Raw genomic sequence first — 576,716 nt, 5'->3', positions numbered from 1 at the left:
AAGTAACAAGTTGTCAAAATTGGCAAGTAGGTTAGTATTTGAAAACTCTGGTACATGTACTTAAATACTGTTCTTAAGTAACTTTTAAGGTATTTACTCTACTTACACGTTTAGTTTAATTTTAGTTTAACTTGTGCAAAGGATCTCTCCCCGCTGCATATTTTTAACTCCCCTCACAGCTTCAGAGGCTCTTGACTCTCTGGGAGCAGAGGAGCAGGTTCAGATGTGGGTGTAGAAAATTCCTGCCTTATTTATGTAACCTTTGGTGCACGGCGGTCAGGGGCTTTGGAGCAGGCTGTGTGGGGAAGCCTTCAGTTTCCTCTGATCCAGTGATAACTGACACTATTTAAACTATAGAGCTGATACAGTTTTTGACAGACATTACTATTTTAGGCTGTTGTGTTCTTATATTTAGTAGCCCAAATTATTAACCCACTAATCGAAGATCATGTTGCAGCTCTAGTTTGAACTAAATCCACTGGGCAAGAGCTCATTTTTAGAGTAAATAAATACAGCGTTCAGAGGAATCATCTTGTACACCCTGTATTTGGGCTATGGCATTTCATTACAGTTAACTCCAGAGCATCATCCAAAAACTGTCAAAACATGCTGGTATAAATTAATAAAAAAGATGAAAAAGCATAAAAATATCTGATATCGTGAGGACAAATAGGCTATGACATCCTACTGAGACCATGTGACAACTCATACGGCTGCATTGCTCATCATCATGCCTACTGTAAGACACGAGTGTCTGCAGGCTGTGATAAACTCTCACAAATCTGACTGCATTCAAATGCAACGTGACTCATTGAGTCCCAAAATGCAACATCACAGAGAAGACACATGGAGAAACCGCACATGCATTCAATGTCTGGGAGAGATAATGTGATTTAACCCCTCAAATAGCAGAAATCGTGCAGTCTTGTGTGAAAATGTGGCGTTCAACAGTTCAACGAGCCTCTCAGAGTTTCGTGTTCTTACCTAAAGCGGGGCGAATCTTTAATACATTCTTCAAAATCCACCGTCATCTTGGGCTGGAGTTAAGTTGTCAACGCGTTTAAAATACGGATTTCATGTCCCGGGTAGAGTTAAAGCAGAGATGTTACGTTAAGTATCCGATACAGCGTTTGCTCCCGGCGTCTCCTGCTCCTGTAGCGGCTCACTCACTCTCTCAATCCCGCTCTGAGGATCCGGAGCTGCCTCACTCAGTACTGGACCCTGTGCTGCATTCAGGTCCTCGTCCTCAGCTCGGAGAGTTCAGTTGCCACATCCTAAGTACGACTTGTAGCTTGTAATGTGTCATAATTAACTTTTAAGTAGGACCATGTAAAGTAGTAATAATAATCTCAAGTACTGTACTTTGGTACACTTTTGAGGTACTTTATATACTTTTCAATATCTTAAAAATATCCTAATTTTGCTACTTAAAACCACTGCATTTAATAGGGAAATATTGTAGCAGACTTTTGACTCCAATACATCTAGTTACTTTGAGGTTAAATTTTAGGCAGCACCTCATCGGTGTAGTTAAAAATAAGCCGGCAGGCTAGCACGGGCACATTTATATAAATTGATTGATGGGTGTTGACTTTTTATATAAATAAATTATAATTGACTAGTTATAACTGACTAATTATAACTCAGTAGAAGCATATACTGTTGCACTGTTCTGACCGGATCTGTTTATATTTTGCTGTGTGTTGTATTCAGTATTTTATGCCTGTCATAATGCTCTGTTTTTAACTGTGTAAAGCACTTTGAATTGTTCTATGTATGAATGGTGCTTTATAAATAAACGTTACTTGCCTTGCCGAAATGAAATAAAGGGAATAAAATCAAGATTTTTTAATTCAGTTACATATTATAATATGTATAGAATGTTTTTGAGGTTCAAACTATCCAAAAGTCTAAAGCTTGTAAGTTACAAAATGCTGTGAATAAATTGCAATAAATCTAAAAAAAAAACAATAAAAACAATAATAACTCTAAAAATAAAAAACATACCATTCTGGACAATTGGATTCAATTTTTTACATTAATCTGCCCACATCACTTTAATGTTGCAGATGGAAAAGGTACACACTCGAAATAGGTCTGACAATTCCGATAGCACGTGAACGCAACACACGCTCATCCCTCTGCATGAAAATGAGTCGAACGGTGACGTCACATTCCAGCTAGTTTGAATGAATACAACTTGATTCGCCTCAATAATCTCTGATACCGCGAGAAGCCTACAATGAAACGTTTTTAATCGTTTAAATAACAAAAGAAAAGAACTCCAAGGCCTACGTTAGTTTGGTGTGCACATTCTCACAATCACACTCATATTATTCTTTACCTTTTTAACAACTAAAGAGACAAAATAATGCAGATACATTCAGTTTGAAATGATTCAAAGAAGTATTTTTATTCTCTCTGGCGTTAACTCAAGCACTGAATAAGCAAACACCCACGATGGCTTCTGTTACTTCCCTTGGTTCACAGATGCTCCCTACAGTCAGATTCCCACATCTCATCTTTTCACACCTCTGATACAGTGTGAAATGTTGTCCTTGTCAGATCAGCATGTTTTACCACTGTGAAAGCTGTGCAATCTATTTAATATGAAAACATGACTCAGTGGAACTAATTGCTTAATTCCTAAACACTTTAAAGAAACCTTGATGCGTTTAACACATCACAGGGTTGCTATTTCGATCTACTTTCCCGAGCAGCTGTTAAATGAAGTGCATCCGTTTCCCCAGCTAGGCTATTATTAATTCACAGGAAATAGGAAAGCTTGGAGAAAGAGCGCCTGCTTGGGATTTCAGCGGCAGGTTTTCATAGAGCGCCATTGTTCCTTCGAATCCCGGCTTTCAAAAGGCTGCAGCTCAGGCCATGAATGGAGATGATCTCATCCACTCTCAGAGGAGGTGTCTCGACTAAATATCACCATCAGTCACTGACATAACTAAGTCTCAGAGGAACCATAGAGAGTTTATCAGCTGTTGCAACAGTTGAATGTGTAAAAATGTTTGCTAACGTGAAGACAAGGAACGTTGATTATTCCTAAATGATGACAGTGATTAGAATTCCCCTTATTTTCCTTCTGGCACCATCATGAGTTTGACATTTCTGAGGCGTAACTGTTTGATAGATTGCCATGACATTTGGTAGAGACATTTATAATCCCCACAGGGTGTGTCTTTGATCCCCCAACTTTTCATCTATAGTTATCTTCAGGTCAGAATTTTATTTTGTCCAACAGTTTGAATCATGACCTGCAAAACTGATGACACTTGCATTAGCTTAAGCTGTACTCTGTGTTAAGTGCTAACTAGCAAATGTTAGCATGCTAACTTGCTAAACTGACATGGGAAAAGTTGTAAACATATCATTTTTAGTGATTTTTAAATTGTCATAGTAAACATCAGCATCATTATTGAAAGTATTGAATGAATGATTGAGACCTGCATACAGTGATGCTGCTCAGCATTGCTTCAAATTCTGCCCAGTGGCCACTCGTGGTATTGCAGCTAAAAGTTCTGCTGTAACCAAACAAGCATGTTTCTTTAAAGACAGCAATTATTTAAAATAAATAAATAAATAAATAACAGTCTGTAAAACTGTTGATGACATCTGGAAATTTAGATCCAGGGAGATTTCATATTTGTAAAACTTCCCTCAAGCGGTGAAAACATTACGTTAGCATTTAGTTGAGCTCTGTGCTAGTGTTAGCTCTGTTGCAAGACTAATAAATTCAACCTTGTAAATCATAAAACCAGAGGTAAAAGCAGGTGCTCCACCAATACAGTAGCTCCATCACAGCTATTTTTCAGCCTTTGACTCCCCTCGGCATCCCTCCTCTCCCTCCTAACCTCATCCCCAGTTCTTTTACTAATCTGAGATCAAAGCACCTTCTGCTTCTCTCTGAGGCTGTTGAGTCAGCATTTGGCTGATCTGGAAGTGCTCACTGCTGGAGAAACTTCAGAGCAAACTTGGTAGCATGCATATAATCTATGCTGTTCTGAATTTTAGAACAGCAGCAGCACATGGTCATAGGTACAGACATTTATGTTCCCCTTTAGCATGAATTGTAATAACTTGGTGATCCCTTTAAAGCTTGCGTCGGCAACTTTGGAGAAACCAGCAGAGTAAGCTGGATTTTTAAAGTATCCAACTGAAAAAAATCCAAGTCCTTCCCTCCAGGCATATCTCCAAAGATACTCCCCAAATTACATGAATGTGTATTCCCTTTGTACTGCTGGGGGACGAGTCCAAGAGAGAGTGTTGGGGAGACGAGTGCAGAGCATCGTTTTCAGCACTTACAATATCCAACAGCCGTTCTTGGCCATTCTTGTGCGACTAGCTTGCTAGATTTAGCTTTGTCTTCTCAGGCTCCCATTATGGCCAATGCATGCACAGGTAAGCACGCAGGTAGACAGGCAGGTATGCTACAGGCATGCAACTACCACAGATTTACTGGAATTTTATAAACTTCATCGGTGTCAGGTCAAAATTTGTACATAAAATTCAAATTCAGTACAATACTTGCTAAACCAAAGACATTTCCAATATCCTAAGCTGTACTTTGTGCTACTTAGCTAATGTTAGTATGCTAACATGCTAAAATAAGACATAGGTAAACATTATACCTGCTAAACATGTGCCTGTTAGCAACACCATTTCGAGCAAGTTAGCATGTCGATATTAGCATGTGGCCGCAAACGTGTGTTTAGACAGTTAAAGATACTTTCTGTCAAAGCCAGGCAAAAGGTTTTCCATTTCAAGTCTTTATGCTAAGCTTAGCTAGCCTGCTGCCATATGTTGCTTCAAGTATATATAAGTGGTAACACTCTACTTGACATGTATTTCCCAAAATATGAAATTTGCCCTTTTTTAAAGATTCTGGAGGCTGGGGCGCCGGTTTAGCTAAGCGGTTAAATTGCACGTCCCATGAACAGAGGCCCAGTCGTCCCCAGTTCGACTCCCACCCTCAGCCCTTTGCTGCATTTCATCCCCACTCTCTCTCGCTTTATCTCCGACTCTATCCACTGTCAGTCAGTTCAGCCAAAAGCCAGAAGCATATTTAGAGTCATATACAAATGGAATTCGGGGCTTGAAGATGATTTACAAAGCAGACTCTGGCTTTCTTATCTGTAATGGACTGTCCATGAGCATTGTCCTGCTGCTTTTGTTTCCTGTGTGGCATCTTGCAAGAGCACAGATGAATCTTTTCTGCCTTTGTTCAGAAAAAATGAGCGGAAGGGGGCTGTCGACTCCCATTTTTTGCTGCCATCAGAGGCCCTCCTCATGGCAGACACGAGCGCTGCTGCAGTGTGGATTCACTGGGAGAGATGTGTGGGTCTCTGGGAGGGTGACCTACTTTTGCTCCCCCCCTTTGGTCTGCTAAAGAGAGCTGCGAGTTGCGCTGCTGAGCACACAGCTTGTAATGTTATCCCTTCTGACTGCAGGTGCAAGGCTTTACAAGACACTACCAACGAGGCATGTACAGATGCTGCAAGGAACGTTCTGTATTATGCATGCATATGTCCTCTCAGAGCTCACTTACTCCAAAATCTATTCCCCAAGTCCATCGTAAATTAATTTTAATCTTACCACAGGACTGCGAGCTCACACTAGTGGTGATGGGTGAGTGTATTTAGAAGGTGGATGGAAGCATAGCGACACATGCCCAGAGTATTGCAGTAGGAGTAGTAGCAGTAGTATTGTGATGTGTTTTTAGCCTTCTTGCTCTTACCAAAAGCTGTTTGCAGTCATGCTAACATCAGTGCTGACTTATTTAGCAGACCCGGCATGGCACATTAGCTTGTGTAGCTACTGTGTGAGCCAAAGTGCTTCTCTGCTTCTGCAGCTCCGAGCATCGCTCCTGGGGTAGGTTTACCTTTAAGCATCAGCTCCTCTTCATCTGCTACTGAAGATAAAAAAAACTTTAAATACATGTAAAGTTACTACAACATGCGTGAAAAAAGATATACTTCTTCTTCAGGGATATGGGGAAATACTCTTCTTTCAGAGCGATGAGAAGAGTGACAACTCCCTATACTCTCAATATTAGCTAGAGACGGTTAGCTTGGCGTCAGGGGGAGTCAGCTAGCCTGTCAGGCTACAGCTAGGCTAGTAGCTCTGTTATGCTGTGAAGCTAGAAGAAGAAGAAAACAGTTAAATAGATTAATGAAAGAATTTGAAAGCTTGAAAGGTTTTTTTTTTTACCTTGGGACTGAGCCCGGCTGAGTTCCCCCTGCTTCCAGCTCCAAAGCTAATTGCATCCTGGCTCTTTTTCATATTTTGTGTATACATAAAATGGTATTCTAACTCTTGGCAAGAAAGCAACAATAACCATATTTCCCAAAAGTCATCGCTTTTCTCTTGGGTTTAGAAAACTAATTTCATTTCCTTACGTGTAGAGGTTTAAGTGCACTACCAATTCTGTATTTCTGAATGGATCGTGCACCTTATCATCCCTTAGCATGGCAATCTTTAAGAACATAGAACAACGTAAACAGATCCTCCCTGGAGCAGCGAGTGATTTTTAGTGCTGTCCTTGGTTCCATTGTGTGTTAATCGTGTAAGCGTTAACCTAATTGCTTAAGGAGTCAAACGCCTTACAGCCCAAAGCCCCTCAGTGCTGGCCCAGCTCCTTATCCACTGCAGCGTGTTGTTCCTGTCAGTAACTCCTGTGAGAGAGACAGGGACAGGATCCCATGAAGAGGGTGAGTACTGGGTCAAAGCTGGAACAGAAACAAAGGAAAGTACTTCTCAGGAAGCCTGTTCCACTGTGTCAGCTTGACTAGCATCAAATATTTAGATTGCCCAAAAGCAATCCTTTCCACCAGGTGTTAGGATGTTAGAGTTCAGTGGATGGTGAAACAAAGGGTCATGTACGGTCACGGTGTTGACTGCTGAAAGAGAAATGGAGACTTCATTCCAGTAGCAGAGAAGCCAAACTCTTCAGTCAGCATGATTCATTTCGCTGAAGTTGTATAAACAAAAGAACAATGTCTGTTGGATCAGATCTAGCCTTTGGAGAATTTCACTTTAGTAACTTGAGTAAGACAAGAAGTTCAATGTGTGTTCTTTCATCATGAAGCTACAGCCAGAGACATTTAGCTAGGTCTTTTTGGGTTGTTTAGTACCAGGCCGCGAAAACCCAGTAGGTGCCTGTGACATATTCCAAACATACATGGAGTACACGGGAGAGAGCGGATGCCCACACCTGATGGCTGTCATATGGGAGCACCTGTGTGCACTGTGGGCGGAGTTTGAGAGATATTTCCGCTCTGGAAAGGACCCAAGGATCGGGAATGAGTAGATACACGATCCTTTTATTGCCGAACCATCATCTCTCACACCAGTAGGACCAAGAGGACAAAATACTGGAGTTAAAAACCAATGAGGACTAAAGACTTTATTCACACATCCCCCCACCCCACCACCCTACAGGTCCGTCAGAAATATTATAGCTACTATCTGGTACGTGTAGTGTAAAAATGTGTAAAAATCTGTTTAGGCATATAGAGGGAGAAAAAAGAGAGGCCCGAGAATAGAACCCTGAGGGACCCCACAAGCTACGGGACCTGAGGAACTATTGTGAATTTTAAAAGCAAAAGTCAGAACATAACCAGCTACTAGGATTTATTCTCAGGGGACTGTTAATTTGACAGTTAATGTAACATTTTGTCCATCCATAGTTAGTGATGATTGTTGTTGAGATATTGACTATGTGGAGGACACAGCGAACTGCCAACTCTAGACTTGCTGGCATTGTTCGAACAAGACTCGGTCAAAAGCTATGTGGCTGACTGCATCAGCTCAATGTGCGCTTTTGTGGGCAATGTGCTACAAGGACTGTCCTTATGAGGCCGATGACAACGTGTTTGAAAGCAGGTGCGCACAGCTGACAAGCAGTGGAGGAGTAGCCCCGCCTACTCCCCGAACAAGGTATCCAGAGCCGTATAGACAGAGAGTCGCGTCAGTGGCGGTCCAATATGCTGCATGATGATTTTTGTCATACAATCATTAAAACTAATTACCACTGCCGAAAACGGAGATAGACAGACAATTACCAAGAAGTTCTATTTACTTCAATACATAAAATTGCCTTTAAAAACAGAGGGCTGCAAACAAAGAAGAAAAGGTGTAGACAGTAGAGAATATTAACAATGCAAGTGACTCCTCTCCAGTGATCCTGAGATAATTGCCTGAGTAAGGGTAAAAAAACAAACAAGGAACTCTGAGTGCTTTCCTGTGTACACTTGTTTTAACACACAATACAGCGTCTCTGCTTGGACATTTTGTTCATCTCAACAGCTCTGCTCAGCAAACATGTCTGGCCAATGAAGGTGAACATTTGTTTTTCTGAGCACGTTGTTTTTGGGGGAAAGTAGGGCAAGATGAGCTGCAGGCTTGGTAAGATCCCGCCCACTGAATCACAATACATACACACTCTCAGAAAGACAATGGCTATAATATGAGCTATAATAATATATCTGCATTGTCAGGGATCAAAGGAGAGTGTTGATGGTAAAGTAATGAACAATTTCTACATCTCACATTCGCCTCTTTTATTGCATCTCTCACAAACTCGTCCTGATTTTAAGGTGTCTGCTCCAACATTTATGATTCTTTTTGGACATCAAAGGATGCATTTAATATCAGAGGAGCAGAAACAACAGATCTGAGCGTGTCTGAATGAGGCAGCATCCTCTCGGGTACGGCTGGACGAGATCCTAAGAAATGAATGAGGCTGGTGTTGCTATGCGATGCGGCTCAGCGCTGCTTAAAGAGGCGGGACGAAGAAAATCCTTCAGACGAGCTGAATCTCGATTGAAGTCTGAGCCTTTGATGCTCAGACACCCCAGTTGACTCACATACTTCTTTTGGCCACAGTCCACTCGCCTCCTATGTCTACCCACACGATGCCGGCACCAAACTGTGAACACTGATCTTACAAGGTGCTTAAGTTTAAAACAATACATACATAATCTAATTCAAATTCAAATAAGCTTTATTGGCATGACTGATCAGAAACCAAACTATATAAGCACCGACAGATGATTAGCAGTAATTATGCAATTATAAAAATGCCACCCTCTGTTAACATGAAATATTGAAATATCTGAACATCAGATCATTTGAGGTGTTTGCACAGACATTCCCCAGAGGACAAATCCAAATGACTGAGGTGAACTTCTGAACTTTCTTTTTTTAAAGATTTTCTTTGGCATTTTTATGCCTTTATTTATAGAGAGGATAGGGGATAGTGTTGGCAACAGGGGAAGAGAGAAAGGGGGATGACACGTGGCAAAGGGCTGAGGGTGGGAGTCGAATCCGGGGGTTTGTAGCTTCTGGGCCGCCGAATGAAAACGTGAGCTAGACGTGTTTGTGGGCAATATATTTCGACTACTGTTTTGAGGTTTATTCATGAGAGCTGGTACTGGCATTCAAGGTCCCAAGAGGTTTCAACCTACTTACCACAGTTAACGTTTCCTTCAGCACCACCATGAGGTTGTGTTTTTGAGCGATGTAACTCGACGACCGTGGGATGGATGAAATTTGGTACAGATATGCGTGGTCCCCAGAAGATTCATCCAACTGACTTTGGCGATTCTCTGAAATGAATTTCCGAAACACCTGCAGGTCAAAGTTTTCTGAATTCTGTGAAACAGCTCCACATCCACTAAATGCACTGCGGCACGTGCACTGTAGTTAAGTTGTGGAATATCCAACATAAACCATACACTCAAACGCTCATCTTCACAATGTTAATTAATCCAAAACTGAAAAATAACGCCAAATAAATGCAATTGTCAGAGCCATAATGTGCTTTATTCCTATGTTGATTATTGTTTTGTTGCACTCCTTTTATGGTTTAATTTCATCTGGTGATTGGTACCTGGGTGTGGTGTCACCTTCATTATCTGTTGAGTTGGGTGGCGGGAGTTCAGACAAAGAGGGTAAGTTAGGCATTTTCTGTTGACCATCGCACCATGAATGAATTATAAATCAGCTGTCCGTTTAGGTTAATAAACAGTTAAAAGCATCTGGACTTTGTATTGCAATTTTTGTGGACAGACGTGTGAGCACACTTACGCTCTCAGCAGCACTTTACCATCATAGTCGCTACAGCATTGTTTACTCTTATTATAGTCATGCTAACTAGAAAAAAAGGTGCAAAGCTGTTCACATTTGAGACCTGATCTTCAGAGGGTACCGATGAGGCTGAAGGTTATCATAAAGACAGACTGGGGAAGTCGTGCAGTATTAACAGGTAGGCTCATACACATTCTTGGTTGAAGTCTTTTCATGGGATTTATTGACTATAAATAAAGGAAAGAAGAATGACAACAGGCACCAAACAAAACACCAGACATTAATAAGAAAGCATCAGCAGACTGGTTCCACTGAATTCCTTCCCATGTTTATGGCTGGAACACCAAACTGCTAACACATTGCTGCCACCATGTGGTCACTTCTGAGAGGTGCACTGCATATACAAGGCAGAGACTCTACAAACCATCCCGATGTCCTCTCTTCTTGGTGTGAGCAGCTCAAGCTGCACGCTTCCTTCTTTTTCGTGTCTTTAATTCTGTGGAAAACACAAAAGAAGACAACGTTAAATATCAAAGAATGTACAGACTCTTGAAGTTATGGGGAAATTAACAAACTTACTGACTGAAGCATCGCTGGCATCACTGTGAGGAAGTGAAGCCTCTTCGTCTGTTGGGACTGCAGGCTTGGATGCCCGCAACAAGTACTTAGGGACATGCTGAGAAACCAAAACAAAAATGTACAAGAGACAACATCTGTGTTATGAAAGGATGTTGTTACAGATTATGAGCAATGCAAACAAAGCAACACCCAATAATGCAGCATGTAGGTTAATGATAAAAAGGATCTGAAATTAATTAATTAATATCTGGCTGACGCAGAATCCACTTGCTTAGTAACATAGGAGCGTGATTCAAGAGTTTGTTAAAGAGGAGATGAGATGAACACACTGGCTACACATGAATGTCCTTTAGAGTGAAAAGAAAGCGCTGTCCTCGCTTGCATTTACCGATGCCTACTCCGGTTAAGAGAATTATTCCCTATGAGCCACATGGAGCAGGTACTGTACCTGCTTAAAAAGAACTTGGGAGACGATGATACGAGCCTCTCAAAGGCAATGAAAACAGGAAACCAAGGCTAACTGACTTTAAGACCAGCAGGTACATCAGGGAGACACAATAAACCAATGTTTACACAAGCAGCAGCAGCAGCAGCAGTAACCCACACTGATGGGGCCAAAGACACTGGTTTCAGACAGTAACCACTAACACCAGCAACTGCCCCAGAATTTGTGCATCACTGCTATGCAGATTAAGTAAAGCAGGAAGTGTGGTAAAATGCCACAGCAATGCTTGCACAGTGATAGGTTTGTTTGACACACAAATTCTAAACTTGAATGAACCACAGCATCAAATAACTGCTCGAAGAATCCTTTTTTGACCTACTTAACTGAACAAGCCACTGACTAAATGACTAAGGTGCATGGGGGAAGACAGTGAGATAAATCAAATGTCTACGCTTCTCTCTTTGTCGTGTTAAACTGACCCAGCAGGTTTGGGGTCCAGGCTGATCATCGCTGGATCTGCTCTGGATCCTCTGGCTGCGTCGTCGTTCAGTCGAGCTGCCGGGACGATTTAAAGTGGAGGGCCGAAGGCGACTGCTTGTGGAGGCAGCTCCTTCTGCTTCAGCGAGAAGGTCTGTTAGTTCTCCATCACTGATCTCCTCCTCCAGCATGGAGCCGTCTGTTCAGGGACAGATTCACAGTACGAATACTTGTCAAATAAACTACACCACTGCCACTTTACCTCATAACTTTATCTTTAATGGCTCTTGATACCTCCCATTTTACTTCTTTTTTTTATTCTCTATTTAGATTTCGCCTTTTTCTCGACTTATTCCTGTCTTAGTACTGCTGCAACAATTGTATTTCCTCTCCGTGGATCAATTTAGATTTATCTTAATAATGACACAAGTAACAAAAAAAAAAACAGGATAACTAACACAGCTTTACCTCCCTGTTGAGGACAGACCGCACAGTCAGGACAAATCCATTCATCTTCGGGGCTCCGGGTTAATGATGGTGTCAGGCAGTCCATGTGATACCTGAGCAATAAGCACAACCACAGTTCTGCATTTAAGTAAACCAGCATTTCCAGCTGCTTCATCAAGAGTTTGTAGGTGTTTCAGTTGTATAACACATCATGGAAACAATGATGACACAATGGTGCCACAACTTACCATTGTTATATAATGCCACTGCTAAGACTAAATTAAACATTGATATACTGCATAATGAAATCAAAAGTAAGAGTACCTGTGCTGAGACAATACCACTGTGCTATAGTACTTTAACATACCCTGAATCACACTGTGTGCACACTATCAGCTGGTGCCTGCGGTCGCTGCGTCCACATCTCTCGCAGATGACAGCATTGCTCCCCTCCTCTTCTTCTTCATCATCATTTTTCTGCGTCCTCACTTTGATCTGCAGCAGCACAAACAGTTCAGATTGTCTACACATATTCCAAACACATGCAGAGAGTATTTCTTCAGTTCATTCCAAAATAACATCACCTTCTTTTGAATGTCCCCTCCAGGACACCGTCTCTGGCTGATGCACACAAAACTGATTCGATCCACTGGGCAAGTGTTGGCTGTCTTAATATTCAAGACAAAAGGCAACAAATATTGTAAAATAATGATATTTTCTTGATCAATGCATTGATCTTTGAGCATCTTTTGCTTGACAGGTGATTTATGTGATAACAGATGAAACACCTGCTAATAAAAGATCTAATCTCAAATGCAGTTTAAAAGATATCAAGTGATATCCATACTACATCTACTTTCACCCTTTTTTTAAATTTAGCGAGCCATTAAGGTTGGATAAATACACTTGTTTCAAAACAGAAATCAACTAATTTCAAGACTTACAGGTATAGCTTGCAAATATCTGAAAATGCCGAAGTGGGATTGTTACACCTTATTGCAAAGTAGTTAAGACTGTGACCAGGTGAAGTGTTTATTTACCTTGGACCATTGGAGAATACATTCAAGGCAAAATACGTGCTGGCAGCTTTCCAGAGATCCTACTGCCTGCTTCTCAAAGGGACTCAGGCAGATATAACACCTATCTGAATCTGATGTTAAATCTGCATCCTCCCCACCTCCTGTGTTCATCACTGTGGACTTATGCATTATTTAATGCTGGACAAGAAACGCTTTTTTTGTTACACTCTAAACTAACAATAACAACCAACAAAACTCCACATAAAACCACCTGTTCTCAGGCTACGACACAGGTTTAAAGTAAATCTAACACAACCTGACCTCGAATAGCTTTGTCGGAGTTTCTGTCAGCTGTAACGTTTAATGCCGTTGTTGACATTAACAGCTAGTTAGCTAAGAAGCTAACACTACCATGAAGCCTTTTCTGGGCACGTCCTTTGATTAAGTCATTATAGTCATACCGGAGTACCACTCCGAGCTCTCCACTAGCTAATGTAACGATAATATAATACATAAAGGTGTTTAATATTTAAACAAAGCAAGCTAACGGTAGCCGCTGGTTTTAAGTTCCGCGCTGTGCAAAACAACTTCCGACTTTCTTTCAGAATAAGAGCGTCACAAAAAAGTTAACTCAATATGCAGCGATGTCATGATTTGATAATAAAATGTTTAAATAGGCTGAACTTGTGAGAGGAGTATTTAAACGTAAACAGAAATTTGCAAAACTGGATTAAGAACGATGTAACACGTTTAGCTAGGTGGTAACTGGTATGTGTCAATATTATAAATGGTTATTTAATGTGGGAATATGCATGACTAAAGCACAAATCAACATGTTGTGACAATGTCTGGCTTTATTATGCAAGATTGAGGCACTGACTCAAGGAGGGTGGGTGTATCAAAATCTTGTTATATTACCTTCATAATTTTACCTGTCTCTGCACATACATTTTAAGATATTTTGGGGGCCGTTTAAGAATCTGAAATACTTTATTTATCCCCGGGGGTAAATTCGGGCATTACAGTTGTTCTGACAAAGAGAAATATATGGCATAAAATAGAAGTAAGAAAAAGGTAAAACATGGGCAGTATATATACAATAAATAAGAAATAAAGATTAAATGCTGAGAAGTGGATTTATGGCGCTTTAAATATGAATGCCAGAATTAAATATAATTGCCATAATAAAGTCAAATGCAAAATAAAAGTTACGATGCAAAAAAAGTTATATACATGAGAGTTTTAATAATGTACAGAATGCAAACCGAAAGAAGAGACCGAGGAGTTAAAAGCAGCCCAGCTGCTGATTTCTGCTCTCAAAGCCCTCAAGTAGGTTTTTGTGGCCATGCAAACTACACAATCACAAGATAAAGATTCTGTGCAAAAGATAAGGATCATTTGCATTCACGATCGATCTAAAATCCTTAGCATATAAAACATAACTTGCCTTAATTCATCAATAACTGCATTAACAAGCCAGCAAACGGTGAAACGGTGTGGTGTCATTCTAAATTGAGCTCTGCATGCCCATGACTCCACATCTGAGTAATTGTGCAGAGAAAACCTTAGTCACGTATCTCGTATTAAAAAGAGAAGTAGCATGTTTGATCTCTATTTGAGTTTATTGTTGGTTTAATAGCAGTGATGTGTTTCAAAATAAATATTGAAGTTACAAAAATAGTCATACACAGCTATACGTCTTATGATAGTGCAGTGGGTGGGTGTTAAAATTAGACGTGCATTAGGTGGAGTCATGCTATGGCTTCCTGGCCAACACGCTACACCTACAGAACAGGAAATTAAGACGCCTGAGCAAAGAGCAGCATGGTATTTACTCACTGTATTGTGAGAGGAGCTGCGCAGAGACACATTATCTCAGGAGCTCTCAACATGCAGCGTAGCTTTCTGCATTTGGAGATCAGACAAAGAAGCCTCTAAGAAACTTGGTGAGTGAACGTTGCCTAAATACAGTTTTTTAATTATTTATAAGTTACTATGTTTAGTTTGTGTTAAGATTTAACCATATGGAATCTCAGTAAATGTGTAACTCAGTATTCATCTTTGTTTAACATAAGCAGAGGGACAAAAAACAAGTGTAAAGTTTAATTCTTTCGGATCAAGTGTCATTTTCTTTAGATGTTGTATCAAGTGTAAATCTGCCCACTTTGCTTTTACAAACCTGAATAAGAAAAATGTACTTCTGGAATAAAACAAATGTGTTAAAAGCAGAATAAAAACATGATTAAAAATATCTTCAATCAAGTAATACATGTGTTTTCGGCATAATGTGAAAGTAAAAGTGGAAAAACTCTGAGTGGAAACTTGTCTGTGTTGCTACAGATTCAGAAAGCAACCTCCAATGCAGCAGCGTTCAACCTACGCTGTCTCACTTTGATTCAACTTCATTGATAAAGAATTCAAATCTGCAAAGATGAACGTGACAGACGGCTGCAGCAGCCCTCCAGAAGAGTACCAGTACTACTTTTTCCCAGTGGTCTACATCCTGGCTTTAGTCGTCGGTCTACCAGGAAACCTGTCTGCCTTCTTTGTCTTCGCCTTCAGGACGACTCCCCGCACAGCATTCAGCATCTTCATCAGTAATCTCGCTCTGGCCGACATCGTCATCCTCTGCACTCTGCCCTTCAAGATCCACTACCACCTCCACGAGAACAACTGGGTGTTTGGGGACATCGTCTGCCGTGTCACTGGGATCCTGTTCTTCGCCAACATCTACCTGAGCATCTGTTTCATGACGTGTATCTGCGTGGATCGCTACATGGCCACCGTGCATCCGCACACCTACCTGCGAGTACGGAGCCCCTGTTGCTCTCTGGTTGTGAGTGTGGCGCTGTGGTGTGTAGTTGGCGTGGCTATGCTGGTCTTCGTTCTAATGGGACCTCTGGAAACGAATCAAGATGTTCCAGGAAGCCACAAGTGCTTTGAGAATTTCGCCAAGCACGAGTGGAATACGCGTTTGGCAGCGTTCAGCCTGCTGGGCCTCATCTTTGGCTCCCTGCTGCCCTCCCTGATCATCCTGGTGTGTTACCCGCTGGCTGCCAGACGCATCTCTATGATAAAGACCAAATCTGCCCAAAAAGCAGTGAGGGTCATTTACACCATCCTGGCTATAACGCTGCTCTGCTTCCTGCCCAACCATGTGGTTTATCTGCTTCATCTCCTTCGTCGCATGAACATCATCCAGAGCTGCTCGGTCGCCAACGCCATCTACGACGCCAGGCGGGTGACCATGGCGCTCGTAATCCTCAACACATGCCTGGACCCGGTGCTTTACTACGTCACCACCAGCCACTGCAAGTGGAAGCACTTTAAGATGACATGGCCGTGGGGAAGATTCAGGAGGCGCCGGGGGATTTATACTATTGCAGTGAACTGAGGGGTGACAGCACATGTCAAACTTTAGTATGGACAAAAAAAAGACTTTTCTATAAAGGTGTTTATTGAAATTGGCTTTACACATCAAAATGAAGGGACTAACAAGAGTTTGAGCATCTTCCTTTTCTGTATGTTGTTGAATTCAGTCTATAATGAGTTAATAAAAGAGTCTACAATGTCTCTAATCTGCCAATCTGTGCTGCATTTAGGAAAATGGGTTCATTTTAAGTCCACTATCCCAACGGTAAAATGCAGCCTTACTGCTGTCGAAGTTTTCAGCCTCCACAGATCCATTAATTCTGCTTTAATTCTTTTAGTGGGAATTTGTCCTTCAAATGTTCACAGTTTGGGGATATAAATCAGCACAGTCCAGATGGAAGCCCTTTCTTCAGCAGAGTTGAAAGGAAGCTCCCCAGGTCCTCGTCCTGGAAAAGACAGAACATAAAGTCAAAAATTAAAAAGCACCAGAATTTTACTTTATTACCCGTTAAAAATAAATACAGTGAAATAAAGCTGTGACCCCTCATTTTTGTGTATGGTCAAACTATGTAAAATCCCACCGGGACACAGTGATCGCTTGTTAAGTTTGACCAACACTCCAAAGATGCCAAAGATTTTAAGTTTGCAACGACAGAAAAGAAGAAAATTATTACACATTTCACATGTTTTGTTTTCATGTATTTAAGTGTAGGGATCATGTACGATTGCACCAATTCAACCAACTATTTGAGATGTGTTTCGATAGACGGACGGACGGACGGACGATAACATGAAACATGATAATGAGATCAAGAGAAAAACAGGGACATAAAAACAAACCTAAAACAAGAGCAGCAGGATGCAGACGGAGTCTCGAGGTGAAGCGGTACAATGATGAGGAAATGTTATAAAACTGTATGAGTATTTTTGCTGATGGCACTGGTTCAATATTTGGTTGTACCGTTTCTTCACATGTAATATTTACTTTGTGTTGCTGGTGACAATTTGTTTTGAGTTTGTTGTACAGGCATTTTTTTTATGTATTAACATGTTCCAAATAAAATGATCAAAAATTGAAAACCAGTCAATGTTGACATTTTTGCAACAAAAGTGACTTAAAACAATTATTTTACATGTGTAACATATGTAGTTCTTTACATACATTTGTTATTTTTGTGTCGTATTTTTACTCCTTTTTCTTACTTTATTCTATTCTGCATTGTATTACACTACTAATCGTTGAATTAATTACTTCAGCCCTACGGTGAAAAGTGTACGCAATTTCATGATCTTGTAGTTTTAAATGACTTCATACCAGTAATAAAATCTTTGAGTTAATAACATTGTTTTTTAAAGCTCTTAGATAATAATAATAATTATACATTTTATTTATATAGCGCTTTAAAAAAGGTACTCAAAGGCAAAGAAACAACAATAACAAAGACACTAAGAGCATATGCAGTGAAAAAGATGACGGCAGGAGAGAGGGCAGGGATGACGCACAGCAAAGGGCCGAGGGTGGGGATCGAGCCCAGGCCGCCACATAGAGGACCGTAGCCTCTTTACAGCACATGCGATTTAAGCTAAATAAAAATCTTTTAAGCTTAATTATATGAGATTAACCAAAATCACACAAACACAGCAATGTAAAATGTTTTTAGAAATCTTCCTATTAAAAGCTTCAGTATATGTTGAGTTTAAGTTTAGCAACAGTTCTGACACATTTTAATTTAGAGAAGACGCATCAAAGAGGCAGAAACACAAACGTTTGACTTGTTTTTTTGCACTTTGTGCTCTGCATGGAACACATGAAGCCACAGACCCCTCTCTCCTTCCACTGTTCCACTGGCAGGCAGGCAGGTTTCCCCTCACTCTACTTTCACCGTCTACTGTCAGTCACACTGTCCGCCCACACAACCTGGTTTCACTTCTCAATCCTCCTCAGGCTAAACATTGTTTATATCCCCCTAGCGGTGCAGTGCGGTTGAATTTCACCAAGTACTCGCGTGCTGTGGTGAAAAGAATTAGAATCAGGAAACAGCATCAGCAGGGTTTAGGTGTTTTATGCATTAATTTGATGGTAATAAGGGGGAGAGGGACAGAAAACTTTGTGCAGCATGCAGAGGATGACACGATGTCTCTGCAGAAACAAGGTTCTTGCAACTTTATGCGTTTTTGTAACAGGAAAAAGTCTTTGATCCCATTCACAGAGCTTCTCGTGTTTGAATTGTTGTGATTTACTTCCTAAGACAGAGTGATAATACTAACATACATTTTGCCTCCTCCCCTGTAAAGGGGCATGAAGTGGAAGATTGTAAGCACTTCCTGTTGGTGCAACCACAACCCACAGAAGGTTTTCAACATCATAACAGTATGTGCGATACTGCATAATACATGCAGGATGTTTTTCTGCCTTTTAAAATGTAACTGTATCTTTGCGAAGCCAGGTATTACTTTGGTGTCATATGTATGCGTTTATAATCTGGTAACTTATTACCATTTTTTATTGCCTACACAAGTAGATGAGTCTGTAGTCAGTGATCTTGTACATCTGTGTGATGATCAGACTAGACGACTGTTTAAGTGCAGGAAGTGGAAACTGTGGAGCGCTAGTAGTACCTTAGTGCTTGTGATCAACTTTACATTTAAAACTTTATATCAGACCTCACACCACAGTACAAAACGGGTGGCATTCTTGTGCTGCATTCAGAGTCTGACAGAGTGCTTCATTGGTATAAGTCAGCCGCATGATAGAAGTTTCTATAGGACAGCTTGTTTCCAAAACAGTCATCGTATGTTATCATACGGAGTTCCACAGGGAACAATTTAAGGTCCCCTTTTGTTTAACCTTTATATGCTACCATAATTAAACACAAGAGTATTACAGAGATGATACTTCAGGCTCAGCTGCCTCTTTACCACGACGGTCTGGTACAGCACCTGCATTAGGGCCCGATCAGACAGAGCGCGTTTTAGCAGCTGGCTTTTTCATAGTTGTTTTCAATGAGAGGCCTTTTGCGTGGCGCTCTCGCGTTGCTGAGCACCTCGTGTTTTCCCTCTCCGTGCGCCTCAGGTTTTTGAGGAAATGCTCTGACCACCTTGAGTTGAAAAAACTCAACAAAAACAAAACAAAATGAAAAAGCAGAAATCGCCTGACATCATTGGCTTTTTTTTCTCATTGTTCAATCAGATGAAAGGAGAGGCGGGCCTTCTGTCAGTTTACAATATAACGGTTAGGTTAATGACAGCTAATGATTCAGTGGTTGCCTTAACAACAGTTAAAAAAAACAAGGCGCAGCGAGGTGCTCTTTTTTTTTAACCATAGGCTTCAACAAAAACACGCTCTGTCTGATCAGGGCCTTACTGCTGAAGCTGCACCAACATGTCTGTCTATCTCACGATCCATTTGATCCTCACTCGTGGAAACAGAAACTTGAACACCTAATTTGACTTTTCTCTTCTTTTTTGTAGTCGTGGCCTTCTCTCTGCCTTGTTCATTCAGCTTTTTATTGTGTTTATGTGTGATACTAACTTTCTGCCAAAAGAGCTTTCCCCTTGTGGGACAATAAAGATCTCAAATGAACTCAAAACAAGTGTTATGATCAAGGCATTTAAAAGACCATTAAAAAAACATTGTATAATTAAATCAGTGAAGTGTAGACAATGTTTGTGTTTTACCTGATAACTCCAGGAGAGCAGTAGGACCTTGGTGTTGGTGTCTTCAGCGGAGGAGGAGACTTTGATGACGATAGATTCCACCATGACTGTGCCATCAGGGAGGTGTTGGATGGTGTAACCTTTTAAGATGCTAAAGCATAGAAACACCAAAGCAAAGATGTTATCGCACTACCAAAATGACTAAACAAATATGACTTGTAAGTTACATAATTTCCGACATCAACATCATCGGTATAAATAAATAAATAAATAAAGATAGACAAAAGGAAGCAACAGACATCATATACATGTAAGTGCATCACAATTATACTAGACAAAAAAGGTGGTAAGTGACAAGATCCTTGAAGAAAATCCCTTTTATAGTAATAGTGAAAAAGAAGGCATGAAAACTGTGACATGGTTTACAGGAGGGAGGCAGAAAAAGTAGCTTGAGGAGGTGAATTGTAAATTAATGCACATTACTAAGTAGATGCAGGAGGTTCTCTTCCTGCAGTGCTCCTCTCACCTCTTGAGGTGTGTGTAGACTCTGTTAAGTGTGTCTGTGTCGCTGTGCGGGTCCTGGAGCTGCACGCGGCAGGTGAAGCGTAACTGATGTTCATTGAGGCCGAGCTCCTTCAGGGCCTGCTCTGAAGACACCAGCTTCAGACTCTGTCAAGTAAATCATCAGCATCTATCAATCCCAGTAGAGTGCAGCTCATTCATGTAAGAGTCACAAAAGTTTATGTAAAATTAAAGTTTGCAGACTTACTGAACTGACATCTTATGATATTGAAACTTACGTTTTCTTTCATGATCAGGGTTCCATGCATGGTACGAGGTTTTTTGGGATCAGGGAGTGGCCCTTTAACACAAGAAAGGTTAAGAAAATTAATAGATAACAAATTAAAAAACTACATGTTGTAACATGTTTTTTTACAGATCTTAAGCGTCTCCACTGCAACTAATTGAGGTAACACATTAGCTGTTCTACAATCTCGGATCCCATCGGCTGAAGTCTGACGAGCATCTGGGGACAACGGTTAACATGCTGGGCGTGTAGCTAGCGGTTAGCAATATACGGCTTCCAGTTAACACTTGCTTTTCTGCGTGTTGCGTTGCTTACAGGAAAATAAACCGTTTTTCTTGTGATTTACTGTGATTTAATTAACGGGTCTTACCGTTGCCGAAATTTCAACATCACAGAAAACAACTTTTAAAATGCTCTTTTGTTGAACGGAGGTCGGATCGAACATTTCTGATGCATTCGAGGAAGTCGGGAAATCTAAACGCTGAACGGATTTCGCGACACAGCGTCAAATTAACTTATCTCAAGTTGAATTTTAGATCTAGAACAGTTTGTTAGCTGAACTTGCTGCAGGTGTCTGTTTATAGGGATTAATAAGAAGGTAAATCGTTGTCAGATGACGGGATGTCATTACAGCACGATCCGCCTGTTTTTGCTCTCCAGGCGGACTATTTTTCCTGCACTCGCCGCAGCCTGCTGTTACGTGATTGGTCAATATTACTCGGACTACAAGCGTAGTACAAACGGAAACCAGAACACCAACCAAGTTCCTGCCTACAGATTATACACTTATATGTAGAAATAGAGATTAGCTGTCTATTCTATAATTTCTATAACAGCTTCTATAATCAGTCCATTTTACACAATCCACACCACTTCATTTTTATGGCTTGTGTTTGCAGTAGTCATAATATTATGGACATTATATCCAGAGTAAGTTAGCCAGAGCTTGTCCAATTGAAACATTTTGAAATGGATTAAGTATTCATGTTATAAAAGCTGTAACTTAAGCTTATCAATTACTTGTCAACTTTTTAATTAATGGCCAAATATTGTGAAAATCTCAGTCCAGAGTAAAAATAGAAAACCATTGTTGGACAGTGCTGATAGACAAGACTCCCGTCATCTCACATACACCTCACATTGTCATTATGACTAATATGGGTCATGACATTTAGGTGGCATGAGGTGGTGGCGAGTAAACAAGCCGTGTAAAGTACACTGAAATGTCAGGCTCTGACGCTGAAACTGTGTAGGCATCCTGTACCAAAACCATCGCTACCCTCAAACACCTTTTTACGCATTCGGGTGTGAAGTAAACAAATAAATTCCTACGTTTTCTTGAAGGTCATAAAAATCCTACCTCCGAGGGCCATCTCCCTCTTGAGCAGGTTAAGTGAGATGTCGACCGGCACGCTAGGGTTTGTAGTCACCGTCACTGTCTCTCCGTTGGCCGGCATGTAACAGTCTATACCTGCCAAGAAATATGAACAACATCAATAACGCCTTCTCCTCCACCTGTGCATTCATACATTTACCATTTTCCTTTTGATGAGCCTAAAAACATATCAATGTGAGGTACACAGGTCTGTCTAAATCTGTGGATGGAGACGCACTTACTGAACTCCTGCTCTATCTTGCCCTTGAGGAACTCCATCTTCACTGCCTCCCCGTGCACCAGCAGCATGTTTCGAGGCTCGGCCATACGGATGAGCTGCATGATGCCCTTAGCGTCTGCGTGGGCACTGAAGGACATGTACTCCACCTGTAGCTTCACATCCAACTGTAAGAATCAAAGAAAAGAAAAGCCAATCACTCCGTCAGTTTACGTCCCCTTTTTTTTGTTATTATTGTAGGAATAGTTTGATATTTTTTGAAATACTATAAGCTTCTTTTAGAGAGTGAAATAAGAGGATCAATACAGGCGATGGGGGAGGTATGGAGCTGGGCATGCCTGGGAAACGTTTGAGTTACATTCATATATATTGTAGGTAGCTTGCTGTTGACGTGCTGGGTATTTGTGGCCGCTAATGTCAGAGTTATACTTTGCTATCTTATTCTTGGTGTGTATATTACTTATTGTGTGCTGGTTGTCCCCGTTTATGGTTGTTTGGTTGTTTGGTTGTTATTTGTGTGTGTGTGTGTGTTTGGTTACTTAGGGTTTTATAAACACACTGGTACAGTCTCATAGATGGAAGTGTTGAGTGGATGAGGGTAGAGATGAAGAGGCATGACAAGACATGACGGCTCCCTAAAAGTGACGCCAACACCTCTAGTGCCCCCTGCTGACTGGCTGCAGTATAGCTCATAAAGCCCACCTCCTCCATGTTAACAGATGGGACATGAGTCAAACTATAAAATCAAAATACAAGGCGAATACATTTTTCTCAAACATGGTTTCTGTCATTATAGTTAGTTCTTATCTGCTGATTTATGTCCAAGTGTTCATTTTTCTGAAAAGTTTACTTTTAATTAGTTATTTGATGCTATAAAAAGGGGGTGTGACATCATGAGTGACACCTCTGTTGACAAATACGGCTCCTGCAGCGTTCTGTTCCCGAGTAGCAGAGTAGAGGAGGAACGGTAAGAGGAGGCGTAACTAACACTAACACTAGTTATTGAAGTTCCAATATCTGTGAACGTCTGCTTCAGCCCGACACAAAGAAGCTGTTCTGCTGTTAAATACGCAGACGTTCGGGATCCTTGCTGTTTGTTTTGGTATTTTAAGTGTGTGTTTTTGTTAGCGGAAGTGGCTAAGGCGGCTCCACCTGCTGATCTCTACTCCGCAGCTCTGGCTCCAAATGGCGTGACCATTGCAAGATGGCAGCGCCCATCACAGGGGCTATTTTGGCTTCAATTTCGTACAATGAGAGCAGATGGAGACGTGTGGTCCATCTTTATATACAGTCATTGGTTTGAATACGGATGTGAATAAACGCAGAGGTGAATATGGCATGCCATGTTGTTTAAGGTGACAGGTGACAAAAAGAGGCTCAATACCACTGTAACTTCTTTTTAAATAAATACGAAGCCACGAAACAAATAAGCATGTTTCCTAAATCTGTAGAATATAATGTGTTAGCCTGGCATCTCTGCAGCACGACAAAATTAAATTTAAAATAGTACTTTGCACCCCCTGAAAATTGCAGTAGGTCACACAAATATTTCTATAAAATTCTGACTATTTTTCAGCCCAACTTCCAGCCATGAACAGCAGTAAAGTACTGAAAGTAACACAGAGGAGCAGGGGATTAAAAGTCTTACTGTTGATCTCCCTTCCATCTCCAGCTTCCTCTGCCCGTTCAGGATCTTGTGACCGATTGTTCCTTGCACACAATATCCAGGCATGATTACCTTAAAAGAAAAAGCTTAATTAGTTGATAATCAAGTCATTTTAAAAACATCTTCCATTTCCTTTTAAGACTCACCATGTTCTTCTCATTGCCGGCCCATTTCTTAAAGATCTGCAAAGACTGACCCGCATGCAGCATACCTGGAGTGGCAAACACCACCTGAAAGCGCACATAATGTTTCAGTTCACAGCTAACTGAATCTAAAACTTCTTGGAGGAAGAGCAACACTCACCATGGGTCCAGGATTATCAGCGTAGGAGCGATCGAAGGCCTTAATGTGCTTAAATTCAAACATGTTTCTCTGTACGAAGGTTTTGCGAATCTTCTGGTTGGTCCACGTTATGAAGAGCTTGTAGTAATGATTTGCCTTCTCCGTCAGCCCGGTGGAGAAGTAGATCGGGGCCTTTAGGTTCATTCTCTCCCTGGTGGGGGATTAAAGGTAATTAGAGTGTCAATCAATGAGCTGCCACTCAGTATGGAAGAGCTCATACGCCTTAATTATCCTATCAAGCTCTGATAAAATGAATATGGCTATTTAAAGAAGCTTTTTTATTCCAGCTTAACTGTGACCTTTGTGTATTATAATCATTTGCAATTAGACCACATTCTTATCATTACGTTATTAACTTTAATAGCCCTTTTCCTGATATCACTCAGTCAGAGGCCTATTATCTGCTCATGCCACTGTCTTGCTCTCTCATTGCTTGCTTTAAGGTTTATTCACATTCACAAACGTATACGTCTGCATGTTTCCGGTAGCGCTGCCTTGCTTGTGACCCTCTGTTTACATTGTTGTTTGTTTTATACAGAATTTATTAGTACGACTGTGGAGGCAGCTAAATGTATAAAGAAGACAAATTTTCCTAAGGAGACAATAACATTTATCGTATTGTATACTGATGATTTTTAAGAAAATAAATCGTATTTTTTCCACTGCAGATTTGAAAATAAAAATGAAAAACAACTTTACCAAAATGTTTCCAGCAGGATGCAGAGTTCTTGAGCTCTTCCAAGAGCAAAAACAGGAATGAGAACCTGTAAAGACAATGATGAAGAACTGAATTTGTAAAACCTTTCAAAGTGGGCGAGATTCAGATCCAGACCTTTTTAAATGTACATTTTTTTTTGGCCTTTTCCACCTTTAGAAAGAGAGAGGGGACAGAGTATAGTGTCGGAAAGAGGGAGAGAGAGTGGGGGTGACAGGCGACAAAGGGCTGAGGGTGGGAGGTGAACCCGCTGCATCGAGGACTGTTGCCTCTGTATAAGGGACGTGCAATTTAACCGCTGAGCTAACCGGCACCAGATCCAGACCCTTTAAACATGTAGCACACAGCAGGAGGTCGTGCATGTCAGATTCGTCGCACGTACTGGAAATACTTTATTTGGTTAATACCACATTGACTGTAAATAAGAAGTGGACGTAGCCAGCAGGGGGCGACTCCAATGGTTACAGAATGAACACTAATTGTATGAAAACACATGAGAAAATTGACCCACTTCTTTGTTACCTCAGTAAACATTTTCTTAATGAGTTTATGGTCTCAATTGTTAGTTTCAAGTATTCCTCAATATAGCATGAGGTTCATTTAGTAAATTATGGTCTAATTAAGAGTAAAATAGACAATGAAGCAGGGTATGCTTCAGGGTGTGGCTGCTTAGGATTGACAGGTCCACATCACAGAAACATGTCAACCAGGATTGAAGCGTGGCAATCAATGTGCATCCACCCTCTCATCCAAATATGCTCACTTCTGGTTTGAAATGCCAAGTGATATGTGGCTGACGTCACAGTGGCTACCTCCACTTCCCTTATACAGTTTATGTGAAATATACAAGGAGAAGTAAAACTTCCACCACAAAATATTGGATTCTAATGAAATTACCTTTCCCCCTCTTTCGATGCTCTCGTGCACTTTCTTTAAAAAGTCTCGCTCTCTGCATCTCTTTGAGTCACGGATGGTTGTGGCATATGTCGACTCTGATATGAGGATGTCTGGACGGCACTTGTCAATCCATGCAGCACTGAAAATATAAAAGACAAGGATTAAGAGACCATGCAGCACTTAGGTTTAAACTCTCGTCTACAATACAGTAAAGACTACTTACCCTAGATGCCTGTCAGGTGTCATGTTATAATCTCCCTGAAAAAAAAAAAAAAAGAAATTATCCTGAGATCTGAGCAGTCAGATTCACTGACTCTGACACAGCGCAGACTTGTTTACTCACAGTGTAGACCACAGACTCTGATCCCACTTTGATGTGCACCATGGCAGCTCCCAGGACATGGCCTGCATAGTATGCCTTGATCTCCAGCTCATCATCCACCTGCCAGCAGCACAACAGAAACAGTTTGATTTGCCATCAAAAGAGACGAGCAGCTGGTGCAGAGATGATTACGAGACGGATACCTGGAAACAGTAAAAAATGATATAAGCACTGCACCTGGACAGTTTGGTGGAGGTTCAAAGGTACCACTTTCTTCATGCAGTCTTTGATCATCTGCGACGTGAAAAAGTTGGTTTCTCCCTTTTTGTCGACGGTGATTTTCCGGAAATCTTCCAGCAAAATGGGACAGATTGCCTTGGTGGGGTGGGTCATGTAGATGGGTCCATCATAGCCCACCATCTCACTCATGAAGGGCAGAGCGCCACAGTGGTCCAAGTGGAAATGGCTGAAAAAGGAACAGGTGTAGGAATGTTAAAATCACTGGATTGTTTTATCATTTCATACAGATCAATGAGAGAAGTTTATACTGTAAATATGAAGACATCAAACCTGATGATGACACAGTCTAAGAACTCTGTCAGACGTCCATTCTGTGTTATGTAAGAAAAGTCTGGGAAACGTCTCTGCAATGACAAAACAGACGTGCATTCAATTGGGATTTACAGTAAATTATCTTGATGACAAATGCCAAAACATATGACGCTCACAATTTGAAGTTTGCTAAATAAAACCCCCTTTTGTAAAGGGACTGCTGCAATACTAAGTTAAAGTCAGTAGAGACGCAATTAAGAAGCAGGAAAACTTCAATTGTTGTCTTCATCTTTTAATTGGCCGATTGTTTTCTCCATTTTTTGTTTAGTCTTTAAAATGTCATGAAATTGTGAAACATAATTTCCCACAGTCCAAGGTTAAGTCTTTGTCCAAACATTCATACATGAGCCAAAATATTTAATTTACACTGAGATAAAGCAGTAAATCTTTACATTCAGGAAGCTACAACAAAAGCAGTTTGAAACTATTTTTTTCTGTGATATTGTCTGCATATTGACAAATGGATTACTTTCAAAAAAATGGTTCGCATGGTTCCCAAAAAGCAAATTGAAGGCACCACTATTAGCTATTAGAGATTGTAATGAGCATTTATTACATATTTGGTGTTGAATTTTAATCAATTTCTATGTAATATATTTTTGTTTCCATGAATGTCCTGCTCTAATGTTGAATGGATTGGTGTCGTGTGTTTTGAGAGTTTTAAAAATATATGTGTCGGTTTCTTCACCAAACAAAAGAACTAAAAATACTTGTACTCCACACTGTTGTCCTACACGCTTGTTACTCTTCAGTTGTAAAATAAGTTACTTTGCTTACATCATCATTGTATCCCATGTGCATCCCACAGTCGAGCATTATGTTTTTGCCTCCAATAGAGACGAGGATGCAGCTGCGACCGACATCCTGTCCAGCACCTTGGAGAGTGAACAGTGAAGTTAAGGTAAAAGCTTAAAAACAGACAGCAAACGCACCACAAAGTTAGCTTTTTCAGCTAACCGTGGCTTCCCACCAAAAACAGTGTAACTCTCAAGCTGTTTTTGACCATAATAGGAAAATACACAAGGCGTTACTTTTAAAAAAAAGCTAAACATTGAGCTTAATGCTCCAAGTTATGTTCTAGTTTATTGTTGACGGAACTAGCTTTGCAGATGCTAGCTAGCCACTGCAACGTTACTTACCTAGTGGTGTTACTTTTATTTCAGGCATGTTTTCTCATCGGAACAGTTTTTGAAGAAAGGAGACTGACAACTAGTTAACTCGGGCGGTCCGACTGTTGATGAATAACTTCTTGCTTACATATATATGGTCTAACTCGTATACATGTGGGTCATTTCAAGTACCGACGTTTTTTCTACTGTCAATTTTAAGTGAAACGTCTAAACTTCCGGGAAACTATTTCAAAATAAAATAATTCTTGACAAGCATATGCCTAAATTCATGTGTATTTCTTTTTTCTTTTTTTAAAATTTAATCTACGTTTATGTCAGTGACATTCGTTTATCAAAATATCATTGAACGTGACCAGTTAGTGGATGAATCCCTTTTTATTTTTTCCCATTCTACTCGAAATTATTGCAAAAATGAAGTTAAAGCGCATAACTCCCAAAGTAAAAGCTTTTATTTTGAAGGCATATTTCCCAATTTCCTGACTTTTCCGGCTCGAGTCTGCGCAGTAGAGGAGGATTAGAGCTGGTGTAACCAGTCGTTCTATGGATGCAACGAGAAATGCTTTATTTCTCTTTCACTGTTAACTTTTCTTAAAGGTAATGTGTTCGGTCTTTGTTTGTTGACATCAGTACTCACATCTTTTACTCGCTCATGTCTGTTAGCAGCCGTTAGCTACATTTCCTTATTCATTTGTTGCCTCTCCGTTCCCATCGACAGCACTTCCGCATAGAGAAACCATGGCTGATTCAGTTGCTACAGAAGATCAGAAATTCAGTTTACAGGAGGTGCTCGACACGTTCAAGTTGTGTTTGTCAGAAAATAAAGAAGTGTATCTTGAACACTACGTGGCTGGTTGGCGTGGGCTTGTCAAGTAAGTATTTAAGGATTCAATATTTTCGGTTTTGTTGGCAGGTGAAAGAAATGTAGCATATGTTGTGTGAACTGATGATGTTAAGGCACATGATTATACTCCATATACTAAAATGTACAAAATGTCATTAAGTGTTTCTCTTTGTTATAGGTTTCTGAACAGCTTAGGGAGCGTCTTTGGCTTCATTTCAAAGGATGCTGTCAACAAGGTCAAGATCCTGGTCGGCCACCTGGAGGGGGAGAACGGGTCCCAGTATGTCACTTTCCAGGCAATGGTCAAATATGAGCTGGATAACGATCTAGTGGACTTGACCAAAAGGGGCAGCCATCCAGAATCCGGCTGCCGTACTCTCCTGAGGCTCCACCGTGCACTCAGGTGGCTGGAGCTCTTCCTTGAGCGTCTGCGCACCAGCAGTGAGGACAGCAAGACTTCTGTCATGTGTGCAGAGGCCTACAACGAGTCTCTCGCCCAGCACCACCCTTGGGTGGTCCGCAAGGCAGCAGGCATGGCTTTCTGCGTGCTCCCAGGACGTCCCGCTTTCCTGGAAGTGATGAATGTAGGCACACCGGAGCAGGTGGTGGCCATGCTAGGGGAAGCTCTGCCTCTTATCTCGGATGTGTACCAGATCACAGAGGAACTTTACGCTCAGAATAACATGCTTGACTTACCGTAGAAAGGAAACAAGTGCCGTTATTTTTACATCTACATGAGTCAATATTTACTTGTCCCTACTGAATGGCTGTCAAGCTGGCTGCTAATCCTGTTTGGTGGTTTAAGTGTTATGCATTCGCCGAACAGTGTTGGATACAAATAATCATAATTTCACTTACAGTAATTGTAACTACTACATTACAATTTTTTTTGTCTAAAACTAGTGATATTTATAATGTTGCATGTTTATATTTACTCTTTATAATGCACCTCTGAATGATCTTCAATTTCAAAACACAAAGGGAACTACAGTGTGACCCATGAGTCTTTGCTCACTGCTAACAGCTGTTTGTTTTCATTATTTATCAAGAAAATAGCCAAGTTTATATAATATTTAGAAAATTAGCTGGTTAATTAAAAGCTGATCAAAAGAAAATTAATCTAATAGTATTTTGAGAATCGATTTATCATTGACATAATTCTTTAAGCAAAACGACCAAATACTTCCTGGTTTAGGGCACACAAATGTGAGAAATTTGCTGCCTTACTTGATTTTACGTTGTGGTAAATTGTAAATTTGATTATTTTTATCTACGAGTTTTACTTAGAGCTGATGCCAATCAGAATTTGATGTGTTAGAGAAATGCTCTAATGAATCACTTTTAGTTTACACTACATGATCTGGTATATTTGATTATTCCAGATACTGCATTTATTACTATGGTATAGTAGACAAACTACTGATTAAAAGACGAGCAGCAAATGACTTTATAAGCCTTTGACTTTCACAGTTCAGTGGTCATACCAAATACAATCCTTTTTGGTAACTTATGAAACAAAAGTTTTTAGTGGTGGACTCTTCCTTTATTGTAATGTATAAAGGTCAAAATATGCTGTTTTACAAGAATGTACTGTACTGTATATCACATATATTACCATTAATTTAAAGAGACTTAATATACACTGTAGCTTAATAAAACAAATATCACATGGTTATGTTTGTGTGATTAATGAGCATCTTAAGAAACATTTCATCAGCCTTAACTTTGATTATGTCCTGTTTTATAATTTTATGTAATGTTAGAGATATTGGAGGGATAAGTGTCCCAAGCACATCCCATTAACCTATGTACTTGGATGGATGGATTGTATAGCCTACTTGAAAATCAACCTCTTCACTCCTTTGTTTACAGAGTTTCATCTACTCCAATACATCTGTTTCATAGCTAGTATTCAACTATACGATTTACTACTCTGGTGACAGATTAGTTTAAGTATACAGTAGTATACTTTAGCCTATGCAATAGATCTAAATACTTTCTCCATCACTGCTTGTAATAAAAGCTTGGATCACTGAGGTCCTAAACATAACTAAAATGTCATTTCCTGTAAAAAACCTAATAATATGTTCTCATATTCTTTTAAATGTCAGAAATTGTTTGAAAAATTAAGGCGATAAAACAGTTAAATGTGTTTTTTGGCGCTACAAAAACAGCATCAAGAACATCAGGGTGTAATCTGATTAATTCAGCGGCAGTTGCGCACTTCCAACACCGGGGGGCTCCTTCCTGCCTTCAACCACAGGTGGTCATCAAGGCAACAAGACTGTCATGGCAACATTGGTGACGCTTAAGAAACTGCACTTCCTGTTGAAACTGCAAAAGCTACGGAAAAGTAATGCACTTCAACCGTTTTTAACGCTTAACTTGTAATTCAACTTCAGTTTAATGTATCCGTTTTTTCATGTAGTAAAACAGCGTCTAAAACGGTCATAACAGAAGCAGGTGGAGTTCGATATTAACTTAGTGACAATACGATCGTGACTTTTTAAAAACTCTTTTTGCGACGGATTGAAGGACTTAAGAAAACATCGGAAATCTTCACACGGACTTCTCGGAACTCTAATGCAAGAAAGAGCCTTAACAGCCGGTTATCGATGCATTTAACACGACCAAAGTCTTCCAAAGGGCGAAGCAGACCCGCTGTGAACAGCTCTATATGCACGGATGACTTGGACTACAGCACCCAGAGGCCACCTGCGTCCCCAGACTCTCCTGTGTACAGCAGCAGGCCGGACAGAACCCTCCGCTCCCAGTCCCAGCCCATAATGTGGCAGACCGGCCAGCTGAGCCAGGATGAGGTCCTGCAGATGCTGCAACACGCCCCCGCAGCTCCACCACAGTCCTTAAACAAGTACAAGGTCCTTCCATCCATAGAGAAGAGGCACTCAGAGGTGAGGAGCCTGGATGAACACATGTCCGACCTCCATCTGAGTGATGATGCTATCCTGCAGCAAAGCCACAGGCATGAGGGTCCAGATCTCCAAACAGGTAAAGCCAGCCGCTCTGAGAGGGACTTCCAAGTCTGGCCAAAGCCCCCTCCTGATCCAGGACCAGTAACAACCAAAGAAGCTGGGTCTACTGGCAGTTTGCTCCTAGCTATCCGAGCCCCATGTGGCAGGAGGTTTCAGCAGCACTTTGACCCCACAGACACCCTGCGGACAGTGAGAGCCAGTGCACAGGTCAGGTATGGAGTCCAATATGGAGAGGTTTCAATTGAGACCATGGATGTGCCCCGCAAGACCTTCACAGACATGGATATGACTTTGGCCCAGTGTGGCATCGTGAACAGATCGGTGCTGTGCATCTCTCAGAATGACAGCGATGTGGAGGCAGAGTGAGGTTAAAGGTCAAGGGCTATTTTGCAGTTAATATCGGGCTTTTTTAAAGTCCTTCTACAGGCAAGAACATGTTTTGCTTATTTTTTCTTGTCTTGGATGTTTGACTTTTACTCTGCAGAAGGATATCTGCGCAGACTTTGATCTAAAGTTCAGTTTGTGTAGATGGAGGGCAGGATTTTGTGACACAACTCACAACTGGTGTGGAGCCAATTAAGATCCAATATGCACCCTGTCTGACTTTTTAAGTAAAACACATTTTGTGTTCAACAGTTCAACCTTAAAAAATGAAGATTACTTGCTTTTTCACAGATTTTTAAAGGAGGGAAATGAGTTATGGAAGCTGAGAAGATTTTTTATTGTAAGAATTTTTAATACTTTATTGACCTGTTTTGGGAGAAAAACATGTTGGACTGAATTATAACCCAGAGTAGGGTATTCTGCGACAACAAGCTAATTAATTTGTAACTTTACTTATTTTAACTTTAGCAAATCTGAACAGTTAGATTCAGTCACTCATATCGCTGCAGGCAGATTCATTAATATGTATCCTTTGTTGACTGAACCACAGCTTTAAATGTATGTTGTCTTTCAGTTAAACTACACAAGATTTTACTCAAATCAGAAGGTTAGTAGCAAATTAAGAACTTAAGCTGCTGTTAATTATTGATTAAAGCAAGAAAATCTGTGTATCTATAATTATTGCTGTCTTAGTTTGTCGGTTGCCATTGACTACCTTTTCTTTTTTTATTAAAGTTTTTGTATGCCAAATTAAATCTTTATTTGCAGCCAGAGGCTGAAAAGTACATAATTAGACAAATATCCTTATTCATGTGGATCATTCTGAACTTGAGTCAGGAGTCTGGCTGAGGCAACATACAGTTCAGAAAGGAAACAATGTGTAATCCAAAAGGAAAACGAGTGACCTTTTTCATAGAAGACATTCTCACCAAAGCTGCAGGTGTAAATGTTAAAATTGATTATTATTTCAAACACCTGACTGCTGTGAAAAAGGCCGATTTTGGAACTCTTCGTTGTGATGAAGTACTCAGTCGTAACACCTAATCTTTACCACACATGATGAAGGCACCACGATACGACTGATAAAATGTCTTTCAACAGAAATTTAAGGCGCAATCCAGAAAATGTATTCAAACAAACAAAATAAAGTGAAGAAAACAGACATGCTTATTATCTTTTCAACATTTTTACTGCGGAAATATATTTTCTGCTGAATAAAGGTAGAGATATTATAAAGGTGATAAGATGCCAAAAAAAGAAACTGGTTTAACACCACAATATATTTATTTGTTTTTCTTTGGCCACACAGAATCTGAGCAACAGCACTAGCTTCACAGTTTGATACAAGTCAAAATGAAGATGTTAGGAAATCTAATTGTCAGCTGCCACTAGGCTGGAATGGGCATTTTTCCTGCTTCAAGTCCTTCAAGGATATTTAATCTGAATTCAACCTTGACCAAGCCAAGTCAACAGATGAGACGCATTCTGAAATCCCACCAATACTACATAAATAATTCACTTCAAATAATTAAACACAACACTGCAAACAAACAATCTGTAGTATAATCGTCACTTCTTAAATGCCGTTTTAACAGCCAGAAGTTAGTTTAGAGTCTCTGGGAGACTTCTCTAAGGCTTAAGGTGACTTCAGTAAACAATCCGAGTCGGACACATCAAATTAAATTCAAGTGAAAAACTCTGGCACAAATAACTGCCATGAAATAAGTTTGCATAAACAACATCAGCATGCGTTTCTTTTCTGTAAACAATAAAATGCAAACAATAAACCCTTAAAGAACTCAAGTCACAGGTTAACACTGCTTCAGTAGCATTGAGTAGAGCACGAAGCAAAGCACTCAGCTGATCAGGGTTTCCATTTCTTCAAGATTGGAGGTGTCAAGCTTTTTGATTCTTCTATCTGTGGATAGAAGGTGGAAAGATCAAAGTCATGTTAGAAATATTGTATTCACTGTTTTACATCGTCAAATTGGAAAGCCAAACAAATGAAAAACGGGTACGTACTGAAGTGCATCTCAATTTGGTTGATGATATCCATGCTGTGTTTGCTGTCCACCATGTTGACAGCAAATCCTCTTCTGCCGAAGCGCCCTGTGCGCCCGATCCGGTGGAGGTATGTTTCGTTGTCGGCGTTCCCATCCAGATCCACCGGTAGGTCAAAGTTGACCACAAGTGACACTTGTTCCACATCAATACCTGTGATCAACAGAGCCACACGAGGGTTGGAGATATATGTATTCATGTCTTAACAATGTTTTAAAGTTAAAATCAGACTAAATCTTAATTCCCCCTCACCTCTGGAGCACACGTTTGTGGTCACGAGCACCTTCTCCTTTCCATTCCTGAAGCGCTCGATGACGGAAGCTCTCTGCTCCACTGTCATTTCCCCGCTGAGCAGCGCCACCTGGTGGCCTTCTTTGGTCAGGTTTGCAGTCAGCCATGAAGCCATCTTGCGAGTCTGAAGAAAAAGTTGTCAGCAAAACCGAAACACTCATTCATTCCTGTAATCCCGGAATTTTAAAATTCTCAAATCTATGATTAGTTTTTTCATATTGCCCAAGCCTAGTTTGGAAAGTGTGTGCTAAGCAGAGTTAAAACAGCTGACTCACATGGCAGAAGATCATGGCCTGTGCGATGGTGAGGCTGCCATACAGATTACAGAGTGCTGTGAACTTGTCCTCCTTCTCCCTGCAGACCACATAGAACTGCTTGATTGTGTCCAGCGTCTCCTCCTCGCGCTTCAGCCTGATGATATTTGGCTCGGGAACCACCTGCTCTGCAAACCTCCACACGGAGTCCTCGAAGGTGGCAGAGAAAAGGAGCATCTGACAGTTCTTTGTCAGCTGTCTGCATTGGTACGAGGAAAATGGAAAAAAAAAACAATGTGAGGGATAAAAAAAGATCTCTCTCTTTGGGTATCATCGTCTGTTTTCACTGAAAGGAACAAACCTGTGGATACGAATGCTCTGGTCCCGGTGACCCTGAGTGGCGATCATGACATCAGCCTCGTCCAGCACAAACATGGTGATCTTCTTGGGGTCGATGAGCTTGTATTTGGTGCACCAGTCGAGGACTGTACCTGGTGTTCCAATGACAATCTGCTCCTGCAACTTGACGCCTCGCTCCACTGAACAGAATGCAGAAATACCCTTAAAAAACTGACTGCTTTCACTGACCGGCAGTCAGTGTTCAAATACCATTCAAATACCATTTTGCCGCCATTTCCAAATTCTTACCTCTGTTGCCTCGAATGCCATATGCTAGCTTCACATCAGGATAAAATTTCCCCATTTGCTCGATTACTTGACCAATCTGCAGAGCGAGCTCGTATGTTGGTGAGATGCAAAGGCACTGAAAGAAACAAAAAGTTGTTTATTTCGAGTGTGTATCATTGTTTATAAGTAAATAAGCATCTGCAGTTTAATGTGGACACTGACTGGCTCTGTAGACTGCATGTGAAGTTTACCTGAGTCCACTTGTTGGCTGGGTTCACATGGCTGAGCATGGCCAGAGAAAAAGCAGCAGTTTTACCAGTGCCAGACTGTGACTGGGCGATCAGATTCTGAGGTCTGCAACCAGAGAAAATACACACAGAGAGGGAAGAAAAAAATCACAGACAAACCTGAAGGTTGGAAGTTTCTTTTTCCTAATGCAAGGTTTTTGGCTTCAACTGGACAATAGTTACTATCCCGTTTAAAGATGAAACAATTAGTCAATCTGCTTGATGTTATTCAAAGTATTTTTTAGCTCATTTATTTGGCCCCTTAAGGCCTTTATTTAAAGAGAGGACAGCTGATAGTGTCGGAAACAGGGGAGGAGAGAATGGGGACGGCAGAGGGCCGAGGATGGGAGTTGAACCTGGGGCCACCGCACCGAGGAAAGAGCCCCTGTACATACTGTGATTTAACTGCTAAGCTAAACTTTAAGTATTTTTTAAGCAGAAACAACAAAAACATGTTATTGTCACAGTTTCTCATGTGAGGATGTGCTGCTTTTCTTGGCCTTAAATTATATTATAACTGATTTTGTATTTGGAGTGTTGGTAGGACAAAACACCTCTGATGATTATTTTGGTTTTCAAATATTTTACAGACCAAACTTCAAGACTGATCTTCATGTCAAGTTTCCTTCAACGTGTACTTATTCCAATTTAGCTTACAAGTAGTTCTCCGGAGTAGGATTATCATGGGTATAAAACTTGTCTGTTAAGCATAATTAATTTATGTTTTAGTCTTCAGGATGTTTACACCTGGCACAAACTAATATAAAATTCTGAATGAGCGAACAAGTACTGTTAAGTAGGGATCATTGTGATTATTTCCATAATCAATTATTCTGTGATTTTCTCTTTTGAGTAAATAAACAATAATTTAGTCCAATGTGTCAAAAAATATGAAAGCACCTGAGGCATTTACACAGAGTCCAAAGTGATGTTGTCAAGTTGCTCATTTTGTAGAACCAACACTTAAACCTGCATAGATTTTTAATTAACAATGCTATAAAAGAAAGAAGAGAAGCAAATTCTCACATCTGAAAGCTGGTACAAAAAAAACATTCTATACTTATCCTTTACAAACAACTTAAATAATTGCTTAACTATCAAACTTGTTGACAAATCATTACACAGAGACCAAGGTGATGTTGTTAAGTAGCTCATTTTGTTAAAAAATTAAACAAAATGCAATATTGTTCATTTTTCATAATTGATCATTTTATCTGCATTGATTTATCCATGATTACTTGTTTTAGGAATACTTTGAAAAGAGTGAAATTAAACTCACGGCTGTGCCAACATCATGGGTAAAGCATTCTCCTGGATCCTGGATGGTCTGTTGAAACCCATGTTGTACACACCCTTCAGCAGCTCAGGTTTCCTATTGATCACAAAAAATGAAGTGTTAAAGTAAGAGACAACAAATATACACATGAAATCATCGTGTTACTCACAGCCTGAGCTCCTCAAAGGTCTTCACAGAGTACAGGGGTGAGGTGGGGTCCCTCTGCAGGACCTCCACCTGGTTCCTGTTCCGCACCAGTGACCTGCGGATCAGTTTATTCAACAGGGACTGCTCAGCCAGGTCCACGTTATCCCCATCTCTTCTTTCGATCCTCTCCGACACAATGTTGCCTGCACAGGTGGAATAAACACCAAACAAACCGCTAAAAACCGTCACAAGTAAGCAGTACAAGTCGGTAGAGATGTTAATAACTTTTGAATTAAGTTACCATTTATGTCTCCTCTTATGGTACGTGGACCAAGCATTCGATCAACTTTCTTTGCGAAGTCCAACTGCTCAGAAAAATACAGGTCATCACATTATTAGCTTGAAAATAGCTTGTCTACTTTAGCAAGACAGCACATTGGCTATGTAGCATATTAAGCTAACCTGCTATCAAACGATGAGCAGGTTAATTTGATGTAACGGTTACTTTTGAGCTGTTGGTCAATTTTAAACTTACCTGCACTGATGGATTCGTGGCTTCTTGAAAGTCGACAGCTACCGCCCACGAGTCACCAGACATGTTTAAACTTTGTATTGTGCTTCTTTCGAGAACAAACGACACTTTTATCAAAAAGTTTGATGTCAGCGTGACCGATGTGCGTGAAAGTAAAGGGGCGACGTGCCGCCGCTGCCCCTGACCTGGACCATACTACGGATGCTGCTTTCACGAGAAACGGAAATATGGACATTTTAAGACCTGGGCCAATAAAAACAACCAATTTATGAGGTAAATAGCCAAGAAAGAGAAAAATTCTGGCTATTTTACATCTACTTAAGTCAAGCATAATTGTGTGGCATATTTGAACACAAAAGTAGACGGAAACGTTTGATATACAGTTGATTTAATATCTGACAATTATTGAAAAAATATCAATTGGGGTTCTGTCTCTATTTCGTATGATGTTAGCTGTAAATTATTCTTATTGTTTCATGATATTTTAATACAACTTTTAAGCAAAATAGCTCCGTTTGTTTGTTTTAGAATGAAAGTTAATTCTTTCATGCGTGCAAGAAGCTATTTACGAGGTTTGAGAGGAACACCTGAAGGCAGCGTAGTATCCCAGCCCTGTTTACAGATGAACCTGCTGACACGCCTATAAGGTATTTAAACAATCAAAGGCAATCGACTAAAACAATTTTCCTGTCTAACTGTCTAATCTAATCTATCTAATCTTCTACTAGTTACGGTTGTCCAATATGTCTGGTGCAGCCCTCTGCCATAACAGACCTCCATGCAAATGTAAGTACTCTTGAAACTCACAACAATTCACAATGGGTTGGAATCATAGACTGTATGGAATGGACCCCCCCAAAAATGTCAGTAATCGTTACAAGAGGATAATGAAGACAACACATGAAATACAACATCTTAATATTTGACCATAGTATTATAGCATAACTCAAGATGTTCAGAATTGGGCCATGACTTTAGTAAAGCTGGTACTGTTAAAATTCAGTGTCATTTTTTGGTTTCTTTTGCCTCCTGTGAAACAGCTGTACAAGTTGTTTTTTGAAAAACTAACTGAAAATCAAATTTAGAAATGGATCACATAAGGCTGCAGAAGCAAAAGACAAACACTGAAATACAAAGTGCCCACAGGTGGATAATTTAACATGTTTAAACAAAAGAAAAAGAATTACTACGGTAGTACATCTTGCAGGGAATAAAGAAGACTTCTGCAAAGAAAGGGTAAAAGCCAACAACATCTTGACTCCTATGCACATGACACCAAAAATATCATGTATGAGAAACAAGCTACGAGCTGTGGTATAGACACTGATACCTGCTAATTAGTGCTAACAAAGGCTTGCTGCTTGGTTTTGACCCAGTGTTGTTGTTGTTTTTTATAGCACTGTTGGGTTACTGGATTAAAGTATACTGGATGAGTATTTGTTACTTAATCAGTAACCAGAAATTAAAGTTGAATTATTGGAGTAAAATGGAATTAAGTGTGTGAGTGTGTCTGTGTGTGACCGTGTTTGAGAGGGGTAGACACAGATAAGAAAGGAGGGAGGGAGGAGAGGGGGGTGTACGGAGTGTTATTGGCTGCAGGTTGATTCAATTTGGAGGCGGATGTTGAGCAAACCCACACACCCACACTTACACACACATACACACACACACACACACATAGATATACACCATCTAGATTTCACCGCCATCAAAACGACTTTATTATCAGTCATTAACTGTCATGGTAACCTCACAAGAAAACAGATGGATCAAACCAAGTGATTAGAAAATACAGAGACAGCCAGACACCCACATTGGGTATTAAACATTGACGGCTTTCCAATCGCACAGGAGGGAGGAGGGGTGAGAGAGATTAAAGGTGATATAAGGGGGGTGTATGTAGTGATCCCTCACCCACCCATCTGCTCCTCTCCTGGTGTTTTGATCCTGAGCTATTAAAAAGGATACCTGAATGATTCCTGCTGTCATCAGGGAGGGCTGGAGTGAGTGGGTGGTGCTGATGCTTTGAATGTGATGGAAAGGGGGGTGATTATTGGGGCTTCTGTCTCTCTCTCTCTCTCTCTCTCCCTCAAAGCCCTCCAACTCCAGCATCCACAGGGGGAAGAGGAGGAGGAGGAAGAAGAAGAAGGGGAGGAGAATAAATGAAACTGTTTTTGCAACCACATGTTGCTGTGCCTGATTGCAGCAGCTCCTTCACCATCCTTCCCCCTCTCTTTTTGCATTGTGCATTCAACTAACAATGTGTCCGCTGCATCTCTAGCTTCCACCACCTGTGGCAGCGCTCCTATTCCCTCTACGCCACAGAGAGCAAGAACAAAAAAAGGGGAAGCTGAGAGAGGTCGGAGAAGAGGAGGATATCTTTCATGATAAGTGGACTTGTGACAGAGAGAGACCCTCGCTGCAAACCCAGCTGACACAAATGAGAGGTAAGATAATGAGGCTGATTCTGAGATCATATCAGATGCATTTTTAATGCTGCATTGTGTCTTTTGGATGATGCATATTTTACACACCTGTCATTTATTTGAAATGAAGATAAGGTAGACCAGGCAGATGATTAAAACTACCGGTGATGCATGTTGATTTGCGCTGTAAACAGATTTCCAGACACGGTGTTCCAACAGGTGGTTAGCGCAGCAGCATCTGCTCTCTGTTTTGACACTAATGAGTGCAGAGGAGTGTGGCAAGGCTGATTGGAAATGTGAGAGTTTATGGTTTGCTGGGGTTTTAGTAAACCTCCAGAGGGAAGCAGAGTGATTCATGTGACAGGAAAAAAGCATCCTGGGACTGTCACTTTTAACACTAATTACTAAAAGCTGAAAGACCGTACAGAAAAGGATGTCTTGGATAAAAACCTGTCATGGAAATTTAGTTTTAAACCGAATGTTAACTTATTTCAAATTTGATGCGTAAGACATCAATTTGTTTTGGTGTGTTGATGCTCAGTGTCTGTAACTCGTCACTTTTGTTGTCATCTTTTCCCTGACAGCATCAGGATAGTTTTTCAATTCGCTGTGCTTGATTTGTCTTTTTATTAAGTCTTCTTTTATTCACCTGTATGAGTAGATTGTTTCTGCAGAGCGATAACGGCTCAGTCTGTGGCTTACTGGACACATGGTGGCACTGTTGAGACAAACAACTAACTAGTAATTACATCTGTATGACCTTTTCCTCAGCGTAAATAACCATTTGGAGCCTGAATGACTGATCGACTCTGTTATTGATTCTCACAGGCTTCTAATGCAGCCAGGGAGTGTGAAGGTGTGCCTTTACAGACCAGTTGAACCAGTTTGAATTTGATCTTTGAGCAAAATGATCTTATTGATCATTTTTTGTTGTTGTTGCCTGGTGTTTTAATTGCAATCAGTCACAGTGTCAAAAATAAATGCACACTTCACAGATGTTACTGGTCAGTCTGCAGGCGAGCAGGCGAGCAGAGCTGTCTCTATGGAAATTGCTTTCGTCATAACACTTTCTATCGAGCCTGCACTGGGGCTCTGGTTGTGCAGCAGACACAGACCCTTGACAGCGCATAACCAAGATTGCTTGTGTCGGAGACGACATTAACAATGAAGCGCAGCCCAGAAGGAATTGAGGATTTCATTGTATAACTGGCATAATTAGCTGCGGTGCTTTCCTCCCTGAGCATTTATCTTTATGTATCTCAAGTTTCTCTTTTTACCTCATGTGGCACTGAATACTGTTTAATTCTTTAAGCTTTGTGATCCCTTTAAAACCCTAAATTTTACTACTGTGACATTTATCTCAAATGCTCAAAGTACCTGTGTCACCCATCCCAAGCCTCCTTGATTTTACATCTTATCATTAAATATGATTGAGGTTGGAATATCTATAAAACCTACTTGACTGAACTGGCGTCTAAGATGCTTTCATCTGAATTTGAAGTCTGTAACGAGGCCGAGTATTTGATGTTATTGCATGGTAACAAAATTGGTGAAATGAAGAAAACAAGCTAGCCTTTCCGCTGTTAAACTCTAAAGTATTCAGTAAGCTATTTAAAAATACATACACAGTTTAAGGCAGAAGTAAATAATCTCTAAAACATATTGTGTAACATAGAATATATTTTGTGAAATGTTTTAGAAAATGGTTAACTTACACTCTTCATGATAAAATGTTTCAGCTTTCAAAATACCCTTTTTTAAGCAAGCAAGCAAAACTGCTACCAGATTTAACCTGTTAGCATAAGTTAGCTGTAAAAAAAACAAAAAAACAAAAAGCAGATATAAAAAGGTAATAACACATATCAATTATTTTGTCTAGCTTTACAAGACTCTATGCTATCTTAGCTAAATGGCTAGGCAGATTTGTATACTTGAATTATTATTCAAAGTGAAGAAAATGGTGTAAACAGCAGCAGCTAATGTTTGCTAGTTAATTCAGTTACTTTGTCGGCTTTGACTGTTAAAGATCTTCCTCGGGAAAGACCCAAAACACAGTTTAAAAAATAATAGTCTTTCTATTTGGTTGTGAACGCCAATAGCACCTAGCTAACAATGCTAACTCTGTTCTTCACTCAAATGCTGAATAATCTGGCTCACTAGCTGGCCTAGCTAGTGAGCCTGCTGGGTCTGTAGCAGGAGCAGGTTTGATAAATACATTAAAAAAACACGTCTGTGTATAGCACTATGTTTATAGGCAACAGCAGTTAGATGATTTCAGAATAACTACCTAACTTTAACTCATTTCTCAAGCTAATGGGGGCTAACTGGCTAAATTTGGTAGCAATTGTTGGCCTAGCTAGCTTAAAGGTGTTTTAAACAATGAGATAAACAAAACAATACACAATAAAACTGTAGTATTATTACAATTAGAGAAATAAATAATGTGCTTTGATATTAAGTGTAGTTCTAGTTACAATTTGTTTTAATTATTTCACACATTTTCAGTAGTAGCTTTATGCTGTATTTATTTTATCATGTCCCCTTTTTGTCCAACGCCTTAACAGTGACGGCGTTTTTAGAAAGATGTGATGCATCATTATCTAATATATTTTTTGTTGTTGTTTTTTTACATGTACCAACAAACCAGAATCCTAAAACCAACACAATGCCTGGACTCATTAACAAGGAGAACCGGAGCGCTCTGCCCCTCAGTGTCTCTGACATCACTTCCTGCGTAAGAGGTTACACTCTGGCCATGACAGCCTCAATGACCTATGAAAATATTGAGGATCATGCAATTGAGGGTGAGTGTGTTCACTTCCGGAGACTAATTTGTTTACTTCAGCTATGTGGTCGCCCACTACTCTCAACTAATTTAAACCCACCTTACGCTCTGAAAGACACTGTTGTTAAATTCAGTATGATCGACTGAATTTGTGGAGCCTAATTGCTTGTTTACTGCCTCTGGTTTGTGCCCTCATTTCTGTGTTTTCTTCTCTTCTCGCCTGTTAGGGATGTTCATTTATCCACTGGAGGAAAATTCGATTGTTGTGGGGTTTGAGTCCATGATATCCAGTCAGATTATAACTCTGCAAATCAAAGACAAGGCAAAAATTGACGACTGTTACCTGGATTGCTGCAACACGTCTAATGGAACCCTACAGAGTGGCAGTGGTAAGGTCAAAGCTGCTTTGATCAATATTGTTACATTATCTCTTAATTAGCTTTACCCACTTATCTTTAAACTGCCACAAAGAGATGAACCCAAAAGAAATCACGTTCCCCGTTTTAGCCTCTTTCAGCTCATTGTTTTGGGTTTATGCTCTGCCACTGAGTTGTTGTGGTTCACTGGGAGGCAGCTGTTTTATGTTATACAACTCAGATAAACCTAAATCACCACATTTTCAGCATCAAACCAGAGAGAGACAAAGTTTTTGACTAGCTGGTGAAAGTAGTAGAGCAGCTAAAGAGCCAGATAATTCCCTCACAAGATGGTGGAGACCAAAACTGAGCTAAAAGGAGAATGAATATTAGCATTAGCATTTATCAGGTTGTTGGAAACAAGTCTTCCAATGTTACTTTGTGTCTGTTTGATGTGTCTAATAAGAGTTTCTTATTATAGAAAAGGGAGTGAAATCACCTTAGCAATCGTAGAAGTTGTGGTAAATTTAAAGAAGGTGGTTGTTTACTGAAGTAATCTTGTGTTACAGGACACATAGTGATGGATGAGGATCTGGAGAGGACAGTGTTAGTGGTTAACCTTGGGATCATCCCTCCTATGGAGACGGTCCATGTTCTGGTTAGTACCTCCTCTGAGCTCTCCACACTGCCCAGCGGAGGCATCAAAGTCTCATCCCCACCGGTGTGCACACCTCGGGTACAGAGGACCATCAACGAGGAGCAGGGACTCTCCCCAAACTTCTCCAGAACGTAAGAAAAGAAAACTGATAAATTCATAAAAACAATAAGCGACTGTCTTTTTGATTTTTTTTTATAAAATACTGTGTTTTGAAGTTAGATTTGCCACGGTAAACTGAAATTTTTGACCTGAAAGTTGACCTTGCATCCATGGAAACTCATTACAGTAACTGTTACTCTTATATTCATTCAAGATGGCTCCATTTTAAGTTATGCTCTGATACTTTTAGGCGGGACAGGCATACTTGCGCGTCAAGTCCTCACGATCAAACTCCCAACACCCCTCAGCTGTGGTTGGCTTCACTGCTGGAGGAGGAGACCATCAACTCTATGGACTATGAGTTTAACTTCCAGCTGGAGATACGGGCTCCTTATCTCCTCGCAGGTCAGAGGATTAACCAATACAAGGGACATATTTGATAGGTGTTTTGTATTAGAGCAAATCGGCTTGTCAACCGTGCAGTTGCACACATGAGATATCTAGAAAAAGCAGTTTCTTGCAGTGTGTATAATTCTATAAAAGGCCATCATTTCAGCTACCTTTATATAAGCTTTGCATTCCAGTGCTGCTTGAAACTTGTGTGTTTTGTTATGTCGCACTTTGCTAAATGCTCTTTTACTGCCGGGTATTAGGAATGCACGACACTGATCTTGTTTTGAAAGTGGTTGAACTAAAATATGCTTATTCACATTCTTACCGTGACTGAAAAGATTAATAACAGTCTCTTGTCTGTCTATTAAATATGAAGCTACAGCCTGGAGACAGTTAGCTGGGCTTAGCAAAAGCACTGGAAACGAAAGGTATAAAGGCCAGCCGTGTTTTGTCCGAAAGTACCAGCATCTCTGAAACTCTAAATTTTTAACTTTTTCAATCTCTACTAAAACCAAAGAGTAAAAAAGTTGCAGTTTTACAGGGATTATGTGCTGGACTACTTCTTGCCCTGAAGCAAAAGAAGACTTTTCATCACCTTGAGCTTGTCAGACAACAAGCGGAGACACAAGTCTCACTAGTTTCTAGTAGAAGTCTCTGCTCCCGGCTAAGAAACCATCAGGCATTTAACCCCAGGTGTTAAAAAGTTGGCTACAGAGATGCTTCCAGGTTGATTTTGTTACATTTGGACAGACCCAGTCTAGTTGTTTCCTCTGTTTCCAGTCTTAAAGCTAAGCTAAGCTAAAAGTATCCTGTCTTTGTATTTCCCCAAATCAATTTCTCAATCGATTAGCTGAGCTCAACAAAAACACTGAAAAACAAAGGAACCATAGCTGCTCTGGCTCTCTTCAGATCATACACCCAGTGGTATTTCCCACATGCTCGAACACTACTCCTTTGAAATACTTAAAATATGCTTCATATTTAAGTTACAGCTATGAGAGCGGCACTAAAGCTAAAGTGACAAACTTTTCGTTTAAACTTGACAACTTGGAAATTCTGACATTATAATTGGCATTTGTTGATTTGCGATTGTCATGTTGGATGAAACTGCACTTTAAGATCAGAAGAGAAGTTATCTTGCTTTTTTAAATATTCTGAAAATTTGTGCTTGAGCGATTTCAGTGGGACTTGCTGGCTTATGATTACTGTTATTACTGGAGGTTGGTTATTGAATCTGCTGGTTTAATAACAGGTTGTTGTCTCGTGTAGGTGTCGAGAGCCCGTCTCATGCTATCCGAGCTGATGCGGACCCTCTGGCCCGCTCCGCCACCAGCGTCGTGATCACTCTGGCTGACAAGTACACTTACGACTGTCCTGTTGAAATCCTTATCTACCCCAGCGGTACGTCCACACAGCCTCCAGACACGCTCACAACACAGCCCTGCAATTAGTCGTTCTACCCATTTACAATATTTTGAAATTGTTTATTTCAGCTCTGTCAGCTTCGCCTGCAGCTTTTCATGTGTTAAGCTCATAAGGAAATCAGTTACGAGACAATTCACTGCCTCACTTTGTGTGCGTGAGTGCCTCATCAGGAGAAAAAATGTCCCTCTGGTTATTATTGTACGACATACCAGCGGAGTCAGACTTCTTTGTGTGGGAGTGCAATGTCAGGACTTTTTTCCCCCCTGTACTCGCCTCTCTTTCTCACAGCCATCTTGACCTACAGTTTGTGTGGGCCAGTTGTCTCCCAGAGGCAGCCGTGAGCCACCGGCCTCGCTGATCCTCTTATGAAGGTTTCCTTCACAAACAGAGCAGCTGCCAGCGCTGGGCAATTTAATTCAGCTCAGACTGGTGCTGCAGTTTCAATCACAATATGGATGCTCAGCTCGAGCAGAGAGATGGAGGAAACTGAGCTGCATTAGAGGTGCGGATGTGTGAAACACAGACTGTGACAAGTATATTGCTCCAGGGTTTCTGCAGGGTTCAGCAGCTTGAATTTTAGACTGTTATAATACCACATGGAAAACAACTCGTACCAGAAAGGGTGATACGTCTGAGGATTGTTCTAATTTCTTATGATAAGTGCAAGAATTCATCAATATTTATATCACATCTTGCAGTATATAACAGTAATTCCCCATAATACCATTAACTAGAAGGGCAGAGACCTCTGACAAGGCCATTCCTCGATGATACGCTAATCTGCAAGTGCAATCAGTATATTTATCTGGATATGACATCATTTACATACATTTGTGAAAAGCAGAAAACACATTATTATTATTCACATTTGCATAAAAATTCTTGGACTGAAATAACATCATAAACATGCCGGCTTGTTATCAAAACATAAAAAACTGTATGTTTAAAAGTAAGAGTAGTAATTTTTGTGTCAGAGCCAACGTAGGTTTAGAAACTGATTCTACTCAGTTGTATGGCTGGTTTGTGAGGCTGATCTTTTAGGAACATTTTATGGGTTCTTTCTTCCATAAAATCCAGCTGTGATGTCTTTATGCAAGCACCAATATGAGGATAATTCTGCTCAATAAATCTCCACTCTCCCCCTCCCTGTGCTGCTACCTGCTATCAATATAATGTTGTAATGGTAGCCATGTCTTTGTCATCGCCACCTGTGTCAATATAGAGCCTCATCTGCCACATGTGCTCATTGAGAATGGAGACATGACGCCGGAGGAGTACGATGAGTATCTTCACGGCCGGAACGATTTCATCAAGGCCACCAAGAAGGACTCCAGCAATGAGAGGAAAGTGAGTGTGTCATCCACATTATCGCCTGTACTTGAGCTGATGCCAACAATAATATCATTTTTAAGGGAGATGTAAAGACTGCAAGGCCATATCATAAACGACGCCTGCAACAAATACTATTTTTATGATGCTGCAGAGTTTATTTCAGATTATTCTGCTATATCTAAGAATATGGATCCACTACAATGATACCACACACTATGGTCCGGCAGTCTCCACAAATACTGAACATAATGATCTATACAAAAAACGTAATATTTCCCAGTTTTATTGCATTGAACATCATCACATTTTGCTGTTGTTTATGACACGGTGTCATAGCTTTTCAAAATATGGGGGTTTGTACAGTTTAGCTAAAAGATGGACCTTTGTTTTACCCAAGTCTAAGGCAGAAATCAGGGATTACAATAACTCTAAAGTCTTTAAAGTCTAGTATATGGCTGTCTGGTTTGTTTGTTCTAAAAAGAAAACCAATAAAAATATGTATATAAAAAAAAAGGGGATTAAAGTCTTCAAGCTGAAAAAAGGTGGGGTGTAATTTCTCACTATCCTTATTTTACCCAAACAAAACATTGCCTTACAACTTAAATGATACCTAAAAATGCAGATATTAGCCTCTTGATTGTTTTTTTGCGTGTCAGTCTACTGTGTTACTCCAAAATATATTCCAGTGATCCATCCAATATCTATACCGCTTATCCTGTTCAGGGTCGCGGGGGGCTGGAGCCTATTCCAGCTGTCATTTAGCGAAGGGCAGGGTACACCCTGGACTGGTCGCCAGTCAATCACAGGGCCGACATAGAGACAGACAACCTTTCGCACTCACACCCACACCTATGAGCAATTTAGAGTCACCAATTAACCTTACAAGCATGTCTTTGGACTGTGGGAGGAAGCCGGAGACCCCGGAGGGAACCCACGCATCCACGAGGAGAACATGCAAACTCCCCACAGAAAGGCCCACCTTGCCCAAACCGGGGTTTGAACCAGTGACCTTCTAACTGTGAGGCAACAGCGCTAACCGCTGCATGGTGGTCCTATTTCAGTGATAAATAACAATATAAATATTGAAATATCATAATGACAATAACTAACATATACTTTCACTAATAACAATAATAACATGTACAACATGAATTATAAAGGCAGCTAAACTTAAAAATCATGTGCTAGCCAAAAGCTCAGACGGAAGTTAGGCTACAGCTACGGTTGAGCTAGTTAGCTTCAGCAGGAGTTTAATTTGTTGTTAATCATTACCTCACTAAGCTTCTACCTTAATTAATAGAGTGAATAACTTTTGTTTTTCAGCCAAGTGGATATTTTCAAAAATAGATAACAGCTAGAAAGAAAATCAGTAAGTAGTTTTATCTTCAGCTAAGGCTATATGCGGCTAACTCACAAGCTAGCTACTACCAGCTAGCTTAGCAACTAACTGGTAAAGGACGTTTTTGATGCTATTATCATGAAAAGAATGCTAATTATACAGTGAGACTGATTTAATTCTGACTTGGAGCATCAGTTTAACCCTTTGTTGGTTACAAATTTATGACAACTTCAATTATTTGTTTTTAAAACTGGCTAATTGTTAGCTTAAATGTTTAACTTGTGTGAGTATGACTATCCCTTGGTTCATTGTTCCCTGGGTCCTGTGGTTCCCAGCTAAAAATCATCTGAAGATCATGCATTGAGGATACCTTCCAGACAGTTTTTCTCCAGGTCGAATGTTCATTTGATGTTTTATAGCCTAGAAATGTCATACTCCTTGAACCCTATGCCCCTATACTTGCGAGCGTGACCGTTTTCTGATCTTTAGATATGAATATCTTCACATTTACTGAATGGATTTTTACACAATTTAAACTGCGATTGAGCGACCCTCTTTCTTCCTTCTTTTACAATTTGAACTGCAAAGATTGCCCCAACCGTTTCAGAGATGTGTCCTTTCACATCTCTGTTATGATGAGATTGTTAAGTGACCAGCAGACCTAAACAGGGGACGGAGAGAGAGAGCACTTAGCCATAAAAATGTGTTTCTATGGAAACACTCCAAAGGCTCGCCTCATTCTGCCTGGAATTTGCAGCACATCCACAATAATTGATGTGCTCTATCTATCGACCTGATCACTTTTATCTCTATCTCTAGCTCTATTATTGACAATTTTTTGCCTTCTTGAAGTGTTAAAAAATAGCCTAACTCAGAAGAAGATCCAAATCCCCTAATATTCATGCGGTTAATGTAGATCCCTCTGCCTTTCACAGGTGGACATCATTCACAGACGCCTCCATAAAGACATCCTCCACAACCCTGTGGTCATGTTGAACTTTTGCCCTGACCTCAAGTCCATCAGCTCGGACCTGAGGAAGGTTCACGGCGAGTTTATCTTCCTCATTGACCGCAGCGGCAGCATGAGCGGCGTCAACATCAACCGCGTGAAGGTATCTTAATCTCCGCATGGAGTGTGGCGTTACATGTCCTATCTTTGCAGATTCAAACACACATGAAGGCACACACTCATTTACATATAAATTGTTCTATATCTCACATCATAAGCAGTTTAAAGATGGTGTTTTCTTCAAGGATATTTGCAGATTACACTGATGTTATTGAAACGTGTTACGGTACACACTAAAAACATCAACATAAACAAGTCTTTAAGGAGAATAACTCATGATAATTATCATACGCTGTATAGGAGGCTGTATAATTGCTTTCCCTGCTCACAGCCATACTGATTCTGCAGCCATTTTGAGATTATAGATGTGGTTAGCCAACTGAGTGAAGGGCAGGTACACAAGGATATTGATTAGACAAGCCATTCTCTATTCACTGAATGTCTCTCAGTTGCAAGGTTTCTCAAGAGCAAGTCTGTGAAGAGAGAGTCTTTATTTTTGCATGGTATTTGGCTGCTTGTGCACTGACCTTGCCCTGCGATGTGGAGCTGACTGGTGTTAATTTGTTAGGCTTTTAGTGGATGTGTCTGATACTACAGACTCTTGGCTTACAGCCGGGACAGTGAGGTAACTACTGTTTCTATTTACCAATGATCTTGCACGAAACCTGGCAGAATACCTTTGAAAATATCACTAAAAGCTGGAACATAACATATTGATTTTTTCTGCATTAATGCACTTGAGCTGGCATTTTTGCAAAAGATTGTCTGGCGGATGTGGTCTCTATGCTCTTCACCTGAGTGAAGGTTGAGATAAGTGGTGTCCCTCGAAGAAGTGCTGCAGGAGAGGCAGCGATGGATGAAAGGACGCTGCGTGGTGCCACTTTTCACTCCTCTACTTGAGAATATCTGCTGTGTGGCAATGACAGCTGTGAAGAGCTCGTTGCTTCCATTGAAAGAGACATCAGAAGATGTAGTTGTACTGCAGTGGAAATGATCAAATGGTTTAACAAGGCATTAAGCACCTAATGAGGGAGATATGTGTCTTTTATTTCCACTTTTATTTCTGGACATGAACCTAATCCTCTCTCTCTCTCTCTCTCTCTCTCTCTCTCTCTCTCTCTCTCTCTCTCTCTCTCTCTCTCTCTCTCTCTCTCTCTCTCTCTCTCTCTCTCTCTCTCTCTCTCTCTCTCTCTCAGGATGCCATGGTGGTGATTCTTAAGAGCCTTGTGCCAGGCTGTCTTTTTAACATCATAAGCTTCGGCTCTACATTTAAATCACTGTTCACCACCAGCCAGAACTATGAGGAGGTAAGCAGCTCTGTATCGTTTATTAAAGTTACTACGAGCATAGACTGTACGAATAAACATTGAAATAGCCACCCAATTGTTATTGGCCTCTAGTTTGGCCTTTTGGCTGTCTCCTCATAGAGGCAGAGCTAGAGAGGAGCGAGGGGTTAGCAAACACACACTTACCAGAATAAAACAGTCTGCTCATTCGCGATGACACTCAAATTATTACAGAATTTCCTTCACCAAAGAAACTGGAGGCCCATTCTTGGACCGTTATTTGTACCATTACCTGCACAACAAGCAAAACTATATTATCTGATATTTGTATGAAAAATGTTCATGAGGCATCAACATCACAAACACAGCCAAGGTGTCAAGTCCAGTGACTGAAACCTGATATATTTCATACATTATTTTAAGATAAGATAAGATAATACTTTATTGATCCCCAGGGGGGAAATTTAATAGCTGTTGGTTAATTTTCATCCAGACTTCTTACCCCTTAATCAACTAAATGTTGCAGCTCTGTTGCTATTTGTGTGACTTTGAGGAAATGGCTTCTGTATGCAGTGTTTTGATAAGAATTTGTAACTTTTTCACCATCTCTGTTGATATTGACGAGGGGTGGGAATTGCAGGGTAACTCACTATACGATATGATATGATATGTTATGATATGATACGATACGATCGGAAGCGATACGTTAGGAAGCGGTACGATACAATTCAATATGAAACGATACGATACTAAACCAAACCAAACGATACTAAACCAAACCAAACGATATGATACAAAAACAAACGATACGATACAAAAACAAACGATACGATAGAAAAACAAACGATACGATACAAAAACAAACGATACGATACGCTACGATGCAAAAAGAAACGATACGATACGCTACGATGCAAAAAGAAACGAAACGATACGAAAACAAACAATACGATACGATATGATACAAAAACAAACGATACGATACGCTACGATGCAAAAAGAAACGATACAATACAAAAACAAACAATACGATACAAAAACAAACAATACGATACGATACAAAAACAAACGATACGATACAAAAACAAACAATACGATACGATACGATACAAAAACAAACGATACGATACAAAAACAAACAATACGATACGATACAAAAACAAACGATACGATACGATACAAAAACAAACGATACGATACAAAAACAAACAATACGATACGATACGATGCAAAAAGAAAAGATACGATACAAAAACAAACGATACGATACGATACGATACAAAATGAAAAGGGGTATAAATGATACTTGGCCCCCAGTAACATCATGATACAGCGATGCTCTGATAAATCACCACGATATCATCACAATATCCGATTAACTTCGGCTAATAAATTTCCGCTCACATTGCCCTCATTCATGCTGCCCTTATGACATGAAGACAAGCGCCATATACTTGTGGTGGTGACCATATATTGCATTTTGTCCCACCCCTAATATTGACAATAATGATAATTAATAATTTTTATTTTTTAATTCAACTCACTTTAAATCAAAGATAAACATATCTAATATTTAAAAACAATACTGCATGCTGTATTACCTGATTTAATGCAGATTTGATGTACATTTCCTGTGCTATGTGAGTATAGCATTCGTGTTAACTATTGAATAGGTACTGTAACTAAAGAAGCTAAACTTTTTCTTCTCTCAGGAAGCCCTGGCGCTGGCTTGTGAGTATGTCAGGAAGATCAGAGCAGACATGGGGGGGACCAACATCCTGGCTCCGCTCAACTGGATCCTGAGGCAGCCGATGTTCAGCGGACACCCACGCCTGCTCTTCCTGCTCACTGACGGTGCCGTCAGCAACACGGGCAAAGTTATTGAGCTGGTCCGCAGCCATGCACGATACATCAGGCGAGTATTTCTTCTAACTCACTCAGGCTGATGTGTTGAAACAAGGACCACAGATCAATACTAAGAAACATTGTGAGGGATATTGGCATTATTGTCTCAGAGGAAGCTGTTAAAGCCTCTAAACACAGAAAAATTACCCATTTTATGCCAAATGTGACTGCAGCCAATGTAGTACATAACCAACACTGACATGAATATGTGTTTGGATAGCTGCTTGGTTAAGCGTATACGCAGCAACTGTAGCAGTAACAGCGCTGGCAGAGAGGCTGCTGTATGTTTTATCAAAACAAATGATAATAAATTCGTCATTTGTTTATGTCCATTATGCAAATAGCCAAAGCATCACTCAAGGATGAATTCACATCTGGAGATTGACTCAGGCTCAGACCGAACACCTGACTGTGGAGCCGTAATCCTCTCAAAATTAAATCCTGGTGCATGCATCGAATGCCAGACATTATTTAGATCACCACATAGAATATAAAGTCATAGGGGAACATATGTGCAGCCTTGATTTTAAATTATAAAACATTGTTTTGAAGCCAAATAAGAAATACAAATATCCCCGCAGGATGCAAAGATCAACTGTCAGCTGAGAGTTAGCGCTGGTGGCACAAAAGATCTGCTGTATGCCGGAGAATTCATTTTATTTTACAGCTTGTGTCTAAGTCTCACACTGTGAATCCCTCTGCTGACTCACTCTGGAAATAATTGACTTTTGTGTTCCCCCTTTTAATGGATGACTGCCCCCAGATGATTGCATTAGGTACACAGAGCTCGGCCAATTCATCGACACTTCCTGGGTCATTATCACACTCTGCTTACAAATCATCGCAGCCGGTCACAGACAAGACTAAACAACAATGAATCTCTGTGGCGAAAATCCATGTTAGGTTTTAACTCCGTAAAAGGTTACATTTCCATTTTAATTTGCACTCTTTGATCTCATTAAAAATGCAAAGGGAGAAAGCTGGTGCAATAAAATTAGCCAGCTCGACCCTTGATGAGAAACAGAATAAAAATGGGGAGTTTAAGCATGAGCCGACCTCCCTGGAGAAATCTGAGAGCCAGCAGGCGTGTCTCAAATCTCCATCATTTCCTGTTTGGCTTTTCTTCCCCTCCCAAATCTATGTTGACAAATTAGATTGTTTATATTTTATACATCTCCAGAGCGTCTCTTTAAATCTCTGCGAGATGTTTTCGCATCCTGAAAAGCCACCTGTTATCATTCACAATCTACCTCTCGGTGTGTCTGTGAAGCTGCAGCGTTTTATGTGTCTGTGCAGATGTTTTACGTTCGGCATAGGACTGAACGCTTGCAGGAGGCTGGTGCAGGGACTGGCGACAGTTTCCAAAGGAACATCAGAGTTCCTGGCCGATGGAGAGAGGCTGCAGCCCAAGGTACTCATTTCCAGTTTTGCCTATCAGTCCTAACGAAGGCCAGCCACTGAAGGGCCATTATGCTGCAGTTTCTAAGCACCAAGTGTCTGCCACTAATGCCAAATATAAAATCTTATTATAGAGACACCACTCGTTTATATGCAGTAGTCAGAGAAGAGAAGCTGCGTTTTGAATCAGAAAGACTATTTTAGTTGGCTTATTCTTCTCCACAGATGATAAAGTCCTTGAAGAAAACCATGTCTCCAGTACTCAGTGACATTTCTATCGAATGGCTCTTTCCGGAGACCAAAGAGGTGCTGCTGTCCCCCGTGGGCAACACTTTCCTGTTTCCAGGGGACAGTTTGATCGGCTATGGTGTTGTTTGCGACACCACCCGCTACCATGCCAACCCCAAATCTGTAAGTCCAAAACATCAGCTGAAATGAGACAAATTAGTGCGACCGTCTGTGTTGTGAATATTTCAGAAAAGCTGAGATAAATCATGGGTTTCATTTAAATATGTTACCTCCAAAAGGGGCTCCGCGGAAATTGAAAGGCCTAAGGCTAACTATGAACAAGCTTTTTAATCAAACCTTGTGCACAGGTCTTTACTGAAACACTTGTCTCGGATGTGTCACCCACTTAAAATCTCAACAGGATAAGCGGAGGCGATACAGCATGATGCGCTCCATTGAGTCAGCCAGCTCCGTGTTTTATCACTCGCAAGAAGAGGACCCGGTGAAGACAGGTGTGGACGGCCTGGGGTCCTATAGAGAAGCTCCCTCCGGCCCTCTGTATGACTCCTACCAGGACTCCGTGACAGACAGCAGCCCCGCCCCCACAGAGCAAGATGCCATGGGTAAGAAAGGGCACTATATGTATCCAATTTCTTCAGTTACAGTCTTAAATGTTGATTTTAACAGTTTAGCTATGGCATTATAATACATCTCTTGGCCAGCCAATGTTGGTTAGCTGAGGCAGATCTTTTTTTTGGTATAAAGCCTGATTAAATCGCCAAGTAGCTCTTGGCTCAGAAAATGGTGTGTTCATTTGTTAGATCTGTCACGGTTTGCGGTTAAACCAAAAAGGTGAGGACCCAGATGCAGCCTTTGATATTATAAGTTTAATAAACAAAAGGCAAAAAATGCAAAAACAAAATCTAAAATATAACAAAAGACAAAAAAAGGAAAATCAAAAGGCAGAGCAAAAAACTTACAACAAAACCAGGAACAGGTAATCCAAGGGACACGAGGGGTCAGGGGAAGCACAAAGAATATCCAAAGAAGACACGAGGAACAAAATCACACCAGGAAGGTCAAAGACATAGACTCACACAGGATGGACGACAATGAACAGGCAACGAGACAGGGGAGCACAAGACTAAATAAACTTAGGAGGTGAGGCTAATCAGACACAGGTGAGACAATCAAGGGGCAGGTGAAAACAATCAGGGCAGGGCACACAATCAAACAGGCAGGAAACACAAAGGCAGGAAGTGGACCAACACGAGAGACAAGGTGACAAAGTAAAACAGGAAATGGTCTAATCAAAAAGACACAAGTGCAATACTTAACTAAACAAGACTAAATACTGACAAGAACACAGAATAAACTAGATACAAAACTAAACGATGAAAACTCAAGACCAATGGAGTTGGAAAAACATTGGTGTAGCTGGAGTGCAAAAATGCCAGTCAAGTAGTTGATTTTAGAGATAGACTAATAAACCCAAAAATGTCAGTGTCAGTCGGTCAGTTGGTCGGTCGGTCCAACACTTGGTCAAGACCAAAAAATGTCAATAATTATCAGTTGAATTCGACATTGAATTTCTCACAGATATTAATGTTTCCTGATCGATGTATCCCAATTATTGGATGGATTGTCACAAAATTTGGTTTGCCCAGTCATTTCCCCCTCCTGATGAATTGCAAAATGTTTGCTAATCCCCAAGCTTGCCATCATCATATCAAACTTGTAATCAGTCTAAGACTAAGACTAAAAACCTGCTTAACTTGTGACCTTCCCAACAGCCTCATCTGTACTATGTGTTTATTGCTAATCAGCAAAATGTTTATGCTAACATTGTAAACATTATACCTTCTGAACATCCTAGCATTGTCAGTGTAACCATATTAGCATACCAATATTAGCAGTTAGGCTGTTGTTGTTATTAGTTAGCAGCAGTTGGGGCAGACAGATGGTTGGTCCAAGTCCCGGTATGGACCAAGCATGGAATTAGGGCTGGTAGCTGGAGAGGTGCACTCACTCTGACATCGCTCCATTCATGCATGGGGTTATGTTTGAGCATGTGTGTATTTCAAGCCTTTGTGTGTTTAGCATGTTTGCAAGAAGAGTGACAAAAATGTAATTAATAAAATAGAGGTCTTGTTCTTCTAGATGAGTCTAAGCAGATCCTCACACAGAGGCTAGCCTCGTTGTAGATTTTTAGTACTGTTAATCTGTGATAGTAGTTGCACATGCCGGTTAGCTAGTTGTTGTAGTTATTGCAAACAAAGAGAGGCTTCTGGAAATGTAAAACAAACCCCTCGAGGCATGGCAGATGAGTTTACAATCAGAAATTCAGTTCTGTGGAAACTAACGATTGTTGATTTGATTGACCTAAACATCAGGGTTTGATTGTAAGACATCTCCAAGAAGACGTGCATACAGCACCAACCAGATAATGGACTACAACCCGGCAAAGAAGGTCTTCACTCCCAGTGATCCCAGCTCTGTGGTGGCAAAGAACCCACTGAGGAGAGCCAAAGTCCAGGAGCTGATCAACCAGATGAGCTCTGAGCACGAGGCGCAGTGGAGGAACGACTTCCAGGTGCGGCCCCACACTGAGAGTCTGGTTTAGTTTGTAAAATAGGTCAGCTGTTACGACAGGCTCAGTCTGTCATTTAGTTCTGGGTCACACACTAAACTGAGCTTCCTTTAATAATAATACTACGTCTGTTTTTTAAGTACGCATTAAATATATCTGATGTGGTTACAAAGGCAGGAGGATCCTGTTTAGTATTCGTCTTTTCACGGATAAAAAACATATCTGTATTCAGACTGTGCTGATGAATTAAACAGTAATCTGACCCTTGTCTGGACCGGTGTGTAATCAAGAACAGACTAATGTGCTCTCCTCAGTAATGAGGGCCAGTGTTTATGAATCGTAATGAGGTTTGAGTATTACTCGGGGAGCTTCTGGGTATAACCAAACAAAGTTCACTAGACTGTGAAGAAATTATTTCTTCACTTTGTATATTCAGAAGAGGACCCATTGCGCCCGGGCCATAATTAAATTCTATCCCATAATTATAAGTTAACTTAATTACTTTGTATTTTTATGTTTGTGCATGCCATTTGGATTAAAAAATACAGTGATTTATTTATTATTGTGCTGCTCCAAGAAGATGAAGGCATAAACAATTTACAAAACAAAACAAGTTACATGCATTTGAATAATCTTCATGACTGAAAATGAGGCCGATTAAAATGAAAGAAACTTTCTTTTACGTTCAGCCACAGCTGGCGAGCCTGTGTGCTACATCTTCCAGCGGGCGCCCGGCCAGCTGTCATAAGCCGCTCCCTCAGCAGGAAGCCGACGCAGAGCCTCATTTCCATCCCCAGCCTCAGGACAGCCCCGTGCCCAGCGGCGTCAGTGTGCCGCCTTCAGCTCGAGACACTGCTGGGGAAGGTGGATCCAGATCCTCCACTGATAGCCCATCTGTTGGCAGCACCGGAGAAGCAGGTGAGACACCGAGCAGAACCATTTAGTTTTAGTGGAAGATACAAATAATTTATTTGATATATTTAAATTTCCAAGATTTAATGTTGGATTGAGTCTGCAAGTGCCTTCTTTTAATGACAGAATAAAACCAAACTAATCAACACGTCTCAGAGCTTCTTAAATATTTAAAGCTGCCATAACCCTTAAAGCAGTGATGGGCTTTGCCTGAAACAGAGATATAATGACTGTCTCTCTAGAAAGAGTTTGTCAATTATTCCCTGTCTTGCCGAGAGGTAGAAGAGACAATCAATGCCACTCTCAGTTTTAACTTAAAGTCTAGGTGAAATGAAAAATGTCATTTTAATCCTTTTAGATCACAACCCCGGTAATATTGTGCATCTATTTGACAATATAGGCCAAAAAAAATACAGAAAATCAATTTCTTCGTATTCTTATATCAAAATCCGATCTTTTTTTTTCTTCCTGTAAAACTAAATTTCACATGTGCTTACGTAAGTTAACACCAAACAATTTCAACCAATCAATCTGCAACATTTAGCCGCAGAGCACCAATAACGCTCAGTTAGCTAGCTACTGCACTGTGGAGAACGTCTGTCTACGCCCACTTCTCAACGATCAATTCAAATCCCTCTAATGATATGTCCCGCCTGCACGTCCTGTTTCACTCGGACATACGTCACGATGCGGAAGCTAGATACTCTCGAAATGCTGTTTCAGCTCGACTTTAAGACAATTAAGCTGCATCCAAGAGACGGTTAGCTTGGTTTAGCATAGCCACAGCTAGCCTGCCTCTTTACAAATATATTGTAACGCTTATTGTCATAAAGCTACTTTTTAGCGGGAGTTCGACATTCTCGGGAAGAGAAGATGCATGTTGAGCGAGCGAGAGCTGAGTGAGAAAAGCAGTTAGCCAACCTGTTTGCTGTTTTTCTGGGGACACCTCAACCTCGGGTTAGCTGTTGCTTTGACAAGGAAGCAAATCTGGGCTCTGTTGGCCTAGCAAAGCACATTGCCTCTTCCTTGTTCTTCCTACAGCTGACTAGCTACCCCGCAATGCTACACTACATAACAGTATTCACCTACCAGCACCTCCACGGCTCATAAACACATTATATCTTGTGTGTATAACCTAGACAAAAACTATGCCGTAAAAATCAAGTTACAGTTTTAAGGGCAGTCACTGTATGAATTAAACAAACAAGAACGGGATACAAAATGCCAGTAAGTTGGCTTTTGAGATGTTGCTAGTCGAATATTTTTTGTACTTTTGGACAGAGCCAAACTAAGCTAACTCCGGGCTCTAGCTTTTTATCAATGAGACAGTTACAATGATGGTTCAATGTTTTTGTCATCCAGAGGTTACAAGGTGAACAGCGGAGGCTCCAGGATCTCACAAACGTACCAGTCATTTTATTTAGCTAGTTTTGACAGAGCCAGGCTAGCTGTTTCTCCCCATTTCCAGTCATAATGCTAAGCTAGGCTAACTTGCTGTTGGCTGTAGATTCATTTATCGTAGCAGTTATCTTTAGGCAAGAAAAGGAATAAGCATAATTTCTAGAATGTTCAACAATGACTTTAACATGATAGAAAATTTAATCCTGATCCTATATAACAAACAAAATCGGTGTTAAAAGTAATTATAGAGTAATTTAAAGAATTTAAGCTCTTAAATTAAAGCCAAGACCACATTTAATGTATTCATTCAGATGAGACAAATATCTTTAAAATGAATTTGAATGAATGAATTTAGTCTTGGCAGATGATGGAGGAGGAGAGGGGCCTCTCAGGTGCAACAGGAAATTATTTTCTGACCAAGAATAAAAGAGAATTTAAATAAGGAGATGAAAAAGGGAAAAAAACACATAAAGGCCATTAAAGCAGGATGGAGACAGAGTTTGTGTTGAATTCATTCATGTTTCCGAAGGTCTCTGTCACACGTGAGCAACAGCAGATGACAAGCTTCAGGCGGATTTGAATAAATGTTGAATAACAAATGAAAATGCACATTCAGGAATCAAACCTTTCCCCACTTCCTGTGATATTCCAGATGGTTACGGGCACCAGTTATGTCAAGCAGAAACCCCACAGGAGACCAAAAAGTCAGATCTGGGTGCAGCCAACCAGCACAAAGGTGACTGCAAGGCGGTGGTGTCCGGACTGCTGTGTGGGAAACCAGCGAAGTGGGAGGTCGCCTTTGATATCGAACCTTTCCTGAACGGCCGGGAACGTGAGGAAAAGGTTCACGAGGAGCTGTGGAATGAGACCTTCCACCATCTGTCTGGACACTCCATCATACAGGACTTTGAGCATATGGCGGATAAGGAGTGTGAGATTGAGCACGGTGAGCTCTGCAGGAAGTGAAGAGTCAGGGGTGTGCATGTTAAGAGCAGGAGTTGGCCTCCTTTCCTGTCTCTTTAAAGCATATTTCAAATAGGAGTTTACATTTTAATATATCATGTTATGTAATACTATGTAATCCCATGACTGCTATGTAATTATTTCATGCTTGTTATTGTTCACAGGCTCTGGCAGGAAGTACCAGCTATACGCCATTCACACCAGCAAGGCCTGCAACATACTGAGCAAATACACAGCGCTTATTCCCATCGACCTGGATACTAATGAGTATTTGCAGACGTGCATTGAGTACATAAATCCCAGTAAGTCATGTGGATTTAATGCGAAGGCGTCCTTATAGCACACATTGTTTAGTCCTTGAACAGAGCATTGTCCCATAGTGTGGTGTATAAAGTTAGCTTGTGTGCTACATCATGCTATTGTGTCACTAACATTGTTTTTAAATAGAGGACTAATTTGACATTTTGGGAAATATGCTTCTTGGCTGTCTTGACAAAATTTAGATGAGAAGATTGATACCCATTTCATGTTGCTCTTGTTCAATCTGAAGGTACAGGAGGAGGCCAGTTACAGTTAGCTTAGCTTAGCATAAAGACTGAAGGCAGGGAAAGGCTAGTCTGAATTTGTACAAAGGTAAAAGGCTGAAAAGATACTGAAAAATCAACTTTTAGAGCTAAAAAAAATTAAGTGATTTGTTAATTGTCAAAATAAAACTGCAACAATTTTGATAACAGCACTCATTCCAGTTGTTTAAAGTTGTAATCTCGAAGACCTCATTTCATTCTCTTTGGCGGCACCTATGGTGATAAACGGTAATTGCAGGAGCACACTTCCCAGATATCCAGACAGTGCTGCATGTGTGACGTCCACGGTTGGCTCCGGTGGTAACTCTTGATTTTCCTCGCTGACGGTCGCTTTCCTTTTCAGACTGTTTGCTTCATCTGAGCGTCAAGCTTGTTTCTTTTTCTTTGGATTTTCACTTATTTTAGAAGTTGTATCTGTAGTCATCCATCTTTTCTCTGTTTGTTCAGCCATAGTAGATTACTGTTTACTACTTGCAGAGACCGGACTGCTGGCTGATGGAAAACATCACTTTGAAAATGCCAGGCTACCAACGGAGACTCCCAGAAATTTACTGTTTGGGCAAAGAAAACAAATCAGCATATTCCCCAAAATGTTGAACTGTTCCTTGAACTAACACGCTGTCACCTTTAGATATCTCTCCAAGCTTCATAACTGTTGACTTGACACACCAGCTAAATTAACAAGATATAAGATTTTATTAAGTGAGCTTGGTGCTGTTTGACAGGCTAGCTGTTTTCCTCCTAATTCTAATCATAATGCAAAGCTAGGCTAACTTGCAGCTGGCTGTAGCTGTTGACACTTAAATGCTTTTTGCTCTTCAACACACACGATTCAGCATACTCTATCTAAACTATGATTTGGGTTCCATCCAAACTAAGCCTAGATGCAGCACAGGTCAGCTTGTACATTTCTTCTGTCTGCCTACTTGAAAAAAAAACACAATTTATTTTGTTTTCAGGTGAATGTCTGAAGAGGGGCTCACACTCCAGCTCTCGCTCAGGCAGCAGGAAGAACAGAGGGTACTCCATCGGTCTGGGTCGCTCTCAGTCTGGGGGCATGTCGGAGGAGGTTGAAGACGCCCTGCTGCCGAACAGTAAGGCTCATTTTAAATATGTATCCCATTTTTCAATTTCAATTGGATAAAACGCAGAACGAATCCTTATTTCCTAGATCACTGACAAAGAAGAAATGCAACAGAAATAACTAAGATGAGAGCTACAGAGAAAGGTAGAAGACATCTTTTGTTAGAAAGTAATACAGTCAAAGGAGATCATTCTAAGGGGAGATGGGGATGTGAGATTTATGTTTGTATATTGATGTTTATTAAAATCCTACTGTATTTCAAAAGAAAAGGTTGCAGCCTTGCATCTCCAGCAGTGGGAGATATGAGAGTTGAGAGTGAGCAGCTTTCAAACCGGAAACTTTACATTAAAAATACCTCAACTTTGGGGCGCTGGTTTAGCTCAGTCACTAGAGCGGGCACCTCATATACAGAGGCTAGAGTCCTCCATGCAGCGGCCGCAGGTTTGACTCCCGCCCTCGGCCTGCTGCATGTCTTTCCACACTCTCCTCTCCTAATATATCCTGTCTCTCTTCACTGTCCTATTATCCATCCATCTATTATCTATACCGCTTATCCTGTTCAGGGTCGCAGGGGGCTGGAGCCTATCAGGGCTGACACACAGAGACTCGCTCACATTCACACCCACAGGCAATTTTAGAATCAACAGTGAACCTAACGAGCATGTCTTTGGACTGTGGGAGGAAGCCGGAGTACCCGGAGGGGAACCCACGCAAGCACGGGGAGAACATGCAAACTCCACACAGAAAGGCCCACTTCCTCACCATTCATTTTAAATGATCAGCAACGTCTGAACTGGGGTTTGAACTCGGAACCTTCTAACTGTGAGGCAACAGCGCTAAGCACTGCACCACCCTGCAGCCCACTGTCCTGTCAATAAAGACAAAATGGCCAAAAAAAGAATCAACTTTAGTGAAAGGGCACAACATTATAACTGGTCTTCAGTGGTGGCATAGCAACAACAGGAACTGCCGAAGCAGCTGCTTTAAAAACCAAAGGTGCACAATGCATACGACGTGAATCAGTGTGTTTTTAATGCTGTGTTTTTTAAATCAACAAAGAGAGATTTGCATGAATTTAACAACAAGCTGATTCATTTGTCATCTTTTTGGTTATTTTGACAGATGGAGACGATGTTGCTTCTCCGTGCAGCACCCCCTCCTCCTCCAGCTGGGACAGATGCAGCTTCACAGAGTGTGAGTAAAAGCAACACATCAACCTGTCAGCAAATCTGCTGTATCGTGTCTATTTTCCTCCACAAAGACCTTTTGACGTAAACACTATTTCTGTGCGACACTGTTGTCTTGTTCCAAATGTGAAACATGAGGTTGTTGACATTTTAGTCCCTCTTCTGGTTAGCGATGACGGAGGCTGACACAAATTTGCGGCTTGTCTGCACCTTTAAAAACAAAAGATAATAGGCTGACACTGAAGGCACAAATAAGACGAGGTGTTCCGCCTGCAGAGGAGTGACTGCTGCCGGAGTATATGACCTCTGCTGTCTTTAGTGCAGCTCAGTGGGTGTGTTTTACCTCTTTATTATTGAGACTCATGTTGAGAACTAAATAGAAAAGTGTCAGAAAATGCCACTGCTTCTTGCTCTCTCTCGTTGCTTTGTGTAACTCTGCGTCTCTCTCTGCATGTACATCTCGAAGTCTCGCAAAGGAGTCCGTCTGTGTCCTCTGACCAATCACAGAAAACAGTGGAGAGCCTTTTTTCTGCCAGGTGGGTGTTTGGAGACTGTCTGGATCTATAAATGCTCTCTAGCTGCGGTACTTAGCAAAGCAACTGACCTTATTATTGTAATTATTAACTGCTGCTTAAAAGGAGAAGTATCTTTGAAGCATCTTAATCTTTATCCATTTCTGTATGCTAATTCTGACTTTTAAAGCATGTTGTCTTAAGGTTAATATATCAGGACATCCTTGACTTGATTTCATGTGCAGCCTTGACCATGATAAAGCGGCTTTATGAGGCTAAACTTAGAAGGGGAGGCGTGGATGAAAACCGAGCGTTCAAAGAAGGGGAGCGTGGCGTCATAATGCATGGGAATAATGGAACACATTTGCAGTCTCTCCTGGAAGGAGTTCACCGTGGTGCACTCAGGGGTTGACAATAGAGACAGAAATAGTTGCATAAAAAAGAGAACTGCAAGTGGAAATTTTTAACTTGAATAGGGGTGATTTGCCCAGGTGTTTGGAGTCGACAAAGTCTGCGACCATTTTTCCCTGAAGTTAGCTCAGGATGAGAACCTCAGATACTGTTATCATGTCAGACAGTTGTGTACCGTCTGATACCATTACATGGTACAATTGGAAAGGCGTAAATCACTTCTATCGGGGTAAGGGCTTAAGGCACTGCGGCGCTATGACCTAAATGCTAATCAGTATGCTAACATGCTCACTATCTTGGTGGGGTCATCCCATCCCAAATTCTCTGCGTCCTATGTCCACTTACATTGTAAAAGAATGGGAGTGTTAATATCAAAAATCCATGTAGCCAATGTGGAATGATCAGTGTTGGAATTCAAGAAAACTATCTTGCCTGTAGATCTGTCAGTGGGTCATTTCAACAAATTGATCCAAAGCAACATAAAAGGACGGGAAAACCTTTGCTGGGATCATAAACCCCATCGAAGGTCCCCTAAATGTGTTGTAATAAGAGTGTATTGAGATGGGGAATATAAGACCCTCTAAACAAGGATATGCTCCCATCTAAGTGCATCATGTTAGTATGCTTATAGCAACGTGTAAATGGGCTGTACTTATATAACGCTTTTCTAGTCTTCCGACCACCACATGAACGACTGTGCCACTGAGCCACAGTGTAAAGCGTGTAGCTGAGGCTCGTGGAAATGTCATTAGTTCTGCATCCAATCGGTCACAAACCAAAGATGAAAAATTAAGGGGTCCCCAAAGTTTACACAGTTCATCTTGGGGGGAATATCGATGGTCGTACCAAATTTCATGGCAATCCATCCAACTGGTATCGAGACATGTCGTTCAAAACCATCCAATAATTGCTGAAATATTTCCTATATATTAACTGACCAACATTGCTTTTCATAGAGCTTTGCTGCTATCATGGCTTAAAATGCTCATTGCCCGAAATAGTGTTGTGTGCCTCACTCATACTGTACACTGTGATTTATCAGCTTTTTCCCCCTCTCCTCTGTAAGGTTGGCCCTCAGCAGGACTCGTCTGCTGACTCGAGCTGCCAAAGGATTCATGTGTCGATCTCACAGCAAGTCCGGCGATTCAATTGGAGAGAGTGACAACGAGAACAAAGACTACATACCTCTGGTGGGTAGCACACCTACACATGTTAAGTGCTCTATGAGCCTTCATGTTTTTTGACACTTATTTGAACTGACTGCAGATTTGTCTGAGGAAACGAACGTGTAACAGTCTGTGAGCTGGTTAGATTTGATTGGAACAATAGGCGGCAGCAGCAGCTCAAATCAAAGCCAGGACTTTATTCGCATATAGTATATTTCTTTCTTTCTTTCTCCGAAATGATACAGAGATGAAAATTGGCTTGCATGACTGGATAAATAGTATTTTTCTTACATTTTTCGACAATAAATACACCATATATTTCATTATTAATCTTACCAATAACTGACCATTGAACAAGCTGATGATTTTAGCTGAATAAACAACAAAACCTTCTTTTAAGCACTGTCGATTCAATCTTTGCAAAAGAAACTGCTGGTGAAAGAGCAATCATGTTTAATCAAAAACCTTTGCTTGGGGTTCTTAAGCAGCGTCCAGGCTTACCGTATTATTGAAAGCCCATACTCTGCCCTTCCCTGACCCAACCAAGACCTCCAGAAGAGTCTCTAATTATGTTGTGCATACCACCTTGTTCATGCATTATTGATCAATTTTCAATTTCAATGGAATGAAAAGGTCTTTCCAAAGTAAGGCACTTCAGGGCCAACTGTTGATTGGAGCCCTGCTGCTGATTGGAGCAAAACACATTGAACCATACACTACGCAGTGTAGTGCAGAGCAACAGCATGCATTCAAATCACTTGACCAGGGTCTCCATAACATATTATTTTGTTTGCATGCATAAACTGCGGGATTTGATTTTATTGTTGCGTCATGAATAAATGACATGCACAGCCCAAAACAGGCTTTCAAGACACCATTATTTAGAAAAACACACCCGGAACCAAAGTAGAAACATCAATTTCTGAGAATCTCATAGAAATAAAACATTCTGTTTTTTTCCTGAAGATTGAGAAACCAAATTAGCAATCTTATAAGACTACCAACTCTTTCTACATAGGTGTTGTTGCAGTTGGCTAGTGGTGCGTTTCTCTTGGACATCGCTCTGTGTGAAGCCATTAACGTCCCCATGGACAAGCTGAAGTGGACATCCCCTTTCAACAGCCATCGCACCAGCCTGAGCCACCTGTCTCACTCCAGCGGCCGCCGTGCTGAAAGCACCGATGACGGACGCAGATCACCGTACGAGCCAGAAACATACCAGCAACCTGCAGAGCAACCTGTAGGCACAGACAGCTCTTCTCATCTGTCCAAGAGTGCCTGGATGGATGCTGGTACTTCCTCATTAGGCAGTCCATCTACCGCTGCTGAGCCTCAGCTGTCCCCGCACCCCCAGGTGGACAGTGGAAGGGGCTCTGGGTCAGGCGGCTTAGAAACATCATCGCCCGGCGGTGTGCTAAAGATCCAGGTAGATCCAGAGAGCATGGTGTGGGCGACAGCTGTGGCGCTCGCCTGGCTGGAGCACAGTTCTGCCAGTTATTTCATTGAGTGGGAAATGATAGCCGCCAAGGCTAGCATGTGGTTAAATGCACAAGAAATCCCAGAAGGCAAAGACTTAGCCTCCATCAAGTCTGCTGCAAACCAGCTCTTCATCATCCTAAGACACTGGGATGAAAACCTGCAGCTGAACATGCTCTGTTACAACCCAAACAGTGTCTGAGGCCTCTCAGTCCAAGACAGACCAGTGAAACTACTCAATTCCACACGATACTATGCTAACTGAGGCTGTACTATTCTCTGTTCAGCAGTATGTTCCCTGGAGTCTGATTTTGCTGTTGCAGTTGTGAACAATGTGTATTTTTTTTTGTTTGTGTGCTGATCCTCCGAACATATCACAGGCTCTTCAGAGGCATTATGTGCAAGCTATTACCTCGCTGGTGCTGGATCCCTGTTAGCAAGGGATCTAACCTGAGTTATGCCACAGATTTAAGTGTCACGGAGAAGAACATCAGTGTTAAATTAGTAGCATGCTGGATTACTGACCATCAACATATCAGAAAAGCGCTCATCGTCATCATATTGATGTTCTTGGGAAAATGCTGCAAAACATTTGTAAGAGAAAATCGTCCACTGATCGACAAATACTGTTTTTACATCTTTCAGCATTTTCTGATTTGATTGTATTGTGGAAAAAAAATGACAATATCTGGGTACTTGTTAGCAGTTCTGCCTGTCTTTTGTAAAGCCTGCTACCATTACAGTGTTGGTTATATTTGCCATTTTTGCAGTTTGAGTATAGCAGATACAAATATGCAAAAAGTCAAAGAAAGCATAAAATATAGCCTATATTAAGATTGGGATTAAAATATGTGGCTTTGGTGGGAATCTATGAATGTGTAACCCACTAGCATGTTCTTTACTGTGTATTTGTTGATACATACAATTTATATTTTTACACATTATTAGAGTGTACCTGTTGTAGAGTAAAGGGTTTTGATCATACGTTAGTTTTATCAATTCAGAGAGAGTAGCATGTTTGGAGTCGGTTGCACCAATCTGTTCGTAAGTTCAGAATTAGCTTATTTGTAAGCCAAGTGTTCTCTAAGTGGACATGTATGCCTTGCTTATTAAAAATGGTTTCTACTAGGGATGCACGATATTGGATTTTTAGCCGATATCCGATATGCCGATATTTTACAACTCATTTAGCCGATTACCGATACCGATATTTTTTTCCCGCACACCTAATTGCAGAGATCATCAACTCTCTTCTGTATTGGAATTAGCGTACAGTATAATGGTGATAGTCTAATCACATTTGTTACAACGGTCGGGGTGACGGGTCTTGAGATGGTTAATCAAGTTTGTACACACCACGGACATTTTGGCTTCTAACTCTCTCATGCTGCAGGTAGACACACGTGACGTCATCATGCTGCGCCGCGCAGGTCTTCTTCGCGCCGTTGACATTGTGCCGAGGTCGGGCATTTAATCAAGTATGCAGCAGCCCATTATTTTATCGGTTAATTATATCAGCAGATATCGGCGATAGTTCATTTTTAAGCCAATATCGGCCAATACCGATAAGGTGCCAATAATATCGTGCATCCCTAGTTTCTACCCCATGAAATAGTTCTTACATATGGATTTATTATTAGGAAATACTTGACTCATGTAACTGCCAAGGGTAAGTGTTGCAAAGCCAACTAAACCAACGGACAAAGCTTGTGCTAGCTTACTCATAACCAAAAAAAGGTATAAAAATGGCATTAAAGTGGTGCTTATGTTTTTAAATTGGACATTCATGGTTCCCAGGGGATAAAGCCTAATTATTATCAGTGTTTCTTTGACTGTCCTCCAGCGCCATTATAAAGTAGTAAAATGATTTAGTCCAATGATCAAATTCTTTGTATTTAGTGCCAAGTAATGCTAACATGCTTAGCCAAGATGAGGGACAGAATGTAAGGAGGCTGAAACACAGACTTAGTAATGGATTTCCTCACAGTTGGTGCAACCCAATCCTGAGGAATATGGGCAGCGATCGACATCAGTTCTGTCATACTCTCAGCTCATTTACCACAAGTGCCTAACCAAGGTTCAAAGTCAGCAGAAAAGCGTATGTGTAGATCTGTTCAGTGCAGTTTAAAGTGGATAATGTTTCTTTTTCTTAAATACACTATAGCTACTTTCTATCTTGAATTTCTCTTGAATCTTTGTGGGGCCTACGAAGGCATGTTTTAGTATTAATTTCCTCTTTCTTATTCCATTGCAGTGTTGCTTTACTCAGGTATTGATTTGTTTCACTCAGGCTGAGTTGCATAAAATCCGTCTGCATGAACACAGGTGTTTTTGTTGTGTGTATAATGACTGAATTGTCACATTGGAGCCAGTAGCGCAGTATTTTGCTCTCTGAAAAGAGAAATACAGTAGATGTCATATAGTAATATTTTGTGCTGTAATTGCAGTAGTAAGTGCAGCTGTAATTGTTGTACTTTTTATGTGCTGGGTCAGTTGTATAGTACAGTATCTTTCCACTTGCTGTGTGTGCCTTTTCAAATGATTGTTGACTGTTTGAGGCTGTTCAAAGCTTCTGTAGTGTCTTAATAACTGTTGATGCTATGATCTGATCTGCAGGTGCATGTAATAAAATAACTCAACAAAAGTAACAGGTTGTGCAGCTATTATTGCCCCAGTAGTAACAGCGGGGAGTACCTCAAGGATCAATGCTTGGTCCCCTTTCTTGCAGCAATTATCTGCATAAATGTTTTTGCCAACGTTGCTATGCTGATGATACACAACTTTACCCATTAATTCCGCAAGATTGACCCTGTTTCCAGTTAGGTCTCAGCCTGCCTCACAAGTACCTGAAATAGTTAATGTGGTGCCACCTTCAAAGGCCTGATCACACCTGCTTTTTAAATGGCGCAACTTCACGAAACCTTAGAAAAATTAACAAATTTCCATGTATTGACCAAAACAGTGAATTTCCTTATGCGAAAAGAAAAAAATCTTAAACATTTCCAGGACAAATTCAAACTTTGAATTTGGGGGCTCATCAATGTGGTCAATTGACTGCCTTTCTGAGGTGGTTCAGGCATCTGGTTAAGATGTCCCATGGGCGCCTCCCTTTGGAGGTATTCCAGGTGCGTCCAACTGGGAGGAGACCCCGTGGCAGACCTAGAGCCTGCTGGAGGGATTATATATCCCGTCTGCCCTGGGAACGCCTTGGAATCCCCCAGGAGGAGCTGGAAAATGTTGCTGGGTAGAGGGATGCCTGGGTCACCTTGTTTAGCCTGCTGCCACCGCGACCTGGCCCCCGGATAAGTGGATGAATGGATGGATGGATGGATTGCCTTTCTAGTCCTCTGATCACTTGATATGGTTTACACTACCATCCATGCACCACGTTCAAACACAGTAACACACCAAAGGCCTATGGGAGCAATTTGGGGTTTGGTATCTTGCCCAAGGACACACGTTGACTGGAGGGGTTGAGCTTGTTTAGTAGACAACCCTTTCTGCCTCCTTAGCCACAGCTACCAAACAAGCTGTCTCAACAGTGCTTAACTTGTTAGGGGATGAAAACGGAAATGGACGGAGCTTTTGTAGCTTATTGGTTGTGTGTCTCCATCCTCTATTGAAGAGAAAACTGCTCTACAAAAGAGAAACAACTTGCAGTTATGACACAGAAGTCTATGATTCAGAAACAAATGCCAGGACGAGTAGAGGCGGCCGAGTGGGTATGCCAATCAAGCCCTCATGCAGGCACTGGTTCGCTCAAGCCTTGACTATTGACACAGACACTCTTCAGGCAGGGTTAACAGCATGCATAGAAATACCTCCTCAAATGGTCCAAAATGCAGCAGCACGTCCTGTCTTCAATCAGCAAAAAACAAGCATGTCAGTTCTCTTTACACGTATCTCCACTGGCTTTCTGTCGCTGCTCCCATTTTGTCATTTACGATTGCCAACAATGGCCTCTAGCATGGCACCCACCTCCCTGAAATCCCTCATGACCTCCCTCACCCCACAAACAACCTTTCCCTTTCTCATTTTTAAGCCATTTATTCCTTGCTGCATGCACCTGCAACCCTGTGGCCCTTTGAGCGGAAACTGAAAATGAGTTTTGTGGCACTTGGTCTTGATGGCTTCCCCTCAATCCACTGCGGCTCGGACTGTGACTCATCTGAACCTTGCTTTGGACAGCAACGCCTGTCAAACAACTCAACGTCAGTATGAACAACCAGTTATTGGTCATTGATATCTTCCCTCTCTCCTTTACACACACGGTACATATCATAGACTTACATATGAGGTGGATGTGGCCTCTTGGATTCAAAAGTGAAGCCAAGACACCACCCTGCATTTTTAATATGGTCAACCAGAGGAATAGTCAACATCTTTGTAATGAACCACATGAGAAAATGTAGTTTTAAGTCTTCATTTTGTGAATAATGTCACCTCTTAACCAGGAAAGATCTAGCAATGCATATCAACCGTGTCGTCCAAATATTTCTTCCCTGCATGACACGGCAGATGCCTCATTAACAACAAAAGCAGCAGCAATATGGCTCCTTGAAATCAAAGAGGACACTAGCAATTAGGATGACAGGATATAATTTACACCATACCTCCTACTACAAGGTAAACCTGCACAGAATATGAAACATGATGATGTGAAAAGGTTGGGCAAAGGAAGAATGGTGGGAGAGAAGGGTAAGATAACCCACAAGAAAAAGAAGAATGATAGCTCATTACAGTTGTGCTAATAACCACGTTCACCCCTGCTTGGTAGATCAAAAAAGACTCTAACTGTTCCTCCCAGCGCACGGTGCTTTTGAAGAGCGCACGGACACAAAGACACATATTATTAGCCGCCAATTTATTCAGGTGCATTGTGTTATACATCACATGTGGGAACAGCAAACAGAGCAAGGAAAACAGCCTTATAGGAACTTTAAAGTATAAACTGTTGCTAAGCTACAGGCAGCATGGGAAAATATATTTTGGGAATAAATATAATTTTAATTACATGTGCTATGTTTAATAAAGTTTATTATGTGATAAATCCAAGAGAGGAGCAGCAGAGGAGTGTTTATTTTTTACAATCTTTGCACTAATGGAAGCAGATTAAGGTCAGACAAACATCGAACCTTAAGCTACTTAAAGTCCTTCAGCTGCAGAAAGGAGGCTGGTATCTCATTTGTTTAATTTGACACAGGACACTATATCACCGAAGTTTAATGTGCACATAAATAACACAGCAGACTAACAGAAGTAATTGCACTGTCTGGTAAATAGTCTGGAGGTGGGTTGGGGCTACAATAAATGAAACTCATCTCATGTTCTGGGTTTATCTGCTTTATAGAGTGTTGCAAGGAGGATGATCCCAAACACAATGTTTCTTCTTTACCGTCCTGTTCTTTGCAGTTTCTCATGAAATGCTTGAATATAATATAAAGCCTTTAGTGTGGCCCAGTGTGTGCAGGCTGGTGTAGTAGCCATGTGATATCCCATTTCTTTCAGAGACATAATTTAATCACAGTAATGAGGCTGATTTAGTTAGCTGTGACTTTAATTGAACCTGATTTATGATTCCTGCAAATAAATCACATAAATGATAACAGTTATCACAGTTTGATGCATTTGAACTTGAATGTTTCCATTTTATATGAATTCTACTTTTATTTACCATGCCATTTTGAAAGGACAAATATTGCGCTTGCATTTACATTATGCTGCACTAAAATTATTTGATAGCTTAAATAAATATTTTTCATACAAAACATGACAGCATGAAATATGATACACTGTAACAAATTAAGCAACAGTGTATAAGCGAAGAATAATGTACAGTAAGTGGGCTGTTATTTCTGCAATAACGACCTGCTCGCTGTAAGTTATCCAACTATTTCAGTGCTACTTACTAAAAACATTTGTAATCTGACACAAAACATTTATTTAAATATACAACGTTTCTGTGAATTGATATAATTGGACATGATTCTCCAGAGTCTATGACCTGTGTCCAAAGCTATATAGAGATAGCAGACAACAGAATGTTGTAATTAATATCAGAATCCAGTATTTAACACAGCCCCGTATCAATCTAATCTTATCTAACCTAATATATATACTGTATCTTACCACACTAAGGGCCCGATCAGACAGGACACGTTTTAGCAGCTGGGAGAGGCTTTTTTGTCATTGTTTTCAATGAGAGGGACGCTTTTGCGCGCTGCTTTAGCGTTGCAGAGCGCCTCGCTTTTTTCCGCTCTGTGCGCCTCGCGTTTTTGAGGAAACGCTCCGAGCGCCTGGAGTTGAAAAAACTTCAACTCAAAGCACAAAAGTGTGTTTTTTTCTCATTGTCCAATTGGATGAAAGGAGAGGTGAGCCTTCTGTCAGTTTACAATGTAACGGTTAGGTTAATGACAGCTAATGATCCGGTGGTTGCCTTGACAACAGTAGGGGAAAAAAGGCGCCCCCAGCTGCTAAAATGCGCTGGGGGCGGCTTTTCTCTGATCGGGTGTTTACTTCCACAAAAAAGGCAGTGCGGCGCGCCTCGCGTTTTACAGCCTGCAAAGCGCGTACTGTCTGATCAGGCCCTAAAGGTGTCTATTATAAATAATAGTTACTATTACTTTAAGTAAACTTTGCTGATAATACTTTTATTTGTAATTTTACAGTGTATTATTGCTGGAAAAGACAAAACATGAATGTATTTGAATACTTCTTCCACCACTGCATGCACGGCTATAACCAAAATTGAAACCTTTAGTCCGAATAGTTTGTATTAATACATGTTGATAAAAATTCACACAAATACCTTCCTTAAGACTTTTATTTAAAGTCATTATAATATCCTTCTCATGTTGAACTGCAATTACCGAACAGTGTGGCTTTTAAAGTTACTTTTCTTTCAATGCAACAGAGCCATGAATTGAGAGACACTGAAATACTTGGTTTGAACAAGGTGTTACCATGACTGGAGGCTACTTGAATCGAAAAATCTATCGGCTGCCTTGACAGCAAGCTAGTGCCACTTTTTTAACAGACAAAAGAAGAAAAAAACCCCAAAGCAATTCAAGGGTACCGCTCTTTAATAAGATAGCCTTCAAGTGGCACCAATTCCAACTAACCTGCGGTATGAAAGAGATTTTCTGAGCTTTGAGTGAAGTGAAAATTAAACACAAAATGAGAAAATGAGTCAGGAGGACAATTTTAATACTGCATAAACTGCCTGATGCCATTGTAATCACAATGAATTTAATTAGAGCAATAAACCAAGACATTTTAATTAGTGTATTTTGACCAAATTGAAACAAATACTGCAAAAATGCAATTAAATTATGAATCATTTGTATATTTAGAAGCCAGTATCTGTTGTTATCCCATGAGTTCTTCAGATAAATGTCTGAGGTGCACAATTAATCGTTCTGTTTAAGATAAACACGGGACATATTTTGTTTTGACAGTCAAACCTTCCTGCTCTGTGAAGTCTAAACGTTCAGGAAAATCAGATCTCCTTTAAATTGTAAATGGGATTCATGCGAGAGTAAACACTGTGGGGTAAACACCTCACCTCCGTCATTAAACCTGAGTGTAGCTCTTACCGTGCAGTTCTCACACAGTCCTCATGTGGCATTGAAATTCAAAACTCTTAAGTGGGGAATAATAGAGGGAATGTCTTTGATGGTTCACTCACCGTCAGTACAGTGACAGCTCCTGTGGATAAAAGCGCTGCAGGACCAGACTGAAGTGTTTCCATGGTGTCGAACCAGAGCTGCTGCTGCTGCTGCTTTCATGTCTGTTAGAAAGAGAAAGGAGGTAAGTAGTGTGTTAATGCGTTACTATTACCTAAACAAGTGATGTTTTTATAGGTGAGACGTTGGCCTGATTTTCTACACAGTGTGAAAGAGTCAGTTACAGATCAGCTGCATACAACATTCAGACAGTGTACTAAAAAAATACATCTGACAGAAAATGTTAAAAGCAGAGTCTGGGGTCATGCTAGCACCTCTGTGAGCGTTCATGTCATCAAGTGAGGCGCCCGTATTTGTTGTTTTTGACACTTCTAAGGTTTTATAAATTGGAGCTTTCAGTTAAATCTTTAACTCCTAATTGTAATAAAAACTTCGAGGTTGACGCAACAGCTAATTACACTCCATACTATTGTAAATGCTATCACTGCTGTATGACATGAATGTGGCATTACGCACAGCTAAGGCTTTGAGCTAAATGCTAACGCCAGCATGCTAACATGCTCAAAATAACGCTGCCAACAGTTGTAATGTTCACCAAGTTAACTATCTAGCTTAAGTTATCTACCTATCTAGTTTGAACTAGTTTTAGCATGATAAAATGTGCTTATTAGCACTATAAATACACAACAGGCTGTTCTCCCTGCTGCCCTCAGGTCAGAGGTACAGGTCCCTCAAAGCACACACCAGCGGACAGGGGAACAGCTTTTTCCACTAGGCCATAGGACTTTTAGATAAACACAGTGCAATCCAACAACTTGTGCAATCCACACTGACTCTTGAATGTATATATTTGTATATTTTTTATATTTCTGCCTCTGCCTTAATTGTATATATTTTTTGCCTTTGATGTATATATTTAGTTCTAAATGTCATTTTTCCCCCTCAAATTTTAATATTTCATTTTTAGTACTACTTCCCTATTTTGTTAGATATATTCTGTTTATGTATTTATTTTATGTGTTTTATATTTAATAAGTACACATTTTTAAATGGAGCCTCCCAGCTAAAGAATTTCACAGTTGTCTAACTTGTCGGAGTGACGATAAATATCTTCAGTCTACAAACAGCTATGGCTAATGGGATTTTTCCTAAAAAGAGCAGTTTGGTTATAAAAGTATAAAGACCTGATGATGTTGCTAGTTCAAATGTCAGTTTCACCTCATTTAAAGCTATAGATATAAATGTCAACCTGCTGATAGAGCTGTTGAAAAAGTGATCACCAAAGTCAGCAGTCTTCAGGGAACCTTGAATGTTTGTAGAGTTGAATTGAATTCGATTTGAAAACTTCTATTTACAGTCACAAAGGTTGACATTTCTTTGTAGTGGATGGCATTTTATCTTTGAGTGTGGAACTGCAGGAATCCTTATTTCTTTCTGCTGAATAAGAGACTGCTTTACGTTTTCAAAGCTTGTTAAACAGAGGTTAGACAGTCTATCAACATGCCTTTGCCTCTTTGTATTTACTGATACACATATTTTTCCTTGTTAGCTAAGCAGTTTTTTTTGTTTGATTTTTTCTTTTTCCGTTCAGGTTTTTTGAGCAACTTCATATTGTGCATCAAAACAGTTGAATGGAAATGCACTTTTCTCCTTTCCCATATTCCTCAGTAGCTCTGGGTCGGTCATTAGCATGATAGTAAAGTGCCATCAGTACAGTACTTCCTACAGAAAGGAGTGCATAATGCTCTTCCTCCTTGATCACTCTGTATCTGACATTTAGCTCAGGTTCCTTCACCGACTGACTGGCATCAGCTCACTCCTGGTAAATAGATCTGTGGGTTGGCCGCTGAATACTAATGTAATGATAATACCATGGTCCCAATGTGATGTTAAATAGTACATCTGAGGCATCATGGCATACTGTGGGGCGATAAAACTGGACTTTTTTCTTTCATTTGAAAGTACAAAGAGCATTCTTGGGTTGCTAAAAGTGGCTTAAGACGACCTCCTCTGGAGGAAGATATGCATCCCTGCTGGCCTCAAACTGCATCCTGCAGAAGCATGTTCTCCCGCCTCTGGTCCGTCTCTATATTGTGATTAACAATTGTCTGAAGGAATGTGCTTGAACATTATCTTTTTTGTATCAAATAAAGAGTAAAATAAAGGTTTTATTCTGTTACATGGCTTTAATAAATAATAAAAACAGGCTCGATACTTGACTTGAGAAATGTATAGACCCAGTTTATGTAACCACAGCAAAGCAAAACAGATGATTTCAAACATTTTTACATCACCTTTTGTAGGAGCATTAAGGCAGTTTGAAAACAAGAGAAAAGCAAAACCAGTAAAAAAAAAACAGCTGCTCGTGTTGGGTTAAAATACAGCATCACATTTCATATATATTGCTCTGATTCCTGATTCTCCGTGCAGGTAGACATCCCCCTCTCCTGGCAGAAATCTCCATTTTCTTCAGCTTTCTTCTTGTGTCTTTATTTCCCACAATATTACAAAGTAATTCAGCTTTTCCAAAGTATTTACATTGCATTTGTCTTAAATGAGGTTTCAGTTGAAAATAGACAAAAAGCTTTTAAGCCATCGTGGCAGAAAAAGTCAACGTCCAACAATCAGAGCTGATGCACATTACGCTTTCTTTATTCTTACCACCACTTACAAATACTTAAATTTGTCTTGTTATTTCAAAGTAATAATCTGGAAGATTTTCATTTAAATAAATGTCTGTTGAGTTTCTATTGCTGATGGAGGTAACACAATGGTGACTGAGCCTATGGCCCACTGATGAAAGCTCTTGCATTTGCAGTATTACAGTCTGGGTGTCTGGTGCGACTTTAGTGGAAAGAATCACAAGCGGCGCCCAGTTAGTGACGCGTTTTCCATCAGCCAGCAGTGGTTGGTCTGCCAGAGAGGGTAGGCGGAGATAAGCGGCTGCTTTTCCGCTCTCTGCAAGTGTTGCGAGTAAAAAGTAATCTACTATGGCTGAACAAACAAAGAAAAGATGGATGACTACAGATCCAACTTCAAAAATAAGTGAAAATCCAAAGATGAAGAAACAAATTGGACGCTCAGATGAAGGCAAACTTTTTAAAAAGGAAAGCGACCGTCAGCGTGAACAACTGGAGCCAACCGTGGACGTCACACATGCAGCACTGTCTGGATATCTGGATAAGTGTGCTCCTGCAAATACCGTTTATCGCCATAGGTGCTGCAAAGAGAACGAAACTGAAATGTTCGAGATTAGCACTTTAAAATTGATTCAGAAAGTCTTTATTGTGTGTGTGTGGCAATCGTTCAAAAGTGCCAATTTTGTACTGGACAAATCCTCTTAGTAAGAGCCTGAACATTGAAAATCAATTGTTGTTACAACACAGGCCCAAGATCTATTCCATCAATACTTGTTAGTGTCCAAGTAAGAAGAAATTCAATTTTCGTATCACTATGAAAGACGGGCTTTCTACGGGTTCCAAATTTGATTTGAACATCTGATGGGAAATGTGATTGCATCATGACTCAGCACAGACACTCACTACTTATCTGCAGGAGTGTGTAAAGCAAAACAGTGCAACAAAACACACAGATATGACTTTTTTCAAGCATGAACACAGCTTTGGATTGAAATATTTCCACTGCTAGAATGATGATAAAGAGTCTTTTATATAACACATGTCTATATTTCCACATTAGCTGTTGAAAAGAGGCACCACACGGTCTATAATCGCCCTGCAGATGGGGCACTTCTTTGGCTCTGGCAGGGTGTCGTAGCACTGGGCACATGCACACACATGGCCGCACTCCAGAAACACACAGGACCGCTCCCGGCTCAGACACACAGTGCAGCTGGTGGGCGACACGCTGCCCTCGTCTAAGTTGAGTTCACGCATACGTTTCTTCTGCTTCTCCTTGAACTCCTCCAACATGTTCCTCTCCTTCCTACTCTTTCTGCGGTGCACGTATCGCTTCCACAGGATGAAGATGAGTGTGGAACAAGCTGCGACGCCAAAGACAACAGCCAGAATCCTCCACAGTCTGACGCTGTTCCCCTGCTTCCTGAGGAGAGACTCGTAGTCCAGCCGAGTCAGGAAGTACTGGAAGCCCTGTTTGGGAGGCTGGAGCTTGATGAGGTTGTTATCCAGAACAAGCTCCCCTACGCCTGTGACGCTGTCCCCCAGCCGCAGCATCTCCTCAGTTTCGTGGATGCCCTTTGGTCGTTCCCCGCTGATGAAGTGTCCGATAACGTTGGACAGGGATTGGACTGTGGGGTGGAAGTTCTCGTAGGTGGTCTCCAGGTCCAACTCGGCAGCGTCTAGAGGACGTATCACCCGAACTGCGGCAGCGATATCGTCGTCATGAGAGCCGAGGGAAAAAGGAACCGAGTTGGTGCGCTGGTGGATGACTTTCTCTGTGTTGTTCCTGTTCAGAAATACCACATAAAAATCACAGTTATTAATGGTATGTTTACGGTGGATTTATCTCCACAATATTCTCTACTTCTATTAGATGCTGTTGTCTATAAATTATCAGAATATGGCTTTCACGGGGGGCTGGTTTGGCTCAGTTGGACGCAGTGTCCGCAGGTTCGACTCCCTTCCCCACTCCCATGTTTCCTCTCTCTTCAGCTGTCCTATATTATAAAGGCAAAATGGCCCAAAAAATAGTCTAAAAAACTGACTAACAAAAAGTCTTTAGTCATCCTTTTTGAAAAATAGGTATTAAAAGGAAAAAATGTCTGTGTCTGGAGCTGTGCGTCAGTCTCCGAGTGAGGATAAGAACCCCATCAGCATGTAATTAAACCAAAGTGACATTTGCAGGTGTGTTTACATGCTGTTTAATGTGCTCCAGCTGAACACCTAATAAGCTTTCTATCTCTGACGTTAGCAGCGCCGATTTCCTGCTAAATGTTTGTTTGGTCACCTTTTGAACAAGATCAGCTGCAGGACAAGACGTGTTCATTTTGTAAATTAGATAAGAAGGAGACTCTCGCAGGAGAGATAATGTGGGTTGTTGTTGTTCAGAGTCTACGCCTTGTGTCTGACTCAGTGTGACATTGTCATTTCCATTATATAACAATGACGTTACTGCCCTTTGACTGGCTGTATTCAGGGCTGCACAATTAACTCAAACATTATTGACATAATGAAACTGCAATGTCGGAGTCTTTATCCAAGGCTTTTAAAACAGCATTATAACAGTGCTGTACAACAGAGCAGCTGAAATGTCCTGCCCTGCAAATCATGTCTTACAGATGTGAGAAAACATGTTGTTTTGTACAGACTAAACAAATGTCACGACTTTAAGAGGAAGTTTCAGTGAAAACTGAAAATGAAATGCAAAAAAGATAGAAGAGAAATCACTCTGCAATCATATTTGTCAGAATAATCGCGATATGGTTTTTGTTTCAATATTATGCAGCCCGAGCTGTATCAAATCAAGTTCTACTACACGTGAGCAGAAAAACTGACAGAATTAAAGTGGATTAATGCAAAAATACAAGGTGCCAACATTAAAGTAGTTTCTCTCTCATCTACAAAGCAGATGAATAATGCAAATTAATTTCCGCCTGCCTTTCACAAACCCACATATAAGCTTCTCATGCCGTCTGAATGTTCATACTTTATTCAGGATACATGAACAAAACTTTAACCCTTTCAGTGACTCACCAGAGATGAGTGGTGCGATTCCACACCATCTTCTCCTCCTTCAGGGTCAGTCTTTCAATCACTCCTTTGCAGTTATCGACAAACTGGCTGCTCAGAGTTTCCTTCACAGTTCTCACGACACCTGCAGTGTGCAATAAATCAGACTCTGTGTATAACTGTTGTTATAATTATGTATTGTAATTTCAATCAACTATACAGAAGGTAATTAGGCTTTACAGGTGTCTAGCCATACCTTCTATGACCGCATACGGGACACATCTTCCAGGAGTTTCAGACAGGATGTTTTTCAAATCCTGGTCAATGGAGACTTTTTTTGCTTCCTATGAAACAAACATCTCAGATGAACAAATGGAGCCAACAGGCAATAAATCCACACACTACTGACATCCACACGACAGAGACAGATTGTGGTGAAATGTGTCCGACCTTTAATCTGGCAACTGTTGTAGCTCTGCTCCTGTAGATGGAGTAGAAGAGTGCAGTCAGGGCCGAGCTGGTGGCTAAAACCACGATCTGTGCAGTCGAGGGTTTCCCACTGGAGTCCATCCTGTGACCTGCTGCATTCAGTGCTGCTGTGAGAGAGATGACAAACACAGATTAAGCTCCTTGTACTTTACTTTATTTCTATTTCTGATCTTAAACTGCAACTAACTATTATTTCCTTTATTCATAAATCTGCTAAAATATTTGAATTAAGAGTTCACAAAGATAGAAACAGAGAAAAGCAACAAATCCTCATCTTTGAAAAGCTAAAAACCAGAACGAATTTGGGAATTATTTTTCACTGTTTTTGGCTTAAAAGTGTTTTAAAAGAATTTATCAATAACAAAAATCGTTACATTTCTAAAAGAAAAATTATGATGGCACTAATGGCTTTAACTGAACCCACAAAAGGTGACACAATATACTCCCCTTGCTTTAACCGCTGTTTACCTGTGAGCTGCAATGATAATATCTCTGTGTTGTTTCCCCTATTACGTTTCATTCTGATACGGACCTGCTATGTGTCTAAACAAAAGTCAGTCGTGATGATGAAAGGTATTTAATAGAGTGTATTTACATCGTATTACTGCAAATGTACATAAGTGAAGGGTCTGCTTATATCTTCCACCATTAAAGACGACATCTAAACACAGAGCAAACTGACTGTAGACAGACGTTTAGTGTCTTTATTGACAAGCTTTGACTAGTCCATGAAGTTAACGATATCATTAGACGCAACAGTTTCACCACTAGCAAAAGTTAACGACACACATTTAAATACGAAGTGTAATTTAAATAAAACATATACAATTATATTGTTAGAAGCCTCTCAAACCTTAAAACGTAGCATCAAGCTGACCAAACTAGCGTCAACAGCTAGCAGTGTCACCCACTTCCCTAATTGAGCGTACAGGCTAACGCAAGCTAATTAGCAGGTTTGTAGCTAGCGACGCTTCCATTAGCATTATTTAACCGCACGTTAAGGAGATATTGTAGCAGTTCTGTTACAAAGCGTAATGATGACTATTAGCGTCAACTGACCGCTTTCAATGGGTTTGTGTCATACCTGTATTTGCACTCGTTCCACTGTCAACAGAGGTAAAAAAAACTCTTCCGGGTTCAAATGAAGCTAACTGCAATACTCCTCCCTGCCAGCAGATGTCAGTGTAGAATAATTTATGGTACAGAAAGATTTTGGCTGAATTTTGCGGTTTCAAAGGAGGACAGGAAAATACAGGTATAAATAATCAAATTTTTGATAAAAACATTAACTAATAAATAAAATGTATAATGGTTGAAATACACAGCCGACATGGTTTACTGGGACACATTAAAAGTACTAGTAACACCTGTGCTTCTACTGCTTTGACAATCAAAATCTGTGCTGTGAAAAGATGACACGATAAGCATTATTTATTTATCCGCAATTCTGAACTTGAATGTAGAAGCAACTCAAGGACATAAATAGAAAAAGGAAATAATTAATATGAGGTATATAGATAAAAACAAGAATAGATGTAAAAATACAGATTTTTTCCTACCCATTTTAGTTTCATATTTTATTTGTCTCTTTCACCTTTTGCCCATTCTCCTTGTGTCACTGAAGAGGACATAGAGTCAGTGCTATAACAAATTTAATACAGAACCAAACCCATAATGTAAGGGGGCACCCACAGGCCACACGGAGGTTACGTGGCCTTTCTTGCCCTGATTTGACCCCCTTAGCTTGTGCTTTATCCTAGGCAGCATATGGTGCTTTCTTCAGTGTACACACACACGCACACAGCTACATTTGGATAAAAAAACAGGAATAAATTGGATGCTGTCAGACAACATAAGGCAGGATGTGAGTCAGTAGATTTATTACAGTCGAATGCGCAAAGCCTTTCGTTTTGATTGATGGCCCCTCAACTCTGACAAGAACCATATTTCAAAGGAGTAACTGAATTTGCCTTGTTTTCTTATAAATTGCTTCTTTGCTCCTTCTTGTTGCATCATGTGTGACGTGAAATTCAACCAGGAAAATGTTGTTCTGAATGAAGATGTTTTAAAATGAATGCACTTTTGACACCGACTAAAACTGTCCACACTGCTGGGTGAAGCCACTTCAAAGAAAAATAAATAACATCTTTGGCATTTTCAAAGTAAGTTAGTCTGTGAATTTGTTTTATTATTCATATATATATTATACTATACGTCCCAATATACGTATGATTCTTCAAGGTTCCCCAGCTGTCACAAACTCCCCTCTGCACTCTATTTTAAGGCTGTTATAGTGCAGTGTGTTTAAAGCGAATAACCTGACGGTGAACTGTGGAGCAAACAACCCAGCAGCCAGTTTCAGTCAATGACAGCTTCTGTCAGAGCGAGCAGAGCTGCTTTGGGTTAAAAGAAAATAGTGTCTCGGCTGTGTATAGGTGGTATTTTGCAGCTGAACTCACATCTGAACTTCTGCTGGTTGGATTTTGGAGTGAATGTCCAAAACTCAATAGTTTAATATAAAATCTACAGCATATATAAAAAATATGTTCTTTTTGTTGAGACAAAAAATTATTTGCCCGAACTTTTTACTAGTGACTAAATGTTACGCTGCTCTGGTGCAATTTACAGCCTACAATACTGTACATGGTTTTAACCAGCATACAGTTGCAAGTGTTGATGTTCAAGGGTGCAGGGGGAATGGAGCCTATCCCCGCTGTCACTGGGTGAGAGGCAGGGTACACCCTGTACTGATCGCCAGTCAATCACAGGGCTGACACATAGAAACAGACAACCTTTCATGCACATGTTCACGTCTACGGGCAATTTTAGAGTCACCAATGAACGTATAACGAGCATGTCTTTGGACTGTGGGAGGAAGCCAGAGGGAATCCACACATGCACGGGGAGAACATGCAAACTCCACACAGAAATGCCCACTTCATCCGATCTGGGATTCGAACAAGGAACCTTCTAGCTGTGAGGCGACAGTGCTTTCCACTGCGCCACCGTGCAGCCCATCATTACACCTTTAAACACCTGTTTCTAATGCACAAATGTTGACCGTGTTAAAAACATGCAGACCTGTCCAGAAGCCAGGAGGTAAGGTGAGTTAAGGGACCACACGGAGATGCCAAGTTTGATGATTAAAAAAGACCAATGAATGATCTGTATCTGTCTGACATTGCCTCTAAACTTGTCTGCGAGTGTTTTGGCTCTTTAGCCCTTATTTATGTCTTGTTTGTTCCCTGTTTGTTTTCTGTGTCATTCAATCGCCCCCCTGCCATGCACCTCCTGCTGCCAATCTACCTGCACACCTGCAGCTCATCCACTAATCAAGCTCCAATCAATTCATCAACTACTCATCAAACTACTTTACTGTTCCCACTGAGGCAACTGGTTTGGAGCCACTTGTACATACAAATATAAGGACGCAATGACACGAGAACAACAACTAAATTGTACAAAGAGCAAAAATATGGAAATAGGATTAATTCTGGCTTTACACTTATTCGTCAGGTGGTAATAATGCAGATGCCAATTTGCAGTCAGATTAACAGTCTTCTCTTCTTCTTCTCTTCAGTCGTCTTGTGTTTGCCTAAACGTTTAACGTCTAAAGCAGTGTCTACCTGTGCCTCCGATCCATCTGCTCACTTTAAGCTCCATCTACCTGCCTCTCGCTGTGTTTGCCAGTCTGCCTCTCATTTCACCACTCAGCCCTCTCTGCCAGCTCTTCAAACTCCAACCTCCACATTTTTGCAATGAATCTCCTTTTCAACTGCACTCGGTCCTGCTTGTGGGCCCAATTGTTGTGCAACCCAACAGTATCAGGCGATCTAAAGCTTGATTGCAACCACTTTTGCAAACATTAACCCTCTTTCAAACAGTCTTTGCTTTGGACAGACCTCAACACAAGTCCTAAGTCTAATTTGGATCTTTTACTCTGCAGGCCTGTTCTCTGCTCTACCCTTTTAAAACTCCAGAGGTTAAATAATGCAACAGAAATAGTCACCCCTCTAAAAAACTCCTCTGGCTGAATCTCTCTGACATAATCAACTTGACACGTGAATGATTAGTCGACGGGAATCTGCAGCTCGCTTCTGACGGGGAAAAGGTGCAACCATGTTTTTCAACCCCAGCGAAAGGACACAAACATCCTCGGGCCGTCGATTCAACATTAGTCACCTTGTTTTGAGGACAGAGTCTACCTTGCTGATCCGGTGTCCCTGTCTGCTCTGCAGACGTAAAACTCCCACTGCCTTTACTTTCTTTGTGCCTGTCACATAATGACATCCAATCAAGCGCCGGCCTGACACACATTCGCATGGATTCCAGACAGAAATAGGGACAGCAGATGGAGGCAACAGATTTACGGGAGGAGAGGCGAGAAGAGCATCACGTGTGTCGCCTTGACGATTGTAGTGTGAGATGTTGTTCAGACTGGTGCATTGTCTGTCCAATTAGACACTAACAAACCAAAGCCCCTCTTTAAAATGCCAGAGTAATTAAGAGGAGGAAAACAAAATAATCAAATAATACTGTTATTATGAGGCCAAAGACCTGACTTTTAAACTTCTTGAAATGTCAGATTTTTAACGCCTAAGGATGGAAAAAAGGAAGTTGTTTCTCTTCACTCTTAACTCTTATGTCATCCTGACTTTACAAAAACCATTGTGAGGCATAAAATAGGATACAGCTTCAATCGCAAGTATTTCTTACACCATTCAAGTAAATGAATAAAAGATCCGATATCAAAGAAGCGATCGAAACTTTTTGGATATTTGGGACAAAAACTTCTCTCATCTCAAACCCATTTTGAATAATTGGAAGATTTTTTCTGCTCTCTCACCGTTCACACAGATTTGAGCTCCCTCCTGGCTCACCGTCTGCTTTTTCTCACTGGGAAAAAAAACCACACATTATTTGGAAAAGTCTCAGTTCCTCCAGCTATTGAAATCAGCTTGCTTTCTGTGCCTGGAGGCCTGCCTCTGAGGATGATTCAGACGGAGCGCTGGATGCATAATGAGGCTCTTTGGCAAAGACTTTATTATGGCGGGCCTCATTTTTATTCCTTCGAGGCTTCAGAAGTGTGACACATTTACCTGCAACATGCGATGAAACACGGATGATGCTCGTGACAGTGAATGTGGGACGTCAGTTGTGCCCAATTGATGGATCATTGAATTTGAGCATGCAGAGAGCGGCAATATAGGTCAACAGGATAGTTGGACATTTTAGGGAATAAGTTCATATTATATTTCTTTCCGGAAGTAATCAGCCAGGTTAGCATTTTGCACCTGTTTCCAGGTTTTATCCCCAAACATAACCCACATTCTTACATCGTTAACCACATACTTGGACAATTTTTGGCACCAAAACAGAACAAGGCCTCCTTGGTGGAAGTTTTACCTATAGACACTCCAATCAAACACAGTGATTGGCTAGGAGCTAAGCTAAAGGTCTAATGACGCGAGATATTGTCCCCCAGGAGGTTTGATTGGCTTGGAGTGTCTATAGGTCAAACTTTTACCCACTAGGCTGAGTTCACGTCCCGTTTCCCGGTGTAAAAATTTGGGTTATGTTTGGGGACCAAAACTACATAGTCACGTATAGGTAGAGATCATGGTTTGGGCTAAAACATAAGTCAGCGTGGACTTCCAGCTTCTAAATATTGACGTTATGAGTACCAGCCAATCACAGCAAAGTTGTACAAGCCAATCACAGCACAGTAGGGCAGTATTTTGCAGTACTCTTTTGGGGAAATCATAATGCGTCTGCTGGCTCCAGCTTTATTCAGATATGGTAGTGTCATCAATCTTTTACCTAACTATCTTCAAGCAGTCAGAAAAGTTGATTCCTAAAATTTCCCACCATTTCTTCAAAGATGAAAAATATCTGGTTCTACTAAACCTTAGGTGCCAGACTATTGCTTTGAATCAGAATCAGTTTTATTGACCAAGTATGTGGGCACAAGGAATTTGAATTTGGTTTTACCTTACTCTCAGTGCGCCACAGACACACAAATGGACATACTACACTTAAAACAAGGACAGGTTAGATGAACAAAACTAAAACTACTATATAAAGCTACTTTTTAGCGGGAGTTCGCCGTTCTGGGGAAGAGAAGAAGCAAGAAAAGCACTTAGCCAGTTTGTTGTTTTTCCAGGGACGCCTCAACCTCGGGTTAGCTGCTGCTGCTGCTGCCACCAGTAAACAAATCTGGGCTCCATTGAGCAAGCAACGTTGGCCTTCGATCCAGTTTTGCAAGATGTCACTGTCCTCCCCAACAAAAAGTAGTTCCTGTTACACCACAAAGTGTCATTTTTACACTTTGGTGTTTGTACAGATTAAATAAATAGATCTAACTTAGTATTTAGAGCGAGTAGAGGAGCTGCTGAGGCGGTTATGATACATTTGGACAGAGCCAGAGTAGCTGTCCTCTACCTCTTTCATTCTCTATGCTAAGCTAAGCTAACCGCCTACTGACTGTAGAAGTATCAATTCTCTCTCGCTTTTGGCACGTAAGGGAATAACTATTGACAGAGCTGAAGTATCCCTTTAAGTGCTTAAAATCCAGATCCTAATCAAACACCGCAGCTATAAATAATTCACATAACGTGCCCTAATTGGCCCTTATTCCTAACTCCTGTTGGTTAATTGGCATTGACCTAACATGTAAACTAATAAATCAGTTAGTGTAGCGCAGCACTTTGCCTGTGGTGTGGTACAGTAGTAAATGAGGGCACGCTGACCTGCAGCTCTCCTGTGACTGTGACGCTCTGCTGATTAAAGGAGGGAATGAGTGTCCTGTATCTAATGTCCTGCACTCTCCCTGTTCATTAAACTATGATTCACTCACACTGCATTATGTATTCAGCCGAGCTTATGGGAATCTATAGTGTGGGAAAGAGAGGGTATTGATCTCCATCTCTTGAGGTTTGTACTCTTCTTTTTTTCAAACAAAGAAGAAATAAAATCAGCACAAATGGTCACACTGCTTCCTGTTGATGTTTTTGAGACTCTTTATTGTTGTGTTGGCATGTTATCTACGGCAGCAGTCTGATATATGAGTCGCCTTTTCTGTCATCGTTCTCCCCTTTCTCCTTCTTTACCGTGTGTTGGGCTGCCTCGCTGCCTGCCTCACGTACAGCCATAAATCAACCATCTAAGAGCTGGGACCTTCTCTGCAAGGCCCCTCTCATTGATTACACCGTGCTCAGTAAGTGTAGCGTGATGAAGAGAGAGCCCAATTCAATTAGGCTGACTCGCTACACAGAAATATGAAGCACACGCCGCCCCGGATGAAAGGATGTCTCCGAGAGCAACGGAGAGAAAGAAAGGAGATTTTGGGAGGTGAGGGAGGGGTGTCACTCGGGTAAAAAAATAGTGTGATAGTGTTCTGAATCTGGTGTGTGAGTTGTAAACGAATGTGTTCAACTGCGGGAGAGCCAGAGTCGAAAGTGAGAGCGAGGTCGGCTCAGGAGCAAGGAGGGCTGAGCTGAAGATCAGCGTGTAACCAGTACACAAACAGTTTGAAGCTCTGACATCAGCGCAGCTTTAATGTCTGTTTATCCATTACTTTGGTCTAGACTGAAAAATCTCAACAACTTTTAGGAAGACTCCCAAGACATGTGTCCAGACATTCATGGTACCCAGAGGATGAACCATACGGACTCTGGTGATCCCTTGTTCCTTTTCTGTGGAAACAGGTTCACATTTGTTTTTTGCATTTTAGTAAAGTTTCTTTACAACTATTAGATAAATCAAAATTACATTTGGTGATATTTGTGGTGCCCAGAGGAGGATTCCCAATGACTTCATAATACTGATGGCAGAGGCTGCTATGCAGAGTGGCAATCTCCAGTCAGGATCAAACCTTTCCAGCACAGTCACACACCAGCTGCTATGCCTTTAGTAGCAATTTAGGGTTCAGTGTCTTGCCCAAGGACACTTTAAAGCCCAGTTCAGATGATTCGCAACTGAACTGGGCATTGGTTAGTTGCAGAGCGTCTGAAGCCGTTGCGTGGAGTTGCAAAAGATTTGACTTGTCAAATCTCCAAATGCAGTTTTAGAACTGAATGATGTCGCCGTTTCACTTCAGCCAATCAGGAAACAGCATACACCGGCGTAGGCACCCTGTCTCTGCCGCTGCAGAAGCCAAAGACGGCTCCAGATCTTCTCTTTCCAAACTCTCTGTCTTCGTTTATTAATCAGTGTTACAGCTAACATTGTGAGCATGTCACTGTCATCCACTTCTTTTTATAACGATAACAGAAATCCAGCTAGTTAATTCATGTAACCTGGGCCTGATGCTAACGTTATAGTATTAACGCAGAAATAGTGGGGTATGTCAGTGCGTCGTTACTATGGAGACGGTCAGCTGTGTTGCGTTGCTTTGATGTGAACGGCCCAGTTTTAGAATGTTCACGATCAGATGTCAGGGGGTTCTTTTGGCAGGTGCATCCAGGGTCATTGTGAATCATTGATCTGAACTGGCCTTAACACGTAGACTTCGGCAGGATTGCGGGATTCAACTTCCTTGCCACTGTAGCCAAGTGCTCACTAATAGGTGGATTCATGTTAGGTAACTAATAAATAGTACGGTCTGGACCTGCTCTTCACTCTATTCACTGCAAGACTAGTGATATTCCCATTAGGCTCGTTCATACTGTGTGTTAAACGTCGGTTATTAGCTGTTAGCATGCTGAACGTGGTAAACATGAAACATTAGCACGTTAGATTGTGTTTTGGAGCATGTTAGCTTGCTGACCTTTTCATTTAGCTCAAAGCACTGCTGAAAGTTCATCCTCAGAGACGTTAGCGTAGCTCCATGAACATATTAGATCACGGTGACGTGAGTGTTTTAAATTGAGATTACTTCCAGTGGAAAAGACTAATGAACACAAGCCAGAGATATTTCACATTATTGGACTGCGTAATGAGTGTTTTTATATCATGCCGGAGGAACTGCTAGCCTTTCAACAAGATTAAACACGTTTATATGTAGATGATATTACAGCAGGCCTAAGTGCATACATGAGAAATTGTTTTTCACTTAATAAAACATTTCACATTCACCTTGAACGCAGACAGATTTATTAAAATGCATCACAGAGGGAACAAACACACACAACTTCATTTCGTTGGTAATATACCCGTACCACTCTGTGAAGAGCAGCTGGATCTTAAATTGGATGCTTGCACGGATCTCGTTTTATATTTATTTGAACAACATTTCTTATGAAAAAGTTTCAAGCTAAGAGATAAAGAGGCTGGATATATAACCAACGAAAGTCCAGACATTTCCTCATGTCATTGAACAGTCTCTCATTCAGGATGTAAACGCAGATGGCAGATAAGTCAATACTGAACACACTGATCCATTTCTGTAAAGGCCAAACTATGATTGATTTTTTTCAATTCAGCATATCAGGTTAGATATGAGCTATCTCACATCCCGGAGATGATTTATGGGACTATTTGTTTATGTCCTCTCAAGCTCACTGCTCTTTGGAGTCTCAAGAAGAAACCAGCTCATCCTGGATCAGATCACGGCCCCACTTTAGATTCACTAAACATCCAACAAAGCCGGAGAGCACAAGTCCCTTAATCATCCTAACAGGGTAGAGCAGACTGCCCAGGATATTCCCAAAACATTAAGTCTGTTTTCAACATTTTCAAACATTTCAATTTTGGCCAAACTCCCCGTGGCGATGCAAAGGAGCTCTCTTCAGCGCGCATCCCGAGCCACTGGGAATAACAGAATTAAACAGACACGAGCGAAAAGAAGCCAAAATAGAGCAGCTTAATTAGCTCCTATTTATGGTTTCTTTAATACACAAACACCAGGGGTAGAAAAAGAGACGTTTATGTTCCAGTAACTTAACTCTCATCCACCATCCACACGCAGCAGTCGGGTCCACGCTGCTCGGCAGCAGACACAAGATTGACTTATTTTGATTCATGGAAGCACAGAGAGCAGCTGCCCTCGTGATACAGAGTCAGCCGGTTACACAGATGTTTGGACACAATATTCATACAGCACAGGTGTTCAGCCATGTTCTCTAACGGGTAGAGATTGCATTAAATATTTATACCAATAATTTGCAGCTGCAGTTATGTCTTCAGGGAAACTGGATGCTATCCAGGTTTTTGAGTTAGTTTCCTATAATATCGGATGTTCGATAAACCATCTCCTCATCACTTAAGCATGATTTACTTTTTTGTTATAACGTTTACTTTGTGGTGCTTGTTTTATTTTTGGTCTTTTGCCATTATTGGACAGCGAAGATAGAGAGGAGATGTGGGGAAAGAGAGCGTGGGGCTGACATGCTCCAAGGGGCCGAGCTCGGAGTCGAACCAGCAAAGACTTTGCCTCTGTGTAAGGGGAGCCTGCTCTACCAAATGAGCTAAACCAGCTCCCCGATTGTGGCGCTTTAAAGCAGTGGTTCCCAACCTTTATTCCTTGGCGGGCCAGATTTCTAGATTTTCTAAAACATCCCCACTCTGCTGCCAACTTGATATCTGTTGCTTTGCCTGTTTGTTAGAAAAAGCCTGATATTTTGCTGCGTACTCTCGGTACATAAACCGCTAAATCTGTGGTCTCAGAGTCCAGCTCTTTGACCACCAGCCATCCACTTGACCCCCTTCCAATGACCTGCAGGCAGCTCAGAAAGGAAGTGCATCCTCGACCTAGAGTTCCCAGTGAACCTAATCCAGCCAGCAATTAAATTTACACCAAAATTTAATCAACTTTTTAAACACAATTTGTAGAAGACCAGGCTGAGAGTTTGAACATGATTTTGCTTCACTGCTTCATTTCAAGAGCTGCGACGCCCCTGGTGATAAAATATACTGTGTAAGAATAACAAACTGCACACTGGGACTCCTTATTTCAAATACATTATTCATCTTTAAGCCGCTGAACGTTAAGATGCAAGTGCTCATGAACTATTTTTAATTCCAGAAACTTCCTCTTCCTTTGAGATGCTCATTAATATTTTAGTAATAACTCTCATGGAAGTCTAATCCCTATATTATACATTTAACCGACATGTACCTGCATTTTCAACCAGAGTTCATGTTACAGCAAATGGAATTATGTCTGCAGCATTATTCGACAATAAAGACTGGTTTTAGTCCAACATTTAAAGACTCATTGATTGATCTGAGAGGAATACCAGGTTGCAACCTCTTCTGTCTCACTGCCAAAAGTGCAACAAGATCCTTCTGTTGACATCCTCATATAAACATCACACTTAATTACACCGTACGACTGACTTGACTGACTTTTACACCACAATTAACAAGTTACATAACTCCCTCGAGGACTACGCGATGTTCCCTCTTCCTCAGGTTTACAAGCACACAGAAACACAGTGATACCTCCGTGCAAAGCTGGACGGATAAATAATGCTTTGGTAGCGAGCCATTTGGAAGCAAAACAACGAAGCAGGGGAGGGGGCAGAGGGTGCCCGAGCGCTCGGCTCCTGCACTGATCAGCGCTGCATGATGCAGACAACAGAGGAGGAGGAGGAGGAGGAGAGGAAGGAGGAGCGAGCGGGGGAACAGACTGGCTGAGGCTCGCAGCTCTCAGTCTCTACTCTGTGCTTCGAGAAGCAGCTTCTCTCTGCTTTCACTCTCGCACACATCGGTTTTTTCTACTCTTTACCCTGAGCTGAGAAGAGCAAACGCAGCAGCAGAGGGGCTCATCGCTCCCACTTTCTGAACACCATGCTGCCCTGGAGAAGGAATAAGTTTGTTCTGGTGGAGGATGAAGCCAAGAGTAAACCCAAGAGTCTGGGGACGGGGCTGACCTACCAGTCCATCCTCTCCTCTCTGCTGCGCTCCTGTCCTGACCTGCTGCCCGACTGCCCCTTCGACTGGGTGGGCAACATCTTCACAACCAAACGGCAGAAGGTGGAACTGAACAAAGAGGAGCCGGTTTACAACGTGCGCTACCTGGGGAGCGTGGTCACCATCACGGCGAAGGGAGAAGGCTGCACGCAGGACGCGGTGGCCAAGATCTGGGCGAGGAGCAACTACGGGGATCAGAGTGTCAAGATGAGGTTAACAGTCGGGCCGCAAGGGATTCGTATGAGTACTGATAAATCTGGGAAAAAGAAACCCATCCATCTTTACTCTCTGAACAGAATCACATACTGTGCTGCCGACCCGTGCCGGCCAAAGATCCTGGCGTGGATCTACAGGCACCAGGTCAAAAATATGGCCGTGGTGCTCCGGTGTCACGCCGTCCTGGTCAGCAAGTCGGAGAAGGCTCAGGCCATCGCCCACAGCCTGTACCAGACCGCCACCTCCGCCTTCAGCGAGTTCAAGCGGCTGAAGCGTCAGAGCGACTTCCGGCACTGCCAGCAGCAACTGCTGGGGGAGGAGGCGGTGCCCCTGATGCCCCTGAGGAGGCTGCTGAACGGGCAGTGCCACTACAGACCGCCTGCGGAGAACCCGGGGACGGCCACTCGCCTCTGCTCCATCACAGAGGAAGAAGAGGAGGAGGATGAGGAGGAGCAGGAGAAAGGGGAACCAGAGGAGCAGATGGAGAAACAGAAGGTTTTAACGACAAACACAGACCCGACTCAGTTATTATCCGAGCTGGACATTGGGGATATTGCCAGGTTGGAGCAGTGCCAAATCAACTTTGTCAGTGACAGCAACAACAACACGTTTACATTCATAACGTCTCTGGTGTGACAATAAAAAGACGCAATTCTGCAACACATTCCTCTCTTTGCCCTTCACTGGTCCCACTCAGGCTCCCTCCTGCCCCCCCGTCCATGTAAAGTGAAGTGTTTACCAGAAACTTCTCCGGCTGCCGGGCGGCAGAGGAAAGAAAAAGCTCTTTCTGTGGGAGTAATTTTGTATCCCAGCTGGCTCAGACTCTGCTGTGACTGTAGCAGTTTGTGAAACTGCGTGTTTACAAAGAGGGCCGGTGATGCACAGACGAACATAGCACAATGACGAACGAGGACGATGATGACATATGTCCACCACAGCACCAAGCAGGATGCGTTTATTAGTCCTCTGTCTCTTATTTTTGTGAGTAGAAGTTTCCAGCAGGGACATTTTTGTTTTGGATGCGACTTGTTGTAATATTTTTTCAGGGAGGTTCTTTGTAAATTTGTGTAATTTTTCTAACACGACAATCCTCACTCAAATCTTTCACAGGCCGACCTTTGTGAGTGCTTACAACCGCCAGAACTTTATTAGTGTTTTGCTAATGATCACAGCCGACTAATGAATAAGGCTATAAATTAGGAAGCAAGCCATTTAGTCGACATGTTTATCGCTGCCATTTGTTTCCCTCCTTATCATTTATGCATGACGTGTCAGGAGTAACCTTTTCATGCCGGGCTTTTGTCTTATTTCACGTCACATCTTTGATCCTTCGGCGCTTTCAAATGAACACTGTGATAAATGTGCAACCAAGGACAAAACACACAACTGTCATGTCATGCATTTTTATATGTAGCGTCACCTGGTTTGCCGAAACACGAAGAACGCAACCACATCTCATTGTTGTTCTCTTTTAGTTTCTGCAGTTTTTCCACACGAGCCCTTGCAAAAATGCGGACGGACCCTTACAATTTCACACCAACTGTTTTGTAGCTCACTTTAGCTAACTTCCTGTTGATACTATCTGTGCCACTGTCTAAAGATGCTTTGTGTTACTATGAGATGAAGCTATTTATTTACCAGATATGATGAATAAAAATTAGCCACACTTGGGTTTCCGTGTTGAATCTCAAAGGGAGGGTGTTTCTTCATGTTGCAAAGAGATTATTCAAATGAATTCGACGACTTTACATTCCAGCAGTGGATTTGCATGTGTGTGTAACGTGCACTTCAAAGAAAGGGAAACAACACATGTACAGCAGTAATCGGCTTCCTGAGCTGTGAGACTGTAAAAAACAAACAATGCTTACTTTAATCTACCGGTCGGTTCTGTTTTATGTTAATGTGGTTTGATAAAATCCTGCAGGCCTCGTCCTGTTCTCTCAGCCCCTCGCTCTGCGGGGAGGCATTAATCAGCCGATTGAATTGTTCAGGAAATGAACATAAAGCACCTGCCTCTGCAGGACGCCTGTCAGGCTCTGACGGGAGCGAGTGATCCAAAACGGGCGACCAGGAAGTTGTGAGTCACCCATCGACCATTTTACTGCAAACTTCAGCCATTTTACTGACGACAGAGTCTTTGAGATGTTTTTACTGGCATCACATAAACATTTATAAGTGAGGCACGTTTAAGATGATCTTTTGTCTTTAAACGACAGTTAACACATTTTTCATCTTCCATATTGTGTCATTACAATAAAACATCACAGAGCAATAAATATTTAACGCTCTGTGGAAGTACTGACGAGAAAACCGATCATAAATTCTGTTTAATTGTTGCATAACAACATCAAAAGCTGTGTGGTACGACAGCGTACCAGAGTCCTCATTAGGAATTCTGCTTTTGAAGAGAGAAAGGTGCAGCCGCTCTGCTGATGGAAACAGAATCATTCTGAGTTGCTTTAAATCACTGAGATGGATTGTTTTGAAGGGGATACTCTCAGCTGGAGCCTTTAAATCAATTGTTTTATTTTCTGGAACAAACCACCTCTAAAGTAGGACAGGATCTAATAAGAAGATTGATAATGAAGGATTCCCGTGCCCTTGGCGGGATAACTGCAGAGGAGACACCGTTCGTGTTTTTACTGCTTTATTATATTGCCCCTGCATGTTAATCTGCAGCTCCTGCTCTGCATAGATAAACTGTCGGTGCACAATGCGATAAAGTCAGACTGTTTGCTCACTGACATTCATGGGGACATGCATTGCTGCCAATGCTGTGTTTACATGTAGTGGCGAGCAGAGGAGCCACTGTGCTTTAGTGTAAACATAACTCCTGTCGGGGCGAGCGGAACGAGAGCGAGCAGATGGCTGCAGCAAGGTGCACGCTGGGCTTTATCACAGTCATCTTCCAGAATCACACGGGCTCAAGCCATCATCTGAAGCTTGTTGTGCTTTGTCACACCGTCAGCCCTCTTAAAGAAGAGGAAATCTAATCGAACATGGCAGGAGCGGCCTGTCAAGTATCTCATATATAACCGTTCAGTTCCGTTTTACAGCAGGGTGTCTCTGAAGACCCAAAAAGCTGCTTCTGCCTGCACGCAGCTGTTCAAAGGCTTCCTCGTCCCCCGCGCAGCTTGTGTAAAGCACACACAGGGAGATGAGTGACAGGCCCCGCTTGTCTCCATCGCGACGAGGAGGAGCGAAAGGAACAAAATGTTGTGTCCCAGAGAAGCTGGCAGAAGGTGGCGGTCCGTTTTGTTCCAGAGAGAATTGTACAAAAATACCCAGAAGTGTTAAGCAGCTTCTGTAAGAGGAGGCTGAGAGGGAGGAAGAACAGTCCATGCAAGGGAAGGAAGGACACTGTGGATCAATGAGAGGCTGCTCAGTGAAAGAAAGATAAACAGTAATGAGACCTTGTGGAAAAAGTGGTTGTGTGGGTGTGCGTTTAAGAGGATCCTGCTGACTGTACAGAAATGTTATTCCACATATAATGCACCAGATTTCTGAGTCAAATTAAACAGAATATATGTTGTTTGTCCGTGCCTTCTTGAACGACACCCTAGAAAGAAGATCTCTATTATTTGAGGTCACTATCAGGAGGATCCGAAGGTCTTACGTTAATTAGTCAGGGAAAGACCCTTTTTGATTTAAATTCTCGACCTCCGTCAGTATGAAAATGATGGACAATTTGCTGGCAGTCAACAGCAGTCTCTGTTTGACATTCTGTTGACCAATGCATCCACACAGGCTCTGTCCCTCCACAAAACCTGTCCCTGTTTTAAAACACATAAAATGTTGTCTTCGCTTCGTTAGGATATGGAAGATATGCCGAACTGTAACAGGCTCATTTCTGCCCCCTGAAAATACCTACTGATACTCGACACTTCATACCCACTGCTGTTGTAGTGGATGTTTCCCCCCTAGTGGCCACATGGGGCAACAACGACTCCAAGGTGAGATTAATGTTTGTCAATTCACCATATTCGCAGGGTAGGTTTTTCTCTGAAAGGTTAGCGAGCTATCTATGATTAGCTTATCTGACAATTTGCCTTAATTAAACTGCTTCCAAACTGATCAGCAACTGAAAGTCAATTGATAGTTTGAAATAAGTAAAACATGTTTGATTATCCATCAGCTACCCTTAGCCTAACAGCTAACACAAGCTTTCAAAAGCTTCCTTCTTAATAATAGCTGACATTGTTACACGATGCAGAAGCATAAATTCAAGCATGAATGTAAGCTAGCTTACAGTAACAGATGTTAGCAGACTAATTGTATTGTTGAGTTATCAGAACAACATATTTTTGAACTCATTAGGACAGCTAACATTCATTCGGTAACATTACCTTAAGCTAGGAACCTGAGCCCTTACTTTTGTATGTTGTGATAGCCTACTATCAGACGGCAACGTTAGCTAGGAGTTAGCCGTTTGCTAATGTCAGTTGTTGTGATGGTAGCTAATGAGTTATCAAAAATAAATTTCTAAACTCATTAGGACAGCTAACATTATTAATTAGGTAATATAACCGTTAGCGAGGAAGCAAAGCCCTTCCTTTTGTATTTTGTTAAGCTATCAAACTGTGATCTTAGCTAGGAGTTAGCTGTATGCTAATGTCAGTTGTTGTGACATAGCTGTTGATGTCCCTCTGGATTTTAAATTTCCATAGTTTTTTCCTTTTCTATCAGAATCTGTATGTCTATAAAACTTACACAATACAACAGTACAACATTTTAACAGTAGGCTATTTGAGCCTCCCAGCCTGAGCATGATGTAGAAGGACAATGAGTCCCCCTAGGTGGGTGCAGTTGAAGTCATTTTAAGGTTGCTGAGGTTTAAAGAGAGGAGCATAGCTAAATAAAACCGTGTGAAGAAGACTTTCAGTCTGAGTCAAATAAATGTGTTACTCAATTGATTTCGTAGCCATTGTTGTTGTTCCTCCCCCTCGGTTCCGGTGCACAGTTTGACAACACTTCATCCCCCCCGCAGCGCTCATTTGATGGATTGCTTTTTCAACAGAGAAACTGCTGTTTCATGATGCCACACTAATCAGTCTGCTCAGTCGGGTGGGCGTACTCAGAGGTCTGGACCCGGGCAAAGATTTATGCAGTGTCTGAAGTGTTTTCAAACTGTATGTTTTGCTTGAGCAAGAGAGGAGACGTCATGGAATAAGACTGAGCTGTTAGTTATACAAATGTACACCGAGTCAACTCCTCCAGCTCTGTTAAAGGGCATTGCACAGCATCTTCCCTGAGCTGTTCTATAGAGTCCTTCAGAGTCTCCCACATAGTGACTGTATGATTTCGTCACCCAACATCCCGCTTTGCTTCGGCACTTGAACACAATCAAATGTTGTTCTGGGGCCCTTATGGAACCAGCTTTTTTGGAGGCCTGTATCCATCCATACATCCATACATACCGCTTGTCCTGTTCAGCGTCGCGGGGGGGGGGCTGCAGCCGATCCCAGCTGTCATTGGGCGAGAGGCGGGGTACACACTGGATTGATCGCCTGTCAGTCACAGGACAGACACATAGAGACAGACATCATGCTCACAACCACACCTACGGGCAACTTAGGGGGCTTTCACTCTAGGGACCCGGGTCCGGATCCGAGTACCCTTGACCCCAAAGTCCAGTTCGTTTGATCAATGTGAACACTGTGTACCGTACTCGAGCACGATTTGTTGATCCGTGCCTGGATCCACTTAAAAAGGTGGTCTCGAACGTGGGGTACGTATCAGGTGTGAAAAGCTACGGTCACGGACGTGGACTGCTTTTCACAACGTCTCCTCCGAAATCCGCGTATGCACTCTCCGACGCTGATCTCATCCTTTGAACTGCACGGCCATGGCTGATACCGTAGGAAGGTAGGTGAGAGGGTCGTTCTTGAGATTTTCTCCAAAATATCTTCTCCTTATTTTTGAGGTGCATTACCGCCACCTTTTGCTTCGGAGTCCCACCACAAGTGTACTCGGGTACGGTACGTAATTATTAATGTGAAAGCTGACCGACGGGGGAGAGGGGGGGGGGGGGGGGGACCGTACTCAGCACGGTACGAAGCAATCGTACCTAATGTGAAAACGCCATTAGAGTCACCAGTGGACCTAACGAGCATGTTAGGACTGTGGGAGGAAGCCGGAGAACCCACACATGCAAACTCTAAACAGAAAGGCCCCCCACGTCCAAACCGGGGTTTGAACTAGGAACCTTCAAGCTGTGAGACGACAGCGCCTGTCTCCATTTCATACTTAATTTGACGCTTCCATCATTTTACAGTCGAAGGAGAAAACTTGAGTTACATTTACAAGTTCAAACTATCAAAGCTAACAAGCATCTTTTTCCATCTCACACACACACACACACACATCCTGGGATACGACTTGCACACCTGGCAATTTGCAAATGAGATTCTCTGTGTTTTTGCATCTCAGCAACACTGTCAAACTCACACTGAGAAACAACCAAACTGCACTCTGATTGTGAAATGCACATTCATGAATTTTTTACTATTATAAAACACATAAAGTCTTAAAGTAGGTGAGCAATCATTCGACTAACTTGTCAATTTATGTCCTCGGGCCACAATTGTTCCCGTTGAGCGTAAGCTGCAATCCACATTCCTGCAAAATATACATTAATAAGTAAATAAAAAGCATCTCTCGAGTGCCAGCGAGCATAACTGTGCTGCTAACTAATTCATGCGAATAAGGGATTAGTTACCGCCATAAAACATTTATGATTTCATCCCATAAAAACATAATAGGAGATGCCAGAAATTATCGGGGAAGAAGTCTGAATCATGCCTCTGGACATGCGTTTTGTTTTATAACGATGTTCGGAAATGTGAATAATATCTCTGTAGTGTCTTATTTCCATGGTACAGTGTTTTTTTTTAGCAAGGCAGAGACTGCAGATAAATTTATGATGATGAAATGACTGTTTCTGTCAGCTTCACTGCTCATCGCTGCACTCCTTTTTGCTGAGACTTTATTGAATATGAGCCACAGAGTAGATACTTCCTGCCCTTTCTGCCACTATTCAACTAATCAAATCCGGTTAAATTTGCAAAATTGGAAAACCATTCTTCAAAGATTTTTGGTAATAACGTCACACAAATGAGAAGAGGTGATTTTATAAAACCTGCATGAGGAAATTTAATAACCCTGATGTCGTCCAGAGGCTACGGGGTGGCAGGAAGGTTGCACCAGTCTGTCGTCCCCCTACGTCACCAGAGAGCCATAACACGGACTAATTATGAAATCAATAACGTTGGAGCGCAGGTTTGTGTTTGTTCTTTTACGGCATCCAATTGGAGACAATGTTCTCTAATGTCCTTATTGGGTCTGCTTAAATTGTTTTCAGTTTGTCACGATTGTGCATGTGGTTACACGCTGAATCAGCCCTGCCTGACACCTGTGTGTACGCTGACTGTGATAATTGCACACTGACATCCACAGTGCCTGCAGAAAAACACAGGCTTGCACTTAAAGATGGTAATTTGGTCGTGATTACACGGGATTCTGAAGGCGTAGTTTGATATTTTGAGAAATGTGCTAATGGGCCTCCCTGTTGAGTGTAACATGAGAAAATCAATATCAATACTGTAATTAGTTCAGCAGGTGAAACAACTCTGAGGATATGGAAAATCCAACGTGCAGACAGGAGAAGGAAACACACGTCAGTCCAGATCCGGCAAACAACATTTAGAGAGTGAGGCAGCGTCCAAGCTCCAAAAATAAGCTTAAGTATGTCAGCAGGCAGATTAACATGAAGGGAAAAGACTACAAAGACAATCTGTCAGAGGACCAAATGCAGTGTGACGGTAAACAGAATACACTAACATAATTAGGGGCTTGCAAACGAAGATCTGGTGGTGAATGAAGTCAGGTTTCTATTCAATTTTTTCAGCAAACCATGTGGAACAGATAATGGAAGTGTGGTATTCCAGTCAGACAACTCGTGTTTGTGCTATTTTGAAATGTTTATTGCAGCAGCAGAACATGCAGATATCTGAGGAGTGATGAGATACTATATTGGACCACCTAGCCGGAGCCTGCAGGTGGACGCTGGGGCTGAAAGTATGAGTGCAGTACTGGTGCAGGGGCAGCGGTGGCAATGACAGAGCAGAGGGAGAGAGCGGAAATCTTGCAGCTTAAACAGACACCAAATTGGGAGGAAGTGTTTGTCAGGTGTTTGTGGAGAACGACGCATGTCGAGTGTGAAATCAGTGCAGCTCGAGTCGCCTGCAGCATGCAGGTGTTTTGTGTAGTTTAACGAGTCTCAGTCCCTCCATAACCTTTCAGCCAAGTTTGTTTCCATTGTGCTTTTTCGAGTTTTTATCAAAACATTTGGACCTTTTTGAGAAAAATCTTCTTCTTTCAAATGTCATTGCATTTTACTTATTATGGTTTTTATGTGCTAATGTAGCCGAAAAATCAAATCAAACCCCCAGTGGGTGCTGGATCCAAAACAATCAAGTATATCAGAAAAATATATAAAGATCCGCACACCAGGAAGCTCCTGTAGAGGGTTTTATTCAGCACAAAGTGATGTTTCGAGCCAACATGCTCTTCCTCAGACCCTACGGGAGCTTCCTGGTAGGGCTTCCTAAACACAATGGATGGACATGATAAGTAAGTGTATCAAGCTACAGAAGCTAGCTGAAAAGAAGCTAGCAGGGTGAGACATCCAGTGTTAATTTTGTTAACAGAAATTACGACGAAAAATGTTCGTCAACAATCTTTTCCATAGCGCTGACGAGCTAAAATTAGATCTTTGATAATAAAAACTTAGGCAACACGTATGTTTTGTTTTCGTTAATGAGAGATGGGACTAAAATGTTATCGGTGCTTAGCTAAGCATTAAGACTGGCAGCAGGAAAAGCTAGCTTAGCGCAAGTAAAATATAAAAGTCTACGAAAACCTAAAGTTCACTCAAACGGACAATGCTCACTTGTTTTACTAACCCTTCAGGTCAGGTCAAGGTTTTTGGTAGGCAGATTTTTTGACAGGGCTAACCTAGCTGTGTGCCCCTGCTTCCAATCTCTATGCTAGGCTAAGCTAAGCTAAACTCTCCTGGCTGTAGCTTCATATTTAACAGATAGACATAAGAGTGGTGTTAATCTTCTCATCTAATACTCAGCAAGAAATCTCAAATGCATTTCTAATATTCTTTCCCTTTCAGTCCCTCCCCCTGCTTGCAACTGGATCAAGTTTTTAAAATATGGGGAGATGTTGTTGCACGTCTCACATGCCTTTCCTTTCACCTTCCTTCTTCTTGTAAAACTCTCTCAGATTAATAAGCTACAATAAAGATAATGTACCCTCTAGATGTCTTCTCAGTCTTTGTTTTACACCACTGCTGCAGACGGAGAGCAGAATAACATTATAGTCATGTCACTCGCTTCCGTGCTAAAGGCTCTGTAGCTCTGACTTAACACCAGGGGGGCAACAGGAAAGTAATTGGCAGCAATTATCATCACATTTGCTGCTATTTGCAGTAACAGCGGAGGTGTACTCGTCATTATACCTGTGGGTGCCTGGGTTCAATCTAATGAAGCATCTTTAGCATTCTGATGTCTTAGTAAAAGGCATGACTAATCGCATGATGACTCTGAAGCACTCTGGAGAAAGTTTTGTGATGCAGGAGAAAATGAGGCTCCATCAGAAAGAAAAAAAAATGTCCCTATTTATCCCCGAAGCATTTTGTTGGACAGCGAAGGAGGCCGTCAGTCCAGCATCCGTTGTCTCCTAGTTTCCTATTATCCGGGGAACGGCGAAACAAGGCAGCAGAGAGCAATCACTTAGACACACACAGAAAGTCATACAAGAAACTGGGCCAAGGCGCACACACACATGCAGGGCTGGGGGCATTTAATTTAGACGGGCCGTATTTGAGAATAAGATAAGGCTTTTTTTCTGTCTTTGATGAGCTACAGAGAGTGGCAGGTGGATAAAGAGAGAGCAGTGGAGTGGGTGGACTTGGCCCGCATGTGAGCACGTTGGCACATGCCACAGAGGAGGCCGTGATTGGAGACGAGCCATGGCCACAGTACCTGAATAAACAAGGATGCACAAAAACAAACAAGCTGGACCTCTGCAGCCCATTAGAGGGGACACGCCAGGGTACATTTCAAGCTACGACAGGTCTATTTTCAACTCCTCTCTGTGCTCTGTTGACCAACTGTGTCTGTATTCACGGTTGATTTAAAACAAACTTTCACTAAATTGAGCATTTCCTTCAAACAAAACATTTGCAGGTACAGACAATGACATAGAGAGCATAGAAATAGAAATACATGTTACAAATTTCACAGATATAAAACCTGTTCGTGCATTTCAAGCCAGAACAAACCCATAATTTTGCCTTTTATTGCAAAAGATTCAAAGACTAAGCCAATGTTACAGTGGATTTTTGGCACATGCAATATATAGTGATTAAAATGTCTGTAAATGAATATTGCATTATGTTTTTAAGTGAGCCACTTAACCTCAGTTCATCATTTTAAGGAGACATTGTGGTCTTTATAATCCGCTGTATAAAAGAGGAATGGCAGGCAGCGTTCTGTTTGTTCAAGATTAATTGTCGCGCTAACAAAGAAGCGGAGTGATACGGTGCCATAATTGGATTGGGTCTTTGTTCGCAGATATGCGAGAACACTTAAAAACTGAAGTTAAGTACTTGTTAAAAGAGAACAGAATATTTACTGGTGACGTCTAGGAGAGCTGCCATTTTGATTTAAATACACTTCTTCTCAAGTAAAATTTAGATAGCAGGTTATAAGCAGTTAAAAAATGCCCATAGCTGAGTCGCGAGTGCAATTAAGAGAGATGTAAAGTGGTGTCAGATATATTGTTTTTGATATGTATTTCTTTTATTTGTGGCAGTGTTGCATAACGTTAGACAACCTGAATAAAAGGTTAAGGGATCAACAACCTTGAAGCGCATCGGCTATCGTTGGACGAGGATATGGCCTCTGGGAGTGGCAGCTAATCTGTCAGAGCTTCTGGTTTACCAGTTATACTATTAGGGATATATCCAGGCCAAGTTTCCTTTCCATTCACTCGTCATTCACAGTCCAACAACAAACTTAAGAAGGGAGAATTGAGTTTGAGTTGAGATACAATGTGTACGACCGACTCATTTGTCATTTAAGAGATATACAGTATGTTATATAGGTTATCCAGCATACAACAAATGCCTACTGAAAGGGTAATCAGCAATACTACTCGGCCTACAAACGAACAAGAAAACTTTTGATACCACATTTCTTTTCCTTCGCCTACAGATTCTGTATTTACATGCAGAATCTATATATTGAGAATTAGGGACGTCTGAAGCTTCTCAGTCACCCAGGTGATGGTAATTTGAAGCTTAATCCAAATGACAACTGGATTTGGTTGAAGTCCTCGAAGATGTTTCACCTGTCATCCAAAATACTTCAATTCTAAACTGACTGGTGGAGCGAGCTAGAAGGGACGGAGCTAGAATCCACCAGTCAGTTTAGAATTGAAGAGGTATTTCGCATGAGAGGTGAAACGTCTTCAAGAACTTCAACCAAGTCTAGTTGCCTTTCGGATTAAGCTTCGGAGATTAAGGGATCACCAAAGTTATTAACCTGGCATTTCAATCAAAGAACACAGAATCCTCCTCTAGATGCAGTTGGATGGACCTTCAACCAATCAAAGCGCCCGAAACGTGACGCAGCATAAGGCTGCTTGGCTAGTAAGCTAGCTCCAACATCCAACTCATATGGCTAGTTCAAAAATAATACATAGATGTTAAACACAGGCATGACATGATCCAACATTGGCCAACATTTACCAGTTGTACATACGATGAACCGAATCGTTGGATTCTGGAATGTTGTACATCAGCGGCAGCCATCTTGGTTGTTTACGCATTAGCTTTAACAGTTCTGCACTTCCCTTTACAGTCAGTCTCAAGCTCAAACGACAAAGGTTTGTTGAACCGGATCGTATTGACCGACCAGGGATGATGTTGGATGGAAATGAATGCAAGTGAAAGGGAATAAGAGGCAACTCGTTCCAAGGCTACAAAGTTACTGCAATTCATCCAGTTGTTGTTGAGACATTTGAGTCAAAACCACAGATATGAACCTTATAGTGGATCTAGATGTAAAGCCAGGTCATTACCTAAGTAAGTTATTAGCTTCATATACTTCATCATCATGAATGTATACAGAAATATAAAGGATCCATCAATGTTTTTGTCTTGAACAAGATGCTGGACAGACCAGTGGTCCAAAAGACTGCCAGCTCGAAAGCCTGGCCTTCTGATGAGACCTCTCGAGGGACGTTTTGTATCAAATATGTCCAGATAAATAGCATCAAATTCCTACAAAATAATACAGATATTTGACAACATCTCCTAATGAAAGAATTCAGCTTTTTGCCATTTTCCTTGAGCTATTTCATCAGTCCAACCAGAGGTATTGCATTCCACTTGGATCACCCCATTTGGCGATTAGCATGCTCGACAAATCCCTCTCGCTTTCTCAGACTGAGCCCGTGTTCATTAGGGATCAGCAGGAAGTCATTATGAAACCTGCCAATCTCTACAGGGTGAAACCTTGAAGCCGAAGTTATGGAGGGAGTCATCACCGGAGACGTGCTTTAATAAAGCATAAGATAGATTAAAGATGTATCACCTTATATCACATGAAGGTTTGTGTCAAGCTGAAAGATGTACAACATGCATGACGCATGCTTAAATATTAAAGCGTCTATAATTTACAGTTTATGCGTTTAGCCTCTCTCCTAGCTCAACCACTCATTTATTCACAGCCTAGTTTTGTTCTTTATTTCAGTTGAGGTGAATGTCCTTGTATCCGTTTTGTCAGTCATCTCTCCAGCACTGCATGACATGCCAACTCTGAAAATGTTGACAAGGGCTGGAGGGGAATACTGATGTGGCCCCCAAAAGCACCAGACACGAGCGCACACATTGAAATGCTAATTAATTTTAAAACTCATCATCTCCTGTATCTCGGTTAGGAATACAGACAGCCATCATCACAGATCACTCATAAAATGTTCCCTGAATATCATCCTGCCTACTGTGCATGCTGTGCTTGAGTTCTTTCATCAAGAGTCTTCATCACCTTTCACAGGTAGAGACTGAACATGTGCCAGTGGCTCCAGCTGTTACCATAAGCACCTAGCTAAAAGTTGACCTGATTTTTGAAGTATCTTCAAACTTTGTGTGAGGAACTAAAACTGGGAGCAAACTGGATCACACTTGTTGCGTGTATATATATTTGTGGCAACTGTCCCGTATACACAGTCAGTTGAAAGAGGCGATTGGATGTGGATTGATGTGAAGACGCTGTGAGTTCTGAGCGAAAAAAGTCTTCAGGCTTCTCTAAAGGATCTATAAATATACTTGAGGAAATATGTGGGGAAACTGAAAGGAGATAACAGGGCTAGAGTGTCTGGTGAGTTCTGAGTTCAGTCAGTCACAAAAACAACCTATACACACAGTGGGGTGTGTCGGTTGTTAGCTAGCTTGTAGCTTAATGGTTAGCTATCACTTTCTGTTTGTGCACAGCTTTAGTTTGAAGTCTATGAGCATGTTAACTCCTTTAATATTGGTAATTTAGAGCAATTTATGTCCTCTTGTCGTTCATTTGCAACATTCATTATTTCAAAGTAGGCCTACCCATACAGTTAAATTTGTGTTATACTTGTAAAGTGGAAGCCTAGCTTGCTACCGTTAGCAAAGACCCCCGCTAGATGCTAGCCTACTTTTCTGTCATGTTATTACAACACCTGTTGAGTTATTGGCAGCTTGCACAGTGCACTGCCTACAGTACTAGCATTACATTCTAGTTTTACCAAAATATAGAATGAATTTTGACTTATGCAAACAAAAGCATTATCTATAAAATGGAAATAAAACTCCTACTGTTTGAAAAACGTCCCTAGAAACTCCACAACACTGCATACAGACGGTGGAAAGAGGTTCTCTAGGAAGTAAAACAATTGGACAAATTCTCTGTTCTGTCATTAACACTCACACAGTTGAGTATGCCTGTTGCTTGTTAGCTTAGAGCTAACATAAACAAAGGACCCAACTTTCACCTCATGTCTGAACACACCTTAAAGTGAGTTAGTTTTATTGAAACTAACTAAAACTACAGCATTAGTTTAGGTCAGTAGGTTTGTTAGTTTATGTTACTAGTGCTTTAGGGATGAACATTGTGTTAAACTCAGTTGGGGCTAAGGTAAGTTGTAGCTGTAGATAGATTTTGTTTATCAGAGATGCTAGCATATTAGCGCTAAACCCACCAATTGACTACAAGGAAGTGACTCTCGTTATTGGCTTGATGTCACAGTGATTGGGTCTTTCAAGGACAGTGTTAAGTTAGTAACAGTCCTCTAACCTCCCACACTTTATGAAACAAAGCAACTTAGAGAGTATTGAAGACACAGATGGGACGATGCAACAGGTAACATCTGCCAGTTAACTGCATGTGTGGCCATTGGAAGTATTTATACTAACTTCTTTAAGCTGTTTCTAGCACAAACAGATATTGCAGGAAATTAAATAAAATTTTACATTTAACTGTTGGGTAATTGTAATGTATGTATTGTATGTACTTACTTTTTAATTTGAATGTCTACACAACTTAATTGCTTTAAATTCTACTCTCAAAGTCTGAAAGAAGCTGTAACCCATACTGAAGTTTCGTTTTCGAGATGTATAAATGTATAAATTGAGCTGCCATTTTATGAGGAGACTGCCAAAGCTGAGCCTCCAAACCTTAAAATAACCCTGTAAAGATTTTTTCATCATCTTCAAAGGCAAAGTTAGATGCATCAAAATAACAACTCAAAAGGCAAAGCCCGAGGTTTGCTTTGAAAGGTGATGACTGGGGGGGAATGAATATGTCTTCTGCAATTCAAAGCTGCTGCTTACATTTCAAACAGCTCAGGGGAGAATTGCTTTCTTGGTTATAGAGCTGGTTGGGAAAAAATGCTGCAATTTTCATTAAAGATGGCACTTGCCCTTTCGAGTTACCCCTGTCTAGGTAGAGGATGCTGGGGAGAGAGATTGTAACCCATCCTGTTTACTGCGGCTTGACGTACGATCATTATCCTGAGAATCTTCTGAAGGTAAAGATCCCCTGCCTACATGCATATTATCAGATTTCGCCTGCTAATTTGTTTGGGTTTGTTGGATGTTGCAAAGAGCAGTCTAAAACTGTGATTTCCAACCTGGTGGGTAAGAAGGCACTGCAGGTGCACTGTAAACTCTAACAAGTTAAGTTTACTTTAAAAAATGAGGAAGCCGATTACATCGGGGAAAGTAAATAAAAAAAACTTAACTCTGTCAAGTCATGTGAATGATTATGTTTAGAATGAGCGTGCATTATTTGAGTAAGCTGTACTTTTTTAAAGATGGGAGCACTTATGTCTCCAAGTAGACTGTAAAACCTGATAAGTTAGTTCAACTCAAACCATTTGAGGAAACCAACTCTTTCATTTATTATTAAGGTACCTTAAATAAATTAAGTAACTTAAAATGAGTATTATGAACTTATAATTTAAGTAAGATGAACTTAGTTAAGTAGTTTATCTCAACTAAAACTCTCCTGTGTCGACTCATTTCAATTGAGAAACTGATTACCTTAAACCTTTTAAGTTGCATTAACACAAAAAAAAAACACTAAAAAATTCGGTGTATAAGACGCACTTTTAAGACATTTTTAAAATCTATTTATTGTTTTTTTTTTCAATAGCTTCCATACACTTTATGTTTTACATTTTTTTCAACGGACATGCACCGTCATGATCGCCATTGCAGCCGCCACCCTTACAACAATCAACGTTACTGTAGGCTGCCAGCTCTCGTTACCAGTCTATTTTTGCTCCTGTCTTGATGCGTTGAATATATAGTACAAAGTCAGGTTTTAAACATTCATTATAGGCCTGTAAAGCAAAATCTTGAAATGTTGTTTGGGCAAAGATCTTCTACATTAAAAAGCCCAAATATTGGGGGGGGGAATGCCTCGATCTTTTCTTGGGCGTGTTAAATTCAGAAGATAACAAAACTGCTGAACACAGTGACAAAGTGGGCGAGACCTCCTTCCTTTCTCACCACTTGTCCCTCATGTTCATTTACATAAGTCACTTGTTCATTTTGCTATAATTCACCTTGGCTTCTGTAACTTTGCAGCACTAACTATCCCGGGTTTGTTTGTGTGAGCATTATGTTACAGCTCACATTAAAGCACTTGAGTAACTTAAAGCAAACACAGTCAAGAGTTGGTTTCTGTCGCTTGTATTAAGTTGCAGGTTTACATATTATAATTGATTGTGTCTTTGTGCATACGTACCTTTGTTGGTTCCTTTACTAAGGTCACCATGCGGCACTGCTGCTAGAAAGACGGCCGGCCCACCATTTCCTGGTTTTTATAGTGTTGGTGATGTAATCGGTGACATCACTGGGCCGCACCAAGTGTGGGGTTTTTATTTCAGAAACATATTTTCTTTGTGTTTAGTTCTTATGGTAAAGACATTACTTACCTGTTTAAATTACATTTAGTTGAGCAAATGTGCTAAATCTTCATTTCTATGTCTAAGCGTTTAATCTAGAAGTACCCCATACTGGGTTTGGGTACAGGCTGATTCAAACTGGGTTCTCAATTGGACTCCCTATAAAGGCAGTCAGGTTTGCTCCCAGGCTGCAGTCACATACATGTGCCTTTATTAGAGTGAATTATGACACTGTAAATAAATATGCACCTCTGGGAAACAACAAGTCTGCTGCGTTCGCCTGCCTTCCACCTTCCTTGAGCCAAACTACTTTACATACAGCCGACACGTGTGGAGCAGTGTGTCACTCCGAGCTAGTTAAACCTCCCCTCGGTCCTGTCCTCCTCTCCATCATCGTCTAATCATTACCCATTAGCGTGGTCCAAGATCAAAGTGGCCTGATTTAGCTGGCTAACCGTGGATGTACCTAATGAGCTAGCAAGCCTGCCAACGTTTGCTCACATTGAATGCCAGTAATTATTGCATATTTTTCAGGGTAGAGGGTTTTCTGGTGGCAGCAGTACGGTTTTATAAATCAGTGATTAATGTGGAAAATGACAGGGCTACTGCTGGATGCTAATGCTAGCATCAAATTTATGTGATCACTTCCCAGAGTCTACCACCCCTTTCCTTCACTGTGGTGATTGAATTAAGAAAAATGGGTGTACAACTGAAAAGCACAAAGATTTGCAAACCATGAGACATATACTACAGTTGCACAAAAGCTCTAATGTTGTAAGCAAGTCAAATTTTGCTGCAGTTAACTTCATAAGGGCCAGTGTCCACTAAATGCTGTTTGCACAGGCAGCGCCCACGACCTCAATTTCAGAGCGCTTCTCACCGGCGCTTACTGTTGCTAGGTTACAAAAGTTGTCTGGCGGCACTTCCACTTCACTCCGTAGTCATCCGTAGCGTTAAGTCTGTTTTAAGTTGCTCTGTATGCTTAGTATTTGCTTTAATCCAATGAAAATGAAACATTTTTACCCTCCAAAAACCAAAAGGTTTAGCTTCTCCTCCTCCATTGTTGTTGACAAAGTTGATATCATAAGTCCCGCCCCTTCTTGATTTTTATTGGTTGATGCAGGAGAAGTGACATTGATGAAAGCGGCGGTGTTAAAACAGTTTAACTATTTTCAACTGAGAGTGCAACAACAATAATCAGCAGATGCCGATGGTGTTTTTTTTGTGCTGATGATGCCGAGCGCTGGAAACGCTGCATTGGTTTTGTATTAAAAATAGGTGTTAGTGGACACAGGCCCTATAGCGTCACTTTTTGTTTTGTTTTTATTAACGCACAAGATTCACCCCATAATTCTTGTGTTATTTTTACAATCTTATGGCCATGTAAGGGTTTGGGTTGCATTATTTGTTCGAATTCCTAATTGTACTGAAACATGTATTTAGTGCTATATGCTTTAAAACAGACGTACTCGTTAACGTAAATCTGCCCGGGTAATGATGCAAAAAGGGAAGAGTCCTCTGCTTTTAAAACCTCTACATTTTTAAATCCCAACTAAACACCATTTTTTCTTGCACTGAATACAGAACATAAAGATATCTCTGTGTCCTGCGCTGGTTGAATTTCTCCAGGCTACAGCTCCTTCACCCGGATGACTGGAGACTTGACTTGTCAGTTTTATCACCTTTACAGACGTAAGACAAATGACTTGGAAGAGATCCGAGGTGTTCAGCTGCGTACATATTGGATAACTATGAATTTTTAATACTCTGCCTTACAAAGTGGATAACAGTCAGCGTAAAATATGTGTTACTGTGAGAGAGAAGGTGAGAGCCTGAGTGTGATTCAGGAGAACATGATGAAGGAAAGATGCAGCTTATACATTCAAGAAAACATTCTGTTTCAGAGCTCATTTGATTCACATTTCTGTTTAATTCGAAGCCCACACAGTTTTCCCCCAGACACGGAGTGTGGCCTCGGGCTGTGCTTTCACTCCAGCAGACTGTTTCTGGCCTTTGATCTGCACGTGCACTCTGTCATATATCTCTGCCCTGCTGTATCCACTCTCTCCCTGCTCGCTGCGTGTACGGTAAGCAGAATGATGAAGGGGATTCTATGGTGATTTATCACGGCTAATCGAATCAAAGGAAATAGTCGGGTCACTTATGTAACATTCATGAGTTGTGAGGGTTTGCTTTGTGCTTGTTTGGAGTCTGTGAATATCTGTACGATGCACAAAAAACACTGTAGACAGAAAATCTAGCTCAGTAAGATCTCTACGTACGAATTCATCTTCTGCTTGGCTAACAAATATAAACATATACAGGGATAAAAACTCATCTTGTTCTTTCAATGGTTTCAATAATCATAGACGGAGCATTAAGTCAAAGATTAAACCATCAATTCAAGTTTACATTTTCTGCACGTCTCCAATATAGCCTAAACTCCCACTCTTGTGTCTGCTTCTTTCAATCGTGTCTTTTTTTTTGCTCAGCTTTGGATACGCATGAAATGCCATCTGTAGATTTATGGCAGCAGGATCCCTGTAGGCCCGGCAGGTTTGTGGGGAAGTCTAACACAGCCAAGGATCATCTCCATTTAGCCGTGAACCAGGCTTTCTCTGCAGTGTCCTTTCAGCTTCCCAGGGACTCTTCTGGCCGAGACAGCTGCCACTCAGCGCTCAGCAGCCACGGGGCTGTGACCCTGAGCGCCACAACAGAGCCGACTGCCTCGCTGCGTGTACCAGACAGAAATGTCATTATCGAGGCAGAAGGGAGCGTTTATATTTAAAGGGAAAGCTGATCTGTAGAAGGAAAATCAAGCAACTACATTAACAACACTACTTACCCATGCAGTAATGACAAGAGTGCTATAGCCATGCATGAGCGCTGTGATCAGGATGCTAACATGCTAACATGTAGCAGGGTTATGTTTGGGGTATAAAATGGAAGGACACACTCGTACAGCCTGTAGTCACACCACATCTGAAATCGACCCTCCAAAATAAAAGTACTTAAGATGGAAGGAACTGGCTCCTGACCGACTGACCAATTAGCATTATACACAAAGTACTGCTATGGAAAATGTTAGTTTTGCAAGTATTGTTTTATAAGGCAAAAAATAAATGGACAAATTAAGCAGATGATTGTAAAATGTAACAAATATTGTGTGGATAGCTTCAGATTTGACACAAACATTCATATCCTATCACGTGTAGGTTTTAAACATAAAAGGGAGGAGACCGCACGGCAGACTTTAAGAAGATTTTAATAAGCAAAAAGACCAAAACAGAAAAGAGGCTTGCTGTTTGGAGAGTCCTACGGGAGGAGGTGAAAACATAAACATACAACAAAGGTAATAAGGTCCAGAAAAACACTGTGAAAACACTGGAAGAGCCACAAGGCAAAAACACCTACGAAAGGAGCAAAGATTGATGACGAAAAATGATCAAAGAAACAGAGGAAAACAATGATTAAATACACTGGGAGGGGAAGGGCTGGGAAGGTAAGGGTAATCAGACACAGGTGAAGAAATAAGGGTGGAGTGCACAATCACACAGGAGGGACACAGGAAAGAAGTAAAGCTACACACACAAGAGGGGGGGGTGAGTCACAAAATGAAAACACTGCAATAAATGAAATGCAAAAACGTAACAACAGGGAATGAAACGTAACTTATCAAAATGTCCTACATTTGTCACACATGTAGTCTGCACCACATATGTCAAACTTATGGTGGTGCTAAAGGTCAAAGGATCATCAAAGACGTCAGGATACATCTTCCTACAATACAATCTATGAGGTAGAGTTATTGATGTGAAAACTGTGACCTGCAGCTGGCTCCAAATCAACGAATATGATTACCAATTTTACTGGCAACCCATCAAGGTGTTTACCTCATGGTTGCTACAGGAAAAGTCAAGGGGCTTCATCCTGTGAGGACCACAAATATGTGTACAAGATGATTAAAATCCACTTGATAACTTGTAGAAAATTTCAGTCTGGACTAAAGCGTTACACTATCTGACTTGCTGACTAAAATATCCATCTCTAGAGGCACACGGCTCAGCTAAATGTTAATTCACGAAATTAAATTGACCACTTGTTTTTCGGCTTCTCGGAAATGTTCCTTCTCAGAGGAGATGCTGCTCAATCCCATTTGAGAACCATTCAGCAAACTTTAGATGGATCATCGTCTAAATATGAATATGTATTGTGGCTCGGGGAGATATCAAATCAGAGAGTTACTGTGCAGAAAGCTTTTTGGAAACGGTTTTGGCAAATTGTAATGAAGAAAAAAACACCCCAGAAACTTCAATCTGTAGCGGCAAATGTAGAATTTCTCAGAAATGGTACTTTTTAACTTCTGTTCAACAGCAGCTCTGCCCTGAGAGAGATATCAAATTAATACCAAGTCCTACCACATCCTCCTTACATTGGTTATGATAATGAATGCCTGTCACCCAGCATACAGTGTGAAAACCCAGAGTGGAATAAAATCTGCGATGACAACCCAACTAACTGTTACCAAATCTGACCGAGAGAGATATGCTGAGACACCGTTGTCTCCGCCGCCGTGCTGCTGGGTTTTTCTGGCACTTTATTGCTTTCTGGGAGTATGTCAGTGATGCGTACCCAAAACAATTACCTCCAATCGTGCTGGGGAGAAAGAGGGTAGCAGGATGTGCCGCTAACAAGGCATTTAACAGCAGAAAATGAATGCTGCAGTGCACAGCAAGCCACCGCAAGTCTTCATTACTCATTCATGTACCCTATTTGCAGAAAAATGGAGGGGAGAGTACGGCACGTCCTCCTTAATGACCTGGGAAGAACAACTCATCTCCACCACTTTGGATCACTGTGAGCAATGCTCATGACAATGACAAACACAAATTAGCATGTAAACATTTTGGACGCAGGCTCCGTGTTTTCTTAAATCTCATTTGAATTTGAAACCAAAGCGCTTCAGCCTCCATCTGTGAAATCATCAAGAGACTAAACTTGGAGCTGTTCCACTAATAATTAATGGCGAGAGGGATTTTTTGGGGATGCAGAGTTTAGCTGAGTCTCTTAAATGCAAATTACCTTTAATTTTTTTTCCCCCCACTGTTGCTCGAGGCTTTGAACTCGCAAAAAAAAATCGTTGTTATAGCGACCAGATTTTCATTCATTATCAGGGAAAGCAGCTGTTTGAGTTGACATGTTCTTACATCTTGGATCCCTCGTCTCTTGCTTGGAAGAACTTTTAATGTTCAAAACTCAGAAATCCTACGAGGGAGAAGTCTAAAATCTACATCGGGATAAACACATACTCTCATTAATTAGCGGATTTTGTGTGTCGTATGTCATTTTGACTTTGTCAAAAATTGACTTTCATTTTGTTTTTGTCACCACTACCGAAGGCCACTGTCTCTAAAATGCAGCCCCATATGCTGAGCTTCTGTATTATTAACTGGTGGGATTATTTTTTAATCTAAATAAGAGTTTTAGCCTTTTCCACAAAGAATCAGCAACAGAGGCGGCCTTTATTTGAACTTCATAGGCTGTATGTGTATGTAAAGAGAAGGGAGCCACACATATCACATCAAGAGACTGCTTCAGCTCTTCCACTAGTCCCAACACTGTCAGCTAAGGGACAAGACAGAGAAACACAGAATGCTAGTTGGAAATCATAGACTGTATAAAAAGATGGACGACATGACGGCGCCAAAACATTTCAAGTGCCCCCTGCTGACTGGCTGCAGTATAGGTCATAAAGCCCGCCTCCTCCGTGTTAACAGATGGGACATGAGTCAAACTATAAAATCAAAATACACGCCAAATACATTTTTCTCAAACATGGTTTCTGTCATTATAGTTAGTTCTTATCATGCTGATTTACGTCCAAGTGTTTATTTTTCTGACAATTTAATTAGTTATTTGATGCTGTCAAAATGATGACTGACAGCTCTGTTGACAAATACGGCTCCTGCAGGCAATCTGTTCCTGATTAGCAGAGAGGACGACGAGCGGCGAGAGGAACTAAAACAATCACTACAGTCATTGAAGTTTCCATACCTGTGAACGTTAACCTCAGACCAACACAAAGAAGCTGTTCTGCTGTTAAACACGCCGGCGAGCTGGATCCTTGCTGTTTTTTTGGTTAGTTAAGTGTTTGTTTGGGTTAGCGCAAACGGCGGCACCACCTGCCGATCTCTACTGGGCAGACTGGCTCCATATGACGTCACCATCATTTTGGCATCACTTTTATACAGTGGGAACAGATGGAGACGCGTTGTCCATCTATATATACAGTCATTGGTGTAAACTTATTACAAAGAACGATAAAATAGGAGAATTATATTATTCAAAGGAGAGACAGGGAGTTTTTTCAATCCTACTCTAATTTTACAGACTAAAAACTTGAACAGATTTTGGTTGTTAAATTCAAACCAGCTCGTAAAATACACCCGAAGATGTGATGTGAACCATCTGAAGTAAATTAACTGTCCAAATAATAAATATGACACCTTGTTAATATTGTGTAATTTCATTAGCAATAATTGTCAGCTATTGTAATCATTGGATTAGCCCAGCGTGTGTGCTACTCTGTAGGTTCAAAGTCCTGCAAAGCCATTAGCTGCCATGGCGGCTCCGTGTCAGCCCACTCCACCATAAATTGGATCCGAAAGGATTTACGGCATACCTGATTGCAGTGGCTTGGGGGGTAATGAGAACCTTTTAGAATGAGATTGCTTTTGGGTTGGGGCACCGCCGGGGGGCACTAACCTCTGCCCCCATCCCCCATGCAGCTCTAACAACAACGCAGACGTTTTCAGTCGAGGCCTCCTGCCTCCACTCGCAGCCCTCAGAGAGCCAGAACCAGACCCAGCTTCCATTCAGCGGGCCAGCTGTAAATTTCGGAAGCAGTCATATCAGTGCCTGGCAGCAGCCGTGGCTCAGCTAATCTCCCGAAGCTCTAAACAATGTGGTTGTCAGAAGCAGAGTCTGCCAAGCCCCTCAGCTAAGCCGAGCCTCAGAGTGGCAAATGATCCCCCGAGCAACACTCGTTTCTCTGCTTTGCTGTGCCACAGCCAGATGTGGAGAGCAGAAATGTACGGGAATGTATCCGAGTGCCTGGAGGAAGCCAGCAGCTGCAGAAGTAACCCCTTTCTTTCATCCTTTAGCCATGCTAGCTGGGTGGCTCGAGAGATAGCAATGATGGTCTGGTGGTACATCCTGAAATATCTGAACTAGTACAGGATGAATTGGCAACTGTGGTTCCCAGATTAACATTTGTAATCCCGTTGGCGAGCCCCTGACTTTTTCTCTTGCATTATAAGAAGTTGACAGTTTTGGTTCTGAGTGAAACATCATCATAATGAGGGCTGGATTTAGAAAATTGATTTTTCCGATTCAACCTGATTCTCATTTGAATGACCCAAAATCAATTCATGTAATAATTCATAAAATTGTGTTGACTGCTGTGTGTTTGTCATGCTAAATAAAAAGTACATGATGTAGCTTCAGGGTCAGTTCTTCTTGTAAACATTAAACATTTTGATAATGCACCAGGTTAGAGGTGCATTGATATTGTAACTGAAATTCCCCGAACAAAAATCGATATCTGATCAGAAATCAAATCAAATCAGGACTCCGGTTGATATTTTGGTTTTTATTGACATGTCTCTGTAACATTCGGATAGTGTTATGAGTTGTATTGTTTAGTTCTGTATTTAATATAGTGTGTTCCTGTCTTGATTTAGTCTTTTTTTAGTTATGTCATTTACTGCTTAGAGACTGCACAGTGGTGCAGTGGTTAGTGCTGTCGCCTCAAAGCTAGAAGGTCACTGATTCAAACCCCGGTTTAGACAAAGTTGGCCTTTCTGTGTCGAGAAGGTGTGTTCTCCCACTGTCCAAAGACATGCTCGTTCATTGGTGACTCCCATAAGCAATTAGGTGTGAGTGTATAGATAATGGATGAATGGATTATCTCCTGGACTTCTCCTGTCACAGTCTTCTTAGAGTTTCCTGTTTTATTTTGTAGTTCTTGCCGCATGTATGTCTTGTCTTGGTTTACATCCTGCGTTTTCAAGCCTGTTGGATTATGTGCCCTGCCCTTATGGTTTTCACCTGCTCCCTTGATTGTCTCACCTGTGCCCGATTAATCTCACCTCCCCGGTGTATTCAGTCTTTGCCTTCCCATGTCCCTGTGCTAGTGTGTTGTCGTCTGTCCATGTGCAACCATCGGAGTGTGATCTCAGTGTTCCCTGTGTGGGTTTTCTTCGTTGTTGTTGTCGTTGTTTTTCAACTTCTGATTTATTTGGATTATTTATTACCTGTTTTGTTGGACCTTTTTGCCATTGGATTTAGTTTTCCTGTCCCCCTTGGACTCCTCAAATGAGTAAGCCTTTTGATTTGCATTCTGCCTTTTTGTGTAAATAAAGATCGTCTTATATCAGGCTGCATCTGGGTCCTCAACCTTTTGTTTAAAACCTAAACCTTGACAGATTAACATGAAATTTGGTTCAACCCTCTCGTGGTCACTGTTATTTCCTCTAGATTTAGATTTCACTTTATTATCTGAAGTTTTCTGAAATTTCTCATGACGTCCAGAGTTACTCATAGATAACAAACATAACATTTAAACTAAAATACTACAACATATATTACATCGGACATTACACAGTGGCTGTAGTGCATCACGTTCAACACCCCGTGCTCATTCATGAACCCTGCAGCCTACTTAGAGCCCAAACGCTGATTTAATAGCTTGACAGACTGAAGGACAAAAGAGTTCCTCAGTCTATTCAGTCGAGCCTGTGGGACTCTAAATCTTCAGTTTGATGGCACAAGATGATATTCTTCAGATAAAATATGAGAGCACAATCATCAGGTCGCATCAGGTTTACCTCTGAAAACGAATGACGTTTGTAAAGTGGGTTGATAAGCAAATACCAACTACTGCAAAGGAATCTCATCCTTTTATCTTTTAGCCACACTAGCTGGGCTGCTCGAGAGATAGCAATGTTGGTACACACTGAAATATTTGAAGAAGTATTGGATGGATTGGAGTGAAATTTGGTAGGAGTAATCATGAACCCCAGAGGAAAAATCCCAATGACTTTGGTGACCCTGTGACTTTTCCTCGAGTGCCACTATGAGGCTGACAGTTGTGGTTTTCAGCATGGATCATCTCAGATCATCAGAGGATAAAACCAAATGTCTTTAGGCATCCACTGACACAGTAACTGATATTTCATCCGGGGCCATCTTCAGGTCAAATCCTCAGTTATCTGATGAAATATCTCAGCGAATGCAGGAAGGATTGGTACAACATTTATGGTTCCAAGAGGTTTTATTTTGAGATTCCCAACGTTTCCTCTTGGGCCTCCAGCGTTCACGCCCCCCTCGGGTCGAATTGTAATAAGTTTGGTGATGCTTTAATGTTCATCAAGTCAAAATGATTGTCTTATAAATTTGTTTTATGATATACTATCTCCAAAAATGATGATATTCAGCTGCAGATGTTCTTATTGCTTTGTGCCAACAAGCAAATGCAAACTACTGCAAATAAACCTAATTAGCAAACTAATGAGCACACGTTAGCATACTTTGAATAAATCAAGATGGTAACGATTGTAAATACAAGGCACAAGCTTTTTTTAGCATTTTCCTCGTGAGCTTGTTAGCATCCTGCTCAACACTCTTGGATCACGCTGAAGAATGTGTGCATATTTATCGGGCCGCTTTCTGTTTTATATTCTGGTGTTTTTTCCTCAGTGAATATGAAGCATATGTTTTCATTCCCTCCTTCCTCCTCTGTATTATAGGAGCACAGTGAAGGGCACCAGGGAGGAGGCTGCAGATGAGATACCAAAGCCATTAGATAAATCACATGGGCAGGATCAGTGGAGAGGAAGGGTATGGTGTAAATTTCCTAGTGTGTGAAAGCGGTGCCTCCCACACTTGACACAGTTAATCATCAAGCTCTCTGTGACGTCCATAAATAGCGGCGCATTAGTCAGTCCACACCGCCTCGGCGTTCTGCGTGAGACGCGTGGATGACACGACTGTGACTCCGTTACAAAAAGTGGGAGTTGTTATGTTTAAACACTGGCGAAATCTATTTCACTGAAGCCACTGGGTTTGTTCTATTTATGAATGCTACAGTAGAGGAGGTCCTCACCGTCTGACCCTCTGTGAAGGAGATGAAAACTGGCTAATGGGATGAGAGTTACGCTCTGGCTGAATATTCCTCAGGGAGATTGGCAAAGGAGAATATTTGGAGCTGATTAAGATTACTACATTTCCATTCAACAACTTTGAGAACAGCTTTGAGAAGAGCCTTTCAGTGTGAGCGAGGAAGGCAAATTAAAACATGATGCCCGCCTCTTTTCAAGTTCAACAAGAGTGTTTCAGACACGTCAAGTTATTTTACCTGAACAGGGACTTAAACCCACGATCCTCAGATTAAAAGATAATTGCTCTACCAACTGAGCTACCCAGGCTTCAACAGGTTTGTCCTCTGGAGTTAAAGATTGCCAGAACTCCAAATCCCAATTCATATAATAATACATGCAGAACGTGGTGGATTAAATATGATTTTGGCAGTTACTGAAAGAGATATTTTCTTCAACTAGCATTCATTACAGCCTCGCTTAAAGACTTCCCACAGTCCATATGTCAAATGTTTGTTTGCCTGATCAGCGATTTGAACCCTGGACCCTCACGTTTTCAGTCTGAAGTTCTGCTTACTGAGCTAATCAGGCTACGAGAGTTCTTTGACAAAGCTGTTGCCCAAACTCCAAGCCTTTGCCCAAATACCAAATCCCCTTTTCTATATAAATACATGAAGAACAAGGTGGAAAGAACCAGATTTTGGCAGTTACTGACCAAGAAAGATTAACTATAATTCAAAAGGAAGCCATTGCGGCTTCTCCAAATCTGCAGTCTTCATCTTGGCCCAATACAAATCTTCATCTTCTGCAGCTACGCTAATTAACAGCAAAGTTTCTCTTTGGTGTTGAATCACCTACATCATAGCCTTTTTGTCCTAATGGTTTCAAAGCAACACGGTCTGAGCAGGGACTTGAACCCATGACCCTCAGATTCAAAGCCAATTGTGCTGCCAACTGAGCTACACAGGCTTCAACAAGTTGATCCTCTGGAGCAAAGAACAAGGTGGATAGGGCTCGATTTTCCAAATTTGCAGCCTTCATCATGGCTCAATCCAAACCTGCATCCTGTGCAGCTGTGCTAACTCACAGAGAAGTCACTTCAGCACTGAGTAATTAGCATGACAGCTTCTCTGTGCTGTCTCCAGCCTGAACAGGGACTTGAACCCTGGACCCTCAGATTAAAAGTCTGATGCTCTACCGACTGAGCTACTCAGGCTTCAAGAAGTCACTCCTCGGAAGAAGATCATTGTCCCATTGGCTGGCAAAGAGTTAAAATGCCATCTACTCTTACTGTTGCTATTATTCTCTGCTGGCATCAACTCATTTTACCGTCTTGCTTTCGTCCTCTAAAAGGATATCCAGTGTGTTTACCGTCCGCCTGAATCTAAATGCAGCACAAGTGCTGTACAGATATGGAGCTTCATCTCTGTTGCATAATGTCTGGTGTAATCGTGACATCAGATACCACCCTGGGGAAGTCAAGATAGCCTCCAACGTTTCACGACTCGACACGTGATGTACTAAAGACGAGGTGTTAAATGTGCTCTAATTTGTTTACACACGCATTGAACAGATTTTCATTTATGTATGTTGTGCAATCACAGCTTTTAAAAACAGGTTAGACTGGCAGAAATTAAACATTTAACAGCAACACCGTGCTGCCGCCAATGTTTCACCTTCATGTATCAGGAAAACATGCTGTAGTGCTGTTACATGCTTCAGAAATAAATTATAGTTGTTAATAATAACATAATGTTCTAGTGTCTGTTTCCTCTGAGCATGATTGTGAGTCACATTTCGAAGCTGAGGAACAATACTCACCTGAGAGAGGACGGACAGCAGCTGTGCAAATGTCAGTAGTCATTGCCTGCCAGAGCTGAGACTGAACATTCCCCTCTCGGTGCAGAGTAGCCCTCATGGGGCAGTCCGGGCTGGAAAATAATAAGCTAGCAAAGCTCTAATTGTTTCATACGCAGTCAGGTTTTATGAACCCTTCCTGCCTCAGAGCCGCTGAAACCCCTAAGTGTGTCTTTCATTAAAAATCTGCCCCTGCAAAATGCGTCTTAAAGCTCTCTCAGAGTCGAGATCAGACACACGGCTTCGGACCAGGCAAGCATGCAACGTTTCTCATCCGCTGAGAGCACCGAGGCTTTGAATAATACATGGCACAATGTTTCTTGACTTCATAAATTAAAGTAATGCTTTGTTCACTTCACAAATTTAACCCTCAGATTTAAATACAGCCCTGCAGTTCTTTAAGGCCCGAGAACCTCTTTCTGAAGTGGTGTTTTAGTGTGAACATTGTGCTCTACGTGAACGCATGAATTTCTGCTTTAAGTTTGAACATTTTTGGTTTCAGTAGAGATTTTTTTTGGCCTTTAATGAGAGAGAGAAGTGGATGGTGTCGAAAAGGAAAGCGAGAGTGCGGTTGACACACGTCAAGGGGCCAAGGGTGGGAGTTGAACCTGGGATGGACTGACCCTCTGTATGAGAGATGTGCGATTTAACCACTGAGCTAAACTAGCAGCCCATTTTTCTCTGCACTTTTAGCTTGTCCTTTTTCACTTGTTGGAGATGAGTGGGGCTGAGTTGAAAGTATGGAGAGAGGGGGAAACATCTGGTCGCCGGTCAGAACCAAACCAGCAATGGTGTAGGTCTGTTGAGTTAGCTAGACCAGGGGTTCCCAAACTTTTCCATGCCAAGGCCCCCCAAACAGCATTAGCTTCTGGCCGGGGACCCCCAAACCCACAGACAACAGAGAGTGGGACAGCGTCGATTTTTTTGGCAGCATCCTCACCAAGCAATTCTCGGACAATGTCTTTGGTAGCTGGTAGAATCAAATCCTCTCCAATTGTGTGAGGTTTTTTAGCACGAGCAATGTGGTATGAGGCTAAAAATGATGCCTTCAGGGCCCGCTCGGCACGGTAGCTTGCTGTGTGAATGCAGCAGATTGCCTGACCAAATGCTCTTCTTTACGTCTGAAGAAGTCTACTGTTTAATCGGCCTCTGCCGAATGTTTTTGCATCAAGTGACGCTGAAGTTTCGAAGGCTTTAAACACTCGTTTGAGAGGGTCTCCAGACAGAGGACGCATTTCGGGCAATCATGGCCATTTTTCTGTATTGCTGAATTTGAGAATCCGAGATTACGGCAGTTTACGTGTTGTTAGATTCAGGACAAATGGTTATTAAAAAAAATGTTTGGTTTTTTTTTTGCATTTTTCTTTCTTTTTTTTTCTCCTATTTTCTGAGGCCCCCTAGCGCCCCCTGGCGGCCCCCACTTTGAAAACCACTGAGCTAGACTACTTCCCTAACAAGGAACCTTGTTGACCGAGGTCATCTAGAAGAAATGCATGGATCTTAACCTCTAGGCCAAAGGACAGACAAGGTTGGTGGGTGTGTTTGACGTCTATGAAGGAAGAAATTGGACATTATACATTATCTTCAGAGAGATAAAGGAATTAAAAAGAAGAAAGTATCTATGGCGTAAAAAATAATTTAAAGTAAGGAAATAATGGTTAGGAGAAACCCTCCCAAAGCAACATTTGAACCCAGAGCTCCTAGATTTAAACCAGGAACCCTGACCACTAAACCATATGGGACAACAATGCATGGACATCAAGCTGAAGGTCATTATCAGCTCCAACTGAAGTCCAAATGTAAAGATGAAGCTTTTAGTTACACCTGTTGCAATAACTGTCCTGATCCAGGACTGTAATTCTACCTAAGATGTTTGGACTTTTACGTAAAGTTGATGAAGGTTTGCAGATTCAGTCGTTTCTTCTTTCTCTCTGTTTAGTTTTTCTCTAAACACCACATACACTTTCTGTTTTGATTGAACCCAAAGAGTTCTGCTGGTTCAGAAGCAGGTTTGATAGCAGAGAACTTGTGGACTCCTAAACTTTCTTCCTTCCCTTGAATAAAAAAGCAGCAGCTTTACCCAAAGCAAGAATTTAACCCAGTCCGCCTGCATAGATGATAAGTGACCTGACCACTCAACTATTTGGGGCAATGGGACTGGAAAATGTTGATTCATTCCTCGATAATGAGATATGCAGCTCAAGGCGGCTCAACAACAAAATGATTATATACTGAAAGCCTTAATGTCCACGTACCCGTCCAAAGTTTTTCTACAGATGTATGAAGGGAAGTTTTTGGGAGTTTGATCTTCTTCCTCTCTTTGGTTGTCTTTGTTCCTCAGCGCTGAAGATAGTCCAGTGGAGAAGGACGCCGACCATCAACCTGGAGACGTGGGATCAACCCTGCCTCAGACGACCTGAGGTAGGCGACCAACATGTGTGTTGTCTGTCTGTCTGTGTTCTAAAAATCAAACTTCAAACAAAACTATAAAATCAACAAAAACCGAAACCAAACTTGCGTTGCGTTCATTTCTGGTTGCGAATTTCCGCCGTTGCGCAATTTCAACACCGCTGACTTTCAAGGGAACCAAGAACAGGTAAGTCCATGTGGGTCGAACAAGCTGGCTTGATAAAGTTTTTGTTGATCGCTTCATAATTAAAATCACTGCAAATTATTAATATTTTTTTTACTTGAGTGTTTCTTATTTAATAAATAATATTTAAGGTTACAGAGTTTTCAGGGGCTTTGAAGTGAAACTATTTAGCTGAATAAATTACATTATCTCCCTCTTACCCATGAATTAAAGTCCTCAGTACTGCTGCAGACTTATTTATCTGTGACACGTAGCTCATGGTGGCTAATGTTCGAAAACGTAGAGAGATTTGGCATGTCACAGATTAACATTTCAACGTTTTTTATCTCAATGGTAAAACATCAAGCTTACACAGCAGGTTCATCAAACTCATTCAGTAAATTCAGGTTTACATCAACCATCCATCCATTATCTATACCCCTTATCCTGTTTAGGGTCGCGCGGGGCTGGAGCTGATCCCGATCCCGATCCCAGCCGTCATTGGGCGAGAGGCGGGGTTACACTCTGGACTGACATATAGAGACAGAAAACCTTTCACACTCACATTCACACCTACGGGCAATTTAAAGTCATCAATGAACCTAACGAGCATGTCTTTGGACTGTGGGAGGAAGCTGGAGTACCTGGTGGAAACCCACACATGCACAGGGAGAACATGCAAACACAGAAAGGCCCATTATGCGCAAACCAGGAGTCAAACCAGGAACCTTCTAGCTGTGGAAAGGCTCACCACTGTGCAGCCCTGGTTTACATTATATCTAAAGTTAGCAAACATTAGCTACCATATGCTACAAGCCAAAGCAGACCAAGTAAAGAACCCTTTTTTTATTATAAGAGGAAGAATGTTTTATTTCTTTTGGAGGGTACACAGACTTCTTTTATGTTTGGACAGTTTTCAGTTCTTACCCTCAAATTCCTCCGGAGTCGATCCCGCCCATTCAAGTCAATGCTCGTGATTCCACAGCACGCATCCCAGAAGGGTCTCTCTGCTCTGGCGCCGGGTCTATTTTTGACGGAGGCCGCTTCAAGCACGCGTCAAGCTCAACAGAGCAGATCATTCCAAACAGGAAGTCACACACGAAAACAGCATACAGCATCCGGTAATTTCAAAATAAAACACCATGTTCAGACCGGTACAGACTCCCTTTTTTTCCCGTTTTCATAACAACAACACGATAAAATCTTGAAAAACTGTAACCGTAGTGTACTCAGCCATGGTGTAAGCACAAAAATCACGGAATGATCTCCAAATGAGCCGATAATCAACCTCGGAGGTGCAAACTGAACTGTTGTTCAGACACGCTGAGGGCGAGGACAAGCGCCGTCTGACAGACCAGAGCCGTGGCGCAGACGGAACTCGTCTGACACGGATCCTGTGGGATCGAGGGGTTGTACTACGTATTTTTCAGCTCATGGATGTCAGTCAGCGGCTAACATGCTCGTACTGATAAAACATACAGTATAGCATGCTGTGTAATGGTTTGAACAGTGGCTCCCATATGTCTATTCGACATTTATTGAACAGAGTTAAGCGCTGCTTTAGCACTTTAATTGTATCTGACATATTAAATTCTTCAATTACCCACATCACCCAATAATAGCTGACTAACTCATGACTATTAAAAAGACTGAAGTCTTTCATTACTGTTGTTATTTTGGAGGGAACTGTTTGCCGAGTCGTAACAGTCCAGCTCATGATGAATAGCAGCTCTGAAAATGACTGAGTTAAACTCCCCACGGAAAGCTTCTTTATTTAAATACCAACCACCAAATATTTATACAACCAGCGAGCTGCATGAATCACAGATGTCTGCAGAGACGCTCCTCTGATGGAGGAACCAATAACGAAATAGCAAAAAAGCTTGTGGGGATAAGCTGCCTTCCTTCCTTCTACATTTTGACTGAATGGGGTCTAAAATCTCACTGATGGTACGAAGCAAACAATGATAGCACTCATCGGCAGAATAATGGCGACAGGAGGAGACGGACAAAACAAGAGCAGATTTGGGAAAGAGGTTTAAACAGTCACAATGTTACACAGAAAGGAAATAGGTCAATAACAGTGGAATCAGTGGTGGGACTCTCTCCTCGGAGCGTGAATATCAAAAAGTAGGCTCTCAAAGCTGAATTATAAATGTATGAATCTCAGGGTTGTTTTGACGAAGCAGCGACTGACTGAAATATTCTGCAGCTGTAGCTCACACAAAAACTGCAAACACATGAAGACAGCCAGAAGCATTGGGCAGGTCTTCTACTGCATTGAAATGTAGTCGCATCAGCTTTATACGCCCAACTATAACATGAAGAATAATCTTGCATAACCTGTTTGCTTTTTCCCCTCGGCACTGCATGCTAATAAACCTTTGCATCCTCTCATACATCAATCAGTCTTACAGGAGGTAAATGCAGGCGTCTCGTTAGCTTGTGAGGATTTAAAGCATGCTTTGTATCCGGCGGCCTCTGAATGTGACATTACACCCTCCAAGTTCATCTAAGGAAGCGCTCCTCTTTGTCTCGTGCTGGCACTGCAAACTGTTGAGGCACTTTTTCGTCAGCAGAAGAAGAAAAGAGCGAATTTACATTTCAATTTCGCAGCTGGTAATTAAGCTACACAGAAGCTCATCCGTTAAGCCTGACTCAAGCTAATAGATTAAATATAAAAGAGCTCACATTAATGGATCCTCATTTGACTCCTCGCATGTCAGAAAAGGGGAAAGTTGGAGCTCAAACATTAATATCAGAGTTACTGTTGCATCCTCTTCCAAGGAAAGTTTGAGAAACTGAATAGCAACCGCCTGTGTGTCTGTAATGCATCCTGCACATCCAATCACTTCTCTTGATGAACACACACCGCTTCACGCTGGTTGATGATAGTTTATTTATTTATTTATATGGCCCATGCATAATGATTACTGCTCCAAACACAGTGCGACATGTCATTAAACAGGAACTTATCTGGCCTGTCTTCTGTCTGCTTTCGTATCACTACTTCTTGAGGAAACAACGGCACAATGATGTCATTAAATGTGCTAAGCTTAATGTATATAGTTAAAGATATAATCTCTAAGATTTTCATGTTAATAAATGTCTGTTCAGTCTCTATCTATCGCTGAATGAGGTCACACAATGGTGATTGAGCCTATGGCCCACTGATAAAAGCCTTTGCATTTGCAGTATTACAGACTGGGTGTCTGGTGTGACTTTTGCGGACAAAATCACAAGCGGCGCCCAGTTAGTGACGCATTTTCCATCAGCCAGCAGTGGTTGGTCTGCCAGAGAGGGAAGGCGGAGCTAAGCGGCTGCTTTTCCGCTCTCTGCAAGTGTTGCGAGTAAACAGTAATCTACTATGGCTGAACAAACAAAGAAAAGATGGATGACTACAGATACAACTTCAACAAGAAGTGAAAATCCAAAGAAAAAGAAACAAACTCGACGCTCAGATGAAGGCAAACAGTCTGAAAAGGAAAGCGACCATCAGCCAGGAAAATCAAGAGTTACAACCGGAGCCAACCGCGGACATCACACATGCAACACATGCAAGAGTTACAACAGCAACAAAAGGAGCCAACCGTGGACCGGTTATGTGGGAAGTGTACTCCCACTTTATCGCCACAAGGTGCGGTCAAATAGAACAAAACTGAGATCTTTGAGATTATCACTTCAAAGATATGGTTTGAATATGAATATAAACACGCATTACATAAACCTGTACCTGTCTAATGCATGCCGAAACACCAGCTCTGCTACAATGTCTACTTTTATCATGCCTATAGTGTTTTTTAGTACTGTTATTGAGGTGGTTTTAATATTCTTCTGCCATTATTTATGTAAATGAGTAGGAAAAATACACCTTTCAGAATAATATAGTCCAATAAATATTCCTGACAATGTCCCCATAATCTGAACAATATCACTTTGCCAGAGAAAGATTTACAGTAGAGCTGTTGTAATGAAATCCCTTAGCTTGTACAGTTCTACCTTTAATTATACATTTATTTATACTGTACAAAACTGCCATAAAACCTCATGACAGACGTCTTAGCTTTGGCCCAAATATTCCAGCAACTTTGGACGGATCTGCATTTAAGTTTTCACCATCCCCTTTAGTGATCCCCTGACTGCTCTTTTAGCACAATCAGAAGATTGACATATTTCTTTTTTAATAACAGGTTTGAACATTATTGAGCTTGTCATGAATTATTCTTGTTTAGTAATGTCTTTAATTTGAATTTGGTTGTTCAGTCTTCATTTCCTGTTTTACTTTGTAATTGTTGTCACTTTGTCTCTCGGGTTGCTTTACTTCCTTCCTTTGTTTCTTTTCCCGCCTTTTAGATTGTGTGCCCCGCCCTTATTTATCACCTGTGTTTGATTAGTCTCACCTGTCCCTGGTTAACACCAGTGTATATAGTCTTTGTCTTCCCCTGTTTTTTTTCGCCAGTTCGTCTTTTGTAAAACTTGTTTATCTTGGTGAAACTTTTGTCAAACTCTTTAAGTCACCCGTGTTTACTCCTGGGGATTACTACTTTTACTTGGACTTTCATATTTTCCTCACGGCTCTTCTTGTGTTTTTTGCCTCAAGTTTTCTCCCCTGTTTTTGGTTGGATTTTATTTGGACCTTTGGTTGGACATTCGATTTCTGGACATTGCACAGTAACCCTTTTTTTTGTGTGTAAATCCTTTGTGTATCCTGCATTTATATTCCCTTCCTCATAGTTATTTTTACCAAACGTGACGGTGCTCAAATGCTTTTCAATGTCATACTACCTAAACGTAGGGAATATTAAAAAAAACTGTGCTACCTTTATTAACTATTTAAGCGTCTCTAGACTGAAAAGCCACTGTTGGCAACTTTCTAGCTAACATTTCAGTTAGCTAGCAACCACTGAATCTACCTACCAGCAGGTTATGCCTCTTTTAGCTTGCAACGCTGTTATGCCTCAGGTTGTGTTAAAAAGGATCCATTTCAGTGGGACTGCTGGGGACAAAAATGATCATGTGGGAAGAATTTTAACATCTCTGACACACATCTGACACAAATAATGAAAAAACATGATAACTTTCTCAAGTGGTTGATTCATGACTCACCGTTTAAGGACAAAGCAGTGTTCTGGTGTCTCGAGTTTTAAACGCACAGATCTACTTCTCACGTCGGCCTCCCTGGATCTTACTCCATCGTTTCATCTGTACCTAAAGCAGCACGGCCACACGGCTCCCTGCGTGTGTTACAACCCCTTAACACTTTTATTTGATATTTACTTTATTTGATATAAATGGTTCAATAATAGTGATAAAATAAAAGGCTTAACCCACACACGAAGGGGCTAAAGGTACCTGATGTACGCCACACTCCTTCGCTTCCATGATGTACAAGCCTAAAAGGAGCCCTGATCCGGTTGTTAAACGACCCTCTGGGGATTTCCACCAATTGTCCAGTTTCACGGGATAGACTTCCTATTAAAAAGCAGCCGCTGGAAAATGAGCAATCTGAGTGAGGGAGCCCAAGTGAGACATTAATGTAGAGGGTTGGAAAGAGGAATGGTTTGCAATTTACTACCCCCACCTGAAGAAACACACGTACACGAGCAAACACGCTCCCCGCTATCTATACGTGCAGCCTTTAAGTTGTGTTTCAATCTGCAGCGAGTGAAGCTGTCGCTAATTTTCGGGACAAAAGGAAAAGTTTCAGGCAGAGGTTTGGGTCAGGAAAAGTACGAGCTGAGGGTAGGACAGTATGAAGTTATTTGGAAGATACTTTCAAACTTTTACTCATCCCAGACTGTATTTCTTTTCATCACTGCCTCATGAAAGATATTGTAAAAACACCAAATAAAAAAAGATCAAATAGTTACATCAAAGAGACGCTTTTGTGTGCGTCTCAAGTCATAAAGGTGAGTTAGCAATCCTGTCTCTGTATCAGGGGCTCTATTTTCACATCATTTTTCATCATCCTGCAGCCTCCTCCACTTTCATTATGTAACAGAGAGCAGCTCACGGCGTTCACTCTCTTGTCCCCACACACTGGACTTTAATTCAAGCCTGTTTTAATATGCAGCCCTGCGCTCTTTGGAACTCCAGCATCATGCAATTGATTTGATTATGAGGCACAGTCAGATATCTGATCTCATACATATCAGGCCATTTCATCTGATTTCATTCACATTCATTTGTATTATTTGGAATCCTCTGGTCACCACCGTTCGTATACAGTCCGTTAATTTATAGCTTTCAGAATCATAATCTGTGTCTCAAATCTATACTACATACTAATTGTTTAAGTGTGTTTGTGTGTGCAGTGCCTTCCCTACGGAAGCCCTAAGAGGACATGCATCCATACAGTTTATATACTCTGTTTTCCCGTGATAATGAATAATTTCCAGTTGTTTTCTCAAGATCTCGACATCTCGAGATAACAAAGCTTGTTTTCTCACGATATGTTGATCATTTTCTGGCAATCTAGAAAACAAAACAACAATTACTGTGATATTACAGACCAGGACATGCCATGCTGCACTAATGAGCTACGTTAAGCCTGTTTCTATGTTTGATTGGTGCTTTTGCAACTGGGCGTTACGGTGGTGCAGCGTTGTTATCTTGACATAACAAGACAAAGTTGAGATCTCGAGAAAGCAACTGGAAATTACTCGTTATCATGGAAAAACGGACTAAATAAAATGCACGGATGCATGTCCGCTTGCGTCTGCGCCACGGCTCTGGTCCGTCAGATGGCGCGAGCCCTCGCCCACAGGAAGCGTGTCTGATCCGCAGCGGAGCGCTGGCCCAAGCAGCTGGATTCGTGAGATCACAAGATTGCGAAATCACACAATAACATCAATGTTAAACAGAGCAACACACAAACTACAGTTCAGTTTGCACCTCCGAGGTTGATTATCGGCTCATTAGGAGATCATTCTGTGATTTTTGTGCTTCTACCATGGCTGAGTACACTACTTAATTAAAAGTGTTCTTTTTTCAAGATTTCAGTGTGTTGTTATGAAAACGGAAAAAACGTGGGTCTGTACATGGTGTTTTATTTTGAAATGACCGGCTGCTTTAAGCTTGACGCGTGCTTGAAGCGGCCTCCGTCAAAAATTATCTTTAGCGGAGCAGAGCGGAGAGACGCTTCTAGGATGTGCCAGAGACGGAGTGCGGCACGTGCTGTGGAATCACGAGCATTGAACTGAATGGGCGCGATCAACTCCGGAGGTCGCTGCGCACAAGGAATGCGCCGGAGACGGATCCTGTGGAATTTGAGTTAGGGCTTCGGGTTAGGGCTTCCGTAAGTCACAGACTTTAAGACTCACATAGACTCGAACCCTGATCTTCCTGGTGAAAAATCCTTTATTTGCTTGAGCCACATTTACTAGGACGGCCATCCTCCGACACCTACATTTTCTCCTGTCGTATACTGTATACTATGGCCATTTGAGGTTTTTATGGGTCATCGTAAGCTGTTGCACAAAAGCCCTATATTCTGTTTAGGTGTGGACAGTCCCCTTATTTCTTAGAGGGAAGTGACGCACCTGTACACACCTGTGAACTTATCTCGTCCTGACAATGACACAAACAAGTCTTTCTAGCAATTCTTGGTAACCACATTGGGACAAGTTTTACACTGTGCCTTTGTAAGAGACTTTATGATGCATCGTCTCTTTGACCCAAATGATGAAGGTTAATTATAATGGAGAATGGGAGCATGGCCAGAAGAGACTACTGGCTTTGTCTTTCTGGTGGTAACATTTCTGTGGACTTGTCTGAAATGAAAGGAAGGTCATACGGACAAAAAGAAACTTTGAACAGTGACGGAGTGGAAAACCAACTACCTCCTTTCAGTATTGAGGACATGAACTGTGGTTACTGCCAGAAAACATCCATTTAACAAACTGAAACACATCGATCTGGGAGTTTTGGACAAAAGACTCATTTTGGGCTGGAAGAAGAGAGACCTTTTCTTCATGAATACAATCAGTTTAAATGTCCAGGTAGACCACAGAGAGAACCTGTTTCTGGGGTTTATAAGCTGCCAAAGAATCACTATCTATCCCACCAAAGAAGATATTTTCTGAAACAGTAAGCCTTTTATTTAATTTAAACAAGATCAATACCCTTTGTACTATTTCAGCACATTTATACTTGAGCAGATTAAGAGAGTATCAAGGCAGCTGAGTGTATTCACTTGAGAGTTTAAGCTGAACCAGCAATATTCCAACAACTTCATATATCAGCACAGTGTGCAGCATTTACAAAGACTACTGTAGCTCCGGTCTATCAGACAGCTTTTCAAATGAAGAAGACTGAGACCAGCGTGAGCTGGTTGCTGGGGGCTTGGATAAATTAGGTTGTCAGTGGCCACTCGGCGTGATTCATAAGTTTACAGGCCGTTTGTTTGTAGTAACAGATGCTGCTCCTCTCTCGGGGCTCTCACCGAGCAAGTGACATGTGAAGAAGGAGCTCGCGGTAAACACAGCGTCTTCACAGCCACCACAGAGTATGATGAAAGGATGTGATGGATTCACGTATGATCCCAGAGGGGGCCACAGTTTTCCACTTAATGATGGTATTATAGCAGCTGGTGCTAAAGCCCTGGCATGGATTGAAGCATCCACAGCAGATAAAACAGAACCCATATTGGACACGATTAAAGCCTTAAGAGGGACTGGCATGTTGCATATGTACCTAAACATGTTGAAACACTGTCATAGCTCTCGGTAATTTTCATTTATGTGCTGGAATATTGTATTCATCTCATGATTTTTTGTTATTTTATATTTTTGTATTGTGGTAAAGTAACAGTTTGACAGCTTAGCTTAGCTTAGCATAAAGACTGGAAACGGGGGGAACGGATACAGTAACAGCATTGCAGGATCCTTAAAATTTCCACTGGTTGCCAATGGTTGGCAATGTCACCGTGAAAACAAATAAACAGGAAGTAGCTGCACACAGTCAGGAAGTAGTTCCAGCCCAAAACTCACTAAACTTATTTGTGTAAACAAAAAAGGTGAAACATGATAATTAGCATGCCTTAAAGTTGGTGGAAGGTGGAGTTCTTTACTCTTGGAAAGAGCCACGCTAGCGGTTTTCCTCTAAGTCTTTATGCTAAGCTAAGCTTATTTGCTGCTAGCTGTAGCCTTATCATTATCATGCAAACATAAGATTTGTTCAAGATTTGTTGAAAGAAAGTGAATGAGCATATTTCCTGAAATATTAAATAGTTTCTTTCGGTGAAAAAACGTAATAGTATCTTTGTTAAGTTTAGTATAATTAGCATCATTAGCTCATCGTCTTCTGGAAAGTTCATACAAAACAACATTTGGAGAGTAGTTTCACAGTATTTATCACAGTATATTTTGGGTGCAACAGGATCGGCAGGTTGGACATAATTTGGAGCGACATTTGATTTGAATGTTGCCTCACAAACCAATGTACCATGTTGTTGCTAGCCAGCTAACCAAAGATGCTTGGTGCTGTGCTGTCTTAAGTGCAAGATCGTTCAGTTGGTGGATATCATGATATAATTGGTTGAAATTGAATGGTACAAGCTTACACAGCCACATGAATATTTTAAAACATGAATGGGCTTTAAACTATAAGAATGTAAATAAAATAGATTTTTGTGTTTTTGTTGCCATTGGCTATACAGAATCAGAATATCTTTATTGTCATTGTAACAGGTACAACGAAATTAAGTGCAATCCTTTGTAGTGCAAAAGAGCTTATAAATAATAAAAAAGAAGAAACACATGAAAAACAGTATAAAACAACCAACTCACTCATCCACAAAACTATATTTCACACAGTCCTTAAAGTGTATACTGTCACAAAGGTGTAGAATATGACCAGTGATGTGATCTAAAAGGGTAAAAAACACTCTTTATTGAGCAAGTTTCATGGTTATAATTAATTGAAATAGCTACCTTAAAACCCAACTGAACTAACGTTAACCACAAACTTAATCAGAATGTGCTCCGGTGTTATGTTCCAGCCCTCATCAGGGGGCAGTATCTGAAGTCGACTCCGGAGATGAAATATAGTGATCATATCGTAAGCTGACACAGACGGAGGTTTAAGTGCATGGATGGCGGCTTGTTGTGGTGAAGGCTCGTTAATCCTAATTAGTGCCCTTCACTAATGAAGCCGTTAGCCCTGTTGTAAAGCCAGAGGCACGGTGGGCGCTGATGCTCCTGCTGCTACACTTGTTTTCATCTGTTGTCTTACTTTCACAAGTGGCCTCTGATAGATCATAAATATCAGGCGTGTGCACACTAATGTGGAAAGTAAGGCTTGTTTATAACAACTGATACAGATTATATGTGCTTTCAGTTGTATTTTAGGAACACCTGAGCCGTATTACAATACAGCGCCTCGACTGATCAAATTTCATGCAGCCAGTGCAGTCTGTGCATCCTTTTTAGAACTGCACACCAAGGCCACAATTTGATTCTTGAATAAGGCGATTACTGTGAATAGCAATTTTTGTTGCTGAGGTTTGCAAGGACGTTTGTTTGTGCTTGTGAGAACGCGAGACAGTGTGCCTGAAGGCTGAATACTTATTAATTTATGGAGAACCCAAAATGCAAATGAACAAACGACTATCTTGGCAGTAAATCTGCCCCGTACTGCACGGCGCCAGAAAGTCAATGAATGAAAGGATTATTTGGTAATCAAGCAACATCATGAAGTGGCAGAGTCCTGCTTTATACAGAAGAAGAATTGAAGGCGATTAAAATAATTCACCAGTAAATTATTATATGATCTTTGAGGCGGCTGTGGCTTAGGAGGTCAACCACCAATCACAGGGTTGGCAGTTAGACCCAACTGTATCAATTATTTATTGTCTTAATGATGAAATTGTTTTCTTCATTTGCTCAAGCCTTTCCTTTTTCCATGTGTTCTTTTAAGCTGCAGTGCTTTGAGCTCTCAGGGCCACTGTAAGAAACTTCATTTATTCACTTGTTTGACAACTCCTTCCCACTGTTTTTGATATTCCACTCTCACAAGGAGTATCATGACTTCAGTTGCTGTTTCGCACAGAGCTCGCGCTCCTCCTGCCCTGATTCTCAAAGAAACTCCATCAAACAGGAGCCAACGCATCGCCCCGGGGCCTCTGCAGCTTCATAACACCTGTCTCTGTTTGGAATCGGCCAGGCGGTAACGTGGATCTCTTTAGATCAGGCCGGCGTACTCCAATATTCAATCAGCCTCTCTTTCTCCATATTGATCGCCACCCCTCCTCTGCCTCTGCGAGTAATCACCGGCTGGCAGCGGAGGGGGAATGACAGCACTTCTTGCTCTCTGCATACGGATGAGATGTAATCTGTCTGCCATCTCCAGCTGGAAGTGCTATCCGACGACCGTGGGGCACGGGAGCGGAAATGACTCTGTTCTGTTCAATCATTGTTCACTCTTGGACCGGGTCTCTTGGACATCGCTGGAAGCTAACAGATTTTCGCACACACACACACGAGGAAGAGGCTGTCTCTCTGATGAGCCGTATCCACTTCAAGTAGACAATTTCAAGGCGAAAGTCTCGTCCACTACTGACCTCTTGCTGTCAGACTTCGGCCTGGCTTTATTTTCTCAGTGACAGAGATAGTTTTTAAGTTTAAAGTTGGTGGATCACACCTGACAGCTCTGCAGAGAGCTAGCTTGACATGCTCACGACAGTCTTGTGATCATAGCAGCTCAGAGTCCAATCATGGAACCCATTGGCTATCGTTTGACGAGCAACGGCCAATTTTTCAGGGGCTTGTGGTGTAGCCAGCAGTTATTCCAACCAATTAAAAAAATGTTGCCTTTGTGTTTCAAGGAACTTCACCAGAGTCCGATCGCACTTGAGGCTGTTTTTTGGCACTTACTGACTTTGTTTCCTCCTGTCTTGATCGTTGCTTGTGTTGTATTAACTCTCAGGACAAAGCATCTGCTAAATGAAAGTGTAACGTTGTTGTCAGACTTTGGGACATTCTCAGTATTATCTCAGACTTATCAAGCATCACCCGGTTCTCCAACCCTGCATAGATCGTACTTATCATGGCGTCCATGCCCAAAACAGTGATGATTTAACTGCTTAAAGCCATCTTCGCCTACTTCAATCTGATCTTAGGGCTTGAAGAAGTCCTTCAGGTGGAGGTTTGCACTCCACTGGTTATTACATTGCCTTCCAATGCCGATGATGTACGTGATGTTGTCAGATGGTTAAAGCTCCTTTTCAAGGACTTGAAAAGGTCAGTTGAGGATTCACATGAAATTCCTCTTCTGTGTCGTAGTCATTTTTTACAGCCTGACTAGAAACCGGAGAAGCAATAATTGAGTTGGCGTTGAGTGACGACCTCTACAGCCAGTTTGTTAGCTGCACTTCTATGCAGATGACTGTTTAGAGAGACTAGTGGTCCGTAAATGGTAAATGGACTGTACTTAAATAGCGCTTTTCTAGTCTTGCGACCACTGAAAGCTGCTTTTGTACCACATGTCAATACATTCACACACTGATGGCAGAGACTACATATGGTGCCCAACTGTCAATCAATACTAGTCCTATTCACGCATCAATGGTTATGCCACCGGGAGCAATTTGGGGTTCAGTTCTTGCCCAAGGACACTTCGACATGTAGACCGAGAGAGCTGGGGTTCGAACCACCAACCTTCCGATTGAAAGACGACCAACTCTAACACCTGAGCCACAGCTGCCCCCTAATAAAAAGGGAAATTATTTCGAACAGTAGCCCAATGGTTAACCACATTGGGTGTTGAAGATGCTTGGTCAAGACTATTTGGCAGATGTCTGTTTATAGAGATGCATAAAAAGCGAAACCATCGTCAGATGAAAGCAGATGGGTTCTGGGATTGCATAATGGCCCATGCGTTCCACCTCATATGCTCTCCACATGGACTGCTTTCTTGCATACAGCCAAAGCCCCACAAAACGCCAGAGGACAATGTATTTCTCTGACTATAAACCGAAACCACACAGCTCCTGTCCAAAAATTCTGTATTCATAATCTGATAACTTATACATGACATTGTGTGTGCTTCTCTGTCCCCGATGTGTTCCAATGTGTTTCTTTCCAGCAAAGAAACTTGTTAAAGTCGCTTTTCTTTAGGGGAGGGAACCATTGAAGATTCAGACTGTTTGCCAAGTACATTAAAGATTCTGTGTGAGTGGTTCAACTTCAAAAAGAAACCCAGAGCCCGTCCGCTGCACTCCCACCAATCACTGCCAGAGCCTCCCTTGCTTCTCTTTGCGCGACAGCTTTGGAGATCACTCCTCTTTCTCCCTCCTGGATTTGGGTGGAAGTGTGATTATAGTCTCTTCTGAGTGGCAGCATCAATTTCACACAGTAGAGCTTCAGAGCACACAAGATTAATTGCTTCACTTTGTCCTTTTGCTTCCTTTGCCTTACGCAATTTAAACTTTGTCTCATCTCATAGTTGTCAAAACAACATTTTTTTGGCAGCGCTAACGCAGGACTTTCCACATTGTTGCCCCTGGTTTAACCGCTGTTGTCTGATGAAAACATTTCAGCCTGAACAGTAGTGCATTATTCAGTGTGCACTCGTCTTCTGTGCAAAGTGGCATGTACACTCGAGGCGTGCAATGAACACGCCAAGAGCAAGATGTACAACAATGATGTTGCCTCTGTTGTTACATAAAACTGCATCGTTTCACAGGATGAGATGGGAGACAGTGGATGTGTTTTGTAAAAGTAAAGGGAGTGACAGTTATTCATGTCTAAACTCAACAGGCCTCATGGCGAGTTTGAAGCAGTCTGTCAGCTCTGATGGGATCACATACTTTGTTTAATCCCCTCACATCGCCCACTCTGTCACCAACTCGCTTATTCTTCCACACACGTCCTGTATTTGCACCCCGAATGTTCCCGTTCTCACCATCTGACAGTAACAGATAAAACAAGAGGACGAGAGTGTTACTTCTGCTTCAACACCTTTTAAATTAGCACATTTGCCTACTTATGATTGTCTTCCACTGTCTGGACCAACAGTTTGAGCTTCAACAAATTCACGAATGTAGGTCAGATCCTTTAAAGTAAAAGTATTGAAACACTGGGTATGAGTTCTTGTTTGTGTGTGTTGCTTTATGTTAGTTTATTGAGGGAGGTGTCCATCGAGGTGTGTAATTGGCTGGGAAGTCATTCCAGGCCGGGTAAAAATGGGGTTTTGTGTGTAAGTTAACCGACACTATCAATACCACAGTGCAAATGTATTTAGTAAAAGGCCTGCAGGAGTTAAATAAGTAATATCAGCAAAACGTTCTTGAATTATCCAAAATGTTTCCTTTCATGTTTAGCTGTTATATAAATTACATAATTGGATTATCGTCACAGATTCATTATTACGTAGGCAGCATTCTACTGCAAAATGAGAGGGAGCTAATTTGATATACTTTGTATCATGTTTGGATCTTAAGCCTCGCATCATCAACATCATTATATTTTATAATCTCGTGATTGGTTTTGTATAAAATGTTAATCTACTAAGCAACTAGCAATTTATTACCACTTGAGGACTCATAAAGGTGATGTTAGAGAAGTCACATTTTACTGTATTTATAGTATATTTTTGTTTTTGGTTGTGTTTACTGTACTTGTTTCTTTAGTTTTTCCTTATTTGGATGCGTTTCTGTAGTTGGTCATGTTTCCTTATTTGGTCGTGTTTCCTGTATTTGGTTGTGTTTCCTGTATTTGGTCGTGTTTCCTTATTTGGTCATGTTTCCTTATTTGGTCGTGTTTCCCATATTTGGTTGTATTTCCCGTATTTGGTCATGTTACCCGTATTTGGTTGTGTTACCCATATTTGGTCGTGTTACTCGTATTTGGTGGTGTTTCCCGTATTTGGTCATGTTTCCCGTATTTGGTCGTTTTTCCCGTATTTGGTTGTTTTTCCCGTATTTGGTGGTGTTTCCTGTATTTGGTCATGTTTCCCGTATTTGGTTGTTTTTCCCGTATTTGGTCATGTTTCCCGTATTTGGTTGTGTTTCCTGTATTAGGTCATGTTTCATGTATTTGAATGTGTTTCCTTATTTGGTCGTGTTTCCTTATTTAGTCATGTTTCATGTATTTGGTTCACTTGCAAGGACCTCGCCACAACAATATGTGTTTAAAATCAGAATTGAACAGAGTTGAATAGGACGACTGGGTATAAGTAGGCTCGTCAGGTGATTGTTGGTGTGGTTTATGCGTGGTCCTTCTCTCAAACCAAAGTTAATACGTTAACTTTATTTGCTGTATCTGTATTTTGTCATGTTTCCTGTGTTGGTTGCATGTTTTTGAATTGTGTTGTGTTTCTGCACCTGGTTTTGTATTCTATGTATGTCTTTCTGTAAGGCTACATTTTCTGTTGTTGTAGCTTGTTCCTGTTTAGTGTAAAGTTGCATTAAATGAATCCCAAATCACAAAATTGTACTCTATTACAGCACTGCAGTGCTTAATAACTCCCCCCCACCCCCCACCCTGAAGGATCTTTAGACAACATGAACGATTAAAGCTACCATGACAAAACACGAGTGGGGATGTTTTCACAAGCGAGACTGTCTTGTTATTAGCTGGTAAAGAGGTGGGGGAATAATGTCAGTGAGCTCTGATCTGAGGCTTCGGGGGGGTTATCAGCAACATCTTCTCAACAGAACAAAGCACAGCCTGCCTTTGATGGCAGCCCTAAGTTAGGAAACATGATTAAAGTGCTCTACTTTCTGCTAATCCTCTGAGGGGAAACTTGATAAATCTACTGAGCAGCAGAAAGGGCGAGCAGGGGAGCGGAGGCAAGAAGAGAGGGAGACAGAAGCAGTGTTTCAAAATGTTTCTTGTCATTCAGTTTTCACACTTTAAAGACTAAAACCAGAGACGCTCTTCTTGCCTTCATTTGATAATTAATGAACAAATAAGCTCTGTGAAATGTTTTCAACTGTGCATCCAGAGAATTCTCCTTTCAGAGCGTCTCCCCTCGCTGTCTGGGGGATGAAAAGCAAGATGACACACTTCACATCTCTCTCACGCTCCGTGGAAAATGTCTTTCATGGAAACTCAAGTGCTGTTACTCTCAATTATCATCCCCGTCCTGCTTCTCAATACTAATCATTCTCCATTTTCCTGAGCCTCCAACCATTTCAGGCTGTCTCAGTCTGACATTTCACACTGTACTGACGCCTCAAAACACTTTTTATAATTGTTTATCACTTAAGCTTGTGCTTTAGATGAGCAGATGTCTTTTCTCTCAGGGTTTAAATGTTATGAAACAAAGAATCTCACACGTCTGGGTGGTGGGCGACTTCACACCTGCAGTGCAGCCCCCAAATCACAAGGGCCTTATAAAGTAATCATTTGTGACACTGACGCATAACACAATGGCGACAGTACATTAAGGTCTACATAAAGACTGCTGGCAGAAGTGTCTCGATGCTCATATTATTTGCTTGTATGTGACTCAGTGTCAAAAGCACAAATCATATCGAGTCTGATGTTTATATTTCTGATGTGGCCCACTGTGGCCTTCTGCAGACTGACACTTTAACTCACTGTTTCAGGCACATCAGCTTGTATATGATTGATTTTTCTAAAGTCTGAAAGAAAAGAAATCCCGTCAGATTTTACAGACGTTTCTCAGTTCAGGTGTCGTGGCCGTCAACTTGGATTTCAAACAGTCTTTTGCGTCATTTGCTCAGTGACAACCAACGGCAATGTAAAATTCATAGAGGCAGAAGTGAAGCAGAGCAGATGAGCGGGATCACACGGTACACGTCGCTCATGCTTCAGAGTGCAAAAGCCGTGTCAGCATCGTCTGAGAAGTTACTGACGTGTCAGTGGCAACCCACGTGGACGGGTCGGTGACGCTGGGACACATAAATCCACTCTGACCACTTGAATATAACACTACTGACAGTCTTACTGAAAGATCTGATTTGGCTTTGCATGCAGTCTGAGCAAAACCTTTGTGGAGCTAAATTGGATAAAGGTCAGATGTTTTTAAATGTGACCTCAGCCTAGACAGAGACTTTATTGATCCCGAGGGAAATTCAGGTTTCCAGTAGCGTACAAGAAACATGACATATCTGTCACGTAACACCTGCCCTTTGTTAAACCCGGAAAAAATCACAGGTTAGAAACAAGTTTTAAGTAATTAAAATGAAAAAAAATGCTATTAAAGGTGCAGTGCAAATGTTACTGTGATAAGCAGAGTTAGTGGAAACAGTAAGGTGACAAATAATGACCAAATAACTTGCTGTAGCGTCCAAGACAAAGATCTGTAATGTAATTGGGAATCAAGAGCTGCGTCTTTGATCCATGTGTGCAATGAGTGCTTTAGTCCAGGAGTGGTTCAAAGTATTTTGCGTCATTTGCACAATGACAAGCAGCAGCAATGTAAGAGTAGACGTCACTCATGCTTCAGAGTACGAAAGCTGCATCACCATCGTCTTAGGAGTTACTGATGTCTCGGTCTATACTGAAGCAACCCATGTGGACGGGTTGGTGACGTCTGGACGCACAGATCCAATCTGACCACTTGAAATAACACTGTGCTAATCAGGCATACTAAAATGAATGCAACTTTAAAAGATCAATTTTCCACTGGTGCTGACAGATCCTTAAACTTTGAAAGAAGTCTGTTTCTGCGACACCTTTTCGAGTAGTCCCACCACTCCTGGCCTCAGCTCTGCAGCAGCACACACCTCTACACGGAGGTGGAAGCTATTGCCTCTCAAAAGCCATAAACAAAAATTTGGCTCTCCTCTCCGTGTCCTTGTTTTCATATGCTCACAAATTTTGCTGTCTTGCACTGAACATCAACTTATAAATTAAACCGTAAACACTGACTTTGGTTGCCTTTATGTCTTTATGACGTTGTGCTGCTTGTGTTGTCTTGGTTGTTGTTGGTCTGCACATTCAGGTCAGTTTAAAAAATAACAATAATTCCAAATTGATTACTTTGGCTTGAAATGTGATCGCAGCCTCATATTTAGAGGAAAAAGAGGCTAATTATGGCCTGATTGTTTGGAGCAGGTATGTGTGGCACCATATGTTCCACCGTAGAGGATCCATCCCCTGCTCGTGCCGTCCAGTTCCACCTCCCTGACTCTTTAAACGTGAGTGGTTTGTAATATTCAGCGGTGCTCTCCCAGGTGGATTCTGCCGTATCTGTCAGGACGAAACATTTAAGCTATTCATCTCCATTTAGCCTCGATCCCTTCTTCAATGGGCAGAGGAAACAAATGGCCCCTTTTTAGACGTAATGGATTTTAGCGCTGACGGGTTGTAAGTGTCGCTGGCTTATGAGATAACCGTTAAATTGAGGATTCTGGCTTTTACAGCAATATTAGTTATTCTTTTGGTTTGACTGCTGAGTGCTGTATTCGGTGGAATATAAGTGAGCTGAACTTGAGTGGCTGATTGAGTCTGCTCATTATCCTGCGGATTTTTCCTCCTGTTTCAGACCATCTATTTTTGGAGTCTAGTGCAATGCTTTTACTTTGAAAGGACACTTTATATAAAGCTTGATTGCACAGTAACAATGCAACGTTTGACAGACGAATCACTGAGGGATTCTTTTCTTCCATCCCTTCTGTCCATTTCTCTTGCAGGATGATTATGCTTTCTAATATTCATAAAAAAACTAAAGTTCAGGCTTTGCCTCCGAGCCAGTTATTCCATCCTCTTCAGATTTTTACACGTGCCTGTTGCCCCAGATTCATGAAAAAGCCTCCTGGCTGGAGCCATGTCAAAGATTAGGAGATAAATTGTAGGAAAAATAAAATAAAGTGCCTGAATCTCTGCAGGGTCAGAAGAGAAAAGAAGGAAAAATCAAAAAAGAGGCTGTTTGTGAAGCTGAATGGCTCTCTGGTTCTGAAGAGAGGACGGCACAATAATAATCCAGTCACGTTTTCATCTCAGCTTCTGTCATGCCTCGGAGCTTCCTGGCATCCCACTGAACTCACACAGTTGTCCGGCCTCCAAGTCTCGGCTAAATTAAGTCGACCATGCAGGGACATTCAAGCTACTTCCTCTAATGAAGCCTCTAAAACAGCTGACTAAAAACACATTCATGAAATCATTTCGATATAAACGTATGATGTAATGTTTTTACGCTCACTTCAGAGGCTCATTTGAATCAAAGAGGAGGAGAAGTAGGAGGAAGTGCCAGCAGGCCTGCACCTCATCTGTTGTTTCTCTCTTCCTCATGCTTTAATGATCAAATGCCCCCTGGTGGTTCGAATGAGTCATGTGCATTCATCCTCTTTTAACTGCCACTGCTGTTTCTTGCAACCATTATGTTTCTTGTCTTTTATCAAAGCTTTTATCTTCACAATGTTGCCTGAATACAACATCTTTTATCTGCAACAGGGGACTCAGCTCAGGCAACAGTACAAGCCTAAATATAGTTGTGGTAGTACCTAAGCTAACCTACTTAAGCACAACTTCAGGGTCCTTTACTTTAGTTCAATTTCGTTCTGCTGTTTTGCTTCTATACTTTACAACACTCCTTAAGAAAATATTGTAAATGTTTACTCATTTATCTCACAGCTGTAGTTACTTTTCTGAATAAACCGAAACCCTGCCTAACCCCTTCTCTCCGCGTCGAGACATGCCCCCACCCTGAGTCTTGACTCCCAGGTTCCTGAGGGCTCCAGGTGACGTGAGCCCATTCAACCCCCTTTTTGTCCTGCGCTACTTTAACCCCGTTTGACCCCTTTCATCCCACTCAACTTCAACCCCTTCTCTTCCCACATTACTTTGACCCCTTCTCATCCTATCCTAGTGATCCCTTCTCTTCCCACATTACTTTGACCCCTTCTCATCCCATCCTAGTGACCCCTTCTCATCCCACCCTACTTCGACTCCTTCTCATCTCACATTACTTCGACCCCTTCTCATCCCACCCTACTTCAATCCCTTCTCATCCCACATTACTTTGACCCCTTCTCATCCCGCTCTACTTCGACTCCTTCTCATCCCACACTACTTCGCCCCCCTCTCATCCCGCAGTTCTTCGACCCCCTCTTATCCCACATTACTTTGACCCCTTCTCATCCCGCTCTACTTCGACTCCTTCTCATCCCACACTACTTCGCCCCCCTCTCATCCCGCAGTTCTTCGACCCCCTCTTATCCCACCCTACTTTGACCCCTTCTCATCCCACCCTAGTGACCCCTTCTCATCCCACCCAACTTCAACCCCTTCTCATCCCGCACTACTTCGACCGATTCTCATCCCACCCTAGTGACCCATTCACATCCCACCCTACTTCGACCCCCTTTCATCCCGCACTACTTCGACCCCCTCTCATCCCACACTGCTTTGACCCCCTCTCATCCCATATTACTTCAACCCCTTCCCATCCCGCATTACTTAGACTCGTTCTCATCCCACACTACTTCGCCCCCCTCTCATCCCGCAGTTCTTCGACCCCCTCTTATCCCACCCTACTTCGACCCCTTCTCATCCCACCCTAGTGACCCCTTCTCATCCCACCCAACTTCGACCCCTTCTCATCCCGCATTACTTTGACCCCTTCTCATCCCACCCTAGTGACCCATTCTCATCCCACCCTACTTCGACCCGTTCTTATCCCACATTACTTTGACCCCTCTCATCCCATATTACTTCAACCCCCTCTCATCCCACCCAACCTCGACCCTTTAGACCCTTTAGTGATCAAAAGAAGCTGACTCATGTCCGAGTTCCCCTTATTTGACCACTACTTTTGATACTTAAAGGACTTCTTTCTATATTGTGTTTTTACAGTGTTGCTCAGGTACCCTTGCTTAAATACATGATCTGTTTCCTTCTTCCGCCTCTGTTTAAATATTATGTAATTTGTATTTCCACCCATGATAGCCCAGATTTCTGCCCGAGGCGTTAAAGTAACTTTGTTCTTTGAATATAAAAACACATATTGGAAAACAAAGGATTCCGGTGGCCTAGTTTGGGGAAAAAAAGCCATTATCATTATAAAACATGTTTTGTCTTCCCGGCTGCCACAAAGCAGAGTCCTTTGGGAGAAGCAGTTCTGGGAATGATCACAACGTCTGTGCCTCGATCAATACTTTTCCACAGGAGACACATAAAGCCAGCGAGGGACATTTCCCTTTGTGAGCGAGCGTGTAGGGAACTCCAGATCAACCATGTCAGTCGGTGTACTCCCAGGAGAGGCCATCCAGTGAAACAACAAAGGAGAATCAGCCTTTATGTAACCGGGCCTGTAAACTCAGAGACATAAAAGCGCTGAATTCTATCAATCACTCAGGGCATTGACACACCCATCATCACAGAGCAAACGGGGCCGAGCGCGGAAACCAGAGAGGCCTCTAAAGTAGGACATCAACTATTTATTCTGTTGTGATACGTCAACACCTATCAGGTGTGATGCGCGCCGGACTGATTTCACCTGGCTGTGTCTCGGTCTTTACAGGAATCACTGCTGGCTGAGGCGAGAAGGAGAAGTCCAGCCTCTGAGAGCCGTCACACAGATTGCCCCGAGGGAAAACTGGCTCCGTGAATATTTGATGAAGGCATTCCAGTTTGGGGATAATTTTTCAGCTGTTTCAGGGAGCTGGTGACAAGCAACCGGGACCTGAAGGCATCGCTGTAGTTTTTAAAAATTAATCAGTGTAGTGACTAATTAATTGTCCCCCCCTGTAATGGCTTTGTTGTATAAATGACACAGCATGAGGAGGACTTTGCAAGCTTTGCCAGTTATCTATCCAAACAGCCCCTGTAATCCGTTCTTAAAAGCCTCCACTTAAAAGCAAAGAGCGGCGTCATAGCAGAACAAAGTCGCTGAAAAGATGATGAAACATTACTCGAACCTGAGGGGCAAATAAAGGCCCATTCAGGTTGAAAGCTGGATCTTGAAATCTGTTGTTTTTTTCTCACTTAAACGTTCCACTATTGCGGATTTTTGCGCACTTTTGTCGCTGCGCTCAAAGTTTAAAATAATTCAACTTTTGGAACACCGCCATGCTCATGAAATCAAGAAGGGTCGGGACTTCCGATATCAACTTTGTCAACAACAATGGCGGAAGAGAAACTAATCCTTTTGTTTATTCGAGGGTCCAGTTTCCAGGTGTAGAGCTGTTGCTAACGCAAGAACGCGATTCCTGTCCATTGTTTTTATGTTTTCTTCGTAAAATTTCCTCGAATAAAAGCAAATATTAAACAAACAGAGCAATTTTAAACAAACCTAATGTATCACTACCCATGGACGGATTATCATGACCACGGGCCCTGGGCACAAACTTGCCAAGGGCACTACACAAATGCAAAAAGGCCTCGTACACGTGCACTGCGTGTACCCTCACCAAGCACAAAAATGTGGTCGTACAATAGCATGGGGCAAAGCACATCCTGCGCTGCATTAGCGTCCAGGTCCCCTGTCAAAATCGAGGATATTTAATGTACCAAAGTGTGTTCTTTAGCATCTCTCTGTCTTCAGTTTTGCCGACCCACTTTCTCAATTTTCAAAATGTTATTACATCATTACATCTACGGGATTTAACGAAGAAACACTTAAACTGTGTTATTCAAACAACATTGTGAAAGAAACACTTTACAGGATATTCATTCTTGAAGCCAAGGGCCCCCCCTTTGCTCAGGGCCCTTGGCATGTGCCCACTTTGCCCATGTGGTAATCCGTCTATGTCACTACCAAGGGAAGCAGAAGGCAGCCAGACAACTTTCGTAACCTAGCAACAGTAGGCCGGTGAGAAGCGCTCTGAAACTGAGGTCATGGGCGCTGCCAGCTCAAAAATCGCCCTTAGTTTACACAGGCCCTTAATCTGACAAATATCAGATTTAAAAGCTATTCACCTAAAATTCTGAATCTGTAGAAAATTGACAAAATGTTTGGTGCTATTTGTAGTCCAAGTATTATTGTCTTCTAGCATTTCAGCCTCGTCTTTGGACTGTGGTTGGATGCAGGAAAACGGTTCGTGTGGAGAGGAAAAGAGACAGAACACATCAATGTAATCCCAGAACTCCAGCTAGCTATTTGCTCTTACGTTACCTCTCAACTCCAACTCCATTATTGCTTTTCACATTGGTAGTCAAACAGTACTCAATGGAAAAACCCAGAGGAAGAGGTCTTGGTCGGATCTTCTTTATTGCTCATCACTTGGCCATCGCTCTCTGAGGCTATATTGTTGTCAGACTAGCTGATGGATTCAAGAGATTGCAAAAACTAGCAATTGGCATACATTGGGCATTGGGCTATATCTGGACTAACATGGATGTCCATCTTGCTTTAAAAAGGGACAGAAAATTCGAACTATATAGTCCAAATTTCAGTGACATGTTTCGCTAAATAATTACCTTGTTGACCTCATTAAGCCAAAACATGAGTCGGGTAAATGTTGGGAGCCTCCGATCAACGATCAGCACGATAATTGAAAATGAAGAGGTCAGCCAGAGAGTGGAATGATCAGTCATTTATTAAAGAGTATAAAACAAGAAAACACCACAGTTCATGTCACCGTTTTGTAACACACTCACTATTACAATCTCTCTTTTTATGCATTTGCACAACTCTCACACGTAAAGGTGCATTATGCATAGTGCCAGGTTTATAACACCAAATACATAAATAAACCACATGAAATTGGCAGTAAAAACGTAATTACTAATCAAACTAACTAAAAAAAATGCAGCTGCTTTGTCGTCCTCCACCACACACATAAACACACATTAGTACAGATTCTTAACCACTGTAATTAAGATCATCTACATTCAAATTGCCAGAAGTTCTGTATGAATTGGTGGTGTTAAATTATATGCTACTGTAAGTAATAAAGGAATCACTTTATTGATGCCTGTGAAATTTGATGTTGGTCCCAGTATTTTGCGCATGCACTCGCCACTCAAAGCATTTCCAATAGTTTTCCACAAGGCTATGTTCGCACTGATTGTGAGTAATTCAAGCAGAGATATGGCACCTCATTCTTGACATTGTGGGAATGTGGTCAATATGTCCTTTTTTCTTTTACCAGAGGGTTGTTTGTGGATTATCAATCACTTGTTTTGTTTTTGGAGTGATTCAAAAAGGTAAACGACAGACGCCATAAATTTCAAGCTTGAAACTTAAAGACAGTTGGACATTTTGGGAAATTAACCAATTCACCTCTCACATCTGTCCGTTAAAAGTGAAACTGGAGTGTGGTTAGCTTAGCTTAGCACAGACAAACAGTCTGGCCCCAAAAACAACAACTTAAATTGATTAGATATGAGATACGTTATTTAGTAAGCTTGAAAGGTGCTGATAGGTGGACCCTTGGGAAAGAGTCAGGCTAGCTGTTTCTCCCTGTTTCCAGTCTTTATGCTAAGCTAGCTAACTGGCTACTAGCTGTAGCATTATCATTAGCCTACATGAGAGAGGTGTCAATTTTCTCGTCTAACTCTCAGCAAGAAAGCAAATAATCATATTTTCCAAAATGTCAAACTATTTCTTTAACATACATTGATATGTACACAATTGTTAAAATCTAAAAATGTCAATTGAAAGGAAGAAATTCAAGTCTGCTGGGTGTTTTTTCTTTTTTTAAATCTTAGTTCTAGTCCTTGTTACACCTGTAGTAGTGACTAAATATAGTGTTGTCTATCCATCTGCGGTACTTGGACACAGCTGTATAGACTCCAGGGAACTTTGGATCTGCACATCCTCTGCCCCAGGACACCACGCCGTAGATCCGGCCCTCACATACCAGTGGACCTCCAGAGTCCCCCTGAAACATACGGAAAGAAGAAAACCTCAGGGATAACGTTATTATATTTGTATCTATGTATGAAACAGAGACTTTCTCACAGCTATTTTGTTGTTGTTGTCACTGGAAAATATCTATCTATATGTAAAATAGGACATTTTATATCCAAATGGCAGCATATCCATAAACTGACTGAAAATAATGACTTCTACGAACCTGACAGGCATCCTTTCCACCTATACTGTAACCAGCACAGAGCATGTTTTCTGTGATTGTGCCGTTGTAAGAGTCACTGCTGTTGCATTTTTGTGTGGACACGATGGGGATTCTGACAGTGCGGAGGGTGGAGGGGATCTGGCCTCCACCGGGGCTGGTGTATCCCCATCCTGACACTCGACACAACCTGCCCTCTGCTATGGAGGCGCCGTGCCGAGGCAGCAGAGCGATGGAAACGTAGCTGTTCAGGTTGACTGGGGCCTTCAGCTGGAGAGAGAGGGTGAACAGTGTGATCAGTAAACAGGCCAACAGAGAGTGACTTAATTAATGCAAACAAAGACGGAGTAACACCCTCTAAAAAACAATAATTGTCTACTTTTATAAGCATGATGTCGTGGTCATTGGTGCTGCTGTTGTATTTAGGGTGGGGAATCAAAAGTTGTGGCAGGATTTCTTGCTCTGTGCCTTCATAGATGGTCAGAGAATAGTCCCCTGCTACTATCAGCATCCTGTGAACCCTGCAGAGATAAAAAAAAAAAAGGACATTATAGATAGTACACTGGCTTTAAAACTGTGTTAAATTAAAATGAAAAGAAAAGGTCAACATTTTGGGATCTGCTTTCTCCCGGAATATGTTCTAGTATTCCTGCAGAAGCAGACTTAAAATCAGAACTTTTAGATCCTTTCCAGGAGCAACAAAAATAGCCTGGGAACCAGACGAACCTGCAATAATTCACAATATTCACATGGCAACAATTTTCCTTGTCCTTTGTCACTTTCGCTTAATCTGAATTCCAGGTTTTCAAATATACACTGCAGGGAATCGGGCCATATTTCTTGCTAAAGCAACATACTTGATGAATCACTAGCTATCAACTGCTAATGTTTACACCAATTCCTAGCTAGCCTGTTAGCTAGCTTACACTTCAGTTAGGTCGGTAGCATTTCAGTTGACTACGTGACATTTCACTTAGCTAGGAATGAACAACTTTCCCATTGAATCGTGTAACACTGTCAAACGGCAAAGTTAGCTAGGAAGCGGTTGAATGCTAACGTTAACATACATGAAAAGTGACTCAGAGGCGTTACTGGACGACTAACTCCTGTTTATAGAATATGGTTTGTTTGAGGACATTTCAGTTAGCTAGCTAACATTTCAATTAAGAATAACAACTTTCCCTTTGTATCGTGAAACACTGTCAAACGGCAAAGTTAGCTAGGAAGTGGTTGAATGCTAACGTCAGATGCTGTTTAACAGTAGTGAATGATTTATCAAATATGTTTTAACTTAAAGTATAAACATAAATAAAATGAAGCGTAATTGGACTACTAACTCAAGTTTATGGGCTAAGGGTTGTTTGAGGACATTTCAGTTGGCTAGGAATTAACAACTTTTCCACTGCATCAGGTTACACTGTCAAGCAGTAATGTTAGCGAGGAAGTGGTTCAATGCTATAACCTTAGCTGCTATCTAACGCTTGCGAAATGATCATATATGTTGTATTCATTCGAAGTAGATACAAACATAAATGAATTGTAAAGAAAAGTGACTCGGTATTGTTACTGGACCACTAACTCTGTGCTGAAATTTGGGAACTTGACAACACAAATAGTCCAGTAATTGTCTTTTAATAAAAGGACAGTATCAGTTTGCTGCTTAACTTTTCGGAATTAACCCCCCGGAAAATTATTATTGCTTCCTTGTAAGCTAAACTGTTTGTGTTGTTTGGTTTCAGTGAGCCTGAAGCCATCATATGTATGTGTCAGATTGCAGGACCACAGAGCTCCATTGTTACTCCATTGATACAAGTGCCTGTATCACTTTCGTTTGCTTTCTCTTAGCCCAGGTTACTTTCAAACTGATATGAACTCATATCTGATATGGCTCCAAATAATTGTATTTACACACAGAGACTCAAGTTGATGTCACCGAAGGTCAATAGGCCTTATATTGTTGCGTACAACCTACTTACATGGAGATGTTTAGCACCCTGTGATCTTTGAATTGTTGGTAAAGTTTGTGTTTTTGCTTGAGGTTGAAGTAATCTTTGACTTTGTCGAGGTAAATAAAATGGAGAAAAGTTAACTTACCCAATGTCACAGTGTGCGGCTGAAATCACCCAGTACTTATTTATCAAGGAGCCTCCACAAAAGGGCTGACGCAGATTCGTCTGTAACGTCACAACGTACTTGATTGAATGTGGAACTGGTGCGTGTCCTCCCACTATTCGGTCCTGTGGCTCTTGACCTGCTGCACACACAAAGGGAAATAAAGAAGATTAGATTCAGAGATAGAAACACCAATAACTGCCCTTAAGGTCTTTGTACAAACCCACACAAAGCTAACACAGTTGTAACGTTATTACAGAAGCTGCAGCATCAGCAGAAACAACATGAGTCATAAAAGAGAACAACAGCTGAAATCACAGCTCAGAGGATTCTGGATTAACAGATCAATAGAAACTCATCTCATCTGTGAGGTTCATTGATTCACAGTGACGATGAGTCCAGCCATCATTATCTAGCTGATGTTAACTGTTTGCAGATGACGCACTAATTTGATTTGACTTTTTACTTTTTATGTCGAGGTTTTTGGTTCCAAAAAAACAGTGGTGGAATGTAAAGAAAGTACGTTAACTCAAGTTTAGAAGTTTTTCAGAAGGAATCTGGTAAAGCGGCATCCCTCAAATCTTAGAACAGCAAACCTGCTCGGAAATTTCTAAAAGAATCCAAAGATCCATTTTTAATTTGTGTGCTGTTGCTATTTTTACCCATTAGTACTTTTTATTTTCCGTAGATCTTATCAGGTGATTTACTGATACTTGAATATTTCCATATTTGATACTTCATGCTTTTACTCAACTTTCATTTTCAGTTTCACCACGCAAATAATGGTAAATGGACTGTACTTCACACACTGATGGCAAAGGCCTTAGTGCCAATTTCCAATCAGGATTTATACCCATTCACACATGATGGCTATGCCTTTGGAAGCAATATGGGGTTCAGTGTCTTACCCAATGACATTTTGACATGTGACTGTAGCAGTCAGGCATCGAACCACCAACCTTCCAATTGAGAGACGTCCGACTCTACCACTGAGCCACAGCCGCCCAATAATGAGGTTATGAATTATGGTGCTACCTTACAGAATAAACCATCCAATAAAATTATTGAATCATCTCCGCTTTGACCAATTACAAACCTAAACTTGCACTTAATACACCAGTAATCCAATCATTTACTGTATAATAGTTTTTCCTGATGTCATAATAGTTATTTTACTTTTGATACGTAATACTATTAATGATTTTTTTAATGTGTATTTTAAAGCTGTCATTTCAGCTACCAAGTGACTACATTTGAAAATTAGCCACGACGACTAAACTTGCACATTAACTGAAATGTCTATTAATATGCTGAATCTTTAAACCCTATGAATAAATAAATGAATAAAATCTGAATTCCTCTGACACGGCTTCTTATTCTGTTTCAGTCACTCAGGTTTAACTGGGTTGAACCCAAAACTCAGAGAGCCTGAACTTGTCTTATGATGTCTTTTGACATTTCATATATCCAAGAGGCAGTCTGAATAATTTCTTGCATCCCTTCAGAGTTCACAGGCCTGAAACTGAGGTCACGTCTTCTGTGTTTTTTCTCTTGGCAGTTTGCAGGTTTCAATAACCCAAAGGGCACTTAAGGCAATTAAAAATGCACAAGTGTTTAGTGATTTATTGGCTGATTCCAGTAATTTTAGAGTCAATATATTTACTACATTTGTCAGGCCAGTGATTCAGTGTTTGCCCTGGAGAGTTACATTCCTGGTAGTAAAGAGCGGCTTTGACACAACAGATCTATAAACATCAATTCAGTCTGTTATGTTGTGCTTTTAATATTAACATTATTATTTATGTGATTGTTTTTGTGTACTTTCATTGCTTGTATTATCTTTCTGAGATTCTAAGTCTCTGGGGTTGTTTTGTGTGCATTTGTTTCTTTTTTCTATTTTTAACCTCCTACGATTTGTCAGTTGCTTGCAAACCAGTCTGAATTGCAGTTAACTTGTGTAAAAGTTGCTGTATTAAATATCAATTGATTGATTGATAGATAAGAAAACAAAATGTGCCTAACAGTTAACTGAGAAGATAGAACATGAACAAATACTTCAAACTTTAGAGAATTGGGGGGACTTTGGTGCACTTCAGTAGTTCTAAAATCCTGGCTACAGCCCTGAGAGCATCCACGCTGAAAACATATTAAATAATTATTTTCTTAAAGTATACACCACATTGACCAAGAGCCATTTCAGACACAGAGAAATGCCGTCAGGGATGGAACAACGCACTCCCATTACTGTCCCAGATATTGATCCTGAGCTACAATTAGCAGCAGTGGTGCGTGTAAAGAGCAGAATGGTAACTCTATACAGTATACAGCATGGATTGGGTGTGTGTGGGAAAAACACACACACACACACACACACACACACACACACACACATATAGGCGCTTTAGAAGGCGTTATGTAATGACCTTGGACCTGAACCTTGAATGGGTCTCCTATTGTTTGTCAGAATCCAGGGTTTTTCTGTTCAGTCCCATTTCAGTTCGAGACCTGTTAAGATCTGTTATCGAGTCTCCTTTCATGTTTTATCCTGGTGATATAATTGCCAGGCACAAAAGAGGGCGTTGACCACAATTACTCATTATCTGCCTTTTACTTTTGCCTTTGTCTTTCTTGTGAGTGATAAAATGCATTTTTAATACATTTAAAATCACGTTGCTGATGAAGTTTTAAGTGAATGTTAAATATTTACAAGAAGCAAATCCATGTACAAGATGTAAATGTATCAACAGTTTGGCCCCTTAACTTCTTTCCACACATATGCAAACACAGTAACAGATTAATTAGGAGCATGCTGAATTGCAACCGTAAAACACAACATTGATGATCTAAATTAACTTACTTAAAAAGGCTAACCCTTACAACAAAGATGAAGAGCTAGCTTAAAGTAAACCAGAGCTGTGCTCATTCTCAGTCTATTGTACTTAAAATTACTAAATCTTATGGTACATGCGTATTGGTGTACTATAGTAATTGTATTTAGATGTAATTTATTATATAGAAAGCTTTATATTTTATTTACAAAATACATGTTAAGGTCACACAAGGAACAAGAGCTGAAACGTAGCAATAGCTGCAAACTTACACACTATTTTTATGCTTTGTATTGGAAATAAGTTAAATTGCATTTTCACTATTGTATGAAAAAAAAAATTAAAGTTCAATTGGTGCCATTTCTCCCCAACTACTGTGAGTGTTATTCATGATTTAAAGCAGTAAGAAGCTCAGATGAAAATGTCTCGAGTCAAATTTTAATATCAAAAGATCATCTCAGGGGAGCAACAGGACTAAAAGTGCCAAAAAGTACAGCCAGCATGTTTTAAAACATTCATAGAAGAGATTTTAATGATGCTGATTCAGATACATCAAATACAATACAAAGTCGATTTATGAAGCTTAAACTAAGAGCATGACTTTTCAGGGTGTTAAACACAAAATGCATCTCGAATGTCCTGCCATTGTTACCCAGAGGTATAACCTCACTTACAGCCCTTTCATGCATACATAAACAGTCTGTAAAATATCAAAGTAAAACGGCGTACTTACAGTTTACAGCAAGGACTTTTAACAGCACACAGAGCAATAAAGATGGCAGCTCCATAGCGAGACAATGGAGAGATGCGTCTACGCGCCGAGAGGGAGACTTCACCTCTGTGCTACCTGTCTAATCTTCACAGGAGGACATCACACCTGCACGCTCAGGTTTCTTATAGTTTCTATTTCAGTTTCCATGGTCACCACCTTGTCCAGGAATAATATATAATTAAAGCTTGCACAGCAGTGCCCCCTTTTTTCACCTCTGCCATGACCTACTCATATACTCGGTCATTGTTTATGTAATCCCCTAATTTACTGAAGGCCCATTTTACTGTCACATCAAAGATAAAGGATGCACACGATTATTGTGTTGTCTTTATTCTGCACGTCATGTCATTTTACAGCTGCTCTAAAAGTTTCCCCGTCACCTGTGTCCAATATATCACATATTTCAGCCCCTTTTCTCTGCGTGAAACAAAAAGCCTGAATTTAATATTTGTTTAACCCACACCATTAAGTTCATCCAGTAGTTTTTTAGGGGACACCTTGACCACGTGTTCGAAATTAAGAGAAAAAAATTATGATATAATTTTTTCCACAATACAGACATAGAAAACATAATGCTGGCCACGGAGGTGAGCATAAAAAGCGTTAAAAAAAGCCAAAAAACTCGTGTGTATGTTGACTCTTACTTGCTGCGTTCACACATCAGCTCACCCCGACTTCACGCTGACTTTTTACTAGGGGGTTGGCAGGAAAACATCCGCTTAAAGTCGAGGTAAATGGATTCATCCGTTTGCAAATTTTGTGTGCAAGGAGCTTATGAGACGCAAAAGGTTTGTCGTGACCAAGTGTTGACGACATTTGTAGGATCACACATTTTATATACGAAATCATGCGTACCATTTAGGTAAGTATCTGTTAAACATATATTTTCATGCTGATATGGTGCTTTGTGATTAACTAATGTGTGTTACTTTGTTTAATGTATTTAGTGCTCTTCAATCCCTGTACGTATGTTTAGATTGTAATCTGACGGCAGATTAGTTTTAGGCTATCTCCGGCACAACAAATCAAATGGTAGCATCTATGTTTTTTTTTATTGGTAAGATAACTGGACAAAAAATTGACGTGATTGTCACTGCTAATATCGATTAAATGGGCGGCTGTCTTCCTAAATTAAAGAAGATTCAGTAAGAGTCTTCGCAGCACACGTCTCCCATATTTTTTTTTCCCAAGGAAGCATTAACAGGGGGTTTGACTGATGACAAGAAGCAAAAGCTTTTCCATCTGACCCAGGTCGAGTTGGTACTGCTGCTCCATATCCACTCTGCTGCCGGTGTGTCATTAAAAATGGAGCAGATCGCAGGCAGGTCTCATCACTGCTGCCGTCCCTCTGTGGAGTTCCTGACCTCGTCCGGCTAATGGCCCTCTCTGTTGCCCTCGCTGCTACTGATAGCTGCTCTCTCGGTGCCTCTCACGTCCCCTGAGTGCTGACCACTGACTTTTTTCCATGTGACCCGCCGCACAGTCCAAGTGCTGTTGTTATTACACAAGCCTGCAAGCTCCCCATTCTCATATTTGTCTGTCTGGCCCTGAGATGAAAAGTCATTGCTGTAAACGTCTTTGCTTATCTTGTGATATTAATTTCAGAAGATTTGAACGTCTATGAGCACAGCTGTATTTGATTTTAAAGGCATCTGTAAGCCTTGACAAAGATAAAAAACAACGCTTATTAGGGTTGACACATATCTAGGTTATAACATACTTGAGGGGCTTCAAGTGTTGCATTTAATTACTAGCATTAGAAGAACAACAAAAATGAAATCACTTAAAAAATAATTAATTCATGATGCAGTAACAAAATGTTTCACTGGAGTGTAGATGCTGAGAAAATCTTGGATTACAGTTTTCAGACAGTTGCCCTTAGGCTACGTGTTAGCTAGCCTAATACCTACTGTCATCTCGTCTCCAGCAGTAGCATGACTCAGCACATGTAGCCTTATTCAAGCTAGCGAAAAAATAGCTGAAAACAAACAAATGTCCCCAATGAATCAAAGTCCCTGCCCTAGTTTTCCATTAATACAGGTCACATGCGTTTGAGCAGATGGGCTTAACTAGGTGAAACTTTGTTTTGTTGAACTCTGTGTTGAGGTTGGTGCTGGTGGTTTTTGATGTTAGCTAGTGTTGCACACTGTTAGCGCTGTAGGGGAGCTGAAGAGAGGCACTGCACATGGGAGCAAATAAACATCACAGCTTTTGGATTTTTCAGGTGCAACTGACCTGAGTCCTTCTACATATGCTGGTTCACATGACTGTATAGGAAGGTCTCATTGTTAGGTGATGTAAAAATCTGTTAATTTATTGACATTACAGAGCAATTTATAGATCGCCCAATTTTGAGTCATATGTTAGTTAGCTAACGTACAGTATGTCTTGTCAATTGGCTAGTTATCTACGAAAACAGTTCCAGTAACTGATGTCTTAGCTAGTTAAGATTTAAGTAATGTGTGTAATGGTTGCAAGGAAAGATTTGTAGTGCCATTAAGTTTTCTAGGTAAACAGGAAGTCCCTGTAGCATGACAACACGAGCTTTAAAGCTAACTCCCTAGCTTATTTTGGTCATTAGCATGTCTTGTCATTTGAAGTATGTTAAACTGTGTGAACTTTGATTTAAAATCTTTCCAGTTTACATAATTATTAAACATTTTCTCAGATTAGTCAACAATATTTCATAATGCACCTTTAATGGTTCAATGTAAATGGGTCACATATTAGCAAGCTAAGGTTAGCCTGGTTACTGAGCTTCAGTTAGCTAAGACATAGTTCAAGTAACTGGGTGTAAATATGTAATAATACATTTCAAAGAACTAATTGGTGTGATGCAACCCTTTGTTAATATTATGTTATGATTATGCAAAGTGTGACTTTTATACATTACCTCCAGGGGCAGATAAGCCTCGCCTTGAAGCCTCGGGTATAATTTATTTACTTGTAGAACAGTACAATAGGCACTGCCTGCGGGCGATTTTCCTGCAGGCTGTCATTGTAAAGACGAAGCCGAGCCTGAAGGTGAGAGAAACTGCTGCTCCTCCCTTTTTAACAGGCCCCAGCTGAGGTGATTCAGGCATTTAATCCAGATTCCTCCAGATAACTCATGTCTCTGTCAACTCCCTGTGGAAATACAAAGGAGGAAGACAAGGAGGCAGGCACGGAGCACGCTAGTAGGATTACATGTCACACGTCCTCGGGTTTGGCTTGAGGTCTGTGTTCTGGGGTTAGATTTGAACCCTGTTGGGAGCCCAAATGTTTTCAGTCAACCCAATATTGCTAGACACATAATCAGCTTCTTTAGTATTAGTCTTATCAATGTGGCAGCATGTATCTGCTAGTACGTGTACCAAAACCAGTCTGTGTAGTACAGTAGAACTATAAGCCATTGGAAGCCTATTGTAATGGAGTGAAGTTTAGGTTTCCTTTGAGTTATATGATTAATTACTGTATATGTTGGCATCTCTAAAATGTATTTTACATTTATATTAGTGTTTAACTTTTAAACAGCATGATCACAACACTTCAGCAAGTTCTAAAGTGGTATAATATTTCGACAGTATCATTATCACAGTCAATCAAAGGGTGGATTAAGGCAGTGATGACTAAAACTAATTTTTAATTGCATTTGCAAAGCGAGATGAATGCTGATCTGTACACGGGACAGGTTTTGATTTCAGGTCCTTCAGTTAGACAATTTAAATAAAATAGTCAATGTCAAGTTTCTTTCTTTGCTCCACAACAAACATGCAATAAATTCACATCATGACAAATTAATATGAACAAACTCCATCACATCAACAGGCCCATGAACACGTACTCTGTTCGAAACCGTGGTGAAGCTGATGACCCTGTAGAGGCCTTCCCATCATGAATACCTCCACATCCCAAGGCGCCGCAGAAGACCAGTGCATTGAAACAGACATAATACAAGGGAACATTAAGCTTTGTCATATAGTAGGTCAGTTTCATTGTGACAGCGTGAGATGGACACAGCACAAAACCAGACGAAAAGATAACTTAAACAAAAGGTTTGGACACGGTTAGAGTTACACTATAAGAGGGAACACAAGAGCTTTGGTCCCACCAGTTGGAGATATTCTCTGGGCTTCTGCGTTGGGCCTTACAGGTAACATAGAGGTGAGTCTAACCTTCTTTTTTTTAATTATTGAATTATAGTCAGGTGTATAACCAAATTTCAACGTAAGACAAAAATGAACAATAACCTGTTAAATATATGTTAAAATATAAGCTTGGTATTGAGCTTATTAAAAATTGTATTTTAGTTTCAAAGTCTGATAAAGACGATACAGTAGAGAATTTATATGATTTCAGTGAGGTCTTAATGTATTGTCGTACATTAACAGACTATTTCCAGTCTGTTAATAGATTAATCTATTAGTTGTGTTTCTTGAATGAGAAAGTTTTGCTTTTAAAATGTTGGCATTTATATGTTATATGTTGCACTTCACGTACTTACAACAACATCTTGTAAGTCAAAATCTGTAAGTCATATATATTTAAGTATGAGTTAAAATATTAAAATAAAACATTACACAGAGGGAAATTAAGCTGCTAAGTTGTGTAAATGTGCGTGCAGCCTACTGATAAAAGATGTAACGCTAACTTAATTTAGGTTAATGTGTTATTAATGTGTTAATTTATTTTTGCTTACGCAGAGATAATTTGATTTAATCGGGATTCACAGAGTAATTTAATTGTTTTTTCCCTCCTTGTATAGAAGCTATTAAAAGTTGTTATTATTTTACAGATGGGAAGCAAAAATATGACACCACTGCGAAGGTCTACAGTGCTGTTGCTTTTGGCTTTCTCAGTATCAGGTAGGTTGCTCAATCAAGAAATTCCTGGGTGCATAATTAAATGTATTAAATCCTTTACTCAAGAAATGTATGTTGATAAGGAGTAATGGACATACATGGTCTAAAACCTCTCTGGTGTCTGCTGCACCATTGAGAATCAGATATGAATTAAATTTAACTTTTATAAACCAAAATAACTCTGTTGTTTCTCCACGTCTACAGAGACATTTGCAGTGAGGATCATTGGAGGTCGTGAGGTGCGGCCAAACTCGAAGCCAAGTCAGGCGTCCGTGCAAGATAAGTCAGGGAACCACTACTGTGGAGGAACCTTAGTGCATCCTCAGTGGGTGGTGTCTGCTGCCCACTGCCTGAAACCGTGAGTACTGCCACTAGACTGTTACACATATAAATGCTGATGCTTTGAGACGTTTTCACATAATTAAAGTATTAATTCTACACTGTATAACTTCTCTGTGACATTTAAAATTCATGCATTACTTGAGTACAATATATTCAAGAAATTATTATCAGTAAAATTACTCATGACCAAAAAATGTTCCCTTTGACAGTGAAACTATTACATTTAATAATAAATAATCATACATTTTATTTGATGGCGCCTTTCAAGTCACCTTACAGAACATTACTCGAACATTATTAAAACCAGACATCAACCTAAAACAAGTGTAGTGCACAGTGTCAGAGTGAATGTTGTGATGGAGTCTGACTGTCTTATATGTTGGGGGACTCCATAAGGTTATTATTACTAATTAGGTTGTTAAATTAGGGTAATATTTTTGTGTAGGACTGCAAATATAGCTATTTTTATTATGACTTGATCTGCTGATTAATTTCATCATTAAGCAATTTTCCATTTGGTTTGCAAAAATGTTGAAAGTGAAAAAATCTTAAATGATAATCCAACGTAAATGATTATCCAAATAGTTGCTTATTGTTTTTTTGTTGATAAAATACAGTTTTGTGCATAAATCTTAATTTGTAAAGTAACTAAACCTGTCAGATAAATGTTAGAATGATTATATTGCCCTCTGAAGAGTAGTGAAGTAGAGAAGAAAGTGGCAAAAGAAGGAAAAAACTACAGTAAAGAAACCGGAACTCAAGTACAGGACTTCAGTAAAAAGGCTCAGAATCCCCCTTTAGTTTTTAAAAGTGTTAATTATGTAATTTCACATGAGAGGGAGTGATGTACTGAAAATCATCATGGCTGTGATTGGGTCATAGGCACGAGGCCGCAGATAATCATAGCCGTGACGATATTCAGTACATCATCACAGCCTCGAGTGGGATATTGGTTTTATACAACAGTTATACAAGCAGCAAATAGCAGTAAAAAGAATTACTTTACAGATTACTTTTTGCTCCACCAACTCAACTAGTTCCACATCTTAACGGAAACTGGACTTTTGTTGCCAAGCAACCCAAACATTCCCCTGCAGTCTGTGTCTCCAGGTGACCACAAATCCGATTTGTTTGCTGTGTGATTCAGAGGTACCAGCTTGATCAATCTAGACATATACGGTCTGCCGTAATGTTAATAAAACAGTAAACAGTATTCAGAAAACCTGGCTGAGGCGGGGTGATAAATCTGTGTCCCAAACCAGGGGCTGCAGCCTTCGAAGGCTGTATATGAAGGCCGAGTGCGTCACAGAAGCACGTCCAAGGCTATTCCAATTCAAATGCTCCTTCAGATGCGACCAACAAATGCGCGCTCCTTTCCCCGGCCGTGAAGGATCCATCGGGTGCATCCTTTGCAGCCCACCGTATCCCAAGATGCATTGCGTGGCAATTCAAACGACATGGCGGACTTCAAAACGGCAGAGGAATACACTTTAAAATGTAAACGTTTTTGGTTTCAACTCAACCAAATAGTATTCCACATTTAACACACATTAGGAAAACGAAAGGGCCCTCGAAACAAATTATCTTTAAACTATTGGGTTAACTTAAGCAACGTTAGTTATGCTAGCTATTTAGCCCGCTAGCTACCTGTGGCTTGGAAACAGGAGTAGTATTTTGGTGACGCAAGGGTAGACCAGACCGTCTCATTTCAGTTCGGCTTAACGGTCTTCCCAGGCTATGAATGGAGCATCCTCCGTGGACCGCCTCCTTCGAAGGCTGCAACCCATGGATTGGGACACAGCTACAGAGTGAAAAGTCCCAGTCAGCACTCATGGAATGCCTCTTGTCCAATCAGATTACTTGGTCGGAACCAACTGTTGTATAAGATTGTATATTAATCAAATGTGTAAGCAGAAATGAGTGACAGCATTTTTCATTTTCACAGCTAAAGCCTAAAAACACCTAATGTTGTTTTTGTTTTGCTTTTAAGGAAAGTTCAGATGACAGTGGTGTTAGGTGAACACGACCTGAAGAAAAAAGAAGGATATGAACAGGCCTTTAATGTTTCAGATATATTTGTCCACAAATATAATTACAAGACATTCAACAACGACATCATGCTCCTCAAGGTAAGCAGAAGAGTAGAAGCTGGACATTATAGATACGATACATGAACTTAATGACACATGCAGACGCTCTTCACAAAGGGGCCATTTTCAACTGGAATCTTGAATGCTGTTATAATGTTGTTTAATAAGTTGCATAAATCACTCATTATTCGCATAAATTGACATACAATACGTCGTATAAATGAAGGGAATCTGACAAATCATTTTAATTTTACTGCTTCTAGATTGATGAGCATTAGAAAAAAAAGTTATATTGAAAATCCAAAAGAACATCAAGCCATATTAGAAAAAGTAGTAAGCAAGTAAAACAACATATTTAATAACTCATTAGCTACTGTCAGACAACAGCTAACGTTAGCATTGAACGCCTTCCTTGGCTGGGTGTAACATTACGTTAGCTAGGAATTTACGGCTTTCCTATTGTAATCTTCTACACTACCAAAATGTAATATAAGTTTTTGGCCACTTTCTATCTTATGGTAATGCTAGCTAGTGAGTGGCTAAATGATAATGTTAGCTGTTTGAAATACGGTCAGATTTGCTTCATGATTTTGTTTATTTCCACTGTTCTTTCTCTTTTCAGTTGCTTATCAATCAAGAGGTGGTGAAATGATAATGATCCGTCAGATTTCCTTAATTTAAATGGCTTGCAACCTAAAAAACGGCAGTACGACATTATAACAGTATTTGAGCTACCCTACTTAAATGTGATGTCGGAGGAAAATGGTTGCCTTGGTAAAATGGTCAATGGTGCCTGAACTTTGGTTTGTGTTACAGCTGAGTAAGCCGGCAAAGCTGAACGCTTATGTGCAGCCAGCTATTCTGCCAGATGTAAAGGCTAAACCACTTCGTGCCGAAGTCTGCACAGTGAGCGGCTGGGGTGTGACAAAGCTTTACAGTTACACCCTCTCTCCTGTGTTACGTGCTGTGGACGTGCGGATAATCCCTTACTGCCATTACTATTACTGGGGGATGATCACTAATAACATGGTGTGTGCTGGATCTCGGATGGGTGGCAAAGATTCCTGCCAGGTACTGACTTTGAGCTTATACCATCAATGTGTACCATTTAAGACTGGAAGTGAAAATATGATTCACCATCTTTGATTTGTCTTGGTGATGCACAGGGTGACTCTGGTGGTCCGCTTATCTGCAATGGCCGTTTTGAGGGCATCGTCTCCTGGGGTATCAGTTGCGCAAACCCATACTTCCCTGGAGTCTACACCAAAGTGAGGAACTACGTCCAGTGGATCAAGTGGATTATTGACAAACACACACCATGAACAGTCCCCACATTTCACCCAATACACAACAGTAATCTGAATGGTCTTTTTTAAATTCTCTTATTACTTTCCTTGTGGTTAAGATAAGTTTAATTCCATATACTTGTTGGGTTTAGAACCAGCGTCCAGTCATTTCTAGACTGAAGTTTTCCTTGAAATATGTTAAAACCTTTTTATAATAAATTGATTTTCATTCATCCACTGGTTCTGATAAACCAATTATTATTATCACCATTAATATTAATATTAGAATAATAGTTGTATTTTAGTGGTAGTTGCAAAGATGTTAAGTTGTATGATCAATAGAGCTGGGCAATATGAGTACAATTAATAACAATACTGAATTAGCACCATGCCCTATTTATAAATTTTTTTTAATTTACATATTGAATCAAATCAATATTATTCTCCAAACATCACATACCTTCAAAGAATAATCTCAGACTCCCATCAGCTCTTTGACTTCTCTTCGAAACACCTTTCAGATTACAGAGAATCATGTAATCAATTGTAAATATGAAGGTATTGATTTCTGCTACTTGAAGGACATCATACCAAAGTACTGGGTCGACAAAAGGACTGATACTCTCTTTGTGTTACAACAACCACTGAATGAATGAATAAACCATCCAACATTAATCAAATAAAGATGACTTTTTTTCTCTCATGTTAATGCTTTGCCATCACATACAATTCCAATAAATAACACATTTGCATCCTGAATCACAAGCATCTATCCAAACACAAGTGACAATCTGCATCAAAAATCTTTTTCATGGGCCCTCAGAGGTCACATGAGGTCACTTAAGAAGTTCAGATGGGCTAAACTTTACATTGCTATATATCTTAAAAGAAATCTTTTTGTAGCTTTTAATTAAGATGATTTTTATAGAGGTATAATGTCATAATGAGACCACCTTACTTGCAGGGTTAGCTATGGGAAGCTGACATAGTTGCTCTATTAAATGCTACATTAAGTTTGGTTGGAGTATTTCTGCCTTACATGTTCAAAAACCATCGAGGCTTGGCTTCATTAAAGTTAAAACTACAAACAAACTATTTCTAACTGTTTTAGAAAGAAATGTGTAGCTTGTGCCCCTCAAGTATCATGTTTTACTGTACAGCAAAGCAGAGAACATAAATAGCTTGTATTTAGGGCTTCAGTCATTTTCGCGCATGCTCAGTAGCAGCTGTTTTGTTTACACAACACTGTCCTTGCGAGAGAGAGCTGAGGACTCCCTGAGAGAAGCGGTCTCAACAAACAGCTTAAGTTGCCTCTCCGGGTAAATTATGTCTGTGAAACAAGCTTTAACCCGGGGGCTGGAGTTGGGCCGGTCGGTCTTTCAGCTGGGTCTCCTTAAATCGGGTGGCCGAGTCGCAGCAAAGCTCCGAGTTGACCGTTTCCGTGTAGGCCAGTCGGCCCGCACCGTTCAGCCTCAGGCTTTCCTGCCGTCTCGGTACCGCTACTTCCGCACCTCACTGAAGGGCCTGGCAGCTCAGCTTCAGTCCGCCGGCTTTAGGAGACGTTTTGGCGGTGGGTCCCCGAGAAACAGGGCCGTGTTTTTGGCTTTTGGTCTAGGCGTTGGTCTTATCGAACAACAGCTGGAGGATGACAGAAAGAGTGCGGCGACATGTCAGGAGATCCAGGTAAGTTTGATTTGTTTGTATTATGTGTATATTTGTATGCATTTTATAACTTAACTCGTTCCAGATCTGAATTTTGATTGTCCTTTCATTATTTATTTTAATCAAAATTTGAAGATGTATTATTAATTTAGCACTTCATGAGCACTTGTGCTATAATTGTTCAATAAAAGAAAAGAAAAAAAGATCCCGGTAAATAGCACCAGATAAACTGTTGGTCCTAAATACTGTACCGTACCATACTTTACCAAAGTACGGTGCAATTTTCTTAGTTACTTGTCCTTAACTTAAGTATTTAACGTTAATGCAGCTAATACTCTTGCCTAGCCACATTTATCTACAGTTACTGGTTATTTGCACATTAAAACCTTACATACAGATCATATGATAAACATACCTGAACATTAACCTGAGTATTAAAACATTAACACTTTGCTTTAGGACTACAATTCCACGAGCAAATGTGAAATACAAGGGTGTGTGCAATACTAACGAGGGCGCAATGTGCATTTTGATTTTTAATTGTGGTTGTTGTGTATGTTTTTTTTGTTTTTGTTTTTTTAATCTCTGCATCGGCAAGGACTTCTGGCCTTTCCAATTTAGTTGTACTGTACTGTACTCGTGCATTTAAATGACAAGAAAGATCTATCCATCTATCTATCTATCTATAAAGGTCTATCAATACAATGTTAACTACCCAACAAAGGAGTTAAGTTAAAATGAACCATTAAAGTGTTGCACCAGCTACACTGACATGCTTCTTATATGTTATCAGTAGAAAAACAGTAATCTATGAAACGTTATTTGGTAATATAACATAATATTCTTTATAATACATTACAAAATGTAAGTTGTCCCTCTGTAGTTTTTGTTTTATCCAAGACATTTACTTGTAATGAAATAGTTGTACACTGTGGTATAACTGTGTTTACTTTAGGACTTTTGGTGTTTTTTCCACCACTGCTAGCTTTTATTTAAATTAGTATCATGATTTTGTTGAGCCTTAATAATAGATAATATGATAATTAAAGTAATCCTCCTGCTTCTAACTAATCCTGTCTCTATTTCCATCTTACCACTGCTTTGTAGTTACTGCCTGTCGAGGTGGTGGATAAGCTTGCTTGCTTAGGCGGGGTGCTCATCTGCTTAAGCAAATGATGCATTTGGCAGTACAGAGAAGTCGGCCAGATAAGCCATTTAAGTTGACCTATCTACAACTACAAATTTACATGTTGTTATCACATGTGAAGAAATATTTCTGGATTAAAGCTTCCAAAACTTTATTGAACTCTATTTAAAAAAGTTTTGACCTTAAAGGGATAGTTCAGATTTTTTGACACTAAGTTGTATGAAATGCTTGCTAGTAACGTAGGGGATGCAAAGCTATTAGCCTACTCACCAAGTCCTGTGGTCGGAGTTCTGTCCGGTTCTGAACGTAGAATAAGTAGTTCCGGCGCGATGCCAGGGGTCATGAAACCAAAAAGTTTTACCCTACAAAAACAACACGCAGGCTAAGGTGATTTCAACACAAAATCCTCGCCCTAGGATTTTATGTACTGCGCCTTTTTTTTTCACTATTTTCTCTCTTGAACAATCCAGTATCACGCCGGTTTCTCAGGTAAGCCGAGCTAGTAGCTGTTTCATGTTGATTCTGACTGATTTACATCATCATTGAAGTGAACATGTCGGACTATGAAAGTGAACGGGTTTTTTTACCCTCATCGCCTTGCTACATATGTTCAAAGGGCACGATCCGTGTCAGGAAAACAATGAACCTACACCCAGGAAAATCACAAATCGCCCCATTGAGACATGTATTTCCTCTGTTATAACAAACGTCATCTCACAAGTTACCAATTCCAGCATGTTCTCTTTGAACAGCTGATGGATCACGTCACCTGAGACAGCGGTCTGCTGCAGGCGTAACACTGGATTTGTCAAGAGAGAAAATATAGTCCAAAAAATAGAACAGTACATGAAATCCTAGGACGATGATTTTGTATTGGAAATAGATCACCAGTGCCTGCGTGGTTTTTGTAGGGTAAAACTTTTTGGTGTCATGACCCTGGCATCTCACCGTAGCTACTTATTCTACGTTCGGAACCGGTCAGAACTCTGACCGTGGGACTCGGTGAGCAAGCTCGTAGCTTTGCATCCACCACATTACTAGCACGTATTTCATACAACTTAGTGTCCAAAAATCCGAACTATCCCTTGAATGGCTCTTGATGGGCAAATAATAAAATACAGTTGAAATAAAATTCCAGTATGTTTACACTCATTTACATACAGTACATATATTTATCCTTCACCTGGCCGCAGAATTGGATGTGCACATAACTACCTTTTTTTTGCGTCTTATATCTAATATATCTTCTTCCCGATCTGCAGGCAGTGTTCAGCAAGAAAAGATTCCAGAGCCCACTCAAGCCATTCGCCTCCGGATACAAACTGGAGGATTACATTATTGGGAATCAGATCGGGAAAGGCTCCAACGCTGCCGTGTACGAGGCTGCGGCTCAGTTCGCCCCTCAGAAAGAGAATAACAGCAAGAGCGCCCTCCCCCTGGTGCAGCTGAGAGAAGAGGAAGAGGAGAGGGAGACTGCTCGATCTCTGACATGCTGCTCGCTCAGAAACTTCCCTCTCGCTATCAAGATGATGTGGAACTTTGGGGTTAGTGTTCACAATGTTACACACTTCTCTGATCAGTTTTAAGTATTAGGAAAGGCTCACATGAGTGCTGACATGTATTTGCTGATGCCATTTGTTTGCAGGCCGGGTCATCAAGCGAGGCGATATTAAAATCCATGTCACAGGAGCTGGTGCCTGCAGGCCCCCTGGCTTTAAAGCAGGAAAAAGAACAAATTACTCTTGATGGGTGACTATCATTATTCCAACAAGACTTTAATAGTCAGTTATCACTCCTGTATGTGTACAAAATATGCTAATTAATGTCTTGTGATCTCTCTACATGCAGACATTTTGGAGTCCTGCCCAAAAGATTGTCAGCACACCCAAATGTGATCAGAGTGCACCGGGCATTCACAGCGGACGTCCCTCTGCTACCAGGTGCAGAGGAGGAGTATCCAGATCTGCTGCCAACCAGGCTTAACCCTGCTGGTCTGGGCAACAACCGCACTCTTTTCCTGGTCATGAAGAAGTAAGACCCTCTTGATTTACTCACATAGATTGAAATGCTATAAAACAAATGCCACTAGCTTCATGTGTTAGTTATACTCTTTTATGGACTAAAAGATTCTAACTTGATTTGTTTGCATCCTGTGGTTAAGTTTAATGCCGTAGAAAACACTCCTTGAGCAGGTGTCAGATTACCAACGGATTAACAAAACAAACACGAGCAGACATGATCTGATTTCTTCTACACATGTTGCAAGGTAGTTTTACGCACATACATAGGAAGGCACAGTAAAGTTGATAACTAGCTGATGCAGTCTATCACCTGCAGCTCATCTAACAACTCTCAGGACGTTTAACAGCACTAGCATCCTGTTGTCGTCTGTGCTACAGCTACCCCCGCACGCTGCGACAGTACCTGGAAGAGTCCATACCGGGCCGCAGGCAGGGCTCTCTGATGGTGCTGCAGCTCCTGGAGGCCGTCGACCATCTGTGCAGACAGGGCGTCGCTCACAGGGATCTCAAATCAGACAACGTGCTGCTGGAGTTTGACTCTGGTCAGAGAAATATTCCGTCATCATGAGATCTATTTGGGAATTTTAAATTCAGTGTTAAAATTTGTATTGATTTTGCTTTTTTGCAGACGGTTGCCCTCGTTTAGTGATCACAGACTTTGGCTGCTGCCTCACTCAGAGTGACTCCAATCTGCAGCTGCCCTTCAACAGCATGTGGGTTAGCAGGGGAGGGAACGCCTCTCTCATGGCCCCGGAGGTACGCTTAAGAAGCTCTTTACTGTTGTTAAGTAAAGGAGGAATGTCCAACGATTACTTAGCCGTGTCTTACTGGCCCCACCACAGCTTTAACTTGTTTAAATATTAATAGAAGAGGTTTATAATGAAGGAAAATGTTATCAGCTGTGGTAAGTAAAAGAAAAATTTATGTTGAGGTCTTTGCCTATACATGTAAAAACACAAATAGATGTATTTTAGAAACACATGAGTTTGTTACTGAATGTTTTAACTCGCCTACCTTTTGAAATAAGACACTTTACAAGATAGAAATGTGGTTTTGGTGATGATTGTAGCATCAAATTACCTATAATTACAAATTAAACAACCCTCGAAGATGTGACAATAATACAAATCCATGTGTGCCGTCATTAAACGATTCTTTATGTAGTTTACAGAAGAGTAGAATTACTCCACTATTCTTACAACCAAAAACAACACAGACAGAAAATCATTTAGATTACACAACTACTTGTACACCAGTTCAATGCACTGGAGTTAACTATACTTCTCCTAAGTAACCGCACATTTAATCACTTTAATTTTCATGCTGCGTCTGCCCAAAGGTTGCCACTGCGGTTCCAGGGTGTGGTGTTGTGATTGACTACAGCAAAGCAGACGCCTGGGCTGTGGGCACCATCTCCTATGAGATATTCGGCCAGCCCAACCCTTTCTATCGAGGAGTGGGGCTGGAGAGCAGGAGTTACCAGGAGAAGCAGCTTCCTCCTCTGCCCGCCACTGTTCCTGCTGATGTGCAGTTGGTGATCCGGTTACTCCTCAGGAGGAACCCCAGCAAGGTACAGCAGGAGGGGTCGTGATTTGTGTTTTGTTAAAATTCAATGCACCTTGACTAGTCTGAATAGCTATAAAAATAACTAAACCTGCATTATTTTTGTGTTATTTTAACACACTTGGGGGCTTTGCAACAATCTTTCAACACAAAACTGGCACATTATCGCCATATTAAGACGAAGTAAGGTACTAGTTAACACATCCTGCAGACATGCAACAATATCTACAATACTGAGGGGAACACCTGGCTCTTAAGCAGATAAATGCTGCACAAAGTTCACCTGCTAGACATTTACTTTGCCTTTCAGCTGTTGGATGCATGCCGGTAAGCATACAGAGAGTTTATCAGAGCTTATTCCCTGCAAAAAAGGGGACGTCAACAGCAGTAAGAGTGAACCAAAACAGTAAAGTTGAACTTTCTATGGTGATAATTTGCAAGTTTAATCTATTTTACAGATATAAGCCTATTTAATAACAACTCAGTTGTCTGTCTGGTTATATTAACAATTTACCAACACTTACTCCTGTACTGATTCACGTTGTTTTTCTCTGCAGCGCCCGTGTGCCCGTGTGGCAGCTAACATGCTACATCTCAGCCTCTGGGGACGGAAGCACTTGGCCAGTCATGACAGCGTAGGCATGAGCAAGCTCGCTGATTGGCTGCTGTGCCAGTCTGCTGTGGTTCTCCTGAGGGGCTGCAGAGGACCCAGTGGGCACAAGGTGGAGGCGGAACTTCAGAGGAGCTTCCTGTCTAACCTGGACCTGGAGGACCTGCGTACCGCTGTGGGCTTCCTCCTGTACGGGCCAGAGCAGCATCAGGCCTGCATCCTGTCTGCATAGATACACTATGACTTATTCAGGCACATAGATTTATGGGTAAACTGGGAGCGCAGGGTTAAAACTTGCTTTAATAGTCAGTCAAACATCTATATTTGTAGTATTTAGAGTCCTGGCCTTTACATCTAATGGCTAGTAAGGAAAAATCCCCTGACACTGTACTCTTCTACTATTCTACATAATGTGACTGTTAATGTTTTCCCGTGGTTATTGTGAATTATCAAATTGTGTAATTCACCGTTTTAGATCACCTTATTCCCCTTTAACCAATCTTATCTATTGCTGCTGAAATTACTGACATGCATATCATCAGGTTGTGTTCTCACAAATTCAGCTTTTGCAGGATTTTTAAAAAGTCCTACGGGTGCCCCGTCGTGCACAATACAACAGGTTTTACGGGTGCTTTGCATCATTGACTATTGAGGCAATGGTTGGTGTTAAAAAAAATGGTGGTATCTAGGATTCACTATTTGACTTTTGCTAGGGAAAAAAACACACTAATGCAGTTGTTATCTGTATAGAAGCTTTAGACTGACAAAGATCATGCCAATGCAGAAAAGAGTACACACCGGACTCTTCAGACCTGCTGTGTAGGTTGACAATAAGTTCTGTATCTTCACAGGTAACATGCAGCTCTTAATCAGCGAAAACATGCATCAGACTGGTTGCCAGTAGGTGTTTGTGAAAGTGAAGGAGCCAAACAATCACTTCTCAATGATGATGGTGGACAGCGTGAGTCGTGCAGATTTCTGACCCACCTAAAGCACGCTGTTTTTGTTGCTCTCGTTTGCACTTTATGTCCACGTTTGCACTTTTGAAAACCATTTTCATGGTTTGCTTGATGCCACTTTATCTAAATTACCAATTATATTTTGGTAAGGATTTTAAAAATATGCAAAACCCATGATTTATAAAGGGATTAAATACTTCGGACTTAATATGATCTGCAATAAAAGGTTATCATGACAATATGGGCGTCGTAACACGCATTTACAATAAGCATAATCAGGTGGTGAGTGAGAGAAACAAGCTAAAGAGAGTGTAAGTTTTAATACTAAAAATGGTGAGAGATATTTTGGATAAATGTAGATTTTCCTGCTGTGTTTCAGAATAAAAGCTTCTGAAAGAACTCTGAATGGATGGTGCAAATTATTCCTATTGATTACTTTCATAGTTGCTTGGCGACAATTTCAAGTCATTAATGGTTGTAAGGAAAATTTCCATACACAAAATCTACATAAAAAATGCTCCTAACATGAAAGGCATCTGGCAAAAAGAAGCCATAGCTCAAATAAGATGACTCATTTTTTAATTACAGATGTTACACATATGAAAACATACAGAACTGAAATACAAACACGTTGGTTAATGGATACATTTAGCAAAACTTAATATGTATTGATGTGTTTTTATTGCATCTGAATAAGTGTGATATATTATTTTAAGGATACATCAGTAGCAACTTATAGTTCATTTGTCGGGATCAACTTTAAAATGAAGTAAAAAGATGGTTTAAAAAATGACACACAGGCGACTGTACTTTAGAGGATCTTTATTTAAGACAGAGCAACGTTGGCATGTCAATGATTTGTACTCTGAACATACCCAAACAGGTATTTAAAAGACACAAATTTCTGTTTGGAATGTATTTAAGAACAAATGAAGTCATTTGTTATTTGTGCTTTTATGTCTCTTTTAAAACTCCTCTCCTTCTTCCTCTCCCTCACCCTCGATGGAGTCGACGCCCACCTCTTCATAATCCTTCTCCAGAGCTGCCATGTCCTCACGGGCCTCGGAGAACTCTCCCTCCTCCATACCCTCACCCACATACCAGTGAACAAAGGCACGCTTAGCGTACATCAGGTCAAACTTGTGGTCGAGACGAGCCCAGGCCTCTGCAATAGCAGTGGTGTTGCTCAGCATGCACACAGCCCTCTGGACCTTGGCCAGGTCACCACCGGGAACTACAGTGGGCGGCTGGTAGTTGATGCCAACCTTGAAACCAGTGGGGCACCAGTCCACAAACTGGATGGAGCGTTTGGTTTTGATGGTTGCGATGGCAGCATTTACATCTTTGGGCACCACATCACCACGGTACAAAAGGCAGCAGGCCATGTACTTGCCGTGGCGAGGGTCACATTTGACCATCTGATTGGCTGGTTCAAAGCAGGCGTTTGTGATCTCGGCCACTGAGAGCTGCTCATGATAAGCCTTCTCGGCAGAGATGACAGGGGCATAGGTGGCTAGAGGGAAGTGGATACGGGGATATGGCACCAAGTTGGTCTGGAACTCAGTCAGATCAACATTGAGGGCACCATCAAAGCGAAGGGAAGCTGTGATGGAAGACACGATCTGACTGATCAGCCTGTTCAGGTTGGTGTAAGTGGGACGCTCGATATCGAGGTTTCTACGGCAGATATCGTAGATGGCCTCGTTATCTACCATGAAGGCACAGTCAGAGTGCTCTAGGGTGGTGTGGGTGGTCAGGATGGAGTTGTAGGGCTCCACCACAGCGGTGGACACCTGGGGAGCTGGGTAGATGGAGAACTCCAGCTTGGATTTCTTGCCGTAGTCGACGGACAGACGCTCCATCAGCAGGGAGGTGAAACCAGAGCCGGTGCCACCTCCGAAGCTGTGGAAGACCAGGAAGCCCTGAAGGCCGGTGCACTGGTCAGCCTGTGGACAGAGAGACAGTCATCAGATGTGAGATACAGTCATTTAATTTAATATCCATGAGGAAAATAAGTAATTGATCCAACAGGAGATCAAGTTACCCACCAGCTTGCGGATCCTGTCCAACACCAGGTCGATAATCTCTTTGCCGATGGTGTAGTGTCCACGGGCGTAGTTGTTGGCAGCATCCTCCTTGCCAGTGATCAGCTGCTCAGGGTGGAAGAGCTGACGGTAGGTCCCAGTGCGCACCTCATCTAAGGAGACAGGTTAAATCACAATTACTTGAAGCTTTGACTAAATTAAATCAAGAGAAAACTGTGACGTGTGTTTTTTGAGGGTTTACCGATGACAGTGGGCTCCAGGTCCACAAAGACAGCCCTGGGGACGTGCTTTCCTGCTCCCGTCTCGCTGAAGAAGGTGTTGAAGGAGTCGTCTCCTCCTCCGATGGCCTTGTCGCTGGGCATCTGTCCGTCCGGCTGGATCCCATGTTCCAGGCAGTAAAGCTCCCAGCAGGCATTGCCAATCTGGACTCCTGCCTGACCGACGTGGATGGAGATACACTCACGCTGCAGGGCAGACAAAGAAGATTTGGATTAAAGACGTTGAACCCTGAACTGCTAATAAGGAAACCGGTTTTCCACAATGACTGCTGCTAATTAAAATGGAGGAACTGAAGAGATTTCTCAGCGCCAGAATTAAAACCTTCCAAACATAGATGCCAAGTTGTCCTAAATAACCTTTTCTTGGGATAATCTTTGAATGAACCGTGAGGATAACTCCTCAAATATCCCTCCCCACCTTTCATGAAAATCCTTTATTCTTACGCCATTTTGTTTTCTGTGATGGCATGCCTGTTTTAGGCTCGGCCTATCTTTTCTCGTTCAGGAGCACATGCATTTTCTGCTGCGACACAAGACTGTGTCTATTGCGCATGGGATTACGGGAGGGAGAGAGGATTATCTAGGTCAGGCATGTTGCAGGGTGCTGTCTCTTTAAAATGCCATTTTCACATGGAATTTGCACCCTATTTAAATTATTTCTATTTTAAATAGGAATATATCAAGTGGCATCTTTTCATGTAAAATTAAAAAAGGTCAGACATTTTTAATTTCACATAATAGGATCTCTAAGAAAACGAGCACTGAATTGATGGACTCATTATATAACATTCATATTTCTATATTTAAATAAAGGCCGCATAAAGGGACAGAAAACCATTAGACAAACCGGTAAATTACTGCCAAACCAGTGCTCACACAATGGTATCCAAGCAGATTTAGAAGAGTAGGGAGAGGATTAGGGGTTTTCTACAGCAGGTATGCAGAATACTACGTGGTAGCCTATATTTTCTTTTGTCTGGAAATAGGAATATTAATAATTGACAATTCATCCTCTCAATGGGCTGCAAAAAAATGGCCAGACACAAAGGGATAACGGTGGTGGCATCTCATAACGACCTACTTTCATCCTCTCTCCCTTTAAATATAGGTCACGCCGTAAATCTGCAAATAAAACGATAGAAATGAAATAAAAATTCGCACTTACCATGTTAGCTTGTCGATATTATGCAATGTAATGAGACAAGCTTGAGTGAGGAGCGTTCGTGTCTGAGTTGTGCAGCGTCTGAAGCCGATCTGCCGGAGCGTCACAGTCTGCCTCTTCAGGAGAACAGGTGAAGTGCGCACATAAAAAAAACACCCCACCCCTCCTCCGTCAGAGGTGCGCAATAACCGTTTCACATCCAGAACAATGACATTGTAGAATACGATATAATAAACACACATTATTAGAGAAAAAAGCCTTGCATTTTTATTGATGGCATAAAGCTAAAGAACAATACTGCTGGTCTCTCGTCATTGAAGCAAAACATTTTACATTTTAGTGTACTACCCTCTTAGTAGTTTATTAGGGTTAAATGTATGTATATAGCAGTTTACTGTAAAACGGTAACCTAAGCAACCATATATGGTATCCCATATACCTGTTGTGACCGATAAAGGCACTAGATAAGACCTAGCTGGTTCCCATCATCAACCCATGTCGGCCCTGAAAGGGAGAAACTCCAGTATGGAGCCCATCAAGGGCCCTTCATCAGCCCATCTGGGTTTACCCATGTGGGGCCTCCATGGAGGACAAAATTGTCTGGGCCCCAGCTGGGTAGCACAGATGGGGCACATATTAGCCCAGGTGCATCCCATACCAGGACCCCACAACGCTGTGTTTGCTGGGTCGCTATCAATGTAGCAGCTGGTATAGGGTGGAGCTCATTTTAACTACTCCCTGTAGTGCTGCGTTGCCTATAAACAAATTATAAATGTATTAGTTGATTATATCTGCATTACTAATATTATTCTGCTGCGATAAAAGGTATACATAAAAAATACAATATTTTCTTTTAAATTGCAGTTGAGGAGCCTAGAAGTAAAAACCTATATAGAGGATCAAATAGAAAAACCCGAGTAAAATACTGTACTTATAGTCATTTCCAATCACTGAAATTATTTATGTTTGTTTATTTTATCGGGAAAGGTACGTTAATGAACATTCATATAAAAATACAGGATGTTATAGATGTAAACACAACGGAGTTAGCGAGTTAGCAAGAAAGCTATGTTCACATTATGGGATGGGAGTTTGCATCTCATGCTTTAAACTATTATTCATAGCAGCAACGCTACTACGCATGAATTTTGGTCAATTTGTTTTTGTTGTCCTCCACTGACTGCCCCTCCCACCTGCTCAATGGACTCATGCTGCCTTCACAGTCACAACCATATCGGAGCTTTGGTTATCATACATACGGACCGACAAGAAATCAAGGCAAAGGCAAATGTAGGCCTGTAACCTACCTGGAGTTTCATGATACAGCGTTGTTTTTAAGTAATGATATCTGATTTGGTAAGATATTAAAAACAAACCTGGTGAACCTTTTGGTCAATTCCGTACTTCGATGGGAATGGGAAAGTTACGAGCTTGCTAGGAAACACGTAAAGTCGCAGCAGATTCCCGTGTCACTGAACAGCAGATTCATGTCAAACTCATAACTACAAGCAAATATGTTTTCTTTTTTGAGAAACTTCAACATAACTCGCACTGTTATATCGGCATCTTGCAGTGGGACAAAGGCGGACTTCTTTTCTCGATTGCCTCGACAAACTTTGGCTCCCAGCCCCAACCGAAAGAGTTCAGGGAAGCGCTACAATGTTCCACCGAGCGCCGAGTTTGTTGCGAGGGTGTCGGGGATTCCCACCATGGCCAAGTTACCCTTCCAGGAGACAGCTGACGGGCTTGATGCGGCGTTTATCGGCGTCCCAATAGATACTGGAACCTCCAACCGACCCGGGGCCAGGTGCAGTTTTACTTTGTGGCTGTTGGTAAAAAGTGTGGGCTAGTTTTGCTGCCGGACATGCCTTGCACAACACTATGTCACTATATCACTACATCAATAATGTGTTACACTATACCTTCCAATGTTGTAACACTATAACATTGATTTCAAGGGTAGCAGAATTACTTTTTAAGGTTATAAGCATACATTTAGTCTGCAGTATAGTTCACATGAGGAATGATTCAGTCTTTTTCTCTACTTAAATTAGTCCTTAGTCAGTTGTGCATAAGACAACAATTTATTAAGGCAATTTACAAGCAAAGGATTGGTAATTGGTGGGTAACAAAGTTTTAAGATCTTAAGTAAAAATAGGAAATTAATGGATATTCAATTACAAGTAAAAATCCTGCTTTAAGTTTTCACTGTGCTACATTGCAGTGTTTTAAATTATCATCATAAAAATAGCCTATTATATTAGCATTACATGCAATAATTTGTAAGCAGCATTTTATTTTATATTGTTTATTTGTGCAGTATAATGACAAGTAGTGAAGCCAACGTGAAAGAGGGCGACACTGCTTGTCTGATTGTACGGAAGTAAACCAGCCATCATCATGACTCTACCTCTCCCTGATTTATTACCACACTAAACATTTTCCTTATTAGTTTATGGCCTTGCTTGCGGTTTTAAAGTCTTATTCACAACACGGCATGTACACCCTGAGGTAATTTGTAATGCTTGTCTCTAGATGACACTTTAGATGTCATAAAACTCAGAACAAAACAGTAAGAAACACAATTCAACGACATATTGTATGGACAATATGGACAAACTTGAATCTGCTTGGGTTGTTAAATCTATGACTATCTTTCATATTTTATAAAGTCTGCTGGTTAAATCTTTAAATAAAAAGTAACATTATAGTAGATTAATGTAGTGAAGTAAAGTGCCTCCATGTTTCCTCCTCCTCTGCAGGTTTGGTCCCCGGCAGATCAGAGGGGAGTCTGCCCTGCTGAGAGCGTACAACAGCGGCACCAGGGCAGCACCGTACGAGTCCCTCATGGTGGCTGATATCGGGGACGTCAACGTGAACCTGTACGACCTGAAGGACACCTGCAAACGCATCACAGACACCTACAGGAAGATCGTGGCCACCGGCTGCATTCCTCTGACTATGGGTGAAAAAGTGTTTTCTCACCTTTCAAGCAGCGAGTTAAGATAGCTCAGTTATTATTTTATAATGATCACAGCTCTGCAATGTTTGTAGATTTTTAACCCTGTAAATAGGCTTACACTAGCCTACAGCCAAAGATCAAAGCCCACTTGTTAAGAGGTTTTTGTTGTCTGCAGGTGGCGACCACACAATTGCGTATCCAATCCTGCAAGCTGTTGCTGAGAAGTAAGTCAATCGTGCTTCATTGTCAGATATTATTGTTAAAAAAATCATCATTAACCATTGCCTAGATAAATTATAGTCAGAGAAAACCAGCAAAAAAATGGGGAGCTAATGCTATTGTGGTAGTTTGCTCTCTGTCAGGACGCTATCCGCTTCTCCAGTGTGCCCTGGAAAACCTCCACCAGACTACGTAAAAACATGTCCTTGCTAAACTAGACTTCCTAAATCAAGGCCGCCCGCCTACGATGTCATGTCTTGTCCAAAATCCAAAATTGCCTGCAGCCAAATGGTATTCCACTCCAGCGTCTCTCGCTGGGCCGTTCCTTTCAGAGGGAGGGGCGCAATGCACGCTGGGTGTTGTAGGAATGTAGAATGGGTGAAACCACGAGATGTTTGTTTAACTTTCTCCACAGCTATGGCGCCAATTTCAAATATGATTACTTCTATCGATTACAGAGAACACCAGCTTTGACTGACAGTGTCTTTTTCCAGGGGCGGATTGCTCCTTTAAGTTGACTACCTCTTCAGCATTTCATACACTGTGTTCCTGTTTCTCATTTGTCAGGCACGGTCCTGTCGGTCTGGTCCATGTGGACGCTCATGCAGACACCAGCGATGTGGTCTTGGGGGAGAAGATTGGACATGGGACTCCATTCAGACGCTGTGTGGAGGAGGGGCTGCTGGACTGTAAGAGAGTGGTCCAGATCGGCCTGCGAGGTTCAGGCTACTCTCCTGATTCATACGAGTGGAGCAGGGCACAGGTACACCTGCAAGAATGCTGCTTGTCATATCAATTAACCCAGAATAAATGCTACTTTTATTCCACTTTCCTATCGTCAAAGATAATGTCTTAAGATCCTTGGTTTCACTTACAACGGTCAAGAGTCAAAAAAAAGAACTTCAGACCTTCACATTTGAGAATCTTGAACCAGTTTCTTTGGTGTATGTCTGTGCAGGGTTTCCGTGTGGTACAAGTGGAGGAGTGCTGGTTTAAATCTCTGGTTCCTCTCATGGCTGAGGTCAGGGCTCAGATGGGCAGCGGTCCAGTTTATCTCAGTTTCGACATCGATGCTCTTGACCCGGGCTTTGCCCCTGGAACAGGCACACCGGAGATAGCAGGGCTCACTCCCATACAGGTAAACATGGTGACACTGACTGAAATCTTTTAAACTAGCTTTCGTGGCTTTAACCAAACAAAACAACCATGTAATACCCCCCTAATTCAACACAACTACTGTGTCTCTAATGTACAATCCTCTCTGTATGAAATATTTTTCTCACTCTCTCTGGATTTAGGGAGTTGAGATTATCCGTGGCTGCCGTGGTCTAAACCTCGTTGGATGTGATCTAGTGGAGGTGTCTCCTCCTTATGACACAACAGGTACTTTTCACAAATTTATTTTAAGTCAATTTCTTTTTTCAATACAGCCATTATTTAAATGTATTTTTTCCTCAACAGGGAACACTGCACTGACTGGTGCCAACCTTCTCTTTGAAATGATGTGCGTCTTGCCAAAAGTTAAGTACTATTGATCAGTACAGACCAAACAGAAGACAAAATGGAGAAACTACTGTGCCAAAATGAGGCTGTCCTGAATGTAACAGACAGGATGGTAAATTCTGCAACAAACCCTGTTGTTGATCAAACAAACGTTAAGCCATAAAGCTTTGATTAAAACAATCAAGATGATTAATCCACCATTAAAGACCAACTGAAGCATACAACTGTAGCAGACATCATGTTTCTCCTTTATTACACAGAGTTTGAATTTACTCATGTATCATTCATGTCATAAATCTTTATCAGGTCAATATGAAAATGCACCAGACAGTCATAAAACATTCAGAACATGACCTGCTTTCCAAACCTCCTCTGTTTTGCTCAGGGCAAATGAGGGAAACAATAAAATATAATGTCTTTTCATGATCTGTGATCAGCAGGAAGCATTATCTGAGTGGAGGATATACAGTATATCAGTCAGTTTGCTTTGCTTTTGGTACAAAATACCAAATAAATAAATGAATAATGTTTCACTTTGTTTATTTATATAGTTTAATATTCTCTGACTTATCAAGGTGTTGAAGCCAAAGCGTGGTTTTTATTGTCTTTAATTTCTCCTGTCCTGAGAACTGCTGTTAATTAGATCGTTTTGTATTTATTTGTAATTTGGTAATCGACCACTAGGTGGAGCCTTGGTCTGCATATAGACAAGGCTTCAGGTGATTGCAGGCAGGTGTGTTTCAAACAGTTTTTGACCGTGCCGTGCCGTGCCGTGCCCGCTTGTGTGCATTTATGGTTTATATTGGAATATTGGACGGATTATTGGACATTGTGATTTATGGAAGTATGTTTAATAAATGGATGTAATATCCGAAATGTAAAGAGGCATCTGGACATTCACTGAGTTACTTTGGCTGGAGCCCGCGTCCGAAACCACCACAACTCACACCTCAGCGTTACTGTCTATTTAGAAAATTAGTTTATATTAGGCACTACACATTGTGTGAACAAATGTTTGACAAATAGAAAAAAAGGCTTCTTTAAGTTAACTGAAAAAGTACATAACAATAACAGCAGGTAAGTTTCTCAGGGCTTAATCTACGCTTTTCATAATATTTTCATTATTTCGTTTCATTATTTTTTAAATGAGCTCACTAACAGAGTAACACGATATCGTAATCGTGCTAAAATGTCACGACTTCCGGTGTGGATCAAATCTTCCAAATAGTTTTTTTTATTTAATAAAACATTTGGGTTCATTTCGTCACTACGGTGCCAATTTTTAATGTGAAGGTACTTTAGTTTTCTTGCGGAGTTTTGACACCGCTGCGAAGTAACTAAATCAAACGTACCTGTCACTTTTCCCCTCCACGCGCGCTCTTTAATGAACCAATCATAGCAGGCGGCGATGTAAACAAGGAAGTGACTGATGGAACCGCTCACAGATGCGAGAAATGAAAAGCTAATTTGTAAATGAACAAATAATCATTTCACTCTCAAAAAACACGTGGAATTATTGAACGAACATTTTGACCGTTAACCAACATGGTAAAAGTAAAAGTGGTTAATTTTTCAGTTTATCCTGAATGGAGAAAAGACCTAACAAATGAAGTTGGATTAATGTAGCGAGAGACTTGGACCCATCACACTATGCTTCTTCAAAAAGCTGGTAAGGTTTGTTTTAAGTTTTGCTGAGTGTTATAAACACAGCAACAAAGTTTTGTATCTCAGCCTCGTGGAGAACATTTCTTTGTTTAATTCTTGTGTTTGTCCGTCTGTTAAAAATGAATGTTTTAGGTGTCGCCCGATAAGGTTACGCTATCAATTTTTAATTGATGCCTTGGTCGGTCATTTTTACCCACTGCATGGAGTAGGAATATTTCTAAGGTGTAATGCCCCTTTAACTCCAGTAGAGGGCTCTTTCTGCTCAGTTATACTGCTCATAGCAACAGATTTATTTTTATGAATGCTGCAGCTGTAGTTTTGTATTCCTCCTAAATAAGGTAATCTGCGTTTTTCAGTGACATGGACCCTTCCTTAAGATAATATAAGTGCCAATTATTTATTAAGTAAAGAATTCATTGCAGTGAAATTACATTTCAGTAAGGACTGAAAAATATGTGTCTTAAGGGCATGAATTGTACTCTACAGATGTGTTGCAGGTTTACCGCCCAGTAAAAAGTAAAACACATATTTGCAATCTAGATCTGATTTTGCAGTTAATTCTGCTGTACTGACTTGGACCATTCTTTCAGCTTAATTTTATGGTAGAGAATACTAAATACCAGGAACACACCTTTAATTAAATTTCAGTTTTTGTTTGTAGAGTCTGCAATTGTAAAATGTATTCCATCTGACACGTAATAAAATCCTACAAGAGCCCCCTCTTTCTCTCTCTGACCTTCTCAAGTTCAGATCCAGATGAGTTGTAAGACGCTAATGTATGCTCGTATTTTTATTTATAGGTGAGATACTCCTCTGGTGCCACGGATGATGTGGAAGAACAGCATGTCCCAGGTCATCACCCAGCCCTGTGAAGAAGGTATATTTCAATGATAAATAAGTTATAAGGTGTGTGTAAAATATCCTACTGAAAACATTTAAAAGTTATACATGCACATGAACTGTTTTAATGGGGAACATGTGTTTGAAATGTGTTTGTCCTTGAGTTAAAAGAGATGCTTTGAAGTCTCCCCTGATGGCAATTTTAATTGGTGGACGTCAGTGCAAGTGACATTCCAGTCAACTTTTCCTGAAGTGTAAGAGGGTGTCTGTGTTTATTTTGGTGAATGATAGCACAGTCTTTAAGATTCGAGTCACAGCTATAGATAGACTTTGCTCGCTGTATTTGTCTTCCTAATGTCTCTTGGACTCAAGACACTGGACTGTATTCAGCTCTCAGCAATGACATGATGTCTTATTGACCATATTCAGATTCTCTCAAATAAGTTCTCTGGGCCATTTAGTGCTTTTTGTTTTACACATATACATCTGAATATTGATTATGCCCATCTCTAGGTTAGCAAGACTTGAAAAACTTGAAAGGCCTCTTCAAGAACACGCCTGGTTCTTCTTTTGCAGACTGTCGCTGCATCTCCACCTCTGACACTTACAGGGCTAGGAACCTATGAAGGAACTCAGTGTGTTTCCACTACACCCAAAAGTCCCAACTCGTGGGGTTAATTTTCCAAAACATACAGGAAGTTTGGTTGGGTGGCTTGCAGAAAGGATCTCTAGCTGTAGAGTATCTGAAGCAAGTTTATTGCAGCCACCTTCATTGTGCTTCAACACAGGACTGGAGTTACAGAAGAATGCATACGACACATGGACTAGGGAGGAGGTCCAGGCCTTAATGAGCATTCATGCTGAGTACGAAATTGAACTATCTATCATTTTTGCATATTCCCCTTGCCAAAATGACGCTTTAAAACAGCTGTTGTGTCTCAGCAGAGTTGCCAGATATGACAATTTACTTAATCTTAGCTGTGTGTTAACTGAAACAAGCATGTCTTACTGTGGTAAGAGTAGGGGTCATCTAACAGACTGTATTAAGAGTTAAGTCTTTGTATCTGACATGTAGCAGATGGTAGCATAGTAACGAAGTTATTTAAAAGGCAGATCTTGCAAGTCTCTTAATAACTGCTCTTATTAAGATAAGACCCTATATCAGCGCTGAATGAAAAGCCTCTCTCTTCCTGTAAAACTTGATGTGTATCAGAGTTCGAGGGCGTTGACACACTGAGAGCGGAAACATTTCATATTATTTGGCTGATCGATCGCTCATTGTCACAGCTGTTTCCTCCAGCTGCGGAGTCCAGCTCCAGTTGGCATCACACACTGCGCTACATCTAATGTAATACGCAGAGCCGAGCGGTGCTGCAGTGAGTCGTCTGACATCTTCAACATCATACCTCACAGCCGAATCTAATAATGTGTGCATAGTGCAAACACAGCAACAAGCAGCACAAGTGGGAGTCAATCAGATTTGGCTTGTGTTTGCAGGCCGTTCCTAAACGTAATGTTATCAGGAAGCCGTCCCAGCTGGAACAAGTTGTCTTTCGATAGAGACACAAAGATGTTAAATAAACCTGACATTAAAATCTGTTGTTCGTTATTTACTTCTATAGTTTTTTCATCATTCTGCATCTCAAATCTACCAGCGCCTCTGAAAGCATGCTAGTTAAAAGTTAGTCTGCTTGACTATCAACTAACTCCAAACATAAATAGATGCTGTTGGCAACAGCGGAGTCAAATGTATCCTGAACATTTCATTGAAGGTCACGTTGGTTTTAGGACCTATAATAAAGGTTTAAGTACAACATGTTGGACACAAATTTTCCAGGGCTTTTCTGCTGACAGGATGCAAGGGAGGAGTCCTTAAATCACACCACTGCGGTCTGTGAGATGCTTCCAGTGTGTATTCACGGTCAGTGACCAGAAATGATCTCTCTGCGGTATTCAAGACGAGGCTAAAGAGCAGAGGAACAGATTTCTGCTGTGAGGCCTCTTGACTCAATGTCAGGCTCTCGCTTTGTGTTTATTTAATTTGACATGGACAGAGCAACAGCAAAGAAAAAGCAACACATTTACTGAGAATATGAGAATTTATTTGCACACCCAAACAAGTGAGTTGACAATTACAAAGTCTTCTGAACAAAAATAACTAAAGAAATCCTTTAAAGACCCCCTCCAGTAAAAATCAAGTGTTTAACCTTGTAAACATCTCCATGTGGTGTTTCTCATGTGACATATCAGGGACAACATCAGCAGTCATCTCCATGGCTGGGCCTGTCTGCTTTTAAACTGCAGTGTACCAAGGACGGGCTGAACAACACGTTTTCAGATTGGCAGGTTTGAGACGTCACAAACCTAAGGAGCCAATCCCGTTAATGGACGGGGTGATGCTACGCATATCATTATGTGCAACCTATGGCAACCACTTCAGCGATGCGCGAGCCAGCTGTAACCGTCATCGTAATTTTTGCAAAGTCACTACTAAGTTTCAACAAGTCGTCACTAAACGATGGCAGAGACGTGTTTTGTTTTCACGACAGAGGGGGCGGTTGGAAATGTGCATAGTGGGCGGGGACGATGCAGATTCAGGAATTTTTAATGAGGGAGAAGGAGGAGGTGACTTGGGAGGTTTTCTACAAGGTAATTAAATGTATTTTGCAGAAAAAACATATCAGACACAATTTATTATTTCAAGCAGAGCATTTTATATGTCTTAAAACACGACTGGAGCTGCTCTTTAATAGAGAAGACAAGTATTGTGCATTGCAGTGCAGCAGTTTCTGAAATAATAAATTGCAAGGTTTGATAATTAAACATCCTACAGCAGTGGTTCTCAAAAAAAGTAGAGCTGTCTGTGGCAAATGGAGTTTTTTTCTTCTTTTTTCTCTCATTAATCTTCCTTTGACCCCCAAGATTTATGTTGTGAAGCCTTGCAGAGGTCCTGACCTCCAGGCTGGTAACCGCTGGTGGGCCTGTGGAGCATCTGTATATTCTCCAGATGACCTATGGCCTCTACACACATGCCTCCCTCATCTGTCCCTAATGCTAAATTAGCCTCCCACCTACAGCAGCTGATAACATTGTGTTCCTTTGTTACGTGTCATTTTTATTACACAGCTATCGCAACAAGACTCCAAATTTAAAGTCCGCCTCCGCTCAAATATGTTTTGTTTGTTGATTCTTCACTTGGATGTTTGAGCTTCACTCTGCAGAATGAAGGATGTGCTGCTGGTTTCACATTCAGGCGACGAGAGGAGGAACGTTTCTCAGTGCTTTACATAAATTTGTGTTTAAGATGTGACATCACAGCTAGCTTGGAAGCCATCATAATGCAGTATGCATCCTATACGCCTATACACTGAGGATGGAGTCATTAAGTGTATTTAAATGTTTGAAACAAACATATTTGCATATTTGTAGATTATATAAGTAGAAGTATTTTTTTGTTAATTGAACCTTTGATTCTCTGTAACAAAGCTTCTGTAATCTAATTAGATTGTAGGAATGAACATCTCACAAGTGTTACATTCACCACATACCAACCAGCCCGATGAGCCCTTTCTCTTCATCTCCCTTTCGCCTATTTTGGTGAGCAAATGAGAACAGCTCCTCTCCATTTCTATTCAGGGTTCAGCTTTTAATTGGAAACAGCTGTTCTCACAAGTCTCTGAGTGTTACAGTGCAGCTCTTAACACCAGTTATATGAATGAACGCAAACACACAGTGCTCCTCACAGCTCCTGACTCCAGTAATGACCTGCACATATGTGTGTGTGTGTGTGTGTGTGTGTGTGTGTGTGTGTGGCTCGTATGTTAGGACATGACTCTGAAGGGAAAGCAACACAGTTGATTGTGTTCTATTTTTACTTGATGCTTGATTGTATCCACTGTATGGAGAATTCACTTCAGCATTGGGTGCAATACCCCGTCTGACTCCAGTAGAGGGCGCTTAATACCCAAGTTTACTGATTACCAGCACTGATCTCTTCTAAGTAAGTTTACTTTTTTCTACAAAAACAAGGGAATCTCAGTTTTTTGCATGGTAGCTTTTTATATTAACATTGAATTGCTATATATATTTAAAGTGAGAAGTTGAATGGAGATGAACTGTGCTTCAGGAGTACCAGTCAAGACTTTGAAAAGTATGTGACCTGAGGGCATGAAAAGTTAAGACAGACATGGAGCAGGATTACTGCCCGGGAAAGAAAAATCACAACTTCCAGTCGTCTTTGTTTAACATATACGACTACGATTCTTTTAATTAGAGTTTTTTTTTTGTACTCACAGCATGAATTTGGGTAATCTTGGGTAATAATGCTCAACAGAGGTATTTAATGTATAATAATACAAAGAATGGCTTTACACATTTTCCACCGTTCCTGTTTCACCTAATGTCAAACAGATCTGTTACACGTTCAAAGCAGTGGTAGAATATATCAAAGTACTTTTAGGTCTACTTAAATACATGAATACAGTTTTATACACTATGATGCCAGAGAGAAATATTGATTATTGTGACTGGCTTATTTACCGGCTAATCAAACTGCAAACCTGTATAAAGTAGTTGAAGCTCCACATTTGAGAGGGAAATATTGTAGGCTTCTTTTTACTGCCTATGTGTTAGTTATGTTTACTGGCTAAGCTAAGCTAGGCTAACAGTTAGCACTTGTAGGCTATATGAACGTTATATTCCCAGACATTTAGTTTCTGGTTACTTTGCAGATACAAATGTTTGCCTGCATACATGCATAGGATGAGAGGAAATAAAACGTGTAATGTGAAAACAAAATCACACATAACTAGAACGTATACTTTCATTTTATAGTTTAAGTCAAGTTAGCTGCTAATGCTGCTGTGCTTTTATTCTGACATTACAAATGCGGGACTTAAAGCTCCTGTGAGGAACTTTTGGTTTGTGTTGATTTTGGCGCCCCCTGTAGACAAAGCCGTGCCTCTTATATCTTTGCTGTTTGGGCCTGTACATGCTTAAGTGGTGGTTTTTAACAAAACATCTCATCCCGTTTTCTTTAACAGTCGTATGTGTCGGTCACTTTAAATATTTGCCCTGGAAAATGTAAACAAAGGCAGCGTGCAGCTAATCGCTTCGTCTGAGACCTACCCCTGCCAGCCGTTTCAGGCATTGAAAATAATTATATCCAAATAATCAGTCTTGTTGCTGATGGTCTGGTTTGCTTTTGTAGCTCATATAGAGTAATCAAAATAAATTTCAGTCTGTTTCATAACCAGCGAAAAACTCCTCGCAGGAGCTTTAAACTTGTAGTGGAGTATTTTAACAATATAATTTTGCTACTTTTACGTAAGTTAAAGGTCTCCATACTTCCACATTTGGCATAAAGTTGATGAATAATATCAGAGACAGGTGTTTCGTCTTTAAGTGCAGCCTACCACACTGACATTTTCTCCGGACTCCACACACGTGAGTCGTGCGTGGTCGTGTTCACGCGGGTCTCCTAGGTGGCGTCTCCGCGCGCTGGGATTAGCTGTCTTCTCTTTCAGCACTCCCTGAATTCCATTCCGCCTTTTACTTTTCCTGCAGCTCTCTCTCTCTCCCTCTCTCTCTCCCTCTCTCTCTCGCTGCTCTGTCCCAGCTCAGGACTTCCCAGTGACTTTGCAAGACTACATTTAGCACACAACAAGTCCCAAGTTTCGGAGTGCACGAGAGAGGAAGCTAAAGTTTGGACTTTGGTTTACGTCGCAGCCAAATATCAACAAATTAAGCGCGTGAAAAAAAAGGATCCGTTTTTTACCTGTTGATGAAGTCCCACCGGGTGTGGGGCGCAGAGGAGCAGCAGTCCGGGTTTCTTCACAGAGAAAGAAAAAGTCTGAAAAAAGCTGCACCGCTCCAGTGAAGGACCTCGGGTTTTTCCTCTTTCCCCAGCAATCTGCAGCCTGTGCTGGGTTGGTGGAAAATGGGCACTCCGACCACTTCGATCTGTGGACTTATCCTCACTTTGATACTCACATGCCAGCTGGTTACTGTAAGTCAGCTCAAACTTTACTCTTTCTCTTCACTTTTAAACTCCAAACTGTTCATTTAACGTCTCATTCACCCACAAATCTGACCTCTGAAACTTTTCACCCCCCTGGAGGTCAGGTCAAAGTTACAAATCAGTGCTTTTATGTCCTATTAAAGGCAGAAAAAGAGAGGCATGTGTTGATGTTGCTATTTATGTTCAGTAAATAGTGCGGTCTGCTCACATGCATGTGGGTTGTGTAAAGGATTCTCAGCTCACTCTGTCACATCAGCATGTACCGTTAAGATGCTTTTTTAAGTAATATGACAAACTAGAAGCTGCTGTTGAGTGAAGCTGGGCTAAGTTTGTCCATAGTTACAAGCTATTCATAGTCTCCCTGCAGTCCTCAACTTGTAAAACTCAGTGCAGTTCAAGTTTGCATTGCATACAATGCCTTTATGTCTTTACTCTTGTGTAAAGTCGACTTTTTTCAGAGTAAATTTGGCAAACTGTGCATGAAAAAAGTGCAGTTATTACATGCTTTTCTTGTTAGTTTGTGCACAGTGTGAATGACTTCTTTCCTTTAGCTTTCTAATTAATGACTCAGTGATGGAAATCCTTCAAAATAAAAGCTCGGGTCATGTACAGAAAGGGGGGAAAAACAGTGATTTATTCATACCTTCTGCAGTTGAGATAATGCATAGTATTGGATATTTGTCTTGCTGACATACCTCTTCTGGTTTTATTGATTCAGCTTTCACCGTTATGTTTAAGCCTATACTGTAGCATTTTTAGAGGCGCAAGATTTGAAGATTTAATACAATCTACAAAAGCCCTGAGAGGCAAGTTAGGAAACAAATTCTGGTAATTCACAGGTGATTTGATACGTCCTAAAATGCAAAAGATTTGGCCACGGAGGTCTGAGATTATTTCTCATATTGCTTATTTGTCCAACAAGTATCCCAAAACCTGAGTGTATTTAATTCACAATGATGAACAAACAAAGAAAACAAGCAAATCTTATCATTTTTAGAAGTTGGACACAGATAACGTTTGAGATTGTGCCTCATAAATGACTCAAATAAATAACCAATTATCAGAATTATTGCTAACTAACTTTCTGTTGATCTAATAATCGCTTCAGCTCGAGTGCTGCTGGTATTTCCCTGGCGTAATAAACGATATTTCAGTCTGAGACACTTTTACTCTGCTATATCTGAGGTGTGAATCATATAGAGGATGAGCATTGCCTTGCTGCTGAGAATAGACGCCCTGCCTCCACCCCACCCTCCAGAAGTCCCGTCTGGTCTCTCACCTTTGTGCCCTCCAATAAACAGAGCTGTCATGGTTGAGATATCTGTGCGTCCTCTGTGTTGATTTGATCTTTTTTTGAATGATGGGGCATCGCCGCGGTGGCCAGCGGACATAAATCTTTCACCTGCCGGATACAAGAGGATATGAGCTGTGATATTCCAGACGTTTGAAAAGCTTTATGCCGATGACTTTAGGGTATATTTAACATCCAGCGGTGACATGGTAGAAGGATGAAATGATCTATAACTTGTGTCAGATCGCATAGATGGAAAAAGATGCATTAAGTTTATCCTCAAAGTCAACAAAAGTTACGCATCTTCATCATAATTGATGCACAAAAGCTCTCCAATCCCCAAGAGGGCCACCATCCTCTGACAGGAGATGACCTCTCCACTTTAACCACAGCTCTGATTGACTCCCAGGACCAACAGTGCCGCCATAATTGAATTATCTGGAACCACAAGCATCTGTTTCTCGCATTTTGACTTTGAACTACAGCAGGCGGACTGTCTCTCTTGATTCAATTACGCACACGTTCTGGTGTTACTACGGGCCCTCCTCTCGCCGCGCTGGAATGTCAGGGTCATACGCATCGACTCAAACAATCAAAGTCAATAAAAACTCTCGGTGGGTTGGAGCTCTCAATCACAAATGAGCCTCCCATAGCCTGCTGTGAACCAACAGCATGTACAAGTGTGAGAAATTATCAGAGTCAGGTGTTTTTGCAGCTTAATGTGCAATGAAACCTGCTGGCCTCGCCAAAATCTGAAATTGGATTGACGAGTCTTACTTAAGAGAGAGAGAGGCCACATTGTTTTCTGATCTATGACATCAGACCACTGCTGATAATTTTGGCTCTGAGATCTCTCCCAGTATAGACTGTCACAAGTGTCCCTTGACTTCATTGGGGGTTGGTCTGGAGTTGGGGGAAGGGCGGCCTGGATTCCTATGACTATATAGGCGGAAGAGCGTGTCATCGGCGTAATTTGTTGTCTTTCTCTTCTATGTGTGTAACTCGACCCTTTCCTCCGCCGCTAAATGTCATCGGACGACATTTTAATCTGATGATTTATTCATCCTCTGCTGCGTGATGCCTCGGCTCTTCGAGGTGGTCGCTCTCTGTGTGTGGCGACCCGGCTACCTGGTGTTTAATTCCCTTTCAGACTCGATGAGGACTGACTCTATGGAGTTGCAAAGCACAGCAGTGCAAACACCGGCCCCACTCCACAGTTTGAACAGTAGGGTAGCTCTGCCCCCCCCCCCCCCTCTGGACCCATTCACATAATTGCTTGAAGACTGGGTTCAGTAAACATTGCATAGTTGAATTATAGCCCCAGGAGGGAGGCCATCTTGGCTGAGGGGACAATGCTGCACTGAAGTGGCTCGCCCCCTCCTCGAGCACATTGGCACATATGGAGCGCAGGCCGGTGGGCTGGCATTTGTTGACTCTGCAGTGAGGTGTGACTTGGGCCGGTATGGGGGTCAGAGAGGTGAACCTGACTCTCAGTTCAGCGGGGGTTCCTCATGAATTATCCACAGCCAAGTTTAACTCCCACTGCAGAGCTTTCTAAACTTTTCTCTTTTAATTTGCGTGTGCAGTTGCACATGCTGCTCTGTTTTCAGTCTTCTCACCATTTGACGTCACTTGTTTAATGCTTTGCGTGTCTTTGAGCAATGCAATCAATTGAGAAAGTTTAGCACGCCAAGAAAAGCTGTTGTGTGTTTAATAAACAAAGAACAGTGTTTGCCGACCATTTTCCCTTCTCTATCTGTGGGGATTTCTCTTCTGTTACAACGGCTCCATTTTATACAGATGCTCAAATATTCCTTTTAAGTTTGAGCCTGTTTGCTCCCTGTAGAGAAGTGAGACTATGGTCAGCATTGATTCAGCCTGTAGCTCAGTTTAGCTGGAAGAGGCACGCCTCCATGCTGCACCATATCAATGCAGTGCATTTACATTATCAGCATCTACATTACAACATAGACTTTTTGTGACTCGTAGAAGCTTTGGAAAAAGGTCAGCAGAAAGATGTGAAAACATCGGTATGGTCCTTTAAAGATTTACATTTTTCTCTTCTTCCATTTCAAGTCGGCAGCCAGTGGCAGCGCCGTCTTATTAGAATATATTCAACGCAGGCGTTTTCTAAAAAAAGAACCATATTTTCTCTTAACCTCAGAGATCAGAGTGATACATGTGCTGCGGTGCAAAGTAGGAGATGCATCAAAGCCTTTAAGATGAATAAAATATATCTGGGGTTTTCACACCACCCTTGCTGTGACATACCCTCTGACACACACAAAGATACATGTTCGCTCAACACACTGTGCTCTGTGGCTGCAAACGCATTGTGCTTTTACCCAACGTTTCGTCCGTGTTGGACTGAAGAGCAGACTCCAAACACAGCTGCACTTCAGCTGGTACAGCGGCAACACGGTGCATGTGCTGACATGAGCTCGCATACTCCTGAGTGCCGCTTGTTGTAACTAGAGTCCCACTCTTTCCATTCACACCTCTTCGCACAGCGTTTCCTCTCTCTGAAGTCTGTGGATGGCTTTTGTTTTACACACTTATGTAGCATTGTCAGATCAGTCTGAAGCTTCTTTAATTGAATCTTTATGTTGAAGAATTGTTTAATGCACCTATTTGGGGTTATTTGTAAGTTTTAAGCCATCACACACTTTGATTACAACCCTCGTTGCATTGAGCAGACCTAAAACAAAAAGCTTTCACTCTTTTCTCTTTGACTATGCTTGTTAAACTTTGCTGTGTGATCAATGTAGTGTGGAGGCAGTGCAGCCTACTGATCAAAGTGGACGTTCTTTAACTAAACAGGCCCAGCGTGGGCGGATTTGCTGAAGTGCCTTTGAGAAACACGCCACATTACTACCCATTTCTGCATTTTGTCCTCATAGAATGACCCCTCTAATCCCCAGTGCAGCAATTTTCAAGGGATCTCTTGGCAAGAACATTTAAAATAACTACGTCTTTGTCGTGTGACACGTGAACGTTCATATTAGGGAGTGGAAAAAAATATCGATGTCAGACAAAGCAAATGCCCTTTGGCCCATGTTTTGAGCGAAGTATATATCACTCTTCATTCCTGTGTTATGGAGCTACAAGCGCAATAAAGCCAACAGGGTTCATGGTGAGGTCACAGGATGTCTCCAGGACACAAGACAGACTGCAACACAAGCAATAACAACAGCTAATCGTCAGCAACTATTTGTTGTAGTAAATAGCAACATTTTTTGGCTCCCTGTGTCCTGTCGATGCTTGTATGAAAAGAGTTGATACATTAATCAGATTTTTCTTTCTGCCATTTGATATACACTCATTGTTGGCAAGCAGGTCTTTTATCTGATTTACTTTAATGCCAACAGTCGCTTTGCTTCTCTAGAACAACTGAGCTTTAGATCTAACTTGTGTCCCTCAGCTTGATAAGATAAGAAGAACAATAGACTTGCACAGACTCTGATTTTTACCCAGCTGTCTTCAATCTCTTCACATTGCACCACCAGGCTTTTTTCCCAGGCTGCACTGCAGCCCGCACTCATTAGAGATTCATTGAAATGCTAAGTTAACTGTATGGCACTTTCCCCCTTTGAAGGTGCTCTGTAGTCGTCTGTGCCCCATTGAATCTGCCATTGTCTTTCCTGGCGGCATTGATGCGAAGTCACTTGGGCATTCTGCTTTCTGCTCAAGGGAGCTTCTGCATTGTCTTGAATGGGCCCTCCCAACTTATACAGCTGCTCTGATGGGGGTTTGCTGCCCTTTTCAGCAAAGACGTTTTTGTGTGTTGTGAACAGAATAGATTATTTCCAAGGTACTTAAGTTTTCTAAAGGAATGCTATCATTCTTTTTTCTTCATTGTCTTTTAAATCCACGTTTGACCCTGACATCCCAAGGAGTGTGTACCAGAAATCCTACCCTGGTGTGTTATCAGAGCTGATGATTTCTCACTCCCTCAGACTCATAGCGCCCTGCCTCCACTTCCTCTTACTGTACAACAAGTCTCTACCTGTTAAATGAAAGCCTTCCATCCTTACAAGATGTTAAGAAGATGCAAATTCGCCTAAGCTGTTGGTAAACCCTTAATGTTCCCAGAGGGAGGTCTTTTTTGCAGACTTCATGGGCTCAGTGAAAAGTAAATAGAGGGAAAACACCAACTTCCCTCTGCTTTTAACTTAATTCTGGAGCTTCTTTGTTGGCAGGAATACGCGTCTGCTGCTCTTCAGGAGCCTAATTAATTAGACGACTTCGCAAATTAAAGGCTTGTTTGTTTTGAACACCAGCTCTGCGGCAAATCTAAAGGCTGAAAACAAATAAAAAGCCCCACTAATTAATTTATGCAAATTATTTTCTGTAATATTAATACCATTTAAAAAGTCGCCTTCTTTCTGGTGTTAAACTTAAACATAGTTCTTCTCTTCTCCTGATTGGATTTGGGGAAGCTTACACTGCAGTAATAGCATTACGATAGCTAAAGTCATCAATGTAAAGCCCTTTCTCTTTTGAAGTTGAAAGTGAAAACCAATACGTATGTAAGCTAAGCAGTCAAGTGGTTATTTTATAATGAAATAATAGTCTGCTTATGAGTTTTTACTTATACTTTCCGGCCTAACCATCTCAACAGTGCAGTTTTACAAGAATGCTAACGTTTTGCATGTGACCTGTTAGCTTCAGACTCCGCCTTTTAACACATTATCCTGTATGTAGTTAGACACCAATTACATATTCAACACCCCTTACGTGATTCTTGTCTTAAAACATGCACATAAACATTTTAGCTGGAGACCGTTTTTTTGAACAGTTTCAGTGAGCTAACGTTAGCTATATAGCTACAGCTACATAGCTACTCGATCTACCCATGACAGTTTTGATTTTGATCGGCAAATTAGACAGTTACCAGGATTTGTTGAACCGTCAACTGGAGACAGCATATTAAACTATTTCTTTGAGCTAACGTTAGCTTTTTTAGCTAGCTAGCTACAGCTGCTAAATCTGCCCACAACAGTTGTTATGGGAGCCGGCACATTAAACGGCTGCTGGCTAGAAATCAGATGCCTGCTTTTGTCGACCTCTGTTGGAAATCAAGGAGCAATTATGTCAGGAATTAATACAATATTTTGAATGTAAAATCTGCCTGCGTCATCCTGCTAACGCTTAACAGGCAAAGAAACGGTAGCTGAGTGGGGCAGAGCTTAGTGAAAGGCAATTTGGGGTTTGAAGAGAGCTTGATATCTCCTGCCCTTATACTGTTACAGACAAAAGTAGCAAGGGGTATAGAGCTTTAAAATGTCAGCTTTAATATGTACCATATTGCTGCTTGTTTATGAAAGAGTTCAACTGTCAGGTACTGGGCCTCGGCTGTGCCCCTCACTGAGGCTGCAGAGGCCCTCAGGAGAGACAGGAAGAGAGCTGCACCAGTCTGGTCTCTGTTATCATGTCAGCTGCCGTCGCTGGAGACATAACAATTCTTTTACTTTGTTATACACACATCTACACACACGTCCACACAGTTGTGTTCTCACAGGACTGTGTAGCTTTTAATCCTGTGAATCCTTGCACATTGTTAAGGCGTGGTAAACCAGGATTTATACTGTAGTAAACACATTTCTACCCACCTGACCACATATGTCTCTGGTAGCAAGGAAGGGAATTTAGAGAAGTGATTGTCTCCATGATGACATGTCCTCCGAGCAGACAAACAAATGGGTTTGTGGTCTATTGTTTTGGTGCAGCGGGTTGTGATGGTCTAAAACGTTGGTCCCATGGTGAGTCACCATCCTGTTGGGGGAAATGAAACCTGGAATTATCTTCAGGACAAGAAGACCCTATTTCCCCTGAAGCAAAGTTTATTCAGGCTTTCCTGTGTAGGTCAGATGTCCTGCTCTATGTATGCTGAAATACACCCAGTGTGTTTGTTGTTTCTCCAACCCCCATTTCACGACATAAATCTTCTCTCTCAAGTATGTTTATGTTCTAAAATCCCCATAATCTGTACAGTAGTTTTGGGCGTTCATTACTCTACTAGTAAGCTTTACTCATCCCCTTATCTCCTCTCCATCTTTGCCTTTCTCTAATGCATTAAAGACAGTGCAGCAGGGTTTTATGTTTCGCACAGCAGGGTCTACTTTATCTGGATTGTATGTCAGCTGGTCACAGAGTGCAAAGCTGTACAGAAGTTTTCACACGTTTTTACAACTTGGCAAGTAACACGCCAGAACTAAGGATTAATGAATTCCCATGGACTTAATTATACTAAAGTACAAGCCGTAGTTGTTTTGTTTTTTCCTCTCTCAGCTAGAATGTAATATATGATTTTCCATCACAGTGTGCTTTAACCGAGCAGAAGTGCTCGGTCCATCCAGGCTTGCTGCTTTTGAAGATGCATGTTCCATGCCATGAGCCAAACTGTGTTGTAATGGAAAAAGGCTTTGATTCAGACGCACACACACTCATTCATTCATTCACATACTGTGATTTAATGAAAAGTCAACTTTAAACTAATCCAAGAGACTTTGACCATATCTCAGGCTGTGTGAGCGACTTTTCCTGAAAGAGAACTATCATAACATTATATCCAAAGTGCTTATTATTATAAATAAGAGTATAATATAATGTTTAATTTTACAATGAATTAAGAATAACATACTTATAATAACATGTATTGACACTTGGTAATTGGCCGTTCTCTAACAAACACCCCGCTCAGATACTATTGCTATGCCTGTAAAGCTCTCTGCTCTGGCTAAAGCTGGCAGATTCACCACCAGGAATTCTTGTTAACTTTAAAACAGAGTCTGTGAACTCAGACAGAGGAAGACTAAAGCAGGCTTCTCTTTTCAAGATGGCAACCTTTGAATTTGCAAGCTGAAATGATGAGTGTCCTGGAGATTTAATCCAATGTAGCTAGCTAGCTAGCTAATTAAGCTAATGCTAGTTCCATGAGCTGGTTGAAACACAGTCTCTGGCTGACTTTTTTAATGTTTCCAGCTGACATGTTTTTAAATGATAAGCCTATGAAAGTGTCTGTTTTTTATTCTTTGTTTTTTAAGAACGCTTCTTTGCTTATCTTACATACTTATTTTTTACGTTAGCCTAAACTCTGCTAGCATCCAGGTCCATAACACTTGGTTAGCTCTGTAGTTAGTAAGCCAGTTAGCCGGACCTTACTTTGTCTGAAGCATACCTTAGAGACAAATGCTCCTCTGACTAGTCTTTAAGCTTTTTCTCTTGGGTTTTTCTTTCTTAAAAGGCCACAAACTCTACAAACACACTTCCCTCTGAACTCTTTAAAGCCTATGTGGTATTGCTCTTACGAAAGCCAGCTTGCAAAGCAAAGCTAAGCATAAGGTTGGTTTCAACTGGAAATGCCGCCTAGCTGATCGGGATTTCAAGATACTCCAAGAGAAGCATGTTTCTGTTTGAAAGGGGAAACAGTGGCACACCAGACTGTCACTTTTGCTTGAGACAATTGTAGGACTGAAAATCAAGCCCCTGATAAGAGAGGAATGTGCACCCTGTTGGTGGTTGAGCGTTTCACTAGATTAAAATCACAGCTTCTTGTAATCGGCAGGAAACCATCCCTGTTGAGTCGCCTGATCATTTTCGAACACACTCTTGAAACAGATCCAGATAGCCATCAGAAAGAAGCCCAGTGAAGTATTACAGATTTTATCTTTATTCATGCATTGCCAACTTAAGACGAAGAATTACAAAGACGGCAGAACCACCACGCTCATTGAAGTAGCTTAGCATCCATTATGTGCCCAGAGGCTTGACAGAACGCAAGTCTGCCCAGTACCTGGCAGGCCTGTCGAAGCTGAAGTTTGGCCTTGTAAAGCAGTTGGTAAAGCAATAGGAATTTCTGTGGTTTGAGACTAAAGCGGCTGTATATAATTTTCTCTCCACCCAAACCATCTGTTGATGCAGAGGAATGGGGAATCATCTAAATCCTCAGCCAAAAAAAACCTTGTTTATGAGCTTCCTAATGTTGCTGTTTACTGTTTTATCAGAGGTAGCATGGACGGAGACACCAGCCGTTGAAAGCTCGTCATGAATCCATTGGAAATAGCTTTGCTCTTCACTATTTCTGACATTGGGATATGCAACTTCTTTGGAAGTGTGAGTCAGTTCGGTTAAGTTCGCACAGTTTGCAGTAAGTGCTTGGTGACCGCCAACAATGTCTTTGCAAAACCACATCACTCAAGGCCGCGTTTTGTCAGCAGCAGGAGGTCATCCCAATGTTCCAAGGCTCCTATGTTCTCTAAGATTGTAAGAGATTGGTATGGGCTATTCCAGCAGTTTAAATTGTAAAAGAATGAATGTTTCGATGGATAGTTCAAATGCAGTTTGAACGGTGAAGGCCCATTCGGCTAACGAAGAGATGTCCAAAGTCAAGAAAACTGTCTTTTCTGCTAATTTGAACGTATTGACCCGAGGAAACATACATTGAACATTTTAAAGAGCGAAAACACACAGCTGAGAAACTATAAGGCTCTATAAAGTCTTCTTAATGTGCCATATAAGAGGACATTGACATAGGAACCCTGGGAACATAGATATGCTCTCAAGCAGCAGCTGTTGAGCGCTTCAGATTCTTTAAAAATCCATGCACAGCTGTTTAGATACAGTTCAATTGTGACATGCGTAATAAGACGATTTCAGATGCCTTTCCTTCATCTCTTTTTATAACCATGCGAGGTACGCACATTGGTTTTGCTAATCTAAATTACAGATCTTTCTCGACCTTGGTGTTCTTCTGTAATCATCAGTCTTTTTCTTCATGCAGGCAGCACCTCCAGCCAAGTCAGGCAATTATTGCTTTAAAAGGAGTAATTAAATGGTTCTTCCCCTGAACTGAGGGCCTGTGTGATTTATGTGGACTGTGAGCACATAGAGGAGGATCTCTCAGCTGTGCCAGGGCGAAGAGGCCCCGTCTTCCCTACCAGGCTCCACCTGCTGAGGCTCTATTATGACCCCGTCATGGGTACAAGGGGTGTAGATGGAGGCACACCAGGGGCTACAATTTGGCACCAACACTTGCCTGCAGTCAGATTGTTTGGCTCAGTCATCAGTCTTCTTCAGTGTGTTGTTTCACCAGGGCTTTCCCTGTGCAGGAATAATGGAACACAAGATTTAAGGGAGATAATAGAAGAATGAGAGGAGAGTTGTTTTTTCATGCCTATTTGTTTTTTAGAACAAGCCAGACAGACGGGCAGAGATTAGGGTCTGATCAGGCCTGGTGCTGTCTCTCTCAGGGCAAGTCAGCACTATTGCTGCAGCCTAGAGGAGGGGCTCTGCTTTTGATATCATATTTCCACCCATAATATACAACCTAGTCTACATGAAAATGTAAATATAACAATTGTAAAAGTCCTGATTCAAACCTGTTCTGTCTTGCTGCCTGATTAATGGCCCCTGTAAATATATTTCAAAGAAGAACAGAAGAGCACGCTTACACCATAAACTATTTGTATGCAAGTTTGAACTTCAACCCTGATTGACACTTTAAAATGTGTTGGATCCCTGGAAACAAATGTTTTCAGCCCCGTCTCAAAAACTTTTTAAAGAACACATTACCAATGAAAAGCATTTATTTAAAACGGTTGCTGCCAAATATTTATCATATTCTAAACGACAGCATGCATTGTCAGTCACGCCTCATCCCACCTCACCCCTGGGCGGGAATAAGTTGGAATTTAGCAGAGGAATTAGTGTTTGCTGGCGCGGATACCTTCACGTGGTTCACTGGGTTCATCTTTCAAAATGCAAACAAAATATTCATTTAATTTAATCATGGAAATATGCTATTATGTTATTGCACATTGTCTGAGGTGGCAAAGGTTATCTATAGAGGACTGTCACTAAGGTCAGAAGGAGTGATGTCACCCTTCTGGTGAAAGCTGACTCTTAAATTATCCTCTTTTTTTCCCCTTAGAGGTCATGACTTCTGGCTTGTGCTGGCTTGTCCATTAGCTCAGTGATGAGTCACACATAAAGCACACTGTAGTTAGTTTCACTGTCTTCTCTCCTATACCTGACTGGTTCACTTCGCTGATTAACCACCGGAGCTCGGTGTATTTTCACACGAACACACAGGGCCCCTTGCCTATAATTACCTCTTATTATAGTAGGAAGTGGATCCCTCACATCTGCTTCCAATGAATGGCCAGGTTAACCCCCCTGCTTTCTTGTATTATTGCATAAACTCCTGGCAAACAGATGTCTTCGTAGGTGTGTGAACACCTTCAAATTAAGGCCTGTTGTTGAATTATGAGGACAGGTGAAATTTGTCTGTCAACTCTTGGAAGGAAGATACTCCCAGACTTTGTTTATGGTTGTCAGATGTCGGCCCTGGGGTTTGTTGTGCAGTTGGTACAAAGCCAGACGCGTTCTCTTAAGCCTGCATGACTTATATTTGGAGTGTTATTAAAGGGAATTAGCAGGTAAAGATTTGTTCCCCCCTGCAGCGTTATTTTAAAAACTGGCCCCTCAAGGAACAATGAAATCACAGATATGATGTAGATTTATAGCGTCATCACATATGTAGTAAACGTCGGTTTTTATAGCAACACAGACCAGGTGGAAGCGAATGTTTGGGGCTCTAAAAATGATGATAATACATTTAGAACTTTGGCGTGGTCTTTGATGATGTCTTTATAATGTCTGGGATCGCTTCAGTCATAATCAACAGCCTGTAACATACCTTGTTTCTGTTGTGAAACACATGTTGAAACCACATGACAACAGTTAAATTAATAGAGTTAGGGCTTCTGTTTAACTGGCCCACCTTTTTTAGGTTAACTGCTTACATTAATGTCCTGCCTCTGGCGGATTTTAATGGGAGCCTTTTACAAAGAAAGGACCAGCGTCATTAAAAAGCCTCTGCTTGTGAGGGTATATGTCTGCCACATAAATGGCCACAATATGGCTTTGTGGTTTCACTTAGCTACCTAACAGTGGGATTATAATGGCGTCTTGTTATTTCAGCCACTTTGATAAAAATTCATCTGCACTTAATAAAAAAATAGACGGTGCTAGAGGCGTTGTATTGCAGGGTGTACTTGTAGAGCCAGCCGGTTAACTACTGTTGACCACTGTGGTGAGCTAATTGCTTACAAGCTAACAAGCAGGGAACATGCCAGCAATAACCAGACATGATAGCTCTCCAAGCTTCTTTCTATTTCTTGTACTCGGCTGTTAATCCCTCGTTACTTTTTGTTCAGGGCATTACTTCATTTATTTAATGATTAAGAGTTATTGAAGATTGGGTAAGAGCTCCAGCTAGCATACTTGCTAACTTCCGCAAGCTAGGTTGCTAACGGGAAAATATGTTCATCGTCTAATCAAAGGAAGTTTTCTCCATTGCCTCTCATAACACAGTCTGCAAATGATACATTTTATTGGTGAGCTATTTTTAGGTTAAATTAAAAGGAATGATGCGAGACAACAACAAATTATATGAATGTTGCTAACTGCTACTCATGGCGGATTCATGATGGGTCTCTCTCTAAATAACATAACAAAGACTACGGTCTAGACCTGCTCCTTTTGTGTCTTGAGATAACTTTGGTTATGATTTGGCGCCGTACAAATAACATTTGATTGATGCTAGCTTCATCCTTAGTGTAGAAAGACTGCATGTAGGTATTGACTTTACCCCTACAAGGCAATTTTAATTTTAATTGTGCTGTGAAATGGCACTGTTAAAATGCTGTGTGTGTGCTGGCCCCCACATGAAGGTGCCGTAGGCTACATTATGATGAGACGGGTTTTCAACAATTCTGTAATTTAACCGCATTATTTAAACCAAAGCTTATTAATCGAGTGCCAAGCCAATTTAAGTCAACATAGGCTTGGCTCAGGCTCTTATACCTTTGTTTTCAAATAATACAGGTCGTAAATCTTGCTCTTCTATTATGCTACAGTTAAAAAGAAGACTTCAAAAAGGTTATGAAAAGTCAATCCTTCATCTATATAGTATGAATATATGGCATTGGTGTCTAGCCTTACAGTAACTTGAAGTAGGACAGATTTCCATTCTTGCTGACGTAGTATAAACTCACAATTGTTCATTGGAATCCGGTCTGTTTTTGTCTGTTGACACTGTAGTGAATGCTGTGTTTGCATGTAGGTATTGTTCCTCCCTGAACATGCACGCAGTTTATTTCTGGGACTATCTGGTGGAGGAAGGATAAGTGATGTAAAGGAAGTGTTTAATTTAGCTTAGGGACTTTATCTGGCTCTCAAAGCGTAAGATCCAGCAGGCGTGGTCCCGTCTGGGGGAATTCCTTCCCCTAAGTTCTTAAGGGAAAATAGGAAAGCTGTCAGGCTTGCTGAAACACTCTTTTATCACACTTACAATCCAGATATACGTGCTACTGGATTTATCAACACGGCTAAAAATACTGCCTGCTGTCTGAAGAGTATTTACACAGGATGAGCTTTTGAAGTTATATTTACGGCTTTGTTTTATGAATCTGTTTGTTCCTGAGTGGATCGTTTGCTTTCCTAATCAATCTGTGAATCACGGTACCTGAAACCACACCACGACCTGCTAGACTGCTGAGGGACAGACTGGTGAATGATCCCTGCAGGGAAACAGTCTAGACAGGAAGATTCCCAGTCTAGGTGAGTTAATATACTGAAGGTTATTTCGCTGATACAGTCGGTAACTAAATACACAAAGTCATAGCTTTTAAGCATGAGTCATATGGACATTTTATCTGAGGTTCAACAGGATAAGTAGCGATGATTAATGGAAAGCCCATTAAAAAGCAATAAATGGCTACCATACTCCTTCCTTCAGCCGTTGCTTTTAGTGCAATAAAGGGATATAGCTGTTAAATTAAAATAACCTGTGATTTTGTTGGTGAATGTTTTAGCACGTGTCGCATCATGTTTTATAAGGAGGCCTGCAAAACTGCACATGATGTAGGGAAACTCCGAGAAGTCTCAAGAGGCTCTCGTCGAGGCTCCTTGTTGACCTTGGACAAAAGTAATGACGGGATTTCTCTTTATCTCTCATCCAACAGCTTTTCCCCTGGCCCTCATTCATGGCCATATCTTCATCCTGCACTCTCTTAGTTTGCTTATCCAAAGTCTGCTCCGAGACCGGCTGGTTTGGATTTGCAAACTTGCTTCTAAAGTCGGAGGCGCTGCGACGGTATAAGGAGCTACTTGTGTTCAACTGTTTAGTTAAAACAACAGCTGCCGAAAACTTGTTAAAAGTTTTAAGTGATTTTTCTCATAAATCTTTCCCATAAACAAGGGAAAGACTGACTGCTCCTGCTCCTGCACATTTACAGGCTTGGAAAGGTATAGACGATGTGGAATACAGAGAAGATGAATATGAAACATGACCCTAATGGAGTGGCCAGAGGTTACCCTGAGATATACAGGTAAACTAATCCTATATAGGGTCAGGGCTTTCTTGGGAAATCCAAACTTCCCATCACTCAGATTCCCCAGATCCTTCTTCTCGAACCAACCTCCAGAGCATAATCCGGTTCTTTGCAAAGCGTCCTGCCCCTTGATCCTTTGTCAGGGGGTGACGGAGGGAGTCTGAATCGAGGGGTTTAAACTGTGCATGGAGAAGGTGAGAGCCAATCAGAATGAAGGCATTTGATGCTGACAAAGTGGGCACCTGATCCCCTCTCACATGCCGAACCTGATAATTGGCTTCAGGAATGTTCACGTTCCTCTGCTTTAGGGGATCGTTAAAGAAGCAAAGCTGGCTGGATTCTTGGAGGGTGGTTAAGATTTGCCTTGATCCTTGGATTGGGGGAAATAAATGACTTCCTTCAGCAAACACAGAAGAGAACCTGCAGGAAAGTCCCATGTTAGGCTGAAGTTTAAGGTCACATCTCTGCGAGCAAGAGCGGGGGCGGATTTGCTTCAAAACACGTGTCTATTTTTGGGAATTAAACATTTGGAGCTGTCAAAACAAAACTGCTTAATCGTTCTCTTCTGTGTTCTCTGTACTGCCATCCAACTGAATCTCAATCTCATAGGCTGTAAGGCACTCATTCTTACTCTCAGGAGCTCAGCAATTTGAGGAGATCTGGAGTGGTGTGCTGCACAGATGTGGGTGTGCCCGTATGCTGAGCAGCAATTGGCTGTGCCTGCCACTACTTTCTTGAAACATGGCTTTCTTTAGTGTTTATTGGTTCTTGTCCAGGTCTAACCACAAAAGGGGAGGCGAGGGGGCTGCCAACCACAGGAGCAGACTGCCTACCGTACTGAACCTCTCTGACGATAGATCTGGAAAATGCATGTGTAGAGTTTTACATTGAGGCAGCCGTGCACAAAAGCACCTTTGAAAAAGGGGGGCATGTTGAATTCAAGTTCCTACGCACGACCATTAACCACATGGCTGTTCCTGGTGGGGAATATGCAGTCACAAGCAATCCCTACATGTCTTTAAAGTAATGAGTAACGGCAGTTTTGTTTAAGTATAAATGTTGATGCAGTAAGGCGTTGGTAAACAAGACTGTTCTGAAGCGGATCAGAGGTCTCAGGACGTCTCCTCACCGGACCTTGCACCCTGTTCTGTCCTGCACCCACTCTGGCTGCAGGGCCTCTGGAGGAGGGTGTAATAACACCTGCAGCTACGCAGCTGAGGTATTTTTATCTCCCCCTGGAATTCCACCTCCTCGTAGATCTCCTGTCGAAATGCATGGGAAGTCGGTCAGTGGCGATTTTTGACATAGATTTATACAGGTCACCTGCTCCACCAAGTGTCAGTCATTCTCCTCACTGCATCTGCCTACATTACGTCATCGTTGGACCCGGTGCACGCTGGTACCGTTGAGAATGGTCAGTCAAGTTCCCAAGCGTTCACACAACTTTCCATGATCAGAATGAAAGCAGGATTTTGTCTCCGGATGATGCAAACAGCCAGCAGCTGTCGAGCTGTTGAGTCAAACTCGCCGCTGCATCTCAATTTCACCAGTTCTCCCAAAAGTAGCCGATGTGTTCTTCCAACCCTGTTTTATAACCCGAAAAAACAAGCCTGCACGACCTGGAAAATATGCTGGCATTTGGAAAGGAAATGGCAAAGGCACAAAATGGCTTTACTTTGTTGCTGGTGAATTAGCATCAAACTTCCACAGCATACTGTATGTCACGTTGCAGCAGCTGAGGGCATTCATAATGGAGTTATTTATAATACTTATAAGAGTGACTACTTTAAATGAGGGATCCTCGCGTCGACTGTAAATAACGATTTCTGCAAGAGAAAGAAGTGCTTTGGATTTGGGGCACCCTCACTGGGATTTGATACCATCTGTACTTTAGATGTTCCTCTGATTCTACTGCAGATTATTAAAGTGTTCGCAGTTGTTCGTTGTGTTGTCCCCTTCAAAGGATATGAGATTAGCTCCAGCTGTACGTGATGTAAAACGCAGAAGAAAGTTGATATGGACGTTAAACAGAGAGAATTATTTACCCGGCTCTTTGATGTGACGGCTCAGATTCAGATCCTGTATTAGTGACCTCATGCATAATGAAAGAGCAGGAGCACCCTCCGAAGCATTATTAAATAAAAAATGAAACAAGAGCAACAGTGAATCCTGTTGTTTACGCCTGAAGACAAAACGGAGGCCATCATCTTTTTTACCTCGGTATCAGATGACCTTGCGGTGCCATGAACTCATTGAGAATTGCTTTGCCAAGTGTTAATGAAAGTGTAAAATTCATATATTAATGGTTATTATTAGGCGCTTAGCCCTGTGATGCTCGCATGAATATTTTTATCTGGTAATTTGAGATTAATGTTAAAGATGAGAGAACCCTTTTCATGCTTGCTTGTGTGGGCTGTGATAAAAGCCGACCTTTCCTTGTTGCCCGTGGATATGTGGTGCTGTTCTGCAAGTGAGGACACGGCAGATCTGATTTCTCCGGCTCTGTTCTCTTGTCTACTCCCACATTTGGCTTCCCATGGCGCACAGGTTAGCAGAAACAGCTGGCAGATAATTTCCAATGGGGAGGATGGAGGGGAGGGGAGGGGGGGCTCTTGAAAGGCAAAGATAACCTCTGAATACCTTCTCTCCTTCCTCCCTTTGATGATTTTGTCAACATCAGACTGTACCGTCTTGTTTGCGCTGAACATCTGGAGAGGAGCACAGATGTCTCTTTACTTACAGTGCTATTATGTTTATATTAATGGCATAAACAGCTGAGAAAGAATATTATTGTTCTCACAGCCCATCACTTCTTCAGTGGACTTTTGTTGGCAGAGCTTTCAGAGAATTACTGAAAAAAGTGGTGGGAAAAAAAGGAAAGAGACTTTGAAGTGCAGATGGCGCCCGACAAAGAGCTCCGTCCAGTTAACAGCAGGTTTTGTTGTGATGTTAGACGCTCAGGGTGCATCTTGGGTTACCAAACAAAGACCAGAAAAAAGACGCTCAACATGTTGGAACTGTTTTGCGTTCCAAAAGCTTCACCATGGTTTCCTGCCAAATCCCGGTTAAATATGAGATCGCCATCCCAAATAGCATGACCTTGGGAACGGGGGAAAGTGGTTCTACCAAAACGGAATTATTCCCCTCGGCTTAGACGCCTGGAGAGTTCCCTCTCTCCCTCACCAAAGGGTCAGCTCTCACAAAGTCACATCATGAGAATTATTGTAAAGATGCAAATTACTTATATCTGCACCTCAGCGGAAAGTTGAACATATATCGCTGCTCCAAGGATCCAATTTGTTCCAGAATGGTTACATAAGCTGCGTACTTAGAGAGATTTTGCCTACTTAGCCTGCTTTTCCCACACAGTGTAACCATGAACTAATCAAGTATGATCCACAGGGGGGGGGGGGAGTGAGTTGACAGACTGAGCTAGTTCTGGCCTGTGATTATGTGGGACAATACGAGTGTGGCCAAGTCAACAGGTGGTGTCAGATTAGTTGGTCCAGAGGCGAGAATGAGCGAGAGAGGAAGAGAAGGAGGGTAAATCTAACACTGCCGCTGCCACCAACGTGGGGAAACCAGAGCCTAATGACAGAGCCATCAAACAGCTGCTGCTACTTCCTTTCCAAAGCTGAACTGACCACGAACCTTTAAATCAACTCGGCAGAATCTGCCGCTATGTTTAAAAAAAGACATTTCACATCATTTTAAGCAATGTCTTTACGTCGGTCCGTTACTTTGGCCCAGACCTAAAACTCTCACTAGCTGTTGGATGGATTGCTCCGGCCTTTTGAAAAGATGTTCATAGTCCCTGGAGGACGAAGCCTAATGATGATGCCCTGACTGTTCTGAAGCTGTCATGGGGCCTATTTTTTTGGATTTAAGTGGAATTTCTCGAGAATTGTTGGGTAGATTTTTATCAAATTTGGCACGGATACTCATGGTCTCCAGAGGATGAATCATACTTTGTTTATCCCCTGGCAGACATCTACTTGATTGATTGCTTCTACTAGCAGCTTCGCTCAAGGATGGAGATGTCCGTCAGTGGGGCAGTTTGGTCCAGACTGAAATGTAATTTGGTCAACATATTCGTGGTACCCAGAGGATGATTTTGGGTTAGGGTTAGGCCTTCCTTTTCCACCATGAGGTTAATATTTGTGTTTTATATTGGTGTTCTAGCGTTGGATGGATTATAACGACATTTTGAACAGATACCCATGGTGTCCAGAAAATTAATCCCATTGACTTCGGGTAATAAGGTGGAAATCTTCACATTTCCTGGACAACATCTAAGCCTACTTGATGAATCAGCCACACTCCCCGCTCTGGTCTTGGATTGGAAATGTTGGTATGTCCGTCAGTGAGGTCACCTCTTTGGTCCAGACTGTAGATTTTGTACACGCTGTTCATGCTATCCAGAGGGAGAATCACAATGACTTTGGAGATCTCTTGACTTTTCCTCTAGTGCCACCATTGATTGACATTTGGGTTTTTTGAAATGTCTTGACATCTACCAGATTGATTGCCATTAAATTTGGTAGAAACATTTACATCTGCCACATCCTGAACTTCTCTACTTCTGCTACATCAACAGGTCAACGTTTTAACTTTGGTGTATGACCAGCTATCCTGTGTTGTACATCTGATACATTATATTTTAAGTTATATATGGGATCAGTGCTGGGAGCTATATACTGTAACGACTGTATGTGTAGCAAAAAGGAAATAGCTCCTCTTGTACAAGGAAATCCACACTTCTCGTGCATGAATCTACTGCAGCTAAAGCTCAAGTAGATCTTTGTCCTGAGGCATTAGTGTGCTGCAGTGTCAGCCTAATGCTCAGGCACCTCAGATGCCTGATCCCTCTGAGATCTCCAGGGGGAAGAAGAAAAGCAGACATCTTAAGTGACACAGCACCGCTTTCAAAAGGCCTCTCTCTGGTATAAATAAACAGGCCAGTGCTGGCCGAGCCGGAGCTGCTCTTCGCCCCTCCGAGCTGCCACCAGACTCCGCACCTCTCTTTTCAGCTGTCGTCTGGGGGAACTGGAGCTGGCCCTTCAGTCCCCTCCCTCCCGGCGTGACACTCTCTCAAAAATGTTACCGGAAACAAACACACTATTTTAAGACCCTACGAAGGACTCTCACGGTGTTTATGTTTGATATGAGATGCCTTTCAGGTGAGATCTGGTTCTATCTCCGTAGTTGCATCATTCTGCTTTCTTTATTGTCTTTGCTATGAGTTACACACTTTACTCTCCGGCTTGTTTTTCCCCATTAGAGTGTAAATATTCATTGGAATATTTTCTCCCTATAAGAGCGGCAGTAGCTTTAAGAGCTAAACCTCCAATCCAGTAAATTGCCTTTCCCACAAACCACAGAGCCCAATTAAAACAGAGTAGGTTCACTCCTGGCTGATAACTGCGCGCATGTTAACAAGTTGTGTTTTCGAGTGTTTGTGTGCAGGCATTTCTTCAGGCCGTAACGTGTAAATAAGGGGATGGATTCAGAGCTTTTGTTCGCTGATGGTGGGGGCCTTCGAGCGCTATCAGCGGGCGAGCTGTGACTGTGATTCTAGGTGGTCTGTTGACGCGGGGTCCTGCCGGGGCCCCTGCTGGGGTGATAATTGAAAAGACTGGGCTTCTGAGGGTGTCAACTGTGCCTTCACGCCTAGAGACGTTTGGGTGGAATGTGTTCACGCTGAATTACCCCACCCACAGTGAAAATGTAATACAGTATAGCTTTTAAAACCACTTTCAGCTACCTGTAAAAGCAGCCGGAGGAATATTAGTTTGGGAATATCCATGACCTATGGCGACTCTGCCTTTCTTTCAAACACAAATAGAAAAGATGCATGAAGGAGCTTGTGGTGTGCTGCTCTTTACACATATTCAAGGTCTTGTGGTTGTGCTATCACTGAGGCTGAAAAAAGCGCAGCAAAGATAGCATTACGGTTAGTGCGAGGCCGGGGTGTCTTGTTTCACATCCCCCTTACGATCTCTGCTCCCTGTCTGGTCGTGGTGTCGCCAGGCTGTGACCTTTGGCCTGAAATACATTATGGTGACTCACCCCCCCGCCAGTCTGCATATTGCGTTATAGGGGGCTGATTCAGACGTGGGCGGTGATGACACACAAAGTTAACCACAGAAAGTCCTTTGTTTTAATCTATAAGGGGTCTGAAGCATCAAACTAAGCTTTCCAAAGTAAAAGGCTTGTTTAAATCTGGAGTGGTAAGTACTCACATTGCAACCTGCCAGTTTTGCAAGCATGTTCAACAGTCCGTGTGTTTACTTGGTAGGCATTCATTAATTCACCCTCCTGTTCCTTTGATCTCAGCAGCAGAGAAAGAAATAAAAGCCTCACAGACAAATTGAATTTTTTCCTTTATGTAATTGTCGCTCTGCAGACATCCTTTCTTGCCCTGTGCAGCCCGCACCGCGTACACAAGCCCGCACACGCCGGATGCTTATTTGAACATGCCTCCCCAAACAGAGAGTGTTGGTATAAAGGGAGAGGAGTGTGTGAGGTTGTGTGGCAGATGTTGACTCGCTGGAGGCGCTGCTTTCTTTCACAGTGATTTTTTGAACTCTGCTGTAAACATACATGGAGAGATGGTGCAGACACACAGAACACAACAGGGTCGACTGTCTTATATCTTTTTGTTAGAGTTGTTTGATCACATAAAGACGCGGTGGGGGGTAGAGGTTTCCATCAGTCTGGAGCTTATATAGAGACTGACTAATGACACTGATTTAAAAGTTGGTTCTGTATACAGGTCTGTTGACATGCAGCAGCGCTCTGGCTTGGGACACTACGGGTATCACAATACATCGGTTATGATTCCATATATTGGAATATATTATGGTACTTTGAGCAATGTTGAAGGTTGCAACTTTTTGAAAACGTATTCTCAGAAAACTGTGCAAGAAAACACACGTCAAAACCCAGTGTGTGACTGACCGCATCAGGTCAGTGTGCGCTTTTGTGGGCAATGTGTTACAAGGACTGTCCTCGTGAGGCCGATGACAACGTGTTTGAAAGCAGGTGCGCGCTGCGGACGTAGGTGAGGACAGCGGACGAGCAGCGGACTCCCCGAACAAAGTATCCAGAGCCGTATAGACAGAGAGTTGCGTCAGTGGAGGTCCAGTATGCTCCATGATCTGCCATTGCGATGCCGCAACTCTCTCTCTCTCTCTACGGCTGTGAAAGTACCGTCACACAGTCACACACACAGTCAGTCACATACAGACCCATGTGTAGGGCTGACCCCGGCGGTTAGCCAAAAATGTATCTATTACTTATTTGTAATAAATAAAAGCAAAAATAAAAACTATTAATTAGCGATATAGTATTTTATACTCAGGTGTGTTGATACTTTTTTACACCCCTTAAATGTAGGAGTTCATTTGATTATGGGAAGACATTTTGTAAAGCTCTTTGGTGCTCCAGAGAATCCTGTATAAATCAGATTCATTGCCTCCAGTGATGTCACTTGAGTCAGCTATAGTGAGCTGGGGCACTGGTGTTGCTCAGTTAGTAGAGCAGGTGCCCAATGTGCAGAGGCTGCCGATCATTTGGTGCATGTCATCCCTCACTCTTGACTTCCCACATGTCCTGTCTGTCTTCAGCTGTCCTATGTAATAAAGGCAAAAAGAATCTCACCCGAATCTCCCACCAAACTGTCTGCAGTTAAGTTGCATTGTGGGTACTGTAGGCTGTCGGCTTGACATGAAAGAAGAATGTCTGGGGAATAAGAGATAACTGGTTCTGCTGCATAATTTTGACCTTTTTTAATTGTCCGTCATGAGTTGACAATTTAATAGGAGTAAAATGCTAACTGGGCTTTAAACATTAATGTAGTTGGATCTATGAAATATGCCCCTCAGAGAGAGAAAAGGTTCTGCCCCGTTGTGCCCTTGCAGTTAGCTGCTGGATGAATGTGTTTAATGGAATAGTCTTCAGTGCATGAAACTCTGCTGCGAAAGTGCAGGTTCCGACACATTTCTACTGGGAGACCAAGTTTATTGTGAAATGCATGCCATGGCCGTTTTGTAGGAGAGAGAATGAATGACCCGGGGGAAGATGAATAGGCAGGCACTCCAAGCATGCGTTCAAAAATGTGAACTTCGCTTTTTACTCCCTGGCCCCCTTTTTTCTTCTCTCTGCGAGCTGCTTAGCAAATCCGCTGTGTTTGTTGCCCCCACAGCGTTAGTCATGGAACACTTTGAGGAGACAATGCGTGCGTGTTGTCAGAGAGCGTTTGCCTGTTGAATGAGGAGCCTCCTTCCACTTCCTCCCCGTCCAATCACTTTGGATTAAACCCCTGTGGAAACGTCAAAAGAGCTGCAGAGAGCAGAAGGGCCTCACTCATCGGACCCTTTGTGCAGCAGGGCCTCAGGCTGAGGTTTAGTGTCAGAAGTGGCAGTTCACCTACCACTCCAAGCGAGGGTTAAACATATAGGGGACTCTGTCACTCTCACACAAACAGCTGGCCTGTTTATTTGCCCCGATTCTTTAAACGTCTGTCTCTCCTGTCTTTGCATGTGTGTGGAAAAGGGGAAAAAATCTTCTTTTCCGTCTTCTCTTTCATCACCGTTGCACAACACAGGGCCAGAAGCACCTGACAGAAACTCATCCATACGTGAAGATCAGCGTGTTAGAGCTGTGAAACATGTTCCGGTGTCAGAACGAACGTTTTATTTATATTGTGCGATGGGAAGCATCTCAGAGAATCTGCAACATAATGCAGCGTACTCTCATGCATTTTTCATGGGATTCTGGCATCCATATCTCTTGTGTCGACATAATTTATTCTTACATTATCAAGGTGCTGTAATGGACTTGATTTAATGCAACCCTGCTGATACTCCTGCACCTATTCCTCAGATAGCAGCCGGTCAAGTAAAGGGAGTGCTTTGCTTCTGCAGCTCAGTCCTCGTTGGTGCCTGGTAGCGCTTGGTGGGCTCCTTCTTTTCACCTAAAGAGAAGAGTATGTGTCAAGCTTTCATCCACTTAATGCTCTCTGCAGTTTACATTCCATTCCTGTTTAGTACACGCTGCTACTTCAAGTCTAAGCAGATATTGTTGGTGCGGAAGAGGGAGAGAGCAAGAGAGGGGAGGGAGGTGAAGGAGGGAGGGCTGGAGGGTCAAGGAGGTTGGGAATTCATCTTGTGAAGGATTTCTGAGAGAGCCTTTGCACTGCTTGCTTCAAAGGTCACAAGTCGGCGTTTGAATCCATTGATTGGAAGGAGCGATACGGCGTGCTGCCTCTTTTCACCTTTCCATGTTTGCCGATCACACGCTCTGCTGGGGACGAAAGCAGATAAGATGCGTTAGCTCAGAAGATGCTTTAAATGCTAAACCTCGGCTAACAGCAAACAGTGTTACATATTTTCATGAGAGAACATAACTCCTGTGAGACCCCTCGTAAGCTTCGTGTATGAGCTCGGTCCAGCTTTTTTATTTTCTGTAACGCATCGGCTATGCCTTCAAGATGTTTCTCACACATCGTCCTGCAGCTGCATCAGTGGGTTTATTAGCAGAGTGGGCGAATCGAGTCCCCCCACAGAATTCTTCTCACACAGCTTCTGACAGGCTCTGGCTGTCACAGAGATGTAACAAGGATGCCAGAGAGTGGGCTTGTTCTAGTGTCCGTGTGTTGGTGCATGTGTGCATGAGGGTGTGGGTGTATGTTTGCATGCATGCAACATGACATTTATGAGGACATGGTCAAAAAACCCGCTAACACCCGTCATTTTTGCTTACTGTGAAAGGTTACAATCGGCATTCAGACCCGGTCAAATTACTCTGCAGTAGACCCGGGTAATTATCGCCTCGGCTCCGATCAGCAACGAAGGGAACACAAAACCCGTGTCGACACGCTAATCTCGGCCCCCTCTCCGGCGTGATGCTATGCTCCGTCGGTAACTTCTGCGACTCCTCGTCATCTCAGCTACAAATTCCGCCGGTCTCCGTCAGAGCAGTGCTCGAACATCGTTCCAAATTTGTCGGCGCCAAGTTCGACAAATCAATTGAATGAGTTATAGCTACAATAAAGACCTAACCACGGTAACATCTTCACTGTTTACTGTTTCGGGTGACGCAGCAGAAAACAGACCGACAGGAGTATACTTCACTGGCAATGGGAACAGAGACAATCAGCATTTATAAGTGGGTCTTACCGGGTCTAAAAAACCTGCGTCAACACGCTAAATTTAGGTGGGAAAGGGGTATAACAGGTAATTCATCATAGTCAGCTGTGGCTTACTGATAGAGTCGGTCGTCTTTCATTCGGAAGGTTGGTGGTTCGATCCCCAGCTCCCTTAGTCCACATGTTGAAGTGTCTTTGGGCAAGACACTGAACCATAAATTGCTCCCGGTGGCACAGCCGTGGGTGTGTGAATGTGATGACCGACTGACAGTTGGACACTTTTTGCCATCAGTGTGTGAATGTGTGTGTGAATGGGTGAATGTGAAATGTCGTGTAAAAGCAGCTTTGAGTCGTCGTAAGACTAGAAAAGCGCTACATAAGTACAGTCCATCTACCATCATCAACATTTAGCCTCGTTTAGGTTTTGGCAAGGTTATTGTTCATGTGGTAACGTAGATGCATGAAACACTTATTTTGAAAAGTCAAACTTCAACATGTCAGATTCTGGAACGTCGAGAAAAGTTTGCAGTGAACAAGTACGGACCAAAGTCACAGTAACCATCACGTCCCTCACAAAGCCCACACATGCACATTACTTCTTCCTCTGGGTTTGATATCCTAAAGAAATTGCTTGTGAATGCGGTTAAGCAGCTCAATGTGAGATTTCTGATGGGAAGGCTCAAAGGATAAGTCTGCTGAGATTCTGTATTTTTGTTGCTGTGGAGGAATCTCACAATAAGACCAAAACCAACACCGAATACGTCCCAATAACACGTCTGAAACAGCTCAGTGCTGAGGAGCTCCATTGTGGTGCAATAACTACCAAAACATAAATGAGTCACACCGTTGCACTGGGAGACAAGTTTGTTTATTCTGATAAACTTGAGAACTGTAATTTATTTTGAGTCAATCCCAGATCAGTCCCACGTTGTGCGACACTCACTCTAGGCCAAAACAGATCCACCATTTCTTCCGTGCTTCCTCTTTTAATGACTCATGCCTTTAGTAGAGCTGTTTGACAAAGACAGACTCAGTAGTTTTAAAGATCTGAGAGACAGACTAACACAAGGGAGTTAATGATAATGACCCAAACATCACATTTGGCCAGCATTACCTTTTAGGTTTAAATGCACCACCAAGGAACAGGCCTCCAAATGTATGCACTAGGGATGCACGATATTGGATTTTTTGCCGATATCCGATATGCCGATATTTTACAACTCATTTAGCCAATTACCGATACCAATACCGATATTTTTTCCCCACACACCTCATGGCAGAGATCATCAACTCTCTTCTGTATTGGAATTAGCGTACAGTATAATGGTGATACTCTTACATGGTGATACATTTGTTACAACGGTCGGGGTGACGGTCATTACAAAGAGCAGTTTTGCTATCTATCTGGACACTTTGAAAAACTTCCACACCACGGACATTTTGGCTTCTAACTCTCTCATGCTGCAGGTAGACACACGTGACATCATCACGTTGCGCCGCGCAGGTTGTCTTCGCGCCGGGGACATTGCGCCGAGGTCGGGAAGTTAATCAAGTGTGCAGCAGCGCATTATTTTATCGGTTAATTATACCGGGGCGGCTGTGGCACAGTGGTAGAGTCAGTCGTCTTTCAATCGGAAGGTCGGAGGTTCGATCCCAAGCTCCGTCAGGCTACATGTCGAAGTGTCCTTGGGCAAGACACTGAACCCCAAATTGCCATAGCCAACGGGTATGAATGTGGTATCTGATTGACAGTTGGGCAATTTACGTAGCAGCCTCTGCCATCAGTGTGTGAATGGGTGAATGTGATATGTAGTGTAAAAGCAGCTTTGAGTGGTCGCAAAGACTAGAAAAGCGCTATATAAGTACAGTCCATTTACCATTTACGGTGTGTTGGCCGATATCCAATAGTTAATTTTTTAGCCAATATCGGCCGATACCGATAACGTGCCGATAATATCGTGCATCCCTAGTATACACCAATGTATGCACAGGTCACCGAAAACTAATGGAAACCATTGGCATCCTGGATGGTATCTGTAGATGCATGAAATATTTATAGTGCCTATAGTATGCTTTAATGGGCTCAAGAATTCCAAAGCAACTTTATAGTCGAAGCTCCATAATCCATTTTACTGTGCATCCACGCTGGTGGCAGCCTGGTAGACGTTTGCAGTGGTCTACAGTACGTTGAAATGGTCTAAAAGTTCAGCTTATATATTGTTGTTCTCAGCTGGCCTCCCTTCATGTTGTGCTGTTGCCTCAACACACAGTTGGTCGGTAGCAACATCCAGTTAGGGAGCGATAAAGTGCATCAGGGCTGTTAAATGTGGCAAAGAGAATGCCACATTAGTTACGACACCATTATCTCAGTATCGACGTTATGATTGTAAAACTTTCACGATTAAACTTTTCACTCGGTTTAATCCCGCAAATTCAGATAAGAGGACAATGGATAATGGACAAAACCATTCTCGGGACTTATGACATTTCTTTGGGTGGTCCTACAAATAAAAGCTGTGGAGAATTGGGAAGCTTTTAATGTCTGCAATCAGCTTCTTATCCTTTTTGGGAACAAAGAAGCATGCAAATCTGATTGGCTGTTAATGGCCCGTGACTGAAATGAAATAAAAGGGCTTGCAGTATAAACGTGAATGTTAAGGAGTTAGACTTTGTTTTGGAGGAGAGATGAGAGCACGTATCCAGCTGGAAGATTTAATGACAGCTGATAGCGGTGCCCTCTTGGAAGGATATCGGCTTGGGTCGTTTCAGTCCGACCTTTTTCCAGAACGTTCTGCTTTGTGTCATTGCTCATCGATTGTTCAAGGACCAAAATGCAGTGTTTTCTCTTTGTCCTGCTGAGCAACAGCTGGGCAAACTTAAGGCCTGTCCACTTCGGTTTAGTGTCACCTGTCACTCATTATCCTCCCAATAACGCGCCCCCCCTTTTACCAGAGCTACTACGACTACATCTCGTAAGGCAAACATTGTCTATTGTGAGCGGCGTAATGCATAAGTAAACATTGGAATTCCTTTTGACAGGAATGTGTGCCTCGTCTGTGTGTCGCATGTGTGTACAATATTTATGAGAGAGTGCACGGACGTGTGCGCGCCTTCTCTTTCAACCTGGTTGCCATATGTCCCACTGGAAATTGCAACAAGTTACTAGAGCGAAGAGAACGTCTGAGGCCAGTGTCCTTGGGGTGGGGTGGAGTTCAAAGAATTACAGAGTCGGTCAAGACCTTTATCTCGAGGGAGAGATAACTTTAACACAACACGACATGCCTCAACTCCTAGACGGGGAGTAAAGGTCGACGGAGCTTTTAGAAGTAGAATGTAGCTTAGAGAGAAAGCAAATATATAAGTAGTTTCCAACTGAGACCAGATTGACATTCTTAAACAAGTCAAGCTAAACATCTTAGCTGTAAAACCAGGTGCAAACATGCACTTGTCCATCAAATGGCTTCTTTGCGTTGGTTTTTGCGCAGATGGCATCCAGCGTGTCCAGATGATACCCCCGTCCCAAGGGAGCGGGAAGCAGGAGATGATCACACCGATGGTTGGCTGGTCGGCACCACTGAAAAGAATTTGGTTAGTCAGCAGTTTCCCTTTGAAAATGGCCCGGGATTGTTGTTGTAAGGGTGTTCAGTCAGGGGAGAGAGGATTTGGGGGGATAGATCGAGTTATTTATTAGCTGGAGCCATTTAAATGGGAAAACTTCCATGACAGAGTTGGGTGGAAATACGAACTGGCGGGCCATGCCAACTGGAAATGCCAGGGGTGGCATCGTGCCACGGCGGTATCTAAACTTAAAGCCGGAGTCTGGATGCTGAGATGGTGAGAGCAGAGATAATAAACCCAGACTGAGCTGCAGTCGGGCCGGCACGGTGAACTTTATCAAGATGATCAGATACGAGAGCGGCTGGCTTAGCTTTGTGTCTCCTCATTGAGAGTGTGAGATGTGTCTATCAGGTGTTCTGTGAGGGGAGGAAGTTCTGTCTTTATAGATTATGTCGTGATGGAAATCTGCAGTCACATAATCCCTTTAGGATTTTCATACATCATAACTTCAAAGTGAGGTTAGCTACCTGCGCTATGTCAAGTCAAGGCAAGTCAAATGTATTTATATAGCACATTTAAAACAACGGAAGCGCTTTACAGAACAGTGGCAGTGGCAGTGCAAGAGATACAACAGATTATGAATATAACACACCACAGTATACTATTTCACATGCATACACACACACACACACACACTCAAAACTTCTTCATTGGCTTTAAGTATTTTCAAAGGCCAAGGAGAAGAGGTGGGCTCTGAGCAGAGCTCTGAAAGAATTTATCGAGTCTGCCCTTTTGACACGAGGAGGCGGTGAGCTCCACAGGTCGGGGCCCACAACTGAAAAGGCGCGATCGCCCCGTAGTTTTCGTTTAGCCCGAGGGACGACCAGCAGGGACTGCTCAGATGTACTTAGCTAAAAGAAAAAGTGCCAAACAGTGTCAGGGGTTTTTCCTCTGTACAATGCCATTGCCTTTTTGGGGGTAGACAGCAGCTCAGTCTGTAGGGGCTTGGCTTGGGAACCGTAGGGTGGCCGGCTCAAGTCCTGGGATGGACCAAGCATGGAATTGGGCTGGTAGCTGGAGAGGTGCCAGCTCCTTTCCTGGGCTCCGTCAAGGTGCATTCATTAGTGCATGTCCTGTTTGTGCATGTGTGTATTCAGGGCCTATGTGTGTGAAAAACTGAATTTCCTCTTGGGGATTAATAAAATATCTCTTCTTCTTCTTCTTCTTCTTTTGTAGCATTCCCAAAACAACTTAAACTTTAAAACATGTTTAAAATCGAATCTTCTCGTTTGTCTGCCGGCCCCCACTTTGGTCTGGACTTCAGTGTTCAAACAAAACTTCAGCCCAGACCAAATTAACTGAAGTAAAACATTTCTACACACAATCGTGGTCCTGAGAAGATGGAGCCTGATGACTTTGTGTCCCTGAGTGCCAACACCTGTGGGTTTTAGTGTAATATCTTGATATCTACTTGATGGATTGCCATTAAATTTGGTACAGACGTTCATGTCCCTCACAGAGTGAATTTTAATCACCCATTTCAGGTTTTTCCATTACATAAATTAAACTTTTTCATGCTTTGGATACATTTTATCCAGTACAAATCACTATCTATATCCAGCCTTGTGCCGTGTAAGACTTTAATGCTGAATGAAATTCAACCTCTCCTCGGCCCAGAGCCAGGCACTGCATTTTCAGTAACACCCTTTGCTTTTGTTCCATTCATGTAACGCGCCAGATGACACGATGCTCACAGATTTGAAAGCCTCTCGTCCTCTGAGATGCTGCATTATTAGAGGGGTTTTACCGCTGCTTAAGGTGACATAATGTTTCCATGATAGACTCCCTCCTAATTCCAAGAGCAAAGAGCCGATCGTAACGGACCACTTCTGGTATGCGTTTTTCTTTTTACCCAAGGGGGACGGAGTTTAAAGCATACTTAAACAGATTTGTGTCATTCTGATCTCAGCTTCCCTCTGGCTTTCAGAGTTTAGCCGTGTGTGTGTGTGTGTGTGTGTGTGTGTGTGTGTGTTAGCTTGCACTTGTGTGTCTTTATATGTGGGTCAATGCAGTCAGCTGTGAATATCTTTGGCCAACTTCCACTGTTAAGATTAGAACTACAAATATTAGTTCTTCTGACAATTGAGCAGTCATAAAAAGCCCTGAATGACCCGCGTTCATACTGGTTACATTAACTTTTATTTGCCCTCGAGAAGGCCTCTAAGAGATAATGAATGGTAAAAGTAAACACATCACAATGCCCCGTTTCCTGTCTCTGCTTTTGTTTTCCCTCCACCCTTCCATGGTCCATGTGTAGCACTGGGTGTAACCTCTCTGCTCAGAGACTTCAACCCCTATAAATCTCTGTGTGTTTGCCACAGGTGACTCAGGCCTCCAAGGTGTGGGGAGAGGTCCCTCTGCCAGAGGACTTGGAGGCGGAGAAAGATGTCAAGGCGGGCCGGAGCTTACTGGACGACGACGAGGACTTTGCTGCTGACGAGGCTTCAGGAGGTGGGCTTCTTAGAGGCGGGACGACCGCAAACCGCAGCGACAGCTGCGCCTAATTCATGGGAGACGTTTCTCATTAAGCATTCCTTGGATTGTTAACCCATCCAAGACCTAAAACAAGGAAATGTTGCTTAGGGATAAGTGAAAACATACTTATTCTGATTGCACAGGAACTTGTAGGATTCACATTTTTCCTGAGGAGTAAAACATTTTATGTCTCACGTGTTACATTATATGAGTTTGAACCTCTACATTGACCACATCGCTCTGCTTCTGATTCTGTCTTTAAAGATCGGGAGAGTGGAGAAGGTGATGGAAGCACCCCGTGGCCTCCAGAGAGCACAAGTAAGAGACAAGAACATCTAGTGAATCTAACAATCCTCTGTGTCACACCGTGTTAATGAGTGCTGGATCATTCAGCGTGCGCATGAAGTATGGTGCCTTCACATCCTGCTACACCCTCTCCTCCATCCCCGCCAGCCCTCCAGAGTCTGGTCATAACACACTCTTTCAGCTCTGCCTCTGAGACGTAAACATCTCCTCTCCCTCTCTTTCATCTTTTTTACCGGCGGCGGAGGTGACAGCACAATAAGATACATGAAAGCGCGATGAACAATAAAAGCTGCAGCGGAGCGCCTCTGTTTTGTGTTCCATTCACTGCAGCACTTTTTACAGCCCCCTATTTTTTGTAGACTTGAAAAGTGTTTATATGCAGGCACCCCACTTTATCACATCGCACAGTAGCAGGGGGAAAATATTTAAGTAATGTATTAAACTTTGCATGATGGGACTAACTCTTAAATCATGCCTGCGGTTTGTTGCTGCTTGTTACGCTTCGGTTCCCGGTCCATCTTTCTTGTTTTAGCCGTCTCTGGGTTCCTTTTTATTGTAGACAGCAAAACATCTGAGAGTTACAGTCACGACTTTGTCACTGCCTTAACCACCAAGGACGCCCTAATGGCACCAATTGGTCGTTTGTTTGTACAGACTGATGGTTACACTCAGAGGTGGAAAGAGTACTAAAATATTCTACTCGAGTAAAAGTACTTTTACTTTGGTGAAATTTTACTTAAGTACAAGTAAAATGACCAATCTAAAAATGTACTCAAGTAAAAGTAAAAAGTAGTTTGTTTAAAATGTACTCAAAGTAAAAGTTACTTACGGGAGGGGGACTCTCCTGTGTAGTGCAAAAAGTAGTGCAATAAATCTCAAGCTAGTTGTTTTTGATTAAAGGAAAATCAAAAACAAAATGAAACATGTCGACCTTTAAAACCCTCATGGAGGTATAACGTGTCATATTAGCTCAGACCGTCCCATAACCATTGAAGGTGGAATAAGTTGTGGATTCTGTCCTTCTTTTCTTCACCAGCAAACACCAACAACTGTCACGCTGCAAATCTATTAATCAAAATGGGTCACAAGTGTTGTGACTTTCCCTAAATGAACCAAAGAAGATAAAATCTCATTATAAGAATTTGAACGTTTCATCTCCAGCTGGGTCTGCACCACTGCTGTCTGACTTATCCGTCTCCGTCTTCCTTGAGATTTAGCGCCACTTTGTTCTCCTGCCCATCATTCGCTGCAGTTGTTTATGGGGTGTGATTTTTTTTTTCTTTCGTTTTTATTTAGGCCGACATTTTTTTTAACTCAGTAATAAATGTGATTTAAAATGTAGCGAAGTACAACACTTCAAACGAAACCTACTCAAGTAAAAGTAAAATTACAGATTTACAGACAGTACACTAAAAACTACTCTATTACAGTAACATGAGTAAATGTAATTAGTTATACTAATACTAATACTAATAATAATTATTATATTACTCACATTGGAAAAGTTGTTGAAGAAATCCATGGATGACCCAGGATGGCGCCTAATCAGTCCAGTAAGGTTTTACGCCACACACACGTCACTCTTTGGTATGAACCCCACTGAATATGCACAGTAGTGTTTTTCCTGCAGGCCTCACCTGCAACTTCCGGCTCGACCATTTAAGTTCAAATTGAGCTGGAGAATTATGACACCTTCTTAGGTCAAAAATTCATAATAGAACAAGTCACGTTGTTTGCAGTTTGAGATGGCTCGTCAGCAGGTTTAAGGACAGGGGGACAATGCTTTTTTTGGCCACTGGGAAAAATTGGAAGCAAGAAGAAGAAGATAGACTTTATTAATCCAGAGGGGGGAAATTTAATTCTTTCACTCTGTTAGTACAAACATGCTGCACACACACAGGCCCGAAATACACACATGCACAAACAGGACCCCTATGGAAATGCATTAGTGGAGAGATGTCAGAGTGAGGGGGCTGCACATGGACATGTTCCCCGAGCAGTTGGTGCCTTGCTCAAAGAAAGGAACTGGCATCTACCAGCCCCAATTCCATGGTTGTTACTGAGACTTAAACTGGCCACCCTCCGGTTCCCAAGCCAAGTCCCTACAGACTGAGCTACCGTCTACCCCAAGGCTTTGTAGCAGTACCGTGTCCGGGTTATAATTAAACAGCCATGGAGAAAGAGCGCATGCTGACCAATCACATCTCCTTGTCGCGTCTTCTTAGTCGCCAAAGTGTTGAAACATTCGCTGTGTGAATCCGATTTCAGGCCAGTCTCAACGTTGATACTATCATACCTGTCTTTTCCCCCCTGCAGGAAATTAATTCACGAAAGCAATTAAATGTTAATATCCTGATAGGTCACATAATTCCCCTCCCCATGAGGACAGAGGCCCGTTAATGGCCGCCGCGTCTTAGTTTGCCCTTGGTGCCAGACACTGATTACATCATGGCGGAGTAATTGTTTTGGTAGCGACACTTTGGCCTGACATCAGACCAGGGGCATATAGCATCATGTGCCCCGCTGTCAGAAATAGCACTGCTGTGAGGCCTCTGCTGGATTCTGGTGGTTAAAGGAGCCGGTTGACATTCAGCATGTGATTGTTACAAGTTAAAATCTTACAACTGCTTTATTGTAAGAAAGTTTTTTTTCTTCGCAGATCAGTTGAAAGTTTTATGTCAAACTCCCTCAGCGGTGGTGAGGCTGTTTGTTTCTTCTCCTCGGGGGAACTTTCTAACCCTCAGGTCGGAATCAGTTTGGCAGATACAAAAAGGATCTGAAACTCATTGAATACAAAGCCAGTTTGTTCTTTGTTGTCAGCACAGGATGGGAAATATATTCTGTTAACGTTCTCACTATTTGTGCCGCGACATGAGCCTGCAAACATCCCCTCCATTAGTTTGCTTTATTGCCTTTGTTTCCATAAACTTCCCGCCTTTTGTAACCACTTAAAGGTCGGCTTCGCTTTATTGCGACAATGAAATAGGTTAGGGTTGGGATTATGCAGTGCTTTTTTTTTTATATATTGTCTTAGCCATTTGCATTGTGCTCAGTAAGATCCTGGTGCTATGGCTGGAAGAGACGAGCTGTTTCCATATCTGAGCACGACAGCAATGGGAAGGAAATTCTGTTTCCTGTGCTGGATGCTGAATCCTTTTCGGGCTGTCTCTGTCCTGTTGGCTGCCCAGACGCGCTGCTCACCCAAGCGTCTGCCTTCCTTCCCCTCTGAACTACTTTAAAGTGAGAGATGTACAGTTTGCCCCCGTTGTTACTTGTATCCTGTTGTGTTACAATTCAGCAAGGGTAAAGGAATTCCCATTTCCTGATGTCTCAGGCGTGTACATCGACGCTCTGAACAAACATCTGGAGCCTAAACGGTTGTTGAGATGAGGCTATTTTTAACCTCTTTTGTCCATTGTTGAGTTGTTCCCTAATCATCGTTGACCATCTTCTCCACAGATATTAACATAGCGTCCCATGTCCTCTTAATCTCTCATCCTGACCTCCAAGCTCTGATCCCCGAAGAGATTTCTGGGAGACAATATCCAGCTTATCTTGTTCTAGGGGCTCCTTTACAGATATTCCCATTGCACCAGAGATATTAGCCACTTTGTTTGGAAAAGACACAAAGGTTAACATGTCCACTTAGAAATGGGGGTGGTTGCTGGTATGGGGCTACTGGGGTTAAATTCTTCCCATTGCTAATTTTGAATGGTGAGCTTGAGAATTCATTTCTCTAGACTAGTGATTCCCAGTGTGGAGGGCCGGTCAGGGATGCTGCAGGATTTCCTCCTCGGATTGTTTATTTATTCTATGAGTCAAACTCTATTTTTGGTTTTGAACGTTTCCAAACTGAAAAATGAGCAGTGGATTTTCACAATTCAAATTTGGACTAGTGGAGAGGATCATAGAGTCCATTTCTTCAGTTTTTCTGTCTTTTATATCAGGATATGGAAGCCGGAAGAATGTGAAACTTCTGCCACTAGGAGTCTCTCAATCAAAACAATAACAAAAGACGTAGTTGGATGAAGTTGCGGAGAGCCGTTAGAGTTGTTGTCTTAAATCTATCAGGCCGAATTAACATTCAAGGACTACGTCATGAGTTAACGTTTTAGTCATTTTACGTTTACATGTGATGTCATATCATTTTAACGATAACCATGCAAGTAACGTTGGCTAATGGGAACAGTTCCCTCGACTTTCTTGCTAACTCTTTGATGTATTGTGTCATTTCCTGTGTTTCGCTGGAAGAGGCAACCTACTGAAACGCACCGTAACCTTGAATAAGATTACTTGGTTGGTAATTCTTGGTTTAAATATTGTTGGAACAACTTGGGATATTGTAAAACTCAAGATATATTATGACGTCATCTTGTTTCCAGACAATTTAATGCAGAAATGATGCATACTGTATTAGGGATGCACGACATATCAGCATGTTATCGGTATCTGCAGATAATGGCTTGAAAATGACATATCGGCATCGGCAGATACAACTTTCACAACTCTTAACGAGCCAACACTTAGCTCACATTCTCAGCATTTTACCGGACTTAACAACACCTCAAAAATACACTTGCGGCCACAGCCGACGCTTACAGAGAGTAACATAAACATCAGTGCAAAACTAAATTACATATTCATGGACGCACACACGATAAAGAGAGTCTGTCAGCGATCACTGATGTCTCCGTAGAAGGTGCAGTAAACAAGTCCGGGCATGTCTCCCTCACTGCCGTGTTTCGGGGGGGTTGCTGCATTCAGGTGCGCTCAGAAACGTGAGTGACCTCTTCCGTTAAGCATGAGGAAGGATGCAAGATGTCTGCGATATGGCAGTTTTTGGCCGCTACAATAAGAGTAGGCATTATATTAATTCCACTACAGGGGAGACTCTGCAATTAGGTGGAAAAAACATGTGCCTAATATATCGGTATCGAAATCGGCAATCGGCAAAAAGGGTTGGAAAATATCTGCATATCCCTATATTGTACCTTTAACTTAAAACATCAGCAACCACAAACAAAGGAGCCCTGGTTTAGGTCCTGACAAAATATCTACGGATAAACACCCCAGCTGTAAGCAGGTAGAAAAGTGGCTAAGTGGTCCAGAGGTGTATTTCCCCAGCCTTTACATATTCTTAGATGGACAATGATTGGCTAAAGGTCCTCAGATTTGCAAGCCAGGCAAGTGATAGGAGGATGAACTAAAGCCGAGGCCCACGGAGTCTTACAAATCTGCCTATGTGGATGAGAAAAGTAGCACGTATCAAAACCTCTGTTGTATACATAGTCGTGCTCTAGTTAATGATATGACAGCTCAGAGTTGCCAGTTACAACATCCTTTGCGGCATGTCAGTTTTCCAGGTGTGCAGCAGTCAGAAGTCGGGACTGTCAGAACAAGTGATGGAAAGGTTTGTCAGTGTGAACAGACCTCAAAGTGAAGCTGATACACACAAACCTGCCCTTAATCATGGCATATTTAGTGAGATTCTAAGCTTGCAGGGAAAAAGATTATTCACAGTAGGGCCGTAAACCATACTGCTCTGTGACATCTTGTGTACGTCTGAGTTTCTCAGTCGATTCCGAGGAAGGATGAGCAGAGATATAAGTGCTGTGTTTAGTCTGCGCGGACATTTGGCTCAAACTTCAGGCTGTCCTTGATCCACGGGGACCAGACAGGTTACTGCATTCTTGTGTCGCCTCAGCTGGTTTCCACGTCTAATCACATCAGTTGCTTCCTGAGAAAAACACAATTGCGGCTCATATTCTTGTGTTATCTCTAGAGGAGAACAGATGTTGCGGCATAAGTGGTCCATACATCAGGGTAATGTTGCCTGTCTGTCAGTTTGGCCCGGGCAGTGGGCAGGCTGCGGCCAGGCCACCCACTCGGTATTTTTCAATGGGCAGTTTGTGAGTTCCTCTGGCACTGCCTGTGTGTGTGTGTGTGTGTGTCCCTGCGTGTCATATACACTCAGAGGGACGAGTTCTGGCAGCTGCAGTTATTTTGGTGAGGTCTTTGTTGTTGCAGAGCTGGGGGCCCTCAAGGTGGTCGCACGCTGACCCTCGAGGAAAGGAGAAACTAGCTGCAAGTTCTAATCAAATGCCTCACACCCTTTTGTGGACAAGGCAGGCTGTGAAGTCGTCGGACATGTTTAGTGTGACGCCTCCAGTCACAAATGATCGTCAGTGTTACTTCGGGTCGACGTGGTTCTGACAGACTTCTGCTCAGTCACTGAGTTTAGCCTCAGTGCTGCACCGAGCCCCATGATGCTACACTCTGTTGTACCAATAACAAATGTGTTGCCGTGGAGAGCTGGCTTGTGCCGCTCCTCTTTAGGAAAGAGATGTTTCATAGAAAGAGAGCGTGTGCGGCCGCATGAATTATCTTTTTTTTCCTCAGGGTAGCGTCAAGCTCAGGCTCGTAACTGATACATCTCGATACATCTTGATTGCCTTTAGGTTATCCGTGCTGCAAACATGAGAGAGCATATTACTAACACAATAGTGATTGAGCATTGAGCATTTGCAGTATCACAGACTGGGTGTCTGTGGCTACTTTGGCAGAAAGAATCACAAGCAGCGCCCAGTTAGTGACGCGTTTTCCATCAGCCAGCAGTGGTTGGTCTGCCACAGAGGGTAGGCGGAGCTAAGCGGCTGCTTTTCCAGTCTCTGCAAGTGTTGCGAGTAAACAGTAATCTACTATGGCTGAACAAACAAAGAAAAGATGGATGACTACAGATACAACTTCAACAATAAGTGAAAATACAAAGAAAAAGAAACAAACTCGATGCTCAGATGAAGGCAAATGGTAAGATGCTCCCGCAATTACCGTTTATCGCCATAGGTGCCGCCAAAGATAACAAAACTGAGATCTTCGAGATTCCCACTTTAAATTTGAGAATAAATACAAGTTTACAAAGACTTTATCAGAACTTGTTGTTCTTGGCAGTGTTTTCAGTTGTCCCATGGATTTTTATTGCCAGATCTGACAGTTTATTTGGACAAAGCTTCACAGCTCATCAGTGGCTTCCTGGTCGGACACTAGAGAGTATCCGTATCAAATAAAACTTCTCTTGGGATTGTCAGCTCTTTTTCTCTGAAGGATAACACACTCTGCATGCCAAATTACCAAAGGGACTTTGTGGGGATTACAATATTGTCAGGGGAGTTCCTCAAAGGTCCCCAGTCCTTGGGGAAAGTTTCTGCGGTGTGAAAGCATCTCTACTTACTTTCAAAAGATATCTTAATTTGTCTCCTGTTAGGTAAGAGGGGTATCTTTAGTCCCTGTCATGCTCTGAAACAGTAACTGCTTTGTTTCAGTCATGGTCTGATCAGCACATAAAAGGCTGGAGAGTTATAATGAAGCTGTTTCCCTTTCTCTCTGGCTCTCACTCCCTTTTCTGACTCCAACACGGATCACAACATATCTGCGACCTTTGAAGTAGCGGATATTTCATTATCTTTAATTAGTCTGGGTGACTATTTATGGGGCCGGCCACAGATGGTTTGGGTAGGGCAGGTTTTCTGTCAAGTGTTTCCTGGCAGTTTGCAGCATCATTCAGTTCTGGAAAGCCAAGCTTCTACCAAACACTCTTTGTACACCTCCTACCCACACCTAACCCAAGATCTGTTTGGGTTTCCAGCGCAGACAGTCGTCTTTAGTGAAGGCCTGGTTGTTACTGGATGGAATGAAATCAGTTTAAACAAGACACAGAAAACAAATACAAACACAAGGACATCAAATGTTTCATGTTCCTTTGTCTCACTATTTGGAATAAGATTAGCATGAAGTGTTCAGAATTTAATTTGTAATCATCTGCGTGTGCACGAGGGACGTTATTAATGACGTAGCGATCAAAACGATCGATCGATCATGACCAAATGACATCTCCACGTTTTAAGCTTTATAAACAGCAATGAAGTCGGGACATACGGAGATACACAGTAGGATTGTTTACATTGCACAACAGAACTACATATGATTGTGTGCGGACAGAGAGTGCTTGCCGTTAGAACACTGTGTGAGGAGTAAACTGGTCCCGCTGTTGTTTATTTGGTTGCCACGACATCACGTGTGATTGACGTCCTGTGACTCCTGTCACTGTTTCAGTGCTCTGAGAGCAGGCGAACCACCATTCTCGTTTAATTGCAACTTCGGGACACGTCATAGAAATCTGAAGCAGCCGGCAATAATTCTTCCACGGCGGGCCGCCGCTGCAAAATGTATGTCGCGGAAACACTGATCTTTGGATATTGAGTCCTTTGATGGAAAGAAGGGACGATGTTGACCAATCACAACAGTGGTTCTAGCTCTACCTTGAAGACCGGGGTCAAGGCCTGGTGTCTAAGCTGCTTCAACAGAAGGGTAATAACAAAATGGACAGAGTTGAGTTGATCTACTGGTGTCATCCACAACCTTTCCCATAAGACACATGAATATAACCACTGTTAATGAACTGAACCGAGCTTAATTTACCCGCTCTTCATCTGACTGTAGCCCCAGCAAACTACACTTAAATTCTAAAACAAGACCAACTTTTTTCTACAGCTAGAGACATGATGTATGAGACGCCACGTGTGTTTTGTCGGTGCAGCTGTCAAACAGCTGGATGCGGCACCTTCACTTGATTATGAACGAGCTGTTGTTTAGTGCTGTGTGAGGAGGTTTGTGGAGTGGACTCAAACAGAATCTGGATCAGAGTTGGACAGTCTGTCTTCACAGCACAGTGAAGGTGTAAAGGATAAAAACTATACAGGTATATATTGAAAGCCAGTGTAATAAAATTAGACTCCCTCACTTAAAACCCATCCTTGTTCCAGAGTGACCTCCTCAGTTGACATTTCAGGGCATGCCGATGATGTGACTGCAGCCAAAGTGGTGGAAGAATAAATGAGTCACAAGAAAAACCAAAACAAGGTCATTGTTGTCTGTGCCAGTTCAGAGGGCTTAACTTTTGGTGAGAAAATGGTTATTATGGTGCTGAGTTCTTTCCATTTAGAAGGGAAAACAGGAAGCAGCTCCTCCCTGCGCCGCTGCAAAGCCCCAGGGTGGACAGCAGAAATGTGAAGAGCAGTGGGCGGAAAGCGTGTTTGGTTCGTAGGATATCCTCTTTCTTCTGTTGGACTGAATGGGAGTCATTTCGAAAGGGATGCCCTCTGACCTTCTCTCCTTGACGCTGTCATGCGAGCAGACGTCCTTGTGTGTTTGCAGACAGACACGATTTGGACTCGTTAGTCAACAAAAACCACAGGACCCATTGTTCCACTAACCACGACCTTCTACAACATGGATGGTAATGATTAGGGGGGCAGTTCATGATGCTGAAACTAAATTGATTAAGACAGTTTTAGCTTCTCTTAAATATGTGATGACAGCTTTACTTTCACTTCTTGCAGTTATTTGTCAGCACATTTCAGCAGATGTATCCTGTTTGTTATAACTTTTCCTGATGTCCTCCTGTTTTAAGAGTAGACTTAAAACTTTCCTCTTTGATAAAGCTTATAGTTAGGGCTGGCTCAGGCTTGGACTAGCCCATAGTTATGCTGCTGTAGGTTTAGACTGCCGGGGGGATCTGACACACCAAGCTTCTCTCTCTCTCTCTCTCTCTCTCTCTCTCTCTCTCTGTCTCTCCCATTAACATTACTAACCACATATCTTCCCGGGAGTTCTCGTGCTCCCTTGTCTTGGAAAGTTCCTGGGGATCGTTGCTGCAGACCACCTGCTGCTGTGGACCTGCTCGACTGCAACAACTACTAACATCAGCCTTCCCCATAGTATCATTATTGTTGCTGCTAATGCTAATAGTAGACCTGTTGACTTCAACTGTTACAATTACGATTACTACAGCCTTTATCATTACTCTGCTTCTCTCGCTGATTTACTTATTTTGCTAATCTTCACCCTAGTCTACCACTATTATTGGCATTGTAACCATAAGTATGTGTCTGTTGTTGTTCATGTAACAAGGACATATGTTGTTGTTCTAACAAGAACATATGTTGTTGTTGCTCTCTATCCTGCATCTCCTTCTATCCCATTTTCGGCCCATCCAGTCGAGGCAGACGGCTGTTCAACATGAGTCTGGTTCTGCTCGAGGTTTCTGCCTGTTAAAAGGAAGTTTTTCTGCCAATGTGCCGAATATTGCTAAGTGCTACTCATGGTGATTCATGTTGGGCCTCTCTTTAAATAACATAAAGAGTCGGTCTAGACCTGCTCTTTCTGTAAAGTGTCTCGAGATAACCCTGGTTATGATTTGGCGCTATACAAATAAAATTTGATTTAGCAACTGTCTTTCTGACTGTCACTTTCTATTTCTCTCCTCGCTTCCAATCACTTCCTGTCTAACTTTCCTGAAACTTTAACCTCTCTGCACCTGCCTGGCTAACTCAATCCTCCTCCCGTGGTCCTTGTGTCGCTTTTCTTGTTCGATCCTTGACCTTTTGGCTCTTGTTTGTGCCCCGCCGACCTCTGCGTCACGTCTCCTCTCCCCCCCTGTCTCTCGCTCCTTGCTCCTTGCCCCTCATTGCTCGCCATAGCGCACTGGTCGGACTCTTCTTATCTGGGGAACATTCAGAGCCCAGTCGAACCAGATTACAGTAAGTTCTCAAGCACTTCTTTCCCTTTTTGTGCTGCGGCGGTTTACTGCTCCTCTCTTGTCTTTGGCACTCTGTCCAGTCACCTGCTCTGCTCAGTTATGCACTCTCATTTCCAAACACTCTCAGATAACATTCCAAGGAAGACGCAGCTTGGGCATGCAGTGTCCAAGTCCAGCAAGTCTGTTTTTCCAAGTGTCTTGCAGGCGTCTCTCGGTGTTTTCTGATGCCAAGGGAAAATGATGGGGTTGTTCCATCGAGTAATGCTGCAGTTAATCTCACTCGAGTGACAACACTGGCGTTTCCAGTTGCAATGAAGATATGTTGGAATGACATTCAGTGTAGCTGTTCATCTCCACGGACTGCCAACACTTGCAGAAATGTGTTCCACAATTTAATTCAAAACGTCTGTTTTGTAATTGTAACCTCATGCGTGTTGGCTCATCCGTATGATACAAACCAGCTGTCTCACAGAATACTACAATAGTCCACAATGTGGAGTTGTTCTGACACCATTACAAGTATTGGAAAAGCCTTCGATGCCAACTCACAGGCAGGATCAGCATGGGCAAGTCAGAGATCCCGTACCGACATTTATTGGCCTTTAAATAACTTTCAATAGGAATCAATTCTTCTTCACAGATTCCAGGTAATTTATCACGTCATCACAGCGGCAAGTAACAACAGTGTCTTGCTATCAAACAATGTAACGTTAGTAAGCGTTGGGGAAATGTTAGCGAGATGGCAATATTGTACACTGGACATCACACAAGCAAAATGGCGATGTGTACAGTATGCAAGGCTTCAGTTTCCAGGGGTAGCTTGTGTTTCCATTGGGTTAGTGGTAAGGCCTTTAGACGTTGAATAATAACTCAACTCAACTCAACTTTATTTATAGAGCACTTTAAAACAACAGAGTTGCCCAAAGTGCTGTACACACACATAAAACAGTTAAAACAATAGAAGACAATAATAGCCAGCATCTCAAACTGAGTTAAAAGCCAACGAGAAAATGTGTTTTAAGAGAGGATTTAAAAACAGGAAGTGAGTCGACCTGCCTGATGTGCAAGGGCAGCTCATTCCAGAGTTTTGGGGCAGCAACTGAAACGGCTCGGTCCCCTCTCGACTTCCTCTTCGTCTTTGGGACGACTAACAATGACTGATCTGCTGACCTGAGGGAGCGTGAGGGAGCGTACGGCCGGAGCAGGTCAGACAGATACTGAGGGGCAAGACCATGAAAACATTTAAAAACAAAGAGAAGAATTTTAAAATCAATCCGAAAACGAACCGGGAGCCGATGAATAGACGCTAAAACCGGGGTGATGTGCTCTCGTTTTTTGGTACCAGTTAAAAGTGGAGCAGCAGCATTTTGAACCAGCTGTAGTCGAGTGAGTGACGTCTGGCTAAGACCAACATTGTGGATTAAAATCTCGAAGTGATGCCGGGAATCGTAAAATCAAATCAAATAAGCCTATATGTATATTTTTTTAACGCACTAGAATGGGGTTGGTACATTGTATTGGCCAGTTCCCAAGTGTCTGTAGGGAAATAAGGGTATTGTAAAATCCCTACTGAAAACAGTCATGGTTATACACAATGATGGTTTTCTAAGCTTACATTGGAAGTCGTGGGAGAGCTCAACAGGGGAAGCTTAATTGAGAAGCTATGGAGTTCCCCAGAGGGCAATAAGTGGACTTGGAGACAGAGTTGTTTGGCAGAGTACCAGCAAAAGGGTTAAGTAGCAGGGGTCCTGTCTACAAGAGTTAAGCTAAGAAAGAGGCAGCTGGCATATGAATATATATCACCAAGAGAGAGGGGGAGATTTAGAAAGACATGGATATGAGAGGGAGGGAGAAGGAAAGCTCATGGAAGGGAAAAATCTCGATTATTAAAGTTTTTGATGGGATATTTGAGGAAGTGCGGTTTTGGCCTTGTTGTTATGGATTCTGGCTCTTTCTCACTCCGTCTCTAAATGGCTCGGGTGGTGCCAGCCTGATGTCGTGGGCGCTGCCTTGGGGGGGTTGAAGGTCAAGTCCAATGCGGCAAGGCTTTAAAGGCCAGGCTGGGCTCTCTGCTCAATCAAGTCTTTGTCTTCCGCATAGGCCTCTATGTGTTCAGAGGGGGCCCATTGCACAAAGCGGCCACAGTTCTACTGAACAGCTTTAACAGCTAAACAAGTATGTGAATTAAGAGTGCGGAATGCTCCTTTTTTTCATCCCACTCGTCATATCTGCACTCTCTGACAGATTCATCTGTCTTCATGGTGGCTGTGCTCGACAAGGGGACTTCCCCCCCCGCTGGAAACAGTGAGTGATGCAAAGGAGAATGGGTCTTGGAGTAAAAGAGCCGCTCGTTAGCAGCGGGGCACAACCCGGCGCGCTAATCAAAGGATCTCGGGCGGCTGCAGTTCCGCACTCGCCAGCCCGTATCGTCAAAGCGGCAAACTCTGAGAGAGCTGCGGCTACAAGCTGCTGTTGACCCGGCGGCGAGAAACCACTCAAGTGATTAGATTATATGCGGGTCAAATGAGGCGCTTTGATGACTAACTTTGATGTTGCCTGTCTTCTGGTTCCACATTCAGGCTTAACAATTATTGCTATAAGTCTCACAGTAACAGCCTGCAAAGCTAGCACTCAGGCACCCTGCCAGGCTGTGCTGAAGCCTGCAGTGCTGCTCTAACATGTTCACCTCGCTGTGTGTTTTCATAGGCACTGCTCAGTTTACTTTGTCTTAAATGGGGCTTTTGCTCACCAGGAATGGGATGTCTTGTAGTGCCAGTACTGTGTGGAAGAAAAGAGACGGTTTAGGGAGGCCAGCTGTTTGCCAGCCAAAGCTCAGGCAGCAAGTTTCCCCACAGGCCTTTAACGCAGAGAACACACCGCCTGAGTGTGAGTCACACAACCTTTAACTTTTAATTAAGTAGCTTCTGGTCAGCATGATAAATGTGTGCTGTCAGTGTCCACATGTCTGCTGATGTGTAATAATCAAAGGCGAGGACAAAGGGAGGAAACGATACGTACTAAGAGTGTTGCACTTTCTCTGCACACTGTATTTGTTTGTGCAGATTTATTGTTTTGCACATATTTGGGCATGCGTGTTGTTAACCAGGGGCTCAGCAGATGCCTACTTAGAACATGACTCTTTGCTTTGGGCTCTGCAAGTAGCATCTGACTGCAAGAAAACAGTACAAATATTGACTTCCTCCCTAAACCCACACTGCCAGGCTGAAATCAGAGGCTGGCAGGCCAGTCCTAACAAAGTGTTGGCAGCAGTGTGAGAACGGGGCACCCTGCGGGCCTGCGCTATTTTAAGTTTCACAGGCTAAGCCTGTGACATTGGAATTAGAATAATACAGCCGGCATTTTGGTTGATAATGAGTTGCTTGTAAAGCTCATGAAGATGTTCTATATAGGTAGTTATATATAGAATTTGACAATGTTTACAAAGTCTCTCTGAAGTCTATCTGGGCTGGAGAAGTTGATTACTTGAATTAATCTGCTCAAACACTTCTTCAGATACAGTTGATCCTATAAAACACCGAGCTTTGGGATGAGGAATTTGAACTGGCGCTGGTGCAAGAAGATTAATGCCATAGAAAGAAAGAGTTAGTGGCAATAATTATGTGTTAACCTTTCCATCATTTATTCTGAATAGTGTTATTGTACAGAACACAGAGGAGTTTATGTCGCAGGTTGGGCTATGGAGCCCTGAGATTAAAGTGATAGTGTTGGCCTGTCACAGATATAACCGTATTTGTTTTTTTAACAAAACATACAATGCAGAAAACGATGCTAGTGGTAACAGTGAAAATGGGCTTTGCAACCCATGATTTATCTACACTGTCTGCAGCACATGTAGCAGAGCATTACAGCTGAGCAGGCGGCGGTCCATGCCTGAATCGGTAGAAGATGCATAATAATGTAATCTGTAATAAGGTTATTTTGTTTATGAGTACTTTTACGTCTTCGTAGTACAGTAATATCGGTGCAAGATTGTTGCACAATCCACATGGGAAAAGGTTTATCTTTGATTCCAGCTCGAGACTGATCTAAATCTGCCCCCATGTTGCTAATCTGCAAACTTCTTCCCATCAATTTGGTTTCAGTATTTCGAAAAACCCTTATTGAGTGCTTATCTGTATTGGCTGAAAAGTATCGGTATCGTGCATCTGTGGTGTCCTACAAATGCATTGAAAAAAATCAGGATAACATCATGATTTGGCAGGTGGATGAAGGGTTTGTATTCGGTGCAACATCAGTACTAAAAGAGAGACAAGGAAGACAAAACTTAAATGTCAGAGTGATTAGAGGGCAGGGCCGGGCACAATATAACTATGTTACTGCCTCACTCAAGGACACTTTGGCAGAGACAGTTAACACAGTACGCAAAACCAACCAGCTGCTTGTAATGTTTGAAAGAGAATCAGTTGACCTTTATATTTAATGACCAGCCAGTCTGTAGACCGCTGATATAACTGCTGCAGCTGCTTGCCTTCCTGATGTGTTCCACTGGGTGCATGCGGAGGGACTGTTGAGCCCACAGTCATTCACAGAGGATTTTCTTCTTCTTCCTCTGCAGCTGCTGGCACAGTAGTGATGCTGACTCAAACTCCCACTTACCTCCCAGCTCTCTGATACCATCAGTGTTAAATCAGGAGGTCTGCTGCAAACTCACGGCCTTGCTACTTTTGGCTGATATCCACGGATTGTGTATTTGAGTGTTTGCATTGATTAGGTCTCAGACAGTGCACTTTGTTCTGCCGTTGAAACAAAGGGGCTTTATTAGCATCTGTCTGCCAATGTTTGCAAGAATGCCGGGTATGTTTCCATATCTGTGACTGACAAAAAGACACAAATAGTGAGGAAGACTTGCCTCCATGCTGTAATTTCATGGTTCTATTTGAGTATGTGGGGCTAGAACATGCCTGTGTCAGCGTGTGCATCTTGTTAGGGCAAACGTGTGGTGCAATGCTGTAGTAGCCGATTTTAGCATAAACCAGACCGCAGTTGAGATATGGAAATAGACGCCGTAATTTGTATGTGGCTCTTATTGAAGCCACAGTCATGCTCTTTTCTGAAACATTTAACCGAAGACTTTCCAGTTTCCCATATCACATTGTCTTTAATAAACTTAACGGCTTGTATTTGGTTTATAATATCTAAACCCAGCAACAGCTGGACGTTAATGCTTAGCCTGTGGTTGCTGTATGTTATTGTGTGGTTCAGCTGACTGACCCCCCTCCTCTCTCTGTGTTCTTTAGTTTACTACAGAGCTCTCGTCAACTTCACCAACTCCCTGGTCTACGGCCCGGAGCTTGAGGACATCTTCTCTCCTGCTTTTAATGAGATCTCTGAAGCAGTGGTGGACACGGTATGTTTTATTCTCACAGAATAAATCCTCCTGAATGTACAGTGCGCCGGCTGAAGTTGCCTTATAAGGTTCAGGCTGGATTTTTTACGACTCTGCTGATTTAAGTGTGTGTAACCTTATGTCTGAAAATAAGGCCCCGGCTTGTTTATTTCAACTTTAACCGAGTCTGGTTTCTCCCCCCCCACAGCTGGAGTCAGACTACAACAGGATACCAGGTGTCCAGACAGTCAGCGTGGTCCTCATTAAGTAAGAACACCAATCCTTTAAATCACTCTTTGTGACATCCAAAGTGGATACCCTGCAGCTGCGTGCTGCCTGGGTGTCTCACTCTGGCACAGGTGATATTTATTTCCCCTTTTCCAAACTGCACACGGCCTGCAGTCGGTAATTAATCAGCAGTGAGTAATCCCTCTAAAGGACATCCAAAGTTACCTCTAAAGAGCTTTAATCATCTGTAGAGCACTACACTCAGTCTGCAGCCTTACCAAGTTTGTCTTGCTCTTTGCAGGAAGATGATAAGAGAGGATGGCGTGGACGTATTCGTGGAGCTGGACGTGGGCTCAGACTACAACAGCAATGACGAGCAGATCCGCAGCGTGCTGTACAACGTGGTGAAAGAGGGAGCCATTGCTTCCTATGTCACATCAGTCCAGGGCTTTCAGTTCAGACGACTCGGGGAAGGTAAGACCTGAACAGATGGGGACACCACTTAGCAAAGCCATGTAATCAGTGTATTCACACGGCAGCCATTTTTCCACTGACTTCATGCTCAGGCTAGTTGCCTTAAGTTTTATAATAAACTGCTGTTCTGCTGTGTTCAGGCTTGTAAGTCATTTAAACGCAGGGAATAAATCATTCTTCTTGCTTTTTTGATTGATCAGCAGCTAAAAAGAAAATGGATAGTTACAAATTCGGACAGACAAATTGGAGGGACAGCATATTTGATAACCTATTAGCCTAACAGACCACAGATTATGTTAGCATTTACTCAAAGCCTAGCTAACATTTGATAGTGTTACACGAGTTGATTGGAAGCACCCACTTCTAGGCTTAAATATGTGTCCGAATTGTGTGTTGATATTTAAGAGTTAATTTCCTAATGTATTGGAAAGGTGCAACTTCCTAGCTAAAGGTCATGTTAGCTAAGAATTGGTTTAATGCTAACTTTGGCTGGTGTCACTAAGTCAGCTACGCCACAACAGCTAACGTTAGCATTCAACCCATTCCTAGTTAACGTTATTTCGAGCTAGCTAACATAATTTGCTAGGAATTTACGCCTTTCCTATCATATGTTGTAACACTATCAAACAGTAGGCTAATGTTCGCTAGCAAGTGGATGATGCTATCATTAGCTTTTGTCTAACAGTAGCTAATTGGTTGTTGTTTTACCTTGAAATATGGCCCGATGTCGGATGGGCATATTGATCCATGGGGAGCTACTTTGATACTTTTAGCATTTGAGATTCCCAGCCTGAACCTGAACATGACATCAGAGCAAAATGGCCACCGTGTGAATATTTGGAATGACGGACACAAGAGTTTGCTGTATACGGTTTACAGCAAATTAAGGTCCACATTAGCAGGAGGCAGCGTCCTTAACTTCTCCCTCTGGTTTCTAGCTCAACCTCTACCTCCAGTGGAGCCTATAGCGGTGCCAGGTTTGTACTTTGCCATGCTAGCTGCATGGTTGACTTGAGCCGACTGTACAGTAGAAACAGTAGGATTGAACTGTAGTGCCTCTAGAAAGAACAGTCGAGCATTTCCTTCCTTACGATGTTGAAACTGGACGATGACCTTTACTTTGCCGTGTACAAGCAATGGTCATGTGGCCTGAGGAATGTTTTGCATGGAAGCACCAATGCAATGTAGTCTTCTAGGTATGTGCACATAAAAATTCAAGTAGTGTTCAGTGAGAAAGAAGGACCTTTGCATGGCATGAGTTTGAGTAGGAATGCTGCTGTTCTCTGCAATCGCAACCAGCTCTTGATTCCACCAAGTCTGTACACAAGAACTGATGAGATAGAACGGTGATTACTTTGTCTTTAATGTCTTTACTTAGACAATAGGGTTTCCATCTATTGGTTTAAGTTATCTGTCTCATTTTGTGTCTAGTCTGTGTCTGTCTTGTTCGTCTTTCTTGTCCTCGGGTCAAGTCCAATCTCGTTTGTCAAGTCTAGTCTGTTAAGTCTAGTCACTACTAGATCTGTAGGGCCTAGTGGTTGTGTCAAATCTTGGCTTGTCTAATTTAGTGTACCTTTTCTGTGTGTTCAAACTAGTCCTTGTGTTTGGTCTAGTTTGTTACGTCTTTTTCTGTCCATTCTTTTAGTCTAATTTAGTCTGTGTGTCTACTCTAGTCCTACAAGTCTAATCTAATCTGCAGAATCTAGAGGTTGTCTAAACTAGGCTTTGTGTCTTGTCTAGGTTGCATCTCCTTTCGGTGTATCTAATTGTGTAGTATAGATTGTGTATCTAATCTAGGCCATATTTCTAATCTAGGCATGGCTAGTCCATGATGTGTGTTTCTTTTAGTCTAATCTAATTTATGCGTCTAATCTAGGTTTAATGTTCAGTCTAGATTGTGTGTCTAGTTTAGTTTAGCTCGTCTGTGTTTCTAATCTAGTTTGTTTCTCTAACCTATGCCTTGTGTCTAGTTTATTTTACGTAGTTGTTGTGCCGTTTTTGTTCTTGTAGTGATTCTAATTGTTGGGTCTAATCTAAGCTTTGTGCCTAGTCTAGTTTGACGCTCTATCTGTCCATCTATCGACCTATCCATGTCAGTTTGTTTTAGCTTAAGCATGTAATTGGTTTCACACTTAGCTTAATATTTACAAATCATGAAACATACCCCAAGTTGTTCTTCACCTCACGTTGTTATATTTTTGCTGTGATGTATCATAATTGTCGTGTACTAGCTCTACTGTAGCCTTAGCTTGCATGTCTTTGATCCGCCATCCCCACCCTCGTTCCCTCTGCATCTTTCTTAGTAACCCCCGGCATCAGACCGTGCATGCCAGATGAGCACAGGTGTGGTGATGGGACATGCATCCTGATGGAGTACCTGTGTGACAACAGACCAGACTGCAGAGACATGAGTGATGAGATCAATTGTGGTGAGTGGCTGGCAGCTTGTAACGTGGTCGGCTTTAGCATGGACTTCTTGCTGGATGTGAGATACGATACATTCACCAGGATCTATTTAACCACTTGTACATTTGCTAAGTTTAATCAAATTTGTTTTAGAAACTAAACGGCCGCTTCCTCCAGTCTTCACCACCCCTCCCACCACAACCACCACCACCGCCAAGAAGCCTCCAAGGCCCCCAAGCCCACCTGGACCCTGCAGAGCGGATCAAGCCACATGCCAGAGCGGAGAGTGCATCCCTCGGGACTACATCTGCGACGGAGAGAGGGACTGCTCGGATGGAAGCGACGAGTTCAGATGTGGTCAGTGAAGCAGCCTCGTGCGTGTGTACCCTCTCAGACAACAGCAGACACCCTTATCATCCTCTGTCTTTTCACAGGTACTCCTTCTCCCTGTGAACCCAACGAGTTCAAGTGTAAAAACGGTCGCTGTGCCCTTAAGCTTTGGCGTTGCGATGGAGACAACGACTGTGAGGATAACTCAGATGAAACAGACTGTCGTAAGTCTCCCTTTCTTTTCTCATCGTTCAAGGTCTGCCTGAAAATATGCTCATTCATTTTTCTTGCAGACAGCTTGAGGAGCTCAATACCACTCTATGTATTTGTTTCAATCTGCTTAAATCTATTGTTACCTATAAGAGACAGTTAGCTTAGCTTAGCATAAAGACCGGAACTCAAAAAACTTGTCAAACAAGCTATGACATGCTAATTTTGACTTATAGTAGTTACCAATAAGAAGTCTTCATTTCTTTATGTTAGGATACGCTAGGAGAGAGTTAGCTAAGTTTAGCTTAGCATAAAGACTGAAAGCAAACAACTTAAAACAAAGTTATGACATGCTAATTTGTGAATTTTAAAGCTCACCAATTAGAAGTCTTCAAGTCTGCCTGTTAAATTTGAAATAATCACCAGAAGAAGGTTAGCTTAGCATTACTATAAACTGGAAGCTAGCAACCTGTCAAATGAGCTATAACATGCTCATTTTAGCGCTGGTAGCCCAACTTTGTTACTTCTACTGCACAGACTAGGCTAGCTTTGCTTCCAGCATTCTATGCTAAGCTAAGCTAATCGACTACTCTATGTAGCTTCAATAATAGGGTACATATATGTGTGAGGTATCAATCTTCTCCTCTAACTCTGAACATTATATTGGTGCTACTGTTTTCAAGCAATCAAACGTGATATAAATCCCCATTTTGTTGTACAACAGCCACCAAGGGACCTAGCGACAGGTGTGCTCCTGAGCAGTTTGAATGCCTGAGCGATCGCACCTGCATCCCAGCCAGTTACCAGTGTGATGACGAGCCCGACTGCCCTGACCGCTCTGATGAATACGGCTGCAGTAAGTCTCGCTCCAACAGCTGTCTACAGCTCTCTGCTGTGCATTCCTTCTCTCTCTCTCTCCCTCTCTCTCTATCACACAGATTTCACTCTTTTCCTTCATACTTTTCCACACCCTCTCTGCTTCTTTGACTCTCCTCTATGGTCACCCTCTGAGTTCCTTTGAACGCTGTGACTAATTTGGTGTGAACCCGGCTCTTTTTCACACGTGTTCTGCTTGAGACACAGAGCTTTTTGTCAACCATCTATTCCTGAGAACTAAAAGGGACTTGTCCGTCCACAGCAAAGAGTTTTGTACATGTGCATTTATTATGTGGCTAAAACAGTTCTCATTTTCTTGACACGTTATAGCTCCTCCCACTGTGACAAGCCCGCCAGAAGAGTCCGTTCAGGCAGCGCGGGGGGCGACGGTGACGTTCTCCTGTCAGGCTGTGGGAGTGCCAACACCCATCATCACCTGGAGACTCAACTGGGGACACATTCCAGTCAGCGGCAGGTGGGTCTGATGAGAAGTTCTCCACCCTGCTGACTTTATATCACCTGTACTGTGAATAAGACTACTTTCCAAACTAGACTAATATTACACATTCAGGGTCTTTTGGAACTAATAAGCTGTGCTAAAAGTTGACGTTTGTTGATGCTACTTTTGGAAAAACATCAGTCTTAAAGGGCCAGTTCGCCGATTTTCAACCTCAGTCCTATCATGCTATGGGGAGCTAATCCCATTATGGTAGAAAAAAATGCAATTTCGCACTGTACCTTTGTAGGACGCTATCCGCTTCTCCAATGGGCCCTGGAAAACCTCCTCCAGACCACGTAACATGCATCATCTGGCGGAGGCCAGGGAGCTCACTAAACTACACTTCCTCAATCTAGGACGCCTCCGATGTCATGTCTCGTTCAAAATCGTCAGGTTTGAAATGTAGACTGAAGTCCCGAAGTTTTTCTACACGATCCACTGGTAGATTCTTGTCGTATATCAGATTATGTGCCGCTCTGAGCCATTGCCTGCAGCGATCAATGTCGTTGACTGGAAAATGGTAGTATTTCACTCCAGCGTCTCTCACTGGGCCGTTCCTTTCAGAGGGAGGGGCGCAATGCACGCTGGGTGTCGTAGGAATGTAGAATGGGCGACACCACGAGCCGCTTGTACAACTCTGTACACAGCTATGGCGCCAATTTCAAATATTATTGCTTCTGTCGATTACAGAGAACACAAGCTTGGACTGACTGAGGCTTTTTCCGGGGGCGAATTGCTCCTTTAAAAAAAACATTTGGTGAAAGCCGATCTTGCCCTCATTGATTTGCAGCAGACAATGAACATTTAAAAAACAACTATGAATTTGTTTCTCACCTCCTGTACTTTGAGTGTTCTTTATAACTGTGTCTATCCACAGCCCTCTTGGATCAGTGTGTCTGTGCTGACTCGTTGTATCGAACCTGTGATTTTAATTATCTCAAATATTTGTGGTGGGCTCAAACCCCAAAAGTTGCTGTTTCAGAATATTGGTTCTGGGCGTAGTGTGCAGAGTGTGGTTAGGCAATTACAGTTGACTTTTATGGATTTTTGTGTAAAAATATTTTCACACACTGTCACAGTGAGAGTCAGCAACAGACCGGCTTTTGTTATGGTTGCTAACATCGACTCTCCGCTGAGTTTATTAGTCTAAAAATGGACACTCATGCAGTATTTCTGCGTTGACAGGATCTCTATGACCAACGAGAATGGCCGTGGCACTCTGACCATTCGTGATGTGAAGGAGGCAGATCAGGGGGCGTACACCTGTGAGGCCATCAACGCTAAAGGCCTGGTGTTTGGTATCCCCGACGGAGTGCTTACTCTTACATCCACTCCAAATCCAGGTACACGCACCTTCTTTAATTGTGATCTCACCATGAGTCATAGGTATAAAAATCTTTATGTTTCAGTAATATTGTTTCTGAAACTTTCATGCTTAATAATTGAGTTGTAGAAGTTAACTTGTGTCCTTTATCTTGTTCCTGTTCTCTGTAGGCAACTGTCCCGATGGTCACTTCAGTGTGGAGGGCCGCTGTGTGCCCTGCTTCTGCGCTGGAATCTCCAAGAACTGCAAGGGCACCGGTCGCTACCGCAACCAGATCAGCCTGCGCTTCACCGACGAGGAAGACTTCAAAGGCAATAAAGCAGCTGATTATTATTTAATAACTTCAAAAGCTGTAAATCTTTGTGAAGTTCCAATTTTTAAAGCCTAAATCTGTTATTTTTACTTCCAGGAGTGAATGTCACCTACCCCTCCAGGCCAGGCACCCCTCCTCTCTCCTCCACTCAGCTCCTCATCAACCCAGAGATGGAGGAGTTCCAGCTTGTCGACCTGTCGCGCCGCTTCCTCAACCTGGACTCCTTCTGGACCTTGCCTCGCCAGTTCATAGGCAACAAGGTGACGGCGAAAAACTTTACAGACATTATTTTACTTATCTAATCATCATCGTTGAGCGTGAAAATAATTGCACCTACTTTCAGATCGACGCCTATGGAGGAACCCTGAAGTTCAAGGTGCGGTACACGTTGGCCCGCGGCCAGTCTGAGGTTGTGGAGAAGCCGGATGTGATGCTGGTTGGAAATGGACGCAGGCTCGTGTACCGCAGAGGAAACGCCACGCCAGCCCGAGTGGTCAACCAGAAGGAGATCAAATTCACTGAAGTAGGTCGTCTTTGAAGAAAGCAGTAACAGGCAGTTTTTAGCAGTAACAAGTGCAGAATCTGCACAACCCTATTTGATGGAGACATGTAGGCCTTTCAAAAACATTAGAGTTTGTCTACACATTTATCCTGGTGGTACAACAGAGCTCTGACCACATTTGACTTGAGGTTAAAATCAAGACATGCCCTGTCTTATCATAAATGTGTTTGCTATTGCTTCAGGATAACTGGCAGCACTCTAACGGCCGCTCCGTGAGCCGGGAGGATCTACTGATGACGCTGGCCAACCTGGACGGCATCAACATCCGCACCATCTACGACAATCACATGGTCAGCGTGGCCCTCAGCGACATCGTCATGTCTACCACCTCTGTGGAGTTCAGCACCATGGGTCATGCCAAGGATGTCGAGGAGTGCAGGTAAGCAAAAGAAACACCTTGGGGTGAGTTAGAAGGTCTTTACAAGCTGTCAATCAGTAGTCTTCAATCAAAGCAACATGTTTGGACATGTCCAGGGAGCAAATGTTAAGGTGGAAAAGTGTTACACAATATAACAGCAAGGTTCATATATGCAATGATTCCGTTCAAAATTCCTGTGGAGAAAAAAAATGTGCTTTAGTCAGCTGTTTACTTAGAGCTTAATTGTTGCTGTTTTTGAAACAGCCGGATGATAGCACTCACGTCTTCCTTCCCAGGTGTCCTCCTGGATATTCAGGCCTGTCCTGTGAGAGGTGTACCCCCGGTTTCGAACGTGTCCCAGGAGGCAACTTTCTCGGCACCTGTGCTGGTTGTAACTGCAACGGACATGCCAGCGCCTGTGATCCGATCAGCGGCCACTGTCTGGTAATAGCCAACTCCTTTTGGCAGGAATGAAAGGCGGTCACTTAGCTGATACTCAATTCCTCATTGTTAATAGAATTTAGCTTAACAGATGTTTGTTTGTTTTATTTGCCAAGAGTTTTAAAAATCAATACCAATCATGAGTACAAACGCTGAATATGGAGCTTGAGCCAACAGGTGATTAGCTTAGCTTAGAATAAATACTGGAAACAGGATGAAACAGCGACTTTGTGTATGTATGGATTATAGAAACTACCTGTTTCCCTGCTTCCTGTATTTATGCTAATCTAAGCTAATTAAATTGTGGCTCTTTATGTTTACAATTCAGACACAGATTGTAGTGTCTACCTCTCAGCAGCAGAATGAAAACATGTATTTCCCTACTATTCATTTTTAAGCCCTTTTGAGTCACATCCATGTAAAGTGAGCGAGTGTGTTGTCGCCGCCACAGAGCTGCCAGCACAACACAGAGGGCCCTCAGTGTGACAAGTGTCGCCCAGGATACTTTGGAGACCCGAGCAGAGGTCGCCCCGATGACTGCAAGCCGTGCCCCTGCCCGTACTACGAGACCTCACGACGGTAAGGTCACACACCCACCCAGACCACACACATGTAGGTACATGTACAGCACAAATAGGGGCCTCAATAAATCACACTCACATACCACACACAAGGCATCACTGGTGCCGGAATAAACTGCTTCACTCTGCAAATTTAATTCCTAAAGGCTGAGCTCATACAGGTGTTTGTTCTGCACATTAACCGACTCTTGTAGGTTTTAATCCGTGGCTTTTTTATCGGGCTTTGTAGGTTTTCTGATACCTGCTTTGTGGACGTCGACCAACAGCCGACATGTGACGCCTGCAGGCCCGGCTACGCGGGAAGACGCTGTGAAAAGTGAGGAAAATTATGTCATTAACCGTGCTCTCGAGTTACAGCTTCAGCAGTTGGACAAAGACTTAATAATAAATGACAGAGCGAGTTGTAATACATTCTCGTGGAAAAAAGTATCTTATGCTTTTGTTTTATTTCAGATGTGCTCCTGGTTACCAGGGTAACCCCCTTCTGCCTAATGGAAAATGTGTTCCTAACCGTGAGTACTCGTTCAACATGTTTGACATTTTTATTCCAAGGCATGAAATCAACCAAAGATCTACCTGTTGTTCTCCTTTTTCATCCTGCTAACCTCGAGGAGGTCTTAACCCTTTGTAATGATTACCATGAGGTTTTCTGCCCCGCCGGCTGATACAATAGACTGTAGTATGTTGTCACGGCTCAGGTATGCAGAATGGCTCCAGGTGCACTTTCCTCACCAGTATGTCATCTTCTTTCCGCTTCTCTTTCCAAGCAGAGAACTCCAAGTGTGACAACAGAGGAACCATCAGCACCAACAGCAGGCCGTGTAGCTGCAAGGTACATTCCCAGTGAATATAGAGATTTTTTTGCTTCATATATTCAACTTTATTTGTTGCACCTTTCATACAAGAAATGCAGCTCAAAGTGCTTTACAATAAGGAAAATATGTGCACATGAAAACAGAGAGAGTGAAGAGTAAAACAAGGATAAAGGGCCATTATAATTAGAGCTAGACCATTATGTTTTTTTCAGGGGCGATACCGATACTGATTATTAGTAGTCAAGGAGGCCGATAACCGATATTTGAAGCCGATATTCATTTGCAGTAAAAGTGAAAATATTGGCGTCAAAATTTTGAATGATACAAACTCCAACACTTAACTTTGTTTAAATGCCTTTAAGCATTTGCATCAGAGCCAAAATAACCCAGTTTTAAATTGATCTCTTATCGGCCGTCGGATTAAAAAAAAAAAATTAAAATCGAAATTGAAATTGAAAAAAAAAAAAAAAAAAAAAATGCGATATGCGTCAACATGCCGAATATCGGTTTCGATAATCGGCCCGGCTGATAATCAGTCTATCCCTAATTATAATACGATGGAAAGTAATATCCAACTGATAAAAATAGTAAAAAATAAGGTGAAACTTAAAGATTAAACACTGAATTAAAACAAGATTAAAATTTAGATCCAAATAAAATACACAGAATATATAATATACGGTAAATAAAACCCAAATACACATAGAATTCGTAAAAATACAACATTTAAAAGAGCTGCAGCAGTGCAAAGTAAAAAAAAAAAGCCTAGCTAATGGCTAAAGAGGAGTTTTACAACAACTAGTTTATTCTAAAGTTTTATAAAGTAAAGTATTATAAAATTTTATTGTGAAATCTGTTGATCATTAGTGTGTGTGTGTGCATTACTGTGATCTCAGATTGATTGCATGTGTGCTTGTGTTTGTTTCCGTGCAGAACAACGTGGCAGGCGCTCTGTGTGACGAGTGTAAGCCCGGCTTCTTCCACCTATCGGAGTCCAACCCTGAGGGCTGTCTGCGCTGTTTCTGCATGGGCGTCTCCAAGCAGTGCGCCAGCTCCACTTGGAATAGAGACCAGGTACGTTGCCAGGCCGTGAATGCAAAAGGGAGGAGTGAGTCATTTTTTTTTAGTATCAAGGTTTGACTCAGTGTTTGTGCAGCCATGCTGTATCAGCAAATCCTTTTTACGTGTCAAATATCCAGGTGCAATGTGCAAACAGTGACTGAGCGCTTGGAAATCTCAGCTCACATCTCATTGTTTATGTCTCTCAGGTGCGAGGCGGGGTGAACGCGCAGCTCTTCTCCCTCTCCAACAGCGCCAGCACCGTCGTTATCAATGAAGGAATCTCCACGAGGGGCTCCTCGGAAGTGGTCTTCCGCTCCTTCTCCACTTTCCCAAAGGATGTCTACTACTGGGTCCTGCCCGAGAGCTTCAGAGGAGACAAGGTGAGAGGAAACAACAAAGCAGAGAGCAGGCAACAACTGTGAAGTGTTAGTCAAGCTACATTTTTTTTTGCCCTTTCTGTTCCACTCAGTCATGCCTCAACTTGTTGTTCAAGTGAACAGGCTGCACTGATCCACGCAGCCAGCCTCCTTTGAACCTGAGGCTTGGATTCACACTCAAGCCCAACCTGGGCATCTTGTGACTTCCCCCCCACAGCATCATAGGGGTGAAATACCTTTCCGCTATCCAGTTCTGAATAAAAAGATCTCTTTACACTGTGTTTGTATCAGGTGACGGCCTACGGAGGCGAGCTTCGCTACACAGTGCGCTTTGAACCGCAACAGCGCTCACTGGGGATTGACGGTCATCCAGACGTGGTTCTCCAGGGCAATGGCATCTTCCTGGAACACTACGCTCAGACTAAGCCCCTCCCACGTGTCCAGCATACTGTCCCTGTGACCTTCAGAGAGGTGGGTTTCATTGTTCATTGGGGATTATCGTTAAGCTCAACCTGTATGCTCTGAGACTAACTTTCCTCTGTTCTTCATTTTCTCTCCTTCCTGCAGTCTGCATGGCGTCGCGCTGACGGGCAGCCGTGCACTCGTGAGCACCTTCTGATGGCTCTGGCTGACGTTACCCTCTTCATGATCAGGGCCACCTACGCAGACAACATGGCTGAGAGCAGGTATGCTGGGAGGTTTCGGTCACCTCACAATGAATCCAAAAGCATTGCACATTGCATGGTTTATAATTGTGTGTTTTTCTTGCGTTTAAAAGTATCTCAGACATCCAGATGGACATTGCTATTCCTCGACCCACCGGTAATGAGCGTGCTATGGAGGTGGAGGAGTGCGCCTGCCCTCAGGGATACAGAGGACCTTCTTGTCAGGTATTTAGAGAAGTAGTTTAATTTAGCTAATCAAATTACTATTACCAATACAAGCCTGAACGTCCATGCAATAGATTAGTAAATTAGCTAAGTTTGATTGAAGAAAGAAAAGGAAGGCGATCAAAGATAAGCCTAAACTTGTTGAGTCTCTAACCTTTTCCATTACACTCATGGTTGGTAATTGCAGTCTGTCTCCCTCTGCCATGGAACAAAGACATATTCCTTGTTGTCATCACTTGTCTCTCACCTGAGGTGTTTTTCCACGTCGTTGCAGGAGTGCGATGAAGGTTACACTCGGAGCACCGCTGGCCTTTACCTTGGCACTTGTGAAAGGTGCGACTGCAATGGTCACGCCAGCGGCTGTGACCCCGAGACCGGCAAGTGTCTGGTAGGTTTTGATGCTGCTCTTCTTCTTCTCTCTATTTTTTTTTCTTGCCAACATTGAACCTGCTTTGATCTCTGCGGAGGAATGCACTAATGGTTTCTTGGCAAATCCCAACATGTGGAAACACACTCGCAAGTACTGTATATTCAACAGATCCCTCTTTCTGTGTGTGTGTGTGTGTGTGTGTGTGTGTGTGTGTGTGTCCTGACCAAAAGCAATGTCTCCATAACACTGCCGGGCCAAAGTGTGAGCGCTGTCAGAATGGTTACTATGGAAACCCTGTAAAGGACGGTGCTCAGGCCTGCCAGCCCTGCCCCTGTCCTGGAACCTCTTCAAGCAACCAGTGAGTTCATGTCTTAAAGTCTTTTCAGCGTGTTAGTTAAATTCAGATTACTGTTAATGCCAGATTAGGCAAAGTAAACTTTGTGCAGTTGTGCAATGCTGGAACTGATAAACCAATTATACCCGGAGATCAGACATGAACAGGCACCCACATGGCATGCATGGTTCTCTGTTGGCACAGATTCTCACCCACCTGTCACCTGGAGGCTGACGGTAAGCCGACCTGTGACAGCTGTCCCCCTGGATACACCGGCCGACGCTGTGAAAGGTAAGCCCCCCCACCCTCTCATTTTCGTCCTGCTTTTCCTTTTCCTCTCTGTCTCACTCTCACTCTGGATACTGCTCAGTGTTTTGGGGTTGCAGGGCGGGCCGGCACTAAGGTTAGCACGGGCTGGCTGAAGCATCAATGGGGCATCTCTGGGGTTGGCATCTCTGTTTTCCCAACAAGCTGCGATTGAGTGGTGTCAGCGGAGGGATGGGAGTTGTAAAGTTTTTACAGTGTTCTGTTTTTCCAGATCTGCTGGTGGATGTTTGATTTTAGGATTTGTTGAATTGCAAACTGTAGGGTAATTTCTGCTGTGGTAGAACAATGTGTGTTGTCGGGGATTGTATGGTGTCTGCAAAAGATTTAAGCCAAAGGAGAAAGTTCTGTATGTCCCAAGGAAGCCTTTAGTTTAGCTGCTTTTAGGTCTTACTTTTGCCTTCTTCTCTCCTTTACTCTCAGAAGCCTTCTAAAGAGGTCGCTTCCTGCTTCAGCTTTGCGCTTTGCTGGTAGCGAAGTTTTAAGGTGTTGGTTTATGTGATCTCTGTGCACAGACCAAATGTGTTTCCTGGGTCTCTACGACATAAATGTAGAAGTGGCATTTATGAGGACTCCTGTCTGGCTAATTAATCTTTGCTGCTCGGAGGGCAAAGATGACGAGGTGACTTTGGTGTATGGCGCAACACTTCAATCTTTTGTTATTTGAACGTCTCTGCCTGCATCGTACCTGATTCTGCTGTTTTGACATTAAGAGAAGAGGTGCCGTCTGCGGACAGTTGTGGGGACTCCTTCCTGGACAAGCAGATAGATGGCCTCCTCTCTGTGGGATGCGGAGCTGAAGCGGTGTTCAATTTCAGCTGGGAGAAACAGATATCGGTGTATGGCAGTGGAGATGATGATAAAAATGACAACCAGTCGTCTACCACCATTGGAACAGTCTTCATCCCTACCAGGTCTTTACTGTCCACTACCGCAGCTGGAGTAGGAATTGTATCAGTCACCCCCAACAGATCAGCATCCAGACTCCCACCACGCTTCACTCCAAGTCCAGAGAACAGACACTCCAGCTTCCAGCAACTGCTCCGGATCCACCTGAACACCTTTAACCAGCGCCTCAGCATGCTTGAAAGAAACACGCTCGATATGAAGGAAAGCATTCACAACATGGAGGATCACCAGATTGATCTCAGCAAACAGCTGAAGGAACTCATAGCTCTGCAGTCAGCCGGTGAGAAGACCAAGAAGGTTACGGAGCTAGAGAACAGCTACACAGACATGGAGTCCCGCCTGAGCCGACTGGAGGGAAGGCTTGAGATCCTGATTGATGGCTTCACTGCCCTGGCCCAGGAAATGAACAAGATGAAACGTGCCAGACACACTTCCCGTTCGCTCCAGGAGAAGAGGGCTCTGCCTTCACTCCCCACAGTCCTTGAACTTCCAATGTACTCAACACCTCGGCCTCCTAAACCTACCAAAACACCGTCCACTAGTAAAGCCACAGTGCCCAAAAGTATACCTACCCCCAGCCTCCCCGCTAACAAACTCACCTCTGCTCCTCAGAGAAACAGAAAACTCAAATCATCAACCACCACTACGCTAATAAAAAACACAACACAACTCCGGCCAGTCACAAGGTCATCCAAAAATCAATCGACAAGGTCAACGACCAAGACGAAGACCACCCTGAGTAAACCTAGGACTACTTTAAAGCCTACATCTAAAGCTACAGCGAAGCCTGCAACAAAAAGACCAAATGGAAAGCGCGTTTCCCAGCCAAGCAAACCAAAACCAAAGCAAGTCAAAGAAGAGGAAGCAATCACTAAATTCCAACTGGAGCCACCATCTCACAAAACAAAGCCTGCAAAGCCTGGCCAGGCCAATAAAAAGGATTCCTCATTACCAGTCAAAAGCAACGGACGCAACAAGTCCTTTAGATCGGATGCACCAGATCCAAAAAAGGTCCCAGATGCTGGAAAGTCTTTCGAAGGCGATTCAAAGAAGTCGGCAAAGCCACACAAGGTTAGCTCTAACCAAAATGAGAAAAAGATAGAGCAGAACTCGCACAAGTTGGTTTCTCAAAAAACAAAGAATTCTGCGAAGGACACAGTCACAACCACAAGGCCGACCAAGGCTACTCCTGTAAAGAAAAAGCCCAGCAGAACAGTAAAAAGGAAATCCACTCCCCCTGAAACCACGGCTACTACTGCAAAGAAGAAGTCACACACAACAGCAAAGAGGAAATCAACTTCTCCCAAAACCAAGAAAGAGACTAAAAAGAAACATCAGAAAAAGAAGACAAACCCGAACTCTGGGCTTTTGGACCTGCTGCGGCTCTTAAAAGGAGATCAGGAGTCTTCAAGGAAAAAAAGTCATGATGGTTCTCTTCATGTTGTCTTGGGAAGGCTGGCAATTCCCATTAGGATTATCCCTGATGACTAGGGAACATCGTGGGGTGTTTCATTATGTTATTTTTTCCCATTGTTTGTATGTCAAGTTATTTATGTCTGTTACTGTAATCACATCCATCAAACTTTATGAAGGGACTCGTTTTATGACACTGTTCTTTTGGATGTTTAGTCCCATCCTGAATCAGTGTTAAATTTTTGATACTATTGGCTTTTAAGGTGTATTTAATTATAATCAGATTGCACAGTATCCAACTATGAAGAGATTGCTCAGCATTCAGCGTACCTCTTATGTTTATACGTTTTTCTATTGTTCCATGGGCAGACTACCTCAAGTTTTAAAAGTATGGCTCCCAACCCTGTTAGATTTTTTTAAAGCCTCAACAAAACCCTTTTATTATCAGTCAGATGTACCTATTGTTTGCATTGAATGCCGTCTTTGCTGAATGTTTTCTAATCCAAGAGCCCTGACATGCTCTACATTTTTAATTATTGTCTTAAGAAGACAAGTTTAGTTGTTAGATAGGCAGTATTGTTCTGTTAAACACCACTGGTTCGGACTGATGCATTGCCATGAAATTTGATACAGACATTTATGGTCCCCAGAGGATGAATTCCAATGATTTGGCCCCAGACTGGACAGGTGGACGGTCCAATCAGCCTCAGACGTACTTTGTGTTTAGTGCTTATTAGCAAATTAGCGTGTTAGCATGTTGCTATGCTGGCGTTTACCACAAAGCACAGCTGTTCTCTTTCTGATTGATCGAACCTCCGGGGAGCACGAATGTGTTCAGCAAAATTCATGACATTCTGACAGGTAACACGGCGTCTTGATTACAAGTTGGACTGACGGTTGCTGTAGAGTAAAGAGTACTGGCTCACCAAAAGTGTTGCGACTTTCCGAAAGTTGGTTTCATAAAAAGGCATTCTTTTGTTTTGAAAACCTTGTGTAGAAAGAGACGGGCCAGTAGTTGCTGAGACCAATGCATTGGGTGCTGGACACCCAATATTTCCCCGAGCGGTGCCAAGCTTTGGTCTATAAAGGAACACGTTCATATCATCAGCATATATAGAAACGTTAGGAATACATATATCTTGTTTTCAAGATTATATCCTATACATACGTTTATATTGTTTGTGAAATTGGTTTGTTCAACTTCAATGTAATGTAAGGCCATATTGTTTGTCATGTTGTGTTTTTTATGAGCTGTATATCCTTTCTGTATAGCCTTTAGTTATGAACTTTTTAATCAATATATTTGTTTCTGTATGTTCCAACTGTGACATACTTTACATTCATCACTTGACTATATCTTTTTTTGATGTATTTTCTTTTTGTAACAAAAGTTATCATTAACTTAAAATCTTTAAAGAGACACTGACTGAAAGGACTTTGTGAACAACACTACTGTATGTCCCGGGAGTTAGTTTAAGTAGGGTTTTTCCAAAGCAAGTCCATAGCATGGAAGTCCTCTTGTTGGCTGTAGACCTGCGGATCTACCAGAGGACAGGTGAGTTAAGACTGACAGCAGCTGTCATCAGGGAAACCTGCACAGATCTGTGGTTGGATTAGCCTTTGCTGTGGTGGCAGTGGCGTTGTTTGCTTGGGTTTAAGGCATACTGCTTTGCTATCTCACAATATCAGACATAGCTTCTTTAGCAGCTTAGCATCTTCCTCTGCAGCTCATTATATCAACTATGTTCACCTCTGCCTCTTTCTGATAACAATTCTGTATTTGTGAAGCTTTTAATGTTAATGTGCAAATGTGTCCCTCAGAACATTCATATGAGAGATGGAATCAACATCTTTGATGTTGGATGTTTTATCAGTGTCTATGCTTCGTCCATCTCCAGTGCACGAAATGTTTCTTTATCTTGGGGAAACTGTTTTGCATTCAATGCAAAAGCTGGGTGATTTTTAGTTCGTCTGAATATATAAAAGTAGTGCTTCTGTGTATGTGCACTTGCTGGATGGAGTCGCAGAATAGTTTGTGTTTTCCTTGTCTGAATGACTCAGTCCTTTGTTCGTGGTTGATGTCTGCCTTGGGTCAAGAAGACTCCCCTAAGGACATGATTCATCAAATGTATCACCTCTTCCAGACTTCCCAGCTTCCTGTCTTATTGTGCTTCGGGTTCAAACTTGTATCCTCCTTGACTGGAAATATTTACTTTAACACATTGTCTATTTTATTTCAGATGTGCGGCAGGATACTCTGGCAACCCCCTGCTTGGACAGAGATGTACCGTTGGCGGCAATGAAGTCAATGGTACATTTTGATTCAGGGACACGACAGATGTTGTTCCATCTTCTTGGTTATTTTCGTCTTAACAAATGTTGGAAAGTTTCCCCTCGTGCCATTGAACTGGAGTCAACAAAGTGTCATTAAATAGAGAGTTAACTATCTGCTCTCCTGCCCATTTCCAGGTAACTGTTATAACTGTGACCAAAGAGGAAGTGAAGGTTGCAGTGGACCTGTGTGCCGCTGCAAGGTGATCAAAGGAAACTGTGTGATAGTTGATAGCATTCACTCCACTTATTAGCCATTGAACTTGGACTTGTTGAGTCGTATTTAATGTCCTTGATTATACGTTGCAGATGAACGTTGAAGGCCCATCTTGCGCCAGCTGTAAGTCCGGAACCTTCCATCTCAGCCCGGAAAACAAAGATGGCTGCCTATCCTGTTTCTGCATGGGCGTGACTCAGCAGTGCTCCAGCTCTACCTACTACAGAGACCTGGTAAGACCTGTCAGCGGTTCATAACACAGCACAACAACAACAGTGGAATGGTAACTACTTCAAGAAGGGGTCATTAAACTCTCTGAACAACCAAACCAACCACTGGATAAAGAAAGTACGCAGTTTAAGTAGCACAAGTGAGTTAAACATTTACTTCATAGAGAAAAGACATGCTTCGTCTGAATTCAGGAAGCCTTAATTCGCCCTCATCAAACCAGCCTTAACTTGTTCCAACCCAGTGAGATCACATCCATTTGTGGCGTCGGCCACAGACTGACTGCTATCTGCACACATGGCAGTTATTTCGGCGCACATGCTCTTTCCTCTTTGACTTTTGTCTGTCAGAATATCTCAGGGAGAAAGGGTTGAATGTGTGTGTTTATCAGCATGATTTATTTCTTCATATTTGGAGTAAGCCATACCCAAGCAAATACAAAAAGCACCCTATTTAGTTTGGAACCAGTACACTGAAAGTTCCTGTGAGGAGCACCACATTGCTTTAAAAGGCTTTCTTTTGTACTTTCACTGCGAACATAGTCAAGCAATGCATCATCTGTCTTGCACCAGAAGTCTGAAGTTTTGACTCTTGAACTTTATTTATCACTGAGAGTCAAGGCAAGTTCAACAACTTCTACTCTTTATGCTTAAATGTCAGCCACGTGTTATCATCTAGTATTTACGTTCTTGTTTGTTTATGTTTTTGTCTACTGGAGCTTATCTACACTTCCAAATGCTCTCTTGCAGGTATCCTCAGTCTTCTCTCCAGGGAACTTCCAGGGATTCGCTTTGGTGAACCGTCAACGCACCAACCACATCGCCACCGGATTCACCGTGGAGGTTTCCCCTGAGGGCACTCAGCTGTCCTACAGCAAATTTGACAACGTGGGACAGGAGCCTCATTACTGGCAGCTTCCAGGGGTCTACCAGGGAGACAAGGTCAGTATCTAAGAACACATCCAGCGGCTGAATCAGTGAAAGTAGGCAAAGCCAACACCTTGAACCCCTTTATGCTGCGGGGTGAGCAGCACTCATCAGAACCTTGTGGACCGCGCTTATTCTATTGCTGCCTCCATTTTGCTGCTCTGTTTCTTTGCAATCAAATTTCTTTTCTAGATTGCCTTTTCATCCGTCCTCTCCTTTGCTACATTTTCTTTCATTTTCTTAAATATTTGCAGGGTGAAAAAGTATGCACAGGTGTAATGGCCAAAAGTCCATAACATAGCACTTCTTTGTTTGCCCATTCACTCTCTGTAGAAAGATCGTCACGTTTCTCGCTTAAAACGAGCAGAGCAGGTAAAGTCATGTCAGTCAGTGGTTGCAGTTCTGTCTGGCATGTGATGTTGTGGCATCGTGCTATACACTTAAAACCATAATGTGGTGCATATTAATTTATATTGGATACATATCATGTTTTCTGATTTGGATAAGTCTTGATGTTTGCTGAATCACTCATGAGAAGCATGGTATTTTACAGCAGCGTGTGCAGCCGATGCAGGCCACTAATTGTCTCTTAGATTTGACCTCTCACATCGCGGTGCATATTGCTGAAGGAAATTGCCTTCCGCTCCACATCACACGAGCCATGTAAAATGGATTGATCATTAATGGTCCATTAAAGAACTTCACACAGTTTAACTTTGCTCCAATAACACTGCCATAACACTCCCAAATACCATCAGCTCAGTGATAAGGAAAGTGATCAAAGAGAGCTTGCTTTATCCACACCAATAGAGTGACTCGTACTCGCCAGAGGAGCAGCTAAGGAAGGATGCCTCCGTTTGGAACCTAATGGCCTCCGAACGTAAAGACAACCACAGATCCAAAAGAGCTAGCCAGGTATTTGGTTTGAACTGTGGCAACACTCACCATCTAATCAGAATAATTTATGCACAGTGTTTCTGTAACTACGCGCTAACACAATAAGAGTTTGTGCACATCTATGGTAATAACTCCACTTGGTTCATAGATGCAGCAGCATGAGTAATCACCTCAGTTTGACGGAGGGTCACTGAGCAGGAGCAGGTTGCTAACAGAGTCTGTTTGCATGCGTGTGAATCACAAACAGGTTTGAGTTGCTAGGTCTTTGGAAAGCTGATGATTTATGTGTTTCATCCGTGGGATCCAACTGTTGGAAGTGAGAAGAATTCACCAGAGCCTTGTTATGCTGCATATTTAAGCATCACACACTGAAAAGCATGACTTGGCATGTTTGCATTCTCACGGTGATCGATGTACATCCTGACGGACTGATCGTTTTCTTTCCCAGTGGAGCTTCCCCAAATCCTTACCTCCAGTGCTGTGATTGGCTACTATTACTGTGTCGAACATAGAACCGTGTACTGTGAACAGAGGAGATCCTGGAGGAGCTGATTTAATGTTTTAACCCAGACCATGATCTCTTTCTTTTTTATAGATTCTTTTTTTGGCTTTTTATGCCTTTTATTTTAGAGAGAGGACAGTGGATAGTGTCGGAAACGGGGGGAGAGAGAGTGGGGACGACACACGGCAAAGAGCCGAGGGCTGTAGCTGCCGCATCGAGGACTATATCCTCCACATGTGGTCGCCGATCACCGCTGAGCTAAACCGGCGTCCCATGATCTCTTTCTTAACCTAACCAAGTAGTGCTGCTGCCTAAACTGAACCAAGATTGTGGTTAACTTAACCATTGCACTTTGGTTTGGTTTAAGCACCAGAAGCACTTGATTAGGTTTAGAAAAAGCTCTTGGTTTCGGCTCTTTGGTGAGAACATTTAGGCCACAAGTACAAGCCAATAACAGCCAATCACAGCCAAGGATCAACCCATCCAGTCGAGGCACATGGTTGTTCAACATGAGCCCGGTTTCTGCCTGTTAAAAGGAAGTTTTTCTGCCAAGTTTATGGAGATAACTTTGGTTATGATTTGGTGCTATACAAATAAAATGTCATTGATTGATTGAAGGATGGCAGAATTTGGCTGAGCTCTTTTGGGAAAAAAAGAACATCCCTTACAGTATAAACCCCATCTCCACCATATTGACTGCTCCCATGGTTACAATCTTCTGTGTCTCCGGTACCCCACTTTCCCGCCTCCCTAGGGTTCTGTCAAAAAGCTGGATGACGAGGTCTGGGCTCTCTTCTCTAACTTCTCCAACGGACGAGCTGGCTCTCCTCCATTCTTTCCCTCCTCCTCCTCTAGATCCTCTTCTTCTTCCTCTTCATCCTCTCGATCGTCTGTGCGTAACCTGAGCCCCCCTCCCCCTCCGTCTGGTATCTCCTCTTCAGTTAGACCAACCCGACCCCAGCCTTATTCCCCAGGACATGCTCCTCGCCTGCAGGTACACTTTGTCAGAGATTGCAGGAGGTTTGCCAGCCTGTTCATTTCCTTGTCATATCGGTGACTTCTTGTGTTTCTCCTTGGGTGTATGGTCAACAGAGCAAGAACACAGTGAGCAAGACCTTTGGTAGTGCTTCTTCGGATGGCAGCAAGGTAGACAGTGGCATGACACCGTGTGGCTGACTTCATCATGGAAAAGCTTTAAAAGTTAATAAGCAACCTGCTGTTTATCTAGGGCAGTTAATGTTTAATTTAGCTCCTCACAGATCGACATTATGATATAGTGACGTAAAGCATTATATATTTAGGTTATATCTACCAAAGAATGGATGGTTCACACAATTCCAATGACTAACTGGGTGGTATTTTCCATTGTTAAGCAAATAGCTCCCACTCTGTGCTGTCAGTGTAATTGTCCACTTGAGAGAAACATTGGTTTTACTGCAGTCTGTCATTATTCTGTTGTCTGGTTACAAACAGCCTCTTGCTGAGGCGCATCTTAAGCTGTCATTTTCACATTATTGACAGTGGAAGTTGTTGTTTTAGTTGTCAGACAAGGCACAATGCCACTTCCACGCTGTTATCAAACTGTCAGGGGAGCCTTTAACGGCACTCGTACAGTAGAACGTTTACTTGAGAGTTTATGTCACACATTTACCTCGGGATTCTTGTCGGGCTTTGTTTTCTGATGCTCGCCTGCTTGTGCTGCTTCTCTGCCTGCTTGTGATTTGTTTCTTGCTGCCTCTCTCTCTGCATCTGTGGCTTATTTTCCTCCTCTTCCTCCTCTGCCTCTCAGTACGCTCTGGTCTACAAAGGTTTCAGCTTGCACCAGGATGATCTGCTCTACTGGCAGCTCCCAGCGCAGTTCACAGGGGATAAGGTAAACTTTGGGGGTCATGTCTCCTCTTGACCTCTGGTCAACCCTTCGAGGTCACAGAAAATACAGCACCTTTAGTATCCTCCAGCGTCCCCACTGACCTTCAGCCCTCATCCTCCCTTCTGTCAGCCCCTCACATGTCCACACTCCCTAAGACACTTTGTCCCAGCCCTCCCTCCAGGTGTCCTCTGACCTTTTTTCTGTTGAAAACTCACACACACACTCTCCATCTGTTGCACACAACTAGAAATAGAAACTACAAATACTACTGTCTACTCTTTGGTCTCACCTGTTTTGCTGCAAATGACAAGATTTGATTCAATAAGTGTTTAAAGTACAAAGGCCAGACTCCATATACTGTGTTACTTTTCTGCGCATTTAAAGGGCCACTCCAGTGATAAAGTAATGTACGTCTATTAAGTTTGGGTACTCTCAAGAGAACAATATAAAAAGACAATGGTCACAATGGACACAGCACAGGCCAAGATATCCTCACTTTTACTCTTCAGAGAGAGCCTAGCCCTGAAAAAGCTTTGATCCTACAAATCCCAGAATGCAGCTGGGTGCAAAATATCATTACTACATTATTTATTCTTAAATTTTGATGCCCATAAGCTTGCACAAAGTGTTCCCAAGTCTTCATGGGGTCGTTAAAAAATGGCAACAATCTCACAAACAATTAATAAGACCTTTACCTAATGTCACGTAAACAAGAAAAAGAAAAATAAGCCAAATATTAAGATTAGAGTTAAAGGTAAAACACTCTATACATGAAAGAATAAATATAATATAATAAAAATAATGAAGAAACATACAAGATCTAAAAACTGCAAAAACAAAATAATATTGTGAAAATCTTTTTTTGTTTGGAAATGACCACTTCCTGCTATCGCCACATTTCCTGTTGAGTTATGCTTCTCTAGTTACCTAAACAAAATGTGTAAAATTGTTGGAGTGCCCTTTAAAGTGTGTTAAAATCAAGACACTGACAAACGTAGCTCTTTCCCATCCGTCTTATGCAAAGCACTTGTGACTGATGTAACTGCACTCCCTGTGTAGCGCTCAGTGTCCATCTGGCCTTGATTTCTGCAGCACTGTTTGACCTGGCAAAACATCTAAAGCCTCCTTGCTGACTATGTTTTAGGTGGGGTCTTACGGCGGTAAGCTTAAATACACCATCACCTACGTGGATGGTCCAAGAGGAACAACACTCGATGATGGCGACGTCCACATTATTGTGAGTATGAGCTCATGCTGAGTTTTGTTCCGATGGTTACATGCAGCGTTTACTCACCTGTGCATGTTGTTCCTGCAGGGAAATGACATCACTCTGGTAGCTCGTCTGCCCTGGCAGAGGTGGCAGCATGGCAGCAGAGAGACTCACCAGTTTGAGGTTGTGTTTAAAGAGGTGAGTGGCTCAAAACAGAACGGCTGTTGCATGTGGAAGTGAAAGTGTATCAGTAAGCATCTGGCCTCCTGAAGGGACCTCCAGCTTCTGAAGGCTAAACGATGTTTTTGAGTCTTAGTTATTTTGAATTCCTGCCAGACCAAAATAGCCTTTGTTTAAAGTTTCACACTAAGTGGTGTGTTAAACATTTAAAAGGAAGAACAAGATTTTTTTTGGCACACAATAAACACAAATACCGTGCAGCAACAGCAAAGGGAGATGCTCCACTTTGTCCGCAGGGCTGCAAAACCACCACAAAGCTCCTCACAGTTGCTCTAAAAGAAAAACACTGAATATATTTAAGCAATTTACTTTACTTAACTAAGACTTTCAAATGTCTTTCTTTTGTCTGACAGGAAAACTGGCGTCGCCTTGACGACATGCCCGCCACCCGAGAGCACCTAATGATGGTTTTGGCGGATCTGGATGACATCCTGATCCGAGCGTCCTACTCCACCGAGATGAGGTCATCCAGTATCTTTGACATCAGCATGGAGGTAGCGGTGCCAAACTACAGCGGCTTGGCTCAGGCCCTCGAGGTGGAGCAGTGCCGCTGCCCGCCTGGATACCAGGGACTCTCGTGCCAGGTAGTTATTCACTCTCATTCAACGATATACAAACAAGTTATTACTCTCACTAGGGACTATTTGTTTGGAACAGCGTGTATGCCAAACACAATGACATACCAAAAAATCAACAAGCGGTACAAAACAGCTGCATGTGGGATAGGATCGAAGATAAATATTGTGAATTTCTCTGAGTTTTTATAGTTAACTTTGCCTGAAGAATTGAAGTCAGTGATTGTGCTTTGTTAAAATGCTCACCGATGTTTGGTTGTCTCTTTAAGGACTGCGCATCTGGATACACTCGCACAGGAGGAGGTTTATACCTGGGCCACTGCGAGCTCTGTGAATGCAACGGTCACTCTGACTCCTGCCACCCTGAGACTGGCATCTGCACGGTATAAATCAGTCTCATTGTGGCTATATTTCACCACCCTCACCAGAAGGACGGCTCTCTAAACATGACTCGTTTCTCCTTGCAGAGCTGCCTGCACAACACTCAGGGCGAGCTCTGTGAGCAGTGCGCTCCGGGCTTCTTCGGTGACCCCACTGTTGGCACTCCGGAGGACTGCCAGCCCTGCGCCTGCCCTCACACTGACCCAGACAACCAGTGAGTGCTGGCACAGATACCAAGGACTCACATTCCACCTCCATTTATAGCTCAAGACGTCTCTGTGTCCGCCTCACTTGCTCTTGTTTGCAGCAAATTCTACTCTCGTCTTGTGAATCCTGGAATTTGATTCACTTCTGTTACAAACCTGTTTTCTGCCAACGTGCACACTTTCCCTTTTGATTTTGTTTCCTAAAAAATATTAGGGTTGTGTTGGCTGGTTTCAGCAAAAAAATGCAGTAAACTGAAGACAAAGGAGGCAGTTGCTTGCCGTGCAAATCCACTAGTTTAGTCACAGCTGTGTCCTACAGCACATGAACTCCCTCTAGAAAGATCTTACCCTTTCAATTCACAGCACAAGATAAAAGTGACTAAATATCAGGTTATTCTTGGTTAATATAGGACCTTGTTTCTGCACCACAATTTACCTTCTTTGTGTGTAACTCTTCAAACAGGTTCTCCCCCACCTGTGAGAGCCTTGGTAACGGAGGCTACCAGTGTACTGCCTGCCAGCCTGGGTACACCGGCCAGTACTGTGAACGGTAAGAAAATGCGGCTCAAAACCTTTACTGAAATGATTTCATTGTCATGAATGGAGCAACGCCTGCGAGCTAGTTCAGGCAGGCAACTCGAGCTGCGCTGATTTCACACTCGACATGCGTCATTCTCCACAATCACCTGACAAAAACTTCTTGCTCGCTGCCCTGCATCAGTGCTGTGCTCATACTTTCAGCCCCAGCATCCACCTGCAGGCTCCCAGGAGGGTTTAAGATATTATCCCATCACCCCTCAGATGTATGCATTGAAAATAAATCTGCGAGGAGTGATGAGGTCGGAGTCGCCAAACACAAGCGATGTTCTGTTTCAAGTTGTTGAGTTGTCTGACTGAAATTGTGGTCACAATCGTGCAATATTTACAATTTTTCAACCACAACAAGGATTCCAATCAACACCTTGGCTAGAATAAACAACCTCATTGGCTTACACTGTTGTTAAGTCTTGTTTCTATGTCTGTTTTTCCTGTTGTCAGTTGTGCTCCTGGATATGTTGGCAACCCACAGGAGAGACAGAAGTGTCGTCCATATGATGGTAAGTCTCCTTTTTTCATTTCATGCTAAGCTTAGTAAACAGTCAACTAGCTGTAGCTTCATGTATAATTGATAAATATTAGAGTGGAATTAATCTTCTGATCTAACTTGCTGTAAAAAAGTGATCCTTTAAACTTAGCACCGACCAGGTTCAGCTAAAAACAATGAAACATTGGATGCCGTCCATCCAGATTGGCTTTGAGACAGTAATTACAAGTCTGATGCCGTTTGTTTTAACATTCTCGGAGAACATTCCTCATGAGTTTGCTTTGACCTTTGCCTCTTTGCAGCTGCAGCCTCCCTGGTGGTGAAGGTTTATCCAGAGAGGGTCCTGGCTCCTCAGGGTGGCCCTGTCACTCTCCGCTGTCAGGTGTCCGGCTCTCCTCCGCACTACTTCTACTGGTCCCGAGAGGATGGGCGACCCATCTCCAGCAGTGCGGACAGACGCAGACAAGGTACGGCACACACTTAACAAGAAATGTGGGATGTATAGACGTGATCACATCCTGTAGATGCATTTTCCTGAAGCACGTTTGCATCTTAAAATGTATTTAAAAGATTTTAAAAGTTCTAATTTCTTTAATCTGAATGCACAAAATTGTTTAAGGTTTAGGATCATGTCTTACATGTCTTATACGACCCTGTTGCTCATCTGTGTTCTGCAGGAGCCGAGCTGTTCTTCCCCAACGTCCAGCCGACCGATGCCGGCGTCTACGTCTGTACCTGCAGAGACCAGCGCAGCACCAACAGGAGCCGTGCCGAAATCGTCGTCACAAGTGTGTATCGCCTCACTGCCGTATTAGCTAATAGGTTTTTTTCTCATGCTGCTTGTTGCAGCACACTTAATAGACTCCATCTGTGGTTCCGCACATGGGTTTGCTTATGCAGGGATTATTATGTAAGTCCTCGTTCTTTATTTTAGTCGACTGTGGTGTGATGCAATCTATGTTTTTGGACTTTATAGGTGCTCTCATAAGATATGCATAACACCGCTGAGTCTGATGGATGAGACGAGTCTGTTAGTTTTAAGGTTATTGAAGCTTTTATACTCAGTTTGAAAATGCTTCTCCTGATGCAGCTGATTATTGAAATTGCTTGCGTCTGATGTTGAGCAGACTGAAGCTGCTTCAGTTTGTCAGCTCCGAAAATCTACATTCAAAGTCTGCCTTCATTGGAGAAGTAAGAGGCTGGCGGATGTTTAACTGGTGTTCCGCCAAAATAAAAGCTGCCAGTCTTTTTTTTTTCCATTGGTTTGTTTTTTACTTTGAAATCTGTAACTGTAGCAATCATGGAGTAATTGTGTCTCTGAATTCCACCAGGTGTCGTATCCAAGCCCATTGAGGTGACAGTTGAGGAGCCGAAAGCTCAGACTATCAGGGTGGGATCTACTGTCAACTTCATCTGTACTGCAAAGAGCAAGGTAACACCAACATCATCGTTAATGGATGTATTACTTTTTAGTTACAATTAATTTAATTTTTATTTTATTTATTCATTGTATTTTATTTAAAAGGGACCATGTACAGTTTAAAACATAAATGTCACCAATTGATGCACCGTACCAGATGATAGCTTTAAGCTAATTCACATCTGTAGTCCCTTGGCAGGTCAACACAAAAGGAAAAACAGGACAATAACAAACAGTACAGAGTAAAGTATACAACAAAGTTACACGAGAAAGAACACACCAAAAATGCAAAGCTACACACAGAGTAGCACATCCTAAATGACATCCTAAATGAATACTTTTATTAGCTGTCTTGCAGTTTGGTTAGATTACGTGACTGATGCCGCTCTGGTGTTAGTCCAGTAAACATGAAGCTGGAGCCGGTAGCTGGTTAGCTTAGGCAGTAGCACAAATACTGGAACAGGGGGAAACAGCTAGCCTGGCCCTGTCTGAAAGGTTCCACCTGCACAAAATGTTGATTTTTATAACAAGACATAACATGTTTCTTATTGAGCTTTAGAGGTGCTGATATTGTGCTACCTTTAGAAAAGAGCCAGGCTTGCAGCTTCCTCTGTTTCAAGTCTTTTTGCTAAGCTAAGCTAATCATCTGCTAACTCAAAATTAGCTGACAGACTTAAGAGAGGAACTGATCTTTTTATCTAACTCGAGTTGCAAGAAAGTGAATGATATTATGAGCCAAAATGTCAAACTCATTCTTAACTATGTGCTGTTTTATTATGTTTTACAATGTTTTAAATTTCCTAAGACTATGGTGCAGAAAAAAACATGTTTGGAGTGCTAATGCATGTTTTCTCCCCTGTTTGAGATTTCATTCATCTCCTCATTACTCAGTGTTTACCTCCTCTCCTCTCCTCTCCTCAGTCCCCCGCCTACACCCTGGTGTGGACTAGGAAAGGTAACGGCAAGCTGCCCAACCGTGCCATGGACTTCAACGGCATCCTGACAATTCAGAACGTCCAGCCCGAGGACGCGGGCGTCTACGTCTGCACCGGCTCCAACATGTTTGCCATGGACGAGGGCAATGCCATCCTCTACGTGCCAGGTTCGTGATCCTCGGCACCATATTCCATTACCCATCACCCCTTGCTACCCTACCAGCTCTGGCTCCTGTAGTTTCCCCTCCCTCCCCGGCTTGCGTTGGTGCATGCTTTTCTGTTGTAATGCATTTCGCCTCATGCACTGCAAACGCTCAGCTTTTGGGTTAACAGCATAATAAGCTTGCAATTTCTAACCCCCAATTACCCTCTGCTCTCAGATATCAACATATACGCCATGTCGTAATATCATCCTGCAAACCCCGCTCCTCTTACTGCCTTTTTTTTAACCCTTTCGTGGCTTTTTCTGGACTTATATGAAGAAATACAGCTTGTGGGTTTAGAGTACAAATTTTAAAATAACATGGGCTCAAGAATGCAGTTTTAGATTTAACTCATCATGGCGCATCCACTACACTTAGACCAAACCAGCGCTCTGTGGGATGAATGATTTGTGTTTAATGCTTTCAGCCAACACTCTACTGAAGCTACTGCAGATGTATTTTTCTTTCCTGAATTAATCGGTGGTGGTTTGGTTGCTTTTTTTAATCACTGGTAGTAGTCACTGGTGTCCGCTGTTAGTGGTGTCACTAGCAGGGTGCTGGATTGTGGTGTCTTAAGCTTTGGGCTCCCGGGGCCCCCCTCCCTGCCTGAGCTGTAGCGTGTAATGATGAGGAGGAATGTGGATGCCACGATTGGTGCTTACTGAGTCTGCGACTGACATTCAAAGAGGACTTCAGTGTATCTGGATGAGAGGAGAAGTAGGATGCGCCCCTAATACCCCCAAGTGTTTGTGTTGTTCCACTCAATACAGTGTTCTGTTTATTCTGAAATTACTGTCTGCTGTGTCTTTAACATCACTGATGAACAAAACGGTGCTATTAGCCATGCAGCTGGTTAAATTCACTTTCCTTTATGCCTGTCGTGTCGGCCATGTTTGTATCGATTGTTACTTGTCAGATTCAGTCGGTTAAACGTTCAATATCTGCCTTAAAAGAAAAAGGGAAAAATGCTTTTTTTTAATGCTTATTTTGTCAATAATCATCTTCAATTGTATATTACGGTCCTTTTTTACATCCTGTCATTGTTGTTGGCACATTTTCTTGATTGATTGACTGAACTATGTTATCCTGAAATGTTTCCATGAAATCAAATATATCAGAAATGTTAGAATTTCTTTTCTTTATTGGTATTTTTTTCTTAAGAGATTTGGCCATGTGAATGCAACCACCGTGCATGATGTGTGTTTACATTTAGGCAATTTCAAGTGTTTTTATAAGAAACTATTTTTATATATCTTACACCTCAACAATCACAGGTCACATTTAACATCATCTTTCTTGACTTTACGATGACTGCATTTTTTTAATTTGTCCATTCATGACTCAAAGGCTATATGATTGCAAATATACCCAAAGGTGCTTCTGTAAAGACATTTATTTTTAAAGAATACCAAATCGATGTAATGTACACATTTCACATTGTAATGTATTTATCTTAACTGTGAAAGTATTTTGTGTAAAAGAGAAAATTGATTAAAATACCGACAGTTGATCACATGATCTGCTAACTCTTGATGGGGCTCATTTACACATATTATCTTGACGCGTCGGGATGACCACAAGCTGTATGTCAGCTTCTTAACGGCTGAAATGAAACGACTGTTTCAGTGTTCAAAACTGCTTCCTGCTACTAACCTGCATGTCTCATGTGTGGCTACTCTGCAGTATTCATCTCATCACATAGTTTTGATTTGTGAGTGTTTTTGTGTGTCTTGATTTGAATTTACAGCATAAGAAGCATTTTGGAGCAATGTTGTATTTTGTTTTTGTGGTTAGTGTGGAGTTTATAAAAGCATGCACAAACATACCAACAGTGTTTTCTCATTTTATCAGGTAAGTGTTTAAAGTAATAATCTCGAAGATTTTAAATAATCTATCTATCTATCTATCGTCGAATTAGGTAACACGATGGTGATTGAGCCGATGGCCCGCTGATGAAAGCCTTTGCATTTGCAGTATATAGTGTTATTATGGACTGGGTGTCTGTGGATGAAATCACAAGCGGCGCCCAGTTAGTGACGCGTCTTCCATCAGCCAGCAGTGGTTGGTCTGCCAGAGAGGGTAGGCGGAGCTAAGCGGCTGCTTTTCCGCTCTCTGCAAGCGTTGCGAGTAAACAGTAATCTACTATGGCTGAACAAACAAAGAAAAGATGGATGATTACAGATACAACTTCAACAAGAAGTGAAAATCCAAAGAAAAAGAAACAAACTCGACGCTCAGATGAAGCAAACAGTCTAAAAAGGAAAGCGAGGAAAGTTACAACCGAAGCCAACTGTGGACGTCACACATGCAGCACTGTCTGGATATACAAGTGTGCTCACGCAATTACCGTTTATCGCCATAGGTGGCGCCAAAGAGAACAAAGATCTTCGAGATTATAACTTTAAATTGAGAAACAGAACTATGAAATAAATGGCACAAAGAATCCAAAATTCGTGAACAAATTTGAACAATGAATCATAAACTAAAATGGGATTAAAAAGGTTGGTGCCAGTTTAATTCATGTTCAGGATGTTGTTGAATGTTTACTACACCACGGCGGCCCACATCTGGAGATGGGAGGTAAACGGCTGTGACCCTGAAACCTGACCTGTCAGTTTACCTGTCCCCTCCCCCTCCCTCCCTTCCTTCCTCCTACGACTCCAGAGGCCTCACAGACTCAGATGTTTTACACAGCGTATGAAATGTTTGAAGGACACAGAAAGCGTAAGTCCGCATGGGCATGGTTTCCCCTCTGCCGGGCTCCCTGGACGGGCCCGCCTCTTCCTCTCTGTATCATGCATGCACTCATCTTCCAGCAGCATGGATATACTGGTGGTCTTGTAGCGCCCATGTACAATCAAGCAAGTAGCAGACGCATAACCTCTCTACAGTCACACATACATGTATCATAAGAAAGCACCTTTAAGGTGAATTTAGCTCTACAGCAGGATAATTGTTTTGAGTCAATCTAAGTGATGCATTTCTCGTCCCTATTAAGAGTCAATGCTTGGATTGTACATGAGCGTTACCGGCTCCGACCTGGTTCTATGGGTTCATTTGGGTCCATCACTGCAGAAAAAAGTGCACTTTCATTCTTTCGGACAGCTCCTCTTGAATGTTGAGTCAAGTTTCCTTCATTAAAATATTAATATTATAATATTATAATATATTTTAAACGCACTTCACAAAACTGGCATTGCAGAGAACAAACCTGCTGCATCAAGAGAACTCATAATCACTGAGCGATAATGCAGGAAAATGTCCCTCGAAATTTAGCATAAACAAAGTAAATTTTACATTTAATGTTGAAACCATTTAATAAATATGGGATTACATTATCCAGCGTACATTAGCAGGTTCAATTGAACTTTAACCCTTGAAAAGGCTAACATTATGACAGCGTCTCCACATTCAGAGACAAGAGATGTCCCTTCTTCTTCTTCTTCTTTCACTTCCCACTTCCTTTTTTCTCCTCAGGAAACTTGCTATACTGAAAAGTAGCTGCATCTGGTCTTCAAACATCATACTGTGCTTAATACATCCCATCACAACGTCTTTACATCATAGCTGAATGTGGGTAGCTAGTTTCAGTGCGTCGAACAGATGGAAGTGTACTTTGAATAACACAGCTAATGAGATATCTAGATGCAAGTGTATTTTTTCCCTCAGTACCTCTAGTGTCATCCAGCCATGAAGCTAGTTTTAGTTTTATCTGTCCCGCTTTAGAGATGTCAGTCTTTGCTACCTCACAGATATTAAAGGAGGGTATTCATGGCGCCCAAATGATGAATCCAATGACCTTGGAGTTCCCCTGGCGTTTCACTTAAGCAGGAAGTGAAGTAAGAATATTTTCTCTTACGAAACCTGTGAGAGAGACTCTACCAAACATCTCATATCTTTTGAATCATTTGTCATTCTTAGATGTCACTGTCCAGTGTAGACAAAGAAACTTTTATCTGTCCTGGAGTGTCAGTAAGGTCAGAGAGTCGAAGCTCAGCCCAGGATACACCAGCCCCAGAGGTTTTCCGCCTGCTTAGATATCCTCATACTCCTCCCTCCCTTCTGAAAGAGGCCTTTCTGTTGCTCTGTCACCCCTGGGATCATACAGGATTGAATACGAAGTCTAGCAGCTAGCCAAACTGGCGCAGACAGCAATGTGCCCAGAGGCCATGCCAAGGCCTGCCTGCCACATCTCATCTGTTTTCGTCTGCTCCGAGGGTCTAGACTGCCAAGGGTTAGGGCGGGGGCACAGGCAGAGGCCATCGCTTTCTCTCTGCGTCAATGAATTGATCATTGTAACCAGGAGAATTCCCACAGCTTCATACAAACTTTCATATTCCACCAGGGCACCAATACACCAGTCTACACACAATCACATGGGAAGTCACAATCTCAATTTTGCAATATGTTGACTCGTCCGTTTCCTTCTTCAGCTGCAGAGGGGGCTCAACCTGTGGCCACCATCACTCCCTCAGTGCTGAATGTCCAGCAGGGCCAGCGGGCAGAGTTTCGCTGCACTGTGACCGGGAATCCAACTCCTGCTATTGAATGGATCGGTACGACCATTTATGACTCAACTTTTGTATCATTTAGTAAAGGTCTTGTTTAGTTATATTAATTCCCTATATTCACACAGCGGCCATTTTCCTCTGTCATCACGATCCAGGTGCGATGCTAACATGCTTTTAAATTGATCAACAAGTGAGAGGACAACGGATACTAAAAAATGGAGAGGACATTGGGCCATGTTTCAAGTCCACAACATTTTTATTTATCGAGCTATAACCAGGCAACAGCTAACGTTAGCATTCAACCATCCCTAGCTAACATCACCGGTTGTAAAAGGAAAGGTGTGTCTTCCTCGCTAAAGGTAATAAACAGTGATGTAAGCTAGTAATTGGTGCAATGCTAACATTTGCTGTTTGACTTAGTTGTCATTAGCTAATAAGTTATCAACACAAGATACTTGTAAACTCATTAGGACAGTTAAATCCCAACAGCTAACATTTAACCATTTTTTAGACAACATTACCTTTAGCTAGCTAACGATATTAGCTAAGATTTTACACCCTTTCTATAATATCTTGTAGCACTATCAAACGTAAAGTAAGCAAGAGTTTGAACACTAACTTTAGCTGTAGTCGTTTGGTAACGGTTTATTATGTTGTTTTACCTTGAAATATGGCCCAATATTCCTCCAGATTCCCACTACACTCTGAAGTCAAAAGTGAAATGTTAGCCATGTTTGCAAACCTGAAAAGAGAAGTACAACATTATGACACAATTCGAGCGCTCTTCCTGAGCGTGACATCAAAGGAAAAATGGCCGCTGTGTCATATCTTCTAACCAGCGGGTGTGAAAAGTCTCCCTTCCAGACAGTGACAGGGTGTTACCGTGTGATTGTTACAGGAGGTCCAGGGAACCGAATGAGTCCCAGAGCTGTGATACGAGGTGGCGTGCTGACCTTCACAGCAGTGGACCCAGCTGATGAGGGAGAGTACACCTGCAAAGCCCTGAACACTCACGGGGAGCACACGGCGCGGGGATCCCTCTTTATCCAAAGTATGATTTGTGTTTGTGTGTTACATGTAGTTGGAGTATTATTTACACATTAAATTATAGGGACTCACCTTCCTGCAAGTCTCCACAATATAAATGGTTAGATTTTATAGGTTTGTTAAAGTTGAGGGTTAGGTAAAGGTAAGGATGTGGATTGGGGTTAGGCATGTAGCGGTTATGGCTAAGGTTAGCTAGTTAAGAGTCCTTGTAAGGCAGTGTCCACTTAAGTTATGGAAACTAGTGTAGGCTTGGACCTCACATATAAAACACAACAAGTTAAATGTTTCCCAAAAGCAAGGGCAACGTTTTACAGCTAATGTCTTACTGCGTGGGGTAAGACTACTAGCTTATGGTAGCTCACGTTAGCCAATGTTAGCATGATGTCAACGCAAGACAGAGATTGCTTTGTTGGTGATATTGCTGAGTGATGCATGATTCTTTTCTCTTTGTGCTACTATAACTCTACGTTTTAGCATGTCCAGGATATTTTATTACAAAAGGAAATCAATAAGTAGTAAACTGACGCAATGGAAAGTGATTGTCAAGCTCTATGTTTTGTGTTCGAATGATTACAATGGACTTTCTTTTGGTCAGAATCTAACCCAAGTGGCTTAGGCACCAAGCCCCAAGTTCAAGTCAGTCCACAAAACATTCAAGTCCACGAAGGCGACACCTTGAGGTTGTACTGCCGGGCGTCAGGATCTCCAACACCAAAGCTCACCTGGAAGAGAATCGGAGATCAAATCCCCCCACAGGTGAGACACCTCCTGCTGACTTGGTGCCTGAAAGATGGCTTTATCACGGATGGATCTGTACTGTAACATCATTTAAATTCTGCTGTGTTGTATCTCTGTCCTGCACTCCAAGGCGTGTCCAGTGACGATGGTATTTCATCATACTGTGTCAGTTTTTATGACTTTGTCAGCATTTGAACATTTACCTTTCCCTTCTGTTTGTCTCCTCCCCTTTTTTTGATCCCACCCTGTTCTGACGTTTGCTCAGGCCATTCCCTCTCACGGTTTCCATCAGTTTAAAAGCAACAGTCTCGATGTGTTACAGAGACGTATTGAGGAGCTGCAGGTCTGTCCATCTGTCCGCTGTCTGTCTGTCCTGTGTCGTAGTTCACGTCATTCGTCCTCTACTCACCTCGTCTTCACATACTGTCGACTAAGTGCATGATCAAACATGTCCTATATTCGCACCTCTTAATTTACTACAGCTGCTCACTAAGTCCCTTTAGAGCTGCTAAATACATTAAAACCAACCAGCTGGGTCTGGTTGATTTGTCAGTGCATGAAGTACATGTTTCTATGTCGCGTTTTATTAATAAAAATGTTCCATAGTCTTTTGTTTCGTATCGTCCACATCGCACCATCCCTGATGTGTTTGGGCTCTCAGCACCCAGTTGACCTCCATCATTCCATTGAGTGTATTAACAGGACTAAGTATACAGTAGGAACTGTAGGTATTTCAGACATATTTTGCTCCGTGCCAAGCGCACCCCGCTGCCCCCCTGCCCAGTGGGGTATTGTGTTAGTCTGGTTTCTGCACAGCCCTCCTCGGCTCGCTGAGGGCTCCGGGGCCTGTTTAGTTCTGCCTCAGAGAGCCACTGCGTTGTGTCAGCCTTTCCCAGGGGGAGCCGGGCTCTGCCGTGCGACCACGCAGAAATTCTGTATGCTCTAGCAAACGGCTTGCTTTGAAAACTCGTCAATGGGTTCAGACACACATTGAGCCAGGGCCCGCCTCAGCCACTGCTCGGTTTAGCCCGCCTCACGGTTGAATGGGCCGGAGCTAAGCAGCTTTGTCCGTGGATGCCCAAACACCCCCCGGATACAGTAATCCCTCCCCAGACCCTCCCCTCCTGATTCCCCTCCCCTCTGAGGTGTTTCCAAACTTTATCAAAGCTCATTTTCAGCCTTGCTGGGCGTCTGACTGCCATGAGGAGTAGTATACAAACAAGTCGGGTTGTTGATTGCGTGTGAGCCAGAGAGTCACGAGTCCTTAAATAAGAGTTTTGAAACTGACGCTGGGTTTTGGTTCTAATAAGACGTTTGATGGTGGATCATTTCCAGGGAGATGCCTCGTGATAATTCCCCCATTTTTATTTTGATATATTATTGGCTCAGATATGTGTCACAATCTGTCACTTCTAACCCTCCTTATTAATCTTTAAAATCATCAATCATGACTCTGTTTTAGAATAAACATCGTAGTGAAGTAGATTTAATTATCACTGATTTTCATGTATTAACAAATGATCACCAATCATTCTAGAGAAGTTGGCGCTGCTTTGTACACACTGTCGTGTACAAAGTCAAGTGTCATAGAAATCATGAATCAAAATCCATTCACAGAAAGACTGAACTGTAACAGCTCTTGTCTTGTCTAAGATCTACGCTGTAGTGCTTCTGTGTCGCTATTAGCTGGTAGTGTCAGCAATGTCGTATGTTCTTTCAAGGGACGTGAGACAGGTAAGTGACGTGCTTTGTCTTCAGTCTGTAATTTATTTGTGCTTTTATGGTGTCAATAATATCTCTGAGATGTAATGCAAAGTAAGGCAACAATAAGGTGGCGTACCTGAGAGTAATATCTCGTGTGTTCACTCATTGGTGTGTCTCTTCCAGGCCCGCATGGACCGCACAGACATCGGGACTCTGCTCATCCCCAACATCAAGATATCCGAGTCGGGCACTTACGTGTGCGAGGGCAGCAACAGCATCGGCTCAAGCAGCGCTCCCATTAAAGTGACTGTGATCAAAGGTGAGAGGTCATGGTCGTCGAATATAAGCAGGAGTTTGTGATTGATTCAGGTGTTACAGTATTAGGTTTGATCTTTTTGTAACCTTGTAACACTGCCCCCAAGGTTATTCAGCATCTTAAAAACACAGTAACACAAACAGAAGTTTTGAGAAACCACATTGAATATGACAAAAGAAATGAGTGTAAAATAATTATCTAAACATGGACTGACCAGAGTTCTTGGGTTAACCACGAACGACTTTTTAATACAAGAAAAAAACAATCCGTTTTTCTTGTTCAGTCATAAGATTCTGAATGTCAGAGTGAATCTTTGACACCATGTCATGCCTGTGTTTGTGTTTGTGTCTGTGAAGCCGACTACAGCTCCTCAGTGGTCAGCATCCAGCCGTCTATAGCCGACGTCCAGGAGGGCCAGAGTCTGGAGCTGAACTGCTTTGCTCCTGGAAACCCTCCTCCAAAAGTCACCTGGACGAGAGCCAACGGGCGTCTCTCCTCTAACCACCAGGTAATCACACAAGCGATGTGAAAATGGGAAATCATTGTGTCGCCATTGTTTTGATGTCTTACATTCTTGTAAAAGATATTTTGGATGTTCCAGTGTGATGCAGCATACTTTCCAAACCACTGAAAGTTGTGGATATTTGGGTCAGAAACACTGCAGATCGCTGACTTTATAGTTTGATGCTGGTTAAGCACATGGATGTGGCTATGCGCTGGATTTCAATGTGTTGTTTCACAGTATCTGTATGTGCAGTATCAGTTGATTTAGTCAAATTGATGCTATAAAAACACTTTAGTCGGGTAAGTTTGCATTTGTCTCTTCAATACGACGAAAATAATAATACTTTATACTTTCATCTCTGTCGGCAGGACTCAGAATATTGGTATTAAATTGTATCTTTTGCCAGCAGTAGTAGCAGTAGAGGAGGTATTAATTAATCATGAGCCCCTTTGACCTTTGAAACGACCCCTGTCCTTCTCTGCTGTGTGCAGGTTCTGGGCAGTCAGCTGCGCATCCTCACAGCCTCTCCAGAGGACTCAGGGGAGTACATCTGTCGGGTGCAGGGCAACCATGGAAACCCTGGTAACCCTGGAAACCCAGGATCTCATGTCCACCAGGCCTCCGTCTCTGTGTCCGTCACCTCTTCTTCTTCACGTAAGTTAGCCGACACTTTATACCTCATACAGGCAGCGTTGTAGATCCAATACATCATTTATACACAATTCAATTCAAAGACTTTAAGTGAAGGAAAGTTTAAGGAACTATTTTGTCAGAGTACAAATGGACAAAAAAAAGTCATAGAAGCAGAAAAGAAGAAAAGTATGAAATTAAAAAAAGGCAGAAAACAATAGGTCAACAATACAATTGTCAAAATGTGTGTATAACTATATTGTATATTATGAATATTCACTTTCTTTCTATGCTAACAGGAAAAGAAATCTATTGATGATTCTCTTTTTTCAAATGTTTTTCAAACTGTGCTTGATGTGACAGATTTCATGCGACCTGACAGTTGTGACTTTTTCACCAAATAAATTACAGTTGAAGGCGGCTTCAGTGAGAGGCTGGGAAAAACACATTATGGGCCGAGTATTACATGGCAGGGTGTTGTTCTCAGACTAACACTGCCTCGCTTCATGAATGAACTTTCCAGTCGTACTTTCCAGCGGAGCGCGGCGTGACCTCAGATTGAATGATTTCCCTTTCTACTGTCCCATGATCTCACCCTCCTTCACTCCTTCCTCGACGTTCGACTTCTTTAACTCCTGCCAATGAAACCCAGAGCCACATTGAATTGTAATCTGTCACTTTGGATCCTTGTGAATAATAAGTCATCAAAATTAAGTGACCTTTATAAAGAGTAACGTTCAAGTAGAATCCGTCCAAATCCATAAACCGCTGCTCTGTGCTGCAGGTCTCCAGAGTCCGATCATCGCCGTCGAGCCCCACAGTGCCGCGGTGCGCGTGGGGGAGTCGGCCAGCTTCAGGTGCAGGGTGTACAGCGGAGCCCAGCCCATCAGGCTGGAGTGGAAACTGTCCAACAACCAGCCGATGCCAGGTAATAACCACACACACACACAGAGGAACAAACCTGTTTAATGAGGTCTGATTTTATGATGTCATTATTTACAAGCAATTACCGCCACAATCCACCCATGAATAACTGCTCTGTCACTTCATTTAATGACTAATTGAGAACTCGGTTTTTCTCTGGTCCCTTTTCTCTCCACTCAAACTGACATTTTTACTTTATGTAAATTTCTTTTAATATGGCACAATTTTACACCTTCACCGCTTTTCTTACAGTTTTTATCCCCATTTTTTTATGTCTTCAGTGGCTGTCCTAGAAGATTAAATGTTACTACTCAACTCAAGAGAAACTACATAGATACATACAAAATAATGTCTCCACAAACACTGGATCATACGCTTAACATCCTGTTAAATGTCTTTTTCGATTAAAGGAGCAATCCACCCCTGGAAAAAAGTCAAAGCTGGTGTTCTCTGTAATCAATAGAAGCAATAATATTTGAAATTGGCGCCATAGCTGTGGAGAAAGTACAGCTCGTGGTTTCCCCCATTCTATATTCCTACAACACCCAGCATGCATTGCGCCCCTCCATCTGAAAGGAACGGCCCAGCGAGAGACGCTGGAGTGAAATGCTACCGTTTGGCTGCAGGCGATGGCTCAGAGCGGTGCAGAATCTGAAATATAACGAGAATATACTGGTGGATTGTCTAAAAAATCTTCAGGTCTGCAGTCTACATTTCAAACCTGACGATTTTGAACGAGACATGACATCGGAGGCGGGCGTCCTAGATTCAGGAGGTGTAATTTAGCAAGCTTTTCCAGGGCCCAAGCGGATAGCGAAATTGCATTATTTTCCTACCATAATGGCATTAGCTCACCATAATAGCCCGAAAGGACTGAGGTTTAAAATCAGCGAAGTGGTCCTTTAAGTCTCCAGCCAAAGCTGAGACAACCCTAATGACCTTTAGAAACTTCCTCCAAAACCTCAGAAGACATTATTCAACACTGTAACAGGCTGAGTCGTGCTCATCATGATGACTTTCCTGAGTTTCATGCATTAAACGTTGTGCTTCCTGGCAGCAGATCTGATGCTTCACTTGCCTCTCTTGTTCTGCAGATAATGTGAAAGTTGGCCCTGATGGTTCGGTCCTCACCATCGCCAGTGCTCGCCCTGAAAACCACGGTGCTTACCGCTGCGTGGCCAGCAACCCCTTCGGCATCACCCACACCATTGTGTCTTTGATCATCAAAGGTACATGCACATCATTTACACACATTCGTGTCACACATCCCCAGTAAAGGGTTCCCTCTAGTGGCGATTATATACAGAAACATATCATTATGTTGTATCTGTCCCTGTAGAGTCTCCTGTGGCCACCGTCACCCCTGTTGGACCTCTGCGAGTCAGGGTGGGTGAGCCCATTAACCTGGAATGCCAGGCGTCAGGAGAGCCCCGCCCCTCGGTGTCATGGCACAGGCTGGACAGCAACCGCAAGACCATGCTGAGCAGCCCGGTGCCCATGGAGTCCAACGCAGTTATGCAGGTACTGGAACATCCCCTAACACTGTAAATATCGAGTTAAAGTTTAGGACAGTTTTCTTATCTCTAAATGATTGGCCTCTTGTGCAGATACTAGTTGCTCGTCCAGAAGACAGTGGCACGTATGTCTGCACAGCTCGCAATAACGAGGGCAGCACTGAGACCAAGGTGGAGGTCCTGGTTGAGGGAGGTTCTCAGGTGCCCTCGGTGCCCAGAGCTTCTGTTCCCGAGCCGCTGATGGTTATAGTGGAGGGGCAGACTGCAACGCTGCGCTGTGAGGCCCACGGTAATGATGGCAAAAGATTAACTCATCCTGAATCCACTTAAACTACATTTTTATGTCCTGATTTTTTGTGGCACATTTAAAACACATTAAGTTCTGTTCTCTCCTCTCTAGGTATCCCAGCCCCAAAGATCACCTGGTCCAAGCTGCGGTCTCCTCTCCCTTGGAGACACAAGGTGGTGGACAACAACCTGGTGCTGCCCAACGTGGGCCGCCAGGACTCTGGAGAATACATCTGCGGCGCTACCAACAACATGGGCACCACTGACGTCACCATCATGCTGGATGTAGAGAGTGAGCGTGGCTGTTTTTCTTCCATTTAATTTAAATGTTTTAATTTTGTTTTACTTGTGTTTTAAATGCATCATAGTCTGCGTCTTAATATATGACTTCTTCCTCCTGTCTCCAGCCCTTCCCTATGCCACCTCCATGCCCGATGATGTAGCGGTGCGGGTCGGGGAGGTGATCAGGTTGCAGTGCCTGGCTCACGGCACTCCTCCTCTGATCTACACTTGGACTAAGCTGGATGGAAACCTGCCCCCGAGGGCCGAGGTCAGCGGAGGGGACCTTCAGATCAACCTGGCTACAGCTGAGGATGCTGGGAGCTACAAGTGTGTGGCCAGCAACAAAGTGGGCAACAGCGAGGTGGTCGCCAAAGTCACAGTCAGATGTAAGTTGGCTGATTATATAATGATTCGACAGTGTTTCATGATGTTATAAATAATGACTAGATCTTTGCAGGAGCTTTTTCAACCGAAAAAAATCTTCTCTTCCACAAGTGTAGGTAGTTGGAAGACATTTAGTAAAATTTAAAATATTCTTCCCACCTGTAGCCCCCTTGGCAGTGCGAGTGTCACCCCAGGTTGAAGTGAAGGCTCAGGGCAGCGCCGTGGAGTTCACCTGTTCAGCAGCAGGAGGTATAGAAACCAAGATTGAGTGGCTGAAGGAAGGAGGAGCCCTGCCACCGAACCACCACATCAAGGACGGCGTGCTCAGGTGACTCATACACACCTAAGTTGACTTGTTGAAACTGCAGCTAATACAGCTCTGACTGGATGAATATGTATGTGAAAGGACTAAAACGCCTGTTATATATCAAAGAAACTTGTGTTAACAACTGAGCCTATTCTGAAGCATGTTAAGCATAATTTATACATTATTCATACTAAAAGAAAAAGGCTGTCTTTGTTATTTTTAATTTTGCTAACAAATCCCACAAAGAAACTAAACAAACAATGTGTTTGTCCTCCTCTGAATATTTTATGACTTCCCCAGCCCGACTGTGGTTCGCAAAAACCAAACCAGCTGCTTCTAAAAACAGTCTCAAAAGGCAAAAACAATTCCTCTCCAGCTACGCACTGCAAATGTGACTACAACAACAGCAAACAGTGCATTTGTAGGATATTTTACAGCCATGTAATTGGTATTTAAAGCAACAGCACACTGTATAAAGCATAATAAATATCCATTTAAGGACTGGCCACACAGATTTGCTCTGAGAATGAATTTATTGCTGTTTTCAGGGGAAATGTCTCCAGACTTATCCTTTAATGTGCTAAATAATTACATGTACATATATTTACTTAAATATTGTGTAATTTGTGGAGTAGAAACCTTTTCATGGCTTGTTTTCATCAGTGTAATTTAATGTTTCTCTGCAGGATTGAGAACCTTGAGCAGAGCAATGAAGGCGTTTATGTCTGCAGAGCCAGCGGCGTGTACGGTCAGGCCCAGGACTCTGCCAGGTTGACCATCCAAGGTTTGTTTCATTCACTGCATGAATACCAATTTACACCCTGCTACATCAAAGACAAATATATAACTTGTTGCTTTATCTTTGTTCCAACAGCCCTCCCGAAGGTGATGATCAACGTGCGCACCTCTGTGCAGACCGTGATGATCGGGAACTCTGTGGAGTTCGAGTGCCAGGCCGTCGGCGATCCAGAGCCCACAGTCAAGTGGAGTAAAGTGGGCGGGTCTCTGCCTGCTCACATCATGGTGAAGGGCGGCATGCTGAAGATCGAGCAGGTGACTGAGGCCGATGCCGGCCAGTACCGCTGTACGGCCACCAACGACGTTGGCTCGGTGCAGTCCCAGGTCGTCCTTAACGTCCAGTGTGAGTGCATGAGAGGGCAAAAGAGCTTCACACACACAGAAACATACACACATGATGCATTTGTCTGTGGCCACCTCATTTGAGTATCTTTGTTTGCACAGCTCTTCCTCAAATTGCTGCGCTGCCTGAAACTAAGGAGGTGACGGTCGGGTCTGATGCTGTCCTGCCCTGTGTGGCTTCAGGATACCCCGTACCTGAGATCAAGTGGTCAAAGGTAACCAATATATTTTTGTATGTATTACTTAATATATCAAGATAAAACAGTTCTGAATGAGGCTTTTTTCCTCTGGTAAAGCAACACAACATACAATAAAACCAGTTGGACGATGCCATGATCAGAGCTGTGCGTTTGGTGTCTGTCGCGATGTTCTTGATTGAAACAAATGTGAAAAGAAGACTTTTTAATTGAGACTAGACCTTTGTCCATTTGTCCCAGAGGAGTCCATCTTTAAGGCAGCAGACACCAGCTGTTACACAGGCTTTAAAGATGACGGTTGCTAGTGTTGTATTGGCACACGTGTTTGACCAATCATGAAAAAGGTTTGGAGTCCTCGACCTGTTCCAGTCTAAAAAGGCCTATGACATCCATAGTCTAAATTCTTGCCAACTTGAAGAGAGAAAGCTTTTGGTTAAATTAGTTGATTCTGATTAATTGTATTATACTGATTTAGTCACCGTATCTCTGTCTGTACGCAGGTGGAGGGAGAGCTCCCTCCCAAGTGTTTCCAGGAAGTCAACGTGCTGACGGTTCCTCGCGTCAACCACGAGGATTCTGGGACGTACGTCTGCACCGCTTCTAACAAACAGGGAAAAGTGGAAGCCTTCACTACACTTCAAGTTCATGGTTAGTCCGCAGAATGGAGAGGATTTAAATAATGGGAAGAAAAACACCTGCACATTTGTCTGTATCTTACTGGAGATGATGCGCTTTTTCAGAGAGAGTGATGCCATACTTTGCCCAGGAACCCTTGTCCTACCTCACCCTGCCTACCATCAAAAACGCCTACAAGTCTTTCAGCATTAAGATCAACTTCAGACCTGATAATGTTGATGGTAAGGATCTTATGTTTTCTTGTCTAATATTACAGCATATTATTTTACCAGGCGTGCTAATGTTTTATGTACTATGTTGTGTACGACCGAATATTTGTCATGTGTAATTTCACTGCGTCTTCTGTCCCCTCCCTCTCTCCCTCCCTCTCTTCCTCTCACCCATGCGGTGGGAAGGTCTCATATTGTACGCTGGTGAGTCTCAGTGCTTGAGAACTTGAGGAACTCAAGAGTGATGTTGGCTTTTCAGCTCCATCAGACTTTCACATAATGCATCCAGCTCAAGGCTGATTCAGAGGCTGTGAAAGAGACGCAAGACGGCGCATGCCTTTGTTTTCATACAGGCCGAGTTCTACAGTCATCGTCTGAATAATAGCTTGGTTATAAATCTACGTTCACACCCCAGTCGACTTCATCAGCTTCTTCACTGCTTACAAACAAGTCACTGTAGGCTGGAAATGTATGAATGCGCTCCTACAAACATGTTTTATTTAAACATCCAAAAGTAAGAGCTGCACAAAAACCAAACTGTCTGGTTCCTACAGTTAAATGTTTGGAAAATCAAAGACATATTTGGCCCGTTATTCTTTATATTGTCAAGTATTTTATGTGACTGTTCATTGCTCGGCTCCTTCTGCTTCAATGTGTCATACAAAGATCAACAACACATAATGTGTAAACTCTCTCAAAAAGTCAACTTTGTTTTGCACATTTTTGCAGACTACTCTCTTCATTTCACTTCCTATTACACCAGTCACATATGATATAGACAGAGGGCATGTTCCCACTTTCCCATGAGCCTCTGCGGCTCACATAAAGCATGTGTTCCCAGCATGTGCAGACAGAAAAAGGGCAAGTGATAGTATCTGGTGTCACTGGTTGCATTAAGCAGCCCACTGATGCCCTGAAAGAATGGCTTCAAACTTGCCTCACCATAGCATGCTGCTTTGCTATCCAGCTTTACCTTGTGTGTGACCGACTGAGGCAGAAACAATATCCATCCTAACAAGTCCCCTTTACTCTAATACTTAGTCTAAAAGCTACATTTTCTTTAGTGACAAATTGGGATTAGGTTACTGTGAGACAAAGAAGAAATGTGTTCTGCCATGGGCTGGAGGAAATCTTTGACAGGTCTCGATAGGCATTACAAATACTTTAAGATCCCCCTTTTTAAAATCAAACTACTGGATTCATTGACTTTTTACGATGGATATTATTTTAGGGTTTGCAAGTTTGACTCGTCCTCACTCGCTGTGATTCTGTGGTGTAGGTATGATCCTGTACAACGGCCAGAGGAGGACCACCGGCGCAGACTTTATCTCCCTGGGACTTGTCGGCGGCCGCTTAGAGTTCAGGTCAGCTTATACCAACGTTAAAAGTCCTCCTAACTGACATGAAGAAAACATGGTGACTTTGTCTATAATTCTCATCAATGTCGTCTCAGGTTTGACGTCGGCTCCGGCATGGCCACCATCCGCGACCCCAACCCCATCAAACTGGGGGAGTTTCACACAGTTGAGCTGTATCGCAACAACACCCTGGGCTACATCACTGTGGACGGAGGGGAGCCCATCAACGGCAGCTCGCAGGTACTTCTGTCAATGTCAGAGTAACTCCCACTGACATATATGTGCGTGTGATTTACTTTCAGTTGATATGTTCCACATTTCCTCCACTCAGGGCAAGTTCCAGGGCCTGGACCTGAACGAGGAGCTGCATGTGGGTGGTTACCCCAACTACACTAGCCTTGCTAAAACTGCCGGCATCAAGACCGGTTTCGTTGGTAAGACTTCACTAAGAAATATATGCTAGAGATAAAGTCTTACTGTTGTGTAGACTTGTCCTTATTAGATGTTGCTACTCTGCAGGCTGTATCCGTCAGCTGGTCATCCAAGGTGAGGAAGTCATCTTCAAAGACCTCGACCGCAGCTCTACTGGTGTCACAAACTGTCCCACCTGCAAAGACCAGCCATGCCAGGTCGGTTCCACACAAACACCTCATGTTTTTGTAGTATCAGGGCTTAATTCTAAAATCCAAATGATTTCATCTCTTTTATAATCAGAATGGTGGAAGGTGTGAGGACTCAGACGCCAGCTTGTATAGGTGCAGCTGCCCCAGAGGATTCACAGGAAGCAACTGCCAGCACCACTCGTCCCTGCACTGTCACTCAGGTACGATCTCCACCTGACCACACAGATGAATGAAACCACCTGGATGTTATAGTTTAGGGTGTGACTCACAAGTTTCATAACAACACAATGTTACAGTATATTGATTCTCTGGACGACAGAACCATTGCAGATATGAGTCTGCCATCAAAGACCCATTCAAAACTTTCCGTACAGAAAGAGAACAGTGACTTAAGCTGACCTGGTTATGTGCCGTAGGAATTTCAAAATAAAAGCATGTCCTAAAGTTATATTATGGATTGATATTTTCACTTTTTAGTGATGATGAGTGATCCTTTGATCTTCACGTTCACGATCATTTCATCATTATGCCCATAGTTGTAATCATCTCGATCAGTATGCAGCAGTGCAATAATAAGAATGGTCAAATTAAATGTTTAAAATTGTTTGTGACCTGCCCTCCCACAGAGGCCTGCGGACCAGACGCCACCTGCATCAATAGACCCAATGGCCTGGGCTACGACTGCCGCTGCCATCTTGGCAAGTTTGGAAACAAATGCATGGACGGTAAGACAGGAAGTCACTCTCATCTCCAATAAAAGTACTTACAAAAATTCAAAATATCTCTTAAGAACTTCTGAATATGACTGCATTTTTCCTCTTGGTTGACTTTCACCAGGTGAATTGGTGACCACTCCTCTGTTTGATGGAGAGGAGTCTTTCATCGCCTACCCTCCCCTGACCAACATCCACGACGACCTGCGTGTTGAGTTGGAGTTCAAGCCTCTTGAAAGAGATGGCCTGATGTTCTTCTGTGGAGGGAAGAAAATGAAGGTGGAGGACTTTGTAGCCATCTCCATGGTGGAGGGACATGTCGAGTTCAGATATGAGCTGGGCACAGGTAAAGTATCAACAGTAGTCTATTAGAGTTTTAGAAAGGTGTTCATGTATTCAGGTGTTCAGGGGCCACTTTATCTAAGAACTGGATGTAGCCAATCGCCCATTAGATATGCGGACCAACGTTTTGAAGCTTCGAATTTGGCATTTTGGTCATCTCCATGTTGGTTTTTGGACCACAAGAGGGTGGAGCTGGAGAGGAGCGAGTGGTTAGCAAATGCTAATTCGAAGCTTAATCCAAAAGGCAACTGAACTGAAGTTCTTGAAGACGTTTCACCTCTGTAAGAAGCCTTTCGGATTAACTGACCTGGATGACCGAGAACCTTCACAGACATTAGCAAATGCTAAAAAGTTAAAAGCTAACGCTAGTGCTAGCTTGGTTAGCAAGGGGATTTTGATTAAGATGCTAATTTAAGTTAATGAAAAACAGGCTTAAAGTCGAGGTGAAATGAAAAATGTCATTTTAATCCTTTTAGATCACATCCCCGGTAATATTGTGCATCTATTTGACAATATAGACCAAAAAAAATACAGAAAATCCATTTCTTCGTATTCTTATATCAAAATCTGATCATTTTTTCTTCCGGTAAAACTAAATTTCACGCGTGCTTACGTAAGTTAGCACCAAACAATTTCAACCAATCAATCTGCAACATTTAGCCGCAGAGCACCAAGAACGCTCGGTCAGTTAGCTAGCTACTGCGCTGTGGAGAACGTCTGTCTACGCCCACTTCTCAATGATCAAATCAAATCCCTCTTATGATATGTCCCGCCTGCACGTCCTGTTTCACTCGGAAATACGTCACAATACAGAAGCTAGATACTCTCGAAATGTCGTTTCAGCTCGACTTTAAAACATCGTTTTAGTTCAACAGAACGCTTAACAAGGCTTAGGCTTTTAACATGTCCCCATGCTAGCGACTTGTCACTCACAAGGTAGACAACCCCGAAAGCAGAACGTCCTTTTTTGTTCTAAAATGTTTTGCTTTTGCTCTAAAAAGTTTCCAAATATAATACAGCTTACAAATAAAATCATGCTGTGTTTAAAACCACTCGAGACCACGAGGAAACATTTTACTAAAGTAGGGTAATTTTATTATCTACTTTCAAACAACTGGACTGGACAAGAGGCTCCCTCTAATGGCCGTTATGAAGAATGCAGGTTTTAAGCAATTAATGTATACTGGCTGTATTTTTCCGGCCATTCACTTCTTTCTTACAGTCTTAAAAGTTATTAGCAGAATAATATTTCAAGATGGGTTTAACCTAAACTTCATCTCTGTGGTTCTCTCTTGCTCTTTAGGCCAGGCCATCCTTCTCAGTCCAGAGCCGGTCTCTCTGGGCCAGTGGCACCGAGTTGTGGCCGAGCGGAACAAGAGGGCCGGCCACCTGAAGGTCGACCACGGCCCGATGGAGAGGAAGACATCTCCAGGAAAAGCACAGGGCCTCAATATCCACACTGCCATGTACCTGGGAGGAGTCCCCAGCATGGACATCCTGCCTAAGCCTGCAAATGTCAGCGAAATGTTTGAGGGATGCATAGGAGAGGTGAGATCTCTTAGAACAAAAGTTGATCCATATTATCCTGGTGTCGTCGCTTCAACTTGTCTGCACACTTCCTGTTTAGGTTTCCATCAACAACAAGAAGGTGGATCTGTCCTACAGCTTCACAGAAAGCAGATCCATCCGCAAGTGTGTGGACAACAGCCCCTGTGACCGCCGGCCCTGCCTGAATGGAGGTCACTGCATGATGAGCGTTGAGTATGAGTACCAGTGCCTCTGTAAGGACGGATTTGAAGGTAGGTGCTGTCGCTCAAAGACAAACACTTGCAACTAGAATCTTCCTACCCTGTAATTTTATTATTTGCAACAAAGCTCTGGATTCTGTTGTATTATCTGGCCCATATTTGTGTTTTCTGACCCCTTTTTTTCTTCCCTTTTTATAAGTGGAAGATTTTCTGAGCTCTGCTTTGTCCAAGGGGAACTGCTTCACTATAAACTCTGCTTATTGGCTTCTAGGAATTACAGGACATTAAAACACAAGCTATCAGATCTGCTCCTTCAAAACTGTCCAAGAAAAGAATCACCATTCTCCGTTCGTTTTTTTCTAAACCCGTGAACTCACGCTGCCTTTGTTGTGAACTTGACAGTGACCTTTCACCTCTAACAAAATTACCGGTATGTGACCCTGTAGGTGAGCGCTGTGAGGTGGTGAAAGACGTGTGCCAGAGCGACCTTCACTGCCAGAACGGAGGCAGCTGCGTCGACGGCCAGTGCGTGTGTACACCCAACCACTCGGGCCTGAACTGTGAAGAAAGTGAGTGTTGAAAAGCAAATCTTTCGTGCATCACAGCAGCTCCGTTTGCAAAATCACAACCAAGACAAAAATTTAAAACAAAAAGATACATTTACTGGGTTTTATGGAAAAATCAAAGCCAGAAAAAGAAGACGTGTGGAGGAAGTGGTTTAAATGTCTTGTCTTTTCACACGTCCCCCTCCAGCAGGTCACTCACTGCACACACCTGCATCCTACAGACAAAGATGTTTGTCATATAGTAGACATTCAGCCAGAAACGAGCCCATATAATTCACATTCTCCACGTTATGAAGCCCTCCTAACATCAGACCGTTCACCCCTGGCATTGCACTGCTGGGAGGTTAACCCTAAGTCATTACGTATGTCTCACCCCTTCACTCTCATGGCTATATCCTGCACACACAGGCCAGGTCTCCTCCTCCTCCCCCGCAGCCCTGAGGAATTTGGAAGCTAGCGAGGCGAATGGTACAGTATCTCGATATTCAGTCTGCCTGACATGAACGTCACTAACAGGGGGCCCGTCTGAGCTCGAGGGGCCCTTTAAAACTCAAACCGCCTATTGCCTAACATATGTTCAGCATAAAAACATACCAAACATGCATCTGCACCCAACTGTGAGGCTCTTATCCCCATGTGAAAGTTGGAAGAGGGGAATTCTGCATCTTCTAAAAGGTAGCAGGACGTAGACTGTGATTCCTGCCCATATGAAATGTGGAATTCCCCTGGTTTTTGTTTTTCCCCGTCGTCATGTAAAAAGCTGTAAGGTGGTTACTCACAATATCTTGTGTCTGTCTTCTTCAGGAATGCCTGTCTGTACAAGAAAGTCCACAAAAAACACGTGTTTTCTCTCTGAAACTGTCCAAGTCGAAACATTTAATATGCTCTACACATTTGTGCCGCAACTAACAACTGAAACTGTCTGTTGAAAGCACAGTGTGATGGTGTTGGGATGTTGGGATGGTGTTGGCATATTCTGCACTAAATGTGGTAGCTTTGTGTGCATGGACCCGTGGTGAGTTTGATTGGGTCTCTGTGAAAGGTCAGAGACGGTGTATTGTGTGAGGAATGGCAGCTTGTTCATATGTTAGTGAGGACTTTTAAATGAGTTGACTGTATCTATAGATGGACGGCGCTGCCATCATGCGCTAGTGACGTCATTTGGAGCGAGAGCTGCGCAGTAGAGCTCTGCCGGTGGCGCCGCCGTAGCCACTTCCTCTAACCAAAACAGACACTTAACTCACCGAAAAAAAGATCCTGCACGTCGGCGTGTTTAACAGCAGAACAGCTTCTTGTGTTGGTCTGAAGCAGACGTTCACAGATATGTAAACTTCAGTGACTGTAGTGATTGTTTAAGTTACGTCTCCTCTCGCCGTTCCTCCTCTACTCTGCTAATCAGAAACGGATCAGCTGCCGGAGCTGTATTTGTAAACAGAGCTGTCAATCATCCTTTATATAGCATCAAATAACTAATTAAAAATAAACTTGTCAGAGAAATGAACACTTGGATGTAAATCAGCATGATAAGAACTAACTATAATGACAGAAACCATGTTTGAGAAAAATCTATTTGACGTGTTTTTTGATTTTATAGTTTGACTCATGTCCCATCTGTTAACATGGAGGAGGCGGGCTTTATGACCTATACTGCAACCAGTCAGCAGGGGGCGATAGAGAGGGTTTGGCTTCACTTTTAGGGAGCTGTCATGTCGTCCATCTTTTTATACAGTCTGTGGTTTGCATCATGGAGCCTGGTTTGGTCTCACTGAAGATTGTTGTTGTTTGCTTTTGAAATTTTTGGCACATAATGAAAATAAGAATTATTATTTATTTATTTACTTTATGTTTTTTAAGAGAGATATAAAGAAATTATCTTCCTCTAATTCACCTAAGGCACAGACTTACTCTGTCCTGTATGTAGCTTATGGTGGCTCATGTTAGCAGACAGATTTTACATCTTAACTGAAATCGCTGTTAGTTTGCTGACCTTTCATTATATCTGTACTTGTGCTGTATCTACCTCAATGAAACATATACCTCTTTGTGTGAGACAGCTGCATCTATCAAGCCTCTCTAACCAGGTTTTCTTCCATGCTTTCACCACTGGAGGGCGCCATAACAGTGAGGATAAACTCCACAGCAGCCTTGCTGTAATCTGAATGTTGTTTTTAATTCGTGTTTGCTGTATTTGTTGTAGATTCCCCCTATCAGTATGCAGCTCATTTCCACAACGATGGATACATCGCCCTTCCTAAATCCATTTTTCCAAGAAGGTATCTGTAGTTTGCTTTTCTATTTTAACAGATGTATTATTAGGAGTGTGAGTAACAAGTGCATTAAGGCGAAAATGATCTCCTCTGTTTCAGTGCCCATGACTCTCCAGAGACCATCGAACTGGAGATCAACACCGGCTCCTCTGAGGGCCTGATCCTGTGGCAGGGAGTGGTGAGTCCTGGTCCTGTCCTGCGACTACTACAGGACTGCTTTAATCTGGATCTCACATCCTCCCCTCGCACCATTTCCTCCTCACCCTAACTTTGTTACCGCACTAAAGCACTCTTAATCACCACCATTACCTCATCTGTAAAGAAGTGACACTCATGTAATCCATAATACATCAATTACTCTGCATTTTCTTTAATTTCAGTGTTTCACTGGCTGTTGTGCTGCATTCATCATGTCACTGTCTCATTCATACTTGTGCCGCTGAGGCTGTAACAGTATTTGGCATGTTGGCTGCGAGCCCGGCTCTGTCTGACACCACTAAATAAATGCATGTTGCTTCTCCTCTAACTCACCCTCCATTTTCCTCAGGAGACCAATGGCGCACGCAATTTGCGAAAGGTGCATGCTAGTAAAAAGGTATCCACTCAAACACAGGACACACTTTATTATTTGGCATGTTTCATCACATTTCTTTCAACAGTTCCTCTATATTACTAAAAAAAATATATGTAGAGGGAAACTGTTTAAAGACACTTTGAGTTGAAATGAAAACTATCTGTTTATATTGCACACTGTGCATGATGGCTTCTTATGTCACTGTTATTTTGCATTGAAGGTTTTGTACACAATTACTGCTGTGAGTGTTCGACACTTGGTGCAGCAAATTACTGCAGTTCACAGTATTCTGTCAGACGGCATCGTCTTCCTCTGCTGACTTAAAACATCTATTCCCAGGAACTCGGAGAACACGGCAAAGGCAAAGACTTCATCAGCCTTGGACTACACAATGGACACCTTGTTTTCAGGTGACTCAGCCTTGCGTCCCCTTCAGTTCTTATGATATCTCTATAAGTATAATTATTTTAGTTCTAGTATATGTTTATTAATGATGATGATTTGTTTGATGTGCAGTTACCAGTTGGGCAGTGGAGAGGCAGAGATCCTGTCAAGGAGGTCCATCAATGATGGAAGGTGGCATAAAATCACAGCAGTCAGGTATGCTTGCATGATATATATATATATATATATATATTAACCTACATTACAGTTGCTTTACACCATAAAGTCTAAACAACAGGCCTGTATATGTTTAGTGCTTGACTTTGAGTTTGTCTTTCTCATGTTTGTCCTGTCTCGTAGAACTGGAAAAGACGGATACATCCAGGTTGATGGAGGAGCTGCTCTGCATGGGCAGTCGAAAGGCAGGAGCCTCATGGTCAACACCAAAGGCAGTATATACCTTGGTGAGTGGGTCAAAATATATACCAGTTAAATTTATCACCAGAAACATCCACAAATCAATAATATTGTTGGTTGATGTTTATTTAGATATACTATTATACTGTCAAACATTTACACCACCATCATCTTGCACAAACCTGCACATCTGTACAGCTCTTTAATTACACCCAGTGTGCATATGTTGTATTATATTGCTTTTTTATATCTTATTCTTATAGTCTATTTTTATCCTATTCTACGTAAGTTCACTGACAGGAGGATTATTACTGGTCAATAGCTTTTTACTTATTTTGATTTTACTGCTGTGTTTCTTGTTCTAAACCTAAACACCAAGTCAAATTCCTTGTATGTAAACCTACCTGACAATAAACACTCAGATTCTGTTTTAAAATGACTATGATAAAATATAGAGCTGTATAGTTTTCCTTTAACAGTTACTTGAAAAAGACAAAGTGCTTTTTGTTTAAGGCCTTTTATCTTTTCTTCTTCAATTTGTTTTAGTCTTCATTTTCTTTCTTTCATTTGTGCATTTTATTTTTCATATTATTAATTTTTTGCTGTTTTGTTTTGGTCTGGGGACACGTTTAATGTTTAATTTGTTCCTTTTTTTCTCTTGCCATTTTCCCAATTTTCCTCGTGTCTGTTTGTATTATGACCTGCTAAGAAGTTATTTCCATGTTTGTCGAGAACAATGAGAAGTCAAAAATCTTTGTGGCTAGCTAACTTAACTAAAAACTGGCCTGTATCTAGCTACCTAGCTGCAGCTAGCTTTCCTCATATAGCTACTGCTACACACTGCAACAGAATCACTGTCTAACCTCCTGTAAAATTAGCTAAAGCAGTTTAGCTTTTAAGCTAACGTTACAAACCTAAGCTAGGACATTTTACTTGGATTGATTGAAGTGAGTATTGTTAGTGTGGAAAAGCTGTTTTCATGAGTTAGCTTCCCGTACTTTCTGTTAAGCTAGCTAGCCGAACAGTCCTCTCGTTTGATTCACTTGCAGAAATTGAAAGTTTTAGTGTATTTATTTATGTATTTACATAAGATTATCTTATCTTATTTTCAGTAGTTAGAAATCAAATTATGTATTTAAACCTGTAACAGAGAACAAGATTGCGGTTTTGTGAGTCCAATGCTTTCCTGGTTGTTTACTATTTGTGTTTATGTGACAGGTGGAGCCCCGGACATGGCTGCTATGACAGGAGGGAAGTTTGTGTCGGGAATGACGGGCTGCGTCAGGAACCTGACACTGATGAACGCCCGGCCGGGACAGCAGCCAGCCCAGGCCATCGACCTGCAAGCCCACGCAGCTTTAGGCATCAACGTGCAGCCATGCTCTTCATAGACCGCTGCACACACACAAACACACACACACATACAGAGACTTTGGAGTGATGTCACACACACACACACACACACACACACACACAGCAGACTCACACAGAGAGACTTACACACAAACAAAGAGGCTGACACAAACTTGGTGCTTTGCTGCTACCAAAAAAAAACAAGACAACACAACAGGATATGTTTCTCTGTGTGCAGTAAAACCAAAAAAGAGAGAAAAAATGAAACGATATTAACAAGTCTTCTCTTCCTCAGTGTTGTATTCTCAATGAAGGACTATTAACACAGGAGAACCAGTACAGTTTACATACTTCCAGCAGTAGTTTTAGCCATGAGAAGAGTAAGAGTTAAACATATTAGGCCTTCTACGATGGGTCAGATCCTATGGAGTTGGAGATGTTTTTACAGCACTGAATTTTTATTTATATACATATGAATATATATATATTATATTTGTGGGGGAAAACATGCAAACTAACCATAACTGCTCTTCAACTTTCCTAGAGTTTATTCTGGGTTCTAATACTGTGTGTCCAGGGCTTTATTATAGGCCTAACTGTATTAATACTTGAAGATGTTTAGGCCTTCTTTCTTCACTTCTGTAGAGGAACCTTTTGTTTTTTTGTGCGCGAGCATGCTTACAAGTCGCAAACCATTGGGAGAGGAGCGCACACGGTCACGGTCACATGCAGCTTCAGTTCACAACTCAGGTCGTCAAATACAAATTAATAACCGCCAAAATGTTACGCGTGCTGCCGCTTTAACCCGGACGATTCATTCACGGCGCTGTTGTGTCTTCTGTGTCTGTGTTTTTGTTCTTTTATAAGAAGAAGAAATAAACCTTGGTGCTAACGTCAGACATGAAGAAACAGCACATACTGTCTGTCACATGTAGAGGTGTTTCTTAGTAATTTGGTTGCTAACAGTGCACACTAGAGTCACGTTTGTTGATATGCATGGCATTTGAGGTTGATTTTATATGATTATGGCATGCTTTGTCGCCTTCACAGCCGTGTTTCGATTGAGTAGATCTCAAAAAAGCAGTTTTAAAGAGCAAAAAGGGTTGTTTTTTTTATGTGTGCCTGTTGAAGATTTTCTTTTATGTGTTTAAACTATCTGCCAGTCAGGTAGATATCTCTTTTCACTGAGAATGAGTGTATGCTTCTAGATTTGTTGCTTATGACTGTCTTTGTCATCTAGTTCTCACAAGTCACTCTACTCTAAGGCCCCGGGATGGAGCCAGGTGTGTTTGTGCGTGCGTATGTGTGTGTGCTTGTGTCATCATCCATATCCTCAGGAGGTTCAACCCAGAGCTGCCTCAAGATGTTACTTCATTTTCAGGTTTGGTAGCTTTAGCGTCGACTCGGTAAGCTATAAAACTCTGAAGGCTCGGTGGTATTCGGGTTGTTTTCTCTGCAGCAGACAGCAGTATTCGGGACAGAGTTAGGTCATGTGATCATGCAGTGGAAGCCTCCTGCAGGTACCGTGACCAGTAGTGTGGCTCTATGAAAAGCATGCTCGCTCAACCTTTAGTCCACCACACCACCAAACCACAAACGGCACGATCACTTTGGGGTTCACAAACCTTTTCTTTTTCTCATTTTTGTAAGCTTAAAATATTTGTGTTAATATCCTTAGAGTTGCTTCATTTTTATTTATTTTTTTGTTTTATCTTTTCCTCTTTTTTTTTTCATCACTTGTTTTAAGGCTTAATTCTGCTGTTTTAGAGCATTCACAGAAGCTTGCTTTTTTTTTCTTTCCTCTGGTTATTGTGTATTGCCTCCCACATCCCCCTTGTTTTTCTCCCCCTCATGTTTGAGTTAGAGCTCTTCAGAAATCCCAAATAAAGTGCATGAAAGTTTAATTTCACAGCTGACTGGAACGGCCTGGTCAAATAGTTGGAAACTGGTCTTATTACTCACTCAATTAAAAAAAGTCTTAGGCTCCAAATGTGACAAATGAATTATGTATCTACTTAGAAAGGTGTCTTATCTGTCTGCTCAGAGAAGAGACATGCTGTGGTCCAGGTTTAGGACACTGAAGCAGAGAATGATGGTGTGTGCGCCCCCTGCTGGGTGCCTTTTGTCTATCTGCTCTTAAACTGGATTTTCATACACTGTTATTTTGCCCAACGCAAACATGTCAAGAAACTGTTACACCATTGCAAAATATGAAAAAGTGCACTTTTAGTAACGATGGAAACTTTTATTTTGAATTTTTTTTTTAATGGTTTCACGTCTGACTGGCAGAACAAGCAGATAACTGAACAAAATTGTACCAGATGAAATATTGTCCATGTCAGGACGGCCTGACATCCATTTCCACTGTTGAAAAGCGATCCCCTTGCCCTTGGTGTTTCTTAAATAAAAACAAAATTCATGTGCTATTTGTAATCTTGTGAGTTTCCTTTGTTCACATTTGTGTTCGGTCTAATGTACGTGGAGTGGTAATGTGGAAGTATCTTTGCACAGATCACGTCATTGTTCAGAAATAATCCATAGTGCAGGTAAGCCTTCAACGCAGTGCCACACGACAGGCAGATATATATATAAGAAAGAATAAGATCCTGTGCTCCCTGAAGACGTCACACCCAAATCCGGTTTCAAAATAAAATCTGTCCCATGAGAAAGTACTCTCATTTTACAGTCTGCTGTGATTATTAGTTAGTTTACCAGGGCAAAGGAAAAACATAAAGCATAGAGAGCAAAGTAGTTTGTTACTCAGTCATAACAGAACATTTTCTCAAATTTCAATCAATCAATAATCAATCTCACATAATTTAAGTTTACAGTTAGAAATCTCTGAATGATATCAGTTACCTAGGAAAATAACGTGTTCCCCCTTTAGACACGTTTTAATGCAGATTTTAGACATGCATCCACACATTTTATTTACTCAATTTCCCCGTGATAACCCGTCGCTTTGTTTGCTTCCCCGAGATCTCGACTCATTTATCTCATTTTCTCGTGATAACGGGATCATTTTCTGGCGATCTAGAAAGCAGAACAACATGCTGGTGACTGTGATATTAGCCTACAGACCAGGACGTGCCATGCTGCTGTTGCCCGCAGTAATGAGGTGAGTTGAGCCCGTTTCTATGTTTGTTTTGTGCTTTTGCAGCACTGGGGATACGAGTTATGATCATCTGACGTTACGGTGGTGCAGCGTTGATATCTTAAATAAGTCGAGATCTTGAGAAAACAACCGGAAAATGGAGTAAAATGTAAAATGTATTGATGATAGTCCGCTTGGGGCTTCCATCGGCTATATATAATGGTTTTGGAGGCAACTTTCTAGCGTCTGGAAAAAATCGCACCAGTTTTCAGGGTTATCTGTAGCTCATACTTTTTTCACAGAAAGTCTGAACTTCAAACGAGGGTTGGGGCAAATTGCATTATGGGAAATGTAGGATCCCGTGTATTCGTAGCTTGACCCATTTTAGTCACCTAAAAGTCAGCATGTTTTTACTCTACTGCTTTGATATGGGCTGTAAATGAAAGTACACACATTTCTGTAACACGCATCAAACCAAATACAACTTTTAGGGTCGCTTTGTGTGTTAAACACTCCCTTCTAAAAAGTGGATCCTTTACTGTGAGCTGTTTATGACCGCCAGAATAGAAAATACAAAATCCTGATTATAAAGCATTTCCAGCCTGAAAGAAGATATGAATCTCAAACATGACTCAGTTAAAGGTCCATTCAGGGGGATTTCTTCACAGCTGGGTGACTGTATAAAGTCCCTCAGGTCTGTGTGTCCTTGTTTCACCTGAGCTACTAAAATTAATCGGCAGTAGAAATGAGATCCCATCACAAACGTGGCCAACATTGAACATGCTATCAACACAATTTGAACATAATACTGATGCAACACTGACACTCAACACAAAAAAAGAGGCCAAATATCAAATCGCTGCAGCAGTGAAGCCCTGTGGTCACTTCCTGTCACTCACTGGTTTGGCTGTGGCGGTGTCATGCAGGTAGCAGGTACTCTACACTCATCCAGGTTACTTTATACCTCTCAGTGACATTTAACTGCAGGGCCCCGGGCCTTGTTGTTCGGCCAACACCTAAATTGTTATGTACAATAGATACTTTCAACAGATTAGCTTTCATCCTCGCTGTGCAGCTACAGTATATTGTATTAACCTGCCTGAAGACTAATAAAGGCCGATTCTGAGCTGTGACACCTTTGACCTTTTCGGATGAATAGCAGTGAGACAGTCTGGCATCCAACATCGTTACAAGTTCAACAAATCTTTTATTAAAGTTTACATATCTAACAAAGTAAATTCTTCCAGCACATTCACGACTGAATTTATTACCTGACCTTTATTTGTCACATTTATAATCAGGTTCGTCAGGCTCACAGGAAACTAAGAGGTGTTATGACATTGCTCTCTTTCTTTGGAGCGTCAGGTATCGGGATTAAATCCTCCTGCTGCCCTCAAACCACGATGAAGTCTTGACTTTCACCAGAGTGTAAAACGTTTTCATTCAACACCTCAGACGGCTAAACTGGAGGATTAGTTTGCGAAACACCCAGTATTGGTGACAAGTCTCAAGCTTCATGAAGCTATTTTTAATTTCTAACACAGGTAGAGATGGACGTCAAATTAAATCACCGGATGGCCCACTTTTATAGGCTCACAGTGGATCCATCATTCTGCGCAAAACTTTTTCCAAACTTAACTGCACGATGTGAGGCGTCAGAAGTCTCAATGTACCAACACAGAAGTGTTTTAGAACAAATATCTTTTTTTAAGGTCAGATATGAACAGGGGGTGATTACAGGAAGAAAAACCTCTAGAAATAAAGAATGAGTGATTTAGAAATAAAAAAACAGACGATACAGTGAAAAGGAGTAAAAAAAAAGTAAAAAAGCATAAATATGACTTAATGTGACCTCAACCTTTTCACATTGATTGACAGCTTACAGCACATCCTATTGCAGGCATCGATTAACTTTGGTAACCTGGGGAAAGTTGGACTCAACAGCTTTAAAAAGGTAATTTAATATGACATTCATTGGCAACAAATCAGAGGCAACAGAGATGCTTTTGTTAATTAGATATGAGAGTTTCTGATGCCTTTCTGCACGAAGAGCTCAGCCTCTGAGGGAGGAGCAGGGACAGAGGGGAGACAAACATCACAACCTCCCTGGGGACTGAACCCGTACTGCAGGTCGGATGTTTAATCCCACAGATTCTCTCCTATGCATGAGACCTTTTTGTGTGCGACATTCAAAGCCTACTCCCTCTTTCTGAAGGACTTCAGTGGATCATTAATATTTTGTCTCTTCAACATTACACGACAGAAAATCATGTTGGTCCTCCAGGTAATGATTTACTTATTTTACTTGTCATTTGATTATTAGTACGAGTGCGATGATTTGAATTTGATCCCATCCTGATGCTACAAGTTATTTCTTTTTTTTCTGCCTCATCTGATTGAAGAACTTTGCAGTTTGGTGTCTTCTAGCATCAGGTAATTGACTTAATGAGTCTTATTAAATTCCCATAATAAATTAAAAGAAAAGTATGAGTGATTGAAGTCTTCTTCTTCCTCCAGACCTCCAAACATTTTCCACTGCACTCGACAGTAAGTCCTGCATTATATTGTGCCTGAATCTATGGAGAAATTAAGCATCGATGCACAGCAGATAATCTAACTCTCCCCTCCTGCAGCCTGTCAGACAGCCTGGTTTGATGACGGGGATGTTTCCAGAGACGGGGACTCAGAGCTCTTGAGCGACCTGAGAAGGAACCACAGGACGAGGATCTGCTCCCACCCGGTGCACATGGAGGCTCAGACGGTCTCTGGAATCAAGTCGCAGCTCACCAGGAACACCTTCCACACGTAAAGATGAAACTTTTACAGCACTGTTTTGACTTCAGGTTTAAGAACTGACACGTTTTAGAGCTGTAACTTTGCTTTAGAAATGCTCACCACTGTCTAAGATGATCTAAAGGTATTTTTAATAACTGAGGAAACATGTTGGTCTTTCAGAAACACCTGTAAGTTCCATACATCCATACATTTTATTTACTCTGTTTTCACATGATAACGAGGAATTTCTGGTTGTTTTCTCGAGATCTCGAAATATTTATGTCATTATCTTGAGGTAACGCTGTTAACCATAACGTCAGATGATCATAACTCGTATCACAAAGTTACAAAAGCACAAAACAAACATAGAAACAGGCTTTCTTAGCAGGTCATTCCAATTGTTTGATCGAGATCTCGACTTGTATATCTCGTTATCGCGAGATAACAACGCTGGTTTTTCCTTGATAATTATGGACTGGGTGTCTGTGACGACATTCGCGGAAAATAACACAAGCAGCGCCCAGTTAGTGACACGTTTTCCATCAGCCAGCAGTGGTTGGTCTGCCAGAGAGGGTAGGCGGAGCTAAGCGGCTGCTTTCCCGGTAAACAGTAAACAGTAATCTACTATGGCTGAACAAACAAAGAAAAGATGGATGACTACAGATACAACTTCAAAAATAAGTGAAAATCCAAAGAAAAAGAAACAAATTTGACGCTCAGATGAAGCAAACAGTCTGAAAAGGAAAGCGAGGAAAATCAAGAGTTACAACTGTGACAGAGGGAGCCAGCTGTAGAAGTCTGGTTAAAGTGGGAAAGTGTGCTCCTGAAATTACCGTACATCACCATTAGGGGGTGCCCAAGAGAACGAAACTGAAATCTTTGAGATTGTCAGTTTAATTTCAGTTATTTTATTAAGATCTCCACTTATTTTTCTTATCTTGAGTTAGCAAAGCTGGTTTTCCTATTATAATGGATTCATTTATCTCATTATCTCGAGATGAGCTTTATTCAATCATTTTCTGGCGATAGAAAACAAACAGGCTGGTCACTGTGGTATCACAGACCACGACTTGCCCACACTAATGAGGTAAGTTAAGCCTGTTTCTATGTTTGTTTTCCGCTTTTGCAACTCTGGGGATGCGAGTTATGATCTGACGTAACCTCTGAAGTCACGGTGGTGCAGTTGTTTTCTCGAGATAACGAGATAAGTAAGAACCTCGAGAAAACAGCCGGAAATTACTCCTTATCACAGGAAATCAGAATGAAAAATATGTATGGCTGCATGTCTGCTTAGGGCATCCTTACTAACCAGCTCAACAAACACAAAACATTGAATATGGGTCAGAAATATTTGCTTACAGTCTTAAATTTAACTTTAAAGGATGTAATCTTATTTAGGGGTTTTGTAGTTAAATTAATGTCATTACATATGGTGGTGAAAAACTACTGCTTTTACATATATTTTGAAGACGGGATGGTTGTGTTTTGCAGGTTCAGTGCATCAGAGGGACTTTTGTGCCTGAACTCAGAACAGAAGTGGGGACAGTGTGAGGATTACAAGGTCATGTTCACCTGCACAGGACACTTCTGCTCAGGTGTGTGCTACAACTAAAACATGATGCAACTTTTATAGTTCAAGGTTATTAACAAGCTGGATAATATATGTTTTTTTTTGTTCCTCTTTGTTTACAGAGTGCAGGACGCGCTGGTTCGATCACGATGACCCCACAGGAAACGGAGACTACGAGGTCCTCAGTGACCTCCTCAACATTTACCCGAGACAAATCTGCCCTCAGCCGATCGCCATCGAGGTCCAGAGCGTCAGCGGGGAGCCGGCCTCCAACACCTCGGATACACTTTTAAAGTCAGTTTAACAAAATCAGGAAAAAATACAAATGATGGAATTGCCTGAAGATAGAGGGGCTGATGGCCTCACTCATCACCTGTCTTTCCTCTGTGCTGCAGTTATGATGCCACCTATGGGTTTGCCTGTGTAAATGCAGATCAGGGGAGCAGGAGATGTGAGGATTACAAAGTCAGATTTACGTGTCCAAAGGAGTTCTGTCAAGGTACTTTTCATTTTTTCCTTTGCAGTGAATAAAATAAAGTGGAAAAAGAATGCGCAGGTCGGATGAAACGCTGTTGACATACATACATGTCCAATTTTTGTCCCCTTAGTGTCAGAGCGGTGTCGAACAGGATGGCTGAACGGCGATGACCCGTCAGATGAGGGAGACGTGGAGTCCATACATCAGCTCCTGCAAACTTTCCCCGGTCGAGTCTGCAGTAACCCGATCAGCATCGAGGCCGAGACGACGAGTGGAATCTCTGCAGAACGCACCGGAGACACCTTCCTCTCGTAAGCACACGTGCAGGTTTGACGTGGCTTTAATTCAGTGAGGCAGCCTTTCCTAATGAAGGCTTGATTTGTCTCTTTATTGTGTTGCAGCTACGATGTTGCGTTTGGGTTTGCATGCATCAATGAAAAACAGAAGAGCAAACAATGTGAGGATTATAAGGTGATACTGACCTGCCCCTCAGAGTTCTGTCAGGGTGAGTTTACAAGTCACATTTCTTTACTGCAACATGTTTTATGATTTTACATCTAAGAAAGGTTTAAAACTAACCACCTGTAAAATAGTCTCAGTTTAAAGTTCTTCACTGTTTGTCAGGTTGCAGGACACGCTGGTTTGACTTGGACGACCCCTCTGGCTTTGGGGACTATGAGACCCTCCTCCAGCTACAGATGCTTTACCCCAGTCAGGTCTGCTCCCATCCTGTGGCCATCGAAGCCATGACAGCATCTGGTGTCCCTGCACATCTGACCGGTGATGTCTTTCAAGTGTGAGTTGTAGGAGAGACAACAACGCTGCCATGAAAATGTTGATAGCTAAACAAAAACATACAAGATAGTTCTTCATCTGTAAGAGATGTTCAGGGTAGGATATCTAATGATCGAAAGGAGCCACTTGAGGTGGTTCAGGCATCTAGGATGCCTCCTGGGTGCCTCCCTGTGGAGGTTTTTCCAGGCACTCCCAACTTGGAGGAGACCCTGGGGTAGAGCCAGAGCTCACTGGAGGGATTATATATCCCAATGAGCCTGGGAACGCTTTGGGATCCCCCAGGAGGAGCTGGAAAATGTTGCAAGGGAGAGGGATGTCTGGGCTAACTCACTTAGCCTGCTACCACCGGATTAGTGGAAGAAAATGGATGGATGGAGATTAAATGACTACTTATATGCAACAATTAAATTTGTGTGTTAAAGGAATAGTTTTCTTTTTCTGAAATAAACATATTTACTTGCTTGACTACAGTTGTATGAGAATATTTTCACTTATGTTCATCGAGTAAATGTGAAAATAGGGACAGCGGCCAGTTAGCATAGCCTAGCATAAGACTGGAAAGTTTTATGATATTTAGAATGTAAATTCAAACACTAAAAGTAAAAAGCAAATGTTCATATGTGGTCATATAGGTCATATAGAAACAACTCATTGTTTACCATGACTACATGTTCACCACCATGTACACTTGTCTGTGTTTAATGAGACAACCTCTGTGGTCTCATTTAGCTAAGCTAGGCTAGCCCACAGCTGGTGCTAGCTTCATTTTTACTATATGTACAGAGAGTTGGAGGTATTTCCAAAAGTTTCCACTAATTTATTTTGTACTTTGACAGACAGATCATGAACTGCCCTACATGTTTAAAATCAGTGCAGTGCCCCTTTAATGGTTTCTTCATATTTTGTAGGTATGATGCTACAAATGGATTTGCCTGTGTGAATGCTGAGCAGCCTGCTGGGAAACGCTGTCAAAACTACAAGGTCCGCTTTACCTGCCCGCTGGACTTCTGCTCAGGATGAACCATCAGTGGTCGACATGTTTGAGGGGAATTCAGGTGATGTGAAGTTAACATGAAAATGTGTTCAATCATCAGCCTATGTCATGTTTAGTATTTGTTGCTTTATAATGTATGCTGTCATAAAAATGTCATTTTATTTACATACAGAGTGTGTTTTTTTTATCCTTCACACATCTTTGGGTAAGAGAGCCATTTCTTTAGAAGCAGGATGTCTGCTCTGAGGGTTCATTGGGGTTGCATCAAGCATGTTTATGATGCGTTTATGGCCATTGTATACTGAAGGACATTTCAAGATCCAAACCTCAGAGAACAGAATTGTTGTTAAATTACACCTGAGTATTTAATATAAACGGGTCAATTTTGAGCTATTTGTTCATTAACATATATACATATGTTTTTACTAATCTGAAGAGCTGGAACTTTATGGGGAAAATAAGTCTAGTCTAACAATAAGTTAAAACACACGTTTAAAACACCATAAAAGTCACACTTCCAGTCATTTGGAAGCCATCGGTGTCATTCTCTATCTGTCCACTAGATGCCCTCAGACTTTCCCACCTGTTCACCTCATTCTCAGTCTGCATCTTCCTGTCCGTATTAAATGTGACACCTGCACCATGGATGTGTGAGTTTATTCGGTCATACTTTTAATGCAATCACAGTAACAGCATTTCAACAACAAATAAAACTCTCTTGCGTTTCTTTATTTAATTTCCATACTTGTTAGAAGCATACTGAAAATAGCATTGTATTTTATTTTTTATTTTTTACACAGATTTGATTTCAAGTGATGCTCAATTGTGGTTTTATTATTGTAGGCAACTTAATGGTTTTACCATGAATGTAATAATGTAATAAAGAAGCCTAACATGACTTATTTTTAAATGAGTGAAACAGAGGTTTGCTTTTTAATTTTTAATTTTTAATTTTTTTTACAAGTATGATGCTTTGTTTTTATCAAAGCTTTGGGTCAGTGTTGGTTTTGTGTGCAAAGAAAGTGAATTCCTGATTTCTTAACAATGTACTCTACCCTGTTCACAATTTAGTAATTATTTTAGTCCATACATTTTAGTCCATCAACAGTACCTCCAGTAAATCGTCCACTAGCCAACAAAGCATTGGGGACCAATATTTGGAGAAAAACTACAATCAATGAAAACGTCATTTCCGGTGGAATATTCCAGCGGATTTTCCTTTGTCGTTAAAAGGACGCGCAGAAACAGCGGCTGTGAAGTGAACAGGTAAACGCTCTGATGTTTGTGCTATTTACTGCGTAGAGACGTTAACACTTTACTTAAAGGACAAAACAGAGATTATTTTTGTGAAGGAAAAAAAAACCGAGAAATAGGTCCAGCGTGTGCGTGCGCATTTAGAGGTCTCCATCAGTGGATTTATTTAGAATTTGTAATCTTTGGAGGTCCTTTCAGGTAAGAGGAGACGCACTTCATGTGTGTGAGTGTTACCTGTACCTGCACATCGTCAGTAAATATAGGAAAGCATCATGGGCATTCTATGCATTTTCTCGAATTTGGTCGTGACGCAGTCGCAAAAACAGCTACAGCTTCTTAGCTACTTTCTTCTGACAGCTTCATAGGCCTATTCACCTGTTCAGAAAATTGCATCGGTATGTATATGCCTGTTATGAGCTGAATCAAGGTCGATGTGGGATGAATGAACAAAATACGCTGCTGAATAATACGCGGTTTAGATTATTATATCATTTAGATTTCACCTGTTGTCAGTATAAAAGGAAAATAGATAAGCAGGACAGGAGGGGTTGCTCTTACGCACAGGACGTGCCTGTACGTTAGATATTAATTCAGCTGTAAAATCAACTTGTTAAACTCGAACAGGTCACCTTTTTTAATATAGAAACATTTCCATCAGCAGACAGATTCACAGCTGGTTATAGGTGGAAAAAGTAAACATATGTTTCACTAATGTAAAACAAACAATTCTGCAGTGTATAAAAACTCTGTTAAAATAACATTCCTGCATTCAAAATGTTACCCTAGTAGAAGTGCAAAGTATTAGCATAAAAATGCTTTAATTACTAAAAGTACTTATTATGCATGATGCAGCTGGTTAAGCAATTTTAAATTACTCATTGGCCTAACACTGCTTGGTAACTTGTGAACTTACCCAGCTAGCAGGGAGCGTTCACATAACATTGGCTAACATAACCTACAAGTTCTAATTACGGTTGAAAGACAACGTTTTAATCTAACATTCAAAGAACGTTTAAAGGATGTTTATCATTTCAAATAATGTTGTCACTTTAAAACTTTAAAGACAAAACGGTTGAACTTTAACATTCTGAATAATTTTCAGGATGTTATTGAGGCCTGGGATGCAAGAATGCCTTTTAAAAACATTTGCTCAATGTTACATAAAAACAAAGGTAGAACATGCTGAGGATCTTTCTGAACGATCAGAACGTGATTTGTAAAACGTTCCTGAAATGTGATTTGAACATTCTCACTGCAACTTTCTGAAAATGTTTACAGAGAAGGTTCTACTAGTAAAAACATTGCACGTAACACTCTCTCAACATTAATTATATCTTAATTCATCTGAATCTGCAAGTTAATAGTAACAGAAGTTATCAATTAAATGTAGTGGAGTAAACAGAACATCATTACCCTCTTAATTATGTTGGAGTGGAGGTGTAAAGCAGCAGAAGGTGGAAATATTAAAACATCTATTACCTAAAGATTATGCTTATAGCAGTATTTAAGTTTATTTACTAAAGTATAGCAAAGTGAAGCTAAATGTTAAAGCGTATGGTTGCCAAAACAAATCCAACTGATCCCATAAAATCTTGAGATTAAGATTAAAGGTCAAGTTTGGGGGCTGAAGATATATTTTATATGCATGCTTTATGTGGTAAAAGTAATCCCTTTTAATGTTTGTCTTTCAGCTATTGTTTGTGATCCAGAGACAATCATGATCCTCCTGAGTCCTTCTTCTGGTAGGTGCTTCTTCCTCAGTCTCATATCGGGCAGGGGTGTCAGAGATAAAAGCACAGCCCTGTGTTGACCAAATTAGGCTGCAAAACAGCCACAAACAGTCCCAGGGAGATGTGCTGAGATTCTTGGGATCCTGAGATCAATACTTTTTGTAACTACTATATTTCACAGTTCTATATGTTTAAATGTAAATAGTTTACCTTGTTCAGTTAGTTCACTTCTGGTTACCCTTGTTTCCTTGTTCTTTGTTTAGTTTTTTAAGTGGGGACCATCCTAAGCCTAACATAGCAGGGTGTTACATAACAAGGGCCTTCCCATCATGCTTTGCACTTAGGCAGCAATCCAGAATGAGTGACCTGCTTGAAATTGATTGTGTGTCTGGCTCTGGCTTCATCCTCTTTTTTTTTTTATCACCAGCCAGAAAGTGAGTTAAGTGGTTGGAGTATAGATTCAGTCTATTGTGTCATTAACTGTGCGGACAGAAGTGACAGCATCAGACTTTTTATTTAGCAAACTTGACAATTTCATGATTTTAACAGTCCATAAAGAGAAGTAAAAAGCATGCTGTCAAGTAAACCTGTGAGTTGTTGTTGGCTGTTTGTTGTGTCTCATACGCTGTTTTCTTTCAGATGAAGAGTCTCTTGAACTCGCCTGGCTTTGGACTCACAGGAAGTTCAGGGTGAAACAAACACTCTAAGGGTTGCTATACTGCAACATTTAAAATACTGCAGGTCATTTTTATGTGCATTCTGTCTTGGACAGTACTATGACATGAGAGAAAGTTTTAGACTCACAAGAGGAGGAGGCAGACAGAAAACAACAAAGTAGTCTTTGTTTGGCTTCATTAAAAACCATCACAGCTTTGGGGGGCAGACGCAGTGTTTGGCTAGAGCGAGGCAGAGGCAGCGGTCATTCCAACCTGCTGACCAAGACGTGGCTTTTATTCTGAAAATTTTGCCTTCAAAGGAACCAAACTGATTATTTAAAGGACCATAACCTTATTGGCTATATAACTCTATGATAGTTTTGTGTACTACAAAATAAAAGAAGCCAACGGGGAGATTTCTCTTTATGCCAAAATCTCCATTAAAGCCGAGGCTGCAGTGTTTTTTATAGATCCGAACAATTAGCTACATGCTGCCATGTCCTTGTCTCAGGTCACTACGTTAAACATGCTAATTGATCTCACGTCTGGTATGTGTCAATGCATTAGGTCCAGCTCACTCTCACTATAGCCAGTGGTGTTTGTGTTTAGTCCCCTTAGCTTCCTCCCCACACCAGTATTTGTGTGTATTCACCCTCTGATAAGATCACAGCTGAGTGCTAACACTTTCACATGCATCCTCTTCAGACATTGTTTCCTTTTGACATTTCTAGGGTACTGATTTTGAAGTTTACTGCATGTCAATGTGTCCGTTTTTTTTACAGCTAAATTATGTTTAATGTGTTTCTTTTTGCATAAAGATAACTGATAATGCAATGAGAACATAATGCCACACTATATTTTTGCATGCTGTAAGATACAGAGCTCTTATTGAATATGACTAAACAGTAACAAATGCATTTTAGTGATCTGAGAGTGGATGAATGTATCGTTAAGGTCGGTCTCCCTCCAATAAGCATACGTCTTGGTAAGTGATGCTTCTTTGTATAAGGCGAGGGAATCTATTTCAAAGTCTTATAATGCTGTAAGTACAGTCAAAATAAGAGATGCTAAACAACTGCAAACTGGACTCCCATTACATGGTACGAAATATACAATGATTATTGTATTGGCTATTATTTACCCATATTCACTCTCATGCCAACTGAGCTTTCACTCCTATGAAACAATCAGTAAACTATCCCTGTTAACACACAGTCATCAAAAGGCCAGCTGGTAAGGTTACCCCATCAAAGTAGGCCTTTAGCATTTAGCTTCTTAAACCAGAGGAGGTGCCAGTGGGGATTGACTTAACACAGACATCTCCTTACTGCTGCTGTTGTTTGGTCTCAGGTTTCTTCCAGTGCACCAACAAGCTCTTTCTAAGCGATCAGGCCACTGGACTCCAGATCAAAGAGTTTGCACGTAAAAATGCAGCTAACGCTCTGTCGGTCGCCAACATGGTCATGGGCATGGCCTCCATTCTCAGCAGTCTTAACGGGTGAGTGTACACACCGTTACCGGTTTGTACAATGTGAAACATTAGACAGGCTGAGCTGAGGGTCGGACAAAGTCTACAGCGTGGTTGGAATCGTTATGATCTTTTAATTTAAAGGGGAAACAGTAAACAAAGACTTTTTGCTCAGGTTTTCAAAGCCAACCGTACGTATGGAAGCCTGAGGGGCAAAAACAACATCGGGGGAACATATATAATATTTATCGGCTATATGTTTGAAAAAACTTAACATTCAAAACAGTTTAAAGATTCTGTTTTGTTGATGTTTTTGTTCTCCCAGTTTAGTTCTGTTTAGTTCTGTTTTGTCCCTCAGGGCCCCCGTACATATTGCTTTTTTTATCTTGACTTATAATATATTTCTTTATATATGGGAGAACTCAATATATTTGTAACACTGTTTAAATGTAACTTAATCTTGATCCAACTAGTTTCATCACTTTTCCATTGGTTGAAACCTCAAACTATCTTACCCATTGTAATGGCTTGCTGTCATTAAATCTAAACACTCTCTTGTTTTGTCCAGACACCATCATGCTGCATGTTGGCTCGTCCTGATTGGCTACCTGCTGGATTTGGCAGATGGAGCGGTTGCCAGGGGACTCGATGCCTGCTCTGCGCTGGGTAAGTGGACTGTTGTGGTCAATAGCTTTTAGCAGAGATAAACTTCAGCAGGGTTGTTGGCAGGGCTCGCTGCGCAGGCCTTTGTCTGGACCTCCTAATTTGGCCGCACAAAGTCGTCAACAAAGGGAGCCAGCTAAGAAAACTCTACAACTGAAAGACTCCGGATAATCTTACAAAAGTCTCCAAGAGAAGAATCTTACATATTTTATGTAAGGTTACTTGAGATTTATTAAATCAGTAACTTTTAAAGCAGCTTCTATATTTCTAAGGACTCTGCAGGTTTTAAAGTTGCAGCTCTCAGGGTTGTAATCCCCTTTCTTGTCTCCCCTTAAAGCCTATGGATAACAGAATCCACAGCAGCCTTCTAACAATGCAATTTAGGTTCCTTTATACATAACAGTTAGAATCTAAAATTATTGAAATCTTGTGTCAATCCAGTCATTTAAGTTTCTGTAAGCCTTTTTGATATTGGGTTTGAATTGGGCGTCTATAAGCGTTGATATTTATTATGTAAATTAGACAATATTTTCTGTGAACCAGCAGCTATTCGGCTGTTTACGCACAGCGTTAGCGTAGCTCACTAGCATTTATTTACAGCTGAGTGTTGACTTTAGTTGTGTATTTTCTGTAACCGAAGTTTAGTGAGGGTCATTGATTATCTACTTTCAGCAGTGGGTGTTGAGCTTCACTGGAGGGAATACAGTTCTGTAAAGGTACGACACTAGCTAACACTAGCCATTTGTTAGTGTTGCATTCATAGCTTTAGGGGCATCTAAGCTAACGTTGCATGCATAGGCTAACTGCGGCTGTTTTGTGGATAGCAAGGCTTTTGTAACTCACCATTTAGAGACCAATTGAAGCAGGGCTTCTGCTTCTTCCTCCTGATTTTTTCAGACGATGAAACAAACTGTTAATGGCTACTCAATGCTAATTGTCACCATCGCTGTGTGTGGAGCTTAATGGACCACATGCACACAGTCTTAAGAAATGGTCTAAACAGAGAAATGAGCTGTTTTTGTCGAGGTTTTCTAAAAGGTTTATTTCCCTCAAATTTTACTGGATGCTTAATCAGACTCAACTTTCATATCTTTTATGCATTTTTACTACTTTAAGCCACATGAAGAATTTTTTCTATAACAGACACCCAAAGCAATTACACAGCATACAAAATGTACCACCTGGCTTCTTTATCACAGTACCACAGTATGAAGTAAACTAAGTGACACAAACAGCTGTTGTTAAACCTCTTCCAGTGCGAAAGTTCACATTTAGTCGTACCCCAAAATAGCTCCCAGGTGCATCACAATACATCACTGGCTGCACATTTCAGAGGGCTTTGTGGCGCGGCGCATTTTTTTCTGCATGACTTTGCAGGTGGATGTTGTTTTGCCCCCCCACGTATTTTTGTCAAATGAACAATCATTTACTGATTAAGCAGCCTAATGCCACAGGATCACGCTCCAATTGTCTATCTTATCCCGCCGCTTGGGGTTCTCTGCATATCTGAAATTGCTAAAATTGTTGACCCTGGGCTGTGGAATTCCACCTCGTTCATTTAGGCAGTGGCCTGGATCACCTCATCCTCATCTGCTGAAAACATGCTCCGTGTTCCTGAGGGATAAAGAGACAAGGCAGCGCAGAATGTTGTTTATAGAATGGGCTGACTCTGAAATTTCCACTTGGAGATTTTTTGCACTTACACAATACCCACTGTCACATGTCGGTAACATTGGCAGTGACCAGGCTGTGGTATCTACTCTGGCTTTGATAGAATGTAAACTCACTACTAAGGCATTGTGGGATTGAAATAAGTCTAAAAATAGGACAATTAGTGCTCAATAGTAGATTTCGTAACGCTTTAAGATTATTTTGTGTTACGCTTAATAGTAGAACTGGATCCCAAAAGCAGACACACTCACAGGAGGTAGAATACAGGTAATCCGGTTTAATTAGAACGTAGGTAACAAGCAGCAGAATAACTGTGGCACAAAAAGACTCCTTGGGCTCAGGACGGAGAACAGGTGAGGCTGGGGGCGGCAGGACTGAGGCTGGTATAACAGGTATCTTCAGTTATCTCACGATACTTTCCATAAAGAACAGGTCTACACTGTACTCTTTGTAATATTATTTACAGATGCTTGATACAATGCTTGCTCATTAATAAATCAATGAGCGGGGCGCTGGTTTAGCCGAGTTGGTACAGCGGGCGCCCCATGTACAGAGGCTGTAGTCCTCGTCGCGCTGATCGCAGGCTCGACTCCCGGTCTGCCGATCATTTGGTGCATGTCGTCCCCCACTCTCTGCTCCCAACATTTCCTGTCTGTCTTCAGCTGTCCTATAAATAAGGGCAAAAAGCCAAAAAAAATCAGTGAGCAAGCACCTGGCAACAGGCCCAAAAAATAGGACCCAAACTGGTAGATCATACCAGAACCAAGGGGCCTGATAATTAAAACCTCTGCCTTATTCGCAGGGCACTATAAGCTCTTGAAGATATGATGGTGTCTGAACATTAAAGGGGGGGTATTATGCTAATCTGTGATATCTGTGGAGTAGCTTAGCATAATTTGCCGTTTTTTTCCCACACGGGTGCTATGTGCAGGCCCTCATACAGCGTCTGCTTGAAACGGCTCAGTGGGCTCTGTCCCTTTAAGAAACCCCACCTCCTACAAGCCCACTTTTGATTGGCCTGCTGAGGCTGCACTTTGTGACGTCACAAAAAAACTGTGTGAAACCAGGCGTTCACAGCAGACTGAGCTGAGAAGCCTGGTGATTGCTCCAACATATTTTTCCCTACAGATTTAAAACTTCACCCACGTTTAGTCCGGACATCCAACATTGTAACATTATATATACATCTTAAAATGTGAAACAGCTTAATACCCCCTCTTTAAGATCTTTGCAGGAGAGGATTCACATCATTCCTTTTTCATGTTCAGGTGCCAAACTGGATGATTTCGCTGACTTCACCACCTTCGGGATTGCCACGTCGTTGCTCCTGAGGACCTCTGACCTGGTGGACAACATCCTGTGCATGTGTTACGTCCTGTCCGTGTTTGTCCGCCTCTGTTTCTTCTCTAGCGGTGAGCTCCAAAGTGAAGTGTTATTTTCTGATCTTTTCATTTGAGTCTTTTATTTTATCAAGATTTTTTCTTGTTTGGTTCTTAGGTATCCCATTCATGTACCGCGGCCTGCCCTGCATCTACTCCTCAGCCATCCTGGCCAGCGCCTCCCTGCTGTCAGGGGGAAACCTGGCCTTGCTGCGGGTCATCGCTGTGGCCATGATCCTCTTTATGATCAGTCAGAACTTCTACCCTCACGACAGAGTGCTGGAGTCCCAGGCCTGGAAGAAAGTCGTCTATGCTGGAGGTAAAGCCATTTTGAAAAGCTGATGGCATTGGGAACATATTAGCATGCAGACGTTAGCATTTAGCTCAAAGAACTGCTTTATCTGGGTACAACCCAATGACTGTATAAAGACGGATATCTCCATCTACTCTTATTTTAAAAAAGGAAAGCCAAAATACCCCCAGAAGCGAGTTCAATTGACATCCGGCCCCTTCCGTTAACCAAATCACACATTTAACTTACCGAAGAAACGACAAAGATCCCTCATGTCAGGGTGTTCACCAGCAGAGCAGCTTCACTTAACTTCTGTTTCTTTCATTTCCAGGGGTCATCATGGTGTTCTGCTCTTCCTTCCCCCCTGCATGTGTGTACTACCTGCTGTGGTCTGTCTCCTACATCTTGTTCCCAACATCACTTTGGAGCAGTAAAGTATAAACGGGGTGCTGGTGCTTTGTCCAAAAAAGGTTTACCTCTGGCCCAGCTGGGTGAACTGAGGCTTCAGACTGCTGCTGCTCCCTTCTGCCATGGAGGATCTAAGCTAAAACACTGGCGAACACTTGCTCTGTTAACCTTTATTTTCATATGACACCCGGATTGAAGAGAGTTAGAGTGAGCACTGAGAGGGGCATTTTCATGTTAATTGTTAGGATTAACCTCAATGCAGTCTTTTGTTTTGTTGCATTTTCACTGAAGCCAGAGCTTCGAAGGCTTGTCCTAAACACTGAACTTTCATCAGGTTTATGTCCTGTGTAATCTCCTGTCTTCAGAATGAATCCAATCTCACATCAATGTCAGCAGACGTCATTCTCTTACATATAAAAATAGATTATTTCAGATGAAATAATTGCATCCGAATGTATTTCCCCTCTAATTTGGATATTTTGGAATGTTTAATTTTGTAATCATACAGGAAGTCATAACTCATTATGATGCCGCTGTTCGAGTCCTACAGTATGTAGGTAAGGCCTTTAATCTATGTCTATACAACAGGATTTTTTTTGCAGCCTATTATACGTTTAAAATGATAATCTCAAAGATTTTCATGTAAATAAATGTCATTTAACTCACTATCTATCGCCGAATGAGGTAACACAAGGTGATTGAGCCTATGGCCCACTGATGAAAGCCTTTGCATTTGCAGTATTACAGACTGGGGCCCAGTTAGTGACACGTTTTCCGTCACCCAGCAGTGATTGGTCTGCCAGAGAGGGTAGGCGGAGCTAAGCGGCTGCTTTTCCGCTCTCTGCAAGTGTTGCGAGTAAACAGTAATCTACTATGGCTGAACAAACAAAAAAAAAGATGGATGACTACAGATACAACTTCCAAAATAAGTGAAAATCCAAAGAAAAAGAAACATACTCGACGCTCAGATGAAGCAAACAGTCTAAAAAGGAAAGCGACCGTCAGCGAGGAAATTCAAGAGTTACAACCGGAGCCAACCGTGGACGTCACACATGCAGCACTGTCTGGATATCTGGGAAGTGTGCTTCCACAACTACAGTTTATCGCCATAGGTGGCGCCAAAGAGAACAAAACTGAGATCTTCGAGATTAGGATTTAAAGAACTATGACCAGTCTTGTGTTAACTGTCTGTTATTATTCGTACCTGGGTTGGGGTCACCTCACTTTTGTAGCATCCAGGTCAGGATGTCGGCCCCCTTAAAATCCACTTTTCCTTTTTGTCGGAGTTACAACTCCAGTAAATTAATAGTAAGAAAACTTCAAACACGGTACATCAGATAGTTATAAATATACGTTTCAAATAAGCTCAACTGAGCCCGACTCTGGCTTCTGTAAATAAGGGACTTTTCATATGTTTAGCTTTTAAGAATGTTAGCTTTTTACCAAGTGGTCCAAGAGACGAGTGTTAGATTTCCATATTTCTTCTATGTTGGATTTTATTTCAGTCATTGTGTTTGCCTCTGTTTTAAGAGGCTTTGGAGTCATAATAGTAGAACGACAGTGGATTACCACTTCATCTCATTATGCTCTCCAACAACAGCTTAACCAGGCGTGTACAATCACTTGTAGAAACACCTGCAGTGATGGAGGTTTCTGATGGGAGTCAGAAAAGCAACAAGGGTGGATGTTGCAAGTCCTGAATAGCGCTCCAGCAGCATTTCTCTGCTGCGAGTGAGTGTGAATTTACTCTGTAGGGTTGTGGCCGCACACACCAGCTGCTTCTTCTGCCACCTAGTGAGTAAAAACAATCGCCTCACTGCAAGTCCTGCCTCCACCGTAAACATGATGCATTGCAGCGCATACAAATGCATAAAACCACCGCTAGTATTGAAGCAGCACTGAAACTTTAAAAGCACAGAGGTTGAGAAAGGAGAGGATACGTGTGTGACTCTTTGACACGGCCAGTATTCACTTTTTTTTGTGGACCAGCCCTTTTATAATATCACTCAATCTCATTTCACACTGTATTTTTTGATGATTTGAACCTTTTATAAGCTATAACTCATAGTGTTAGCAATATATGAGTGCTCTGAATGAGACAGAAAAAGTCTTCGAACTCATTGTTGTGGTTTGTGATCTACAGCACTCATCAACTCAGCAGTGCGTTCAGTTTATCGTGCGAGTGTTTTGGTTTCAAAGTCACAGTATTGTATGCATGCAGAGAGCATTTCAGATACAAACTCTGTGCGGAGTTCTGTGCTTTTAAGTCTGTACATTTTTCACAATAAAGTGACTACAACGAAATAAGTTGCATTCAGCGTCATCATTTCATCACTTCATAAATGTTTGACTGTTAAATCGTTGCATGGAAGACATTTGACAGGAAACGATCTGATAGATAATCGCACTTTATCAGGGTTTGCAATGTTTGGCAGCACATGAGCCTTTCTATGATGGCAGTCCGGCCTTCCTGTTATACTCACAAATGTCTATGACCTGAGGAACACATATATCTTTAGTAGCTCCTAGATGCAGCGAGGACTCCAACAGCTTTATGATGGCCGAGAATGGAGGTCTGTCTTTGAAACTCCACATCCAACAGTACTTCATCAGATCATACCTGCAACACATGCAAAAGCAATTTAAATCTGTCTTTAGAAAATAGTTCCGTATTTGAACTTGATCCATGTAGACAATTATTGTTTCCTGTAATTTAAGTAACAGTATTAACAACACCTAAAGTGGACGGACACATCTGGTTTCATGGTATAATAAGTAGGATTTTTCCTTGCAGTTTGTCAACAACACATTCAAACTGGGCCCCTCCTCCTGGACTCTTCGTCACCAGAAGATCTCTCTCACTGTCTTGTGCGAGAACACGCCCACCCTGCCGAGCTAACAGCGACAGCAACACTGTTACCTTAGCGCCAGCATGCTAACCGCCGGTTAGCTTGTCCTACTCGGTTTGAGGCACCGACCTGTCCAACAGAAAGAAGGCCAACTCTGCACTGCTCTTTCGCCATGTTCGCCGCTCTGAATGGGGCCCAGATACTAATTTGAACCACTCCCACACTCACCTGTACGCTGTGATTGGCTCAGGGAACCACAACAGCGCTCCTCCTGAAAACGTCCCGTGCAAAGCAAAACAACAGAATAGATGCAGAGGGAAGGGTCTCACAAGGGTCTGCACACACACGTATAGAGGCCCATAAGTGAGGATTTATATTATATTTGTAAAAGTCTATATTTTATTTTTCAAGGAAAATCCTACTTATTATACCTTTAAAGTCCCAGTGCTGTTATACTCTATATCAGCGCTCATGGAATGCCTTGTGACCAATCAAATGACTTGGTTGTAACTTGCTGTTGTTTTAAAAAGCAATATCACACTCGGGGTCATGCTGTTATACTGAATATCGGCATGGCTGTGATTCGGTCGGCCTCCTGCTGAAGATCATCACCGCTGTGCCGATATTCAGTATAACAGCACTCCCTGTCATGCGATATTGCTTAATAGTTCATTAGTGCACTTTAGCGAGGCAATTAGGTGGCTTTTTTGAATATATTTGGTAATGGATATGCTAGCTTTTCACCAGGCCTTTGTGTTATGCTAAGCTAACCGGGCTAGCTCCTGCTAGTTGTTTTTCACAGACAGACATGACACGGATCAGATCTTCTCATCTAAATCTTTGCACGAGAACTTTCCATATGCTTTGACTTTTTCTTTTAATAGCTCAACAAGAGTATTCGAACCGAAACATGTTGACTCATCTGCTAACAGTCTAGTAACCGTATATTACATATTCTTATGTGGGACACTTTCCATAACGTTAACTTACAAAGGGCCTCCACAGCTGTCAGGTCTCTTCATTCGATAAGACCCCTGCAGCTTTGGAAGCACAGACAGCGGCTCCAGCTCAGGGTATGGAGGAGAGCCTGAGATAATTGATTAAATAAATGTTTAATACGATATGCCAAATAGTTTGTCATGATCCAAAACATATAAAGTAGTACGTTTAAATGAATGTAATCAGAAAGAGCCCAAACATGCAGCTTACCTAAAGTAACCAGTTCATACAGTAAGATTCCAAACGACCACCTAGGAGAAAGAACATTTTGACTTATGTTCACATCATTTTCTGTAATAATATATTTCCATGCAAAAGCAAAATGAGATCATATTCGTGACACATCAACACTTTCTAGTTGTGTTGTCTGCATTTCGTTTCCTCAGACATGACTCTGCCCTTACACGTCGCTCCTGTCGATGCTGAGCTGCATCATTATCCTCTCTGGAGCCTGCCATTTGAGCGGCACCTCTGCTGCCCTCTGCCTAATTGCTGAATCCGTTCTGCGTCCTTCAAATGCCACGCCCAGCCCCGACACCCGGGCTGAGAGGCCGGGGCCAATTAATATGTTCCTGGCAGCAACATCGCCGTGCACCAGCCTGTGCTCAGATATCAGGTAGTCCTGAGGGAGGGAGGAGCCAATTACAGCCAAACAAATCAGTATGTGGCTGGAGGATTCATTCAGAATTCAGAACACTTTTTTCCTAAAGTACATGAGTTCATGACCTGCCAGCTGAAATGTGCTCATGTTAGTTGTTTGGGGAGTAAAAAAAAGCGACTCACCAGACCAGCTGCAACCTGCTTTGCCACCAGAAACACTGACCTCTCAGAGAAGTTCAGCGATGGCTCTGCATGCTTTGATTCCCTCTAGAGGAGAAACATTCCTTGTTATTGTGCTAAATTCTGCCTCTTTTTATCATCAAATATAAGTCCAAAACTGTGAGTTACTTTTCTGAGTGTCCAGAGGAAGTGCAGCAGGTTCCCCGGGCTGCAGGCCTCCAAGACCAGACACATGGGCGGACGCTTGGTCTGACAGAACAACATCCGCACCACGTTCTCATGTTTACACACTGTGGCGTGGAAGAGGATCAACTCCACAAACTCCTTCGCTGCAGGCTGGTTAGAGGCATCTATAAGGTGAATTATTACAATGTCATCTTTCAATGATCTCTCAACATGCTTTCACTGTTATTCACGCTGTACCTCGGAGGGACTTCACCACCACAGCAGAGGAGGCTCCGTCTCTCTTCTTCAGCAGACCTTTACAAACAGGGCCAAGACGACCCGTCTGCCAAAGCTCGAGCCCCTCGAGGACGCACTCTTCCGGGATTTCCCAGGGCAACAAAGCTGCCTGGACCTTTGGAGTGCTTACAGAAACTACAGTCAGGGACACACTCGGCTGCCCTGTAGGAAAAAAAAGCACGAGAGATGATGCAGGTTTGTTGTGAGAAGAGACAAATTAGCACCTGATGAAAAAGAACTTTTAAAGTACAGTTATTACACTTCTTACTCGTTGTGATCTCATCTGAGGTGCTTTGACGTCTTTGTTTTTTCTTGAGGAGGTTGCAGAAAATCAAAACCACCACCAGAACTGTACTCAGAGCCAACAGGCAAGGGATGATGATTACAGCAAGTGGGCCTGATGACTCCTCAGCTAAACGAGCGGTGAAACAAAGAGGCAGGTTCAGAATGAGAGAACCAGGAGTATGCACTAACATGCAATAAGTGCCATGTGTACAACTTACAGCACGTGGGGAGAGAGGTATCGTTGCTGCAGCCATGAGGAGCAGCTGACATGTCTCACACGTGGGATGAACGTCAGATGAACGGTTTGCCCCTGTGCAGAAAGACTATGGGGTAACTAAAAAATCAAAAGTCTCGCAAAACGTCTCGTTGCAGCAAAGTTTTCCTACCTGACACCTGATGCAGCAATGGTCCACTGAGCACATGTTTCCATCCTTGTATTATAAGATTTGACGGCAGCAGAGAAGTTGAAGAGTCACAATAACATCATCTGTTTTTAAAGCTCAGCTCAGCTCTGTCTGTCTGCCTGCGAGGGCGCTGACCGAAGAGCTGAGCTGGAAAGTTGACTGAATGTTAATCATTAACAAATCACCAGAAACGGTAACATCAACAGGTGTTGTCCTCACATCTACTGTACTGCTTACTGCCTGAACGGTTACATGAATATACTGTGTTTCATATGCACACAAAAAGTGTTAAATCTTGCTCCCATCAGAAGATGAACAGAGTATAATGTATTAGGCTATAATTACCATTAGGAAGAAAAAAGTAACTGTGTACAATTAAAGCTGCTGTGAGAAACTTTTGGGTTGTGTTGATTTTGGCGCCCCCTGCAGACAAAGCCGCACCTCTTATCTCTTTGCTGATTTTGTCCTGTGCGTGCTTAAGGGCGCATTCACACCTGAAGTCTGTTTGTTTGGTCCGAATCAAAGACCAAACTGTAGCAAAGTTGCATTTTGCCTCGAGTTTGGTTTGTGTTCACTCTGCAGCTTTTACCAGCTGACCAAAAGTTCTGATGCGCGGGGAAACTGCTCTCTGATTGGTCAGAATTTCCACGTGTGTCAACTCCCTTAATTAAACAAAGTAAGAGCACACTGATCAATCACTCTCAACATGATCGCGGACTTTAATGGTTTGTTGTCTGAGTTTTTGACTTTCAACCGACACCGTTCGAGCAGATCTATCAGCTCCATCTCCTTTAGTTTTCCACTGAACAGTTTGAACACCTCTGTGTTCTTGTGCATTTCCGCAAGCATTTGTTTAGTCTCCCATATTTCTATTTCCTCATTGCTCCCCCACGTCTGTCCTCTGCTCATCCCCCTGTGTGTCTCTGCAAATGTCAGCACCCGTAAACATACTACACTGCACAGTTTTATGGTTTGTTTCCTGTATTTGGTCCTACTTTAAGTCCGATTACGTTCTCACCAGAATCAAACCGGATTGTGGTTCGTTTGGAAACGGGCCGAGACCCGTCTTTTCTAGCGGACCAAGGTCCGGTTGTTTGGTCCACACCAGAGTTTCATTCCCGGTTCACACTGGAATTTTTGCCTGGAAAACGTAAACAAAGGCAGCGTGCAGTTAAAGGGGCTGTACCTCTTAAATGGATATTCTCATATTTAGGTTTCATAGTTTTGGGTGTTTATTGTTCACAGTGAAAAAGTGAAAACTGCATTATTACACGTTTGTCCAGAATGACCTTTTTAAAAAGGTCGCCTCTGAAATGGGCTGTTCAGAACAGCTGCAGGTTTCTACGTAGAACCTTGCTTTTACTGAAATCGATCATCATTCACCGTCGTTCACCTCAGGCTGCCGTCTTCCACAAACTTGTTGTCAAGTCGTCAAGATTTCAACTTACCATTCCGATACCTCCTGGTGATTCTGGCTCGCACATGTAAGGCCGAATAACCGATCCTGAAGCAGCCATGTTTTCTACAACTTTGATCGCACGCGTGGGGGCGGGGCTACGCAGTCACTCCGAGTACAGTCAGCTAATCGTGGCTAAGGTCTAAACTTTGAATGGCAGAGCAGCTTGAATTAAATTAAAATATGTACACAATTTTTTTTTTAAAACTAAACAAACTTTACCAACATGATTCAAAAGCACATTAGAATAACGTTAATAATAATGTTCCCTTTAAAGCTTCGTCTGACACCGTCCCCTGCCAGCAGGTTCAGGTATTAAAAATAACTATACAGATATAATCAATCTTGTTGCTGATGGTCTGGTTTGCTTTTATAGGTCATAAAGGCATCATGAGTAATTTCAGTTCCATAACCAGCGAAAAACTCCTCACGGGAGCTTTAAAGACTAATGAAAACTGGTAAAACCAATAAAACAGGGGAACAACCTTTAAAGATCAGTACCTCTGTCTATGCTGTAAGTGTAAACACATTTTATATCTGTACAGGGGCATCAAGTGATGCTTGAAAACAGGTGCCATCCTCCTCACTATTACAACCACAGGAGGGCGGAATTGCGCAAGAAATCGCCTGCAGCCAGTTGCCTTCCCCTCAGCTCTGTGTGCAAGAAAGGTTGCAGTCCTCCAAACGCGTCTCGTGACACTTAAACAATAGAACAAAGCTCACAGGTCACATCAAAGCTGCATATGACTCTAGAAAGGACACTTAGGAGCATAAGAGGAATTGGACAGAAACTTATAATAAACATTTCCCACGTTAAATTATGAGTCCCTCTGCCGGAACTCCGCCTTACTTAACACTCCATGGAAACAAAACCCAGCGCTTCCCAAGCACAAAAGACCCGCCCCTTCTCATTTACTATTGGCTCGATGGAGGGACTGTAGGACCAGCCCCCGAGCGCTGATTGGTCAGCCGCCTTTGCAATCAGGAAAGCAACACGGAAAAAGATTTGAAAAAAAAAAAAAGTTCTGGAGTGAAGCCTAATCGGATCACTTCTGTTTCATACTGCTGCGTAGTTTTTGAGCAGAAATCAAATCCCCACAGTGCCTCTGGAGACGCAGGGAGGAGCGCAGAGGGCGCAGCGCTGAAGCAGACGCCGGGCTTCAGATCGGTGTTTGAAGGGATCAGATAACAGCCCGCTTCAGAGGAGGGCCAGGTATGTTTTTCCGTTTCCAAGGACTGCCTTGCTGATGTCACCACGGAGGGAGGAGGGCACGAGACGAGGACAGGTGCGCAGAGTAAAGTTGGCTCTCCGGAAGGTTTGGATGAAGAGCTGTCAGTGAGAGGATTTCCCAACAGCTGCTTATCTTTTAGAATATCAGGTTCAAAGTTTTCCTGTGTCTTTCTAACTGTTTTTCCGGACTGTATCAGTTTGTTTCGGGTATTCCTGAAGTCTTAAGTGGAATATTCACTTCACGCTTTTGGAACTCTCTGGTGCGTAAAACTGCGGGGCTCACAGGGCCCGTGTTGCTCCGTAATATCGGGGGTTTGACGTTTTAGAGAAGCTGCTGCTGTTTATTAAGTCCACGTCGCTGTGAACTGGGGTGTGGGATCGAGACGCCCCAGCATCAGAAGCAGCACTTTCCGCTTCAATGCGACACTGACGCAGCTGATCTCGCATCCCAGTCGCAGACAGGTGATGCTCGAGTAATTCAATGGAAGGATCGATCCAAAACGGAGGGAGTTTAATGTGAGAAAAGGACTTCTTTTCAGTGGAATGGAATACAACACAAGAAAGCAGCCTCAACTTCTGTAATCTGCAATGATTTCCCTGTGCGTCACTGCGTCTTAGGATCACAAGCAGCGTTGAAGGACACTCGTTCCTGGACTTCCTTTTTTACAGCTTTACAAGATCCACCAACAATGTCCAAGACCCTGAAGAAGAAGAAGCACTGGTCCGCTAAAGTCCAGGAGTGCACCGTGTCATGGGGGGGCTCCGGGGAGCTGATCACGGTGGTGGAGGTGCGAGGCGGCGCGGAGCTGGGAGAGTTCCCCCACCTCGGACACATAGTTTCGGAGGCGCTGGTTTGTCACCCCGGGAGGTATCCCTGCAGCGGGGACGTGCTGCTGGAGGTGAACGGCACTCCGGTGAGCGGACTCACCAACCGGGACACTCTGGCTGTGGTTCGGCACTTTCGGGAGCCCATCCGACTGAAGACTGTGAAACCAGGTGTGTGCCAAAGACCCCCTACACCCCATCCACACCCCACATACAGACACAAGTGTCATGTTTTTTAAAAAGTGCTCTAAAATCTGATGGAGATGCTTAGGGAAGGTGCGAGTAGCAAGGACTCGGGATACAGCCTCACAGCTGAGACCCTGCTTGCCTGTAGGGCAATATGTTGAAGCATGAAGGATTGGAGTGTTTTTCTAGCATATCTAAATTGCCTATCTGCATGCCTTCTTATAATGTCCATGCAGACAAAACGTGCTGCTTTCGCTGCAGCAGAACAACACAAGTGAGATGCCTGCTGTGTTGAAGTATCCTTGTTCGTAGTGGCCAGATGTGCAGACGCACTGCAACATAAGCTGTGAAAGGTCATTAAGCCTGCAGCTTTTTGTCTGAACTTATTCTCTAATCTTCTTTGCTTTCATGCACAAAGTGTGTCCTGTCCGATCCTGGGCTTTCATTCTGTAGTACAGTCATCACACACACTGCTCTAGTGTCCTTGTCTCTCTCTTTCTGTACACTCAGCTGAAAGCGTATTGATTGGATTTATGTGTCCGCTTTTTCTGACTTGCTAGCAATTAGTTTGTTCTTCTTTATGTCTCACATTCGTGCCTGATTAATGTGCTAATAGTGCCTGAGCATATTGACAGTCAGGCTCTGCCAGGCATGTGGGACAGATTGGGTGTGTATGTGTGGATGGGTAGATTTGATAGAGGCTGTGCTGACTGTGGTGCTTTGCAAACACTTAGCAGGGATTTGTTAATGGTTGCCTCGCCAGCTCAGACAGTGTCGGTCTGCTTGCTGCAGTTGAGGTGAGTCCAAGTCTAATTGAATCAATTAGGTCCATGTCCTGAAATCCCAGAGATGCTGCGCCAGGCTGGTGACACAGTTTGACACCATGACAGTCAGGGGTTTGTACTTCACGGGGGTTTTTCTGTGAAGCGGATTGGTCCTCTAGTTTACCTGTTGATAATTAATAGTTTAATGATCAGGAGTCTTCGCTTATTTGACACTTCCACTACAGGGCTAAACAGTATTTTCATGTCGTCCTGATATGAACATGGGCATGAACATTGCACAAATAAAGGGGGAGAAACATTTGTTCTAAATCGGCCATGCATTACACAATTTGGCCGATCACATGAAGCCCCAGCTAGCTGTCAGCACCGTCACATTAACTGGTGTGAATTTGGTGCCGACTGCAAAGTCATCTTGCAAGACGGCTGAGGAGAGACGATGGAGGAAAATGTGGTTAATGAAGATGTTTTGGTGAAAAAGAAGAGCACTTCAGCTCTCTGGGATGATTTGGGATTCAGCAGAGACAACATTACAGACACAGGTGTGAGAGATGCAGGACAGCAAAAACATTAAGGGGGGGTATTATGCTAATTTCAAGCTTCATATTTCACTCTGTGATACCTGTGGAGTAGCTCAGCATGATTTACAATTATGTTTTCTCTCACTGTTGCTCTGTGCAGGCCCTCATGCAGCCTCTGCTTGAAACGACTCAGTCAGCTTCCCCGGAAAGGGGGCGAAGATTAGCGCGTCGACAAGGGTTTTGATCAATGCCGATCGGAGCAGAGGCGATAATTAACCTGCTGCTGAGTCATTTGACCCGGGTCTGAAAGCCGATTGTAACCTTTAAGCTAAGGTGTTAGCGGGTGGGCTATGGGTATGTGGGAATGGGCGCGACCTCCGGAGTCAATCGCGCCCATTTAAGTCAATGCTTGTGATTCCACAGCACGCGCCGTGGTCCGTCTCCGGCGCGTCTCAGAAGCGCATCTCCGCTCTGCTACGCTAAACATACGCGCCGGGTCTATTTTTGACGGAGGTCGCTTCAAGTGCGCGTCAAGCTGAACAGAGCATATCGTTCCAAACAGGAAGTCAAACCTTCATATCGTATCGCCAGATTCTTTCCAATTCACAGATGTATCATAGTTCAATCTAGTGAGTCGTGTTTCACTTTTTTGTATCATATAAGACAAAACTTTTCCCTGCTTGTGCTTCAAACACACTTTACAGTTTTATATCTTTAGACGCTCGTTCAGTAAAAGTGCATTATCTCGTCTATATGACACTTACAAGCTCTCTAACATTTCCTCCTGACCTTGTGTTATGTAACGTTAGCTAAGTGATGCTCAGGCTCCACTTTGACGTGCGCAGGCTACTTCATACAGCCTCCTCTGTTCCCTTTGGGGGGGCCTCACTGTGTGTTCATATCTGTGTCCCCTTCGTCATGATTAATTAATGCTCCATCCATCATTGATGGCTGCTCCGTGCCAGGACGAGGTGGGCTGATGGGCAGGTCAGATGTTAGCCGACCGGTTTGGAGAATATTTAAGGTGAGATGAGAGTGTGCTCTTTCTAAATAAAATACTGTTGAAGCGTTACAACAGCCTGAAAGGGAAGAATTTAAATGAATTCAGAGTCTCCCTGTTGGGTTTCTCTCCCCTCCCTCCTTGCTGCATAGTTTGTCTTTACTTTATCTCCTCTCAGCCGGTTCTGTCTTATCATCACATTTTGCCATCCTCCCTCGTCTCTGGTATTTACTTTCCTTTGCTACACTATTCTTATTTCCCCTCCACATATCCAGAAACATAAACAAATTGCACAACCTCTCCTCAGAATCCTCCTCCCTTCACTTATTCCCACACGAACTGCTCTTGCCTGGCCTGACAATCACAGCTGCAGCTCCTTAATCAAACATGATTTTGCGCGCTCACTCTGGCCTCGAGTTCTCGACACTTCTGCACATTCAGGACGGAAAACACAAGTTTGTCTCGAGTGGTCCTCTGGCTCCGGACCAGCCGATACATTCAGTATGCAGCTCCCACGAGCAGCAAGGCAATAGGCGGTAACCTTGAGGGGACTATTGAGAGTAGAGGCGTATAGATACCTGCTGCGGCTTGGAGACTTGTGAGTGGGCAGCTCATTGATTAATGCTGTAAACAGACTCAGATCTGCTTGTTTTTGCCTCTCGCAGCTTAATGGATGGAGCGTTTAGCTCTCAGGTCCCGAAGCAGCCTTGATTCACAAATCAGGCCCACAAAGGAGGGAAAGAGTTCTCTGAGCTTTTTCTCCTCTAAGAGATAAATGATGATAATGATATACTGAGGTGACCATGGTGCACATTTTACGGCGCCGCTCCTGAGATTATATCTGAACACTTTGCGTGCATACATTTCTGAGGGCAAAAACTCCTATCAAAGGTCAAAGTGTTGGCAGTAGAGTGTGCTTTTGTAATCCTTAAAGAGGCAAGTAAACTTTAAAAGTCTTGGTAACTTATGGACGAAAGCGATAGCAGCATTATGACCTCACCTCTAAGGCTGTGACGGTACTGAAGTTTTCTTGGTGAAACACGAACGCCTCCTTGTCGTTTACCTTCTTTCTCGGACACAGGTTCAGGTTTACTTCTCCTGTCGCTCTCTTGGGGTCAGCCAAGAAGTGTCTCACAGCTGCTTCTCCGGCCTTTCGTTCTGCTAACTTGAAAGCTGACAGCATTCAGGTCCTACTGTTTTCTGCGTGCTGCCGCAGTGACCTGTAATTGTGACGCATGGCGTTTGACTGAAGGGGAGAAAAACGGTGCTTCGTTGCTAATATTGGACCTTTTATTTTTATTTTCAGTTAATTTATTAAACCTGGGATTTTAAGTAGGTAAGCTGTAAGTCTATGAAAAGAATAAAAGAATAGGTGGCAAAGATGGTCAATGGTCCACTCCGCTACTTGCCGTACAGCCTTAAGGAAAAGATCCTGTTCATTTCAAAACATACTGTTTTAAATGATCAGTAATAGAAAAGCTGTGTAAAATATTGTAAATATGCCGTGGTTATGTCGAAAAGAAAACAATTAAACAATTAATCTTCACTCAAAAGTCTCTGTCACTCTCAAGAGTCTTTTAGTTAAAGAGGATCCTTTTTATAGGGTATATGAGGATGTCAGCACTTACACATAGTTTATGTTAGCGATGCACCGATACCACTTTTTTTCAGACCAAGTACAAGTACTTACATTTGGGTACTCGCCGATACCGATATGAGTACTTAATAATATCATTACAGTTCTCATAGTGACTTTAAAAGCATGTTTAGTTTTCATTTGTTTCACTTTCTCACTTTCTGACTGTAACAAAGTAAATCGACGTAATGATGCAACTGCAACTGTGAAGTGGTTTTTCGGGTGCGGTACTTGTCGACACTGGTATCGGTGCATCCCTAGTTTCTGTACGATGTTTCTTCTCTGTACATGTTTCTGTAAATAATGCTCAAAAAAGGAACACGCACTAGTGTTACCATTAAGGGAAAGGATTGTTCTTCACACTTTATGTGACATAGTCTGACTTTTGTTCTCATTCTGTCGTTGCTCTTGCTCTTGTCACGATGAAATAAACTAACTAACTAAAGTAATGCACCTGCGGTATCTAGTGTGAAATTAACTGCAAAAAAAGAGTAATTTCATAAAATCCCACTCCACTTAATGCCCGAGGAGAGGTAATAAAAAAGAGCTGCCTTCAGTTTTTTTATTTAACATTTTAATTTAGAAAGGGAGATGTGGATAACCAAAGTACCTGAGCTATCTGACTCTGGGCTTTTACTCTGATAGAATGCTAAATTATGAAGAGCTCTCACACAGTTTTTAGTCATTGTTTTGGTGTAATAAACTCTCTTTTACCAAAGAGTCCAGAACAGAAGATGCCATAAGGAATCCAGGTAACAATAAGCCTGAATAATTGAGAGGGGTTTTTTATTCCACCTGTTTCTTTCTCCGGCGGAGACGATCTCCACGGACCCTCCTCTCCCTCTCAGATCGTCTTACACTGCTATACACAGCCGGCCTGTGATGTTCAGTGCGTCCCAGGAGTTACTGTGTAATGAAGTGCTTTAATTTACCTCCTCCATGTACCTACTTTCCCTCCAACCTGCTCTGCCGGGTTTTGCGTCCTTTGGTAATTTACATCACGTTACAATTTCCCATAATGCCTCTTGACGACCACCTGAGAATGTGGCTGAACCTGTTGCACTCAGCTGTGGTTAACACACGCAGCTGGATCGAGCTGGAAAGTGACAGTCGCACCACCCTATTCAAACTAAATGTATTTTCTCTTGTCGTCGGGCTGCAACCGATTAATTTAGTTAAATATTGCGTTGCCTTATGTTACCCTGAAAAATGACAGCAGCAAACAAACAAGAACATTTCCTGCTAATTTGCTTTCCCTTCCTCTCTAAAATCCGAGTTTCTTTTTCGCCTCTCTGCTGTTGTCACTTTGAGGGTAACATTTCATAAGCTTTGCCATCAGCAGTGCTGCAGAGCAGTCAGCTCACAGTCTGCGTTAATGTGGTTCCCCCCACGGTGCAGTCAGTGCCTCTATGACTAAGCTGCTCTAAACCAGCTGAGAGGAGCTGTCAGGATCTCTCAGGTTCTGAGGCTCCTTCCCTCCGCGGTAAATGTAACTTCTGTTCCACTCACTGGCTTTGTCATTTCTGCGTCTACTGAGAGGAGCAGGTTTGTCTCAGACTTTATCGGAAGAGCAGGTGGAAGTTTCCTCGTCAGGTACCAGAGGAGCGTCCTTTCCCTTGGCGCTTAGAGTGCACTACAAACCAAAAGGCTCATCATTTTTTTATGACATATTTTAAATAAAACACCACTTCAGCTTTCCGACAATAAAAGGACCTTGGCTGCAAAATCATCTTCAAATCTGCCCTTTCTTGCCTCACGCTCCTGCTGAAGCTCTACATGTTGAATCCATTCAGTATTCTAAATGCAACCTGAGCTTTTCCTGGCACCTTTCTCTCTCTGCTTTCCGCGCTGCATCCTATTTTCTCCGTGAGTGTTAAAGTATGCACATCTCAGCTGTACACCTGATGTGACATCCAACCATCATTCCCTCCCTCTGGCTGCTCTCCCAGCTCATTCCCCAAAACTGTCACACCTCCCCACCCTCCGCCCTGCCAGCCCGTCAGCGGCGAGGGACGGCGGTGCGAGCGGACGGGCACACTGAAGGCCCCAGTCGGCAGCGGCTGCTATGAATACCAAAGCCTGCCTCTTACACTTGAGCTGCCTTTTTTCTCCTGCAACTGGCATCCCTGCACCACCCCCCAATCTCCGAGTCCACTCCCCCCTATCCAAAGTTGTGTACACCTCTGCCTCCACTTGCATTTCTTTCTTCCTCTCCTGCAGTGCTTGGGTGATGAAGTCAGTCCAACTGAGAATGTAGCTTTACCGTCTTGGTACCCAAATCTGCAGATCTTCAGTGACATAGGCATCCCTAATCATGCCACCTTTTGTAAGACCCTCCTAGCCGCATTGCAGTAATGAACAGGCCAGCAACAAAGATAGCACTTTCAAATGAGCCATACCTCTCACTGGCAGGCACCATGACTTGGCAGGCACGTTTAAAGGCGGTGAAGATGAGCGTGTGCTGATTCACCAAGGCCGCCTCTTGCTACTCTCTGAATGGGCGTGCTGCGGTGTCAGCAGTGTCTCCAGGTTGCTAGTGGTGGGAACACACACATACACACACACATGCAAAGTCTTCCTCAGAGACTCCTGCCCTCCTTTCCTCAGCTTGACTCCTAATTGGTCTCCTTCCAACAGGCAGCCATCCCTGCAGCTGTTTATCCCTTAAGAGATAAGATGAGGTCAGCCTGTAAACAGTGCATATTCGTAACGGAGACCAGAGCATGGCAGGTGCTTTATCGCCAGGAAAGATAACTTCCACTACTGTGCTACAAGAATTTTTTGTTTTTTTACCTACAGACACCTGAAAGTTATGATTCTTTGGAGCAAAATAACACCAATCACCACAGTTACAAGGCATTTTTGCAACAATGCTTCCTCATGAAAGATACGGAAGAGAAGCAAGGAGATAAAGCACCACATTTACATCTTCAAAATAAACCTCAAACACTGGAAAGTTTTAGGAAGCAAAAGTTGTTAGCTAAATTCAGCAATGAGTGCATGGCGATGCACTTGTTGCCTGGATTTATCCCCCTTGTCTTCCACTGCCACCAACTGCTTGATAAGGAGTGTTAATGCCCCCTGCCCAAGTCAAATTGCAGAGGGTGGCTAGGCTGGAGTGACACAAGTGGTTTAGAAGGCACCACCATCTAAACCCAAATTGACCACAGGCCAATTAACTATGAGAGTCTCCTTTGTGTATCTGTGTCTTCAAAACGGGAAAGAGACAATGCGACTGAAATGGACCGTTATGAATCAATACCAAGGTGCAGGCGTGGGTAGGGGATGCAGGGCAGAAATTATCTGATAATTGATTGAACAGAGTTTCCTCCAGGTGCTCACTCGCTGCCCTCTGCGGAGAGCCCATTTGGTGACTTTGTTTCTGGCTGCTTCTGTGTTGAAACATCCCCGTGGTGTTGCAGCGGAGGCAATAACGGGATCAGAGAGGAGAGGCAGCTGGCACATCGATCCTTCGATGGATTGTCTTTTGAAAGATGTATTGGATTTAAACTGGGAGAAAAATGATGAACAGGTTTCAAGAAAAGAAAATGAGGTCAAAGAGAACGGAGTGCAAACAATGGGATGGCGAGGAGCGACTGAGTAGATAGAAGAAGAAGAGACTGGAGAGGCCGGAAATGGACAAGGAAGATGAGAGAGAGCAATAATAATCTCAGGACTTGTTACCATTAATCACAACGATGATATTGATTGTGTTGTGACTGTCTGAAAGGATTCCTCCCACTGTTCATCAAGCCAACACTTTCTATTTCAGACTTACCGCAGAGCGAGTATTTCCAATCATGTCTGCAAGTAACCAGTCCGTGGGAGCTCCTTGCATATGTGTGTGCCTGTGCAAGCATGCATGATAATGAAAAATTAAGGCACTTCTGAATTGGATTCCACTTCTGGTTGCCTTTTGAGGCCAAACACAGTAATGGATGAGGACAGCATGCTGCAATCACCAGAGTATCTTCCTCTTTACGTGGGAGCATGTAGAGGTAGCTCTGTTTTAACTTTCTTGGATTCATTCCAGTGGAGTTTATTTTTGAGGCAATTGATAAGACAAAGAAGAATTGCCCTGTCTTGTTGTATGGACTGGCACATACCTCTTGTTCCTCCAGTTGGGATCGTCCTTTACACACAGGGTAATAAATCAGTGGAGAAGACTCAATCTCAAAGTTCAATCTCCTGGTTGGAAAGGGTACTTCAGACTTGGCCCTGCGCCCGAGCTGAGCTGATGGACCTTCGTCAATACTCATTCTGCCAGCGCAGCCCACTCGGCTGTTTAGACACGGTGCTCAACCTCAAAGAATTGATCTCGGCCCATTCTGCTTGTGCCAATGACAACTGCTCATATCAAACGAATAGAGAGCCAATCACACTTCCAACACACCTACTCTGCCAGCTGCTGCTTTGGCCCCTTTCGGCTCTCATGGCTGGTGCTGCTGCCAAACATTTCCAAGAGATCAGTTTGATCTCGGAACCCATCGGCTATTTTCGTGGCTTCCAGTTATTCAGTTGAGCGATGAGGGATTTCAGGGCTAAGACTTCCTTTTTCCGAGCATTGTCACTGTTTGAAAATGAAGTTCTAGCTGAGAGATGATGTCTTGATCGGATTGTTAATGGTCGTCAGGTGATTGACGATTGGTTCCACTACCAAATTACAGCCGATTCTACCCGGACTACAAACCAGAACACCCAAAATGTTGTCCCCCACCGACAGATTCTCTAACCATCATCTAACCTCATTCCCTTCATGACTTCCTTTGTCCTTTTTGAAGAACCACTCTGTTCTGCCACCATATACGTGATTAATGATCAGCTTAAGCAAGAGATGTAATTACTGACCAAACAGAGCTTGCCTCATTAGTTCAAACAGGGTTGTTTAATGCTCTTTAAACATGGACAGACAGACATGATCAAAGACATTGGCGGCACAGATTGACAAGAAGTCAATCCAAAGATGCATTCACCCTTTTATGGATCACGGGAGGCAGCCATTTTCTCCCTCCCATGTTATTAATGCGTCGTGCATACTGCTTCATCTCCCCGTGGTGAGATGTCATGCTCCGTGGAGATGAGGTTGCCTGAGTGTCCTCATTAGAATTCATGGGTGTCAGGATCTCAGCCCCGGCCAATTTAGCTTGCTTTGCTCCTTAGCTTCCCTAACAGGTTATTGATCGGGTCCAATCTCAGCCCCGTTAAGGCAGCCGACAAGTCCGGAACTGCTGCATGCGCTCAAGGGCCTGGTCTTTTATGAAAAGTCAAGGACACCATGAGGACGTCTTCCTTACAGAGTGTATTCGGTTTACAGCTTCTACTCATGATGCCTTTGCAGAGGGTGCAGGTGAGCTCAGAGTTACATGTGATTGTTCTGACTGCCTGCCTTCTCAGTATTCTACTCATGTAGTTTTCTCTTTTATTTTCTGCTAATAAACTAATCCCTGGACTGGAATTGCACAATCTTCCTGCCCCTGAAATGACAAGAGGGCTTGGGCTCTCTGAACTTGTATGTGTGTGTTCACTGTTGTGTTTGCCTTGTTTTTTAAAGGCCAAAACACACACGGTGACAAATATGCCCCCAGGCTTTGGCTGCAGCCTACCAGTCGCCAGCTTTGTGAGGTCTCAGAGCAAATTGACTCAAGGGATCACATGCACGTTACTCACCGTGTAAAGTAAGCAGACAGACGTGTCTCACTGCAATCCTGATGTTTCAGTGATGCAATCGCTGGAGCATCCAGCCTTACAGTTGTAGTGTTGTAGGCTAAACCACCGAAACCAAGTCATGACTGAGGCCAGGGTGCATTGAGACCGAGTCAAAACCAGTCAGACCATCACCAGTCCCTTAATGCATAACACATTTAAAATAAAATGTTACACATGCAAATATTAGGCACTCTACATTAATCAGGATGTTTGCACTACAACCCTAAGGTATTGGTATCCCTGTCCCTTGTCCAGACTTTACATTAAATCTTGAGGTCTCTTTGTCTGAGATGTTCAGTAGGGCTGACCCGAAAGCTTGGAAGCTTCAATCGTTGCCATGGTAATCAACAGTCAGTATTTAAAAATGTTTCTTCCTTTTTAACCAATCCAGGAATTAGCCCATTAAATAAGAATTAGCTTATTGAAATAATAACCCAACATCAATCATTGCAGTGACTTTTAAACAAACCAATATATCTAAAAGATCCAGTGAGGTGTGAGCGAAGTTTCCAAGGTGGGTCTTCAACAGATTCCGGTCGCCTTGAGTGGTAGAGACGAAATGCGGACCGTTATCCGCAGCTGGGATCTTTAACCAAGCGCTTGCTTCGCCTTCCTTCCTCTTCAGCCCCTTTCGGGACGCATTTTTTCGGAAGCTGGATTTAGTTTATGTAAATCGATAACCCCCTACCTCCCCATCCCTGTTGTAGCAAGGCTTCGGATTAAATGGAATTATTGCTACCAAAGCTTTGACGCCCCCCCAAAAAAAGTATTGGGGACAGTCAGAGTAAAAGTGCTGCTCAGAAACGTGTTGTTGAGACCAGAACTGATCTCGGGTACTACAACACAAGCAGTAAGGGAGATTATTTGTAAGCTTTCAGAGAGGGCTGCCACATAGAAGTGGATAATTTCACTTGATGATCAGTTTGGAAGACCCTGAGTAAACTTGCATTGCAATACTTGAGATCCAGACATTTGACATCTTAAACTTTAAATCAGGTGGCTAAAAACAACAGTTTAAAAACTTAAAAAGTTATCCATTGATTATGTATTTATGTCCGGCCAACGAGCTGCTCTTTGGGAGACTTTGATTATCGAGCTCCTCACATATTAACCTTGGGACTCATGCCGGCCAGTAAAGGAGTGCTGAACTGAAAAAAAGGAACTCTTTGTATCGAGCTAAATGAGAAAATTCTGAGTCAGGAGCAGCTCCACTTTCAGATATGATGCGTTGCTGTAAAAAAGTGCGGCCCTTGAAGAGAGGCAGTGAAGAAAACCTCTCGTCTGTAAGCGGAGAGGTTCTGTGTCTCTCCTCATGTAGAGTTGAGTACCCTCACCTGCTTCAGGCGTGACCGGGTCATGTCGTGTTTATTTAAGCCAACACTCCTTCTCTGTCGCCCTCTGACCCTCACGAGCCCCGGTGCTCCTTTCCAAAGTATATTTGTGTTTTCTGTCCTCCTGATCACCTTCAGCAGAATGTTGTTCATGTCCGTGTGTTTCTGCCGCGTGGTGTTTGCTGAACACAGATTGTCATTGGTTTTGGCTCGGTCAGCTGTTGTCTGTCATTTTTCTGGGACTCATTCCAACAACGGCTTCGGCGAGAACAATTTATTCGGTCATAACATCAGCTCACAGGAAAATGCCTCGCTGCAGAACATGTTTCTAAAGTGTCAGAATGAGTGGTGAGTTTTGTAACGTAGAGTGGTAATGGTTAGAAATGTTCCTGTATCTGTTGTAGTGTTTGACAAATGACTTCATTGTTGTCGGTTCTCGTCCCGCAGGAGGGCTCGACTGTTCATCTGGGAATGGCGATCATGTGTGGAATGCAGTTATTTTGGATTTGAACTCCTGCGAGCTTCCACCAGTGTATTGTTACCAACAGGTGCTTGTTCTGGCAGACGTTCCACATTGTTTCTAAGTCACCTCTCCCTGCTACGAGATCACAATGAAAACTTCAAGAAAAACAGTTGCTTCTTTCATCAAGGCTTCAAATCTCATACCTTTAGCTTGTTTTGTTCTCCATTTATAAAAGAATGAAGAATAGGTTCAAATTTCAACCGCTCGAATGAGACCAAGGAGGATCAAACGGCATGAAAACATCCAATTAACTTTTCCATTCCTTAGAAATTGCTTTGCTTTATTTTGTCTCTCTTTGGTCACCATTCCTTGTGAGCACATGTTCTTTGTTCTGGCATGTGTTTGCTTCTGTGTTTTGTCTTTGCCGAGGTATCAAACCCACACCGAGCATCATTCAAGGCTCATCGTTTGTATGCCAGTCACTCATCATGCATGTCCTGTAAATGAAAAGTGGTTTCAAGGTGGCGCTGCCTTGTGGTCCCTTAACCTATTATCATTCCAGACGAGCTATCGCGCTGACACATCTCCCCAGAATAACACTGTCAAAGTGGCTCATTCACTAAAGAGGAATGCGGTCAAACCGGTGTCACTGTAATGCTGATGTACAACCGGTTCTCTGCCTCTCGTGTGTAAAAAAACGAGGAGTGTTTAAACATCCTAAACTGTCCTGAGTGACCTGATGTTTTGGATTCGATCCAAAGACTTGTGATTGAAGCGTTTGGTGAATCTTAGCCTCTCAGAGAGGGGTGCTAACTGGGCACAACATCTTGCGTTGGCTGAAGAAGAAGTGAGAGCGAATGAATTTAATCCAATCTGTTGAAATGAAAGGTCTAAAATTTGGCTTTGGGAACAGGGAGTTGCTTTGAGCTGGTCCGGGGGGAACCGGTGGCCGGGCTTGATCCACTTTTCATGATATCAGATATCCTCTTGACCGGTCCAGGATTAACGGAGCTGTTAAAGGAAGGGATGTTTTTTCCTCCTGATACCGATTCTGAAACCTATTGGCCGATACCATTGGGAAAAACACAGAACACTTGCTGTCACACCATAATTTACCTGAAACTAGTGGATTTTTGGGTGGCTAATACATTACGGTATCGGATTGGTGCATTGGCTACCCACTGCGGCATTTATCGGAGGTTGATTCCCATACAAACACTAGTTATGGGATGGTGTTGCTGCTGTGTTTGTGCCCAGGCTGCTTAAGAGCCTGTGCGTCAGGGGGGTCCTTATGAGCTGGCAGAAGAAGCAAAGCTCACACCGCTTTGACAGCTCGCTTGAGAAGCAAACACACATGCAGACGCACACAAATACACGAGGGATGGATAAAGTTCAGATTCTTCATGACAGCCCACCCACCCACCCGTTGACCTGCATGACCCCTCACAGCGGTTTAGCACGAGACGGCTCCGGACCGGACATATGGGAGTGGGAAGAAATACACCCTCTTGTCATGAAGCATGCAGACTGTCTGCTGTTTTCAGCGCTGTGATCACAATGCGTCTCGTCACTTGAGATGTGTGTTTTATATGCTAATGTCGAGGCCCTGCGCTGGCTTTGCAAATATGGTGCCTGGGAAATGAAGGTATTGCTTCTGTAGGATTCAAATGTTGCAGAAAATCAGTTATTTCACGGTGTAGATTGAAGCAGCAAAACCCTGATTACAACACTGTCTCCTGGCATTCGGAATTTAAAGTTTAGCTGTGCGTAAAAAGTGATTTTATCTTAAGCAAGACATTATCCTTCAGTAGGATAATAGCTATTGGTGTTTTTTTTGTACACAGGCAAAGGCCCTGTAGATTCATCATCCTTGTTTTGGTTCAGACTACGCCCCCTTTAGCTCGAAGAATACAAAGCACTCAAAACAAATTCCAACATGTGACACTGTAGCATCCTTTCTCTCTCTCTTTGTTACCTGAATGCCCGCCAAAATAAGACAAGGGCTGGGGCTGTGGATCTCGGTCACCAGCGCCGAGAGACTCTCTCTCAGGGTGTGATTGTGACCTAAAAGCTGCAGCAGTGACGCAGTCGATGTCTTGCTCACCTCGCCATGAGTCACTCATCCATGGAATGACACTTGAATTTTACATCAGTGATGCGCTCATGTCTCTGATGATGGTATTGGATCATTCTGTGGGTTACCACATTTTTAAACTGCAGCAAATAGCAAACACTGACGCATCAGAGTTAAAGGGCGATACAGTTTTTAATGTTTTTGTCCACAAACTACAGAAAAGTATAAGTTGTTAAAATAAACACATCAAAGGGGAGCATTGTTTCTTTATTTAGAATGTCAAGAATAAAGTTGAAACGTTGAGAATGAAGTTTAAACGTGTTTACTAAAGTAAAACTTTAAAGCTGCTGTGAGGAACTTTCGGTTAGTGTTGATTTTGGCGCCCCCTGTGGACAAAGCCATACCTCTTGTCTCTTTGCTGATTTTGTCCTGTACATGCTTACAGGGGCTGTACCTCTTAAATGGATATTGTCATATTTTCATGTGTTTCACATGTTTGGGTGTTTATTGTTCACAGTGAAAAAGTGAAAACTGCATAATTCCGTGTTTTTCCAGAATGACCTTTTTAAAAAGGTCGCCTCTGAAACGAGCTGTTCAGCGAGCTGTAACTTGTAGTCAAGTCGTCAAGATTTCAACTTACCAGTCCGATACCTCCTGGCGAATCTGGCTCAAACATATAAGGCAGAATAACCTATCCTAGAGCGGCCATGTATTCTACAACTTTGGAGTGACACCGCACTAGTGGGGGAGGGGCTACGCGGTCACTCCGAATACTGCCAGCCAATCGTGCCTAAGGTCTAACCTTTGAGTGGCATAACGGCTTGTTGGTTTCAGGAGGAAGGAGAGGCTCCGAAAAACAATTGAATTAAAATTACAGTTTTTAAAATGAAACAAACTGTGTTTTTTGTCCTGCTTTCTTTAACAGTCATATGTGTCACTCACTTAAAATTATTCCCCTGGAAAATGCAACAAAAGCAGCGTGCAGTTAAACGCTTCGTCTGACACCTACCACCCCACCCCCCACCCCCCGGCCAGCGGTTTCAGACATGAAAAACAACTATATAAAAATAATCAATCTTGTCGCTGATGGTCTGGTTTGCTTTTGTAGGTCATGTAGAGTCATCAGAATTCATTTCAGTCATGCAAAAAAAAAAATCCCCTCCATGTTTTTTTTAATTACGTCTGACCCTAATGCCCTTCCGTAGTAAACCCCATTACCCATTAAAGAATGTTTCTAACACGTCTTTTTTAGACGGTTCTGGTTCATTCAACCTCACGATGAGTTCAAAGACTCTCCAACATGTGAGATTTCAGATGTTTGTTTGTTTCCAATATTAAAGTGGTTGCTCTCTCCGTCTTGCACACCATGATGCCCCATTAAAAATATATTAGAGGTGATGAAATGATGACTGCGCTTTTAGCAATCTCAAGTAAGCCTCATGTTCTCTTCTGCTTCATTTTCTAAATCTTACTGAAACTGATGAAAAACAAGAATTACAGTTCATACAGTGTTTTGCTAAACAGAAGGCAGAATGATAAAATATATGTGACTCATTAAAGTTAATGGAAAAACATCAGTGTAGCCCTTAAATGGTGTATGCAGATGAGCGTCAGAACAGCGGGAGCTTCAGTCTGTGCAGGTCTTTGATACCTGTGTCTTCTCTTGCATCTCAAACCTTCTGTTCTCTCTGTGCTCTGTTTGTTCCTGCCATCTGTTTGTTTACCCTGATTTATTGTCCGTTTTTTATCTCCGCGCTACAGCGAGAGCCGCCGCTACGAAATGCAAATATATAACCAGCTTTCTTTCTCCAGCAAATAAGAGCGCGATCCCCAAGTTTGCATGATAACTGATGATCAGGGCGGCGCCGGTGTGGAGGAAGAAACCTGTTAAATGGTTGAGTTAGGGTCTGAGGTTTACAGAGTATTGTTTAGGTGCTGTTTAGGCCACGATGCTACCTTTAGAAGCACATTTGGCTTGCGTTCCCTGCAGGTTTGCCGCAGAGCAGTTTGACAAATGAAGCCGGACTGAACTAGATAGAATTTAACATACACATATAAATATACTTAGAGGCACATGTACCCTCATGATTTCCCAAAAGCCTGCAGTTATTCAGCTAATGATCCTGCTCGGTGCCCAAGTCGTTTCTATTATTGGGATGTGCTCTTATTCATCCATCATTGGCTGCTTGGTGATGCACAGTGGCAGGGCGCATAAGTGGCCCCGCACTTCCCTCCTCTGTCAAAGCCACCTCCACCCCTCTCCTCCTCCCCTCTTTTCTCTTTTTATCTCCTCTGGCCTTCTGTTTTCCTCTCGCTCATCTATGGATGGTTTATGTGGGGGACCGGCTAAAGTAGAGCAGGCTTTATACTTTTGGTCCGTGTGGCTTATAGGACTCGCATCAAAGGAAAGAGGTTCCGGGAAGGGGGGAACAATGCCCCTAATGGAGTGCACGTAAACATCATCAAAAGATGTCATGTGCAGTGAACCTACAGTGGAGACTCCAGTGTTTTTCATGTGAATTCTACCCCAACAAGCGTCCTGCGGCTCATAAATGGCAGGTGTAGATAATGTACACTCTAATGTAAACTCACCCGCGCCTCCCCCTTTTGTCTCCAGAGGGAGGCCTGCCTGTTAGCCATGCACGTAAAACTAGCCACACTTGTTTGTTGGTTTCGGTGGAGTTTCTAAGCAGTATTGTATTTCCAGCCGGATCCTGTTTTTCCAGATTGAAGGATATGCATGTTTGTCATTGCATGCATGTCGCTGTGCAGCTCCAGCAACGTGGAGGTAATCGTGTCAATCAGCGACTCTGAAAGTGCTGTTGTTTGTGACACTTCGCTGACAAGACGAGTGCTATCCGTCTGTTGCTGTCAATAACAACCAGGGTGCCAGACGACAGTATCGAGGGAGAAAGTATCGAGTCACGCTGCCTAACTACCAAACAGTATCAGTTACACCTGCCGACATCTGAGTCCTGGGAATGGAGATCTATGTGGTGTATTCTGTTTCCCCTCTTTAAAGATTTAGAGAGAAAAGCTGGCAGTGCAGGGTTTAAAAGGACGGAGGCTTACATCCGCTTTGAGCCGACTCACCTGAGGACAGGTAAACCGGGTCCTCACAGACTCGGACCAGCATGTAAGCACAGGATAAACCCATGTTTATGTGGGAGTCTTTGGGAGAGCTCAGAACAAAGATGAGCGCAGTGTGTAAGAAGTGGACTGAGCCTCTGGTTTAAAAAGGAAAGCCAGTGTGGAAGTGCCTTAAACCTGCATTTTATCCAATGGCCAGCAGGGGGAGACTCAACAACTCTGATTTCATGAAACCAGATGAGAAAATGACCCTACTTCTTAGTTGACTTACTTTAGAGTTAAATCAATGATAAAGCAGGGAATGTTTTAGTGCTTTACCGTAGGTTGACGAGTTGCTGCAACGGTGACCTGTTAACCAGGATAGAGACGCAACAATGAGCATCCATCCTGTCGTTCAAATATGGTCACTTCTGGTTAAAAAACTTGAGCCGCTTTAACCACTGGTCAAAAAACCAGCTAACACCCGGCTTGTTTGCTTAATGGGACTTAGGTAACTTCTGCGACTCCTCGTCATCTCAGCTACAAATTCCGCCCGTCTCCGTCCAAACATCGTTCCAAATTTGTCGCCGCCGAGTTTGAGTTCGGGCACGTTTGAGACGTCAGACGGTAACACAGCAGAAAAGAGGCTGACAGGAGTACACTCCACTTGCAATGGGAACAGAGACAATCGGCATCTATAAGCGGGTCTTCCCGGGTCTGAAAAAAACGCGTCAACACGCTACATTTGATGGGAAAGGGGTATAAGTTTGCGATGACCAAAATGCCGAAATCGAGGCTTCAAACGAGGGGTTCACAATAAAATTGGTGATGTCATGTTGGCTGCGTGCACTTCTTGTACACAGTCTATGATGTGTTCACATTTGTGTTTAAGAAAAAGGCAGTGGGAGAGAGACAGGGCAATGAGACCAATTAGCCTCTTCCTTGATCCCCGCCATACTTGGGGATCTCTCTGGGAGCAAGGTCTGACTTCCTCTCCGGCACTGCAGCACTGCAGCTGTACACATGCACGTGCGAACTCATGCACCCACGGACACGATTGCTGCAGTAGGAAATAATATTTCGTCGCGCCACACTGCCCCGAGGCACTCGCTTTGTGGCATTTTTCTGTTTGTGATTAGTTGTCAAGCTTGCGAGTGCTTCTTTGCATCTCTTTGATCTGCTTCACATCCAGTATTCTCTCCTATTTTTTTTTCTTTACCAGCACTGCTCCAAGTGGCATTGCTTGGTCTATTCTGAGCCTTCCTTGCAGATCCTGTGGAATCAAAGGCCATTTGATGATGCATCAATTATATATTTCCTTTATAGTAGCACTGTTTGTTGCTGTGGCTGATTTATGACGAATTGTCCACACAGGCACACACTCATAAACAAAAGTTGGAGTGAAAAAGCTGTATGTAAATGTGAAAGGATAATAATAACTCCCCTCTAGGACAGTAGTGTTTTCTTTTATGTTTGCTTGGTAGCAACAAGGGTGAACACTGTGGAAATGCATGAGAAATAAATGCCTCTTGGTGGAAAGGCGCGCCTCGGGAAACTCTGTAATGAGAACGAGGAGGCATTTGACATTCTCTGTCGCCGGTTTGCAGGCTGTTTCAATTGAGTGCAGAAGTAGAATGAAGAGTTAGAAAGAGGAAAATGATGAGGAGGAAATAAGAGAGAGAGGAGGGAGGAATCACTAGAGGGAAGAAAAAGAGGGAGGATTAGGAAGGGAGGAAGTCTGAGCTAAGCCCTGACGACGCTCCATCTGGGAGGAGATGAGCCTTGCTGTCTGTCAGTCGTGGGGAGGGAAGGGGGGCTAAATTAAGTCATCAGCAGCACCACTGAATTACGGCCAATTGCAGTTAATGGCTGGTCGGAAATGTCACGACAATCATGTGTTGATTGGCGCCACTCCGGTCGCTCAGCGGTGTCTGTCTCACGCTGGGTCATTAAGCTGGAGTGCAGTAGTCAGTGGACTATGGCCTATAACATGTTAGCGTGTTTGCCTGTACACACAGACACACAAAGCCACATGCTGTTAGCGATAAATTGATGTTTGCTGAATCCGTTCTAAAGGCCAAATTAAAATCAGTTTCCTGTAGTGCGGTTTGTTTTGATGGCTGTGTTGTGAGCCTTTAAAGTGTGTTGCAGTAGGAGTTTGTGCCTGTGTGTGGGCAGGTGCTTTCCTCTGTGTTTTATCTCTTATCAAAGTCCAAGTGTTGTCGTAAATCCAACCAGTCAACTGTTAATTATTCAGTTATTGTGTTCTGACCTTCTTTCTTCCCTGCAGTTCATCCCCCTGTTGTATTTATTATTGAGCCTGATTGCCGCCTGATATTAAATTAAAAGCTTAATTGCTTTTGGAAGGAAATAGTTGCCTGCAGCAGTCAAGTGGCTGACATGTATTTACCCTCAGATTAGCCTGGAAAATAGACTCACACATCCTCACACGCTTTAGTCCTTTTGGAGCGAGATAACACGGGCTGTGTAAATATTCCAATACAGATCCAAACTGAAACCAAGTGTTTGCTCACTGGTGACAGCCTGCAGCCACAGCGCTGTTTCAACACCTCAGCCTTTCTGTCCACACACAACACTTTGCACAGCAACTTATTCTTGAAATATAAAAAGTCGGGCTGCACCTGACTCAGAATCCTGTCAGGCGAATTGGATTTAGCTGTTTAATTTCAGGCTATTAGTTTCTTTCAGATGAGCGCCACACCAATCTCCTGTATCAGTTTTACCTGAGAGATAAAAGTTTAATGATTAATTTTCAGACCTGTGTGCTAAATACTTTCTCAGTGTTTTAAGTCGTGACCCATGCAATATTCAACAATAACATTTAACTGAATGAAGGATTTTAGTTAGCTTCTGAGCTTTCATTAGCGGCAGCTTAGCTAGCAGCCCCTAAAGAGAGTAATTCAGTGTTTTAACCTTCTTTAAATATCAGGTCTACTTCTTTTGGAGAGGAAGAGACCTCTGTTGATAATTATGTTCTCTGTTAAAACCTTGTTAACACAGAAAACTGAAGGTAAAGTGACCTCAAAGCTAGCTAAGTACCTACAATTAAGCTAGCAGCAGCTTCGCTGGCAGCCCCTTTGGAGTCCCTGTTCCTGCTGCTACAAAGAAACACTGATTTGATCGTTTTTTTAAGAGGCCATTCAAAAAAAATCAAGCTTCTGATGAACACCCTTATGAGCATTTAACTGTGGGTCTCCGAACCTATCACAAGCTGAGCACCTGCTAATAAGCTAGCAGCAGCTCAGCTAGCAGACCCTTTTGTGGTCCTGTGTCAGCTGAACTTCAAAGAAACACTGATCTGTTTGTTTCTTAAGAGGCCATTGCAAATATTCAAGCTCCTGATAGTCAACCTAAGAGCATAAAAACGGTAGGTATCTGGACGTAAAACAAGCTGAACAGCTAATAATAAGCTAGCATCGGCTCAGCTAGCAGCCCCTTTTGCGGTCCTGTGTCAGCTGAAGAAGAGAGTTGGAGAAACAGATCTTTAAATGTGAAACTGCTGTATTCAGTGTTTTTAGCGGTTAAAGTTGGGTCTGTGTGCTTGTGGATATTTCAGCGCCTGGCAGAGATTTCGCTGACAAAATGCAAGTTCTTCTCCACTAATGAGTACAGTTGTTGACTTTTGGAGGGTTTAGAAGGACACCTGTTACCCTCCTTGAACCACGTACAGTCCCCTTGAGTATTTTAACACAAACTTTGAGAAAATTCACTTTGCCCTCGAGGCCAGCCTCGTGTTTCATGTGCATATCAATGATTTTAGATTAGCCTGCGTCAGCAAAGCATGTGATTGGAAAGCATCACATCTCATATTTAATGTGTCTGCCAATCACGACGGATTACCTCTGACCGGCTGAGCGTTCGTGAGGCATGTGATAGTTTAAGTCGGCCGCTCTGCGTGGGTCTGCCGGTCACATGTTGGGCATTGGGTTTGAGCTGCTGCCCACGTGGTGCACGAAAACAGTGGCACTATTCTCAAACAGCACTGCACTGTGGCCATATTAAGGCCGCATTCTCTTTGAAAACCATCCAAGTTATACTAAACCCCTTTGGTGCAATGAACCTGTTTGTTTGAAGTGGTTGCGCTTTGAAATGCCTCATAAGAGAGTTTGACTCCCGAGCTGCTTCTGTCAGAAATGATGGGGTGAAGAGTTTAAAGGAAGGGGAACTTTTTTGATGCCGTTTCTTCCACAGTATGATGCGAGTCCTGCTTATCCAGCTGGCATGGCATGACATGCGGAGAGACAGGCAGAGAGCTGCGGCCTTGATGAGTTACAGTTTGTATTTTGAAATGAAATCTACCCTGCCTACGTGTGCTTGCTGCCGCGGTGAACGAAGGGTTTGTTAGGGCTTTAATCTTTATTAATATTCTTATAATGGCTTAAACAGTGCTCATTTAGTGCTGACCACATGTTAATCTTGATCCCCTTTAAGTGCATAATTCATCAAATGTGCACACGGCACATGTTTTACCCTGCTCTGCGAGCCAAGAGGAGTGGCTCCTCCACGGTGGTAGCCAAAGACTCACTATCGCTGCCTTCAGGGCCAAGATCTCTTCCCGCAGACAAGGTTGCACAGTTTTTAGAGCTCAGGGGTGTTATTATTCATTCAAAGTAATTACACAGCTAAAGGAAATATCTCTCCTGAGAAAGGGAGGGAACCGAGGGTGGGCTAATGAAGCCTATTGTTCTCCTGATCCATGTTCAGAGTTTAGGGAGGGAGGAAGCACTTTGGAGTAGAGCGTGTGTGTGTGTGTGTGTGTGTGAACTCGCATATGTGCGTGCATGAGTTTAGGGTTGTGTGAGGTGCTGTGCGTGCCTGGCCGTGCCTTGTCTTGGGGGTCAGGAAGAACAACAGGAGTGTGTTATGCTGCACTCTGCTGGAACCCAGCTGGGGCATTACTTAACCCACACACACACAGAGACAGACACACTTTGTTGTAGTTCAGTGAGCACAGTGCCAAGTCATTGTTAAGTGAACTATGGATCAGTGTGCGTGTGTATCGGAGGAAAGGCCCCAGACATGTGCACGATAGTTGTGTCTATTTGTCATAAATAGGCCCATCTGTGTGTCTCAAACATGAACCATGTGGGAATTGAAGCATTAATGTAGCATGCATTATCTCATCGTCCCGCGCTGTCCCGTGTTTGTGTCTCTCTCGTCTCACTGCTTCATTTACCCCCCACAGATTTTACCTAATACATCCCAAAGAGACGTCTGATTGTCTCTGTAATCATGCAATAACAGGTGCGGGCGTGTGTTTTGATTAGATTTGTCCGTTGTACAGTTTTTTGCAGGCGTTATGTGCCATATGTGTGTGCTCAGTACAGACAGCTGCACATGGAGAAATGTCTCCAAGATTCCCAGCCATTTCTTTCCCACCCAGATTTCCCAACAGATCTCCCGAGCCATTCCAAGTGTGTCTGTAAGTGTTTCTTGTATATTAAATATGTAGCTAGGATGACGGTTAGGATCCATCTTTATTCCTCATACTCAGACATTCTTATGTCTGCTCGCGGTTTGCCCTGCGGCTGGCTTTTGCCTGTGTCCAGCAATGTGTTCTGTTCTCTCCACAGAGCAGTATCGATCAGTGCCGCTGCTTTTAAGTACCGCCCGGCGTTGCAGCTGCTGGCCCGCCGGTCAATAGTGCATCACTTTTGGCCCTGCAGAATCCCTAGCTGTGCACATTTTCCTGCAGGGCAGAGTTTTTGAAGTCCTCTTCTGCACCTTAAAACAGCATCACCCAAAATGCACAACCGCGCGCTGACCTCTGTACAACCGTGCTGTAACATCAGCTGATATTTTTCAGTGTTACCTGGCGTCTTCCGCTCTCTGGAGCGCCTCCATATCCCCACCAACACCTTTCACTCCGGATATCAAGAGACACTGACTATTTAGACTCATAAAAGCTCCTGTCTCCCATCCAGCTTCTGTCAGTTTGTTCGCATCCACTCTGATATCTTTATCAACGTCTGCCAAGAGCTTCCCAGAGCTGTCAGCCCCCCCGGCTCAGCCAGGCCAGTAACCTCTTCCCTTTGTCCTCCCACTGCACTGAGAGACAGCAGCAATCAAGCCTGCATTTGAACTCGGTGTCTTTTCAAACCCACACATAGTTTTGATTCTAACTTAATGACACGGTGCTGTTTTGAATCCGAGCTCTGAGCAGGAGAGGTGCCGCGCATTCCTGTGAGCGAACGCCTGTGAACAATAGTATTTTATGTTTGTCCACGCTCATTGTGCTGTCCAAGTGTGAACTGAAAAACAAGGCCTGCTGCTGGAGAGAATTAAAATCAGTCAGAGGCCTTGGAGCAGGGGCACCTCGTGTGTTTTTTTTCCAGATGTTTTGCATCAGGCGCCTGTAGTTGCTAAGTGACCACTGGAAGACTACGAGAAGCCTGGTTCATAGTTGAAATAATTCTATTTATTTTTCATACTGAGGGCTAAAAATATGCCAAGCTTCAGTGTGAGGACTTTGCAACAATATTACACTGAAGAGAGAAAAATAAGTGTCTGGTACGTCGTCTTCTAATCTGTTATAATGCACACTAATGTAGGGCAAACACAGCTCCACTCTGTGTAAATAAACTCTCCCACAAAGTCAAGGTTACAAAGTAAATTGATTTAAAGTTGAGATGAATGACAGTTTCATTCTGCAGATTATAAGTATTGAAGGAGAACACAATATAAAAGCTCTTCACATTTCCTCTTGCATCGGGCGTTCATCACAATAAAGTACGGACTTGAAAAGATTTGTTTGTTGCATATTCAGAGTGCGGGTAACAAAGGCAGCATTGATTTTCAGTGCGTTTCATCTTCGCTGTGATGAGAAAAAACTGGTTTGCAAGCTGCACTTTGAAGCCAGTAAATTGATGACTTTCAAACAAAATATTGCCTGATTTGCAAAAGGTAACGCCTCGGGACAGACGGCCTGAACGTCGAGGAGCTAAATTGGTCCCCAGACGTGATGATCAGACCGAATCGATGAAGCCGCCACCAGATGCTTGTTTTCTTTCACTCTTTCCTGCCTGACTCGGTGTGTAAAAGGTGGGAATGCGGCTTACAGTGCTCACAGAGGAGCTGAATGGGTTTTATTGATACTTTAAAAGTGATTGTGGGATATAAACAAAGGGAAATAGGTTTCAGTACTTCACTGCCGTAATCCTCTCTACTGTACTGTGCTCAGATTTCACTCTGTGTAATGAAAACAAAACAAGATAAGATTTTATGAGATGAATCTCATTTTCCCACAGATCTCTCAGGCGCGACCAGCACAACCAGATAAAACTGTAACCTTTCAATCCACAGCAATCGCTTATCTTGACCTCTGGTGACCCCACGCTCTTCAGCTCATCTCTTGGCTGTTTTTTTCTCCTGACTTAGCCTCCAAGATGCTACCCACATTACCCCCACTTCCTCCCCCACCTACACTCCCACTTCACCAGGCAGGTAGCAGGTTCCTTCGGGGGTTTATCCATGGGTGTTCATGACCATGAGAGCCGTGACCTCGTCCACTGGAGAAATCACCTGGGACTGTGTGAACATGTGCCATGAATATAAATGTACTATTAATGATCTATATATATTATGTAGCCACAGTAGCTCTGTTTTTAGCACGTTATCAAGGTAACTATACCTCCCTCTGCTCCTGCCTTGATTTTAAGCTCGGTTACAGTATTTGTAGAAATGCTTTGAAATGCAGTAATACTGGTAGGCCTATTGGCAAGTATGCCAGTCAATGTAACGATATGATACCAAATTTTATTAACCACCCAAAAATCATCTTGGTACTTTTTCCTCACAGCAATGATGTATAATATGGCTGCCACCAGCAACGACTGTTTTAAAGCTGCAAGGAAGAAGAGCACTATGCTAGCAGAGAGTGTAACGCCTGGCAAAGATATCAACAATCAGTATTTTCACACATTTTAACACCATATTTTTAAGTTAATTTAAAACGGGTAAAAACACAAAACAAGCATTTTCATGTAAAAAAAAAAAAGAGAGTTCCCCCGACAGTCTTCAGCAGAGACACGCTGTCAGGAGTTGATGTTAGCCGAGCTGCCGCTAACGTTAGCCTAGCTTCTGTCTAGGTGCTCAGCTTGTTTTTTGAGGATTCTTACCGTGTACAGAGCAATGACTGTATCTGTAGATGTACGATGCGTCTCCATCTGCTCTCATTGTACGACATTGAAGCCAAAATAGCCCCCGTGACGGGCGCTGCCATCTTGCGATGGTGACATTTATTTGTAGCCAGAGCTGTGCAGTAGAGATCGGCGGGTGGAGCGGCCATAGCCACATCTGCTAACCCAAACACACACTTAGCTAACCGAAAAAACAGCAAAAATCCTGCATGTCAGTGTGTTTAACAGCAGAACAGCTTCTTGCGTTGGTCTGAGGTTAACGTTCACAGGTATGGAAACTTCAATGACTGTAGTGATTGTTTTAGTTACGTCTCCTCTCGCCGTTCCTCCTCTACTCTACTAATCCAGAACAGATCTGCAGGAGCTGTATTTATCAACAGAGCTGTCAATCATCATTTTGACAGCATCAAAAAATTAATTAAAACTAAACTTATCAGAAAAATAAACACTTGGATGTAAATCAGCATGATAAGAACTAACTATAATGACAGAAACCATGTTTGAGAAACATTTATTTGTTGTGTATTTTGATTTTATAGTTTGACACATGTCTCATCTGTTAACATGGAGGAGGCGGGCTTTATGAGCTATACTGCAGCCAGTCAGCAGGGGGCGATAGAGAGGGTTTGTCTTCACTTTTAGGGAGCTGTCATGTCGTCCTTCTTTTTATACAGTCATTGTTACATAGTCGGGCAATTCAACAATGAAAGTGCTCATGTTGAATCCATACAGGGTTGGTAGTTTGATTTTATCACCCTGGTATTGAACGGTTACTTAGTATTTGCTAACACTAAAGCCCACAGAACTTAAGTAAACAATAGGCCGTCTTTGTCAGCACTTTAGGAACTCAATCGAATGCATTTAAATCAATAACACCAGCAGTGTCGTCTAATAGAGTTTATTCAGAGTAAAACAAAAGGCTCATTAGGTAGACGTCCGTCATTTCTATCGCTTCTCCTTTGACAGAGATAAGATATCAGTCGGCCATCTCCACCACATGAAGGTCACATGTGCTCCAACCTCTGAACCTCAAGGTGGCAGGTGACACTCTGCAATCTGCGGCGCAATCAATGCTCGCCGCTCTCTCCCCAACATGTAATTTGGCTCAGAGGGGAGGTTTTAACGCTGCAACGGCGGCTTGGCTGTTCGGTTAAGCTCGACACACAAGCAGTGATTGGGTTTGGGGGGTGGGGGGGGTGGAAGGGAAAGGCAGGAGATGAGAGGAGAAGAGGAAGAAGTGACAGATAAGATGAGGACGAGAACACGATGGACTGAATGAGGGTGTGAGAGATTTAAAACTCAGAGTTTGGATTTGGGGCGATGCCTGACTGAGGGCCCTGACGTCTCTCTGATGGTGTTGCGTTTAGGTCTCGTCAAGTAGGACTCTCTGTCCTCTTTTCCTCTCCGTTTCCTTCCTAATTGCTTGCTCCTTCCCCGCTGCTCTTGCAAACCACAGACTGCAGCAGCGAGGACAGTAAATTCAGACTAACAGGAAAGGTACACAGGGATAATGCACTGGAGATTTGCACCACATTTCCGCACAGAATCTAAAATCAGAGCTCTGCTGATAGCTCAGATGGGAAGGATCAGAGAGGCTCAGTGTTTGTGTGTCTGTGTGGAGATAAAGCAACACCCATCTTCCCCCTATCGCTCCCTTCCCTCCCTAATGCACAGCCCCTTCTACAGCAACACCTTTGGTCCCCCTTCCCACTCTCCTCTGCCTTGTTCACCACAGAAGGGATGAAACCTCTCAATCCTGCTACCTATTGATCAGCCTAGAGAACTACAGACGCTGCAGCACAACACATAACGTAAGAGCAACAGAGAGAGGCTCTACATAATGCGGTAGATGAACAAAGATCATAGCCTGGGTTCATCATCTACTGTTTGATGCATTTGTTGTGCCTCTTCTTCCCCTGCTCCTTGTTTCTTTTTTCCACATCATCTGTCATCCACCCGCTGTGGCTGCGTGGGTGTGGGGTCTGCAGCAGCGGCAGGACACCGAGGGGCATATGTCCTACTCCTGATCCCTTTATGTAAGGGGCTTTTGCAAGGGAGGAAGCGCTTGGTTGTACGTTTGGGTCATAAGCCGAGGGGCTAATTGGCAGCAGGCGACCGGGGACCCCGTGGGGACAAAAAGAGAGGTGAGGGGTGGCCACACTACTCAGGGTCAGGAGAGGGTCTAACAAAAAACATCGCATGACTAGATCTGGTCTTGTTGATCCCAATTCAGGAGGAAGAAGAGGACAAGAGAGATTGGCAGCAGCGCTGAGTGTGGTGAAGATGGGAGGGGAGGGGGGGAGATGTACAGATGCAGAGTGTAGCTAACAATGGTTGCCATGACACAGCGGTTGTTAACACCACCAGCCTGTTGCTCTGTGAGTGTATGTGTGTGTGCAGAGAAATATATAATTGATGAAGCCATTAGCAATAAAATTGAAGAATTTTTTACAGGTAACAGATTATTTGCAGAGCCCTAATAAAGTGCGTCTGTTGCTGTGGATGATGGCTTTAAAGTTTCAGTCTATTGATTAGAAGAAACCAAGTTAAAAATGCAGTTTAAAAAATCTGTAGCATTCATCCAAGCAAATAGAAAATTGCAGTATTTTATCATTAATCTGCGAAGGATTACTTATCTTGCATCGGTAAAGCCCGTCTTGTGTAATCAAGTGGAGGCCCGGCTGGTTAATAGCGTCTGCTCGAGCGATGATGACTTGAGGCCGCAGCCGGTGACGCGTGAGAACAAAAGATCCGTCAAACGAGCCTGCGTGCGGTTAAAAAGCACAGTCGCCACAAGCGATGAATTACCAGGAAAATGTCCCGCTGGATTTGTTTTGGATTAGGCCAATTTCCTACAAGACGTCAGTAATCCCCCCGGGGACGCTGGTTCTAAGTCTTTTCGAGGCTGCGGGGACACAATCTGGTCAACATCATTCCCCATCTGTGGCCCTGCACCATCAGTGGTCTGCTCCAACGCATCGCGCAAACTGCCGGCATGAGCAGACGGACACTGGGCAGAATCTACTACAACTACAGGCCTCCACTTGTGCCACTATTGTTTCCATTTCCTGAAGAGCATCTCAACCAAATTTGCCTTTATACTTCTGTACTGGCATAAACTATCCCTATTGCTCTTACGAGTGAGTATGACAAGAAGAGGGATTATATTTCCAGGCCGAGTAATGCTCTCTGTCCAAACATTGGCCAGATTATGACCAGGCTCGCTTCCAAGCATGCCGTTCCGTGCTAATTGCAATTGAGTGTTATATAATACCATTTGGAGAGTCGGGTTTAACGTCAAATCCCATCCGCAGCATTAAGATTGACATTTTCATGCTGTAAATTCTGCAGCAAGTGCAAGACTTATTTTTTTGTCCCATTTTGTGTGAGCACGTTCACATTTTCTTGCTTCCGGCCTCCAGATTTATCCGTCCAATCTGTCTTTATCTCTCAGTCCGCCTGTCTAACCACCCATGCTTTACCCTATCCATTCTTTTCTCCATGCAAACATCCATAATCCTCCGCTTTGTCTGGCACCAAGGATCGGATCAATCGAGCATCCCTTCCCCTGCAGCTTCCTGCATCCTGGGCTTGTTTGCCAACTCAGATCGATACTACGTCATAATAATCCTCCTCACTTTCTCCTCCTCTGTCTTCCTGACGCAGCAGCAGCAGCAGCAGCAGCGCCTCCTTCATATATCTCCATCCTCAGGCATCTGCATTTTGCACCACAGAGCAGCAGTGCATGAATGAGCCTGACAAAAGGGCGCATCGATCTCTCCTGTGCCACGCGCAGATCTGGGGGAGCATTGACTCGAGCGGTGTTGAAATAGTGTTACTTATTGAGACGGGATTACATGCTAAATGGGGTTGTCCATAATGGGCCATTTGGACATACAAAAGCAAACTGTCATGTAGATATGGTGTACTGCGTAGGAGCACAGCTTGGAGATGGTGTGCTGCCAGCGTTTCTGATGTAAAAGGATGTTTATTTCCCACTCAGTCAGGGACACCATACACTGACATAGCAGTCTGAATAAATGATGGCAAAGGAGAATAACGAAGAGGCCAAACCGGCTTAAGCTTCAGTTTGAAATCAAAAATAAATACATGTAGGTGTCCAAGGCTGATGGCACAAAGAGTCCGTCAAACCTCTTGTCCATTCGAGGGACGAAACAGTGAAGACCGGATATTGAAAATGATTGCACATGACACTGAGCTTATGCTGTATTCACAGGAATTCAGATGGCAGCCAAATCAGATATTTTAGTAGGCGAGAGCGGGACGGTAAAATTAGTCAAGGCTGTCGGAGAGTCCTGGCAACGGTAGACGGCATTGTCATCATTATCATTTAGAATCGGACAAAAGACGGGGGATCTGAACTGCAAGAAACTAATAATTTAGCCATCCTGACATTTTGGTGTGTTTGTTTTTCTCGTGCAATCCATCGGCCATCTGCCAGAATCCATGTGAATGCATGGAACTTCAACGTTCTGATCTTCCTGTCAGTTGAATCCATCTTTACATGCCTCTCAGTCAAGTCCTCTTCAGTTTATAATTGGAGTGATCGTGTTCGAAGGTATTGATAGTGTTACCCAATTGGTCTGAATATAAGAACCTGATTATAAGATAATTTAAATAAAATCATGTTTTCAATATCTTTTAGATTAAGTTGTTACATTTGAATTCAATAAAACAGCTTTAAATCATTAACCGATCGCAGTGAAGTGAGGTCTATTTGTAGAGCAGTCTTGAAACAGCTGGATGACAGCCTTGTTACCATCTGTTAGGTAAGACTGTACGTGGTGGTACGGCAGCCAGTTGTGGCGTTTTTTTGGGGGCCAGAGAGGGCAGGTCCAGCCTTTGGGCACTTCCAGGAGCTTAACCAAGGTGCATAGAGCCGGGCTTAGCTCGCTGAGAGGGCAGGAGGCATGGAGCTCCGCAGCACGCAGCGGGGCTACGCAGAGGGACTACGGTGGCCTGTGATCTTTTTGGGCTCGTCATTTCCGGACATTACATTCTGTGACAGCAATTTTCTTAAAATTGGCATCATTACTCCGCCTCTGTTGTCGGTTAACTTGCTCTGTACATTTCTTACACATTAAGTTACACTGTAAATTTCCCCGTTGTGGGACGGATAATGGATTATCTTATCTTATCTACTCTTAAGCCATTTGTTCCGGACGATCACCGTGTCTCTCCATCTTTCACCCCCCTAGCTCTGTAGTTGTGAGTGATGGCTGACCTCAGTCATGAGGGGTGCACTCACTTGACAGATAATTGGTGCCGTCTACCGTTGTGAACGTATATTGGGCTTTAAAGGTCTACACCCCGAAGATAAGACGATCCCAATTTTTCAGATGCATGTCAAGGGAAACTAACAACGCCTTATATTCGAACCAATACAGTATTTAACAAAAGGAGTAAGTAATGTTATTAGTGCATGCTAGAATAGCAGGAACGATGGTAAGACCGACTTCCGCAGCAAGCGGAGCCCTTTTCCTTTTTCAGTGCATCAGTAGATTTTTCTTGTTTTGGGTTCTGTCTGTGTTCCTGCTATGATGTGCCAATGTTTATTCTACCTTATAGACAGCCTTGCACACCTAAAGAGTCCTCTAGCTCACCCTCCTGTTGATGCCGAGGTGAGAGGAGATGCAGGTCCACTCTGCTGACGGCTCACAGCACTCTCACACCTTCTTCGTCTCTCCCTTGAGAGCCGCGGAGAGGTGAAAGGACAGGAACACGGTATGGCGGGTAATTGCTTCATCTCTGACGCCCGCTTCTTCTCCTCTTTCTCCCGTCTTCTCAATCAATCTCGTTCTTATTTCTGCCTCCTTTTCTCGCTCCACCACCCCTCTCTTCTTTGGCCTTTGACTCGTCCGCCTCCTGTGCGATTCCCTCGCCTCTGCCGTCAGCTGTCCTCGTCTCTGACATTCCCTGAATTACATTGTTTACCTGTTACGGCCCACCTCCCTCATCTCTCCATCACCCCCAACCTCCTGTGCTCACGGCCGCCGGCTCTTCTGTTGTTCAAGAGCTGGTGGATTAAGAAGCCAGATGAGGAGTTAATTGTCTCATTACCGACGTGGTGTCTGGACCACCCTCGTTAATTTAGGCACTGATGGGGTAGTATTGACCCGAGTGTGTGAGTGTTGGGTATGATCTCTTTTTGTGTATCGGGTGTTTGTGCAACCTCGTGTGAAGGCTGAGTTCTGGCTAGTAGGGCTTCATGATAAATCTTTGCGCATGTACAATATTAACATCGCAGGCCGTGCGCTGTTGCCGTAAATGGGGCGACGGCTGCAAGCTAGTTCAGGCAGGCAACTCGAGCTGCACTGATTTATTAATTGATATGCGTCACTTCCACAGTCGCCTGACAAAACTTCCTCCCAATTTGGCGCTCTATTTAAGCTGCAAGATTTCCGGTCTCTCTCTCTGCTCTTGTCGCTCTTACTTTCAGCCCCACCACCACCACCCCAGCATCCACCTGCAGGCTCCGGCTTTCTGCATGTAAAATAAATCTGAGAGGAGCGATGAGGTCGGAGCCTAGACGCCAAACACAAGCTGCTGCAATAAACATTTCAAACTACGACGACGTGAGTTGTCTGACTGAACAGATCATGTTGGCGGGATGATCGAGGCAGACGCTCCATTACGCAAGGTAGCTTATAAGTGTTACCGTTATCAACGGCACCTCATCCTGGTGCTTGGTCATGCTGCGGCTACATAAACAGACCGTCCACGGTGTTGCTACTTTAAATTAAATATTGCAGTGTCACTTTTTTCCTGCTGCCCTACTGGCTTGCATGAACCAACCTGTAGTTTGGAAGTCATTGCTCGCATTTAAGACATTAGACGATGATTGATCGCTCTTATTCCCCCTAAGAATATAAAATCAAACTTCAAAATCCTTCCATAGGGAACATCTACTCGATTGTTGCTGCAATCAGAACCATCGGTCCTGAAAGAGCAAACATCAAGATCCTCCTGGTTTGTCTCTGCTGTATTTTGTGTTGTGCCGGTTTAAATCAATATCTCATTACATGTGATTATTATTCTCTGATTATCTTCCCCCATTCATTGTTCATACGCTGCCTTTCCAATTTGTTCAAGACAATAATGTAATTTCAATTTTCAGTTTGTTCATTGCTTCGGGGAAAACGTTCGTCGTCTCCAGAGATTTGGGACATTTTGCAGAGTTCTACCAAATATTAAAAAACTGAAGAATCCCAGACTTTAGAAGAAAGTAATCCTTGTGTCCCTCGTGTCGTTCGAGCATAATTGTGTCAGTAAGAAATATTTCATTAAAATTTCACATCTTGTTGCGCAGATGTTTTCTAGTTGAAGGTTTTGAACATCACTTCAATTCAGTCTTTTTAGCCGACAGATGCTGATAACGTCGGAGTGATATCTCTGTGGATTTTAACGTGCTGCTTGATCCAAATTCAGATTGTCTGAAAAGAAGCTCCGAGGATAAAGAGCGCGATACCCAGCACAGATTGTGAGAACCCTTGTGATTTGGGGTAATAAGAATAAAACTGATTTAAACTGACGAGAGATAAAAATGAGCAAAGTGTAGATTTGTGTGATTCACTTGGGACTCTGCTCTGCAGGATTTAAACACTCTTTATGCTACTATACATCGCCATTTTCACTGGACCCATTGTGTTTTACGTTCTATTACATCACTCATATTTAAAGTAATGCACCTCACCACCTCAAAGCCGAGTTCCCAGGGAGATATGATGTAATGAGATTAGCATTGTACAACCATTGTTTTCACGTGCTTACACGGCTGAGATCCAGGTGCCTCAGTCTTTCCCTTCCTGTCTTTGTAAGGAGCTGTTTTTCTGTAGCACGACTTCTCTCTGAGGAACGCCACTGGTTCCTGGGAAGGAGGGGACGGACGTCCTCCTCCTCCCTCATTGGTTGAAGCCGAGGAGTTCTTGCTCACTTGGTGATAGTCAACAACCTGAGCGGCGTCAGAAGAAAAGAATGCTGCGTGGTTAAATATGTCAAGGCCTTACATCATTACACATGCTCCTTTCACTCTCTCTAACACACACACACACACCCGTTCTTTGGTTTGACACATTGTAAGGAAAAGTGACTTGGCTGCCATATTGTTTGGTTCACTCTATTCACTAAGCTGCGAGCTTTTCGAGAAGCCAAGGTCCGTCCATTTCTTCATGTTTATCTCACTGTTAATGAAACTCTCATAAATCAAACACACATAGAACTAATTACCGCTTCTTCAGTGACCTTAATGTGAAGGTGTTAATTAGTACATGTTACCGACCCCCACTCTGTCCTACCCCTCTGCTTTGCGCCATAGAGATTGAAGGCTGTCTCATTTGTATCGGGGTTCCAGAGGTTGTGGTCATCTCTACCTGAACTGAATGTTTTCAGACACAGACTCCAAAGATGGTGGTAGAAAAAACATCCCATAATGCTCTAGAGCGGAAGCAGTGTAACGCAAAACATGGTGAGTAGTGCAGGGAGGAAAAAGGCCGATGTCTTTGTATGTTATTTCAAAATTTTGAAATCCATTGGTCTTTCAATTGATTGGATTGTTAAAACAGGCACAGGTGTTCCATTTTCTAGGTCAAAATTTCAACCCTTTCCACCTGTAGCTTTGTTCTGAAGGTTCATGACCTGGTCGAGGTCTCAAGGTCACTCTAAAACTACAGGTGATGAATTGTTATTGGGCCCTTCTGAGTTTGACTCTTCCAACCTTGAGGAGGCCCTTAAAAAATCAAAAGCTCCTCTTATCAGGATAATCGATTACATAACATACTCAAATAGCCGATTTCTCTTTCTACCTGATCTGAGAACACTTGACCCCAAAGTCCAGTTTGTTTGATTAGTGTGAACACTGTGTACCATACTCGTTCGTTGATCCGTGCCCGAGTACGGGTCCACTTGAAAAGGTGGTCTCGAGTAGAGTTCATGTATACTCAGGTACGGTACGCATCAGGTGTTAAAAGCTACTGTACCAAACAATGAGAGTGGACTGCTTTTATAACGTCTCCTCCAAAATCTGCGTATGCGAGCAGCACCGCCGATTTCATCCTCTGAACTGCACGCCCATGATACCATAGGAATGTAGATGAGAGGAACGACAACATAAACAATGTTACTTGGTTGATGATGCTCCTCTTCTTCTCCTTGTTTTTGAGAACCATTACCGCCACCTTCTGCTTCGGAGTCCTACCGCAGGTGTACTCGGGTACGGGACGAAATGACTAATGCGAAAGCTGACCGGCGGTACGGTACTAAACATCAGAAATCAAAAACCATCTTTCTTTTCTTTGCCCATGTTTGGATCAGGGAATTCTGTGAACCCTTTACAGAAAAAAACAGGTAATCAAACGTGTGTTAAGAGTACAGTAAAGCAGAACGAGCAAATGAGCATGCACCCTTGGCAATCAACTTCACTTTTACAATGAATAATGGGGATTACCTCCTTTTCCTGCCAACGGAGCGGAATGAAACATGAGGGAATGTGTGTGCGCTACTCGGAGTCACACAGATTTTAAATTAACTTGCAAAGTAATAATGAAATGAAACGGTGTCGGAGCCAACAATGTGGACGAACAGTGTAGAGTGAAAGTGAGGCCACCGAGCCTCCTCTGCTCGCACAACAGAGCCTCATTCTGCTGCCCGTCTCGCTGCTCGCTGCGTCTCTAACAGGCCGCTGAACCCAGATCGAATCACTTTAGGGCTGCTCATCTCAACCCTTAGAGAGGGTAGCCCCTCTTAACTACATAATGTCACACAGAGGAGATGTTGAATTTGTACTCAATAGAACTTGTAATCTTTTAGGATGACGTTCAGATCATTAATCACCCTCTTTATTAAAGCTTTTAGCCCTAAGAATTATGCTGAATGGATTTCTTTCCTCTTTTCCAAAGCTGAAGTGTTGAAAATCCTGCAGTGTTTACAGCAGCGCTCACTGGCTTGAAGCGTTTCTTCAAGCCATTCGATGTGGGAAATCATTGGCAGGAGTGTGCTGCACATCACCCAAATGCACTTGGATGCACATGTGCACGCATGAGACAAACAAAACAGGGACACGCTAATGGAGGAACAGCTCCACAGCTCTCCTCGAGGTCAGAACTCATCAGGGAATCTTTTAATTATATTCCCCACAGTAACTGAATTTACTTTGCTGAATGTTTGTAACTAAAAACGAGACTCCAGAGTGTCTCTTCAACTTCAACAATCCCCACCAGCATCACAACTTTGCAGGACAGGAAAAAAAAGAAGCTAAAACTAATCACAGTTCTTACAGTCTCTGGCGTGTAGCATCGTTTGTTAAGCATGTAGCAGTGCTCTGTCTACGACAGCTGGGTTCACAGGTCCTGTAGGACCATAACCCCTCAAGAAACAATAAACGCAGCTTGAAGTTTGATCAAATTGCAGCAAAAGTTTCAACACTTCCTCAGTGTCCAGCACGGCGTCGCTGAAGACAATGAGTACACTATGAATATAAAAAATTAAGTTTACTTAAAAACAATTAGAAGGCCGATTACTTTGGGAAGAGCAAGTAAAGGAACTTAATTGTGTCGACTCATTTCAGTTGAGGAAACCGATTACCTCAAACCTCTTCAGTTGCATTAACACAAAACAAACACTGTAAAAATTTGGTGAATAAGACGCTTTTTTAATACATTTTTTTTCATCTATTTATAGAAACATTTATATATTTTTTTCAATAGCTTCCATGTCATGTGACCCTCAAATCAATGCCAGACGTTAACACTCACTTGGACCAATTAGACACACCTCATTACATTAGATTTAATTGCTGCTAATATTTTAAATTTTTATTTTTATGTAAAAGTTTTTTTTTTTTTCCTTCAACGGACATGCACCGTCATGATCGCCATTGCAGCTGCTACCTTTCAATCAGCGTTTCCGTAGGCTGCCAGCTACCGCACCGTTAGCTTAATTCACATTTTACCCTGACTTTAACATTTTCAGCTATAAACAACGACCTTATAAAACAGAAAAGTCTCTGTGTTCGTTGCTGCGTCCTTGGTAGAGCCCATGGTGAACGTTTTCAGCAACAATCATAAAACGCAGGTTTCCCTCCAAAAATATTCCAGCAGCTACAGACGGGCGCGGTGCAAGTCCAGCTAAATATTGCTCAGTCGTATCGTCTCCTTTTTCTCGTGAGGATTTTTGAGCATTGATTGGAGCCGAATGTGGTTATAGTCCTGCAAATGCCAGTGATCCTCATCTCTTTGCCACCGACCTGCATGTCTGCACGACTTTCACCGTCAGACGATTTTGGCAAAACAAGCTCATTGACCTCTTTTACAACGTATCCGGTCTGCTCACCTTATCGTTACTCGACTTTGCAGCAGTATCAACATAATTGGGCTTTCAGTGCGAGGTGTTTGCTATCCTGCATCCATCTTCCTCAGTTACTGCTCATGCCCTTTGCAGTGTCTAACAATTCAGCACACACCTCGATCCAAACAAAGCTTTAATTACCGGTTGAGGCCACGCTGTTGTGTCTTATCGCGTCAGACAGTCGTGACATTTTTGCTAAGGTCATTTCTCAAAAAGCAAAAACAAATGAAAGTGACATCCTGTGAAAGGCCACGAGACCCGCAGCTGACACTTTCACAAAAGTCATTGTCTCCCAATTACATGCAGCTCTTTGGTGCTATGTGCGACGCACGCTGCCCTCGTGGAGCCCCTCGTGCATCTTATGCAGAGCACATAGAGGCAGCGGCGCCGCGTGCTTGACCTTGACTCCTGCTGTCGATACGTGTCTGAGTGAGTGAGCAGAGCGCAGATGCCTGTCCGTCATGAACACGCCCTGCACTTAAATGTGCATTTACGTCAAAGTGATGCGTGAGGGCAGGCTGAATACTCGCTGACAGGCTGATTAGATTACGTGTGTGTCTGTGTTTTGTGTGCAGCCACTGAGGATCTATTTATTTTCATATGTGTGTGTCAGGAGGTGAAGGAGATTCATGCGTCTAGTGGGAGCATGGTTATGGTTATAAAGCGGAGGTTGTTATGTAGGAGAGAGCTGTTCACATGGAGATCTTGAGTGTGTAACAATGAGTAATCGCGCAAGCAGCAGGTGCAGCGAAATATCCAGGATCTTATCCGCCCCTGGTCCTCTTCTGCAGTCATCCATCGCCTGTGTAAGACCCGTCCTTACCCAGCCTCCTCATCTAACCACGGCTTCAAATTCACCCCGTCGGCCTGGAATTGTTTTTAAATTACTCTCATGTCCCTGTTGGCAAGCGCATCTCCAGCCTATTCTGTGAATATAGATTACAAACCATAGAAAGCAGACAAGTGACACGCTGCAGAATCAGGTGTGTGTGTGCTTGCAGCAGTTTCTCTTGTCAAGGCTGACTTGGATGAAATCAAAAACCTTTTGTGTATTTCTGTCTTATTTTGTTTTCTCTTTTTACTCAGTTCACTTTGTCTGTTGTTATTTTTCTTCTGGTTAGCGCTGTTGCCTCACAGCTAGAAGGTCACTGTTTCAAAAAAGTTGGCCTTTCTATGTGGAGTTTGCATGTTCTCCCCGTGCATGCGTGGGTTCTCTCCGGGGTCTCCGGCTTCCTCCCACAGTCCAAAGATATGCTCGTTAGCTTAATTGGTGACTCTAAATTGCCCATAGGTGTGAGTGCGAAAGGTTGTCTGTCTTTGTCAGCCCTGTGATTGACTGGCGACCAGTCCAGGGTGTACCCCGCCTTCCGCCTAATGACATCGGGGATAGGCTCCAGCCCCCCCGCGACCCTGAACAGGATAAGCGGTAAAGATAATGGACGGATGGATGGACATCTTTTGACACAACAAGCTTATTCATCAACATTTCTTCTGGTTATATGAGCAGGACAACAACAACACTATCGTTTTGTTGTATACAATATCCAGGGAAAGAAAGAAGCGACGTCCTTGGAGGGAGGAAGAATATGTGAGCTTCAGTAGGTTGAAATGTATCATTGTGTTAAAGTCGAACTTCTCGCGCTGCCAGAGTTGAAATGCTGCATAGAAATTCCAGGAGTTAATTATCCCAAGAGTGTATCTCCTTTTATATAAAAACTCTTCAGCTGTAAACGTCGAGGAACCTTCTCAGCCTTCCACCTTCATGTGTCTGATATCTCCTCAGGAAACCTCCCCTTTCCTACCAAGGAAAGGTAAAGGACCTTGTTGCTGAACCTGATTCTTATCACGCTGTTAAGTTTCGGCCTTTCCCTCCCGCGATCGCCAGTGTTTGTTTTCAGCAGCGTGAATAGAGGATGTTAGTCAAATACACCCACTTCTTAACCAGGAGGGGAACAATGAGAACATTGTGCAGTCGTGGAGTTGCAGTCGCTCCTTGACCACCTCCTTGTTTGCTCGCTTCGTGATGTAAAAGTGTCCAAAATCCCTGATAAATCTTGTAGCTTGTGACAGGAAGTACAGATAAAGAAGGAGAACTCAAGTGCAAACGCACTGGCATGCATTCACGTCTCCTCTCATTGGTGGGTTGTTGTTTTACCTTTGCCCTGGAAGTTTGACTCATACTCCTCTCAGGGAGGGGGCGCCCTGCCAAGCATGCCAAGCATGTGTTTCCACCTCAGAGAATTAGTCGATTAAATTTAAGCTTTGTAGCCTTGAAAACGCCATTCATCTTGCAGCTGTATAGATTATTTTTTCTGACTTGACTGCGTGCCACTCCTCCCCCGATTCCAGTTTTTTGCCTCTCATTTTTCTCCATAACGCCAACAATGCTGGTGGCAGCCATGCACGGTGAAATACTGACTGCAGTTGGATGAAGTGCAAGACTCTCAGACAGACGTGAGCAGGGTGAAAGGGATTGGGAGCCCCACGCCAGCCAATCTCCCCCCATAATGGAATGTGGCCGCCTAACAACATTCATAAATATTCAGATGAGGCGAAATGAGGCTGCCCAAGAGATTGTGTGGCGCAAGCTGTCAGCGTGAAGAAACAACAACAGCATTTCTGTGTTGGTGTGCTGTAGGGAAGAGGCGAGGATCTCATCCTGCCATGTAGCGAGCGGCGGGATTGCGGGGGTGATATTGTTCTTTCTTGTTGTGGTTTTGTTTGATTTTAAATATGAACCATGTTGAGCTGATCTGCTTTTTTCTGAATGGGCAAAAACAAACATCCCGCTGGCTCCAAGAAGTGATGTATGCAGCCTGTTTGAGGCCTCACTTCACCTCAACAATTAGCACACGCTGCAGATTCCCCTCGAAGTCTGTGTCTGAGCCCTAATTAACATGGCGGTGGCTGGCCACATTTGGGTCGAGAAACCTTTCCTCTTGCGGGTCATGAATAAATACTGGAATCCTAATGACTTAAAAATCCTCTGTGCAGCCGGAAAACAGTCATGTTTGTAGAAGTAGTCACACTGGCTTAATATATGTGCTAATATCTGTCGGCTCAACCCAACCAAAGGAGCCGAGTGTGGTGCGCAAACACAATCGTTTCTCTAATATATTCACAGCAGTATCAGCACACTTAGCTGTGGTATTAAACATGCAGAAGGCATCTTCTTCGTTGATCCTCCTTAAATATTGGTGATATTTCAGTGCTGGAGCTGAAATTGAAATATAAATGAGGAATAATGGAAGATTAGATCCCTCCAGAGCTAAATGAAATAAATTAACTTCCATTTTCTGAGAGCTGTCTACTTCCATTTAGAAAGAATAACTCGAGCTCTTAAGCAACAATAGCATGTGACCTTGTACTGCATTCTAACTCCTCTGTCTGTCAGAGCTTCCTGTCTTTTTTTTTCTTCCACCAGACATCTATAGATGAAGAATTTGATTGAGAAAGGAGCCTTGGTTGTCGTGCCGATGATTGGACTTTGCTGCACCTCTTTCTTTTTTTTTAATCTCTTGTTTATGCCCAGTGCCAAGGACAAACTGTTTCTTGGGCTCAGCTGCTACATTCAAGCCATCAGCGAAAAAACAAGAGCAACATGTCTAACAATATCGACCTTGCCACCAATTTTCAATATCTGAATGTTGATCAGAAAACAACCTTTTCACTGTGTACCGTGGATAGATGGAAATCAGCTAAGCTCATCATTACGGGCGTTTGCCAGAAGGCTCATTACAATATTATATGCCTGATTGTTAACTCTAAGAGGGTGACTGATAACAGGGATTATCTCTTTAATATTAGCACAAACATTAGAGTTAGAGGAGCCGCTATCTCTCATTTGATCAGGCGTTGTTTAGCCATGCTAACAGCACAGCACCGGGGATGAGAATCAGTCAGTCGGTTGGTCCACTTTGATTCTGACGGAAACAACATCACTTTGTGGATTGCCTTTAAATTTTGTGCAAACATTCATAGTCCTTAGAGGATGAACCACGCTAACCTGACTGTGCATCTTGCACCACCAGCAAATCAAAGTATTCCCTTGCATACATTGAGAAGAATCTTTGGCACATATCCTTGGCTGGTCACCTGACCTTTCTCCGTAACCCATCCTCAGGTCATGCCTTCCCATTAGCATCAGCTTTTCCCTGCTACATTTGTAGCTTTCTAACATAATATGGAGAGCAAATCAGCATCGTATTAAAATACAGACTTTTATACAGGCATTTACCTCAAAGTACCAGTGTGCTTCACCCTAACAAAGGTGCTAGCATTGCTGAATACTCATGTAAGGTTTGGTTGATGTCGAGTCTCAGAGTGAAACTTTCTGATCAAAGACCTTCGTTTGTTTTCGTGGCTCCTGGTGCACATTACACAATAGTTAAATGTAGCTGCTACACCTGTGGCTGTAAACCTTTTCAGGACCCCGCTCGGCACTATGGGAACCATTGATTTGAAACAAAGATTGATCGATTACGCTTTACCCTGAGATTGAACGTTAATGCACGAGCCGTCTCATTTGCCTCAGCGCCACTGTTACTGAAAGCTGTTTTATAGTGTATTTATTTGACTGGGCCGGTCCCACTCCCTGAGACTTACATAACGTTTGATTTAGTGAGGTGAATAAATGGGGCCGCACCTTGTGTTACAAATCATGCAAAGAGTAGGAATGCTGTTGTGAGTGTATGGCCTATGTATTTGTATGCGTCTACTGGCTGTTGCTTTCTTGTTAGTTGAACCCTCAATAATACTGTGCTATTTATGGGACCTCAAACACCCAAGAACAAATGAAGGGACCCATTGTTAAAAATATAGAATATTCAACAATCTTAAACCAGAACTAGAGTGTGGGTAAAGTTGTTTGAATACTGATACCAGTGTCAGAAATGCCCCTGATACTGTCTGAGGTGCGATATCAGGTATCGCTGAGTAGGACAGTCAAGGCAACGATCGACCAACATTTATTGACTCCTCAAACATTTTTATTTCAAAAACATTAGCCTACACAGCACACACAACAATATATTCGGGGGCTATAGCAACTACTGTTTCGGAACGGCAAAGTGAACAGTGCGCTGCTAGCAAAGAGTGTAAAGTTAGCCAAAGCTAACAAAATGTCTGCTATCACTGTTTTCCAAACAAACACTTTAAAGCTGTATTTTTTAAACTTAAATTAAGGTTATAAAACAGCTTAAAAATAAAGCTGTTCAGTGTTTAAAGTCTGTTTTCTTCCAACGCTCTTTGGTGGACACAGGATGTTTGGAGAGACTGCGACACGAGCTGCGGCTAACGTTAGCTGAGCTTGTTTCTCAATTAGCTTGTTTCTAGGTTAGGATTCCTTAAAGTGGAAGTAAGCAACATGAACATTTCAATGTAAAACACATCCATAAAGTGCACTTTATTGCTGGCTCAATGTTCAAATACTACTAAAGTTATCATTATGATTTTTAGGTGTTGGAGCTTAGTGCTACCATTAGCTGTTACTGTAAGAGCTACTGTTACCTGTCAAGAGGGAACAGGGTAACCTTTGCATCGCTTCCCTCTTCAGCCCCTTAAACTCCCACTGGTCTGATCCCTCTTTTTATTCAGGGCTCTCTTTGTAGCTGTTCTCCTCAAAGGTCATCCTTTTGCTTCTTTATCTGCCGCTGTCGACAAAGCAGGTACAGGAAATTTACCGCAAGTCACGTAGAAGCCCGATGACACTAGTTATGTGGAAAGCTAATTCTGACTGGTTGTTTGATTCAGACCGGACACATTTTTCAAGAAACCTACTCACAAAGGGGCGCGTGCTCACAGGTCAGCAATCAATATCCTTTCAATATAATATTGTTAAGTTAATGCTGCCTACTGTAGCTTTAAGTTTACGTAGTCCGGCCATACAACAATACACTGATATCCCACCCTTAAAGGGTTAGTTCAGCTGTATTATAATAATCAAAATATGTATATTTTTATGGCACTGCTATAGTAGCGGCATTAGTATCGGCCAACAGGGAGAATCTCTAAGTGTGAGGCGTTTAGAGGGTCCGACCACAGGAAGTGCCTTTGCGCAACTAGCGGCTAAGAATTGTGGTCTCCTGGAAAAGTGAGCCATGGGACGAGACTTCATCACTACATTTCAGAAATTAATGAGTGCTTGCGGCAGCGTTTGTGTACGAGCGCATGTTTATGTATGTGTGCTTGTGGTTCAGCGAGCTGAGGAGGGGGATACTGTGAGTGATATTATTGTAGACCGCTGTGGTGTGGCTGCTCCTCTGAACTTTGCTTAAGATTATATGTTTCAGTCAAACAGCCTCAACAAACAGCTCCGCGTCTTGAATATCCCAAATTCCTTCCAAGGAAAACCATTGCTTAATCTCTGAGTGAGCAACTATTTCATGGAGGAGCGCCAAGAAATAATAATGAAAGAAAAAATCCAAAAGGAAAGATGAAAAAAAAACCCTCATTCCATTTTCTTATTTTGTCAGTAAAGTCCCCCCCAACTGTGGGACAAGCGTCGTTTTTGTGCTGGCACCCAGATAAAGTGGATCAGCTGGCACAGAGGAGGCGTCCATTTCCAATCTCTGTTTTGCCCTCCCCAACAGCGTTTTGTTATTAACTCAGCCGGCTGTAGGAAAAGCAAAAGAACGAGGAGGAGGAGGAGGAGGAGGAGGATATGAAAGGGAGAGTACGAGCCGCCAAGTGAGCCAACATGCCACTCTCTCAAGGACGTTGACTCCATTGACTGAGGACACCGTCAGTCAGACGCGCTCGTGTGTGTGTTCACAGGGCAGAAGGCGTCGGAGCCTTTGGGGTCATTCCTCAATATGTTTATTTTTAGTTCATAGCCACTATAACTGAGCAAATCCTTAGGCTTAAACCATCAGGGGGGCTCAATTAGGAGTAGAGGGGAAAAGGCAGCTCTGGCTTGGCTGAAAGTGGCTTTCATTGCATAATGATGGGTCAGTATTCACTCATTAAGTAATGATTTCTCTCATTCTGGGAATTAAAAACCACTTAAAATCTTAATAGGCAAACGCACTTTTGACCCTCGCAGTCGTGCTTGTGTTAACATATTCCTGCAAACTGCAGTCACATCTCTCTATTAATAATATTGTCTCATTCATTTTAAACAGCGGAATGTAAATGCGATCAGCGGCGGTGATGTGATGACTCATTTGATAAACTCTGAGTCGCTCCACTGATCAGATTAACAGCTCAACAGAGACTCCAAACCACGATAAATCTCGGGTAGGATGCAGTGACTCACAAAGAGAGGGGGAAAAGTTGAATCTGCCGACTTTAAGAGTTGTGATTCTGCTGTGTTATGGATTCTTAAGATACCAGAAATGACCATTTTTTGCATTGCAGATAAAGACTTTGATTGATATTTGAAAGGGAAGTTGGGGAGAGAGGAAGGCAAACTATTTCAAAGCAATGGACAGGAACAAGATAAAGAGGGAATGAAAAAGCTGAGGACGCAGGGAAGGGTAAAAGGAGGGACGGCACATCATCGAGGTGGTGAGAGCTCTCAGTGCTGCCACAGTGCGAGCTGAATGACAGCATATCAGATAGCAGCCGAATCGTGGCGCCCTTGCTGAACTCCTCTGCCAGCGCTGTCACAGCCGTGACTGCAGAGTAAAAGACGCAATGAATGCAGAGCCTGGGTTTCTGTTTATACTCGATAGATCCCGTGGTAGCTGAGGGGCGGGATCATAATTGATGTAATCGTATACCCGAATAAAATGCATGAGTGTAGCTTTCACACAGTGCCAGGCTTGTATTAACGCATTTATTGCAATAGCTGGAATTGGCCATCAAGGGGAGCACTTTTTATACTCTACAGCACACACACAGCACCTAAGCTAAGGCATTACACTTTAACTTTAATAACATTAAAGAATCTTAGTAATGATATTTATAATGTCATAATTTGGTCCATCTGCCTCACAGCTAGAAGGTCACTGGTTCAAACCCCGGTTTGGGCAAAGTTGGCCTTTCTGTGTGGAGTCTGCATGTTCTCCCCGTGCATGCGTGGGTTCCCTCCGGGGTCTCCGGCTTCCTCCCACAGTCCAAAGACATGCTTGTAAGGTTCATTGGTGACTCTAAATTGCCGGTAGGTGTAGGTGTGAGTGCGAAAGGTTGTCTGTCTCTGTGTGTCAGCTAGTGCTGTCGAAATTGGCCAAAAATGACTTTCGATTATTCCTTCAAAAAAACCCACAAATGTTCGAACTATTCGAATATCTATTTTTGCACAATATGTCCACAAGAGGACATACCAACACAACGAGAGACAAACTTACTTGCAAAGATATATTGATTTAAACAGAAACTCGCCTTTTAAAAGATCCTACACCTTGCAAAATAAACAAATTAAGTTAGTAGTTTGCAGTAAAACGGACATTCAGCGTTCCAAGCGAGCTGTGCTGTGACAGGTATATTTATTCAAACATAGCCTTTAAAAAAAAACATACTTACACCTGTCTGTCTCTGTCTGGCCGGGCCAGGATTTAAATTCTCTGACATCATTACCGCACGCCACACGGTTGTTGTTTTAGCTCGTTTCAGCGAGACTAAAGTTAATTACTAATGTATCATAGTGACGTTGTGATGCATTCAAGGATGCTCCGTAACCAAGAGTGCGCGTGAGGACATACGAGAACTTGTGAGCTCGCAATCAATCAATTTTAATATCCGAATATCCGTTTTTTTATTACAATTCGATTATATATTCGAATTTAGAATATTCGTTGACAGCCCTAGTGTCAGCCCTGTGATTGACTGGCGACCAGTGTACCAGTGTACCCCGCCTTTCGCCCAATGACAGCTTGGACAGGCTCCAGCCCCCCCGCGACCCTGAACAGGATAAGCGGTATAGATAATGGATGTAATGGTACTTAAAGTTATTTCTTTACACCTGTAAGTCATTGACTTGGGCGGCCCCCTTTTACCTTGTTAACCCAACGTTGGCCATCAACCTCCATCTTTGTTTCTCCTGCTTGTCGCTGCTCCTTCCCTCTAATGCCCTGCTCATCTCATCTTCATCTGCACAACTGCCTGATACACTTCTGACTAGGCAGAGAAAACAGTCTAATGGTGTGTATCATTCCAAAATGGACTTAGTAATTAAATGGCGTCTTGACACTAATTAGTTCTAGCTGTTGTTAATACAGCCGGCCTAAATTCTTTTGCAGTTCCTTCTGTGTAATTAAACAAATGGACTGATAAATAAGGGGCTTCTGTCAGTGTTTGCGCACTTAACTAATGCTCAAATCAGCTCCTCCTGACTCTACATGTATATTAGCTAATGGCGGGCTGAACAGGCACTTGAGTTGTTGAGGGTGCTGCTTGAACAAAGCTTAAACACATTTACAGCACTACAGCTTTATCCTTTATTTGGCCCACTTACAGAGTGAAAAATAGTTGTACAATAAACCGCTGCGTCTGGATGTTTTAACAGCCTTTAGCCTTTGAAGTGTCATAGCTCTCTCGGGCTTCAACTTCAGTCTTTGATATCTTAACAACTGAGCTAATACCTCTGAAGCATTTATGGTTCCTAGATCATGTTACAATCTCATTTAGCAGATGCTTTTGTCCAAAGCGACCTATATCTCAGAGTTAACACAGCACAAGCAAGGATCAAGACAGGAGAGAACAACGCGAGTAAGTACCAACACCGGGGACTGCAGAGGAGAAGAGTCTAGCTTGCTAATTGGGGCTCTGTTGTGATGGCAGTACCACAGGCGTCTATCATTGGCAGACCGTAGTAGGCGGGAGTGAGTGTAGACTTGGACGAGAGAGTTCAGGTAGGCAGGAGCCGTTTTGGTTTCCGTTTTGTTGGCAAGAAACAGGGTTTTGAATTTGATGCGAGCGGCGACTGGGAGCCAGTGGAGGGATATGACCAGCGGAGTGACGTGTGCTGTTTTGGGTTGATTGAAGGCCAGTCGCGCTGCTGCGTTCTGCATCATTTTCAGAGGTTTGGGAGGCCTGCCAGTAGGGAGATGCAGTAGTCAATGCGTGATATACAGTATATAATGTATGACATGGTGACCCCCATACTTTTCTTTAGCCTCTCACCACCATGACGTTCAAATCTGTGCCCTTGTGTTAAATATCTTAACAGCTATAGGATGGATTACAATGTGGTACAGACATTCAATTGCAAATAGCGCCGTATTAGGTCAACGTTTTTATTTGGTCTGTTTTGGTGGTGGTAAAGGGGTAAATTTGGCTGGGTGTACACACTTGTGGCCACCAGGGGGCATCGGTTAGAATGCACTCCAGACAAGATGTTCCTTTAATATATTTATTTAATAAAGCAGTTGGGCGTGTGCGGTTCGCGACTACGCTCCGCCATTATCTACCGAGCACGCACTGTAGCGGACGCTATTACCGTTGTAACATATTGTTGTCACTGTGGGCAGAAAAATAACAGCAAACCGCAGGATTACTTAAGGGTTTATGAACGCAGTCTAATGAGGAACTTGGGAGCACAGCAAACACTCTTAAGATCAATACAAACGCCGCCGTCTTTTTGGCACGGCACACTCTTCAGAACGTCTTCACCGACTCAGCATCAGGGGTCTTCATCCGCGATCGACACTGCCTGCGGAGGTCGTCCTTCGCCACATGGCCCAAACTTTGGTCTATAACTAAATTTTAGTGAAAGAACATGCCCATCTTATCTGTACTTTGTGTTACGGGCTTATTAGCAAATCTTAGCATGCTAACACGCAAAAAGGGCAAAAATCAGCAAGCTAACATTGTCTTTGCTAGCAAATTGCCATGCTAACTTTCGCAATTAAACTAAAGCAATGCTTAAACTACATAAAGTGCAGCCTGACAGAGCAGCTAGCATAAAGGTCAAGTCTTACTCCTGTTATTGAGTAATAAGTTGTTAACATAGGCATGGGTCGATTCCTGTATCAGGACTTTTTCCAGCTGAAGTAAAAGGACTCGGTCGTAGATATCTACCTCCCTCTCAAAATCACTCTCTTTGGCTCTTTTTATATCTTCTATCTTCTCTCTTCTCTTATTTATAAACGTATTGGCTCTCTGTCCACATCTCTCAGTCTAACGTTTCCGTTCTGTCTCCCACCCTCTCTTTCCTCCTCTCTGCTCTTAGAGATTCAGCTCACAGCCATCTCTGAGGTACGCTTGGCTCTTGACATACAGTATATGACCTTTAAAACATTTGTCTCTGGAGACGCTCCGTCTCTGAAACCCTCTCCACTTACACATCAACCTGATAACAGTGCTGCTGTTTCTGTTTTCAGCTGAGCATTAACATTGCAACACTGCACCTGGCTGACTCAGTCGACTGCTTGGGATTGGAATGCCTCCTCTGTGTGCGGGTATGAATGATTCCCCCCCTTCCTCTCGGTTAACAAACCAGAGTAAAATTTCCACCGGTCCCTGCTGCATTAAAATGAAGCCATTTGTGCATTTGTTTTTCTTGTAATATAATTAGACGCGGCAGCTCTCCATGCTGCCCACTCTTTCTGTGGAGCTCTGGAGAAGCAGTATGGGTCCCCAAGGATGCTGCTGGCTTCCACTGCACCCCGCTGTACTGGGATAAAATATGACTGCATTACCAAGGCAGCACCCACAGCCCTTATCGCTCAGTCTCTCCGCTCTCTGGGTCTCACATCTGCACTCTGAAGCCTTCTGCGAGTCTGCCAGCTTAAGAAGATAACTGATTTGCAACAACAGGAAACCGTACACATGCAATAATTTAAAAACCCCACCACAGTGGCTTCCTCGCGGCAGAGGCGGTAGCATGCACTCCTCCTCTGTGTGACGGATGGTCTCAGACAGGTGTTGGAAGCGTTTGGGAATGTCGGACGAAAATGTCTCACCCACATGGCGAGTGTTGTGAGCTGTTTGTGGAGGAAGTGTTGTGAAGACGCCTTTTCTTCGCTGCAACAAAAAGTACTGCACACCCAAATGAGTCACTCTATTGAGATTGTCACAAGGAGCTTTGCAACTTGTTTTTTAAAGGCATAACATTATGACCAAAATAATTCTTATGCAGCGCTTCATTAGCTATTCTTGAGTTGTCCCTCTCATATTGACTGAAGTCAGAGTCGGCCTTTAATCAATGTGGTGTGATTAATGATGTGAGGTAATGACTGGTATTCATCAGCATCTAGTTTGCATACTGTCAGTATAGACGTGAGATGAGGGCAGCAATAACCCGGCACAAAGGTGATGGAGTCATTAGCCCCCAGGCCTCTTCATAAGTACTGTCATTACTTCAAACTCACCATTAGAGCTCGACCGATATATCTGTGAGCTGATACTATCGGGTCGATACTGGACAATCACAGATATAGCTCTATCGACATATGTTTTCTGATATGGGATTTTTTTTCAGAACAAATAATGCAAAAAAGCAAAAACAAAACAATGCTTTGGTTGATTTAGATTGGATGTCAATGTGACAATCGATGTTGAATAGGTCTATTTTTATTCCTGCTTTCCTGCTCAAAAGTTTGCAATGCTGTGTCTTGCATAAGAATTCTCTCCCTTAGACTTTCCCATATTTAAAGGGACAGTCCGCTGATTTTCAACCTCAGCCCCATCATGCTATTACGGGGAGCTAATGCCTTTGGAGGATGCTATCCGCTTCTCCAATGGGCCCTGGAAAACTTTCGCCAGACTACATAAGACCCGTCATCTGGCAGAGGCCAGGGAGCTCGCTAAACTACACTTCCTCAATCTAAGACACTCGCCTCCGATGTCATGTCTCGCTCAAAATCGTCAGGTGTGAAATGTAGACTGCAGACCTGAAGGTTTTTTAGACAATCCACCGGGATATTCTCGTCGTATTCTGTACCTCTCTGAGCCATCGCCTGCAGCGATCAATGTCCTTGACAGGAAAATGGTAGTATTTCACTCCAGCATCTCTCGCTGGGCCGTTCCTTTCAGAGGGAGGAGCACAATGCATGCTGGTTGTTGTAGGAATGTAGAATGGGTGAAACCACGAGCTGTTTGTACAACTTTCTCCACAGCCATGGCGCCAATTTCAAATATTATTGCTTCTATCGATTACAGAGAACACCAGCTTTGACTGACAGCAGCTTTTTCCAAGGGAGAATTGCTCCTTTAAGTGTCTAACAACCTACAAGCAGACTTATTTGGGATTTTTATCGTTCAATAAACCAACAACGGCAGTTCAAAATGAAGAAAACTGTTGGATGCAAAAGTAAATCTGGGGGCAGTGGGTTGCAGCTGATCTTTGTTTGGTTTCACAGTAAGGCACCAATTTTGATTACCGTGCAATATCCCTGCTTCCGCTTCAAAACTATGAACTATTTTGTGTTGGTCTATTTCACTGAATGACAATAAAGCCAACTTTAATTGGCAGTTGGAACATATGGAAGTTCAAGGGGCGTGAAAACTAATACAAGCTATTGTATCGTCTGCAATGATCTCGGTAATCTGCGAATTATTTTAGCCTGAAATTAGTGTTGGTATCTACGGAAGCCCTTAGCGGACATGCATCCAGTCCAGAGTTATTTCTGGTCGCTTTCTCGAGATCTCAACTTATTTGTCTCGTTATCTCCAGATAACGATGCGGCACCATCGTAACATCAGATGATCATAACTCGTATCCCCAGAGCTGCAAAAGCACAAAACGAAGATAGAAACAGGCTTAACTGACCTCATTAGTGTGGGCGATGGCAGCGTGGCATGTCACAGTGACCAGTCTGTTTTGTTTTCTCAAAAAATTATCCCGTTATCACGAGAAAATTAGTTTTGTTATCTCGAGATAATGGACCGAATTAATTCGTTATAATGGGAAAACAGCGATCACGGGAAGAAGAAGTCGAGATCTCGAGAAAACGACCAGAAATAACTCAGAAAACGGAGTAAATAAAATGTATGGCTGCATGTCCTCTTAGGGCTTCCGTAGGTCTCAAAAATCCAGTCGGGCTCTCCACACAGTAACACATAAATATATGCACATAATGACCACATGCTCCCTGTAGGCCCATATGATCCCCTCAAACCATGTGTGTGGGATTTTATAAGGTGTGTAAAACATGTGAATATGAACTCTAACACCATACCTGGTGATTAATAGCAGGATGTGTCTTATATTAACTCAGGCAGGCGCAGGTATGTGCTCTCGTATTCACACAGGTCATGTTTCATGAATGAGAATGTGAAATCTTCTTTCAGACCATCAAACCCCACTTAACATTGATCCAAATGACACATACAAGACATCCTAATGCAGCCGTGTTTGCACTGCTGAAAAATGACCGCTCATCCTTGCTCGGGAGCTGTCTGAATCTCCTTTTTTTGTAACGCGTGGGGCTGATATTCATTTCCCTCTTAAATATTTGGAATGTGTGGAGAATTTCAGAATGTGCTGCAGTTTCCTTCACACCTCACACCGTCCTTTTCAGACCAGTTTAGGTTTCATGTCGGACTGGGGCGGCACGCGGCGGCAGGTACTTCACTTCCTGGCGTGACAGGTCAAGGATTGGTGCAACAGTGTAATAATGAAATGCGGCCAGCCCCCGCCGCAGCTGGGAAATATAACAAGGTGACGGACACTGCTGTCAGTGAAAAGACGTACCACACAGCAGCGACACATGACAGGACTGTGATGCATTCCATCAGAAGCATGCGTCGATACATTGTAGCTCTACACACACACACACACACACACACACACACCATAATAACATGTCCTTATGTGTCTCTGCAGGTGTGCTGGTGCTCACCACATTACATTTTTTATTGATTGATTTTGTTCATTGGAGCGTCCTGCTCCAGAGAAGACACCCGACAGCAATGACAAACAGGATGGACACATAAGATCAGAATGTACAGTTCCACATTTCCATGACAGAAATTCCCGGTCATAATAGAAGCAGTGTTTTCTCCTGTGTTCTTTGTTGCCATGCATTTTCTTTAAATCAAAATAAATCGCCATCTGAGCGCTTCCACTGACAAAAACAAAGCATGCTTTTAAACAGACGAGTCTTCAAGTCAATCAAGTCCTCAAGGACAACGGAAGAGAACATTAAAGTTGGAGCCAAATAGCTGCTTTAATAATTTATTGAATATTTTGATTTTGTTTATTAACATTAATTCTGCTGTGGAACGTGTGACTGCTTATCAGTTATGGTTTGAGTCATAATTAATGAATGCTGGTGCGTATTAACACCCCCGCCCCCTTGATAGACAGGTGACTGCAGCACCTATGATATATCAGGTGAGCCATTTGGGCCAGCAGTTATACAGTTTTAGGTCCCGATCAGACAGAGCGCATTTTGTAGGCTGTAAAACATGAGGCGCAGCGCACTGCCTTTTTTGTTGATCCGTTCTGTCTGATCGGGCCCTGACACCGCTGCTAAAGCACCAAAAGTGTATTGTTAATGAAGTCTGATCGCACGGTGACGTACCGGCCTTGTCCTCCGCTCAGGTGAGACCGATCCTTTTCTTTGATGTGTGGATCTTGGAAAATAAACAACCAGGAAAAGTTGTGGCTCATTGGTCGCTTGGGCAGGTCAAACACAAATGCATGTCCTGCAGGACCACCAGGAACCACAAGGAATGAATTAAATTCATACTGGGCATCACCAACGTTTGTAAAATCCCAAATTCTGCTCATAAGGAACATTATTAAATCTGCCTCTGGTTGCCAGTTATGAACCGAGCATGTGAAGCTTCTTCCCGTTCTGTGAATACAATTTAGTGCTTCGTTCTGTGTAGTAATCGTCTTTGACTTGATCGTCTCTGAGCTTTGGTTTCCTCTAAATGTCCTCCATCTGTTTTTCCTTCCTGATCCTTAGTGGGGGGGTTTTCAGCTACATTTTTGTAACATTGCAGATTACTTCTTAAATTCAAATGTAAATCAGAAAGTGAAAATACTACAGCAACCTCTCTGGACTAATGATGAGTACGTGCTGTCAAGTTAAGGAACATTTTCACCTGCCTTGCCTCCACCAACTTGTAAACCTGCATATGTGTGCTGCACAAGATTGCCGTCCCGTTTCCCCTTCACTAACCCGCTTTGCCGTGTACTCCCTCCTGCACCCCAAGAAAGCACCTCTTTGTTCGACCCTGCTCAGCTTCTCCAGAACCTCACAGTCCTTCAGCGTCGTCTAAAAAGAACCCTGTCATTGAATCATAAAGTTTTGACAAACCAAGGTCAGAACATAAATTAACTGAATTAATCACAGACCATTACGCTCCTCCTGCTGTCTCTGTCAATGCTAATGTTACACAGCTTTATAGTGGAGTAGCTGAACAGCAATATTACTAATGGTCCATGTTCCTACATGGAGATCATAAGGGATCATTGCAGCTGGGAAACATACATCTTAGCTTAATGCTCACTGCCTGCCTGCCCCCTGCTGTACAGTTACTGTCACAGATGCTTTCCCTCGGTGGATCGAGGGTCTGCTCTCTGGAGGATTAAGACTCGCTGCAGCTTTTACATCACATCCTGAATAAGCATGAGGGAATATTCCATGTAAATTTCTATTCCTATCACATCCCTCTTTATGAAAGGCAGCTGCACATATAGAGCCTCCCTGGACCTTCAGCATCAACTGTTGTCATCTTCTTCTTCTCAAGTGACATGTTGTCATGGTGGGAGGACAAAATGTTCCCAGACAATCCTGCAGCAATCCGCCTCTCTAGTGTCCTTACCCTTGTTTATGTCTAAGAGTCAAAAGTCTGTAAATATGCACGGCTTTTTTTGCAACTTTCTCCGCACTTGTCGAGAAAATACATCCTCACTTGACAGACCTAAAGAGATAACCACTTGTAACTCAAGCTGCAAACGAAGCAACCCTCCTGGGGGAGGGAAAAGGTTGAGAATTATTTCTAAGTTTCCCTTTAACTCTGCAAATCTCCCTCGAATCCCCACAAGAGCTGCGGCAGGATTTGAAATGAGTCACTTCAGCTCTCAAAACAACAACAGATCCTAAACTCAGTTGATCTCCTGAGCCTTGAGTTTGTGACTTTGCAGTACTTTGCATGACTGCACTTAATGTTGTGCGCCGCCTCCTGGGCTGGTTGTATCTGCGATGTGGAATTTTAAACATTGCCAGTATTTGTCACAATTTAAGTGCAAATAAAGTTACAGAATACTCGTGCTTAACTTTAGGTCGATATAAATAATAGAAATTGCTTAAAGGGGGGGTATTATGCTAAGTTTAGGCTTCATATTTCTAGCTTAGCATCATTTACAGTTAAAAAACTCTACTCTGCACAGGCCCTCATACAGCCTCTGCCTGAAACGACTCAGTCAGCTCTGTCCCTTTAAGAAACCCCGCCCCTACGAGCCCACTTTCTTCTGATCGGCCAGCTCTCCGAAGCCTGCCGAGGCTGCACTTTGTGACATCACAACAACAAAAAAAACTGTGTAAAACCTGGTGTTCACAGCAGCCTGCAGACTGAGCTGAGAAGCCTGAGGATTACTCCAACATACTTTAACCTACAGATCTGAAACTTCACCCACGTTTAGTCTGGACATCCAACATTGTAACATATGTCTTAAAATGTGAAACACCTTATCTTTAAATATGACTAACTTTAAAGCTCCTGTGAGGAACTTTTGGTTTGAGTTGATTTTGGCGCCCCCTGTGGGCAGAGCCGCACCTCTTATCTCTTTGCTGATTTCTTCCTGTACTTGCTCAAGTGGTGTTTATTAACAAAAAATCTCATCCTGCGTTCTTTAACAGTCATATGTATCGTTCACTTTAAATTTCTGCCCTGGAAAATGTAAACAAAGGCATCATCCGTCATCCCTCCTCCCCCCCAAAGCAGTTTCAGGCATTAAAAATAACTATATAGAAATAATCTTGTCGCTGATGGTCTGGTTTGATCATCTGATTTTACACTCAGACTGGTAAGGTAAAAATGTGTGCCCAAATCTGTGATCAACCTTCTGCATACATTCAGTTACACAGGCTGAAGGCAAAACAGGCCCAGATGTGTTTGATTAGGACGACTGGACCTTTTGAAAAGAAGGCTGAGGGATGATCAAAAGTCCAGGAGCAGGAAGGAGGGGGAGGAAGAGAAGACGGTCAGTCTGTAGTAATTCCGAGAATGAATACTGCTTTTGAGAGCGGAGATAAAAAAGACATGGGAGGAGTGTGTGGTTATGTGTCACGCTGGGTTCAGGGACAGGTTGTTAAAGTCCTACACACCCATACCTGTCATTATCTTTCCCAGCAGACGCTCTGATCACAGGTCTATATGTGCTTCACTGCTGCTTTCATAGCTATGATAGGGCTGCTGTGTACTCCCTCTCCTGTGAGGAGATAGTCACCAAAAGAAAATGTAATTAACTAAAGACCTTGGGAGGAGATGCCTTGTGGGTGTTTGAGGGAGACCTTCCATCCTTTTAACAGCTGTTTTCTTTCATCACATAAATGCAGAAATGCTTAGTGACGCACAAAAACACATGAGTTTTCTTATCTTCATTTCATTAAACCCCTGCAGTTCCCATCTCTTCTCTCCACCCTCCCACTAAACTCAGCGATGACAACAGTGAGCAAAGCCATTAAACATCCCCCCCCGAACATCTTTCTTTCTGTTCGGCTTTGTGAACCCAAGCACACAATTGCGAAGAGGACAGATGGACCGGTCTTGATAGCATTTCAATCACATCCACTTCAAAAGGCCAGCGTGGTATCTGCACGCACAGACCCTGTTGAGCTGAGACGCCCGGCTCGTGCGGCCAAGCCTCTCTGCGGACAGCTTGTCAATATGCTGAGTCACTGGAAAGAGCAGGCATGACAGGCCTTTGAGAGAGCCTGAGGCAGAGCAGCCCCGGGAGAGGGGAGGACCAGGTTGGAGAGCCACTCCATAATAACTCAGAGGAAAGCAGGGTTAGCTGAGAGGAGCATGGGTGTCCAGCAACAAAGAAAGGTATGCCAGGTGAAGAGCATCAACGACTGGTGAATGTTGTCTACGTGTCAGTTGCTGTGTAATCTCTATCAAGCTGAATGCTGAATCTGAAGGCGCGGGACCAAATCTGCAGTGATCTGGTTTCTGTTTGCAGTCGGTTCGCAGTCAAAGTAGTATTGACTTAGTAAGTTTGAACAGACTTTGGTTACATTCATGATAACAGTCCATATGGAGAGCAAAAAAAGGCGGAGTGCATTGAAATGCATCCTGAAACACAACATCAAGAATTGAGCATTTTTATTTATCTCTATAACGCAATAACTGTATATATAGATGGATAACGCGCCTCCATCTGCTCTCATTGTAAGGAATTGATGCAAAAATAGCCCCCGTGACGCTGCTATCTTGCAACGGTGACGTCATTTGGAGCCAGAGTCTGCTGCACAGTAGAGATCGGCGGGTGGAGCCGCTGTAGCCACTTCCACTAACAAAAACAGTCTGAGGTTAACGTTCACAGACATGTTATCTTCAATGACTGCAGTGATTGTTTTAGTTACGTCTCCTCTCACCGTTCCTCCTCTCTGCTAATCCGGAACAAATGCAGGAGCCGTATTTGTCAGCAGAGCTGTCAATCATCCTTTTTACAGCATCAAATAACTTCGACATAAATCAGCATGATAAGAACTAACTATAATGACAGAAACCATGTTAAAGAAAAATGTATTTGGCCGTGTATTTTGATTTTATAGTTTGACTCATGTCCCATCTGTTAACATGGAGGAGGCGGGCTTTATGAGCTATACTGCAGCCAGGCAGCAGGGGGCGATAGAGAGGGTTTGGCTTCACTTTTAGGGAGCTGTCATGTTGTCCATCTTTTTATACAGTCTATGCTATAAAGAGATATCTTAGTTGGACTCGGAGTCTTGCCTGGATCCTCCTCTCTCCTGGATTATGCAGATATCTGAACCAGCTGATCGTGACACATGGCTGTCTGTCAATGAGTCAGTGAGTCAGTTGCGGCTGTTGACAAGGACTTGGTGAATAAAGTTGGGTCCGAAAACATTTCTGTTGTGATTTGGCACCATTGAGATAAAAATGGATTGATGGATTGATTAATATCCCCTGGCTACATCTGGAGTCACTTCACATCGGCCTTGGCCCCCAGAGGCTCGATCTTTGTCGATGGGTTCCAAGATTGGTTGTTGTAATGACAGATCACGATTGGTGCCAGTAGCAGTGAAGCGAGTGAAACAACATGGATGCTACTGTCAGGGTGTTGCTGTCAGCTACAGGTGACATCTGTGCCCTTTGAGGACTTTAGCGTTGGTCAGGAAAACTGAACATTCATGGCTGAATTGTGAGACAATGGGCATGTTAAAGGCTCGTCTTTGTGGTTGTGTTTCATACAGAGGAACTGGTTCAGAAGCCCACAAGCTCAGGGACGACGCTCATCCAGTAATCAGTGCATATCAAAACTTAAGCTAGAGACGAGTCTTCATTTAAAGAGATCAAAGGCTTACTGACACACTTAACCAAAGGGATCTTTGCTTCTCTTAAGACTTTAGTCTCCAATTAGTATGTCGGTGTAAACTAAACAGGCTGCGTACTGTGACTGATGCATCTCAGACTGGGTTCTGAGTTTGAACAGGGAACACATGTCGTCATATAAACGCCTTCATCCAGGCTGTTCAGTTTCATCAGATCTTAAGCAGTTGCCATCAGCCTTTTCTGCCACCATACCTCCTCTCGCTTTGCAGTCAAAACAAGTATATCATTGGTTTGGACCCCACAGAGACAAATAGTCCCTCACACCTTGTGATCAGAAAAATCTGTCAGCGTTTTCTCTTAACTCGCTCTCCCCCGTCTCCTCCGCGGGGCTCAAGCTTCTATTTATTCCTGGTGGTTCATTTGAGCTTAATCACATCGCACCAACCAGCAGCCACCTGGGGACGGGGCAGAATTAATGAGTGTGAGGGACGGCCGGCAGATGGATGGGGGACCAAGGGCCCCGCTAGGAGTGTGCGTAGAATGCCTGCTGGTTAGAGAAAAAAAAGTCCTCTCCGTGCCGACTCAGTCACACTGAGAGTAATGACGAGGAGAGGCTGTCTGCAGGCTGACGGATTGTTCCGAGCTGTCCACACCTTCCAGAAAGTCTTCAGAAGCCCTTTGGGCTCTGAGAAAGTAGGCAACTAATATCTATCTTGCCAGTGGGACCTTAAAAATACCTCACAGCATAATGGAACATGGCGGATTAAGTCGTGATCTGATAAGGCTGGGGTCACTGATTATAGTTGGATATACTCCCTGGTAAAGACACCAAGAACCCTGGTTTCATGACTCGGACTGGACGGTTTTAACAAGGTAGATTAAAGCAGGCCCTCGCCTCTTTAATCCACTCCCCCATGCCAGCTGCACCCATGTAATTTAATCGTGGTGATTCTTGCAATGAGATTTTGAAAGCTGAGTAATCCGACCTTCTATTGTGTGTGCAGTTTGTGGCACACAGATGATTCTTATACTCCAGAGGGTTTGATTGTTCGCTGTTAAAAAGGAGCTAATTTTACTACTACTAATACTTGAAGTACAATACATTATATGCCAATACCAAGAAATCTGCCACAATGCAATTCATAGGCCCACAGTCGATTTAGGACCATGTCATAGGCTATTCAGTTATCCATCCATCCATTATCTATGCCACTTATCCTGTTCAGGGTCGCGAGGGGCTGAAGCCTATCCCAGCTGTCATTGTGCGAGAGGCGGGGTTACACATAGAGACAGATGACCATTCACCGGGCAACAGGGCAAATTTAGAGTCACCAGTGTACCTAAGGAGCATGTCTTTGGACTGTGGGAGGAAGCCTGCCCGTTGGCACCTGTGTCCGATCGCACTTGAAGCTGTTTTTTGGCACTTAGTGACTTCGTTCCCTCTTGTCTTGATTAGGGATGCACAATATTGGATCTTTAGCCGATATCCGATATGCCGATATTTTACAAATCATTTAGCCGATTAACAATACCGATATTTTTTTCCCGCACACCTAATTGCAGAGATCATCAACTCTCTTCCGTATTGGAATTAGCGTACAGTATAATGGTGATACTCTTATCACATTTGTTACAGCGGTCGGGGTGACGGGTCTTGAGATGGTTAATCAAGTTTGTAGTGTTGAAACACTTTGCCTTGGCTCCTCCTCGCATCACAGAAGCTGAGCAGTCGTTGCAAATAGCAGTTTTGCTATCTATCTGGACACTTTTGGCTTCTAACTCTCTCATGCTGCAGGTAGACACACGTGACGTCATCACGCTGCGCCACGCAGGTTGTCTTCGCGCCGGGGACATTGCGCCGAGGTCAGGCATTTAATCAAGTATGCAGCAGCCCATTATTTTATCGGTTAATTTATATCGGCGGATATCGGCGGATATCGGCGTGTTGGCCGATATCCAATAGTTCATTTTTAAGCCAATATCGGCCGATACCGATAACATGCCGATAATATCGTGCATCCCTAGCCTTGATCGTTGCTTGTGTTGTATTAACTCTCAGATGTACGTTGCTTTGGACAAAGTGTCAATCAGCAACTTCCTACTGTATCAAATACACTTTGCACCATACCACAGACTGTATTGGTAGCAGCTGCTGCAGTAGTGGACCAATCACACGTTACATTGAATCGATTTGTGTCATTGGCAAGCAAAAGCATATTAGTAGTCATTTTTCCTAGATCTGGGTACAGAAAGTATTCAGTGTGGGTATTTTTTGACTGGAGCAGTTCCAGCACTACTTGGTACCAGGCTGTTTTTGATGGAGCACCCAGCTCTACCAGCCACACTATATAAAAATAAGCCGTACAGAAAGTCTTGTGGATGTGCTGTCTCTGCTCTGTGTGTGTTCAAAGTGGGGAACAGTCACAGCAGGAGAGAGGAGGGTAAGACGATGGCTGTGCAGCAGCTCAGCAGGAATATATTGTTATTTTGAAAGTGCATTAAGGAAAACAGAAAATAGGCCAAACATGTTTTGCGGTTTTTCTGAATGGAAGGTAGAAGTTTCAGTTTTTTGTTATCCACTCCACTGAAGTTTCCCAAGGTGACTGTTTGGATTCAGATTGATGCCAAAATAGTGTTTATGTTCTCTTACTGATGGCCTGAATCGATTCTGATGCAGAGGATTTTATAGGGCACCTTTATGACTGTACCTGTACGTTCCAATATATGTCCAGTTGGAAGGCAGCCTGCCAACTTAGCGTAATGAATATGAATGGTGCTTGTTTTCTGTGGCGACCTGTGGCGAGTCCTCTTCATGGTTTGTGCACACATGACAGAGCTCAGCAGATCTCACGCAGCAAACGGTATAAAATTAGCTCAGAATGAGAAGCAATCCTTTTTTGTACGTCATTAAAAGTTTCCTCTGTCCCACTTCTGTTTCTGTGTTAGGGGAGCTATTTTAAGTGCGATGTTTTGATGGCTCTCAGACTGAAATGTTTTTGCCACGTCACCCATACATTACGATGATTCACCGTCTTCCAAAGTAGCTGAAGATAACAAGTGACTTTGACACCGCTCTTATGAAACAAAAGTTAAACTTTACTTGATGATTTATTCTCCTTCTCTCTCTTTTTTTCCCATGTGGATCCTCTTCTTCCATCCATTCGCATTCGGCTGTGACCACATCAGGTAAGAGCAGTGTGTTCTTTTGAAAATCTGTTAAAATATTGTCAAGTCCTTTATCATGAATGTGCTTTGGCCTTGTTTGCATGGTTCATTTGCACATTAAAAACAGAAAGACGCTACTTCCCTCCTCTTCACGGATCTCTGCGATTTGCAGTCCTCGCACATCTTTGACGATGTAATGATAATGGTCCCTTGCGATGCTTTTTAGCGTTATGGCCCAATTGTAACTGTTGTGATTGTGCCCTTTAAAAGCCAGTAGATGCTTTTACTAAGTAGGTTTTATCAGCATGTCAACCTCTGCTGGAAATCGGTGCTTTTGCTTTAGTAATGTCCCGTTAGGTTCTTTAGTGATTTGCCAGTCTGGAGCGGAACATTGGAAACCTGTCACAGCCTTGTTGTTTCCCTGAGAGGGCAAATCAAAACTCTCTCTGGGCTACATCAACTCTCTGCCCAGGAGACTGCAAGCGTGGTGTGATCTCAGCCCTCTGCAAAGACCAAACGGGCTGGATGATACCTTATAGCCTGGGAATCGAGGCCTTTTGCAGCTGTTCTCGTCCAGCCAGCTCCTACGGCTTCGTGGAGTTACGTGCTGCCAGCTCTCAAGGACAGTCAGAAGTTAACTCGTCCTCTCTGCATGCAGGCAGGCTGTCTGATTGGCCTCAAGTGCACAAAGTACAGCCTCTCCACTGAGTGTTAAGTACACCCACTCCAGCATCAATCATCCTGCCATATACGGCCGGGGAAATTAGGCCATATGGTTAAACATTATCCTAAGTCCTTGGTAATTATATGTATGAATGGCGCGAGTTGTATTTGTGACACCGGCTTGTCCTTGTGGTTTCTGTGTCAGAGTGAAGGTTTTGCTGATGGGAGGAAATGAGCAGGTTGTAGCATCACTTTGTCAGCTGTTGCCTTGGTAGCATTAAGAGGAGATGTAAAGGCTTTTATGTACTCCTAAAGAAGTGCTGTTCTGACATATTAAAAGTGGCAAATAGATCCTTTCATTAACTCTTTCACAGCCACACCAGCCTCGTGCTGGTCCGGTCAGAAAATGGAAAATCCTTCCCTCCATATTCCCAAAGTTTCTTATTCCTCCGCTGTCTATGTTCAGTGTCGGACTGCATCAGTGGGCCATTTCCACAGCAGACATTTCGACATGTCACAGTTGGAAAAGCACAGGTGTAAATAATAAAATCAATACTGTCTGAATTCCATTTAGCTGCCTCGGTTTCTGGGTCCTGGTATTGTGCACGCTGGCTCACTGTCACACTGTCATAGCTCACTGGGAGCCATTGTTGAAGTTGTTAGTGCTTTTCCGTCCCTGACAGGTCACAATGAGTGCTCTGAAAAAGGCTCGCCGCCTCTGGGTCGGCTGTGATGGAGAGGTGAAAGGGCAGAAAGTTGGGCTGAAATTGGCATCAAGCTCTGAAAACCAAGAGATACGCTCCTATACAGTCTGTCCAGACGCTACATTATTATCCCGCGCCAGCGACAAGCTTGGACGGAAGCATTATGTGTTGGTCCGTCCCTCTGTCTGTCTGGGTCCGCTCATAGCAATGATTTTTTTTTTTGCTGAAGAGAGACAGGAAGGTTTGGGAAGACAATGTGTCGTAGTCACACCCGCAGCCGGTTTCACAAAGATGTTTGAGACTGGTCTATAGTGTTGGGCCAGTCCTAATATTGCTCTTAGATTAGTTTAATGTAAGTTAGACCGTGTCACAAAAATAAAGACTGACTCATTTTAAGCCAAAAAAAATCGACACCTTACCCCCATGCTAACTCGGCTCTAAGACCCATGTTACCATGGTAACAGTCAGTGACACCTGCTGACCAGTAGCACCACATTTCGAATGTCTTTGACGGTTGGATTAACACTGTTTACTGTTGCTGCAATTTTTTTTCCATATCAGGTTTTGTTGTTGTTGTTTCACTCTTGGCTGAATTTTCCAAGTAAAATGCCCAACAGACAAACGTTTTCTGCTGGGGTGAACGGACTTGAGCGGTTAGATGCGGTTACTCGGTCAGCCATTTTTTTTGTTTTGAAAAAAGTCTTAATTTACCCAGAATTCAATGCACCATAGTCCTGCTTAAGGTAGTCAAGAACTAAACTGCTTTGTGAAACAGATGAATTTAGACGTCTCATTATAGCTAAGCCAGTCAAAGTCTATCTTTGTGAAACCGGCCCCCGCGGCTGATGCAGCAAGGTTTCCCTGTGCCCAGGTCGTAACCTTCTTATGGAAACGATATCTCATGAACACATGGAGGGAATATCTTCGGATTGGCACTTACACTGAAGGCTGAACTTAGTATAATTTGGTTGTCAAGTGTCAAAGTGATTTCTCAAAAAACTTGCCATGACTGAAATACAAAATTGGATAAATTGCTAAAGTGATTTCATACCTAAAAGATCAGAGGTCACCTTCACTGTGGAGTCAAAATCTGGCCGTTCCTGGGAACGCCGTACCTCTAAAATGCTTGGAGGAAATCTGTTTAAATTTGGCACCTTGACTCTCAAGGATGAACTGAAAGGATGTAGGAAGAGGGTTTAACAGATCTCATTCACACTCGTGTTAGAGCTCAGTCAGGAACACTCGTTATAGACATGCACCATCATGACCGCCATGGCAGCCGCCCCCGTTACAACAATCAACGTTACCGTAGGCTGCCAGCTACCGCTAGCTACCACACTTCTTAGACCAAACAAGTTAATGTAACTAACTGTAATTAATTACTTAAAGTGTTCCAAAAATTAGCATCACTCAAAATAAATGAGTACCACAATAATAATTTTTGAGTTACTGCTCATTCATTGGGATGAGTTACATCAAATTTCTTTGAGGGTTGAGTTCAGTTAACTTCTTTTATTAAGATAGACTGTTAGGCTTTACAGTGTGTGTAACCGCACAGCAGCAGCACGACAGTATATATCCCACCAGAATGAAGTGCGTGTGACTCTGCTGTAACTCCACTCCTTCAGTCGCCAGGATTGAAATCCCCGGAAAGCATCAGGATGATTGATGCCGCTCTCTGCTGATTGCCTTACTCTTTTTCTTCTCCCCACAACAACTCTTGCGCCTGAACGCAGCCTGGTAATGAAAAGGCAACCCATGGAAAGCTCTCGGACACTCGTCTGACGTCACCACTTCTGTGCAATACTTGAAGGCTTCCTCTGTTTGTGGCGAACGATTGAAGACTACCTTTACTCAATTATGTATACAGTCAGCTTTGACGTCTGTATTTCGACTTTCCCTTTGCCTGACTCTGTCTCTGTCTGTCTTTTTTGCTTCAGACAGCTTTGCAGCATGGCGAGCCTCTTGCTCTGTGTGCACTGCATCTAATATTTATGCCCAGAATGAAGGTGGATAGCATGCCAAGCAGCGTTCGGCCGTGTCAAAAGCCTGTGGAGTCTTGATTGAATGTATGTATTGTTGGCAGGCAGGATTGGACACAGCGATATTATAGCGCAGAAGATTCAAATCTATGATAGTCTCGCTTCTCGCCTCCCTTCATCCGCCTGTTTTCTATTCTTCTTCATTATCATTCTCATTGTACAGCTGCATCCACTACACGCCGGCGTTCCAACATTTATCCTTGCAGAATTCAATTACCGTTTTCCCTTTTGCCTTTCTTTCTCGCTCTCATTCATCCGAAACCTTGAAACAGCTTTTTATCATTTTTATGTAACAATAGCCCAATGTCATAAATCTGGGCCTATGTTCATTTCACACCACGTTCAGCAGGATTGTGCCACAGGCAGGATGGGAGGACAGATATAAGTGACATCAATCACAGGCTGGTTCATCACTCGGCCTGCCCCGCAGACAGACGCCGTTTGTCGGAGAGCGATGCTGCCGCTCCCTCGGTTGTTAGTGTTTACAACGTGTGTCTGCTTTTCTTTCAAAGCAGCCTTTTTATCTCTCCTGTGTCTTATCAATCTGCGGGACCCTTCAATGGGTTCCTTATCTGACCCAGGGGTCATAAAAGAAAAGTGCTATCTCAGCTGACGATAAGACAGCTTTATTTCTGGCTTAAGAGACGGATCTGCGGCCTTGTTTTCACGGTGTTTCCTGACTTTCAATTGAGCTTCTTTTGTTATCATCTCACTCTTGTTATCTGCAGTTGGATTTTCTTAAATTGGAAGAAAACTTTTTTAATCTTATTGAATTGCCTGAAATCCTGGATGAGACGTTTATAAAATGTGGCTGATTTTAGACGGCGTTATAACAAAAACACAATGGGGCTGTCACTTTTCACAAAAATCTAGTTTGAACGAACCCCCGATAACTTACGTGGTGGTACAGACGGCGCTTCAGAGGTGCATTGCTGTTGAGATGATCAGTTCTGTAGCATGCTCTTACACTAGAAGCGTAGCTCTGTTTTGGGAAGAGCTGAGTGGGGTGGTAGAGCGAGTGGGAGGGAATGTAAGTGAGTTACATGAAGTGTCGGGGGACCGGAGCAGCGGAAGAGCAGGGAAAAGAGTGATCGGTAGCTGTATGAACAACAGAACTAATGCACAGTTTAGGTAAAGTGACAGGAGTTAGCCCTGAAGCTAGCTACAGCTCCGGCCCTGGCGCAGAACAACAGTGAGTCTCCCCTGTGCTTTCTGACTACGGTCGGGACGCTGAAGCAGGAAAGGTTAACAGCAGCTCGTTAGTTTCCTCCATTGGTTTGTAGCAGGCAGCGTGTTATCGCCATCTGTTGGAATACTAGGCACACTTCTTTAAACGTGATAGCGATCTGGGACTCTGGAAAGCAGACTACTAATTGTAATGTTCGTGGGTAAGCGTTATCTGCTGTGCTTCAATCTTTACAGTTTGTTACTTCTTTAAATTAATATCACAAAATGCATTTGTAGGTCAGTGTCGTCTTTCATTCGGAAGGTTGGTGGTTCGATCCCCGGCTCCCTACATGTTGAAGTGTCCCCGGGCGAGACACTGAACCCCAAATCGCAGGGTGAATGTGGCATGTAGTGTAAAAGTGCTTTGAGTGGTTGCAAGACTAGAAAAGCGCTTTATAAGTGCAGTCCATTTAGAAGAGTATGGAGTCGTGTTATAGTCTAATAATGATATATGGTTGTCATTGTCAGTTCGTCCACCACAACATTTAATAACGTTGGTACGTTCGGTCCTCTACAGATATTCATGGTGCCCAGAGGATGAATCCAAATGACTTGAGTTATCCCTCAACCTTTCCTTCAGTGCTGCATGCTGCTCAAAGTTTCTCTCATTCGGTGTAAGAATGTGGTGCAGACATTCACCGTCCCCAGATGATGAAGATTGAGTTCTCCTGATTTTCCTCTAGCGCCGACGGCACGTTGGTATTTTAAGTTCCAAGTAAAATGTCTCCACATGTTTTGGATGAGTGAGCAGTGAACTCTGCCTTCAGACATTCATGTTCTTTTAACAAATTTGTTGTTTAAAAATGTGTCTTTTTTTTTTTAAACACTTAGGTTTAGCTTCTTTTTTTTTTATAGCGCCAAATCATAACCAGAGTTATCTCAAGACACTTTACAGAAAGAGCAGGTCTAGACCGACTCTTTGTTATGTTATTTGAAGAGAGGCCCAACATGAATCCACCATGAGTAGCACTTAGCAACATTCGGCACATTGGCAGAAAAACTTCCTTTTAACATGCAGAAACCTCGAGCAGAACCAGACTCATGTTGAACAGTCGTCTTGCCTCGACTGGATGGGCCGAAAATGGGATAGAAGGAGATGCATGATAGAGACAGTCAAAGAGAGCAACAACAACAGCAGGAGAGTCGTTAACCTGGGCCAGGATGAGAGAACTTTAACGGCTTCGAACACGTTAGAATCATCGTTGTAAGCATGCTAGCTTGCCAATGCTTCACTCATGCCCTCTCAGTTTTAGATGCTCATAATATGGGAACGTCTTGCATCAGCATTTGCAGGCTTGCTGTTGGTAAAGTGTGCACTCACTTAACAAAGTTGTACTTTTGTCTCACCTGTAAATAGAAAATCTTAGCAATGACGTGAAAATCCAGTTTTGCAGGAGGCAGCCGTATTGTCCTCAGAAACAATCTGTTTTGTCTTATCTCAGGGAGATAAACAGCTTTTCCTCCATCTCCTCCGTATCTGACGGCTGACTGATGGAGGTCCACGTCTTAAGATGCTCTTTATGAGTTTCACAAACTTTTCCTCTGAGGTCAAGGACACGTTTGGGGTAACGTCAGGCCTTTTTAATAATGTAGCCTGCCCCTCCCAGGATGTGTCTCGTGCTTTGGGTTTGCTGAATCATTTCTCTAGACGACCAACTTCGTCCATCTTGATTTCATTTTTAAACCTAGCTGTGTGTAGCTTTTATAAATGTTAATGGCATAAGTGTTTTACATTGTGTTCACGTTGTTGTGCCTGTGGCGAATTAATTCACGCTAAATAAGATTAACACACCTGTAGGCTTCCTGTTGGCTTTTCTGTCTGCCTGCCTCTTTGGCCTTTTACTTGATGTGTATTTTGCCACCACAGGAACACTGTCAACAACCTGCTAATGGCTTTGAATAGAAAGGAGAAGAGTTCTGGTTTTATTTAGAGTAATCACCTCAATTTATAAAAGATACATGTGACGCCTCTATACCCTAGAATCTGGGTACCTTAAGCTGCTTTCCCACTGGTCAAAAAACCTTCTAACACCCGCTAACACCCAGCTTTTGTGCTTAGTGGGAAAGGTTACGGGTAATTATCGCCTCGGCTCTGATCGGCATCGATGGGAACACAGAACCTGTGTTGACACGCTAATCTCTGCCCCCTTTTCGGCGCGATGCTGTGCTCTGTAACTTCTGCAACTCCTCGTCATCTTGGCTACAAATTCCGCCCGTCTCCTTCCGAGCAGCGCTCGAACATCGTTCCAAATTTGTCTGCATCGAGTTTGATAAACAGACTGAATGAGTAATGGATACAATTAAGACCTAACCACCGTAACATCTTCACTGCTTACTAACCCTGTTGTGGGCGCGTTTGTGACGTCAGACGGCAACGCAGCAGAAAACAGGAGTATACTTCACTGGCAATGGGAACAGAGACAATCAGCATCCTTAAGCGGGTCTTCAAAAAGCTGCGTCAGCGCGCTAAATTTAGGTGGTATTAGAGGTCATAATTAAACATTTAAATAAAGCATACATTACACAGAGTTCCGATCGTCCCTGGCAGTCCTTGTAAATGGCCTGAGATAATCACACTGGTTTACACTCTTGCGGCTCACATACACTACAGGTTCATTATCTTCTGCATTTGATCTAAAGATGGAGCACAAAGTCAAAGTGAGCCCGAGGAGTGGAGACAATTAGTTAAAAGTCTTTATAGTGAACACAACAATGAGTGATGCCCGCACTAGAGCGCAGCTGTGTGATGAGAACCGGACTGTTTGCCGTCTAATGGCGTCTCCTTCACCGCCTCTGCCGGCTAATTGAAAATGTATTTATTCCTCTGAATTAGCGCCTGCTCTCAGCTTACCCTCCCTCCCTATTAAGAAGATTGGCTGCCAGCGTTTAACTTTGCCCGTCCACTTAGGAGGGAAATGGTTTGAAAAAGAATAATCGTCAGTGCGATGGGGTTTTTGTCGACTTGATTAAGTGGCAGAATGTCTTTGAAGTGCCAAAGTTTGATTTCCGAACATGTGCCGGCGTTTCCCCCGGAGGGGCAGAGGAGGCAGGGATGCTTTATGGTGTCAGTCCCTCTCAGCAGAGCAAAATTGGCTTATAATTGCCTCTCTGTTGCTGGTGATTACAATGAGGGCAAAGGTGGAGTTACAGAAATCGGAGCGTGACCTTGTGTGGCTTTCAATTTAACACATTTTTCATGATAAACATTTTCTCGTGTGTGTGAAAGTATACCCTCTGTCTTCCTCCTCCTCCTCTGCTCGCTACAGTATGTTAACCAGGGCAAGCTAGCGCGAGGTGTGGAGTGGAACAGATGTCATTATGCATGCCTCTGTAGATTAGCTAATCACCGGCACCACCTGGGTGTGCTGATTGCGATTAATCCACTATTGTAATTGAAAATTAGGGGTTGCACCGCGAAAGCATGCTGTCTCTTCATTGGCCCTAATAGACTGCTAACGCCTGCTTCCTGTCAGACGTGTCATTCACACTGAGCGCTGTGATGCAGCACCCAGCCCCCAGGTGCAGAGCTATGGAAATGCACAGTTATGACTGACGGGCTGTATTACAGTGATGCCTTTTATATCTGTGCACATTTCACCATTGGTGTAGAGGTGTAAATAAATCAAAGCAGCATTTACAGGCAGGGAGGCCGAGGGGTGGAGATACAAATAGTCAAAGCGACGTATGAACAGTCAAATCGTCGGGTGCTTCCCTCACGTCCTGATATCATACTTTATAGTGCAACGGCTGCACGCCTTGCCTGTACACAACCATGAATATGAATTCGTACAATAACTGATAATTAAGTCACACTGAGGCTGTTGTTGCAGATACAGCAGCACATTACAGTGTTTGCAGGCAGCGTCAGCATTTTAGCAGTCCTCGCTAAGGAGAATAATATTCTTTGCTATTTACATTTCACTCCCAATCTTCCGACAATAATGAGAACTATTGACCGTGTTGTGACGGATCAGAATAAACATTCATCTACAAACTCAGGCAAGTTCCATACGGACCAACTTTTAGCAGGCGGCATGTCCGTGCAGGAGAGACAGGAAACCCTGCCCTCACGCTGCTGCCAGCTCTTTGCTCCGTCTCCCATTAATAATCCTGCTCAGGAATATTCCCACGGTTAATTACATTTATCATTGTCTCTATCACTGGGTATCCTCGTTCTCCCCGCTCCTGTGGGACCTGTGCTCTAATAAAGGGACGTCCTGTTTGAGTAATTACACCTAATAGATTCCCCACACCTGGGGAGTCACTTACTTAATCTGCTCATTCACCTTTGGGCATGTGTGTGTGAGAGCATAGCTCCTTCTCCATCCAGAGGACCAACATCTTTCTGTCCCAGGAACTACTTTTTGTCTTTATTTATAGGACAGCTGAAGAGAGACGGGGCGGGAGTCAAACCTACACCTGCTGTAGCCTCTGTATGTGGGGCGCCTGCCCGCTGAACTAATCCAGCGCCCCGAGAAACAACTTTTAAAAAGGTTCCCTTTGCCTTTTGTTGTCTGCATTTCCACCAGGCTCTAAAGGCCTCTCAAGATTAGGCAAATTAGTCACTCACATATTGAAATGTGAAGGCTGTTTTTTGCGTCACTTTTGTGTTCCACTACACAACAACGATGACACCTTACAAAGAGACAGGCGGGTATTATTGGTGCAAAACTGCAACAACGGTTTGTTCTCAGCCGTGTGCTCGATGGGGCTTTGACTCCCATCTTCAGTTAATTTGTTGGATGCTTTCCTCTGTTACTTTACTGATGAGTTGTAGCACAATGACAAACTTACAGGATCACTCCTGCAGCTGTGGGGGCGCTGGTTTAGCTCAGTGGGTGCACTATAAATTCTAACAAGTTACGTTTACTTAAAAAAACAAGGAAACCGATTACTTTGGGAAAAGTGAGTGAAAGAACGTAACTGTGTCGAGTCGAGTGAAATGGTAATGTGCATGAATGTGCACGGTACTTTTTTAAAGATCAATTAAGATAAATTTAGTTATATATTATAGTTTATCTCAACTTAAACTCTCCTGTGTCGACTCATTTCAATTGAGGAAACCGATTACCTTAAACCTTTTAAGTTGCATTAACACAAAACAAATACCGTAAACTTTGGTGTATAGACGCACTTTAGTCTATTTATTGATTGATATCTTTATTTCGAACATGTTAAAATAAATGTAGATAAAAAAATACAAAAGAAAAAAAAAGAAAAGTAATGAAAAAGTGAAAAGTTATAGAAACATTTATAGCATGTTTTTCAATAGCTTCCATGTCATGTCAGATGTTAACACTCACTTGGAAAAATAAGACACACCTCATTACATTGGATTGTATTGCTGCGAATATTTTATATTAATATTTTGAAGACAAATGTTTTTTTAGTGTTTTTTTTCAACAGACATGCACCGTCATGATCGCCATGGCAGCCGCCACCAACAACAATCATCGTTACCGTAGGCACCAGCTACCGCACTGCTTAGACTAAACAAGTTAATGTAACGAACTGTAATCAATTACTACAACTTAAAATGTTCAAAAAATTAGTATAACTCAAAATAAATGAGTAAGTACCACAATGATCATTTTTAAGTTACTGCTAATTCACCAGGATGAGTTACCTCTAATTCCTTTGAGGATTAAGTTCACTTAACTTCTTTTATTAAGGTAGAGCAGGTGCCACACCTACAGAGGCTACAGTCCTCCACGCTGCAACCGAAGGCTCGACCCTCGGCCCTTTGCTGCATGTCATCCCCCACTCTCTTCCCCCAAAGTCTCTCTTCAGCTGTCCAACAAATAAAGGTGAAAATGGCCCAAAAATTAGGGATGCATGATATTATCGGCACGTTATTGTTATCTGCAGATTATGGCTTGAAAGTGACATATCTGCACTGACACTGATATCAGTGCCGATATTTCCGCCAATAAAACAACACTTTACCTACGACAAAATGATTGATAATTCCCTAAAAACAAGAAAAGAAAATGTTACCTACAAATAAATACAAGTACACCTAATTTTAAGCACTAAAAAGCACTGTATTATGTTATTTCTGCATCTGCCAGTGGGTCACTACAATAACAGTAGATCTGATATCATTTCCACTACAGGGGAGACTTGATGTTCTCTGCAATGAGGTGGGAAAAAACATGTGCCTAATATATCGGTATCGAAATCGACAAAAAGGGTTGACAAATTTCGGCATATCGGATATCTGCAAAAAAAAAAATCCAATATCGGGCATCCCTAGAAATTGTTGAGTACTAAAAGTGCTTTTGGGGGGATAAAAAAAAATCCCTGTTGAACACAGCTTAAATCACCTTACATTAATGATTGATTACTGTATCTGTGTTTATGCGTTTGTCTTTTACCTTTTGTTTGTTATTGCTTGAATGAAAAGTCCCTTACTCCTATTTTTTATCATAATACAAGTGCACAAATACACACACACACGCAGACAGGGAACACTTTTCATCCTGTGCAGCAACCTCCAATAAAAACATGCGCACACAAGCAAAAGTTCTGTTTTATGAATAACAAGCCTCCTCCAGACATGTCTCCACAGACCCTGCCATTGTTCTGTGTTTATTTTAAGTAAACATAAAAATTCAAATGCTTAAAGCTGTGTCCCTCAGGGGACAAGAAAAGAAGTTGCTGTCCGGATAGTTTATCCCTCACAAAGATGCACGTAAAACTTTGATGATCATAAATCTTCTCTTTCGTGATCTTTAAAGTTGCTCTATAATAACTACCATTTTCCTCTGAGGGATCTCTTAAGAATGAACTCCTATTCAACTCCACAATAAGTTCCCTCAGAATCTGCTTTAGGCCCAAAGATTAAAGATCCCTGAAAGTAAACCGAGATCAAATAAGGCACCACTTTATTACCTCGGTGTGCCTGTGCAGCCGTCACTCCACGCTGTCACACCGTTCCCCTCACTTCTCCTTCAGCGCTGCCAGCGCCGAACTTGTTTTTCACAGCACTCGACTCATAAGAGCAGGGTTGTTTTGTTGCACTGCAAGAGACACTTCTCCTCGCTAAGAGATGGCAAAGCTTTCAGCTGTCAAAGGAAACCTTGAGGAGTGTGTGAGAGGAGCGCCAAAAAGGGCCAGGAATGTTTGGCTTTGAATTCATCGCAGGGCACCTCCAGCTCGAGCTGTGCAAGGAGGGCGATGAAGATGGACACAAGGGTACACCTACTACATATGCAGCTGTATTGTGTCTCCATCAAAGCAACACATTTCTCTGTCTTATTTTCTCCCTGCGTTTGTGTTTCCTCTCCTCCTTCCCACATTCTTCACCTTATACAAACCATGTGTATTGATCCTAGGGATGCACCAATACCAGTATTGGGCAGTGTTGTGACCAAGTCATCTTTGCTCAAGTCCCAAGTAAGTCTCAAGTCATTTGGTCCAAGTATCAAGCAAGTCTCGAGTCATTTTTTTCTTGGGCAAGTCAAGTCAAGTCAAGTCAAGTCAAGTCACAGGTTATGTCAAGTCAAGTCTCTTTTTTCCACCCAAGACCCAGCACTCTTACCTGTAGTATCTGGTCTTTATAAAGAGAAAACACAAGGTGTTAGTCGTTCGTCTAATAATGATATTATTGCCCAATTTATATAACCTGTCCAAAAAGTATGACAATGAATTGTATCTGTATTATCTTGGCACAGACGCAGCCATGATGATGGTCTGCTCTGAGACCGTATTGAGGAGTAACGAGTACGACTGATGAGGCTTCTCTTTGGGGGCTTTGATGTTGCTTGTTGCCATAGCGAGGAGTTTGACTGACAGCCAGCCATCTTATCATGACAATCACATTGCTTTTTGAGTCGTCCAATCATGATTCCCAGTTTGCGCATTGACATATAATTTTCTATTTAACAGCTAACATTCAAACTCACGCAAGTCATTCAAGTCATCATGCCTCAAGTCCAAGTCGAGTCGCAAGTCATCAAAACAGTGACTCAAGTCGACTCAAGTCCACATCTCTGTGGAGCTTAAGTTCTCGTAAAAAACTGCACCCGATACCACGTTACGGTTTGACGTTAGCATCCTGTTAGTTAAGCCGGTAGGCAGAGAAGGAGCTATTTCACTTCTCAGAAAAAGGCTTCGTCCTCACAGACAGCACTAACATATACACTCACGGCCAAACTGAAGCTAACAGAGTGTCACATAAACATTATAACAAACTGTCATGGACATAAAAAGAGTCCGTCGGCGATCACTGATGTCTCCGTAGTAGGTGCAGTAAACAAGTCCGGGCATGTCTCCCTCACTGCCGTGTTTCGGGGGGGATGCGCTGTGTAGTGCTGCATTCAGGTGCGCTCAGAAATGGGAGTGTTCATTACGTGACCTTTTTTACACTATATGTGGTATGTTGTGTTGTACTGAAATCTACTGAATGTGTTACAGGTTACACGAAATTAAAATGTGTGGCAGTGTCTTGCTTGCATCAGTTGCATCATTATGTCGATATATTTTGTCACAGTCAGAAAGTGAGGAACATCTGATGAAAATGAAACATGCTTTCAAAGTCAATATGAGAACTGTACTGACATAAGTGAGTACTCATATCGGTACTCGGTATCGGCAAGTACACAAAGGTAAGTACTTGTACTTGGTCTGAAAAAAAGTGCATCCCTAATTGTTCCAGCATTTTAAGGCTCATATTTCCTCGTGTCTCAGTCTCATACAATACACTTCATCTGTGTTTGGGTGTATCAGAAGTACATCTGTGTCAAAACAACCCAGATAATTATCATCGAGTGAGTCAGTGGGAGTGAGTCAATGTGTTTGTGGTCAGGGGTGATCATGTCCTCAAGCATTTATCGACATGTCAATTCGTCTCTGAAATAATATCTCTGTGGTTTTGTGCTTGCGTGTGGTGTTTGTCAGGGGAAGTGGTGTTCGGGGGCTTTGGGGTTCGGGTCGATGCTGGTGCGCTGAATCAGTCAAATTCTTATTAGTCTTACTCATAGATCTGGCTCACCCCGGAGCTCCATTCTTTCATCATTCTGTAACCCACCTAGTGCTTTTTAAGGTTAACCCCTCAAAGGGTGTGACCTGTGCTTTTGTGTGTTTGTTTGAAAGAGCGAGTGAGTCAGCTGGAACAATCACACATGGAACAAATCATTCCAACGAAATCCCTAACCCCCACCTCAAGCAGAGCAATCTCTCTGACATCATACTAATAACAGAGACCTATAGATCAGCAGGGAGACAACTCTGCTCTATTAAATCAGCGCTGACTGGATCGGTCCCTGAGCAGCACAACGCCATGACTCACCCACTCAACCTGGGTGTCGTTACTGCTGCGCTCTCTCCGTGTGCACCGCTCACTGCAAACTGTTTGTTTCAAGATGCTAATAAAGCCACTCAGGAGTTCGGTGGAACACAGTGCCGTTTGGCTGTGGATCTAACAAATGTGTGTGTTTTTCTTCAGGCATGCACGGCGTCTTTCTTTGACACTAAAATGCACTCTGAAGGGAGCAGCAACCGACTTTTATTTATCAGTTAGACACAGAAAAATGCAATCTTTAAGTCCATATAACTATCCATAGTGGTACAAGCTTAGCATTCTCTATAAGGAAGGTGGCCTTGTAGACAACATACACATGTAGAAAAGTGGGGTCCTTTTGTTGTGAGTCTTTATGTATTAGTAGAAGTAAAGTGCAAGAATGAACCACAGGAAAACCTGACTGAAATGCTTTCCAAGTGTTGTTCAGTTAGCTGAAAGTTTCCAGGTAAGCTTTGCTTCAAGTACAGCAGTTGCTAGCAAGAAATTGTTAGCCGCTACTAGCCTGTTGAATCACCATCTACGCTTCCAAAGAGCAAAGTTGAAAGGTAACGGTCAGCTAACTATCAGCGAAGGTTAAATTTTGTCATGCTAGCATATCTTTGGTGCTAGACGATGTCCTAACTGCGTTGAAATACTTTAAAATATTCAGTCTTTGGTGGTTGTACTGATACACTCCAAATCATTAGCGCAATTGCTGTTAGCATTGTTGTTGCCAGGTGGCTAGCTTGGTATGTGTGCTTTTAAAACTTATATTTTAAAGGCTCATATTCACAGTGTTAACAATGTTACTTATTATTCTCTCTCAGCCCTGGAATTTAGTCCGTTTTCTGATGCCCCGGAAATCGCAACCCTAACCCCCCAATATCAGATTCTGTCTTAGTGTAATGACAGCGGGTAAAGCAATTAGCATTAGCTAATTGCTTAAATAAACGGCTACTAGCTGGCTAGAAAAAGTCAGGGGCAGCCCTACTTCAAGCACATGTACACAGACAAACCAGTGCAGTGATCCCTCCACATACCCTGCAGTGTTTTAAGATGGTGTTTAGGGTGTTGGCTGACTCCGTCAAACCCCCTCTCTATCCGTCTCGTAAGCAGCGAGCACGCAGATGTTCGTTTTGATTCGTGCTGGTTCACCCTCCCAACATTCTGTGAGTCCATCGTCAAACGGAAGAACAATTTATTGAACACAACTAACGTCTGTTTTGCGCAACTGGAAGAATACAAATTCCAGTCATCAGAGAGGGCCCTGAAAGCAGCAGGAGGTAAACATTCAGTTGACATTCAGCGGTTGTAGGGAGGTTCTGCCTCTGATTCTCTTCATATCTGCACTCTGGCGTCTGGCAGCTAAATCCTTTTCATCTGCAGGGAGTGACTGATGTGGCTGCCCTCTCCTCCCTGGGCATCTGACCAGCTTATTGAGCAGCCCCCTGTGGGTGCCTTCAAAGACACACAGATAAATCACAGAATAAATGTCAGTATCCAGTGGCCGAGCAATGTCCACAGGCGAGACTAGGCTGAAGTTATACACCTACTCTTCCATCGTAACTCTAACATCCTCTGCACGCACACACACAAATGAGCAAGAGGGATGTGAGGTGGACATACGGCTGAGATGACTGAAGTCCAGCCAGCTGACTCATCCCAGTGATAGGCGAGAATCCTGCTCTGCAGCTGGTGCTCCAGCACATGATGGATGGATGTAATGTAGGAGAGTGGTTTCTCTTCATGCTCAGCATCCCTACCTGACCTCCTGGAGACAGGACGACAGGGATCAGGCTGTTACTGTGTGTGTATGTGTGTGAGAAAAATGGGGTAAACCCATCCCTGGACCCAGAACAGATTTCTTTTAGCTGCAGACACTGGTGGCTGCAGGTTGTGGAGGGTATACTCATTACCATATAATGCTCATCTATGTAAAAAATACTTTTTAGAGTGAGTTTCACTTTGATCTCTTTGGGAAACATGTCCCTGTAAAGCAATTTTACTCCATCTCTTGACTAAACAGTCTCACCTTAAGGTCCATTCTGAAACAGTGCTTAAGCTTTCGAGTCTATCAAACAATCTTTGGCAGGGAGCTTGTCACAGAATTATAGACGTTTCCATATTTCCTGAACGCCCAGTGGACATTGCACCCATGCCAATGATGTCACCTTAAAGTTATAATCTCAAAGATCTCAGTTTCATTCTCTTTGGCGGCACCTATGGCGATAAACGGTAATTGCGGGAGCACACTTCCCAGATATCCAGACAGTGTTGCATGTGTGACGTCCACGGTTGGCTCCGGTTGTAACTCTTGATTTTCCTGGCTGACGGTTGCTTTCTGTTTCAGACTGTTTGCTTCATCTGAGCGTCGAGTTTGTTTCTTTTTCTTTGGATTTTCACTTATTTTTGAAGTTGTATCTGTAGTCATCCATCTTTTCTTTGTTTGTTCAGCCATAGTAGATTACTGTTTACTCGCAACACTTGCAGAGACCGGAAAAGCAGCCGCTAAGCTCCGCCTACCATCTCTGGCAGACCAACCACTGCTGGCTCTGTAATACTGCAAATGCAAAGGCTTTCATCAGTGGGCCATGATAGATGACTTAACAGACATTTATTTACATGAAAATCTTATCACCACTTTAAGATCCATTTAGTAGCTCTTTTTGAGCCTTTCGATTAACAGAGTTTACCCAGGAAGTCAAGTCAATTTTTTAAGCCTGGAGCCCCTAACTATGGGGACCTGGACAAACATATCAAATTCTGTCACTATTGTAACTCGTGTAAATTCTCTGCAAAAGCTCACAATAGCTTCCATATTGGAATATTAAAACACTGTGCTGGGCACTTCCACCATTGCTGCACACGCTGTACACTTGTTCTTAAGGACATTAATCTCCATTGCATGAGCCCTGGGATAACATACTATTCTTACACCAACCTTAAACATCAAAACCAGGATACCAGTGGGTATAATAAAGGAAAAAGCAAGATGGGAAGTAAAGCATACATTGTAAAACTTCAGGTTAAATTAAGTTTCCCCCCCTGAAACCACGAGCAGGACTTGACTTGTAAGAGTTTTCCTGCTGCTCTGAGCCTCTTTTATTTGATAGTTTTGCCGCTGCCTCTTTCCCCCTGGCTGTCAAAGATAATGATGGTGTGTCCTGTCCTTAAGAAAACTCTGGAGGTACTTGTTTATTGCTTACTCAATTGAACCAGCAGTCCAAAGCCTTTACAGTTAGAGTTATGTCAGATAAATGCACACAACTGTTTGCATTTGAAACACTGGTTGGTGTTCTCACTTGATGAATGGATAATTGTTTTAGCACTACTGTATGCAAACATACAGTAGCCCTGGTGTGCGCCCGTGTCAGCAGGATGCCATTTGTAGACGTGTGTGAGTCAAGGATGGGGGCAGCATCTGGGTCGGCCCTGCAACAAGAGATGCACACGACAAATCAGCAACCGCAGCTCCTCGGGCTGTGCTTTCCGACACAATGCCTTCTGCTCTGCTGGGCGTATTATTAGCAGACTTCACTTGAAAGAAACATCACTGCTGACTACCACAGACCTTTGAAGCAAGCTTTAGACACACATATGCATGCCCATACCGTCACACTGCGGCTAATGTGAGTGAGGAATGGCGCAAATCAGTAGGTACCTGTCCCGTGCAAATCCCTTTTGAAACACCCTTTTGTCTTCATCATAAAACATGATCGATTTGATATTTAACGGCGGGTGTTTTAAGACATCAAAGCTCACTTTTTTGGGGGCAGAAATTGTAGCAGTGGTTGTATGAGCGTGTGTGACAAAGACAGTGGGAAGGAGCGTGAAGGAAAGAACATGATAGAGTTTTGCGTCCCCTGTGGTTCACTCTGATGCATCAGGCAGCATATTGTCAGTGACAGCCCAAGTTATTGAGGCTAAGAGCGCGTCACTTCACTTGCTCTGCAGAACTGTAATCCACGGAGCTGTAGGAGCTGCTGCCACTGCCGCGGCTCCATCCATCTCCATATGGTTCCTCTCTCTCCCGTTCTGCAGTAATTCACTGATTGATCTCTGCCGCATGTCGCTTCTTTTATTCTCTCTGATCCGCTGATGACAATGAAACCTTTTGTCTCCCCCTCCATTCGAGGGGAGGTAAAGATCATTCTGTATTATGGAGATGAGGTGAAAAAGATTGTTCCACCCTTTGATCTCTGTGTCTGAGGCAGTCTCTCCGGAAGATATCCTGTGTGTGTGTGTGCACACGTATGCTCACGTGGGGTGTTTGTTTTGCGTGTTTGTGTGCACATAGACAGACTGGGTTTCATACCACAGTGATAGCAAACACAGCAGGCTTTTAATGGTAGACAGTGCAGAAGGGAGCTTCTTCTTCTCTGCGCCGCACCCAGACGGGCTTCGCACAACAGATCAGCCAAATGAACAATGGGGTGGAAAGGAAATGTGCTGATGTGTGTGCGCACACACCAGCGAAGATAACCACGCTCCTCCTCTCCTGAGCTTTGCAGCGTTTTCATCCAGTCATTTGATCCTGTTTGTGCGCCTCACAAGCAAGTGAACCTCACTGACAGAGGTTTAAAGCTGTGCATTCTGGGATATTGGAGCCTAAAGATGAAGCAAACTTTATAGAAGAGAAAAAAACGTTTCACTCTCTCTCCCATCATTTCTCTCGCCTCCTCTTTGTAGCGGTCCGCCCGGTCGTAACACCTAAAACGCATGCTTGAACGATGCCCTTGGCAGTAGTGGACAGCACAAGTCTCCATGGCTCGTTAAAGTCTGTCTTGCTGTATTGATCGGGGCTTTCTTTATGTTGTTTGTTAGTTTCTTCTTCTGCAGTGCCTCCCTGAGTGGCAGCTCCTATACAGGCCACAGGCCAGTGCACTGCTCTCAGCGTACACTGAACTGTATCCTGTGTGATGGAGGAAACATCTACTATACACTACTATAAAAGTCAGTCAGTACATCAGTTAACTGAAAGAATTTGTCACTATTACTGAAGTTCCCCTCATTGGTAAATGAAACTGTCATCGTCAGCTCAGCTTTCTTAAAGCTGAAAGAACACAAATACTCAGAAGAATCACGACACATTTCAGAGTTGTGTGGACATATAACAACAAAAAGTAAAACTCCAATGTGAACCCAATGGGCTGGCTATTGGAGAAGTCAAGGGATCATCAGGACTCATCCCCTGGGGAACATAAACATCTTCAAACTGTTGTACAAATCCGTCCTCTAGCTGTTTGGATGTTTCAGTCTGGACCAGGTATTTTTTAAAGTTTGAAACAGTGGGCCTCTTTTCAGACAAAGCTTGGATAAATCGGCCTCCTTACCCATCACATTTTTTATGAGAAGTTTCAATTCATTGCTTGTACCTCTGGGAACACAGACCCTCAACCCTTTGAGCTAATGTAGCCTAATTTTGCCAACAGACTACACCAAATGCTTAAAAAGGGTCTGTCATAAGGTTTTTTTTTTTTTAATTTCCTCTGGGAAAACCCAGACCAAATTGTCATATCAGGATATTGTGTGATTTCCCTTTGAGATGTAATGTAACCAACCAACCAACCAACCAACCAACCAACCCACAAGCCTTTGAGTTATTGGGAGGTCTCCTTTAACTTTTAAACCTCTGGACCAACAGACAGACAGACAGGGCGACACTGTCATCATAATAAACCAAACTACATAGTTGGTGACTAGAAGAAGATGTACTTTATTAATCCCCAAGGATTTCACTCAGACAAACAGGCCCGAAATACAGATATGCACAAACAGGACCCTATGTGACAGAGTGAGGGGGCTGCATATAGACACGCGCCCCGAGCAGTTGGGGGATTCGGTTCCTTGCTCAAGGACACCTCGACAGTGCCCAGGAAAGGAACTGCCATCTCTCCAGCTACCAGCCCCAATGCCATGCTTGGTCTGTACCAGGACCCAAGCCAAATTCCTACAGACTGAACTACTGTCTACCCCACAGGGAGGAAGATTCCTACCATAGATTTCTCCTCTAACATAATTAAAGTCAGCAGTGGTGCTTCCTAGCTTTTTTTTTTTCATCCTGTATTACAACAATGGCATGAGACACTCTGCGGTGGTGGCGGGAGTCCACTGAGCTCTACAGGACCTGAAAGCCTGAAGGGCAAACAGCAGTTCTCAGGGAAGCTGCTGGACATGGATACTGGACGAAGGAGAGGTTAAAGTCAGGATCTGTAAATCTGCTCCACATGACAGGAAGTGGGCGGGAGAGGAGAGAAGACCCCACCCGCCCAGGATGCGCCGCGGGGTGACTGTGACTGTTCTTTCACCTCCCTGCCCGAGTCGGAATCCAAAAGGGACAGACAAGACAAGCGCGGCTCGACCTTCGCGTTATTTCAGCGTTTTGTTAAATGTCTTCCTCTAAGCCTCAATAGGATTAGAAAGGACAGTTTCAAGGTCACTCCTCGCTCTCTGGAAGAAGAAAAAAAAAAAGCTTGGCACTTTTGTCACATGGTGTAACAGAGTGACTGGGGAGGACAGGGTACCTTGAATTAGCGCAAAGTCATCTCCTTTTGCAATAAGTCATTGTCCCAACCTTCACACGTTGACTGGCTGCTTGTCGGCAAGATTGTCGACACAAATACTCCATATGTCAACAGAATAGGTGTGTGCTCTTAAAGGGGCCAAGAAAGTACAGAGCCAGTTTCATCTCAAACATGTAACTAATGGATATTTAGTACTGTCGGCCAACTATAGCAGGCATACCAAGCAGAGCCAAGATTATATTTCTGAACGCTGAGTGCTTTGGGACACCATTTGTGTCTATTGCCAAGTGCGCTGATGATTATCACATTGACTATAATAAGCCCGCAACATTAAGCCTGCATGCAACGTGTAGCAAGACCATTCCTTTCAATTATCTGCTCAGAGAGTTGATCGTGCCCTTCTGCCAAGAGTGTAGGGATTATGCCATTGTCCTTGTGGCGCAGCGAGCTCAAAATAGTACCTTAAAGAGTCACTTGCTTCTCTCGCAACTCTCCTCCTTCTAAACTGGTATTCATATGAAATGTGACCCATGGCCTTTGAATTAAGCTAAGTTAAAAACTTTTTGAATTGGAAAAGTGGATCCTGTAATGGGAGGTTTTCAACCAAGTCATTAGCAATTTTATACCAAGAACACCCAGCTGGTACAGCTTGACCTTATGTTGAGATACAATCCCACTAATTGGATTTTAAGAGGGATGTCTTTAACCCGAAGAGAGGAAAGGGCGATTGCGTACATTGATTTCCTTCATATAACATTTTTCATTCCCAAGCCTACCTCCTTCGACAATTATCTCTTGGGCTCTGCAGCCGCTAATTGACTTCCCAGCGACTCCTTTTTTGCCGGCCAATTACAGCTCCGTGCTTAAATGGTGGCCAGAAGAGCAATAGAGCTCGTCTCGCATGGGAAAACATACCACGCCTCTCCCATTTCAAAAGAAAGCATTTGAGGGAAGTGGTCGCAGTTCTACCACTTTCGCTGTCACTATTAGAGATGGAGACGTACAATGCCTGTCTGTATTTGCCGGCTGCTATTAAGAGAGAAAACAAGACATGCCAGAATTGTTATCTCATTTTTCCATCATCTATTTTAAGGAGAAAGTGACAAAACTAAGTGTCCCATATGCCAATACACTGTTGATACTCTCCTGTCATACAGAATGACGTAGGACATCCATTGCCACATGAACCTAACAAGGTGGCAATTAGCAGATGGCGGGGGCTTTCCTGCTGTTTCTGGAGCTGCACTTCTGTCTGGGAATTGCCTCATTAGACGCCCACTGACACCCCTGCTGGTGACATCTCTGCATTGCTTCCGCTCTCATTTAGGGAAGCAATGTGTGTATGCAACCCCATTGTTGTTTAGCTGCCTGTTTTCTGGGTGCCTGGGTAAATATCTTTACTGCTAGTCAATTGTTTTTGCCAGGGTGAAGTGAGGCCATGATGATGTGCCAAGGAGCAAGCAGGGATGTTGTATGAGAATGGTCTTTTTGCTGTTGGCAGAATGGTTCTTTTGCTAACTTCATGGAGCACTGATCGTTTCACAAAGTGTGCACGCTTTTTCCCCAAGAAGTTGCTCTATTTCAATGTTTGTCTTGTTGCCAATTATTTTGTTTATTCCATCAAAATTGTTGCTCATGAACATGCTGCCATCATGGCTCTATAGAGGGCAATGTCAGTCAGTCAGTCAGTCAACACTTTGGTCCATCCTGAAATATCTTTCAGCATGCCCAGATCTCTACCTCTGCCTCCTGCCTAGCTTGCAATGCATCAACCCCAATACCAAAAGCTCACGGTGTTGAGACTTCTGGGCGGAGAGTCCATGTGATTTAATTGGGCTGTACCTGGCTGAGCCATGTGGATCAAGGCCAAACCAACAGGCTATGATGGCAAACTTTCATCCTAGGCCCAGTTCCTCAGATGATTCCTGGCTGTCCTTTTCCAGGACTTTTGCCGATCCAACAAGGTTTATGAATAGCTCTTAGTCTGTATCCTGGAGCCAGCTGATGTGATTCCGGCATCTGATTAGTAATTTGGAGGCTTCCCGGGCGCATCCAACTGGAAGGATTCCCTCGGGAACACCCAGATAATTCTCTTACAAACCTCATCTAGCCTAGGAATGCTTAGGAGCTCCCCAGAGGAGCTAGAAAACATCGCTGGGAAAAGAGACTAAAGTCCATAATGAAATACAACTTTTGAATGGTTCAGATTCAGTACAGTCAGCATGCCCAGGTCTCTACCTCTGCCTCCTGTCGAGCTTGCAATGCATCAACCCCAAAGCCAAAAGTCTGTGTCATTTCATTGGGCTGTACCTGGCTGAGCCACATGGATCAAGGCCAAGCCAACATACTGTGATGGCAAACTTTCCTCCTAGGTCACATTCCTCAGATGATTCCTGGTTGTCCTTTTCCAGGCCCTTTTCCGATCCATTAAAGCTTTATAAATAGCTCTTGGTCTGGATCCTGGAGCCAAATGATGTGATTCCGGCATCTGCTTTCTAATTTGGAGGCTTCCCGGGAACATCCAACTGGAAAGAGACTCTCGGGAACACCCAGATAATGCTCTTACATATCTCATCTAGCCTAAGAACGCTGAGGAACTCCCCAGAGGAGCTGGATAACATCGCTGGGAAAAGGGACTTGAATTAGCCTTGAAATTCGGTTGAAGAAACCCAGAGCTCTCTTCTTCTTTCACAAGACTGTTTGTCAGATGTTAAGGGGGGAGAATCTTGCCCTTGAACCAGGCAACATAACGCTGGTGATCTGCAGTCCCAGCGGTCGCCGTTAAGTCCCCTCAGGGCATGAATTTGACTCCCCAGCAGCCGAGTCTACCCTTTAACTTCCTGCTGAAAATGGGCATGATGAAAAATACAGTTCAAGCTTCATAGCAGAAATCTCGCAAAGTGTGTGATGCTTGTGATTCTGCTCACTTTAAAATTTTCATTGCTTTTACTGTTGGAATATTTAGTTACTATGATTATTTCTTATTCAGTTTCTTTCTGCCCATTTATCTACATTTGAACCCTGCTGTTTGAAGAATGGAGATGCTTTATATCGAAATCAAAGCAAGTCTTCAACGCCTTCCAAGTGTGTGGATGATAACAGAAGAAGTGTCTGGCACACTGGCTCAGAACTGATGTATGATAAAATATTCATCAGGTGGATAAGCCAGCAGCAGAATTAGTCATGCAAGGAAAAAATGACGTATGCAATCTGCGGCGATGTCTTACTGGAAAAGGTGTTTTATCGTACTGACTGATGTTTCTCACCGGAGACTTATTCAGATCTCATTTGGAGACTGGATGACATAACACACCGTCTCGCTTCTGCTCGATTTTTCTTCATGAAATTCTCTGATCTGAAAGGAGATCTTAACACGTCTGACCTTGTAGAGCTGTGTTTGAGACCGCATGAAAGAGAAAGACCCAGATGTAGGACAGGAAAATAGATTTCGTTGAGGCGCATTACAGGTTTTGTTGCAGCTGTCGGAGCACAACAACATGACGCTTCAGGTCATTATCTTCACAAAGGATTGTAGAAATTTGAAATGCTTTGGTTTGCTGACAGACAGACTGAAGCTCTGGTCTTTAAGCTCTTAAACAACTTGTCTTCCAATGAAAGACTCTTTCATTGCACTTGTGTAGTTTCGAGATCAGTTACAGGAAATGACAGATGGTGAGGTGAGCTCAGAGTAGCGGTTTCCCATGGCAGATACCAAAATGTAATCGTCCAACGGGACCGGGAAAAGCTTGATGGGCAGCAGCATGTGCCTAGCTTTCAATTCTGTGGATGTGTGTGACGGAGAGAGACGGAGAGAAAGTAGGGTATTGTTAGTACATCCAAGCAGTCTGTTTTCACACTTAGATCTTTTATTATCGATCCAACCAAGTCCTCCTCTCATCTGTTCTGGTTTGCTCTCTTCCCTAACTCTCCCTCCCCCTCCTTTAACACATATGTGTTAATATTGAAAACTAATAACAAATTTAGACAGAACCAGAGCCAGGGATTGTTTTTTCTTTGCTTTCATGTGGAATGATCTAAGAGGCAGAGGACGGGCCGTGACGGGCAGATGCACACGTTATTTGAAGGTTCGGGATATGAGAGAAAACAAAAGGTTAAGTGGCGAGCAGTGAAAGAACGAAAGCGGGTAGATGCAGACAAGGCCAATAGCTATTCAGAAAGTGATCTCAAACATAGGTGTGAGGAGCCCTGTGGGGATCTGCCAGGCCTGATGAATCTCCTCAGCGAGGGAGGCAAAGATGCGCAGTCAGAGATGCAGCGATGGAATAATGATGAAAGGGCAGGAGGAGAGAGGGAAGGCGGGGAGAGTTAGCTTCCACGTGTGTTCCCATGCATCATCATTACTCGTCTCTGCAAACATCCCCCTCTCCCTGCACGCTGCTCTCCCTCGCTCCCTCTGTTTTTAATGATTTGCTATCCTTGAACTGCAGCCGCCTCCCTCCCCCCCCGCACTCCCCATGTATGAGAGTGTCTAATAGCCAGATGACAAGGCACAAAGGCTTCCATTGTGTCCCTGCATGCCTCGTACTACCAGCCCGGCAGGCCAGTGATGCGCTGCCTTGTAACCTAGCGGGAAGCTGAGAGTCGCCTCTCCCTCCCTCTCTCTCTTTCTCTCTGCGTCTCTGGAGATATGATGCTGCGCGCTAACGCAACCTGACAGGCGGGCCACAAAGACTACCCTGTTGCAAGCACTTGAGTGGGAGTTTGCTTTGGGCAGGGGAGGAGATTTGCATGTTTTGAGTGTGTTTGTGTGTACGAGAGAGCAGGAGCGAGATTGATTTTGTTGACCCAGTGGGACATCTACCCTTCGGTTGCAGGAATCCTGTGGTAACAATTAGCTCCATTCATTGTCCATGCTGAAACCAGCTGATCTTTGAAGGCAGTGTGTGAAAAAGGATCCAGGGCGGCATTCCCAAGCACGATAAAAGCCCTGGTTTTAACATGCGAACTGGTCTGAGCTGGGAGGGGAGGGGCTGTGTTTGCGTGTGTTTTGGGGTTTTTAGTGTGTCATAGTTTCTGGGAACATGCACCACAGGCTTGTGGTTTTCCCAGTTCCAATGCGCAGAGCTCGACCCAGCTTTTGTTTCTTTGACCTGAATTCCTTACATTCATTGTGCCAGTAAAAAGTCTATTGAGTTACATAATGGAGAGCCGTGCTTCTCTTGGCCCCGGCCCTCGATTGTACCACTGGCATGCTGCAGTTACTGGACTGTTTCAACTTAAGTAAAGCAGCAGGCACACTCGAAAGCCTCAGAACTCCACAACAGCTTGAATTATTGGTCGTGAGTGTGCTCGCAAGTTGTGTTGAACGCCCTGTAAGCAAGGAACTGAAAATGCTTTTAATCAGAAACATTTCAACACGACTTTTTGGCACGACTGTGAAGGGCGGAGAATCGACCCCTTGAACCAGGCTTCATAATGCTGATGATATGCAGTCCCAGCGGTAGTTGTTTTATCCCCTCAAGGCATAAATAAGAGAATTTCATATCATTAATGATATTTTTGCATTTGGTAGGCGATAGCATTCCTCAGCAGGGAAGTCTCTCCTTTAACTTCCTGCTGCAAAAAGGGCACGATGAAAGATACAGTTCAAGTTTCAGCCTAGAGCTCTGTGTAGGATGCTGCTCGCATTAAATATTTCATTGTTTTTACTGTGGGAATATTAAGTTAGTATGCTGTAAGATTTTTTTTTTTTTTTGCCAATTTCTCCATATTTGAACTGTGCCACTCCAAGAAGTAGCTGGCACACTGGCTCAGACCTGAAGTATGATCAAATATTCATCAGGTGGAGTAGTCTTGCAGGGAAAAAATCATGTATTTGCAATCTCTGGAAAGGGAAAATTAGCTGCGTAGCAATCCAGGGGCTGCAGCCTTGGAAGGATGCGTCATTCGTAGCCTGAGTAGGACGTTTAAGCCGAACTGAAATGAGACGGTCTGGCCTACGGAGGATTTCCTGTTTGCGTCGGCAGCTGTTCCCGCCCTTACCCTTGTGTCACCAAATGCTGCTGTTTTTGCCTAGCAACAGGCAGCTAGCAGGCTAAATAGCTAGCATAACTAACATCAAAATTTGTTTCAAGGGCCCGTTTGTTTTTTTAAATGTGTGTAACTTGATTGAGTTAAAAGTTTGTTCTTTCGGACGCGTAAAAGTCCGCCATTTCATTTGAATTGGCGCGCAATGCATCCCAGGATACGTTGGGCTGCGAAGGACACACCCGATTGATCCGTTGTGGGCCGGGAAAGAGAGGACGCATTTATCGGCAGCATTAAATTGGGACAGCCTTCGACGCGCTGTGACGCAATCGGCCTTCAAATACAAAGGACGCAGCGTCTGGCTTGGGACACAGCTTTTATCTCACTGACCGATAATTTACGTCTAGTTTGGACTCTTGATGACGTAACTGAACGTCTGGCTTCTGCTTGATTTGGATTTTTCAACATTCTCTGTCCCGGAGAAGATCTTAACACTTGCATCAGAGAATCTGGCAGACATTAGCGGCAAACATTACCACATTCTGTCTTTGCAGAGCTGAGACCAAACAGAAGAGACAAAACAGAAGCAGAAAATGAAACGAGATATTGAAGAGGCACATTACAGGTTTTGGTGAAGCTGTCAGAACAACTGCAACATGATATTTGATGTAGACCAACTCAGTCATCTGGAGTAGACTCCTGCGATGCAACTTTTTTTTTGAGAAAGTGTTTGTTAATTGATGCCCATATTCAAAGCACATCCTGTCTGTCTCTTAACAAGAAAGAGCTCTTACCCCATAGCTGCAGTCTGCACAGAGGAAGGCGACGCCAGGGAATTCTCTCGCTGTTTCTTCATTCTCTCTTTACCTCTATTTCCTCTCTTTGACACTCTGTCGCTCAAGGAGAATGGTTAATTTCCTCTAGAAGATGAACGTGCAGCATCTTCACTTCCTCAGGCTTTGAAATTAAATGCTGTTGTTCCAGAGTAGCAACAGCAACCCTTCTGATTTGCAGATTCTCCTTTTAATTGTCTCAAAATGTCGTAGCAGTATGTGCAAGCCCTCCTATGTTGTTTCATTGTTGGACTGACCCAGATTTCTCTTCCCTCTACTGTAGGTAAGGTGTTGAATACCGATCTGCGTCACTACCTCAGCCTGCAGTTTCAGAAGGGCTCCCTGGACCATAAGCTCCAGCAGGTCATCAGGGACAACCTCTACCTGCGCACTATTCCCTGTGAGTATCTCCTACAGCCTTGGGCACCTCTGTCTCCAGTCTCTCTCTCTGTGTTTGGGCTCTGCTAGTTGCCCTCCGGCTCTTTCAGATGGAGCTCACACTGTTCTCATCTCACCTGCACCACACAACGTGTTTTCCTGCCTGCATTAGGTTTGTCTTGTAAAAGTGATTAAAGCAACTTATGTCCCAGGAAATCCCGAGTACACTTTACTTACATTAAGACTTCCATGCTTCAGGTCGAATCAAGGGAAATGATACACACCTTCTCAATTTGTATATTTCATTTAAAGAAAACGAGTTCTGAGACAGAATGTATGAATTATTAAAAAGAGAGAGACCTTGTTTATCTCATAATTAAACGTGTGAAAGAGGAATCTTCCCCCCGTTCTCCGGTTACTTTCCATACCTGAGTTATCTTCCCCGGGACCGCTCGACTGCTCCGTTTTGTAATAGAAGAATGAATAACAAGGACAGAACATTTTGATTTTATACCCGAGTGGTTCTTAAATAGACAACAAGGCCAACAAGCGTAAATGAAAGAGCAGCTGCAATTCTCTGGGCTGCACAGCTGAGTAAAAATGCTCCCATTGCTCCTGACATTGTTTGTTATCCCATAGAGGCATTCGAAAGCTCTCTTATCTGGCGTGTTTGCATGGTGGGAAAGTCATTTTATAAAAGCTGTAATGATTCATTGGAGATAATCGCATCTATCATCTGGCTGAGTGAATCTGTCTGAAGTCTGAAATGGTTTTGTGCAAGTTGAAAGTCATTGGGTGTTAGGATTGCAGTCCCATGCTGAAGAGGTGTTTGTTCAGGCTCTTCTTGAAGGCACGAACACGCAGGGAACGGGGCTGTACCGTGTTGTTACAGCAGAGTCGAGAAGTCTCCTGTCAGGACATTTGGTGCCGACCCTTGGGTGTAACGAGGCACGGCTTGGAGATGAGCCAAGGATAGCTTTCAGGTCTGCTGGACAGTCGGGAGTGTGCATCATCAGATGAACAGTTGTTGCAGCAACTGCTCTGATGTATCCGCCTGATGATAGCATTATCCTTCAGGGCACTGCCCTGATCCACACCAATGATCTTAACCGCCATTATTTTGGAAAATATCTCGCTGTCTAAGAGTAGTTTGTGAGGCATTCATCCAGGCGGGGCAGGAAGGGAAAGAAATGCAGGGGCGACCTTGTCCAGGACTTTTGCAGACGTTGGAATTGAAGTCCTTGAACCTCCCTCTGCTCCCTGAGATTGATTTAAGTTGTCCCAAAGAAGAGATCAGGGCGAGATTGATTCCTCTCTCTGGACAGGATCATTGCCTTACACTAGCTGGACACATGAGTTACCTTCCAGGAATAAGGCCGCTTTATGATGTTTCCCAGGCCTGTGTTTCGGCTTCAGCAACCTCATATCGTTTTATGATGTAACGGGTTTAAAAATGGTCCACACAGATAAACATGAGTTACACCACAACGTCGTCAATGAAGATGGGGAATGTTAACGGGCCGAGAAGGGATCCCTGAGGTTCTGTCAAAGGTTGACTAATAGACGATCTCTGACTTCTCAGCCGCGCTCAATTCCCTCCCAGCCTAAATGATCACCGCACTTGTTAAAGTCTGGACAGCACGCATCACCTTTTAGCTTCCCCCAATTCTGAACATTTGAGTCGCCGTCGAAAACATGAAAGCTTGTGCCATGCATATCCCATGCAAGTCGTCGCAGTCTGGCTTCAGTAGCTCAGCATATGTTCCTTGTCCACTCAGCTCATGCCAGCCTGTGCCAGTGGCTTATCAGAGTGCGCTGAGCTGCAGTGACCATGCGAGGAAGCCTAAAAAGCCACTACAGCATGACGTCTGTGCTCATTACAGCTGCTGAGTGGCATCTCGGAGTGAGAGAGGCATGACTTCCTTCTTCCATTTCACCCAGTGAGGCTTCATTAAGTGTCACGCTTGCCTCACAGAAAAGATGACAGGGGATCAAGTCGGTGCCAGGGGTCCAGGGCACTGAGAAATCTTCTGAAGCTTGGCTTAGTCCCGACCCCCAACTCTACCGCCAACCACCTCTTTTTTTTTTTAAATCCCTGGGCATTAATATCCGGCATGACAGCCTTATTGCCTGATTTAAAAAGAAACACAAGAAAGGATGGTGCATATGAGAAAAAAGTGCTCCAGGTTTTCAATCAGTGAATTTTTTTATCTTTTGAGGATATTAAAGGTTCCTTTTAAGTTTTTAAGCCGCAGAGACAAAAAAAAGGAATCCAGCTTTGCACTGATGAAGCTCATCATGGCATCTTTATCCTCCTATATCAATGTCAAAGGGAGTTTATAAGCGTATTTTATGTAAAGTTTACATTGATCCACAGTGGCCTTTAAATTATAAATGCAGGCCAGTAACCCACGGGAAATTAACAGAGAAGTTACAAGGTCAAAAGCAGCTCGTGCTAGATACACGCTCCATTGTGACATAACTGCTCTGTTATCTAGAGGAAATTCTTATTATTATTATTGGCAACATCCATCCATTATCTATACCGCTTATCCTGTCCAGGGTCGCGGAGGGCTGGAGCCAATCCCAGCTGTCATTGGGCGAGAGGCGGGGTTACACCCTGGACTGATCACCAGTCAATCACAGGGCCGACACAGTGAGACACACAACCTTTTACAGTCACATGTACGGGCAATTTTAGAGTCACCAGTGAACCTAACGAGAGGGTAGGGTGCGAAGGGAACACAAACTCCACACAGGAAGGCCCTCTTCGTCCGAACCGGGACTCATTCGAACTAGGAACCTTTTAGCTGTGAGGAAACATTCAACAAAACTCCCAAAAGTGCCATTAAATCATAATTTATGTGTTCTTTCTTAACAGAAGTTAAGTTAAAACCCTGAGTTGATACAAAACTTCTTCTAATTGAAAAAACAGAATGCATGCTGCAGATTTGTTTGGTTTTAGTTGCATTATTCGATTGTGAGAGAGTTTTGTGAAGAAGAAAACTTTTCCACACTCATTGTAGGTAGAGCATGTTTCCGTACAACCCATGACATCTGGTTCAGGATCAGTAAAACAGATGCAAACAACAGTTTTCCATTACAGGGCCTTATTATCGTCTAACAAACTTCAAAATGACACTATTGATAAGATTTCTATCGTTTTTGTTTAGAAATTAGCATTTAGACAAGTTGAGCATAAACCAGCACATTCAGTAAATGTTGTAGACGAATATAAATCAGATTTTCATGCTCTGATTTGTTGTGTTTTCCTCAGACAGCCATTATCCAACTCTTTCACACATTTACATTTGACAGCATGTGATCTGGAGTCGGTCAGTATTGTCATGGCCTGGCTTAAAGAGAGGAGAGGACCACACCACTTTTAAAGTCGAGCTGAAACGGCATTTCGAGAGTATCTAGCTTCCGTATCGTGACGTATTTCCGAGTGAAACAGGACGTGCAGGCGGGACATATCATTAGAGGGATTTGATTTGATCGTTGAGAAGTGGGCGTAGACGGACGTTCTCCACAGCGCAGTAGCTAGCTAACTGACCGAGCGTTCTTGGTGCTCTGCGGCTAAATGTTGCAGATTGATTGGTTGAAATTGTTTGGTGCTAACTTACGTAAGCACACGTGAAATTTAGTTTTACTGGAAGACAAAATGATCGAATTTTTATATAAGAATACGATGTTTTTTGGCCTATATTGTCAAATAGATGCACAATATTACCAGGGATGTGATCTAAAAGGATTAAATTAGAATTAGACATTTTTCATTTCACCTCGACTTTAACTACATATTTATTTAACCCTCCTGTCGAGTTCGTTCCTCCCTCCTTACTTTGCTGTTCCCGGTCCAATTTAACCGGTCTGTTCTAACTGCTCTTACATGAACACAAAAACCATTAATCATCACCAAATTTTATTTAATACCTTTTTTAAGCTGTAAACAGTGTCTCAGACTGGTGGTTAACATGAATAACTGCAGTGAAAATACAAAGAATACATACTCAAAATGTATTCCGAAGTCCATCAGTGTTGTCTTCCATTTCTGAGACATCCTCATCTTCATCTGAAATGTGTGGTTCATGTGGGGGGATCTGTGGGTGTGAATGGGGATGAACATAATCTAGTGTCACCCATTCATTCCCTATATGGCATCATTTTTGACCACAGGTGTTACAAAGTGGACTAAAGCACTGAAATATCAATGAAAATGGTGATCGGCAATTTTATACGTTCAAATGCCTCGTGTGGAGGATATCATGAGACCTTGACGTGATCATATATGAAACACAATATTTATGATTGATGATAGTTGTCAATCAGTCAGATTTGACCCGAACACGACAGGAGGGGTAACGTAGTATAAATCATATGAAGCCAATGTTTAATATGTAAACTTCAGTAACATGCTGCATGTTAAACGAGTGTAAAGTGAACAAAGAAAATGAACTGAAACGACACCCTAACCCAAACAAACCATACGCAGAGAGAGAGAGAGAGAGAGAGAGAGAGAGAGGCTGGCTGAATCCAGCAGCTCATAAGGAGCAGCAGACTCAGGTGATACTAATAGAGTAAGTGCACTTCCTGATTCTCTCCTGAAAAGGGAAAGACAGCCCACACAGGAAGTCAAGAGTGCTGTCACTTCACAGTATAATTTTACAAAAGTTTTTTACCCTTTTGTTTCTCTTCTATTGTCCGAATGCAATTAGCACCTGGGAGCCATGTTGGTAAACGCTCGTCACTCGGGTTCTAGTGGCTCGCCGAGTGGGTGTTCATCCTGAGAGAGCTACATTTAGTTTTAATCCACAATAACCTCTGTGGACCCAGAAACTGCGCGTACCTTTTTTTGTGCTTTGCTTTAGTGAAACACTTTTGTCCTGTGCTGTTTTCCCCGTGGCTGTGTCGTCTCTTCAATGACAGCCACACAGTTTAAACCGTGCGCTCTTTTCCCACTGAGAAATGGCAGCAAAATTTCCTCTTGTCTTCTCTTCAAAGCTTCTTATCCCACCGCTCCTTCAGAGATTATAGTTAGATTTGAAGTTTCAGCAGTCTTAGCGATCTCCTTTTACTGTCTATCCGTGGCTGCGGAGGCTTTAATCTTCCGTCACAGCTGTCCAGGTGTGGAGACGGAGGAGATTCGCTTTGTGAATTCACCCATCTAGAAGACGTCAGTGCGGATATCATCCACAGCCTTTTATTTTTCAGCTTTACTTGTCTCGACAAATCACACAGCCACAAGTGAGACATCAGACTGTTAGAGTGTAATTATAAAGATATATGATGGTGTTATGAGGATTGAAACTTTAAGGGGGGGGAAAGCGTCGTAACTTATTTGAGATTCCTCACATAAGGTAGCTCGACAAACAATAAAAAGCCACATAATAACATTCCCCACATCCGTCTTCCGAAAACAAGCTCATATTTCCTCCTTTTGTGGCCTCGCTTTTCTCCGCTGATTGCTCTGAGTTGACAAAATAAAAGATTGTCTGTGCAACAGTCTAAGCTGTTTCAGATGTGTTATGGCTCGCAGTGCAGTCGGGGTGGAAAGAGAATGAAGAATGGGGATTGGTTCCTGCGAAAGTGTGAGTTAAAAAAAAATCTCCTGCAGCTCAGCCACAGAGAAGTTCAGCCGAGGTGCTGAGGAGCCCTGATTACATCTGAGATGACGTTAAGCAGAGTCGACATGTTAGGGAGCGTGAAATCATTTTCATAACAATGTTTTCAGTGATGAGAGCGTCAACAAGGCCAAACATGACACTTTTCTTAAGCAGATGCAGCAGTTATGGTGAATTAGCATTTAATGGCGGGAACTTTGCAGGAACCGGAACGCAGCGTGGAGCTTCACTTTGTCGTGTGGAAGTTTATTTCAGGTGAGGAGGAATGCAAAAATGGTACTGCTGCTTTACGAGTGATTTCAGGTATGAACAACTGTTAGTCATCATCACGACAGGCATGAGGGAGAAGATAGAAGCATGTCACTCATTTTTACTCCCATCATCTTGGAGAGTTTAGCCTTAGGTTATGAACATGGACTTGTCCATGTTTAAACAGGTGGAGAGGCTGTGACAATATCAGTTTAAGCAGTGAGAAAAAAGAGTAACCTAAAAGCATAACCAAGGAAAGATGTAGTGAGTCCAAACGGTCTCCTTTTACCGTTCCCAAAGACCTTTCTTTGATTTTGCAGCTAGCTTTAGCTTATGTGAGACTCTACTTAGCTCAATTAGTGGAAGGGGAGAGTACCCAAAGGTAGGCTGGAAGTAAATTAAACATTGTTTGATGCGTCCTAAATCAAATCTGGCGTCATGTTTTCTTAAAGGAGCAGTCCGTCCCTGGAAAAAGCCGCTGTCAGTCCAAGCTGGTGTTCTCCGTAATCCATAGAAGCAATAGTATTTGAAATTGGCGCCATAGCTGTGGAGAGAGTTGTACAAACAGCTCGTGGTTTCGCTCATTCTACATTCCTACAACACCCAGAGTGCATTGCGCCCCTCCCTCGGAAAGGAACGGCCCAGCGAGAGACGCTGGAGTGAAATACTACCGTTTACGCTGCAGGCAACGGCTCAGAGCGGTACAGAATCTGAAATACGACGAGAATATACCGGTGGATCATCTAAAAAATCTTCATGTCTGCAGACTACATTTCAAACCTGATGATTTTGAACAGGCGGGCCGCAGCAGAACATCGCTTGTGTTTGGCGTCTCGGCTCCGACCTCATCACTCCACTCCAGATTTATTCTACATGCAGAAACTTGAGGAGTGACGAGACGACATCTTTAACCCCTCTGGCCCGAGCCTGCAGGTGGATGCTGGGGTGGTGGCCTGGCTGAAAATCTGAGCGCAGTACTGGTGCAGGGGCAGCGGTGGCAATGACAGAGCAGAGAGAGAGAGCGGAAACCTTGCCGCTTAAAAAGACGCCACATGGGAGGAAGTGTTTGTCAGGCGACTCGAGCCGCCTGCCTGAACTAGCTCGCAGGCGTCGCTCCATTAAATGATTGGAAATGCTAATTACATTCCTGCGACTGACAGACACCACACATTTTTCTTTCTTATTTAGTCATTAGTTATTTAGTTTATTTAGTTATACGTGTTCAAAAATTCACTCTTTGGTTTGTTGCAAATGGAGACGTCCTTGTAAAATGTTGAATTAATAAGATCCTTTGTACTTAAGTAGCATCATACTGACAGGTCGCATTCATGCATTTATGTGTCATGAAAATATTTCATTATACCGTGGAAGCCGCTCTGTGAGTGCGCGGCAGATATAAAAGTAGTCTAATTATTAAATAAACATGCAGATGTTCAACAGTTCACATACCTTCCATCATTCATGTACTTTCACGCCTTCCTGAAGCCCTCTGCTTTACTTATTTATTGCATTAATTTAGTTTGTAATGTCCTCCTTAAGGAATAAAGGTGCTGTTTTACACAGAAGTCAAAGTTAAAGTGTGCAATTAAAATTCTGCTCATTATCATTAGCATCAGTTTCACTTCCTCTGCGTTCTGACAGCTGCGCTGCCGTGCGGAGGATGTTTTTTTTTCTCCCCTGTTTCATATTTAAATAATGTATTCGTAGCTTTGTGGTCCCAGCTCTGCTGACTATTCATGATGTAGACACAGTCGCACCCCTGAGTGCTCTGTTTGGACTTGAATCACATCCCTGTGGGCATGCTAGTTACACTGTCACTTCCAGTCCCCTCTCTCCCACCCCTCTGTTAGTGAATGGCACATTCCTCTTGTTTTGATGTTCCCACTATTCTTACACTGCGTTTCTGTTGGCAGGCACCACTCGGCAGCCCAGAGAGGGAGAAGTTCCCGGAGTGGACTACAACTTCATCAGTGTGGGGGAGTTTCGAGACCTGGATGAGAGTGGACTGCTGCTGGAGAGCGGCACCTATGATGGTACGTCTCAACGCTTACAAATCTGCAGCACTACAGACGGTTACGTGTAGGCAGATCACTTTGAAGAAGGAAAAATAATGAGCACAAGTTGTTATGAGTTAGTTTTTCTTATATATTTTTGGGGGCTTTTGCCTGTATTCAAAAGGACAGCTGATTAGAGGTGATTGGGGGATGACATGCACCAAACGATCGGCAGACCAGGAGTCAAACCTGCGATCAGTGGACTGTCGCCTCTGTACATGAGGCGCCTGCTCTGCCAACTGAGCTAAACCAGTGTTTGTTTTGCTGAAAATCTCTTTATATACAGGTGGGAGAGAAATGTAAGTGAAACAAGTGTATTATAATAATGTTTTTAGGCCTCTGCAGGCTTCAGTGCGCCTTGGTATTGATTTTAAAAGTTAACTGATCCGGAGGGAAGGTCCCCATTCTTCAAAGAAAATCCCCAGTTGGTGTTTTGCTGATGGTGGTGGAGAGTGCTGTCTAACGCATCGTGTTAAAAGGTGTTCACCCGGGTTGAGACCTGTTGATTGTAAAGGCCTTAGCGTATCGTTTACATGATTTTAATAATCATTACATCGTTCAGTGCCCTCTCGTGCCCTATGGATTTGGGAATTATGATTATGCAAAGATGTCGCCTGTCAGGACAGATTTTGGTGCTCCCTTTGAAGAAGAAGAAGAAGTTATATTTATGAATTACATTCTTACTCTGTCACTACAAACATGCTACACACAAACAGTACTCTATGGACATGCATTGAAGGAAAGATGTCATAAGGGGGGCTGCACACGGACATGCAACCCAAGCGGTTGGGGGATTCGGTGCCTTGCTCAGATACAACTTGACCGTGCCCAGGAAAGGAAACTGGAAACTCCAGCTACCAGCCCCGATTCCATGCTTGGTTCGGGACCAGGACTTGAACCGGCCACCCTCCGGTTCCCAAGCGATGTCCCTACAGGCTGATTTCCAACTATGTGTAGCTTTTCAGTGTCCCTTCCCTCTAAGGGGACACGTTGATCCAAACCATGCCAGCAAAATGCCACTGACAGCATATCAGAGCCACCAAGCATTCAGGCATTTCTTTTATCTGTCGGCCGTCTGCACACATACCTGGATTAACCTTGCGCTTAGTGCTGGAGAGCTTTGAGTATTAAGTTGGCAGTTAGTGCTCATCTTTTTATGTATATCTAACTCATCTTGATACAAATATAATATTTTCTCTTGTATAAATCATGACCTTGCTCAGACAACGGCAGATTGAGCAGAGACATCATGAAGCACTCAGAAGTCCTTAAACATTTTGAGGGTTTAGAGAAACCAATCTCCAAAAATCACTGGTGTCTTAGTCAAAACTTTGGTAACTGATTTGGGAAATTTATCAAAACGCTAAACACGCATTTCCACAGCTTCTTATTTAATGACTCCCACTTGTTTTTGTTGTTCCTGTTGGTTTTAGTCGTTGGATTTCAGGTCTTTTTTTTCCCACCCATAGTTCGGTTCATGTGGTCGGGACCCCGGAGAACAATATAAACATGGCCGCCTTTCAGTTGTGGTCTGTTTCTTGTTCACATAACTTCTTAAAGGCAAAGCAGGAAGGATAAACATGAAGCCATGTGGGCCCACAAATCACTGATTTATTCCTGACAGTTTTAATGACTACCATCCTGCGTCATTACCACTACATGGACTGACATGGGGTAATCAGATTGTGATGACTGACTGCAGCTCGTGCAGCACTTTAAGGCTTTTTATGTGTAGATTTATGGTCTCACACAGCGCTCGCCGAGAAATAACTGATTATGAGTATTATTAGTCAAGACTGCGACCTGACCTCATGTTGTGAATAATGAGGAGCAAACGAAGAGTCTTACCCTCATATCGTGGGAGGAAAGTAACTTTATAATGAGGAGCTGCCAAAGTCGAGTCGAACACAAACACAACACCTGTTTTTTGTAACTCCTTTACAGTCTCTGATGCACCAGGAAAACCCCTGCAGGCATGTAATGTTGCGCATACATGTTACCACAGTTACAAAATAGTCTTACATAAATAAGCTTTACACACTGCTTATGATCGCTGATGGATTTAGCAGTAGTTAAGCCTTTGAAGCGATGCTAAAATCGCATTTATAAATCCTGTGGTCGGTCAGTTTCGTTGTCACACTTTAAACGGATTGAGTTAAATTTGAAAACCAGGCTTTCCAGGTGGTGTCAGGCGGCTTGTTGGATGGTGTTAGACAGCTTTTACACAAGCGACAAACTTCCCAAAAGATGGTGTTCAAAGGCATCATCACAGAGTAGATTAAAGAGATCTTAGGAAGACTGTAAAGCCACTTTTCACACATGCACTTCTGACAATTTCAAGAAAATTTTAAGACAGTCTGCCCCTGACATTTTCCAGAGTTGCCCTTTCACACATGAATATCCCTGTCAGACGGGAGGAGCGTTGGGTGTTTCATGAGGCAGGACATGGCATAAAAAGTTTGGCGTTGTCGTCTTGTAAATGTTTTGATTCATCCTGTTCTGTGTCGCTCTTCTGGTTTTGTACTGATTGCATGATATTCCTCATGTCATCACCCGGTTTATATCACCTTAGCTTGCTGTGAAGAAATAGAAAAGAAACAGAAAATCAGGGCCAATCAAAAGTCTGGGGAAAAAAAATTGCCGGAAGACTACCTGACGGGCTGCAATGGCGCATCGAGAAATGGGGACGATATATCAATATAGTGGACGAGTAACGCTACATTAATGTGTAAGTGTAAACATGTAAAAAGTCCTGTTGGCAGGTTAGAAGCATCACTGTTGTCATTTTGCAAGGAATGTCGCCTCATTTGTGACGCCTCACAAAGGAGATAACAGCGCACAGCCTGACGTCACGAGCCAAAAACACAGTTTACCTCGTCTACACGTCTCCGTGGAAACAGAGTCCACAGGGAGTGGAGTTTCTTCACCCTGGCCGAAGTAGAAGCAGGAAGAGGTCCGCATAAAGTTTGGGGGGGAGAAAAACTAATGAAGGACAGAAAAACATAATTATTAAAAGATGTTGGTGGCATAGAGAACGTTTGCTTGCATTCTCATCATTGATGCTGTTGGTCTGATTGCCCTGCACCTACTGGATGTGCGTTAAATGACCCTCCTTTAATAGAAAAACTGCCCGATAAATGAAGAGCGACCATAAAACTGTATCTTCAGTTATCAATGAACTTTGACCCAGTCCGCTGAGGGTGATTCCTGGTTATTAGCTCTCTTGTGAATTTGCTGGTCTGTGCATCTTTAGGGTCATCAGGTAAAGTCAACACATTGCTGATGTCATCAGCCTGACTCTGAGATAATATATCCCCAGGTGATTTATTACTTAGAATGTATCCTGGTTCTTTAAACACTGTCTCAGAAATATGTAAGCTACATTACAGCTCTGTTTAATCCGCTCTCCTCCCCGATGTCCACCCCTGGGAGACTGACTGTTCAACCCTGAACCCATGAACCCGTCAACAGGATGAATAATTGATCCGCCATGGCCTTCTTCTGTTAATGTAACACAACCGTATGTGTATTGAAAGCAAAGATTCAGATGCCCCCAGAAAGTTAATAATTGATGCCCAGACCTTTGACTGCTGACTGTTTGATAAACTTTTTACACACAAACACAGACAGACAGGCAGACAGACAGGCAGACAGACAGGCAGACAGACAGGCAGACAGACAGGCAGGCACACTCGAATGCAGAGTTATTTACCACATAATGAATGATTTCCCCACGGTGAGTTAGTCATTCACCGAGGATCAGTTACTAATTGCTACAGCCTGAGTACTGTAGATTGTAAAAGCTGCCTGCAGGGAAGCGCAGTTCTTTGGAGCAACATTTCAAACTTGCACTTGCTAACGTGTCTGTCTTAATGAAAACACGGAGAGTGCTAAAGCTGCAGGGCGGGGGGAATTTGCTGATAGTGCAAAAAATATGACGCTGAAGTTTGTGAAGCCCCCTGGATGAGTGAGTTCTACACCACCACCTTTGGTCAGAGATGCAGGTTTAGGTATTCAACATATCGACACAGCGGCCATTTTCCTCTGACGTCATGCTCGGGGTGGGAATGAAATGCTTTTATAATATACTGCTGTGCTGCAGGTTTGCAGTTCCTGTAAACCATAGGACAAATTATCCTTTCACTGCTTCCCAAATGATCAGCAACAAAGAAAGACAATGGATAAAGAAAATCCGGAGGCCATATTTCAACGTAAAACAACATATTCGATAAGTCATCAGCTTCATTAGTTACTTAATCCTCTTCGTTCGCTGTGGAACATAAGGCTGCGACTATCTGCTTCCATGTGCTGTTACCTTGCCATGGTGGGGAGGCTTGTGTGGTTCAACAATGCCGGGCAGCTTCAGGGTAGAGACCAGACGAAAAGCCGCACCTGGCCCTCCAAGTTGGGGTCGGGTGCAGAGTTATTACAGTTTTGAAATTTCCATTAGTTTTTATTTTTATTTATTTTTGTTTGTTTTTGATTTCAGGTTAGCTTTAGTTCATTTTACGGGTTCATTAGTATTTATAGTTTTATTTTGAGAAATTGACTAGTTTTAGTTGAGTTTTTATTTAGTTTTTGTTTTAGTTTTTGATTTGCACATGAAGTATCGTCTTCTTTGGAGTTTCAATGGGAGCCGACATCCGCTATGTTGGTTTGCTGCCACCTTCTGGAACTACTTTGTTACTGTGTCATCTTCATTCTGGGTTCTTCTTATTAGGCAAGTGTCTCTCGTCTAACAGAAAAGGACAAATATAAGAATAGGAAAAAGTGGTTTCGCAACAAAAACTGAGCTGATTTTAACGGCATTTTAGTTTTAGCTCGTGTTGCACTGTTCATTGTAGTTTTTATTTAGCTTTCGTTTTTATTTCAGTTAACAAAATTATTTTTTCACTGCTAGTTTTAGTCTTAGTCTTAGCTTTCGTTAACAATAATAACCCTGGTTGTGCGTGGGGCTAACAACTCCACCCCGTACAACACCATCTTGTTACAGAAACTACGACGAATGCTAAAACCACGGGCCCTAAAGTGGACTCGAGCCAGCTCACTGGCATTATGACCCCTCCGGATCAAAGCCTCCAACAGGAAGTCAGGAGTCAGTCAGTCTACTAGGGCCCAAAACGAAGATCCACACCTTGATTAGCTTCATTAGCCAACAGCTGATGCTAGCATTCAACCACTTCCTAGCTGACATTACCATCTGATAGTGTTACAAGTTGATAGATAGGTAAGAGCAATGTTAGCTAGCTAACAGTGATGCAAGCTAGGAAGTGGTTGAATGCTGTTGTGACGTGATGATGTAAGGTTCTCTGTCCCTCCAGATTTTCCCTAACTGTTTTTTGTTCCTGATCTGGAAACAATGATTTATACAGTTTTTTTTACATTCCCTTTGTTTATATGACTTGCTAACTATATAGCGGTATAACACTATTTACTGCCTCTTGGCTCAGCCCAGCAGTTTCCTTTTATTTTAATTTGTTGAGGGTTTTTTTTTCAATCTCAGCGTTTATCTTGTTGGTGCTGTTTTCACACTTTGTATGTCTTCTGTTTTGTTTTGTTTCCATGCAGCCGTGCAGAAAAACCTTTTTCCTCTTCTGGGAGAAAATGTGAGCTGAACTGAACTTTGAGTTTCAGTGGCTCGGGGAAAACCCCACTCCATTCCCACATACTCCATCATCGCAGGCAGTCATTATTCATCCCTCCGTCCAGCTCTTGTTCGGTGCCTGGCTTCCTCAATGCACATTAAGTCCCTCGGTCTGAGCGAGGCCTTACTGTATCGGCAGCTGTTTTAAAGGAAACATCGGCCTCAGTAGCCATGTTTTACAGCTGTGACTAATCCTCCAGACCTGAGCACAACCGTTTGTGATGTATCCATGGTTAATCTGTAACCAAGAGAGACACTCACTCCCACCGCTCTGCTGAAGCCAATATCTGAGACAATGAGCATTTCACAGATTGGTTGTCACACCGCTCACCAATAATAGGAAGTCATTTCAGAAGGCCAATATTATGAAAATACTTAACCAAGCATAAAACAGGAAAATAGTGTGTGTATATGAGATTGCTCCTCAGCATTAATCCATTACAGCTTCGACTCCTAACAGTCTGGCTCTGCATTACAAGCAGGTCTTAGCAGCAGAGTCGAGTCAGGCGCTGGAGAAGTGGGAAGTTTATATCGCACAAAAACAAAGAGATTAGTTTGCAGGGTTTTATCTTACAGAGTGACTGAGGTGTCAGGGTGAGAGAAATAGTTGTTACCTTGGCTGTGCCTGAAACTCCCAGGAATTAAATCTGAGTGTGTGCGAGAGTGAGTGCATGTATGTGAATTAGGGCGTATCCAATTTTCTACCCCTGCCTGTGGATGGAGCAGAAAAGCTGGCAGCATGAATCATTCATGTCTGAGACAGGGAGCTGAAATGGACAAGGAGAATTCAAGGGAAGCAGGTGTCTCTGGAAAAGTAGGTTTGGTAGAAAAGTTTACGCAATTTCCAGTTCCTTTTTCTGGTTGCAAGGTGGCTACATCACTCATGGTTCAGTAGGTTTGCACCCAGGGCAAAATCATCTTCAAAGGTCTTCCTTCCCGGGTGGCACGTGGGTGCAGTGCACCGCAAGAAGATTCCTGGTTCAAATCCCAACAGGGATTGTTCACCCCATGCATGCTTCGGTTCTCTCCGAGTACCCCGGCCTCCCCCCACAGTCCAAAGACATGCTCGCTAGGTTCATTAGTGACTCTAAATAGCCCGTAGGTGTGAGTATGAGTGTGATTGGTTGTCTGTCTCTATGTGTCAGCCCTGTGATTGACTGGCTACCTGTCCGGGATGTCTTGCCCAATGTCTGCTGGGATTAGCTCCTGGATTAGCTGGATCCCAAGTCTCTGCATCCATGCACCCCCCGCCCTCGTTTTAGTTCCTCCCACTTGGGATGCATGGAGACACAAGGAAACCAGGCGAGGAGACTGTTTCACATTTTAAGACATATAATGTTACAATGTTGGATGTCCAGACTAAACGTGTGAAGTTTCAAATCTGTAGGTTAAAGTATGTCGGAGTAATCCCTAGGCTTCTCAGCTCAGTGTGCAGGCTGCTGTGGACGCCAGGTTTCACACAGTTTTTTCTACAGCAGGCTTCGGAGAGCGGGCCAATCGGAAGAAAGCGGGCTTGTAGGGGGCGGGGTTTCTTAAAGAGACAGAGCTGGCTGAGGGCGTGCACGGAGCACCAGCGTGAGAAACTTGAGGAGTTTTCTTAACTGTAAATTATGCTAAGCTACTCCACAGGTATCACAGAGGGAAATATGATGCTTGAAAGGAGCATAATACCCCCCCTTTAATAACACCCTTTCTAGATTAGATGTTCACAAACCCTCCGTATATTCAAATGATGTCATTAAAAACGACGAGACATGACTTTTAGGTGATGTTAAAACATGAGACCCTTGTACTGTAGGCTGACGTAGGGTTTGGTTTGGCATTGAACTGAAACAACAGAGGAAATAGTGTAAGTTTTGCGAGTGAGTCAGATACAGTTGTAGAAGTTCAGAGCTGCAAACCGTGGATGAGGAATAAAAGGCCCGGACAAAGTAAAAGGACGGTTACAGCAAATAGCTGAAGCTCTGCAAGGGGCCAATTTTTTGTGCTCTATAAAATGTTCTCCCCTCGCCAATCATTGACTTCCCTGCAAAAGAAATGACCGTTTACTGTCCCCCTATTTTATCAGACTGCACTGCCTACATCCATTTTATAATAGGGTCTTTTTTGGTATTATAGGCTTTGTGAAATTGTGAGGCGAAGCCGCATAGCTGTGGATTAGATAGAAACAGGGCAGCGGGCCAGAAGTCACAGAGGAGGGAGGGCGCAAAAAGGTGCTGCACTGTAGCAACAGCTGCCCACTCCTATAGGAGCTGGAGTCAGAAAACAGAGGGTGGAAGGATTAAGAATCCGCTCTCAGGACTGCACTGCTCATCACAGAGGGGAGGGTTACAGCTGATATTTTGCACTCTGAATATAAGAAGACAAAATTAATGAAACTTCTCATGGATTGAGACTCAAGCACAGGGAGTGGAGGAATGCAAGCTCGACAAGGTTGGCTTGTAAAGTGCGAGCGTCCATGCCAAGCGGGGCCAGAGCCCCGTGCCAAGGCTGGAGCACAAGATGGGCTTCACCCGCCTGGGGCTCTGGCAGACTGAGCAGACTGGGCACTGCCCGAGAGAGTGGAAGCCCATTCTCAATGATTAATGAGGGCCTACGACTGTGGCTGGCAGGTTCAAAGAGGCACAGGGATAAACACACAGAGAGGAGGGTAAAAGGGAGGGGGTTTGGGAGGGAGATGGAGAATAAAACCCTTGAGAGGTTTTCCCGAAATTCCCCAACATAAGGGGGTGTCTCCGGTTTCTGTTTGTGTTTGAAAACATCGCCACAATCCATTTGCTCGCATTTCTTACAGCTAAACGAGCGTGACTGCATGGATCGCAGCTCTGCAGCGTTTCCATCAGAGCTTTTAATGAACATTTTTCTGGGGGATTTCGTGAGATTTGGGAGTTTGACTCGCATTTAATTCACATCCTCACAAGTTGGCGATGAGTTATGCTGGCAGCTGCTGACTAAAACAGATGACGTGACTTCGACATACACATTATTTCTCACCCGTAAAACACACACACACGGCCCGAGTGCATGTTTCAGCTCGGAGTCTCTGCCGGCACGAGACAAGTTAAAAAAAACGTCTTACTGGCAGCATAAACAAGCCTGCATGTGTGACATGAGTGAACGGCCGTGTAATTCAGTGACAGCGCCGAGCAAGCGTTGGCCTGGGCTGTTAGAATGAAAATGGCTTTGCTTTTACACCGTCCACCCACCACTCTAAAACAAGCTCTAATGTAATAACACTGTGCTGAATGCATCAGCCCTCTGCGTGCGCTGTTTGTGCTGGTGGTACTTGTCATTTTGCCACCGCAACACAAAAGAAAACTAAGACTGAAATTACATAAGCTGCTGATGACCAAAAAGGTCTCTCATATTTTTATCCGCTGCCTTTTTCTTCATTTAGGACAAACCTTAGAAAACAGCAGCATGTAAATGTGTTGTTTCAGTGCCTGCATCAACAGGTGTCCGACACACACACACACACACACACACACGGTCATGGGGAGCTGGTAGCATGGAGGCTCCCAGGCGCTTCTTCCTCCGAGCGAACAAGGACATGAACCTGAGGCAGATTTATCGTGTCACTCTGACATCATCCGGGTGACCAGACATCCATTTAATATCAAGGTACATTTTGGAGTTTGTCCTGATAATGAGACATGGGACATTTGCTAATAAGACAGAATATATATCAGGACCACGGACAGCTGAGAGCAGCGTGTTCTCTCTGTGTGTGTCTGGACCCCAATAAGAGAACACAGTCTCATTAGTGTTGGACAGCATCAACAGATGAGCTGTTACAGTTAAGCAGCAGTAACTGCAGTTTAGAGGATCAGTGCGGTAAACTGCCTCCCCTCTTCTGTCAGTGTGATGATGGTGGACAGAGAGACAGACAGAGAGACAGACAGAGAGATAGGGACAGACAGAGAGAGAGAGACAGAGACAGAGACAGACAGAGAGAGAGACGGAGAGACAGAGAGACAGACAGAGAGAAGGACAGAGAGACAGACAGAGAGACAGACAGAGATGGACAGACAGAGAGACAGAGAGAGAGACAGAGAGACAGAGAGACGGACAGAGACAGAGAGACAGAGAGAGAGACAGAGAGAGAGACGGAGAGACAGAGAGACAGACAGAGAGAGAGACGGAGAGACAGAGAGACAGACAGAGAGACGGACAGAGACAGACAGAGAGACGGACAGAGAGACAGACAGAGAGACGGACAGAGAGACGGACAGAGAGACAGACAGATGGACAGAGAGACAGACAGACAGACAGAGAGACAGACAGACAGAGAGACAGAGACAGAGAGACGGACAGAGGCAAAGAGACAGACAGAGAGACAGAGAGACGGACAGAGGCAGAGAGACGGACAGAGGCAGAGAGACAGACAGAGACGGACAGAGAGACGGACAGAGAGACAGATAGAGACAGAGAGACAGACCCAGAGAGACCCACAGAAAGACAGACAGAGAGACGGACAGAGAGAGACATACAGGCAGAAAGACAGAGAGACAGACAGACAGGAAAGAGACACAGTCAGACAAGATAGATACAGATAGGATAGAGACAGTAATAGACAGATACAGAAACAAAGACAGACAGACAGACAGATAGACAGACAGAGAGAGAAACAGTAATACTAATGGTAGTAATATTTATGATCTTAATGATGACATGATGATAATAAAAGTAATAATAAAAGCGAGAGCTGCAGAAATCTGCTGCAAGAGAAGAGAAAGAAGAGAAACCAGAGGAGAGAGACTACAGAGCCAAGTTGGACACAGACGGAGGGAGAGAGAGAGAGGACACGAGAGAGGAGCTCAGTGTATCATGAGGGACCTCTCCTCAGCTCAGGTCCTTTGCCGTTATGCAGGTTTCAGGCTTAAGTAAGACCCTATAGAATATTATCTCTGCCTCAGTCTGATAAAGGAGACTCAGTCACGTGACTTTTATCACCACCTCTTCTGCTACAATATTTGACAGGAGGTGCGGTGTCTGAGTGCTTTCTCTGTCCTATTTTCTGCTCATGTTAAGTAATGGTTATTCTTCACTTCAATCACTTGTTTATTTATAATAAGTTATCTATTAGAATCACAAAGATCCGACTGTTTGATCTGGATCGTCTATTCTCCATAATTGAATCTATTTGCAGGAGCAGGTCGGATTCTTTGATGTGATAAAACCGTGTTTACAGATGTGACATGAAAAGAAGACTGAAATGAGAATACGATCCAGCATTCAAACTCGGCAGCGAGCAAAGCGCCTCAGACGATATTAAAGTTACATTTTGTGCGAATAACTAAATGAGGATTCACACGAGGTTCAAGCTAACTTCTTCTTTAACAAACTCAGCCCAAAGACTCGCCTCCTCAGAGAGACAGCTCGCTGCATTCTGTAGGTGAAGTTAAGAAAACACGCAGCCTCCGCTCCTCCGAGCTCGTTTCAGGCTGTATAGTTTTACATCCGCGCTGAACGACGCCATAAATTCTCCTAAATGACTGCTTTTCATACCGTGGCTCATTAGCGCGGTATAATTACAGCACGATCCATCTCAGTGCGCTTCCTTATTGTGGCCGCTGTCTCCCAGCCACTCGCTAATAGGCACTTACAGAGGCTACGTGTACCTTTGTGTGAGCTTCAGGAACAAATTACCACTTCTAATACAACTCGCTCCATTTGAATTCAGCCGGCAAGCATCCCATTAATTACAAGCCTGGTAAAGGATTTAATGGTTTTCAATAAGGTGCTGATATTAATACTTAAGGAATTAAAACACAAATAATGTAATTACCTTAATCAATTATGATGTATGACTTTGTATGCACATGCAAATCAGTCTGTATCCGTCTCTGTTTGAAGGCTTTGCAAAACATTTATTTAATTCCTCCTCGTTTTGCTTTTTTAACTTAATTTCATCATCACAGATTTTGTCAGTAAAACACTCTTCTTCCTCTCTCTCCCGCCCCTCCTCCTCTGTTCCCATCCTCGTCTCCCTCCCCGTAGTCTCCTCCGTCACAGTGTCTGTCCGCTCCCTAATGTGCCGTTTAACTGTTACAGCACAGTGTTCGGCCCGCTCAGACACGGCTCTGCCTTAACTACTCCTGCAATCCCACACAAACACTGCAGCACTGTGTGGTTTCCCAGAGAGAGACAACAAACGCTGAATCAATAGATTTGTACCAAACCTTCCCCACTATTTTCTCACCTCTTGTTCTTTTAAGTTTTCATCCTTTCTGCTGTTCCTGTTCGCGCACAGAGAGAGAAGGTAGCAGTGGATAAAGTGGGTCAGCCCTCTCCTATAGTCTCGCTCTGTGGAGTCAGGCTGTTTGCTGCCTGGGGCGTCGACATGACGGTAAAGGCGAGCTGATGGACTCAAAGGGGCAATCGAGTGCTTGAGAAGCTACCTTGGCCTAAACGCTGCAGCCAGAGTCCCCAGAGGAATGAAGCAGTAAATATGACAACACGACAGTCCAGGCTTTTTGGCTTTGGTCTGAGGGCGAGGAGGGAAGAAACTCATGAATACCATTAATGATAGTATGATACATAAAAACACATTTGAGTTATAGGATTTTAAAGAGCAGCTCCAGTCATGTTTGAAGACATGAAAAATGCTCTGCTTGGAATAATAAAATGCGTCTGATATGTTTTTATCTCCTCCTTCTCCCTCATTAAAAATCTGCATCTGCATAGGCCCCGCCCACTATGCAAATTTCCAACCGCCCCCTCCGTCGTGAAAACAAAACACGTCTCTGCCATCATTTAGCGGCAACTTGTTGAAACTTAGCTAGCTTGAAATGTAGTAATTAGTAGTAGTAACGTTAACGTTAGTAGTCAGTAGTAAGTTTGCAACAATTACGATGACGGTTACAGCTGGCGCGCGCATCGCTGAATTGGTTGCCATAGGTTACACATAATGATATGCGTAGCGTCAGCCCGTCCATTAATGGGATTGGCTCCTTAGGTTTGTGACGTCATAAACCTGCCAATCTGAAAACGTGTTGTTCAGCCTGTCCTTGGTACACTGCAGTTTAAAAGCAGACAGGCCCAGCCATGGAGATGACTGCTGATGTTGTCCCTGATATGTCTTGTAGCACATGAAGTTGTTTACAAGGTTAAACATGGCTGTTTCGTCGATGGGAAGCCAGCTCGGGATCACATCTCTGTTTCTGGGTGGGTTTACCTAATCAGCAGCAGGGTAGGTCAGGGGAGACCCTCACCCTCTGTGTGTTGGATGAGGCAGATGGTATTAAGGGTGAAACCTTCCCCTGGCTTACGTGTGGGCCACTGCTGACAGTGGAACATGAAAGGGAAAAAGCAGGGACTAGTTTTTGTCAAAAGATTTACAAGGAATTAAAAACGCATTTAGAAAAGAATACTTCCTTAAGGGGCTTTTAAATGCATCTATAAGTGCTAAAACAAAAGTGGAGGACAGCAATAACAAAGAAAGAGAATGACGCGGAGTTTGGCTCCTGGCGTGTCTCGGGCAAGTTCATTCTCTAACACAAAGTGCATGTAGAAGATAATAGGCTGGCTGGCAGTGGGTGGTGAGGGGATTAGCTCCAGTCAGCAACTGTGGCTAGCTCAAACCGAGAGCTCCCCACGAGCGGCCAGCACAGGAGGCGTCAGTAGACGTTTCTTCAGGTTCTGTGTTGGTGGTTGGTCCAATCAACTTAACAAGCTGGAGATAGAAGGCTTCTAGTCCTTGTCGAAATGAAGGCTCAAAAACAAAAAGGTGCTCTGGTGTCGGGTCTCAATCCTCCTCGTGGTTCAGCGCCAAGATACTCACTGGACGCTGTTACCGAGCAAACTTAAGACACCTGCGGAGCCGGATTAATTGATAAGCCCCGCCCACTACCAGCCAGCCAAAAGAAAGAGGGAACTAATAATGTGTCTACTCAACCTAACACAAAAAAAAGGCTCAAGTCAGTTACCCTACAAGAAGACTTGTATTAAATAATGTATGAAGTCTTTACAGTGTGAAGGATCACCTTCTCCATGAGGCTTCAGAAAACGTTCTTTAATATGACGAGTAAAACAAAAGGGCTGCAGCGGGGTGCAGCTCTTAGCGCTGGTGCCTCGTAGACGGTTCCTGTTTTGAATTCCGGTTCAAACGTTTCTGTGTGGAACTAGCATGTTCTCTGTTAGCATGCTCATCAGGTTGACTGGAGACTCTCTGTGTGAGCCCTGTGATTGACTGGCCATCAGTCCAAGGTGTCCATCGCCTCTCGCCCAGTGACAGTTGTGATACTCCCCCGCGGTGACCATGAACAGGATAAGTGGTGGAGATTATGAATGAGTGAAATAGGGATACACGCTGAACAAAAATAGAAACAGCACATCCGAGGTAAAAGCAGCCACAGCCGCAATTAAACTAAATTCAAAGCATTTTCTCTTTAATGGATTAAAAAAGAGTCTCAGATCTTATCGATCACACTTCCTCTGTCTTCATTGTATCATCTCAGTTTCTCCTGATCCAATTTGTTTGCCGTTTCTTTTCTTATATAAAATGGAAAAACGTCTCATTTTGTACTTTAATTTTATATAAAGGTCTACTGTTAAAGCTGAAAACACAGACTACTTCCTAAAGCTAATGATGACTGTGATTACTGCTGTTACTATGGGATTACAAATAGGAAAACTGGGGGGAAAAAAACACAAGCTTCGTCCAGGAAACTGTTCCAAACACACGAGTAACGACAGCAAAGCCTTGACCTTGTTTTATTCCAGTCAGACCGCCGCTGACAAAAATGATTTGAAGCTAACAATCAGATTCTGCGGTGTTTTAACAACTGCTCTGGTTGAGGTTTGATCGTCTCTTCTTGATCCGTATAATCACAGAAGTTTCGCTGCTGCACTGGTGCTTTGTTGTCTCTGTTCTGTGGCGTTCTGCAGAAGCCGAGAAGAGGCCCGCAAGTCTTTCCTACTGTCTTTCATTACTGTGTCTGCGTGTGTGTGCATTCTTAGCTAGGATTATGCAACGCACACAGTCAGAGACGTCTTCTTTATGGCGAGCTCAACATATTCAAGGGTATATTTTGTCTCCCTCTCTTCATTCAAGGCAACTACTACGGGACCCCAAAGCCCCCCGCGGAGCCGAGCCCCGTGCAGCCGGACCTGGTGGACCAGGTTCTGTTTGATGAAGAGTTTGACACGGAGGTGCAGCGAAAACGCACGACCTCCGTCAGTAAGATGGACAGAAAGGACAGCGCCGCACCAGAGGAGGAGGAGGAGGAAGAGAGGCCTCCTATGGTCAACGGGCTGGCTGGTGAGCGACTTCAATGCTTGTTGACATGCAGCTTTTCTCTAAATGTGAACCTCAGCGGGTTTTTTGTTTATTTTCTTTTAGCCAAAGTTGATCGTATTATTCTCCGAATGCAAAACAGACGAGAGCTTTTATTTATTTCCTCCTTATCGTTCTTTTCTCCAAACAAACATTCCCAGGATTAGCTGTTCTGCATGCAAGGTCAGCGCTAAATCACATCCTGCACCGGCAAGACGTAACCAAAGTGTGTCTGGGATCAATAGAGGCAGCGTCTGGGGGGAGAGACTTTGTCCTTGTTTGATTCCTCCGCGCGTATGTCCTCACATTGCACGTCTCAGATAATAAGGAGCGGTCCTCATTGTGGAAGGAGTTAGAAACCTCTGACTTTGCATAATGCTCTGTGAAAAGTGGTAATAGGAGAAGAAAATGTTACATAATAGCCGTCCATATGAAAATGTTTGCACTCATTAAACATTCATCCGCCCTGAAGAAGCCAGCTAAACAAAGTATCCGCATCCATCCCTCTGCTGGAGCGGGCTCCCCCAGCTGTCCTCGGCTCTGTTGTGGCTTCAGTGTCTGGCTGTGTGACCATCCCCAAACACACCCTGGCCCGGTGTCATACGGCTCCGCCACTGCAGAGCGATTGCCAAATGAGCCATTAAAGGGCCAGCGCAGCAAAACCAGCTATTAGCCTTTTCTGGTTTATTAGTTTTTTAATTTTCAGAGTTAGTAGCAAAATATCCGTTCACACTATTAGCACGGCAATTACCATAGTTTAAAACTAGCAATTTATTTTGGAAGCATTTTTCATTATCCCTCCATCCATTGCAGCAGGCTAAGCAAGGTGACCCAGGCTTCCTCTTTTCGGTTGTTGGAATTCGTTGTAAGTCCTGACTGCAATCAGCAAATAAAATGCTCAGACAGAGAAGGAAAAGAATTCCCTATCTGTGACTCCCGCAGGTAGGGCTGCACGGCAGTGGTTAGCGCTGTCGCCTCACAGCTAGAAAGTTCCTGGTTCGAATCCTGGTTCCGAAGTAGGGTGCCTTTCTGTTTGGATGTTCTGCCCATGCACGGGCGTGGGGTACTCCAGCTTCCTCCCGCAGCCCAAAGACATGCTCGTAGGTTCATTGGTGACTTTAAACTTGCCTGTGTGAGTGTGAAAGGTTGTCTGTCTCCTGTGTGTCATCCCTGTGATTAACTTGCGACCTGGGAACGGCTCCGGGGTTAGCCATATAGATAATAACTCTTAAATTGCATTCATGCATCCCTCACTTGCGTCTCCGTCCTTCCCACTCGAGATGCATGGAGAGACGCGAGGAAGCCAGGCCATGAGAGACGAAACGAGGAAATGTTTCAGTCAGTAAAAACAGTCAATAACACCATTTCTAGATTAGATGTTCACATACCTGTCATATATTCAACTCTAAATTGCCCGTAGGTGTAAATGTGAGCATGAAAGGTTGTCTCTGTGTGTCAGCCCTGTGATTGACCGGCGATCAGTCCAGGGTGTACCCTGCCTCTCACCCAATGACAGCTGGGATAGGCTCCAGCCCCCCTGCGACCCTGAAAAGGAAAGTGGTACAGATAATGGATGGACGGACTCTTACAGGTTTTTAATTCTGCAACAAGTAAATATAAAGCTAGCACGCAAGAAAGGTAGCTTCTCTCCAAAGCTCTCTCACGGTTTTGCTCTGCATCATAGGAGAGGCGGTGCACGTGTAAGTCTTTAGTGGGAGTGGCTTTGACATTTTTCCAGTTGGAAGCTTTCACAGGCCGACTATTCTTTGCTAATAATCCACATTCACAGTAAAATTCAAGTCAACGTCTTAACTGACCCGAGCGATAAACAGGTCGCAGAGCAGAGCTTGTTTTAAATTAGATGATTTTTTTCTCTGTTTTCAGCTGTGAGGAGTTAATGTGTGGAAAAAGCCACGACCCTGGTGTTGCTATCACTACAGGAAACACCAAGTTCAGGTGTATTCGAAAGGATATGATGGTAAAATCTGTCTGAATCATGAGGGCTAATTAGAATCATAAAAACGAGCGACATCATCACTGTGGGACCTGGTTACATGTGAAGGGACGGAGGAGACGAAATTATTTTAAGAAAAAAATCAGTGAGCGTGTAGCTGCTCGTCTCACATCCAAGAGCCGAGAAACATTGTGAGAGACACATCATCTCTGTGGCCTTGGGCGGTCATGATGGCTGCGTGGAGCTCAGCCAAGACAAACCACTCATCGTCGAAGGATGTCACTCCTAATTCTGCACTCCATGAGTTGTCTAAGCTCCAATGCAGTTTATTATACCTTAAGTGGGAAGGATGTTCAACAAAGGGACCAACATACATCCGTGCCGCGTAGGTAGTTTAATCATAGTCGTGCATTAAATCGAAGCAGCCATTTTTCCTGAGTGTCCCTTTAGTGTCAGTGTATGTAGCCTACATCTGCAGCAGCCCCGTGCATATTTCTCTGCAAGGTCTCAGAGCTGCTGTAGCCCGGAGCAAGTGTCTGCATGTATTCTGACTTCATAAGTGCAGAAACCCCTCCATGATGAAAAACGAGGCCCCAATTTTCAGCACGGAAAAAGCTTTTGGCTTCTCCGAGTCAACAGCTGTCACTTTCCATCCCTGCCATTCAATTAACCCAGCCACACAGAGTGAGCATTCAATGGCAGGATGAAGCTAGGTCATGCACAGCCAGATGAAAACCTGCAGATAAGAACACACACACACACACACACATGCATGCACCCTGTGTGATACTAATAGAGTTGTGATGCGGCGCTCGCGGCTGGGGCTGAAGCATTGGTCAGCTCTGCCCTTGCCTGGGAGGCAGTTCCCAGTACATCGCAGCTGACATGCAAATCCTATGGCAATTGCTGCGCTTCCGTCCTCTCTCTGTGTGTACTCCCTCTCCCTCTCTCTCTGTCTTCCCCTTCCTCTCTTGTGGATGTAACCGTCCAGCCAGCGTACAGAGGAAGATCAGCTCGAGCGACAGCAGCAGCAGCAGCAGCAGCAGCAGCAGGGAGAGATGCAAGGAGCCCAAAGGAGCTCCAATGGCGCCACATTCTCACCTCCTGTCTCTTTCTCCTTCTACCACCTCCCGTACCCCTACACCCACCCCATCCCTCTCTCCGTCTCCATGCCCGTGTCCCTTTCCCCATGCCGGGCCACAGAGCACAAGGAGAAGGCGGAGTGGAGGAAGACGGTGCCCAGCTACACCCAGTCGGCGGCAGCCATGGACATGCGGCCGTGGAACCCACAGGATGAAAGTCAGGAGCCGTTGCCTAAAAGCTGGGAGATGGCCTACACAGAGACCGGCATGGTGTATTTCATAGAGTAAGTAGCCTCTTTACTGCTAGTTGGTTGCATTGTTTTGGTCCTAGCATGAGCTTATCCCGCTCCCAGTCCTCTCCAAATTCATTTAAATTACCGCCAAATGTGCTGAAAGATCTGGCAGTGAATCCTCTCTGCTCCCCGTCCAGCGCATTCCTCTGTGCTCTATCAAACCAGGTGTTGGGACGCGGAGGCCGGATCAGTAGGCTCACCCACGCCACCTGTGTTCTTCTCAATTAAGTTTTTCTTTAATTTCCCCCGCGTTTTGAAGTCACGTGTTGTTGGCGGGTGCTAAAAGCAGCAGGCCTGCCTTGTTTACCTGGCCTGGTAACGGTGGCAGGCAGGCAACAGTGAGGCGCTGACAGAGCCAGGTGCTGCAGCTCGCCGCTCAATCAATAGCTCGCTCTGCCAGAGAGAGAGAGAGAGAAACAACAGGCTAAGTGAAGCTTGCCACCCCTGACCTGCTCCCTCAGTTCTGCTCTTTATGATCCCTGCAGCTGCTCACTCTTTTCTCTCTCACAGGTCCCTCGATTCATCTTTTCCTCTCCTCTTTTAAACCCTCTGAGATTTGCTTAACTAATATTTTAAACACTTCTTTAATAAGGCATTCGATCCCGTAGGATTACAAATTAGTCACAGTTTCTGTTTGTTTGTTCGAGCTGCTGGAATAGCTCCTAGGTAAAGCGGCTCCTGAGACTTTCCAGTGCTAATTGCCGAACTGTCAGAGTATCTGAAATGTTTTTTTTATGAATTAAACTTGGCCTAAAGCCCCGTCTCCTCTTTGTCCTGCAGTCACAACAGCAAGACCACCACCTGGCTGGACCCCCGCCTCGCCAGGAAGGCCAAACCTCCTGAGAAGTGCGAGGAAGGAGGTGAGAAAATACCTGAATGTAGTCGTATTTGCCCGACTCGTATCCTTTCATCCCAAACACACGTTTATTTTTTCAACATTTGCATACATGCTGCTTAAAGGAGCAGTCCGCCCCTGGAAAAAGCTGCTGTCAGTCAAAGCTGGTGTTCTCTGTAATCGATAGAAGCAATAATATTTGAAATTGGCGCCATAGCTGTGGAGAAAGTTGTACAAACAGCTCAGGGTTTCACCCACTCTACATTCCTACAACACCCAGCATGCATTGCGCCCCTCCCTCTGAAAGGAACGGCCCAGCGAGAGATGCTGGAGTGAAATACTACCGTTTCTCTGCAGGCAATGGCTCAGAGTGGGACAGAATCCGAAATACGACGAGAATATACGGTCTAAAAATCGTCTAAAGAATCTTCAGGTCTGCAGTCTACATTTCAAACCTGACGATTTTGAACGAGACATGACATCGGAGGCGGGCGTCCTAGATTGAGGAGGTGTAGTTTAGCGAGCTCCCTGGCCTCCGCCAGATGACACGTTTTACGGAGTCTGGCAGAGGTTTTCCAGGGAACATTGGAGCCGATAGCGTCCTCCAAAGGCACAGAGCGAAATTTCCAACCATCATGGCATTAGCTCCCCATTATAGCATGATAGGGCTGAGGTTGAAAATCTGGGAACTGGCCCTTTAAGTGCTTCTAGACTTGCAGAAAGTTTAGAGTCAAACTTTTTGATAAGGAAAAAAAAACAACAGCAGAAATTGTAGGAGAAAAATGGTGGGGGGTCAAACAGACTGGATGCTGTATTCAAGTTTGAGCATTAAATACATTCATATATACTGTAGGTAACCCAATATGTATATACAAACCCATACATGTACTCATTTACATACACATCCGCGAGCTGCCATCCTGCGTCTCTGGAGGGAGAACCAGGCTAACAGACGGCGATTGAACAGCCGAGCGGGCCTGGTCACGGTCACGCCGTTGACACAGCACAAACCTCCGCTCTCCATCCGGCCCCTCTCCTCTCCTAATGACATCTGGGACACATGCAGAGGGCTCATCAGTGCAGCATCTCTCAAAAGGCAATTTCCCATAGCCCCTCTTGCGTAAAGATCCCCTCTGAGCCGCATGTGTTTGTCACACAGCAGCACAAACTCAAGATGTTGCGCACATACACACCGCTGGAGAGAAAAGCTATTACTTTCCAGGGAGGCTGTATAATAACTCAGCATTTCCTCCTTCTCTGCCCGCCTCCTCTGCAGTGTGTATTAAACCCTAAACACATAGTGACAAATAAAAAGCCAGGCCTCCTGTTCTCTGTGTGTTGGTTAGCATGCTGTGAGGCTGCCAGTCAAAGCACCATGCCTCATTGCGTGTGTCCAATTGTCCATGTAGTGCCTCAGCAGTATCTGAAGTGATTTGCGTCTGCCTGTTTTTCCCCCCCAGAGCTGCCCTACGGCTGGGAGAAGATTGAGGACCCCCAGTACGGCACCTACTACGTCGAGTGAGTAAACTTCTGCCTGCGCCTGAAGCGACCTGGAGGGCTACAGCTGTGAATTGTGCTTGATGTGGAGGAAACAGCTAGCTGCATGCTCAAGTTCAGGCTATGTGTGTCTGCTGGAGCGAAACCATTCAACCCAGGGCTTCGATATGTACCTGTGAACGTGTGTGTGAGGTCTGCAGAGGTGGGGAGTAACAAAGGAGGAAATTACGTACTTACTTTCTGCATTTTAGGGGAATAGTCAACAATTTTTATATCATGCGCTGCCTTTTCATCATCGAGACCGCTTCAACCTCGAAGAGATAACACAGTGGTGATTGAGCCTATGGCCCACTGATGAAAGCCTTTACATTTGCAGTATTACAGACTCGGTGTCTGTGGCGACTTTCTCAGAAATAATCACAAGTGACGCCCAGTTAGTGACGCGTTTTCCATCAGCCAGCAGTGGTTGGTCTGCCAGAGAGGGTAGGCGGAGCTAAGCAGCTGCGACGCGTAAACAGTAATCTACTATGGCTGAACAAACAAAGAAAAGATGGATGACTACAGATACAACTAAAAAAATACGTGAAAATCCAAAGAAAAAGAAACAAACTCGACGCTCAGATGAAGCAAACAGTCTGAAAAGGAAAGCGACCGTCAGCGAGGAAAATCAAGAGTTACAACCGGAGCCAACCGTGGACGTCACACATGCAGCACTGTCTTTATATCTGGGAAGTGTGCTCCTGCAGTTACTGTTTATCGCCACAGGTGGCGCCAAAGAGAACGAAACTGAGATTTTAGAGATCACAACTTTAAGCTTTAATGCATTTCAAGGGTCCCATAAATCAAGATCGCTTTCAACCTAAATTGAAGGGACAATAACGCAGCGAAAAGACGATTCTTTTGCATATCTATCTGTGTATATCACGCAGGACAGACAAAAACGACATAATAGATAAAGACGAAACAATATCACATAAAGACCAGACAAGAGAGGGAAACTCAGCAGTGGAGAAGAGGTCTCTACTGATGGTGGCCGACAATGTCTGAGGAGTAAGACGTTCCCCATGCAACTGATTTGGACAAATTTGCAAAGCTAATGTTCATATTTTCTGAATGTTTTGAATTAATTTTATTTAATTCTTTGGAATACGATGTGAGATTCAATTGGCTTCACACAGAAACAGCTGAGAGAAACCTCCTTCAGAGGGCTTCTTGTTGCTTGTTTTCACTTTTACTTCAGCGAGCTGAATCAGAACTTTTACAGAGGTGTCTGTACTTCTACTTCTTCCATAGAGTGCGTGTACTTTTATGTAATATATTCACTTCTCCTGCAGCTTAAAGCCGTATCATTGAATCCCAGACATATAGAAGTATTAAACGTGGCGTTGTCGAGTCTTGGGGGAGCTGTGGAGTACGGTATGCGATGCTGGAATATGCTATTGTCCACAGAGTTTCCCACAGTCCTGCAGAATGCAATTATGTCAGAGAAGATAACACAGTTTGTGTGTGTGTGGAAGAGAAAAGACGGCGACCACAACAGATAATAAAGGTTCGGGGTCCCTGCGAGGGAAACAAGGGCGAGATTCCATTCTGATCAAGAGTATAAACAAGAGCACAATGTTTCATTTTAGTCCCATTACTGTGGACAAAGAGGCAGAGACCTGCAAGCAGGGAGGGGCGGGGGTTATGCAAGAGGGTCACCGAGGGGCTGCCTCTCCTCAGTCCCTGTCTCTTTGTCTGCTAAATGTGTGTTGTGAATGAACGGCCGAACGCGACAACGTGACTCAAAGTCTCATTATTTCCTCAAACTGCCAAACAAAACATGAGGTGTGGCAATCAAGGAGAGAAAGTGAGACGGGGAGCCGCAGAGGAAATGAAAGCGTGGAAATGAAAGGGAGGGGGAATGTTTATCTCTGCAGACTTAATGGGGAGGGTATCTCTGTGCCTGAGTCATACACAGCGAGAGCGCGGAGCACTTTCTGTTGCACACACACACACGCATATAGCATCAGTGTCCCAGCATGTGGCTGATTCATTGTGCAGCATCAATGCATTTTGTCTTCCCGAGGTGCTGTCATGAGCTGGATTTACAGCAGTTAAAGCTCATTACGCAGATGAGCAACATTTCTCTGTTACCATCTAGGGACGCTTCTCTGGGGTAGCAGGAGACGTTTCAGCACACAGGTGTGACCCGCGAGTCATTACCTATTTTTAAATTAAGCGTCGTGCAAATTCCCCCGATTCAGAGCTGCTGATCCGGGATTAGCAGGGCTGTTTATTGTCGGAAGCATTAAAAAAGAGAGCTATCCTCGGGCATGTAATATGAAAAAGAGGCACATTGTAATCTACGTCTATCTAGAGTTTATTGAATCTTTTGATCCTGGGATTAAAATGAATTGAGCAGATGATCCCATCAAGGCAACGTGGGCTATCAGAGCAAAGATTGCTACTGATCCTCTCTATCCTATTCTCTTTGAACTCACTGGGCATTCATGTTTTTTTATCTCTGAGGTTTAGATGTGCTCTCAGTTCGTCCGTACCGGCATTGACAGGTTCAGGTTTGTGGTTTAGATACTGCAGTTTAGCAGCCTGTACGCTGTGTGAGATGCCGTCCACCCCGCAGATGTTACGTGACACCACGCCCTCGTAGTCAAATCAGTGGTTTGCATGACAGACAAAGAGCCGTATCAGCAGCGTGGACGAGTTGTGTCCTGTGAGGCCGCAGATGAAAACAAAAGCAGAAGCACGAGCCGCACTCAGACTGCGTGTAGGTGACTGAATGTTTAAAAATAGGACGTGTTAAACTGATAAAAAAAAAAACAATGTAAACATGTTTTCTAACAGCTTCTTCTTGTTTATCTGACGGTGTGATCTCCCTGTGCAGCCACATCAACCAGAAGACCCAGTTTGAGAATCCAGTGCAGGAAGCGAAGAGAAAGATGAGCGTCGACCTGCCGACTGCAGCAGCGCCACCTGTAGCAACACCCTCAGGTAACTGCGCCCTGATTCAGCTGCTCTGAAGCAGAAAGCGCACAGTCTTATTTACTGTAAGTGGAAACTGATCGGAGTGATATCGTTCTGCGTGCGGCTGATTTCCTTTTTATCTTATTCTATGCAAAGAAGCAGAGATGTGGACTCGAGTCACTGTTTTCATGACTTGCGACTTGACTTGAGGCACGATGACTCAGATGACTTGCGTGTGTTCATAAGTTTGAATGTTAGCTGTTCAATATAAAATGACGGCCGCTGCTTTAGCTCAGTTGGTACGGAGGCTATCGTCCCCCACTCTCTCCTCCCAACATTTCCCGTCTATCTTCAGCTGTCCGCTCAAATAAAGGCAAAAAAGATCATCTTTAAATATAAAAGGATATAATTCAATGTTGCCAAGTTTCTCTCTAACTATCAAGTATGTATTTGTATGTTTGACGTTGTCGTCTAGCCGTCAGTATTTTGCTGCTTAAAAGCGATGGGGATGGAATATTAAATAAATAAACTTTTTCTTTTTGCTTTGATTACATTTATTTCACTGAATCTAAATAATTATAATACAGATACAATTAAGTGTCATACTTTTTGAACAGGTTATATAAATTGGCCAATTATATCATTATTAGTGGAGCTCCTAATACCTTGTCCTTTCTCTTTTTAAAGACCAGATACTACAGGTGAGAGTGCTGGATGTTGGGTGGAAAAAAAGTGACTTGATTTGCCTTAACTAAGGACTCGACATGACTTGACTTGACATAACCTGTGACCTAACTTGACTTGACTTGACTTGAGCAAACGTGACTTGGTCACAACACTGCAAAAAGTGACAGAGGGGGGGAAATGTCAGGTCAGGAAGTTGATTTATTTTGAAAACGTTCCCAAAAATCAGCTAACTTTTACACCATTTTTTGATCAACTTTGTTGACCCTGGTACTGTAGTTTTACACTGCTCTTAAATCAGTCCTGCATGTTTAAGTTAAATGTCATGGTTTATTGAGATCCAGGAAGCGGGTCATCAGGGAAATGGACAGGAAGTCATTTGTCCTAAATTAAACCCTGCAGTTTAAAAGAGAGAGAAGACGGCAGTGTTGTGCCCAAGTCATCTTTGCTCAAGTCCCAAGTAAGTCTCAAGTCATTTTTTCTTGGGCAGGTCAAGTCAAGTCAAGTCGAGTCTTTAGTTAAGGCAAGTCAAGTCCACCCAAGATCCAGCACTCTTACCTGTAGTATCCGGCCTTTATAAAGAGAAAGGACAAGGTGTTAGCAGCCCGTCTAATAATGATATTATTGGCCAATTTATATAACCTGTTCAAAAAGTATGACAATGAATTGTATCTGTGTTATCTTGGCACAGACGCAGCCATGATGATGGTCTGCTCTGAGACCGTACTGAGTAGTAACGAGTACGACTGATGAGGCTTCTCTTTGGGGGCTTTGATGTTGCGTGTTGCCATAGCGAGGAGTTTGACTGACAACCAGTCGTCCAATCATGACAATCACATACCTGGGAGCTTTTTGAGTTGTCCAATCATGATTCCCAGTTTGTGCTGCGAACATACTGGATAGTTAGACAGAAATTTTGAATTATATAATTTTATATTTATCAGCTAACATTCAAACTTATGAACACACGCAAGTCATGTACGTAGTATGTAGTATATAGCACGGTATTTCGAACACAGCCAATGTGTTAGCATGATGACCTTAGCATTTAGCTCACCGTGCTGCTGCGCATAGGTTAACCTGAGAGGGTCTCTTGCAGTGCTGTAAACTCTTTGCTCTTTGCTGATGTTACGCAGCTCAAACTGCTTCAGTAGTGACAAGAGAGGATGTGTTTGTATACTTGTATGCTTCACTCTATCAAGGACAGAGCTCAGCCGTAACTGAACAACATGTATCACACATAACCCTTTTCAGAGATATAAACTGTAGTGGCCGTCAGCGTGTTTTTATCTTGTTAGAAGGCGACACTTTTCACCCGGTTTGTGCTTTTTTCTGTGGGTTGGAAACGTTTATATTTGTGTGTGATTTTCCTCCCATAAAAAGCAGCACAAGTTCTCAGTTCTCAAAACATTGACTGTTGCTTTATAGCTCCATCTTTTAGTTCAGTGAGGGAAAAGTCCCTTATAACAAGGTACTCGAAGTGTTATCCAAATACTGGAGCACTTCATGCTGTGATGTCTGTCTTGAAGACGTTCCAACAGTCGACAGGCGGCTGATAAACAGCCCATAGCCTCTGAAGCAGTGATATTCAATTTGAATAATGGAGCGGCGCTTGACTGGGCGGCAGAATTCATTTTGACAAGTAGATTATGAAATAGGGAGGGCTCTGAGGTCTCTTTGAAAAATGCTTTTGCCCCCATCGTTCACCGCAGTTCAAAGATGTCTTTAGAACAGAGGAGAGGAGAGAGACGGAGCGAGAGAGAGAAAGAGGTGACTTATGATCATAAATTGCATTTCTACTTGGTCATCTGTTCATCATTTGCCACCTGTGGGGAGTGTTGCCGCCCGACTGGTCTAATCACCGTCCTCTCAGTCAGCGTAAATGTCTGAGAAGTGGAAACCTTGTGTGGTTTTAAAATGAGTAAGAATTATTATACTCTTCTGTGCGTGCACGCACAAAGCATGAGCACATTAGCATTCAAACTAGCCTCTGTGTTTAAGAAACCCCTCGAACTGTCTGCCTCCCTCTGTTGCATGCAGCCCGACCCACACACACAGCTGAGGCTCTCTGCAGTCTGCCGCCTCCGACCAGCGCCTGCAGCTCCGTCTGCCTCCCCTGTGCCCACTCTGCACCTTCCCAACCTTGTTAATGAGAATTAATGGCTAGTGGTCGTTCGTGAGGTGGCATCTAAACACTGTTTTGACAAGGATGGGCGAAGCTTGACCTCCCAGACAATCTCGCAGAGCTCAGGAGAAAAGGCAGCACTGTTCTCCGCCGTAATTACGGCGCTGACAATCCTGTCTGACATTTCATATAATCACTTCACCCCCGAGGATACACACTGTCCCTTTGTGGTCCACAGCTTAATCAAAACTGTGTAAACATGGCGTTAGTGTGTGGCCCCCTCCTCCACTCCCCTCTCTCTCTCTCTTTACCTCCGTCAGTGTTGCTTTCATGACGATCATGTAAGAAGCAGCGTTGACAGTCTTTTGACATAGTGTGTAAACATGGGATTCCTGTGCGTCCTGCAGGGGATCTGTGCTGTCAAACCGCATGCACATAACACATGCTAACTCCTTGCATCGTCATGAGGAATCATGTTGTCGCACCTGCATGCAAACACTTGCGCAACATTAATCTACATATATAATCTTTGAAACATCTCCCTGACACAACTGTGATAGTGGAATGTCATGTTAATCATACTTTGCATAATCTCCTTTTTTCCCCATCAGAGCGGTCACATTTATCTGCCAATTGCAATGCAATTATGCAAATCACCATCCCATGACACATTGAGAGTGGTATTGGAGGCAGGGGGGGGAAGGATGGGGGGGCTTCTATCTGTACCCATCCCTAATGAGATTGATGTCCCACCATCTATCAGTGTGGGAAGAAGCCCAGCGTGCAGAGGCGCAGCGCATAACTCACAATCTCAGCACAGGGAAGGGCGAGCGAGGGTTTAGTCAGACTTTCCCTCTCTCTTTCTGTCAAGGCGAACTCTATTTCTCTCTCTGTCTCTTTCTATCTCATCGCTCTTATCTCACTCTCTTTCCCCGCACACACTAACGCGCGCGCCGTCTAATATAATTCCTCTCCTGTCTTCCTAAAAGTTGCCCCATTTACACAACCTGCAGGCGCCACAAAGGGAATCTGCAATGAAAAGTTTACCTGGGAAATGTCAGGTGCATTTTCAGGACGGATTCATCAGCGCGCTGTAAGGAATGTGTTGTCTGAAAAAATATAGTTATTTTGCAATAACTGGATGTTTATTGGCTGATGCAAACAGAGCAGCAGACTCGCAGGTTCATGTGTGTGTGGGCGTATGTGTGATTTGTTTGAGTTTGCACTTAAATTACGATGTTCTCGCAGTGTTGGTGTAATTACAAGCAGTGAGTGACGCGCTGTCAGACACGCTGTCACAGTGCGAATGTTGTTATGATGGAGACAGATGGCAATTTATGAGCAAGCTTTTCCGTTTCTCTTCATTTCCCAGGCTCATTTCTGCAGACGCGTGCGTGCTTACATACCTAATCGACAGTCACAGCACGTAAAACTGTGAACTTTAAAGATGAGCAGCTCCTGTCTATAGAAAGAATGTCAATGTGACTTTAATATCAAAGCTGAAGAAGTCATAAAGGCTTTATTGTTGGAGTAAAACTGTTATATGTTGTAGCAAAAAAGGAGTGGTACTATAATTCAGTGTATAGAATAACTATAATTAGGCCATTAAAGATATTTCTCTCTATATCCCCTTCCATAACAGCTCTTCAATCTCTTTTCTCTTTGTCATCCCCGCAGCAGAGGAGCCTGTCCGGGGCGTACGCGGCTTCACGCGAGATCCGTCCGAGCTGCAGGGCTCCCTTCTGCAGACGGCGCTCAGGAAAAGCCCCCAGGGTTTTGGGTTCACCATCATCGGAGGAGACCGGCCAGACGAGTTCCTTCAGGTCAAAAACGTCCTTCCGGATGGGCCGGCCGCACATGACAACAAGATCGCCTCAGGTAACCGTCGCGCCGACAGACTGTTTGATACTCCAGCATCTGGATTGCACTGTAGCCTAGCGGTTAAATGCAATACCGCATGCCCACCATTCAGAGTCATATAAGGAGGATATGCTAGAAAGAAGAGTTAGAGCTGGAGTGGAGAGGAAGAGTTCCAAGGTACATTAACATGTGTAAGACTCCGTACATGCCCAATAATCGAAGGGCAAAGTAGATAAGCAGGTGGATGGGTTAACAGGTTAACAGACATGTCCCATTTCTGATATGGTCCGAAGTTGTCTCTATTTACAGATTCTACATAGAAATGTAGAATCTGTAGGCGGGGACATGGATTCCGAGTAACATTGACCAATCACGTATCAGCAGGCCGCGGCGTGTGCAGGAAAAACAGTCAGTGTGGAGAGCAAAAGCAGGCGGAGCGTAATGCACCGTAATGACATCCCGGCTCCCATCAGCGTCATCTGACAACCATTTACCTTCTTATTAATCTGCAGCAAGTTCAGCTAACAATCCGTTCAAGATGAAAAATTCAACTTGAGATAAATTCCCTTGACGCTGTGTCACAAAAGCCGTTCAGCATTTAGATTTCCCAACTTCCTCCAATGCATCAGATCGATCCGACCTCTCTCCGAAGTTTTCTGACAAAGCTTCATTTTGACTTTTTGCAAATCTGCATCATGATGTTGAAATTTCTGCAAAAGCAAAACCCGGTAATTAAAGTAAATCACAAGAATAACGGTTTCTTTTTCTGTAAACAATGCGGCACGCAGAAAAGAAAGTCTTGACTGGAAGTCGTTTGTCTAACTGCCGGCTACACGCCCGACATGTTCACCACTGTCCCCAGAGGCTATATCGTCGTCAGACTGTAGCCAATCCAAGAATGGGTCCGGATAGATAATTGGAGAGGATTATTTCCGGCATGCAACAGCCACAGATATCAGATTTTCTACCTTTTTTTGAGACAGAATTTGTTTATTGATTGCTTTCTCAATGTAAAGAGAATTTCTACAAATGCATGTAAAAATGCAGCTAAAATAACTTTCCAACCTCAAGGACAGAAAAATAGCTTGTCTAAACAATTCAGAATGCAGTGTCACTGTCACATTCCCACTGTCTGCCTATGCACACAGTGACTCTCATCTTGGCATCTGCACCCGCACTGTACATAATACAGTTCTGTGCACCCTGCGTACGCACAAACAAACACATTCGGAGCAGGCACTTCACCGTGAATGTCACATTGCTTGATTTCAGAGGAGCAGCTCCAAAAAGGGAAACTTCCATCAATAACGCACATGTTCAGTTTATGGTTGATACACCTAGATTTTATATGCAGCCATATATAACAGATTTAACAGGCCGTATTCTTCACACGGCCGGTGGATGACAAGCCTGCTTATGTGAGTAATGTGCATGTGCTGTAGCCTGCAGCTCAGACATGTATCGCTCGGTAAATTCCCTTTTATTGTAAACATAAATACAGCGATCACATGCACGGTGATTATAGCCATTTGAATTACCGTCTGTGAAGAGCGTCAGTATTCACATTAGAGCGATATTGACTGCATTGAACACTCCTGCAGCCACATCAGAGCTGCTGCAGAGAATCAACATGAGAGCAGAACAGAGGGAGTAATTATTTTCACTGTTTCACTTCCCATGAGAAAATGAGCAATTGATTAAAGTAAAAATGAGTGTAATTAATTTCATTAGGTAGTGATGGCAAACACTGAGCTGTGATAGCTCTCTTTGTGACAACAGGCCCAGGAGACTTTGTTTACATCTGTGTACCTCTATTATTTTATGGATTCTTAGCTATAACATAAGTCATTAGAGCTACGTATAGTAGGAACTATATTACGATACTCAGCTCATTATAAGAGTGCAACCGTAGCTGTGTTTGCTATGAAACAGTATCGATTGTGTAGGTGGGCAGAATCCTCCTCTGGGCTTTTAGCCAGCTCGACAGTCAGCAGTTCTGCCGGCCGTGCAGGCGTATATCTCCAGCCAGGCCAGGGGTGATGAGAGTCCCTCTACTTACAGGAAGATGAAAGGAGGACGAGCAGAGCAGCATGTCCGTGATCTTAGTCTGTTTTATGCTCTTGTTTACTCTCTCCATAACAACGTCGTCTTTCATATGGAGTCGGAGGGAGAAACAGATTTATCTGATACAATCCAGCTGAATAATTATCGTTTCACACGTTAGCAATGTTTGTATCATTTCTGTTATTGCACTGCTTTCTGCGGTGATGTAGTGATAACAAAAAAGCAATATTTTTTAACTTTAATCATATCTTTACGCAGATATGACATGATTATACAAACATAACAAAAAGCAGGATATAACAGAGAGAGAAACTATGGTTACACAAAGCAAGAGAACATGAAGGTACAGTCAATTTAAAGTAACAGCTGCAGGAGCACACTTCCCAGATATCCAGACAGTGCTGCATGTGTGACGTCCACTGTTGGCTCCGGTTGTAACTCTTGATTTTCCTGGCTGACGGTCGCTTTCCTTTTTAGACTGTTTGCTTCATCTGAGCGTCGAGTTTGTTTCTTTTTCTTTGTTGAAGTTGTATCTGTAGTCATCCATCTTTTCTTTGTTAGTTCAGCCATAGTAGATTACTGTTTACTCGCAACACTTGCAGAGAGCGGAAAAGCAGCCGCTTAGCTCCGCCTACCCTCTCTTGCAGACCAACCACTGCTGGCTGATGGAAAACGCGTTACTAACTGGGCGCTGCTTGGGATTTTTTTCTGCAAAAGTCGCCACAGACGCCCAGTCTGTAATACTGCAAATGCAAAGGCTTTCATCAGTGGGCCACAGGCTCAGTCACCATTGTGTTACCTCATTCGGTGATAGATAGTGACTGAACAGACATTTATTTACATGAAAATCTTCGAGGTTACATCTTTGAGGTACAGCAGAGATAAGACAGGGAGGATGAAAGACAAGGATTGTAAAGTAGATTAATTAAAAAACACATTTAAAAAAAAAAATGCAAATATAAATATTTAAGTAAAAAGAGAAAAAGAAACACAAAGACTCGACTTTGAAATCGCCACACATGTTCCGAACGCTTCAGACTGGCTAAATTGGTGTCATTATTTCTGCCAGAGACTCAGATGTGCTTTAAAGGAGATCAATACAATTTTAAAATCAATTTAAAGTCTTAACAGGGAGCAAAGGGACAGAAGCCAGGATTGTTGTGATGTGATGCTGTTTGATTACACGAGTGAAGAAGCCGAGCGGCTGCCTTCTGAACTAGTTGATCAAAGTCACATGAAAAGGCTCTTTGTTCTTTCAGGTGATGTGATCGTGGACATCAACGGGTCGTGCGTGCTGGGGAAGACCCACGCTGATGTGGTGCAGATGTTCCAGTCCATCCCCATCAACCAGTATGTGGACTTGGTCCTGTGCCGCGGCTACCCGCTGCCCGAGGACTCCAGCAGCAGCGAGGAGGCCAAGGACACCTCCCCTTCCCCCTCCACCTCCACCCCACAGGACCCCCACTACACAGTCACAGACGGGGGAACCCTCTCTAGGCAGGCCGCTGCAGGTCCGCCCATGACCAACGGAGGACGCCACCACCACCACCACCATCACCAGCACCACCATCACATTCCTCATACACCAAACCAAGACGGCCCAGACCCCACCCTGCTCCAGCCGGAGCTGGTGAGCGTTCCCCTGGTTAAAGGCCCCGGGGGGTTCGGCTTTGCCATCGCAGACTGCCCCCTGGGCCAGAAGGTGAAGATGATCCTGGATGCTCAGTGGTGCCGCGGCTTGTTGAAGGGCGACGTCATCAAAGAGATCAACAGACAGAACGTGCAGACGTTGAGCCACTCGCAGGTGGTGGACATCCTCAAAGACCTGCCTGTGGGCAGCGAGGTCAACGTGCTGGTGCTCAGAGGAGGTGAGTCGGCACAAATGAGAGAGGACGTTTCTTGAGGTAGAGATGTTTGGGATAATATTTCTGACAGACCTGTAGGGGGGAGGGGCAGGATGTCGTGTTTCATATATGAAGTTGTACTATGTACAACCATAATGCAACATAACTCACCACCATTGTGAGCCCTGAGCCTGTTTTCCAGAGACAAGGTGGTCGTAGCATGTTGTTATGTTTGTGACAAGCGCAGCGTGTTTCTAATCCAATCTGCTGCCGAGCCTTGTTTTGGTGGCGGTCGGAGCTGAAAATGCTTCCCCGCACAAGTATGTTGATGGGAATGGCAATAATGTCTTCAGTGCAAGTTCTGGTTATTCTCCCTTAACTTTAATCCAGAAGGATGGGATAGATTGGGATGTGAATAAAGTCTTTAGTCCTCATCGTTTTTTAGCTCCAGTAGTTTGTCCTCTTGTACTGGTGTGTTAGATGAAGATGTGGATTGCGTATCCACTCCTTCCTGATCCGTGGGTCCTTTGCAGACGGTGTTGAAAAAACGCTTTGCACATCCGTTTCAAAACAGGTGCGTAGGAGAGGAACAGGTCATACAACAAAAAGAGTGTAAACTCCCGCACACTGTCTAACTTGCAGAAATGATATTGATTTGCAACATTTCGGTACGAGACCTTCATCAGGCAAACAGTCCTTTGCAGAGGGGAAATATCTCTCCCATATAAGAGCCATCAGGTGCGGGCATCCGCTCTCTCCCGTGTACTCTGTGTATGTTTGGAACATGTCACTAAACGTCCCAAGATCCTGTACCAGTCTGCGGCTCTGTGGTTGGGATCATCTGCCGTACAGGACCCCTTCCTACACCAGTTAAATAAAAAAATATGAGCTGTGTACGACTAACATTATAAATGGATGGGACATGATTATAAACAGTAACATTGTTGTACATTCTGGCTCTAAAGGAAGTATTTCCCTTAATACAAGCTGAGTACCTAGAAACAGGCTAAGCTAACGTTAGCTGCAGCTCGGCTCACGTCCTCACAGCCTCCGCAGAAGAGCTTCAGAAAAACCCTGATTTTTAACTGCTTGATTATTTTTACCAGATTTATTTATTATAACACTCAACAGGCTTGAAAATACGTGATTAGACAACACTGATTGCTGTCGCTATGCTAGCTCTTTCTAACATTACGCTCTAAGCTAGCTGTTTTTGTTTACCAGAAATCACATCTTCTTTGTCGCTCTAAAACAGCCGCTGCTAGTTAGCTAGTGGGCTTTAAATGATGGTATCAGATTGGTGCATTGACTGGCATGCTTGCTGATACATGATAACGCAGTGTAGACCACATCGGAGGCATTTCTGATACTAGCACTGAATTGTGCTCTGCAGCCGCAGGTGATCCTGCCACTGTGAAATAATCCTTAGAAGTATGTCGCAGCTGGCAGGGTTACAGTGCCAATGTTTTTTAAATCGCTGCTGTCTATACTAATCTGCTCAGGTTACTGTTCAGACAACAAACAGGTGTTAGTGCCCGCAGACAGTCTAGAGGTTCAGTCCCACGCTTCTGAAATCATTTTAATCCTCGCTCAGCTTTGTGTTGCCCGCAGTCTGTGTCTCTGTCTTACTCTCCTTTTCTCCCAATAAGTGAAACAGCAGAGGTGAGACGCCCACCTGTCTGCATTTCAAACTAATTACATAAGAGAGAAAGCAGCCTTGTTAGACCAGTGTTTTACAAAAGTCTAAATACTTTGAGCAAGATTTAATGTAACACGTCCATGTTTTAATTTGTAAATACCGGGATGGATTTTGGCGTTCTGTAGCTCGGACACACAGATCCTCCCGATGTTAAATAAAGCAATTTCACGCTCTGGTCCACAACAACTCTGCATCATCCGCCGTGCACCTTCCCAAACAGGGAGGAAGTCGTGCTTAGTCACATGGTTAAGGCGAGGAGAGAGATGGCAGTGGCAGTGATTCACTGGCTGCTTAGAGAGAAAGAGATGAGGAAGGGAGGAGAGAGAGAGAAAGAGAGAGAGAGAGAGAGAGGGAGAGGGAGCATGGTGGGTAATCATTGCCCTTCTTCTTACTTCAGGCTCTCGCTGATTTGAAGGGCTTGTTCCTTTTCGCCTGTGCTGCAGTGCAGTAGCCTACATTTGAGAAATCAGTGTTGCACCCACATATCAGATGTACTCAGCTGGGCTCTGCTCTGAGCTCCAGGGCCTTGTTCTGTGTGTGTGTGTGTGCTGCTGTTGGCCCATTTGTGCCAGCCTTATATGCTTTATTTTCATTAGTACATGTGCATATGCAGGCTGTGAGTGTGTGTGTGTGTGTGTGTGTGTGTGATGCTTTAAACCGAGCAGGAGATCACAGCTTTCCAGGACTGAAAGGAGCAGCGCCGCAGGGTTTCCCTCAGGTCACCCACAGACCGGGATTAGGATGGGCTTTTACTCCCAGCCAGCGGCAAGAACTCCCTTCGATGACAGCAGCAGAGAGAAATGAAACAGGAAATTATTTCGCCCTGATCCCTGCTCTGGATTTAAATGTGGAAATGAGACAAAGTGCCCTTCCCTGTGGGATATGCAGGGCGCTCAGTGCAGATATGAAACCTCCAGGGGAACACTGTCAGTGCTTTTCGTGACTTATATGTGAGGGAATAAATCCACCTTATTACACAATAATTCCTTCTAAACCGACACCAATAACCACTGATAACTATTTCTAATTTAATTCTGTTGATGATGAAAGTCTGCACACGCTGACAGCATCACAGTGCTCTAGTTGTGCAGGCAACAGCTGGCAGGTTTAAAGCAGTGCATGTTTCCCATGGCTGCGGGTCACCTCTGTGTCTCCCATCCTGTAGTGACGTGTTAGTTATTTTTGATACTGGAGTGCACTGCCCCCTACTGGTTAGATTACACATTGAGTCACTGACTGAATGATTAACTCATGGCAATTAGTTTCAGGACAAGGTGCAGAGTGTGAGCGCAGAATAAGGGGGAGAGGCTGATAAAAGATACGACTCGTCTTTTAGGTCACAGCTTTTCAGTAGGCGCTCAGAATCAGACCCTTTGATGACCTCAATTTGGACCTTTCGGCTTTTTTATTTATTTATTTTAAGAAAATTGATTTATAAAAAAAGTATAAAGAAATACATTAAGACAAAATATCTTCCAATAAAAGGCATTAACATTCATGCTGTTCATGCTGTGCAGAGCTAAAGTCAGCTCGCACTACGGACTGGATCTTAAGAATGAAATTGGACATGCTTATTATACAAAAGCACTATCAGCCTACCAATATTCTATTCTGAGTTAATTGTGTTAACATTGTTTTATTTTTAGAAGAAAATTGGTTTATAACTTGTCAAATTAGATGATTGAAAAGTTCTGTCTGTTAAGCAAAGGAATGTAAAAAGGGTTTCAGCAGAGGGAATTTATTAGACTCAAAATACATATATAAAAAGTTAAATGCCAGATTGTGTTAATTAAACTTTTTTAATTCCTTAGGTTAAAATCATGCATTTAAAGTTGTAATCTCAAACATCTCCGTTTTGTTCTCTTTGGCGGCACCTGTGGTGATAAAAGGCAATTGCAGGCGCATACGTCCCAGACAGCCAGACACATACGGTTGGCTCCCTTTGTTAAGGTTGTGATTTTCCTTGCTGTCGGTTTAATAGCGTTTAATTTGTTTCTTTTTCTCTGGATTTTCACTTATTTTTGAAGTTGTATCTGTAGTCATCCATCTTTTCTTTGTTTGTTCAGCCATAGTAGATTACTGTTTACTGGAAAAGCAGACGCTTAGCTCCGCCTACCCTCTCTGGCAGACAAACCACCGCTGGCTGATGGAAAACGGGTCACTAACTGGGCGCCGCTTGTGATTTTTTATGCGAAAGTCGCCACAGACACCCAGTCTGTAATACTGCAAATGCAAAGGCTTTCATCAGTCACCATTGTGTTACCTAATTCGGCGATAGATAGAGATTTAACAGACATTTATTTACATTAAAATCTTGTAGATAAACTGAATTAACAATTTAATATCCGCTTCTTCTCCTTCTTCTCCTCCTACAGGTCAGACGTCTCCTGTGAAATCCCTCAAACCGGTAAGTCGAACCAAGTTGTTCAAACGTTCCTTCCCCTCTGCAGGGTGAACAGACTGATGCTAAAACTGCTGCTGAATGATTAAACAGAAGAGGTTTTAAGTTTGTCTTGGTTACCCGCAAGCACCACTTAGTGTGTGTTTGTGCATGTGTGCTGTTGTTGGCTACATTATTCAGTGTGCCCACATTAGCCAGGCTGTTATTTCTGGAGGAGCATGTGGGTAAATATGCTGGCTCCTGGCAAACAGCGAGTGAACATCCCTCTGCGTATGGGTGGTTAAGATGATATGCCATGTTCAACAGCTTGTTCCTGTGCTGCTCCTGCACGCCGCACTCTCCTAAAATAGAGAGGAGCTGAGGCAGCAACAGGCTTACTCATTCTGATTTATTGCTTTAACACAGAATCTCAACGTGTGCTTGCACTACTTTTTTTATTTCCACTCTTTCTGACAAGTTTCTTGCCCTGGCTACATTCTGCCTCAATCATTTAGATTAAATCGTAGAACTTAACCTACTAGGCCGTGTGTAATGAAACAAGGTTATACAGGGATTGGAAGTCATTTACAGTTTTCGATCATAGAGTGTGTAAAAGAAGTGGACATTGCCACAGGGACGTTGCCAAATGGTTAGTGAACCCCCTTTGAAGCCTCAAGCTTGGTATTTTGGAACCAGAAATGACCATATTTGGACGAAAGCATCAAATGCATCGTTTTGTCTGTTCCTCGGTTAGCAGGCCGCTGTGGTAGAGCCGTACCCTAAAGAATCTGATACACGTAACATCATGAGACACGGGGCAACAAGGCTCTCTGTACTCCCCCCTTCCAGTCACAGCTACGGTGTTACCATAGCAACTCTTAGTACGACCGCGATTTAAGCTAGCTCAAACGATCTAATACAACTCTGCTCACTGACAAATTTCACCGGACTAAACCAACTCAAATGTGTTTTTAGTCTATATTTAACCATTTTTACCTGACAGATAGAACATTTGAATGTTACTGGAAACATCTGGGCTGTGATTGGAGCATTTCTGATCCCACTAACACCCGGCTTTTTTACTTAGTGTGAAAGGCTACAATCAGCATTCAGACACGGGTCAAATGACTTTGCTGTAGACCCGGGTAATTATCGCCTCGGCTCCGATCGGCATTGATGGGAACACAAAACCTGTGTCGACACGCTAATCTCCGCCCCCTTTCTGGCATGATGCTATGCTCCGTCCAACAAATTCTGCCCGTCTCCGTCTGAGCAGCGCTCGAACATCGTTCCAAATTTGTCGGCGCCGAGTTTGATAAACAGACAGAATGAGTAATAGATACAATAAAGACCAAACCACCGTAACATCTTCACTGTTTACTAACCCTGTCTCCGGTGCGTTTGTTACGTCAGACGGTGACGCAGCGGAAAAGAGACCGAAAGGAGGATACTTCACTGGCAATGGGAAAAGAGACAATCAGCATTTATTAGCGGATCTTCCCGGGTGTAAAATCTGCGTCAATGCGCTAATTTTGATGATAAAGGGGTATACGGCTTCTTTTTGCAACCAGGTGATTCGCCCTCTGCTGGCCATTACAAAGAATGCAGGTTTAAGGCACCTCCACACTGGCTCCACTACCTCCACTTCTTATATACAGTCTGTGTGTTCTACTGTATCATAATCATGGACCTGAAGTTATAATTAACCCCTTTGTTCTGTATTTCAGTGCACGGCTCCCATGTCCCAAACCCCATCCCAGCCCGCTCCTCAACAGGCCCCCCACCCCGTACCCCAGCAGTCGCCCCATTCAGCCCCCATGCCCGTCGCACAGCTGCAGCGACAGGAGATGATTAGTAGCACGGAGACCATCGGCCAGCCTGAGGTTCCCCCAAATCCCCTCGCTTACTCTTCCAACACCCTGCGCTCGTCTTCACCCAAACCAGACGCGTCCGAGCTCTACCTCAAGTCCAAGGCCCTGTTGGACAGCAAGCGTAAGTGGACTTTCAGCCCCCAAATTTCAGTCACTTAAATGTTCCTTTTGAGAATTTAAAACATTTGTTATTTAAGAGAATTTGTCTGAAAAGAAAATCTTTAAAAAATATTTTAGTTATGTGAAATCACATTTTTCCCTTTCTGATGAATGAGCTTGAGTTTTCCCCTGGACCTTGACTGCAGGCTCACATGCCCAACAACACATCACACACAAAAAGCATACCTAACGTGCTCTCTCTCCTCCCTCTGCAGCTCCTAACACCAAGGAGCTGGACGTGTTCATCAAGAGGAACCAGGAGTCCGGCTTCGGCTTCAGAGTCCTGGGAGGCGAGGGGCCGGATCAGCCGGTAGGTAACATCCCAACACGGCCCAGTGGTTTACAACCGGGCTTGGCGTGCTGCTTGAAAGCCTTTTGAGAATGTCCGTCACACAGTGAGCAAATCAATATTTGAGCTGCATGAAGTTACTTACAGGAGAATTCTGGTATTTTCACATCACATTTTGGGGTGTAAATGTTGCTCTACTTAACTGCCTTAGCCAAACGGGCAGTAATGTTTGCAACATAATCTTTGGGGCCCTATCAAAAAATGTCCAATAAAAGTGCTTTGTTTGTGTGTCGGACAACATTAAGAAAAAACCTTTGTGTCTGGTAAAACAAACCAAATAAACTAATGGTAAATGGTAAATGGACTGTACTGCACCCATTCACACACTGATGGCAGAGGCTGCTACGTAAAGTGCCCAACTGTCAATCAGATATCACATTCATACCCGTTGGCTATGCCACCAGGAGCAATTTGGGGTTCAGCGTCTTGCCCAAGGACACTTCGACATGTAGCCTGAGGGAGCTGGGGAGCGAACCTCTGACCTTCCGATTGAAAGACGACCGACTCTACCCTTGAACCACAGCCGCCCCAAACATAATATCACAAACATATTTGTCATTAGCCGTCCTTTACATAATCTTGTTAGACTCAAATAACAGTTTGAGCCTCTCCATGGCAAACACAGTAGATGTACTTTGAACGGCCGCAGCTGTCACAGAGATGACTTTTTGTACCTATTTGTTTTTTAGACTCCAAAGTGTGTGAAATACAGTCAAGATTTACCAAAATTCCCCTTAAAGGAGCAATTCGCCCACTGTCAGTCAAAGCTGGTGTTCTCTGTAATCCATAGAAGCAATAATATTTGAAATTGGCGCCATTGCTGTGGAGAAAGTCGTACAAACAGCTCGTGTTTTCACCCATTCTACATTCCTACAACACCCAGCATGCATTGCGCCCCTCCCTCTGAAAGGAACGGCCCAGCGAGAGATGCTGGAGTGAAATACTACCGTTTTCCAGTCATGGACATTGATCGCTGCAAATACAATGAGAATATACCGGTGGATCGTCTAGAAAATCTTCAGGTCTGCAGTCTACATTTCAAACCTGACGATTTTAAACGAGACATGACATCGGAGGCGGGTGTCCTAGATTGAGGAAGTGTAGTTTAGCGAGCTCCCTGGCCTCCACCAGATGACGTGTCTGACGTCGTCTGGCGGAGGTTTTCCAGGGCCCATTGGAGAAGCAGATAGCGTCCTCCAAAGGCACAGAGCGAATTGCATTTTTTTCCTACCATAATGGCGTTAGCTCCCCATAATAGCATGATAGGACTGAGGTTGAAAATCAGCGAACTGGCCCTTTAAAAAAGCCTGAATGTTTACGATTGATGTTGGACAAATAGATTCTCCAGAAAGCAGCAAACCTCTATTTATAAAAAAAAAAAAAAGGCACTCAAAGCAGCTGAGAGGATTTCAACTGATTATTTACCATAATGCCAGTCGATCCTCCCGCTCGCTCCGGCTCAGATCAGCATGTAAAGCTTTGTCTCTCGTATCCCCCTCCCTCCACAGGTGTACATCGGAGCCATCGTGCCGCTTGGCGCAGCAGAGAAGGACGGGCGCCTGCGGGCGGGGGATGAGCTGCTCTGTATAGACGGCGTGCCGGTGAAGGGCAAATCCCACAAACAAGTGCTGGAGCTGATGACCAACGCCGCCCGCAACGGCCAAGTCATGCTCACAGTGCGCAGGAAACTGTCACACTCAGGTGGGTCTGCTTTTGAATCATCATCTCTCTGTAGCACTTTCACACATCTTGTTTTCCTCCCTTTGTGGAGCTCTGCATGCTGGAGGAGGACCTCTGAGCCAAAGCTTTGATCTCGGATTCTTTCTGCTAATCCTTTAAATTTGTTCTGGATGACTTCCTTGCAGATGAATCTGAATAAATGAAGTGAACCCAAAATTGACTTTTAGGATGTTATTTTGATGATTTCCTGCGAAGAACAGTTTTGAAAGAGGATTTAGTTTTTTACTTTAATCACAGGAAAGTGGAAACAGATTTTTCTTCCACCAAAACAGGAATAAAAAGCAATTACACAATTACCAGCTGAACATTGTTTGCTTTGTGCGCGCCTGTACATGCTGATTGGAGCTGTGTGAAGGGCAGTGTAGATTAGATCAGCTTGTAGAGTTGATTTACATCTCAAAGGAGGGAAAAAGGAGACAAAATGCTGAGCTTTCTGTTTTTTAATAGCACAAACCCCTGCTGCATTCAGGCTTGTTTACCACCACAAATAAGCGCTCTGTGAAAAATACAAGCACTTTTTAAAATTACTTTGGATTTGATGTATTGCAACAACAGCTTTGTTCACGTAGCAGAAATTAAGCATCAATCATGTCCGGCTTTATGCTTTCAAAGCAAAGTTTAGAAAGAGATTCCCTGATGCCGGCTGACAAAACAGAGACTCTGCAAAACAAATGTACTATGATGAGAGATTGAGGTAGATAAGCCCATGAATAACAAACTGTTAAGCTTTCATCTTTCATCTCGAGTGTAGAGCTGATATTCTTTTATTCTGAGTGTGCAATAAGCACAGGGGAAATGTTTGTCTTTCATAAGGCTGCAGACTCTTTGGATTATTTATATATTAAGCATCACAAGGATGACAAGTTGGAAACATTTAGACTAAAAATTGTTCATGGATTTAAGTTAAATCGCCCCGTCCTTTCAAAAACATTGCAAGATAGATCTACTTTTCTAACTGACTGAGACACAAAATGCTTGATGTAAGCTTTCCCTTACGTTTCTGTGTCTTTGGTCAGATGGGGGCGGAGAGGAGGACAGCAGTCAGCATCCCCATCAGGTAGCATCCGCCCTGGTCAACAGCTCCCCCAAGACGCCTCGTGGGGAGTTTCTGAACGCCATCCAGCCCTCTCAGGCGACCCGGCCGGAGTGCTTCGACGTCACTCTGCAGCGCAAAGACAACGAGGGCTTTGGATTCGTCATCCTCACGTCAAAGAACAAGCCCCCACCTGGAGGTCAGTAATCACAGAATCAAATCTTATATATAACTTTTAGTTGTTATAACTTGTTATATCAAATAAATTTCAAGCATATGATAATTTAAATACTTAACAGTGGTCTGCAGTACATTGAACAAATGTGAAAATGAGAGTACACTCATTTACCCTCAATTTTTTAAATTATTTTGAAGCAGGTCTTAAAAGTATTTTAGTGGACACATTTTCATAGTTTCCTATGTAATGGTTTTAAGCCATTCTAGCTTCCTAATAGAAACATTTCAACACCTATTGGAGGGATTGCCATTAAATTTTCTGTCAACATTCATCTTCCCAAGAAGAACAATCTGTCTGGCCTTGATAATATCCTTAAATTGTATATTATGGCACACGCAGGTCAAAGAGTTCATGTTTCTGGTTCACTATTTACACATCGACTGGATGGATTAGCGCAAAACTTTTTAATTATCGGGTATTGTGTAATTCTGTAATTTCAAGCTTCATATTTCACTCTGTGTAATACACTGTCATAGAAGCCTCAGTCAGCTCTGTCCCTTTAAGAAACCCCGCCCCTACAAGCCTGCTTTCTTCTGATTGGCCAGCTCTCCGGAGCCTGAAACCTGGCGTTTACGGCAGCCTGCAGACTAAGCGAGCTGAGAAGCCTGGGGATTACTCCGACATACTTTAACTTACAGATTTGAAACTTCACCCACGTTTAGTCTGGACATCCAACATTTTGACATTATATATATATATATATATGTCTCAAAATGTGAAACAGCATTACACAATATGTGGTTTACTGATTTTGGTAGAGCCCTAACTCTTACTACCATGTTAGCATGAATTTGTGTTTTGAGTGAAATATCGAACAATCTGGATTTGTTGCCGTAAAATGTGGCTCTCACGTTGCCCTCAGGATGAAGTGTAACTTCTCAAGTCACTTAACTTTTCATCTAGTGCCATCACAAACGTTTAGCTGCAGAGCTAATGATTCCCGCTCAGACTCACTCAGCTTTATTTGAGTTAAGAACTAATTAGCAGACATTATCATGCTAACAAGCTCCATATAAAACATTTTACCTGCTTACAGCAGAATGTGAACACTGTCATTGTAAGCATGTTAGCCTTAAGCACTAGCAAGTAGCTCGAAGCACTGCTATGTCAAGGTGACGTCTCACACAGCTGCTGGTGTGGCTGTTGTCTCTTGTTCACTGTTGTCTGTTTTAAAATACTATAATATAACAGACTGAATAACATGATACCCTGTTAACCTTACATTAAGAGCAATATATTGATTACATCCCCAGTAACAGCTCTGCTTACAAGGCCACCAATCCTGAGCTGATTGTGTTGACAGTGATGACTTGATGATGTGTTTATTGAGTCAGCTCTTCAGACCTGCAGATAAACACCACATTGACATCCTCTGTGTTTCTCCGCCTCAGTTATACCTCACAAGATTGGCCGTATTATTGAGGGCAGCCCTACAGACCGTCTGGGTCAGATGAAGGTGGGGGACCGTATCTCTGCTGTCAACGGCCTGTCCATCATGGAGCTGTCGCACAACGATATCGTCCAGCTCATCAAGGATGCCGGCAACACTGTCACCCTCACTGTGGTGCCTGAAGATGGTGGGTTGGAGAAGAGAAAGGCGGGGGATTTTGCTGGAGGGACTAGCAGCTGTTTGGATTGTTTTGTGGGGTTTAAGAGCAGATCACAAGATCAAACTAAACTGATGTTTTGTATGAATTGTGTTTTTACAGACAGTGCTCCTCCATCTGGAACAAATTCAGCCAAGCAGAGCCCTTCGGCACAACACAGAGCGATGGGCCAGCAGCCTCCCAGCTATCAGGACAGGTACACGGATAAACAAACATACTCCAATAAAAGCACAAGCAAGAGTCCACTGGAGACAGCCGAATACAAGTTCTGCCACTTGAACCACAAATGAGCCCCAATCCTCTCAAAGCAGGCTCTGGTGTGTGCTACAATGTGGCCCCATTACCATCTCTTGTAGCCTGCACTCGCCTTATTATCAAGAAAGACAGAAAATCCCCCCGTGGTCACTGTTTGGATGGCGAAGCAGAAAAAAAGAGACAGATTAATAAGCAGTCTCGCTCGCTCTTTGATCTTACTTTTTAAACAAGATTACCTGTGTCAGACTTTTTAATCCATTGCTGCAGCAGCACTTCTCACCCTCTCCGTTTCACTGCCTGCCAGCATGTGTTCCTCCTTCCTCCCCATCTAGCCCCCTGTCCATTCCTCAGCAGCACCCTCCCCTCCCTCCGTATAATCTCCAACACACGCCTCGGGTCAGCCCGTGCTAGATATGAGCTGAGGCTGTCATCTTGGCTGCATGAAGTGTGTAAACGCTTCTCTATGCCAGAGCCGCTAAGAGGGCCTACACTCTTCAGATAATGTGTCAGCAGAGCTAAGTTCCCACAAAGGCATTGTAATGAGCTCTGCGAAGCATTAAAGTATGCCCCCGTTAACGCCACTGAACTGTTAAAGCAACACTGCTCTTTAAAGGATTTACGGTGTGTGTGCGTTTTATAATGAACTGTATGAGGCTCATTCTGCTGTTATGAAGGCGACGCAGTGTGCGGATCAGGAAACAGAATAAGACTGACGTTCTACTGTCTTAAGAATATACACCCATCAGCCATAACATTATGACCACCTGCCAAAACAGCCCTGACCCATCGAGACCTCTGAAGGTGAAGGTGTGCTGAGGTATCCGGCACCAAGACGTTAGCAGCAGATCTTTTAAGTCCCGTAAGTTGCGAGGTGGGGCCTCCATGGATCAGACTTGTTTGTCACTTCCCAAAGACACTCAGTTGGATTAAGATCTTGGGAACTTGGAGGCCAAGTCAACACCTTGAACTTGCTGTCGTGTTCCTCAAACCATTCCTGAACCGTTTCTGCATTGGCTTTCCTGCTGAAAGAGGCCGCTGCCATTAGGGAATACCTTTTCCATGTAGGGGTGTATTTGGTCTGCAGGTGGTGGTACGTGTCAAAGTGACATCCACATGAATGGCAGGACCCAAGGTTTCCCAGCATTCCCACGTTGCCCAAAGCATCACACTGCCTCCGCCAGATTGCCTTCTTCCCACAGTGCGTCCTGGTACCATCCCAGTGAGCACCAACCGGGATTTCAACGTTGAATTTTGGTTGAAAACAGGGTGAAATCAGTTCTGAACATCTAAGACCTCATTTCAACCTTTGTTCAACCAGCTAAAATACACAGAGAAACACATTTTCGTTCTATAATTTTAATAGTTTGTTCAATTTAGCAATGAAAGGGGGACAAAGGTGATGATTGTAGCGGCGTTTCTCCGAAATCATTTTGCAGTGGGGGGTTCAAATCCGGTCTAGACAAAGACGTAATTTTAACGCATTTTCAAAAATCAAAAACACTGCTTTATGGGCTGTGTGATGTTAACAAGAAGGTTCAGAGACATCGTAAAGGGAGCAGTTTTAATCATGAACCACAGAAGAAGAAAAAAGAAGACTGAGCATGCCCAGGTTGAAGCTCTGACTGTGAAGGCACAACGACCCCTGGATGCTGGCGTAGTTCGTACCTGACGGAAACATAATCAACAAGAGAACTCGGTAGCGGACCGGGTTGAGACTTTTTGGCCGTTAATATGTGTGTGAATGTGTGATGAATCCTGTGACAGAAGCAGGTGGAATCTGGAACATAAACATTAAATGAACGTCTTCAAATAGTCGGTGAACCAGTTTTAAACATCTTTGTAACGGAAACATGCTCGCTGGGATGTCTCAGGTGTCAATTGTCAAAGTCAAAGATATCAAAGTCGTTCACATCTTTACGCTCGTCCAAAACAAGATGATCAATGTTATTCACTCGACCTGTCAGTGGTCATAATGTTATGGCTGTATAGCATCTGTTCTTTGCATGTGCTGTAGCTCACATACACAAGTCTTGTTAGCATAACTGCTAAAACACACAAACAAGCTTGTGGAAAATAATACAAAGCACCTTTGGACACCTTCAGTACATAAAATTATATGCATGAGTTTCCTGCACTAGCTTCCCCAAAACAGAGGATCCTTCACCTTAATACTTTATATGGATTTTGTTGAAATTGTCAGCATTCTTGCAGTTTCCCCGAACGTTTTTGTGTATTTCATTCTATAAAAGTATGTGCTGATATTCAGTTCTCATGTCATGAAACTACACTAAATGTATTTCAGTAATTAAGGACACATTTTAACGTTTTTTTTTGTCTTTTTTCCGGGGCAGAAATGGTGACACTGAAGCAAGAAACTCTCTCCTATTAAAAGACATGGGAACACTAATTACTTCAGGCCCTAAGCAGGTAAGAATGCTCAGATTAATTAAATGTTGTTCAGTGTAATTGCTCTGCTGGTACAAATTGTTCTTAATAAATTCTTAATCCTAACTAGGCTCATGCATGTTTCACTAAAGCCTGGTGATTTATGTAGTCGAGACGTGCTCCAGTCTCAAACCTCATGTTCTTGTCGGTGAACTACAGGGCTGTTTTGTGGTCGAGCTGGAGCGCAGCCAGCGCGGCTTCGGCTTCAGTCTGAGGGGAGGCAAAGAGTACAACATGGGGCTGTTTATTCTGCGACTGGCCGAGGAGGGACCGGCTCTGAAAGACGGCCGGATACATGTGAGTTCATTGGCTCGTCTCTGTCCTCGGAGTGAACTGAGTAATACTACTGTGCACTGTTGAACTTTAAATTAAATTGATAAGACTCACTCAAGGGCTTTCCGAGTCTGATACTGAGGGGACTGGATTACTTTGATACAAAAGAGGAATTAAAAATGTGTTGATTCTGAGGCGAGTTCTGGAGTTAAAAAGACGGCCTCTTTCTTGAGGATTCTTTCTATTTTAAGATTAATTTTCGGGAGTTTTTGGAGGCAAAAATAGACAGAAAAAGGGGCGAAAGAGAGTTAATGTACCCACTGCCATATGGCACCATAACCATTTGATACAATCTTATCTCTATTGACTCAAATGTAGAATCTGTAGGCAGGGACGTGGATTTTACGGAAGTGTTCTGGTTTCTGTTTGTACTACACTTGTAGTCCGAGTGATATTGACCAATCACGTATCAGCAGGCTGCGGCGTATGCAGGACAAACAGTCCATGAGGAGCGTACTGCGCAGTAATGACATCCCGGCTCCCATCAGCGTCATCAGATGATGATTTAGCTTCTTATTGATCTCTATAAACAGACATCTGCATGCTAACAGCTAACAATCCTCTAGAACTAAAATTCAACATGAGTTGAGTAAATTCCCTTGACGCTGTGTCACGAAAGCCGTTCAGCGTTCAGATTTCCCGACTTCCCCGAATGCATCAGGAATGATCGATCCGACCTCCGTTCAACAAACGAGCATTTTAAAAGTTGTTTTCTTCTCCTCTCAATGACAGACCGAGGACAAAGCTTCATTTAGACTTTTTACTCACCAGAAACAGATGAATGGGCGCTCCTCCGGGGGATTTCATTAACTAAGAAATGATGGCGATCGCTTCTCAAGTTTCTAACTGGACTGTAAACAATGCTACATCATATCGCTACACGCTGGCTAAACTTTACACGCCCGACATGTTCACCGTTGTCACCAGAGGCTATATCATCGTCAAACCAATTTGTTGCTTTTTCTGTGCGATGGAAATCAGATCATTATATTAACTGAAAGTCACAGTGACATTAGAAATATTTGTGTAATGACTGTGTTCAGCATTGACAAAGAAAACACTCCCAAAAGGACTTAAATGTTTGACACACATTGCAGAGTTTGGCCGTGGAGTTTCCCATTCACCCGCTGACCTTGTTGTAAGCCAGTCAAATTAGCAAACCAGGAACTTCCTGTTGATTTAAAACACCGCCATGCACCTGTCTCTTTTAAATCAGGCCGTATTTCTGCCTCAAGTCTCCCCCGCTGTGGCTCTAGGGCCGGCGTGTTTCACTAAAAAGAAAACTATGTGCGCTAACTCTTGCTTCATAAAATTCTCAGAGACCCCCTGCCTGTAACTTGTAACACTGTATGTGCATCACAGGTCGGAGATCAGATAGTGGAGATCAACGGCGAGGCCACCCAGGGTATCACACACACCCGAGCGATTGAGCTGATCCAAGCGGGAGGCAGTAGAGTTCACCTGCTGCTGCGACCAGGTCAGGGCTTGGTCCCGGATCACAGTGAGTGGCTGCTTAGAGCTGCGTGCATGTACACACAATGTAGATTTAAGAGCAGCAGCATATTAACCATACATACCGAGTAGAAGCTTTTGTATGGATATGCTTGATAGCAGGGTGCTGACTTTCTTTATTCTCATGCATGTGTTGCGAGCTTCTCTCTTGACTTTTCTCTCCTCTCATTCTATCACTTCTTCTCTCTTGATCTTTCTTTTGTGCTCTTTATCTGCTCCGGTTTTCTGCGCCGGCTCGGCTGTCTACTTCTACCTATTTATCTTTTCCTCCTATAGGTCTGAACTCTTCTTCCACCCTGTGCTTCTACATGAAACCAGAGCATCACTAAAGGCCTCACTGCTTTTCTTGGTCTGTCCCTAATAACCTTGGTAAACCTTGTACTCCTCATACTTTTGCCTTTGACCTCTCCTTTCAAAGTGATTCATCTCCCAGATTTAAGTGTCCTCCTCTGTCCCTTCCTTCATCCCCATGATCAGTCTGAATTAGATCAGCTACCTGTAAATCATGTAGTGATCATTAGCAGAGTTACTCTTCCCCTGGGCTGAACCAAAGCAGTGAGTCCTAGAAGAATGAACACACCTGCAGGAGCATTGCAGGCTTCAGAGCCCTGCTAGTTGAGGGTATTAGAGAACCTGGAATGCCACTGAACTCACACCTCATCCTGAGCATGAGAGACGATACACCTGGAGCAAAGTCCTGAAACAGATATTGATCAGTGAGTGACAAGTCGTGAAAGGATCTGTGTGCATTCATTGGCATGAACAAAGACCGCATTGGGATGAATTTCTACGAGTTGTTGCTCTTAGAAATCCAAAAAACTCATTTCAGCACCGCTAAGTCCATCGCTCTCTTTTTTTTCTCTCTCTGGTTTTCTGCTGCATATATCTGCTCTCAATCACTGCTGTGCAATTCTTATCAGCTCGGGGGGGAAATTGAAATGTCAGTGGTGGGTGAAGGCGAGCACCTTTTCCATTGATGGCTATGTCGTTGGCTGATACATATCTCAAACAAGGCAAATGTTTAGAGGGATATTACAGAAAGCGAGCAAGGTTTTCACAGAATGTTCTACCCCTGTTGCATGACATGTTAAATGATCTGTGTGTTGAATGTGTTAATTACCCCATGCAAAGACTACTTTCTGCACAGCTGGAGCGTGTTCTGACTTTCCATTGCTTGTTTCTTAGGTTCAAAGGACAAAGTAACCATTCCAACCTCGAGCTTTCCCAGACTTTCTGACGGGCATTCATCTCCAGCCTCCCCATCCTCCGTCTCCCTCTCTACCTCGGAACTTTCCCCCTCCTCACCCAAAACAACCGCCCACGATGACTTCTACGGGGGGGATTCCAGGGCATCTGGGTCCCCTGGTTCCGGGCAGGAGCACAGTAGGCAGGCGAACAGATCAAGAGGACAGCAGCTCTCTCACCACAACCATAAGCGCACCACCAGCCCGAGCACTGAGCCCAGAAAGACGAGCAGGGGCGACTCCAAGCCGGCTAGTCCCAAGAGAGCCACTGACGGCTGGGCAGATCACGCAGAGCGCTCTCCAAGCCCGAGAAAAACAGAGCGAGGCCACAGTGGATCCCTGGAGGATATGAGCAAAGAGAGGAGAGCCCAGGGGCAGAGGGACCACCGCTCCTCTAGCCCCAGGAAGACCTCCAAGAGAGAACTCGATCCTGCTGTGCCTTTGAAGAACCCGGTGGAGCCCCAGAGCCCCAGGCGCCCAGCAGGCCAACAGCCCAGCAGTGCCTCCGGAGAGGCGAAGGACTGGAGGTACAAGGAGGAGGATGCAGCCTACTGGCAGGAGAGTGGAGACAAAAGCTTGGGGAGCAGTGAGCGCAACAAGAAGAGCAAAAGGCCTGAGCAAGAAGCAACGGCACAAAAATCCCATTCCCAAGCGCACAGGGAGAGGGCAGGGTCGGATGCTGAGAGCGGCACCCAAAGCAAGAGGAGAGAGAAGGCGGATAAGGAATATCAGGAAAACAAGCACCATGGGCCAACTGAGGAAGCCATTAGAAAGGACCCCAGGGGTTCCAGCAGTAGCATCCAGGATCCCAGCTACAATGGGACCACTACCAGCAAGAAAGCTCCCATCACGCCTGGTCCATGGAAAGTTCCCAGTTCTGCCAAGATCCAGTCCCAGGTGGACGCATCATACGCAGATGTCTGACATCCTCGCTGCGTATATTAGCGAAAGCTGAGCCTATGAAATATGAACATGAAGAATGGAATGATTTATTTTTAGCAATCCCGGACAAAGCAGATCACTGTGTAACCAGCAACATAGCTTCTCATTGCTTATGGTTTTTCTTTCACCCAGTTTGCCTAGGTCGGTTTGCATCGAGGTGCGGACGTCTGATCTGACGCGTGCTTGTACTGTGTGGCTCGTTGGTTCTGAGTGTGGTTTTTTTTCTTTTTGGATGTGACACTGAAGTCTTTTTTTGTGCCAATCAGGGACTCCGGTTATAAAGAAGCTGCTCTGTTTTGCACTCACTGTGAGGCCGTTTGTGGGTAACGAGATGAACTCCTCTCCCCCGTCTTGTCTCAACGAAGGATCCGTCTGTTTTTTTGACACTTTGAAGGTTTAAGATGTATTCATGCAATCGCTCCGGCTTTTCTTCCAGACAGGATTGATTCACTGTTCCTCTCACTGATGGATGTACTAAAACGTGAGGCGGGTGAGTTTCCCTTCAGCTGCGAAAAGAGCGTCTTCTAAGTCATCTGCTGTCTGCGTTTTGAGCGCCCGACTTGGGTTGAGAACTGTTAGTGTGACTGAATTCGTACGCACGAGAAGACTCTGAAAACTTTCTGTTTCCATTCGCTTATCAGAGGGTCAGCAGGCTGTCCTGCAGCTTTATATGCATCAATCAGCAGACCAGATACTTGTGGTTATAGTTCTAATGTTTGTTACATGTGTGTTAATAATGAAGCATAATGTAATTTATTGAAATTATATGTAAACAAACTGTTAGTACACATATCCATTGGAAATCATTTCACCTTTGATGTGGACTTAATGATAGAAATAGAATGTGTAGATAAGAATCACACTTTAAAATAATACGACAAAAACGATCTATACATTCTACTTCTGAGATTTCATCGTCTGTAAACGGTCGTGCAAGCCTGACTCATAACGCCGTCTACTGTTAGCAGCTCTGTATTCTTTGGTCCTCCGGCTGTGTGTGTATACGAGGACTGATAGGCCTGTGTATTTTAGATATCGCTGTAGCATCGACTCTACTTAATCCGAAATATTATTTAACAAAGTTATTACACGTATATATTGACAAATTATTTAGATGAGTTGAATTAACAGAGCTTGATTGTAAAGAGAAGTGAGCCCTCTGCCTTCAACTTGTTAAGAGATATTTTTATCGACATAAATGTAGGCACAAAAAGCATATCTTCAATTTAACCTCAAAATCTATTTTTGATCAAATTTTTTTATTTAGTACATGACCCTTAATGTGAAAAAATACTGTGTGCATTTTTGCTTACTAGTTGTTTATCATTATGAGCATCATGGCTGCCACTTTTTGTGTTAGGCATAAAGCCAGGCTCCCTAAGAAGGCAGTTAATCTCCCACAGAACGAGGGGCAGTTATCAGAGAGCGCTGCTGTCGGGTGGCTGCACACTGTGCATAATGTGAAAATTGCTTGACTGCTTCTGTGGGGGTCCTGTCTGAAATCACTCCAACAGCGATCCCACTCATAGTTAAAGATTACACATGTTTCTGTTAATCTAGTGGGATCACTGTGCCGTCGGCTGAGGACAAAATAGTTGTTTCATTGTTGCTGCTGTGGAGTACAGAGACATCTAGTGGTTCATGGACTGCTCTTCACACACTAGTCACTGCTTGAACTGTGCCCTCATCTGCCTGTTTATGGATGTACAAAAGTAACACATGCATCTGCTGGTCTGTGAGACCAGGTACTAATTTATTGTCCACTTTATTGTTGATATGACGGGCTACTGTATTGATTAATGTTCATGCCATTACCATGTATGATACTGTGGCCTTGCATCGCTCCTACATATACAACAAAAATCTTTTAGTTTTGACATCATGGTAGATGTAAATGTTTATAAATTGTACAGCACCTGTATAAATATTTGCCTTCATGCAGAAAAAAATCCTCTGTAAATCGTTTCATTATTTTTTTAAGGGAAGTGAGAGGAGATGATATAAAATGGGTGAAAAGAAATAATCTGGTCATGGCATTCTGTTCATGCACTGATAAATAAAGGTTTACTGAATAAACATGAGGGAAATGTTTATTTTTATTGATGTATTTTATTTTTTTTATAATATCCTATTGATGTATTTGTTTATCCTTAAAGTTATAATCTCAAAGATCTCCGTTTTGTTCTCTTTGGCGCCACCTATGGCGATAAACAGTAATTGCAGGAGCACACTTCCAGATATCCAGACAGTGTTGCATGTGTGACGTCCACGGTTGGCTCCGGTTGTAACTCTTGATTTTCCTCGCTGACGGTCGCTTTCCTTTTTAGACTGTTTGCTTCATCTGAGCGTCGAGTTTGTTTCTTTTTCTTTGGATTTTCACTTATTGTTAAAGTTGTATCTGTAGTCATCCATCTTTTCTTTGTTTGTTCAGCCATAGTAGATTACTGTTATTACCGGAAAAGCAGCCGCTTAGCTCCGCCTACCCTCTCTGGCAGACCAACCATTGCTGGCTGATGGAAAACGCGTCACTAACTGGGCGTCATTCTTTCCAAGAAAGTCGCCACAGACACTCAGTCTGTAATACTGCAATTTCAAAGGATTTCATCAGTGGGCCAAAGGCTCAATCACCATTGTGTTACTTCATTCACTGATAGATAGTGACTTAACAGACATTTACTTAAATTAAAATCTTCAAGATTATTACTTTAAATACAGTTTACATTGGTGGATGTGCTACTGCCATATTAACTGCCACCACAGGTTCAGGGTAAATTCAGCAGTTTTTCTGTGTTAAAACGATAGTCCTCATATGTACACTACACAAGTAATCATTTACCCCGATTTATACTGGCCAATAATATATCCCTTTCATGTGTGCTTATTATGTAAGTGATGCAGATCAAACCCCACAGTGCCAATGCATACAAGTTTATCTGAAGCAAATATGAAGCTTCAGTTTGTCAAATCAATAGGTAACCTTTAAAAAAGTTGGTGTATTTAGTACAGAATTTGCCCTTTGTGTCTCCCCAGTGTTTCTGCGTTCAGATGCACTGGGGCTATTGTAAAATAAAGTGTGAATTTTGTGCTTAAAAGAGTGTAACTCTAGAAAATTCTCACTTGATTTGTTCATTGGAGCTTCATATGTTCTCAGATAGCACACACAGGAATCTAATTTTGCACATCAAGGACCTTTTTTGCCCCCAATCACATACATTGAAGTTGTTTGGAGGTTATGGGGACCTGACTTGTTTTTAGACAGTCTTGAAATATTCTAAACATCTAAACATATTGTGTTCTTTTACATAAGGCTGCCTCGTGTGACTCTTCCGGTCTATCAGTGTTGTATTGAAGTTGAACGAAGACGTTAGCTCTGCTTCGCTCACTACTCCAAACGTTGAAGCACTGCCTCTCGTGGCAGTGAATAAATTAACCATGACGTCAGCAGAGCAGAAGTGAGTGCGTGCGGATCTGCACGCCTTCAGCACAATGTAAACTCCAATTCCCGTGAAGCTTGGCAACGTCAACAAACTTCACTACCCAGAGTCCCACGCGTTACGCGTGCGCAATAAACCCAAAATATAAAAATGAACTACAAATAAAGGACATGAGGACTACATTTTATTTCGGACTTGCGCAGTAGCAATCTCGAGACCTTTAAATGTACTGTACGTGCAAAGATGGCAGCTCAAGTCGACTTGCTCCGAGCGAAAGTAGAAGAAGAAAGGCTCAGAGTTAGTCTAGATCGATTCATGAAAGAGAAGAAAAAGAAGAAGAAGAGGGACCTGTCGCCGTCAGCTGTCAAACGGGAGAGGTCTGAGAAAGAGGCGAAGAAAGTGAAGCTCCATCACCACCACCAACACGCTGAGCACCGGAGCCACCAGCCGCATCAGCTGCAGCAGAATCCTAAACCCCACAACTTCAGCGCAGACAAACATGTCCTGCACAAACATCAGCACAGCCACCACCACCACCATCACCACCACCACCACAATCACAGCCTCAGCAACGGTACGAAGAAGAACCTGCAGCCTCCTTTGCCTCCACCTCCTCCCGCAGCGCGGAAGGTACCGGAGCAGCTGCAGAAGAAGCGAGCGGTTCCCCCTGAGCCACCAGCGCTCTTCACTTTCACGCCCCTCAAAACGGTCAAGGCCAAGCCCCAGGATTTCAAAGAAAAGCACCGGGATAAAGACCTGAAACCGAAGCCCAAGAAGGAAAACACCGAGGCGAATGTGAAACACGTTGAAGTGAAGAAAAAGAAGGGTGAGTTTGTTTATTTTGGTCTAAATTGGGCGCTATGCTAAATTAATAATGGTATACAATATATATCAAGGTGTTCCCAAAGTGTAGTATATCACAGTAGTATAATCATATATACTACTGTGACACTGTTTGAAATAGGTTTTTTATTCAAGAGATTCAGATTTTAGCCTGTTCTTTCACTTCTACCTGCCCTTTAAAGAAGAGACTAAATCAAAATTAATGGCATATTAAAAACTAGATAGAGCTCTATATATTAGGGGTCGACCGATATGGGTTTTTTAGGGCCGATACGGATACCGATTATTAGTAATCAAAGAGACCGATAACTGATATACAATTGCAGTAAAAACAAAGATTTTGGAGTCAAAATGTAAACACAAACTCCAACAAAAACTTTGTTGAAATGCCTTTAAGCATGTTTAATTAAAAAATAAGTTTTCAACATTATTTAAAAACAAATGAAGACTTTTGAGTGCCTTCCTTGTCAGTGTTTCAGAAACAGTGGTGGGATGTTATCTTCAGACCTGCCTTTGTGAGTTGCTGCAAAGCGGTTATTCAGTCCACCCCACGACTGACTGACCATGAGAAACTGAATCCCTATTCAGTTATCGATAATTGATTATCGATTCAATTAACAACATAATGAACTACACTATGGTATTCAAGCTTATGTTGTGACCGTCAGCTACCTATATGTAAAGACACCAACTCATATGGGTGAGTAATATTACATTTGCAATATGGTAATTAAAATATGTTGCAGTTGCACTGGCACCAACGTTACTCAAAGACATAGCTATCGCTGAATAAATAAACTTTTATTTCGTTATCGTTAACTGTATATCACTGCAGCGAAGTGCATGCCATTCGGGCATAATACTTACTGACACACAGTCAATACCTGCGACACACAGCACCGGAGCTGCTCCAATCTGCACATGCGTTGACGGTGGCACAGTCACCTCAGTGTTGATAGGCTATTACTCGATGTGTAACCAATCAGATAGTGATAAAGGCGGAACATTGCTCCAGACCACAGAGAGAACAGACCACAGAGAGAGAGGCGGCTGCATTTAAGCCAAATCGACCCCTACTATATATTCTTAGCTGTTTTTCTGTGCTCTCGTGTGAATCATTTAAAAGTGCATGGCCTTTGATAAGTTCTGTAACTCTGTAAAATAATCTTGTGAGTGTTGATAGCATGCCTTAACAGTCTAGTCCAACAGTCCAATAGTGTAGAATCAGATGTGAATACCGCTTCCTCTCCTCTCTGTACATGTAGCCTGCTCCTCTGACTTTTACTTATTCCTCTACCTGCAGAGCCAAGGCCCCACAATGAGAATATCAAGTCTCTGACGCTGGAGGAATATCTCCTGAAGAAGAAAAAGAAGAAGAAGAAGCATCGCGATGAGGACCACAGGGCCAAGAAGGTCCGACACATGCACAACAAAGCGGTTCAGACTGTCTCTTCAGGGCTTGGAGCAGACCTCACTCGGCCCATCAGCACTGATCCTCCCCTGAAGCACGACAGCAACCGCCAGCCTGGCAGGGAGACTATCAACAACCACCCACCCTACCTCCACCCTCTCAAACTGGAACACGTCCCCTTCCTCTCCCACCAGGACCACTACATCCGCAGCTCCTGCCTCCAGACGGGCAACTATGGGCGCTTCATGCATGAGGAAAGACAAGCCAACGGAGGGGGGTTAGTTCTTCACGCCTATGCTGATGAGTTAGCGTGTCTGAACCCGGCTCAGATGGAGTGCTTTGCTCAGGAGTTTATGGAGTTGGCCTTTGCTGAGATGCCCAGAGGAGCAGCCAGGTACGCCCTGGCGGTGGTGCACAGTGCAGCCGCCTATCTGCCTGACTTCCTGGACTACTTCGCCTTCAACTTCCCCAACACTCCGGTCAAAATGGAGATACTGGGCAAGAAAGACATTGAGACCACCACTATTGCAAACTTCCACTCTCAGGTATGTGGAAACTGGCACTGAACACAATCCAGCACATCCATCAAAACCAAATTCATATAGATCAAAGCCTGCGATGAGAGTTCCGGAATTCCCCCCTGGGGATCAATAAAGGAATATCTTATCTTAGAGTAGTCATCATTTGATGTTGTTATCTTTAAGCTCATTAGCCAAGTTTTTGTTTTAATTCAATTAAAGTTAAGGCAATCAATAATCTGTAAATTATATAATCTATTAGTTGCACAAAGTTGGCATTTTCATGCTCTTTCTGTCAGCAGTGTGAAACCAAAAAAGATTCAAATAACCATCAAAGCTCGCTGAAGATCGTATTTGACGAGCTGAAACCAGAATATTTGAATGTTCTGGTGACCTAAAAAGTTTCACATAGTGTCAGAATTGTTGCTATTTTATTTTATTTTTGATATTATTTATTTTGCAGTTTTACAGAACATAGCTAAGTGTCATTATTCTCTACACAAGTAAAGGTCAAACAACAACAAAAAACAAAAACAAAGAATATCTGTGAAAGGAAAAAGATAAGAGCAGATGAGGGTTTGATGGAATAAATAATAATAATAATAAATATATATATATATATATATAATGAATAATAAAAAATAATAGTTATAATAATAATGCATGCAGGTCTAGTAATTCATATACATATAGGCCTAAATATAGATACGTACATACACTTAATTTATTAGCAAGTAAAAAGCACCTGACCTAAATCCAACACCTTAGCAACATATCTAAATATCCTTATACATAAATACACATCCTTCCACACATCCCTCCATAAAACCAAGTTTAATTCAAACAGAAAGAATACCGGAGGTTTCTAGCCCTTAAGCGCGCATACAGCCGGCTCCTTTCTAAAATAGCCCCATGCTATTTTATTTTAAATGATTAACACAGTTTGTAGCAACATAAAATAGCATGCCCTTGCGTGGAAATGGTTATATATCAAACTGTATTGTTGCATCAGTCAGTCATAGTTCATCTTGTCATGTGATGAGGCAATTTAGATTCTCGAAGGAGAGACTTTTTTGATAAGGAAATGTAATATTTTTTTCATTTAAATGACTGATAGATTTCACTTAAGAAACCTTCTGATACATACATTTGTGAATAAGATCCTTCAATAATAGTGGCTCACATGCTTTATGTAAAAAGAGCACACCACTGTCCTGCAGTCATGAATGACTTTAGATACATGTCCACCACCCAGCAGTCGACTGAGTCCAAAGTACACCATTGTCCAGTATAAAACCTGTGCTGGTGCCAAGTTGTTCTTAGAGAGATCGAATGGAGTCACTTCTGTGCCATGCAGTATAATACAGTATATGCTAGTGAGTCAGGATGTTTGCATGTGTGACGTTAGCTCTGCAGAGAGCTCAGCAGCGCTCTGTTTATGCAGGGAAATTAGACCTAGTTTGATCATTCAACCGCTTGAGCGTCTCGAGAGCAAATTGATGCGTTGAGAGCAGAATGATTGCACTGAAATGCTTTGTTGTAGCTGCTGCACCTTCCTGGGACAATGCCGTTCATAACAACTGCATACTGATGGCCTTTAGACGGACAACATGTCGTTATCACAGCAGTGTTCACATACAGTGAAAACACTGTTATGCAGATGCTTGTCACCTCACAACCTTTTGCTACAATGATTATACTCTTGCACAGTCTAAAGGCTGCACAGAAGAAAGAAATCTACATGTAATAGTATAAATCACACAGGCTTCAGCTTTTCTGCTATACAGGCGCATAAGGAAGGAGCCCATGAGTGTGACCTTGTATGGATTGATGCTCCCATTAATATATAAACATTAAGGTTAAGCCTCGCCTTCTGCCAGGTGAGAGGTGAAAGCAGTTCTCCACACAGAGTCAAAAGGATCATAATGTGCTGCTGTATCGTCTTCCTGGTCATTAACCTGTTTTATGAGAGTGCAAATTCTACCTAGGGTATAATTAATGTTACAGACTGCTTCCATGAGCAGGACATTTGTTTATTGCACGGCTGTGTTAAGTACTTCATTGTGATAGGTTAAAGTAATAATCAGATTTGTATTCAAATAAATGTCTGTTAGGTCTCTCTCCATCGCCAAATGAGGTAACACAATGGTGACTGAGCCTATGGCCCACTGATGAAAGCCTTTGCATTTGCAGTATTACAGACTGGGTGTCTGTGGCGACTTTTGTGTTAAAAATCACAAGCGTTGCCCAGTTAGTGACGCGTTTTCCATCACCCAGCAGTGGTTGGTCTGCCAGAGAGGGTAGGCGGAGCTAAGTGGCTGCTTTTCCGCTCTCTGCGAGTGTTGCGAGTAAACAGTAATCTACTATGGCTGAACAAACAAAGAAAAGATGGATGACTACAGATACAACTTCAACAAGAAGTGAAAATCCAAAGAAGAAGAAACAAATTGGACGCTCAGATGAAGGCAAACGAGGAAAGTCGAAAGTCAGTGAGGAAAATCAAGAGTTACAACCGGAGCCAACCGTGGACGTCACACATGCGACACTGTCCGGATATCTGGGAAGTGTACCTTTTATCGCCATAGGGGCCGCCAAAGAGAACGAAACTGAGATCTTCGAGATTACCACTTTAATTATGGCATTCTAAGGTCTGATATTACTCGATAACAGACCGTTGTTATGAAGAACAGACCGTTGCTAGGCATGCGTAATCATATCTGTATGTGTTATCATATCAATTGCTAAAGGAAGTCTGGTAAATTTGACAAAGGTTTGTTTACATTGGGGAAAAAAGAAAAGAGATGAAAACAGCAGAGAGAAACGGATAAAGGTGAGACATCAGGGTGAGGCAAGACCTGCTCACCCTGTCGGGGCTCCATTCAGCAATAACAACCTGCTCACTATATATATATATATCCCTATATATATACAATATATTATCCCTTACTCATCTCAGGAAGAACAGCAATGAACACTTAACACTTAACACTAATTAAAAAATAGTATACTAAGAAATTGCTGTATACAGTTAGTATGTACCTGTTGTATTGAATGGCAGTATTTCAACACTGACATCAGCACTCTTTCCTTTGTCCCAGGTGAGCCGGACTTACTGTTCAGGTACGTACCGCTCAGGACCCATGAGGCAGATCAGCCTGGTGGGAGCCGTGGACGAGGAAGTTGGAGACTATTTCCCAGAGTTCCTCGACATGCTGGAGGAGTCACCTTTCCTCAAGGTCAGAGGAGATTTATTTGTTTACCATCTTTATTAATATTCTAAGAACCATATTGTGGGAAGAAGTCGAGCTCCAAAACAATATGAGACCACATCCGACTTAATTAGCCGAAACAGTATGTTTCTGTCAGGGAGCTCATTAAGAAGTACAAGCAGCAGGCTCTATAATAACTCCAGTGCAGACGTATTGTTGTTGCTGTAACATCTGTTCAATCTGTTGCACTTTTCATAAAAATAATGGAAACTAAACCGCATATAGTTTGTCATTACATGAACATCAGTTGTATTAAAAACATGCCGTCTCTGCTGTTTTAAGCTTTACTGATTACAACAACACGATGCCTGTCAGCTCGGTTCTGGAAACTTAAAGTTGTGTGTGTGTGTGTGAACGTCTGTGTGACCTCAGATGACGTTACCGTGGGGCAGCCTGTCCAGTCTCAAGCTGGACTGTCGCTCCCAGAGTGACGACGGGCCGATCATGTGGGTGCGACCAGGAGAGCAAATGGTTCCCACTGCGGACATGCCCAAGTCTCCTTTCAAAAGACGCAGGTACGACCCAGCTACAAAGGATGTACACAGCTCCATATTTATGGGATATAAATATAATAGTTATGATGATTATGACGCCTTTTCTGCAGGTCTATGAATGAGATAAAGAATCTGCACTACCTGCCGAGGGCCAGCGAACCCAGAGAGGTTCTGTTCGAGGACCGGACCAAGGCTCACGCTGACCATGTGGGCCAGAGCTTTGACTGGCAGAGCACCGCGGCTGTGGGGGTTCTGAAGGCAGTGCACTTCGGAGAATGGTGAGTGTCTTCTGACATACTTTAAGGCAGCTATGAGGAACGTGTGTCCCCTCTGGACGAAGCTTTAGGTCCTATCACCTTCCTGATTCTGTAACATACATTTGAGTGTAGTAATAATAATAATAAGAACTTAGACTTATATAGCGCCTTTCATGGGACCCAAGGCCGATTCACAGAGTAAATAATGAACAGACAACAGAACAAAACAAGCAAACAAATAAGGGAGAAAGAGATAAATAAAACTAGCACTGAAAACAGGGGAAGGTGGTGACTTATAGTCCAAAGGCCGCGGTGAACAGATGGGTTTTGAGGGTGTTTTTGAAGATGTCAAGGGAGGTGAAGGATGGAGAGCAGGCCTGCATCTGAAGACCGCAGACTCCAGGATGGGGTGTAGGGATGGAGGAGGTCGTTTAGGTACTGGGGGGCGAGACTTGTAAGTGAGGAGGAGGATTTTATATGTGATGCGGGACTTGACAGGGAGCCAGTGGAGGTGCTGCCAGGGCTTGGCGCGGGTGAGAACCCTAGCGGCCGAGTTTTGGACGTACGGGAGCCCGTCCGGGGCTTTGCTGGGAACCCCGAACAGGACTCCATTGCAGTAGTCCAGGCGGGAGGTGATGAATGCATGTATGAGGGTCTCTGCCACGGAGTCGGAGAGTGATAACCGGAGTCAGATGACAGCGAGGTTGCGGACTAGTATTCCTTATAGAAAAATCCTCCTGCACACTGCTAACTGCTGTAGTAAATGTAAACAAAGGCTCTTTAAGCATGCATGCTGTAAATCCACCGCGGTGAAAGGCACAAAGAGTCATCCAGCTGATTTGCTTTCATACATCTCATAGAGGAACAGATTTTTAACAGAAATCAATAAAGAATAAATAAAAATGTTTATGTTCTGTAACAGGAATAACCGACCTCGGATAACCAAAGATGTGGTGTGTTTCCAAGCTGGCGACTTCAATGAAGTTGTGCAGAGGCTGCAGCTGGATCTGTACGAGCCTCCTGTGTCTCAGGTGAGAACAGTGCCTATTAGAATATCTATCAGATCTCAGATCTTCTACAGGAAGCCTGAGCTGCGAACATGTTAAATATGTGACCTCCGTGTGTCCTCATGCAGTGTGTTCAGTGGGTGGACGATGCCAAGCTCAACCAGCTGAGGCGAGAAGGGATCCGCTACATCCGCGTCCAGCTCTGTGACGACGACATCTACTTCATCCCGAGGAACGTCATCCACCAGTTCAAGACGGTGTCTGCGGTCTGCAGCCTGGCCTGGCACATCCGCCTCAAACAGTACCACCCAGAGGAGAAGGAGAAGGAGGAGCGGCTCAATGATCTCAGCCCCACCTCAGGCCGAGTCTCTTTTGCTTCCCCCGCCAGGCCCAATGCCACCGTAACCCCCTGTGCCCGACCCCAGGGAGACAACACCCGAGGCGGGGTGGCCAAGACTGAAGAACCAGAGTTCCAGAGGCCAGCAACACCTACCCGGGAGCTTCAGCCGGCTCCTCCACAGCCCACCAAATCTGCTCACCTGCCTCACACATACCAGAACCCGCACCTTTCTATGGAGCCGGTCCACTCTGGATGCACACCTTCAAAAGAGGCGTCTCTTCCAAAAGCTCTCAGTCACACCGCCAAGTTCCCTAAATGACTTTTATACTTCTCCACAGTCCGTCTTCGTGCTCGCTGTGAAGGGTGAACTGTAGACTCTCATTGACTCTGTGTCAATCAGGAAGCTTTTAAATTATTCTTCAAACTTTTTAAAATCTTTAAATGATTGAAATGTCTTTAGAGGTTTTTTTTTCAGCCAATGTTTAAAGCGTCATGTTACCCATTTCGTTATTTTAACTTTAAATCTCTTCGGTCTCATTTAAGCGGTATGTATCATGATAGGAAACTCAAGTTATTCCAAAGTTGTAATCTCGAAGATCTCAGTTTTGTTCTCTTTGGCGGCACCTATAGAGAATAAACTGTAATTGCGGGAGCACACTTCCCAAATATCCAGACAGTGCTGCATGTGTGACGTCCACGGTTGGCTCCGGTTGTAACTCTTGATTTTCCTCGCTGACGGTCGCTTTCCTTTTTAGACTGTTTGCTTCATCTGAGCGTCGAGTTTGTTTCTTTTTCTTTGAATTTTCACTTATTTTTGAAGTTGTATCTGTAGTCATCCATCTTTTCTTTGTTTGTTCAGCCATAGTAGATTACTGTTTACTCCGCCTACCCTCTCTGGCAGACCAACCACTGCTGGCTGATGAAAAACGCGTCACTAACTTGGCGCTGAGAAAGTCGCCACAGACTCCCAGTCCGTAATACTGCAAATGCAAAGGCTTTCATCAGTGGGGCGTAGGCTCAATCACCACTGTATTACCTCATTCAGCGATAGATAGAAACTTAACAGACATTTATTTACATGAAAATCTTCGAGATTATCACTTTAACAATGATACTGTAGTGATGCTTACTGTAGGAGACGCATTTCTGATTTATGTTCGAGGCTCAGCTGGTCCTTTATGGCAAAACAATTGAATGAGAAGGCGGTATGGTCATGTTTTAAAAGTTCAGGTAGAATGATTGTTTACAGAGTTAATATATGATTGATCAGGAAGAACCTGACTGACATTATACTTTTATTCAGTGTCATAAATCGAGAACACATTTATTTCTCTGAATAATTTGGCCTTTGCCGTTTGAATGAAAAAGCTCAGCACATGTCGGGTTTCATGAATTGGTCATTATGATAATCAAAGTGAGACTTTTATTTTGAAAATTAAACTGTTTATTTTTAAATGAAGATACACCTTCCTTTACGTGAGACGACAAGCGCTTAAAACTTTATTTCTCAGCTTTATAAGTTGCAGTTCTTTATTTAAATGCCATTTTCTACACTGCCCTTTTTTTACTGTTGATACTGTTTTGGATATTTTATTTATTTTCTTAAGATGGAGCCTCAGATATGAGCGCAGGTTTATAACGGCTGACGTCTCGTTAAAGAAGGAATTGCAGCTGTTGCAATAATAGTTTGACTCTGTTCTTCAGGTGTGGAGAATGTCTTCAGAACTTGGTATGTACATATTCTGTTGTTTTCTGGAGCTGGGAAGTTTAATTTGTTTCTCACCTTTAGTTTTAGTTGTGAATGTCACTGTGTTGATTAAGGCACCGATGTGGAGGGTCACGTATTGGTGTCCACTTTCCTTTTGTGGATTTATAGTCTGAAATATTGACGCCTCTTACTAAATTGTCCACCTGTTCTGCGATGGAAGTGAATTTCTGTCATAAATGGACATGTGTCTGATCAGAGTATGAGACTAACAGTCCGCCTCACAGAAGCCTTCATTCTGTCTACAAGCAGTCGTGTATGAAGGAAGTGAAGATGTGACCGTCTTTGCTCTCACGCTGACTGCGTCTCAGTGCCTTTTACTGCATACAGGAAGCTTCATTTCAAACTGTGAGCTGTTTGGAGATGAGGAGGACGATATAAGATGGGGACTGGCCAAGCTCCCGTTGTGAAGCTGTTTCTTATTTATTGATAAAACATGTTGCTTTTTGATTTAACATTTGCATGTCACCTGGAATAAATCTACATCATAGTGCCATTTAAACCTCCACCTACATGGTAGATCCTATACTGGAAATAAGGCTGTAATAGGGTCTGATATCACTAGATCAATACTGAAATAAAGTGACAGTTAGTATTCAGTCAAATCTTTTGTCATGTTTGTTGTGCTGCTGTGTTTCCAGCTCAGTGTTGTAAATCAATTTTAAAGGGGTCATATCTTTTGAATGTATATTCTCATTTTTTCATGGGTTTCACATTTTTGGGTGTTTATTGTTCACAGTGAAAAAGTGAAAAGTGCATAATTCTGTGTTTTTCCATAATGACATTTTTAAAAAGGTTGCCTCTGAAATGGGCCGTTCAGGACAGCTGCAGGTTTCTACGTAAAACCTTGCTTTCGCTGAAATCGACCAATCATCATCAGGGCTGGGTGTAAAAAATTGATTGTTCCGATTCGAATCGATTCTCATTTGAATGACCCAGCATCGATTCATAAATTCTGAGATCAATCTTTAAAAATATGCAAAAACGTGTCTGATCACTCACATTTCTGAGTGCTCCTGAAGGCAGCATGGCTCAGCGCATCCCCAAACACGGCAGTGAGGGTAACATGCCTGGACTTGTTTACTGCAGCTACTACATCTGTGATCGCCGATGGATTTTTTTTTATCGTGTGCGCGTCCATGTAAGTTAGTTTTGCTCTGATGTTTGTGTTACTCTCTGTTAGCGTCGGCTTTGGCCGCAGGTGTATTTCCGGCATGTTGTTATACAGCATGCCTTTCCATACGACTCTCGTGTGGCTTTATTCTTTGCGCTATGAGATCTCGTGGCCAAATCTCGCGCAAGTTGAAGACCAGTTCGTTCAATCAAAACCATGAGATAAAAAAGATTTTTATATTATTATTATATTAATAATATTGTTTTGACTGCTGTGTGTTGGTCATGTTAAATAAAAAGTACACGATGTTACTTCTTTGGGGTCGATTGTAAACATTAAAGTCAAGGTGAAATGAAAAATGTCATTTTAATCCTTTTAGATCACATCCCCGGTGCATCTGTTTGACAATATAGGCAAAAAAAATACAGAAAATCTGATAATTTTTTCTTCCGGTAAAACTAAATTTCACACGTGCTTACGTAAGTTAGCACCAAACAATTTCAACCAAACAATCTGCAAACATTTAGCCACAGAGCACCAAGAACGCTCAGTCAGTTAGCTAGCTACTGCGCTGTGGAGAACGTCTGTCTACGCCCACTTCTCAACGATCAAATCAAATCCCTCTAAAGATATGTTCCGCCTGCACGTCCTGTTTCACTCGGAAATACGTCACGATACGTTAGCTAGATACTCTCGAAATGCTGTTTCAGCTCGACCTTAAGGTGCATTGATATTGTAACTCTTGTTCGTTTCAGGAGGAAGGAGAGGCTCTGACAAATAAATTCAAGTATGTATACAATTCTTAAACAAACTTTACCAACTTGATTCAAAAACACATTAGAATAATATGAAATTAAATCACAGCTAAAAATATCCCCTTTAATGTGACTAGTCACACACCACAAGGTGGCGCAGTGGTTAGCGCTGCTGCCTCACAGCTACAAAGTGGGCCTTTCTGTGTGGAGTTTGCATGTTCTCCCTCTGCATGCATGGGTACTCCAGCTTCCTCCCACAGTCAAAAGACATGCCCCTGAGGTTGGTTATGTGAGTGTGAAAGGTTGTATGTCTTTATTTGCATGCAGAAAATCTGGCATGACTATCATGTCTTCTGAAGCAGAAAAAATGCGATTCAATTCATATCATTTCTATCACTTTTAATAAATAACTTTCTGTGTAACCAGTGCATGTTACATAGTTTAATTAACAGTTGCATCATATGCACATTCAATATGCATCACATTCACTGTACCTGAAGGTCTCCTTTTCAACACGTCAATGATCTTTGTAAAATATGATGCTCTTAAAGCTTCAGATGGATGTGAGATACATTGCATATAAACCAAACTCAGCATGGTACACTGAATAATGTAAGGTAATATGTGCTTATAAGCTAGATGCAATGTACCCGTTTTCTTAAAGCACAAACACACACACACACATCACATATAGTCCTCACGCTTGGAAGTTGAACAGCGTTTGCCTTAAGCATAAAAACAAGAAGTTCTCACTGCAGACTTCCGGCTTCTTCAAGCAAATACTTCCGGAGTCATTTGTCCAAGTGGCTCTCCGTGTTGTTCAATGAGGCACTGATCAATAATTAAAAACATCCTTAGCTGTATACAGTACAAAAACGCATCAGAGCTGGTGTCAAGGCACTTCCTGTTTCTATTTAAGGTGCGACTGTGCCATGCAAGACAAAGAAAAAGCGTCCTCAAATGGTCTTCAGCAGTATTTTCAAGGAATAAAACACTGTCCCAAGTCCTTTTGGGATTTGATCTTTCATAATGATCATCAGTAGGTCCATCTTTAACGTTTAGCGAGAGGCAAGTGGTGTCTCAAACCCAGGTCTCTGGATAATTCCTGGGGCCTTTAGGCTTTCCAAAACGACTCCCAAATCCTGTAGAAGAAGATGATGGAGTCATAAAGAAGCATGTAATGCTGTGTAATGATGTCATATTGAAGTCGATGCAGACCTACCAAATTTGAACAATGAAGATGAGGCAGCAAATGATGGAGGTGGTGTTCCAGGTTGAGTGGGAGGTGGTGGAGGGGCACTTTTAGCTGAGGATGTAGATTTCCAACATTTTAGTCCGACTGCTCAAATCGACGTCAGCGTATTTAGAAAGTTAAATAAGCGTAACTTACGTTTTTGTTTGTGTCTGAAAAACTTCAAACTCTAAACAAAGGAAACAAAAGCACAGATTTAGTTTGCTTTTTACGCCACTTTTCTCATTTTATCATGAACTTACTGTGAGCAGCGCGCGTGTTACCCTTGATCGAGACATGCCCTTCTCATTGCTTTTGTCTGATTTGCTTCCTGATGCATCGGTGTTCATTGAGCTCCTGCGGTTAACATCAGGGTGTTCAACTTGTGCTGCTGAACACAGAAACAGAAAGGAAATGAAGCTGTGTTTGAAGGAGACCTTTTACTTAAAAATAATAATAATTACGTGTATCGCTAAGTCTTATTAGGAGTCACCACAGCCTTAAATGTGTGATGTGTGATGTGTGCGCCTTTTTATCTACACTGATAACAAGTATACACGAGTCTGCTAATAGCGACACGTGTGAAAAAGGCTACTGTGTCTGTGCGACCTCTTTAATGTCTGAAACAACTCACCACTTCCTGCTCCCGCCCGGACCACAGGAGGTGGTGTGAGCCGAACTGTGAGGGGCTCTGCAGTAGAAACAGAAACACGAATCACCTCCGATAAGCAACAATCTTTTAAATACATCATAAACAAGACAACAACAAACAAACACTCGCATTTTGCCAATCAAGCTCTCTTTGCTTTCGTTGGTAGAGGATGCCCCGCAGTGGTGAACATTGGTAGTTTTAAAGGTAAAGTTTAACCTGAATGCTGTTGGACAGTATGCACTCAACAAACAAGACCATGCAACCTTGTAAAATGTGATAAACTGGTGGGTTGCAGTCACTACAATAATATTTGGTCACTTTCCAAAACTGCTATTTTAAGGGATTGGGGAGGAAAAATCAACAACAAAGTATTGTGATATTTTGAGTGGCAATAATATGTCACCAAGTTACAATCTTTTACGATTATCAGAGTTATAATTCAAATACAAGTTACACTTTTTGATAATAGAATAATAATGTCCTTTTCAGTGCCCTCTAAAGTGCTGAGTTGTTTCTGGTGAGGTCAGCAGGGATTAGTAGGAAGTTTAGGTTAATCAAAGATTGATACATCATTATTTAAGTTTAATACAACATTTTTTTTTTTACCTTAACTTGCTGAAGGGTGCATAACCTTTTTGCATTGTTCAAAATATTTAATTTGACAATCTAATTCTGCTGAAATAAAAATTAAACAAACTTTATATAATTTGAAAAAAGAGATGTTTTCCTTTGGGGACATAATTTGCAGAACACTCAGCATACTTCAAAAAGTCCCAATCATATCATGACTAAAGTATTGTGATAATATTGTATCAACAGGTCAAAACTAGCAATTCATTGCTCAAACTAAGTATCATCTGTGTGACCAAAGCCTGGCACAACTAAGTCCTCTAAAAGCTTATTAAAACGCATCATCTCACTTCAATACGATGAACACGAGCACTGTTGTTTAAAGAAGTCAAACCGACATACCTGTGTTGTGGTTAACACTCTGTCAGCAACCAAATTTTGAACTGAAAATAGTCCCCAGCAGTAACTGTATTTAGTTTAACTTGAGTGTCATTTGAAATAAGACACAGCGCCATGCTCTTTTGGGAGCTTAAGTGGCCTTTTTTTAAAAGGACATTTTATGTTTCAAAAACGCTTTTAAAAGGTTTGAGTCTAGTCGGAGTACACAGGCTTCCTGCAACAGCTGGGTTGTGTTCAGATTAAACATGTTGGTTTTGATCTTTTTATGGGGGGTATATTTAGCCTTATCTTTAACTGTCAGGTCCAGTGAAATGAAAGTAAAAGAGGAAGGAGTTGTTCATGAGAAAAAGCAGCTTACCTTGCTTTGAACTTTTAGCTCGAACACTCTGAGGAGAACATTTGAAAGTCGAAATATTAAAACAAATGGAAACTTGAATACAAAAAAGCACTCAGGAAAATAGAGCTGCAATAATGAATCTTCTTTGTCATTTATGAAGATGCTTTTAGTTTTGGAGCCCCGGTTTGAACAAAAGAAACAATTTGAAGACAAAAATTTAGGCTGCATTTTTTTTTTTTTACATTTCAGAGAATCATTATGGATTAATTTTGAGAAAAAAATGCAGCTAAATCCATAATGAAGCAAATCCTTACATCCCTTGAAGGCAGTATTTAAATACATTTTAAAAAAGCCATAGTGTGTAACCCTTTTGTTGGCTGCCTTGTTGTTCAGGGCCACACACTGTAAGGTTTTCTGACTGATTTGCTTGTCGTTACCTTGCTCCTGCTCATAACAGCATCGAGGAATCTCTTGGGCTGAGAGGTGCCGTCCCACTCAGACGACCGACCGACCCTTGGTGAGGCCTGTGTTGTTTCTGAGGGCTGTGGGGTGCTGGCTGTTTGCCTGTCAACTGTTTGGAACAAACAAAATAGTGTCTCACTCAGACAAACGCTCTGCTGCAGGAGTTAAAGTGTGTAACTCTGTCGGCAAAGATAGACTCACTCTCGCCTGTAGTGAGGATGAATGACTCTGGGGTTCTTTCAGGAAGGGGCGGAGTCAGGCTCTCCTCGGCTGCACAAACAAAGAACAGAAAATTCACGCATCATTTTTGTGGCAATAATTTCACACAGCTGGACACGCTCTCTTGAAATGACCTCGATGTCTGTGGTTTTCCTTATAATGAACTTACCTTGATGAGGCAGCGGGGGAGGTATTGGGTCAAAAGGTAGACAGAAGGGTTGGAGGTTTGTTGTATTTGATGCAGGAGCAGGTTGTGCTGCAGCGACTAGTGATATCACAATACAATACAATTAGATTTATCACAGACATTTCATAATAACTTGCAGATAATGTCACATCTTCAGGTTTAAAAACCAGCACCAATTGTTTTCAGCATATAACTACATACCATGATTGATTACATTGTTGGCTGGCTAAATTATGAGCCAGTGTATGTATATAATTATAATTATACATATCTTACCTGTGAAGGTCATTTTTGCTCTCAAACTCTACAAGAAATAGAAGCATGTTGCTGTTAGGTAACTGAATCTATATCTTCATGCTCTCACTGTCTGATATTTGGGACAGTTCGAGTGTAAATTTCAGCTTAAGAAGCTTAAATCTATAATTATCTAATCTCCATCTTTATATGTCAAGGCTTGGTATGGCACATGTATCAATGGTCCAGACAAATAATGTGAACATACGTAATTCAACCTTTAACATACCTTTCAAAACTTCATACACCTAACTTACAGGAAGTCACAGCTCAGACAAATGAAGCAGCTTTTTCTCTCACCTTACTCCTCACCCAAGTTTTGGTCTCATCGTGGGATGCAGCTGTAGCTTGCTTTGAGTCACCAGACCACTCAGAAGAGGAGCCTATTTTGTTCAAGTTCACTGCTGGATGGACCTCTAACTTCTGCTCCACGGGAGCTGAAAGGCAAACGAGAATAATCAGTTTCAACACTATATTCTTAAGTATTCAAAATGATGAATTACTTTTGGTCTATATTTTATGGTATTTAAGATAATATAAAGCCACCTTGATCAACAGCAAGCTCAAATGATTCTTTAGTTCTCTCTGGAAGTGGGGGTACAGGTGAGGACGGGGGGCCTGGGAATATGGACATAAACATCACAGTTTATTGTGGATATTTCATTAAAAATCACTCCAACTTTAACAAAATATGTCATTCATTTAACTACACAGAAAGAATAATCTTCAAATATGTATTAATAAAAGCCTAACTGAGCTTTCAGATATTTTGCACTCCTCACCTCCCAACTCCCTGACAGCCTCAGCAGCAGCATTAGGTGGAATGATAACCGTTAACCTCTCACTGGGATCTGGGTGCTCTGAACGATAAAATGACAACATGTTATAACGTGTATATCTGCTTAAGTTCAGGATACATTAGCACAACAGCGTAAGCAATGTTTGCTTGCCTATACAGTATGATTGGATGATCAGGAACTTACCATTACCCTCTGACGTCACGCTCAGTTTGGAAGCTTTAATTACCGTTAGCTAGGGAGTGGCTGAAAGCTTATACAGTAACGTTGTGTAACACGATACAATATAAAAGCTTAAATACCTAGCTTATATAATGTTAGCCAGCAGATGATGTTAGCTAGTAGTTTAATTCCAAGCTAATGTAAGGTTAGCTAGGAAGTGGCTGACAGCTTATATTATATACTGTAAGGTAGTGTAACACCATACAATTTGAAAGCTTAAATACCTAGCTTATATAATGTTAGCTAGCAGAGGTAATGTTAGCTAGCAGTTTAATTCCAAGCTAATGTAAGGATAGCTAGGAAGTGGCTGATAGCTTATATTATATACTGTAAGGTAGTGTAACACCATACAATTTGAAAGCTTAAATACCCAGCTTGTGTAATGTTAGGAATAAATATCCTAGGAATATACTTCCTAGCTAAAGTAAGGTTAACTAGCAGACATCATGTAAGCTAACAGTTTAATTCCAAGCTAATGTTAGCTAGGAAGTGTTTTTTTTGCTGGCATTAGCTTTTGTCTGACTGTTGCTAATCAAATATGTGGTTTTACCTTGAGTTATGGCCCAATGTCCCCCTGAATTTTTACTATCCATTGACATTGCTCTCGCTAATTTGAAGAGAAGCCATGAGGAATAACCTTTAAAGAAGCTGATGGTTTATATTCCAAACTTTTATCTATATTGAGAACACCAACCTGCACCCGCAGCCAGTACATAGGATTCAGGGGTTCGTTGAGGTAGGGGAGGCGCTGCCTCCTCATCTGTCCGAACTTCTGCAGTACCTAAAAAATGTGCATTAGTTTATACAAACATCTACCAAATAAAATGTTTATTGCCCATGTACGCATAAGAAAATATGGGTGTTTACCTGAAGGAGGCGAGTTAAGCTCCAGAGTCTGGTGATTCAGAGTCAATGAGGGTGTGCTGAAGATAGAGCCAGCTGTCCATTGTTCGCCGTTTTCTTTTGAGTCCATTGGTGCCTCCTCTGATGTAGGTGAGCTAATTGGAGTGTCAAAGTAAGGGTCTTCCACCATTAGACAAATGGCGTTCGCCACAGCTGGTGAAGGTGAAGGGTTTTGTGACGGTACGTTATTGCTCTCTTCTACTGCAGGAGCTCTTTGGCCAGGACCCTCCTGCAGATCTTGGGTGATGGCAAGAACTTCCGGAAGATTTTGAAGTAGGTCCCATTCCTGCGCGTCATTGGTTCTCAAGGCATTTTCTGAAGCCGATGGCGAAGGAGTGTGGTGCTGTGGTAAAACATTCCTTTCCCTATCGAGCAGGTGCTGGAACTGTGGCTGATAATCCAACTCCTCACTCAGGTCAGAGAGATCGCTTCCAGTGTCAGGCGTGATAGTGGGTGGGACCAGCTGAACAGTGGAACAAGGGAATGTGAAAGATTACAGTTTTTAATATTAAGAGAATGAAGTGTTACAAGTTACTAAATGCTTTGCTGTCCATATCATAGTTAGCAGTTAGCATACACATGTTACATTAGCTGAGATGCCGCTTTTTGATGTCAAAGCTATGAATGCGATGCTAAATTATTAGCTAGAGGTAGTATGGAATATAAAATGAGACTGCATTTGGACCTTAACACCTGCGGCTGTAAATACTCAGCCTTTTGATGACAAACGGATAGCTGCCATGAATTGTCATATGATTGGATTGAGGAATTCAAAAAAGAAAAACAAAAGTTTACAGAAACGTAGATGTCAATATTTCGATTTTGGATCGAAACTACTTTGGAATATTTTTTTAGATGCTTACTTTTATGACCCTAATTAGTTTTAATAGTAAAAAGGCTTCTGTGTATGTTTTTCCAGTGGCTTTAACTACTCACTAATGTCTTTATGAGTGTTAAGCTTCAAGTAACACAGTAGCCTCACTGATACACCTTCATAGTTTAGTTCACCCAGTCTTGAATGTAATAGTTTCCACTTAGATCATGTGACTGCTGTCTATATAAGTGTAACTGAAACCACAAGAAAGCCTGCCGCAGCTGTCGTTTCTGCTCTTATGGTAGTGTTGGTTGTGCTCACAGTAGTTGGTGTTGGTTGGAAAAGTATTGTACATTTCCACTGTCTGTATGTACTCAGTCTCAGTTACACAGGTGTGCTTCTGGTCACTCACCTCATTTCTGTGGGTCTGTGCATGCATAGACTCCAGATATCTCTCAAACAGTAACTTGATGGTTCTGTAGACCAGCTCATATTGTTCCTGAGGATAAACAACAAAAACCTGCCCTGTTAGTCGTCATTGCCCTGGGGCATGACGCACGAAACACAAATCATCAAAAGATCTTTGATAGAAGGAAGGAACTGAAATGTGGTTCTGCTTGTTGGAAGATTTGTTACATGTGATGCTTTGTTCAAAGGAAACAGCAGCTACCTTGGTTTGAACCAGCGAGGGCCTCTGGGTCCTCATGTTTTTAACTAAGTCAAAGATACTGAAGTCTGGAGTGATCATCTGAAAACAAGCACAGACATCAGCACAGCTTAGATTTATATTAATCTGTCTTTGTATAGAGAATGTGCAGAGAGTACTAGGGCATGAATTTCTCACGTGTTTCTTCAGGAGGTTCCAGGTATAATCAATAACACACAGGGCTCCTGTCCTGCCACAGCCGGCGCTACAGTCACAACAGCAGAAAAAAAGTCACATTTTAGCCACTCAGCTAGCAAGAGGAGATATTAAGACATAATAATAGGGTCATAGTGGAGTCAAAAGGGCATTTGAAAAAGATTCTAAAAAGCTGTGTCATGATTGTCTTGATTTTCTGGTACACATACTGCATTTCTCAAACCGCACCCTTTCTGTTCTTTAAACAGGTTCAAACAAATGCTGATAGTCGTTACCAATCGACAATTTAACCAGAACTTAAATGGCTGTAATAAATCTCAAATGATATTAATAATAACAACATACTTAAAATGCTTCACGGCTCTGATTCAAAACTGAAAGGGTTTGAAAATAAATTGTAGAAAAATGACTCATTTTAAATTTCAAACATGACTGTACCACAAGGGATGGATGCAATAACATGAAATTGTTTTCAATCTAAAGCAAAGTAGAGCAGAACTCTCATTCATTCATTAGTTCAGAGTTCATCACACTCTATGGTAACTCTTGAGGCAACATAAATGTTTGTGTTATACAAAATGAGAGATTTGTGATATTATGTCTGTTCGAGTAAGTGTTGAAATCACATTTGTGGTAAAAATAGTTTTTTCAGCAGCTGTGTAGTGGTGACTTAACTCAGGAGTGGGGTGACCGCCTGCTATGTAGGCTTGATCTGCCACTGACTCAACATTCCGTCTGTGACACATCAGTCCCAGTGTGACGTGGGCATGTTATGGCAGGTTTTCAGATTACATTTTTCAGGTGTTGCAGTTACTTAATGTATACAGTATAGTTAGTCATAAAAACACCCACACATTTTCAAACACATATACAGAACTAAAACACAATCGTTACAATGTTATGCTTACTTAAATCTACTTTTAATTAAAATATTGATGTCAAAATATCTAAGTCTTTATGCATCATCCATGTTCGTCGTTTTCTGTTTCATCTTACTGAACATAGATTTGAACAGTTTCCACTAAAAACAACAGAAAGCAAAATGACTTCTTTCTAATCTATTAATCCCTTCATCCCTTGAAGTAGCTTGACTTAATCTAAGCTACACTTAAATAGCACTTAAATTGACGGATACAATTGTATGTCGTCTGCATAATAACAAAATTTTACACCATGTTTGTGCATAATTTGGCGCAGTTGCAGCATTTCTAGTGGAAATAGTGGACCCAGTATGGAGCCTTGTGGAACACCATATAGAATGTGATGCGTATTTAAAGCATGTTTACCAATATTGACAAAGAAATACTTAAAAATACTTAAATTAAAATTTTGATGTCAAAATAAAAGTCTTTATGCATCATCCATGTTTGCAAAATCTATTTGTTTCAGCTTACTGAACATACATTTGAATAGTTTCCAATAAAAACAACAGGAAGAAAAATGACACATACTTTCTAATTTAGTAATCACTTCTCCCCTTCAAGTATCCGACTCCATCAAAGCTACACTTAAATGGCAGTGAACCTTACATAAGACCCATTACCCCCAACTTCCAACTTGATGTAGGTTTATGTATTGCACAATAAAAATAATAAATAGCACTGTACTGATTCACAGAGAAAAATATAAGGCCCAACATGCTAGCTGCACTCAGTTTAACTGAGTATCACTTTCAGTTCAACAGCAGGTGTGGGTTTTAAATTAACCAAAGCGTAAGTGGTGGAAAAAACTTGTGCGTTGGGGAAATGCCTGCCAGTACTCTTTAAAATGTAGTGGGTCGTTGGCTACCCTCCTACACACACTTCCTGTCTGAAAGAAAAGAAGCGAGTCGACTTATCTGGAGGCCTAAGGGGGCCAGTGAAAATATGCTACTATGGTTGTGATGGGCTATTATTTAATTATTTTGGTAAAAACTCTGGCAGCTCCATTCTTCTCACTTTTACTTGGGCAGTTCAGTTAGAAGACCATAGAAGATGGGGGAGACTAAAGCACAAAACAAAATCTTTCAATCGTAAAACATTTATATGGTTTGTTTTCACTAAATTGTTGTGGTTCAAAATTAGTTCTAAGTGCATTATTATCTAAAATCTAAGCCATAGCCCAAATGCCTGTGAATCTCTTCTGCAAGTTTTATGTACTTAAAACTCTGTCTTTCTTTGATTCAGCCCCAATAACTAGACTCTTATTTCCTGAATTGATTTTAGATAGTTGTTAGTCATCAAAGTTGTTATACAGATAGATATAATTGTATGTCGTCTGCATAGCTATAACATTTTACACCATGTTTGTGCATAATTTGGCGCAGTGGCCGCACTTAACAGTGAAAATAGTGGACCAAGTATGGAGCCTTGTGGAACACCATATATAATGTGATGTTTAAAAACATTGACAAAAAGATAGTTACATGTGGAACCAGGGAGCTTTTCAAGGATTTTTCAAGGTTTTCTAAGCTATGACTATTCTGCATTGCCTAATTGGTGTTTGTCATCGATATAGTTGCCTAAAAGACATGTATTAAAATCTTTTTAATACTGCGCAAGACCTAAAATAAAATTCCATAACAAAGCCTTACCTGCAGTGGATGCAGATGGGGACGTCATCATGGGCTTGCTCAGAGCGCATCTCATGCAACATGTCCAGAATGGGAGGGATGGAGTCTGGTACACCGTGGTCAGGCCAGTTGACATAGTGCAGTTGTGTCAAAGTGCGGCTGGACTGGAGAAAATAAAAGCAGGGTAAACTATTGCAAAGCAAACTTTTTTACCACCATTTTAATAACAAGGCCATATTTCAGATCAGGACAAACACCTTAAATACGCGTTTGATATCAAGAAAAATGAAGATGAACATAAATCAAATTAATTTGCTACATGTTAAAAGATCCAGTCTTCAAAATAACAAATATGACCACATTAGGTTTGAAATGTAACAACTGCCTCTTGTAGCAACTAACAACATGTCAGCTCTGGCTTGTCTAAGCAGAATTACAATGTCAGGGGTTCTCACAGTCAGGGTATAAATAGTGCTTACGTTGCGATAGTTCAGCCGCAACGTCCTTGTCAGATAATCTCCCTTAACTTCCTCAGAATCCTATAAAAAAAAAGGTAAAGTAGTACTTAAGCACGCTGTTGAACAGTTCATGTTTCCTTTAATAAAAGTATACAAGTACAAGTTCTTTGTGAGTATAGGAGGAAATCATTATGTGAGCATCTGTGACCACTTCTAGAAACCTGTTAGAGTAGGAAGTGACTGTGACAATGAGAATACTCACACAGTAAACTGTGAAGGGCTCACAGAAAAATGGCTGCTCTTGTTTCTCTGGCCAGTAGCGCTCACACTTTTTCTTCAAACAACATAAAGAAAGCGGATCAGTTTTTTTTTACGCAGCCTAACCCGACTCACAAACACAACAAAAATGCTTCCAGTCGACACATAAAACCCTCAGGTACAAAGGTAAACTGACACACACCATGCAAAAATATTGATGTTTTACAAACTATGCAATGTCTGTTAGGAAAAAGGAAAAAGAGTGTCTTACCTTTCCCATCTCGAATTCTCGACAGGCCATCACTACAACCTACAACAAAAAACACAAGGATGTAAAATGGACACAGTTTTGACTCAATGTAGCTGAGCTCAGTTCATGCAGCCAAAGTGCGTCTACAGAAGCGTGCTAATAGTTGTTTTGACAGCAACATTATGTGTGAAAACACTCTGCAGTGTCCACAGATGACTGGTGGGTCCTACCTTTGTGTTGTACTCCCAAAGCATCCTTAAGAAGTCCAGCACTGTGTGAGGCAGAGGACCCTGGGTAGCAATGTAGGCCCTGGAGCCTGACACTCCCTGCAGGCAAAGACACGGCTTTTAGTCACATATCAGAGGATGTTAGTAACGTTTGCACAAACAGCGACACACAACTGCTCAATGCATTTCATATATTCACCTCGATGAAACTGGCGTTGACGTAGTCGGTGTCATTTTTAGCTGTGGTGAGAGTGAGCTTCACTCTGCTGTGGTCAACTAACAGGAGAGGAATATGATGTTATAATAAAAACTCTGCGATCATTTACTGTGTTATACTCTTTCACAACCTTAAAGCAGAATACAAAGTGGAGAATTAACATTAAATAGTATAAAAAAATAACAGTTTTTCTACATTTGTCTTTTAGCAGGCCCCTTATGAAATGAGTATTTGTTTTGTAACTAAATGCCATGCAGCTATATAACATTGTCAGCCTGTTGAAACCATCTTATCAGGCACTATCTCAGCTGCCCGGATGCAGAACTGTGTTTATCATTCTTTGCAGACGTGTTAATGTTGAGCCACAATTTTGTATAAATCTCCCCTTGAGAAAAGCTTACATGGAACAATGTCCTTGTATCGGTTCTTCTTGATGTTGTCCTGCTTTTCTGCCGTCTTGGTGGGGTAGGTCTTGTCTGTTCGGTACTTAGTCGACTGATTTTTCAACCTCTGAGGAGAAGAAGAAGAAGAAGAAGAAGAAGACCTTTATCAATGCTCGAGGGGAAATAACCTTTTTTCACTTTCTTTTACAAACATGCAACACACACATATGCTGGAAATACACATGCACAAACAGGACTTTATTGACATGCATTAATGGAGAGATGTCAGAGTGATGGAGCTACATATGAACATGTGCCCCGAGCAGTTGGGGGATTCGGCCTTGCTCAAGTGCACCTCGACAGAGCCCACAAAAGAGGCTGGCACCTCTCATGCTACCAGCCCTAATTCCACACTTAGTCCACACCAGGACTTGAACCAACCACCCTCTGATTCCCAAGTCCCTACAGACTGAGCTAGCATCTACCCCTAAAACAAAATAGCTGCTGTGACACTATTTTCACCTGGGTGCAAATAGACACTCTCGTTTTACACCATAAAACGCCTCCATCGTTTGAGGACTTGTTTTTCTTGTAGTTCTGATGTCTGTTCTATTCACCCTGTTATTATGTTGTATTACACAGGAATACAGTTGTGAGCTGATATGCTGCTTGTTGACAGAGGAGGACAGGTGCAAACACGAGAAAGTGTTTCTCTGATGGAACACGATGTTGCAACAGGTTTTGCTTTGCTAATGTTGAGGTGATACGTGCAGGGATACAGTCCAGTTTTCCGCTCTCTGCAAGTGTTGCGAGTACACAGTAATCTACTATGGCTGAACAAACAAAGAAAAGACGGATGACTACAGATACAACTTCACACATAAGTGAAAATCCAAAGAAAAAGAAACAAATTGGACGCTCAGATGAAGCAAACAGTCTGAAAAGGAAAGCGACCGTCAGCGAGGAAAATCAAGAGTTACAACCGGAGCCAACCGTGGACGTCACACATGCAGCACTGTCTGGATATCTGGGAAGTGAGCTCCTGCAATTACCGCTTATCAGCAGAAGTGCTGCCAGAGAATACGAAACTGAGATCATCAAGACTACCAATTTTTTTTTTTGCAGAATTTGCATTCATCATAGTTCTTCAGTCTTAGAGGAGAGACTTTAAAATGGGGGCAAAAGGCAGGAGATTAAATGTAACCCATTGCACATTAGTCACACATGGTGAGTTTTGTATGATTCAACCCCAGATGACCCAAATCTATGACTCACTTTACTAGAAACTGACACGACGGCGTACAAACCGAGAGGATTTGACTCTCACATTAAAGTCATAGCACATCCACGCTTTGCAGGACTTGTCAGGACACTGGTCTTTTTGTTCAGAGGCCAGCTCTCACAGAACCAAACAGTCTGCTAAAGGCCTTGCAGACCATCTGCAGCGCTAAAGCCACAGTGTGCTTTTTGTTCACACAGGAAGTGATGCAATAGACCCCTTCCTCTGGAGTGGTCCCAACATGACAGCAGAAAGAGAGCATGCGAAGCATGGCATGTCACTCACGGCCCACAGCAGCAGCCCACAGATGATGATCCCAGGAGTTTTTTGTGCCTATACATGAGTTTGTGTGTGTTACGTTCATGCATTATTGTGCTGTAAGTACAAGACTGATACATGAAGGAGTGATGGACTAACAGAACAGTCCTCGTGCTGCTAGATGAGTGCTTCTGCCTATTCTTCCTTGTTCATGCGCCTTCTGTGACAAACATCAGTGCAAAGAGGAAGCACAAAAGTGGCGTTGAAGCCGTTATTACAGTGTGGCACTTCCCCGAATGTGACGCCTTTGTGAAAATCTGGAAGTCTGGAAAACTCCGAACTTTCTGTCTCAATGTGCTTACTGTCAGTTAATTCAGAATAAACAAACACAGCATGATGTGATAATGAAAGCCACAACACAACCCAAAATAAGCCCTTCAACAAAAGGAGCGCAACAATTGACTCACCGCAAACTCCCCAGAAATGCCATTCGGTGCTTCCTTGTCCACAGCCTCCTGTCGCTCCAGCTGGGCCAGGAAGCTCCTCAGTATCCCGGCTTGATGCTCCATGGCTGGCTGTACTCGGCCTGGGATGGGACACCTTTCACAGGCATGTCAGGACGCAGAGGTCCTCGCCCAGGGGTCATGAATTAGGGTTTGCCAAGGCTTTGGTTCAGGGGCGGCGGCGCTTGTGCTGCTGCCGCTCAGAGCACTTCTCTATTGCAACTGTCACATCAAGGAACTATTGTGAGGGAACATGTGAAGTGTCTTAGAGGAAGCAAGAGTAAGCTAACAGGTTCTGTGGTCAGATTAGAAATATTGCCGCGCCCCCTGGGGTGTCTCTCCCTGGGTCCTAAAGTCACCCGGGTGTTTGATTGCGTGAGTGAATAAGAGGGAGACGGCTGAGAATTGCGGAGGCCACACATTTATGCATATGCAAAGTCAGTAACAGCTGTGCAGCACAGGCGGTTTAGCCTGTTGGACAACATTCAGGAGGAGTGGAGGAGGGATGATGAGGGTAGGGATGGAGGCAGAAGGAGTGGTGAAGAGTGAGGGTGTCTGAGAATCCTGAAAATCCTGATGTTCTGAGGCAGCATTTAGTGACTGTGTAGGTCTCTTTTTTAGGCCTATGTCCACAGCGGCCATTTGTTTTTGTTCCTCCCCTCACAGTAGTAACTCTGAGTGCGGTTTAAACCTGCTCTAAGTGTCCTGCCACCTAAAATGATTAATGGAAAATCGTTAATTAACTTAATGGAGGTTCATTTTTACAATTTGTAATTTTACTCCGTTGCCTTTAAAGATCCGTGGGTGGAGCTTTAATAGGCATCCAGTCCCAGTACAAGACCTCCCTTTCAGACAAGGCTGAAGACTCAGCTGCCGTTCATTAAATAATTTTAATACATTTACTTCAATAACTATTTTAATTATTTATATCTGCACTGTAACTTTTACTCTTATATTTTAAGAGAAGTCTATAATGTGCTGAACTCTGCATTCAGCAGGTGTGTGAACTACAGCAGGAGCATGCTGACATCTAGTGGCTTTGTGGTAAACTAACACACAGATGCCACTCTGACATTTGGCATCCGTTAAATCAGTGGATTGTGAGTTTTTATCTTTTACATTTATACTTCAAAGCATCTGATAGACTCGAGTCACCAAACAGAAACACAGTTTGAGGAATGTAAGTGAGCAACTGAACTGATTGTGCTCCTCATTTCAAAGTGAAACTCAGGCGTCCCCATAAAGCAAAAGATTTCAAACGTCACACATCCTGACAAAAGGGGGGCTTATTCGTGCAGCATGTATGCATGCGTTCCGGCGTGTCTGTAACCCATGACGCACCGACAGGAAGCTACAATCACCACAGTCCACCTTTACAGCTTTCTGTGTCTAACACTGTGCAGTTGCTAAGATTGGCATCAAAATGAAGACACTGTGTCTGATTTTGCTTTTGCACGGTGAGTCGACTTTATTCCTCTTTTTATCAATTAAGACATTTAAAAAAGGGACACAAATTTCTGTCAATAAAAGGGGTAAGTTTTTTTAATAATATACATTATAATACTAACTGTAACTATACTAGCAAATTAAACTTAATTTGAAACTAAAAACACAGTTTACATTTGATACCAATGAAATGATCTTAACCCTAACTCTAACCTTACCCTATTTTAGTTCTTTTGAAAACTGTATTACCCATTGATGTTTTTAAAATCTTTCTGAATCTAAAATGTGGGTGAAAAAATTACACTAAAGGGTCAGGGTCAGTTTAAATCAAATAAAAAGTTGAACATTTTGTGGAACAACTTTCATTCTCCTCTGTCTTTGTCTTTCAGCGAGTCTGCAGCTCCAGTGTGATAGAAAACAGATCACAGCACATGTTGGAGGCGATTTCCTTCTTACCTGCAGTTATGACACAAGCCGTTACCTTTACAGTAAAAAGTACTGGTGCAGAGGAAACTCCAGAGAAACCTGTGAGATTTTGGTGGATTCAGAAAGACGGACTCAAACTAAAAGCACACACAGGTCTCACGTTAAAGATGCGAGAAGGAGAGGACTGTTTGTCAAAGTCACGCATCTTCAATCTGACGACTCTGGAGTGTACTGGGTCGGGATTGACAAAATTTATGCAGACATCATGACTTCAGTTAAAGTAGTTGTCACTGAAGGTAAGAATATAACACAAAAAAGTAAATAGGCTACCACAATATTTGCATTTTGTTCGTTGACACTGTCCAGCTGAATGAATTCAAACTTCTTTGTTTCAGTTCCAGTATCTAAACCCAGTCTCTGGCCCTTGAGCTCTCTGATCAACAGGCCAACATGTTGGGGGCAGCCAGTCACTGTGCGCTGTGGCTGTGCAAGGGGCACTGGAATCCGTTACACCTGGTACCACGAGCAGACCGTACTTCACCACTCGTCAGACTTGAAGCTGCACTGTGGCGCAGTGAAAAGGGACAGCAGCGATTATTACTGTGTTGCCGAAAACGCCGTCAGCAGTCTGGAGAGTGGCGTCCTCTCTGTGCAGGTGCTGATGCCAGCAGACAGCGGCTGTATCTACGTCATTAATATACAGGGTAAGAGGATGGTTTGTTCTTTCCTCTTCGAAAAAACAGAAGAATTTATAACAATTTTTGCTACCTTCAAAATCGCCCTTTGTGGATGCGCTGGCAGCAACCACAACCTCAATTTCAGAGCGCTTCTCAGGGGCGCTTACTGTTGCTAGGTTACGATAGTTGTCTCGCAGCGGAAACAAGATTGATTATTTCTATATAGTTATTTTTAATGCCTGAAACCGCATACGGTTTCATACCGTGATTAACTGCACGCTGTCTTTGTTAAAAATATGTCTTTGTTAAAAACAACCACTTAAGCGTACAGGACAAAATCTGCTAAGAGATAGTACGGCTTTGTCCACAGGAAGTTCCTCACAGGAGCTGTAAGTCTGTTTAAAACTTTGGTTTTAGTTACGGATATTTTACAAAGAAAAAATAAAAACAGTGTAAAGGAAATCTTGCCCTTTGATTAGCAGCAGCTCTAGGCTTTGAAATTATTCCCCCACAAAAACTAGTCTGGGTGCATGAAATAAACCGTGAGAGGAAGAGGCTGGGAGATGAGTAGACATTAAGCCTATCATAATATATATTATAATATATATTATAAGTGTTTTAAGCGATTATATATAGAAATTTAGGCATATTAATGTACTTTCTGCAACCATAATGGATGATGAGTGTGGTTATAGCATGCTTTTATTTTCTCTGTGGAAAGCAAAAAGCAAACAGGAAATCAACGCACAACAAATTTATTGGGTCTCCAAAAATGTACTTATACATTTCTGTGTGTCAGTTAATCAAAGTTTCCCTGCAGCATCAGTCAGGCTCTGTGTCCTCTGTGCCAACACATTTTGACACTTCCCTTTTTTCTCACAAGACAAGACGAAAAACCTTTCATATAAAAATTGGTGATTGTGATATTTTAAATTATTACTTATAGGGCCACTTTTTCAGAGTGAGTCACCAAAGTGATATACAGACTTAAAAACAATATCAAACAAAAGAACCTGAAAAAACGATGTTTATGAGGCGGTGCTGGTGCATAAACACAGGATCCAGAATCCATTCCACAAGATGTATTTGATGGCAGTTGAAAGGTTTACATGTACTTGAACGTGGGTGTGGATGATTGAATGTCATGAATGCGTCCACACTCTGGTATCATTGTTTGAAACAAAGGTTAAACTCAGGTATCTTGTGTCTTTGTCTGCCTGGGAGTGGGTTGGACGGAGAAGGGGGAGAGTGAGGCCTACAAGGAGGAGCTGTATAGCCTTGGCGGGAGCGGTCAAGGCAGGAATGGCAGGCAGACATTTTGTGATGCGTTAAATCACAGTCTTGTGATTTAACAGAACCAATATAAAATGAACGATAAAAACACATTAAATAAGAGTAAAATATGGTTGCATAATAAAATGTCAAACTCAACTGGAATTAAAAGCCAACACAAAGAGGTCGGTCTTAAGCACCTGTTGTTCTATTATTATAATTAATGGCTATGGTTAAGTGTAATGTTCATGTGATAGTGTCCGGCCTTGTGTGTATGATTTGACTCTGGCGCCTTCTAGTGGTCATATTACAAAAGACATCCCTACGCCCTCTTCCCTGTCACAGATTTGACCTTTGAAACTGCACTGCCCACACTTTCACTGGGATTGTCTTATTTTTCCTACAAACAAATAAAATCATGCTATTACGATTACATATTAAGGATTACAATTCTAATTAACATCCAGCACAAAAGACACAATTTAACACATTTACACACATTTTAAAAATAGGCTTTATGAGACCACCTGACGAGGTCGGATTTGTGGCTGTTGGGGAATTTGTATCGCACACGATGCACGCCCATGAAAGAATGCCGTTTAAATGTCTTTCTTTTTATTCACCAGGCCAACCTGTCTATGACTGCGCCGACAGAATGAGCACAACCACCACGGCCACGACTCCATCCCCGACCACGACTCCATCCCTCACCACCTGCCAAGCTACCATGAAGACCCACACTGACACCAGAAACTATTCTTTTCCCATCAATCAGACTGACCAAGAACAGCTTTTCAGCAGGTTAGACTATGTTATTTTATTTTTCCTCACATTCACATAAATAATACCATGAGTTAAAATGAGATGAATTCATTAATGTACCTTAAAGTCTCTGTCACTGATCAGGTCTTTGTATTTACAGGCCATGGATGGGGATGCCATTTTGGTACACACTGCTGCGTTGTATTTCTTTTGCGTCCTTACTGATGTTTCTGATCATAGTACTCAGATGTACAAAAGCGAGACACAAGCGTGCCAAAAGGAAGAGGCCGGTTCGTTTCAGACATTTGGCTCAGTGACCGTCACCTACAGTGCTATTTCTTTGGAAGTCCTATCAGCCTCTGAGGCCTTGGTTGTCTGGATTCACTGTGGGCGAAGGTTCTTTGATAACACGTGATGATTTGTGAAGAGTCATGGTCATAATGTAGGCAAGCAGGTTTATCAGAGTGTCTCAATGCAGCATAGATGATTACTGTAATTTATTTCAAATGATAGCTTTTCAATGCCACCAGCAACACATACACATATGAGTTTTTAGGTCACTTTTTGGCAGAGGCAGAGCCACATGTTATAAAGATTAGGGGCTTAGCTCAAAACTAGGGGGCTCCGGGATTTCTTTTGCGGTACAGCAGCTATATGCTCATTCTTTCTTACTCCTTAAATCTCTAAGGATTTTCTCCTATCCTTTTCCTTTAAATAAAAATCCTTTTATCGTTAAAAAGTAAACAACTTTGAAGTTCAGAAATAACTACATAGATGTAAAAGCTATATAGGAATTTGTTTGTTTGTATATGTATGTATTTAATGCAATTTCATGCTCTCCTTCTTCACATTCAAAGTAATCAATTAAATAAAAAACTGCGTACAGCTGCCATCATTTAACATTGATTGACTGGAGTTGGAAAAAATGAAATTAATTTGTTACCATTAATTTAATGTATTATTAAAAGGGGTTTTCTTCATTCTTCACGCAAGCTAAGTAAACAGAACGTACAGCATGAAATCATAAATCAACAGTTATTGAGAAGGTACTACGGAGGCCGACTCCTCACCATTCCCTCTATTAAAAGATTCAGTTTGAGTTTTTCCACCCGGACCTGAACGCATCTCTCCTCTACTCGTGTTGTAACTTGTGTCAGGAACAGTCGTAAGTCGGGAGGTGAGCAGTGAGTGAGTGGTCAAGCAAGTAAGAGAGAGAGAGAGAGAGAGAGAGCAGCAGAGTGACGGTAAAGGCGAGCGGAGCAGAGAGCCAGGCTGTCAACAGACAGAAGGCCTTAACAACTCATCATTCAAAACGTCTGAGACGACCAACTGAACTGATTGTGCTCATCATTTCAAAGGAGGGAAACAAGTCAAACTAAGGCGTCCCCATAAAGCAAAAGGTTCAAACATCACACAATTTGACATACAGTGTATAAAAGGCTCGGACGTTTTCGTGAGATGCGCCGATGGATCGCGCACTCGGGCATAGGACGTGACGTCACCTTGATTACAGGTCACGTGAGAGCGTATGTCCAGCGAGAGTGAGAGACAGCGCCCATTTTCCTTGGGCTCTGCTGTTTGTTAAAGTTGCTACCTGCATAATTACCTCCCTCCCTGTCCTTCCTCAGTCCGTGTAGCGTTATTCCGGTTGTTGAGTTGATGACATGAAACACTGGTGACAATTAGGAATAAAGACTGCTGGGAGCTAAGGCAGTATGCGATACCTACGTCTCCTCACCTCATTAATGCATCCTGACCGATACACCATCCTGTTTACGGTCTAAAATCCACAACGAACTAGCCCTACCTTATCACCTCACAAACATACAGTAAGGGGGGGCTTGTTCGTCCAGCATGTCTGTAACCCACAATGCACCTACAGGAAGCTACAAACACCACAGACCACCTCTACAGCTTCATGTGTCTATCACTGTATTTGGTTAAGATGGTTACAAGTCTGTTGTAGATTTTTCAGGGTGAGTCAAATTAAATCCTCCTTTTGTCAATGAAGTCATACATTTTTAAAAATGTCATAAGGTGAAACTTTTGCTTTATGGGGACGCCTTACTTCGACTTGTCCTCCCACCTTTGAACATCACACAACATGATATAAGGGGGGTTTATTCGTGCAGCACGGTTGCAGATGTCTGTAACCCACAATGCACCAACAGGAAGCTACAAACAGCACAGTCCATCTCTACAGCTTCCTTTCAATCAATGTGTTTCTGCTAAGGTGGTTCTTGACATCAAAATGAAGACACTGTGTCTGATATTGCTTTTTCATGGTAAGACGGTTTTAATCCTTTTTTTATCAATTGTGTCATTTTAAAAAAAGACACAAATTTCTGTCAATAAAAGGAAAACATTTTTAAATAAGATACCTTCTTATAGTAACTGTAAACCGTACCCTATTTTAGTTCTTTTGAAAACTGTATTACCCATTGATGTTTTTAAAATCTTTCTGAAACTAAAATGTGGGTGAAAAAATTACACTAAAGGGTCAGGGTCAGTTTAAATCAAATAAAAAGTTGAACATTTTGTGGAACAACCTGAAACAAAAGCATTTTTTCTGATTCCTGTGGCGTATACCAGCTTCACTCTCCTCGGTCTTTGTCTTTCAGCGAGTCTGCAGCTCCAGTGTGACAGAAAACAGATCACAGCACATGTTGGAGGCGAATTCCTTCTTGTCTGCAGTTATGACACAGGCCCTTACTTGTTCAGTAAAAAGTACTGGTGCAGAGGAAACTCCAGAGACACCTGTGAGATTTTGGTGGATTCAGAAGGACGGACTCAAACTAAAAGCACACACAGGTCTCACGTTGTAGATGCGAGAAGGAGAGGACTGTTTGTCAATGTCACGCATCTTCAATCTGACGACTCTGGAGTGTACTGGGTCGGGATTGACAAAATGTATGCAGACATCATGACTTCAGTTAAAGTAGTTGTCACTGAAGGTAAGAATATAACACAAAAAAGTAGCCTACTTCCTACAATATCAGGCACATTTATGGACTGCATTTTGTTCGTTGACACTGTTCTTGTTCCTGTTCTTTGTTTCAGTTCCAGTATCTAAACCCAGTGTCTGGCCCTTGAGCTCTCTGGTCAACAGGCCAACATGTTGGGGGCAGCCAGTCACTGTGCGCTGTGGCTGTGCAAGGGGCACTGGAATCCGTTACACCTGGTACCACAAGCAGAGCGTACTTCAGCACTCGTCAGACTTGAAGCTGCACTGTGGCGCAGTGAAAAGGGACAGCAGCGATTATTACTGTGTTGCCGAAAACGCCGTCAGCAGTCTGGAGAGTGGCGTCCTCTCTGTGCAGGTGCTGATGCCAGCAGACAGCGGCTGTATCTACGTCATTAATATACAGGGTAAGAGGATGGTTTGTTCTTTCCTCTTCGAAAAAACAGAAGAATTTATAACAATAACGGCCTTTGTGGATGCGCTGGCAGCAACCACAACCTCAATTTCAGAGCGCTTCTCAGGGGAGCGTACTGTTGCTAGGTTACGAAAGTTGTCTCGCAGCTCTTCCGCTTACGGTTCGTTCAAGCTCCTGTGAGGAGTGTGTCGCTGGTTATGAAACAGACTGAAATTCATTCTGATTATGACGTACAAAAACAAACCAGACCATCGGAAACAAGATTGATTATTTCTATATAGTTATTTTTAATGCCTGAAACCGCCTGCAGGGGGTAGGTGTCAGACGAAGCGATTAACTGCACGCTGCCTTTGTTTACATTTTCCAGGGCAAAACATTTAAGTGAGTGATACATACGACTGCTAATGTAAGCAGGATGAGATTTTTTGTTAAAAACCACCACTTAAGCGTACAGGACAAAATCTGCTAAGAGATAGTACGGCTTTGTCCACAGGAAGTTCCTCACAGGAGCTGTAAGTCTGTTTAAAACTTTGGTTTTAGTTACGGATATTTTACAAAGAAAAAATAAAAACAGTGGACAGGAAATCTTTCCCTTTGATTAGCAGCAGCTCTATTGTACCCTCACAAAAACTAGTCTGGGTGCATGAAATTAACCGTGAGAGGAAGAGGCTGGGAGATGAGTAGACATTACAAGCCTATTATAATATATATTATAATATATATTTTTAAAGTGTTTTAATCGATTGTGGAAATTTAGCCATATTAATGTACTTTCTGCAACCATAATGGATGATGAGTGTGGTTATAGCATGCTTTTTCTCTGTGGAAAGCAAAAAGCAAACAGGAAATCAACGCACAACAAATTTATTGGGTCTCCAAAAATGTACTTATACATTTCTGTGTGTCAGTTAATCAAAGTTTCCCTGCAGCATCAGTCAGGCTCTGTGTCCTCTGTGCCAACGCATTTTGACACTTCCCTTTTTTCTTACAAGACAAGACGAAAAACCTTTCATATAAAAATTGGTGATTGTGATATTTTAAATTATTACTTATAGGGCCACTTCTTCAGAGTGAGTCACCAAAGTGATATACAGACTTAAAAACAATATCAAACAAAAGAACCTGAAAAAACGATATTTATGAGGCGGTGCTGGTGCATAAACACAGGATCCAGAATCCATTCCACAAGATGTATTTGATGGCAGTTGAAAGGTTTACATGTACTAAATATCACAGTCTTGTGATTTAACAGAACCAATATAAAATGTGTAACGATAAAAACACATTAAATAAGAGTAAAATATGGTTGCATAATAAAATGTCAAAGTCAACTGGAATTAAAAGCCAACACAAAGAGGGCGGTCTTAAGCACCTGTTGTTCTATTATTATAATTAATGGCTATGGTTAAGTGTAATGTTCATGTGATAGTGTCCGACCTTGTGTGTAGGAGTCTGGCGCCTTCTAGTGGTCATATTAAACAAGACATCCCTACGCCCTCTTCCCTGTCACAGATTTGACCTTTGAAACTGCACTGCCCACAGTTTCACTGGGATTGTCTTATTTTTCCTACAAACAAATTAAATCATGCTATTACGATTACATATTAAGGATTACAATTCTAATTAACATCCAGCACAAAAGACACAATTTAACACATTTACACACATTTTAAAAATAGGCTTTATGAGACCACCTGACGAGGTCGGATTTGTGGCTGTTGGGAAATTTGTATCGCACACGATGCACGGCTATAAAAGAATGCCATTTAAATGTCTTTCTTTTTATTCACCAGGCCAACCTGTCTATGACTGCGCCGACAGAATGAGCACAACCACCACGGCCACGACTCCATCCCCGACCACGACTCCATCCCTCACCACCAGCCAAGCTACCATGAAGATCTACACTGACGCCAGAAACTATTCTTTTCCCATCAATCAGACTGACCAAGAACAGTTTTTCAGAAGGTTAGACTATGTTATTTTATTTTTCCTCACATTCACGTAAATAATACCATGAGTTAAAATGAGATGAATTCATTAATGTACCTTAAAGTCTCTGTCACTGATCAGGTCTTTGTATTTACAGGCCATGGATGGGGAAGCCATTTTGGTACACACTGCTGCGTTGGATTTCTTTTGCGTCCTTACTGATGTTTCTGTTCATAGTACTCAGATGTACAAAAGCGAGACACAAGCGGGCCAAAAGGAAGAGGCCGGTTCGTTTCAGACATTTGGCTCAGTGACCGTCACCTACAGTGCTATTTCTTTGGAAGTCCTATCAGCCTCTGAGGCCTTGGTTGTCTGGATTCACTGTGGGCGAAGTTTCTTTGATAACACGTGATGATTTGTGAAGAGTCATGGTCATAATGTAGGCAAGCAGGTTTATCAGAGTGTCTCAATGCAGCATAGATGATTACTGTAATTTATTTCAAATGATAGCTTTTCAATGCCACCAGCAACACATACACATATGAGTTTTTAGGTCACTTTTTGGCAGAGGCAGAGCCACATGTTATAAAGATTAGGGGCTTAGCTCAAAACTAGGGGGCTCCGGGATTTCTTTTGCGGTACAGCAGCTATATGCTCATTCTTTCTTACTCCTTAAATCTATCTCTAAGGATTTTCTCCTATCCTTTTCCTTTAAATAAAAATCCTTTTATCGTTAAAAAGTAAACAACTTTGAAGTTCACAAATAACTACATAGATGTAAAAGCTATATAGGAATTTATTTGTTTGTATATGTATGTATTTAATGCAATTTCATGCTCTCCTTCTTCACATTCAAAGTAATCAATTAAATAAAAAACTGCGTACAGCTGCCATCATTTAACATTGATTGACTGGAGTTGGAAAAAATGAAATTAATTTGTTACCATTAATTTAATGTATTATTAAAAGGGGTTTTCTTCATTCTTCACGCAAGCTAAGTAAACAGAACGTACAACATGAAATCATAAATCAACAGTTATTGAGAAGGTACTACGGAGGCCGACTCCTCACCATTCCCTCTATTAAAAGATTCAGTTTGAGTTTTTCCACCCGGACCTGAACGCATCTCTCCTCTACTCGTGTTATAACTTGTGTCAGGAACAGTCGTAAGTCGGGAGGTGAGCAGTGACTGAGTGGTCAAGCAAGTAAGAGAGAGAGAGCAGCACAGTGACGGTAAAGGCGAGCGGAGCAGAGAGCCAGGCTGTCAACAGACAGAAGGCCTTAACAACTCATCATTCAAAACGTCTGAGACGACCAACTGAACTGATTGTGCTCATCATTTCAAAGGAGGGAAACAAGTCAAACTAAGGCGTCCCCATAAAGCAAAAGGTTCAAACATCACACAATTTGACATACAGTGTATAAAAGGCTCGGACGTTTTCGTGAGATGCGCCGATGGATCGCGCACTCGGGCATAGGACGTGACGTCACCTTGATAACAGGTCATGTGAGAGCGTATGTCCAGCGAGAGTGAGACAGCGCCCATTTTCCTTGGGCTCTGCAGTTTGTTAAAGTTGCTTCCTGCATAATTACCTCCCTCCCTGTCCTTCCTCAGTCCGTGTAGCGTTATTCCGGTTGTTGAGTTGATGACATGAAACACTGGTGACAGTTAGGAATAAAGACTGCTGGGAGCTAAGGCAGTATGCGATACCTACGTCTCCTCACCTCATTAATGCATCCTGACCGATACACCATCCTGTTTACGGTCTAAAATCCACAACGAACTAGTCCTACCTTATCACCTCACAAACATACAGTAAGGGGGGGCTTGTTCGTCCAGCATGTCTGTAACCCACAATGCACCTACAGGAAGCTACAAACACCACAGACCACCTCTACAGCTTCATGTGTCTATCACTGTATTTGGTTAAGATGGTTACAAGTCTGTTGTAGATTTTTCAGGGTGAGTCAAATTGAATCCTCCTTTTGTCAATGAAGTCATACATTTTTAAAAATGTCATAAGGTGAAACTTTTGCTTTATGGGGACGCCTTACTTCGACTTGTCCTCCCACCTTTGAACATCACACAACATGATATAAGGGGGGTTTATTCGTGCAGCACGGTTGCAGATGTCTGTAACCCACAATGCACCAACAGGAAGCTACAAACAGCACAGTCCATCTCTACAGCTTCCTTTCAATCAATGTGTTTCTGCTAAGGTGGTTCTTGACATCAAAATGAAGACACTGTGTCTGATATTGCTTTTTCATGGTAAGACGGTTTAAATCCTTTTTTTATCAATTGTGTCATTTTAACAAAAGACAAATTTCTGTCAATAAAAGGAAAACGTTTTTAAATAAGATACCTTCTTATAGTAACTGTAAACCGCACCCTATTTTAGTTCTTTTGAAAACTGTATTACCCATTGATGTTTTTAAAATCTTTCTGAATCTAAAATGTGGGTGAAAAAATTATACTAAAGGGTCAGGGTCAGTTTAAATCAAATAAAAAGTTGAACATTTTGTGGAACAACCTGAAACAAAAGCATTTTTTCTGATTCCTGTGGCGTATACCAGCTTCACTCTCCTCTGTCTTTGTCTTTCAGCGAGTCTGCAGCTCCAGTGTGATAGAAAACAGATCACAGCACATGTTGGAGGCGAATTCCTTCTTGTCTGCAGTTATGACACAGGCCCTTACTTGTTCAGTAAAAAGTACTGGTGCAGAGGAAACTCCAGAGACACCTGTGAGATTTTGGTGGATTCAGAAGGACAGACTCAAACTGAAAGCACACACAGGTCTCACGTTGTAGATGCGAGAAGGAGAGGACTGTTTGTCAATGTCACGCATCTTCGATCTGACGACTCTGGAGTGTACTGGGTCGGGATTGACAAAATGTATGCAGACATCATGACTTCAGTTAAAGTAGTTGTCACTGAAGGTAAGAATATAACACAAAAAAGTAGCCTACGTCCTACAATATCAGGCACATTTATGGACTGCATTTTGTTCGTTGACACTGTTCGTGTCCCTGTTCTTTGTTTCAGTTCCAGTATCTAAACCCAGTCTCTGGCCCTTGAGCTCTCTGGTCAACAGGCCAACATGTTGGGGGCAGCCAGTCACTGTGCGCTGTGGCTGTGCAAGGGGCACTGGAATCCGTTACACCTGGTACCACGAGCAGACCGTACTTCAGCACTCGTCAGACTTGAAGCTGCACTGTGGCGCAGTGAAAAGGGACAGCAGCGATTATTACTGTGTTGCCAAAAACGCCGTCAGCAGTCTGGAGAGTGGCGTCCTCTCTGTGCAGGTGCTGATGCCAGCAGACAGCGGCTGTATCTACGTCATTAATATACAGGGTAAGAAGATGGTTTGTTCTTTTAGAAGAAAAACAGTTATGTTCTTTCTTTTCGTAAAAAAGGGGAGAATTTATAACTATTTTTGATACCTTCAAAATACCACAGCGTTTTTTTTTTACACTGGCAGTGACCACAACCTCAATTTCAGGGGCGCCTCTCACCGGCGCTTCCTGTTGCTAGGTTACGAATGTTGTCTCGGAGCACTTCACAATCACAAGCCACGCCTAGTTAGTGACGCGTTTTCCATCACCCAGCAGTGGTTGGAAGGAGCCCATGAGTGTGACCTTGTATGGATTGATGCGCCCATTAATATATAAATATTAAGGTGAAGCCTCGCCTTCTGCCAGAGTCAATAGGATCATAATGTGCTGCTGTATCGTCATCAACCTGTTTTATGAGAGTGCAAATTCTACCTAGGATATAAATGATGTTACAGACTGCTTCCACGAGCAGGACATTTGTTTATTACACTGCTGTGTTAAATACTTGATTGTGAGTGTGTCTGTTAGGTCTCTATCTATCACCAAATGAGGTTACACAATGGTGATTGAGCCGATGGCCCACTGATGAAAGCCTTTACATTTTCAGTATTACAGACTGGGTGCCTGGTGGTGACTTTCTTGGAAAAAATGACGCCCAGTTAGTGACGCGTTTTCCATCAGCCAGCAGTGGTTGGTCTGCCAGAGAGGGTAGGCAAAGCTAAGCGGCTGCTTTTCCGCTCTCTGCAAGTGTTGCGAGTAAACAGTAATCTACTGTGGCTGAACAAACAAAGAAAAGATGGATGACTACAGATACAACTTCAGAAATAAGTGAAAATCCAAAGAAAAAGAAACAAACTCGATGCTCAGCGACCGTCAGCGAGGAAAATCAAGAGTTACAACCGGAGCCAACCGTGGACGTCTGATTGTCCGGGACGTATGCGCCTGCAATTACCGTTTATCGCCATTAGGTGCTGCCAAATAGAATGAACCTGAGATCTTCGAGATTATCAGTCTGTTTTAAATTGCTCTGTATGCTTCATATTTGCTTTTATTCAAGGAAATTGAAATCATGTCCTGGCTTTAGCAGCAGCTCTAGACCCACACAGAAACGAGTCTGGGTGCATGAGATAAACCGTGAGAGGAGGATGCTGGGAGAATTACAGAGTTACAAGTATGATCATAGCACCTCATAAAAAATGTTCTTGTAAGTGTTTTAATCTATTAAATATGAAAAAGCATGCATATTAACTCACTTTCTGCAACCATAATGCATTAGTGTTGGGAATTACGGCTCTCTGAAGGGAACCTGTTCCTTTCCGAGAGCTGTTCAAAAGGACGGCTCATCTTTCGCGAACGTCACAACACGACAAGGTAGGGAGTGGTGAGACTCGCGAACGTGCTTACACTATATTCTCCCGTGTCAACACACACACATATTTCAAACTCTGCACTTTTAAAATGTAAAAGGAAACAGCAGAATAATGTAGGAGCAATTAATCAGCATCATTGATTTGCCAATAATTTATGACACAACATGACTACAGAGATGTCAACAAACAAACTAAAAACATGGCGTGGGTTATAATGTCGCTCACCGTCACCACTATGTTGTGCTGACATGATCCTGCTGCATGTGAGTGTAGCGGAGTTGCAGTTGAAAAAAGCTGCCTGTGGTAACTCGGGGAGTATAAAGGGGAGTGGATCAAGATAAAAAAACTATTAAAAAAAAAAAACGTCTCTCACCTACGACTCGGTTCTCGTCGTTCGCGCCAAAGAGCCGTTCAAAAGAATCGTATTTGTGAACGTCACAGCACTATAATGGATGCTGAGTGTGGTTATAGCAAGCTTTTATATTCTCTGTGGAAACATTTGACAATATACGTGGAGCAAAAAGCAAACATGAAGTCAACACATTATTTATATTCACTTCTGTCATTTACGGGTCTTTAAAAATGTCAACACTTCTGTGTGTCAGTTAATCAAAAATTCCCCTTCAGTCAGGCCTCAGCTCTGTTTCCTCTGTGCCAACACATTTTGACACTTCCCTTTTTTCTTACAAGACAAGACGAAAAACCTTCCATATAAAAATTGGTGATTGTGATATTTTAAATTATTACTTACAGTGTCACTTCTTCATAGTACACTTTGTTCTATTATTAATGGCTATGGTTAAGTGTAATGTTTATGTGAAAGAGTCCGACCCTGTGTGTAGGTGTCTGGCGCCTTCTAGTGGTCACATTAAAAAAGACATCCCTACGCCCTCTTCCCTGTCACAGATTTGACCTTTGAAACTGCACTGCCCACACTTTCACTGGGATTGTCTCATTTTTCCTACAAACAAATTAAATCATGCTATTATGATCAAATATTAAGAATCAAATATTCAAAATTCAAGTTGAAATCTGACACAAAGGGTCTTCAAATGCATTTAAAAATAGGCTTTATAAGATCACCTAATGAGGTCTGATTGGAGGCTGTTGGGAAATCCTTATTTCACAAGATGCACGCCCGTTAAATTAAAATATCTTTCTGTTTATTCACCAGGCCAACCTGTCTATGACTGCGCCGACAGAATGAGCACGACCACCAAGGCCACGACTCCATCCCCGACCGCGACCACGACTCCATCCCCGACCCGACCACGACCACGACTCCATCCCCGACCACGACCACGACCACGACCACGACCACGACTCCATCCCCGACCACGACCACGAGTCAATCCCCGACCACGACTCAATCCCCGACCACCTCCACCAGCCAAGCTACCATGAAGACCCACACTGACGCCAGAAACTATTCTTTTCCCATCAATCAGACTGACCAAGAACAGTTTTTCAGCAGGTTAGACTATGTTATTTTATTTTTCCTCACATTCACATAAATAATACCATGAGTTAAAATGAGATGAATTCATTAATGTACCTTAAAGTCTCTGTCACTGATCAGGTCTTTGTATTTACAGGCCATGGATGGGGATGCCATTTTGGTACACACTGCTGCGTTGGATTTCTTTTGCGTCCTTACTGATGTTTCTGTTCATAGTACTCAGATGTACAAAAGCGAGACACAAGCGTGCCAAAAGGAAGAGGCGGGTTCGTTTCAGACATTTGGCTCAGTGACCATCACCTACAGTGCTATTTCTTTGGAAGTCCTATCAGCCTCTGAGGCCTTGGTTGTCTGGATTCACTGTGGGAGAAGGTTCTTTGATAACACGTGATGATTTGTGAAGAGTCATGGTCATAATGTAGGCAAGCAGGTTTATCAGAGTGTCTCAGTGCAGCAAAATTATCCTTGTAATTTATTTCAAAAGATCGCTTTTCAATGCCACCAGCAACACAGACACACATGAGTTTCTAAGGCAATTTTTGGCTTTACCAAACTTTCCATCCATCCATTATCTTCCGCTTATCCGGGGCGGGGTCGCGGTGGCAGCCTACTCAGTAAGGTGACTCAAGCGTCCCTCTCCCCAGCAACATTTTCCAGTTCCTCCTGGGGGATTCCGAGGCTCTTCCTCAGGTCTCCTCCCAGTTTGATGTGCCCGGAAAACCTCCAAAGGGAGGTGCCCAGGAGGCATCCTAACCAGATGCCCGAACCACCTCAACTGGCTCCTTTCGACGCGAAGGAGAGGCGGCTCTACTCCGAGCTCCCCAGGGATCTCCGAGCTCCTGACCCTATCTCTAAGGCTGAGCCCAGACACCCTCCGAAGGAAACTCATTTCGGCTGCTTGTATAGCTCGTGACCATAGGTGAGGGTTGGAACGTAGACTGATTGAAAGCTTTGCCTTCAGGCTCAACTCCCTCTTCACCACCACGGTCAGGTACAAAGAGAACCATGGCCTCAAACTTGGAGGTGCTGACTCTCATCCCAACCGTGTCACACTCGGCTGCAAACCGCCCCAATGCCTGCTGGAGGTCCCAGCTTGACCAAAAGGACCAAACCTTCCATTTAGTATATTTTAAGAGGTGTAAAAACTGGGATTATCCATCACCCTATGCTTGTTGAAATGATGCTATATGTTTATTTCTTTATACTGTAATTTCCATATAGAAGTATTAATACACTGTTTTAATAAAGAGAAGCAACAACAGAATATTTACAATGGCTGCTTGATTTACTGACGTTGCTCTGTGATGCTCTGTTGGCACTTCCCAAATTGTTAGATTAGACTTTTATCAGATCAGGCAAATCTAGTTAAGAGTGTATATTTTCATTCCATTCCTCTATGTATACAGGTCAAACAACAGAATAAAACGGGGGGAGTTTTTCGGGCCTGAAACCCACAGGTCCTGACCACAAACAGCATCTCTGCAAAACCAACTAGTAGTTTCACTTGAAATGTTAACATGAGTGATTGAGGCCTGCGTGCTGTGGAACACTTAAGAATTTAGAGGTGTAAATCCCACACCTTGGTTTCTGGAAACTAATCTCTACCACAAACAATGAGTCAGTGGTGAGTTGTTTTATGGCATGGAAATATCATTTGGTTTGATAAAAATTCCAGGTGTGCCGACAGGAGTACAGAAGACAGTATCTAAAACAGGGCTTCAGTAAGAAGCTGGAAAACAGACATAAGAAGACATTATCCTGTAACTTATGATGTACAGTCACTAAAATTGAAAACCAGCAGTATTCAGTGGTCTCAAGTCTTGACCCAGATTATTCTTACATTGTAGAAATTGTCTGTCACTTGTTTGAACTCTACAGATAAAATGCAGATTCAAAAGTTAGAACAAATATAAACATAACTCTTTTTTAATCTTTAAAGTGAAATAAAAGGGAATGAAGTAGCTCCTAAGAATCTTTGCCTTTACTGCTGGTATTTCAGGAAAGGGCAGAAGCGTGAAACAGTCACATTTGTTTAAAAGACTCTGTTGCTCTGTAGGAAGTGATATCACTTCCTCTTATTGACCCCACCAGGGTTGGGTCCATTACATCACACGCTATAAATGCTGTTACTCAAGGTCTACATTGTTACCAGAGAAATTAAGACAATAAGAGGTCACATCAGTTATATCCATGTTTGGTTTACAGCAAAGATCTTAATGGAAAATGTGAAGCCATCTTTACATCCTTTTTTTCTCCTCCTCTGGTTTCTGTTGCCCTGTACCGACAACATATGGACCTGAAAGGATTTTCTTTATGTCACATTGATAAACTTCTTGTTTGGAGAATACTTTTTTTCTTTATTATAAATCACTATCCTTGTCTGTCGTCTCTGCTATCAAAACTAAGTCAGGTTTCATGGCCAGGAGTGACAAGTACAACATGAACAGTAGAGCCAGAAGATTAACATATTATACAGCGGATTAAAAATCTTGATAACCTTCTAAAGTTGGTCAAAGTAGAGAGTAGTTCCATCCCACCTCATTTAGATCAGAATCAGCTTTATTGGCCAGGTTTGTACACGTACAAGGAAGTTGACTCTGGTTTAATTTTGCTCTCGTTGTACAAGGATTAAACATTACAAATTAAACTAAAAACTACAAGCCTACATTAGACATTAAATATTAAACATTTAAATAATATGTACATGCTACGAGAGACAATAGTGCAATGATGAGGAGTGCAAAGGATGCTGAAATAATATGATTAAAAAATGTTTCATTTACATGAGGTAAATACTGCCAGATGAGGGATGATATTTACATGATTAAAAGGTGTGTTCATACAATGAGATGAACAATCTTACTTACAGGTACAGTGGATGTTGGTTAGTTTGTTGTAACGCTCTGTAACTGTTCTGTGTTCATCAGCCTGTGGGAAGAAACTGTTTTGTGTCTGGTTGGAAAACAGGTTAGGAAAACAAAAAAATTCAAATTCTAAATTTAATTTATGTAAGAAAAATGTTGCCACTTCATTATTGGGTTGGTTGATGTAACCACAAACTGCATGCTTCCATAATAAGTGAAATTCTTTAAAGTTTTAAGTAAAATAAAATATAAATAAAACAACTCTGCAGAGGTTTCTGTAAGAGCAGTTTGTGTTTATATCGCGTCTGAATTTCTGTTTGTACTGTACATTAGGTTAGTTTCGTGTTTTTCTCAGGACAAAAAAATGCGTCACTGTTGACTTAAGCCACGCCCACTTCCCCTCAAAGAAATGGGAGCAGTCAAAAATATTATTCCGCCATTGTAGAGGCTTTTGTCGCATTGATTCCTGTGATCTGAAGCTGGTTTGGTAAGTTCAAAAGTGATGTTTTTTTTTACTTAACTGTGTGGCAAAAGGTTACCGAAAACGGAACGGCTGTACCGCCGAAAACATTGTGTTTGTTGATGTTACATTAGCTAACTGATAGCTAGCTTGCTAACCCAGCCTGGGTTGGCGTGAGTCTGTCGCGATTTTATGAAGTTTAAGAATATGTTGATTATTAGTAATTCACGCTCTCATTTGACCACAGCGTAACGCATTTCCTCACATAGGTGAACTACCGGTAAATTCGGGATAGATCATATTTAAATTGAGGTTCGATGTAGACACATGCCGTTAGCTTAACCTGCTTTTTCTGCCCACAGTGTGTTCTGATGAGGGATGTGGTTTGTGACGTAGGTTACTAGCTAGTTTTAGGGACTTAAGTTTTACAGCTATATTGAAACATTTGAATGCCGAATTTTCCAGTCCGATGTATCACAACAGACGAGTTGTGAGGTGACTGTATAAGACGTGCTGCAGAGACAGGGTCACGTCAGTTTTTTTATAAGTCGACCGATTTTGAATGGGGTTTGGCTTGACACTTTCAGAGTAAGGTAAGGACGGGCAAGTCTCTGCGCATTTACATCAATCCCCTTACCAAAATACCTAAGTCTTATTATGTATTGTTTTTTCTGCTGCTAGTGTTTTAACATCGACTGAGCTAATATTGATAAGTTTGATCAAACTACAGGGTAGTGTTTACGGTAACTCTTCTCTGTCTTCGCTACATGTCTGTTTTCCGCGGAAATGGCCTTGGATGAATGCGTTTATCGCTGGCACAAACATCTTAAGCAGTTAATGCTCTGCTTGTCTTAACTACTTTTACTTTTGTGTTTAGCAGAAATGGCTCTTTTACTTCAGCCAGACATGCCAGGTTCCATCATGGCTGTTGCTTACTTTTTTCTTCTGAGCAGTCTCGGCCTTGTTATTACTGCTCAAGGTGAGTGGCAGTGCGGATAAGCTGGTGACATCAATGTGATTATACACAAGCTGGTGTTTGGTGTTACGCTATCTTGTCCACACTTCTCATCTGTCTCCTTTATTTATCATTACAGCTCAAGGCTGCAGCAGACCTGTTCCAGGACCCAACATGGTTTTGAAAGATAAAGACATTGAATTAACAGAATTCCCAGAGCAGAGCACGGTTCGTTTTACCTGTGAGGTTGGCTACGCTGCTGCAGGAGGGTCTTCAGCCAGTAGTTGTTTTGCTGGGATATGGAGTACTGTGGCCCTGAAATGCGAGAGTGAATATAAGCATATTCTATTATCAATTCTCTGATTCAGAGCCCTTAACTGAGTGGTTATTTTGTGACCTGACAGTTAAGTTATTTTGCGCATAACGATATCCAGTCATTTTTTAATGGGTTACTTTAATTCTTACGAGTTTTCGTTTTTTCAGGGAAGAACTGTGGCTCGCTTGGAGACGTGCTAAATGGAGATATTAATTACCCTGATGATACTCTGTTTGGCGATAAAGCGACGGTCACATGCAACAATGGGTAAGTAATAAACTAATAATTCAGAGGGTTCATGTTCAGAGATTTCCTTATTTTTAACCATATTGCGAATATCACTTTTTAATTTCCCAACCAAAAAACAAATCATTCCAATCAGAGCCAGTATTTCGTAGTTCTTGCTTACTTTTCAGTGTTACGTGTAGGGTTAACACAAACCCTTGTTAAAATTTGTGATCCAAAGTCAAACCTTTTTTCTATTTTACTCCCTAATTAGTTACAAACTGGTGGGTAGACGTGAAATCCGTTGTGGAGACCAAGGCTGGATGGACAGGCTGCCTACATGTCATGGTTGGTCATCTCTGTGTTAGTACAAGGCACATGACTACATAACAACTCGTCCTCCATTTCTACTTTAACTAATGTTTTTTTTTTACTGTGCAGTGATCACCTGTAATCCACCACCTACGATAGCAGACGGCAGTGTCACTCCAGATAAAGAGTTCTTTGAGTACAGAGATGTTGTCACATACACCTGTCGAGACGATTATACTCTCAATGGATCAAAATCCCGCCAATGTTCAGATGATGGAACATTTACGCCTGGTCCTCCAAATTGTATCTGTAAGTGTTTACCATTTTTTCCCAACCTTTCTCCCCATTTTCCCAGTGTAATCTCAGCTGTGACAAACAGGCTCACATACAGTGGCATTGAACAATCATATTGACTTGCATTGAAATTTGTTTTCCCTGCAGACGTTCAGTGTGACGAGCCAAATATTGAAAATGCCGTCTGGGTTAGAGGTTCTCGCCCTCCCTTCAGATACAAGGCTACTGTGACACACAAGTGCATATCTGAGATGTATAAGATGCTCGGGGAAAGTACCTCTGTGTGTGAAAAAGATAATAAGTGGTCACCTGAACTTGCAACATGTAAACGTAAGTCAAATAAAAATTACTACTTGTTTCTAGTTCTGGCATGTTTTTTTTTTTGTTTTGCTACTTGGTCAAATTTAATATAGAGGTTAGGATGTGGCGATAGCACTACAGAGCCTACAGAGGCTTATTTCTAGCTCCATCCACCAGTCAGTTTAGAAGTGAGGAAGCCTTTCAGAGGAGAAGTGAAACATCTTCAAGAACTTCAACCAAGTCCAGTTGTCTTTTGGATTAATCTTATTATAATGTTTGAGAAATATTTCCACATTATTTAAATACTTTGCTCTCACCAAATTCCCCTCTCATTAATCCATGTACCAAAATTAAATTTTTTTTAAAAACTATATTTAATTTTACAACTTTCCCTTAAATTTTCCCTTTAAATTTCTCAAACATTATAATAACTTTTTTTTCGATTTGATAATTTGCACAAACTGCAGTGCAGGAAATATTTGTCAAAGTTTCCCGAGTGCATTTTGTTTAGTATGATTTCCTCCGCTTTTTTTAGATGACACCCTGCTGCAGTGTGTATCAGCTTAGCTTTGTTTTTGTTTTGTTTTTTGTTTATGTGCAAAAGTTTGAGGAAGGAATAACACGTTTACATATGCAAGGTATCTTTGTGCTTCTCACACAATGCTAAAACAATCCATTCATCATACATCTACCAGGCCATAGAGTTGTAATCTTGAAGATAAAAACTTCTATGGCCATAGACAGTAATTGCGGGAGCACACTTCCCAGATATCCAGACAGTGTCGCATGTGTGACGTCCACGGTTGGCTCCGGTTGTAGCTCTTCGCTGACGGTCGCTTTCCTTTTTAGACTGTTTGCTTCATCTGAGCGTCAAGTTTGTTTCTTTTTCTTTGGATTTTCACTTCTTGTTGAAGTAGAATCTGTAGTCATCCATCTTTTCTTTGTTTGTTCAGCCATAGTAGATTACTGTTTACTTGCAGAGAGCGGAAAAGCAGCCGCTTAGCTCCGCCTACCCTCTCTGACAGACCAACCACTGCTGGCTGATGGAAAACGCGTCACTAACTGGCCGCTGCTTGTGATTTTTTTTCCACAAAGTCGCAAAAGCTTTCATCAGTGGGACACAGGCTCCATCACCTTTGTGTTACCTCATTCGGCGATAGATAGTGACTTAACAGACATTTATTTCAGTGAAAATCTTTGAGATTATTACTTAAACATGAAAGCATGAATTGGTAATAGAAACTGCACATTTAACAAAAACTGGTGTTTAGTTTTAGATAACTTGTCACTTCTTGTTTTCATTTATTTTTTCTTTATCATTCCAGCCAAAAACTGTACGAAACCTGATACAGTACCCAACATGAGTTTTAACGAGATGGGAGATTTATTCCAACATGGTACCAGTGTTACTTTCAATTGTAATGATGGCTACAGGCCTGCAGGAGGGTCTGCAGTTATTACCTGCACTGCTGGCAGTTGGAGTACTCTAACACTGAAATGCAAGAGTGAGTATTTGCGCTTTCTACTATCAAGTCTCTGATTTGGAACTCCAAAGTGCATAATGTTTGACCAGCAAAAGCTCTTTTAGGTTAAGGACTGATAATATCGAGTGACCAGTCCGTTTTCTTATTTGTGGAGTCACTGCTCTGTTTAAAACGGCGTGTGTGGAATACATGTACATTAAAAGTACATTTCAGATAATAATCAATAACAGGATTAAATGTGAGCACCACCCTGATGTTCGTAACACTCTCATGAGTACTCGTTAATATTTTTACAGGAACCACAGTGCCGAAACCAACACCCTCTACAAGCAGCCCAGGTGAAAAGGATGGCAGTGAGGAAGAGAAGCCAGGTAGAGGCCATGTTATCGTTTCACTACAAGCCCAGCATTACTTGTTACTTACTTATTACTGCTTTTACTGCACAGATTTGTAAGGTACTGAATTCACTAGATGAGCAATTCACTTAAAGTTGTAATCTCAAAGATCTCAGTTTCGTTCTCTTTGGCGTCAATTATGGCGATAAACTGTAACTGCGGGAGCACACGTCCCAGATATCCAGACAGCGTCGCATGTGTGACGTCCACGGTTGGCTCCGGTTGTAACTCTTGATTTTCCTCGCTTTCCTTTTTAGACTGTTTGCTTCATCTGAGCGTCCAGTTTGTTTCTTTTTCTTTGGATTCTCACTTATTGTTGAAGTTGTATCTGTAGTCATCCATCTTTTCTGTGTTTGTTCAGCCATAGTAGATTACTGTTTACTCGCAACACTTGCAGAGAGCGGAAAAGCAGCCAAATGTCACACCAGACACCCAATCCGTTATAATACTATGGCTAGGCTTTCATCAGTGGACCATCAGCTCAGTCACCGTTTTGTTACCTCATTCGGCGATAGATAGTGACTTAACAAACATTTATTTAAATGATAATCTAAGAGATTATTACTTTCATCTCACCGTAATAGCCTTAGCTGATATATCCGAAACATACAGTAGTAGGTATCAAAGCAATCTCTTTTGTTCGTTGTTTTAACAGTAAGAGATGTCTAGTTTCACAACTTCTCTAATCTTTGTTTCTATGTTTCTTGTACAGGCCTTGGTTCGAGTGCCACCAATATTATCTTGGGTGTTGGTGTTTCTATTGTTGGTAAGTTTCAATTATCCTAAAGGTATGTTGAGAGATAGATAATCGTGATGTCCTCTGAAGAGCAGCAGGATTATTTTAAAGTAGACTAGGGACTAAATGAGTTGGCTTTCTGTTCTTCTCAGAGTGAAACTGTCAGCCACTGGATAATATTCATGTGGGAAAATGGCTTGTTGTGTTTCTTTGCTGTGGCTTGTGTTCTGTACATAATATGCATTTTTCAATTAAAGGTTCAATAATGGATCAACTTGCTATTCTAACGGAAAGTCATAGCCATCGTTTTTCTGCATTCATTTCCTGAAAGAAAAGTTTTTTTTGATAACCACTCTAACCATTTCCATGTCAGGATTGTTTCACACAGTTACAGGGCACTACATCTGTTGGCCTTCAGGCCCATCACCATTTTTTTTTTTCATACATCTCTATTTTTTCTCATCAAAGCGGTCGCTGTTGCCGTTGGAGCGGGTTGGTTCTTTTGCAAGAAAAAGGAAAAAGATGGGTAAAATGTTCTTTTATTTAACTATGCAGACTAACCCTTTGCCTGATCCCTCTGTGGCTTGTTAACCTTTCCTTTATGTCTCCGTGCTTTTTTTTTTCTATTTCAGCATTTTCAGACTGTCCAAGCTTTGTGACTGTCAAGTGTTAACTGTTGCATGTGTGCTTTCATAAGGCCTTTGAAGAAGGTTTTTCTCCACCTCACACTATTTACGTAGTCATAATTGGACGCTGTTACAAGCCCTCAGAGCACTCTCCTCCACAGAGCTGTTGCTCACTCTGTCAACACCTGCCAAAACCACCATAAGCTACTTGTGGCAGAGCTCTTTCTACAACTAAGGTTCAAATGCAACCACAGATTAGGTTTGAAGTTTGTCTGGGTTTTGTTTATGGTCTCCCTTTCGGTTTCAAGGAATTAGAATCGCTTAAAAAGTACGATAACAGTACCAATATCGATATCCTTAAAGTGATATGGATGACATTGGAGTACTGTATAATGTATTCGTATACTTCACTACACAACAGCACCACAGACTGTATGAGATGTAGCTGCTGCAGTCGTGAGCCGATCACATGTCGCGTTAAATCTAAGAACACCTGTGGTGATTCGCTGAAAGAACTGACACATACATTTTTTGGGTCAGTTGTGCTACAAAAAGTAATAAATGCACGCATCAGAAATTAAAACTGCGGTGGAGGGTAAAATATCCCCATTACCTGTCACCAAAGCAGGTGTGAGAAATCGTTTATAATAATAATAATGTTACATTTTATTTATTTAAGCAATAAACTGTATAAAACAATCAAGGTGCAGAACAATAACAGTTACAACAGTAAGATAAGATAAAGAGGGGTCACAGATTAAAAGCAGATTTACATAGGTGGGTTTTGAGTCCAGTTATGAAAGAGGGGCAAGAGGGAGAGTGTCTGACGTGATGAGGGAGAGAGGCTCTGACCCTCCAGGTCCGCTGCTCGGATCGGGTGAGAGGGGTGAGGAGACTGGCGCTGGCCGATCTGAGGTTACAGGTGGGAGTGTATTGGGCGAAGGAGGTCAGTGAGGTAGGAGGGGGGCTAGGTTGTGGAGGGCCTTGTATGTGATGAGGAGGATTTTAAATTGGATTCTTTGTTGGATGGGGAGCCAACGGAGGTGCTGAAGGACTGGGGTGATATGATCACTAGCGGACGGGCGGCAGAGTTCTGGATGTATTGTAGTTTGTTGAGGATTTTGGAGGATGTGCCATGAAGGGTGCTGTTGCAGTAGTCCAGTCGTGAGGTGATGAATGCATGGATGAGCCATTCTTAAAAAAGTGATGGTTAAAATGTATATTTCATATTTGAAACAGTAAGGTTTTAGTGTTAAGCAATATAAATCACTCTACATAGATTCCAGAAGTGGCTGACAGAAAAAGAGGGTGGCCAGGAGAAATATTGAGCAACTCAACTTGGTAACAGGTTATTTCAGTTGATAAGGTATCAAGTACAGATAAGAAGACCGGCAGTGTCTGAGGCTGTTGCATATTTACATGACCAAAGGGGAAGCACATATGCTGGTGAAAGAAGTGCATAGAAATGATGATTTAATTTGCATCAGCTCACATACTCGCATGTCGAGAGTCTACGGGATGAGAGGAACACATTGCAACAGGTATTTGCAATGAGACTGTAGATTTTGTGTGTCTGTGTAAAATGCAGACTTGTTCCTGGATGAACAGAACGAACGTAAAGGAGAGAACTGACTCAAACCCTCATCATTTGAAGAAGTAGTAGCTGATGTATTCTAATATCAGCTTTGAGAGAACGGAAGTTGTGGTTACGGTTTTGACAAAGCTGGAAATGTTAGTCAGGAAACGCCTTATTTACACGGTGGCTGTTGTGTGCTCGCTGTATCGGAGTATTTCTTAAAAATGAACTTATTAAACCAAGTTACAAAACGTCTTAGTAACATTGTGAACCCTAACTCTATTACATTTCTTAACTTGCTACTTGTCTGTCATTAACATTCAGTTACCCTCATGGTTAAAAAGATTGCTCCATGAAACCAAAATGTGACAACAAACCACATTTGGTGGTATAACAGCTCTGTCAGTCTATGTGCAGAAACATGGTGCGTTGTGAAGTTCCCAGTTACAATTCTACCTATGCAACTTGTTTATTCCATTTCCCTAAGATATTGTTTAATGCTTTTTTCTTTTCAGTCATCTCTTTTAAAATGCTGGAACAGCTGGCCACAAGAAGCTTTTATAAAACAGCACTTTGAACTTTTGTTGGAATGTACCAATAAAATCCACATTATAACAACCTCCTTTCACTGATTCTGTGGTGCCCTGTTGATTTCTGCTCTTAGAAATGAAGCAGTGTTATTTGTGTGTGTGTGTGTACGTGATTTGGGAGAGGTTTTCTTTGTAATGGGTTACCCGTCGTCTTGTGGCTGAAGAGGGTGTTTCTTTCCACTTCCTCAAGCTCTTCTTGCTTCTTGTCTGCCTGATCACTCGTGCGCTTAGCAGTAATATTGATTAGTCGTTATTGGATTACAGCTCACAGAAAGGCATTGCCGAAAATGAAACGACAAACGGTGCCGGAGAGCCTATACTGCTCCAAAATAGGTAAGAAGATGGATCACCAAGCACATTTGAAGTCATTTATGCCGAATGAACAAAGAATGATGTGTGATAATGTGGGCAGAACCTCTTCTGATTTTTCAGTGTGCATGTCCATGATCTTTTATTAACGTTCAGGATGATTTTCTTCCCTCTTACATGATGTCATGGGTTCCAATTTAACTGCTGGCCAACTTCCTGCATTGCTTTTTCCTCTTTCACAGAGCTGTAAGAGCTTTTTTTTTTATGTCTTACTCAGTCTAAGTGACTTCTTTTTTCTTTTTTTTCCAGTAAGCACAGCAATGCTGTTGATCCAAATCTACTGGATGTAAAAACGTCTGCTTGAGAAGAAGATTGTCACCGGAAAAGTCTCTGAATGTACTTGTGCTGTCCGTACGTGTGGATGGCGCAGGCTTCTGAAAACCCCCTGGAACGCAGGTCTGAGATTTTGAATCGTCAGCAAAAGGAGCTCTGTCCTTCGCGAATGCTTTAAGGGGGTCATGATTAGTTGACAACAATTGCATTTTAGTAGGTCAATCAAAACTCCTTCGTCTTAGTCCTGCATAATTCAATACATAGTTTCTGCATAATTCAATGTTTGGGATGCCTCTTCTTCCCTCTGCAACGTCACAATGGTATTCTGATTCTGTAATTATTAATGAGTGAGATTTCATGTTTGTCTGAGAGGCATAAATTTGCACTATAGCACTAAGCGCAGCTTGGCCGATATCGCTGTTACACGACTTAAAATGAGCATAATCAGTAAAGAGTGTTTGCATTGTTCACATTAAATACAGTGGCTTCTAGCCGATAAACCAGTTCTCCGGTCTTGTACATTAAATTTTCACGATTACAGATATAACAGTGGGATCTGTAAAACTCCCTAGCATAGTGCCTGAACATAAGAGATGTTCAATATGCCTTAATGAAGAATCTGGTTTTGGTTTGTCGTGTGTCTGTTCTTGTGGTTTTTCCAATGGTTGGTAAAGGAGGCTAAAATTTTAGCCTACCTTAGCTTGATGTTCATGCTAAATAATTAGCCAAGTTAGCTATCGGCACATTGTCTTTTGAGCTCTGTAGCTTCACCAAATTATCAACACAAAAAAACAAAACAAAACAAAAAAAACATTTTTATTTTTATGCTTAAATTATTTGTTTTAATATTGTTTTCTGAGAGTTTCAGTTTTGGGTTAATACCATAAATGAAGTGGAATATTGAAAGTATTTGGACACTGATATTGTGTCTGTTGTTACGTTGTATAGATTATATGAAATTCTTGCATTTGCCTGGCTTTTGAATCTTTATTTATTGTTAAACTCAAATTTGTGTCAGAACATCTCATTAAACAGTTTGTTTTGTTTTGAGGCAGGGGTAAAACTGCTTCAACATTGGCACCATCTTTTGTAATCAATGAAATAAAACAATACCACACAATGAAGACTGATCAGTGTGTTCACACGATGTACACAAGACTTCCTTATGACTTACGCTTGTTTGGCCCAATCCCAATCTCCACCGTAAGGCGTGAGCACTGATCCCTCACAGACTGTAATGACGTCAGGCGTGGTGTCTGTGCGTGAGCCCGCGAGGGTTTGGAGAAGTGCATAAAAATCAGTAATGGGACAGTCTACCATGGCGTCACGCGTTGCCTAGTAACGAAATGCGCCGTTAAATATTTGGGAAAAAATGCTGACCTCCAGCACAATTGTTTGTCTCGCATTACAGTGTTTACATATTTTACTATCAACTATCAAAAGTCAGAGAGGCGTGTTTTTAATCCTTTGTTAATATTTAACAGGAGAACACGCGCTAAAGACGTGCTTTAAACAACCACATTTTTTTGTTAAAACTTTATTGAATAATACTTTTATTTGTAAAATATATTATATACTTAAATATACCAACATTTGTATACATTTAGGGTTTTTTTTGTTAAAACTTTATTGAAAACTTCAATATACGAACATTTGTTTACATTTAGTAGGAGGCTGGCCTGGCAATCACGTTTGAATACCGAATTTCCCCCGGGGATTAATTAAGTACTTCTGATTCTGAATACGTCACAAAGTTGACTATAATTTCTGGCTAACTACCAAAGCTAAGTCTACAGATATTCGGCCTCACAGAAAGTCCGCAATTTGGCGTTGAAAAGTCCGCATCAGAGCCCTCACGCACTTGATGTTACAGTGGCACAGCACTAAGAACTCGCACACTTACCGGGAACGCGTCTCAAAGTCCGTGAGTGTGGAGGTTGGGATTTGGTCTTTGACCCAGGAGTAGGACTTTGTTAGCAATCAAAGGTGTTCAGGAATATCATGACCGTTCAATGTAATTGAAATTGACAGGCCCTTCATATGTATGAATCTATCCCATATTCAGTACATTCCAGTGTTCAAATGCACTGAGTTAAAAGGGAGTTTAATAAAACAACACAAAGACAGGTGCTTATGTTAATAATATTCAACTAACTGAACATTTGCTGCACGTTTTATTCCATATCCAGAGCTTCTATTTACATGAGATTAGTGATAAATATTTCATCCACATTACAGATACGATGATCCATCTAAAATGCAGTATTCATGTGTGGCTATACATGAATAATGTATAGAATAATATCCAGCAGTAGCTTCCAATCACTTTACACGTAATATTGAGCAATAGAAAAAAATGACACTGAAAAGTCCCAGATGTACTCTTTTTTTCAACTTGAATTAGAATTAATAATTAAGATAAAAACTATTTATAGCTACCCCAATCAAATTTGAAATACCACCAGTGGTTAGACACTAATTCAAAAATGTGTGATATTTTAGATTACAGTGCCACCTTGTGGATTTGACACAGAATACAAAATTGTTCAAATAGTCCCTTAACTCTCTGGCAGGCAATCATCCAGTGGTGGGATTCCTCAGGTCCTTACTACAGTGAATTACATTAGCTACTTGTACTGACCTTTTTATTCATTAACTACTCTAATTACTACATTTCAAAAGGAAATAGTGTAACTGACTGCACAAGTTTTTTAAGATTCACAAACAAAAAAATACATTAGGCTCTAATTCTTCTGCACGTTTGAGGGGTGTATGATACTTTCAAGCTTCACATTTCACTCTGATACCTCTGGAGTACCTTAGCTTAATTTACTGTTAAATTAAACTCATCATTTTTCCTCACACTGGTGCTCCGTGCAGGCCCTCATACTGCCTCTGCCTGAAACGACACCCCGCCCCTACCAGCCCGTTTTCTTCTGATTGGCCAGCTCTCCGAAAGCCTGCCGAGGGGAAGAATTCAAGTGTTTGAGGCACGCCTCCTACCCTGTGGCCATGTTTCAGAGATGTCAGCAAAGAGTAAGCTTGCTCTTGTCCTTTGGAAAAGTAAACACTGATGTATTTCCTTCACTGCCAAAGAAACACATTCTCCAAGACATTGTTAACTAACTTAACGAGAAAGGTTGTTGAGTGAAAAAAACAGAGGCAGAAAAAAACAGAAGCAGACTGAGCTGCTGGGTGGGCGTGTCTCTGAACTTTTCCAGGGGCAGGAAGTTCTGCTGTGTGTCAGGCAGATGCCCAAATAGAGTTCCTCCACTTTGTGACATCATAAAGTGAAGCGTCTGGAGAAGTCTGTCTGAAAGCAAGCGACTTTTTTTAGCAGGGGATTACTCCAACATACTTTTACCTACAGATTTGAAACTTCACCCATGTTTAGTACGGACATCCAACATAACATTATTTATCTGTCTCAAAATGTGAAACAGCATAATACCCCCTCTTTAACTAAAACAACAAGTATTTGATTGTGGTATTGTTACTTTTACTTGCACAGTGTGACAAAAAAAAGACACCTTAGTTGCCGAATCCTCCTCAAGGTGAGACGAGAACTGTCCTTCACTGTAACCGATTTCAAATGGTGCTAGAAACAGAAGCAGACTCTGAACACCAAAAGAAATCGGTCAACCTTGGAAAGAGGACAAAGAGCTCCAGCTGTCCAAACAGACCACTGAGCGGTGCTTCAGGGAGTGAGTCTTTCCAGGTGAAGTTGTCTCTTTCTTTCACCCGTTTCTCTGTTCACCTCTTGTGACACTCCACAGCTGTGGGCCGGTGAAATACACTTCCCACCCCAAGAACACTGATTTCAAATGGTGCTAGATCGATGACAATACTCTAAGCCACCATCTGAAACCAGCTTCCAAGGGGGGAACTTCTGATAAAGGCATCCTTCTGTGGCGTGATTAAATCTAAAAAAAAAAGAATGGAAATAACAATATTAATGACAGGATATAGTGGAAATCAGTAATTAAAATGAGTTAATAGCTTAGACCAGAGAAAAATGTGATTCTCGTGGTCTGACCTGGACTTCCTTTAAGGCATTTTTCATTTCAACATGAAAGTGAGACTTACTGAAACGAAAAACTAATTAAGAGAAAATGGAAGTGGTTTAAATGCTGACACATGTTGCTCTATGTCAACATGCTCTGTATTTAAAGGCCAGCTCCAGTCGTGTTTTAAGACATATAAAATTCTCTGCTTTAATTAATAAACTGTCTGATATGTTTTTTCTGCAAAATACGTTTAATTACAAAGTAAAAATCCTCCCAAGGCATCTCCTCCTTTTCACTCATTAAAAATTCCTGAATCTGCACAAGCCCCGCCCACCAAGTTTGGTAAACTTGCAGCCGAAAACAAAACACGTCTCAGCCATCGTTTAGTGGCAACTTGTTGAAACTTAGCTAGCTTGAAATTTAGTTAGTAGTAGTAACGTTAGTTGTCAGTTTGCAAAAATTACAATGATTTTTACAGCTGCAAAGGGTTACACATAATGATATGCATAGCGTCACCCCGTCCATTAACGGGATTGGCTCCTTAGGTTTGTGACGTCACAAACCTGCCAATCTGAATACGTGTTGTTCAGCCTGTCCTTGGTACACTGCAGTTAAAAAGCAGACAGGCCCAGCCATGCTTGTCCCGGATATGTCTTGTAGCACATGAAAAACACCCCATGGAGATGTTCACGAGGTTAAACACTTGATTTTCACTGGAGGGGGTCTTTAACAGAGAGCTTATAAGAGATACTGTTGATGTGAAGCACTTATTGATATCACAGTGTTGCCGTTGAACTAATTACAGGTAATGTTCTCATTACACGCGAGCAGTTGATTCCACATTTCTACATGATTCCTTAAAGAAACAACAAGCCAAGGAGGGACTTGTTATGCGTATAGCTTTGTGTTTACAGTAGCCACTGGTGCACTCTCTGCAAACACAGCTATGATGACCAATAACCACTAGCTAGCTTGTAGGTCCTGTGCATCACAGGAGAGGGACCTTTAGGGACGTTATCAAATACAGCGTTTAATTGGATGCAGTTAATTCACATCTCGAGTGCAGGATGAGTAATCAACACCTGATGTTTTCAGGAGATAGCTTACTCTAAAAATATCAAGAAAACCTACAAAACTTTTTATTATTGCTGAGTCAGACATTAGCAAACAGGTAACAATAATTAATGACAAAAAATAAGGACAAAAGTAAACTAGCATCTATTTTAATTTCCCGGGGACTTTAAGTATCAGCAGTTGCGTCTCTGTTTCTCATCAGGTGCTTACATCATTCTTTAACTGAAGTTGTAAAAGGATATGAGCACCCCCGGAGAGAAAGACATCTCTTGTAGGACATACAAATATGCTATTTATTCAAAATAGATTGTAAAACTAGTTCCTTCTTTCAGCATTCAATGTTGATTTAAATGAGACCTGTGAGAGAACATTCAAGAGATAAAGGCTGTTATTGTATTAAGGTCATATTTGCACAGGCCTGGTATCACACCTTAGGTCCTCATTTGATTTAGAAATTAACCTCCCACATCTGTGTTTCACAGGCCACTTCCGCACGCATAAGCAAATTCTGATTCACAGATATGATCAAGACTCCGCTTAACACTCGCTTACTAATGTTACTATTAATAGGCAACCACAAAATAACTTCAGCCTGTTGAAAGATTGTTCCTTACTGCATGCTGCCATGCATGTCATCCATCTAATCCTTTTGAGATTCACCCTTCTGATGAATTTCGAGCTCGCTCCTTCTAGCGAGATGTAGAGAGTCTGCTGAATTTTCACAGGAAATGCTGTCAAAACTCTCTTTATAATTGCCACCATATCATTCTTTTTTTTTTTATCAGAAAAGAAACAGTAAAGCGCACTTAAGCCCTATTCGCACGGGACTAATATAACCTGAGAACCTCTAGTAATTTGTTATAATTGCGGAGGCCGTCTGTGATCTTAATCCCCTTAATTCCAGCGCAAATTACTGACCATATTTCTGCAAACACAGAGGTCATCGGATAATATTAGTTAGTCCATAATTTGGATAATATTTTTGTTTCTGCAATGTTTTTGTCATCTTCGCGCCTTGTTCCTGCCTCTTTCCCGGTCGAGGATTATGGAGGCTGCGGTGGAAATTACAAACAAAAGCTTTGAAAGCATTTTGGGTGTAAATTCAGGAGGCTCATCTCTCTACACAGCATGTAGACCCATTCGCAGAATGAGCAAACTCAAATCCAACACAAGAGTGAAATCTCAAAAGAAGATGACATGGATGATGTGCATGGCAACATGCGGTAAGGAACGTTTTTCCATCTTTCAACAGGACTTTAAGCACGAAAAGCCTCTACATTTTCAATCATATCCGGGCTTAATGTCTGTAAAATGTAGTAAAATACAGACTTTGCTAATCCCGTGCAAATATGCACAAAACACAGACGTGAGGGGGGCATTTCTAAATCACATGAGGTCTTCATTTGAATGACCCAATACTGATTAATAAATCCCGAGATTGATCTTTAAATAATGTGTAAAAATATGTCTGATCACTCACGTTTCTGAGCGCTCCTGAACGCAGCACGACTCAGCGCATCGCCCCGAAACACGGCAGTGAGGGAGACATGCCCGGACTTGTTTACTGCAGCTACAACAGAGACATCAGTGAAAACAGAGTCTTTTTATCATGTGTGCGTCCATGAATATGTTAGTTTTGCTCTGATGTTTATGTTACTTCCTGTTAGCGTCGGCTTTGGCTGCGAGTATATTTTCGGCATGTTGTTATACAGTATACCTTTCCTATATCTTCTTCTTCTTGTGGTGTTTTATGGCATTTGGCAAACAACGTTATGGTGCATTACCGCCACCAACTGGTATGGAGTGTGTTTGGTAACTACTGTATTCAAAACTAAATACTTAGGGGGGTGAAAAAGTTAGAATTTCAACATATCTCTTAGTCTCGTTTTGTTCTCCGCGCTGAGATCTCGTGGCCAAATCTCGCGCAAGTTGAACCCCAGTTCGTTTAATCAAAACCATGAGCCCGATGTACAAAAATGTACATAAAAAATTGTTAATATTGTTTTGACTGCTGTGTGTTTGTCATGCTAAATAAAAAGTACATGACGTTACTTCTTTGGGGTCAATTCTTATTGTAAACATTAAACATTTTGATAATGCACCAGGTTAAAGGTGATATTGTAACTGAAATACCCCTAATACAAATCGATATCGAATCGAAGCTGATCGGAAATCGAATCGAATCGGGACCCTGTGAATCAGAATCGAATTGAATTGAGAAATTGTTATCGATACCCAGCCCTGGTCCTCGGGAAATACTAGTCCCGTGCGAATAGGGCTTTAGAAAACCGAAAACTCATACCGCAAATAACAGAGCTTAGCTCTGGACTAATATCATCAAAGGACCTCTGTGTTTGGCGAAACAATGTCAGGTAATGTGCTGTAGAATTCTCACTTTACAAATTATAGCCATTTCAGCTTCACATGAGATTAATGTCAGAAGCAACCTCTGCTATTATTAAAAATGACGACAGGTCCCCAGGTAATACTGTTCCAAAGTGAATAGGACTCAAATTCTGGTTCAAGTTTTATTTCTAATAGTGCCTCATTATCCTCTACTACACTGATACGTTTCAGCAAATTAGTTTTGTGCTCAGAAAGCTTCAAGTTTTATCGGTTGCTACTTTTTTCTGACTTGACAAAGAAGATGTTCCAGGGAGGCCTGACAGTATCTTGGAGGCTGTCAGAGACCTCAAATGTAATGCACTCTGGGAAAGCTTAGACTCATGCTTGTGCCCAGAAACAAGTTTAAATCACTGCCCTGTTTCAGGCCAGAAAACAGAGAGGAAGGATGCAGATGAAGGGAGAGAAAGTGCGAGAGATGAAATGGAAAACCACAGAGAAAGCACCAGAACACCTCTCTCTCTCTCTCTCTCTCTCTCTCTCTCTCTCTCAATCTATTTCTCTCTAACACGCCCACACGACTGATCTGATACTTGATCCAAGCTCTGCGAATGTGTGAAGGGCCAAACAAGAACAGACACAGAAAACAGTGCGGCTGTGTGCATTGCAGGCTCACCTGCAGCTCTAAGCAGGCAGACCTCGATGAGTCCTCTCTTGTTGGTCGGAAGAACGGTGAGGAGGATGATGGAGCGTCAAGTCACTACAAGAGAAAAGCAAAGAAGTGGCAGTCAATCGCTGGCAATGTGAGCCATGACGCAGACACGCAGATATAATACACTGAGAGGGTGGGGCAGGGACAGGTAGTGGCCAGTTCACTCACTTGTTGCCAAGTGCTTCAACAAAACTACCCGACCGCTTCAAAAATAAATGTTTTTCCTCCTGTTTTAACTCTTTGCACGCAGGCGAAACAACCGCCGACAACTCATTGTCTGCTTTCCCTCCAGGACACACACACCCACACACACACCCTGCCTTCATTTCTTTATGGATACGATGACATCTCCCTCAAATACTACTGCTCTCGAAGCTGATTAAAGCTAAATCAGGGGACGCTTCAAACATCAGATGCAGATTTTCACAGTGAGAGGAAAGACAAAATCCCCACAGCACTTTACAAGTCCTTATCAGGCTTCAGTTGCACCGGGCTTAGCCATTTGTTTCTGTCTGGGCTGTTTGTGTGAGTGTGTATGAGGCTGTGTACGCGCGTGTGTTTGCACTGTAGCCACAGTGACAGCTCTGATCAGAGGGCCTGTCTGTCCGTAGGTGTCTGGTTCCACCGCCTGGCTGGCTCAACCCAACCCCGTCAGTTTTCTTTTTTCGGGTTGTTTGTTGCTTGTGTGCCACTGGACCTGTTGTGTAATGCTTATAAAAGATTTAAAGGGACAGGAGGCCTTTAGAGAGTGGTCAGTGACAGAATCAGGAAGGAACTGCGAAGCACCCAGGGGAAACCCACGGGGCTGAATATCTTCAAAGAGATCCTTGTTTACAGGGAAATAAGAATATAATACCAACAGTAAAACATCTAAGTGAGTAAACATGTATTTTAAGAGCAATTTATAAGCGAACACTACTTCCCCAAACACAAACACAAGCAGGAGGTAAGTGTGAGGAGAGGCACAGTTGTGTATCGTTAGCGAGAACTTGAGCTAAGATCGTGCCTGTTCATTTTCTATTAACAGTAGTACATTACAGTTTACGGCTCTGTCTCCTTCCTTCCCTCTCATTGGCTGTTGTACTCAAGCTCATAAAAGCGCTGACTTAATCATTCAGATTTTGAATCGTAAATATCCAACATGTTTGATATTATCGGGACTGCCCCGGTGAGTCAGCAACCAGCAAGGAAGGTTCAAGACTGGATCTGCAAAGCTCTCACATTACGAGACAATCGGTGCAGAACATCGATACCAAACACTCGCCAAAACAAGAGTCCTCCCCTGATTGTCGGGAGGGGCAAATCAGGGGTGTACAACAGCCCAAAACTACTTTGGTCTAAGTCAGCCTAACTAGTCGAGGTGTTCATAAAACAGACCCTGCATGGTGGCAGTGACTGTTAGAGCATCATCTTCAGCACTGTTGCTAAGAATAATCTCTTCTTTCCAAAGGGAAAATACTCAGCTATAGTACACAGTCAGATATACCATCAGCACATTTAGAAGAGCGAGCGAGAGGGAAAGAAAAATAGAGAGAGACGCTGACTGTGGAAGCTGGAGCTGCAATGCAGACCAGAGGCAGCCACACACGCTCTTGCATCATCTCAGAAATGTGGGCTCTTTCAGGTGTTGGACCTCCAGCCAGGAGAGCGAGAAGATGGCTCTTTTCTCGGGATTTAAATCCTTCCTGAAGTCGTCAGCCTCATCGCAGGTATTCCAGAGCATCAGGCTACGCAGGAGACGCTGAGCAGCTCTCTGTCTCTGATGGCTCAGAGTTAACAGGAAGGCCTTAAACTGTACACGCCCAGTAGTTTTAAATAAGTTCCTTGAAAGGACCTTACACCGTGCTGAGTTCTGGGAAAAACTGAGTCTGTGTTTGATTTGTTTACATCCAATTAATTAAATCTGATTAATTGCTGCTGCAGCCTGGGGAATTTGTTGGCCGGCGCACGGCAGACAAATGCATAAATGTCAAATTCGTTCACAGACAGGCGTAATTTAGCAGCCCTGGATCTGGACATCAACTCCTCATCATTTCACAGCTCCTCTCCCGACACCTTTTATATAATCTATGATAAAATTACAGTACCTTTAAAACAATGCGTTACCAAGGCCGGAGGTTGACCCACTGCGTTATAGGAGGCAGCTATTTATAGAAACGTCAGCATCAGTTTGTCGATACGATGTATGAAAACCACCTGACAAAAGAAACACAGAGATTCTCCTGATTCATCACCGACAATCGCTCTAAACGTAGGTAACAAATGTTCCCGTCGTCATTCACAAACAGTTAACCGTTCAGCGGAAAGCCGTATAACAGGTCCACCAATATAAACATACATGGCATTCACGTATCTATGGAAAGTGTTTCTGCGACCACAACAGCTTTACTGCTTCTAAACCAATCAAGTGTTGAACTCAAGCTGCTTGCTTGTACTAAGCCAATAAAGCGCCGCTGTGTAGCTTGAGGAGCCAGGGGAGCTCCACCCATCCAATCAGAACCCAGCTTTGGCACGATGGCCTGTGATGCAGCAGCTTTAGGAAGTCCAGTGCATGTGAACTGGAGAGGAGCCAAAGCAGAGTCACCAAGAGAGCAAGGTAAACAACCTCTCTCTCTTTCTCCCCCTTTCTCAGTTTCCCTCTCCCCCTCTTCTCCCTCTCTCTGATCCTGAGCCATGACATTTACCCCCTTCCTGCTGCTTCCTTTCTCTAAGAGACAGATAGAAAGATAAACACATAGAGAGAGAGACCTAAGCTGTGTACTGGTTGAAGACCAGCCCAGCATTGTCTGCGTCACCATCTCTGTCCCTCCTAACTACGCAGAAACAAATGTGTCTTGGGAAGGGTTTCGCAAAATCCCGGTGGCCCTGGAGGGTGAAAACAAATCACATGACAAAAGTGCCACCGGCCGCAGACACTGAGCTGATCTTTTGTGTGATAGCAACATACAGCAGGATGCTAACTGGGCTTTCTCTCTCCATGCTCGCTCTTCCCTTCAACTCCATCAAGAGTTAACCACAACAAGTAGGCCGACAGTCAACAGCTCGAACACAGACACATATACGTACATATATACGATGTAGAAAACATCCCCCGCTTTGCTAAATTCAACAGCGAACTTATCCTGTAATTGTTGCAGACGGCTGTAATGTCCACCTGGCTGCACCTCCCATGTAATAATGTATTAAAGGCATAATGCTGTTTGATAATAGGTCGGACGGCACCATGCATGATTGTATTCACCCATCTGCACAAATGGAATCATCCGTCTTCCTTGAGGTGGCAAAAAAAGCGATGGTCAAATTCCCCGATAATTCTCTGCAAAACATTCCTGACTGAGCTTCTCTGTGATATCAACAACCTTCCAGAATATTCCTTTGTTAACCCCTTTGTCGCACCCCTGCCCACCCGACACACACACACACACACACACACACCTTAACATGCTACCAAAACAACACCTAGAGAAACTGTGTCACATCTCCAGCATCCATGTTGAAACTCCCAGTATCAGCTCAAAGGAACTACACAGCACACACACAAACGCACACACACATACATATATTAGCGACAGGCAGAGCAGATCAAAACTACCAAGGAGGAAGAGGAAGAGGAGAAAGCGAGGTTCGAGGTTGTCCGAAACCATTGTGTCCACTTCAGGTGGAAAACTCGATGACTCTGGGCTTCTGTTATCTCGGCTTCTGTTTCTCCTGACATGAAAAAGTGACGTAGCAACTAATCCAAAATCTCTCTCCCTCACTCTCTGACTTGCTCGCCCTCCCTCTCTGTATCTCCCTCGCTCTCTCTCTCTCTCTTCCCCTTTCTGCCTGCCTCTAAAAACACACGCACTCTTTATTTTCATCTTGTTGCAACAGCAGAACTGCTATTAAGACTGCTACTTCGATCTAACACATACACAGAGACAGAGCAGATCCTCGTGCACGCGCACGCACCGCCGTGCACATGCGCGCATGATCACGCTATTCCTCTTCCCCAGTGTGACGCAGCACTTAATTCTCTGTGCTTTTATACCACTGTTGTGGCTGTGCAACGCAACTTCTTGATCAGGCTGAGCCACAAACACACTTGCTAGCTGCCACACAGGGCAAGTGAGCATGAGCAGACTGCAGTTAAAGGGACCCTACCACCTCGGCTCCCTGTCCCCCTCTCTGTGACGCTGCTGTGTCCCCATTTCCCCCCGTGTCCCCTTATAATTGGGTCTCTTTCTCACTCTTTCTTTCTCTCTGTCCTGGTTGCTCTCCTCTCTGCTCTCGGCTAGAGACGCACTCTGGCTCCTACGTCTGTGAGGCTGAGCTGACTGAGTCTCCTCGATCACCTGACAACCCACTGGTTTTAAAGGCACATCACCAGCTTGTGCATCAGTTGCATAAGCACTCAGATGGTCTTTTGGATTTTTAAATAAGGTCTAATGAGGGATTCCACTCATCTCTGAATCTGCACCAGAGGGAATATTTTCTGTGTGCTCTGGTTTGTCATTATTATATAACCTGTAATACCCATACGCTATATAATATAGATGTTTCCAACATGAAATACATGCTACAGATCAATCTCAATCAATTATACAGTATGGTACGATTGACCATCGAGACCACACTCTGACAATCTATCAAGAATAGGCCGACCACATGTATGTACTTCCTCTTTCAGTTCTTGTTACTTGTACCACAGCTCAGCCCTACAGGAAATGCAAGAAAAACCCCTGTTCGGAATAACACTGATGAACTGATTACGAAGGAAAGATGAATACAAATGTACAGTTAAAGGAGACTACACAATAGTAAGAGTGTTTTGTATTAAATCTTGAACAAGTTAAGAAGCTGTTCCTTTAAAAAAAACTCTGCCTTATAAATAGTCTGTTTTGTTTCAGTCAAACGTCCGCAAAGTTTATTTTGGGAATGCGACTCTTTGTAGATTTATCTGATTGTTCACATACCTTCATCAGATGATTCTTCATTGGTTATGTAATTCAGACAACAAAGCTGTGAGGAGATAAAAGGGAAAAAAAACCCTTGTTAGAGTACAAAACCAAAGCATTAGGCCCTAATATCAACAAGCATTCAAAGGATCTCTTTTGTAACATGGATAAATGAGTCAAGACAAATGTGGAATGAGACAATGCACTGTGGCTGACCTGTATTGCATTACAGGCTTGTGAATGCTACTGTAGCCATCACAGGGATAACGCTGCTAACTCCATGTAACAGAGGGCAGCAAGGAAAAGGACAGCAGAGATTGTTATTTGGGCTGTAGCAAGACTTAAAGGGCCAGTTCGCTGATTTTCAACCTCAGTCCTATCATGCTAAAATGGGGAGCTAATGTCATTTTGGTAGGAAAATAAATGCTATTTCACGCTCTCCGCTTCTCCAATGGACCCAGGAAAACGCGTCATCTGGCCGGGGCCAGGGAGCTCGCTAAACTACACTTCCTCAATCCTGGACGCCCACCTCCGATGTCACTGTTATATTCTCGTAGTATTTTTTGTACCGCTCTGAGCCGTTGCCTGCAGCGAAACATTAGTATTTCACTCCAGCGTCTCTCACTGGGCCGTTCCTTTCAGTGGGAGGGGCGCAATGCACTCTGGGTGTTGTAGGAATGTAGAATGGGCGAAACCACGAGGGGTTTGTACAACTTTCTCCACAGCTATGGCGCCAATTTCAAATATTATTGCTTCTATCGATTACAGAGAACACCAGCTTTGACTTTTTCCAGGGGAGAGTTGATCCTTTAAAAAAACAGGACTTGGTCAGAATAGAATCATTACAACAACAAAAACTAGCCAGGGGAAATCTTAGTCCAAGGTTTGCATCAGTTTTTTTTAGTAGGTCTTAAATTCGAGTCAAATTAGCATATTTGTGCTGCTGTATACGGCTACAATAGTGCACGCAGTGTCCAGCAGGCACAAAGAGGAACAAGCTTTGTTCTGTCTTTTTTATGAGCTCGTCTGTTCTCAACAAGGCTGTGCTTATTAGGTCCGTCTGCAGCTCTGAAGCATAAAGTCTCTTTTATATGCTAAACTCAAATAAAAGCTTTGTCCCAGCGAACAAAAGGTAAACAAAGTTTCTGTGTTTGTCAGCTCAGCACCAACGCACCTATTTATTATAGAGGTATGTGACAGTGTGCGTATTCAACAAGTGCCTTAATAAATTATTCATACACTTTATAATCTTGGAAGAATGCTTCCACAGAGGACAATAATCATTCCTAAGTTTTGGCTACATCTCCAGGGTTGAACTGCATTCAACCACATTTTGAGGACATTTCTTATGCTGCAGTGCGGCCTCACTGACTCGAGAAACCTTGCCGTTTTCCTTCACATTCCAGGGCTATTAAAGCACAAACCATTACCCCTATTGTAAAGTATTACATTTTCCATTATCCCTCAGTTACGGTCTGTGGCAGTAAATTTTCTTCCTTACAGTATTTGTAGCTCGTGATGTCCTAATTCCCCACCGGTGCCAGGGGATGCGGAGCCCACAGCTTCACCTTACAGGAGCGAGAAAGGAGAGCATCGGTAAAAGAATCAGCTTTCTCCCTCCGGCTATATGTGAAATGTAAGGGATCTGAGGGATTCATGCATGTTTGCTCCGAGAACACTGGTAGATGGCGAGGGTATCGATTTGAGGTCTGAGATCTTTCTGTTCTGCTCAGATAAAGATGTACTCAGTCTATATGTGCATCCTATGCAAGTGAGCTACAGTAACAGCAAGAAATAGGAATGCAAGTAGAGCTCTTGACTGTGTTCTGTTATATTTCCTGCAAATAAGATTGGATAATACGTTGTAATTTACCAACCAATCAATGCACTAATTATTAATTTTTCATGCTCTTAAATTCTTGGATCTTTTCAGCTGTTTTTTCTAATAATTAAATGTTACTTATTTATAATATATAAGTAACATTTACATGTTTTTTCTACATCAAATAACTGATGCATTTAATATTTTTTGGATAATTAGGTTTACAGTAGATAGGCTAATAATATTATACAATCATTACAGTTATTCCTGCTTTGTTGACAACCTGGGAGTTCGTGCTTTCCCATCATACTGCAGCGTGTAGCCTCTAATGAGAACAGGAGCGTTACCTCTGACCGTGTTTGTTTTTATGCTTCGGGAGACACGCTATGGCTTTAATGACACATTCAAGTGCAGGTCCTTCCTGTCTGCTATTTATGCTCCTCATTTAGTGGGCAGTGTGTTAATTTTAGCCATGTCATCTATCAGCCATGCCTGTTCCACTTCCTAAACCTTAATCTCTCCCTTGGAAAGCTGCCACGTCAGCTTCATTCATATTGTTTTTGGCTGCAACAGGAACAATGGGCAAAGTTCACCCACACATACATTTATGCAAAAACAAATGTGTACTGCATTTTAAAGCGCTTTATTGAAAGTAAACAGTGCAATTGTTTTCTGTTATTACCTGGTTTGCAGTTACCACTCAGAGGAGTGCAAACAGGCTCTCCTTGGGGATGTCAGCTGATGTATCAGGCAGCATCACGCACTGTATGATGAAAGAGCAAACTCGGAGGGCTTTATCCTCGGCAAGTCCTGAGAAAATCCCAGGCTTTATTACGAGACATGTCAAACATACGACACAACGAAAATGTTTGCCCTCAGCTCAGCACTTTCTGGTGTCAGAGTTCGGTAACAGTGACCTTTGTACAGATATAACACTTTGATGCTGTGTTGTTGGTAACTTCTATAGTTCTGCTTGTGTTTGTGTATATAACTGCCAATAACTGGCCACACCCTGCGATTTAATAATAAAGATTTACAGCTGGCCAATTCTGTTCTGACTTTGACAAAATAATTGATATAAGCAGTGAACAGCTGGTTCGTTGGTCCTCGATGTTGCTGCCTGCGTTTGCTGAATTGGACCGGCTCTTACCTTGCACAGAAAGTTGAAAGAAATTTTCCAGCTGTGAATAAAAAGGAATGACAATATTTATCTGGAAGGCAAGCAGTTTCAACTTCAAAGCTTAACTTTGTTGTTCTTCAGTACAGTAATTTCCCTAAAGCCCATTCTATCCCATTATTAAGCAACCTTTTATTCTTACTGTAGCTCTGTCGCAGTCAGGAAATCAGCTGGTCAGCTGAGTGAAATCTTTTCGGGGTTTGAGGTCAAGAGATGTCGAGCCATTTGTTTTCAAAGCACAACACAACGGTACCGGTCCTCCTGTCAACAAGGTTGAGAAAAACATATTAAAAACAAACTTCACTGTCTCTCATACAGATGTACAAACTGCTGTTTTAAACTCAATCTGTATTCCTGAATCAATATTTCCCACTATAATAAACTGCTCTCTCTAATAACTTCATCCTCAGTACAAGATCTAAGACTGCAGAAATACGCCATCCTGTGTTAAATCAGAGTACTGCTTCAGGAGGGTTTGTTTACATCAGGAATAAAAAGTGCGTATGACATAGAAACCTCTGGATGGATGGAGCTGAGTCAAGGCACTGGCCCAGCAGGCGCACGCACTTTGGGTTCGAAAAAACAAAAGTGAGCCTTTAAAAAGACGCAATTATATGTTTTTTGAAAATAAAATAATGGAAGGAAATCAATTTCTGCAAAGAAACACTGGAAAAAGCAATATTACATCATTTTAATTGTAGGCCTATTTACAGTAACAAGTTATTGAAGAAGTGCGTACTACTTATGCTTTTTCTTTTTTAAATACATTATTATTAGCTGTGAATCCTAACACTGTCACTACAAACTGGAAATGCTTTCACACAAACAATCTCACAGGTGTAATACTAACATCCAGAAGCTGATAATATACATTTCACGTAAAAGTTGAAAGACAATAAGGTTTTACTTTTGATTGATTTTATCTTAGACGCAAAAGTAAAAAAGTATTTACATTCAAATGTAACTTTATATTAAACTTAATATCCTTACTTTTCAATTAAATATTAAAGGCAATCACAATAAAATCAAGTATACTCAAGTCAAACGTGTTAATAACAGAAAAACATTAAGATATGTACAATAACAACATGTACCTTATAAATTACATGACTACGCAGTACCGCATGGATGCTCAGACCACTCACTCCTGAGGAAAATTCAAGTGCGCAACATCCTCCTGCAGCAGCAAGCATCCAGCACTGCTCTCCTCTCCATCCCACCCTGTTCCTCTGAACACCTCGCCGAGGAAAATGAGCGACAAATACGCTCAGACATGTTTTATAAGAAAGCAGCTGAGAGCGAATACCTAGCTTATTTCCGGGTAACGCTGGAAACTGCGCACTACATCGTATTAATCAAATCGCGGGCATGCGTAATTCTTTTTTCCCTTTGATAAGAAATACGCTTTGTAACAGTTTTAAAACAGTTAAATATTTAACAAATAAAGCATTTGAATTATAACATTACATATATATCATAACATTAAATAAACAAACAAAAACAAGGACATTATTTAACGTTACTAAAACCGCCCACAACAGACGCACTGTAACCTATATCCATAATGATGATGGTGTATGATTCACTGGAGCAGGCACTGGATGTAAATAAACAGTTTCTATAGGAATAGGAGAAAACTTACCGAGAACGTCTCTTTCGCAACATGCTAGGTCTCTTTATCACTACTCCTCCGTCATTGTTGCTAAAACCTCACATTTACCTGCCTTTTATTATAAAAAATACAGTGTGGTCCCTTGCACTGATGAAAAGCCTTGTCCATCGACATTTTCGCAGCAACACAACCTAACCACGCCCAGCCTCACACACCCCCGTTTCCTGATTGGACCTCGCTCTAAAAGGCTTCGATGTGATCACGTGATTTTGACGCATGTTTACAAACAGGCGCAGAGCAGGAGAACGTAAAGACGAAACGAGAGGATTCACTTCTGCAAACTTCCGGTTTCGCTACAATTCAGTTTTTCACATTTTTTTACTGCAACGATATTTTTAACATGTTATATACTTCTTAAGCTTAACATATTTTGTCGATACAATATATCAGTGATAATTCAGAGGCATTTGCATTGTCATACAAGTATTTTTGTGGTTGAATTTGCAAAAATTAGCACACAAGGGGAAGTCAGATCACCTGTATTCTAGAAAATTCCAAGAACACGATCAGGTAATGATCTTGCCTACAAAAGCTGCAAGATTATTTTCACTTTTCAGTAAATAATAAGAAGGCTATAGCTGTCGATTCTGATGTTTTGAGCTGTTCTTAAATCTAACGGTGTACCATCTTGATGCAGAAGTTCACGACGTGTCACTACTGGGTCGACACCCATTTACGTTCTTTATTATAAAATAATCCTTGAAGGTTTGTACTTGATCTTGTACACATCTGAAAAAATAACTTTGATGTTGGATTTTCCAAACTTGCAGAAGCATATTTTTTCCATTCTTTATACATTCACCTACACACCACACCCTGATTAACCAATGTAGTATATCATAAATAAGCACAAGATGTATTATTAAACATAATTAACTGAAAAATATTTTGCAAAGGAGACAGGTGCAAGTATAGGTAATGCTAACAATGAAATATGTTCCTATGCCCTGAGGCGACATTAATCTGAATACACAAAAACATTTGTTCCTAGAATCAATTATATGAATTTAACTGTACATTTCCACATAATAGGCTCCTTAATTGTAACTTTGTTTGAAAAATTCCCAAGTCTACTCTTCAAAGTATGTCTCCATAACACAAGATGTTTATTATTAACCTCCTGTTCCTGTTATCTGAAGCTATTATGTACTCTATGTTTAGCATAAAGTAGCCTAATAAAGTCACTCTGCAGGTATGTAAAAGTTATTTGGATACTTTATTTACCCAACACTCATTTAATCTCTCAAGTGGAATTTTTGTTCAAATTTAAGGGAAATATTTTACACAATTTGTTAAATGTATTGCCCAAACTAAATTACTATTTGTGTCCTAAACGTTGCAGTGACTATTTATGTATGTACATAGGTACATAGTAGCTGCTAATAATGTATAGCCTATAGCCTTGCTTTTTAAGGTTATCAAATATACTGGATCTTTTTTGTACATTCTATTTTTGGTATGCCTTTTGCCTGTATGGGATCATTAAGTTTAGTTTCCCTCTTCTTTTTGTGACCTTATCCAACTAACAATCACTTCCATCACATTTACTGAGGAGCCTTTTGGGCAACATTTAGATTGTGGTTCTCATAATGTGTATGAGAAAAAGTAGCATATGGTATTTATCAAGTTAAAACTTTGGTAAATCCTTTTTCTAAAATCATATAAATTGTTTGCTTTTTATTTGTTTTGTCACACTATGAGTTTGCTGCTTTTAGTTTGCCCCCAGGCCACAGCAGGGGGCATCCTAACCCAACAATTTGATATTCAGACTCAACTTTCCTCTTCACTCGATATAAAAACTGTTGTGTTTTTTTTAACTGGGCTGACGTTGCAGGGTGTTGCGTTTCTTAAGGTGTACATTCAAAATACACATTCCAGTTGAGGTTTCTAGAGGCTAATATCACACCTTTTTTTTTTTTATCAGCGTCATAAATTTGACTTTTAGTGGTTTAAGTAATGATGCAATTTGTTGGCAGTGGTTAAGTGAGCATTTATAAATTACCATTTGTGTGTATCCACTGCGTAGTGTACAGTTTACTACAGGGTGCAATGTCCCTTCTGTGAACAGTTGCATCACTGGAAAAAAAAGAGACAATGCCTTCCAGATTGTTTCCCCTCAACAGATGTTTGGAATAAACGACAGCAAAGAGACGTGCAGGAAACAGACGGGATATCGATTCAAGTTTCCGTTGTTATTTGCTTTTTAGGTGTCTATGGAGACAAAATATTAGATTGCAGCATCACACTTTTTATTCTTCATTCGTCTGTATTTTTGGTTCTTTTAACGCGGTCACATCTCTTCATTATATCAGGGATTTTTGCCATGTCAGAAATTTCTAAAAGACGCAATAGAGCATTATAAATTCTTAATACCTTGGGAGAGTTAAAAAGAGTAAATATAAATTCATAGCCTCAAGCTACACACGCCTCAAGCCACACATGCATAACAAGAATCTGCAGTTCGTTATCACTAAAAAATCTTTATAATGAGGGCTTAAAGTGTAAACTGACATTTTACAATAATGGATTAATAATTGACTGGCCTTTGACACAGCTGTCAGATGGGATAGTTGCATGTAGGATGTGCCTGGTCACTCCCTCATGTGTGCACATTAGTCAGAGGGGCCCCATATTTGTCTTACAGGGGACCCCTCCCTTAATGTGGATCCCAGCTTTGAAACTGCATAGTGCATCTCCCATGATGCAAGGTTTTTTTCAAAGTATGTGAAAGTATCTTAAGTTTCTCTCCAGTTTTCATGCGCATTAGATTTTTTTTTAGAGGATGTTTATGTGAGTGTGGGTGGATACTGACTGCCGTGTTCATGCAGGGGTGTTGCATGAGAAAAAAAACCCTTTCACTGCTGCCAAGTTGTCAAAAACATAAATCATTGAGTTCAAGTTGAGTACACTTCTTTAACTTCCTCTTATCACTTTCAGAGACCCACTCAAACTGCTCTTAACTGTATTTGTTCAATTATGAGTTAGTTGGAACAGCTAGAGTTGTGTTAATTGTTTCTAAGTAAGGGTTAATACTTGGCATGTTATCCAGTTTGATCAAAGATCTTGGAAGGGATATTTAGTCACCTTGTGCACTGATTCAGGTATTTTCCCCCTGTTTGAACATCCTGCTTTGATACAGTTTGTGATTCAGCCTGTGTTAAATCAAGCAAGGTAATTTCTTTTTGTTGATTCATTGGACGCTTAATTAGATTAAATTGTCGAGTGCAATTAGCTATGACAACTGTTTTGTTTACTCTCCTGCATAGTAACAGCATATTTACCAATGTGTGTAGTAAGTCCCTTTCCAGATTGAAATCCAAGCATGCATTTAGTTCTGTAATTACATATCTGTCTGAGGATACTTTCAGACTATTATCTTGTATGATCTTATCATTATATCGCATATTTTTCATCTAAGGTTGCAACTCACGATGGAGCTAATGATGGTTTTCATTGTCAATAAATCTGCCAATTATTTCCAAGATTAACTGACTTATCTTTAGTCTGTAAATTAACAAAAAAATATGTGAAAAATGCTCATTAAAATTCCCCTAAAACCAAAGTGTCATCTTTAAATGTCAAGCACCTGGAGATGGGTTATGTAACTTGGCATCAAAGTTCATTTGTCAGATTTTTTAGAAATATGACACCATTTTCTCCCAGCTTAATAATATGTTTCTAGATGGTGCTTAAATCAGTGTGTCACATGAATACTTGTATGTGAAATGGTTTACTTGTAGTGGCAAGCCCATGAAGTATTACCTCCTAACTCAGCCGTTTAGCATCTTTGAGTTTATTAACACATCACAATGAACACTTGACCTCACAATGACCTAACTACTACTCCAGGTTATGAGAGCAAATTTGGTTGTCCATCAACTACTGTATTACAGATTTGGAGAAAGAGTTGAAAGATGTAATGTTCCTTAGTTCTGTGGGTATGGTGTCCCAGGTATGGTGCTGCTTAATAGGAAAAGGCTGACTCTCCAAAGATACTTTTTCTATGTGGTATTTTACAATCCCCTCTGGTAGCAGCTCTGTTAGATGAGTTTGGATTTTGTGTAATTAATTCTTTGAGTGGAGAGGGGGCCAGACCATGAAATATTTTATACACAGTAAAATATCTGCATATTAGATCCAAGTTTTCCCAGGTTAAAAAAATCATATTTGGTTAAATATCTTTAAGCTTGTGTTGGCTTATTAGCTTACACAAATTTATGGCCACAGCAGGCAGGAGTTGTCAGTATTGAAGCTTTGCTACTCCCTGTTTGTGACTCTCACGTATTGGCATAGATTCCTGTCACAGGGGTAACCATAGTAATTATCCGGCAATGTTAGAAAATTCAAGAGGATTGTTTAAAAGAAGTGTACTGGCCGCTGTCTGAAGGCATCAACGGCTGTTCTATACTTCTGTTGACAAAAATGTCCGTTTACAGCCCGCTAAAAAGTTCCTTTTACACGTTCAAAGTACAGACGTTTTAGCTTAATAAGGCCGTCGGTTGGCGGCCATCTTTGTTTTGATTCCGGGGCAGGGGCGCATTTTAGCTAACATCTTTTCTACCATTTAGCAGAGGGGATACCCAGACAGTTAAACGTTCATTTGAGAGCTCTAGAAATAAATTCACAACAACCAGTGTTTTAAAATAACAATTTTAAAAGCATGTCTGGTTAATCTTTTAGAAAAACTGGTGTCTAACTTTACCTCTGTGACCCTGGGCACAATGGGCAACTCGGTTTTATGTCGTCCTAGAGTTAGTAGAGACCAATAACAAAGCTAAAAGAAAAGTACTTATTGGACTTACATTCGACGGGGAACCAGGCACATGAAGTCTAGTGTTGCTTCATATCTGCTGAATGTGTTAATATGCACCTGTTTGCTTATGAGGTCGGCATATGCCTTTAAAAAAGAAGACGCATGCCAGTGATTGTGCTCAGCTTGTTAATACTGCCCCCAAGTGGTGAAATCAGTGACTGCATGTTTAACCCAAAATCTTTATGATGTATAGTAAAATGTATTATTACTTCCCTGATTCAAACAGTGGTGGACAAAGTACACAACTTCATTACGTGAGTCAAAGTATAGCTAAACCTGTGGAAATATCAGGCCTACTCCAACACAAGTGAAAGTTGCTCAGTCAAATTATTATTTGAATTTAAGTACTGGAGTACTGCTTTTAAAAACACTTAAGTATTCCAACTACTTTTTGTTTTAAATCTCAAAAGATTGTATGAGTGCAGTCAAGAATACATGGGTGGATCATTATCCTTCTCTGCCGTAGCCATCATTACCACCACTAAATGCATGGAGATGCGCGATGTACGGGTGCGGCAACACCACTGAGACAAACCACATGCAGAACTACAAAAACACAGTTTATTGTCTTTTACTTTGTTGCATAATAACAACATGATGCCGATACTAATCACTGGATCTAATATATTTTTATTGTGGGACAACGTGTTAACAGAGATAATCCTGTTATTGCATAAGCCTCAGAGAGATCGTGCTGTCTTATTCACAGTTTTCCAGTCAGTATCAACACCGTACAAGATGTTCCAGAGAGGAAGGAGTTAGTAAACATTCTTTATTGTATTCTCTCCTTGCACAGAAAGCTCAGGCAGAAGAGAGATATTATGCAACAGATAGTTTTGAGGAGTTTTCAGTGGAAGATTTGTAAAATTGTGAACCAATGTCCTCGATCTTGCAGGAACAAAGACACTCCATATAAATACTTCTTCCTGCGATACCTGTAAACTTTTCATGAACCTAAAAGGTTATCACTTTTCATCACAGGCTCATTCTGCAGACCACACCCTCTGACCTCAGGGTCCCAGTCTGTCTCCTGTGTGCTCTCCTATACCTCCCGCCCTTCCACCCAATATTATCTTACCATCAACGAGTTTAGAAGGGGCGTGCTTTGGCATGGAGAAGGAAAACATGACGTATTTGGCAGCTGTAACTACGCTGAGGGGGGAGACACCCCACAATAAAAACAGCCAGCTGAGTTTTGTTCGTAATCCCAGATTCCACTGCTAATACACGACTCTTGGCCGGGTGGAGGAATAGAGAGGTGGAGAAACTTAAGAGCTGGATGGGATGAAGGATGGGAGGGGAGCTGGCTGGAGCTGGGGGACTTGTGTGACATTGAAGGAAAGCTGTGGAAGAGAAGAGGTGGAGTGATACTCTGTCGGGGTACAGGGGCCGATGGGTGGAAAATATAAAGTGTTGATTAATCCACATAACAAATTAAACACTTTTATTCACTTACTTCTCGTATCTTGCAAGTAGATCAACTTTGTAGTGCTCAGTCTTTACAGAAACAATGTCTTATTTATTCGTTATTCACAAAGCACAATGCGTGGCAAAGAAAATGTTCACAACAAGGTCTGTAGCAGACCATAGCAAGTATCTTACTGTTGATTTCTTCAATAATGCATGCAGCACAAGTACAATTTTTACTCCTCATTGGCCTGTGGCTGTAAATCTAGAGATCAATATCGCAAAACAAATAAAACTTTTTGTTGTATAAGTGAGGAAATATGGATTTTTATGTTGTTTGTGTTCTTTGATTGAACCCGCAATTTCTGTTTGAAAGAAGGGAGAGGAGGGGTGAGTGAATGTGGAGCAGGCAAAAGAACACAAATTGTTTACTCAAGTAGGAGAACAGACAGAAGAAGGCTATTGTTCACTCACTATACTGAAGTAAAAAAAGTACTCACAGTAAAAACATAAGAATGTGCTCTTTGAGGGAGGTGTCTTCTGGCTGTTTCTGTGCAAAACTAACTGAAGCTCACGTCATGTTTGGGGGATTATTAAACTTAATCTCTAACTTTAAAACAATGTACTGAAAATAGTTAACTCTGACTTTGCTCCAATTGTATTATTTTTTGTTTCCTTGTTTGTTTGATTTCTGCTTTGCTAACATCTGATCTTTTTGAGACTGTCTTTATTGTCCTATTTGTTGTACTGTGTTTCACTTGAGTCCCTTTCACACCGGTCAAAAAACCAGCTAACACTCAGCTTTTTTGCTTAATGGGAAAGGTTACAATCAGCATTCAGACCTGGGTCAAATGACTTTGCACTAGACCTGGGTAATTATCACCTAGGCTCCGATCGGCAATGATGGGAACACAAAACCTGTGTTGACACGCTGATCTCCACCACCTTTCCAATGCAATGCTATGACGTGCCTCCTTGTCATTTCAGCTACAAATTCTCCCTGTCTCCGTCCGAGCAGCGCTCGAACATCGTTCCAAGTTTGTCAGTGCCGAGTTTGATAAATGGACTGAATGAATAATAGATACAATAAACACCTGACCACTGTAACATCTTCTCTGGCCTCCATGCTTCTTACCAAAGAGTATAATAAGTAAGTTCTTTAAACTATTGTTTACTAACCCTGTGTCTGGCGCGTTTGTGACGTCAGACGGTGATGCAGCAGAAAAGAGACCTAAAGGAGTATACTCCACTGGCAATGAGAAAAAAGACAATCAGCATTTATTAGCAGGTCTTCCAGGGTCGTCAACACGCTAATTTTGGTCGGAGGGGGTATTGTATTGTCTTCACATCTCCTCAGAATAAAAGCAAAATAATAATAATAATGATCTGTTTTGAGAATATTTAACAGAGGCGGCTGGCCAATAGAGGGCACTAGGGCGCCGCCCTACCTAGTGGAGAGTGTGTTTTTATTCTTATTCATTTTATTTTTAAAAAACAATATTAACAAAATTACGTATTTAAATATGTAATATATATGTTTATATACAAAAGAATATATACATTATTAATGTTCATTGGAAATGTGGGAAACAAGTGTTAGGTTACTCTTCTCTGCTTTAGGAGCGCTGGAAAAAGCGCCCATAAAGCAGAGACGAGTAGCCAATCAGGGACTGTTGCTGGGGCAAGATACGCTCATATCAACGTGAATTTGGCCAATCAGCGTCGTAGAAAATAATCGTATAATAATAAAATAATAGTATAGCATGTCACACTATAGTGAGTCAAAAAAATAAAAGTCATAGTACAGCATGTCACACTTTAGTGAGTCAAAAAATAACACACTACAGTGAATCAAAAAATAACTGGACCGGATCAGTCAGATATTAAAATCAAGAAGCAAGCGAGTGAAAAGGTAAAACCTACACCAGAGGATTTTCTCGCAACTGGTACACCAGAAAGGCTTGGCTAGCTGGATGTAGCCATGTAAATGCACTATTTTGCTTCCCGTGTTTACTTTTTAAAACTGCTGGCACAGATACAGCATGGACTTGTTAAAAACTGAGTATGGCACAGCACAGCCCCACCTAGAACATTTTTCACCAGCCGCCACTGATATTTAAGCTAAAGAAAAAAAAACTGTTTAGAAAACTTAAGGAGTAGAAAAGTTGGGATATTTATTGTTTAAGTAGTAAAGATGTTTAATAAACAACTACTCCAGTAAAGATACCTGTATACTCTACTTTAGTATACAGCTACAAGTATTTGTACTTTGTCACTTGCCTCTTTTGATCTGTTCTCACATGGACGGAGTCTGTTGGTTGCTTTAATTTCTGTGTTTAGAATAAATCAAAGCTTAGATTCACCTCACAGAGTTCAAGGTCAAATAGGTTGCAGCTAACAGAGATGTCTGAGTGTGTTTTACATACAGGAATGTTCACATCCTCTGGGATTTACACCGTATAAATTTGCACCGTGCAGCAGTTGTCCACTCTCCGATTATAGATGACCACATTCGACCCCATATATTTATGTCCGGTATGTGCTTTTTATGACGGCTTTATGGTTACAGCACAGAGCGATAACAGGACTGTTCTGCTCAGTGGCCTTGAGGAAATATTTTCCTTGTAGGGTGTGGACGGGGACAGTTCAGAGGAGGAATTCACATGGGACTTGATCTTGTGATGAAAGTAGGGTGTGTGTAAGGATGGATGGGAAATAAACGAGTTCCACTGTCACATACAGTGAATGGTGACGGAAAGCGTACACGCTGAATGATATAGTCTGGAGCGACTGATGCTCTTTAACATGTCTTGTGGCGTTTACAGAAGACAGCTGGTGGATGTTTTCGCTGCCACACCCAAACTGTGAAGACAAAACAGTGTGAAGTGATGTCATTACTACTGCTCATGCAAACCAGCTGTGGGACCATATGGGCTGTGTTTAAGTTCAGCGTGTGAGAGAGGAGATGTATGCATGTGTGCGTGTACGTACACTAGCATGATTCTGTGGTTATAAACCCTGTCTGCCTTTCCACTCACTCTTATATGATTGATGAGTTTTCTTGGAATAAAATGAGGCTGAAAACAATTCATAAAAAGTTATTTCTTTATTTTTCCATGTTAAGTCCAATTCAAATCACAGGGTGCTAGTAAAATGAAACAGTCACATTGGAATGTTAGCAATGTAAAGATACAGAATGGACTGAAAGAAGAAATCAATGTGAGACATCCCATTTATATATCAGAATGTTTCTTTGCTCCAGTAAAAACATCTGTTTTCCTTTTTGCATTCATTCTACAAAAGAGTATTAGCGCCAAGAATATCACAATCTATACGGTGTTCCACAAGGCTCCATTCTTGGCCCACTGTTTTTACTGTAAATGCCGCCACTGCGACCAAATTATGCATGGACAATTTTATAGCTATGCAGACGACATACAATTGTATCTGTCTGTATAACAACTTTCATGACCGACAACTATTTAAAATCAAATTTGGAGGGTTTTAAAGTCTATAAAAACTTGCAGAAGAGGTTCACTTGCAAAAATTTTAAGTTATGTTGAAACACGAGGAGATCGAGTGTTTTTTTTGGCATTTTGAGAGCAAAGTCTAAACGTTGAGAATAAAGTAAATAAGGCGAAACTTTATCTGAAAAGTCTACGGAAAAGAGTTGTGCCACTAGATTCTCCTTTCTTTGTGTTATATGACCTGGTTCAGAGTTTACAAAGGTGCCACAGAAACACACGTTTTAGTAGAACATGAACTTTGAAATCTATTTTTTTGGCAAATAAGGTGGGACATAACGTGTCGGTACATTAAAAAAAACACAACAAAAAAAGTCACCGTATTATACAAACTGCTCAATAGAACAGTGATAGTAAAAAGAGCATATACAGTATATTGAAAAGAGATTAACACTGACAAATAGATGGACTGAGCTAAAGCCTTTCGGTCTCTTGATTTTTCAGTATAGAGACTATAAAGGCACTGTGAAGAGTCCTGTAGGCTTTGTAAATGAGTTCACCCCAGTCAGCAGTGAATGGGGAAATCCCTTGCCGCACCACCTCTTCAAGAAAGCATTAAAGCTTCAATACAACAATTGCAGCTTGGTGAGCCGTCTCGTTGTCAAGGTATTTTACAAACATTGTACATTTTTCATGGCGAATGTCACATGCAAAGTCATTATTCATACTCGCTCACATCCTTGGATCACAATCTTACCATCAACCACTCGCGGGGCGTACCCACTGAACGCGAACCGACGCGGCTGAAAATTCACCCCCCATTCATTGTGTATTGCAAGCGGGTGGTTCGCTGCTCAAAGCATGCAGTGGGTCCGCACCATCACACGTTTACTAAGCAAGCGTAGATGCATGTATGAATATACACGCAGTCCATGCACAGTACAGATGCAGAATTTAAAAGCAGCAAACATACATACATTCTCACGACAATATCAGTAACTTAATCCATAGGCTGTATATAAGAAGGGGTCAAAGCCACCGTGACCTCACCCATTAGTTTGTGAACTTTATTTTTTGGAGCCTTGGACATCGCCATCTTGGTTTTTAGGAGTCAGAAATGACCATATTTGGATGTCAGGGCTGATACGCACTGTTACGTCTTTATCCTGGTTGCCGTGGTAAAGATCTGTCAATCACATGTAGCCACGCCCTGTAGCACAGCCTGCTTTATCGTCCATTTTACTCTAAATGGGAGCATAATTTAGATATTGAACATCATGCTGCCTTGAAGTAGACTTCAAACTATTAACTGAGACTCTAAACTCATTAGGAAAATGTTTACTGAGGTAATAAAAATGGAATGCAAGTTTAAGGCAGATGCTGCATCCACTTCTTATATACAGTCTATGACTCAGCCAGACAAATAAGAGCCCAATGGATTTCCTCTCTGAGAAGTTTGTAAACAGAATTCAAGGCAGTGTGATTTATTTCCTCTGTGTCTGTCATGGCCTTACAATAAACCAAGGAGCATTTTAATTTGTGTGCTTCTGCTGGTAGAGGATTGGTTGGAGCTTTAAACCTGATGACACGCAGACACATGGCTGCAGTCATGATGGGAACCAGTGCTGATTAATGCTAACGCTCTTCCCACCCAGACCTGCCCATCTCCCGCCGTTCCTTATTCCCAGCCTCAACAACCCAGGGAATGAGCCTTCATCATCATCAACATCATTCATCACCGCCACCGTCGTCATCATCAGACTACTTCTCCTGGTGTTTATGGAGGCACGAAGCCAAGGGAGGAGGCAACATGGGGACTGTAACAAGAGAAGCGTTGATGTCCACTGGAGTCTCTGGTGCTTCAGAAGGTAGGTGCTTAGCCATGTTTGTATATGTGTGTGTATGTGTGTGTGTGTGTGTGTGTGTGTGAGAGAGAGAGTGAGAGTGTGTGTTTATGGGGGTAGTTCCTGGGCTGCAGTTATTTGTAGACTGTTTCACAGCTCGGTGTCTGCTGTCTTGGTGGTGGAGGTGCCATTGGTGGGAGGGGGAGTCGGCTCAGTCTTCGCTGCCTCCGGGGACTCTCCGTTCACACTGGGTTTCTCCAGGGTGTCTGGCGGGGGGTTGAGCGGGGCCACGGACACAAGAGTGTTCCCCTGGTTCTCCTGGTCTACTGGATAGGCCTCCTCTGCCTGCAAATACAACACAAAATAATTAATTAATTTATATTTGACTGGGAGGACCTCCAAATGCCCTTCCTCCATAATTTCTTCTTCTTTGGTACCTTCTATAGATTCCTTTTGGCCTTTTATTTATAAGTTTTATTTTTATTTCCTACAATGTTATTACGTCAGTATCCATCTGAAAATATACAGGTTTTAATGAACTGGTACTAAATAGGTGTTTTCAGAGTAATTGGTGCTAATCTCAAAGATTTTCATGTAAATAAATGTCTGTTAAGTCTCTATCTATCACCGAATGAGGTAACACAATGGTGATTGAGCCGATGGCCCACTGATGAAAGCCTTTGCATTTGCAGTATTACAGACTGGGTGTCTGTGGAGACTTTCGGGGAAAAAATCACAAGCGGCGCCCAGTTAGTGACGCGTTTTCCATCAGCCAGCAGTGGTTGGTCTGCCAGAGAGGGTAGGCGGAGCTAAGCGGCTGCTTTTCCGGTCTCTGCAAGTGTTGCGAGTAAACAGTAATCTACTATGGCTGAACAAACAAAGAAAAGATGGATGACTACAAATACAACTTCAACAATAAGTGAAAAGCCAAAGAAACAAACTCGACGCTCAGATGAAGCAAACTAAAAAGGAAAGCGACCGTCAACGAGGAAAATCAAGAGATACAACCGGAGCCAACCGTGGACGCCACACATGCGACACTGTCTGGATATCTGGGAAGTGTGCTCCCGCAATTACTGCTTATCGCCACAGGTGGCGCCAAAGAGAACAAAACTGAGATCTTCGAGATTACCACTTTAAAGTTATGGAAAAATGAGCAACCTTACGTTTTGTATCTGTACTTTATATGTGTTGAATCAGGAGCGGGCAGGAGAATTAACACTGAGGTTGAGTCCAAAGGTTATATGCAGATAGGTGGAAGAGGAGTTGTTGCTTGTCGTGAACTAGCTCTGATATTAATGTAAAGCATGCTAAAAAAAACAGCTATTGCTCATAGGTCTGTCCTGCACATGAAGACACATCTGAACACTAATGCATCCATTAACGCCCCACACCCTTGCCCTATTAATCCTAAACACACAAACATATCGTCTAATGTGGTCTTCATCATGTGATACAGCTGCGTCTGGCTGCTAGATGAAACGGTGAGCTCTGCACATGAGTAAGGCTGCAGAGAGGGAGAGGGCGTGGGTCTTTGGATAACGCACACTCTCTCTGTTTTCTCTGTGTATTCTCTGTGATAGCCGGCCAGCAACATTCTCTAATTAAAACCTTGGCAGCGATTTTCTCCGAGGGAAGGAAACAGTGCTGTTTTGATTTTAGATGTAGTAAAACATGAACTGTGCCCGAGAAAGGCTGCGCACAGTGTAACTGAATCTGTAATGAGGGATGTTATTGTAGAAACCCACAAACACAGGGTGAAACAGTTACAGATTTATGATAAAACACCTTCAGGTCATATGTAAGGTCGCTCAGATTAGCCATAAAAAATGTAGTAATTAAGTAAAAAAGAAATGTTAAAGGTCAACAGTTTTTCAGCGGCAGATTTTCCAGTGGAAAAGGAAAAATCAGTGCAATGATTTTGCCGCTGATAGGCAACTCCTGCAGTATTAACATGTAATAAACAAAGTAAGTAAATGAGGTCCACAGAGGCATCATACAGTACAGCAGAGAAAATGTGCTTACCAGCCTCACTCCCTTGGCGTCACCCCTGCGTTGGCATTTGAAGTAACCTGCAGTGATTCCAATGGCAGCAAGCAGACCGCTGACCAATATCCCCGCAAAAACAGAGGAACTGGAGGAGGACGGGGTCTCAACCTTTGTCACACCCAGCTGCAAAACAGTGGAAGAGATGAGGATAAGATGTGTGTACATTTTAACACATGAAAATCCTTCAGATAGAAAGAAAAGAGAAACCAGTGGATTGTTTTATTGGAAGTAGTAGCCCAGACTTATGTGAGTTGAATAAAATGCAACTCTAGAATGATAGTAGTTTTACAATTTATACAAGACCTTTCCCTTTTTATTAGTGGCATTTAATTGACAATGTACGGAGCCCCCGAGGGGTCATGGATTTTACAGTGTCAGTTTTATGATTTAGGCAAATGTTTTTTTTGTTTTTTATTTGATTGTTTTCCACTGAGGGTCACTTTTTGTTACTGGATTGTCCGGCTTTGGAGGAAATGTATTGCGAGCCTGCAAGGTAACGCAAAGGTGTTGTGAGGTAACGCAAAATGTCCTGCAAGATAATGGAATATGTATTGAGAGAGAAAGCAAAAGTATTGCAAGGTAACGCAAAAGTAACAATGAGTTGCAGTTTAAAGTGGTAAAATATTTTTATCTTTTTTATTGAAGCGGCTAAAACAGTATACCTTGAAAAACAGTATTTAATACATGCTGAACTGTAGAGAATTACTATGTATTGTATTTCAGATTTGGAGCATGACTTAGGCTGCGTGTCCACTAACGCCACTTTTGCACTGGAACCCCCTTTTTTCTTTTCAAAACCAATGCTTTTCAGTGCTCAGCGTCCTAGCGCAAAAGACGCCCTTAGCGTCAGCCGTTTTTTATCACTAAGCTCACAGCGCTCTCATTTGAAAACAGTTCAACTTTTGGAACACCGCCCTGCTCGTCAGTGTCACTTCTCCCACACAGACACACCTACCTTTGTCAACAACAATGGCGGAGGAGAAGCTAATCCTTTCGTTTTTTCAAGGGTACACTTTCCAGGTGTAGAGCGTCTGCTAATGCCAGGACACAATTTCTTTACATTGTCTTATGACTTCTTGGTTTTAAATTCCTCTGTATGATTAATAATTGCTTTAATTAAAAGGACATTTTCCTGAACTACCGAGGAAAGCGGAAGCGCCTTCAGACAACTCTTGTAACCTAGCAACAGTAAGCGCCGGCGAGAAGCGCTCTGAAATTGAGGTCATGGGCGCTGCCAGCGCAAAAAGCTGCGTTAGTGGACACGCAGCATTATGAAGTTTTAAGGCCTTGCAATGACTGCTCCTGATTTTATTGGGCCTTTAACACAACATCATATTCAAGCTGGTGGTAGTTAGTGCTCTCTTACCTTGTCTTTCAAAGCAGAACTCTGGACTGCGTCAGCCAAGGTGCTCAATTTAGCTGCAGGGGAAATTGATATCAGACATACATCAGTTACTTTCCTTTATTAAATCCAATATTTTTACTGCAACATAAAAGAGCTATAACCCTAAAGGGGGGGGGGGGGGTATTATGCTAATTTCATGCTTCATATTTCACTGTGATACCTGTGGAGTAGCTTAGCATAATTTACAGTTGTGATGTCACAAAGTGCAGCGTGTTGGCGTTCACAGCAGCCTGCAGACTGAACTGAGAAGCCTGAGGATTACTCCAACATATTTTTACCTACAGATCTGAAACTTCACACACATTTAGTCTGGACATCCAACATTGTAAAAATATATATATATGTCTTAAAATGTGAAACAGCATAATACCCCCTCTTTAAGTGTCTCAAAAAAGATGCACATGCATGTTATCATGTAATGTTGATTTCCAACAACACCCACCATCATCGCTGGCCATCTTGATTGTTTTGCCGTCTTGGGAGATTTCTAGGTTACAGTTGTCCTTGTTGCACCAGCCTGCAGGGTTCTCCTGAATAATGCGTTTAGTCGCTTCCTATAAAAGAGAGGATTTGTTTGTCAAAAGGGGAAACACATACTTGTACTAACTCACAAAACTGCTGACGAAATCCTTGCAAAGTACACATTTACAGCTCCTTCCACCATTTTATCTCTTTTGGGTGATAACAGGGGCCCGACGATCAAATGCATATTCCTGAGTATTTCCCTACTGACCATCAACGCACGTAGGCCTGTGTGTGCGTAATGGAGACAAAATGCAAGTTGGATGGAAAACTTGCTGACCACACCTTCCGTTTTCCCACCTTAGCCCTGAACTATGATATCACCTCGTTGCACAACTTCAGGCTTTGAGACTTTGGGAACACTGTTTTCATTCTGTGTAATGTGATCCAGACAGCTCTCAGTGTTCCCAGAAGACCACTATGAGCAAACCCCCGAATCCTCAGTAAGTAGGGAGTGGGCCCGCAGCTGGACTCTGCTCTAACATCCAAATATTTGAGGCGGGGAGGAAGAATCTCCGGCAAAAATCACCCCACTGGAACCTATTCTCTTCTCCATCTGTTTGCGTGTCACTTGTGACCCATAACATGATAATCTCAGGAATCCTGCTTCACCTTATGTGGCCTCACGCTTGGAGTTCAGATGATTTACAGCAGGTTTGTGTTTAAATAAAAACATGTAAAACAAAACAGACTTTATATGATAATGGAATAATGTGCGAGCAAGGAGAGCAATGTGTGTTTCTTATTTTGTCATATTAGACAGTGTCTTATATAATCACTGATGACTGGGGGATTTACAGAGGTATTAACCAAACCTCTGCTTATTTTCCACTACTTCAGAGCATCTTTTCTTTATTACATTTGTTCCACTGATACAGGTCTTTCACGCCATTCTCTCACTCTTTCCTGAGGAGAATAATCTTGTTTTTTTCTGCATGTATTTTGAAATAATCGTGAGCTGGCTGAGGCTTCTGGCACTGTAGTCCATGTTTAGCTTCAGGTTGAGTTGGACAGATGACTTCTGCAGATGGTGCTGGCTCTGTGGATGATACAGTAAAGGCCCATATAGAGGCTCACTAAAATATGCGAACTGGGATCTGACCTGCTGCTTTTGCTCCGTGCACCTGGATTGACATACTGTACAATTTAAACATCATGTGTTTGTCGTGCTTTCAGGCGTTATCTAACTGTGCACGCAATCATGATGCAACAGGGAGATGGATAACCAAGACAGTTCAGATACTAACGAAAGTTTGGAGTACTTTGATGTGAAATAAAACCTGAAAACTGTGATATAAAAACCCAGACAATAAAGCCACATCCTTGCTTCTCCTTTTGTCTTAAGGACCCCGGAGCGAGGGAGGAAACATCAGCCCGTCTCTTCATTTGTCTCCAGCCGGGAACGCGGTCCCAAGATTTACAACGCCTGAGGAATGTCTGAGAAAAGACGCGTCTTTATCAGAGCCATATTTCCAACTGTAGCTCTTTAAAACACATTCATCTTTTTCCTCTTAGTGGAGTAAGCCATTTTCTCTGGACACATGGTGTAGGGATAGGAGGTGACTTTTGTGTCTTTCTCATGCAATCAAACGCTGAAATCAATTCAGTTAAATTGTAAGCAGAATAAATAAACGATGAAGGATGTATTAATGTAAGTGAAAGAATTTTGTTTGCAAAAATGTTGCTTATCGCTGAGCTAAATCTTGTGAGTTGGAGCTCTGCTTAACGTCATGAGACACATCTCTAGTGGCCAATGTTAATTAGAGTGACATCTGGTAACATTCAAAGCAACAATGTTTGATTTGCATTACTACATTTGTAATTACAGTATCAGTTGTTTTGCTTGCAAACATTTTTTTTATTGCACTGCGTAAAGTTTGGCTCTTTAAAGTGATAATCTTGAAGATTTTCATTTAAATAAATGTCTGTTAAGTCTCTATCTATCACCGAATGAGGTAATGCAATGGTGACTGAGCCTATGGCCCACTGATGAAAGCCTATGCATTTGCAGTATTACAGACTGGGTGTCCGGTGTGACTTTTGTGGAGAAAATCACAAGCGGCGCCTAGTTAGTGACGCGTTTTCCATCAGCCAGCAGTGGTCGGTCTGCCAGAGAGGGTAGGCGGAGCTAAGCGGCTGCTTTTCCGGTCTCTGCAAGTGTTGCGAGTAAACAGTAATCTACTATGGCTGAACAAACAAAGAAAAGATGGATGACTACAGATACAACTTCAACAAGAAGTGAAAATCCAAAGAAAAAGAAACAAACTCGACGCTCAGATGAAGACAAACAGTCTGAAAAGGAAAGCGACCGTCAGCCAGGAAAATCAAGAGTTACAACCGGAGCCAACCGTGGACGTCACACATGCGACACTGTCTGGATATCTGGGAAGTGTGCTCCCACAACTACAGTTTATCGCCATAGGTGGCGCCAAAGAGAACGAAACTGAGATCTTCGAGATTACCACTTTAACCTATTTCAATTGTTTGCACAATAAAGACACAAAGTAACCTCATATTTGGTGCCACATATAAGTAAAATGAACTCAAAGGTTATTTGGCTCAGCTCTAGTTTCACTGTCGTCTTAAATGGTGCATGTCAAAATCTCAGCTGTTGGTTGTCGACTCTTGTTGGTAGGAAGGTAAGGAGGGCTTTTGTAACAAGCTGAATGACGTAAAGGTGGTGGTTGTTGCTTTGGTGACGATGTATTGCTATCTTATGAGAATACTGTACTTTAAAAGTCACATTGTGAGAGCTATAAGAGGTTAACTCATACTCACACAGTCAGTTGTTTCCACTGAAACCTTGATAGCGTCACTTTCTGGGATGTCATCCTTTCCTACACACTTTACAACAGGCTGTGGAGAAAGAAACCCAGGTAACAAAACATCAGGCTTCCATAGTAAACACATGTTCCTTCAACACTGCAGTGGTATCTTGTACAGAAACAGATGTTCAAATATCAAATGGCATTAAAACTGACATGTTTATTTAAGTGAGTTGTTTGATTTTATGCCGATCGCCTCCAGATCCAATTTAAGAAGTAGAGATGCACCATCTGAACATGGTACAGATACTCACCACCACCGTTTTAAGAATGGTGGTCACCTCCGGAGCCACAGGAGCAGCGGGAGAATCCGTCACTGAGATGCTTCCATCAGGATTGGATACAGTTACAACAGTTACAATGGTGGCTGGAATCCCGCTAGCTCCAGGAGCAGCAGAAGCAGCAGATTTTGCAGCAGCAGCAGCATCAGTGGGTGCAGCACCTGCATCTGGGGCAGCTGAGGCGCCTGGAGCTGCACTGGCAGCTGAAGCGTCTGTCACTGAGAATAAAGTACAGGGGGAATGCTGTTTAACACAGACACACACTGGAAAGGTTTCACTTGTCATGTTACGTTCACCATATTAACACAGCAGCCATTTTCCTGTGATGTAATGCTCAGTGTGGAATAAATAAATGCTGTTATAGTGTCGAACTGTGTTTACCACGTTGAAAGTCCATATTTGAAAGTAAAACGTAATTGAAATCCCATTAGCTACCGTTAGAAAACAAGCTAACATTTAACAGTGTTAAATGACACAATAAGAAAGACAACATTCTTACCTAACAATAATATTAGCTAGCAGTTGGTTGAATGCTAATGTCTAAGCTCTCAGTTGCTAAAGAATTATCAATTGTTTTGTTTAACCTTGAAATATAACCTAATTTTTGCTTTACCATTAACTAGTTACTTAGTTGGCTAGTTAGAATTGACATCTCTCCTATCATATCAGGTAACACTATCAAATGTTAGCTAGCGGTTGGTTGGATGCTAATGTTAGCTGTTGTGTCTAAGCTGTCAGTAGTTAAAGAATTATCAATAACATCGTTTAACCTTGAAATATAACCCAATTTTCACTTAACTGTTAGCTAGCTAGTTAGTTAGCTTGTGAGTTAGTTAGTTAGCTAGCTTATCGTATCATGTAACACTATCAAATGTTAATGTTAGCTTGAAAGTGGTTGACTGCTAACTTTAGCTGTTTTCTAATGGTAGCTAATGGGTAAGCATATACAGTATGTAGTCTTAACTTGAAATATGACCGTATGTCTCTTATGCATTTTACCATCAATTGCCTTTTCAGTTTCTGATCAATAAAGAATCTGCAAAAACATAAACTACTGTCAGATTCTTCATGCATGTACAATCTGCAGACCTGGAACACAGCAGTACCACATTATACCACACTCCCACACTGAGCGTAACGCCATAAAATCGCCACCTTGTGAATATGAACAACTGAAGCCTCTCTTAGAAGCACATGCATAGCAATGTAATAAAAAAAAAAACAACAACAGAATTTTGTAATAACTTCTCAAGGTTCCTACCGGCACCAGGGTCTGCAGCTGGATCGGCAGCAGGTGCGTCTGTGGGGTCTGCTTGTGCATCGTCTTGACACATTACCTCATCTGCAAAGAAGGTAGACCATGTGAGATTTCAACACTTTATTCTGATGAATCAATACTCTTTGAAGTCTTCTGCTTTGGATTTATGAATGAATTATTTTATTGACATCGGACAGAATTCTTAAAGCACAATTATTGATGGAAATTTGCAGCAATCTCGTCGGTTTTTAAAGTACCTTATTTGCCTTTCTGAGCGTTCATAGCCTCTTCTGAAGCTTTAAGTGCTGTCCCCACACAACACTTACGCAAGGGCACTGTGCCTGCGTCTGGGGTTAGTGTCAGTCAATACTATCAAGATGACAAATTCAAACAACCAGGGGGAGATTTGATGGGTTCAGCCCAACCTTTATCCAGCAGGTTCAGCATAATGTCTAATGGCTCTCTGCTACACATAACTATAACCTCAACAATGCCCTGACCCAAACGGTAGAGGAAGGAACTTTGGAAAACAGAGGTTCAACGGTATGTAAACACTAGTCGATGGGGAAACAAAGGTGATATAGGGTATCAAGGGTTGACATAGCACCCAGTGGAATGCTTGTATCAATGGGGTCAGGCCAAAGGCTGTATTTAAACAGCTTGGTCCGGCGAACCAAACCTCCTGCCCAACCCAAAGATGCCAAACCAATTTGGCATGTTCTCAGGGGCTCTAATTAATTAGTAATCACATTGGGGCTAATACTCCCTTTCTGCAGCCCAAACAACTTACAACAACAGTTAAAAGGTCAAGGCCTGCTGACTACACATCAATACTCTGGCTGAGATCACGTTCCTGTAATAAGCTTGGGATTAAGTTGGGTGGAGTTAAACCTTTGGGGCATAAGAAGGTGAAGAAAAGTTGGAAAGCTTTCCCAGTTCATGCGAGGTTTTCCTAGGTGGATGGCTTTCCTTAGTTTACCTTTTGAAGTCCAACTCAGATTTATACCATGACAACGTATGATGTCTGGCAATCAAGCCAATCAGATAATGTTATTAGACGGCCCTTTTATAGGGCAAGCATCCATCTGTGTTGTTTTATTACTCCCAAATAAAGAGCTCCTTACAGTCCAGTTTAATCCACCCCCCCTGGCTCCAACTGCTACTACACAGCTGAAAACAAAAGCAGTGTCACCATGTGTTTACGGGGGATCAGACTGCCCATCAAAACCAGTGAAATGATTACCAGTTCAGAGTAATCCAAATCATCCGGCACCACTTTCCACCGCATGGAAGGAAACCAGTAAAGTGTGTAAACAGTTCAAGATCTAACCAAAACTATGCTGCAATCAGAGGGAAACATGTTTGGTTCGCCACCGCCGTTATTTAGTTAATCACCACATACAAATTTGCAATCCTGTAAACATGTTTGACTTTAACACCCTCTGGAATAAGTTCCAAGCTCTTTGTAAGAATGTTAGCACACCACAAAAGGTAGTGTAGAATCTGTTATTCTTTCCAGCTGGCGAGTGGCGACCATGATAGCAAGCCTTTGTGTCAACCATTGTAGACCAGGCTGTGTAAGATGCAGTGCGTCTCCACTGTGGCGTCAACTGGCTGAACAAAACTGGTCGTGTGCTGCATTTTAACTGGTGAAAGTGGGCATAAATTCTCATATGTGCTACTCAGCTAATTGCCCTTTGGTTTGAGCTTCAATGTTTAATAGAGCTATAATGTGTGACAGAAATGTTTACCCACTGAATAAACCCAGTATTGCCTCATGGGTATAAAGATTTTATGAGGAGAAATGGTATCTATGGAATGTGTTTAAAGCACTTCACTGTCTAAACAGTTTAAAGTATAAATGTTGATGGGAAAAGCCTCATTATTTATGTTTAAAAGCTTTGACTTATTCCATTTAGTAGACTGTATTAATGGGTCCTTCTGTTTCTAAACACTTAAAAAGACCTTTTTTCCCCCCATATTCTAATGGATACAGATACATGTGCACATAAACACCACGCCGTTTAGAACAAACGGTCACTTTCCAAAAGGCTTTCCAAAACAGCAGCTTGGTCAGCGACCCAACTCGTCAAAATATGGCGCTGTATGTACCCCTATAGCGTCGTTGCTAGATGCTGTGCTCTAGCTTATTGTCTTGATGTGGTGTTGAAGTTTTATGTGACGTATTAGGAGCACGAAAGTATGCTTGAGGTGGCGGATGGGGTTGATGGATGGGTCAAACCATAGACTCTATAAAAAGATGGATGACATGATAGCTCCCTAAAAGTGAAGCCAAACCCTCTCTATCGCCCCCTGCTGACTGGCTGCAGTATAGGTCATAAAGCCCGCCTCCTCCATGTTAACAGATGGGACATGAGTCAAACTACAAAATCAAAATACACGCCCGATAAATTTTTCTCAAACATGGTTTCTGTCATTATAGTTAGTTCTTATCATGCTGATTTACGTCCAAGTGTTCATTTTTCTGACACGTTTAGTTTTAATTAGTTATTTGATGCTGTAAAAATGATGATTGACAGCTCTGTTGACAAATACGGCTCCTGCAGACGATCTGTTCCAGATTAGCAGAGTGGAGGATGAACGTTGAGAGGAAACTAAAACAATCACTACAGTCATTGAAGTTTCCATACCTGTGAACGTTAACCTCAGACCAACACAGAGAAGCTGTTCTGCTGTTAAACACGCCAGCGAGAAGGATCTTTGCTGCTTTTTCGGTAAGTTAGGTGTGTGTTTGGGTTAGCGGAAGTGGCTACGACCGCTTCACCCGCCGACCTCTACTGCGCAGACTCTGGCTCCATATGACGTCACCATCGCAAGATGGCAGCGCCTATCACAGGGGCTATTTTGGCATCAATTTTGTACAATGGGAGCAGATGGAGACGCGTTGTCCATCTATATATACAGTCATTGTGTCAAACAAACACAGGACTTTCAACCAGAAGACCGGGATTCGATTCCCAACTGACACAAATGTTTACTTTACTGAAGAAGTTGACGTCTTTTACAGAACGTAAATTTGTTATTTAGGTCATACACAGTGTGTTACTTCCATAATGTTTGTAAGTAACATAGGTTAGTAATTGTTTAAACCAAAACTATAATGTTTAACTATAAACGTTACAAGTATTGGTGCCTAAACGTAACCAAACTTGATCACATTAACCATTTTATGCTAGTAATTGATGCATGTAGAAAAATCCAAAGATTTGTTTATGCAGGCTTGCGATTATCATAGCTAACTTGACCGTGGAGCAAGTGACACTAGTGGTCCCTAGATCATCATATTGTGAAGTTTAGGGCCATGGAGGAGTAAGAGCGCGTTGGCCAAACCTCTGAGCACTATGTCAAAAGGTTAAACACAGCAACACTCTATCAGTGCAGATACAGACACCTCAGACAGCAGTGTGAGAAATCTCTGTGAGTTTCCAGCAAGGCCCCTCAGCATCAACATGAAGCCTAAGGACCGCCAGACTCAACACAAACACAGAGGAACATACATAACACTCTCACTCCATAAACACAAGCGTGCTCTCTCTCTCTGGAGAGTCTTTGATGGGTTAAGACGGCACAAAGCCGAGGCTGCAGTCAACGTAACCTCTGGGTTCATCCTGCTCTTGAACTACATCATGTGGATTTCCTGCCCTGGCTGTCCTCCTCAGCGCTCTCAGCCTGGGTGTTCTGTGTCTTTGACGTGGTGTGTGGTGCGTGTGGTGTGTAGCGGTGCCAGATGTAAAGAACGAAATCCTCGGTTAAAAAGAGGATGTGATGTCGGCCAAGGATGCAGAGCGAGTTAGAACGAAGCATTTTTTTCACCTGTGGTTGGACGAATCAACGGCAATTACAAAGCAAGACAAAGGCAGATATTTCACCCGCAGATGACAAATGTAAATTGATGGATGTTTCAAATGCTAACATAAGTAGCACAAGTAGCCCCTGACATTTACTTTGCTCTGTCTGTGAAGGTTTACATGACCACAGGCGGTTTTTTTGACATGCAGCTGGAAAGTGTTGCAGCTACTTGCTTGCTTCTCTACGTGCTGACCAAATCACGTCACAAACTTTATTTTAACCTACGAGGGAATGTAAGCATCTCCTTAAACATCTGAGATATCAGGTAGATAAATAAAGCAATGCTAATCCCTTGGAAGGTTGTCAAGAACTTCACAACAGTGGATTATATATACGGAGAAATGGATTAAGAAAGGTCATCACTGAGTTGACAAACCTTGATTGACCTTCATCACTGACTGCTTGAATTCCAGGGTCTTTTCCAGACTTAGAATAGTTCATATAAAAAGCCCGAGAGAGACACAAACACATAAAAATGTTGGACAGGGATAGATTTCTAAGGTTGATGAAGCCACATTTAGTCCCGTTGTCTTCCAGACAGGAGCGGTTCAGCCCTCCTCCTCACGGGGGAAAGCCTCAAATTCCCCCTAACAGACACACCCACAAAAGTCCATGAAGATATATGTACAGTGTCACAGCTCGGGAACGTGGGTCAGTCTTTCACAAACGGGGATACTTAGGAGATCTGCAGGAAGTACATGAGTTTTTTTTTTATGTATGAGTGTATTAATATGACCAATACTTTAAATGATTATTCCTAATATTATCAATAACGCCTATCCTGTTCAGGGTCGCGGGGGGCTGGAGCCTATCTGTCATTGGGCGAAAGGCGGGTAACACCCTGGACTGGTCGCCAGTCAATCACAGGGCTGACACACTGAGACAGAGACAGCCCTCACACTTACACCTATGAGCAATTTAGAGTCACCAATGAACCTAACGAGCATGTCTTTGGACTGTGGGAGGAAGCCGGAGACCCTGGAGAGAACCCACGCATGCACGGGGAGAACATGCAAACGCCACACAGAAAGGCCCACTTTTCCCAAACCAGGGTTTGAACCAGTGACCTTCTAGCTGTGAAGCAATAGCGCTAGCCCCATTCCTAAAATCATTATATTATATTAATTTCAATACAAATGTAAATGTATAAGCCACATTTTAAATTCAATATTCATATGTCAATGCAAAATTAACCAACAGTATGACGGCTCTTTATCAAATCAGACACTGATGCTGCAGCGCTGCACTGTTCTTCATTTTAAAGACTTTTGTTTCTACTAAATGTATGTTGGTCAGACTGACAGAAGAAATGTCCAAAGGTGTTAATTAGAGAGTGAGTTTCAGAACCACTGAGGTAGAGTATAGCTGCAGTCAAGGTAAGATCAGAAGAAACACACAAAATATACTTATTTTTTCATAAATGACACTTAAAGCTCCTGTGAGGAACTTTCGGTTTGTGTTGATTTTGCTTGTATCTAAGAAAGGCTGAGCCCCCCTATCCCGCACACACGTACACCAAAACAATTAAGAGATTAATTGCAAATATTTATTGCCAAAAATTAACACCACTCAGCCTTTAGTTCACAGAGGTGTGGCTTACAAAGTAGCTACTATATTTGATGAGTACCAAAAAATGTGTTTTTCAATAGATAATCTTTTGATTATCAAGTAAGTGTTTTTTAATAATTTTATTTAACACAAAATCTAATCTTGACAATCTCGGTGCAGACAAAACCTCATGCACCCCCAGCCATCTTTGGCGCCGCCCTAAGGTGGGCCTGGACCCCAGGTTGGAAACCACTGATCTAGAGTAATCAGAATGAATTTCCGTCAGTCTCATAAACACAGGAGCTTTAAACTGGTTGTTTAAAAGCCGGTAGTTTTAGGTCCAAACCTGCAGCACGTAGCGCGACGTCAGCATTTCTAAAGCTCATTAGTTGCTTTTACTTTCTGAGTCCGAGAAAGCCCGTGAAGAACACCTGTAATGTTTTGGCTGGCCAGTGCAGGAAAACATCTTTGACTATTATTCTGTGATTATTTGACAGCTCATGCTTTCTTTGGACCTGCTTTTGATGATGTGTCAGCGTTCTGGGATCTATTTCCCCAATTTGTGTAGTGTGTTATCTCGACACACAGAACATTCGGCCAGAACTACAGAAATAAATCTAGGTTTTAACCTTTGTTTTTTCCGTGCACCATCTCCCCTTTTACAAGGATTTTTTTCCGATCAGGCTAGAGCATGTCTTTTTTTCCCATTGTTAGACATTTTAGGGATGAAGTCCGGAGACATCAGCAACCGCAAGAGTGCATTGATTGCTGCCTTCCTTTATTGCCTGCCACCGTGTGTCAGTTATTAGCGTCCGCAGAGAAATAGACCCTGTGTGTGCATGTGTAGTTAAGATAAAGGGTCAGAATGTCGTTCATCACATCCCCTCTCATCCCAGCCAACTGAACTGAAGATTTAGGGTGGGGAGAAGCGAGCAAATTGCAATAGAAGCAAACACATTAAACGGCTGCAGTCAGAGTACAAGCAGGGGACAGCAGCTGCAGTAAGTCTCCTTAGGGAGCTCCTCCCCTCCCTGCACATGTGCTGTACTGTCAGTCGAGCTGTGAAGCGTCTGACATCATGCGTGAGGGGAAAAAACGTCAGCTCGAACTCTTGGGATTTGCATTCAGCCTCCACCCAGACCACAGAGACAACACCTTGGCTGTCATACAGTAACCAGCCACACCCTCCTCCCATTGCTTATCCATATCCTCAGCCTCCAGATGTCCATGGAAGACCCTAAAGTCCTCCATCAATCCTTTCTTTTCATTTCCTAACAGGAGAAACCCCTCTTCAGCTAAAGCCAGGAATTCCTTCACTTTCAAAGACCCTCAAGGGTATCGTGCTCAAGAGAGGATGGACTTAGTGAGCGGCCAACTAGGAGGGACAAATGAAGCTTAGGCGGCAAAAAGTATTTCTTTTATCAATTAATCCACGGCTATTCTGTCCAATAAATCGTTAAGTCTATCAAATATAAAAAAAGTTATGTCCTCATAACGCTGTCTAAAACCCAGACGTATTCAATCACAATGAATAAAGAAAGAAAACAAATCGTCACAGTAAAGAGGGCGGGACTGCCGAAGGCTGGGACTCTTCGCTTCATAAATGACTTAGACAATTAATCAATGGAAAATATTTTATCTGATAATCAATAAACTAAGAGAATTATGAAAGAGCCAGTCCTTTTGTCTGTATGATTCCAGGGTTCTTTATTAGCCTATACACAAACAATATCTTGGTCCTTAGTCCAACATCTCGTCAGCTGTGATATAAAATATGTGCAGTATTCCAGTAACTCCACTTTGCTACTGCGAGCTGCTGCAGTGACAATCGGATGGAAAATAAAAAGCAGGGAGGCCGCCCGCTCCGGTACCTGAACGTGAGAACTATTTTGGTTTCTGCACAGTCGGGTGGCAGAAGTTGACTTTTTCCATCCTGCCCATGCCTCTGGTGTTTTCAAACAAAACATGAGATAGTTTCAAAAAAAAAAGTGAAGGAATTACCAGCAGGTTTGTGGAATGTTATCAATGCACATCCGAGCACAGGATGTGGCTATCGCAGCACACGGTACGCGGTGACCTCTGGGAGCTACGGAGGTCAGCATGCTGCGAGCTGCAGATAACATACAGACACACACTCCTGGAGTGGGATTACATCCATGCTAGCTGCTATCATGAGGGTGCAGCATGGAGTGCATCCTCTGCTCTGTCGTGGCTTGATTTATTTCAATGTTACTTTGACTTAAAGCCCAGCTGCAGTCATGTTTTAAGACATATCAAATGCTCTGCTTGAAATAATAAATTGTGTCTGATGTTTTTATTACCTTTCCAAGACATCTCCTCCTTCTGCCTCATTAAAAATTCCAGAATCTGCAGAGTCCCCGCCCAGTGTGTAAATTTCCAACCGCCCCCTCTGTCGCGAAAACAAAACGCGTCTCTGCCATCGTTTTGTGGCAACTTGTTAAACTTAGTTCGCTTGAAATGTAGTAATTAGTAGTAACGTTAATGTTAGCAGTCAGTAGTGAGTTTTCAAAGATTACGATGACAGTTACAGTTGGCTCGAGCATCGCAGAAGTGGCTGCCATAGACTGCACATAGTGATATGCATAGCTTCACCCCGTCCTAGGGCTCGGCAATATGACAATCGTCAAAACAATATGAGACTGTCTATCGTATGTGTTTTTCTATATTGTCTCTATGGTGACCAGCAGCTGAACTGCTTTACTGTTATTTTGTCATATTAACAACTCTTTACGTTCTAATCCTTGCACGTGGGAGTGAGCCTGGATCGAACCATAGAGGGAGGCGCTGTTTATTAACATGGACATTAACGTGCGGGAAAGGACTCAGGCTCAAGTGAAAACGGAAACTCAGCACTTTTTTTTTGTCAAGTATTCACTCAGGATTATTAAAAATAGGCTTTACCATGTGGTTATTCTATATGGACTGATTATTTGTTAAATAACCAGAAAACATGATATATCATATTGTTATTGAGATATGAAAAATCCTATGTCATGATATTGGATTTTGGTCATATCGCTCAGCCCTACCACATCCATTAACGGGATTGGCTCCTTAAGTTTGTGATGTCACAAACCTGCCAATCTGAAAACGTGTTGTTCAGCCTGTCCTTGGTACACTGCAGTTTAAAAGCAGACAGGCCCAGCCATGGAGATGACTGCTGATGTTGTCCCTGATGTGTCTTGTAGCACATGAAGAACACCACATGTTCACAAGGTTAAACACTTGATTTTCACTTGACTTTAAACTTGAATCCTTCCTTCTTGCTGCACTGATACATCGTTGGTAAAACAAAAGGCTGAGAAACCAAAGAGAGAAGGTAACATGATTGAGCAGCTACTAACCATGTTTTTTATTTAACCTCTAATTTACTCATTAAAATAGTTTCGGCAGGGCAGTGAAACCTAAAACCTGTGTTTCCAAAACAGTCCATCCAGTTTGTTAGCGGATTAGATATCTGGAAGCAGCAGCTGCTTTTAGAAGCCTCATGAGCTCGCCGCTCTCCTCCTCTCTCTGTGTCAGAACCAGCGCCGGGCTGCAGCCGCAGATGGCCGTGGACGGATTCCAGCTGCTGTTTTTACACGAGGCTGAGTGGGGAGAGGTTGTAAAAAGATATCGAAACCTATAGCCCTGAACAATCCGGCTCTGACACGATTGAGGCGGCGGAGCCAGAGTGGGAGAGGACGGTTGGGAATAATAGCCTGATAGCGTTCCAGGTATGGCTCAACTCTGCAGCTTTGTCTTGAGGAGGGAAAAACCTGCACAGAAACGTGCGTACTGTTTGTTTATATCTACAGTACTAATGAATTAGGTGTCCAAACTGAGGAGCTTCAAGAGCAGCAAACAGGCTTATGTTTTCAATTAGGGCGTCTAAAATACGGCTTCCACGACAGGCCTTTTACTGAACATTAATTACCAGGAGCAATTACTCTGGCAGTCCAAAGGCCCATTAAGTGCTTTTATTCCCCAGGGTAAACAGTATACCCCTCCATAAAGAAAGCCCTGCATACGCTCCGTGCTATAAGCTCCCATTGTTTTCCTGCGGGTGTTTGGCCTTACATCACCGTAACCTTGGATCAATCAGCGTGCAAAGGATCGCCGAGCCGTTTCAGCTTTGAGCCAGCATGAAAAAGCACAGATGACACACGCGGCAGAGAGGGCGTCCAAGTTCTTGTTTTGGATTTCACACTATAATCTCGGGGCTTCTCATTAGCGGAGCACGGGGGTGATTTCAATCCGAGCAGCCATATCTGGAGTTTCTCCGCCTCACTGCTGCTTGTCCCGCCAAATTTTTTGGGCTGAAAGAAGAAGGAGAAACTAGAGGAGAGGTCTTTGTGTTTTTCCTTTTTTGTTTCTCTACGCTGGTAAAAAGCAACAGCTGTAAAAGTGCAGCAGGGTGCCAGGGGAACAAGGAACAATAAGCTCACCAGAACAGCAGTAATTGGAAAAGGAAGATTTGAATGCTAACACAGCGTCTGCTTCTCATTAAGACTGTTGCACAAGGTAAATATTGTTGCTAGACGATCCATTTCTCCGAGTCAACCCCTTTTCCTGGATGATCATTTAGTGAGCGGCGACAGTGGCTTTGTTTTCTTACCATTAATGTGTTTTCTTTTGGCTTCAAATGGAGATAATTCAGAGGGAAAAACATCTTAAAAAGTCCTCCCGGTGTTTTGATGATTCTGACGGGGGTTTAGCGGAGGAGTTAGCCGCTGTTTGTTCGAATGCTTTAATGATTTCAGCTGCAGCCTGACCTGGCTCGCTCACATGCAGAAATCGCTGAAGCAAACTGGCACTTTGACAGAACACAGGCTCCAGGTTTAATTACTTAGCGAGCTCACGTGGCTCCTCAGCCATAACTCTGGGCCCGAGTGGACACACACACACACACCCCGGACTGACATAAGACCGCTATCTGCCAAAGGCTTACGTAAAGAGACCCACGCCCTCCTGCAGATGACGTGAATCAAACTTCACCATCACATCTTGGGACAGAAAGAATGCTGGTCAACAGCCGAGGGGCCATGAGAAAGAGAGTGGCAACATTCTGCCCATGTTTACGTTGGCAGAACAAAGCTGCTGTCTGAGCAATAAAGTTTGGTCCATCTGTGCGCAGGGAGATATGACGCATTTTTCTGCTGTTTGGGAAGCCTTAACTGTCCTTTGCAAAGTTCAAATCTTGGGTATTTCTCACTTTCTGTGTCTCTTTTCTTTTTGATTTCAATCACTTCAGTTTGTGCGACACTGCAGACTTGCATGGCATCATTAAGGACCACTTTTGTGTCTGTTAAAACAAAAGACACGTCCAGAGAATTGATTCCTCTGCAGTCGTGCAAAAGCGACACATGCACACTACATTTGGAATCTCCCAACCACGAGCGAATGTCTTGGTTTAATGTGGTCGGATTCTAACAGCAATTGTCACAGCTCGTTCAGCTCCGCCCGAGGCCCTGACTTTGCAAAAGAAACATTCAGCAGAGATGAAAAGCTGGATTGAAAAAGACAAGATGTTTTTTCTCTCGCTCTCTGGAGCACATTTAAAGCTTGGGTTTTCCCCTCTCAAATCTTGAGCGCGAGAGAGAGAGTTTATAACATGCTCCAAGAGGCGCTGAATGACATCATCCTACATCGCAGTCCATGCCCATTTCAGCGCTACATATTTGCACGCCTGCATAACTTCTGAATGACAGCCATTGGAAGTTGGGGCATAAAGTAAATCTGTGTGCAGAGGAGTTGGCTTGATCGGGCTGCTTATATATGACGAGGATGTTTGCTCTGATGAACACATTGACTAATGAAGTGCAGGAAAGGCTCTCATCCTGTCCTCCTTCTTCCATCCACTCATCATGTTTATCAGTGCTTCTAAAATCTAAACTGAGCTACAAAGGTCATTAAAGTTGCTCCTTTCAGTGATTTTAGCTGCAGCCTACAGCACAGTTACAGTGATAATCTCAAAGATTTCATTAAAATGTCTGTTATGAGGCAACACAACGGTGATTGAGCCTATGGCCCACTGATGAAAGCCTTTGCGTTTGCAGTTTTACAGACTGGGTGTCTGTGGTGACTTTCGCAGACAAATCACAAGTGGCGCCCAGTTAGTGACGCGTTTTCCATCAGCCAGCAGTGGTTGGTCTGCCAGAGAGGGTAGGCGGAGCTAAGAGGCTGCTTTTCCGGTCTCTGCAAGTGTTGCAGTAAACAGTAATCTACTATGGCTGAACAAACAAAGATGGATGACTACAGATACAACTTCAGAAATAAGTGAAAATCCAAAGAAAAACAAACAAATTGGACGCTCAGATGAAGCAAACAGTCTGAAAAGGAAAGCGACCGTCAGTGAGGAAAATCAAGAGTTACAACCGGAGCCAACCGTGGACGTCACACATGCAGCACTGTCTGGATATCTGGTAAGTGTGCTCCCGCAATTACAGTTTATCGCCATAGGTGCCGCCAAAGAGACCGAAAAAGGTAGCAACCAAAATTTACGACATTATATGATATTATGTGTTTGGTACCAACATTGTCTCTTGGTTACGTACTACTTATTCTTATTGAAGACATGAGTACGTCTGACAGGGCTCCAAGAGGAGCCGTGTAGATTTCCTTCTTGGGTGTATAGTTAGCTTAAACTTAGCTTTAAGTTATTTTTAGCTTTAAATATTTGACATTTATTTTACCATTTTCAAATCTAAAAAAGGAATTAACAAGACCCTGAATCTTTTGGCATAACCAGGAATAAATACATTTAAACGACACCCAACCCCATCACCTGTACAATACTTCTTCTGCCCCACCTGTGATATCACATTATCTTGCTTGGGTTATTTATTTGCTTTCTCTAAGCAACATTCGGACTCCATAAATACGATGCTGGTTGAGTTGTAAGTCAAAGGCCTTTGCAAAAGAGTTTTCTGGTCTCATCAGTCTTAGTGTGTTAGATAAAGGAAAAAGAGTTCATGGTGAAGCTCTTCTGTTTTGCACAAACACCACAAAGCATGTTTTTAGAACAAACCGCGGATCAGCCGCCTCGCCGATTCACCCTCATTACATCACCGCCACCGAATGTGATGCTGCATTGATTAAGCCTCCTGATACACAAAGATTCCACACTGAGAGCGAGACACAACAAGGCTGCAGCAGTAAAACGCCTCCGCATTAATCAGGATAGAGTAACTTGACAGAGTCTTCTTTATGTGGTTCCAGACGTCCACAATGGAGCATGAAACATTAAAAAAGTCTGCCTCTTTGACTGAATGCTGAGGTCATCAGGTGCCACACCTTTGACCCGTAGACCGCTGCAGCAACATAGTCCTATATTGTGAAAAGAGTCATTAAGGACAAAGATTGTGTCTTGTGACTTGGCTCGTGACGCAAAGTGTGTCAGAATCAACCACAGAAATAGCCGCAGACGGTCGACGCAGAACAGGATGTGGACGCAATAAAACGTCGCATATATTTAAGTGAGACGGTTTTCCATTTTTGCTTTTTGAAGCCACGTGTGATCGTGCCTCTGAAAATTCACACCGCAATGCCAGTTGGACACAAGTGTCAAGCATGTGGCAGGCGGGTGTGAACGGAGGACTTCTGTTGGATGTGGTGAAGAATGAGGACGGGTCAGAAGAGTTGAGGCAACACCCATGTGATATGCTTAAAGTAGAAATCAGAAGCTATCTGCTAAAACCTAAAACGGAGGCAAGAAATTCGTTCCAGTGTAAGATAAGCAGATCATTAAACTGCTGCTGCAATATGCAAATATGGCACAACTATGACGGCGAACAAAACCCTAATTATAGAGATAATGAGATAGTAGAATAGCTGTAATCCATTAGCAGTAATAAACAAAAAAATACATGGTTCATAATTAGCTGTGACTTAAGATGTTGTCCTTGTATGGTGGCTTTTATTTCTTGGCGGGGAACACCCCGAGTAATTAGATTTCCATGTAAATCTAATTACCATCTGTTAAGCTGCTGATGCAGACGGTATGTGGTGTTCCTTTTTATTGTGCAAACTACCAACATGTTCCGCCACCTCATGATCTTTTTCCCTTTTTAAATAAGCCCTTAGTTATTTTCATCAGTCTGGAATACTCCTCCTCGTCTTCCCAAGGACACTGCAAACATTTACCGCCCCTGTGCCCATAGATGGCGGAGCCTAATGGTCCTGCAGGACTCGTCACACAGGACTGAAGTAGAAGCAGTCCTGCTTTACAAGCAGCGAGGCTGCAACACCGTCCAAGCCATACATCACCCTGCAATTAGTATCAGGCCTCAGACTGATTTGGAGTGCCCAGAGAGTGCACATACACACACACACGCAGTCCCGTTAACATCCCTTTAGGGGACCATACATTGACATGCATTTGTTTCCTAGAGACTTAACCATAACCACTACTATCTTAACCAAACCTTAAACTATTTGTACCCAAAAGGAAGGCGGGTCCCAACAATGCTCGTGTGTAAACAGATTTTTTTCCCCCTCAACATGCAGAATATGAAAAACACGCACACACAGTTGTGTTTACATCACTTCAGGGGACCATACTATGACTGAAATTAATTTCCTAGACACTTACCTTAACCATAACCACGACTACCTTCACCAAACCTCAAACTATTTGAAAGGAAAGTGGGTCCCCACATTGTTTGTGTCCAACAGATTCAGCACACAGTCGTGTTTACCTCACTTCAGAGGACAATAGATTGACATACATTTGTTTCCTAGAGACTTATTCTCACCTTAACCATAAACACTACTACAGTAACCAAAAGGAAGGCGGGTCCCCACAATGTTCGCGTGTCCCCACAACATGTGGAATATTTGAAACACACGCACACACAGTTGTGTTTACATCACTTCAGAGGACAACAGATTGATATACATTTCCTAGAGACTTATTCTCACCTTAACCATAAACACTACTACAGTAACCAAAAGGAAGGCAGGTCCCCACAATGTTCGTGTGTCCCCCCAACATGCGGAATACTTGAAACACACACACACACATCACTTCAGGGGACCATACAATGACTAAAATTTATATCCTGGAGACTTGCTCTTACCTTAACTATAATGACCACTTTACCTTAAACATGATTTACATTAAGGGGACATGCATCTAGTCCCAAGAAGGAAGGCGGGACCCCACAATTCAGTGGGGTTTTTTGCCCGCACAATAGTAAAACATGGTTCACACACGCACACACGCTTACTGTTTGGAAATCTACAGGAAATACAGCAGCGTGCAATAAAAAAGGACTAAAGTTATGTTTTTTTAATATAAAAATATGTGTTTTAACGCTGTGTGTGTGGTTTGAATCCTTCCACACACATTTAAACACACATTAGCCCCGCCCAGATGCACTGCAGGATGTAAAGCATAATTATTCTCAACTGCAACTTTCCACTCCTGAGCAGACTCTTTGTGTCTGCAGCCAGCATGCCGCTAACCATGCCTCTGTGTGAAGCCTCATGGTGGAACACATCAAAGCAAACCCCCCCTTCTAGTTTGTATAAAGCAACTGTTGATGTAAACATACTGATGTAAGCATTTAGCCTTGTATAATGTTAGAGACTCTAGAGACAAACACAAAAGAACAGTGAGGATAGTTCAATTCAACACTTACAATATAAAGTCTACGTTCTAAGAAAAGAGCGAGAGAATAAAATATGCAAAAGAATATACAACAATCAGAAGAGAGCGTACTCACTGCTGAGCAACAGAGCACAGAGCAGCAGGACTCCAGCCATCCTTCTCCAGAGCCCATTCATTCTCCACATGTGCGCAGCCATCCTCTCTGGTCAGACTCAGCAAGCCGGCGGGACTGCGTGTGAGAGTAAAAAAAGTGTGTGTGAAGGCCGGGGGAGTCGGGAGTTTCCTGTGAGGTCTAAGTGAGCGGGACAGACGAGCTGGATAAAGCCTGGCTTGTGTTCTGTTGCTCTTTATATGGCCCCACTCCTTTGGCCTCTCTCTCTCTCTCTGCTGTTTCCACACCCCTTTTTTCTAACTGCCTGTTAACCCGTTTCCCCCAATGCAACCATCCCTGCCTCCACCCTTGTCCCTGTGTGTGTGTGTGTGTGCACACATGTGCAGCAAAGCACCAGAATGAAATAAAGAGACGTTAGCGGGTGAAATGCTGACATCCTGTTGAGCTTTATCTTTACGGCAAGTTTGTTTCCTGTTGAAAACGTTGGGAACTCGTTCACAGGAGTTTGGGTTTGTAGCGGTTTCTGCGCTGTGGTCGCACTTCAGCAAAGTCTGTGGTGATGCTCTAGTACACAAGGTACACACACAAGTTGTTTCCATTGGATTTGTAAAGCATCTTGGTGCGTCTTAATTCTAACGTTTTAAGAAAGATGCACCTGATAAACAGGAAGCACTCCTCCTGCCTTGTTCATGTTGTGTACATAGCAGAGAGGCCTGTGAAAGCACATGGCGTCACACACACAACAGTTGGCCCCGGTTTTTGTGTGTCCCTGGACAGATTACTAACAGTATAATGAGTCATTCATTGAACCGCAAAAGCACACACATGCACTGACATCATACACACGACACACATGCTGTTTTGTAATCGCACCACATCAGCAGAAAGTGACAAACTTTTCACGCTGATGTGTGTTGTGTTGTAGGAGTGTGTGCGCCGCTGGGTGTTCACTGTTCGCGTTCACGCAGAGATGGGCTGTTCCAGAGATCCGGGCAGCCAGGCCACATCTGGAAGCACTGCAGCCCCACCGCCGGGGTTTTGAGGATTGCCTGGAGACTTTCTTGTCAAACAATACGACCATGTGAGGCTGAATCGAGCCAAGGGCAGGCTGGTGTCTGGGAACTGGTGCTCCAGCTGGTCACCCTGTTAAAGAATGTTAAGGGGTCCTTGAAAATGTTTTGAATCTTTATATCAAAAAAGATTTCTCAATTCTAATTAATACTTAAAAACTCCCTCCAGTGAAAATCCAGTGTTTAACCTTGTAAACATCTCCATGTGGTGTTTTTCATGTGCTACAAGACATATCAGGTCTGCTTTTAAACTGCAGTGTACCAAGGACAGGCTGAACAACACGTTTTCAGATTGGAAGGTTTGAGACGTCACAAACCTAAGTAGCCAATCCCTTTAATGGACGGGGTGACGCTACGCATATCATTACGTGTAACCTATGGCAACCACTTCCGCGATGCACGAGCCAGCTGTAACCGCCATCGCAATTTTTGCGTTAACGTTACTACTACTAATTACTACATTTCAAGCTCGCTTAGTTTCAACAAGTTGCCACCACACGATGGCAGAGACGTGTTTTGTATTTGCGACGGAGGGGGCGGTTGGAAATGTGCAAAGTGGGCGGGGCCTATGCAGATTCAGGAATGTGTAATGAGGCAGAAAAAGGAGATGCCTTGGAAGGATTGTTACAAAGTAATTAAACGTATTTTGCAGAAAAAACTTTATTATTTCAAGCAGAGCATTTTATACGTCTTAAAACACGACTGGAGCTGGTCGTTAATGTTTGATCATATATTTAAGTTGTTTTGAAGTCAGGTCATTCCTTTCAGGGACTCAAATATTCTTTTTCAGCCTTTTCAGTATGCTGAGATTAATTACAGTATTTAAAGAGGATAAACGTTAACCACCACAATAACAACAGCAACAAACTGCTAAACTGACAGATGGACAGATGTGCAAGAACTAATTAAGAGTCTAACAACTGTGTTATGTTACATCATAACAATTAATTTAATTTAATGACAATTTAATGAACAGCTGTGTTTTTTTTTACTTGCATTGCAATCTCAGAATGAAACAGTAAATAACAAATAATAAAATGTTATTTGAAAATATGCCAGACATTTTTTTTTCTCATACAAAAAAATCCTCATCTCATCCTTAAACTGGGGATCTGCAGACCCCAGGGCTTTACTCTGTCATTCCAGTTGTTTTTCATGACTTAGTCAATAAATGTGTTCATTATGACTTCATGTTATTGCTTCCTGCTTCTGTTTTAAGTGACTTTTAAATAATATGTTGGGGTCCTGGGGGATCCAAATAAAAGCACCTTACTCTGCCTGAACACACTGTTAATAGACGTTGTAGTGTTTGTGTTTTTAATGGCTCCTAATTTAAAGTATCACACAATATGCATTATTGGAAAAATTACAATAATGGTTTTTTTTTTATTACATACCTCATTATGGGCTGCACGGTGGTGCAGTGGTTCGTTCCAGGTTTGAATCCCGGTTGGGGCGAAGTGGGACTTTCTGTGTGGAGTTTGCATGTTCTCCTCCTGCCTCTGTGGGTTCCCTCCGGGTACTTCCTCCCACAGTCCAAAGACATGCTCGTTAGGTTCATTGGTGAGTCTAAAAAAAACCCAACCCTGAACAGGATGAGCGGTATAGATAATGGATGAATACCACATTATGTTTCTATAAGAAAAAATGTTTTGATGGTTGTTTCTTACAATTGATTCTTAGTTTGCAGTCTTGTTTATGCCTGTAGGATGAAGGTAATTAAAGGTAACATCGTGATATATGAAAATGTTGATATATTCACCATGTTTTCACATCCACCCTCCAACTCCTCCCCTGGCATGAAATCTGTTTGTGGCAGATTATCTTCACACAGTCGACACTTATTTGAATGTGAAGCATGTTTCTGTTTACAGCTGAGGGGTCCTGTTTAGCTGAGCCTGGCAGGGGAGTATTTCTGCAGATTTAACTTATATCTCCTTCTCCCTCTCCTCACCCTCCCTATCTCAACGTTAGACTTATTTTGGTTTGAAATGCACAAAGAATCTCTGTGCTGCGAGATGGATGGCACTGCCAGAACATCACGAGGAACGGCACATGGTAGCAGAGAAACTGACCCTCAGGGACCTGTTGGGAGCAGTGTTTGGAGTTTTGTGAGCCCTAGAGCCAGCTGGATGGAGCTATCATAGGAGCATGACTGACATGAGACCGTACAGGCTAACGGGCAGAAATATGGGGGTATTATCGGTTACATTTTGAGCTCACATTTTGTTATAATGCATGAATTTGAAAACACTGCAAGGTATCCAGAGGCTGCTCCCAATAATAGTTCTGGTGGTGGCCTTATTTTCCCTTATCTGTGCTCAGGGTGTCATCTGCCTTCAGTGCTGTGGTATGTTACAATATCACATGCTGAATTCCAACAGATTGGTTTTGGAAGGCAGTGAAAGCTGGAAATAATGGTATTGAGTCATTTTGTGAACCGCTTTGTTAGTAAATAGAACCACATTCCTCTGCGGCCATATTCCTCTGACCCCAAATTCAGGGTGGGAGGCTCAAATGCTGCTAACAAAAAAAGATAACGTGCTCTTGCTGTGTTAGAGGATTTACCGCTTTCTGATTGATCCCTAAACGGAAAGTGAAAATGTAGAAGAATATCGGGCCATATTTCAAGGCAGAACGATATATTTTCTAACCCATAAGCTACAGTTTGACAATAGCTAACAGTTATTTATAATAAACCACTTCCTAGCTACATTTTTATTTGATAGTGTAACACGAGATCATGGAAAAGGCGAAAATTCCTAGCTAATGTTAGCAGTGTTAGCTCGGAGT

At 42.5% G+C, this 576,716-nt stretch overlaps 25 protein-coding genes, 1 long non-coding RNA gene and 1 other non-coding gene across 40 annotated transcripts in view; 16 read left to right on the top strand and 11 right to left on the bottom strand.

Annotated features, from left to right (window-relative positions):
* The window catches only part of acap3a (ArfGAP with coiled-coil, ankyrin repeat and PH domains 3a), an 83,179-nt gene extending 82,009 nt beyond the window's left edge, over positions 1 to 1,170 (bottom strand). The window contains exon 1 of the mRNA XM_069659870.1: positions 985 to 1,170. Within this exon, the coding sequence (XP_069515971.1) occupies positions 985 to 1,031 (47 nt within the window). The 5' untranslated portion in view covers positions 1,032 to 1,170. The remainder of the gene's footprint in view (positions 1 to 984) is intronic.
* Positions 1,171 to 10,299: 9,129 nt separating this feature from the next.
* On the bottom strand, positions 10,300 to 13,361 carry LOC138590353 (PHD and RING finger domain-containing protein 1-like). 2 transcript variants are annotated; one of them, XM_069660971.1, is made up of 7 exons: positions 13,087 to 13,361; positions 12,631 to 12,714; positions 12,414 to 12,541; positions 12,068 to 12,159; positions 11,602 to 11,798; positions 10,678 to 10,774; positions 10,300 to 10,594 (listed from the first exon to the last, which is right to left on the bottom strand). In XM_069660971.1, the coding sequence occupies exons 1-7, from the start codon at positions 13,252 to 13,254 to the stop codon at positions 10,557 to 10,559; spliced, it is 804 nt and encodes a 267-aa protein (XP_069517072.1). In that variant the 5' UTR covers positions 13,255 to 13,361; the 3' UTR covers positions 10,300 to 10,556. The 2 variants fall into 2 exon arrangements, with proteins under 2 accessions (XP_069517072.1, XP_069517073.1); XM_069660972.1 differs by having other exon boundaries at positions 10,682 to 10,774.
* Positions 13,362 to 14,934: 1,573 nt separating this feature from the next.
* Positions 14,935 to 17,479, top strand: LOC138590316 (lysophosphatidic acid receptor 6). Of its 2 annotated transcripts, none has more exons than XM_069660929.1 (2): positions 14,935 to 15,011; positions 15,406 to 17,479. In XM_069660929.1, the coding sequence occupies exon 2, from the start codon at positions 15,497 to 15,499 to the stop codon at positions 16,457 to 16,459; it is 963 nt and encodes a 320-aa protein (XP_069517030.1). In that variant the 5' UTR covers positions 14,935 to 15,011; positions 15,406 to 15,496; the 3' UTR covers positions 16,460 to 17,479. The 2 variants fall into 2 exon arrangements, with proteins under 2 accessions (XP_069517030.1, XP_069517031.1); XM_069660930.1 differs by having other exon boundaries at positions 14,941 to 15,011; positions 15,480 to 17,479.
* On the bottom strand, positions 16,523 to 28,361 carry ints11 (integrator complex subunit 11). Its single transcript, XM_069660928.1, has 17 exons — positions 28,209 to 28,361; positions 27,847 to 27,944; positions 27,028 to 27,101; positions 26,695 to 26,923; positions 26,479 to 26,577; positions 26,359 to 26,393; positions 26,136 to 26,274; positions 25,223 to 25,287; positions 24,485 to 24,674; positions 24,328 to 24,411; positions 24,164 to 24,253; positions 22,520 to 22,682; positions 22,263 to 22,373; positions 20,895 to 20,956; positions 20,621 to 20,763; positions 20,116 to 20,245; positions 16,523 to 16,883 (listed from the first exon to the last, which is right to left on the bottom strand). Exons 1-17 carry the CDS (start codon positions 28,234 to 28,236, stop codon positions 16,818 to 16,820), a joined length of 1,806 nt encoding a protein of 601 aa, XP_069517029.1. The 5' UTR covers positions 28,237 to 28,361; the 3' UTR covers positions 16,523 to 16,817.
* A 346-nt stretch (positions 28,362 to 28,707) lies between these two features.
* cptp (ceramide-1-phosphate transfer protein) lies at positions 28,708 to 31,007 on the top strand. The gene is made up of 3 exons (XM_069660529.1): positions 28,708 to 28,793; positions 28,915 to 29,068; positions 29,219 to 31,007. Exons 2-3 carry the CDS (start codon positions 28,935 to 28,937, stop codon positions 29,739 to 29,741), a joined length of 657 nt encoding a protein of 218 aa, XP_069516630.1. The 5' UTR covers positions 28,708 to 28,793; positions 28,915 to 28,934; the 3' UTR covers positions 29,742 to 31,007.
* Positions 31,008 to 31,655: 648 nt separating this feature from the next.
* Positions 31,656 to 32,399, top strand: ubxn10 (UBX domain protein 10). Its single transcript, XM_069659659.1, has one exon. The coding sequence runs from the start codon at positions 31,656 to 31,658 to the stop codon at positions 32,397 to 32,399; it is 744 nt and encodes a 247-aa protein (XP_069515760.1).
* A 1,874-nt stretch (positions 32,400 to 34,273) lies between these two features.
* On the bottom strand, positions 34,274 to 37,958 carry ddx19a (DEAD-box helicase 19a). Its single transcript, XM_069660088.1, has 11 exons — positions 37,896 to 37,958; positions 37,662 to 37,725; positions 37,383 to 37,563; positions 37,217 to 37,309; positions 35,902 to 36,004; positions 35,672 to 35,786; positions 35,385 to 35,562; positions 35,045 to 35,282; positions 34,731 to 34,893; positions 34,440 to 34,631; positions 34,274 to 34,335 (listed from the first exon to the last, which is right to left on the bottom strand). The coding sequence occupies exons 1-11, from the start codon at positions 37,956 to 37,958 to the stop codon at positions 34,274 to 34,276; spliced, it is 1,452 nt and encodes a 483-aa protein (XP_069516189.1).
* Positions 37,959 to 42,983: 5,025 nt separating this feature from the next.
* vwa5b1 (von Willebrand factor A domain containing 5B1) lies at positions 42,984 to 67,079 on the top strand. The gene is made up of 21 exons (XM_069660725.1): positions 42,984 to 43,122; positions 43,331 to 43,492; positions 44,029 to 44,248; positions 44,467 to 44,621; positions 45,879 to 46,010; positions 47,257 to 47,381; positions 49,641 to 49,817; positions 50,971 to 51,081; positions 52,773 to 52,975; positions 54,262 to 54,376; positions 54,589 to 54,774; positions 55,013 to 55,214; positions 56,985 to 57,184; positions 57,871 to 58,099; positions 60,147 to 60,440; positions 60,622 to 60,759; positions 62,001 to 62,135; positions 63,248 to 63,319; positions 63,779 to 63,848; positions 65,302 to 65,425; positions 66,420 to 67,079. Exons 1-21 carry the CDS (start codon positions 42,984 to 42,986, stop codon positions 67,077 to 67,079), a joined length of 3,849 nt encoding a protein of 1,282 aa, XP_069516826.1.
* Positions 67,080 to 77,193: 10,114 nt separating this feature from the next.
* Positions 77,194 to 81,818, bottom strand: mul1 (mitochondrial E3 ubiquitin protein ligase 1). Of its 2 annotated transcripts, none has more exons than XM_069660467.1 (5): positions 81,784 to 81,818; positions 80,661 to 80,806; positions 80,467 to 80,554; positions 80,235 to 80,355; positions 77,194 to 78,987 (listed from the first exon to the last, which is right to left on the bottom strand). In XM_069660467.1, the coding sequence occupies exons 2-5, from the start codon at positions 80,778 to 80,780 to the stop codon at positions 78,258 to 78,260; spliced, it is 1,059 nt and encodes a 352-aa protein (XP_069516568.1). In that variant the 5' UTR covers positions 80,781 to 80,806; positions 81,784 to 81,818; the 3' UTR covers positions 77,194 to 78,257. The 2 variants fall into 2 exon arrangements, with proteins under 2 accessions (XP_069516568.1, XP_069516567.1); XM_069660466.1 differs by lacking the exon at positions 81,784 to 81,818 and adding an exon at positions 81,553 to 81,617.
* A 10,530-nt stretch (positions 81,819 to 92,348) lies between these two features.
* On the top strand, positions 92,349 to 94,434 carry fam43b (family with sequence similarity 43 member B). The gene has a single exon (XM_069660473.1). The coding sequence runs from the start codon at positions 92,430 to 92,432 to the stop codon at positions 93,402 to 93,404; it is 975 nt and encodes a 324-aa protein (XP_069516574.1). The 5' UTR covers positions 92,349 to 92,429; the 3' UTR covers positions 93,405 to 94,434.
* A 26,152-nt stretch (positions 94,435 to 120,586) lies between these two features.
* trnak-uuu (transfer RNA lysine (anticodon UUU)) lies at positions 120,587 to 120,659 on the bottom strand. The gene has a single exon. It is a non-coding gene; the product is annotated as a tRNA-Lys (tRNA).
* Positions 120,660 to 148,437: 27,778 nt separating this feature from the next.
* On the bottom strand, positions 148,438 to 154,528 carry LOC138589842 (trypsin-3). The gene is made up of 5 exons (XM_069660307.1): positions 154,474 to 154,528; positions 150,895 to 151,051; positions 149,180 to 149,321; positions 148,804 to 149,070; positions 148,438 to 148,608 (listed from the first exon to the last, which is right to left on the bottom strand). The coding sequence occupies exons 1-5, from the start codon at positions 154,526 to 154,528 to the stop codon at positions 148,438 to 148,440; spliced, it is 792 nt and encodes a 263-aa protein (XP_069516408.1).
* A 4,773-nt stretch (positions 154,529 to 159,301) lies between these two features.
* Positions 159,302 to 163,107, top strand: LOC138589292 (trypsin). Its single transcript, XM_069659506.1, has 5 exons — positions 159,302 to 159,356; positions 159,558 to 159,711; positions 161,686 to 161,824; positions 162,602 to 162,856; positions 162,952 to 163,107. Exons 1-5 carry the CDS (start codon positions 159,302 to 159,304, stop codon positions 163,105 to 163,107), a joined length of 759 nt encoding a protein of 252 aa, XP_069515607.1.
* Positions 163,108 to 164,317: 1,210 nt separating this feature from the next.
* On the top strand, positions 164,318 to 171,221 carry pink1 (PTEN induced kinase 1). The gene is made up of 8 exons (XM_069660079.1): positions 164,318 to 164,754; positions 167,143 to 167,424; positions 167,526 to 167,629; positions 167,729 to 167,911; positions 168,280 to 168,443; positions 168,530 to 168,657; positions 169,241 to 169,471; positions 170,022 to 171,221. The coding sequence occupies exons 1-8, from the start codon at positions 164,398 to 164,400 to the stop codon at positions 170,304 to 170,306; spliced, it is 1,734 nt and encodes a 577-aa protein (XP_069516180.1). The 5' UTR covers positions 164,318 to 164,397; the 3' UTR covers positions 170,307 to 171,221.
* A 619-nt stretch (positions 171,222 to 171,840) lies between these two features.
* On the bottom strand, positions 171,841 to 174,626 carry LOC138589328 (tubulin alpha-1B chain). Its single transcript, XM_069659566.1, has 4 exons — positions 174,522 to 174,626; positions 173,320 to 173,542; positions 173,082 to 173,230; positions 171,841 to 172,979 (listed from the first exon to the last, which is right to left on the bottom strand). Exons 1-4 carry the CDS (start codon positions 174,522 to 174,524, stop codon positions 171,999 to 172,001), a joined length of 1,356 nt encoding a protein of 451 aa, XP_069515667.1. The 5' UTR covers positions 174,525 to 174,626; the 3' UTR covers positions 171,841 to 171,998.
* Positions 174,627 to 175,966: 1,340 nt separating this feature from the next.
* On the top strand, positions 175,967 to 179,682 carry agmat (agmatinase (putative)). The gene is made up of 7 exons (XM_069660665.1): positions 175,967 to 176,325; positions 177,281 to 177,483; positions 177,656 to 177,704; positions 178,267 to 178,462; positions 178,658 to 178,837; positions 178,998 to 179,082; positions 179,161 to 179,682. The coding sequence occupies exons 1-7, from the start codon at positions 176,033 to 176,035 to the stop codon at positions 179,232 to 179,234; spliced, it is 1,080 nt and encodes a 359-aa protein (XP_069516766.1). The 5' UTR covers positions 175,967 to 176,032; the 3' UTR covers positions 179,235 to 179,682.
* Positions 179,683 to 187,342: 7,660 nt separating this feature from the next.
* hspg2 (heparan sulfate proteoglycan 2) lies at positions 187,343 to 291,330 on the top strand. The gene is made up of 87 exons (XM_069660946.1): positions 187,343 to 187,714; positions 218,504 to 218,633; positions 218,922 to 218,975; positions 234,816 to 234,925; positions 235,113 to 235,171; positions 235,434 to 235,606; positions 237,910 to 238,035; positions 238,166 to 238,369; positions 238,447 to 238,566; positions 239,277 to 239,408; positions 239,759 to 239,903; positions 241,113 to 241,270; positions 241,422 to 241,562; positions 241,661 to 241,824; positions 241,908 to 242,087; positions 242,309 to 242,505; positions 242,781 to 242,928; positions 243,377 to 243,504; positions 243,736 to 243,822; positions 243,960 to 244,018; positions 244,277 to 244,338; positions 245,255 to 245,395; positions 245,590 to 245,763; positions 246,052 to 246,231; positions 246,328 to 246,446; positions 246,539 to 246,650; positions 246,925 to 247,038; positions 247,251 to 247,378; positions 247,559 to 247,645; positions 252,241 to 252,311; positions 252,470 to 252,534; positions 252,641 to 252,781; positions 253,526 to 253,717; positions 254,036 to 254,074; positions 255,856 to 256,095; positions 256,194 to 256,247; positions 256,891 to 256,974; positions 258,116 to 258,208; positions 258,287 to 258,379; positions 258,775 to 259,005; positions 259,266 to 259,379; positions 259,464 to 259,591; positions 260,047 to 260,133; positions 260,622 to 260,680; positions 260,970 to 261,134; positions 261,345 to 261,455; positions 261,999 to 262,099; positions 263,009 to 263,189; positions 265,890 to 265,949; positions 267,659 to 267,781; positions 268,635 to 268,787; positions 269,379 to 269,539; positions 269,787 to 269,864; positions 271,409 to 271,544; positions 271,898 to 272,049; positions 272,538 to 272,700; positions 273,461 to 273,604; positions 274,695 to 274,829; positions 274,940 to 275,121; positions 275,208 to 275,403; positions 275,515 to 275,694; positions 275,810 to 276,070; positions 276,234 to 276,396; positions 277,062 to 277,159; positions 277,250 to 277,516; positions 277,618 to 277,730; positions 278,213 to 278,360; positions 278,453 to 278,569; positions 278,744 to 278,761; positions 279,837 to 279,921; positions 280,011 to 280,155; positions 280,247 to 280,349; positions 280,435 to 280,544; positions 280,630 to 280,738; positions 281,165 to 281,263; positions 281,376 to 281,597; positions 282,897 to 283,141; positions 283,221 to 283,392; positions 283,788 to 283,910; positions 284,316 to 284,375; positions 286,105 to 286,180; positions 286,274 to 286,352; positions 286,722 to 286,769; positions 287,088 to 287,158; positions 287,265 to 287,348; positions 287,493 to 287,596; positions 288,768 to 291,330. Exons 1-87 carry the CDS (start codon positions 187,646 to 187,648, stop codon positions 288,938 to 288,940), a joined length of 11,106 nt encoding a protein of 3,701 aa, XP_069517047.1. The 5' UTR covers positions 187,343 to 187,645; the 3' UTR covers positions 288,941 to 291,330.
* Positions 291,331 to 294,711: 3,381 nt separating this feature from the next.
* On the top strand, positions 294,712 to 296,645 carry LOC138589395 (uncharacterized). Its single transcript, XM_069659658.1, has 3 exons — positions 294,712 to 294,801; positions 296,263 to 296,366; positions 296,464 to 296,645. The coding sequence occupies exons 1-3, from the start codon at positions 294,743 to 294,745 to the stop codon at positions 296,643 to 296,645; spliced, it is 345 nt and encodes a 114-aa protein (XP_069515759.1). The 5' UTR covers positions 294,712 to 294,742.
* Positions 296,646 to 296,783: 138 nt separating this feature from the next.
* LOC138589289 (uncharacterized) lies at positions 296,784 to 297,310 on the top strand. Its single transcript, XR_011307927.1, has 3 exons — positions 296,784 to 296,840; positions 296,950 to 297,130; positions 297,221 to 297,310. It is a non-coding gene; the product is annotated as an uncharacterized lncRNA (long non-coding RNA).
* A 2,495-nt stretch (positions 297,311 to 299,805) lies between these two features.
* Positions 299,806 to 310,430, top strand: tmem269 (transmembrane protein 269). Of its 3 annotated transcripts, XM_069660381.1 has the most exons (8): positions 299,846 to 299,874; positions 301,554 to 301,604; positions 302,232 to 302,281; positions 303,599 to 303,746; positions 304,285 to 304,382; positions 307,319 to 307,462; positions 307,548 to 307,748; positions 308,053 to 310,430. In XM_069660381.1, exons 4-8 carry the CDS (start codon positions 303,706 to 303,708, stop codon positions 308,160 to 308,162), a joined length of 594 nt encoding a protein of 197 aa, XP_069516482.1. In that variant the 5' UTR covers positions 299,846 to 299,874; positions 301,554 to 301,604; positions 302,232 to 302,281; positions 303,599 to 303,705; the 3' UTR covers positions 308,163 to 310,430. The 3 variants fall into 3 exon arrangements, with proteins under 3 accessions (XP_069516480.1, XP_069516482.1, XP_069516481.1); XM_069660379.1 differs by lacking the exon at positions 302,232 to 302,281 and having other exon boundaries at positions 299,806 to 299,874; XM_069660380.1 differs by lacking the exons at positions 299,846 to 299,874; positions 302,232 to 302,281 and adding an exon at positions 300,044 to 300,060.
* A 147-nt stretch (positions 310,431 to 310,577) lies between these two features.
* Positions 310,578 to 313,774, bottom strand: LOC138589246 (tyrosine-protein kinase STYK1). Its single transcript, XM_069659446.1, has 9 exons — positions 313,723 to 313,774; positions 313,488 to 313,631; positions 313,181 to 313,381; positions 312,926 to 313,107; positions 312,761 to 312,844; positions 312,382 to 312,599; positions 312,188 to 312,228; positions 311,969 to 312,065; positions 310,578 to 310,749 (listed from the first exon to the last, which is right to left on the bottom strand). Exons 1-9 carry the CDS (start codon positions 313,772 to 313,774, stop codon positions 310,578 to 310,580), a joined length of 1,191 nt encoding a protein of 396 aa, XP_069515547.1.
* Positions 313,775 to 316,398: 2,624 nt separating this feature from the next.
* Positions 316,399 to 464,808, top strand: magi3a (membrane associated guanylate kinase, WW and PDZ domain containing 3a). 2 transcript variants are annotated; one of them, XM_069659689.1, is made up of 21 exons: positions 316,399 to 317,591; positions 404,776 to 404,892; positions 412,657 to 412,776; positions 427,497 to 427,703; positions 430,876 to 431,038; positions 431,828 to 431,907; positions 433,343 to 433,400; positions 436,264 to 436,370; positions 440,830 to 441,030; positions 444,336 to 444,944; positions 448,995 to 449,026; positions 450,727 to 450,991; positions 451,245 to 451,339; positions 452,887 to 453,079; positions 454,135 to 454,350; positions 455,781 to 455,966; positions 456,099 to 456,192; positions 458,603 to 458,678; positions 458,856 to 458,993; positions 460,392 to 460,506; positions 461,727 to 464,808. In XM_069659689.1, exons 1-21 carry the CDS (start codon positions 317,285 to 317,287, stop codon positions 462,707 to 462,709), a joined length of 4,362 nt encoding a protein of 1,453 aa, XP_069515790.1. In that variant the 5' UTR covers positions 316,399 to 317,284; the 3' UTR covers positions 462,710 to 464,808. The 2 variants fall into 2 exon arrangements, with proteins under 2 accessions (XP_069515790.1, XP_069515789.1); XM_069659688.1 differs by having other exon boundaries at positions 460,392 to 460,530.
* Positions 464,809 to 466,378: 1,570 nt separating this feature from the next.
* On the top strand, positions 466,379 to 476,664 carry LOC138589685 (lysine-specific demethylase 9). Its single transcript, XM_069660089.1, has 7 exons — positions 466,379 to 466,987; positions 468,308 to 468,960; positions 472,032 to 472,169; positions 472,575 to 472,717; positions 472,807 to 472,974; positions 473,876 to 473,984; positions 474,089 to 476,664. Exons 1-7 carry the CDS (start codon positions 466,405 to 466,407, stop codon positions 474,617 to 474,619), a joined length of 2,325 nt encoding a protein of 774 aa, XP_069516190.1. The 5' UTR covers positions 466,379 to 466,404; the 3' UTR covers positions 474,620 to 476,664.
* Positions 476,665 to 478,327: 1,663 nt separating this feature from the next.
* ptpn22 (protein tyrosine phosphatase non-receptor type 22) lies at positions 478,328 to 492,496 on the bottom strand. 4 transcript variants are annotated; one of them, XM_069660950.1, is made up of 26 exons: positions 492,232 to 492,496; positions 490,246 to 490,354; positions 489,827 to 489,903; positions 489,631 to 489,726; positions 489,422 to 489,460; positions 489,155 to 489,226; positions 488,914 to 488,973; positions 488,456 to 488,598; positions 485,866 to 485,932; positions 485,692 to 485,769; positions 485,434 to 485,520; positions 484,172 to 484,670; positions 483,999 to 484,085; positions 483,068 to 483,145; positions 482,832 to 482,903; positions 482,586 to 482,722; positions 482,268 to 482,295; positions 481,974 to 482,069; positions 481,787 to 481,855; positions 481,561 to 481,694; positions 481,145 to 481,172; positions 479,800 to 479,856; positions 479,429 to 479,556; positions 479,325 to 479,355; positions 479,157 to 479,240; positions 478,328 to 479,076 (listed from the first exon to the last, which is right to left on the bottom strand). In XM_069660950.1, exons 1-26 carry the CDS (start codon positions 492,331 to 492,333, stop codon positions 479,015 to 479,017), a joined length of 2,520 nt encoding a protein of 839 aa, XP_069517051.1. In that variant the 5' UTR covers positions 492,334 to 492,496; the 3' UTR covers positions 478,328 to 479,014. The 4 variants fall into 4 exon arrangements, with proteins under 4 accessions (XP_069517051.1, XP_069517053.1, XP_069517052.1 ...); XM_069660952.1 differs by having other exon boundaries at positions 479,450 to 479,556; XM_069660951.1 differs by having other exon boundaries at positions 479,429 to 479,553.
* A 291-nt stretch (positions 492,497 to 492,787) lies between these two features.
* On the top strand, positions 492,788 to 497,210 carry LOC138589394 (uncharacterized). Its single transcript, XM_069659657.1, has 5 exons — positions 492,788 to 492,812; positions 494,103 to 494,448; positions 494,524 to 494,843; positions 496,715 to 496,889; positions 497,011 to 497,210. Exons 1-5 carry the CDS (start codon positions 492,788 to 492,790, stop codon positions 497,165 to 497,167), a joined length of 1,023 nt encoding a protein of 340 aa, XP_069515758.1. The 3' UTR covers positions 497,168 to 497,210.
* A 14,374-nt stretch (positions 497,211 to 511,584) lies between these two features.
* Positions 511,585 to 521,218, top strand: LOC138589756 (C4b-binding protein alpha chain-like). Of its 5 annotated transcripts, none has more exons than XM_069660193.1 (13): positions 511,585 to 511,674; positions 512,528 to 512,626; positions 512,742 to 512,930; positions 513,086 to 513,185; positions 513,418 to 513,491; positions 513,585 to 513,764; positions 513,897 to 514,079; positions 515,375 to 515,554; positions 515,830 to 515,904; positions 516,641 to 516,694; positions 517,133 to 517,190; positions 519,721 to 519,789; positions 520,075 to 521,218. In XM_069660193.1, the coding sequence occupies exons 2-13, from the start codon at positions 512,530 to 512,532 to the stop codon at positions 520,127 to 520,129; spliced, it is 1,314 nt and encodes a 437-aa protein (XP_069516294.1). In that variant the 5' UTR covers positions 511,585 to 511,674; positions 512,528 to 512,529; the 3' UTR covers positions 520,130 to 521,218. The 5 variants fall into 5 exon arrangements, with proteins under 5 accessions (XP_069516294.1, XP_069516296.1, XP_069516297.1 ...); XM_069660194.1 differs by having other exon boundaries at positions 511,587 to 511,674; positions 512,525 to 512,626; XM_069660195.1 differs by lacking the exon at positions 519,721 to 519,789.
* A 27,496-nt stretch (positions 521,219 to 548,714) lies between these two features.
* cd34 (CD34 molecule) lies at positions 548,715 to 573,021 on the bottom strand. The gene is made up of 8 exons (XM_069659656.1): positions 572,857 to 573,021; positions 557,714 to 557,794; positions 556,426 to 556,670; positions 556,125 to 556,202; positions 553,267 to 553,378; positions 552,786 to 552,838; positions 551,396 to 551,542; positions 548,715 to 549,715 (listed from the first exon to the last, which is right to left on the bottom strand). The coding sequence occupies exons 1-8, from the start codon at positions 572,936 to 572,938 to the stop codon at positions 549,521 to 549,523; spliced, it is 993 nt and encodes a 330-aa protein (XP_069515757.1). The 5' UTR covers positions 572,939 to 573,021; the 3' UTR covers positions 548,715 to 549,520.
* Positions 573,022 to 576,716: the final 3,695 nt, after the last annotated feature.

This window comes from Semicossyphus pulcher, unplaced genomic scaffold (genome assembly GCF_022749685.1).
Source record: "Semicossyphus pulcher isolate SPU_LCO1_2020_fin unplaced genomic scaffold, fSemPul1.0.p SCAF_13, whole genome shotgun sequence".
Lineage (NCBI taxonomy): Eukaryota > Metazoa > Chordata > Actinopteri > Labriformes > Labridae > Semicossyphus > Semicossyphus pulcher.
The sequence above is the reverse complement of the archived record's forward strand: the minus strand, read 5'-3'. Positions and strand labels throughout refer to the sequence as shown.

Bases quoted from the DNA above. Each gene is read 5' to 3' on its own strand.
- LOC138590353 (XM_069660971.1), bottom strand. From the start codon at position 13,254: ATGCATAAGTCCACAGTGATGAACACAGGAGGTGGGGAGGATGCAGAT. The intron at 12,160-12,413 runs GTATGTTAAAGT...CTTATTGCTCAG, and splicing joins TGCACACAGTGTGATTCAGG to GTATCACATGGACTGCCTGA. The intron at 11,799-12,067 runs GTAAAGCTGTGT...GTCCCTGAACAG, and splicing joins GGTCTGTCCTCAACAGGGAG to ACGGCTCCATGCTGGAGGAG.
- LOC138590316 (XM_069660929.1), top strand. From the start codon at position 15,497: ATGAACGTGACAGACGGCTGCAGCAGCCCTCCAGAAGAGTACCAGTAC.
- ints11 (XM_069660928.1), bottom strand. From the start codon at position 28,236: ATGCCTGAAATAAAAGTAACACCACTAG. The intron at 26,578-26,694 runs GTGCAGTGCTTA...TGCTGCTGGCAG, and splicing joins ACCTCCACCAAACTGTCCAG to GTGGATGATGAGCTGGAGAT. The intron at 26,394-26,478 runs GTGAGTAAACAA...TTTTTTTTTCAG, and splicing joins CAGAGTCTGTGGTCTACACT to GGAGATTATAACATGACACC.
- cptp (XM_069660529.1), top strand. From the start codon at position 28,935: ATGGCTGATTCAGTTGCTACAGAAGATCAGAAATTCAGTTTACAGGAG. The intron at 29,069-29,218 runs GTAAGTATTTAA...TCTTTGTTATAG, and splicing joins GGTTGGCGTGGGCTTGTCAA to GTTTCTGAACAGCTTAGGGA.
- ubxn10 (XM_069659659.1), top strand. From the start codon at position 31,656: ATGCATTTAACACGACCAAAGTCTTCCAAAGGGCGAAGCAGACCCGCT.
- ddx19a (XM_069660088.1), bottom strand. From the start codon at position 37,958: ATGTCTGGTGACTCGTGGGCGGTAGCTGTCGACTTTCAAGAAGCCACG. The intron at 37,726-37,895 runs GTAAGTTTAAAA...TTTTCTGAGCAG, and splicing joins CCACGAATCCATCAGTGCAG to TTGGACTTCGCAAAGAAAGT. The intron at 34,894-35,044 runs GTGAGTCAGCTG...CTTTTTCTTCAG, and splicing joins AGGCCATGATCTTCTGCCAT to ACTCGCAAGATGGCTTCATG.
- vwa5b1 (XM_069660725.1), top strand. From the start codon at position 42,984: ATGCCTGGACTCATTAACAAGGAGAACCGGAGCGCTCTGCCCCTCAGT. The intron at 43,123-43,330 runs GTGAGTGTGTTC...CTCGCCTGTTAG, and splicing joins TGAGGATCATGCAATTGAGG to GGATGTTCATTTATCCACTG. The intron at 54,377-54,588 runs GTACTCATTTCC...TCTTCTCCACAG, and splicing joins GAGAGAGGCTGCAGCCCAAG to ATGATAAAGTCCTTGAAGAA.
- mul1 (XM_069660467.1), bottom strand. From the start codon at position 80,780: ATGGACTCCAGTGGGAAACCCTCGACTGCACAGATCGTGGTTTTAGCC. The intron at 80,555-80,660 runs GTCGGACACATT...TTTGTTTCATAG, and splicing joins CAACAGTTGCCAGATTAAAG to GAAGCAAAAAAAGTCTCCAT. The intron at 78,988-80,234 runs GTGAGTCACTGA...ATTTCTGAACAG, and splicing joins AATCGCACCACTCATCTCTG to GAACAACACAGAGAAAGTCA.
- fam43b (XM_069660473.1), top strand. From the start codon at position 92,430: ATGCTGCCCTGGAGAAGGAATAAGTTTGTTCTGGTGGAGGATGAAGCC.
- LOC138589842 (XM_069660307.1), bottom strand. From the start codon at position 154,528: ATGGAGCTGCCATCTTTATTGCTCTGTGTGCTGTTAAAAGTCCTTGCT. The intron at 149,322-150,894 runs GTAAGTTAACTT...TTATCTCTGCAG, and splicing joins GCCGCACACTGTGACATTGG to GGTTCACAGGATGCTGATAG. The intron at 148,609-148,803 runs GTTCGTAGAAGT...CGTATGTTTCAG, and splicing joins GTGGAAAGGATGCCTGTCAG to GGGGACTCTGGAGGTCCACT.
- LOC138589292 (XM_069659506.1), top strand. From the start codon at position 159,302: ATGACACCACTGCGAAGGTCTACAGTGCTGTTGCTTTTGGCTTTCTCA. The intron at 161,825-162,601 runs GTAAGCAGAAGA...TTTGTGTTACAG, and splicing joins ACGACATCATGCTCCTCAAG to CTGAGTAAGCCGGCAAAGCT. The intron at 162,857-162,951 runs GTACTGACTTTG...GGTGATGCACAG, and splicing joins GTGGCAAAGATTCCTGCCAG to GGTGACTCTGGTGGTCCGCT.
- pink1 (XM_069660079.1), top strand. From the start codon at position 164,398: ATGTCTGTGAAACAAGCTTTAACCCGGGGGCTGGAGTTGGGCCGGTCG. The intron at 167,630-167,728 runs GTGACTATCATT...CTCTACATGCAG, and splicing joins GAACAAATTACTCTTGATGG to ACATTTTGGAGTCCTGCCCA. The intron at 168,658-169,240 runs GTACGCTTAAGA...GTCTGCCCAAAG, and splicing joins CCTCTCTCATGGCCCCGGAG to GTTGCCACTGCGGTTCCAGG.
- LOC138589328 (XM_069659566.1), bottom strand. The intron at 173,231-173,319 runs GTAAACCCTCAA...CTGTCTCCTTAG, and splicing joins CCTGGAGCCCACTGTCATCG to ATGAGGTGCGCACTGGGACC. The intron at 172,980-173,081 runs GTGGGTAACTTG...CTCTGTCCACAG, and splicing joins TGGACAGGATCCGCAAGCTG to GCTGACCAGTGCACCGGCCT.
- agmat (XM_069660665.1), top strand. From the start codon at position 176,033: ATGTTTTCTTTTTTGAGAAACTTCAACATAACTCGCACTGTTATATCG. The intron at 178,463-178,657 runs GTACACCTGCAA...ATGTCTGTGCAG, and splicing joins ACGAGTGGAGCAGGGCACAG to GGTTTCCGTGTGGTACAAGT. The intron at 179,083-179,160 runs GTACTTTTCACA...TTTCCTCAACAG, and splicing joins TCCTCCTTATGACACAACAG to GGAACACTGCACTGACTGGT.
- hspg2 (XM_069660946.1), top strand. From the start codon at position 187,646: ATGGGCACTCCGACCACTTCGATCTGTGGACTTATCCTCACTTTGATA. The intron at 187,715-218,503 runs GTAAGTCAGCTC...TGTTTGCCACAG, and splicing joins TCACATGCCAGCTGGTTACT to GTGACTCAGGCCTCCAAGGT. The intron at 281,264-281,375 runs GTAAGACAGGAA...GACTTTCACCAG, and splicing joins TGGAAACAAATGCATGGACG to GTGAATTGGTGACCACTCCT.
- LOC138589395 (XM_069659658.1), top strand. From the start codon at position 294,743: ATGGAGGCTCAGACGGTCTCTGGAATCAAGTCGCAGCTCACCAGGAAC. The intron at 294,802-296,262 runs GTAAAGATGAAA...TGTGTTTTGCAG, and splicing joins ACCAGGAACACCTTCCACAC to GTTCAGTGCATCAGAGGGAC. The intron at 296,367-296,463 runs GTGTGTGCTACA...CTTTGTTTACAG, and splicing joins CACAGGACACTTCTGCTCAG to AGTGCAGGACGCGCTGGTTC.
- tmem269 (XM_069660379.1), top strand. From the start codon at position 301,580: ATGATCCTCCTGAGTCCTTCTTCTG. The intron at 301,605-303,598 runs GTAGGTGCTTCT...GTTTGGTCTCAG, and splicing joins CCTCCTGAGTCCTTCTTCTG to GTTTCTTCCAGTGCACCAAC. The intron at 303,747-304,284 runs GTGAGTGTACAC...TGTTTTGTCCAG, and splicing joins ATTCTCAGCAGTCTTAACGG to ACACCATCATGCTGCATGTT.
- LOC138589246 (XM_069659446.1), bottom strand. From the start codon at position 313,774: ATGTCAGCTGCTCCTCATGGCTGCAGCAACGATACCTCTCTCCCCACG. The intron at 312,845-312,925 runs GTAACTCACAGT...TTTCTCCTCTAG, and splicing joins TCCTCTGGACACTCAGAAAA to AGGGAATCAAAGCATGCAGA. The intron at 312,229-312,381 runs GTAAGGGCAGAG...TCTTTCTCCTAG, and splicing joins AGCATCGACAGGAGCGACGT to GTGGTCGTTTGGAATCTTAC.
- magi3a (XM_069659688.1), top strand. From the start codon at position 317,285: ATGTCCAAGACCCTGAAGAAGAAGAAGCACTGGTCCGCTAAAGTCCAG. The intron at 317,592-404,775 runs GTGTGTGCCAAA...CCTCTACTGTAG, and splicing joins ACTGAAGACTGTGAAACCAG to GTAAGGTGTTGAATACCGAT. The intron at 431,908-433,342 runs GTGAGAAAATAC...TTTCCCCCCCAG, and splicing joins TGAGAAGTGCGAGGAAGGAG to AGCTGCCCTACGGCTGGGAG.
- LOC138589685 (XM_069660089.1), top strand. From the start codon at position 466,405: ATGGCAGCTCAAGTCGACTTGCTCCGAGCGAAAGTAGAAGAAGAAAGG. The intron at 472,718-472,806 runs GTACGACCCAGC...CCTTTTCTGCAG, and splicing joins TCTCCTTTCAAAAGACGCAG to GTCTATGAATGAGATAAAGA. The intron at 473,985-474,088 runs GTGAGAACAGTG...GTCCTCATGCAG, and splicing joins ACGAGCCTCCTGTGTCTCAG to TGTGTTCAGTGGGTGGACGA.
- ptpn22 (XM_069660950.1), bottom strand. From the start codon at position 492,333: ATGGAGCATCAAGCCGGGATACTGAGGAGCTTCCTGGCCCAGCTGGAG. The intron at 485,521-485,691 runs GTAGCTGCTGTT...GTTTATCCTCAG, and splicing joins CCTCGCTGGTTCAAACCAAG to GAACAATATGAGCTGGTCTA. The intron at 482,723-482,831 runs GTGGCTTTATAT...TTTGCCTTTCAG, and splicing joins TGAGCTTGCTGTTGATCAAG to CTCCCGTGGAGCAGAAGTTA.
- LOC138589394 (XM_069659657.1), top strand. From the start codon at position 492,788: ATGGAGGCAGAAGGAGTGGTGAAGA. The intron at 494,449-494,523 runs ACAAAAAAGTAA...GAATTCAAACTT, and splicing joins ACTGAAGGTAAGAATATAAC to CTTTGTTTCAGTTCCAGTAT. The intron at 494,844-496,714 runs GTAAGAGGATGG...TTTATTCACCAG, and splicing joins CTACGTCATTAATATACAGG to GCCAACCTGTCTATGACTGC.
- LOC138589756 (XM_069660193.1), top strand. From the start codon at position 512,530: ATGGCTCTTTTACTTCAGCCAGACATGCCAGGTTCCATCATGGCTGTT. The intron at 514,080-515,374 runs GTAAGTCAAATA...TTATCATTCCAG, and splicing joins TGAACTTGCAACATGTAAAC to CCAAAAACTGTACGAAACCT. The intron at 515,555-515,829 runs GTGAGTATTTGC...ATATTTTTACAG, and splicing joins TCTAACACTGAAATGCAAGA to GAACCACAGTGCCGAAACCA.
- cd34 (XM_069659656.1), bottom strand. From the start codon at position 572,938: ATGGCTGCGCACATGTGGAGAATGAATGGGCTCTGGAGAAGGATGGCT. The intron at 556,203-556,425 runs GTGAGTATCTGT...CTTTCTCCACAG, and splicing joins CCATTCTTAAAACGGTGGTG to CCTGTTGTAAAGTGTGTAGG. The intron at 552,839-553,266 runs GTGGGTGTTGTT...TTTCCCCTGCAG, and splicing joins CAAGATGGCCAGCGATGATG to CTAAATTGAGCACCTTGGCT.